The sequence below is a fragment of the Pan paniscus genome, chromosome 9, assembly GCF_029289425.2.
Source record: "Pan paniscus chromosome 9, NHGRI_mPanPan1-v2.0_pri, whole genome shotgun sequence".
NCBI lineage: Eukaryota > Metazoa > Chordata > Mammalia > Primates > Hominidae > Pan > Pan paniscus.
Window position 1 is genome coordinate 117,312,018 of NC_073258.2, and position 511,040 is coordinate 117,823,057.

General features: G+C 43.7%; 8 protein-coding genes and 2 long non-coding RNA genes across 23 annotated transcripts; 3 read left to right on the forward strand and 7 right to left on the reverse strand.

The window, feature by feature from the left end:
* Positions 1-26,781: 26,781 nt before the first annotated feature.
* LOC130540614 (uncharacterized) lies at positions 26,782-46,227 on the forward strand. Its single transcript, XR_008954612.2, has 3 exons — positions 26,782-26,897; positions 40,886-41,041; positions 45,917-46,227. It is a non-coding gene; the product is annotated as an uncharacterized LOC130540614 (long non-coding RNA).
* Positions 46,228-136,851: 90,624 nt separating this feature from the next.
* Positions 136,852-166,843, reverse strand: BUD13 (BUD13 homolog). Of its 2 annotated transcripts, none has more exons than XM_003820090.6 (10): positions 161,493-166,843; positions 158,799-158,892; positions 154,047-154,131; positions 151,241-151,954; positions 149,421-149,638; positions 147,763-147,868; positions 146,959-147,097; positions 146,456-146,640; positions 145,836-145,917; positions 136,852-137,254 (listed from the first exon to the last, which is right to left on the reverse strand). In XM_003820090.6, exons 1-10 carry the CDS (start codon positions 161,633-161,635, stop codon positions 137,161-137,163), a joined length of 1,860 nt encoding a protein of 619 aa, XP_003820138.1. In that variant the 5' UTR covers positions 161,636-166,843; the 3' UTR covers positions 136,852-137,160. The 2 variants fall into 2 exon arrangements, with proteins under 2 accessions (XP_003820138.1, XP_054950844.1); XM_055094869.2 differs by lacking the exon at positions 136,852-137,254 and adding an exon at positions 144,913-145,039.
* Positions 166,844-167,195: 352 nt separating this feature from the next.
* ZPR1 (ZPR1 zinc finger) lies at positions 167,196-177,035 on the reverse strand. Of its 2 annotated transcripts, XM_003820089.6 has the most exons (14): positions 176,572-177,035; positions 176,235-176,396; positions 175,722-175,812; positions 175,264-175,334; positions 174,432-174,518; positions 174,150-174,272; positions 173,735-173,782; positions 173,495-173,561; positions 173,018-173,088; positions 172,171-172,260; positions 171,560-171,670; positions 170,799-170,885; positions 168,411-168,476; positions 167,196-167,698 (listed from the first exon to the last, which is right to left on the reverse strand). In XM_003820089.6, the coding sequence occupies exons 1-14, from the start codon at positions 176,740-176,742 to the stop codon at positions 167,564-167,566; spliced, it is 1,380 nt and encodes a 459-aa protein (XP_003820137.2). In that variant the 5' UTR covers positions 176,743-177,035; the 3' UTR covers positions 167,196-167,563. The 2 variants fall into 2 exon arrangements, with proteins under 2 accessions (XP_003820137.2, XP_034789645.1); XM_034933754.3 differs by lacking the exon at positions 176,235-176,396 and having other exon boundaries at positions 176,572-176,793.
* Positions 177,036-178,129: 1,094 nt separating this feature from the next.
* Positions 178,130-180,660, reverse strand: APOA5 (apolipoprotein A5). Its single transcript, XM_003820088.5, has 3 exons — positions 180,580-180,660; positions 180,354-180,465; positions 178,130-179,832 (listed from the first exon to the last, which is right to left on the reverse strand). The coding sequence occupies exons 1-3, from the start codon at positions 180,626-180,628 to the stop codon at positions 178,893-178,895; spliced, it is 1,101 nt and encodes a 366-aa protein (XP_003820136.1). The 5' UTR covers positions 180,629-180,660; the 3' UTR covers positions 178,130-178,892.
* A 32,234-nt stretch (positions 180,661-212,894) lies between these two features.
* Positions 212,895-215,499, reverse strand: APOA4 (apolipoprotein A4). The gene is made up of 3 exons (XM_003820086.6): positions 215,338-215,499; positions 214,854-214,980; positions 212,895-214,076 (listed from the first exon to the last, which is right to left on the reverse strand). The coding sequence occupies exons 1-3, from the start codon at positions 215,384-215,386 to the stop codon at positions 213,062-213,064; spliced, it is 1,191 nt and encodes a 396-aa protein (XP_003820134.4). The 5' UTR covers positions 215,387-215,499; the 3' UTR covers positions 212,895-213,061.
* A 6,072-nt stretch (positions 215,500-221,571) lies between these two features.
* Positions 221,572-224,571, forward strand: APOC3 (apolipoprotein C3). 2 transcript variants are annotated; one of them, XM_057299041.1, is made up of 4 exons: positions 221,572-221,605; positions 222,235-222,302; positions 222,438-222,561; positions 224,263-224,571. In XM_057299041.1, exons 2-4 carry the CDS (start codon positions 222,248-222,250, stop codon positions 224,381-224,383), a joined length of 300 nt encoding a protein of 99 aa, XP_057155024.1. In that variant the 5' UTR covers positions 221,572-221,605; positions 222,235-222,247; the 3' UTR covers positions 224,384-224,571. The 2 variants fall into 2 exon arrangements, with proteins under 2 accessions (XP_057155024.1, XP_003820132.2); XM_003820084.4 differs by lacking the exon at positions 221,572-221,605 and having other exon boundaries at positions 222,111-222,302; positions 224,263-224,383.
* A 2,634-nt stretch (positions 224,572-227,205) lies between these two features.
* LOC129393414 (uncharacterized) lies at positions 227,206-235,626 on the forward strand. Its single transcript, XR_008620271.2, has 3 exons — positions 227,206-228,411; positions 228,829-228,987; positions 229,926-235,626. It is a non-coding gene; the product is annotated as an uncharacterized LOC129393414 (long non-coding RNA).
* Positions 227,250-230,228, reverse strand: APOA1 (apolipoprotein A1). 2 transcript variants are annotated; one of them, XM_003820081.6, is made up of 5 exons: positions 229,924-230,228; positions 229,102-229,265; positions 228,845-228,907; positions 228,498-228,654; positions 227,250-227,908 (listed from the first exon to the last, which is right to left on the reverse strand). In XM_003820081.6, exons 3-5 carry the CDS (start codon positions 228,885-228,887, stop codon positions 227,305-227,307), a joined length of 804 nt encoding a protein of 267 aa, XP_003820129.1. In that variant the 5' UTR covers positions 228,888-228,907; positions 229,102-229,265; positions 229,924-230,228; the 3' UTR covers positions 227,250-227,304. The 2 variants fall into 2 exon arrangements, with proteins under 2 accessions (XP_003820129.1, XP_054950847.1); XM_055094872.3 differs by lacking the exons at positions 228,498-228,654; positions 229,924-230,228 and having other exon boundaries at positions 228,845-229,113.
* On the reverse strand, positions 234,596-486,507 carry SIK3 (SIK family kinase 3). 10 transcript variants are annotated; one of them, XM_034933782.3, is made up of 25 exons: positions 485,759-486,046; positions 348,124-348,240; positions 345,226-345,289; positions 318,741-318,902; positions 288,716-288,840; positions 287,774-287,897; positions 268,129-268,247; positions 267,458-267,568; positions 267,071-267,214; positions 266,579-266,656; positions 266,363-266,472; positions 265,108-265,261; positions 264,686-264,841; positions 261,531-261,601; positions 259,145-259,288; positions 254,864-255,014; positions 253,392-253,517; positions 253,031-253,116; positions 252,464-252,573; positions 250,445-250,784; positions 248,990-249,699; positions 240,293-240,456; positions 238,646-238,778; positions 237,555-237,725; positions 234,596-236,800 (listed from the first exon to the last, which is right to left on the reverse strand). In XM_034933782.3, exons 1-24 carry the CDS (start codon positions 486,029-486,031, stop codon positions 237,568-237,570), a joined length of 3,930 nt encoding a protein of 1,309 aa, XP_034789673.1. In that variant the 5' UTR covers positions 486,032-486,046; the 3' UTR covers positions 234,596-236,800; positions 237,555-237,567. The 10 variants fall into 10 exon arrangements, with proteins under 10 accessions (XP_034789673.1, XP_034789670.1, XP_034789674.1 ...); XM_034933779.3 differs by having other exon boundaries at positions 248,990-249,879; XM_034933783.3 differs by lacking the exon at positions 267,071-267,214.
* Positions 420,514-425,267, reverse strand: LOC106635315 (small ribosomal subunit protein eS27-like). Its single transcript, XM_055094873.2, has one exon. The coding sequence runs from the start codon at positions 425,127-425,129 to the stop codon at positions 424,971-424,973; it is 159 nt and encodes a 52-aa protein (XP_054950848.2). The 5' UTR covers positions 425,130-425,267; the 3' UTR covers positions 420,514-424,970.
* Positions 486,508-511,040: the final 24,533 nt, after the last annotated feature.

Genomic DNA, 511,040 nt, shown 5'->3' on the forward strand with positions numbered 1-511,040 from the left:
CCTTGTGTACTAATGAGTGTTATGAAGGTCACCCTTCTTCAATTCTCATTCTTATTAAATGCTGAGTTGAGAAGGATTCTAAGGACTCCTCTTGGCTGTATGGAAAAGAACGTTATAATCAATTTGCGATGACTGCCATGGGAAAGCGTGGAAGGACAGTGAAACAGACATCAGCTAATTGCCATCCCTGGTTTAGCAGACAATATGTACTCAAAAAGTGTCTATTATATTAACGCACAAGCTCCAGGAGGCCATTCGAAGGAAGTGTTGTCCTCTCTCTGTAACTATCTCTCCCCATCCTAGAATAGAATGGTGACATATTGTTCTGTCCCAAACCACACAGGTAAGTGTCTAGACAGTATAATCTCTAGAAGGAATTTTTGGACTCTAAGTACAGGATTCTTGGTAGGCAGCTCACCTTTGCCTCTCTGGGAGGTTTCCTTCCTGCAACCAAGGCTCTGATCCCTTGGGCCAGATTTCCATGCCAAGCTGGCGGACAACTGAGGACAACAGGGATTTTCACAGCAAGGGTAGTGATAGGCCTCTGTTCCCTGAACCTCTAGATGGAGTCAGGCAAATCTTGGGGATTCATAAGAAAATCCCGACTTGTGGGGTACACCTATGCCCAGGTACAGGCCTGACAGAGCCATTAAAAGAGATGGCCAGTTTTCCCCCTCATCTCTCATAACAGATACGCAGCCAGGGCCCTCAGCCCAAAGGGCGCTGCTCCTCGACTTCACGGAGCTTCTCCGCACCTCTTCCCTACCCCGTCCTGGCCCAGAGCACAGTCCCTCCACCAGAGCAGGCTGGCGCGCTCCTCCTTAACTCTCCTGGGCGTTGCGACGTTAGCAAGCTAATGAGAACGGATCTGACAGAGCGGGATTACCCACTCGGAGGGAGCCAGAGTGATTGTGTTTACTCCCAAACCTGGCCCTATTTAGTGGTCTGTGTGCATCATTAATCTTCTTCCACAATCCGTTCCCCATCTGCTCCCACTTTTTAATGAACTGCCACTTGTCGCACTCAATAAAATCAGCACTTTGCGAGAATTTCAGCAACGATGGACCGACGGGAGAAGGCAAGAGGCAGCGGAGCAGGCGATGAGGTAGAACCAGAGGGAAACCAGGGGGTGCTGGGCAAGGAAGCGGGATAGAGATGTCCCCGCAGGTTCAAGAACGGCGATGGATCTGCACAGGCAAGTGAATCGCAGCATGCCGGCCACTCTGGGCAACCTTGCCCCCAAGCAAGACACTAATAACCACGTCAGACTAGAGTGCTGGCTATTCTTACACTGCACCATGTCAGGCTGGGTTTGATCCGAGCCTGCTTTACACGATTATTTTGCTGGTTGTGAATGGTGCAGGCGGCACGGGAATGGGGTTTTCCAGCCCTGGCTGCCAGCTCTGGGGATTCATCTGATACTAGGCTATTACCTTCTGATTACTTGACTTGGCAGCCAACCGACTCCAAGCTGCAAATCAACAGCAGGAAGGATGCATGGGAAAGCTGAGGCTTCACACTGCACTGCCCATCATTTGTCACCACAAAGTGTGATACAGCTTCATCTGGGGCTCCAACATGGGGAGAGGAGGGAGACGGAATGAGAATGGGGGTCCCTCACTGTACTTGGGAATCTCAGGGATGGGGCATCACACATGGATCATCCAGTTTGAGACTTAAGGAGAAAACTGAGGGTGAAAGAGGTTAGAAGACTTTCCAAGGACACACAGAGGCTCTCTGCCTGAGAAGTATCTGGGTAGGGCTGCAACCCAAGCAGACCCTCTGGTCTCATGAGGAGTAGGGCTGGGGGTCAGGCTCTGCCTTCTTGGGGCCCCCTCCTCTCCAGGTCGGAACCCGTGATGCCTTTCTTTGACGGCTCTGTGCTGTCTAGTTCCTGAGCAGAGGCAGACCAGGGTGGGGAGGTGCTGATGACATCTGGCGCCTCCATGTGCCCACCAAGCCTACGGCTTCCTGCTCTCTCAGTCGAGACTAAGGTACTTCTGCCTCAGGGTTTCGTCAGCCAGTCAGGGTTCCCTGTCCGAACAGCTGTCATACGGTGAGGTGCAGACAAACAGGTCAGACATACACCCTGCCCTTATCAAACAGTTCAAGGCATCACCCTTCCCAGGACTTCAGCACCCCATCAGGATTCTTGCCAGCCTCTCCCTGAGGAATAGGATCCTGCTCCTCAGTCCCCCAACACTGCAGGATCCCACCCCCACTCACAGACTGCCGGTTCCACTGGGCAGGGTCTTGCAGTGACCTCTTCATAGCAGTATCCCTGAATCAAAAACATTGCCTAGTGGGCACTCAATAAATATTGATCAAACAAGCCTATCAGTGAGTAGATAAATGAATTGAATGTCCAGAACCACCTCGTTGTGTGTGTCACCTGCCTTTGGGGTCTTGGAGGCTCCTTCCTGCCCTCTTACCTCCTCGGCATCACTAAGGCTGCCTCCATGACCCTGTCCAAACTGAGTGTAAAGCAGGAGTGGGGGTGGGGGTCAAGTGGGTCTAGCCTTGAAGCTGTACCTGTCTTCTCAGCCCCCCGCCCTCCTCAGAACCACTTTCTCCCATGCCTCACCCACCAGTGTAGAAAAGCAGGGGGTGTCCAGAGTCCCGCTCCCTCAGGGCTGAGTGACTGGACATTTAAACAGGAAGATGGCTCATGCTCGCAGCGTTTGTTCTAGTCCTCAGAGATGCCCTAGCCTGGCAACAATACACAGCCCCCTTCCTGCTCCACTTGCAGTGGGAAGTGCCCCAGTCCTCCACTTGGGGCACTCTGGATTCAGAGTGTGTCCACACCAAGATTTTGCTCACACCTGTGAAAGGAGATCCCACTTGAGGCAAAGAAGCCCTTGAAAATCACAGCTGAGCAGGGATGGAGTGCAAAGTCAGAGGCCAACTTCCCATCTGCAGAAAGGGAGTGAACGTCAGGGGCCAGGAGCTCCCTCCCCATGCCCAGACTTGTGGTCACTGCAGAAGCAAGAGAAAGAAGTGCAGGCAAGAATGTGAAAGCAAGGACATGAGAACGGGTAGAAACGGCTGCAGTAGAAACCCACATCACCTTGGGAAGGAGACTTCTACTCACGCTATCATCACCAAAGGGCAGAAAACAACAGCTCAAGCCCCAGGTAGGCCAAGTCAGTAGAGTCACAGGCAGGTGGTACTGGAGCCCAGGTAGAGGGGGAAGCAGTTGACAATCGGTACAGCAGACAAGTCAGAACTTGAGTGCCCCCTCCAACCCAAAACACACACACACACACCCATAAAGACTAGGATTAAAACTGAAGGCAGTGCCCCTGGGGGCTAGGGTCACCTAGCAGGGGGAAGGGGATGACAGTGGTTCATGGTCAATGACTAGACACTACACAGTTCTGCACACTGAGGTGTATTTAACCACTCCACCCCACCCCATACACCCTAAAGTCACCTGGAGAGGCACAAGCAGGGTCCCAGGGTCCATTTAATGCCCTTTAGTATCTACAACAGCCAAAGTGGCAGACAACTCTGGGAAACATGCATGCACAGGGGAATTAATGAACTATTTGAGTATTTGAGAAGGGCAATTCTATTTAAAAAAAAAAAACACCCTAAGAAACTATAGCAAAAAAGAGGAAGTAAAAAACTAAACAGAAGAAGAATTTAAAATAATTTTATAATACTTATTATCAGAGATAAGGGAGGATATTGGTGGCCTACAGTGGGAACACGCAGTTATAAAGCAGAAGCAACTGGAAATTCCAGTATGGAAAACATCACTGTTAGAATAAAGAATTCTGCAGATGGGTTGAATAGCAGAATAGACACAGCTAAAGAACAAACAGGTTAAGTGGAAGATGAGGTTGATGCTAAACAGTATTTTAAGAGGATAAAGAGTTGTAAAATAGAAAAGTTGAGATATGATGCATAGAAGTAAAAATATCAATCTGTGTTTAGTAAGAGTCCTAGAAGGAGAGAAAAATAAACAGAGGGAAGGAAATATTTTAAGGAACAATGAGTGACAACGACTCAGTGATGGGCAGTACATCCTTGAAAGAAAGTTGAAAGGCCTCAGATTGAAAATGTTCAAATGTACCAAACAGGATGAATTTTTTAAAACTATATTATAAAATAACTTAAGATCAAAAGCAAGAAGTAACATTTTTAAAACTTCCAAAAGAAATAGCAGATTCACCAGGCACCGTGGCTCATGCCTGTAATCCCAGCACTTTGGAAAGCTAAGGCAGGAGGATCACTTGAGCCCAGGAGTTCAAGATCAGCCTGGGCAACACAGTGAGACTCTGTCCTGCCCCCAAAAAAGCAAATAAACTACATATGAATGACAGGCAAATCTACATCAGACTTTTCAACAGTGATCCTGAATACAAAAATAAAAGGAAATAGAGTAACATTTTCAGTGTTGCAAGGCAAAAAACTTTAAGCCTAGGATTTTTTTAATCCAAGTAGCTTACATTTAAAAAATAAGACCAAAAATAATGGATAGTATCAGGCAGATGAGATCTCAAAATATTCTCTTTGAAAAAGTCTTGAAGGAAGTACTCTGGCAAGAAGATAAATAAATTAAGGATTGTGCTGGGAAATATATAGGTAAACCAGAAAAATGTAAGCATCAAAAACAAAAGTGAATCCACAACAATCTAGAACTAAGATTTTAAACAAATCTAACATGGTGGGACAAGGTGAGAGTCATCATGAAGGTGACAGGTCCCTGCCTCATTCAGGGGGAGAAAGTTACTTCAGAACTTAACAAGAAAAATAAATATAATTAGAGGTCTTCATAGGGCAGCCACCAGAAAAATTAAAAACAGAATGAATTACTTTTGACCAGTCAGCTTTTGTGAAGTCATGCTACAGTAACAAGCTGCCTCATCTCAGTGGCTTGCAATGGCAAAGGTCTGTTTCTCATTGAGATGTTGGCTGCAGGATACATGTGTCCCATGTTTCTTCTCATTCTAGGACCCAATTAAAGGAACAGGCCTCGTCTCAGTCTGATGGCAGAGGGACAAGCGCAATGTGGGAACCACATGATGGTACTTAAGGCTACTCAGACGTCATGGACAGATCTTTTTAATTCGTATTCCACTTGCCAAGCCAATCTTTTTTTTTTCTTTTTTTTTTTTTTTTTGAGATGGAGTCTCGCTCTGTGGCCCAAGCTGGAGTGCAGTGGTGCAATCTCCGCTCTGCTCACTGCAAGCTTCGCCTCCCAGGTTCACGCCGTTCTCCTGCCTCAGCCTCCCAGGCAGCTGGGACTACAGGCGCCTGCCACCATGCCCAGCTAATTTTTTTGTATTTTTGGTAGAGACTGGGTTTCACCGTGTTAGCCAGGATGGTCTTGATCTCCTGACCTCGTGATCCGCCCGCCTCGGCCTCCCAAAGTGCTGGGATTACAGGCGTGAGCCACCATGCCCTGCCTGCCAAGCCAATCTTAAGCCATGCATGACATTACTGAGGTAGGAAATATCATCAACCCACAGGGAAGTGCTGCAAGTCACAGGAAAATAGGCAGGATCGTGTCATCCTCCTGCGGGGAGGATGGAACATTCTTGAAACCAGAAAAAGAAAACAGACTCTAATTAATGAAAGTCATAAAAGAGAATGGGTAAAAAATTATGAGACATGAAATAAGATGACAGAAAGGAGTACTAAAATAAATCAAAATTATAGCAAAGATGGGAAATCATATGTATATATAATTATCTTAAAAAGCAAAACCCAGCAATATATTTTCTGTAAGAGTCATATTTAAAACAAAATCTAGATTTCAGTCTGGAGAACATGATGTAGAACTGTTTCCTTGCTCGTCCCCACCAAATGTAACTATAAACCTTGGAAATGATGCCAGAAGCAACCAAAAGAGAACTCTGAAAGGGGGTGAGAAGGCAAATTGGTCTGTGACCTAGGACTGGAGATCACAAGTAGAAGGGTATCTCATGTTCCCCCATCTAAGAGAAGGTTACCAGACCCACCATGTCTCAAACCCCAACCTAGCAAAGAAGGGAAGTAGGCTCATTCCTCCCCAACATCAAACAGAATTCCTCTGACAACAACAGGTAAGCTCAACACCAATTTGTGATTGATGGGTGCCACAGACACACCCCTGGGAAAGCACTGTCCTTCCCTCCTAGGCCTGAGGCTCCCCTTCTCCCTAGAGAGCCCTCCTGTGACCCAGCCCTGCAAAATTCCTTCTACCCCTCAGGCAGCATGAGCAGGGACCGAGCGGAATCCCCAGCAGCACCAGATAAACCAAATGTACCAAAACAACACAAGGAAAGTGCTGAAAATCTACCTGTCATTGGAGTGATCACCCACAGATAGAGGCCAAGACCAGTGTGAGAAACCTAAACAGAGTGACCACCTGCTAAAATGAAAAAGTTTAAATAAGAACCTGAGTCTCCTACAATTCCAGGTTACAATTATTTAAAAATTACCCTTCATATCAAGAAAAATCATAACTCAAATGACAAAAAGCAATCCACAATACCAACCCTGAGATGAATGAGATGTTGGGAATATCTGACAAAACATTTTATTATTATTATTCTTTACGTTCTGGGATACATGTGCAGAATGTGCAGTTTTGTTACATAGGTATACACGTGCCATGGTGGTTTGCTGCATAATGTTATCCCTCCCCTAGTCCCCCACCCCCACAGGCCCTGGTGTGTGATGTTCCCCTCCCTGTGTCCATGTGTTCTTATTGTTCAATTCCCACTTACGAGTGAGAACATGTGGTGTTTGGTTTTCTGATCTTGTGATAGTTTGCTGAGAATGATGGTTTCTAGCTTCATCCATGTCCCTACAAAGGACATGAACTCATCATTTTTTATGGTTGCATAGTATTCTGTGGTGTATATGTGCCACATTTTCTTAATCCAGTCTATCATTGATGGACATTTGGGTTGGTTCCAAGTCTTTGCTATTGTGAATAGTGCCACAATAAACATACGTGTACATGTGTCTTTATCATAGAGTGATTTATAATCCTTTGGGTATATGCCCAGTAATGGGATTGCTGGGTCAAATGGTGTATCTAGTTCTAGATCCTGGAGGAATCGCCACACTGTCTTCCACAATGGTTGAACTAATTTACACTCCCACCAACAGTGTAAAATCATTCCTATTTTTCCACAACCTCTCCAGCATCTGTTGTTTCCTGACTTTTTAATGATCACCATTCTAACTGGCGTGAGATGGTATCTCATTGTGGTTTTGATTTGCATTTCTCTGATGGCCAGTTATGATGAGCATTTTTTCATATGTCTGTTGGCTGCATAAATGTCTTCTTTTGAGAAGTGTCTGTTCATATCTTTTGCCCACTTTTTGATGGGGTTGTTTACTTTTTTCTTGTAAATTTGTTTAAGTTCTTTGTAGATTCTGGATATTAGCCCTTTGTTAGATGGGTAGATTGCAAAAATTTTCTCCCATTCTGTAGGTTGCCTGTTCACTTTGAAGATAGTTTCTCTTGCTATGCAGAAGTTCTTTAGTTTAATTAGATCCCATTTGTCAATTTTGGCTTCTGTTGCCATTGCTTTTGGTATTTTAGACATGAAGTCTTTGCCCATGCCTATGTCCTGAATGGTATTGCCCAGGTTTTCTTCTAGGATTTTTATGGTCGTAGTTCTTACATTTAAGTCTTTGATCCATCTTGAGTTGATTTACTGACAAAACAGTTTTTGTAAAATGCTTCAACAATCCATTACGCATTTTTTTTTTTTGAGATGGAGTCTCCCTCTGTCGCCCAGGCTGGAGTGCAATGGTGCAATCTCAGCTCACTACAACCCCTGCCTCATGGGTTCAAGTGATTTTCCTGCCTCAGCCTCCTGAGTAGCTGGGATTACAGGCATGCACCACCACGCCTGGCTAATTTTTGGATTTTTAGTAGAGATGGGGTTTCACCATGTTAGTCAGGCTGGTCTCGAACTCCTGACCTCAGGTGATCTGCCCCCTTTTGTCTCTCAAAGTGCTGGGATTACAGGTGTGAGCCACTGTGCCCAGCCTCAAATTTTCTTGAAACAAATGAAAAAATAGAGACTCTTAGCAAAGATTGAAGTTTTACGATAAATATATTTATAGATATGTATATATATATATATTAAAAGAACCAGTGGACATTATAGAACTTAAAAATGTAATAATACAGACTATAACATTGAGAATTTAAAAAATATAAGAACAGGATTTTTTAAAAACTCCCCGGATGAGCTCAACAATAAATAGAGTGGAGATAACAGAAGATAAAATCAGTAGATGTGAGGACAGATAAGTAAATTTCACCCACCCAATCTAAATGACACAGAGAAAACAGACTGAAAATAAAAATGAACAGAACCTCAGGAATCTGGGAGCCAATAACAAAAGGTCTAATATTCACATCATCAGAACTGCAGAACAGGAGGAGGAGGAGAGTGAAGCTGAAAAGGCATTCAAAGAAATAACACTAAAAACTCTTCAAATGTGGTCAAAGACGCAAACCTACAGATTCAGGAATCCAAGCAAGCCCAAAACAGGACAAACACAAAGAAATTCATGTCAAGAAACATCATAATTAAACTTATGAAAATCAAAGACAAAGAAAAAATCTTGAAAGCAGCCAGAGAGAAACAATGCATTACCAATAGGAGAAAACCAATTCTAGATTACAGTGGATTTTTCATGTGAAATCGTGGAGGCTGGCAGAATGTGCATGACATTTTTGAAGTGCTGAAAGAAATGAACTATCAACTGCAAATTCTATATCCAGTGAAAATATGCTTCAGAAATGAAGGTGAAATGAAGACATTCGCAGACAAAGGAAAACTAAAATAATTTGTTGCTACCAGACCCCAGACCTACACTTAGATATTGACTGAAGAAGGTCTTTCAATGGAAAGGAAATGATAAAAAGAATCTTAGAGCATCAGGAAGGAAGAACAATCAAAAGGACAGAAATATTAGTACATACAAAAAGACTATTCTTTTCTTCATGAGCTTTATGTCATATTTGATGATTGAAACAAAAAATCATAACATCATCTGATATTCAAACACCCAAAATTTGGAAAATTTATTCAAACATTTAAGGAATAATTAACACTTCTTTTACACAATATCTTCTAAAAACAGAAGAGAAGGGAAAATTTCCCAACTCATTTTTATGAGGCTAGTATTATCCTATAACATAACTAAAGATGGTAAAAAAAAAGAAAACTTCAGACCAGTATCTCTCACGAAATTAGTTGAAAAAATGCTCAATAAAATAGCAAACTGAATTCAGCAATGTATATAAAGAATTATATGTCATGACTTAATGGGATTTATTCCAGCTAGATAAGGATGGTCCAACATTCAAAAATCAGCCAGTGTAGCCCACCATATTCATAAGCTAAAGGAAAAAAGCATTTGATCACATCAATTGATGCTGAAAAAGCATTCAACAAAATCCAACACCCATTTAATATAAAAACGCTCAGCAAGTTAGAAGTAGAGGGCAATTACTCAACTTGATAACAAGCATCTACAAAACACGTACAGCTGACACCATCCTTAATGGAGAATGACTGAATGCTTTTCCCCTAAGAGCAAAACAAGACAAAGATGTCCACTATCATCATGCTTACTCAACATAATACTGGAAATTCTAACCATTGCAATTAGGCAAGAGAAAAAAAAATGGCATACAGATTTAAATGGAAGAAATAAAACTTCTATCTCTATTTACAGAAGACATGATTGTTTATGTAGAAAATCCCAAGGAATCTACAGAAGAAAAATTTCTACAACTAGTAAGTGAGTTCAGCAAAACTGATAAAAGATAAAACACACAGTCAGGCATGGTGGCTCATGCCTATAATCCCAGCACTTTGGGAGGCCAAGGCAGGTAGATCACCTGAGGTCAGGAGTTCGAGACCAGTCTGGCCAACATGGTGAAACCCCATCTCTACCAAAAATACAAAAATTAGCTGGGCATGGTGACAAGCGCCTGTAATCCCAGCTACTTGGGAGGCCGAGGCAGGAGAATTGCTTGAACCCGGGAGTTGGAGGTTGCAGTGAGCCGAGATCAAGCCATTGCACTCCAGCCTGGGTGACAAGAGAGAAATTCCGTCTCCAAAAAAATAAAAAGATAAAACTCACAAAATCAATCATATTTCTATATACTAACAATAAACATGCAGAAACAAATTAAAAGCACAATACCATTTATAATCACTCCAAAGAAAATGAAATAATTATGTGTAAGCTTATGTATAGAATCTGTATGCTGAGAATTACAAAATGCTGATGAAGTAAATCAAAGATGACCTAAATAACTGGAGAGATATACTGTGTTCATGGGTTGGGGGATGCAACATAGTAAAGATGTCAATTCTTCCAAAATTCATCTATAAGCTTAATGCAATTCCTATCAAAATCCCATCAAGGTTTTTCTAAATATAGATGTATTCATTAGAATTCTCCAGAGCAACAGAGCTAATATAATCTCTAGTTATAATAAACCAAATATTTATTATAAATAATTGGCTGATATGATTATGGAGGTTGAGAAGTACCAAGATCTGCAGTCAGCAAGCTAGAGACCCAGGAATGCCAACACTATTGTTCCAGTCCTAGTCCAAAGGCCTGAGAATGAGAGCCAGTGCTATAAATTCTAGTTTGAATCTGAAGGCCTGAGAATCGGGAAAGCTGATAATGTAAGTTCCGATCTGAATCCGAGTCTGAATCTGAAGGCAGGAGAAGACTGATGTCCCAGCTTGAAGACAGTTGGCCAGAGAGAGCAAATTCTCCCTCACTAAGCTTTTTTGTTCTATTCAGGCCCTCGGTGGGTCAGATGATGTCCGCCCATACTGGTGAAGACAATCAGCCTACTGACTCAAAAGTCAATTTCATCCAGAAAAACCCTCACAGACATACCCAGAATTATTTTTAACCAAATATGTGGGCACCCCATGGCCCAGTCAATTTGAGACATAGAAATTAACCATCACAATAGACAAGTCTATTATAAAAATTATACAGAAAGGTACAGGCCCTTCAATAGCTAAAACAATTATGACAAAGAAGAATAAAGTAGGAGAAATCACTATCTGATATTAAGGCTTTGTATACAAGTATAGCCATAGTAATCAAGACAATGTAGTATTGGCATAAGAATAAAGACATAGATCAATGAGATCCCAGAAATAGACATACACAAATATGCTCAACTGATTTTTGACAAAGGTGAAAAACAATTCAATGGAGGAGGAATAGTCATCTCAACAAATGATACTGGAGCAATTGGACATCTACAAGCCAAAAACTGAAACTTGACCATAAAAAAGTAACTCGAGGCTGGGCATGGTAGCTCACGCCTGTAATCCCAGCACTTTGGGAAGCCGAGACAGGTGGATCACTTGAGGTCAGGAGTTTGAGACCAGCCTGGCCAACATGGTGAAACCCTGTCCCTGATAAAAATACAGAAATTAGCCAGGCGTGGTGGCATACACCTGTAGTCCCAGCTACTCAGGAGGCTGAGGCATGAGAATCTCTTGAACTCGGTAGGTGGAGGTTGCAGTGAGTCGAGATTGCGCCATTGCACTCCAGCCTGGCGACAGAGCAAGACTCTGTCTCAAAAAAAAAAAAAAAAAAAGAAAGAAAGAAAGAAAAGGAAAAAGAAAGTGAGGAGTGTGGCCACAGGAGTGGAACAGGATCCTTGTGGTAATGGAAATATTCAAAGTCTTGACTGTTGTGGGATACACAAACTTATACATGTGACAAAATCATAAAGAACTAAATGTGTTGGGAGGCCAAGGTGGGCAGATCACTTGAGGTCAGGAGTTTGAGACCAACATGGTGAAACCCGTCTCTACTAAAAATACGAAAATGGTGGTGAGCACTTGTAATCTCAGCTACTTGGGAGGCTGAGGCATGAGAATCCCTTGAACCCAGGAGGCAGAGCTTGCAGTGATCCGAAATTGCAACACTGCACTCCAGCCTGGGCAAAAGAGCGAGACTCTGTCTTAAAAAAAAAAAAAAAAAAAAACCTAAATGCACACACATAGAGATTACTATGAGGAAATCTGGGTAAGGAATAAGATTGATGTGTTCTCTCAACGTCAATATTTTGATTTTGACATTATATTAGAGTTTTGTAAAAATGTTGCTACTGGGGAAACTGGTTCAAGTGTACATGGGATCTCCCCATATTATTTCTTACAATGTATGTGAATCTACAGTTACATTAATAAAAATTTCAATAAAAAAACAAATCTACAGGAAAGTTGAAAAATAAAGGGATGATATGGCAGAGATGGATAATTGTCAATTATTAACATACTCATTCTTCCCTTCTCCCATAGAACATAATTTTTAGCTGGGCACATGGCTTCCTGGATTAAACATTACATTTCCCATCCTTCTTGGCAGCTAGGAGTGGCCTATGACTAAGTTCTAAGCAATGGAAGTGATAATTACTCTACTTTTTATTTTTATTTTTTTTGAGATGAAGTCTCGCTCTTGTCCCCCAGGCTGGAGTGCAATGGCGCGATCTCAGCTCACTGCAACCTCCACCTCCCAGGTTCAAGCAATTCTCCTGCCTCAGCCTCCCAAGTAGCTGGGATTACAGGCACCTGCCACCACGCCTGGCTAATTTTTGTATTTTTAGTAGAGATGGGGTTTCACCATGTTGGCCAGGCTGGTCTCGAACTCCTGACCTCCGGTGTTCCACTTGCCTCGGCCTACCAAAGTGCTGGGATTACAGGCGTGAGCCACCGTGCCCAGCCAGTAATGACTTTATTAAACTTCCAGATACTGTTCTTAAAGGGGGCATGCTCTTCTACATCCCCTTCCTCCCTCCTTCTCCCTAAATCATGAGGACAAGAGACATAACCTTGAGACTGTGGAAGGATAAGGTGGAAGGACCCTGGATCCCTAAGGACTTTATGGGGCCACCATAACAGCTCTTGCCTGCCTGTATTTCATTAAGAAATAAACTTTTATCAGTCATGTTAAAGCTGCATGAATGCTAGGTTTCTTCTGGACTTCTATGAAATAATTTCCACCATATTTGGGAAATTGGTATTTGGGTTTTCTTTGACTGAAATTGAATCCAAACTTTACTAGTACAAAAAGAAAAAGATATTCCTTGCAAAAATCAAACTACAATTTTGTTATCAGGCCAGGTAGAATTCCAGGCCAAGAAGAAAACTACAAGGGACAAAGAAGGATGTCATAAACTGTAAAAGAACTATATATCAGGCAGATATAAGGATCATGAATATTTACGTGTTTAATAATATGGCCTCAAAGACTATAAAGCAACCGCTGACAGTATTATGGGGGGAAAGAGATACATAAAAAACCATAGTTATGGAATTTAGCATATCCCTCTCAGAGACTAATAGATCAAGGAGACAAAAATGAGCTAAAATAGAAGATTTAAGCAATACTACTAATAATCTTAAACTGAAATATAATAAAGGACTAGACTTAAGACATGAGGAGTATGTTATTTTTTAACTCACCTGAAACATTCAAAAAAATCCTCCATGAACTAGGTTACAAAGGATGATTATTCAACCATTTCTGAACGCTGTAATAAAAATGGGAATCAATAACAAAAAGACAGGTTTTTATTAATACCGGAGGTAGAAAAACTGAAAAACCAAGCTACTTAATAACACTTGTGTTAAAGAGGAAATAATAGGGAAAATTACAAAATACTTAGTACTGAATGACAGTAAAAACACCACATGTCAAAATACGTGGGATACAGCTAAAGCAAGACTTAAGGAAAATTAATGGCTTTAACTATAGTTATATATATATATATACATATAAAAGACAACAAAGATGGGGGAAGGGAGCTAAGTATTTGACTTAGGAATTTGGAAAAAAGATCACAGAAAAGAAGAAGGGGTAGAAATCAATAAAATCAATAATCAAAGCACATTAAATTAAAATCATCTTTTGCAACTCCTAATAATTAATTAATCTAGGCATTGATCATCAATGGCTACTAAAATCATTAAAGGAGAGCCAATCAGACATTGTCATTATACTCCTCTTGAAGGATAAACATAACCCACTTATGAGATATTCTTGTCAAAATTGTATATCTATATTTCTATCAATCTAGATAGACAGGTAGGTATAGATTTAGATACTAAATTTGGTCAAGCCAATTGTAAATTTGCACATAATTCAACGAAATTTTACTTATCTCTAAGTTCAGTGAAAGTTCATCAAAATTCTAGCAGACATTTTTTAGAAAGCTGATAAATTGATTCTAAAATTAATATATGGAAGAATGAAGTTTCAAAGTTCACAAATAGCTAAAGCAATTTTTTAAAAAGAACAAACTATGATGATTTGCTATATCAGATATTAAAACATACTGCAGAACTATATGATTTTATAAAGTTTGGTATTAACTCAAGAACAGACATATAAATCCAATGGAACAGAACTTAAAATATATAAATAGACCTGTGTATATGTAGGAATTTGACATATGATTAAGATGTCACAAATTAGTGGAGGAAGGATAATTTATTTTGTTGAGAGTTCACCAAAAAAAGTATTAAATCTCCACCTCATACCATATACAAAAGTGAATTCCAGATAGATTAAAGACCTAAAACTGAAAGGTAAAATGCTAGATCTAATTGAATGAAAATGAATAAAGCTCTCCTCATGCTCTTGGGCAGGGATGGACTTCACAAACAAAACAAAAATAGCCAAAACCACAGACAAAAATTGACTAATTTGACTATATCAAAAATAAAGATTCCTATTAATTGAAAGGATGCTGTATTCGTTTTCTAGGGCTTTTGTAACAAAGTACCACAAACTGGTGGCTTAAAAGAGCAGAAACTTATGGTCTCACAGTTCTGGAGGCTAGAAGTCTGAAATCCAGGTGCCAGCAAGGCCAGGTTGTCTCAGAAACCTGTAAGGAGGAACCCTTCCTCACCTCTTCTAGCCTCTGGTGTTTGTCGCCAACCACCAGGCTGTCTCAGAAACCTCTAAGGAGGAACCCTTCCTCACCTTCCTCACCTCTTCCAGCCTCTGGTGTTTGCCACCGACCACCAGGCTGTCTCAGAAACCTCTAAGGAGGAACCCTTCCTCACCTCTTCCAGCCTCTGGTGTCTGCTCCTGACCCTTGGCTTTGCTCAGTTTCTAGGTTCATTGCTCCTGTCTCTGCCTCCATCACTGCGTGGCTCTCTTCTCCCTGTGCCTCTGCCCTTCTTTAAGGACATCAGTCATACTGGATTAGGGCCCACCTTAAAGACAATATTTTAACTTGATTACATCTACAAAGACCATCTACATTCCCAAGTAAAGTCACGTTCAAAGGTACCAGGGGTTAGGACTTCAAAATACCCTATGGAGGGATATTCAACCCCTAACAGGCAGCATAACTTCAATTTCTGCCTTCATCTTTACATGGCCTTCTTTTCTTTGTGTTCTCTTTCTGTCCTCTTCTCTTCCTATAAGGATACCAGGATTTGATTTAGGGTCCACCTGATTTCATCTTGGGATCCATGTATATTAGTCTGTTTTCATGCTGCTGATAAAGATATGCCCGAGACTGGGTAATTTATAAAGAAAAAGAGGTTTAATGGACTCATAGTTCCACATGGTTGGGGAGGCCTCACAATCATGGCAGAAGCCAAAAGGCATGTCTTACATGGTGGCAGGCAAGAGAGAAATGAGAACCAAGTGAAAGGGGTTTCCCATTATAAAACCATCAGATCTTGTAAGACTTATTCACTGCCACAAGAATAGTATGGGGGAAACTGCCCCCATGATTCAATTATCTCCCACTGGGTCCCTCCCATAACATGTGGGAATTATGGGAGCTACAATTCAAGATGAGATTTGGGTGGGGACACAGCCAAACCATATCACCATGTTATGGATATGGTTTGATCTGTTTTGCATTGCTATTAAGCAATACCAAGAGTGGGTAATTTATAAGGAAAAGGGGTTTATCTGGCTGATCATTCTGCAGGCTGTATAAGCATGGCACCAGCATCTGCTCAGCTTCTAGTGAGGCCTCAGGGAGCTTACAATCATGGCAGAAGGTGAAGGGGGAGCAGGTGTGCCACATGGCCAGAGCAGGAGCAAGAAGATGCCAGGCTCTTTTAAACAACCAGCTTTCACATGAACTAAGAGCAAGAACTCACTCATTACCTCAGGAAGGGCACTAAGCCATTTGCGAGGGATCTTCCCCCATGACCAAAACACCTCCCATCAGGCCCTATCTCCAAAATTAGGGATCACATTTCGACATGAGACTTGGAGGGGACAAACATCCAAACTGTATTAGGATCCTTTACTAATCACATCTGCAAACCATATTTCCAAATAAGGCCATATTCTGTGGTTCCAAGTGAACATAAGTTATTGGGAGACAGCACTCAACCCACTACAATCAGCCCTCTGGCCCCTCAAAGTTTACATCCTTTCCATGTGCAAAACACATTCACCTCATCCCAACATTCACAGAATTCTTAACCCAATCAAGCAACAATTCCAAGTCTAAAATGGCATTTAAATATTATCAACTGAATGAGTCTCAAATCTCATAAACCAAATTATCTAAATCAGGTATGGGTGAGACTCTGAATATGATCCATCCCGGGGGAAAAATTCCCTTCCATCTGTGGACCTGTGAAACTAGAAGATAAGTTATCTGCTTCCAAAATACAATGGTGGACAGGCATGGCATGGATATTCCCATCCCAAAAGGGAGGAATTGAAAGAAATAAAGGGGTCACCATTCCCAGCCAAGTCCAAAACCCAGCAGCAAAAATGTCAATAGGTTCAAGGTCTGAGGATAATCCTCTATGTTGTTATCTGGGCCTGCAGTGACAGCTCCTGCCTCTGTGCCTGCCTCTCTGGCCTCTAACTCCACATCTGTGGGTCTGTCCTCAGTCATTCATCTTTTCCTTTAACAGCAGCACATGTTTACAACTGAGCAGCTCTATCAACTAGTTTCCTGTCTATAGAATCCCAGAAGTCTGATAGCTTTTCTTCATTTCATAGTCTCTGTCAGTCCAGGCTGGCCATGTTCCTATTGGTATAATATTCTCAAAAATTTTGTGGGTCTCCTGTGTATGCCAAGGGGATACACGTCATTAGACAGAAGCATTCTCCATAGATACTTCCTGATTAACCCCACCTCTATTCCTGGCTTCTACTGTGATGGCTGATTGGAATCATGAGTCACACACCTAATCTCTTTGCAAAATGTTGTCCAGCCACAGCTTTGGAGCTCTCTCCACAGTGTGCTTTCTCAACAGAGAAACCAAGAACCTCCCAAATCATAAAGTACTGGTTCCTTTGTGCTTAACAATTCCTTCCTCAATTTATCTCTTTCCTCTTGCACTTCACTGTAAGCAATAAGGAGAAACCACGCTGCACCCTCCACATTTTGCTTAGAAATCTCCTCAGCTCAATATCCAACTTGAATTCTGCTTTTTGCCCAACAGCAGAACATAAATCAGCCAAGTTCTCTGACACCTTATAAGAATCACCTTTGCTCAGTTTCCAGTAATATGTTCCTCATTTCTTTCTACGGTCTCACCAGAAGTACCTTTAATGTTCCTATTTCTAGCAACATTCTTTCTATATATATATGATTATATATATTCTCTAAGATTATAGAAGCTTTCTCAACCATTCTCATCATTTCCAACTGAGCCCTCTCTAGAATTGCTTTTAACATCCATATTTCTAGCCACAATCTCTTCTTCAATGCTACCAGGCTTTTTCTATCATGAAATTCAAAAGTATGTATTACAGCAGCACCCACTTCCCAGTAACAAAGCCTGTATTCATTTCCTAGGGCTGCCATATCAAAGTACCACAAACTGGGTGGCTTAGAACAACAGAAATGTATCCTCTCACAATTCTGGAGGCTAGAAGACTGAAATCGAAGTGTCAGCAGGTCCATGCTCCCCCTGAAGCATCCAAGAAGGAATCCTTCCTTGCCTCTTTCAGCTTCTGAGGGCCCCAGGCATTCCCTGGCTTATGGCATCATAACTTCAATCTTTGCCACCGTCTTCACATGGCCTTCTTGTTTGTCTCTCTGCGTTTTCTCCTCCTCTTATATGGACACCAGTCATGGGATTTAGGGTCCACCCTACATCTAGGAGGACATCATCTTGAGATCCTTAATTAGTTACATTTGCAAGGACCCTATTTACAAATTAGGTCACATTCTGAGGTTCCAGGTGGACATGAATTCTTGGGAGACACTATTTAACCTACTACAGATACTATGGACAAAATTAACAAACAAGTGACAACTGATAGAAAATATTTCAAAGTCTAAAATCATTAAGGATTACAATATATAACATGCAAGAAACACAAATCAACAAGACGGGAAATCCTACAGAAAAGTAGGCAAAGGAGATGAATAGGCAATCCGTGGAAGCAGAAACCCAAATGAATAAAACTTTTATAAGGAGCTATTTGGCCTCACTTCATAAGAGAAATCCAAATTAAAACAAGGAAATCCTACTTTATGCCCATAACATTAGCATGAAAAATTAAGTCAGATAACACATGTGTTAGAAGAATGTATAGAAATGGAAACCCTACATAAGCTACACTGACTTCTCCTCTTGCTCAGTGTAAATCCAATGTCTATACTCTAACCCACAAGAGTCTGCAATTCCTGGTCCCACTACAGCTCCAACCTCATCTCCAGCCACCCTCTGCTTCCCTCTCTCTGCTGCAGCCCACCAGCTTCTGCGCTGTTCCTCTAACAGGGCAAGCATACTTTGACCCCAGGGCTTCAGCACTTGCAGTTTCCTCTGCCTGGAATGCATACTCCATTCCTCTGAATGGCTTGGTCTCTTATTTCATTGAGTTCTCTGCTCAGATGTCACCTTTTTAAGGAGTCTTCATTAATCACTCTAGTAACATAGGATAGAACCTTCCCTCTTTTCCTGGTTTTTCCCCATCACAGTTATAATTCTCCGGAACATTTTAGATTTTGCTTGTCTGTTTATTGTCTATCTTCCTCTACTAGAATGTACACTCAGTTTTGCTCACTGCAGCAACCTCCAAGCCTAGAACTGTTCCTTATAAAAGTGACATTTGAGCAAAGAACTCAATGAAATAAGGTGCTCAATAAATGTGCTGAATGAATAATGAAGTCCTACTGTTTATTGATTATTATACATTGAGTGCTTTAGTTGTACTATTTCATTTGATTCTTACAACCATATGAGGTAGTCATTATTAATTCCATTATACTGACTTGGAGACTGAGGCTCAGAAGAGTTAGGCAACCAGTGGAGATCACACAGCTAACAAATGATTGATCTGAGACTTGACCCCAGCCTGGTTGATTCAAAATCCCAGACCCTCACACTTCATTGTACTCTGTCAATCTCCCACAGAGTTCACAGTTCTCACATGGCAGTCATGCACGTGCACAGCTGAGATCTCCTGCTGCAGGGAGCGTGGTTATCATTCTTCTAGATCCACCACCACGTTAGTGCTAAGGCCACGCTTCCCTCAGGCTGCTCTCAGCCAAGGACTAAGCACGGCTGGTACTAGTTCAGGCCTCTTCTAGTGGCAACTTTGTCTTGACACTCCCCATCAGCCTGGCCAACACCTTCTGAGACCTGCACTGGGCCTGAGATTCTTCCTATCCCATTCTCCTTTCTTCCTTTGTCCTTTCTCAGGGTCAGACCAGTGTTGAGGTCTGAGGCTATCCCTGCTTTCTCCTGCCCCGTTCCCTTTGCCCTTTTTAGATATCCTTCCCTCAGTGAAGCTCTTGTGCCTCTAAGCCCAGCTTGGCCTCTCCTTCTTGGATGTCCGGCTCTAATATACCTCATGACACTCAGGAGTCAGCCAGCACAGCACATGCTAAAGCTGGGCACACACATTCCCAGGACCCAGCAATTCCATTCCTATATATATATTCAACAGAAATGCAGACATGTTGTTACAAAAGATAAGGACAGGACAGGCACGGTGGCTCACACCTGTAATCCCAGCATTTTGGGATGCCAAGGCTGGTGGATTGCTTGACCTAAGAGTTCAAGACTAGCCTGGGCAACATGAGGAAACCCCATCTCTACTAAAAACACAAAAATTATCCGGGCGTGGTGGGGAGTGCCTATGGTCCCAGCTACTCAGGGGGCTGAGGTGGGAGGATCGCTTGAACCTGGGAGGTGGAGGTTGCAATGAGCCAAGATCACGCCACTGCACTCCAACTTGAGTGACAAAGCAAGACCCTGTCTCAAAAAAAAAAAAAAAAAAAAACCCAAAAGGACAATAACTTACAGAGCACCACTATTCATAATAGCCCCAAACTGGAAATTACTCAAAGGCCTATCAATGGTTGAATGAGTAGCTACATGGTAGTTTTTCACACAATAGAATGTTATACAGCAAAGACAATGAACAATCTACAATTACAAGAATATGAATGAATCTCTGAGTGAAATTTACCAGATGCAAAAGAATATATACTGTCAGATTCTTTCTTCTTCTTTTTTTTTTTTGGGGGGGGGCAGGGTCCCACTCTGTTACCCAGCTGGAATGCAGTGGCTCAATCTCGGCTCACTGCAGCCTCTACCTCCCCAGGCTCAAGCAATCCTCCCATCTCAGCCTCCCAAGTAGCTGGGACTACAGGGATGCCCCAACATGTCCAGCTATTTTTTTTTATCATCATTATTTTGTAGAGACAAATTTCATCATGTTGCTCAGGTTGGTCTCAAACTCCTGGGTTTGAGCCATCCTCCTGCCTCAGCCTCCCAAAGTGCTGGGATTACAAGCATGAGCCATTGTGCCTGGCCTTATATACTATAAGATTCTATTTATACAAAGTGCAGAACTAATTTATGATGTTAAAAGGCAGGACAGCAGTTACCCTTGGGAGGTGGGGTAGTGACTAGAAGGGACACAATAGGAGATTCTAGTGATGTTCTGTTTTTGCATCTGGATAGAAGTTATGTGACTCAGTTTACCTTCTGGAAATCAGAAATGTGCAATTGTACAATCTGTACACTTTTCTATATATATGTTAGACTCCAATAAAAAATATTTAATGAAAAAGTAAGAGTAGGCCAACATTGCACTCTCAACCAAAAGCCAAAATCATAACCCAAGTGATAAGCCCTAACCTTGTTCCTGTCAGGGTGTCACCGTCCTCATGGTCACCTCATGGCTCAAAGCTGTCCCTTGCCCTTATCCTTGATGGCCAGTATGTCACCAAGTCCTGATGACTCTTCCTGCACAACCCGTCAGCTCTGACCAGTTTCCTGTGTTTCTGCTGTCACTGCTCCATTTGATGCCTGAATTCAGCAAAAGTTAGCATCTAATTGGTCTTTCAGCCAGGGCCAGGACTAGGGTGAGGAAAGTACAGCACCTAGGGGGCAAAATGTAAGGAATCATCACCCTCAGGATCTTGTAAATTCAGGATCAGTCCCTGACAGTGATGCTTCTTTAAATTTTCCCTGCCTCAGCCTAGTCCCAGCCTGCCCTCAGCTTCCCACTTTTCCCTCCAGCACACGTGGCTCCATGTTGCCAAATTATTCCTCTTGCTTCTGTCATGGCCCTCCCCTGCCCAAGGATTTACTAGTGTCCCATCTGCCTATTAAATTAAGGATAGCCCTGGGGTGGACACACATCTCCCTTCACCTCAGTTTCTCTATAAGGATGGTGAGAAACCTGGACCCAGAGGTTTCCTTCAAGTGCCAACTCCAGGCAGTTATAACAGCTATCTCAAGCCCTGGGTTGAAATAGGCCTCTGAGGACAAGTACAGATTCACTGTACAAAGGTATCGGCCATGTATGGTGGCTCACACCTGTAATTCCAGCACTTTGGGAAGCTGAGGCAGGTGGATCACTTGAGGTCAGGAGTTCAAGACCAGCCTGGCCAACATGGTGAAACCCTGTCTCTACTAAAAATACAAAAGTTAGCCGGATGTGGTGGCACACACCTATACTCCCAGCTACTCAGGAAGTTGAGGCAGGAGAATTGCTTGAACCCAGGAGGTGGAGGGTGCAGTGAGCTGAGACTGCACCACTGCACTCCAGCCTGGGCAACAGAGACCCTGTCTCAAAACAAACTATATAACTGCTATAACAAACTAACACAGACTACTAGATGACTTAAACAATGGTTATTTCCCACAGTTTCAGAGGCTGGGAAGTCCTAGATCATAGCACATGTAGATTTGGTGTCAGGTGAGGGCTCACTTCCCAGTTCACAGACAGTGCTTTCTTGCTGTGACTTCACATGGTGGAAGGGGCAAGGAAGTTCTCCAGGGCCTCTTTTCTAAGGGCACTAATCCCATTCATAAGGGCTCCACCCTCATGACCTAATTGCCTCCCCCAAGTCCCCACCCTCTACTACCATCACCTTGAAGGTTTGGATTTCAACATAGGAAGAGTGAGGGGACATAAACATGCAGCCTATAGCAGCAAAGAGGACAGTCGTGATACGCATGTCAGGTATTTGCCTTAAGTAAATCTAAACTGTGTACCCAGACCCTCCATAATCTAGTCTTATCCTACAATGGTCCTGTTTCCTAGGGAATCAATTCTAAAATGTTCAGCCTAGGTTCTAAAATAAGCTAAGCAGAGGCAGACTGAAACAAGCCGCACTGTGCTGGAGGCAGCATGGTCACCTGTGGTGGTCACGTCACTCTCAGGTCCACCAGGGCCAAGCCCCTATGAAGGTGGTAAGTCCTCAGGCTCCCCGGGGCTCATCTCCATTTTTTGGAATCCAATTACAAAACATTGATCTGATCCCACTCCAGAGAACTGATTTATGCCCCGGCTAAGGGAAAAAGAACCAAAAATATTGTACCCATTTGTTCAAGCTGTGGTTGGTTAAACAGGGTCACCTCTCGCCTGCCAACTGGCCTGGTCCTCTCAACTCCTCTGGCACCTGCTGGAGGCAGCCGGATTTGGCAGGTGGCCAGGCAGGTCAGCCCAGCCAAGAGGACAAAGCCCAGACTGTGAACCCATAGAAATGCCAACCCAATGCCCCTTGGAGGCCCCCAGGGCTTTCTGAGTCCAAGACACACACACACACACACACACACACACACGTACCTAACAGTTCATGAGTTACTGAATGGAAAAATCTTCCTAGTCCCTAGTTTTTCTTCTTTCTTTCCCAGCACCTTTTCACCCAAATGGTAATGTCTGGGCTTTGCCAGAGCTGGCACAGGCAGGGATCTCTGGTCAGAGAGACTCCAGAAGAGATGTCCTTCCTCTCCATTTGGGTGAGCAGCAACACACAACCACCCAAAGGCAGGTGGGGAAGGCAGGTGTGCATGAAGGCAGGTGTGCATGAAGGCAGGTGTGCATGAATACAGGTGTGTATGAAGGCAGGTGTGTATGAATGTGGGTGTGTATGAATGCAGGTGTGCATGAAGGCGGGTGTGCATGAAGGTGGGTGTGTATGAAGGCGGGTGTATATGAAGGTGGGTGTGCATGAAGGCAGGTGTGCATGAAGGCGGGTGTGCATGAAAGCAGGTGTGTATGAAGGCAACACAAGATTTGTGCTCTGCTAGGACAAAGTGCCAGAAAGACGCAGAAAAGGGATTGATTCTTTAGAGTGAAGTATGGAGGCTTCTTGGAGGAGGTGACTGACATGGGCCTTAGGGGATAAATAACAGCCTAACCAAGCTGCAAAAAAAACAGAAAAGCTTGTGCCAAAGGATAGAGGCAGGAATAAACTTGACAGATTATCAAGCACCTCCTGGAGCTCAAAACCCCAGGACTGGGCCTATGTGTCCTCCAAGCCATGACCTCATTTCCAAAACTTCGGGACAGGGGTGGCAATCTTTGCTCTGCCTTCCCCAACCGGGCAGCATTTCCAGTTGGCTCCAACAGCTCCCTATGGACCGCTGTCAAATCTTCCCAGGGACATTCCTAACATCCTTGTCCAGGTAGGACCCCTGTGGGGAAAATCATGGCAGGTGAAACAGTAGGAAGTGAGGTTTCTAGAGATTAGAGAAGCCAGATAAATGAGCGGGGCAGCTGGGCTCCACTCCTCCCTCTGCGGAAATGCCCAGCGAGGGGTTGATCCTGCCTCCTTCCTGCGAGGCTCGCCATCTTTCACCCACTGCTGCCTGCTCCTGCTGAAGCCCGGGATGCATGCGTGATGGAGTAAACAGCGGGGCTGGCAGTGGGGGCATGAGACTGCGCACGCACCACGCTCACTGGGGCTGGGGCGCATCCTTCTCCCATGAGCCAAACTGAATAACCTGATTCTCAGGAAGGAGTGTCAGAGAAGCCACTCAGAAGGACTTGGATACTCTGTGGGGACAAAGTTTGAGCACAGACATTAAGAGGGACAGAGGGGGCTGCGTGAGGGAGGGGGATGAAAGAAACCCCCTTTCCTCTTTCCATCCACCACCCCCTACTCCTACCACATGCCTACAGGCACCCTTCAAAGCCCTCCTCCTCCACCCGCCCTCCCCACCTGCCCCAGCCAAAAAAGCCAGAGGTCTACCCAAGGGCAAGGACCACGCTCTCTAGTCCATTGTCTTAGGAAGCAAGGCTATTATGCAGGTGGAATTAACAAGGGGTGGGGAGGCTAAGTGAAGATTTTGTTTCCAGTTACGCCTCCTCTAAGTGGGTGGCCTGGGGCAAGGCCCTCATCTGTAACAAACATAGGTCTTTCATCTGCCAATTGAGACCTGATTATAGTACCTACCTCCCAATATGGAGGGGATTAAATGAGATATTTGTAAATTCCCAGAACATACTTCTCTAGTAATATGCTTCATTTTCAAGTGTACAGCTCACCTCCTCACCGACACTGCAAGCTCCAGAGGGGAAGTTTTGTGCCCCATCCCACCCCCATCACACAGCGCTGGGCATGGGGACAGCTCAATAAATGCCCTTTGGAAATCACAGCTTATCAAACAAGAGGGAGGAAAAGGAGGCAGAATCCTGGGAAGGGTGCTTTGACCCCCCAGGCTGGGCAGGAGGCTGAGTCCCATCTTTCTAATCTAGTTGTAAAGCGCCTGTGTTCATTATTTTAACAGTTATTTGTGATCAAACGATTTGGTGTTAATGTGGATCTAATGTATAAATCCATAAGGGTCCCACAGTCATTTAGCATTAATTAAACAAGGCCATTCTAAGGCTGGGATTCCACTGGGTTTATTGTGCTTAGCAGTGAATGGCGGAAACCACTCAGCCACTCTGCTTTCTCTCTGCTCCTGTCTTCTCCCATTTACCTCTGGAAAGCAGGGGAAGAGCAGGCTTGAAGCTACCCTGGACAGAGGGTGGGGCACAGGGAGGACCCTGGCTAGGGTGTGGAAAGCTGACTGACAGGTGAGGAGCTCCATAGAGGCCCTGCTTGCAAAGAAGAAATAAGGGTTGCATTAGCATACCACGGGCCTGGATGCCCAGAGAACAGGATTTTAGTCCTGCTCTGCTGCTGATGACTAGCTGTGCAGCCTCGTGCAAGACTCTTCCCTGCTCTGTCTTCATCGGTTAATTAAGAAGCCTGGACAAGCCAACCTCATTCCCTCTACCTGGAATGCATCTCCTTCCGTTTCCCCATGGCTGCTCCTTTCCATCTTTCACATCTCAGCTCACATGTCAGCTCCTCCAAGAAGAGATAACCACCCTCTGTTACCACCACTCCCCACCACCCAAGCACTCTGGAGCACATCGTCTCTCTTTTATTTTCTTTATGGAACTTACTACGGTCTTAATTATCTGCATTTGTACTCACTTGTTCCCTTGTGTGTTATCTCTGTCTCCTCCCCACTGTCATCTCCACAAGATCAAGAGCTTCATATGTCTTATTCATCTCTTTCACACCAATTCAGTACGTGGCACGTGATGGGGCTCAAAAAAAAATAGTATGTCCACCAGCAGAATCACGAGGTGATCACTAAAACCCCTCCAGGATGGCACTCAATAGTCCTTGACATCTGCACCCAGAAAGTAAGGGTGGCATAGGGTGCAGGAAGAGCGGCGATCATCCAGGAGAACTTGTGGGAAAAGGACGATCAGAGCTGGGTTCTGGGAGACAGAGGAACGCCTGCCTAGAGAAGGGGAAAACCTGTCTTGAGAAGGCAGGCAGGCAGGAGCCACAGCGGTAGAGAGCTTCGAGTCCCTGCAGCTGCTACACCTTCAGGCTCCCAGCCAAGACCATTTGGTGAACTATATTAATAATCACAATACAAGAATCCCTTGTGGACTGGAACAATTTCCCTTCCAAGGCAGTGACATGCCTATCACTTCACTTTATTCTTCTGCCATCCCCTTGATACAAAGGGGGAGAAAATATCTTCTGCTATTTATATGTATAAAATTAATAACAATTGTTCATTTGTATAGTACTTTCCCATTTCCTGAACACATTTTCTTATACAGGAATGGTAGTATTTATTCCCATGTTGCAGATGAGGAGACTCAGAGAGGTGAAATGACTTGTCCGAGGTCAGTCACAGCGTATGTAGCCTGGAAAACTCAAGCCCCGAACTCCAAATTTTTCAACAACCTAGTGGTGTTTTTTCCAGATGAGGAAACTAACAGAGAGAGAGAGAGAGAAAGTACATGGCTAGCTTATGAGAGCTCCCCACCCACACATCCAGGGGGTTAAATTATTTGTAGGGTCAGGATGAGGCATGCAGACAGTGGGAAGGGAACCATCTCCCTTCCCGACCTGAGCATGGAGATGGAGATCACCCTGAGTGAAAATGTTCATTTTCACAGTTCAGGGAGAGAGGGGCAGAGACTTCCTACATTACAGAACTCTAGAATTCTCAGCTGAAAATGATGTTGGAGATGTCTATGATCTCATTATACCCAGGTCCCAGTGCCCTCTTCTAAGCTCTTTATCATCATAATTTCTGATGTAAAGAGCATGATGCCATGGACAAAATGGGCCCTCAGTGACTATCCGATGCAGGGCCAGGCACTGAATGCAGGTGAGTGAGGAGGATCAGGCGCAATAAGTCAATAGCCATTGGCACTCAGCCCCTGTGTGGGGGATACAATAGGGAGTGGTGGGGACCGTGGCAAGTTAGGAGAGTGTAAACCCCGTGTGAGGGGAGAAAGATTGCAGCCAATTGTTGCCATGTGGACACGCAGGCCCAGTGTTACCAATTCTTACAGTTTTGAAAGAAGGTCAGAAGTGTGGCTCTCTATCAGAAATTCTAGAATATTAAATGTGGGCGCTTAAATTTAAAGCACTGTATAGGCCAAACAAAATACGTCTAAGAGCAAGTTTCCTTTAACAGCTTTGTTGAGGTATAGTTGATATACAAATAACTGTACATATTTAATGTGTACAATTTGGTGAAGTTGGACATATGCAAACACCCATGATACCATTGCCACAATCAAGGTAATAGGCATATCCAACACTTCCCAAAGTTTCTCATATTCCTTTGAGTGTGTGTGTGTGTGTGTGTGTGTGTGTGTGTGTGGTAAAAACACTTAACATGAGATCTTAAGGAATTCTGAAGTACACAATACCAGATTCTTAATTATAAGCACTATGTTGTACAGCAGATCTCTAGAACTTATTCACCCCGCAGAACCGAAACTCTATATGCATGGAATAACAATTCCCCATTTGCCTCTTCCCCTAGCCCCTGACAATTTGCTCCAAGTCCTGGGTGCTGTTGGTGCAGCCAACTGTTTTCTCTGCTGCTATTAGTTTGACAATTTCTGATATGTCATAGACATGGAATCAATTTCTGATACATCATATACATGGAATCAATTTCTGATAGGTCATATACACATGTGACTGGCTTATTTCACTTAGCATATTATTTCACTTAGCATATTTCACTTAGCATAATGTCCTCCATTGTGTTGTTACAAATGACAGGATTTCCCTCTTTTTCAAGGCTAAATAATATTCCACTGTATGTATTTACTATGTTTTCTTTATCCATTCATCTAACAGAAAGTTTCTATCCATTGTTCATTGGTTTGACACTTGTAGTTAAATGAATAAATTAACCCTGTTCAAACCCTTCATTGTGAAGACTGGGCAACTGGAAGAGTTAAACCATGTCCCTAAGGTTACAAGCAAGGAGGGAAAAAGCTTAAACTCCAAGTTTCCAGATTTCCAATCCAGTTCTTGTTGATCCAGGGACAAGGTCAGTGAGGGGGACTGTGTATATGAGGACCCGTTAGGTTTGGGGACACATCACCACCTAGTTTGCTGTCCCGAATCCACACATTCCATCCAGCCCAGACCCGGGCCAAGAAGCCAGGGCCCATTGTCCCATATGGGCTGAAAGGCCTCACCCACAGAAGAGGCACAGGCAACAGCACCTCCTGGCCTCCCTCCAACCAAAACCTTAGAAGAGCCCCTCACACCCTCCCCTGTACCCCATCCTCAGGCCACTTAGCATGCAGCACCATGGCACAAGCCAGCTGTCACTTAGGCACTTACAGGCAGAACCGTGGAAAAACCAAACCACTGTTATTATACTTAATAACCAGTTTCCACATCATCAACTCATTGGAGTCTGACAGGCGCTGTTAGGGTGTCAGCTCCCTCGGCCTAACAAGTCAGCACTAGCCGGGGGGTGGGAGAGCACCAGGCAGGACTGGGCACCAGCCTCCTGTGAGTTATTCCATCCCCCTCCTGCCCCACATGGAGGACACACACCCAAGGGCAGCCGAGGCGCCGACCCGCCTCTGCCCCCACACACTCAGGAGCTTAGCAGCTACACCAACAGCACCCAAAGTTTACAGCAGGATCAGAAGCCCAGAGAAGGGGACTCAGGGCCCTGACTGGTGTCCAAACAGAAGAAAACAGCCTGGCTTGTCAGAGTAGGGGCCAAGGGGTCTGAAGGAAGAGAATCCAGGACTGGGACACCTGGTTGGATCCTAGCTCTACTGTGTGGCCTTGAGTAAGATACTCCATCTTTCCAAGCCCCAGCTCCCCACCTGTAAAAGGTGGTACCTCAAAGGGTTCCTTGGAAGGCAAGCATAGTGCCAAGCATGGTGTCCACGCCTGATAAATGGTGGGTATCACTGAGTTATTATGAAATGGAGGTGGGCAGAGGGTGGGGGTCCTAAGAGGAGGACACAGGACAAGCACAGAGACTATTAGAAAATAAGACCACTGAGAAATGCTTCTGGATCCACCTAATATACTAGGGGAGGTTAGGTCTTCTAGAGCTGTCAATAAAATAGCTAATAATAAAAAAGCCTATTATTTTCATTGTACCCCCTTTTAGAGATAACTCAGAGATGTTAAGTCACTTGCTCGAGGTAGCCCAGCAAGCAAGTAGTGGAACTTGGCTTGGAAGCCCAGCAAGTGAGACTGCAGCTTGAGATCTCAGCCATCCTTGCCCCTTCTCCCTCTCCCCCATCCCCTTCCAGCCCAGTCGAGTATCACAAAAGAAGATCTGCTGGGGGAGAAGCAGGAGGGGCTGGCCCAAGATGAGGCAGGGTCTTCATCTCCCACCCCCAGATCGTTCCACACTGAAACAGCAAATGACACTAGGGGCTTAGGGAACAATTCAGTGGTAGGTGGGGGCCAGGGCCTGAGGCCTCTGGAATGCAGCGATCTGCCTGTTGCTCTGGGTAAGGCCACTCAAGCGCCGACTTCCAGGAGGCCCAGCCAAATTGGTCGTTCCCACTCAGAGCCTTGGAGGACAAAGGGCCAACCCCGTGACCGTCTGGGGTTGCTTATGAGGCATACACCCTGGCACATACACCTGCCTGGCGGAACCCTCCTGCTGCCCGCTGTAGCTCGGGCCTGAGGTAGTGCAGTGCTGCCATCTTTTGTCCACAGGCTGCACTGCATCCCCACCTGGCCGGTTGGGTGGACAGGGCCCCAGGTGCTCCAGCTGCCCATTCTCCGGTGCTACAGCGTCTCTGAGCCTGGAGAGGGTCTACCCAGCAAGCTCTGGCAGGGCGGACTGTCCATCAAATGTGGCCCAAGATGTCAGAGCAGCCCTGCAGCCAAAGAGACACCTTCTGCCTTTGGGAAAAAACCGTGGGCCATGGCCCCAGGGGGCCCAGGGCTGGCTGGGGTCCCCGACTCCATCCCGCGGTGTGTGCAAGGAGGCAGAGCACAGACAAAGGAGGTGGGTGGGAGAGGGCACACCTCCAGGGACCTCAGCAGACAGTTTGCTACCTGCTTCTGCATGAGCTGAGATTCCCAAGATGCCAGGAGCAGTTGTCTCTGAGAGGTGGAATTGTGGGTGATGGGAATGATTTTGTTAGGTTGACTATTTCATTGTGATTATTATTTTTTCTTTATGCTTAATTAGAATTTCACATTTTTCTACAATGCCAAAGTCTCAAGAAATAATTTGTTAATAAACTTGTCTGAAAGTAAATTTGCTTTTAAGTAAACACGTAATTCTAGAGCAGAAAGGGACCCTTTCTTTCACAGTTGAGGAAAATAAGCTCAGAGATAGGTGACTTGCCCAAGGTCACACCACTAGTTTGTGGCCAAGATGGACTAGAACTTCCCTCTCAAGACAAGGTCTTTTTCCTTTGAGAGTGAGCTGGGCCTTTCCCTGACCCTCTAGCTAGGGTAAGATCCCCTATTTGTCACCCATGGTAGCTGTTTTTCTGTTTACTCCCTGTCTCTCCCATGCAAGCTTCATAGGGGCAGGAACTTTATCTATCTTGTTCACTAAGGTATTCCCTGTGTCCATTATAGTCCAGGGTATGTGGCAGACACTCCATAAATGCATGTTGAATGGATGCATGGAGTTAATCAGGGAAGGCTTCCAGGAAGAGGTGAGTTATACATCCATTTTTGAAAAGGCACTTGTAACAGATCAACAGAGAAGATGAGAAGCATTCCTAGGGGCTGGAGGATGGCCTAGACCTAGCACACAGTAAAGATATGTTCCCAAATATTTGTAGGGGAGGGGAGAATGGCAGAGTAGTACAGATTGTACTTCCATTCCTGTAGGGACCTGAGCTAGGAACCCATCCCTGACCCTGATTCCTTACCTTGTCCTGAGAATTTGGGAAGAAGCCAAAAAGAATCCCTCTACAGGGCCAGGAAAGACACTAAGAGCTGAAGCCTCCATCAGCCTAACTGGATCTGACAAGGTCTGGCTGGGCCTGGTTGGACCTGACCATCCTGGGTGGACAGATGGGGCCTGACTGGGCTGGGTCTGAGCTGAGAACCCCCTTCTTACTCCCATATTTAGGAGACTCTAGTACCTGTCATGTCAGCCTGATCTCCCAGGGCTCTAGAGACATAAAGCAGGGGGAGTGGGGGGAGGGGCAGAAACATTGAGGCCAAGGGGAAAATGTGAGGGGGTCCAAATGTATGCACAGTCTTGTTTCTAGGGTCTTTTATAAGATCACTATTACTTTAGGAACATAAAGATGCATTAAGATGTAATGATCATGTTAAAATATGGAAGCCATTTACTATGTTTAGGTACAGATATGAAAGTCAGAAAAATGGACAATTTCAGCAGGGGGGAATGAACATTTCTGAAAGGAAAAAAAATTCTTCTCTTAATTTTTCTGGAAAAGTCCCTCAAAAGGTTCTTGGAAAAAAAGGTTTATTTATCCCAGAATGGTGCATCATGTCTGACAAGGAGGCCAGAAGCCCTGTGCACCTCCCTCTGACCCCAATCAGAAAGGAGACACGCAATTACTGAGCACCTGCTGTATGCCAGGCTCCGGGCTGGGCTCTTTGTGAGCATTGTCTGGTGTGACGGAAATAGGTCCACCTGTAGACTGCAAGCACAGGCAGCCCGCAGGAGCCTCCGGTGGGCCGACGGCATTCTCCCTGACACCTGGGGGTGTCTCTCAGCCTCAGCCTCTGCCTGCGCAGGCTTGCCTAGCCACACAGAAGGTGGGTGGGGTTCCAGTCTGCCTTTGGCCTAGCATATATTTGGAAAGTGGGGTACACATGCTTGCATACCTCTCCCCTTCCCAAAGCACTTCATGACCGGCCCTAAATAGAACTCAGCCCCGCACTGGGCTTCAGACTTTCAATGTCCTCCTGCAAAACCGTTTGGCACCAACACCTAAAGAGACCGGGATGGGATGTCGATGAGGGCCCACCCAGGGAACTGGAGCTGGGATAATTCTTTATTGTGAGTGTGAAACAAGAATTCAGAGAGGAAGAGGGCAAAGACAGAATGATAGCGAGCATGTCAGAGAGAGAGACTCAGAAACAGAGAGAGGTGGAAATTGAGAGAGAGAGAGGAGAGAAAAAAAGAAAGATGGGGAAAAGAGACAAGAGGAGAAAAAGAGACAAGCAGAAAAACCGAGAGAAGGTTACAAAGCAGGGAGGGGAGGAGAGAGGGACAAAGGATGGACCAGCAGTTACAGGGCCAGGGAAAAGGGGGAAGGCGGAAGACTATCTTTCCCCACTGCCCACCCCCAGGACCCCCCAACAACCCTCCCTGGAGGAACCACTCAGACATGGGAGGCGAGAAGAGGGAGCAGAGATAGGCAAACTCGCTATGTAACCTTGGAGACGAGAGCCAAGGAGATGGGCGTGGGGAGATGGGCACAGGGAGGGGCATGGCAGGGGGTGGGACACAGGCAGGAGAGCAGCAACAGGTCCTACCATCCGGGGAGGGGCGGGTGGGGACAGAGGCCAAGAAGAGTGACCCGGATGAGCTGGGGGAGGGAGAGGGACAAAAGATTCCAGGAACAAACCTAAAGAGGTCTGAGAAGTCAGAATAAAGAGAGATTTTGCTGAGAATCAATTTAGGGAAGAAACAGCAGGGAGTTGGGAGCTCTGATAAGAGAAAGGGGGGTGAAGCGGGGCGGGCAGCAGCAATGCAGCCAGGAGTAGCCAGCCCACATGACCGTGTTGAAGTGAGGGGGGCCGGGCCATTGGCTCTGGACAGCAGGGCACAGGCAGGAAAAAGTCACGGCAGACTGGTGCAGGGAGCCTGGGTTTCTGACCCTTTCCCTGAGACCTGCTAAAGGCGATGAATCTCAGCTGTCTGGCCGGGGGGACCATTCCAATCACTTGTGTCCCAAATCCTGAGTACTGCTATGTGCCAGGTGCTTTGCTGGGCACTCTGGGGGACACAGGGACCATTGACAAACATGTACCCTGAAGACACTCATGGGTTAGTGAGGGAAACAAGGTGTGTACACAAACAACGAGAAGATGGTGACATGGAGGGACTCCCAGATCACTCACTGCCAGCCAGGAGCCCATCAGAGGGAGCCTCCCCGACAGGCCATGCCTGAGCCAGGTCCTGAAGACAGGGCAGGGCTGAGACAAGGGGAAGGCTCATCAGGTAGGGGGCAGAAGGAGCCCGCAGCAGGCAGGCCAGGGAAGCCCAGGGTGACCCTGGGTCTGCCAGGGACTAGTGTGTGGCCCAGGACAAGTCACCTAACTTTTCTGAACCTGCCTTTCCCCAGCTTGCAGAATTTAAGGATTATGGATAATATCTGTATACTGCCTGGCACATGGCAGGTACTCAATTAAGGGTAGCTATCATTGTTATTAAGAATAAATAGAAAACAGTGAGCTAGAATAAAAGGAAGTGGCTAGAAATGGACTGGAAGGGGGGTTTTAAGACACCCTCACCTCCCACGATCAGAAGCAGCTGTGAGCCACAGTCAGGAGGAACTATCCCCAAAGAACCTTTGGTGGAGCTCTGATTGGTGTCTGGTTAAGAGCTGGGTGGCTTACCATTACCAGCCAAAAAGAACAGTTGAGAGTATGCTGGTTTTAAAATGTGTCCACAATTTTCTTTAGTGTTCCTTCCAAAAAAAAAATAAAACAAACAAACAAAAAACAAACCCTAATTCCCCTCCACTTGAATGTGGCCAGACTTAGTGACTCACTTCTAGTAAAAAGAATGTGTTAGAAGTTACAGAGTGACTTCTGAAACTAGGCCATAAAAGATAGTGCTCCTTTTCTTCTTGGGCTCTGTCTCTCTCTCTCAGATCACTCATTCTAGGGAAAGCCATGCCCTGGAGACACTCAAGCAGTCCTATGGAGAGGTCCACAGGGCAAGGAACAGTGGCTTCCTGCCAGTAGCCAGGAGGCCTTGTGAGCCATGCAAGTCAATCATCTTGGAAGTGGATCCCACAGCCACAGTCAAGCCTTCAGATGAGATGGGAGCCCCAGCCAACATCTTGACTGCAACTTCACAAAAGACTTCATGCCAAAAACATCTAGCTAAGCCACTCTCAAGTTCCTGATCCACAGAAACTGGATCAGATCATCCATGTTTATTGTTGTGTTAAACTGCTGAGTTCTGGGATCATTTGTTACAGTGGATAGCTAATACCGGGGCCTGTGACTAAATCTGGAGCCACAACCCCCAATAGGGCATCAAACCCACAGCGGTGGCCCAGTCAGTGCCCACAGCAGTGAGTGGGGTGAGGAGATGAGACATAGGGACCCAGGCAGGGCATCAACAGGTCCTGCCATAGCTGGAGCTCCGAATGACACTCAGAGCAGGCCTGGCTGTGTAGGGCATGGGCAGGTTCTGGGTTGTTCAGTTTCCAGGAAAGGCAGTGAGAGGGAATTGGTCATCCTTGTTCCTGGCTCTACCCCCATAGATACAGTTATGTGGCTCATCTAGGGCAGCAGGCAGGTCAGGGTAGAAGTAAGCACAAGGAGGCATTTACCTCACCTGGTCTCAAACTCCTGTCTCCCACTTATTATCTGGGTTATCCTACACAAGTGACCTTGACTCTCTTTCCCTCAGTTTCTCATCTGTGAAATGGTGATAATAAACCCAACTTTGTGGGGTAATACTCTCACGGTGTGGTAGAGCCTCGTTACACGAAAATCAGATGATAAAATAAATATGCAGCATCACACAAAGTCGGAGCCCCTTAAGCTTTGGCACCACCCAGCCCTTGGAGCCAAGAGAACAGGTTTAGCTGTGGGTCTGCTTTTCTTTGCCTTCTGACTCCCACGTGGCCCATATCCCTAAGGGCAGAATCAATTTGTACCGAAGCTTAAGAGGAAACATTTCTAAAAGCACCCTGGTTATTTCTGATTCATATCAATCTTCCAACTTGTTTGCAGACTAAAACTTGGCCTTGACCTCATTCCATTCTCATGACAACCCTGGTTGCTCACTGAGGCATGTTTGCTTTGCTTACCTAAGCCTCAGTCTCCTCATCTGTGAAACGGCGCTAGCAACTCTACTGGATCCATTTGGTTGTTGGGTTGGGTTGGGTTAAATGAAGTCTCAGGGGAATGGGCCTAGTAGGCTCTCCTCAAATGCTTAGGATAACTATGGCAATGAAAATTTCACCAGGGCCTGCAACACTAAATACACTCTTGTAGCACAAAATGTAAACAACATGGGGATCCTGACTTCTTTTATAGAAGAAGTCTATGCTCTTTTTGAGGCCTTCTCCTTGAATAACTAACTGTTGGAAACCCCAGGAAATTCTGACATAAGGCAAGAGTCTGCCTTCCTCCCTGATCACTTGCTGCATCATTCCGTCCAGTGTTCACCTCTGTACCCACTAGTACACCTCCCACATCAGTGCCCACTGCATGTAGGTGAAGAACCTATGGGATGGATGGATGGACTGGTTAGTAGATGGATAGATGGGTAGATAAGTGGGTGCCTGAGTGTGTGGATGGATGTGTGAGTAGATAAGTGGATGCGGATAGATGGATGGGTGAACAGATGGGTGAGTAGGTGGATGGGTGGGTGAGTGAGTTGAAGAAGGAAGGAAGGAAGGAAGATTTCAGCTCTCCTTCACTCCAGGCCCCATGCCAGACCTCACCCTATTCCTTCCTTGGGGCTCAGTATATACAGAGAGAATTCCTCTCCTGCAGGGAGAGAGGAGAGAGAGAGAAACATCAACCATCCCACAATTAGTTTTCAATCTTAATTATACACATTTCTGATGCATTCATCAACTTCCCCTATTAAGGCTGCCGTAGCACCGTCTCTGCCCTAAGGTGTGCAGAGGGAAAATGGGCTGTTCTCCCCAGAAGAGAGGGAGAGAGGTGTCCTAGCTAGGTCTAGAAGCCTGTGTTCTTCAGGGTTCAGGGGGTCCAGCAGCCAGGAGCAAAGACACAGCCAGCAAGGCAGGAGCCTTCTACCATGTCCTGACCCCTGTGAAGTCTTACGATTCTCTAGGAGGAGGATAGAGAGGACCCTCCCTCCACCCACACCAACACCCCACACCAGAGATGCCCAGAGAGATGGCAGGCTAGTGGCTGGGAGATTATTTTGATGTCATGGAAAGAGTCCTGCACTTAAGTCAGAAGGCTTGGACTGAAGATTCAGCTCTGATTCCTACTGACCATGAGAACTTGGACGAGCCAAATGACCTCTTTGAACCTCATTTTGGTGAGGAGGTTAGATTAGATAATCTTGTAAGATCTCCACCATCTCTAAAGAGTCATTGGGTCCAGAAGATCAGCATCAAGGTCATTCAAGAACCCCTGATCTGGACAGGGAGATCAAGGCAGGAGAATTATGCCTATTAGCTGGCCACCTGTTGGCCTGGATGAGTCAGGGAAGCCTCCCAGGTCCTCCCTCTCAAGACTGTGGCTGTTGCCAGGAAGGACACCCTAGCAGAGCCTGGAGCCTTCACACCATGGGCTGGGGTTGGCAAGGAGGCTGTAGCAGTGCCAGAAACCTCTGAGCATACCACACAACTTCCCCTCTGCAGAGGCAGCTGCCCTGTAGGGAGTCAGTACATTTCTAGTCCCAAAGCTTCCAGGAGATGGAGAGCCAGAACCACTGCCTAGTGTCCAATGAGGGGCTCATGGCCACATTCACCCTGCACCAAGTCCTCAAGAGCCAGGTAGAAGCTCCAGCCACAGGCAGAACCAAGCTTCCTACCCTGTGCTCCAGCCTCCACCTTGAACTCTAAGCCACAGTCTCCTTGCTGTGAGTGCCACCTGGCCAGCCCAGGCTGCCCTGGCAAGGACATGGAACCAGGCCAGGTCCCTAGTGTGGATGGTAATTCATGGTGCTTCAGCTCCACCAGGCCAGACTCCACCAATCAGGAGACATGTCTCTCTGGAGCTCAGCCTCAACTGCTCCAAAGCTGAGCCTGGGAAGAGGGAAGGGTGACATGATTGGCCAGCCCTCACCTTCTGCCAAGCCCAGGGAAGAAGAGGGCCGGCATTACACAAGTACTTTCCTGGAGACAGTACTTGTTAACAGCCTTTGCTTCCCTCTGGGTTCCAACCCAGCCTGCCCACCCTGTGGCCAAGAACATCCCTGGCCCCTGGCTCCAGCCACAGCTCCCAAAGTCAACTCATTCTGCAAGTAAAAGCAATGAGCCCAGGAAGAGGAGACTACTTTCCCAAACAGCAGCAATAGAGAGAAGGGAGCTCTTCCCGGCTGTGCTGCCCTGTGGCTCCAAGGTAGAGGGATGGCAGTGCAGGCTCCAGGACCCAGCACCAGACTCCTCCTTGGGTTTGGCTGACTCCCATGGGAGGGTCTCTAGGAAGACAAGAAATAGAGGCCTGAGGTACACCTGGCTTGGAGACCGGCTTCACCTGTCCTCATGTCCCTGCCACTAACCTGTTGCATGAGCTTCCCCCTAAGAGACCTAGTCCCAACGTGTCTATGGTTCCTCATCTGCCCAGCATCCCCCTTGGCTCAGGGCTTCTTGGGAGGTCCATATGAGCAAATGCCCTGCATCACCCGTAGATGTCAGAGCTGCAAAGAGACCTGGACAACAACCATCCCAACCTCCAGCTTTTGCAGTTGTAGAAGAGGCTCAGATAAGTTAGGTGATTTTTCCAAGGTCACACAGTATGTCCTGCAAGAATGAATTAAAACACTCATCACTGTATAAATATAAGGAATTAATAGAAACAATGTTTATATAACAGATATTTGAATCAGTGATTATCTGATAAAAGTTACAGACTCTCCCTCTGAGAAACACACATGCGTCAAAGTGCAGACTGCTCATGTGATATGAGGGGGTTGGCTCCTGAAGCCCACTCATGGATTAGCCTGTGGTCAAGGTTTCCAGCTCTGTCACTAGGACAACTTACCTAACTCTCTGTGCCTCATTTCTTCAACAACCAAAGGGAACAATAGTACATGCCTCATGGTTGTTTGCAGGATATAATGAGTTTGCAACGTATTTGGAACAATGCTTGGCACATAATAAATGCTGAATAAATGTTTGCTGTTATTACTCCCTGAAGACAGTCTTGGCACCCTCAAGGAGCCCCAGATGCCAGGGAAGCCTTCCTATCAGGGGGCCTTTCAAATGTCCAGGAGTACCTGTTCATGTCTCCTCAAACTCCCAGCTTCACCTGGGCTGGGTGAGCAAACTGTGAGATGAGGATCCCAGCCGCCCCTGCCTCCCACCACCATCAGGCAAATGACCCTGATTCAAGCCTTGGTCAACCTCCACCTGCCCACTGCCCACCTGGACAGCCACTGGCTGCAGTTTCAGGAAGCTGCCTCTTCCCCTCACCCTCCCCACGGCCCAGGAATCAATGCAATCCCCTAAAAGCTCATAACTTGGAGGTAATTATAAGAAGCATCAATTACCCAGTAATGTGGATTTCATGAATTCAATTAATTTGCATGGCAATCGATACGGGCGGGTTTCGCTGGGGTCCCCAGGGGAAGTTAGGACATTGTTCTGCACGCTATTGATTTTACAATGTAAAACAAAACCTCTCTCCTCGAATTCATAGATGCCCATTCAGCCATATTAACTTTCAGATCATTTATTTTTGTATGTCTTTCAACTCTGTTTGTTGCTATCACACAGATGCAGAGTATTACATTGTAGGGAATAATTGAATCAATACAGTCATGCTACACCAGACTTCCCCAACTCAAGGAAGAAGAGCAGTTTGCCGACCAGCTCTTCTGCACTCTGCCTTCCCCAGCCAGCTGTCCACCCTCGTGCCCACCCCAAACTCTCCCTCTCCCAAGCAGGCCACTCCCCTAACCCTAAGTTTCTCACTCTGTCCAATGTGTCTTCATTCAGGACAGACTTAAAGTGCAGCTGGGGAAATATGGTTAGACAATAGGAAGAATTTTTCTGTCGGTGAATGGAAGCTGACGGGGAGTTGGAAGGAATTGAGGGCTTCCCTTTTTGGAAGGGTCTTTGGAACCAAGAATATTGCAGACTGATGGGGGCCTAAGTCAGTGGCCTCTCAGGAATCCTGGACAGGGGAAGAGTGCTTCTTTTCCTCCACTAGAAGCAATGAGATTGAGGAGACAGCATTTTCTGAACATTAATCCATCCCACTCTAGAAGAAGGCCAAGTTTAATAAGAGGAGTGATTATGAAAAAAGTCAGGGGCCTACCAGCCTTAGCCTCCCATGCCTCCAGCTCAGGTGCGCCCAGCTTTGCTGTGTTCTTGAACCGTGCCCCCTCTACACCCAGCCAGCCAGCTCCCCGGGTCCTCTTTGAGGCCAGCATACGCTCTGAGCAGCATCTGAGACTGCTGCACACCCTACATATACACACACACATGCTCATACACACACACACACACACACACACACTCACACCCAGCAGAGCAAGGCTGGGGCCCACCAACCCAGCCACACTCCCAGGAGAGCAGGGGCCACCTTCCTGCCCCACAAAGCCCCTACTCAGCACACCACCCTCCACTCCCCATGTCTAGAGAAGGAGTGAAGGCTTTTTTTTTTTAATTTGCCTCTGCCCCCCGCCCGTCAGGATATTAGACAGCTAAACAGCCCAGCGCCTGTTTCCTTCAGATAACCAGCTCCTGACGAGCCCCCTAATTGTCCCCAGAATCTCAGCGCCAGTGTATAGAGTAGGTCATTTAACCAACAGTACACACAACTAAATAAAAATCCATTTTCCAAGAGAAAATTCTATTCTTATCAGAGTTTTGCAAGAGGGTTGCAAGCGGCCCATGTTAATTGAAGCTTTGATGTTTGTAGGAGGAGGCCTGTAATCAACACCACAAAGGAGGCTGATTCACCGCAGTGTGCCCCTCAGTGAGGAGCAGAGTCTGGGGAGCTGGTGATAGGGGGCATGGGGTGCAGAGGGCCGGGCAAGGACAGAGGATCCAGGCTAGCCACCGGACACCACAGGCTCCCAGCCACTGCCTCAGGCCCAGAGGCAGGCACAAAGATGTCAGGGAGGCAGGTGGCTGGGTCAGGAAAGTCAGCAAGACTGGAGGTAGGCAGGACCCAATGTCAGACAAGCCTGGAGTCAGGATCTACCTGGTAATTTGCTCACTGTGTGGCCTTGGGCAAGTCATTTGACATTGCTGAGCCTCAGTTTCTCCTCTGGATGACCGTAATCCTCTTTACCTATCCTCAAAAGCCATTTGATGATGATCAAATAAAAACAAAAGCACAGAAAGTGAGTTTCATTTCTGAGTATGTCCTATGAACTAGGCTACCTGCTAACCACTTTACAAGTGGCTTAGTGTAGTGCATCTGATGTGCTTCCTGCCTTCTGCTGACTGCTTTGTAATTGTCCTCATCTCGTTCATCTTCAAGGTGGGGAATCTTAGCCCATTTTGCATATAGGGAAACTGAGGCTCAAAGTGCCTAAGTGTCTGGCTCAAAACTTCACAGTAGAAAGTGGCAGAGCTGGGATTCAAACCCTGCTCTCTTCAACTCCAGAATCCAAACAGTTTTCTCTTACTTGAGCTGCTTCTCCTAAAACAAGGTAGGAGGGCCCATCCAGACCCCTCATGCCTATCTCCCCACTTCCCATCCCTTTACCTTCACACACACACACACATACACACACACACATACACACACACACACGTCATTTCCTTTGCTCCTCACAGCAACCACCAAAGCAGGCAGGTAGGCACCCTAAAACAAGAAAGGGGGTCTTGGGGGAGTTTGTGTGAGTTAATGAGCTATTCATAAAGTCAACTCTGCCAGGACCATAACAAACTCTCAAGAACTGGCAGCCCCAGCACTGTGATAATGGTGGTGGTGGTGATGGTTTTCATACCCAGCACACAAGAACTGCTCAAAACAGTTAACAATAGCCATAAAATCATTAGCATCCCTGTTTTCTAGATGCATATACTGGATCTCAGAGGATTTCAGTGAGTTACCCCGGCCACAGCCAGTGAGCAGCGATGTCAAGATGTCTTGAATCCTGGGCCTCAGCTGCAAAGCCGTAACCAGTCCTCTGTGTTCCCATGGGCCAGTGCTTTACAAAGGTCCTTGCAGGTTAGGAGGAAGGGGAAATCTAAACACAGGCCTGCCCAGCACCTGCGGAGTGAATCCCAGTCCTGAGCACCAGGCATAGGAAGGAAGTGTCTTCAGAAGAGAAAGGAGAAGGAGTGGGCCAATTTGCCAGTCCAGATTAGGCTAGAAAGAGTTTACATTCCATATTCAACATGTATTTACCTGTGAGCTGCCAGTCCTGTGCCAGGGCTTGCGGGCTCAGAGATACAAGAACACACGGATGAGAGGGCTTTCATTTCCGTGGGAGCTGTCTAAAGCCAGGGGAGCTTTGGCAGAGGTCTGCTTGGGCCCTCCAGGAAGAGAAGGTAGGTTTCAGCTGCCATTTCCAGGATGCATGGGGGTGTCTGGGCAGGGAATTGAGGAGTGAGAGGGTCTCCAGGATCTTTCACACCCATGGCCACATTTGGCGACTTTACCAGCTGAGATCAACCAACAACGAGGAAATCGAGGCCCAGAGAGCTCTGGTGACTTGTTCAAGATCCCGGGATCTGCAGAGAGCTGAAGTGGCATCCAAACCCAGGTCTTTGACTACAGTGTCTTTCCCACTATGCCAAGCCAGTAGGGGATGGATGCAAAATGTAAAGTGGCTAGCTCAAAATCAGGCGTTAAAAGCAGGTGTCAGGAAATGGGCACTGGGTAGAGCCTGCAGCGCTGGCCTTCCCCACAGGCACCAGGGCCCAAGATCTCCAACAGGCAGTCCCTGTGCCCAGCAGTGTATGCAGACCATCTGCAACACTTGGACCCAAAGGGAGTGGGGCTTGGGGAAGGGAGGGAGAAATTTCTTTCTCTCTTTTTCTTTTTTTTTTTTTCTTTTTTTTTTTTTTGAGATGGAGTCTCGCTCCATTGCCCAGGCTGGAGTGCAGTGGTGCGATCTTGGCTCACTACAACCTCTGCCTTCTGGGTTCAAGAAATTCTCCTGCCTCAGCCTCCCAAGTAGCTGGGATTACAGATGTGTGCCACCATGTCTGGCTAGTTTTTTGTATTTTTAGTAGAGATGGGGTTTCATCATATTGGCCAGGCTGGTCTCCTGACCTCAAGTGGTCCACCTGCCTCGGCCTCCCAAAGTGCTGGGATTATAGGCATCAGCCACCACGCCCGGCCGAGTGGAGCAATTTCTACCCAGGATACCAGCCTCTAGCTTCTGCCTGCTCAAGAGCTGTGGGGCCTGAGAAAAGATGATGGAGAGGTTCAGGGGACCAGTTACTGAGTCAAGGCCAAAGTGAATGGGATGTGTTAGGACCAGCAAGCCTCCTACTCCTTAACCATCTCCACTGATTCCATTTGCTATAACAGCAGCAGGGCTTTTTGCTATGAGCTGGCATACCATGAGTTAAAGTTTAACAAGCATCCAGGAAAAATGCTTTATAAAAACAAGATGTCACAACCTGAGTCTCCTGATCATGAAATCAGGTCCCGTGGAAGCCTGGGTTACTGAAAGGCTCCCAACTGGTCTTCTAACCCTGAACCTCTGTCCTACCCACTCTGTTCTCCACTCTGAAAGCTAGCCAGAGAGATGACTCTATGGCAAAATCTGACCATGTCACTCCCCACTTAAAACCCACCAGTGCTTCCTCACTGCTCTGGGGACAAAATCCAAAGACTGTGCTGACACATAAGACCTTTCTCTTTTTCTCCTGCATGCCCTTCCAGGAGTCTTGCAAGCCCCTCCTCATATGCACGCTCCTACAGACAGTGCCCAGCATGCCCAGCCTTATACTGCTTATGCTGTCCCTCATCCTATAACATCCCACCACCACCACTACATCCATCCTATGTGTGATGGGTTGCATTAATGGCCACCATTCCAAAGAGCTGGGTATGTGTGTGTTATCCCACTAAAGAGGTGGAATATATGGAATATGTTTCCCTGCCTCTTAACCTTGGGTGCAGACATATGACTTGCTTTGGCCAGTGGAATGTTAGAAGAAGTGTGATTGGGCTTTCTCTCTTCTCCTTTTTCTGTCACCATTAGAGAATCATGCCAGGTTAGGCTGGTGGTCCCAGAGAAGGATAAGAGGCTTATGGAGCAGAGTTGCCTGATCAGGCCCAGCCAAGATCAGCAGACCCTCAACCAACACATAGACACATGAACCAGATAAATGGTTTTGTTATTTGCCACTGAGAAATGGTAGGTGTTTGTTACACAGCATATTGTAGCAGTAGCTAACTGATACATCATTTTAACTTGAGTAAATTCTATCCACTCATTGGATCTCAGCTGAGGTAGATGTCATGTCTTCTTAGAAATCTAACCTCAGCTCCTCGCCTCTTCCACAGGTCAGCACTGGGGGCTCCCATGGCACCCAGAATTAACTCTTACTGCAGCACATAGCATGTACTGGGTTAAAATTGCTGTCTCCCTCACCCATCCTGAGCTTCTTGAGGTCAAGGGTTGCATGTTATTCACAATTTCTGACATAGAGGAATTCAATGACTATTTAGTGAAGGATTGAATGTGGAAGTGGCCTTTTCTAAGGGGTAGAAGCAAAAAAAACCTCTCACTTTTCCACCTCAGCCCACCACTATCATGAAAAATGCCCAAAGTGGGACGAAAATTCACGTGAGTTCTCTGCACTTCCTGCCAGCCTCTGGCACACACACTAACACACTTGAATCCCAAAGTTAGCCAAGCTGCACTTCCCTGCCGCCCGCTTGCTTGGTGATGAAGCACTTTTTGAGCCACTTTGCTCCATCTTTCTGCAATATCCTCCAGCAAATCAAGCATCCCCTTCTTGGGATGTTTTCAATCTGTTTTATGTTGATTTTAATTAAAGAATTCGAAACTGAACAAACAGTTCCTAGCAGGTGGCCATACAAGTGTGAAATAAGCAAACTGTTTTATCTGCCACAAACTCGCTAGTAAATTTCTTCAAATTAATCCCAGCCTCCGAGAGTCTGCTGATTCCAAGGAGAAAGCTAAGCAATCCTAGCCTCCAAATATTTGCTTTTGTTACAGCTCCTGGAGCCAATGACTGGTGGTGTCCGTCTTTCTCCATGCTCATCCACCTTTTCTCCCAGTCCCATCTCTGGCACTCTGTTGACCCAACCCATCTGCCCAGAGCAAGGCTCATGTGGCCACATCACTGGGCTCCACAGCCAGAACTCCAGTAGGGTGGCCAGATGCCCAGGGAGACTTCCCAGCCCACCTTCTTCTGAGCACCATCTTCCCCATCTTTACTTTCCACTTCCTCTGCCAGCCCTCCAGCTGAGCCTGGGCCTCCCACAAATGCTTGCCCACCCCAGGGAGGCACAGACATGAAGGCCCAGAACAAGGCTTGCTTCCTTTCCCCTGGTACCACTCAGGAATGAGAGGTGCCCTTGGAAAAATGACACCACCCAGTTCCGGCCAAGGGTATGAGGAAATGGGCCACCTCCTTCACCAATGACGGGAGCTTAAATTAGCACAGCCTTTGCAGAGATCAGTTTGTCTACGCACATCAACAGTGTTAGCATCTTTCTTACTTTTGGATCCAAAAATTCCACATATAGGACTTTAGCCCCCTGCAAAAAAAAAAAAAAAAAAAAAAAATCAATGTGCAATAGCAAACATTTACTATTGCACTCTTCATAACAGCAAAAACGGAAACATTTATGGTTCAACAACAAGGATTAAATGATACAGCCATATAAAACATTATACAATAGTATTTAATAATATGGAAAATAATTTTATGATCTTAGTGGAAAAAGCAGGTTATAATCAATATATATAGCATGAGTTTATTTTTCTATTTTATGTGTGTACACAGAATATATCATATGCTACATGTAGTATTATATATTATTTATGTAGTATAGTATTAATATTATATACTATTAATATGTATATATGTAGTATATATATTTATGTAGTATACTACATGTATCTACAGAATATTATCATTTTATAGGTAGTATATTCTATATTTATAATGCATATGGAATATGCAGAATATATTGTATAGTCTACATGTAGTATAAATATTGCATATACATTACTCTAGATATGTAATGTGTTATGTGCATTCACACATAAGAAAAAAAGACTGGAAGGATATAAACTAAAATGTTAACAATGGCAGTCTCTCTAGGCATTGGGAATATAACTGGTATCTCTTTTTTTTTCGCTCTGGAACTCCCGGCTGGAGTTCAGTGGTGTGATCTCTGCTCACTGCAACCTCTGCCTCCCAGGTTCAAGCAATTCTCCTGCCTCAGCCTCCTGAGTAGCTGGGAATTACAGATGCCCACCACCACACGGGGCTAAATTTTTTTATTTTTATTTTTAGTAGAGACCAGGTTTCATTATGTTGGCCAGGCTGGTCTCAAACTGCTGACCTCGTGATCTGCCCACCTCTGCCTTCTAAAGTGCTGGGATTACAGGTGCGAGCCACCGTGCCTGGCTTTTCTTTTTCTTTTTAAAAAATCATTATTTTGTTAGTTTTCTGATTTTGAAAACTCTGGCTAGAGAGGCAGAAGACCTGGGTTGTGCCCTAGCAGTGACACTGATACAATGCCATCTCCTGGCCTAACTCCAAAGCCAGATCTGGAGTCATTAATATCACTTGTGTCAACTTCCTGATCTACATACAACATGTAAGAGAAATCAGGTCACCTGTAAGGTTGCATCCAGCTTCCATTTTATAGTTCTACAGTGTGTCCTGAACCACAGTTGAGAGAGAAAGGCAGACAGGGAAAAAGAAGGTACAAACTCAGCAGAACTTCATCCAGTGTAACCTGTTCCCTCATTCAACCAGCCTCAGAGCCGTAAATATCACTGAATAGGCATTCACTATGCACCAGGCACTATTACATTACACACTAAATGCAAAGGGATTGCACAAAGTAATAACCCGCATTTCTGCTCCACTGTAACTGCAGGATCATCCCTAGAAGATTGTGGTATTTCTGGCCATACGCAGGAAAGGTGCCACGGATGCTCAAGTATGGGCATCAGCTACCACCCCATCTGCTGGTGGTGCTCATACTTCTCCGGGATACCTCCCCTCCAGTCTCCTCCACCCCTACAGGGTCAGCACTGCTCTTAAGCCTTGAAGTGTCACATCTGCATGGCAGCTGCCAGCAAAAGGGAGAAAAATCTCTGTATCCCTTCAGGTGACACTAGTTGCTGTATGGATAAACACCTAAATCTCACTTGGCTGAACACAATAAAAGTTTATCTGGTGCTCACAGCACTGCCCAGTGGGGAGTCAGCTCCACACAGTCATTCGTAAACCCAGTCTCCTCCTATCTTGTGGCTCCACCCTTCTCCAAGACCCCAGAATCCTCTCTGTTCTGCTGGCAAATGGAGGAAGAGCTAGAATTGCACAAGGGAGGTTCCTTATACAAGGTTGAAAGGGTCCACAGCATCTGCTCACATCCCACTGGCCAGGACTCAGTCACATGGCCACATCTAACTGCAAGGAAGGCTGGGAAGTGTATTGCAGTGTGTGCAGCCAGGGAAGAGAGGAGGCCATGTTGCTCTGGGCAACAACATCAGGTTCTATCCCATCTTCTCTCCCCACTTACTGGGTGACCCTCTTGGAGGCCTCTCAGTTGTGCAACCTCACACCCCAATGCCATACAGAGTTTCTTATGAAGTGGCTCTTTCTCACCACCCTTTTTATTTTTCCCTGGAGCCCAGAGACACATCCTGGTTGTAGGCATGGGGGTGAGGGGTGTTATCAGCCAAGGACACAACAGCACACTGGAATACAGTGGCTTCTAAAACCACCTGCGGAAAAGAACCAAATACAATATCCCCATCAGTCCCCCACAGCCCAAACACTGCAAAATTCTAGAGGTCGCCAAGGACCACAGGTAGCCAGAAACAATGACTTCATTTGGGTCTTTCTCATTTAGTCTTTCTGAGGTGTTGGATGGCAGTGACACCTTCTCAAGGTCACTCTCCGGGCCGCATGACCTGGCGCTCCCCAGGCTTCCCTGCTGTTTCCGACTTTACCTCCTCCACCCCCTGTAAGGGCTCCTTTCCTTACTCCTAATGATGCTGTTTCCCAGGCTTCCACCCTCTGCTTCTCTCTTCTCATCTCCACCCTCTGCCTCCCTGGGACTCTCATCTGCACCCTACCTCAGATGCCCCTTTCACCACAGCCGCAGACCTCTCCCTTAGGTCTGGACATTGCCAACTGCCTGCTGGTCACAGCACCTGCACGTTTCCATTTATCTTGTCCAAAGCTGGGCTCACCGTCATCTTCCTGGAATCTCTCATCCTCCCTCTTAGTGAATAAGTCCACCCTCCACCTTGTCACCCAGGGACAGTCCCAGAAGGCCCCTAGCATCCAGCTCTGTCTGGCCCAAAGCACGGTGGCGACAAGCCATGCCACATCCAGCTCCCTGGTTTGTCTGGGTGCTATTCCTTCAGTAGCTCGACTTCCACCCTGTCCCCCACCGTCTCTTACCCGGACCACCCAAGAGACATTTCTCCTGGTCTCCTTTCCTCCAATTATACCCCTCTATAGTCTCCTCTCCCCAAAGAAGCCAACACGCTCTTCCTAAAAACACAAATTTCACCACATCACTCCTTCCAAACATGCGAGATGTGGGGTCCTCAAGAGAAAGGCCAAACTACCTAGTTTGTCAGGAAATGCATGTCACCACCTGGACAAGCCCTTCACTCTAACTCACCCCACCTGCTCCTCCCGTTCTAACTGCATCCTCCACCATAGCCTGCCCCAGCACCACCAAGCCCAAGACCTTCTTAGCCCTGAGCCCCATACCTGCATTCACACCTCTGGGTCAGTGCAGGTGAAATTTTCTTTTTACCTGGAAAAATCCTATCCATCTTCCCCAGGAACACTCCTTCTCCCCTTCCCCTGCCTCCTGAGGAAGGAAGGGCAAAGTGCCCCTGCCTCTTGGCCCCCAATATTTTTTCTTCCTCGAAGCCACTCTCCCTTGTCCCACTCATTTATTTCTGATCTAACTCTCCTACTGGATGGTGAGCTTTGGGGGGCCTAGCGTGGGGGCTGGCACTTGTAAAGGCACATGAGGTCTATAGAAGAACACTAGGTCCTCCTCCCCGCCCCTCCACAGGCCAGGGTACTGCGGAGAGGCACACATACTGGGAGGCGCTGGGAGGCCCACGTTTCCACCCTGACACTCTCCCCAGAAAGGCTGCAGGGACGTGGCCAACTCCCCTCTCTGCTTCTCTGCCAAAGCTGACTTGCCTATAGCCTTGAAGGCACAAAGCCAGCAAGAACCCTCTCTGAGGCAGCAGGCCCTGCATGCTGATGAGGGGGCCGAGGGGGCAGGAGAGGCAGATGGCCTATACAGCATCCTCCTCCTCCTGGGAGATGATGAGAAGGGGCCGGTGGCAAACAAGAAATCCTTCCCCTTCGCCTGCTGATCCACGCCTTCCCTCAGAACTGCTTATCAGCATCTGTAATGATCGCTGTGCCACCAGGTTCTGGGAATGTCTCCCCAGGGTGCAGTGGCAGCCTAGACTCAAAGTCAGTCCCACCACCACCTACAGTGGGATTCTCAGACTGCCTTCCCACTGCAAGGGAGTCCAGAGCCTGCACCCAGCCAGGGGGATGGGGGTGTCCCCTTCCTAACCTGAGGGCAGGGAAGCTTAGGGATCCACCAAGGTGAACTCACCAGAGCCATGCAGGTGCATAGTATTGTCCACACACCCACACACACACACACACACACACGTATCCAGTACAGATACAACCCCATAGGTATAGACAGCATGTACTGAGGCAGATACGTATATGGGAATAAATATCTGGCCACTTGCCTGGGGCCAAAGCCATTGCTTCCAGTTCACTTTCCTCCTCATGCTCCATTCAATCAAGAAGTACTACAGATTGGGCCCTTGCTGCCTTCCTGGCATAGATCTAGATCCACACAGCACAGGCCCAAGGCAGGACAGCAAGACCCAAAGCAGGAAGAAAATTGTGGGGAGAGGAAGCAGGAGAACAGTCTGGGTACCCTGGCGACATTTGCCTGAGAAGGGAGGAGGCTGGTAAGGGGAGAGAAGGTGATAGGGGATTCTGGGAGCTACAGCAGAGCCAGGAGGCCCCCTCCCCCCGACTGCCCTGCTGCTCAAAGGCCCAGGGTGTGCAGGGCAGCCTGTGCCCAGCCTTTGAGCCAGGTGAGTCAGCCTGACTTCTGAATATTCACCACTGCAGCAGTTTCACCATTCCCCACAGCCCACTCTGCACACAGCAGCCAGAATGGTCTTTCAAAATCTGATCTTATCACTCCCTGCTCAATAGTGTCCTATCACGCTCCGGACAAAGTCTGAAGTCCTTACTGTGAGCTAAAAGTTCCTAAGTGATCTGGCTTCTGCCCACATCTTAGCACTCCTGACACTGTAACATACATACATGTGCATTTATGTTGGTCTCCCCACAGAATGCCAGCTCCCTGGGCAAAAACATTGCAGTCCTCACTGCTATGTAGAGTCCTCACAGTATGTAGAGCAGCACCTGCCACACAGTAGATGCAGGATATACCTTTACCGACTGAACACCTATTGCAAGTCAAGTCCTGGCAAGCACTGGGAATGGAGCATACGTGCTCATGATCCACGCTTGTCTCACTTAGCTTGGGGGTTCTTACCCAGAGATCATGAGGGGGTTTATGCAGGGGTTTCAGACAGTCCTTGAGCCCCCAGAAATTAGATGCAAAATGAGTTTATAAACACTTTTCTGGGGAGAGAATCCATGCCTGTTATCAAATGCCCATAGGGGTAAGAGTCCAAGGAACTAGAGGGAAAAAGAGGGGACTGTCAATGACACTGTATGGGGTTTGTCCCCAGGGGGAGGGCCAAACCTGACCAGGCACAAACCTGACCAGATGCCAGGGAGGCAGGTGTGTGAGGAACCCCAGCAAGCGTGCACACAGGAATGTGCCTTTGCCATCCTGGAAGGCTTCCCCAGGGAGGTGATCAGAGCAGGCCTGAGAATGAGCAGACAACAGGCTTTCTGTGCAGACACTCTTCCTTCCTGGCCCCAAGGAAAAGGAAGTGGAGAGGATGAGGGGGTCTGGGGCAGGGCAGGGGGATGTCAGTGGAGGCTGATAGAAAATGGGAGGGGGACAGGTGGCCTATTTTGTAGCCTGGACTAGGCAAACATTGTCAAGGCCAGCAGCAGGGCCACGTGGTGAGGAGCAGAGACTTTGGGGTCCTGCAGACTTGGAGGTATTTAAAGCCATGGGGCTGGAAGAAATTGTCTAGGAAGAGAGAGAAGAGAAGAAGTACAAGGACCGAGCCCTCAGAATTTGAAGAGATGAGCAAGAATCAGCAGAGGAGTTAAGAAGGGGGGTCTGAAGTCCAGGAGAGCTTCCTGGGGCCTGAAATCACTCTTGGCAGCTCAGACAATAATAACAAAATTATGGAAGCTGAAAAGCTAAGGGACAAGACAAGTGATAAATGACTTTGTGGACCTAAGAATGCTGAATCCACAGCTAGCAACAGGAAAAGCTGAGAATTAGTCCAATTTACACTGTAAAAATCCACAAAAGCCTCAGGAACTGACAGTTCCAGACACCTCTGGAACGAGGGCTGGGGAGGAGGTGGCGAAGGCTGGGGAGGAGGTGGCGAAAACAGAAAGGACTAGAGGAAAGCCTTTTTGAGAAGCAGCTAGCAATGAGGCCATTCACTTAAACCTCGCTAAGACTGTTTCTTCAACTATAAATCTGTAAAATGGGGATGACTGCCCATTTCACAGGGTTATTTTGAAACAGAAATAAGTCAAATGGAAAAAGTTCTCCACAATCACTGCCATAGCTTCCTCTCCTACCATTTTCTCTAGAACTCATTCTGATCAGGCTTTCATTCCCACGGCTCCAGGAGGCATCATTCATTGAGGTGACCAATGACCTCTGTGCTGCCAGGCCCAAGGGTTACTTCTCCATCCCCATCTTACTCATCAGGCTGTTGGGCACAGGTGATCACTCCCTCTTTCCCGAAACCTCTGTGTCACTTGCTTCAGGGACACTACTCTGTCCTGTCTGTCCCTCTCCTTCACTGCCCTCTCCTTCTCGGTCTCCTCCCCCATTCCATGCTGCTGGGCAACTGCCCCCCACCCAACCCACTGCCCCCCACCCAACCCACTGCAGAACACTGGAAGTTTATTCTCTAGAAAGGGTCTCTACAGACCAAACAGCACAAATGAGGGGGTGAGTACCAGACCATAAACAACGGAAACCAGTTAGCATGTAACACTAAATATGGGAGCCAGAGACTTCCAGCCCTGATCGTCTACTTGGTTCCAGAATGCTGGCAATCAGACCTTTATCCTTCAGGCAGGAGTTTGGTAAAGTACCATCTGGGAAATACAGCCAGTCCAAGAAGAGGGACCCAAGACACCGACATTGTTCTCCAACAAACAGCCCATTGAAGTTGGCAAGCACCCCTCAAGTTCAGAGCTTATAATCAGCTCTTCAGCCTGCTGAGTGACTTGTGAGCTGACAGCCATGGATTATCAGATACTTGAGGGAAGAAAGCTTCTAATACAAAAGATAGAGGCCAAAGCAAATAAACAGAAAAAAAAAATAACTTGGAGGAGAAAACTAGACAGAGGAAAGAAAATTTAGAAGTTAAAATTAATGTCCTCAGAGAGATAAAAGAAGATACTGCATCCACAAAATAAGAATGGAATACTATAAGAGAAGAACACTGAAAGAACAGCAAAGAGCTCTTGGAAATTTCTGATAGCAAAAACAAAAAATGCAATAGGAAAGAAGATAAATTTGGGGAAATACCCTAGAAAACAGAGCAAAAAGATGGAAAATAAGAGGAAAGGTAGCCAGTATATTTTTATGGCAGCCAAAAGTGTGCCACAGGTGCAGTAGCATGTGCCTGTAGTGTGAGCTGCTTGGTAGGCTGAGGCAGGAGGATCACCTGAGCCCAGGAGTTCAAGGCTGCGTTGCACTATGATCACGCCTGTGAATAGCCACTGCACTTTAGCCTGGAAAACATGAGAGACCCCATCTCTTAAAAAAAAAAAAAAAAGTTAAAAACTTAGAACACTAGTTCAGGAAATTCAACATCAATAACAAAATAAAAACAAAAAATAGAGAAAAATAAATCGATAAAATAACTCATGAGATTTCCCAAAAACAAAAGAACATGAATTTCCAAGCTGAAAGACCACCATATGTTAAGTACAATTGATGAAAATAAGTGAACACTAAGACACATCATTGTGAAGTTTCAGAACACTAAGGTTAAAGATAAAATTCAAATAGAAAAAAAATGGGAAGGTCACAATTAAAGAATCAAGAATTAGAATGGTTTTAAACTTTTCAACAGCCATACTAAAGAAGGCAAAGGAGTGACATGTTTAACATTCTGAAGAAAAACAATTTACAAATTAGAATTCTGTATCAGTCAGGATGGGCTTGGTTATACTACAATAACAGACAACTCCAAAATCTCAGCTGTTAACACATTCAGCTCAGTTCAGCAGGGACCCAGGCTATTGGAGTTTTCATCTATTTCCATAGTAGAAAAGGAAACATGACAAATGGCTCTCTTAAAAATTCTGTCAAGGTGATATCACCAAATTGGTACAGTCAAAGCAACCTGGCTTTATTCTCTCCCACAAAAAATAAATAAATAAAATAAAATCCAGTACCAAGATTATCACCAGCATTATCCCAGAACTCAATTCTGAGGCTGAGACAATCCCCGGAACGACAGAGAAGTAAAACACTCTGAGTAGATGGTAAGAGAAACAGACTTCTCTATCCACAATGCCCCTCCTTCAATCTGCCAGGCACCACTCATGGATCATTTCTTCCAGATTCACATTTTCTACACTGGAAGAAGTGAAAGCAAGGCAGACAGCCAGCTTCCTCACTTTCTTGGGTTCCCTTGCACAAAAACTGTTCCTACCTCAGCCCACCAGAAGCACCACAAGTGCCTACAGGGAGAGAAAACCCTGAGGGTACCCAGAGACAAACAGGGGAGGCAGGACTAGAAACCCCAGCCCACAAAACTCTGCTTTTTATCTCAGCCAAAGGAGATGCCAAATCAGAGTAGCTGTTTAACAGCATGCTATAGAAGGCACGCTCCATGGGCCTACCGGGCATACACTCCTTGCCAGCCTTCCCATATAGCCAGAATATCCCCCATTCAGGACAAGCAGTGCTCTGAACATTTGGATGGACAGTGCTCTGAACTTTCGTGAGAGCTGAGGCAAACCTGAGCTTAAAGCACTACCTAGTGCCAAAAAAGAGAGGCAACAATATAGGATTAAGAAGACTTGCAGACAGCTACAAAGAACCTTTAAGCAAATATACCATAGAAAGACCAGAAAATGTGAGACAGTGATGACTAGAATAAGTAACTAATCTTTCAATGAAAATCCATAAATGTACGTACACAAGAAACAACAGCAAACAGGGAATCATGACCTCCCCAGATGGACAAAGCAAAGAGCCAGTGATCAACCCTAACAAGATGGTGATGTGTGAACTCTCAGATAAAGAATTCAAAATAGCAATTCTAAGGAAACGCAGTGAATTCCAAGGTAATATAGAAAATCAATTCAGAAAATTAACAGAAATTTCACAAAAAGATTGAAATAATTTTTTAAAAAATCAAACAAAAGTCCTGGAACTGAGAAATGCATTTACTGAACTGAAAAATACATTAGAGACTCTCAACAGCAGAATGAAGATCAAGCAGAAGAATCAGTGAGCTCAAAGACAGTTTACTGGAAAATACACAGAAAAAAATGAAAAGGAATTTAAAATGCCTACAAGATATAGAAAATAATTGCCAAAAAGCAAATGTATGTCATTGGCATTCAGGAGGGAGTTGAGAAACAGCAAGAGTAAGAAGTTTGTTCAAAGAAACAATAAGAAAATTTTCCAAACCTAAAGAAAGATGTAAATATCCAGGTTCAGGGACCACCAAACAGATTCAACCCAAATAAGACTACCCCCAAGGCATATAATAATCAGACTCTCAAAGGTCAAAGACAGAGGATCCTGAAAACAGCAAGAGAAAAGCAGCAAATAGTACATAAAAGAGCTCCAATTTGTCTAGCAACGTACTTCTCACCAGAAACAGAGGCCAGGAGGGAGGAGGACAACATGTTTAAAGTGTTTTTAAAGAAAACTGCTGAGTACATTGTACCTGGCAAAGCTTTCCTTCAAACATGAAGGAAAGAGAAAGTCTTTCCCAGACTAACAAAAGCTGAGGGAATTCATCACTAGACTCGTCATACAAGAAATGCTAAAGAGAGTTCTTCAATCTGAAAGAAAGCATGCAAAAAGCAAGCATTTGAAGTTATAAAACTTACTAGTAAAAGTAAGTGAACAAATTCAGAATACTCTAACACTGTAACTGTGGTGTGTAATCCACTCATGTCTCTAGTATGAAGACTAAAAGACAAAACTGTCAGAAATAATAACTACAGTAACCTGTTAAGAGATAGGCAAAATAAAAAAATGTAAACTGAGACAACAAAAGTCAAAATGTAGCAAGGGGTGGAGTTAAAGTGTAGAGTTTTGTTTAGTTTTTCCTTTGTTTCTTATTTTTGTGATCAAATTTAAGTTGCTGTCTGTTTAGAATAACTTGTAAGCCTCATAGTAACCACAAAGCAAAAATCTATAAATACACTACAAATAAAAAGCAATCAATTAAAACATACTACCAGAGGAAGTCCATTCCAAGATGGCCAAATAGGAACAGCTCCAGTATGCAGCTCCCAGCGTGATCGACACAGAAGACAGGTGATTTCTGCATTTCCAATTCAGGTACCTGGTTCATCTCACTGGGACTTGTTGGACAGTAGGTACAGCCCATGGAGCATGAGCCAAAGCAGGGCAGGGCGTCACCTCACCCGGAAAGCACAAGGAGTCGGGGGATTTCCCTTTCCTAGCCAAGGGAAGCCATGACAGACTGTACCTGGAAAATTGGGACACTCCCGCCCTAACACTACACTTTTCCAACGGTCTTAGCAAATGGCACACCAGGAGATTATGCCCCGCGCCTGGCTCAGCGGGTCCCACGCCCACAGAGCCTTGCTCACTACTAGTGCAGCAGTCCAAGATCAAACTGCGAGGCAGCAGCCTGGCTGGGGAAGGGGCGTCCACCATTGCTAAAGCTTGAGTAGGTAAACAAAGCGGCTGGGAAGCTCGAACTGGGTGGAGCCCACCACAGCTCAAGGAGGCCTGCCTGACTCTGTAGACTCCACCTCTGGGGGCAGGGCATAGCTGAACAAAAGGCAGCAGAAACTTCTGCAGACTTAAATGTCCCTATCTGACAGCTCTGAAGAGAGCAGTGGTTCTCCTAGCATGGAGTTTGAGCTCTGAGAATGGACAGACTGCCTCCTCAAGTGTGTCCCTGACCCCTGTGTAGCCTAACTGGGAGACATCTCCCAGTAGGGGCCGAATGACACCTCATAGAGCTGGGTGCCCCTCTGAGATGAAGCTTCCAGAGGAAGGATCAGGCAGTAATATTTGCTGTTCTGCAATATTTGCTATTCTGCAATATTTGCTATTCTGCAATATTTGCTATTCTGCAGCCTCTGCTGGTGATACCCAGGTAAACAGAGTCTGGAGTGGACCTCCAGCAAACTCCAACAGATCTGCAGCTGAGGGACCTGACTGTCAGAAGGAAAACTAACAAACAGAAAGGAATAGCATCAACATCAACAAAAAGGACATCCACACCAAAACCCCATCTGTAGGTCACCATCATCAAAGACCAAAGGTAGATAAAACCACAAAGATGGGGAGAAACCAGAGCAGAAAAGCTGAAAATTCTAAAAACCACAGCACCCCTTCTCCTGCAAAGGATTGCAGCTCCTTGCCAGCAACGGAATAAAGCTGGACGGAGAATGACTTTGATGAGCTGACAGAAGTAGGCTTCAGAAGGTTGGTAATAACAAACTTCTCTGAGTTAAGGGAGGATGTTCGAACCCATCACAAGGAAGCTAAAAGCCTTGAAAAAAGATTAGATGAATGGCTAACTAGAATAAACAGTGTAGAGAAGACCTTAAATGACCTGATGGAGCTGAAAACCATGGGACGAGAACTACCTGACACATGCACAAGCTTCAGTAGTTGATTCAATCAACTGAAAGAAAGGGTATCAGTGATTGAAGAACAAATTAATGAAATGAAATGAGAAGAGAAGTTTAGAGAAAAAAGAGTAAAAAGAAATGAACAAAGCCTCCAAGAAATATGGGACTATGTGAAAACACCAAATCTACGTTTGATTGGTGTACCTGAAAGTGACAGGGAGAATGGAACCAAGTTCGAAAACACTCTTCAGGATATTATCCAGGAGAACTTCCCCAACCTAGCAAGGCAGGCAAACATTCAAACTCAGGAAATACAGAGAACACTACCAAGATGCTCCTTGAGAGGAGCAACCCCAAGACACATAATTGTCAGATTCACCAAGGTTGAAATGAAGGAAAAAATGTTAATGGCAGCCAGAGAGAAAGGTCGAGTTAGCCACAAAGGGAAGCCCATCAGACTAACAGTGGATCTCTCAACAGAAACTCTACAAGTCAGAAGAGAGTGGGCACCAATATTCAACATTCTTAAAGAATTTTCAGCCCAGAATTTCATATCCAGCCAAACAAAGCTTCATAAGGAGAAATAAAATCCTTTATAGACCAGCAAATGCTGAGAGATTTTGTCACCACCAGCCCTGCCTTACAAGAGCTCCTGAAGGAAGCACTAAACATGGAAAGGAACAACCGGTACCAGCCACTGCAAAAACATGCCAAATTGTAAAGACCATCGATGCTAGGAAGAAACTGCATCAACTAACGGGAAAAATAACCAGCTAACATCATAATGACAGGATCAAATTCACACATAACAATATTAACCTTAAATGTAAATGGGCTAAATGCCCCAGTTAAAAGACACAGACTGGCAAATTAGATGAAGAGTCAAGACCCATCAGTGTGCTGTATTCAGGAAACCCATCTCACGTGCAGACACACACATAGGCTCAAAATAAAGGGATGGAGGAAGACCTACCAAGCAAATGGAAAACAAAAAAAGCAGGTGTTGTTGCAATCCTAGTCTCTGATACAACAGACTTTAAACCAACAAACATCAAAAGGGACAAAGAAGGCCATTACATAATGGTAAAGGGATCAATTCAACAAGAAGAGCTAACTACCCTAAATATATATGCACCCAATACAGGAGCGCCCAGATTCATAAAGCAAGTTCTTAGAGATCTACAAAGAGACTTAGACTCCCACACAATAGTGGGAGACTTTAACACCCCACTGTCAATATAAGACAGATAAACAAGATAGAAGGTTAACAAGGATATCCAGGACTTCAACTCAGCTCTGCACCAAGCAGACCTAATAGACATCTACAGAACTCTCCACCCCAAATCAACAGAATATACATTCTTCTCAGCACCACAATGCACTTATTCCAAAATTGACCACATAGTTGGAAGTAAAGCACTCCTCAGCAAATGTAGAAGAACAGAAATCACAACAAACTGTCTCTCAGACCACAGTGCAATCAAATTAGAACTCAGGATTAACAAACTCACTCAAAACCGCACAACTACATGGAAACCGAACAACCTGCTCCTGAACGACTACTGGGTAAATAACGAAATGAAGGCAGAAATAAAGATGTTCTTTAAAACCAATGAGAACAAAGACACAACATACCAGAATCTCTGGGACACATTTAAAGCAGTGTGTAGAGGGAAATTTATAGCACTAAATAATGCCCACAAGAAAAAGCAGGAAAGATCTAAAATTGACACCCTAACATCACAATTAAAAGAACTAGAGAAGCAAGAGCAAACACATTCAAAAGCTAGCAGAAGGCAAGAAATCAGAGCAGAGCTGAAGGGGATAGAGACATAAAAAACCCTTCAAAAAAAATTAATGACTCCAGGAGCTGGTTTTTTGAAAAGATCAACAAAATTGATAGACTGCTAGCAAGACTAATAAAGAAGAAAAGAAAGAAGGATTAAACGGACATAATAAAAATGTTAAGGGGGATATCACCATCGATCCCACAAAAATACAAGCTACCATCAGAGAATACTATAAACAACTCTACGCAAATAACTAGAAAATCTAGAAGAAATGGATAAATTCCTGGACACATACAACCTCCCAAGACTAAACCTGGAAGAAGTTGAATCCCTGAATAGACCAATAACGGGCTCTGAAATTGAGGCAATAATTAATAGCCTACCAACCAAAAAAAGTCCAGGATCAGACGGATTCACAGCCAAATTCTACCAGAGGTACAAAGAGGAGCTGGTACCATTCCTTCTGCAACTATTCCAATCAATAGAAAAAGAGGGAATCCTCCCTAACTCATTTTATGAGGCCAGGATCATCCTGATACCAAAGCCTGGCAGAGACACAGCAAAAAAAGAGAATTTTAGTCCAATATCCCTGATGAACATCCATGCAAAAATCCTCAATAAAATACCTGGCAAACCGAATCCAGCAGCACATCAAAAAGCTTATCCACCAAGATCAAGTTGGCTTCATCCCTGGGATGCAAGGCTGGTTCAACATACGCAAATCAATACACATAATCCATCACATAAACAGAACCAACGACAAAAACCACCATTATCTCAATAGATTCAGAAAAGGCCTTTGACAAAATTCAAAAGCCCTGCATGCTAAAACTCTCAAAATAGATACTGATGGAATGTATCTCAAAATAATAACAGCTATCTATGACAAACCCACAGCCAGTATCATACTGAATGGGCAAAAACTGGAAGCATTCCCTTTGAAAACTGGTACGAGAGAGGGATGCCCTCTCTCACCACTCCTATTCAACATAGTGTTGGAAGTTCTGGCCAGGACAATCAGGCAAGAGAAAGAAATAAAGGGTATTCAATTAGGAAAAGAGGAAGTCAAATTGTCCCTGTTTGCAGATGACAGACTGTATATTTAGAAAACTCCATGTCTCAGCCCAAAATCTCCCTAAGCTGATAAGCAACTTCAGCAGTCTCAGGATACAAAATCAATGTGCAAAAATCACAAGCATTCCTATACACAAATAACAGACAATAACAGAGAGCCAAATCATGAGTGAACTCCCATTCACAACTGCCTCAAAGAGAATAAGGTACCTAGGAATCCAACTTACAAGGGATATGAAGGACTTCTTCAAGAACTACAAACCACTGCTCAACGAAATAAAAGAGGACACAAACAGATGGAAGAACATTCCATGCTCATGCATAGGAAGAATCAGTAGCATGAAAATGGCCATACTGCCTAAGGTAATTTATAGATTCAATGCCATCCCCATCAAGCTACCAATGACTTTCTTCACAGAATTGGAAAAAACTACTTTAAAGTTCATATGGAACCAAAAAAGAGCCTGCATTGCCAAGACAGTCCTAAGCAAAAAGAACAAAGCTGGAGGCATCATACTACCTGACTTCAAACTATACTACAAGGCTACAGTAACCAAAACAGCATGGTACTGGTACCAAAACAGAGATATAGACCACTGGAACAGAACGGAGGCCTAAGAAATAACACCACACATCAACATCTGATCTTTGACAAACCTGACAAAAATAAGAAATGGAGAAAGGATTCCATGTTTAACAAATGGTGCCAGGAAAACTGGCTAGCCATATGTAGAAAGCTGAAACTGGATCCCTTCCTTACACCTTATGCAAAAATTAATTCAAGATGGATTAAAGACTTAAATGTTAGATGTAAAACTATAAAAACCCTAGAAGAAAACCTAGGCAATACCATTCAGGACATAGGCATGGGCAAGGACTTCATGACTAAAACACCAAAAGCAATGGCAACAAAAGCCAGAATAGACAAATGGGATATAATTAAACTAAAGAGCTTCTGCATGGCAAAAGAAACTATCATCACTGTGAAGAGGCACCTACAGAACAGGAGAAAATTTTTGCAATCCACCCATCTGACAAAGGGCTAATATCCAGAATCTAAAAATAACTTAAACAAATATACAAGAAAAAAATCAAACAACCCCATCAAAAAGTGGGCAAAAGATATAACAGACACTTCTCAAAAGAAGACATTTATGCAGCCAACACACACATGAAAAAATGCTCATCATCACTGGTCATCAGAGAAATGCAAATCAAAACCACAATGAGATACCATCTCATGCCAGTTAGAATGGCGATCATTAAAAAGTCAGGAAACAACAGGTGCTGGAGAGGATGTGGAGAAATAGGAACACTTTTACACTGTTGGTGGGAGTATAAACTAGTTCAGCCATTGAGGAAGACAGTGTGGTGATTCCTCAAGGATCTAGAACTAGAAATACCATTTGACCCAGCCATCCCATTACTGGGTATATACCCAAAGGATTGTAAATCATGCTGCTGTAAAGACACGTGCACGTGTATGTTTATTGTGGCAGTATTCACAATAGCAAAGACTTGGAACTAACCCAAATGTCCATCAATGATAGACTGGATTAAGAAACTGTGGCACATATACACCATGGAATACTATGCAGCCATAAAAAAGGATGAGTTCATGTCCTTTGTAGGGACATGGATGAAGCTGGAAACCATCATTCTGAGCAAACTATCACAAGGACAGAAAATCAAACACCGCATGTTCTTTCTCATAGGTGGGAATTGAACAGTGAGAACACTTGGACACAGGGCAGGGAACATCACACACTGGGGCCTGTCGTGGGGTAAGGGAAGTGGGGAGGAATCGCATTAGGAGAAATACCTAATGTAAATGACAAGTTAATGGGTGCAGCACACCAACATGGCACATGTATACATATGTAACAAACCTGCACTTTGTGCACATGTACCCTAGAACTTAAAGTATAATTAAAAAAAAAAATAAGTCATACTACCAGAGAAAATCACTTAACTACAAAAGAAGACAGTAAGGAAGAAGGAAAAGAGGAGTTAAAACTACCAGAAAACAAGTAACAAAATGGCAGTAGTAAGTCCTTACCTATCAATAACATTTAATGTAAATAGGCTAGATTCTCCAATAAAGACACAGAGTGGCTGAATGGGTTAAAAAAAAATAGATAAGACCTTAAACTCACTTTACCTATAAAGACACCCATAGGCTGAAAGTGAAGGTATGGAAAAAGTTATTCCATACAATGGAAACTACAAAAGAGCAGGAGCAACTATACTTATTTCAGATAAAATAGACTTCAAGTCAAAAAACATTTAAAAAGTAAAAGAAGGTCATTATATAATAATAAAGGGGTAAATTCAGCAAGAGAATATAACAATTATAAATACAAATGCACCCAACACCAGGGCATCCAAATATATAAAGCAAACATTAACATATGTATTTATATATATTTATATATTTATATTTATTTATATATTTATATATATATTTGTATTATATTTATATATATTTATTCATTTATATATATTTTTATATATACTTATATATTTATATATATTTTTATATATACTTATATATTTAAATATTTTTTATACATTTATATATTTTTATATATATTTAATTTTTATATTTATATTTTTATATATTTATATATTTATACATTTTTTATATATTTATATGTTTTTATATATATTTATATATGTTTATATGTTTATATATTTATATATTTATATATTATATATTTATATATTTATATATTTATATATATTTATATATTTATATATACTTATATATATTTATATATTTATATATTTATATATATTTATATATTTATACTTATACATATTTATTTTTTTTATATATTTTTATATATTTATATATTTATATATTTATATGTACTTATATATTTATATATACTTATATATTTATATATGTTTATATATTTATATATGTATATATGTTTATATATTTATATATACTTATATATTTATATATGTATATATATTTATATATGTGTATATATTTATATATACTTATATATTTATATATGTGTATATATTTATATATACTTATATATTTATATATGTATATATATTTATATATGTGTATATATTTATATATATTTATACATATTTATATATGTATATATTTATATATTTATATATGTGTATATATATATTTATATATGTGTATAATTTATATATGTGTATATATATTTATATATGTGTATATATATTTATATATGTGTATAATTTATATATGTGTATAATTTATATATGTGTATAATTTATATATGTGTATAATTTATATATGTGTATATATATTTATATATGTGTATATATATTTATATATGTGTATATATATTTATATATGTATATATTTATATATGTATATATTTATATATGTGTATATATATTTATATATGTATATATAATTATATATAATATATATTATATATATTTATTATATATAATATATATTATATATATTTATTATATATAATATATATTATATATACATTTATTATATATAATATATATTATATATACATTTATTATATATAATATATATTATATATACATTTATTATATATAATATATTATATATACATTTATTATATATAATATATTATATATACATTTATTATATAATATATATTATATATACATTTATTATATATAATATATATTATATATACATTTATTATATATAATATATATTATATATACATTTATTATATATAATATATATTATATATACATTTATTATATATAATATATATTATATATACATTTATTATATATAATATATATTATATATATATTTATTATATATAATATATATTATATATATTTATTATATATAATATATATTATATATATTTATATATGTATATATATTTATTATATATAATATATATTATATATATTTATATATGTATATATATATTTATATATGTGTATATATATTTATATATGTATATATTTATATATTTATATTTTATTCTTATATACTTATATATTTTTATATATTTTTATATATTTATATATTTATATATTTTGTATATTGTTATATTATATATTTATATATATTTTATATATTGTTATATATTATATATTTATATATTATATATATTGTTATATATATTTATATACATATATATAAAGAGAAAAATAGACTGCAATATAATAGTTGGGGACTTCAACATCCCACTCAATAATTAAACGATCATCAGATAGAAAATTAACAAAGAAACATCAGTGCTAAACTACACTCTATACCAAATGGATCTAACTGGTATTTACAGAACATTTCATCCAACAGCGGCAGAATACACATTCTTCTCATCAGCACATAGAAAATTCTCAAGGATAGACCACATGTTAGGCCACAAAACAAGTATCAATAAATTCAAAAAAGTCAAAATCATATCAAGCATCTTTTCTGACCACAATGGAATAAAACCAGGTATCAATAACAAGAAGAATTTTGAAAACTATACAAAGACATAGAAATTAAACGATATGATCCTGAAAGGTCAATAGGTAAATTAAGAAATTAAGAAGGAGAAGGTGGGGACTGTGTAAGCACTGAAAAAACTACCTATCAAGTACTATGTTCACTACCTGGGTAACAGAATCATTCATATGCCAAATCTCAGAGACATGCAATTTACCAGTGTAACAAGCCTGCACTCGTATCCCCTGAACTAAAAATAAAACTTGCAAAAATTTTATTGAAACAAGTATATACAAAACTTGTCAAAATCTATGGGATAGAGCAAAGGCAGTACTAAGAGGAAAGTTTATAGCAATAAATGCCTATATCAAAAAAGTAGAAAGTCTTCAAATAAATAACCTAATGATGTACCTAAAGAAACTAGAAAAGCATTAACAAACCAAACCCACAATTAGCAGAAGAAAAAAAATAAAGAGCAGAGAAGTAAATGAAATTGATACTTAAATACAAAAATATACAAAAAATGAAGTTAGTTTTTTGAAGAGAAACAAAATCAACGAAGCTTTAGCTAGACTAAGAATAAAAGAGATGACCCAAATAAATAAAATCAGAAATGAAAAATGAAACATTACAACCAATACCATAGAAATACAAAGAATCAGAGACTATTATGAACAGCTATAAAACAAAATCAAAAACCTAGAAGAAACTGTTAAGCTCCTAGACACATAAAACCTACCAAGATTAAACCATGAAGAAATTGAAAATCTCAGTAAACCAATAACAAGTAATGAAATTGAAGCTGAAAGTCTCCCAGCAAAGTGAAGCCCAGGACTTGTTGATTTCACTGCTGAATTCTACCAAACATTTAAAGAACTAATACCAATTCTACTCAAACTCTTCAAAACAAATTGAAGAGAAGGGAATACTTCCAAATTCTTTCTAGGAGGCCAGTATTAGCCTGATACAAAAACCAGACAAGGAAACAATGAAAAAAAAAACTGCAGGCTAATGTATCTGATGAATGTAGATGCAAAAAGTCTCAACAAAATGCTAGCAAACTGAATTCAACAACATTTGAAGATCATTCAACATAATCAAGTGGGATTCACCCCAGAGATGCAAGGATGGTTCAACCTACACAAATCAATAAATGTGACACATCACATTAACAGAACCAAGAACAAAAGCCATATGATTATTTCACCAGATGTCTAAAAAGCATTTGGTAAAATTCAACATCCCTTTAGAATTTTACACCCTCATCAAACTGGGTATAGAAGGAACATATCTCAAAATAATAAAGGCCATATATGACAAACCCACAGCTAACATTGAAAAGAGAAAAACTGAAGGCCTTTTGGCTAAGATAACAAGACAAGGACGCCCACTTTCACCACTATTATTCAGTATAATACTGCAAGTCCAGGCTAGGGAAATTAAGCAAGAGAAAGACATAAAAGCATCCAAATCGGGAAAGAAGAAATCAAATTAGACTTGTATATGGTTTGACAGGATCTTATACTTAGAAAAACCTAGACTCCACCAAAAAAAATTGTTAGAATGGATAAACAAATTTAGTAAAGTTGCAGCATACAAAAATCAACGTACAAAAATCAGTAGTATTTATGTATACCAACAGCAAACAATCTGAAAGATAAATCAAGGAAACAACCCCATTTACAATAGCTATGAAAAAATATAAAATATCTAGGAATCAATCTAACCAAAGAAATGAAAGATCTATACCAAAAAAACTATGAAACTCTGATGAAAGAAATAGAAAAGGACACAAAAAAATAGGAAGATATTCCATGTTCATAGATTGGAAGGATTACTATGCTAAAATGATGATACTACCCAAAGCAATTTACAGATTCAATGCAATCCATATCAAAATACCAATGACATTCCTCACAGAAATAGAAAAAAAATTATAAAATTTATATGGAACCACAGAAGACCCCAAATAGCCAAAGCAACCCTGAGCAAAAAGAACAAAACTGGAAACATTACACTACCTGAATTCAAAATTTACTACAAAGCTATAGTAACCAAATCAGCATGGTACTGACATAAAAACAGACACATAGACCAATAGAACAAAGTAGAGAACTCAGATATAAGTCTATGTATTTACATCCAACTCATCTTCAACAAAGGCACCATGAACATACATTAGGGAAAGGACAGTCTCTTCAATAAATGGTACTGGGAAGTAAGTATATGCAGAAGAATTAAACTAGATGTCTACTGCACACCATACACAAAAATCAAATCAAAATAGATTAAAGTCTTAAATCTAAGATCTGAAACGATAAAACTACTAGAAGAAAACATTGGGGAAATGCTCTAGGACATTGGTCTGGACAAAGATTTTTTTTGTGTAAAACCTCAAAAGCATGGGCTGGGCACGGTGGCTCACGCCTGTAATCCCAGCACTTTGGGAGGCCAAGGCAGGCAGATCACTTGAGGTCAGGAGTTCAAGACCAGCCCAGCCAACATGGTGAAACCCTGTCTCTACTAAAAATACCAAAAAAATTTAGCTGGGTGTGATGGCAGGTGCCTGTCATCCCAGCTACTCAGGAGGCTGAGGCAGAAGAATCGCTTAAACCTGGGAGGTGGAGGTTGCAGTGAGCCGAGATCGCACCATTGCACTCCAGGCTGGGTGACAGAGTGAGACTCCGTGTAAAAAAAAAAAAAAAAAAACCAACCAAAAAAAAACACTCAAAAGCACAGAAAACCAAAGCAAAAATAGACAAATGGGATTATATCAAGCTAAAAACTTCGCACAGCAAAGGAAACAACAAAGTGAAAAGACAACCCAAAGAATAGGAGAAAATGTGCGTAAACTACCCAACTGACAATGGATAAATATCCAGAATATATAAGGAGCTCAAACAACTCAATAGCGAAAAACAGTATGATTTTAAAATGGGCAAAATATTTGAACCGACATTTCTCAAATGACGACATACAAATGACAAAAAAATATGAAAAAAGTGCTCGACATCACTAATCACCAGGGAAATGCAAATCGAAACCACAATGAGGTATCATCTCATTCCAGAGAGGATGGTTATTATCAAACAGGTAGGAAATAAGAATGCTGGCAAAGACTGGAGAAAGGGGAACACATATACTGTTGGTGGGAATGTCACTTAATACAGCCATTATGGAAAACAATATGGAGGTTTCTCAAAAAACTAAAAATAAAACTACCACATGATCTAGCAGTCCCACTGCTGGGTATACATCCAAAAGAAAATAAGTATATCAAAGAAATATCTGCACTCCCATGTTTATCACAGCACTACTCACAATAGTGAAGATATGGAATCAACCTAAGCGTCCATCAGTAGATGAATGGATTAAGATGTGGTATATATACACAATGGAATATTAGACTTAAAAAATGAAATCCTGTCATTTGCAACAACATGAATATAACTGGAGGTCATTACGTTAAGTGAAATAAGCCAGCCACAGAAAGACAAATACATGTTCTGACTCATAAGGGTAAGCAAAAGTGGATCCATGGAGGTAGAGAGTTGATGGTGGTTACCAGCGGCTGGGAAGGGGAGGAGAGAGGGAGAATTGAAGAGAGGTTGATTATTGGCTTAAAAAATATACAGCTAGATTGAAGGAATAAGATCTAGTATTCAATAGTACAATAAAGTAACTATCATTAACAATAATGTATAGTTCAAAATAACTGAAGAATTTGAATGTTCCCAAATAAAAGATCAATATTTGAGGTGATGAATATCCCAATTACCCTGATTTGATCATTATACATTGTATTCATGTATCAAAATATCACATGTACCCCCAAAATAAGTACATTATGTACCCATTTTAAAAAATTCTGACAGGAAGTGGCACACATCATTTCTGCTCACATTTCCCTGGCCATAGTCAGTTGTACAGACTTACGTAACTTCAAGGAATCAGAGAAGAGTAACTCCACCATGTACCCAGAGAGAGAAGAATTAGATATAGATAGATGATTGATATGAGAGAGAGAGAATGAATGAATGAATGACCATTTCATCCTCTGGCCACCAAATATTTGGCTCACTCGCCTCACCAAGCAACACGCACTCACCCTCTCCCCTAGGAAAGCAACCCAAAAGTTCCATCTAGTCATAGCAACTAACGCAAAGTTCAGGACCCCTAACTGATGTGTTATGGTGTATACACTAGATCCAGATGTGACTCTCCTCTTAATCTGGAGACCTATAAGCTAAAAATAAATTTTCTGCTCCACACACCCAAGATACAATGTTGAAACAGGGATAGGATAACCACAATAGCCAGTCCCATTCAGTAAGGGAAGAATGGAAAGACACGGAAGACACTGACTCATAGCAATTCTGAAATCTTGCTGGGCAGACATCTTGAGGGACAACCCCTGGGAGCAGGGATATTTCTGGGTTTGGCTACCGTTAAACTACCTGGGTATAGCAATGATACAGTTTGGATGCTTGTCCTTTCCAAATCTCATGCTGAGGTTTCATCCCCAGTGTTGGAGGTGGGGCCTAGTGGGAGGTGTTTGCGTCATGGAGGCGGATCTCTCATGAATGGTTTGGTGTCATTCTCACAGTAATGAGTGGTTCTTGGTCTATTAGTTCCCATGAGAACTGATTGTGAAAAAGAACCTGGCACCTTCCTCCCCTTTCATCCTCTCTTGTCATGCTATGGCTGCTCCTGCTCCTCTTCTGCCATGAATGGGAGCTTCCTGAAGTCTTCAACAGAAGCAGATGCTGGCACCATGCTTCTTATACAACCTGCAGAACTATGAGCCAAATAAACCTTTTTTCTTTATAAATTACCCATCCTCAGGTATTCCTTTATAGCAATGCAAATGGACTCTAAGAGGAGCTCCTTCATTCATTATACTCCATTTCTCCTGACTCCTTCCTCTAGAAAATTATTTTCCATTATTCTCCTTGGCCATATTGGAAGTGAATGTAAGGGAATATGCTCTTCTTAAGGGCTGAGCCTCTTTCTCAGATCATCTGCTACTGATACATAGGGTCATTTTAGGTCTTTAATAGTCTAAGTCCAGACTGGTGGTTCTTTTGGCCATGCAACTATCTCAATTTCTTACCTATTTGATTCTGACAGCAATAGAATCCAGTAGCCATAACCATATTTCTTTTAGAGACACAGATTCCAGAATTATGCCTTTGATTTCTCATCTCCAAATCTCTCTCCATCTAGATCAGTGTACCTTGAGCCTATCAGGATTGTGTAGATATCCACAGCCTTAGTCTCTTTTCCTTGAGACATCTGTCCAATTTAAAGGGATAACTAGCTGCCATATCCTTGAAAGATACTCTGAAACATATTAATAAATTCAAAGATTTTAAGAGTGGCCATGCCCTTATTTTGATCCTTGCCACAGTAATAAATTTTTCATTCAAAACTTTTCTCAATTTTATCTTCTACTATTTGGAATCCAAAATTATGGCTCTCCCAAATATTTCAAGGCCTCCAGATTTTGGAAACTTTCTATTCACTTTCATTTCTGCTTGCATATTGGCCAATTCTTTTCTGAGCACATTCTTTATTACTATAATACTTTGCCGAGCACAGTCAATAATAACTAAACATTTGGTAACATACTGTTTTCCCGTATCTTCATCTTCAGTTACAATTTTCTCAAAATGTGATCTGACATCCATACAATTGTAATAAATATTTCCCACTGCATAATATAAATTTCCATCTTCTAACCTCCAATAAAATTTTCTTGCAGTTCACTACACAGCCCCTAGGACAGATCATCTATTTTAAGCTTTCTGTTTCATCAGTACTGTATTCCATTTCTAGGAGTCTATCTTTTTCCCTTTTTTTAAGACAGGGCCTCCATCTGTCCTTCAGGCTGGAGTGCAGTGGCACAATCTCAGTTCACTGCAACCTCCTCCTCCCAGGCTCAAGGGATCCACGTTGGCCTCCCAAAGTGCTGGGATTACAGGTGTAAGCCACTGTGCCCAGCCTGGGAGTATATCTTAATATCTGTCAGAATGAATTAGATTATGCTGTGACAACAAATAACCCCTAAGTCTTGATGCTTTAAAATAATGAAAGTTTCTTGCTCAGCTACTTGGTGGGGAGAAAAACGTCCCAAGTTATTCTCACTCAGGAACCCAGGCTGACAGAGCCTCCAGCATCTCAAATGTTAGTAGCGGAGAGGAAACATGATGAATTACACATCATCTCTTGAAGTCAAGTAATACCTTTCACTTTTACTCACATTTTCTCTAAAGCAAATCACATCACGATGCCTAACTTCAAGAAACTGAGGGTATACAATCCTGTCATGTGTTCAGAAAAGGAAAAACTAGAAATATTGGTGAATAATACTAAATGCTACCATAAATGCTATACCTATACAAACTATCACCTACTATAAAGTAGAATAATTAGACTTTTCAATTTTGCAAGATCTCAAAAGATTTCTCTCTTGCGTAATTGTCATGAAGCTACAGAGCTTGTCTCTTACCAAAACAAAAGAGTAAGCCAAGAAAGGGGAAGGCATAGAGAGAAGCAAAGGAAATCCCCTGGACAAGGGTGAAAAAAGACTCCAGAGTGACAACTGTTCACAACACAGGAAAGACAATCAACTCATATTGGAGCACTATGACTCAAGAGATACGAATATCACCACCATACCTTTGCATTTATACCATTAATCTGATAAGATAGACAAAGACATGAGATTTGGAAACAAGGAATTCAACCCAGGAGAGAGGTGAGGGAAACCCAAGACTGACAGCAAAGACAAGACCCAGATGATAGGGGTGCAACAAGCCTTCAGAGTAATTAACACAGGTTGAAAAAAAATGGAGGTCTTCAGGAGGGATGGCTCTAATTTTTTACATAATGCAGCTAACAGATTATCTGAGAGACTGGCCTTGTGGTAAATCATACTGAGAGCCTGCTAGGAGAAATGGGTACACACAAAACTAAGCAAATTAACAATCAGGGCAATTATTAACTTCAGGAGAAATAAAAAAAAGTATACTACAATGTTCAGTTATTAATATTTGCATAACAATGTAAATACTGAATATTGGTATATTGTAAATGGTAATATAGCTATATTGGGGCTTATAACTAATTTATCTATCTATAATAAAGAGAAGTCAATGGATATCTTGAAATTATGAATCAAAAGGATCAATATTTATTTAGAAAAATATGGCTGGGCACAGTGGCTCAAGCCTGTAATCCCAGCACTTTGGGAGGCTGAGACGGGTGAATCACAAGGTCAGGAGTTCGAGATCAGCCTGGCCAACATAGCGAAACCCCGTCTCTACTAAAATATAAACATTAGTCGGGTGTGGTGGCACGCGCATGTAGTCCCAGCTACTCAGAAGGCTGAGGCAGGAGAATCGCTTGAACCCGGGAGGCGGAGGTTGCAGTGAGCCAAGACTGTACCATTGCACTCCAGCCTAGGTGACAGAGTGAGACTCCATCTCAAAAAAAAAAAAAAAATAGAAATGTGTATAAATATTAGGATAAAGAGTCAAAGATATTTCCTCTGAGGAGGAAGATTGGGGAGAGAGGAGTGCTGAGACAGAAAACCCCTGTATTTTGTTATAAGCCTTTTGGCATTATTTGATTTTTTAAAACCATATGCATATAATACCTTCAAGAAAATAAAATCAAAACAAAAAAATTTCCTAAGTGATTCTGATGCTCAAATTTAGGAACTCCTGGGCCAGTTCACATTCCCATCCATTATTAGAAACTCCTCTGCAACATTCACTGATAAGTAGTTGTCCAAGTATGACTTGACTATCGCCACAATAAAGAATTCACTACTTGAAATTTCATCTCCTATTTCTTTATAGTCCTAATTCTTATATCAGTTATAAACATTGCATAGTAAAAGTACAGAGATACTGTGAGACTGTACTGGCCCATTCTACTTCCAGGGATGAAAGTAATGGGGGCAGTAATGAATGTCTCATAATTCTCCAGTAGTGGGTGGCTATCAACAGGGTGAGTCCTGGCTGGGTGCAGTGGCTCATGCCTGTAATCCCAGAACTCTGGGAGGCTAAGGCAGATAATTGCATGAGCCCAGGAGTTCAAGTCCAACCTAGACAACATAGGAAGACCCTGTCTCTACAAAAAATTCAAAAATTAGCCAAGTGAGATTGTGTGCACCTGTAGTCCCAGCTACTCAGGAGGCTGAGGTGGGAGGATCACTTGAGCCCAGGAGACTGAAGCTGCAGTGAGCTGTGATCACACCACTGCACTCCAGCTTGGGTGATAGAATTACACCCTGTTTCAAAGAAAAGAGGGTGAATCTTTTCGCTATGCTATAGCCCACTTCCCTGGCAATCACTGTGAAAGATATTTGTCCCTCAGAATGAAAGGGAGGGACCAAGAGCTCTAGAAATCTTACATTTAGGTCTCTTTCTCTGGCTTTAGTGACACGTCTTATGCCATCCTAAAGATTCCCATAAGCTGAGGTGGCGATACACCTCAGAAAAGTGGAAGACAGAGGAAGGAGCTATATAAATTGTGCCAGGCATTTGAGTCCAGAAGGTAGCTATTTATCTCAAGAGTTGAGATATATTTTAAAGCATTATTTTCTTTACCATATCCCCAGGCAGCCCACTTCATCCCCTAAAGCTCTGTTAGAAGGTCTTCATAAGAGAGAGAGGGACAGAAATTAAAAGTACTAGCTTTCAGTAGTGCAGATAGATAAAATGAATGAAATTTTTAAAAATTCAATCTAAAACACAACAGAAAACTAAGAACAAATAACAGATATGGCCAAAAAAACAGAGCAAGGAGGTAAATTTAAGCCCAGCTATGTACATAATTACACTAAACATAAATGATCTAAACACCCAAATTAAAAGACAGATTAAACTGGATTAAAAAGCAAGACTCAATACTTGGAAGAAAAAGGCACAGCTAGATTATAAGTAAAATGATGGAAAACATACCAAGTAAGCATTGTTCAAAAGAAAGCACTGATATATTAATATCAGACAAAGTGTAGTTTGCAGGATAAGGAATATTACCTGGATAAAGAGGGACATTTCATAAAGAGGTCAATTACTCAAGGAAACATAATCATAAATGTGTGTGCACCTAATAAGTGGTTTCCTGATGGTTTGTTTTCATGCTGCTGATGAAGACATACCCAAGATGGGGCAATTTACAAAAGAAAGAGGTTTAATTGGACTTACAGTTCCACGTGTCTGGGAAAACCTCACAATCATGGCAGAAGGCAAGGAGAAGCAACATCTTACATGGATGGCAGCAAGCAAAAAAAAGCTTGTGCAGGAAAACTCCGCCCCCGCTCCCCTCCACCCCCACCCCCACCTTATAATCATCAGATCTCATGAGACTATCACAAGAACAGCATGGGCAAGACCTGCCCTCATGATTCAATTACCTCCCACCAGGTCCCTCCCACAACATGTGGGTGAATTGAAGACCAGATTTGGGTGGGCACATAGCCAAACCATATCATTAACAAACTAAAAACAAATACAACATATAATCATCTCAATAGATACAGAAAAATCATTTGAAAAAATTTAACACCTATGTGTGATATAAAAAAAACTCTCAGCAAACTAGGAATAGAAGAGAACATTCTTAAATCCATAAAGGGCATTTTTAAAACCCTGCAGCTAACATCATACTTAATGGTGAAAGACTGAATGCTTTTCACTTAAATTGGGAACAAAGTAAGTATATCTGCTCTCATCACTTCTATTTAATATAGTATAGGTAACCTTAGCCAGTGAAATAAGGCAAGAAAAAGAAATAGATTTGAAAGAGATGGTAACACTGTCTTTTTTTCAAGTTTTCTTTTTTTAACTTTTAAGTTCGGGGTACATGTGCAGGTTTATTACATAGGTAAACTTGTGTCATGGGGGTTTGTTGTAGGTAAAACTGTCTTTACCACACAATGAGATGATCTCTGTAAAAAATAGCCCAAATAATCCACAAAAAAAAAAACTACTAAAACTAATAAACGAGATTAATCAAGATACAGGATATAAGGCCAATTTTTTAAAAATTGTATTTCTGTGTACTAGCAATAAAAAATTGGAAATAAAATTTTTTAAATACTACTTTAAAAATCAAGCATAAATTTAAGAAAATTTCTGTAAAATCTGTACACTGACAACTAGGAAACATTGCTGAGAAAAAGAAAGCCTCAATAAATAGAGAGATGTAACACATTCATGGATCAGAATATTCAATATTGTTAAGATGCTAATTCTCCCCAAAATCGTCTATAGAGTCAATGCATACATAATCAAAAGACCAGTAGACTGGGTTTTGTTAGTTTTTTAGAAATCGGCAATCTAATTCTAAAGGAAATACAAAGACTTAGAATAAGGAGAAGACAGTTGGAAGCCTTGTACTACTTAATTTCAAGACTTACTGTAAAGCCACAGTAATCATGTCAGTGTGGTATCGGGGTGAGGATAGACATATAGATCGATGAAATAGAAGAGTCCAGAAATATACCCAACATATATGGTCAACTGATTTTTGACAAAGGTACCAAGGTAATTCAATGGGAAAGGAAAGTCTTTTTAACAAACTGTGATGGACAATTTGACATTTACATACAAAAAGAAAAGGAAAGAAAAAAGAACCTCAACATAGATCTTACACCTTATACAAAAGTTAACTTGAAATGAATCACAGACCTACATGTAAGAGCTAAAACTCTAAACTTCTAGAAGAGGAAAAAAACTTTGACCACCTTCAGTTAGGCTAAGAAGTCTTTGGACACAAATCCAAATACTAGAGCTCAAGACCACGTTTAAAATTTGACCAAGGTGTGTTTTAGGCAAATAAAAGGAGGCGCTTCATTATACAGCTGAATCCAATTCCTTTACCATCCTCTCTGCTCTCTCCTGGAACACCCTCCTTGTTCCCCAACCAAACCTTTGCCATAACCAACTCCTACTTATCATCCTGTCTCAGCTTCAGTGTCTCTTCCTCCAGGGAGCCTTTCCTGACCCCCTAAACTGGGTTAAGTGCCCCTCTTTCAACTCCTGTCACTTCCTGGACTTTGCACGTACCCCTCTCTATTGCAGGGACCTGTATCACCCTCCAGACTGGAAGCCCCACAAAGAACTGGGACAGTGTTTGACCTGTTCTCATTCTTATTCCCCGTGCCTGACAAGTGGTGGATGCTCAGTATATTTTATTAGATAAACAATTGTATAATCACATCCATCACTTCTTATTACCATTAGGACCAGCCTGAGAGAAAGACAGGGCAGAATTATTATTCTGTTTTTCAGCTGAAGAATCCAAGACCCAGAGAGGTACAGTGACTTGCCCAAGGTCACACAGCTGGCAAGAACTATCCTACTCCTTGCCAGGTGCTTCTCCTCCTTGGTACGTTGCACTGCCTCTCAAGCGTGGCACCCCAAACTGCCCCCCAGGCATATAAGAGTGCTGGAATGGACACCCGGCTTCTCAACCTCCCGCCTCTCCATCTCCTTGTCTCCTGGCTTCCCTCTCCTTAGCAGCGAGGCCTGGCAGTGTAATGGGTGAGAACAGACATAATGGGTTTGAATTATACTCTAACCACCCACTAGCTGTGTGACCTTGGGCAAGATACTTAACTTCTCTGGATCAACTGTAAAATGGAGGTAAAGTAGTGCATACCTCAGAGGGTTATAGAGTAAGGACTCGGCACAATATCTGGCACATATGAGCTCTGGTTATCTGCTTTTTACTATTTCTCTAACATGTTCTATCTTGATGTCTCTCTTCCTCACTGTCTTTCTTTTCTACCCTCTGTCAGTCTGTCTGTTGGCCTGTCTCCCAAACCAGCTGCAGTCCCCTTCCACACGCTGGGCCACGCCCGGGAGACTCAGACACTTCTGAGACCTCCATGTGTATCTCATCCTGGATCCAGAAGAGATCTTGTTCCAGGAATGGAGCTACGGTTAAAAAATAAAATAAAATAAAATAAAATAAACCACACACACACGCACACACTACACCACCCGCACATGCATGCACATCTTCCTCACCTGTCACAGGCCAGCCTGTGAGGGACCTGTGTGGTCCAGGGGCAGTTGGAAAAAAGGCTTGGGAGGTTGTGGGGGTGGAAGGGTTAAGGCTGAGTGGTGGGGACAGCCAGTTGGGGGGCGGGGGTCTCTGGCTGAGAAGAAAACAGGTGGACGGGATTGGCCCCGTCCTCGGGGAGAAGCGGAAGCCAAAGCTGAGCCACCTGCCCATTTCCCAAGGGTCGGATCACCCAACAGCAGGTGCTTATGAGACCCTCCCATGCCTGATAAGAGTGGAAGGCACAGGGTATGCACACCCCACCTCCACCTCTAGGTCTTATAGATGGAGGGTCATCGGGCCCCTGGAGAGGCCACACTGAGGGGAAGGCATCGTGACCTCAGCATCCTGGGCCAGTGGTAAGAACCAGGACTGGCCTCAGAAGACCTAGGTTTGGGTGAATGCACAGCCATGTACTGGTCATATGACCCTGGGGAAATCGTATCATCGCTCTGAACCTCAGTCTCCTCATCTGCAAAATGTAACAATAGATGCTCTGCTGCGTGGCTGTGAAAATTTTATTTAGAAAGAGCAGGTAAGAAAGCACTTGCTAAACTACCCGGTGCTCTGAGGTGTCCTTGGGTCATTATTGGCACAGGCTGGATGGCGCCCACAGTGACCCCTCATCATCCTGCCCCACTGTCACAGAGCACCCATTATCAATGGTGACACCAGGAAGACAGACAGACACTCCAGTGCAGTCTGGCCACATCATCCAGCTGAGCCCCTCATCAACCTGCTATGTGACCACGGGCCCTTCCACCTCTGGGCCAGTTTCTTCCCTGCACCAAGGGGGATGGGCCACCGTGTGGAATTTCAGGAATTCCTGAAATTCCTGTTAGCTTCATGTTGGTAGCTTGAACTCAGCCATGGTAGAGGTATTTACACCTCAGAAATCAGCAAACATTACAGACCAGGGTACCACTGTTTAGGCTGACAGCCCAAATCTCCTCCTCCCAGTGTCTGGCCAGGAACAGAGCAGCTGGCCCAAGCAGATTGCCTCACGTGCTCAGCATCCGGCTGCCTTCCAGGGACTCTCCCCTGATAAATATGGATGCACACCTGGCCAGCAGCAGGCCTGAACCCCTTGCCCCCACACACGCACATACAAGCGTGCACACACACACTCTCATACACTCACACTCTCATACACTAACACACACACACTCTCTCATACACTCACATGCACATACACCCACACACTCAGACACATTCACTCACACTCAGACACATTCTCTCACACACACACACAGCCACTCTACCTGGTGGATCCCTGGGCATGGGCAGGGGCAGGAGGGAGGCAGCCCCTGCTCTTGTCAATCACAGAAACAAGGCTCCACCCACCTGGCCTGGGTATTCCATGACGTCTTTTCTCTCCGGTGCTCCTGCCCCTCCTCTTCTCCACCCACCATAGGGTGGAGGACAGGAGCTTGCCCAGACTCCAGCAGGCCACCTGCTTTGTAACTGAGGGCACCACCATGCAGACCCCACTCTCTCTCCTCAGGACTGCCCCTCCACAGACCGCCACGTGGTGCAGGAGTGATACTCAGGCAGTGCCACCCAGTTAGACTAGGAGGTGCCTAGTGCCCCTGCAGCAGGGTCACGTGACACTTTGACCCTTCACCCTCCCAATACTTAGAAGGCAAATCAGTCCGGGAGGCCCAAGTGAGGAGATGGAGTGGTGAGGGAGGGTTTCTCTGAGAGAGAGGGAAGCTGGGCCAAGTCCCTGCCCACCCTTCTACGCTGACCCCCAGCAGTGTCTTTTGCGGGTTGTTTGCATTGCTCTTTTCTGAACTAGGCACTCTCCTGCTCCCTGCAATGGGTTGAATTGTGTCCTCTAAAATTGCTGCACAGAGGTCCCAACCCCCAGCACCTCAGGAATGTGGTCTCAGATCTTACTGGAGACAGATCCTTGATTACAGAGGTAACCAAATCAAAATCAGGTCATTAAGGCTGGGCGCAGTGGCTCATGCGTGTAATCCCAGCACTTTGGGAGGCCAAGGTAAGTGGATTACTTAAGCCCAGGAGTTCAAGATCAGTCTGAGCAAGAAGGCAAAACCCCATCTTTACAAAAAAAAAAAAAAAAAAATTAGCCAAGTATGGTGGCACATGCCTGTAGTCTGTAGTCCCAGCTACTTGGGAGGCCGAGGTGGGAAGTGGGGGCTGTAGTGAGCCGTGACTGCGCCACTGCATTCCAGCCAGGGTGACAGCAAGATGCTGTCTTAAGAACAAAACAAAAATCCGGTTATTAAAACTCAGGTCATGAGTTAAAAAGGTCGTTAGGGTGAGCCCTAATCCAACATGACTGGCGTCCTTATAGAAAGGGGAAATGTGGACACAGAGATATGCCCCAAGGGAAGAGCATCCACAGCCAAGCAGAGGGGCCTGGGGAAGAAGACAGCCATCCACAGCCAAGCAGAGAGGCCTGGGGAAGAAGACAGCCATCCACAGCCAAGCAGAGGCGCCTGGACCCGATCCTCCCCTCACTACCCAGAGAAGACACTAACTCTGCCTTGATTCCGAAATCTTGGATTCTAGCCTCCAGAACGATGAGGCCGTGCATTTCTGTTGTTTAAGCCACCCCGTGCGGAGGGGTCTGTTATAGCAGCCTTGCAAATGAACTCATCCCCACTCTCTGAAAGGGCAGGTGAGAGAAACCGCCTGTGGGTATCTCAGCTTCACAACCTTCGGAAGCATACACATTGCTGTATCTGATCCCCAGGCCACATGACCCTTAGGCGCAACAGGTGCCATTCATCCCCTTTGACAGATGAGGACACTGAGGCCCAGGGGGCAGGGTACTTACCAAGAGGCTCTCCAGAGTCAACAACTAAGCCAGGACCAGAACCAAGGCCCCCTTACGAACGACCCAATGGGCTTGCCTCCACCAAGCCAAATGTCTCCTCCTGAATGTGTACAGAATTCTGTGAGCCCACAGCGAGGAGACACTGGGACATCTCCCTCCACCAGAGGAAAACTTCCAGGCAAAGGTCCTGAACCCTGGATGCTCCGTGAATCACCCAGGCAGCTTCGAATCAGTCCAGCACCTGGGCCCCACCCCAGACCAAGTGAATAAGCACCTCTGGGGGTGGGGCTCAGGCACTGGTCTTTTCTACAGCGCCCAGATGATACTAATGTGTAGCTGGGGAGGAGAGCCGGAGCTAGAGGACTCCCTGGTGCCAGCATCCTAGCGGCCTGAGTGTCCCCACTCAGTTGCAGAGGGGCCTGGGGTGCCCAGCAGGCAATCACACCTCAGGAAATATGAGACATAAATGAAGGTGCAAATTGGCAGTCATTCATTTTTGTATTAAGGCCTAGAAAATATCAGGGTTGAAGCAAGTTTTTCTAATTTCTTCATGGCCGGGGCTGGTGGGTGGGGGAGGTATCTTTAAAATGCTAATGGAAGGGAAAATAGTGTTTTTCTTTAAATTTGGGCCTTTACTCTTTCATCTTGTATTAGCTTGTTCTCATGCTGCTATAAAGAACTGCCCAAGCATGGTGGCTCACGCCTGTATTCCCAGCACTTTGGGAGGCTGAGGCTGGCGGATCACTTGAGGTCAGGAGTTCCAGACCGGCCTGGCCACATGTGAAACCCCATCTCTACTAAAAATTAGGCGTGATGGTGCATGCCTGTAATCCCAGCTACTTGGGAGGCTGAGGCATAAGAATCGCTTGAACACGGGAAGCAGAGGTTGCAGTGAGCTGAGATTTTACCACTGCACTCCAGCCTGGACAACAGAACGAGGCCCCATCTCAAAAAAAGAAAAAAGGAACTGCCCAAGACTGCGTAATTTATAAAGAAAAGAGGTTGAATCGACTCACAGTTCCACAGGGCTGGGAGGAAACTTACAGTCATGGCAGAAGGGAAAGCAAACACATCTCCCCTCACACGGTGGCAGGAAGGAGAAGAATGAGGACCCAGAGAAGCGGGGAAGCCCCTTATAAAACCATCCGATCTCATGAGAACTAATTCACTACCACGAGAACAGGAGGAGGGAAACAGGCCCCATGATTCAATTATCTCCACCTGGTCCCTCCCACTACACGTGGGGATTATGGGAACTACAATTCAAGATGAGATTTAGGTGGGGACTCAGCCAAACCATATCACATCTTAATCAAATGTGATTGCTTATCAGGAAAACTAAAAAGCTACACTGGAATCCTTACTACATGGCAGGCATGTGCTAAATGACCCTTGTGGTTTATGCCTATGCCTATGTGGTTATGCCTAGGCATCATAACCCACATTTTACAGTGGGAGCAACCAAGGCTTAGAGATGTTATTTGACCTGCCCAAGGTTACCCAGCCACTAGGCATTGAAGCTGGAATCCCACCCAGGCAGTCTACATTACACCAAAGGCTGTGCCTTTGACCACCAACTACAGGGTCCTCTACATTCATAACCCATTTTTGTAAAAGGGACTAAAATAAGAATTGTCACCAGGCACAGTGGCTCACACCTGTAATCCCAGTGCTATGGGGAGGCTAAGGTGGGAGGATTGCTTGAGCCCAGGAGTTCAAGACCAGCCTGGGTAACATAGCAAAACCCCATCTCTACAAGGGAAAAAAAAAAACAGCAAAAACGTAAACAAAATTAGCTGGGTGTGGTTGCACGTGCCTGTAGTCCCAGCTACTTGGGAGGCTGAGGCAGGAGGATGGCTTGAACCCAGGAGTTCCAGGTTGTAGTGTGCTATAATCACGCTGCTGCACTCCAGCCTGAATGACAGAGCAAGACCCTGTATCTAAAAGAAGAAGAAAAGTATAGTAGATATTAAATGTTTAAATAATGCCTTTTTTCCAGGGCTCTCAGATTTCCAGAGATTTTTCATCCCTAACTTGGAAGTGAAGAGCTCAGGCATTAATAGGAAGCAGAACAGGCACCCTCATTCCCAGCACAAAGAACGCCAACGTGGACACCAGCACCAGCACCCCGCACCCCGATCTCTTCCCTGCCTAGGCCCACCGTCGCTGGAAGGAGAGAAACACGGGCCTGGACTCCCCTCTAGTGGCCATGAAGCTAACTGCACCAGACACCTCCACACCCACCCAGGCCAGCCAGGTGCCCGGGGCCTGAGCCCCAGGTGAAGTGGGAACCTACGCCCAATGGGCACACCCACACCCACTGAGACGGCAGCAGGCCCCTAGGCTTGGAGACTTTATCCAGGTACTGGAATTGAGGGGACTGAAAGCTGCGGCCCCAAAAGACCAAACCATACCCAACTCCATCTCATCCTTTTCACCTCATCTGCCTCCCATCCATCCCCCCAGCTGAAGGGGGCATTAGAAGTCAGGAGGAAGCTGACCCCAAGAAGCAGGATTCTGGCCCTGGGACAATAACCAGAACTCTGAATGAATGTCCAGAACACTTCCCCACACTTGGCCTGTGGCCTCCCTCCAAGGCTCTCCCCCACTCCTCTCCATCCTGCACGCCCCAGCACTCTGCCTCTCCAGGAGGCCTTCACTGAGCCCTCCCTCCACACCACGGCGCTCAGTCCACAGTCTCTCCCTTCCCTGATCTCCTGCCAGGAGTACCAAGGTCACTTCTCAGCGCCCAGCACACCTTTCAAGACCATCGGTTCTCCCCTCCCCAGCCGTCCCCCCAGTGAACCGGAGCCTCTGAAGGCAGGGATTGCACCATAAATATCTCTGGTGCCCACCCCCTCAGAGTGTCGCCCAGGCCAGGACACCAGAACCTGCTCAACTGGCTGCAGCAAGTCCACCTGAGGACTCAGCCTTGGAGGCCAGAGCAACGCCGGCCCAGCAAGGCTGCCTCTCTTCTCCCAGCACTGCTGTTTGATCCAAGGCACCATGAGGGTCCAGGCAGGTGGCCCAAGGGAGGGAAGGGAAGGTTCCCAGGAATGCACAGCCTGAGCTGGAGACAGGGGAGAGCTAACAGGGCTGGTAGAAATGACCCATCAGCAGTCGCTGTGACGGCACGAAAACTCCTGCTGTGGGAGCAGCATCTCAGGGCACAGCAGCTGAAGTCTCTCTGGTGGAAGGTCCCGCCTGAAAGAGCAGGGGGACAGGCCCATCAGCCCTGAGGAGCAGCCACCCCTGGCCCAGCCCCAGACCAGGCAGCAGGGACCTCCCTTCCTCTGAGGTCCCCACCTCAGAATCAGGCTGATGGGGTGCTGCCCTCCCAGCTGGTCTGAGGGCACCTCGGCATGAAGCCCTCCCCCTGCTCCCCTCCTGGCTCCCATCTCCAAGGCCTGAATGCATTCGCATCTTCCGGCTGTCAGGAGCAATTCCAACTGCCCCATTTATATTCCTAAGTAGAGGACTTGTTAATATGGAGCCTGCCTCTGGGGAAGTGGGAATGTGCTGGGTGAGAGATGACAAATCACAGCCCAACAGCCCGGCTGAGAGCACTGATACTCACCTACATCTCATTCATCAGCCCCTGAGCCTCCTACCACATAGGCCAAGGGGGCAGCCCTGGAGGAGCCACTGTGGGCTCCAAGAAGCACAGGCATTGGTGGGTGGTGGCAGGGGGATCTGTCCTGCCAGGAGGCTGGGGGAGGGCCCAGCAGCAAGGGGGAGCCCAGTAAGTGGATATGGGTGAGGCCCAAACCAGAGCAATCCCTGGAACAAAACTTCCACTCCTGGCTCCAGTGAGAGAGCGAAAGGCCCAGAACACCATCAGTTTCATCTTGAGCCACACCAGTCCCTGCCTGGAGAAGTATTTGGTCAGTCTAGTGGGCCAAAGCAGGGCCAGGGTGGTTCCTGTTCTGGCTCCAGCCTGGAACCACATGCACACACGCATGCACACACACAGCTACCCATGGCCCAACCCAGATGCAGGGCAGGGCACGCAGCCAGCCTGGCCAGGTGCTACCTTGGTGAGCTCAGTGCCCAGTCCCAGGTAGGGCGGGTGTGCAGCGTGAGTAATGGCAGGCGAGGGATGCACCCGAATCCTGATAAGGGAGAATAATAACTTGTCAAAGATATATATGATATGTGTTTTCTTTCCCAACGGAATATCTATGGGGCTAATTCATCAAGCCAGCGGGCTGGCTGGAGACCCAGGGAGGGAGGGAGGAGAGAGGAGGTGCACACAACAGGGCAGCCACTCAGGCAGTTGCTGTGGCCCTCCGGCCTCCAAGGGACCCACAGGCGGGAACACCAGGGCCCTGGAAGGCACTGAAATGGGCCCTGCCCAGCAGGGCTCCCCGCCTCTCAGTGCTCCTCCAGGGAACTTTTGGGTCTGGAATTCACAGGAGGCTTCTCACCTGTTTAGGAATTTCACTGTTCTCTTGTGTGCTCCTTCTTTCATCCACTCTTCCTTCCTTCCTGCTGCACCGTCTGTGCAAAGCCCACCCAGTTTGAGAAGCCGAAAGGTGATCAGAAAACACCACCCCTTCTGGAGAGGTCAACAGAAGCTGCTCTTCAGGCAGAACAGAGCCAAGAAGGCAGCTCCTACCTCAGCCATCTTCTTCTCATCTATGCCCTGCCAAGAGCGCAGCTCCAAGAGGGCAGATCCAAGAGGGCAGCTCCTACCTGGGCCATCTTCTCCTCATCTATGCCCCACCAAGAGGGCAGCTCCAAGAGGGCAGAGCCAAGAGGGCAACTCCTACCTGGGCTATCTTCTCCTCATCTATGCCCCGCTATGCTCCCCCACCATCTCCCTCCCCCCACACTCCCGTACCCCAATCCTCCTAGGCAGAATGGGAGAGAGAAAGAAAGAAGGCAGGAGGGCCCATTCGCCTTGCCCAGGTCATTTCAAAGATGCTGAAGGCAGAAAACCCTCCTGGAAACACAGAGTGCCTGCAGGAGGCTCCACCTGCCACAGATGTGCAGAGGGGCGGGGCCCACCCCCTCACACCCACCCCCTCACCCCCTCACCAGAGAAGACTCCTCATCTGTCTCTGCCTTAGTGATCACCCACGGGATGAGGGCTTCCTTTCTAACCCCTTCTCTGCCTTGCAATAAGAAACCTTGAGTTCGTGTGCACCCTCCCGGCAGGAGTTCGGCCTGTCCCTCAGCCCCTGCATCCCAAGCCCCCAGCTAGCCTGGGTACAGCCAGGGACCAGTCCCCAGAAGGGGAACCCCAAAATCATGGTCTTGAAGGAAGGGTCCCCAGTAAGCCTCCTCAGGAGCCACCTCCAGACCCTGCCCTCATGCTTCCCGTCCTGCAGGCCGGGATGGGCATCTTCCCAGCTGCACCCTCACCCCCAGGGCCTCGGTGTGGCATCTGACTCACAGAACCATCACCCAGCTCTGTGTTCCACCACACACCACTGACAGTGACTCCCTCACCTGGGTTGGCTCCAAGTTGGCATTCAGCATCCTCCTGTACCCATTCATTCAACAAAGGATGGAGCCCCTAGTACGCACCAGGCTCATTCTTGGCACTGGGGACATGCCTATGAAGACAACAGATGAGGAGCCCTGCCGCTGTGGAGCTGATATTGTTAGAATGCTGAAATACTTCCACGCCGATTGCTAAACACCTATCCCACCCAGCACTTCTCGCCCCTACCTCCCCACGGCCCAGCACCTAAAGGTGAACCCCTGTCACAGCTCAGGGGGCTTCTAGGATCCTGCCCAGCTCCATGCCTGGTGTCCATCCTGATGAGCCAGCGCTGGCGCCACAGTGCTGTTAAAGATTTTGACTCTCACCCCTGGATGGCATATCGGTAGCCCATCCTGCAGGAATTAAATGAGAGCTTCTCTGTGCAACAGTCAGCATTGGCTTCCTCCCTTCCTTTCCTCCTTCCTGCCCTCTTCCCCTCCTCCCTTCCTTTCCTCCTTCTTTCTCTCCTTCCTTCACTCCCTCTTCCCCTCCTCCCTTCTCTCCTTCCATCCTTGTCTTTTCCATTCCTTTCTTCTTTGCTTCCTTCCCTCCCTCTTTCTCTACCTCTTTCTCTCCTTCTTTCCTTCTTTCCCTCTTTCTTTTCTTTCTGCTTTCCCTCTCTCCTTCTTTCCCTTCTACCTTCATTCTTTCCCCCTTCTCTTCCTCCTTCCCTCCTTCCCCTCCTCCCTTCCCTCCTTCTCTTTCTTTCCTTGCCTTCTTCCCTTCCTCCTTCTCTCCCTCCTTCCCTCCTTCTCTTCCTCCTTCTCTCCCTTCTTCCCTTCCTCCCTTCTTTCTCTCCCTCCTTCCCTTCCCTTCCTCCCTTCCTTTTCTCTCTCCTTCCCTTCCTCCCTTCTTTCTCTCCCTCCTTCCCTCCTTCCCTCCTTCTTTCCCTTCCTCCCTTCCTCCCTTCCATCCTCTTCCTCCCCTCCCTCCTTATCTCCCTCCTTCTTTATTTCCCTTCCTCCCTTCCCTCCTTCCTTCTTGTTTGAGGCCCAGGGTCTCCCTCTTAGCTACCTTACCCTCTCCAGACCCTCAGCTCTGGGCACAGATCTGAGACACCACCTGTCAGTGCCCACAGTCTCCCTCCCTCCCTCCCACACAGAGCCATCTCCCGGATCCTGAGGGCCAGGAAATATGGAGAGCAGGCTCCAAGAGTGCCAACTTATCCCCCACCTCCCCGCCCTCTCCACTGCTCCCTAATGGACACTGATAGCCCATTCCCCTCTCTGCCTCCTCTGTCCCTCTCCCCAACCCTCTTGGTTGGCTGCCCTGTCCATGGAGGGCAGGCCCCAGGGCTGGAGGAGGCTGCAGGGCGCTGGCCTAGCCCCTCCCAGGGTATGAGGAAGGGGAGAGGAAAAAGGGGGTGTGCCCCCTGCCAGTGTAGCCTAAAGCTGGAGAGCAATTAACTTGGCATTTTCAAACAAGGGCAGAGGAAGCGGGAGCCACAGGACTGAGTCAGCACATCAGAGAGGTGGGCGCCAAGCTGGCTCAGCTCATTAACAGGACAGGGCTGAGCCAACGAGAAACAAGGTCAGAGAGAAGGGGTGGGAGCCCCAGATGAGATGGGCTGGGGGAGGACGAGTCAGGAAGGCAGCAGCAGGCCCCGCACCATCCCCGCCCTGCAGCCAGCCTGGATTCCATCCTGACTGCCCACTGCCCAAGATCCACCCTCACCCTCCACGCCCCCACACAACCTCTGCCCCCACCCACCAATCGGCACACATTTCCCAAGCACCTGCTCCAGGACTGGAGTAAACCCCTCCAGGACTTGACCTTCCAGGAAGATGTGGGCCAAGGCCCTGGGGCCTAAGAAAGAGCACAGGGCTAGAGAGGATGGAGGCAGATGAGGGCCAGGAGACTTCATGGAGGAGGTGGTCTTTCAGTAGCTCCATTTAAAATAAGGTTGCATATCCTGCCTTTTTCCTAAAAGGAAACAAAGCAGCTGAATCCTGCTATGTGCTGAGTACCTTACCAGGTGCTGGAGGCACGACCCACATGGCCTATGATCCTTACCTCATCAGCCTGCAAGGTTCTCTCACTTGTAGAGGAGGTGAGAGGCACAGAGAGGCTGAGTGAGAGGTAGGGAGGTAAGTGACTCACTCAAACCCATATAGCTAGAAAAGGGCGGGGCTGGGATTTACACCTGGGTCCGTCTGACTCCGAAGCCTATGTTTTGTTTTGTTTTGTTTTGTTTGTTTTGGTTTGTTTTGGTTTGTTTTGAGACAAAAATCTCACTGTCACCCAGAGTCTCACTCTGTTGCCCAGGCTGGAGTGCAGTAGTGTGATCTCGGCTCACTGCAGCCTCCGCCTCCCAGGTTCAAGCAGTTTTCCTGCCTCAGCCTCCTGAGTAGCTGGGACTACAGACGCCCGCCACCACGCCCAGCTAATTTGTGTATTTTTAGTAGAGACAGGGTTTCACCATGTTGGCCAGGATGGTCTTGATCTCCTGACCTCGTGATCTGCCCGCCTCCCGAAGTGCTGGGATTACAGGCATGAGCCACCATGCCCGGTCAGCCTGTGTTCTTTCTAAGGCAGGGCTCCTGCAGGTAGGATTTGGCAAGGCTGAGAACAAGGAAGATCCCCAGAGAAGGCAGGGTGGGGGGACAAGGCCCAGATGTGAGAATAAATTGAGTGAGTTCCAGCAACCAGGCCACTAGCCAGGCTAGAGGTGAGGCTGAGATGTCTCCAGCAGCCTCCAGCAGCCCCAGGACAGGGCTTTACACTCAGGGGGTCAATGACCAATGTACCACAACTTGGGAGGATCTCCTGAGCCACACAGTAAAGCATCCTTGCAGACAAGAACCAAGAATGCACCAGAATATCACACTGAACCACGGCATCATGATTGCCAATTCTACTGGCCTGCCCGCCTTTCTTTTGTCCTTCCTTCTGTCTTCCCTTCCTTTCCCTCTTTCCTTGATTAATTATTGACCCTTGAGAGAGGGGCCATCTCCAAGAGGCTGTGTGTGGCTCTCTCTGGTTCTGATGTTACTGCTCTTTTCTAAGTAAGGATGGTTTAGGCAGAAGGCTCAAGGCAGGGGCCACAGGCTGGGGGGAAGTTTAGTGACAGTCAAGAACTGGACAAAATCTCTGGAGTAAGCCACACCATAACTGTGTCGGCCATAAGACACGGGCTCCCAGTTGGGTAGAGTCTGGAGGAGGAAGGGATTCCCTTGCTCAGCTAAATTCCTGGTCTGAATTTCTCATTAGCATCAACCTCAGAAGTCCCCTCTTTCCAGTCTCATGATATGACTGTCCCTATACTCCCATCTCCTCATCTAGATATGGACAGATCTTCCCTTTTCTTCATAGCCTGCTCAGGTGAGGTTAAAACATTCTGCAAATCAGTTTTATTAAAAAAAACAAACAAACCAGCCGGGCGTCGTGGCTCATGCCTGTAATCCTAGCACTCTGGGAGATCGAGGCGGGCGGATCACGAGGACGGGAGATCGAGACCATCCTGGCTAACACCGTGAAACCCCATCTCTACTAAAAATATAAAAAATTAGCCGGGCATGGTGGCGGGCGCCTGTAGTCCCAGCTACTCGGGAGGCTGAGGCAGGAGAATGGCATGAACCCAGGAGGTGGAGCTTGCAGTGAGCTGAGATCGTGCCACTGCACTCCAGCCTGGGCGACAGAGCAAGACTCCATCTCAAAAAAAAAAAAAAAAAAAAAAACAAAGGGCACATAAATGCAAAATCAATGGACAGGTATCTCAACACGTTTGTCGAATGATACAATTATTCCACTAGATTTCACTAGAGTAAGTTCTTGGAGGCAGGAGTTTTGACTTTTTGTATGCATCTGTATCCCTGATGCCTAGAAAAGTGCCGGCCACATAGTAGATGCTCAATACATCTTTGTTGAATGAATAAATTGATAAAGAAGGAATGGATGCGGCCAGTTCCAGTGGCTCACACATGTAATCCCAACACTTTGGGAAGTCGAGACAGGCAGATCACTTGAGGTCAGGAGTTCAAGACCAGCCTGGCCAACATGGTGAAACCCCAACTCTACTAAAAATACAAAAATTAGCCGGGCATGGTGGCGTGCACATGTGGTCCCAGCTACTTGGGAGGCTGAGGCATATGAATCACTTGAACCCAGGAGGTGGAGGCTGCAGTGAGCCAAGATGGTGCCACCACACTCCAGCCTGAGCAACAGAGCCAGACTCCATCTCAAAAATAAAAAATAAAAAAATAGCGGATGAATGGAAAGAATACCTGCCCTGCTTGGTGCTAAACGTGGCTCTCCCCTTCACCAAAGCTCATTTCTCTCATTTTCAGCTCTATACATCTCCAACCTGATGAGGCCACAGGACTCCCTGCTGCCCTCAGTATGACTTACAAACAAGCCCCACCTCAAACCCACCCTCCTTCCTTTGCAGATTCCTTTCTCACCCCCTCCACTCTGCATCATACACCCTTCACCCTGCTGACCACACCAACCATACCAGCACTTGCTGCCATCCTCAATGACAACTGCCACCTGCTATATACCAGGCACAGAGGAAACACTCTTTTTGTGGAATCTACAAAGGGTGCTAAGCACTCTATGGGAATCACCTCATGCAATCTTCACAGTGCTGTATGCAGGTACTAACCTTGCACCCATTGGCCAGGTGCTGTGGCTCACACCTGTAATCCCAGCATTTGGGAGGCAGAGGTGGGTGGATCACCTTAGGTCAGGAATTCAAGACCAGCTTGACCAACATGGTGAAACCCCATCTCTACTACATACAAAAAATTAGCCGGGTGTGATGGAAGGTGCCTGTATTCCCAGCTACTTGGGAGGCTGAGGCAGGAAAATCGCTTGAACCCAGGAGGCGGAGGCTGCAGTGAGCCAAGATTGCACCATTGCACTCCAGGCTGGGCAACAAGAGTGAAATTCCACCTCAAAAAAAATAAAAAATAAAAAATAGGCTGGGTGTGGTGGTGCACGCCTGTCATCCCAGCACTTTGGGAGGCCGAGGCGGGTGGATCACCTGAGGTCAGGAGTTTGCAACCAGCCTGACTAACATGGCGAAACCCTGTCTTTACTAAACACACACAAAAAAATTAGCCAGGTGTGGTGGCGCATGCCTGTAATCCAAGCTACTTGGGAGGCTGAGACAGGAGAATCGCTTGTATCTGGGAGGCGGAGGTTGCAGTGAGCTGAGATGGCACCATTGTACTCCAGCCTGGGCAACAAGAGTGAAACTCCGTCTCCAAATAAATAAAGAAAGAAAGAAGATTGCACCAATTTTAGAGACAAAGAAACTAGGATGAGAGAGGCTCAAGGTTACACAACCAGTATATACCAGACTCAGACTATTAACTGTTTCCAAAACCCATGCCGTCTACCTCTAAGAGTGATGGTGGACCTCTGACTCCCACCAGGACAGCTTTTAAGGTCTTCACGAAGCACCACATTCAAGAATTTCCATGACATTGAATTTGCACTTGCCCCAAAGACATTCATTCAATAAATCCTGAGCACCAACTATGTGTTCAGTGGATGTGTAAATGGTGGCCATCAGATCCTTGTCTTGGAGTAGTCATGGTCCTTGTGGTAGACGTCGCCTTTGCCTGGGGTCTGTGGTGCTGACAGCAGTCCTTCCATCTCTAATGCTTCGGTGTGTGCATCAGTCTAGGGAAACCCTCTCTCCTTTGGTTTTCCTGGCCATGGGCTAAGGTGGCCTGCAGTTCTCAGCTTGCTTGCAGAGCTGACCTGCCCAACGGGTCTTTTGCTCTAAGAACAATCAAACACAAGTTACCTTGCTTCCTGGAGAGCTCTCTGACAAGCCATCACACAAGAGTTCCCCTTGAAGACGGTGTTGTGGGGCCCTAACACTACACTCTTGCAACATAAACCACTTCACACACTTCAACAGTGAGAAACACCATCTCCTCCAAACAAAGCAGCATGGTGTCCTAACAGAAGTGTCCAGCAGGTGTGGGTCAGAGATGAACACATCATTCCACCTGAAAGGGGCGAATGATTCTACTTTCTGAAAGTTCCTAAGTGATTACTGGTCTACCCTCTCACTTTGCAAACAAGGACACCTGAGACCTGTCAGAGAAGGTTAGAGACTTATCCCACCTCCTAAGAGATGGAGCTGGGACATGGACCCGCTTTTCTGGTCCCTTCCCAGGGTCCCTGTCAAGGGCCCCTTCCCAGGTCAAGGGCTCCTTCTCCTATCACGACATGCTCAATGTGACAGGGTCAGGTCAGCGCGGGTGCTGGGGTAGAGCAGGGTGGGGCCAGGCCTGATGTCAAGTAATAGCATAGCAGCCACCAAGGCACCCTGGCAGGGTTGTCTTAACTTCAAGGAAATTGCAACAGAATGTTGCTTCCCTACACACCCATTCTGGCAGCTGACTGGCTTTGGGCTTGTCTGGATCTGCTGTGGGCTTGGGGGGTCCTCATGCACCCAGGCCCACGGGGTCTTTGTCTGAAGGAAGGATCCCATTTCTACAGCCAGGCCAGCGTAGAGGCCAGGAGGGTGGGAACAGCCCAGCTTGTCTGGAGGGGCCCAGAGGCTTCAGCATCAGAGCCCTGGGGAGCAAGTGTTCTCCTGCACCCAGGACAAGGGGGTGCAATGACACCCTGACACCTCCCCTCTTCTTCTCCCCAACCCTGCCCCCAGCAGAGTCAGTTGTCCTCCTCCCTAGCCCAGGCTGGGGGAAGTTTCTCCTGTTAGAGTTGAAAGGAGCTTCTTCAGTGATTAAGCCAGACCTGTTCTTCAAGTCCTCCAGCCATAATGAGATTTTTGCTGTTCCCAATTAGCTTACTTTTTGACAACATTGTGCCTTCTCTTCTGTCATTTCCTCCTGCCCTGTCTCAGCCCGTTGAAATGCGGCCCATCTTTTAAGACCCATTTCAAAGCTGGCCTCCTCCACTGTCCCTGTGGGCAGTCTCTCTCCCAGCTCAGAGCCTCTGGCCCCTCCAGACCCACACATCATTTTCTAGTGTGTGCTGTGACATTTGTAAATGTCTTTTTCCTAGCCCAGTGCCTGCCACAAAGAAAGCTCAAAATTAGTTTTTAATTGAATAAATAACTCCAACATACTCATTATGTTACAAATGAGGAAACTGCAGCTGGAAGAAGCTGAGTGGCTTCCCCAAGGTCCCATAGCTAGTCAGTGCCAGAGGCAGCTCCAAAACTCATAACAATTGTGATCCCACCCTGTCTTCTTTCCCTGACCCCATAACTCCTCTTACTACCTGCATCGAGCCAGAGGCCACAAGCTCAGGATCAGTGATTTTTAAATTGCCATATGTATCACACATACAGAAGAAGATATAAATATATAAGTACAGTTAAAAGGACAACAATCAGGGTCAGGTGCGGTGGCTCATGCCTGTAATCCCAGCACTCTGGGAGGCTGAGGCAGGCGGATCACCTGAGGTCAGGAGTTCGAGACTAGCCTGGCCAACATGGTGAGACCCCATCTCTACTAAAAATACAAAAATTAGCCAGGCATGGTGGCAGGCGCCTGTAATCCCAGCTACTTGGGAGGCTGAGCCAGGAGAATGCCTTAAACCCAGGAGGTGGAGGTTGCAGTGAGCCGAGATCATGTCATTGCACTCCAGCCTAGGCCACAGAACGAGATTCCATCTCAAAAAAACAAACAAACAAAAAGGATAACAATCAGTCGCCCATCTGTGTCTCCACCACCTGGTTAAGACATGCAGTGTTACTGGTGCCTGGGAAGCTCCCGGTGTGCCCTTGCTCCCCCGCTGTGCCCCTCCTGCATTGCCCTGGAGTTAACCACTCTCCTAACTTTTGTGTGAATCATTCCCTTGCTTTGCTTTATGGCTGTGCCACTTTTATGTGTCTCCCTAACAATGTATCACCTTTTGCTTACACAGCTAGGTTTGTGCTTGCTATTCTGTTTTTCAAAACCACACAGGATCTGTGATCGCTGCAGTGCTTAACACTGTTACGTTTAAGTCTTCCCAGTGCAGTGAACTCTGAGCAGATGCCTGTTATAAAACCAGGCCACAAACACATGTACAGAGTCCTCCCATCAGATCTCACGCGCTCTCTCCTAAAAGCCACTTTATTTTAGGCACTGAATTAATGATATACAAATGACATGCACAGTGATGTGGAATTAGCATATGTCTTGGATTTTTTTTCAGGAAGAGATTTTGTATGTGTGTGGAAAAGTCAACTGCTCAGGCCCTTTCCAAACGGTTTGTTTTGATCCCAGTTGTCTGACAACGGGGACCTGCCCTTGTGTTTGAAGGCAGAAAAGAGCCCCCAGGAGCGTGTGAGGAGAAACAGGCTCAGAGGGTCCCCCAGGCCCCTCTTCCCTTCCCCCACAGCCAGCTTTCACCACGGTGGCTTTGGCCCACAGCTGCCCTAGCCCAGGGACCCGATGGCAGGCAGAAGCAGACCTACTTTGGTTTCCATGGTAACCGCGGGAGTGCGCCGCAGCCAACAAGGCAGCTGGTTTGAAGGGTGTTGATCTCTCTGCAGACCAGCAAGGCAGAACTACTAGGGACCAGAGGTGGCAACCAAGCCAGAAGGAGCCACAGGAGCTGGGTATGCAAAGTTCACGGGGACCTGTCTGAAGAGCCCAACCGCTCTTCCCCAACCCTCTGCCACCCATCCACCCAAACAGAGGCACGTGCTGAGCAGAGCACATCCAGACTCCACTGTGAACACAACTCAGACCCGCGTTCACACCAAATACATCCCAGCTTCACATCTGGACCCATTTTCACCAAGGAGACACATGAAAGTGGCACAGCCATAACACAAAGGAGGGGAATGATTCACACAAAAGTTAGGAGAGCGGTTAACTCAGGGGCAACGAAGAAAGGGTCATAGTTGGGGGTTGGGGTGGCACAGGGAGCTTCCAAGGCACTAACAACATTCGATAACAAAAATACAGACCCCTGGGGCTGGGCGCGGTGGCTCATGCCTGTAATCCCAGCAATTTGGGAGGCTGAGGTGGGGGGATCACTTGAGGTCAGGAGTTCCAGACCAGCCTGGCCAACATAGCGAAACCCCGTCTCTACTAAAATTACAAAAATTATCTGGGCGTGATGGCTTGAGCCTGTACTCCCAGCTACTCGAGAGGCTGAGGCAATAGAATTGCTTGAACCTGAGAGGTGGAGGTTGCAGTGAGCCGAGATCGCGCCATGGCACTCCAGCCTGGGCGACAGAGCCAGACTCTGTCTCAAAAAAAAAAAAAAAAAAAAAGACTCCTGCATATAAATGCTTATTCACACATAGTATATAAGATTGACACCCAGAAAGATCCACATTCACCCCAATCACCTTATCTATACGCACCCCCCTACTGTACAGACACTGCACAGGTGGGGCATGTACTCCATTCACCGCATGCATGCACAGACCCATATCTCCCTGACACACCTATGCCCACCTGTGTACTCACAGGGACACCCCCAGACACATACCCAAAATGCAGATCACAACCTCCAAATGTTACAACTCAGAAGCTGAGGAGCCCAAGCTTTCTGAAACAACTCAAAAACAAGATTGTGCTTCCATTCAGTGCTGGAACCAAATCACCAAACCCTAACAAAGACCCCCCAGGCTTGTTGCCTCGTAAACCAGGCCCATCATGGAGGGAGGCCTTTCTTCTTCTCTGTTTATTTACTCAGAGCAGTTCTTTTTTTCTGTCCTCCATAAATGCCAAAAGGACAAAAATGTGTCACTCAGACTTGAAATAAAAACGCTGATGATAGCCTCACAGAGACACACACTCCTCTTTAAGACGCCCATGTGTGGTGCCAACCACTGAGCATGCCCCACGAGGTGCGCCACCCACCACCCCACAAGACAAGGACAAGATGCCTGCTGGGTACTGCTCTAGGAAGGCAGAAAATGTTGTAAGAAGCAAGGAGTATCTTGCTAGGCCGGGGGTCAGCTCCTGACCTGGCCGGGACACCTCACAGCCACAGACTCCATCCACATAGGCCCTTGAGAACAGGAGGCCACAGAGACACTTGTGGAGGACATTTGGTTGAGAATCTCTTGAGGCACATTTGAAGATTCGTGACATTATTTTCAATATTGTCTTAATAATCACTTTTTTTTTTTTTTTTGAGACGGAGTCTCGCTCTTGTCACCCAGGCTGGAGTGCAGTGGCGCAATCTCGGCTCATCGCAACCTCCATCTCTCCAGCTCAAGTGATTCTCCTGCCTCAGCCTCCCGAGTAGCTGGGATTACAGGCACCCACCACCATGCTCAGCTCATTTTTGTATTTTTAGTAGAGAAGGGGTTTCACCACACTAGCCAGGCTGGTCTCGAACTCCTGACCTCAGGTGATCTGCCCACCTCGGCCTCCCAAAGTGCTGGGATTACAGGCATGAGCCACTGTGCCCAGCCGATCACTTCTTAATGTGCAGAAATTGAAAGGTGTATGTAGCATGTACACGTCTGTATGCTTATTATAATAATGACAATATTTATTGGGCACAAAAGGTCAATACATGTTAGCTATTGTTATTATTGTAATTTTACATGGTTAATGAAAATAATGTAGAAGTAGGGGGTTGTTAAGATGAGCTTCCTTTATTTCCTAGGGTTTTGATTCAATAAACTCTTTTCAGTTTTAGCGGTAGCAATATTGCATTGTGCTGTATTTTACAAAACAATTTCACGTACACTATCTCCTTTCAATCCTGGAGCAGCTCCTGGGTGAGGGAATGATGCTGGGGGAGGGAGCAGGTCATAGATGAGTAAGACCCAGACCCAGGCCTTCGAGAGCTCACAAGCTAGTGAGGAAGGGTTCCAGGAGCAGCTTTGAAACCATACCACGAGGCCGCAGGTTGTCACAAAGGACCTGCCAAAGGCAGTGAAGCACAGGAAAGGGAGTCATTCGTTGCTCGGCAAGAATCAGGAAGGGCTGGATAATCAAAGAAAGCTTCACGGAAGAAGTCCCACTGGAGCCAGGCCTAGAAGCATAAGTAGATTGAGGCAAGCCAAGTTCTGGGCTGGAAAAGGGCACTGCGGTCCCAGGCACAGCTGCAGAACAGAAGTTGGCGGGCCTAGGTAGCCTGACTTGAGGGGCTGGGGCAGGAGCAGGGGGAAATAAAGCTGTGAAGGTAGACTGAGGCGGGATTCGGAAATGCCTCGCACCAGAGGCCAAAGCGTCTGGCCCCAGCGAAGGACCAAGTGTTTGAACCAGCCAGTCTTGTGCTCCAGAGAAACACCTCACATACCCTAAGGTTAGTGGGGATTTAACCCAAGCATAAACCAGTAGGATTAAATCATGACATACACACAGAGAACACCTTTTTTTTTTAAACTAGATTCTTTGATCCCATAGAACTACCCAACTCTTCTTGTCCCTACCATGACTTGTGGGTATCTGACCCTACTGCTCATGGAATTTTAGATTTTCCTGCTTGAAAGGGAAGGGACGGCCAGGCGCAGTGGCTCATGACTATAATCCCAGCACTTTGGGAGGCCGAGGCAGGTAGTTCACCTAAGGTCAGGAGTTCCAGACCAGCCTGGCCAACATAGTGAAACCCCATCTCTACTAATAATACAAAAAATTAGTCGGGCATGGTGGCAGGCACCTGAAATCCCAGCTACTCGGGAGGCTGAGGCAGGGGAATCGCTTGAACCCGGGAGGCGGAGGTTGCAGTGAGCCGAGATTGCGCCACTGCACTCCAGCCTGGGCAACAAAAGCGAAACTCCGTCTCAAAAAAATAAAAGAAGAAGAAGAAGAAGAAGAAGAAGAAGAAGAAGAAGAAGAAGAAGAAGAGGAAGAGGAAGAGGAAGAGGAAGAGGAAGAAGAAGAAGAGGAAGAAGAAAGAAAAGAAAAAAGAAAAGAAAAAAAGAAAGGGAAGGGACTTTTTCTGTCTAAATGTCACTCCTGGGTCAGGCTGCTGTGTCCTCTTTTCCCAACGCTGGTGATTAGAAACTTCTTGCTTCTCTGCCCTGGTGGTGGCCATGGTGATGTGGGGTAGCCTCAGCTGGGAGCCTCAGGTCCACACGGGAGATTTAAGATTGCACCCTCTCAGGAACAAAGCCAGAGCCCCCGTCCAAACCCCTACACCTAGCTCAGGCCCTGACCCGTAGAAGGGTCTCCATAAATGTCTGCTGAACTGCCCTGCGTTGCTGGGTCACGCGAGGAAAATGGAATTAAGAGTCCGCTGACCCGGAGGGCTGGTTCCGGCGCACTATTGACTGGCTCCAGGACCTTGAGCCGGGGATTTAACCTCTTGGTTTCTCGATTTCCTCGCTGGCAAAATGAATCTGATACCGCCCTGACCGCCCTTGCTTAGCAGGGGTGAGTCTCACTAGAGGCTGAAGGCGTGAGAAAGGCACAGAGCGCTGTCCAGGCAGGGAGCCACTCGGGCTGCCACCTCCCGCGCCCGCTGGAGACCGTAAGCCAGGAGAGCTGGCTCAGCCGTCAGCAATTACCTGCGCCCCGAACACAACACCTGCGCTCCACTTCCGCACAGGCAGATGGTGCAATCTAGCCGCGCCGCACCCTCCCGCACCCCACCCGCGGCGGCCTTGCCGTGACAGCGCTCGCGCCAGGTGTCTGGTCCGGGACGCTGCGACTGCAGCCGGCAGGAACCCGCGCGAGGGGAAAGGGGCGCTGGGACCAGGCCATTGGGTTGCCCAAGGCACCCCTCTCAAGTCCAAGGGAATAAGGCCAGCTTCTCCTGGATTCTTAAAACCCCTCTGAAAGGAGAGCAGGGAGCAGGTATTAGCTCCCTGCGTTCCACGTGGAGAGACTGGGGCTCAGAGAGACGAGGTGGCCTGAGGATGGACACACACATATTAAGTGATGGGGGCGGAGGGAAGCCCAAGTCTCTAACTCCGGGTCCACCATTCCTCCCCGGGCTGGCACTGCTCTGACTGCACAGACCAGCTAACTCCTCTTGGGCAGGGGTGGAATTCTTCCTTTTGCCCAGGGCTGGCTTTGCCTCCTTCCACCCCGTGGCCTTGCCACTCCTGTGCCATCCAGCCTCCTCCCAAACACCACGCCCATCTCACATACCCTAAGGTTAGTGGGATCTGAGCCAAGCATAAACCTGTAGGATTAAATCATGACATACATACAAAGAACACTTTTTTTCCCTTTTTTTTTTTTTTTTTTTTGAGACGGAGTCTCGCTCTGTCGCCCAGGCTGGTGTGCAGTGGCGCGATCTCGGCTCACTGCAGGCTACGCCTCCCGGATTCACGCCATTCTCCTGCCTCAGCCTCCCGAGTAGCTGGGACTGCAGGCGCCTGCCACCACGCCCGGCTAATTTTTTGTATTTTCAGTAGAGACGGCATTTCACTGTGTTAGCCAGGATGGTCCCCATCTCCTGACCTCGTGATCTGCCCCCCTCGGCCTCCCAAAGTGCTGGGATTACAGGCATGAGCCATCGCGCCCGGCAAAAGAACACCTTTTTTTAAAAGTAGATTCTTCAGTTCCATTGAACTACCCAACTCTTCTTGTTCCCCAAGAATTGTGGGGAGCTGACCCTACTGCTCATGGAATTTTAGGTTCTCCTGCTTGAAAGGGAAGGGACTTCTGCTGTCTAAATGTCACCCGAGTCAAGCTGCTATGTCCTCTTTGCAGCCTGTAATCACCTACGCTGGCAATTAGAAACTCCTTGCTTCTCTTTCACTGAAATCCATCAGTCTCCTGAAGGACCCAGTCGTCCCTATTGGAGCCACACAACAAATCCACTCTGCCTTTTTCTGCACCATCCAGCCTGTGTTCGGAGGCAGCTCTGTCTCTTCCCAACCAAGGGCCTTCCTTCACCCGTTTCTCAGAAGCCATGCTTGCGAGTTCCTTTCTCTGTCTGCTCATGTCCTTCAGAGCTCAGCACAAACCTGGGTTTTGACCATGTGTCAGGCAGTGTGCTCAGTGCACGGCCTCCTGACAACCACCTCCAGAGGCTAACACTACCGTTAGCCCCATTTTACAGATGAGGAGGCTGAGAAGTGGAAGAACTTAGTAGGAGTTACACAGCAAGCAGCAGAGCCGATGCTGCTTCTCCCCGCTGTGCCTTGTGACCCCCAAGGAGAGCTGTTCTCTCACCCAGCAGTTCCATTGAAGGACAAGGCCACTGTGCTTGGAGTCAAAACATCTGGCTTTGCACTCCACTGTGCCATTTGTTTCTATTTATTTTATTATTTATTTATTTTTTTTTTTTTTGAGACAGCGTCTCACTCTGTCACCCAGGCTGGAGTCCAGTGGAACAATCTCAGCTCACTGCAACCTCCATCTCTTGGATTCGAGTGATTTGCCTGCCTCAGCTTCCCGAGTAGCTGAGATTACAGGTGCCCACCACCAAGCTGGGCTAATTTTTGTATTTTAGAAGAGATGGGGTTTCACCATGTTGGTCGGGCTAGTCTCGAACTCCTGACCTCAAATGATCTGCCTACCTCGGCCTCCCAAAGTGCTGGGATTATAGGCGCCTGGCCCCCACTGTGCCATTTATTATTATAGGCACGCCTGGCCCCCACTGTAGCATCTATTATTGTGTGACCCAGGCAAGCCACATGTCTCAGTCTCCTGGTCTGTGAAATGTGGATTATTATAGTATCACCTTCCAGGCTGTTTTGGAGGCTAGGACGCATGTCTGCGTGACCTCGGGACTGGTACTCCACATTAGCTCCCACTTCCCCTCCCAACTGGCTCACAGGAGCTAGAGCAAATGAGGAGATTCATGCTGCACCCTATGGGGCTCGGGCACCTCCCAGGTTAGGGAGCCAGGTTCAAGCTTCCAGGTCCCCCACCTGGCCTGGAGTCACTCTCTAAAATGATTTGTCAAGTGACAAGCAAAAATATATTACCAATTTAAGAGTGTGATTTGCCTGCAACTTTTTAATCCTCGGGCTGTTGTTGAATAGATTAAAGTGTCTGCTTTGATCCATGCATTTAGATGGAAACATAAATATAGCCATCACTTATTCTCCCGGCCGCCAGGATGGGTGTCCTGCTGCATCACTCCGCTTCCCACCCAGCCAGGCTAATGCATGAGAATGTCCTTTTTGCCATTCAAATCCCTCTTGCATTTCAGCACTGACTCTTCTGCTCCGGCCAGCACCCCTCAGCCCTGCCTAATTTGACCACGGCTCACGCTGGGAGATCATCACCAGGGAAAGGGTGGGGGCAGTCCCGCAGGGCTTCCCAGCTGCCCGATGCTGCAAACTTCCCCCAGCTTGGCAGAGCCCTGCAAGAATAAATCTCTGGAGAAATAGATTTTGAAGAGGAATTTGGTACATAGATCTTCTGTCAGCAGAGCAGACTCCGGCTCAGCTGTTTTTCAGGCTCGCTGCTTATCCAGAGATACATCTATTTTTACATGGATCTCTGGCGAGATTTCCTCTTCCCTCACAGGGTAGGAGGTCTTTGAGGGAGCCCAAGGGCTAGCAGCGGTGGTAGCCATGGGGACACGGGGCACGGGGGGCCAGGGAGGGGCTGGTGCAGTCCTGGGCTTCCTCCACCTGCAGCATCCTCCCTCGGCCCTTCTGCTGAGCAATGGGACCGGCCTCCCTGAGCCTCTATCACTGCACTGGCCCCTCTGCGCCCCCTCCACCCACCCAAAGGCCCCAGCCATCTCCGTGACCCCCAAGCCTGAAGTCCCCTGAGGAGGCCAAGGGCTGGGCTGAGCTGTGGACAAGTGTTGGGCGTGGACACACACAAACGTGCACACTGGAGGGTCCCCACCATGTGCCCACAAAGATTGGCAGGGCCTGCCCACTGCCCCAGGTTCATCCTGGACCTACCTGTGGAGCCGCTGCAAACAGTAGGAGCCAGCTCTGAGCTGTGCCAGAGGAGAAATGGCTGGCGGGGGTGCCAAGCAGGGCGCTCTGGCAGGCAATTAGGCCCCAGACAATGGCCCGCAAATGTCAGAAGTGGCGGGAAGGCTGGAATTCACTGAGGCCTTGGGCATATGGAGGAGCACACGGAAGGGCACAGGGATGACCATGTGCCGATGGAGCCAAAAGCCATGGAGCTGATGCTTTCCTGCTCCCCAAAGAGCCCTCTGGCAGGCTGGACACCCTTATGCTTCCTTTTCCCAAGTCCCCTTGAAAAAATCCCCTCACTCCAGGAAGCTCTGTGCTGAGGCCCAGCCCCCCAAGACAATCAGGGAAGAGAAGATAGTCCCAGGATAGGAATGACCGCACAGTGACTACATCTGCTGCCCGGCCTGGCTTTGTCCCTGCCCGGCTCTGTCCCTGCCCCTTCCCCACAGGCCGGCCTCCACCTCCAGAGGGTTCTGTTTCCAAGATGCCCAGAGGTCCAGACCCAGCCAGTCCTGCCCAAGTACCCAAGCCCTGGGGGCAGACTTCCAGCCAGGAAGTAGCATTGGGCCAGGGTACAAACCTCCACCTCCCAGCCAGACCAGCAGGTCCTCCATGGGCTCAGCACTAACCAGCAATGATCATGTATCCACCCTTGGTCTCTTCCCCCTGAACCTTCCAGTTCCATTCTCAGCCTTATGAGCCCCTTCCCCTGTGAGAGCCTCATCCCTGAAATTGTATCACCTCTCTCTCCTTCCAGCTGTGCCAGTCTCTTCCTCTACCCTGCTTTCCAATGCCCCACGCCCGCCCCTTCTCTCCCTACATGCTGACACACAGTTCCTGTGGGCCCTGTTGAGCCTTTTATGTGTTCTTAGTCCTTCTCTCCCTCCTTCCTTGGCCCCTGCACTCAGAAATGCACATTCCCATCACCACCAACCATCCCATCACCAGCTCATGGCCTTTGTACACCCTCCTGCTGGGCCTCTGCTCTTCAGCTCTCCCTGGCCTCACAGATGGGACCTCGCCTGGCTCCTCTCCTTCCTGGGCCTGCTCTCTCTCTCTTTACTCTTCTTCCTCTTTCTACCTTTTCTTTGGTCATCCCCTATGGCTCTTGCCCAATTTTCTTTCTACCCTCTCTCCCCAAGCCTCAAAACATTGCTGCCATGTGAATGGCTCACACATTTGTATCACCAGGTGTGACATTTCTGGTGTCCTCAACTGCTCCTAAGATAGTTCCAAGTTGGCAGGAACTCTCCTGTTATCCCTAAGTCATCCTGTCTGCAACAAATGCATCATCTACCCTCAATAACCAGCTCCTTGGCTGGGCGCAGTGGCTCACGCCTATAATGCTAACACTTTGGGAGGCCGAGGTGGGCAGATCACTTGAGGTCAGGAGTTCGAAACCAGCCTGGCCAATGTAGTGAAACCTCATCTCTACTAAAAATATAAAATAATTAGCTGGACATGGTGGCGGGCACCTGTAATCCCAGCTACTTGGGAGGTTGAGACAGGAGAATCGTTTGAACCCAGGAGGTGGAGGTTGCAGTGAGCCGAGATCGCGCCACTGCACTCCAGCCTGGGTGACAGAGCGAGACTCCATCTCAAAAAATAATAAAAATAAATAAATAAATAAATAACCAGCTCCTCCTTCTAGAGTGACCAGTGAGGTTTTTCCTCTTGTTTCCTCACCGGATCCTAGGTTTACTCCTCCTTTCCCCTAACTCTCCTGCCCCTCACCAACGCACCCATGCAACCAATCATCATCCTCTAGTTGTCTTTGAAATGACTCAGCACCTGCCCAAGCCATTCCATTCTCATTACACCCCAGGTTCTAGCCCTTATTTCCATTCATCAGGACTACGGCAGGTGCTGCCTAATCTGCCCTGCTTCATACGGTAGGCAATACTGCCTCTCCCACAAAAGTCCATGCCCTAATCCTGGAACCTATGAATACGTTACATGACATAGCAAAGAGGGTTTTGCAGATGTAATTAAGGTTACCAACCTTAAAATACAGAGCTTAGCCTGGATTATCCAGGTGGGAACATCTAATCACATGAGCCCTTAAAGGCAGAGAATTTTCTCCAGCTGAAGTCAGAGATGAAGCAAAAGACAAAGTGCCAAAGGAAATGTGGCAGAGGCCAGGCACGGTAGCTCACACCTGTAATCCCAGCACTTCAGGAGGCCGAGGTGGGTGGATCACCTGAGGTCAGAGGTTCGAGACCAGCCTGACCAACATGGAGAAACCCCATCTCTACTAAAAATACAAAAATTAGCTGGGTATGGTGGCGCATGCCTGTAATCACAGCTACTCAGGAGGCTGAGGCAGGAGAATCACTTGAACTCTGGAGGCAGAGGTTGCGATGAGCTGAGATCGCGCCTTTGCACTCTGGCCTGGGCAACAAGACTAAAACTCCATCTCAAAAAACAAAAAGGAAAGAAAGAAATGTGGCAGAAGGGAAAGCCAGAGAGCTTGCAAGCACGAGAAGAATTTGATGCACTGATGCTGGCTCTGAGATGTAGGGGCCCATGTGCAAGAAGTAGAAGAGGCCTCTAGGCAATAAGGGTGGCTCCAGCTTGCAGCCAGCAAGAAAATGGGATCTCAGTCCTACAACCACAAGGAATCTGAATGAATTTGGAAGCAGATTCTTCCCAAAGCCTCCTCATAAGAGCCCAGCCAGCTGACATCCTGATTTCAGTCCTGTATAACCTAGAGTGGAGAAACCAGTCAAGCCAACCTGGACTTCTGACCTGCAGAACTGTTAAGATAGTACATTTGTGTTATTCTTATCTGCTAAGTTTGTGGTAATTTGTTGCAGCAGCAATAGAACACGAATTGTCTTCGTTCATTCCTGCTACTGTAACAAAAATGCCTCGGGCTAATTTTTTTTTTTTTTTTCACCAATTCCTCCATTACAGACTGGGTCATTTATAAACAACAGAAATGTATTGCTCACAGTCTTGGGGGCTAGGAAATTGAAGATCAAGGCACCAACAGATCTGGTGTCTGATGAAGGCCTGTTCCTCATAGATGGCACCTTCTCTGTGTCCTCACGTGGCAGAAGGGGCAAAGGGCAAACAGGATACATCAGGCCTTTTTCTAAGGGCACTAATCCCATTTATGGTGGCAGAGCCTTCCTGAGCTAATCATCTCCCAAAGGCCCCACCTCTTCATACCATCACTTTGGGAGTTAAGTTCCAACATATGAATTTTGGGGACACCCATACTCAGACCATAACACTAATACACCTTACCATCATCCATTCCGCAAACTGCTGCTATAAGTCACCTTGCACCCCCAGACCTGTCAGAACTCCCAGCTGCATACCATGTATGCCCCAAACCCTCAGCCTGGCGTTCAAGGGAGTCAGCCTCCAGATTTTCTTTTTAGCTCATCTGCCCCAGAAACCGCCACTTAAAATGCACTGGCCACCTTCACATCCTCCAGAATTGCCTCCAGCGTCCCACCTCCAGGTCTGTGCTCATGCTATGCTCTCATCTGGAATTCCTTCTCCTTCCCACCCCCTCCCCCAACCTCTCCATCAATCCAAATCTGCCCTCTGTTAAAGCCTCCTGTGAGCCCCCTCCTCCCAGAATCCCCCCTGAGCCCTCCAGCCTCCAGAGGCCTCTCTCCCCTCTGGTCTCGCTGCCTCACCCACTTAGCTCTCGATGCACACAGCTTTGTGTTAGATTCTGTTTCTCCTCAAGACAACCTAATAGCAGGATCCACAGCTTTCACTTCTCTTATGTCCTCCACGATGTCTAGCACAGTTCTGGATACAGAGCAGGGGCAGGAGAGCAACAGAAAGGGGTTGAGCTACAAATAAAATGAACCTGCTTCCAGCCAGTGCCCTGTGGAGCACTGGGTCCTAGATGTGACAATCTGAGGGCCCCCATCCGGCCAGGGCCTGGCTGCCAGAGGCCAGGAGAGAAGGCAGAGGCCTCAGGCCAGGAGGCTCCACTGAGTGTGGAGAGGGGGAAAGGGGCAGGAACAATTTCAAACCACATAGCAGCTCCCTGAGAAGGATAAGGGGCCTCTGAACCAGGCCAGAAACCAACCTAAGCCAGGAGCACTGGGCCGAGAGCACATCCAGGTCAGACACAAGAAGTTCAGAGCAGGAGCGGACAGAAGCCGATGGAAATAGGCAAGCTGGGCTCAGGGAGCAGGGTGGATCAGCCTACATATCTGGCAGTGAGAGGGACAATGTGGGCTCTCACACAAAGCGACAGACACCCATGAGGATGAGGGCAAGGCCAAGCGGGGGTGGGGGAGCAAAGAGAGAAGAGATTAAGAAGGCAGGGAAAGGGAGGGCTGGAGCGGGAGGGTGAGAGAAGACAGAGAAAGGGTGTGGGGAGGACAGGAGAGGCGGGGATTTCTCCCTTGACAGCCACCGTGGAAATACCACAATCCCTTGATGACTCCTAGCCCACCAGGGTTAAGGTGAGGTGAGAAGATGGCAACACCCTACCCCCCTGGCCACCACAACTAAGAAATTATGTAGAGTAATTAATCAAAAGCTAATGAGAAATGTGTTTTCTCTCCCAGCCTAGCCCCACATCATATTCTTATTAGCTGAGGTTATTACAATAGTAATCATGCGTGCTCCAGGCACAAATTGGGTTTTGTGCTCCACTGCCACCAATTTAGAAAACCATTAATGGCAAGATAAAGCCCCCAAGGCTCCCGCCAGGCTGAGCCGAATCAACTTCCTGCAGGTTCCTTGCTCCCAGGGCCGCACGCTCATTGTCCAGGGGGCGCTCTTCTGAGCATCCCAGGAATCAGGAGGCCTGCAGGCAGGAGACAAACACTGAGGGTGGGTGGGACAGGGGCTGGGCCTGGGGTGGAAGATCTTAGACCTCTCTCTCTCTGTCTACACACACACACACATACACACACACACACACACACACACACACACACACACACACCGGTGTAGTCGCTAGGGCAGAGATAGCTCCATGAAACAAAGTATAAAGCCAGGTTTGCCTGGGAGGTCCAACCTTCCCAATTTTCTCTTGAGCCCTTCCCCCTTGTGAACCTGCCCTCTGGAAAGGGTTAACTAAATCTGTGGTTCCCAAACACAGGTACACAACCAGGGGCTGCCCTTGATAAAGTTTCCACTAGTAAAAAGAAGGGCAATGTAGTACATTTTTCACAAAGCTAAATGTACTCAATTTTATAGATGTTCTTTTTCTTTTTTCTTTTCTTTTTTTTTAAGATGGCGTTTCACTCTGTTGCCCAGGCTGGAGTGCAAAGGCGCAGTCTCGGCTCACTGCAACCTCCGCCTCACGGGTTCAAGTGATTCTCCTGCCTCAGCCTCCTGAGTAGCTGGGATTACAGGCGTGCGCCACCATGCCAGGCTAATTTTTGTATTTTTAGTAGAGATGGGGTTTCACCATGTTGGCCAGGCTGGTCTTAGACTCCTGACCTCAAGTGATCCGCCCACCTCGGCCTCCCAAAATGCTGGGATTACAGGTGAGCCAACACACCCGGCCTAGACGTTCTTTTGTGTACTTAGAGAGCATTGTGATAGTATATAGATGTTCTTAATTCTGAAATTGTCCTTCCTATTTTGTTTGTGGTTTTATATCCATACATATACGTGTGTGTGTGTGTGTGTGTGTGTGTGTGTAAGGTGTATATATAACCTTACCTTATTATTCAGGACTCATTCAGCTGCAGGGAATGGATTTAAAATTATATTGTAAAATTGGAGATGTATTGGTTCACATAACTAGAAAGAACATGGGAAAAGCAGAAGTCAGATGGTGTTGTCAGGCCTCTCTCCCCTTCTCCAGCTCTCTTTGCATTGTCCTTCTTCTGTCTTACTAAATTTGAGCTTCCTCCCTTGGGCAGCGTCATGGAAAGAACGGCCCCTGGGCTAGCATGGCCAAAGGCTGCTCTGGGGTACATTTCACTGCTTAAGATCTCAGAGAAGAGAGAGCTTTGTTCTCCCTCCACACCCATGGAAAAGTTCAGGGCAGGGCTCCGACGGTCTCACCTTGGGCCATATATACATTCTAAGGCCAATCACTGTGGGATTGGCATGTTGGCCAGATCTGAGTCATAGGATTACTCCTGAGACAAGGTAACAGCTCTGCCCTTCTGCCCCACTAGAATAGGGCAACAGTCAGTGCTCTAGAGGAGGCAGGAATATGGTCATTGAAAAACAGGGGTAAGGGATCCCGGGCAGACAAAGACCACAGACATCCACTATACCCAGAAAATTAAAATAAGAAGAAGAAAGTCTTTGGAGCTCCTGGGTCAAACACTGAGCCACCACGAAATTTCAGAGACTATTTTGCCCATGCAAATCTCCCAGGATTCACATAGAAGGAAGTTACATTACACTAACCAAAGCAATGAGGTGCCAATGGTAAGTTCTCAGCAAACTCACTAGTTGAGCTGAATATCAGAGGGCCTGTCTGTGACAGCAGAACATATTGGTGATTCCTCCAACCCATTCCAGATTATTCTGCACAGAAAACCAAAGTGTCGATCTAGAAGATGTTCATAGCCATAGTGCAATGAGAGTAAGCAGAGTGGTGGAGAGCAATTTCTCTACAGAGGAAATGTTCCAGGGGCCCAAAGACCTCATGGAAATCCAGTCAAGACAATATTTCCAGAATACTGAGCCCTTGGGCAAAATGACCTCCCCATGGTCCCACAGAGTCAGCATGCCTATGGCTCATCCAATCAATAGATCAGAAGTATGCTCAGAACATCCTTCTCTTAAGGGGTGCTGGTTTGGTTGTTTCTATCATTTATTATTATTTAGTAGTTTGAACCTGTTACCTGCATAAGTCTCCCCAATTAATAAACTGCCCCCATAGGCCTGACTTTGAAGTCTGTCTCTATTTTTTTTTTTAAGAAGGAGTGCAGTGGCCTGATCACAGCTCACTGCAGCCTCGACTTCCTAGGCTCAAGTGGTCCTTTCATCTCAGCCTCCCGAGTAGCTAAGACTATAGGTGCCCAGCTAATTTTTGGGTTTTATTTTTTTGTTTCTTTGTTTGTTTGTTTTTGAGATGGAGTCTCGCTCTGTCGCCCAGGCTGGAGTCCCGAGTAGCTAAGACTACAGGTGCACACCACCATGCCCGGCTAATTTTTGGGTTTTGTTTGTTTGTATGTTTGTTTGTTTGTATGTTTGTTTGTTTTTTGAGACAGAGTCTTGCTCTGTCACCCAGGCTGGAGTACAGTGACACTATCTCGGCTCACTGCAACCTCCGCCTCCCAAGTTCAAGCGATTCTCCTGCCTCAGCACCCCGAGTAGCTAGGACTACATGTGCACGCCACCACGCCTGGCTAATTTTTGGATTTTTTTTAGTACAGATGGGGTTTCACCATATTGGCCAGGCTAGTCTCGAACTCCTGACCTCATGATCTGCCCGCCTCGGCCTCCCAAAGTGCTGATATTATAGGCGTGAGCCACTGTGCCCAGCCTCTAATTTTTGTATTTTTAGTGGAGACAAGGTTTCGCCATGTTGCCCAGGCTGGTGTCTCCACTTCTTACTGGCTATTTGGCTTTGAGAAAAACTAGTTGGCCTCCCTGACCCTCAATTCCTTCATCTGTAAAATGGGAATATACCTCCATGCACCTTCATAACTGGCCCGTGAACACCCAGGAGGCCCAGAGACACTCTTACATTGTCTGGATTCACTTCACTGAGCACTTACTAAGTATCAGGCACTGTGTAAGGCAGTGTGTGTGAAGTGAGGACTTAGCTGGAGGTCTCCCTAAGAATGGTGGGGAGAAAAGACCCATGCCCAACATGCATGATGCAAAAGAGAGCGGGATACATGCATAAGCAAGGCATGAACCAAGTGCTGTGGGCATTTAGGGAAAGAAGGTATTGCTTCCAGCTAGTGGATAGGGCAGATTTGGTGGAGGAGGCTTCTTCTCTGGTCTGGAAGGACAGGTGAAATGTGGTGATGAAGAAGGTAGGGCATTCCACAGAGGCAACAGCCCACACTGAGATCTGGAGATGAGAATACTAAGAAGGCGGGGAGACTACCTCCCCTGAATCTGGAGAAGGAAGGCAGCAGTTGGAAGGGTCCTCTCTTCTGGGCCATCCGCTTCCTCCTCCACTACCATATAGCTCTACCCTCTCCACTGTGTGTTCATGTGTGATGTTAGCTGGGCACAGCCAAGGGATGGCATGGAAGAGGGGTTATCTCAGGGCCTGTCCTAGAGAAGCTTGGGCCTAGGACACCCTCAACAGGACCATAAATGTACTGCCCCCGTTCTGCCACCTCCCTTTATCTGCCTCTCCAGCTTGGCCAAGGTTCAGTGGTGCTAATTAGCAGCAGTTAGCTCAGCTCCCCCATCAGGCCCCTCCGCCAGGGCAGGGACGTGACTGATCACTGAGGTTTCCTTTCTCTCCTGCAGGGAAGACACAGCAGGAAGCTAGAGGCAGGGGGCAAGAGGAAGGAGAAGCAGCTCCAGGAGTTGGCTGAGGTGGATAATAGAGAGGGAATGGACTTTGTTTGGACTAAACATTGTCATAGGCTTAAAGAGCTGAAGGCTTCTCTAGCTCCTGCTTGGGCAGGACTTCTGATAATAAGAACTCCTAGCAAGAAAGTGCTTGTAAAACCCCTCTCCTACACTGTCTCATTAGTTTAGTCCCCAGACAGCCACAGAAGACAGGCATTATCATTATATTATCATTATTATTGTTATTATTACTTAATGTCTTTCTTCCTTGGTCAATCTAAGATCCACAAGGGGCAGGGATGATGTCAACCTTGTCACGCTGTGTATCCTCAGTGCCACATACCGTGCCCAGCATAGAGGTGACATTCAATAAATAGTTGCTGGGTGGGTGGGTGGATGGATGGAAGGATGGATAGATGGAATAATGGACAGAAAGGCAGGTGGATGAAGGATAAATTATCCCATTTTACAAATTAAGAAACTAAGGACCAGAGAGAAAAAGTGACTTACCCAAGACTAATCAGACAGCGAGTGACAGAGCAGCACCCAGTCCCAGTTCACAGCCTCCCCATCGGGCCTGCTCGCAATACTCAAACTGTCTCTCTTCTTTGATTTCTTGAACACAATCCACCAAGAAAGGTCCACCCTTCTGAAGATCTGATTCTCATCCTTCTTCCAGCAGCTGGTCAGAAGCCAAGCTCCTGCCAACTCGGCTCCCATAAAAAGAGCAGGATCCCGAGAGCCTAGTGACCAGGGACTAGAGACACAGAGGCCCTTTCTGATCACTGGTCTGGAAGAATCTGGCTGCCAACTGGTGAGGTAAAGGTAGACAGTGGCAGCCAGAGTGCAAGTGCCCATGGAAGAGCTGGCACCGACGGCCCTGTGTGAGCAGCACAGCACTAGGAATCACACAGATGCCAGTTCAAAGCCCCAGCACTTGCCCTTCCACAAGCACCTGCCTCTGCAACGTCTTCCCTTCTTTCCTCCACCTCCATGCCCCTCACTCCCAACTTCTCCAAGCCCAGTCTCCTTATTGATAGCATGGAGTCATGACGGCTCTCACACACATTCCTCTGAAGGTTGAATTCGAGGAGGTGACGGGTCCTTTCACGCCCGAGTCTGGTGATTTTCTCACAGCAGCCTCCCTGCCCCACCTCCTGACCCCGCCCACCACCCTAAGGGCTGGAAGTTCTTCGTGCCTGGTTCTATTCCTACCTCTGCCCCCAGTGCCACGTCAGAGCCCTCTCCCCTTTGGCTCCTGTGTTCTGAGGCAGCAGCCTGCTTACCTTCGCGGTCCCAGGATCAGTCCTCCGTCTCCAGACAAAACCTCTCCCACAGAGGGTTCTGTCTTCCTAGGAGGCCCCCTCGGATTTCCCACATAGACCCTGGGCAGGCCATCTGGCTCCCACTGTCCCTGTTGCCCTCTCTTCCTGTCTGGTTTTTCTAAAGCCCACATGTCTTTGCCCGGACCGGGCAGGAATCCTCTACCTCAGGCCCAGGAGCCCAAAGCAGGCCTCATTGCATTGGGGTTTGGAGGCGCACCTACCTGCACATTTTCCAGGAAAGGGATCTGTAGCTAGAGGGCACCTCCCTAGAAAGCTTGAGATTCACTGCCTGGAGACCCCCTCCCACCTTCCACTCTGCCATGAAGGACAGCTCAGGTTCCATCCACTGTAACTCAGTGTGAATTTTGCCCTTTCAGGTGCCCTGTTAACATGATTCCTCCCACCTGGCCTGACACCTATGTGGATTTCAAGGGCATAAGGCTCTGCCACTTAAATCACCTCAACACCCCTGTCCCTTCCCCCGACTGTGGTCCTCAGCACAGGACATGGCCTTATTGCTCCACCACGTGCTTAGTATTCAAGCCATGAGCTGCCACCATGCTTCCCACCATGTCTCCTCCAAAGCAGAGCCTTCCGCGGTGTGCCCTGCAAGGTCCTAGTGGGTATCCTTGATGAGAACTAGATTCTGTACACAGTGGATGCTGCATCAATACTGTGGCCACTTAGAGGTTAGAGGGTGTATTAGTCAGGGTTCTCTAGAGGGACAGACCTAATGGAATAGATATATATATAAAGGAGAGTTTGAGTATTAACATATTAACTCACATGATCACAAGGTCCCACAATAGGCCGTCTGAAGGCTGAGGAGCAAGGAGAGCCAGTCCGAGTTCCAAAACTGAAGAACGTGGAGTCCAATGTTCGAGGGCAGGAAGCATCCAGCATGGCAGAAAGATGCAGGCCAGGGGGCTAGGCCAGTCTCTCTTTTCACATTTTTCTGCCTGCTTATATTCTAGTTGCACTGGCAGCTGATTAGATGCTAATTAGATGCCCACCCAGATGAAGGGTGGGTCTGCCTTTCCCAGCCCACTGACTCAAATGTTAATCTCCTTTGGCAACACAGTTACAAACACACGCAGGATCAATACTTTCTATCCTTCAAGCCAATCAAGTTGACACTCAGTATTAACCATCACAGAGGGCCTATGGTTACAGCAGATGGAAATGGGGACCCTGGTAAAAGTGGGGATGCTGTAGAATCCTGGAGTTAACCTCTGAAAGAGATCCAAAGAGGTCATCTGATTCAAAAAAATCACTTCTTTAGTCCCTTCCATGTACCTAACACCGGAGACACAAAGATAGACAAGGCATGGTCCACTGAGATGAAATTAGTGCTATTCCTGTTTTACAGAGGAGGCAACTGAAGCCAGGTAAAGGTTAATGTCTGTCTAACTTACCAGCAGCTGGTAAGTAAAGGGGAGGAACTAGATAATACTCAAGTACCCTGGCTTCTTTGGTTGATTCAAGGGTTCAAAATATGCCCCCAGTGTAGCGGCCAGCCTTGGGGCCAGCCTCTGTGTCCTGCTCCAGATGTGGCAGAATGACTGGGAGGGTTGCCTGTGAGTGGGCAGACTCTAGCACTATCAAGTCTCTGTTTTGCCTGAGGCACATACAGGGCTCCTGGCAGAGGAGAGTGGGCGAGAAGCTGGGAAGCCACAGCCTGTGAATGCAAATGAGGCTACTGCATAATTAATTAACATCAAACAGTTTCATTAAGAGATGGAGCTGTGTGGCTGTTTGTCTTGAAAAAAAAATTGAAACAACAGGAACGGGACAAGAGAATGGAGGTTCCAACCACCTGGACCTAACTCAGAAGCAAACAATTCTAACCACTGAGGGTGGCAAGGGTGGCTTCAGCCCCCAAATCTTATTACATGTGGGCTTTCTGGAGCTCCTGTTGTCCCTCCTGGCACCTCCATCCAGGCCTCCTCCAGGAGCTGAGGTTTGGGGAAGGATGGTGGGCACTGCCAGGCGGAGCTCAGGGACCCACAGCAGCAGAGTGGGAGCTCACTGGGAACAGAAATCCCTAGCTTTGAACAGTGGCTTTGCCCAGGGAGGGTGCAGACACCCTAGACACACTCCAAGACTCACGCGCTCAGGCTCCAAAATGGTCTCAAAGCACGGTAGGACAGAAAGAAGCCACTTGGAAAAACCAAATCAGGGATCTATTTATCTCTAAATCTCCATTTCTCCTCCCCTTCCCACCCCAACACCCACTCTTTCACTCTAAAATCCCCTGTCCTCTACGAAAAAGGGCAGGGGAACAGGGATCTCCTTGCCACGCCTTCTAGGAGTTAATCCCACAAAGAAGGAGCCTCCCTGGGCACCAGGCCATAGGGAGTTCTGCTAATAACCCTGCAGGCCCAGGGCCCCCCAGTTGCCTGGGCTAAGATCCCATGGGCAAGGGAGGTCACCTCTTGGAAGAAATCCTATCAACCCTTCATGACCTGGCTCCCGCTTCTCTTTCCAGCTGCCTCCTCATTCTCCCTGTGTTTCATCCCTATCAAGGCACTGCCCATTCACCGGCAGCCACGGCCTCTCATGCTTCCTGCCGTCCCTCCTGCTGAAAGGGCCTTCCTACACTCCATCTTAGCAGCCCAGGCAGCTCCTCCTGTTCCATCAGTGCCCAGTTTAAATACCCCTCCTCTGGAAAACCTGCCCTGACTGCCCACACCCTACAAGATTAGGTATTTTTTTTCCCCTACGCTCTGCACAGTTTGTGTTGTAATTATTTGTTTACTTCACTGAGACAATGAGCTCCTTGAAGGCAGGAACCGTTATCTTTCTTCAGCTTTGTATCACTAAGACCTGGGCTAGACTTTAAAAGTCTGTCTAACGAATACATATTTGAACTAAAAAGATCACAGATAACTCGTCTAGATGCCTGACTCTTGACAAATGTCTAAACTGTTCAGAATGAGACATTTCTTCCCTTCCTGACTGTATCTCCAATCCCTGCGATTGGGAAGCAGTGGGGATGGGAGACGTGACCCTCAGCAGGGTGAGTTTCTCGGATCGTGAGCCCAAAGGCCCCGGGTAGTTCCTAACAGGGGGGTGCCTCGGGCTGAGCAGCTGCTGCTGCTCCATGGCAAAGGCTTGCGGTGCTGGAGAGAGCCACAGGCTCTCTTCCCCAGGTGGGGGGCCCAGGTGACCCATCCAGTTGTTGTGCAGGAATATGGAGGGGCTGAAGGGATCCCAGTACCTCTGGACTTCCACAGCAGCCGGGCCCCTTAGAGCATGCCACACAGCCAGCCACAGCCCTTCCTGCCCACCACAAGGGCCTCCCACCCAGCATCCTCTCCTCTCCTGCCCACCCTCTCCTGCTCCCCCAAACCTGCTGACCCCTGGTGGCTTTAGCCTTCCTTGAGAGAGCCAGAAGGGAGAGCATCCATTTTAAATTAACAAGGTTATTAGCAGTTAATTACCTGAGGTATCATTGTAATTGAAAAGAAAAAGAGAGAAGAGAAGCTCATAAACCCAACCCTTTCTTTTCACCATCCCTGGGGTGGTGTGGGTGACCCTGGCCCCCTCCCCACAATAGGGCCCTGCACACACCATTGTCCTTTCTTTCTCCATGTTCCTCCACCTGCCCCCACTTCACAGGGATATTGAGGAGAGGGAACCAGACCCAAGGAGAGCAAGCCCCCCGCCCCGCAGGCACTTCAGGGATGCTGAGACACACTTGGAGTCCATAAATGCAGAGAGATTTATCTCATATTGGGGTGTGCAGGGAGGAGGCACAAATCTGAAGCCTTTAGTCAATATTTTTAGTGATTTTTTTCCCCTAGATTGTCCTGTTATTCTACAAGTAAGTATGGCTGGCATCTGTCAGCATTAATGATGTTTAGTCCCAAATTCACTGCAACCAGAGATCACGGACCATCTCCCCTCCCTCCTCCCCACTGCCACCCACCCCTGCCCTGAGGACACTGGGCTGCAGGGAGGGGAAGGGGTGCAGAGAGAACACAGAATGCCCCTCCCTCAGGCTGGCCATGTGAACTCCAACACTTGCTGAAGAGCTCCTGAGGCAAGGATGCCACATGCCAACAGTTCTTGGGTTCGTGTCCTGTCACTGAGACTTCACAGAAGGAGCCCCAGACTCACGGAGTCCGTGAAGTAACCCACCTATAACCCTCACAGCAGCCTCCCATTCTCCCCAAACTCTTCCCTGCCTAGGGTACACCAGAAGGAGGAGCATAACCCAAGAGAGCCAAGAATCCCCCCAAAAAAAATCTCCCCCAAAGGCAAGCGGTAGGTGCAGGTGGCCCACACCCCCTGGCCAGTGGCCTTAGCAGCACTGCTGGGTGTCTGGTGTGGAGGGCATGTGGGGGCTGGACGGGTGAGCCCGAGTAGGAAGGCAGCACCCCCAGCTCCTTCATGCCTCTGAGATGCCCTGACTCCTGCCATACCCAGCCACCCTCCCTGTCCTCCTTCCCCCTGCCCCCTTTTCCTTTCCTCTGTAAGGCCCTGGCTCCCTCGCTTAGGCCAAGTCCTCTCTCCTCTGCTACCTACTTTCCTGGGCAGCACTCAGCCCCTCAGTAGTCAGCATTGTCAGGAGCAGACCCCTCACCTCCCTCTCAACCTTCTGGAAGCAACAAGGACAGACAGCAAAGCTGGGGAAGGGCAGAGAGCACAGAAAGCCCACACATAATCGCATATGTGCACCAGTGTGATTGTATGAAGCATCATGTACATACAGAAAATGGCATTCTCATGTTAGCCTTTTCAATTGAGCATTTACCATGTGACAGGTAAGTAACATTATTAGCCACATTTTATAAATGGAGAAATCAGGGTTCAGAGACCCTAAGTGATATGTCCAAGAATGAGATAGAGAAGGACATGAACCTAGGCAGTCTGTCTCCAAACTGCCTAACCCCTCCATTAATATGCCTTCCAACAATGTCTGCTGCGGTGGGGGTGGGGAGAGGGTGGGGAGGAGATGGTCAGGAGTCAAGGCACGTTTCAACTTTCCCCTCCCCACTCCGTGTGGGAGGCTGCTGCTCGACACAGCACCAGAGAGAGCCCTTCCTCTTCTCCCCGCCAGGCTGAGGAACAAGGGGCAGAGTCCTTGCAGGGGACGCCAAGCCACCAGGCACCGTCTCCCCCACCAGGGCCCTCACCTAGGGCGCTGGACCTCATCCTCCCTGTCCAGCTCCCTGCCCTTCCATCCACACTCCCAAGGGCAAAGGGACCCCGCTGGGTCAGAGAAGGGAAAGAACCAGCCTTGCTCCCCTGTTTCCCCACCTGCAAAGTGGCTCCATTGCCCCAACTGCTGAGTCAGCGCTGTTCAGAGTCCCCTGGCACTAGCAAGGTCGCCCATGCCAGGGAAGGCAGCCAGTGGGAGAGCAGCAGCGAGTGTGGGAAAGGGGCAGAAAGGTGGATGTACAACCCAGGACCTGGAGTTTGAGGTTGTGCCCAGGGCTGAGGGCAGGCCCAGGAGGGAGCCCAGAACCCTGAGGCCGGCCCTGGAACTGGGTCATCTGGGCCGGTGGGTGGGTCTGGTGAGCCACTGGATGTGGAATGTGGAAGCTGAGTAGGCATGTGAAACTGGAGAGAATGGATCTGACCCCTGCAGTCCCCAGAGAGCCAAGACGTTCCGGGAACCACAGCTTCTCTCCAAAGAAACCAGGACAGCTCAACCAGTCCTAACCCCTTTCCTTTCTTTCTCAGGAACGAATACGCCTGCAATCTAAAGGAGAAAACAAAGTAGGGAGGGAAGGAAGGAGCCTAGAGCCTGCTGCCCACCCTCCCCCGCCCCTACCCTGTGCATCTCTGGCCCTGGGATTTGCCTTCTCTGGGTCTCTGCAGGCTCCGGACAAGCAGGGATGTCAGACCTGACAGAGCTGCCTTCTGATCACTCCCTGCCACTTACTGCCTTTGGAAAAAAATTACTCCACTCTCTGGGTAACAGTTTCTGAGTCTATAAAATAGGGATACCATCCACCTTGCAGTTTATTGCACAAATAAATGCCTAAGCCATGGCTATTACTCAACAAATGTTATTCCCACTCCTTTGCCTTCCCTACCAGCCTCCCAAAGCAGGAAAGCCCAGGTGTCTTGCAGGAGGAGTAGGCAAAGAACCTCTCTTCATTCCTGGTGGGCAGGACAGCAGATTCTCCTCTAAGCACATCGGTGGCATTGGTGGAGATAACTTGAGAAGTAATGGCATCTACTGGAAATGTTGCAGGAATAGTGGAATGTTGATGCCATGTGTTGGCGCATTCTTGGGAACATGCTGGAACGTTCTTGGGGGAACACCAGGTGCTTCTGGGTACACAATGTGATATCACTAGAAGCCCACTGTGAGGTATGGGAGCAACCTGGCACTACTGGGAGCTCACTGGGAATTACTGGAGTGTTCCTGGGATTCTGTGGGAAGTAGTTATGAATGCCAGAAGCCTGATAGGGATTCCATCATAGAGATATTGGGGCAATACTGATAATGCTGAGTTGCTGGAGACATATTAGAAAGTGACCAGGAGCTCTCTGGAGAGCAAAAGCACATGGACTTTCCTAGGGCACTGTGAGAACTGCAGAGGGCATGATGGAGACACTGGGGACCACTAGGGACTCCTGGTGGGGTCTTCATGGGTCCCACCAAGTGCTGCACTCTGGGCTGCTTACTCTTAATGAGGGGCACAGGTGGGTGGGGGTGCAGCCCTCCCGGGGAAGCCAGAGGCAGGCCCACACTGCCCTGGAAGAAAGAGCCACTGCCCTTCAACTGTTCGGCAACCACAAATGTGTGCTTCCCAGGGGTGGCGGCAGCCTCAGAGGAATGGGAAGCTGGTTTAGAAAATCGCTCTGAGGAGGGAAGCAGTTCCACCTTACTGCTAGGAGCCCTGCCTGGCATCAGTCCCCTCAAACTCAGACCCCAGGCCTTATCTCCACCCCCGAGGTGAGGGGACAGCCTGAAGTAGTGAGATTCAGGGGTCTCAGCAACAACACACCGCCCTCCGAGTAGCCTCAGAGCGTGGGCACCAGGGAGGGATCTAGAAAGGATTTACAGCCAGTATCTGCCTGTTAGGACTCAGCAGAGAAGAGCCTTCTTCCCCATGGCACAGAATAGAGGTAGCAACAACCCAAGTCCAATGCCATAGGGTCAAATGTGGGTTCTTCCAACCTACCCAGAGCCTGTGGGAATGAATGTAGACACAGCTGAGTAACTGAGAAGTGCATCTCAGAAAGTCCGCAAGCAGGCGCCCGCTAACCAAAATGTTGAAAGGTAGAAGGTCACGGTCAAGCTTCAGGATAGGGTCAAGCCCCCTTTCAAGATCTAGGTATGGTCAGAGTGAGAAATAAAACAGGCAGGGCAGATGAAGCGCCAAATTCAGCATGTTCAATATCAAATATTCAATAGCAGATATTCAATTCCCACTCCGTCCCGGGCAACTAAACCCAGGGTGGTCATTCCCAGGATTCCCAAAGCAACACCATCATCATCTCTCCTTCTTCCCTAGATCCCTCTTCTCAAAGAAGAGCATTGCTCCATGCCAGAAACCCAGGTGTCACCCAAGACACCCCCTCGGTCACCCTCACAGTCATGAGATGCTGCATCCTGCCTTTTCTGACTCATGACAAAGCTCTCTCCTCTTCCCGTGACTCTTGAGCCACACCTGATGGCTGCAGTTCATCGTCTTTCATACAGACAGCAGCAGCTGCCTCTGGGTGGGGACCCTGCCTCCAGCCTTGCCCATCTCCACACTGCTGCCAAAATGGTCTTTCTAAAACACAGTGTTAGTCCTGCCTGCCACCCCAACAAAGTCCCTTCTTACCTGCTCAGAGCCCACAAAATCGTATTGAAATTCCAGGGAACAAAAGGCCTCCAACTCTACCACTCCCCAGTGCAACCTGTCCTCCTGCCATCCCAAATCCCTTGCCAGTCTCCACACTTCTATTCTCCTCCCTCCTCCGGGCCTCTGCGTGTGCTGTTCCTTTATCTGCCTCCCAACAGGGCTCGCGTTCCTTGAGACAATCTGCAGCTTTGCATCCCCAGCACTTGACGCGTAGAAGTGAAGTCTTGATGGAATAAATGAACTGATGAAGATGGGAAAGTGAAAGATTCCATGAGGTTGTAGCATTTTCCCAGTTATAACAATGAGGAAACAGAGAGGTGATATAACTTGTCCAAGGTAAACAAAGAATCAGTACTATACCCCATCACCCTTTGCTGCCTCAGCAGAGCCCCAGAGAAACCAAAACAAAAGAAAAACAGAATAAGAACCCAGGAGGGGCTCAGGGTAGCATAGGGCAGGAGTCAGGAGTGGGCAAAGAGAGGAGATGGAGAAGGGAGTTTGTTAAAGGTTGGCAGCTATGGCTAAACAGTTCACAGTGAAGGGAGAGCCTTCAGAGTCCAGGAAGCTTCAGCCAGAAGTCAGAGGGGTGGACTTGCAGTCCCAATAGGAAAGAACTTTCCTCCTCCAGGAATCAGAAAGGGACTAGAGAAACCCAGGAACCAGAGTGAAGCCATGAGGCTGGCGGAGAGGGGGTGGGAAGAGGGGCACTTGTGGCCGTGGTGGCAAGGCTGTGTGCAGGTTATTAACCCTGGGATAACTGCGTGAGTCCTGAAACAGAAATAAACCTTTCTCACCTCCAAACCCTCACCAGGAAAAAAAACATTAATTATACACCACAGTCTCAGGAAGAGAAATTTAGGGACACACAGGCTGGGCCTTTGGCCTGTGAAAATCTCAGCTTCTTAGCCCCATTAGGAAAATCTGGGCTCTTAGGGAGAAGGTAAAGGCTTGGATAACGCTATTCTCTCTATTTCTCACCTCCAACCCTCTTTTCTGAGTCCTCTACATCTTTCAAAGGCCAGATTCCCACCTTAGCCCTGTCCAGAAGCCTTCTCAACTGCCAGAATTTCCAGCATCCACTGCTCCTCTGAAGAGCAAAAGCTCTTCACCAGGCTCTTGACCTCCCAGCTTATTCTGTGGTCTTCTCTGGACAAGGAAGACCATCTCCCTAAGGTCCATGGTGACTGGGGGTGGAGCAGGGAGATGGATTTCCCATCATCAGCCACTTTTCCCTGAGCCTAGACCCAGTACCATCCCCTCCTGCTCAGAGTTCAGGGCTTGGGGACTGGCAGGGGGAAGCTGTACTGTGGCTGGCTGGTATGTTTTGTCAAGAACATATCAGCTGCTGCCCTATTTGGGCAGGAAGAATCCAGGAGGGCTGCATGTCCTGGAAAGCACCTGGTGCTGCTGGGCCCAAGGAGCTCGGCCTCCTCTGTCCCCTGCCTTGCAGCAGCCATGCCCACCCAAGCCAAAGTGACTCCTAAGCATTCCCTGCTGCGGGGCGCTTGGATGCAGGTTGAACATGGCTAAGGGCAAGTCACTTGGCTCAGGACACTGACTTAGTTTCTGTGTGCCCGGCAAAGTCAGGGAAACTTGGACCCAAGGCAACCCTGAGGCCCCAGGCAGCATCATGTACCTGTCTATCCTCCCTGGGACCTTTAAGCACTGGGGACGTGCCCCGTGTGTCGCTTCACTAAACCCTGAGGAATATGCCTGGCTGAATCAGGATGTGCCCACAGTTCCCCACCCAGGGGCCTCCTCACCAACACCCCTGACCCACACCTGAGGACTTAAATGACAGAGGTAGCAGTGGGCAAAAGGCCAGTGGAAGGTGGCAGAGAAGCTTTGCACAGCACCTGCTCCTCTATGGTGGCCAGCCTTTCCCCGACCCCAACCCACCCCTCCTCCTGTGCAGCCAGCTCCAGCCCCAGCCACAGAGCAATGAGGAGGAACTGGAGAAAAACCAAGGATCCAGCACAGACCGCCCAGGCCCTGGCCACCAACTCCTCCACCCCTGGCAGCATGGAGCCCCATCATCAGGCGCTAATTAAATCCCCCTAATGAGGAAATAAGGATGCAGGAGCCAGCTCCGCCATGGCCTCCCCGGCCCACCGCTCTCGCCTCTCCATCGGACTTATCACTCGTCACAGGATGTTTACAATAATTTTTAATTTGTGCAATTATTAATCACTTTTCTATCTGCCTCATTTGCATAATAATTAGTCATCTCACTGTTTGGCATGCCTGTGAATGACAGTGTTTTAAATTGAATTAAGATTTTAATATTCTATTTTCCTGCTTTCTTCCCCCTCCACACGCTAATCAAAGTCAGATTTGGCAGCGAGAGAGAGGGTGGGGAGGAGGTTGGCAGGCTCTGGACTTGGCCCGCTCTGTGCTCCCGAGAACTGTGCTAGGAGGAGGGCGTGCCTGTAGAAGGTGACAGCAATCCCCTCTCACCCAAATCCTGGCTCTTGAGGGGTTAACCCAGCCTTGGCTAATTGAGTAGAGGTAATGAGTGAGGAGTGGGCAAAGGCAACTGGGGAGGGAGGGAATCACACTGGCTCGGTGGCACCAGAGACCAAGAAAAGCACTTTCATTTATTTTTTTTCCAAATAGGCTGCTTTTTACAATGGGAAGTTGGAAAGCATATTACAGGTCTGTAATTGATCCCCGGTTACTAGTCTAGGTTAACTTTGATGGCTCAGAGTCCCCCAGGTAGAAAAACGCAGGCTGGCGCAGCCTAAAACCCATTTCTATTCTTCAGATGTACTGAGAAAACAAATCTCTGCAGTTAAGTTTGATTCCCCTTCCCCCTCTCCACACACCAACAAGGCCCTCTGACCAGGCTGGACACCTAACAGACATGTACCAGGGAGTGTGGGATTTCCACTGACAAGGGGCCAGGAGCAAAGGCAGACTGCCCTCTGTCGGGGCAGCTGTGGGTTTATGGATCTCTTGCCCTCCAGCCCTCTCCTGACCACCCCAGGAATTCAGCTCCAGCCTAGAAAAGGCCCTGCTCCATCCGGTCTCCCGCTGCTGCTGCCTCGTGTGTTGCCATGGCAATCCCTGTGGCTGCCCGGGATACCCACTGCTGCTCCAGAATTCTCTGCTTAAGCAGGGCAGCTCTCCCGCAGCCTGTGTGAGACACCGCCCTTTGCCATGGTATGATCACCAGCACGTAGCCTGGAAAGCCTGATACTGGCCTCTCCCTTCAGGTGAGCAGGGAGAGAAGATGGGAGAGAGGGGCTGGTACTGGGCAAGCAACTACAGGTCAGGCCACGACAGCTTGCGGGGCCAGACTCCAGCTCAGCAGGTCATGCTTCCCCTGGCCAGGGGAGCGGAGGGACCCCATCCTGGTACAGCAACCCCTTCCTCCCACAAGGATCAAGGTCTCCCAACTGCAAGAGGGGTCAAGGGAGGGAAAGTCTCCCACATGGGGAAGAGGAAATGAGGTCTTTCTGCCAGAGTTAGAACTGGGTGAGAGGAAGGAGGGCTAGAAGATTCCAGGAGCCCTTCCCCTTCACAGGACTCCAAGGCTGGTCTGAATTCCCCCCTGCAAGTCAGGCAGAGAAACTGTCAGGCATTCCTTGGGTCCCCTCTGGCCAGGGCATCCTGGGGCCGACCCATGAGTCCTCCTGCCAATGTATCCAGGAAGGCCAATAATCCACCCAGAAAGGCACCAGCCTCAGAGCTGGCAGTGCTAGGAAACTGCTTGCCCAGTCTTTGCCTGAAGGGGCAGGAACAAGAAGTGTCAGAATTCAGGAAAGGCACAGTCCAATCCAGGATGATGGGGAGTTTCTGAGAAGGTAGGCCCTGGGACTTTGGGCTGTGTCTCCCACCCAGACTAGAGGAAGCAGGCAGCTTTCTTATCCCACTGTGCACCAGGTCCAGGTGAGCAAATCTGGTACAATCACTACTCAGGGGACCTTAGCCCTGTACGACAACCAACTTCACCCACCACAGTCCCAGCATGGCAAAAGGAGCTTTTTAGATAGTGAGGCACATAACAAGTGCCGCAGCAGCCTCTGCTGGCCGCCTTAGCCTTCCACACCTGACGCACGGCCGAAAAGGCCGGCGGACCCTCGGAACTATGCTTACCATGAGTCCCCGCTGGCCCGGGACAATTCTGGTCTACAGCTGTTGTCTCTGCATAATTACTAATAGCACGCACACACACCCTTCACTCTCAGAAGCATCCCAGTTTGGACAATAAATTCAGTGGTCTCTAATCGCAGCCAAGCGCAGGATCCCAGCAAGCCAAGCGAGAAGGTGGAGAGACTGAACATGGAGATGAAAGGCCTTCTCTCTGGCCTCAACCAGGGATGGCTGCTCCCTTTCAGTCATCACCAAAGGAGGAAATTCAGAGTCCCCAGCCCTGGGCCAAGACAGATGCATCTGGGTAGTCACACCTGAGGGAAGAGGGAAAGCAGGTATGCGGGCCGGGGTGGAACTAGGCGGAAGGAGGAGAAAGAAGGAAGAAAGAGCAGGCGCAGCTGGAGGGTAGGAAGCATGAAGGGAGCAGAACGCTATGACTCCATGTGTCCAGCAGGTGGCTACACTGAGCGGTCTGTATCGGTCCATCCCCATTGCAGCTGGGCAGCCCCATCCAGCTTGCCTTGTAAGGCTCGGGGTGTGGCTTCCTGTCCTTCTGCAAAGCCCACCTAAGTCACAAAGCCCCTCTTTCCCCTTTACCCTACTTTTCATTCGCTTTTCTCCGAATGACTCCCTAGCCTGAATTACAAAATCACGAAGACATTTCACAAACCCCCATGCCCTCACCCCGCACAACCCCGAGAGACAAGAAAGAGACGCCAGAGCAGTGGGCTCCGGGGTAGTGGGATTCCTAGATCGCCTCCTCCTGGGCTGGTGCCTGCTTGATGCAGGGCTCCTCAGAAACCCCCTTTTATCTGCCCACCTGGGTTGGGAGTCCCTGAGTACAGAGGTATAGGGACCACTGTGGTTTTTTGTGGTGTGGAAGTGAGGTCATAGAAATCAGGGAATTTCTATATGTCTGTCATTCAGAGAAGTTAATGCAAATTAGCTGCAAAGTAAAAAACAAATGTACACTATTTACATCAGAAGTCAGCAGTTGTGGCATTTGGGGGATCAGGACAGCAGCAACAGTCCACACTCCACAGGGCCTCATGAAGTAGTGAGAAGAGGGAGCCCCAGGCTGGTGCGGATGGGTTTTCCTGCACTGCTGCCCACCCCTGATTCCCCAGTCCCAAGTCACTCCAGGTGAAGCAATGGCCATATGTGTGGGAGGCAGGGGAAGTCACATCCTGCACTCAGGCAGCTTGCAGTCTGGTTGATGGCCTTTAGGCCTCAGTCCCATGCCTCCTCCCACCATGGCCCCCCAGCCTAATGCCAAGATTCTCCCCAGGCTGGGGCCAAAGTGCGATTTTATCCCCCTTTTTCCCAAGTAGGAGAGGATTATTGTGAAAAGGAAAAATAAGGATCACAGAATCCTTGGGAAGATTTCAAAGATGCCCTACCTACATCTGCATATCACTAATAAATAGCTGCTGAGTTCTGGAAGTTTACACTTGCCCAGTTCTTACCTGCAGTGGAATCTCAACCTAGCATTCAGTTTAATTCAACAAATTAAATGTACTGAGTGTCTTGTACAGGCCAGGCTTTGTGCTGGATGCTGAAGACTGTGGTCTCTGCCTTGAATAAGCCCTAAGTCTGGCCGGGGGAGAAAAACACATCAAAAACACTGTAATTTGAAGAGACTCACATTAGAGTCAGGTAGGTACAAGTACAATAGGAGCAAGTCTGAAGAGGAAGCATTTGATTCTGCCACTCTGCGGGTAGGAAGGGGGCCAGGGGGAACTCCACAAAGGAAGTGACATTTGAGCTGGACCCTTAAGGGTGAATAAGGATTTGCTAGGGAGAGGAAGACCAGGGCAGAAGCAGGAGCTTGGAAAAAAGCACAGAGGCCTCAAAGAGTGGTGCAAAGTCCAAAGGCTGTAGGGAAGAGGTTGATGAACCAAGGGCCTTGAGGCGGAGGAGACTGGACACATCTTGTAGACAGGGCTTCATCCTGAATCTGCTTCCCACACGACAAAGCAGTGGACCTTCCTGTTCTCAGGATCCCTGTCAATACTGGGATCATCATGCTTCCCCACCCTGTTTCCATGAAAGCAGCAGGCTCCTGTGGCTGGGCCTACGTTGGCTGGCAGAGCCCCTCCAGGAATATCTGACAGGAGAGTTCATGTGCTAATTAAGCATGCATCTGATATTGCAGACACGACAATCAATTAGCATAGCTGATTAGACACCTCCATGAATGAGCTGTGGTGGCTCCTGAATGCCCTGAACCCACTCTGGCCCACTCTCACTCAGAGCAACCGCCCCAGACTCACTCATTCATTTGAAGACAGAGCAGAGGCTTTGGTAGAGCTGTGGTCCTTAGCCTCAGTTTCTTCACCTACAAAATGGAAATATTAGCATTAACCTTGTTGGGTTGTTGTGAGATTAATATATGGAGAGTACCTATTTTTAGTGCCTAAGTTAGTACTTAATAAATGATAGCTATTAGTTCTGGGGTGTAATACCTTGGCTTAGGAGCTAGGGATTTGAAAATGAATAAGAAATAGTTTCTGGCCATAGGAACTCCCAACGCACAAAATAGTACGATAAATGCTGTCCTCAAAGTGCCATGAAAACTCAGAAAATGGCTGAATTGGTAAGCAGATCCTGTCCTGGGAGCAGTAGCAAGAGTTCAAATTCTGAGTTCCTAAGTATAACTGGGCAGACAGGGCCCTTCTAGCCCCTGCCACAAAGCCTGGGGGTCTCCTAGCACCTCAGATGAGTGCTTGAATAGTAGTTTTGTCTTTGCCAACAACTTTTTTTTTTTGAGACAGAGTCTTACTCTGTCACCCTGGCTGGAGTGCAGTGGCTCAATCACAGCTCACTGCAGCCTCAACCTCCCAGACTCAAGTGATCCTTCCACCTCAGCCTCTCAAGTAGCTGGGGCTACAGGTGGGTGCCACCATGCCCAGCTAATTTTTTAACTTATTGTAGAGACAAGGTCTCACTATGTTGCCCAGGCTGGTCTCAAACTCCTGGGTTCAAGCAACCTACCCACCTCAGCCTCCCAAAGCGCTAGGATCACAGGCATGAGCCACTGCCCCCAGCCCACACTTTCTCTTTAATTCATATCAAAAGACTTTTCAAATTGACTCAGAAGCTAAGTCCTCTCCAGCATGAGGCCATGTTGGCCGGGCTCATCTGAGCCTCAGGAGTATAACCGGGCCCAAGTTGTAACCCCCATTCCGGCCTCCTCCTCTCCTGCACCAAGAAAAACCAGAACAAAGCTTAGCATCCTACCACTTTCATGCTGAGAAAGCATAGAAGAACAAGAAAGTAGGATTTCTAGAGGCTAAAGGTAACTATACTGAGTGCAAAACACCAACTGCACAAATAAAGAGATGGATGCAACATGGCTCCATCTCCTTTCTCACGATATGTGTAAAGGAGACACGGGAGCTTCTGACGATCGTTAGTGCAGTGGGAATCCGTGGCGTGATGTGGTCACCATGAAAGCTAATCCAGGCCGGCCATGGTAGCTCACACCTGTAATCCCAGCACTTTGGGAAGCCGAGGCGGGTGGATCACCTGAGGTCAGGAGTTTGAAACCAGCCTGGCCAACATGGTGAAACCCCATCTCTACTAAAAAATATAAAAATTAGCCAGGCGTGGTGGTAGGTGCCTGTAATCCCAGCTACACAGGAGGCTGAGCCAAGATAATGGCTTGAACCTGGGAGGCAGAGGTTGCAGTGAGCTGAGATTGTGCCATTGCACTCCAGCCTGGGCAACAAGAGTGAGACTCCATCTCAAAAAAAAAAAAAAAAAAAAGAAAGCTAATCCAATCTTAAATACACTGATTAAAATAGAATATCTATCTAGGCCTTTTTCAGACATCTCTCTCTACTTCACAAGGAACTGCTCTCCTCTCTGCTTTCTTCTGTCTATTAAACGTTCCACTCCTTAACCCACTAAAAATTTAATTAATTAATTAATTAAATAGAATATCTAGCTGAGTGTGGTGGCTCATGCCTGTAATCCCAACATTTCGGGAGGCTGAGGTGAGAGGGAGCCCAGGAGTTCGAGACCAGCCTGGGCAACATAGCATGACCCCCATCTCTAGAAAATATTTAAAATTTAGCCAGGCATGGTGGTGCACACCTATAGTCTCAGCTACTCAGGAGGCTGAGGCAAGAAGGATCTCTTGAGCCCAGGAGTTTGAGGTTACACTATACATATATACACACATATACACACACGCATAATGTCTACACTGAGGGAAGTGATACCTATTGTACTCTGATCAGCACACTTTGAACATTATGGCCCAGCTCACTCCAACTGGAATGAGTTCAGAGAAGTCAGTGTGAGACTCGAAATCATGCATTAAAAAGGATGGTTGAAGAAACTGGGGGAAAAAAAAAGTCAGATGGGCCCAGCAGCTTTCTTCTAATGGCAACATTATGGCTCTCCTAGGGTCCTGCACCCTTTTCCTCCTGCCTCTCCCTCTGGTGTCAGCCTCTGGCACAGGTTGTCACGCTTGGTTCTGCTGTTGAACTGAGGGTAGAGGAGAAGGATGAGGCCCTCTAGGGGAGGTGTCCATGAACACCATTAAACCTTCTGTGTGTGCTCATATGTCTATCACAGCACTGTTCACAATAGCAAAAATATAGAATCAACCTCAATCTAAGTGGCCATCAATGGATGATTGGATAAAGAAACTGTAGTATATATACACAATGGTATACTATTCGGCCATAAAAAAAGAATGAAATCATGGTCTTTTGCAGCAACATGGATGGAACTGGAAGCCATTATCTTAAGTGAAACAAAATCAGACACAGAAAGACATATATTGCATGTCCTCTCTTGTAAGTGGGGGCTAAATAACGCGTACACCCTGGGCACGGTGGCTCATACCTGTAATCCCAACACTTTGGGAGGCTGAGGCAGGTAGGTCACCTGAGGTCAGGAGTTCAAGACCAGCCAGGCCAACAACGCAAAACCCTGTCTCTAATAAAAGTATTAAAAAAAAAAATTAGCCAGGCATGGTGGTGTTTGCTTGTAATCCCAGCTACTCGGGAGGCTGAGGCAAGAGAATCGCTTGAACCCAGGAGGTGGAGGGTGCAGTGAGCTGAGATAGCGCCACTGCACTCCAGCCTGGGTGACTAAGTGGGACTCTGTCTCAAAAAATAAGAATAATGTGTACACATGGACATAAGAGCATGGAATGATAGACAATGGAGACTTGGAAGGGTGAAAGGGTGGGAGGGGGTGAATGATGAGAAATTACTTCATGGGCCTTATGTACATTATTCAAGTGATGGATATCCTAAAAGCCCTGAATTCACCACTACACAAGCTGTGCATGGAACAAAATTGCACCTCTATTCCATACATTTATACAAATAAGAATATAATAATTTCAAAAATAAAACTCCGTGTATGAAGATTAATTTCCTACTACCTTATTATGTAAAAGATTGTCTGCTTCCTTTCCTGTATAAGTTTTAATGCAAGACTCTCCTCCTATTAGCTTAACGCTGTGGGCCCAGGAACGGAAACAGGTAGGGCACAGGGAGAAAAATTCATCCCAACGCATCTAAAATTGTGTCAGATAGAAAGGAGTTAGTCTTTTTTTTTTTATAAGCCCCAAGTTGGATAATTCAGACAAATGGTGAAGCCATGGGGAAAGACAACTGGAAAAAAGCTAGAGTTGCTCAGGAATGGAATACATATGTTCAAATGTGAGTGGAATGGCACATCACATAAATGTGTTTTGCCAGGGGATCCTGGCACTGGGGTGTGAGGATTAGCTCTTGTCGAAGGCTCTTTCCAACTTTGATTCTAGGATTAATCGAATTAACACTGCATTTCCATGGTACTAGAGGGGAATAGCAGTTGAGCTAGTGAACTGATGGAAATACTTACACACTAATTGGTATGGGGAAGGTGGAATAACTAGAAGCCCTTTAAGGTATCTTCCAACTCTGAGATTCTTATTTTGTGATTCCAGATTCTGAAAGGGAGCCACTGTAGAGCTACTGGCAGATCTACACAGCTGACAAGATGCAGCTCACCCCTCTGTCTCAGGTCAACACCTGGTGTGTGCACATGGGTGGGGGGTGGGTGTGGGAAGCAGAGATGAGGGCAGGAAAAGATAGACATCTGCAGGGCCAGAGCTTGGGCATGTGCGCACGCGCGCGCGCGCGCGCACACACACACACATACACACACACACACACACACACACACACACAGTGGAGATCCAGAGTTGGACCCTTCCCTTAGCTGCTGGCCACAGTCATCTATTGTTGGGGACACAGCTGTCTCTACCTCCTCTCCCAAAACCAGGCTCAAGGCAACCTAAGACACCAAACCTCAGTCCATTTGCCAAAGCATAGGTGCCCCCTCAAAAGCTGGGGGACAGAAGATGGGGCTGAGCACAGAAGCTACTGCCAGCATGACCAGAAGGTATCACTTAAAGTGGCATCCTTCAGCCATCTCTGTGTGCTCTGAGACTGTGGATAAGAGTCCTCTAGTCACCCACTACCTGGCATCCCCCTCTCACTCCCCTCCCTGTCCCCAGAGCTCCTGCTCTCTGCTTCCCTCCCTCTAATGCAGGGTGGATAGGCAGAGAACACAGGACGCTTCCTGCCCTGGGCCCTGCTCAGACCTCGGTGGTTCAAACACAGCCCTCCCCACAGAGTTCTCACTACCTGCTCCCCATTATGACCACAGCCTCTCCGCATCACCCACAGGTAACATGGCCCTTGGCAGACTGCTTTCTTCATCCCACAGGACTCCCACACACCTCACCCCACTCTGCCTCCTCCACTTTATACTGGCCAAAAACGTGACTTTCTTAACAAGCCAAAAAGCTGCTCATCCTCTCCCAATATCCCACCCTTGAACTTTGAAGGCTGAGTCAAGAGTTTTACTTCTGTCAAAACACAGCCAGTGCAGAGGGCCAACCTTCTTCCCTCCCACTGAGGAACTGGAGGGGCTTCCTCAAGGTCTCATGGACACAGCCTTGCAGCTTTGGAAGCAGAGAGAGAACAAAACCCCTGACTCAATTCTCCTCTTTTGCTCCTAGAGACTGTTCTTTTTCCTGCCCCTTAGGAGACACAGACACCGTGGCAACCGCACTAAGCCCAGCGGTAATGTGTTTTCCTATATGGAGTTCCACCCACCTATGCAGGAGTCCACCATTGACTATCTTCATCATAAGCCACCCTGCCCCCAACCAGCACTATGCTCAAAGGCAAAAGAAACAACCAAACAAACATGAAATGCTGGTGAAAACTGCTTTTGAAATTCCACATGCCCTTAAATGTTAAATGCAGAGAACTCCTCACCCCTCCCCACCCCCACCACTAGTTCTTATGTCCCCAGCTTCAAATAAATTCAAACTGGGTCCTGTCTGGACACCACCACCAGCACCCACCTCTCCCCTGACAAGGGGCAATGGGTAATAGAAGGCTACCATGAGACAGGCAAGAATCACTGGAACAAGCCAATCACTTCTCCCCCGCCTCTAGACACCCCCTCTCCAGGGGACAGAAGATCCCCACCTGTTTGACTACTCTTCTTCAAACAGTACATCCCTCAATCCCACCCAGCAAGAGACACTGGCTCTCCAAACACAGCCAGAGAACTGTGACCCTGGTGTTCAGGTAAAGCCAGGAACGAGACAAGAGAAGGATCAACAGAGACTGGGACATGTGCCACTGAGGCAGCAGACATGCTCTTTAAGTATCTATTTTAAGAAACTATTTATTAAGCACCTACTACATGCCAGACACTATGCTAGATAACTTTATTTCAGATCCTCTCAATAACCAGAAAGGGAGGTATTACCCTGATTTTACAAATAAGGAAATTGTGTGGCCAGGTGCAGTGGCTCACGCCTGTAATCCCAGCACTTTGGGAGGCCAAGGTGGGCGGATCACCTGAGGTCAGGAGTTCGAGACCAGCCTGGCCAACATGGTAAAACCCTGTCTCTATTAAAAATACAAAAATTAGCTGGGCACGGTGGCAGGAGCCTGTAATCCCAGCTACTCAGGAGGCTGAGGCAGGAGAATCACTTGAACCCGGGAGGCGGAGGTTGCAGTGAGCTGAGATTGCGCCACTGCACTCCAGCCTGAGGGACAAGAGCAAGACTCTGTATCAAAAAAAAACCAAAAATAAATAAATAAATAAGGAAACTGTGGCTCAGAGAAGTTAAGTAACTTGATAGGAGGTAACATGGACTACTTTTTGATGACCTCTCACTCTAGGAGACTGACCACCACTGACTTCCCCTACTAAGCCCAATTAATGAAGGGAAGGTCAGAAGGACCCCCCCTCGCCCCCCCTCAACCCCCCACAAACTGAACTTCCCACTGGGGGGAGCAGCAGAAGGGAGCTGCTTTTCAGCAGTTGGAAGCCCAGGAGGAAATAGCCCCAGGAGATGTTAAATACCACCTGAAGCCCCTTGGCATGGCTCCATCCTGCAGCATTATTTTTACCCCGGGCAGCAAACATATCCAGCGTGTGCAGAAGGAAACTGCCCCCGGCTGGCAGCCCACTACTTAATCTGCATGAAGAGCTGAGCTGGCCAAAGGAGGAGACGGCCATCCTGGGTGGCAACAGCACTGTCAAATTTGATGGGGATACAGTGACCAGGGTAAAGTGCCCAAGCTCTCTGTCAACAAGTAATCAGCATGAAGGTCCTATTACTTCAGGATGTATGGGGGAAAACAAGGAAGAGTTTATCCTGCTGGGATATCCCAACCCCCCTTTTCTTGGGAGACCCAGAAATGTGGCTCTCCCTAATCTGCAACCATTCACAGACTGATCTCTCCCTGACAACAGAGGTAATGTAAGTACGCACTGAACATACACGTTTGACACACAGTAAGTACTTAATGAAAGAGAGCAATTAAAACAATAATTTTTTTCCCAGACAGGCATTCCTCTCTTCCCAGAGGTCTTGTCTACCACCTCCCAAGCCCCTGGCAAAAAGAGACAAGGGGCCGGGCGCAGTGGCTCACGCCTATAATCCCAACACTTTGGGAGGCAAGGTGGGCGGATCACCTGAGATCAGGAGTTTGAGACCAGCCTGACCAACATGGTGAAACCCGGTCTCTACTAAAAATACAAAAATTAGCTGGGTGTGGTGGCGCACATCTGTAATCCCAGCTACTGGGGAGGCTGAGGCAGAAGAATTGCCTGAACCCAGGAGGCAGAGGTTACAGTGAGCTGAGATCGCGCCACTGTACTCCAGCCTGGGTGACAGAATGAAACTGTCTCAAAACACACACACACACACACACACACACACACACACACACACACGAGTCAAGGGCAAGTGCCCCTCTAACACACTTGGTTAGGATCTTCAAAGCCAAGTTCCAAACTGAAACTACCAGCAAGCAGTTCTTCCAGGACTGGGGAACTCAGCTTCAAGTACACTATGGACCTCCTTGCAGAGGCTATGAGAACCCCTGGTAAGAACTGCTCTGGACAGGAAACAGTCCCTTGGACTGCCCCCTCACCTCTTACCTTGCTACTGGAGTGAAGATTGGGGGTGACAACTGCAGGGAGAGGAATCTGTTGTTTAAATTCTGACTCTTTCCCAACTCAGAGCGATTTTGAGCAAGTTAACCTCTCTGCACAATTGCTTCCTCTCCTACTAAAAAGAAAATAAAGAAAACAGGCCCTGTTTACTAAGCACTAGAGATTGCATTTTTACATGTGACAGGATAAAGTCACACACTTTGTAATTCCTTAGCTGACAGAGGGCGCTGGATGTGATATGCGGAGGGAAAGACTGACTCCTTTTTCAGCAGACTGCTCTCTGTCCCCTCCAAGGGGGTGGGCTCACAGGTACTGCCTGAGTATCAACCTACCACCAAGATCGCCCACATGCCCTTGTTTTCTGAAAGGGTGAAGCTGTATAAGGCCAAGATCAACACCATCAAGTTTGAATCATTCAGGAGAGATAAAGGAGAGACTGAGTCATTCCAGTCTATTACTACTATTATATTCTATCTGAGCCAGAGTGTCTGCTCAGTGATTCTTCTTTTTTGTTTTTACATTTTTTAAATTTTATTTATTTCATTGAGATGGGGTCTCATTGTCCAGGCTGGTCCTGAACTCCTGTGCTTAAGTGATCCTCCCACTTGACCTCTTGAGTAGCTGGAATTACAGGAATGCACTACCATTCCCGGCCTGTTTTAATATTTTTAAATTCAGATATAATTATCATACCGTAAAGTTCACCCTTTTAAAATGTACAATTCAGAGGTTTTTCACATTGCTCATGGCTTCTTAAGTCTAAACTTGAAAGTGGAGGAGGCGCAAGAAAGGAGAGTAAAAGGGTCTGATTTGATTAAAAGGAAAAAAAAAATCTTCCACGTAGAGAAAGGTTTCCAAAGCCCAAGTAAGGGAGATTCTGGTCAAAACCTAAATACTAGGTCTCTCTCTTGAAAATCTTTTCCATATTGGAAACAGGATTATGTTCTAGATCTAAGGCCTACTATTATGAAGTGTGTATAGACCCAGGGCCCTGCTTTCGCCAGTCTAGAAAAGGCATATCACACTGCCCTCTAGTAGACAGCCTAGGAAATGACAGTCAGCTAGGGGCTGGACAGGCTTGCGATCTCTGCCCTACAAGATGTGCTGTGTTCTCACACTTACAGGCAGAGAAATTGGAGGGGGTGGAGTTTTTAAATGTTCACTAATGCCTACTAAATAAACATAGAGCTCACCTGAAACAGAATCTAACTGCTTTCCCTACACCTTAATCTCTGCTTAAAAATAAATAATACATTCCTGCACATGCCTGTAATCTCAGCTACTCGGAAGACTGAGGCAGAATTGCTTGAACCCAGGAGGTGGAGGTCGCAGTGAGCCGAGATCGTGCCACTGCACTCCAGCCTAAGCGACAGAGCGAGACTCGGTCTCAAAAAAATAAAAAATGAATAAATAAATAAATAAATAATACATTCCTTTGTTAAGGGAAAAAAAGTGATTTCAGATTTCTAAAGCCTCTGAGCCTCTTAGGAGTGAGGTGTTCCTAAGAAACAGCGTGAGGGTCCCACAAAAATGAAGTTAAAACCCGAACCCATACAGAAATAAAACCTAGCTGTGCAGAAGGGGTGTGACAATGAGCTAGGAGTTGAATGCCTCCTCTGCCACCTTGGGAAGGCGAGACAGTAGGATCACAGCCCACAAGTTTCAGGTTGCAATAAGCATGCCATAGCACTCCAGCCTGGGCAACACAGCAAGACCAGAGCTGTAAAAATAAATAAATAAAGTACTTCCATCTCATAAATGCTGATTCTCGACACAATTCCAGTTTACATTTTATCTCCCTACCTAAGCCCTTCTCTGATAATCACTGGCCAGAGTTAGGGAAGAGACATCCTTAACTTGGTAGTGACCCCAACTGATACTCCCTTCGGGATTTTCAGGTCTCAAAACTATTTGAAAATCTATGTATGTCTCAAATGGCTGGGGGATGGACAGCCTTTCTTTACAAGTCTGAGAAGTATATAATGTGGCAAAGATAATATGTTATGTGTCCAACAACATCCATTTATCCCTTCTTCCTGATGCATATTATATGCCTCGGGCTCCTTTGCATTAAGAGGGAGCCTTGTGACTAGGTTCTTACCAACAGAATATGAGTAGAAGTGTGTGCCGCTTCTAGAGCTAGCCGGTAACATCTGCCAAGCAATCCTTCACGTTCTGCTCAACTCACTAAAATGGTAATGCCCAACACAACCTTGGAAGCCATAGTGAAGCTGGCATCAGCCTGATCCCTAAACAACTTCATAGAGTATCTCACTCCTACTTTCTCAACCTGAAACGACCTGCATGTTACACGAGCGAGCAGGGGGGAAACACATGTCTATTTGGAGTCTGCTTTAGCAGTTTAGTCTACCCTAACTAATATGGGTACTAAATGTCAATTCCATGAAACCAGACCTTGCTTCTGGAGCTGCACTTAGGGCTTCAGGTGCACAGAACTGAGTTATCACAGGCCTGAGTTCATGATACACGATCACTTTCATCCGTGCAAAGCCCTCTTTGCTTCCCTTTCCCCGCTTCATTCTCCATTCTAGTCTCATTCTGTTCCCTCCCACAAACCTATTCTACTGATTAAGGTGTATATCCTCCTTATAAAATAATATCACTTCATGTGTTTAATTTATATAGCTGATATTTGCTTTAAATTTCATTGTTCCTTATTTTTTCACTTGAAGTCTACCATTTCACTAAATTCCTAACAGCTTGCATTTGACTTAAAAAAAAAACTCCATTATATGCATATACCACATTTTACTTATCAATTTCCTTAGTGATGGACATCTAAGTTTTTTCCAAATTCTTGCCACCCAAACTATACATAGAAAAACATCCTTGTATCTACTCCTCAAGGATTTATGCAAATTTCTCTGAAGGATATAGCCAGGAGTGGAACTACTGTGAAGTATGTACATATTTAAAGTATTAGTTATCTGTTGCTGTATAACAATTGTTATGGTTATAACTGTAACTGCTGTTGCTTACCTACCCTAAATGCAAACTTCCTTCCCTAAATGCTTGAGCAGCTTAAAACAATAACAACCCATAGAATGAGAAAAGTATTTGCAAATCATATATCTAGTAAAGGACTTATAACCAAGATATATATAAAGAACCCTTTATGTAAGAGAGTGCCTGTGTATGTGTATATATAACCAATAACCCAAATGAAAAATGGGCAAAGGATTTGAATAAAGATTTCTCCAAAAGATATATAAAGATGCTCAACATCACTAGCCACCAGGAAAATGCAAATCAAAACCATAATGATATACCACCTCCCACCCATCAGGATGGCTATAATCAAAAAGACAAATAATAAGTGTTGGCAAGCATGTGGAGAAATTGGAACGGCATACATTTCTTTGGAATAAGTTTGGCAGTTCCTCAAAAAGTTAAACATGGAGTTACATATGACCCAGCAATTTCACTCCTAGGAATATATCCACCCCTAGGAATATAAAAAAGAAAATATACATCCATACAAAAACTTATACATGAATTGTTCACAGCAGCATTATTCATAACACCCAAAAAGTGGAAACAACTCGAATGTCCATCAAATGATGCATAAATAAAATGTGGTATATCCGCACAAGGGAATATTATTCAGCCTTAAAAAGGAATGTAGGGCTGATACATATTACAACATGGATGAACCTTGAAAACATTATGCTAAGCATAAAAAGCCAGACACAAAAGGCCAAATATTATATGACAGTCTCACTCATATCTTATTAATATATGAAAGTCCAGAACGGGCAAACTATACAGGCAGAAAGTAGATTAGTGTTTGCCTAAGGCTGGAGAAGTTAGGGGAAAGTGGGGAGTGACTGCTAATGGGTACAAGGTTTCTTGTACCCACAAGATGATAAAAATGTTTTAAAATTAATTGTGGTGATGGTTGCATAACTCTGTGATATACTACAAGCCACTGAATCATACACCTTAAGTGGGTGAATTGTGTAGTATGTAAATTATATCTCAATAAAGCAGTTTTTTAAAAATACTAAACATGGCCGGGCACAGTGGCTCATGCCTGTAATCCCAGCACTTTGGGAGGCCGAGGTGGGCAGATCACGAGGTCAGGAGTTCAAGACCAGCCTGGCCAACATAGTGAAACCCCACCTCTACTAAAAATACAAAAATTAGCTGGGCATGGGCACCTGTAGTCCCAGCTACTCAGGAGGCTGAGGCAGGAGAATTGCTTGAACCCGGGAGGCAGAGGTTGTGGTGAGCCAAGATCACACCACTGCACTCCAGCCTGGGAAACAGAGTAAGACTCCACCTCAAATAAATAAATAAATACTAAACATTTATTATCTCAGAGTTTCTTTGGTTCAAGAATCTGGAGCTGGGTGTTCTGGGTCAGGATCTCTCACAAGGTCGATCAGGGCTGCAAGCCTGAGGGAGGGCTTGAGTAGAGCTGGCGGATGCACTTCCAAGGTGATTCACTCCTACAGCAGGCAATTTGGTGCTGGCTGTTGGTGAGAGGCCTCAGAGCTTCTCTACCTGGGCCTCTCCAGAGGGCTGCTTGAGTGTCCTCATGATATGGAAGCTGGCATCCTCCAGAGCAAGGATCCAAGATAGCACAAGGCAGATGTTTTAATACCTTTTATGACCTATCTTCGTAAGTCACACATTTCTAGTACATCCTATTGGTTACACAGGTCAACCTTATTTATTGTGGGAGGGGACTATACAAGGGTTTATATACCAAAGGGCAGAGATCATTAAGGGCCATCGTGGAAGCTGCCTGCCCTACTTGATGATAATGATGACAATGATAATAATAACAGCTAATAATTCTGTGACACTACTGTGTGCCAGGCATTGTTCTAAGCTTACAATAAACCTATGAGGTAGTTACTATTATGTCTATTTCACAGACGAAAAAACTAAGGCATAGAGAAGTTAACTGGCTTACCAAAGGTTACACAGCTAGCAAACGACATAGCTGGGATTCAAATTCAGGCAGTATAGCTCCAGAGCCACACTATTAAAAACTGCAATATCGCTCCCTAGGTATTACTTGATTTCAGTAAGTTTCATTCATTTGTTCTCCAAAATGAATACACCAGCTGAAATATTCCATGTAGCCGGGCACAGTGGTCCATGCCTGTAATCCCAGCACTTTGGGAGGACAAGGCGGGCGGATCACCTGAGGTCAGGAGTACGAGATCAGCCTGGCCAACATGGTGAAACCCCATCTCTACTAAAAAAACAAAAATTGTGTAGCACATGCCTACAGTCCCGGCTACTCAGGAGGCTGAGGTGGGAGGATTGCTTGAACCTGGGAGGCAGAGGCACCACTGCACTCCAGCCTGGATGACAGAGTAAGACTCTGTCTTTAAAAAAAAAAGAAAGGAAAAGAGAAAAGGAAAGAAAAGAAGAGAAAATATTCCATGAGTTCTGATTCCCCATCAGATCAGTCTCTTGCTTATTTTTGCCAAACTAAGATGTAAGGTAGAAACTCAGTGTTTTAATTAGCATATCTCTAATTACTAGTGAGGTAATATACTTATGAGCCACTCTGGTTTTCTCTTTAGATTTTACCTATTCATATTTTTGCATATTTTTATTTCATTTGTCTTTTTCTTCATGATTTGCAGAAGCTCTTTCTATATTCTATCCCTTGTATATGCAATCCTTGTCAGTTTTAGACAATGCAAATATTTTCTCCTAATCCATATCCATCTTTAGCTTTGACTATGGGATGCTTTGCTAAATAGAAACCTTTAATTACAAAGTAATCAAAGCTATCAAATCTTATGCATTGTGCTTTGGGATCTTATTTAAGAAATTTATCTTTACCCCGAGGCACAAAAACATTTGCCATTTGTTCCTACTAGCTGTATATCACGTTATCTTTCATTTAGGTCTTTAATCACTTTGGGATTTTTGTTTTATATGGTATGAGGGTTCAACTTTATTTTTGTCCATATAATAAGCCAATTTTCTGAGCACTATTATCCATCTCTTCCCTACTAACTTGTGACACTACCTTTATCATACACCATGTCTCCAAATATCTGTGTGTCTATTCCTGAGTCTAGTTTAGTACTAATTCCTGTTTTCTCAGAGGAAGGATCTATCACTAAGAAAGTTTTTACTCACACTGCTTTCTAGATTAGTGAAAAATTCAACCACCACCCCCCAAATCCCCACGGGTTCAATATTAGCCTGTATTCTTCCCAAAACAGAATACCCAGTTAAGAAGATAATTTTAAAAAAATAAATACATGTTTATTTAAAAAAGAAAAAGAAAAACCCTACCAAGAACAAACCCTGGTCAATGAGAAATCAGTGCTTCCTCTGAAAGCCAGCAACAGCCGGTGCTGTCACACCCAAGAAGTACAGGTACCTCAGTCCAAACATCAGGTCTCGAATATTCTTCTGTGGTCAAAACTGGCATTCAACAAGTTGCTGGTCTGTGTGGGCTCCAATTATTAGCACAGACAACTGTTACCACTGGATATCTCACTGCCTATGCCCACTACCACAGCCCAGCCACCCCCACAGCCTCAGGAAAGTTACATATCCTCAACACTCCATTTGTAGGCAAGTTCCTCCACTGCTTTCTTGCTGGCAAGCCTGGCAAAGCGCTTCTGTTCAAATCCATTGGATCTGCAATCAAAAGAGACATACTATTCAGCTAGAACCCTGAAAGGGGCATTTGTTTCAAAAGAAAGGGAAGAGTTCACAATATAATGAAAAGCGGGGAAAGTAAGGAGTCATATGAAAATATTTTAGGCATGGCCGGGCACGGTGGCTCACGCCTGTAATCCCAGCACTTTGGGAGGCCAAGGCGGGTAGATCACGAGGTCAGGCATTCAAGACCAGCCTGCCCAATATGGTGAAACCCTGTCTCTGCTAACAATACAAAAATTAGCCAGGTGCAGTGGCAGGTGCCTGTAATCCAGCTATTCGGGAGGCTGACGCAGGAGAATCGCTTGAACCTGGGCAGCAGAGGTTGCAGTGAGCGGAGATCGTGCCACTGCACTCCAGCCTGGGTGACAGAGTGAGACTCTGTCTCAAAAAAAAAAAAAAAAGAAAGAAAGAAACAAAAAAGAAAAGAAAATATTTAAGGCATATGCAATAGAATCAAAGGGACACAATATATCATTCATCCTTTTCTTAGTCCTTGTTCACACCCTTCCCCCACTCTGACAGCTATTTCAAACGTTTGCCACTCTCTAAAAGCCTGGTTCTCTCTCAGCTGATGTCCACATCTTATATTTTATCCATTCATTACACAAACATTTATTGAATTTTCATTATATACTAGGTACCATGGTAGACACTACATGAAAATGAGTATGACACAGCATCTGTCCTGATGAACTCCCAGACTAGTGGAAGAGAGAGACATTTAAACAAATAAATTAAAAGAACAGCATAAACTCTTAGAAATACGCATGGGGTGTCATGGAAACAGAATGGGTATCTTAATCAGCTTGGGGGAGGTATGATAAAAAGGTGACATGAGGGTTGGGCAAGAATGATCAGTAAAGGCTCTGTGTTAACTACAGCACTGGGGATGGAAGGGCCAGAAGGGTCTGGAGGTCATTTCAGAACAGAATGAGCAACAAGAACAAAGGCACGGAAATAAGAAGTGGCCTGGTATGTGCAGCAAACCAAAGGCAAACTGGTATGGCTGGAACCTGAAGTATGACAAAGGGAACAGCCATGAGTCAAAGTTGGAAAGGTAGGCAGAGGCCAATGCATAATGAGCTCCGTAGGCCATGGTAAAAAGCTTAGATTTCATCCAGAAACGATGGGTTTAAAGCAAGAACTTAAACTGCATTTCAAAGAGATCACTCTGGAGGGGATCTGGGGCAGGAAAATCACTGCAATGGTCCAGGCAACAGATGATGAAGGCAATGATAAAGAGGGACGGAAGAGAGAAGACACAGGAGGCAAAATTAGTAAGACTAATTAGTAGCACTAATTGATTAGGTACACAAGGACAAAGAAGGAGGAGGCAAGTTAGAGAGCACAAGAGTAGGAGCAGGCTTACAGTAGAAGCTGATGAGTTCAGCTTTGAATACAATGCATTTGAAATCTCTCAAGTCTAAATCAATAGAGAAATCCAACAAACAGCTAAATACACCAGACCAAGATGCAAATACTGATTTGGAAATCATGTACATATAGGTCATAGTTGAAAACATGACTAGGTAAGAATCAGCCAGAGGGAGCACATAGAGTGAGAACAGCTAAAAATTACAGATGGAGCCCTGGGAAAGACTTAAGAAGTGCACAGAGGAAGAGGAGTTTGCAAAGGTGGCCAAGAATGATCAGAGAAAAGAACCAGGAGTAGGGTGTCATGGAAAACAATACAGGGGTGAATTTCAAGGAGGTAGTGAGTGGACCTCAAATCCCTTTAATTACCAAGCATTCTCTTGGTCTTCTTATCTAAACTTCTTAAAAAGCCTGTATTCACTATTTGTTTCCTCACTTTTCATTCACTCCTTAATACATTAGAACCTGGCCATTGTTTCACTACGCAAAGGAACTAGCCCTTTCAGGTCATCACTGACATTCCTTGTTGCCAAATCCAATGACTCCTCCTTCCTCTTCCCCAAATCAGCAAACAGGTCCCACCAGCTCACCCCTGACCACATCCCCACTTCCTATTCTCTTACTAACCATCCTTACTACCACTGCCTGAAAGTCGTAGTTCAGACACTCATTACTTTCAGCCTGAGCTACTGCAAAAGCCTTGTATCTGTTCTACTTCCAATCTTGTACCTTTCAAATCCTTCATATTACTGCTATAATGGATTTGTCTATCTAAAATGCAGAGCTGTTTTTAATCCTTCCGTGTCCCCCCTTTACCTCTAGGGTGAAGACCAAGCTCCTCAGATAGGCTTCCAGGGCCTTCTGTGATCACGGTCTGCCAACCTCCCTCATCCATCTCACGCTTTATGCTATCCAACAATAGCAAATTACTTAGGGACCCCCACCACCTGGTAACACCATGGTGTCTCATAGCCTTATGACTCTGCACATATAGGACCCTCTTCCTTTAATATCCTTCCTTTCCTTCTTATCTTGGCTGGTTACCAACATCCCTTAAAACTCAGCTCCCACATTTCATCCGTTAGGAAGCACTTCCTGATCACATCCTCCTAAGGCTCAACTTACTCTTCCTTTGTGCTCCCAAAACATCTTGAAAATCTTCTATAGTAACACTAACCAAACAGCATTGAAACTGTCTGTCTTCTATTCTAGATTGAAAGTGAGCTCCTGGGCTCAGGGGCTATCTCTCATTAATCATGGAATCCCTAGTACCGACTACCTAGCTGCTTACACTTATAACATGTATGCTAAGACTTTCCCTTAAGGGATGAGTGGAGTGAGTAACAGAGGGCTTTAAGAAGGGAAGCTTGGCCGGACATGGTGGCTCACGCCTGTAATCCCAGCACTTTGGGAGGCTGAGGCAGGTGAATCACCTGAGATGAGAAGTTCGAGACCAGCCTGGCCAACATGGTGAAACCCTGTCTCTACTAAAAATACAAAAATTAGCTGGGTGTGGTGCTCACGCCTGTAATCCCAGCTACTCGGGAGGCTGAGGCAGGAGAATTGCTTGAACCTAGGAGGCGGAGGTTCCAGTGAGCCAAGATCGTGCCATTTTGCATTCCAGCCTGAGCAACAAGAGCGAAATTCCCTCTCAAAAAAAAAAAAAAAAAAAAAAAGAAGGGAAGCTTATTATAAATGGCATCCTCTCCAACCTTAGAAGCATGGATGGTATTCCAAAGCACCAAGGAAACCACTGTTTTTTACCTTGGAAATAAGGTCTTAAGAGAGTTACACTAATATGATAATACAAAGGACATATGAATAACAAACACCAAATCCTAAGCAGAATCAGAAAACAAATTGCAGGAGAACTCACAGTGGAAAGAGCTTTGGACCAGAGAATCAGGAACACAGAGTTCTAATTCCAGCTTTCTCAGGGAAACTGCATGACTCTAGGCAAACTCTTATTTATTGGGCCTCAGTTTCTCTTTTTTTTTTTTTTTTTTTTTTTTGAGGCGGAGTCTCGCTCTGTTGCCCAAGCTGGAGTGCAGTGGCACGATCTCGGCTCACTGCAAGCTCCGCTTCCCGGGTTCACGCCATTCTCCTGACTCAGCCTTCTGAGTAGCTGGGACTACAGGCACCCGCCACCACGCGCAGCTAATTTTTTGTATTTTTTTTAGTAGAGACGGGGTTTCACCATGTTAGCCAGGATGGTCTCGATCTCCTGACCTCGTGATCTGCCCGCCTCGGCCTCCCAAAGTGCTGAGATTATAGGCATGTGCCACCGCACCCGGCCCCGTTTCTCTTTCAATTAAGAGAGGCTGGGTAATTACCTCATGGGTTTTTCCAACTGTAACATACTATATATCTGTTCCGGAAATATTCCCTTGCAGCAGGCCGAAAAGAGACAAAACTAGAAAAAATGATGAAAGATGAATAACAAAAAGAAAGCAAGGGTGACAAAGGGAAATAAGAGAAGAAATCTGGGATAAAATCAGAACAAGAAGTGGAAAAAAGCAACTGAGAAAGATGAAGACAAATTAAATACTAGTAAAAAAAACTAGGTCAGGGAGAATTCTAAGTTTTGGGTCCAAAAATTAAAAAACAAAAAACAAAAACTCAGTAGCAGGGAACATCTGTAGGGTTGTGCTATAAAAAGATCTACTTCTGGCTGTATGTATGGCAAATGAGTGTTCTGAAAAATCCTCCTTCTACCAAAAAGCCTACATACAGTGAACTGCAAACGCAACTAGTAAGCTAGCCTATAACCACAGCTACCCTAAAGATATCTGCCAAGATGAGGAACTACAGTCAACTTATAGATATCTGCCAATATCAGAAAGAAGAGCCTTAAATTTTTTTATTCTGGAGTTGGGGTCTCACTATGTTGCCTAGCTTGGACTTAAACTCCTGGGTTCAAGCGATCCTCCTGCCTCAGCCTCCCAAATAGCTGGTACTACAGACACATGCCACCACACCTGGCTGTTGGATTTTGACGGCACCCCGAGGGACAGAAGACAACGCCTTAGGCCCATATAAGGTGGGGAGACAGATTCTAGACATTGCAGAGTAACCCGAACAGACTAACCTATCCTCAATTAGCAACTATAAAACCTAGACAAAACAAAAAAAATAGGTATTTGAAGGTGTGGAAGAGTGACCAAAAGTAAGTATGAACTGGATGAAGTCTATATGTGAAAAGAGATTTGCTGGAGGGCAACTTCCCAAACAGCATGGCTCATGAAGGCAGAAAGCCACAGGCTTACTGGCTTGAGGAATTAGTGCAAAGTGGGCAGAACAGCTAGGAAATTAGGGGGGAAATCTTGGAAGAGAAGGAACTACAAAAGAGATGAACCTCAAAACCTACATACAAACCCTAGTCAAATCCTTGGCTAACTGTTAAATGACACATGTGCAGAGAAAATACCATCAGGCCAATTAAAAAAATGGCAGCTAGAAACTGAAAGAACTGAGCAAAGATTGTAGCTGCGGTCCACTGCAAAGGAGACAGTTTGGAGTTCAGCTATGTTAACTACCTGCTAGAAAAAAAACTAACACACTTAAGAGGAATACAGTGTAACAGAACTCAAAGTCTCTACAGTGTATCATTCATGATGCGTAGTAACAATTTTAAAAAGTGACCAGACAGGTAAATAAACAGGAAAATGTAATACACACTGAAGAAAAAGCTGTCAATAGAAACCAATCCTGTGGTGAATCCAATGTTGCAATTAGCAGACAGGACTTCAAAGCACTAATTACATATCATAAATATTTTCAAGAAGAGGAAAATGTCTCATAATGAACAGATGGGAAATCTCAGCAGAGAAATGTAAGCTATTAAATGGAAATTTTAGAGTTGAAAAACAAAATAAACCAGCTAAAACAAAAAATCCACAATTGATAGTAACTGATAGAAAAATACAAACACAAAAAACCCAGAATATAGGCGATCTAAGATCTAAACACCTTGACCTCACTGACTTTTATAAAACACTACCTTATATAGCTACAGAATATACGTTCTCTTCAAGTGCAAATGAAACATTCAGAAGATAGACTATGCACTGGGCCATAAAACACATCTTAACAAATTTCATTTTTATTATTGTTTTTTGATACAGGGTCTCACTCTGTCATGCAGGCTGGAGTGCAGTGGTGCAATCACAGCACATTGCAGCCTCGACCTCCCTGGGCTCAGTGATCCTCCCACCTCAGCCTCCACAGTAGCTGGAACTATAGGCGTCTGCCACCATGCCCGACTAATTTTTGTATTTTTTTGTAGAGACAGGGTTTTGCCATGTTGCCCAGGCTGGTCTCAAACTCCTAGGCTCAAGCAATCCGTCTGCCTTGCGCTCCCAAAATGTTGGGATTACAGGCATGAGCCACCGTGCCTGGCCAACAAATTTCAAAAGATCAAAATATTACAGTATATTATCTGACCAAAATGGAATTAAATTATAAGTAAATAGCAGTAAGATATCTAGAAAAGTCCAAATATTTGAAATTAATGCACTCCTAAATAACCCATGGAGCAAAGAATAAACCAAAAGGATAATTAGAAAATATTTTGAACAAAATCCAACATACATTCCTGAAAACAAAACTCTCAGCAAAACAGGAATAGAAGGGAACTTTAACTCCATAAAGGATATCTACAAAAAACCTATAGAGCTTACAACACATTTAATAAATGTGTTGCAAAAACTAAATGTTTTCTTCCTGAGATTAGGAACACAGCAAAGATGTCTGCTCTCACTACTTCTATTCAACATCTGCACTGAAGTGCTAGCTAATGCAACAGGGCAAGGAAAAGAAACAAAAAGCATCTAGATTGTAAAGTAAGAAATTAAACTGTATGCAAAGATGGAAGACCCTCTAGGTACAAAATCTGATGGAATCTATAAAAAGCTATTGTACAAAGTGAGCTTTACCTGAAGGAAAACAACTGACAATACAGTGTAACAGAACTCAAAGTCTCTACAGTGTATCATTCATGATGTCTAGTAACAATTTAAAAAAGTGACCAGACAGGTAAATAAACAGGAAAATGTAATACACACTGAAGAAAAAGCTGCCAATATAGAAACCAATCCTGTGGTGAATCCAATGTTGTAATTAACAGACAGGAAGGACTTCAAAGCACCAATTACATATCATAAATATTTTCAAGAAGAGGAAAATATCTCATAATGAACAGATGGGAAATCTCAGCAGAGAAATTAAGCTATTAAATGGAAATAGCTCAAGCAATGGAAATGCCAGTGATAACATTTAAACTTTCAAGTGTAAATCAGAATTCTGAAAAACTGTGAACTCTTTAACTTTCCATTATTTAAAGAGTTTTGTGATAAGACCAGAAGTGATGTTAACAAAAGTGATTTTCTGATATTGTATAGTGGAAATATGTCAACATTTGGAAGGTCTGAAAAACTCAGCAAACCAATATTTTACAAATGACCAATGCATGATGTTATAAAATCATGCATGGGTAAAAGATCCACTCAAAGTATTAAAAAAATTAATATAACAGTAATGAAAGTTCTTTGATCTGGTTTCAGGTTCCACATAGCTCACCTTTAAGAAACCAGCACTTGTTGAGTTTTTGTGTAACATTAAGAAATATAATATGCCTTCTCTTTCTAACTACCTATGTGTGAGGCTAAATTTTCTTTCTATACTTCAACTGAACAAATCACAACAAATACAGAGTCAAGTTACCTATTATTAAGTCAGACATTAATGAGATTTGCAAAAATGTAAATCAATGCCATCCTTCTGTTTTTTCACTTGGAAAATGTAATTATTTTTCATTTAAATATACAGTAATTATGTTAACATAATTAGTTTATTATTTTTTTGAATGAATAAACACTTTTTAAATGTCTGAGTTTTAATTTATAATGTGGTAAATATCAATATATATAATCCACATCAACAAAAGCTTTTTGAGGTCATCAGTAATTTTTAAGAGTGTAGGCCAGGCACGGTGGCTCAAGCCTGTAATCCCAGCACTTTGGGAAATCGAGGCAGACAATCATATGAGCCCAGGAATTCAAGACCAGCCTGGCCAATGTGGCAAAACCTCATCTCTACTAAAAATACAAAAATTAGCTGGATATGGTGACACGTGCCTGTAATCCCAGCTACTCAGGCCACTGAAGCATGAGAATTGCTTGAACCCGGGAAGTGGAGATCGCACCACTGCACTCCAGCCTGAGCAACAGAGCAAGACTCTGCCTCAAAAAAAAATAAGAGTGGTTGGGCATGGTGGCTCACCTGTAATCCTGTAAGCCTGTAATACCAGCACTTTGGGAGGCTGAGGTGGGCGGATCACCTGAGGTCAGGAGTTCGAGACCAGCCTGGCAACATGGTGAAACTCCGTCTCTATTAAAGATACAAAAAATTAGCTGGGTGTGGCAGCGGGCGCCGGTAATCCCAGCTACTCGGGAGGCTAGGGCAGGAGAATCGCTTGAACCCAGGAGGCAGAGGTTGCAGTGAGCCGAGACTGCGCCACTGCACTCCAGCCTGGGCGACAGGGCGAGGCTCCATCTCAAAAAAAAAAGACTGTAAAAGGGTCCTGAGATTAAAAAGTTTAAAAATTATTGTGCTAGATACTAAAACAATGTCCTTTAGTAGGCAAGAGGAGATGGGATCTAATATGTGAGTACACAAACTGACTTTGGATGGAAGCAAATATTCATCCATCATAACAGGAAGTTAGAGTACGTGGGTACAGATGTTGGTAGGTAGACAGATGAGGTGGTAGAGGACTGGAAGACATTAACAGTGACTGCCTCCTAAAACCATAAAGTGAATAAAGATTCAGAGGCTACCTTTTAAAGATATATCACATAGAAGGCTCCAGACTACAACTCATCACTCAACCCCTCTAAACCTTACAAAATATCATTAGAAGTAACCAATGTCCAAAACAAAGGGTGTCTTATCTGAACCACCTGAGGTGTTTGTCCAGAGCTTTAAAAAGTATTATGAAAAGGAAACAGGAGGAGTGTTCCAAGCATGAGAAATAGGATTTGTGGACCTCAGAAATAGAAGCAAGCAAAGTGCATATTTTTCACCTTGTGATTAAAGCAGAGAATGAAATAAAGTGTGGAGCAACTTACGAGTGGTTAGGGAAGGTTACAGTCAGGTAGAAAATGTAAGAAATACCCAGGCTTACCTGTCCACTCCGTCCCAGCGATATCCAGGCCAGATATTAAATCTGTTGGGAGGAGGTGCTGGACCACTGTAGCGAGGTCTCACTAATGAGAGGAGTAAGAAAAAAGTATTCAGTTAATGACATAGTTTAATTCAGAGCTGGATGGCAATGTGGAATTTTCCTTTTTTTTTAGTACAGTCTCACTCTGTTGCCCAGGCTGGAGTACAGTGGCACGATCTCAGCTCACTGCAACCTCTGCCTCCTGGGTTCAAGCAATTCTTGTGCCTTAGCCTCCCAACTAGCCAGGATTACAGGCGTGCACCACCATGCCTGGCTATTTTTTTTTTTTTTTTGTATTTTTAGTAGAGATGGGGTTTCACCATGTTGGCCAGGCTGGTCTCGAACTCTAAGGTGATCCACCCACCTCGGCCTCCCAAAGTGCTAGGATTACAAACATGAGCCACTGCGCCTGGCCTGGAAAAATTTTTATATAGAAAGACCAATTGAGTTGAATCTAAACTCACAAATACAATGAATTTAAATTATTTGGGAAATCCTTCCTTGCATGTAGCTATGTATCAGCATCCTAATGATTCTCTCTTCACAAGTCACCTCCAGCTGATGATTCCCAGAAGTCCCACCTTTTTTATTCTTGTTCTCCTTGGCCTTATTCTTCTTGATGAAGTTGGCCATAGGGTCCCCCTCTCTTTCCTGTTCTCTTAGCATCCTATCCAGATCTTCGTCATCAATATAGCGGGCCAGAGGCTTTTGCATCTCTTTCATTGCATCCTCCACATTTTGTTGCTGTTGCCGGCTCTGGGCAAGCCTGGGCAAAAAAGAACCAAGAGTGTTTGCTATCCTGTATGACATTTCCACTTCTACACGAGATGGACCATACTGCTAAGTTTGGAGAATCTCCTCTTTCTAGTACCCTAGGGCAAATACTGAGCAGGGTAAAATTCCCAGAATACCCACTAGAAGTGTGGAATATATCAATATCCTAGGAAGAAGATTCAGCACACCAAATTTCCCATTACTGATAACAGCTCTGAAGGCATAATAAGAAAGTGAGTGATCAGAAGGGCAGAGAAATGACTTGTTCCAGTCACTGCCATCTTGTTTACCCTTTCAGTGGTTCCCTTACCCTTTTCCCCACTGGGCATACAGCTCATCTCTCTCTGAGTCCTTTTCTGCTTTCCTCCTTTGCTCTAAACGTTCGAGTTTCAAATTCCTCTTACGACCAGACTTATCTCGAAATACGGTTTCAGCATATTGAAATTCAGCTGCAAAGGAAAATTATACTCAAATATCAGGATCAAAATCAGACATAACATTCTAAGAGATCAAATCAACCGCTTGGGATTCTAATGCTAGATAAGAACTTCTGCAGCCAGAACAAAGTAGTTCCTACCAACATCTTGGTGCATATTGGCACTGGGCCCAAGAAATGGCATTTTCCCTTTTTTTTTTTTTTTTTTTGAGATGGAGTCTCGCTCTGTTGCCCAGGTTGGAGTGCAGTGGCGCAATCTTGGCTCACTGCAACCTCCGCCTCCCAGGTTCAAGCGATTCTCCTGTCTCAGCCTCCTGAGTAGCTGGGATTACAGGCATGCAACACCATGCCTGGCTAATTTTTTTTTGTATTTTTAGTAGAGACAGGGTTTCATCATGTTAGCCAGGCTGGTCTTGAACTACAGACCTCAGCTGATCCACCCGCCTCAGCCTACCAAAGTGCTGGGATTACAAGCATGAGCCACTGCGCCTGGGCAAAATGGCATTTTTCAAGAAGGAAAGAAGCACTGGGATTCACTGAGAAATTACAACAATGCATAAAACCAGAGCTGAAATTTGATAGCAATTAAAAGTTCAAAATATCAGGTACAATAAGCTAAATTAAAAAAAAAAAAACCAGTATGAGCCTAAATTGGTCTCTGCACTTTCATATTTTTACCTTCAAATGCCATGGTTTCTTGATCCTGTTCCTTGAGCTCCTGCTGTTCTCGCTGTATGTCAGTTAACACCAACCCAGTTTTAGCCCCAGAATACATGTGTGCAGCCTATGCAACGGAAAAGGGAGCATCCAACATTAATGAGATGATGTGACAGTAGGCTCCATGGGTACACAGTTAGTTGCATTTGTGTCTAATGACCAGCAATAATTAAACCTAAAACTCTAGCTTTATATTCTCAATAATTACCATAGGATTCAAAAACTATAAAAGAAAACCATCATCAAAACCATCAAGTTTAAGAGTAAGCAGAAACACTAACAATATATTAAATGGAGGGCTACGCATTTGTATTTCTGACTTTTCAGTGTATCAACTGCACACGTGAAGATTATCTCAGGTCATCTGATCAAAAACCAGTATACAGTACTAAGCCTTCCATTAGAGACCCATACTGATAAAATATTCCATTTACAGTACAAACTCAAGCAAACCTAAGATCCTTAAATTGTGGATATATTTCACGGTAATAACAGAAGATCTAACAAATGAAAACTTTTTGCTAATTTCCACTTAGTATCAAGATAGCAAATCAGCCCACGAATGAAGCACACAGTATATCTTGATATCCTTAAGCAACGAAATTGGAATAATATTAAGTTGTCCATGAACTAAATGGATATATAAAATGCCAAGGGGTCCAGCTGAAACAGAGACCTCTTTTTTCCCTAAAAAAGAAGAATCTCACTTCCTGGGTAAAGAACAGGCTGGTCTACCCTGCCAGGACCAGTCTTCTCAGAGTCTTCTACAGACAAGATTTACCTGATAAGTCTGCACTGGGGAGAAAAATGCACATCACAGGCTCTATCATTTTGTTTCTTAACCACTTACAAATAAGATTCCTTTACTACTACCAATGTTCTTTACAATATAATTACTCAAGGTTCATATGGATTTTGGGGTTTTTTGGCTAATTCATCAAGCTTTATCATGAATTTAAAACAAAACATTGACTTCTCAGACAACATGATTTCTAAAAGTGGTTTCATATTTTAAGTGCCTCTCCTTAAGCTCTGGATACAGAGACCTATAGTCCAATTTATACTAGTAAATCACTAACACTAGATGCTTACTTTGTCCCAGACACTGTGCTAAGAGTTTTACTTACACTGGCTTAATTATCATAACAACCTTACACAGTAAGTACTACTATTATCCACAATTTACAGATAAAGAAACTGAGGTTTAGAGATATTAAGCATCTTGCCCAAATCTCACAGACAGTAAGTGGCAGGAGAATTTCTGTATGTGATCTGTTTGACACAATGCTTGTGCTCCAAACTTCACTCTGCAAATTACAGTCCTCAGTTTATTCCTAAGAAAATAGGAAGTTTTTCTAGACCTGTTAAAATGAGATTGTAGAATTAAGAGGCTATAAACGCAGAAGCTACTTGGGAAATCTGGTATCTGTAAGTCCATCTGGGATGGGTTATAGCCAGTTTGCCTTCAGAAGGAAAGACCTCCAAAGGTCCTTTTAACTAAGATTTACTACACTTCTAAGAGCTACGTCCTTCTTCTTGGCTTGATTCTCTGGGACATATATAAAGCTGAGAGAGAAGAGTCACACGAAAAGAAGGACATGGCTGCTGAAAATCCTGACCTTCTTTCCAGGAGGCTGACTCCTTCGAGGCGGGGACAGGTCAGAATCAGAAGATTTGGTCCTCTGTCTCCTCCTTGGTGGAGAGAGGTCAGAATCAGAGCTCCGGTGTCTAGGTCTATTCCGTGGAGGTGACAGATCTGAATCAGAATCCTGGTGCCCTGGACTTTGTTTATGCCGTGGAGAAGAAAGGTCTGAATCAGTTGCTTTCTGGCAGTCACCTGGATAGGAGCAAAGAATCTGTGTGACTCTGACGTCCCCTAGGTGAAGAACTTACATGAAATCTCCTACGGCTGGGAGAAGAACCTAGAAATTAAAGAATTCCTTATATTATTTTTTTTTTTTTTTTTTGAGACAGTCTCAGGCTGGAGTGCAGTGGCACGATCTCAGCTCACTGCAACCTCCGCCTCCTGGGTTCAAGCAATTATTGTGCCTCAGCCTCCCAAGTAGCTGGAATTACAGGTGTGCGCCACCACGCCCAGCTAATTTTTGTGTTTTTAGTAGAGATGGGGTTTCGCCATGTTGGCCAGGCTGGTCTTGAACTCCTGACCTGAGATGATCTGCCCACCTCAGCCTCCAAAGTGCTGGGATTATAGGCTTGAGCCACCATGCCTGGCCAAAGAGTTCTTTAATCCCCTTGGAAGAATCTAAAAAAATAACTTACCAAGCTAATGTACAATATTTATTTAGTTTTCCTATGAAGAATTATCATTAACCTAAACATAAGTATGGATGGCACAGGAGAAGAGCAAAGTCAGAAACAACTTTTAAGACCAACAGGTAGAATATGGCATTCTATTCCCAAGTGACCACTGACTGTAACTGGTATGTAAAATCTCCACACACTCCTCTATGTCAGTAACCCCACCCATGGAAAGACAAAATAACTTGTAGTCAGCTCTCCATAGTGTGGCAAAAGTCAGAAATACCTGGAATATATTCTGATATCCTTGGACTAAAGGATAACAAAGTACTTTAATTTTAAAATTAAAATAGTTCCTAGGAACAAAAGAGGGAGTAAAAAATTTCACTGCACAGGCCTAAGTTCTAGCGACTGTATAAGCATCACAAGTCACCTCCCAAAGGGCATTCTGCAATATGTATCGACAGTCTTTAAAACGCCCACATCTTCTGACCCAGTACATCAACTTCTCAGCTTTCTAGGAAACTTATATAGAAGTAGTTGAATTTCCAGGAAATCTATCTAGAAGTAGATAAGGAAATAATCCAAAATGGGGACAACAGTTTATGTACAAGGATGTTCATTATAGAATTACAGAAGAAAAAACTTAGAAATAACCAAAAACATTCATTATTAGGAAAATGGTTAAATTTATGTAATGAAACACCATTAAAAATTATACTAACATAAAGATGTTTTTATGGCCTGAGGAAGACTACGTTAAGAAAGGAGAGCAGGCAAGACTGCACATGCAATACAAATGTTCTACACAGCCAGAGCTCAACTATATAAAAAATGCAAACCAAAAAAGACTAAGATGACCCTGGCTACAACACTAACAATAATTGCCTCTGAATGACAGAATTTTGTGTCACATTTTATCTTTATATACTTCTGTACATTCCAAAGCTTCTGCAACAAATAAATTGTACTTTTATATGGGGTGGAGCGAGTACATAAAAAGACATATGAAAACCTTTCTCCCTGCCACCATAATTGTTCAACTCTCCCAAACCCAGCCTCTCACTTTTCAAAACTTTCCCAAAGAAATTCCATTCTTACACCTAATAAATCAAGTAAACGGCCAAAAGAAAGCTCCCAGGGATACATACATCCCTCTCATGGACAGTCATAAGCTCACCTTTGGAATCAAGCTGCTTCTTGTCTCCAAAATGGGATTTTGCTTGCCTTTTTCGTGGAGGAGAGATGTCAGGGTCATACTCATATTTGCTGTTCTTTGGGAATGACAAATGGGAGGCTCCTGACTCCTTCCAATGTGGAGAAGTCTTGCTAGAGGCTCTTTCTGGGGCTTTACCACTTTTGGTTCTGGGCAGGGAATGAGTGACATTAGGAGCCAAATCAGGGGAGTCATGACGGGCCCTTCTGAGTTGCTGTGTGTCTGAAGAGCCAAGAGTCCTCCTAGATGTGTCAGGGGAGTTGTTATGGACCCTTCTGGGGGAAGAGATATCTGAGGAACCATGACGGGCTCGCCTAGGAGGAGAGGGATCTGGTGAATCATGACGGACTCTCCTAGGAGATGCACCTGAAGAATTATGCTGAGGCCTCCTTGGGGGAGAAGGATCTGGCGAATCATGGCGGGCCCTCCTTGGGGGTGAAGTGTCCGAGGAGTCATGACGGATCCTCCTGGGAGGAGATGTGTCTGAGTCATGACGAGCCCCTCTGAGGGGAGAAGGATCTGGGGTGTCATGACGGGCCCTCCTAGGAGATGGATCCGGGGTGTCATGACGGTCCCTCCTAGGAGATGGATCTGGGGTACCATGACGGACCCTCCTAGGAGATGAATCCGGGGTATCGTGACGAAAATGTCTGTTTGAGGGTAGGTCTTCATTGTGGCCTAAACACAAATAACAAAGAGTCAGATTCCCACAAATGCTCTGTCCCTCTGTCCACCCCCACACCCAGTTTCAAAAGATGCTCCAGCAGCACATACCTCAGAACTACTCAGAAAGCCCAAAAGGCCTGCACAGGTGTCTTGCTTAGGGGCAGCAAACCACCACTCATGAATATCTTAAGAATAACCCCTCCGCCTACCAAGTCATAAATTTGCAAAGCATTTTCAGCACATTTTTCATATTATACCCTTTAAGGTAAGCAGGGCAGGTACCCTTGTATTACAGCATGAAAACAGAGGCCACAGCCTGTTTTCAGCTGAGGAGCTGAGTGATTTCTTACCTAAGGTCACAGCTCCTAAAATGAAGACACAGGCTAGAATCCAAGTCTTCTAACTCCCAATCCAATGTTCTTTCTAAAACCTCATTTGTGCAGAGTTCCCAGCTAGTGGCTCCTACTGATATTTTGCCTAGATACTTTATAGTTTGTACTCACTCTTCTTTCAAAAGGTAAATTGACTAAAACAGTGAATATCAAAATAAAATGCTGTTAACTATTTAATCCATTTCACTGTGCTCTTTCTTAGAGAGGGGAAAAATCACCATAAAAAAGAAAGGAGCAAGTAATTACCAATCACCCACTGTGTGCCAATGTTTCATAGAGATTACCTGATTCAATTCTCACAACAAGCCTAGGACATAAATATTGTCACTTCATTTATAGATGAGGAAGTTGATACTCAGAAAGATTAACTTGCCAAAGTCATATTGCTAATAAGTTGTAGAGGAATATTTAAATCCAGCTCTATTTGACTCCAGAGTCCATGTGCAATCTTTAAAATATGTAAAGCTTTAAAGTTAAAATACATAGTTTGAGACCTTCCATATTCAAAGGCACCAGAGAATGAAATATCTATAGCAACTGGAACAGTTTCAAAATCCAGTTCTTCCTCTACCTCTATTTCTTGTCACTGAGCTCCATAGCCCAAATACAAATAAAAGCTGGGTAGGAACTGATGAATACTTGTTAAATGGATGAATTAAACCAAGTCAACTCCTTTACTTTGGGGAACAGCCCTATCTGATTGGAATCCACTCCACAGAGAAAAGTATGATGTCTGTGGGGGGCCTAACAGTAAATCTGAAGGAAGCAAGGGTCAGAGATTGGTAAGCGTACTTCCAATAACAAATTGGGATGGGGGAGTGAAAGCAAAGCAGAAGAAAAGGAGTGAGTGAGTGAGAGTGTGAGTGTGTGTGTATGTGACTGACCTTCTAAACATTCAGATACACAAGAAAAGGCACTGTGTGTGTGTGTGTGTGTGTATGTGTCTTCCTAGACAAACAGACATGGAGACCAAAAGATTCTCTTTGGAAAAGAATTCTGATTAGGCTACAAAAATCAAATACCCACTAGCAATTAAACAATTCTACAAATATTTATTAAAGGTAGCTCCTTGTGCTAGATAGGGGAATATCATGGCAAATAAGACTAGTCTATGCTCAAACAGATGTGACAAACAAATGCTTTTTATCCAATTCTCAAGGACTCAAATTTTTTTAGAGTTAAATTAAGATTATTAGTTTAGGAAGAGTCCAAAGTGGGCAAGTGGAGGGTAATGCACTATAAAACACCAATACTTAAGGAAAGAAGAGAGAAATTTACTAACACAAACAGAACAAAATACACTGGTCCTTGACCCCCCCAGAAATGAGCTGCTTCACTGTGGAAGAGGACAGTGGTAGCTAAAGTCCCCAAATTCTGTTCCTGTTTCTTGTAAACTCCTCCCAAAGTCTTGCCTATACACCAAGTGCTCTCCTATTCTAAGTCAAAGAGGAATGGGTGCTCAAAGGCCTCCAAATTAGTCACCGACCTCAGTAATCCTAATGCCAAAATATAAGGGAAAGAGGAATATCTGGTCTATAAGTTCCTATGTCTTACTACCTCTGAAGAAGTCCAACTTCCTTTTTCCTGCTTTATTTTTCAGGATCAATGACATGCTAAAATAAACTATGCATTCCTCTAAAGAAAAGTATAGAAAAGGAAAAAAGATCTCCCCTACTAATGGAAATTTAGATTTATCTATTGTTGGAACTCACCTCCCAGAAGCTTCCATTTGGCACTGGAACGAAAGGCCTCCATCTGCTTTACCTCTTCTGGCCGCTCATCCACAAACTCTGCCACCTGTGAGAGTAAAGATTTCCTATGCTTAGGAAATCCACAGGATCCAGCCAAGAAGCACTGTCTCAAGAACCTGAAGTTACAACCATTCCGATTCCTAACACAAGGGCGTACATATATCCAAAATGGTCATGAAGAAGTAAGTAGGGGTCTTCAGTTATGTTTGCTCCATAAACATCTGATTGTCACTGTATTGGTTTAATTGTAGATCCTTCTCTAATTAATCAATTTCCCTGCAAAGGTTAATTTTTTTCATTACAAACCTTTTTATTAACCTGCTAGGTACACAACAGCCACTTGTAAACTAACAACTAAATTCCTTTTACACTTTTACTTCTACATTAACAGTGGAAACATAGGTGGCTCCCCCCATCATGCCTAGCACTAATCAAGGACTTTGGGTTTCTATGAAACCTTTCTTGTTGTAGGTAGTCACAGTGATAGGTTTTCTTGAATACAACCAAAAAGAGCCACTGAGATGTACACAGAATCATTAATCTTTAAGAGCTAAAACTACATTTCATATCTTCTAAACTTCTGAACAAATCAGAATCTTCTCTATAGTATTCCTAATAAGTGGTCACTCGCCCAATCCCTTCCTGACAAGGAACTCATTATCTTATAACACAGTCCACTGCATTTTTCAAAAATGTTAGAAAGTTCTTAGTTTTACTAGTACCATATCTGCCTTCCTATAACTTCTTTGAATTCATTCTAGTTCTGACCTGTGATGTAAGTGATCCCCTTTCCACATGACAAACTTTCAAGATTGCTGGCATAATAAATCCTAGTTACAGAGTAGCAACTATGTGCAAGGTACTGTGTTTTGTGGTTTACTCATATAATCTAACTCGATTCTCACAATAACCCTGTAAAGAAAGGCTCCACACTACTGAATAGCAAACTGATTCGGAGAAGTTCAGTAACTTTCTCAATGTCACAAGCTAACAAATGGCAGAACTGGAATTTAAATCCAGGTCATAATAGCCCTCTACTTCTCCCAAAATCCTACCATCATTCTTCATATAACCCAGTTTTGAGATCTCTCACTGAGCGTTAAAAGCACAGGTTTTGGGCAAGATGAATTAAGATCTAAACCCCAGTTCTGCCACTTAGCATTTGTGTAACCTTTGGTAAATTATTCTAAGCCTCAATTTCCTCATTTGTAAAAGTGGGATTCAAAGGATTGCTATAAGGATTGAATGAGATAATTCACGTAAGCTTAGCCATGCTTGGTACATGATAAATGCTCAATAAATTACACCTATTAATTATTCCTGTGCTGCCACTGCTATCGTAATCATCATAATCATTTTACCATTATTACTGGTGGTGGTGGTGATCTTGCAGTTACAAAAATGAATTCAGTAATCAAGATCTGTTTTAACCAATGCAGAGAGCAGCGGCACTAAAGCCTCCTTTGTTTAGGTTTTTGGGCCATCATAAAAGCAAGACAATATTATAAAAGAAAATGGCCAGGTGCAGTGGCTCATTCCTGTAATCCTAGCACTTTGGGAGGCTGAGGCGGGTGGATTGCTTGAGCCCAGGAGTTCATGACCAGCCTGGGCAACACGGTGAAACCCTGTCTCTACCAAAAACACAAAAATTAGCTGGGCATGGTGGCAGGCGCCTGTAATCCCAGCTATTCGGGAGGCTGAGGCAGGAGGTTCACTTGAACCTGGGAGGCAGAGGCTGCAGTGAGCCAAGATTGAGCCACTGCACTCCAGCGTTGGTGACAATGTGAGAATATGTCTCAAAAAAAAAATAATAAAAACAATTATGAACTAAGTGAAAAGGCAAATGATAAAATACACCCACAACATAAGCCTAATGAACATATAAAAAATGATTCATTTCACTAGTGTTCAAAGAAACTGGGCCAGGCACGGTGGCTCACGTCTGTAATCCCAGCACTTTCGGAGGCCGAGGCAGGCAGATCATGAAGTTAGGAGATCAAGATCATCCTGGCTAACACAGTGAAACTTCATCTCTACTAAAAATACAAAAAATTAGCCAGGCATGGTGGCAGGTGCCTGTAGTCCCAGCTACTCAGGAGGCTGAGGCAGGAGAATGGCGTGAACCCGGGAGGCGGAGCTTGCAGTGATCCGAGATCGCGCCACTGCACTCCAGCCTGGGCAACAGAGTGAGACTCCACCAAAAAAAAAAAAAAAAAAAAAAGAAACTGGATACCATTACTCACTTGCTAAATCGGCATAGGTTTGCTATTGGTTTTGTTTTGTTAATAATCCTTCAATATTGGTGGGGCATGTGGCTAACGCCTGTAATCCCAACACTTTAGGAGGCCTAGGCAGGAGGATCACTTGAGCCCAGGAGGTCAAGACCAGACTGGGCAACACAGAGACCTCATCTCTACAAAAAATACACAAAATTAGCCAGGCATGGAGGTGCACACCTGTAGTACCAGCTACTTGCAGGACTAAGGTAGGAGGATTGCTTGCACATGGAAGGTAGAGGCTACAATGGGGCATGATCACACCACTGTATTTCAGCCTGGGCAACAGAGAAAGACCCTGTCTCAAAAATAATAATAATAATCATAATCATAATAGTGCTCTAATATTGACGACGTAGGCAAACTGGCATTCTCATCACCTCTAGTGGGAGTGTAAATTGGTAGCACCTTTTGGAAAGCGACATGGGAATATAACTAAAAAGAACCATACCCTTTGATCCACTCATTTCATTTTATGGGAATAAAGAAATAAACTGATTTCTACAAATGATTTATGTACAACGATGTATGATATTTTATAAGTGGAAACAATCCATGTATCCAGTAATAGAACAGATAAAATATATATATTAAACTACTACATAACCGTTAAAAATCATACACTCAAAGAATATTTTAAGGTCTTACCAGAGTATCCACAACACATTATTTAGCAGAAGAGTAGACTCCAAAACCCTATGTACAGTATGATCCCAATTATGTTCAAAAAAATAAAATACAAGCGTGTATAGTCTCTAAAGAGAAAAACCTGAAGAGATATGCATCCAAGTATTAGCAGTTACCTTTGGATGGTAACAATGCAAGTGTTTATTCTTTTAAAAACTTTAAACTTTTTTTAATTCCCAAATATTCTGTAATAAATATGCATTGCTTTTATAAAATTAAAAAATAACAACAAACATTGTTAATATTTATTTCTTCTGACCAAAACTAAATTGGCTCCCTAAGATCACTATTTCCCTTCTAATTACTAGCAAGCCCTCTTTTAAATAACCTATTTTAGAATTTTGCTGGGAATTGGCCAGGTGCAGTGGCTCACGCATGTAATCCCAGCCCTTCAGGAGGCCGAGGCGGGCGGATCACGAGGTCAGGAGATCAAGACCAACCTGGCTAACATGATGAAACCCTGTCTCTACTAAAAATACAAAAAAAAACAAAAAATTAGCTGGGTGTGTTGGTGGGCCCCTGTAGTCCCAGCTACTCAGGAGGCTGAGGCAGGAGAATGGTGTGAACCCAGGAGGCAGAGCTTGCAGTGAGCCGAGATCGCACCACTGCACTCAAGCTTGGGCAACACGGTGAGACTCCGTCTCAAAAAAAAAAGAATTTTGCTGGGAATTAGTATTAAATACTCACTGGACTCCATCTTTACCAACTTTAGTGGAATTCAGCCTATCTACAGCTCTCCTTTCCACTTTGTTTCTCAGAAATTCTCAGCAATGGTTTCATGAACCACTGGGAAGTCATTTGCCTATGATTTTGTCCACCTGGCTCTTACTTACCCTTCAAAACTCGGTATTTACATCTTTCAGGATATCTCCCAACAGAATACAAAGTATGCTACCTCCCCGGGCTCTAATGGTACTTGGTACGTATGTGAAACATCCCCAACATTTACCATACTGTTGAAATTTATCTGAAATTCAGTTTTTCCTTCTAGGGTATAAACTCTAAAATACAGCTATGTTCTATTAATCTACATATCTCCAGTACTTAGGCAAGAATATACAATTTGAAAGCTTAGTTAAATCACTGAAAAAAGGAGCAAATAAAAACTTCCCTATAAATGAACCTCAGCATTGTTTTTAAGGAAGATTCCAACAAAATGAACCACAGCTAAGTCTCATCATTACTCTAACACTGATGTCGAGAAGTCCTCTCTCTGTGATCCATCTCATTTCTAGGCTGATGGACCCTCCATAAAGAGACAAGTTGGTGTATAGGCATCAGCAAAGAAAACTATTTTAAACAGCTCTTTGGAAACTGTCACCTCTTTTCTGTTCTCAACTAACCCCCCTACAAATCTACCCTGAGCTGGAAAAATAAATGTGAGAAGCTTGGCCTGGCACAATGGCTCACGCCTGTAATCCCAGCACTTTGGGAGGCCAAGGCGGGTGGATCACCTGAGGTCATGAGTTCAAGACCAGCCTGGCCAACATGGTGAAACCCCGTTTCTACAAAAACTAAAAAAAAAAAAATTAGCCAGGCATGATGGCAGGTGCCTGTAATCCCAGCTACTCAGGAGGCTGAGGCAGGAAAATCACCTGAACCCGGGAGGCGGAGGTTGCAGTGAGCCAAGATCATGCCATTGCACTCCAGCTTGGGTGACAGAGTGAGACTCTGTCTCAAAAAAAAAAAAAAAAAAGAAATTGAGAAGCTTGCTTCATTTCAAAATCCTGACAGCCCCAAAGATACATACCACAGGCAAATCTCCATCATCTTCCTCTTCCTCCTTTTCTAGTTTGGTTGTGGAGATAGCTGTCCAGCTCACATCATCATCCACAATCCGCATTCTAAATGAGAATAAGAAGATCAAAAAGAGTCATTGTAGGATACCAGCATAAAAACACTTATCTATTGGTTTTAAAATAAAGTTCAAAATCCTACAGGATCCTGCATGGTCCAGTCTTTGTCTACAAGGTCAACTTCATCTCCTACTGCTACTTCCTTGGTTGAACACCTCCCTGGTCACCCTTTGGTGCTTAGAAAGGAGCCAAGTTCCTATCACATCAGTTTTCACATATGCAGTTCCTTCCCTCTGCCTGATCTACTCTTTTCAATCTTTTTCTTTTTTTTTTTTGAGACGGAGTCTCGCTCTGTTGCCCAGGCTGGAGTGCAGTGGCACGATCTCGGCTCACTGCAAGCTCTGCCTCCCAGGTTCACACCATTCTCCTGCCTCAGCCTCCTGAGTAGCTGGGACTACAGGCGACCACTACCACGCCTGGCTAATTTTTTGTATTTTTAGTGGAGACGGGGTTTCACCGTGTTAGCCAGGATGGTCTCAATCTCCTGACCTTGTGATCCGCCCGCCTTGGCCTCCCAAAGTGCTGGGATTATAGGCGTGAGCCACCGTGCCCGGCCCTAGTCTTTTTCTTTTTTGAGACAGGGTCTCAAACTGTTGCCCAGGCTGGAGTGCAGGGACACCATCATGGCTCCCTGCAGCCTTGACTTCCCGGGGTTAAGTTATTCTCCCTACTCAGTCTCCCAAGTAGTTGGGACTACAGGCATGTGCCACTGTGCCTGACTACTTTTTTGTATTTTTTGTAGAAACAGGGTTTCACCATGTTGCCCAGACTGGTCTCAAACTCCTAGATGCAAGCAATCCACCCGCCTTGGCCTCCCAAAGTGCTAGGAAACTCTTTCTCATTCCAGGAAACTCTTCCTCATTCTTCAGGTCCTAACACAAATTTAACTTCCTTTGGCAAACTTTTCTTGACTGCTTCACCCAATTCCCTCACCATCCCACACTCACTCAAGACTAAGAACCCTTGTTAAAAACTCTTGGAATACTTTCATTGCATTTATCATAAAGAAAATATATCGATTAGTTGTGTAATTAGTTGCTTAAAGCCTGTATTCCCATTAATCTATAAGCTCCACAAGAACAGGGACTATGTTTTTTTTGTTCACAGAGGCATCCTCAACACCCTACAGTAACTGGAATACGAAATATTCAATAAATGTTTGTTACATGGATAAACTATATAGCTGAGCCCAAATAATAACAATGACTGCCATGATGTGAAGTTATTCAAAAAGCCAAGGTCACTTAATGCAATCCCTCTAATCACAACCACCACTTAATAAAACCATTATTATTCAGTATTATTCTCATTTTAAAGATAAGGAAACTGCAGCTCAGTGAGATGAAACACCTTGCCCAAGGGTACACAGCCTATAAAGTGGCACAGCTAGGATTCGAACTCTGACCAGTGCTGCTCCAACACTCAAGCTACTTTCATCACATGGCACTGCCTCCAAAGGATCCACACAAGTCAGCGAGGCAGAAAGACGAAGACAATAATAAGGCAAGCACCAAACCAGAAAAGAACTTGGACTAGTTCTTTAAAACAATGTGACTTCACTGGGTATCTCAGTGCCTTAGGGTTACTGTAACAAAGTACCACAAATTGCGTGGCATAAAACAACAGAAACTCTCTCACAGTTCTGGAAGCTAGCAATCTGAAATCCAGGTGTCTGCAAGGCCATCCTCCCTGGAAAGTCTCTAGCAGAGAATCTTTCCTTGCCTCTCCCAGCTTCTGGTAGCCCCAGGCATACCTTGGCTTTTGGCAACATAAATCCAATCCAGTCTCAGCCTTCATCTAGACATGGTCGTGTTTCCTTTGTTGCTGTGTCTGTATCCATACTTCCCTCTTTTTAAAAGGCAAACAGTCATCTTGGATTTGGCACCCACCTTAATCAAGTATGACCTCATCTTAACTGATTACATCTCCAAAGACCCTATTTCTAAATGTCACACTCTGTGCTTCTGGGTGGAAAACGATTTGGTAGGGCCCACTACACTGGGCCACAAAGTTGTCCCATATGAAAATAATACCCACTTCATGGTAGTTTGGTGAGGCTTAAATAAACTTATATATGTTTAAGTTTCTTATAATGGTGCCTGGCAAGAAAAGTATAACTATATAAATGTTAGCTTCTCTCGTTAGGACTATTACTAAGAGTAACAGAAGGTGATCAAAGGTCTCTGATTCAGAACCAAGTCCTTGGGATCTGGGAATCCCCACGGGCAGGTACCGGGCCCTAAAGATCCAAGCACAGAGGCTTTGAATCCGCTCCATTATTCTCGAGGCACAATATTCATTCTCTATGGGAGAGGACGGAAGTCTACCAAGGCGGGAAAAGAGTAATCAAAGTTACACCCCGGCTTTAACGCACTGACGCTACTGCTCAGAGGCTCGAGATGTAAGCGGGGCGGCAGAGGCAAGGCGGGGGACCTCAAGCGATGTGAGTGGGGCCCTGAGCATGAGCAGGGGTAGGCAGAGAAGCCAGGAGACCCGCCAAGAGGGAAGGAACCGCCGGGCGGCCGAGGGCGGAGTTGGGAAGGGGTGGCTAGTCGTCGCAGGCCCCGCCCCGGCCGGTACCAACTCACCCCTTGCCGCCGGCCCCGCCAGGCTTCGGCCGCTTTTTGCGACGCTTGCGACCGGACTCAGATCCCCGGTCGACGCCGGCATCTGCCCCGGACAAGTAACGCTTCAGATACTCGGCCTTGGAAAGCGGCGGAGCTGCCGCCATGGCAGCGGCGAGGGCAGAGAGACGGGTCGGCGCTGGGGACAAAATGCCTCAACGCGTAAGGGACGCCAGCCACGAGACGGGGCGGGGCCACGGCCGGAAGTGGCGGAGAGTGCTAAGAACCGCGCGGCTGGCAGGTGCGGCCACCGGGGACGCGCTCGCAGGCTAGCCAGGGACGTGCACACCTTCGGGGCACTCCACAGCCCTGGGACGACGCCACCAGGTTTCTTCTCTTCATTCACCCAGCCACCCACCCATCCACCCAACCGCAGCAAGCGCTGTTCTGTGAGGCCACAACCTGACCCAAAGGACCCCGCCCCCAGCGGCCGCCTAAACTCCAGAGCACAAGCAAGAAAGTGGAGGGCCACGGGCTGCAGCGTAGCCGAGTTTGAATACTGGTTCCATAGCTGGCTAGCTGTACGACCTCGGGCAAGTTATCACAAAACAGGGAGAATCCCGGCACCTAACTCGGAACGGTCACAGGCTGAGATGATATCACTGTGTGAAGTGCGCAGAGCGGTGTTGGGCACATGGTCATCGGAACTATGTTCGTTATTTTTATAAGTATCTTTAAGTGGCGGGAATCTGCTCCACTAGGCTTCCAGGTACCTACCGTCCAAGAAAGGAAGCCAGGAAGTGCAAACCAACATAATTAATATGAAAAACATAGTTTCTAAGACCTGTGTAACTCTTCTAGTGTTCTATTACAAGTAGCCCCCAGTTATCTCTTGAAGGAAACTGTAAAACAATCTTACCAATGAGAAGGACGGACCTGGATCATTTTTAGCATAGTAAAAGAGAGAAACCAGAGAGAATGAATTCTAACACTCAAGTTTTGGGGGGAAAGAAAAGACTTTATTCTTTGCAGGGGGTTTAGAGCTTTACCTGAATTATCTCATTTAACCCTCACAATTCTCAAATCGTTTCATGTCGTATTTTACAGATAAGAACTGAAGCGTGGCAAGATTAAGGAAGTTGCTCAACTTCACATAGCCAGAACATGACTCTAGGGAGTAGAGGCTAGCGAAGTGGGGTGCAAGAGGTCATCCAAATTTCTTGAAATACCAGATCTTTTTACCTCATCATATATGTTAGATTGTCAGTTTTATCGTTTTCTTCCCAGCTTTATTATTTGACAAAAAATTATATATATTCAAGGTGTACAATGTGATGACTGGATATAATTATACATTGTGTAATGATTACCAAAATCAAATTAATTAAAACATCCTTCACTAATTTATGTAGTAGTTCGGTGGGGGGCACTTAATTTGTCTTAGCAAACTTCAAGTAAACAATACAGAATTATTAGCTATAATCAACATGTTGTACATTAGATCCCCAGAACTTGTCTTAAAACTGAAAATTTGTACCATTTGAGAGAGAAGTTTTAGTGTTACTGAAATCACAGACTTCTGACAGAATTTGCAGGATGCTATACACAACTACACAAAAGTGCAGACAATAGTTTCTTGGACCAGGAGTCAAAAAGGTCACTTTTTAAATGTATTAGTCAAGCAGACAGGGCTATACTTTATAAATAAATACACATTATCTGGGGATAAGTGTTTAAAAAATTCTTTACTCATATAATACAAAACAGGCTTGGGGATCAGTCTTGAAGCATGAATTTTTACCCAGTAGGCCTTGTTGAGGGGGTTGCAGCACAGGCCCAGAAAGGAAAGCAGGCTGGGGCTCTGAGGGCTTGTGAGATGAGGACACTGGGCTGAGAAGATAGGGCTTCACTAGGCGGAGGGCCCCAGGGGTACCCCATACACAACCCTGCCTTGGCTTCTCGTCGAATTTGGTGCATCTCACACTACACAGCCCTGCCCCACCCTGGTGTCAGCAGGCATTCAGAAAGCCTCACACTTCTGCTCCAGTGAACACTGCCAGGATAGCCCTCTCAACTTCCACCCACCCATCTTCTGCCCATTTGTTTTCTTTGTCTTCAATTCCACTGCTACCCATCCTACCCCAGTCCCTTAGCCTGACAAGGCCCAAGTGTCTCCACCCTATGCTGCAGGGCAGTTAAGCAGGATCAGATGCCGTGCCAATGGCCTGCTCTGAGCTTTGGCCTCTCTCTGCAGTTGTATCTAATAGAACAAACACAGTAATTGTGGAGTTGAGCTTAAAATATTCAGACCTCAGGTTTCAGAGTCTGACTGGCCTGGGTTTGACACCTGCCTCTTAGAAGCTCTACTTCTGGCCAGGCACGGTGGCTCACGCCTGTAATCCCTGCACTTTGGGAGGCCGAGGCAGGTGGATCACGAGGTTTGGGGTTCGAGACCAGCCTGACCAACATGGTGAAACCCCATCTCTACTAAAAATACAAAAATTAGCTGGGTGCAGTGGTGGGCGTCTGTAATCCCAGCTACTCAGGAGGCTGAGGTAGGAGAATTGCTTGAACCCAGGAGGCGGAGGCTGCAGTGAGCCAAGATCGCGCCACTGCACTCCATCCTGGGTGACAGAGCAAGACTGTCTCCAAAAAAAAAAAAAAAAAAATTAGCCAGGTATGGTGGCGTGCACCTGTAGTCCCAGCTACTCAGAAGGCTGAGGCAAGAGAATCGCTTGAACCTGGGAGGCAGAGGTTGTGGTGAGCCAAGATCGCGACACTGCACTCCAGTCTGGGCAACAGAGTGAGACTCCGTCTCAAAAAAAAAAAAAAAAAGCTCTGCTTCCTTCTGGAAGTAACCTCTCTGAGGCTGTTTTGTCACCTGTAAAATGGGGATAATTTTGTTTATCCTAATTATCCCCATTTTACAGACTAGGAAAACAAGCATTGGAAGTGCCAATACTAAACTGAGGCGAACACACAAAATAAGCAGCTTTTTCTCTTCACAGTTGGAAACACTGCCATTTGCCTTAAAAAGAAGTGTGTAAAAAACATTTTTTAATAGGAATAAAGCCAAGGAGTCTTAACCCCCACTGCCCTAAATGTAAGCAGAGGCACCATTTTCTGCAGTGTGCATCAGGCACATACCACAGGTGTACAAAGAAGGAAATATACTGATGTTAGAATGAAAGTGTTGCCATCATTAAAGTTTTCAGTTGGCCAAGTCAACTGCCCTTCATACTTGCTCCCAACACTCACCTCCCCTCCTCCACTCATCACGACACAGATGTACATTCAGTACCTACCTGTATGTTCGTCCACACGTCTAATGACCGAACATGGCTGCATTTCACATACTTGACCCATGAAAGCAGGAGGTGTGCCCTCATGCATGAACCACTTTCCTTTTTTAACACAATCACAAACCTTTTCCACTTAAATGTTACTCATGGCTGTGAAACTGAATCCACATGTTCCTGGCACTTTGACTCACCTACCCTGGCCTTAAAGCGAGACCCTTTCCCTATCTTTTTACCTATAGACGTTATCCCTAGTGTCCTAATAGGGTTTAATCTAGGATGGAGGATTTTAACAGATTTTATTAACCATGTGTCATATGCTAGGGGCTGTGGAGCAAGACTCAGTTAACTATATGTAAGCTCCCATCCTGACACACTTTATGAAATGAGAAAGGAGCTGAGAGATACTTCAAGAGAAGGGTATGAAACTGAAGAATGCCTTGTCATCAAAGGGCAGGAAGTACCTTAGCTGGGTTATCCCAGTCTGGCACCTAGTCCTCAGTCTTCAAGTTCAGAAACTCAGGTCTTCATTTCCTAGGAACTGGGTGGATTCTGGGAGATTGCCTCACACCAACCAAACTCACAAGAGATTCAGTAATAAGCCAGAGTGCCATTTTTTTCCTTCACAATGGAAAATGAACCTGATACTGCAGTTTATCTTAACAGAGCACAGCTACACTATGGGGAAGTCTACTTAAGAGACCAAATGATAGATCGGAGGGTTGTCTGGTAAACTTAGATTCCCAAGTCAGCTGGAAACATATCTAGAGATAATCTCTTAGGGTAGAATAGTTGCCTGTGAGAAGTTTGCCCAAAGTACTGAAGCTTTATAGTTTGAATGAGTCATTTGCTAACCTGAGTCTCCAAACACCTTACTCTCGCCCTCACTTACAGAAATTAGAGATACAGGTATGGAAGTTAGTCCCACATGATAGTAAGATGCCAAAGAATCTGGTATGGAGAGATGTCTGAAAGCAGAACTCTCAGAAACAAATTTAATAAGAGGGGAGGAGGCAAAATGTCCAAATAAGAAAGATTCAAAGTGAAGGGAAAACCAAGGGTATAGTATCTCGAGAGCCAAAAGAAGGGTTAAGAAGAGATGGTCCACTATCAAATGTGACAGAAATAGATAACACTTTCCAAGTGGAAAATCACTTGTGACCTTTGAGAGTAGTTTAACAGAGCAATGAGAGTAGATGTCTGATTGCTAAATCATCTCTAACTCATTCTTCAGAGTTAAGTTTGCAACACAGGCTGGACGCGGTAGCTCACGCCTGTAATCCTAGCACTTTGGGAGGCCAAGGCGGGTGGATTGCCTGAGCTCAGGAGTTCGAGATCAGCCTGGGCAACACAGTGAAACCCCGTCTCTACTAAAATACAGAAGAAATTAGCTGGGTGTGGCGGCGTGCACCTGTAGTCCCCGCTACTGGGGAGGCTGAGGCAGAATTGCTTAAACCCGGGAGGCAAAGGTTGCAATAAGCCAAGATCACACCACTGCACTCCAGCCTGGGCAACAGCGCGAGACTCTTGTCTCTACAAAAAAAAAAAAAAAAAGTTTGCAACACAAAGCAATAAGGTTTGTGATAACATCTTAATCAATGAACTGGTCTTTATTGAACAAATACCCTGCAGTCTGCACCACAGGAGTCACCTTTTGTTTATGAGAGGCAGGAGACTACGGTGCAAAGAACACTGGCTGGGAAGTCCAGGGCCCAAGCAGCAGAGTGTTCACTGGTCCTTAACTTTCAGAAGAACTGCAGATAGCCTCCTGTCTCTCTGGATGAATGTGTTTCAACATTTCTAACTGAGAGTAGGGCTAACTGATCAGGTACCCCCACTGGCTCTAACCTCACAGCTCTAGCATTTGCAGTTCCCTCTGCCAGGAAATCTCTTCCCCCAGATACCCACACAGCTCACTCCCTGACCACCTCCTCAGCTTTGCCCAAATGTCGTATTATCACCTTCTTGTTCAGAAGATCTTCCCTACTCCCCGTTTCCTTGCACAACCCAGCCCCCTTCCCTGCTTTACATTCCTCCATGACACTAATCACCATCTGATGTACTGTTTTCCTCATCTGTTTATTGTCATTTTTCCCCACTAGACTTCAAGTTCCATGAAAGAGATTTATTTTGTCCTCTGTTCTGTGGTGTGCTTGGCATAAAGTAGATAAGCAAGCATCTGCTGAAGGAATGAATTAAATGCCAGCTGCAATCCCCAAATTACAGTAGATACACGGGAAAATTTTCTTTAGGAGGCTGAATTCTAACAGCATATCAAACAAGGATAGGGTCAATACAGAGGCCAGTGCTGTTTGAAAGTCATCATTTCAATGGTAACTCCTTCACTTGTGCTGGACTCGGTCTCCCCTCAGGAGACTCCTTTCCTGTTCAAAGTCAGTATTTTATATACTCAAAACCAACAACAAACTCCAGGTGTAACTTTATTCCACCTTCTCCAACTTCAGAGTTCCAACCTTAGAGGACAGAGCATTATGTGGAAGGAGGGTAAGGACTTGATATGAAAAAAGTGATAATGACATACCCCTGGTTCATTTCTGGGTTTCCTCCTAGGCCAATTCAAAAATTCCAAAATAAGGTCAAGTAACACAATAGGCTCACACTTGCATCACAAGCTGTTTAGAAAGTGTGCACAGATCTCTGACTCAGACCAGATGTCCTCCCCACCATGGGCAAGGGCTGGTGGGAAAGACACTCCCAGCCTTCGCCTTCTTCCAATACCAATAAATAACCTACAGAAAGAGCAGCGCTGGAGGCTGGCCCTTGAGCCACCCACTGCTACCGTTGCGGAGCCAGGCCTGCCTCATAGCCCTCTGTCTTCATGTCATTGAGCCCTAGCTCCTCATTTTGGTCAAAGGTGCGCTTGTAACGCTCCACCTTCATCTCAGGATCATCTTCAGGCGCATACACATTCTGCAAGGTCAAGGAGAGACAATCAGTGCCACTGTGCCACTCCCCCTCTCTGCAGGCAGCTTCCAATTCCCACTTTCCCAAGAACAGAATGAGTTTTGGGTTTTTTTCTTTTTATTGGCCTCCAATTTCCCATGGCTAGACTGAACTAGTGGGTAGCAACAGAGCCCACATGGGCCAGGGGTAGAAGACCCCAGCCCCAGAATCAGGGAACAATCCACCTATTTTGTTATTATCTGCACCTTCTTATGAAAAGTATGACAAATGGTCTCAATCTTGGAAAGAACTTAGAAGAGTTTTGCCTGACCCATGGTAAGTATCCAATAAATGGTAAAGGTACATCAATCACCAGACTCTCTCCTCAGTCAACTTAAAGCCTATCAGTTTCCTATCTTGGCCTCTGGACAAGGTACCATTTCTCCTCAATCCATAATCAGATTTGCAAAATGAAAACTCCAGAACTGGGACAAGAGCTTGACTACAGAAAAAAAAGGGGCCTCAGAGTATCCTTTTTTTTTCCTTCTTTACATACACTTAAAAAAAAATCCTCTCCCACACCCCCCTCTTTTCTCCCTTATATATCTTCTAACTTCTGCCTCCTTGGTAAAAAGCAGTCCATTTAGAATCAAGTCTTTCAGCTTCTAGGGAAATGATACATATTCAAGGAAGATCAGAAAATGTATCTCTATGAAACATCAGGGAAGGTCTACTATACCTGCAAGTAACTGTTTCCTGCTGGATCATCCATAATAAAGTGGGCCTTCATGTTACCTTCGATGATCTAAAGGAGAGAGAGAACACAGCAAGTAAATTTTACATAACCCCTGGTAAAAAAAGGCTATGTCGGGGGAGGGGGGAGGGATAGCATTAGGAGATATACCTAATGTAAATGACTAGTTAATGGGTACAGCACACCAACATGGCACATGTATACATATGTAACAAACCTGCACGTTGTGCACATGTACCCTAGAACTTAAGTATAATAAATATATATATAAATAAAAAAAGAAATGAAATAAATGAAAGTAAAGAAAAATTTTTAAAAAAAGAGGCTATGCCTGCCAGACAAGAACCAACCCAATTTATATTACAGAATCCCCAAAAGTTTTAAGAATTGGTGAAATTAGGTAGCTCTGAAAGTAGAGGGGAAAGGTTCTAAAATAAGGACTGTTAGAAAAGCCAACATCAGCAAGCTGTGGACTAGGGGGTGCTGGCCCAGTTGAAGGTAGAGGGAAAGGAATCAAGAACAAGTAGGTTAAATGAATGTAAGCTTATGGGAAACAGAATACATACACACCCCAGCCCCCTTCCCACAGCTCTCAGAACACTGCCTGCCAAGCCTTTACCCTCAGGCCAGGAAATGGAACAGCCACAGTCATTTAACCTCCTTGTTCTTGAGTCCTTTCCCTCTACCTTCAACTGGGCCAGCACCCCCTGGTCCACAGCTTGCTGATGTTGGCTTTTCTAACAGTCCTTATTTTAGATCCTTTCCCCTCTACTTTCAGAGCTACCTAATTTCACCAATTCTTAAAACTTTGGAGGATTCTGTAATATAAATTGGGTTGGTTCTTGTCTGGCAGGCATAGCCTCTTTGTCTGACTAGCCCAAGAGGAAAGACTTAACAATTCTGGCATTGGAGGCCACCTCAGCAAAACAGCTAAGTTAAATTCCCCTGTAATAAGCCCCATGTCAACAAGGCTCACCCCCCACTCAGGTCTTTAGCCCGCTACTTGTAAGAAGACAATCAATGATTATCAGACATCTGAGCAAAGCCCTTAACACTGAAAGATGGGAAATCAAATGGGGAAAAAAAGGATGCAAGGAGAATAAAATGTCAAAAAAGATCCAACATCAGTATCAATAAGTGCTATATAAACTGCATGCTGAAAAAATTTTAAAAATAATAATCTTCAAGAAGAAAAAATACTACATCCTTAAGACAGGATGCTATTTTTTAAAAAGCTCCTTGGAAAATAAAAGTTTTAGTGGAAATGAAAACCTCAATTGAAGGGTTGGAAAATAAAGTTGAGGGAATCTCCCAAAGAACAAAAAAACCAAGAAACCAAAAATAGGACCAAAAAAAAGAGTAAATTATAGAAGACCAGACAAGTAAGTCTAATATCTAAAACCCAGGAGTTTTCAGAAAGAAGAGAAAAAAAAAAATCAGAAAAAAGATAATCTTCAATAGAATAATTCATGAAAGCTTCCTAGAACTGAACCACATGAGTTTTCCAGACTGAAAAGGTACATCTACCAAGTGCTTAGCCCAGTGGGTGAAAATTGACCCACACCAAGGCACACCCTGAAATTTCACATCAAAGGAAACGAAGAGATCACAAGACTAGGTCACATATAAAAGACCAGGAATCAAATGGCTTCAGACTTCTCAATAGCCAAAGTGGAAGACTGTAGCGCAATGTCTTTGCCAAATTGGAAGACCATAGTGCAGTCTTCGAAATTCTGATAAAAAATTATTTCTATCCTAGAATCGTATTCCCAGCCAATAATCACTCTAGTGTGATAACAGAATAAAGACATGTTCAGATGTGGAAGGTCCCAGAAATTTTATTTCCCATGCACTTTTTCCCAGGAAGCTACTGGAGAAGATGCTCTAACAAAATAAGGGAGAAAAACAAGAAAGAAGACATGGAATATAGAAAACCAGAAGAGGGCTGGGCGCGGTGGCTCACGCCTGTAATCCCAGCACTTTGGGAGGCCCAGGCAGGCAGATCACGAGGTCAGGAGTTCGAGACCAGTCTGGCCAACATAGTGAAACCCTGTCTCTACTAAAAATACAAAAAATTAGCCAGGCGTGGTGGTGTGCGCCTGTAATCCCAGCTACTCGGGAGCCTGAGGCAGCAGAATCGCATGAACCCGGGAGGCAGAGGTTGCAGTGAGCCAAGATCACGCCACTGCACTCCAGCCTGGGCAACAGAACGAGACTCTGTCTCCAAAAAAAAAAAAAAAAAAAAAAGAAAACCAGAAGAAGAATCCCCAACATGATGGTTAGATGTTCAAAAAGTGGCAAGACATGAGCATGCAGCCTCTTGTTCACTGGAGCCCCAGGATTCTAAGTACTGACTGGCCAGTGACCTCTTACCTGGTCCATCTTCTGGCTAAACTCCTGTAGTCTCTCCGTCTGTCCAGGATTGGAACTGTCGCCCAGTGTGAAAGGATTTTTGGTCACCTGCAATAAATGATAATCCAAACTGTGTGAATACTGGCTTTATATTTGTTAGGCCTGACCATAAACTAGGCAGGGGGTGACAGTGGGTGCCCTGTCAGGGAAACTTGGTTTCCATTTAGCCCACACCACCTTTCTGACCAAGGCAGTCACTCCTAGGAGTCTATGGGATAATGTGCCAAGACAACAAAACTGGCAATGTAAAACAAAATCGAAACATGTTCTTAGAATATGATCTCTGATACTAATTTGGAGAAGAAATGCAAAGAAAAAGTACAATTTACAAATACAAAATGCCCAACAGAGAATCAAGTGAAATCATTCATCAAGGAGATAAATATTTGGGCTAAGTCAACCCATACATGTATGTTTTTTATGTTGGGAAGTTTTAGGTGCTAGAAGGACCCTCATCCCCTAACTTTACAGTAAAATAAATGACTTATCCAAGACCACAAAATAACTATAAAGTCCCAAAATTAGGCCTGGAATTTCCATTCAACATTTCCCATAAACTTGTCTTCACAATCCAAAGTAATATTTAAGTCTCTTAAACCAGCTTTAAGGCAAAGAAACCCACAGTTACCAGCACCGAAAATTAGGATGTCTGAAGTCTTCCAGTCCCTCTTCACACAGCCAAATTGCTCAAAGGTGGTTTACACACTTCTCAGGTGACTCACCAGTTCCCGGATGTCTTTCAGCAGCCCTTCCAGTGTGGTGAACTTGCCCCCGAGGACGGCCATTCCCAGTTCAAATTCTAGCTCTGGGATTTCCACACTGCAAGTCTCAGACTGTGAGATGAGAGGTCAGTTTAAGCTTTAAGTCAGAAGCAAAGAAAGCCAACCAGAGGCCTCCTGCCCAATTAATACCAGCAGTGATAGACTGCGGACAAGGGCAGCTGCCTCAGTTTTCTCTGACTCCCTTGTTAAAGCTTGAGATTCACTCCTGTCCATCTGAACCACGGGAATAGATCCAACTTAATAAAGGGAAACTCAGTCATAGCTTCGAGCTGTCAGGTATCCTGTCACTAGGGGACAGACAGAGAAGAGGACCCAGATAGACACTGGAGGCCAAAAAGCTACCAGGTCATCAGAAAGAGCTAACAGGGTCTCCTTCTAAACCTGCAATTCCAATCTTAGATTAACTCCCTCTGCTCAGGGGTCCTCAAAGCCAGGGAAGTAGGAGATACCTCATGTCCCTGAACGTTATTTCTAAAAGACAACTTCCCCTAGATAGAGACAGTTTATCTAACTTATAAGGATGACAGTGACTTTCCCAAGCAGACTGTTACCTTGAGGAGGTCTCTGGTCATATCTGAGGCATCTGTGATGTGGAGGGTGATCCTGGTGCCCAAGGGTTCTACTGCTCCTCCAGATTTCACCTGCATAGATAACAGTCAGGAGCAACTGAGAGAAGACCTGAGCCTCACTTGGTACCCAGGAGACCTGGAGTGTAGGCTTGGACATCCAATCAGTTAGGCCCATTAATAGCTACCAAAGAAAGAGCCTTCTAAACAGCAGTCGCCCAAACCAAAAACACCAAGAGCTGGCCAGGAACAGTGCCCAACCCTGGTAACATGCCAAAACTTATCCCAAATTGCCAATAAACTCTGAATTTACCTTAAAAAAAAAAAAAAAAAAAGACTCTTGGGGTTGAAAGAGACTTTTAAGCATTTATTGCAGTCCTTTCATCCACTGCATCCAATGTGTGGGTCTCCTATATAATATTCTGGTTAAAGAATTTAATTAGCTTATACTCAGATACACTCAGGGGAAGGGAATTTATAATTCTCCAAGGCAGCTCATTCTATTTTCAGACAGCTCTATTGAGTTCTTCATTGTGAAGTCAAAGTCTGCCTCCCTGAACTTCCACACCTCTGAGGAGTGGGTCAAAAGACTTCTCTCTTCCATATCATCAACCTTTAATATGTCTTAAACAAGTTATAGAATCTCTAACTCTTCTTCTCTAGGCTAATTCCCGTTCCTTCTAGGGCTCCTCACCCTACACTAGACCTAAGAAAAAGACCCAAGCTACTCTACACCCCCTGCCCCCGAGTACTGAAGTACTTAGGAAGAATGATAGTTAAAAGGGGGTTACCCTTAAGCTAGTCTTCTTCCCAAATAATGGCGCCCACCCACCTCATTGGTCCGATGCCCACAGTTCTCGCAGTTGGTAGCCATGATGATAACCTCCTTAAAGTGAGGGATTTCTGGAAAACGGAGTTAAGGAAATCTACTTCCAGGCAAACAAGACCACCATCTGGGGAAAAACAAAGCCAAACCCCACACAAACATATGCTGGTCCCAGAACTGCAGGAAATATTCACAAGAGGCAGCCCACAGAGTCCTCCAGAAGAGGGCAAGTTCCCAACCCATGGCGATCCCTGTTCACACATTTGAAGGCATGGCTCAGGTCACACACACACAGTCTAGTGACCATGGCCTAATTTTCTCTTTGAACACAAAACCCAAGGTATACAGTCTAATCAAAGATAATATCTTCCTTATCACTGGGTATAAAGCATGTGCTTTCCTTGAAAGGGATGCTCCCAGCCTGATTATAATCTTCATGCCTGAGTCAGATGAAGAGCAACCCAACTGCTTGGCAAAAGATACGTACTAGCTTCATGTTGGTCTGAGCCGGGGCATTGCATTCTGGGCAGTTTGTGTTGAACTGGAGCACCTGCAACACAACATGGGGACAAAGGGTGAGCCCTCTCAGATGGGATGTTCAGGCTAAAGACACTCAGTTGGTATGCTGGTGGTCATCTATGTTGGTGACAAGACAGATGCTGAACAGCATCAGTCTCAGCCCACAACTCTGCTCCTTCCTCACCAGTAGCCAATGTGACTCACTTCATTTCTGAGATCTTCCTCTTCTGGCTTCTCTGCTGGTGCTTCTTCCTAAAATAGCAAAGATGCACGTCGCAAGTTGGCAGGTATACCTCAGCGTCCCCAACACCCTGCCCTGGAGTGGGAGAAATGCTCAGGTGCCACCTCATCAGTTATGTCAGGTGCCACCTCATCAGTTAGAGAAACCACAAAGTAAAGCCCCAACCAAAGGAAGAACAGGACTTAAGATAGGATCACAGCCACTGCCATCCTTTCTGTGAAGTTTACCCAAGTCCTGGACATAAGCAAGATGAGAAGCACAAACATGCTGAGATAGGGCACAAAGAGCAGCAGCAGCAAAATAAGTTCCACTGACTCCAAGCAATCCAGAGTGCGCGATAATTCCAGAGCATTCTTCTGGATCCTTCAGTCCACTTACTTGGAGCCCCAGCATCTCTTCCTGCTGTCGGGTCCGGTTGTAGTGTGTGATCACCAGGGCATCATCTTTCTGAGGAGCATGTGGGTTTTCCACAAAACTGTTCCCTGAGGGATCATCAATGATCTAACAAATGGGAGAAGAGAGAGTCATTGCAAAAGGAAATCATAAACAATCCTACATCACCTACTATCAGACCACGCAGGCATCACAGTGGAAAATCCCAGCAGTCTTAATGGTCCCTCCTCCCCTAATCAAGGGCAACTCCAGTCTCTCAATACTCACCAGAGTGAAAGGGGAGGCTACTTGCTTTAGCTCCTTCAGTTTGACAATGAACTCATCAATTCTTTCAGCTGTAGCATCTTTGTTTGCCTGCCATGAACAGAGAGTAAAGCATCAGCCCTGGTGGTGTACCTTATGCCCTGCCCCTTGTCATGCCCATGTTACTTCCATTAGGAAGTCACCACCTATCTCAGTGTGAGTGGAAACAGAGTGACTCAGGCTTCACAATGAGATGTAGCAAACAAGCCTGAAGTTGACGGGTGGTGACAGGTGAGCCTCATTTTTCTCACTCATTCAACCATTTAGCCCAGGCACTCATGCCATGTTAGAGATATAATAGTAAATATATCAGTCCTCTCATGGGACTCCCCAGCCAATTAAGGAGACAAATAACTAAAGATGCAGTTATAATATATTACTTCTGTCATAATAAATATAAGATGCAGTGGAATACTCAGGAAACACAGATAACCCAAGGGGATTAGGAAAGGCTCTTCAGAGGTAATGTTATATTGTCTGCAGTTATAATATATTACTTCTGTCATAATAAATATAAGATGCAGTGGAATACTCAGGAAACACAGATAACCCAAGGGGATTAGGAAAGGCTCTTCAGAGGTAATGTTATATTGTCTGATGAGGCCTGAATATATACTGAGGGAGGGAAGTGGAAAAGACAATAATTATAACATATGCAACATCCTAGCAGCTCCAGCACCACCATATGCTTACCCAGAAAGTTTCCAACACTTAGTCAGAGACTCTTCAGACACATGGGACACTCTATATAAGCAATTATTCCTTGAGCTGCTACAATCAGAAAACCCCAGCTTACCCTTCGTGCAGGCTGGTCCTGCTCCAGGCCAGAGATAGCACGGGTGATCAATCCTTCAACAGTGGTCAGAGCTTGTGAACAAGAACAAAAGACAAGTGTGACTTAGCCTTAGCTCTGCTATCAAGTCCCTGTATGACCCTGGGCAATTCACTTGAACTCTCTGGGTCTTAATTTCCTCATCTGTAAAATGAGAAGGCCAGGTGCAAGGTTCTATTCATGTCTGATAATAGTGATGCTAAAATTCTACAATAAACACACTATGGTATTACTATTACTTTCTACCATCTCGAGCTGTTTTACCTAAGCTTTCCACTCATGATTAACTAATGAAGATCACAATGATTACATGGTAGAACCCATACACAAACCATTAGACCTGGCACCAGGGGGTTTTGCAAGAAAGAGGGTAAGATTCTAGCTACATGTGAACAGCCCAAATACTCTGATCTTAAACTTACCTCCTTTCTGGCTAAAGGCAGGAATTTCAAAATCTAGCTCAGGAATCCTTGTGGCAGCAGAGTCAGTCTTCACCACTTCTCTGTTCATGTCCTGGGAAGAAAGGAATACGTTCAGTACAAAGAGACTGCAGAACAGCTTCTCCTCAAGTAATAACCAGACCGTCCCCTTCCATCAGACCGCAGCCCAGCTGTCTCTCCCTCTCGCCACTCCACAGGGTCCAGACTGCTCCTTTCGAATAGTACAGGTGGTGTGAGCCAGGCTGTCCAAATGGTGAGAATACTATTCCTAACAACTACTGCTCATTTCATACCCTCAGACAACATTTACAAAGCATTTTCACAAATCTTATCTCACTTGAGCTGATGACAACACCAGTACCATTTTACAAAAGAAACTAAGGCTAGGAGACATAGGGGGATTTATTTAAGATCCGACCGCCTGGACCAGAGCTCTGACCCCAGTACCGAATCTCTCTCTAGAATACTGAGGTACCTGCTCTGAGGTCCTCTCACCTCCAGAGCCCTGACAGACAAAGTGTAGCGCACTCCCTGGTCCTGGATCCTGCCTGCCGACTGGATCTCCGTGTTGTTCCAGCCACAGTGCTCGCAGGAAAAGGAGCTCACTATTATTTCTCTGAAGAAGGGAATCTTGGTGAGCAGGAGGCGCGTCATGCCCTGGTGAAGTAGAAAGTAGCTAAGGAAAAAATCAATGAAACTCCTTTTCCCCGCCCTACTATCTCCGGGCGCGCCTCGGGGTCCCCGGCCGGGCCCACCTGGCTGGGTCTGACCCCCGGCTCGTCCCGGCACAAGCCCTACCCACCCGCCGCTCGCGGCCGCGCCCCCGCCTCACATTGCAGTAACAGTTCATGCATAGCGACTCGATCTCGGTGGGCTGCTGCTCCTCGTCCTCGGCGCTGATGGGCCGGAACAGGTGATCTGGGGCAGGCGGCGGGGCCGGGGCGGGCGACGGGGCGACGGCAGCCCCCGGGGGCCCTGGTTCCACAGCCCCGCTGGCCGCCATGACCACCACGCGCAATTCAGACCTCGACTTCCTACTTCCGCCGCTCTCACGGCCCCACCCCTCTCCGGTCACTTCCGCCAGCTGCCACCACCCCCGCCTCCCTTCTTAAAGAGGCCGCAGACTCCGGGCACTCGGGGAACAATGTCGTCAAGGGCTCCCGGTTCCCAGGTTTATATGGCTCGAAATTTCCATCGCCAGCCGGATCCACCTCAACTCAGCCGTCACTTCCCCTAAGACGTCCTCTTAGAACCAGGGCACTTTTTTGCTCCTTCACAATAGCTCCACCGCACGGGGTTCTATTGGTCCCTACGTCGGTCTACAAGAGCCTTGACGACAAGGGGCTGGACTTGTCCCTGAGGAATCCCTGAGAAGGTGCGCCCGGAGCCGGGCTGCTTGGTTCCAGTGTTGGGCCACATGCTGCTTGCGTGCTAGGTCGCCCCTCCGGGTGGCTCAGCCTCTTCCCCTCTCTCACAATCCCTGAATCCCTCTGTCCCTTTCTGTTCTTCCCACTCCCTATTCTGTCCTCATCACTACCTTCCCCAATCCCAGCCTCAAGTACACAGCCCTCATTTTCACTCCTACCTCCTCATCCCCATCATAGCCCTTGACCTATGCTTTTCCAGTTTCCTAACAACAACAAAAACACCTTTTATTATTTCTACCTTTCTAGCACTTCCTCTCTCCAGGTGCTGGGTCCACAACCCAGTTCTGTTGCCAACATTGTCAAAATCCACGGTGTCAGGGAAGACCAGCCTGCAGGCATGATGAGCCTACATATGTGTGGGGTCTGTGCTATGGGGTTGGGGAGCAGGCAGGTGCTGAGAACCCGGGGACAGTAGGCTGAGCTGGGAGGAAAGGGGGCTGGACAGGGCAGTCCAAAGACAAGGGGCTGTGTTTACCCTTTCCACGTCCTCCACCACACCCCAGTTTCAGTTCCCAGGGGATCTATAGGGAGCATTGGTGCCCCTGAGTGAGGGGAGTCCCAAGAAGAGAGTCCGGCATATAAAGAGGCCATTCAAACTCTAGAACAGCAGGAACAAAGGAGGCAGCCCACCTCAGGAATCTCAGGTCCACCAGGGCCACAGCTCTTCCAGACACAGCCTGCATTCCATGCACAGTGTCCTGTGGGGAGCAGGCTAGTGAACAGTGCAGGTGCAGAGGAAGGGCCCGTAACCCAGGCCCTCCTGCCAGGTGTGACAGACAGCCGTTGTCTAGCCAGGATCCCTGAAGCAGAGCCCAGCCAGACCCCCTTTGACAGACCTGGACTGGGAGGGGGTGGATGAGAAAGAGCAGCAAGGGAATGGAGTGGGTGATGGGTGTGCTTTGGGGATAGTGGTGAGGCCACTGCTTTCAGACATGGTCCAAATGAGAGTCACGCCAGGCAAACTTCTATCATAACCATCTATTTCATTTGAGCCAGAAGTCTAGGCTTCAACTTGGGAACCCAGAGGGAGGGGCTGGAGATGGGGAGAGCACACAGTATGCTCCCCAGAGGGTTTAAGGAGCTCCCACAGTTGGGAGGGTTCAGTCCCTTATTTAGGTGTAGAGCTATGTCAGGAAACATGGGCTCTGCCCTCTCCTATCACAGCTCACACCTTTCGTACCCACCAGCATCAGAGCCAGCAGGGATATTCACACACCATCACATGTTCTCCCCATGATATTCTCTTTCTCCCTTCTATTCCCCTGATAGCTGCCATGGCAGCCCTGGGGAGACAAGTGCTCCTCTCTGTGGACCAGCTGTAGCAGTGGCCACCAGGCAGCCAGAAGTGACCAGAGCCAAACTCCAGGATGTAGTGGCACAGGCTTCCAGCATCACGGCAAACAGGCTTGCAGATAATCACCCACATGCATGGTGCCTCTCTCCCTCCCTACTCCCTCACCCTTGAATGGAGTAACTCATGAGCATTCCCAAATGAGCACTGGGAGGCTGGGTTTGCAAAGCCTGGTGAATGTAATGCATCCAGATTGGGGAGTCGCAGGAGGCTGGATATGCAGGAGACAGCAGCCCCTTTGGTGGCCTCCCTGTCCTGCACAGGACCTTCCACCCTCCACCCAACAGGCCACTTTCAAGGACTGAACCATGCTAAAGGCTCAGAGCCAAGGCTCCCCAGACAAGGAGCTGGGAATGGGCCTGGGCAGGTAGACCCTCAGGGGTCCCCCAGATGGCTGTGGCCCTGGTCATGAAGGCTGTGAGTGATGTCTTCCCACAGGTCATCCAGACGGGCCTGCAGCTTGCTCAGAACCTTGCCACTGTCCGTTTGTTGAAACTCTGGGGCGAAGGCACTGTGGCCTGGTGGAGGTGGCGCCAGCTGCTGCTGGACCTCCTCAGTCTCCTGGTCGATGGCGCGAGTGAAGGCAGCTATCTGCAGGTAGGTGTCCTGGCGGAAAGCCTGAAGTCGCTGGCGCACCTCCTCGGAGAGCATCTGGGGGTCCGGGCCGGCCCCTTCCTCAGTCCCAGTGCCTGCAAAGGCTCTGCTGAGCTCTTCGCGCAGCTGGTCCAGGTTCTGCTGGATGCGTGCGTGCAGGGCCTTGGCCTTGAGCGTGAGCTTCCGGGAGAGCACCTGCACGCAGCGACTGAGGCGCGCGGGGCTGGCGGGGGCGTGCGGAGCCACACTGCGGTGCAGCTCCTGCACGTGGCGCCCGATGCCGCTCACCAGGCTCTCGGCGTATGGGTGGAAGAGCTCTTTGAAGCGGCCGGTGTGGTGCACCACGCGGCTCTGCAGTCCCTGCAGCAAAGCCCGCGCCTCGTCCACGCCCCCCAGCAGCTGGGCCTTGGTGTCTTCTCCCACCACGCGCAACTGCTCCTGCAGCTCCTGCACGCGCAGGGCCACCTGCTCCATCAGATCCATCGTGTAGGGCTTCAGTTGCTGCCGCAAGCCCTCCAAATTCCAGCCCACCAGCTCGTGCGCCTCTGCCATGTAGGGCTGGAGGCGAGCCTTCACCTCCTCCAACTCCTCCTGCAGCTGCTGCCGCATGCCCACCGGGTCCTGTGGGAGCCGAGGAGCCTCGCTCCCACTCACAGGCCTCAGCTTTTCCAGGAACTTGTTCATGTTGTTGAGGTCTTGCTCAAGGCTGTCTTTCAGGGTCCTGGAGAAGGGGACAGATATCCAGGCCGTCAGACTGCTAGCCCCCATCATCTCCTTTGTCCCCACGTCATCGCGCACTGATCCTCTGGGGGAACCAAGGACGCAGGGCGTTGGCCCCAGGGTCGAGGGCTCTTGTCCTAGCCCTGGCCAGTAACAACTCCTCACGCACGAAGCACAAACACATTGCCCATACAAATCCAGACCTACAACACTCTCCAAAGAAACATAGATGCGCCACATCATCCTTTGATTCTGGGGACTGCAGCGGGCGTCCTGCCGATTGATCCCAGGTCCCGCGCCTCAGTGAGCAAGGGGGCAACAGCTACAGAGTTGTCAAGGCGGGGGCTGCAGGCAGAGGGCGCTAAAGAGCCCAGGATGGCCGGGATCTGCAGACAGAGCTAGCACCGCTCCTTTCCTCTGTCCCAGCAGCGGCCACAGAGGTTGAGGCAGCAGAGGCAGGGCATCATGGCATGGCCCAGCTGTCTCCTCCCTTCGCCTACACCCCTTCCCCTGGGCACTCACGCGGGCTCGCGAGCCATCTTCTGCTGATGGATCTGCTCCACCCTGCCTTTGTCCCCGCTGGTCTGGCTGAAGTAGTCCCAGAAGCCTTTCCGTGCCTGGGTGGCTGAAAACGCTGCGGAGAGGGACTAGGTAATCAGGGCCTGGGCTCTCCTCCCCCAGGGTGGACAGGGCCCTCTGGCCAGCCTCCACCCACACCCCCACGTTGAAGTCAGGGTCGGAGACCCACCTGAAAGAAGAGCCAGAGCCCAGGTGAGCACGGCAGCCATGCTTGCCATTATCTGCTCTGAGAAGACAGGTGGAGGGAGGCCTGGTTAGGGGAAGAAGGAGAGGAAGGGACATGGCGCAGGGGACTTGCCCAGGGGGCCTCTGCAGGGGCAACTGCCCGAAATCCTGTTACCCCTTCCTTGGGCTGGGGAGCACAGAGCTGTTGGGGCTCAAGAGGACCGACCTAGGTGAGTCAAGGAGGCTAGGGTGTCTTCCTCAGACATGGGAAGAGGGCGTGCTCTTGCTACCTCAGTCACATAGCAGGGAGCGTGGTGCTCTAACCCCTTCACAAAGGTCCCAGACCCCAGGAACAGTTCTCTAGGCCACTTCTACCACCTCTCCCCTGCCCACCTGTCTCCCTCCCTCCCATTTCATGGTGGAAAAACTGAGCCATAACGAGGGCGAAGAGGCAACTCTGCCAAAATGTTCCAAGAGGACGTCTTAGGGGCCACCCCAGGCTCTCCCCTGAGGCCACCTGCAATGCCCTCCCTTAGGACTGTGACCCCCATCCCTCTGCCCCAGCTGCTCACCTGCTCACGTCTGGGCACAGAGAGCAGACATTCTGCTTTATACTCCAGGGCCCTGAGCCTCTGGCACCAATTGCTCTGAGTAAATACCACGTGGAAGTTCAAAAGAAGTTGACCTCAGCTGCCTCCCAGCACTCACCTCCTGCCCTTTCCCTGGCACCCAGAGGGTTAATGAGTGCCCTGGTATCAGGGGCTGCCCCAGTAGAGAAGTGCTTCCCAGGAGCTTTACGGGGGATGGGGCTGAACTCCTCACCCAGTTTCTCCCAAACCCCATGACCTTTAACCTTCCCAATGACCAGCTGGCTGGCCCACCAACAGAGAAGAACCTGTTTGTCTGCCAAGGGCCCCTCTCTTACACAACTACCCAGAGTCACTGTGTCCCAGCCAGCAAGATGGACAGTGTTCACCTACCAGCCAGAACCTGAGCAGCCCCTGACAGCTTCACTACAGGCTCCGCAGGCATCCTCAGCCAGCATTCATAGGGTTAAAGACCCAACCACATCCCTCTTTATGAAACAATCCTGGAACAAGCAAGGGAAGCCAGGCAGGGTGAAGATGAGATGGCAAGAGGCATCTGGGCCAGGGACTCTGAGCCCCAGGAACTGGAGCGAAAGTAGGATTTGCCCCATGAGGAAAAGCTGAACTCCACTCGCAGGGCCTCTGAGGAGAGCAAGCCCAAATGCTCAGATCTTCTCTGATGACACACCCACTCCGTCTACAGTACTCATACACACATGTTCACAAGCTCCCGATTCTTGGTCCTAAATGCATCTTGAATCAATCCCCTCTCCTCCATTTCCACTACTATCATTGCACCAGTTGTCTGTCACCTTGATTGCATTCATAGCCTCCAACAGGTCTTTCTACCACAGTCCTGCCCATTTAATTCATCCTCCACTGTGGCTCATCCTGACTCATTTCCAGTCTCATCTGCTGCCACATAAAACCACGGCATCCCCTGAGCCTTTATACAGTCTTCCCTCTGCTTGAAATAGCCTATCCCCTGGTGAATATATATTCATTTTTTAGAGTTAGTTTGTATTAGTTAGAATTAGACTTGGCTGCAAGGGACACATATATGTGTGCATATATATATACACACACACATATATATTTTATATTCTTGCATACATATATGTATATATGTGTGTGTATATATATACATATATATATACAAGATACTGCTCTTACCACTCATACTGACATCCCATTGGCCACAAGTTAGTCACATGGCTACACTTAGCTGATATATATGTGTATATATATATGCAAGAGAATAGCTTAAACAAAATGGAGTATTATTTCCTTCTCATGTAAATGTAGGCCAGCTCGGGCCGCTTCTATCTTGTTGCACTATTATCATCAACGAGACGCTCATATCCAAGTTCCAGCTGCTTCACCTCCAGCTACCAAGTTCCCCAAGGGAACAGGAAGGAGGAAAAGGAGAAGGACATGTTCCTTCCTTTTAAAGACACATCCCAGATATTGCCATTACCACTTGTACTGACATCCCATTGGCCACAACTTAGTCACATGGCTACACTTAGCTGAAAAGGAGGCTGGGAAATATAGTTTTTATTTTGGATGGCTGTATGCCTAGCTGAAAAAGGACTCTATTACTCAGGAAGAAGAGAAGAAAGGATTTGAGGGAACAGTAGTAGCCCCTGCTACACAGCTCCAGTATCACTCTGAATGCCTTCTTCTGCCTTCACCATTTTCTGCTCTGGAGATAAACTGATTCCGCATTATTCACACAACACTGTATATTCCTGGATTATAGCACTTACTATCTAACTGCACAATAATTTGTTGATGAATCCGAGAGCTCTTTGAGTGCAGGGGCTTTTTCTAATTCATCTCTATATCCACTAGTATGTTTTGCACAGTGCCTACTACATACAAAGTTAAGTGACTGAATTCAATCATTCATTTGATTTAGGAACTGAGGTTTGAGGAGATCAAGTGGCCTGTCCATCATCAGGCAGTAAGAGTTGCAACCAGAATCAGAACCCAGGTGCTTGGCTCTGGTGGTTCAAGAGAGCAGACTATGACCAAGTCACAAAGGGGCTTGTGCAAGCAGTCACTGAAAGGTACGTGATGGAGAGATCACTCAGGAGGGTGGCCAGAGAGAAGGCAGAGGAACTATTTAGGGATATTTTAGTAATCCAAGTGAGAAATGAAGGCCTGAAGTATGGCATGGCAGTGATGGTTGATAGGTAAGTATATATTGAGGGCTACTAAGGCAGCAGAGTTGATAGTACTTGGTGACTGATTGGATGAGGAAGGTGAAGGAGAGGAAAAAATCCCAATGATTCCCAGGTTTCTGAGCAACTAGGGGGATGATATTTTCTTTCACCAAAAAAAATAAGCAGGTTGGGACAGGAAGTGAGAGCTCGGATTAACAGGAGTCCTAACTCGAACCTAAGCTGGGTTTCAGATAGGCATAGGGCAAGCCCAGTTGAGGTCTATTTGCTTAATGGCTAAGAAGCCTCCTAAGAGAAAATTCATTTGAAAGGAAAAAAAGCAACAGGAGCTACCATCCAGTCACAAAACCACAGTCATCAAAGGAGAAGAAAGACTCAGAGTATTTGGGAAGGGAACATTTCCAGGGGTTGAAAAAATATGGGAGTGGAGAGCCACTGAAATTGACTTTGGGTGATTACTTGTACCCACAAGCTAGTGTTGCCTTGTGCCCAAAGGCTGTCCACTGGAGATGTTCCGGCAGTTGGATACATATGTCTCAAGCCCAGGAGAGAAGTCTCGGCTGGAGACTGAGTTTTGGGAGTCATCAGCAGGTAGGAGCAGTGGAAGACTTGGGAGTAGATGAAATCTCTAGGGAGAGTACATGGCAGGAGAAAAGAAAAACGCTGAGGTCAGAAAACACCAGTATTGGCCGGGTACAGTGGCTCACGCCTGTAATCCCAACACTTTGGGAGACCGAAGCAGGCAGATCACTTGAAGCCAAGAGTTTGAGACCAGCCTGGCCAACATGGTAAAACCCTGTCTCTACTAAAAATACAAAAAAATTAGCCAGGTATGATGGCACACGCCTGTAATCCTAGCTACTTGGGAGGCCAAGGCTGGAGGAGTGCTTGAACCTGGGAGGTGGAGGTTGCAGTGAGCTGAGATAGGGCCACTGCACTCCAGCCCGGGTGACGGAGCGAGACTCCATTTCAAACAACAACAGCAACAAAAGAAGCCTTTGGCAGAGAAAATTAACGCTTTCCAAAGATCCATGTGCTGTGCTGTACTTCCCAGACTCCTTTGCAATTAGATTGGGGCCATACAATTAGTTCTGGCCAATGGGCTGTGAGCAGAACAAAATGGGTTACTTCTGTTTGAGGACAATGAAGAGTGGATGTGAGTTCTCCATATTTTTTCCTTCCTTCCCCTACAGTGGAAGCAAAGAACTCCAAGCTGGCACTATTACAAGAGGGAGAGGGTCTATATTCTGAGTTAGTGCTCGGAGCAGCACCTCCCACCTAAAAGAGGGTCAGAGAAGTAGAAGTATAATCAAAATAAAGAAGAATCACAGAAAGAAAATATATTAGTTAAATTATATATTTGGCTGCTCTGAGAGAGACCCAAAACAACAGTGGCTTACAAAAGCTAGAAATGTATATTTTCTCCCATACAAAACTTCACGCTGGTATGGGAGCACTGCTCCACAAAGCTGTCCAGGGTCCTAAGTTCCTTCCGTCTGGAGGTTCTAATATCCCTATGTGTTTCCCTTGTCCACATGATCTAAGATAGCTTACCACCATGTCCACATCCAGCCACTGGAAAGGGGGCAGGGTGGAGGAGAGGAGAGTGTAGAATGTACTCTCCTTTCTTTCTTTTTTTTTTGAGATGGAGTTTCGCTCTTCTTGCCCAGACTAGAGTGCAATGGCACAATCTCGGCTCATCACAACCTCCGCCTCCCAGGTTCAAGCGATTCTCCTGCCTCAGCCTCTGAGTAGCTGGGATTACAGGCATGCGCCACCACGCCCAGCTAATTTTGTATTTTTAGTAGAGACGAGGTTTCTCCATGTTGGTCAGGCTAGTCTCAAACTCCCGGCCTCAGGTGATCCGCCCACCTCGGCCTCCCAAAGTGCTGGGATTACAGGCGTGAGCCACTGCGCCCGGCCACTCTCCTTTCTTTTAAGGACAAAACCTAACTTCTTCTCCCATCCCACTGGTCAGAACTACTTGTAAGGAAGGTTAGGAAATGTCATCTTTGTTTTGAATGGGCCTGAGCTCAATGATCAGTTAAAAATCAGGGATTCTACCCTCATACATTGCTGGTGGGATTGTACAATGGTGCAATTTCTTTGGAAAACAGTTTGGCAGTTCATTAATGGTTAAACATGGAGGAGTTCTCCTATGGCTTAGCAATTCTACTCCTAGGTATAAAACCAAGACACATGAAAATACACATCTGCACAAAAACTTGTGCATTAATGTTCATGGCAACATTATTCATAACAGTCAAGAAAATGGAAACAACCCAAATATCCATCAATTGATGAATGGATAAACAAAAGGTGACCTATCCATATAATGGAATATTATTTGGCAGTAAAAAGGGTTGAAGTACTGATACCTGCTACAACACAGATGAACCTGGAAAACATTATGCTAGGGGAAAAAAGCCAGTCACAAAAGACTACATGTTGTAAAATCTCATTTGTATAAAATGTCCAGAAAAGACAAATAGGTAGAGACAGAAAGTAGACTGGTGGCTGCCTAGGGCTATTGAGGGGAGGGGAGGTTGATTGGGGAGAAATAGTGAATAACTGCTAATGGGTGTGGGGTTTCTTTGTGGGATGATGAAAAAAGTTCTAAACTTAGTTTGTGGTGATAGTTGTACAAATCTGTGAATATACTAAAGACCATTCAATTGTAGTGAATGTTATGGTATGTGAATTATATCTCAATAAAGATATTTCCAAAATCAGGGATTTTATAACTGAGAAAGAAGGGAAGAATAAAGTTGCAGAGGAGACTTGCAGCCTCTGCTACACCAAGGACGAAAAGGTTTCAAGAGTGAAGAAATAATGGCTTCCCACCATGGCAGACTGAGCTGAGCTGAGGCTGTGTTTTCAATGCTTTTCTATCTCTACTCTTTATTTTTCTATTTTTTTTTTTTTTTTTGAGACAGAGCCTTGCTCTGTCACCAGGCCATACAGTGGTGTGATCTCGGCTCACTGCAACTACCACCTCCCGGGTTCAAGCAATTCTCATCCCTCAGCCTCCCAAGTAGCTGGGAGTGCACACCACCACACCCAGCTAATTTTTGTATTTTTAATAGAGATGGAGTTTCACCATGTTGGCCAGGCTGATCTCAAACTCCTGACCCCAAGTGATCTCCCCACCTAGGCCTCCCAAAGTGCTGGGATTACAGGTGTAAGCCATCCCCCCGGCCTCTATCTCTACTCCTAAAAGAACCATTTCTGACCACTTAACACCCATTAGAATGTTATTTTTAAAAATAAAATAAAAGCCAAAAATAACAAGTGTGGGTGAAGATGTGGAGAAGCTGGACCGCTTGTACGCTGCTGCTGGGAAGGTAAAATGGTGCAGCTATGGTGGAGAAGAATACGGCAGTCCCTCAAAAAATTTAATCTAGAATTACCTTGTGACCCAGCAATTCCACCTCTGGGCATATATCCAAAAGATAAAAGCAGGGACTGGAGCAGATATTTGTATGCTCGTGTTCCTAGTAGTATTATAACCAAGGGGTGGAAACAACCCAAATGTCCATTGACAGATGAATGAATAAACAAAATGTGGTATATACAGACAACAAAATATCACTTAGCCTTAAATAATGACAATCGGGGGCCAGGCATAGTGGCTCACGCCTGTAATCCCAGCACTTTGGGAGGCCGAGACGGGCAGATCACTTGAGGCCGGAAGTTCAAGACCAGCCTGGCCAATATGGTAAAACCCCGTCTCTACTAAAAATACAAAAATTAGCCAGGTGTGGTGGTGCATGCCTGTCATTCCAGCTACTTGGGAGGCTGAGGCACGAGAATTACTTGAACCTGGAAGGCAGAGGCTGCACTGAGCTGAGATTGTGCTACTGCCCTCCAGCCTGGGTGACAGAGCGAGACTGTGTCTCAAAAAAAAAAAAAGAAAAGAAAAGAAAAGGAAATCTGACACATGCTATAACATGGATGACCCTTGAAGACATGATGCTAAGTGAAATAAGCCAGTCATAGAATGACACATACTGTGATTCTGAGGTATCCAAAATAGTCAGATTTGTAGAGACAGAAAGTATAATTCTGGTTTCTAGGAGAAGTGAGGAAGGAGAAGGTATTGGTTAATAGGTACAAGTTTCTGTTTGGGAAGATGAAAAGTTTCTGGAGCTAGATAGTGGTGCACAACAGTGTAAATGTACTTAATGCTACTGGACTGTATACTTAGCTACAATGTACAATAGCTACAATGGTAATTTTTATGTTATGTATATTTTGCCACAATTTAAAAAGGAATTTCTCATACTCTAATGGTTTTTTGCTGATAACCCAAACTTAAAGAGCCTGTGTTGTAAAATACAACTGTGCTGGATTGTCTTTTTGCAAATAGCATTATCAGTGCCCTTTCTAAGGTCTTTTATGAGATGCAGAGGGGACACTTGGAACTATTAATACATTTTCTAGAATCCCTTCTCTCTATGAGCCTAGGTTAGAGTCAGCCAGCGTGAGACGGAAGAGGAGAGGCCATTATGTTTCAACGCCGGTTGCAGACAGAAGCATGGACAGGCTTGGAGTTTAAAGCAGCTTCTGGGTGACCTTCCCAGGAATCACATGCATTGATATTGCAGGCATAATAAGGCGAGCTTCCCATTTGTAGCCACTTACTAATGAGCGTTTGAGAGTCACTCCTTCTGAACTGCACACCGAGGTGGTCACTCCTCCAGCCCTTCCAAGAGTTGGATAAACCTTTAATTTTTTGTTTTAAAGCCTTTCATACTTAAAATACATGGAGTGGCTTTTGCTTTTCTGACTGAACCTGGATTGATACAATGCGTAGATGCAACACACACTCATGCTTCCCTGTTTGGTGGCATCTTATAGTTTCAGTGTTGAACATGGTTTGAGTTGGTTGGAGGTATATGTATATGTGTATGTGGTATGTGCTTTGTGTGTGGAACCATTTGAAATAATTATAGCCAACATGACACTTCACTCTGAATACTTCAACATACATTGTGAAAAATAAGGACTCTTTTACAAAAGAAAAAAACATTATCATACCTTTGAAAATTAACACAATTCCTTAATATCATCTAACATATCCTACATATTCAGATTTTCCCCAGAATGCTTTCACAGTTGTTTTTCTCTCTCTGTAAATTCAAGCTCTAACACATCTCATCTGGTTGTTATCCCGCTTTAGTTTTTAAATTTAGAACAGTTCTCCCCAACCCCACCATTTGTTTGTTTTCATGACATTGATTTTTTTTTGGAAGAGTGCAAGGAGGACATCTTGTAAAATGTCCCACATTCTGGATTTGAGTGATTACTTTCTCGTGATTACATTAAGGTTAAACATTTTTGGCAAAAATACTAGGTGATATCTGGCCCTTCTTACTGCATCCTAGCTGGAGGCATGAACTATTAGGTTGCACTCTATTTAGTGATGTTAAGTTTGATCACTCGGTTAAAGTGATAACAACCAGATTTCTCCATGGTTAGTACAGTTTGGTTTTTTACGTTATTGATAAGTAATTTGTGGAGCAATACTTTGAAGCCATGTGAGCATCCCATTCTGCAACAACTTTTCACCCAATGGTTTTAGCATTCATTGATGATCCTTGCCTGAATCGAATATTATCCTGAGAGTTGCCAGATAGTGATTTTTAAAAAATTCTAGGCCAGGTGCAGTAGCTCATGCCTGTAATCCCAGCTCTTTGGAAGGCTGAGGTGGGAGGATCACTTGAGCCCAGGAATTTGAGACCAGCCTTGGCAACATGGCAAAACCTGTCTCTACAAACAAAAAAAACTAAAAATAAAATACAAAAATTAGCCTAGCATGGTGGCACACATGCTTGTAGTCCCAGCCACTCAGGAGGCTGAGGTGGGAGGATCACCAGAGCCTGGGAGGTTGAGGCTGCAGTGAGCCGTGATCACGCCACTGCACTCCAGCCTGGGCCACAGAGTTGCCGAAAACGAAATGAAAACTTAAAGAATTCCATCATTCCAGCTACATTTATTATCCGATTTCTTCTGTAAGTAAGAGCTTTTAGGGAACTTGTTCTTAAATCCAGAGACTTTGAACAGATTCCTTCCACGTGAACTTGTTTGTGCTGCCCTTTCCTTGACTGTCGTTTTGTATCACAGTGTTTGCGGATAGCTGCATTTTTAAGAGAGTTGCCCCTTTACTTTGTTTTGTGTTTTTGTTTTTTAATACCCAAGAATTGCTGACTCATTCTGGATGTGTAGTAAGAAGGATTTTAAAATGTAGATTGGTAAAGGTTAGCAGGTACCTTATTCCTTACTGCTCAGCAGCAGCACTTCTGCCTTAAACACATGGATTAAGCAAGTGTATGGGTCTCAAATAGACACTTGATATGCACCAAGCGAGAAGATCTTCTAGAGTCTTTCTTTTGTGACCTGTTCTTTAAAGCAACATTATGACTTCTCCTTCTGAACAGTAAGTCTTTTTTTTTTTTTTTTTTTTTTTTTTTTGGCAGAGTCTCACTCTGTCACCCAGGCTGGCTGGAGTACAGTGGCGTGATCTCGGCTCACGGCAACCCAGTCACTTGGGTTCAAGCGATTCTCCTGCCTCAGCCTCCTGAGTAGCTGGGATTACAGGCGTGTGCCACCGTACCTGGCTAATTTTTGTATTTTTAGTAGAGATGGGGGTTTTTCCATGTTGCCCAGGCTGGTCTCGAACTCCTGACCTCAGGTGATCCACCCACCTCGGCCTCCCAAAGTTCCCAAAGTACTGGGATTACAGGTGTGAGCCACCACACCCGGGCCAAGTAAATCTTGTTACAAATTGTTCTCCTTCAGTCTTGTCTTCTAAGAACTCAGATGTAAACTGTGAGGTAGCCATCTTTACTTGGTGTTCCTGGACTCCATCTCAGAACACACCAAAGACATCTATATGATTGTGGAGCCACTCTACATTGTTTCTACTGCTATCACCAGACCTTAATGGAGGTGTGGGTTTTTAAAAATCAATATACATCTCAAATACATTTCAGAAAGAAAGGTGTTTATGCTTAACGCAGTGTTAAAACTATCCCAGCAAGAAAGTAGTAACCTGTGTAAGCATTTTTTTTGTTTCTTTGCTTGTTTGTTTATTTGTTTTTGAGACAGGGTCTCGCTTTGTCACCCAGGCTAGAGTGCAGTGGCATGATCACAGTTCACTGCAGCCTCAACCTCCCAGGCTCAAGCAATCCTCCAGCCTCTGCCCCCCAAGAATCTGTAGTTTCTGGGACTACAGGAGTGTCCCACAACACCCAGCTGATTTTTTATTTTTTTGGTAGAGAAAGGATCTCACTATGTTGCCCAGGCTGGCCTTGAACTCCTGGGCTCAAGCAATCCTCCTGCCTCGGCCTCCCAAAGCACTGGGATTACAGGCATGAACCACCATGCCTGGCCTTTTGTTTGTTTTGAAATAAGTTCTATTTGTCAAAAAGAAAGAGAATTAAATAGAACATCTATAAGTGAAAAAAATATAGTCATTATAATATAAAACACATTTAGCTACAGTTGGAGAGAGAATTAGTAAGTTGGAAGGTAGATCTGAGAAAATCACACAGAAAGAATCACAGAAATAAAAAAGGAGGATATTGACCAGGCACGGTGGCTCATGCCTGTAATCCCAGCACTTTGGGAGGCCGAGGCAGGTGATATTGGCCAGGCATGGTGGCTCATACCTATAATCCCAGCACTTTGGGAGGCCAAGGTGGGTGGATCACCTGAGGTCAGGAGTTTCAGACCAGCCTGGCCAATATGGTGAAACCCCGTCTCTACTAAAAATACAAAAATTAGCCGGGCGTGGTGGTGCATGCCTGTAATCCCAGCTACTTGGGAGACTGAGGCAGGAGAATAGCTTGAACCTGGGAGGCAGAGTTTGCCGTGAGCCAAGATCATGCAATTGCACTCCGTCCTGGGCCACAGAGCAAAACTCTGTCTCAAAAAAATTAAATATAAAAAGGAGGGTATGAATAGACGGTAAGAGACATGGGGGACAGAATGGGAGGTCCAATATATGCCTGTAGGATTTCCAAGAAGAGAACACAGGGACTGTGGAAGAGGCAATATTCAAAAGATGATGGCTGAGAAATTTCAAACATTGAAGCAAGATGTGACCGGAATCCTCAGGTACAGGAAGCATCCTGAGTCTTGGTAGGAAAAATTAACACACAACCAAATGAGGACACATCGCAGTAATCTGCAGAACACTGAAGGCAATGGATATCTTAAAATCAACCGAAGAGAAAGACTAATGATCTACACACGAAGCATGATTAAACCGGCAACTGATTTATCATCAATGTACCTTCTAAAGACTGAAAGGAAATTAATGGCCAACCAAGACTTATACTCAGGTGAACTATTATTTGAGAGGAAGAAGTTAATTTCAGAGAAAGAGAGTTTACCACTCACAGATCCTCACTGAAAAGAACTACTAAAAATCTGAAAAGGAAACAGAACCCAGAAAAAAGGAATAGGATAGAAGGAGACATGGGGAGCAATGAAATTAGTAAATGTTTAGGTAAATCCAAAAAACATTAGTGAAAATACACACACACACACACTTATGAGACTAGTTTTCACTAAAAATTGGTCAAATAGTGGCAATTTCATATAGTTCTACCTAACAAAAATGTATTTACACATAGTTTAGTTTGTAGGGGTTTTGTTTGCTTGTTTGTTTGTTTGTTCTTGAGACAGGGTCTCACCGTTGCCCAGGATGGAGTGCAGTGGTGTAATCACCGCAGCCTCGACCACCCTGGGCTCAGATGATCCTCCCACCTCAGTCTTCTGAGTAGCTAGGACCACAGGCATACACCACCATGCCCAGCTAATTTTTATATTTTTTCGTAGGGACGGGGGTTTCGCTATGTTTCCCAGGCTGGTCTCGAACTCATGGGCTCAAGCGATCTGCCCGCCTCGGCCTCAAAAGTGTTGGGATTACAGGTGTAAGCCACCCTACACCTGGCCAAGTTTATCTCATTTCCTGCTGTACTCCCAGTGCCTAGTCCAATGTTTATCACATGGTAGGGAGGGCTCAAAACATCTATTGATGAAGGGACTACTTTGGAGGAGGTGTTAAAAGTAATGAGGAACTAAAATATCAGACCGAAGCAACCTGGAAATGGGAAAGGAGAGATCAAAGTGAAAGCATTCAGCAGCCTTTGCATTATTCAGGAGGAAGATAGGGATATTGATTATCTATAGACTTTGTTAGGTCGGACAAGAATATTAAAATTTTAAGGATAACCCATAAAACGAATAGAAAGAATGGGTAACTTTTAAACTAGTATATGGGGAAGAGAGACTAAAGAGCATCCGATTGACTTCTAGTAACGGACGGTGGATTGATTGCTTGCATTAGCCTCTGCTGTTCTCTGAAATCTCAATAACGTGGCATTGAAGTGCACTTTTTACAAAATGCATAAGCCCAAAGGGAAAATAGAAAAGGAGACAAAAATAACAACATTTTGGAAGCTGGAAAGCTTCCAAATGGTCAAACGGTAGTGACAGGCACACCTGACATGAATTTTGAAGCAGCAGTGGAGAAAGCCAAGAAGGCCCCTGATTTTCACTACTGAACTCTCCAAATGCTCTGACATTAGCGTCAACATTCTTCTGGAAGAGTGGGTGGCAATGGGACTAGAAATATGGCAGTTGGTCGAGAGTCTTTGAGAAGCAGCTGTTCTCTTCAACTCTACTTGGCTGGGTACCCCCAAAGCAGCAGAAAACCAGGTGCTTATTCTCTCTGAAAAGGGTAAAAGAGTGGGACTCCGGCCTGGAGAAAACTAGGTATTGTTGGGGGCCAGGGTTTTTGTGCTAAGAAAAATTAAGGAAAACTTTATACATTAAATTTTGAGGCTGGGCACAGTGGCTCATGCCTGTAGTCCCAACACTTTGAGAAGGCAAGGCAGGAGGATCGCTTGAGCCCAGGAGTTCGATACCAGCCTGGGCAATGTAGCGAGACCCTGTCTCTGCAAAGAATACAAAAATTAGCCAGGTATGGTGGCACCTGTGGTCCTAGCTACTCAGGAGGCTGAGGCAGAAGGATTGCTTGAGCCCACGAGTTAGAGACCGCAGTGAGCCATGATCATGCTACTGCTCTCTAGCCTGGGCGACAGAATGAGACCCATCTCAAAAATAAATTTTTTTAAAAGACTCCTCAGTTCACCATCTTTCCCCTTATTGAAAATGGAACAACATTCTCCCTGAGAAATTTGGCTGGCCCAAGGAAATAGGCCTAAAGAAACTGACTTTTGGGGGTTCCCTGCTCTCCAGGTGGTCCCTCCTAAATTGAACCATGGACTCAGGATTTCACATCAGCTTCTTCTAATTTATGCAGCTTTCTTCTAATTTACTGTGGGGTTTTTTTGGTGTTTTTTGTTTTGTTTTGTTTTTTTGAGACAGGGTCTTGCTCTGTCATCCAGCTGGAGTGCAGTGGTATGATCATAGCTCACTGCAGCCTCAAACTCCTGGGCTCAAGTGATCCTCCCACCTCAGCCTCCTGAGTAGCTGGGGCTACAGGCATGCACCACCACACCTGGCTAACTTTTTAATTTTTTGTAGAGGTGGGGGTCTTGACATGTTGCTCAGGCTGGTCTTGAAATCCTGGCCTCAAGCGATCCCCCTGCCTCAGCCTCCCAAAGTGCTGGGATTTCAAGCATGTGCCACTGTGCCTGGCTAAGAATACTTAAAGGTGAAGTGAGAAGTTCACATGATGTCATAGCAGGAGGTACACAATGGCTACTTGTCCCACTAATAGCAATCCTTAGTTTTTTCACTTTGCGAGGTGGTCACTAGCAGACCTCTTGGTTGGAAAGATAGGTTATTTCCCTTTGTAATTAACAAGTAACAGAATTGGGATACTTTGGCATCTTTTTTTTTTTTTTTTTTTTTTTTTTTTTTTTTTTTTTTTTTTTTGAGACGGAGTCTCGCTCTGTCGCCCAGGCTGGAGTGCAGTGGCGCGATCTCGGCTCACTGCAAGCTCCGCCTCCCGGGTTCACGCCATTCTCCTGCCTCAGCCTCCCGAGTAGCTGGGACTACAGGCGCCCGCTACCACGCCCGGCTAATTTTTTGTATTTTTAGTAGAGACGGGGTTTCACCGTGTTAGCCAGGATGGTCTCGATCTCCTGACCTCGTGATCCGCCCGCCTCGGCCTCCCAAAGTGCTGGGATTACAGGCGTGAGCCACCGCGCCCGGCCTACTTTGGCATCTTAAAATACCTTGGCAACCTGATGAACATAGCATACATTCAAGATTTTTGCCTGAATCAATTATTACATTAGAAGAGTTGCAGAATGAGAATGTTCTAATTCTACTATTTCTTTTATATATTTCAGCTGATGTTATTCTATGAAGAAAAGCTCCCTCATCAGTGAAGATGAACTGCACTTCTTTCTAAAGAGGCAATGTCAGACGGGCACGGTGGCCTATAATCCTAGCACTTTGGGAGGCCGAGGAGGGTGGATCACCTGAGGTCAGGAGTTCGAGACCAACCTGGCCAACATGGTAAAACCCTGTCTCTACTTAAAATACAAAAATTAGCCGGGCGTGGTGGCACATGCCTGTAATCCTAGCTACATGGGAGGCTGAGGCAGAAGAATCGCTTGAACCTGAGAGGCAGAGGTTGCAGTGAGCTAAGATCGTACCACTGCACTCCAGGCTGGGTGACAGAGTGAGACTCCGTCTCAAAAAAAAACAAAACGAAACGAAACCAAAAAACAGTTGACAGTAGTTGTTTTTGTAGAGTGAAAAATAGAGGTGGGGGTTGAGATACTGCTGCTATTTTAAACTAACTTGTAGATCTGTTTGACTCTTTTTTAAAAAACAATTTTTTGGAGAGATGAAGCCTTGCTATGTAGCCCGGGCTGCTCTCAAACCCCTGGCCTCAAGTGATCCCCCTGTCTCGACCTCCCAAAGTGCTGGGGTTACAGACATGAGTCACCACACCTGGCTCTGTTTGACTCTTTATGTGCAGTTTGAACTTTTTAACTGAATTTTTTAAAAGGTATGAAATTAGTCTTTAAAGGAACACAAAACCAACAGAGAAGCAAGCAGGAAGATACAAGAAGCAAAGAAATATCATAGTAAAATGAAAATACAAAATAATATGACATAAATAAAACAGTAATCACTATCAAATTAAATAGATTAAGTGAGCCCACAAGGCATTGTCTCTGGGGCTAGTCCGCTGGGTCGAAGTCCTGCCACTTATTGGTTCTGTGACCTTTGGCAAATTATTTAACTTCTCTGTGATTCCATTTCTTTCTTTTCTTTTCTTTCTTTCGTTTTTTTTTTTTTTTTTTTTTTTGAGACAGAGTCTCACTCTGTCACTCAGGCTGGGTGCAGTGGTGCAATCACCAATCACAACTTACTGCAACCTCCACCTCCTGGGCCCACGCAATCCTCTCACCTCAGTCTCCTGAGTCCCTGGGAACACAGACATGTGCCACCCTGCCAAGCTAATTTTTAAATTTTTTGTAGCGATTGGGTCTCACTATATTGCCCAGGCTGGTCTCAGACTCCTGAGCTCAAGCGATCCTCCCGCCTTGGCCTCCCAAAGTGCTGGGATTACAGGCATGAGCCACTGCACCCAGCCTCAAACTCTGTAAAAGGGGAATAATGATAATACTTGCCTCATAGGGCTTGTGGGAAATAATGCTTTATTACTGTAGGTTAAAAAGCACACAAACATGCTTGACACAGTAGGTGCTACATCAGTTTACTATTGTTGTTGTTTTCAGATTGGATTTTATAAAAACTCTACTTATTTGCAATTTATAAGAGGCATACCTAAAATATAATGTCAGAGAAAGGTTAAAAAGTGGAGCCAGGGAAGGAATTTAAGAAGACATACCAGACCAATAGTAATCAAAAGAAAGCAGGTATGCAATGTAACATCAGAACAAATAAGCTTTGCTTATTTGGATTGATAGGGATAGATAGGATTGATAGGGATAAAGCAGATCATTATTTAATGATGAAAGAAGAAATTTGGCCGGGCGTGGTGGCTCACACCTGTAATCCCAGCACTTTGGGAGGCCGGGGCAGGGGGATGGATCACAAGGTCAGGAGTTTGAGACCAGCCTGACCAAAGTGGTGAAACCCTGTCTCTACTAAAAATACAAAAAATTATCTGGGTGTGGTGGTGCATGCTTGTAGTCCCAGCTACTCAGGAGGCTGAGGCAGGAAAATCATTTGAACCGGGGAGGCAGAGGTTGCAGTGAACTGAGATCACACCACTGCACTCCAGCCTGGGTGACAGAACAAGACTCTGTCTCAAAAAAAAGAAAAAAGAAGAAATTCACTGGGAAGATAAAACAATTCTGAACCTGACAACATAGTCTCAAAATATGTAAAGCAAAAAGCCACTGAGTCCCAAAGAGAACTTGAAAAATTTGGTAGGAGATTTTAATACCATTTCCTCAAACTGATGAAATCACAGAAAAAAAAATATAAGAACAACAGTCAGCAAACTTGATATGGAAAGAACAGCATCCCCACCTGAGAGTCAGCAGCCTCCACGCAGGAGGACCGAGGGGAAGCCAGGGAGCAGGGCAGCCTGAGCCAAGGCCAAGCCCAGTTGAGGACAGGAAGTGGAAGAAGGCACCTAGGAAGGCTGAAGATGCAGAGGAGTGTGTTCCAGAGGCAGTGGGAAAACTGGGAGGGAATAGTTCTCGGGATGTTGGATAGAGAGAATAAGCAAAGAACAATGCAGAAAGAAGAGTGGGGTGGGAGGCAGTGACCTTGCTGGAGAGCCTTATGTTTTGGTCTATGACCAGGGCTGACAGAAGTGTGAGGCATGGCGGGTTCAGAAGAGAGATCAACGATGCATCGCACATCTCTAAAGCTGATGAAGGCAGCAATGGGCACTGAGGCCAACCTGGTTGGGACTCAGAGAGGTGGGACACATATTGTGTGCCAGGCACCCTGCCACATCTTGGAGAGAATAAGACACAAACCCTCAACTGGTGGGTTGGGGAAATGATGCAGGGCTCAGTGTGGCTAGCGCGTTGGGGTGGGAAGCAGCCTGGGCACGCCCACAAGGCTCTCTGCCTTCCAGAATCTGGCCCAGCTGGGTTTGAAAAGATTTAATGACAATGAGCTCTCTATGGACCTACCTTGTGCCCAGTATTTACCTTTCTTATCTGTAACACTCAAGTCAATACTCTAAGGTAGGAATTGTTATCCTCATTTTATTTACAGAGAAACTGGAGTTCAGAGAGATTCTTGCCCAAGGTCTTGCCCTGGGCCAATTCCAGGTCTATCTAACTCCAAAGTCCATGCTCAGTACACTGTCTCCTGCTTGGGAGCAAAGAGAGGACTTTGCTCCTAAGACCAGACCCATACCACAAAGAGCCTCAACACTTAACTACTGGGAGAAAACACCGTCCTAAGTAAAAAGCCAGGTGCTCTTCCCCTTACCCCAGGGGGTTTAGGATTTGGGAGAAAGAGGCCTGATGGAATATAGGGGTACCAGGTCCATGTGTTAACTGATCTGGGTACAAGAACAGTAACTCAAGGCCAGCCAGGGAAAGAACAGCCAAGCCGAGGCACAGCTGCCAAGTCATCACCTCTCGTTCCTTGTCCCACCATGCCTTGTCCCAGCACGAACATAACCCCCTCAGTTTCCCTCTTCTCCTGTCTCCTGCATAGGCAGAACCAGTTCTGAGTGATAGCCAGGACAGCAGGTCCTCGGGTCCTCAGGCTTGCCACTACAACCTGTTTACCCTGCGCAGACCATGATCCATCAGGTCGAGAAATGCCCCACTGCTAGATGTTTGTGTCAAAAATGCCTGCCGGTGGTGCAACAGCTGGGTGGGACCAGTGACGTGGACTTGAGTGCCACAGAATGTACCGGACACATTCTGAGTCAACATAGTGATGGCGTGCCAACCCCAGATAAAGATTTTCATTATTTATTTGTTTGGGTTTTGTTTATATGTACTCCTCTTCATCACCAAAGATTTGAGGCTACAGAAAATGAAAATTGAAATGGTAATAAAAGAGAGGGGCTTGCAGAGAGGACCACAGGATGGGGAAAATAGAAATAATCGCAGAAAATCATGACCCGATGAAGAGCACAATCACAGAAGCACTAACAGATGACAAGGTTGCCAGATCTTCACCATTGGTTTTGGGTTTCGTGAAAACCCGCGAAGAGAGGGATTCAGTCAATTACATATTTTTTTCTTCTTTCTTTTATTTTTATTTTTTATTTTTTCTTGAAATGGAGTCTCGTTCCGTCGCCGAGGCTGGAGTGCAGTGGTGCAATCTTGGCTCACTGCAGCCTTCACCTCCTGAGGTTCAGGCCATTCTCCTGATTCAGCTTCCTGAATAGCTGGGACTACAGGCATGAACCACCATGCCTGGCTAATTTTTGTATTTTTAGTAGAGACTGTCACACGCGAGACGGGGTTTCACCATGTTTGCCAGGCTCTCGAACTACTGACCTCAAGTGACCCGCCCACCACAGCCTCCCAAAGTCCTGGAATAACAGGCATGAGCCACCGTGCCTGGCTTGTTTTAATTTTTTACTGTAAACAACACTGTGATGAACATCCACATAGCTAAATGCATGCATTCCATGATCATTTTCTTAAGATAATTTTTTTCTTATTATTTGTGTATTTATTTATTTATTTTTGAGACGGAGTCTTGCTCTGTCACCCAGGCAAGAGTGCAGTGGCACAATCTCGGCTTACTGCAATCTCCACCTCCCAGGTTCAAACAATTCTCCTGCCTCAGCCTCTTAAGTAGCTGGGATACAGGCACAAGCCACCAAGCCCGGCTAATTTTGTATTTTTAGTAGAGACAGAGTTTCGCCATGTTGGCCAGGCTGGTCGCCAACTCCTGACCTCAGGCAATCGCCTGCCTCGGCCTCCCAAAGTGCTGGGATTACAGGCGTGAGCCACCTCACCCGGCCTTAACATACATTTTTAAAGGGAAGAACATTTTCTGTCCAAGTACATTCCTGTTCACAAACCCTTTTCCATAACACTGGAGACTTCCTGGGGAGGTTGGAACCAATGGCTTAGACTCCAAAGGAATGAATGTACCATAAAGCTTTCAGCAATCTTCTGTCAATGCTACTTGTATAGACTTCCAGACAAACATTGAAGATTGAATGCATGCATCTAATTTCACTTTTTTTCCTGAAATCCTCCTGAAACTATAATGAAGAAATGTTTGGGAAAAGATGTAGCCAGGCACTGTGGCTTACACCTGTAATCCTAGCACTTTGGGAGGCCAAGGTGGGCAGATCGCTTGAGTCCAGGAGTTTGAGACTAGCCTGGGCAACATGGCGAAACCCTGTCTCTACTGAAAAAATACAAAAAATCAGCCAGGCATGGCAGACCTGTAGTCCCAGCTACTCAGGGGGCTGAGGTGTGAGGATCACTTGAGCCTGGGAGGTAGAAGCTGCCGTGAGCCCTGATTGTGCCACTGAACTCCAGCCTGGGCGACAGAGTGAGACCCTGTCTCAAAAAACAAAACAAAACAAAAAAAGAGAGACGGGATCGGGAAAAGGAAGAAAAGACCACAGCACAATTTTGGATGTTAGAAAGCAAATTGACCAGTTGTAACTGATTTAGCAGGCCTTGGGAATGCTGGTCATGAGCTGGCAGTGAGAAAAGATGAGTTCCAGCCTGACTTACACCGCTGGATTCTCAAAAGGTGAAGAGATGTTAGTAGGGCTCCTGCCAGCCCACGCTGCACCTGTGTGTGCAATAGAAACAGCCTCCCCTTTCTCAAGACACTCTACAGCCGTCTGCCAGAAATTTGACATGATAAATATACAAATCTGTCATGTCTACCCTGTGAGGGAGGCGGCCTCAGAATGATGCAGTGCACAGCTTGCACAGCCATATAGGACTGTCCTGAATTGGGACACCAGTTTCTACTGAAAGTAAAGGTGACGGAGGAGGCTGTCATAAAACATGAAAGATTGGTTGAAACTATTTAAGGAGCAGTTAGAGCTTTAGCTTCCCTGTCTCACCTTAGTAGAAGACTGGAAGTTTATTCTCTTGAACGTCAGGCAGAGTTGAGGGCAGGATACCTGTACTAGCAACAGGATTAAATCAAAGTATACCCTCTGAAATGCTGAATCACCCTCCTGCTTCTTCCACTTGGCCCCAGGGACACTGGTATTCAGGCCTTTACCCTCTAGGCAGAAGAATGAAAGACATTTCTTAGGGGAATATGACCAGCTCAAGAGGTAAGACCCAAAGATTTTCACAATGGGGTTCCCCAGCTAAACATCTCAGTGGATCACCCTGCAGTGACATTCATAGTCAATAAGTACTACCCACGTATTGGAGCTTCAAATCACCTTTAAAATCTCCCATTCTTTTCTTTTTTCTTTTTGAGACAGAGTCTCGCTCTGTCGCCCAGGCTGGAGTGCAGTGGTACGATCTCGGCTCACTGCAAGCTCTGCCTCCCGGGTTCATGCCATTCTCCTGCCTCAGCCTCCTGAGTAACTGGGACTAGAGGCACCTGCCACCATGCCTGGCTAATTTTTTGTATATTTAGTAGAGACAGGTTTTCACCGTGTTAGCCAGGATGGTCTCGATCTCCTGACCTCGTGATCCGCCCACCTTGGCCTCCCAAAGTGCTGGGATTACAGGCGTGAGCCACCGCTCCCGGCCCAAATCTCCCACTCTTAAACTTAAGCAACCAAGGATTACCAGTCATTTGAGGAAAGATTCTAACATGAAACATGAAAGATAGAGACCCAAAACAAACAAATATTTAAAAAGGAAGTTAGAGAAAATTGAGAATATGCAGAAAGAAGAACATTGAAAAATGCCATTAATAACATCAGAGAATGAAAAGATTACATTGATTAAACAAGAACAAGATAGTATAAAAAGACATTCACAGAATAACAATAATAAAAACTCTTAGAAATTAAAAAAAAAGATAGTAGAAATAAAAACTAAATAGAGAGTAAAGAAATAGTTCAGAAAGGGGGAGCATGTAGAGATTGAAGTAAGAACAAAGATAAGAAGATGAGAGGATCCACGCCGGGCGCAGTGGCTCCCGCCTGTAATCCCAGCACTTTGGGAGGCCAAGGCGGGTAGATCACCCGAGGTCAGAAGTTCAAGACCAGCCTGGTCCACATGGTGAAACCCCATCTCTACTAAATATACAAAAATTAGCCGGACGTGGTGGCAGTCACCTGTAATCCCAGCTACTCAGGAGGCTGAGGCAGAAGAATTGCTTGAACCCGGGAGGCAGAGGTTGCAGTGAGCCGAGATTGCGCCATTGAACTCCAGCCTGGGCAACAAGAGCAAAAACTTCATCTCAAAAACAAAAAAAGAAAAAGAAAAAAGAAAAAAAAGAAAATGAGAGGATCCGTCCAGGAAGGTCCTTTGATTGGAAGAGATAAAGTGGTACAATCACCTTGAAAAACAATTCAGCATTATCTGGAAAAGATATATATATTTATATACATATAATATATATATAAATATATATTATATATATTATACATATTTATATATTATATATTTATATATAAATATATAATATAAATGTATACTATATATTTATATATAAATATATATATTTATATATAAATATATTTATATATATTTATATATAAATATAGATATAAATATAGATATAAATATACAAAAAATATATATCTCATACAACTCAGCGAAGATAAAAAGATTTGTTAAATTCATTCAGTCAACAAATATTTATTGAATACCTACTAAGTTCTAGTCATCATGCTAGGCACTGACTGTTCAAGAATAAACATAGACAAGACTTCTGCCCTTTCAGAAACCAGCCAAGATTCTTCAACCCAAGGCAGCTGTGAAGTATAACACATCTCTGGCTCAATTTTCTCCATATGGTTTGGGGTTCCATGAATGAGTCTGTGGGAAGATTTCCTGTACGTAGAATGCATGTATAAAGGAATAATTATTCTATGGTTCGAAAGAGAAATAAAAGTAAGATCAAAGTGTAGAAGCTATGTTAAGAAAGATTCCAGTTTAATGATTTTTGAAAGAGCAGTAAAAATAAGACCAAAATGTGGAAGCTGTATTGAGAAAGATCCAATTTAATTCTAATAATCTTTAACAGAATTGCCCAAAGATAGAATGAATTGTTTTGAGAGATGGTACAGTTAGCTGTCAGTGGGAGTGTTCAATACTAAGCAAGATTCACTCGCTCAACCATTGAGTGATGACCACATGCAGGCACTGTGCTAGGCTCTCTGTATTTTCAGTAAGCTATTGTTGTACAACAAAGCACCCTAAAATAGTGTCTTAGAACAACAGTAAATGTTTATGATCTCTCACAAAGTCTGTGGGTCAGCAGCTTGGCTGTGTGTTTCTGGTTCAGAGTCTGTCATGAGGTTGCATCTGAAGGCTTGGCTGAGGCTGGAGGATCTGTTTCCAAGTTGGATCACTTTACCTGTCTGGCAAGTTGGTGCTAGCTGTTCGGAAGGGGCTTCAGTTCCCCCCTGTGTTGACCTCTTCACAGGGCTGCTTGCACGTCCTCCCAACATGGCAGCTATCTTCCCTCAGAATGAGTGATCCGAGAGAAATCAAGGTAGGTGCCACAATGCCCTTTATGACCTAGACTTAGAAGTGAAATACCATGACATAGCCTATTGATCACACATCAGCCACCATTGTGAGGGCTAGCTACCACATCCTGCAATTACAATGATGAACAAACAAATGGTGTGCCTGAGCTCGAGGGCTGTTAGCCTAGAGTTAAGATCATTCGTTAAATGATATCAAAGGAATTAGGGCTGAGAGACAAGGTTGTTCCCTCCAACCCTAATGCCCTGTGATCTTATGATTCCAGGTCCTAGGTCTTTTGTTCCCATATCACTAATCCATTATCTCAGAACCAGCAGCTCACCAAACCCTCGCTCCTCAGATGTGGGCCATTCGGGGGTTTTTATTGTGCCCCTGCATTGTCAGCTACTTGTCATCACACAGCAAGATAGCATGACTCCACCCTGCACGCTCTCAGACAGGAGACAAGGGAGTGCCCAAATAACCCTAAGCTTGTTGTTTCTGTCCCCAGGACATACCTCGGCCTCCTCCTGGGAGCACAGGGCATACTATGATAACAGCAGGAGGACAGGGCATCCCCATGCAGGAGCTGCTTTTGATCCTGCCAGGACAATCCCTCAAGAGCAGCAAGGCCCTGTATGTACAGGAAGAGAGTGGCCCTCAGCCGGGCGCGGTGGCTCACGCCTGTAATCCCAGCACTTTGGGAGGCCGAGGCGGGCGGATCATGAGGTCAGGAGATCGAGACCATCCTGGCTAACACGGTGAAACCCCGTCTCTACTAAAAATACAAAAAATTAGCCGGGCGTGGTGGCGGGCGCCTGTAGTCCCAGCTACTCGAGAGGCTGAGGCAGGAGAATGGCGTGAACCTGGGAGGCGGAGCTTGCAGTGAGCCGAGATCATGCCACTGCACTCCAGCCTGGGCGATAGAGCGAGACTCCGTCTCAAAAAAAAAAAAAAAAAAAAAAAAAAAAAAAAAAAAGAGAGTGGCCCTCAGATCACTTCCCTTTGCCCTAATCAGGGCCACGTAGTACACCAGAGACCTCAGGGGTAGTGACCCTGGATGTTCTCAGGGGACTTCTGACCTTTGAACTTGGGGATGGGCATAGGAGTGTGGCTAGCATCTCAGCCTGGCCCAAACCAGTGCTGGTCAGCATGCCTTTGAGGCACTAACCCAGGCCCACAGAGGAGTCATCTACTTCCAAGTCACCTGAGGAGCCAGTGGTGACCAGGGAGATTATGGCCTGAAATTGTGCTGGCTCTGGGGGACTGTTGGGTAAGCTAATGTGGGCTGGGCTGGAGTTCAAACACACCTCCCTGGTGCCCACGGGGACCTCCCAGCACACGCTTTCCTATGGGTCTCAATGATTCAGTCTTTCCTGGTGGCATAGACTGTAGCCTGGAGAAGCTCTGGGGAATATTTCTTTTCTTACTTATTTCTGGTTTTAAAAGTACTACTCTCAGGATGACTATTGTTAAAAACAAAATAAAACAAAACCAAAAAATAACATAAAACAACAAGCGTTGGAAGAGGCTGTGAAGAAATTGGAACCCTGGGCGTCACCAGTGGGAATGTGAAATGGTGCCACTACTATAAAAAAACAGTTTGGCGGTTCCTCCAAAATTTAAATATAGAATTACCGATTCAGAGAAGGACTGTGTGGTAGATAGAGCTCCCTCTCCCCTCTCCCCTCTCCCCTCTCCCCTCTCCCCTCTCCCCTCTCCCCTCCCCCCTCCCCCCTCTCCCCTCCCCCCTCCCCCCTCTCCCCTCTCCCCTCTCCCCTCTTTCCACGGTCTCCCTCTGATGCCGAGCCGAAGCTGGACGGTACTGCTGCCATCTCAGCTCACTGCAACCTCCCTGCCCGATTCTCCTGCCTCAGCCTGCCGAGTGCCTGCGATTGCAGGCGTGCGCCGCCACGCCTGACTGGTTTTCGTGTTTTTTTGGTGGAGACGGGGTTTCGATGTGTCGGCTGGGCTGGTCTCCAGCTCCTGACCGCGAGTGATCCGCCAGCCTCGGCCTCCCGAGGTGCCGGGATTGCAGACGGAGTCTCGTTAACTCAGTGCTCAATGGCGCCCAGGCTGGAGTGCAGTGGCGTGATCTCGGCTCGCTACAACCACCTCCCAGCCGCCTGCCTTGGCCTCCCTAAGTGCCGAGATTGCAGCCTCTGCCTGGCAGCCACCCCGTCTGGGAAGTGAGGAGCGTCTCTGCCTGACTGCCCATCGTCTGGGATGTGAGGAGCCCCTCTGCCTGGCTGCCCAGTCTGGAAAGTGAGGAGCGTCTCTGCCCGGCCGCCATCCCATCTAGGAAGTGAGGAGCGCCTCTTCCCGGCCGCCATCACATCTGGGAAGTGAGGAGCGTCTCTGCCCGGCCGCCCATCGTCTGAGATGTGGGGAGCACCTCTGCCCTGCCGCCCCGTCCGGGATGTGAGGAGTGTCTCTGCCCGGCCGCCCTGTCTGAGGGGTGAGGAGGCCCTCTGCCTGGCAGCCGCCCCGTCTGAGAGGTGGGGGGCCCCTCCGCCCGGCAGCCACCCCATCTGAGAAGTGGGGAGCGTCCTCCCTCCTCGTCTGGGAGGGAGGCGGGGGGGGTCGGCCCCCCGCCCGGCCAGCCGCCCCGTCCGGGAGGTGAGGGGCACCTCTGCCCGGCCGCCCCTACCGGGAAGTGAGGAGCCCCTCTGCCCGGCCAGCCGCCTCGTCCGGGAGGGAGGTGGGGGGGTCAGCCCCCCGCCTGGCCAGCCGCCCCGTCCGGGAGGCGAGGGGTGCCTCTGCCCGGCCGCCCCTACTGGGAAGTGAGGAGCCCCTCTGCCCGGCCAGCCGCCCCATCCGGGAGGGAGGTGGGGGGGTCAGCCCCCCTCCCGGCCAGCCGCCCCATCTGGGAGGGAGGTGGGGGGGTCAGCCCCCCGCCCGGCCAGCCGCCCCGTCCGGGAGGGAGGTGGGGGGATCAGCCCCCCGCCTGGCCAGCCGCCCCGTCCGGGAGGGAGGTGGGGGGATCAGCCCCCTGCCCGGCCAGCCGCCCTGTCCAGGAGGTGGGGGGGGCGCCTCTGCCCGGCCGCCCCTACTGGGAGGTGGGGAGCCCCTCTGCCCGGCCAGCCGCTCTGTCTGGGAGGGAGGTGGGGGGGTCAGCCCCCGGCCCGGCCAGCCGCTCTGTCTGGGAGGGAGGTGGGGGGGTCAGCCCCCGGCCCGGCCAGCCGCCCCATCCGGGAGGGAGGTGGGGGGGTTAGCCCCCCACCTGGCCAGCCGCCCCATCCGGGAGGTGAGGGGCGCCTCTGCCCAGCCAGCCGCCCCGTCCGGGAGGGAGGTGGGGGGGTCAGCCCCCCGCCCGGCCAGCCGCCCCGTCCGGGAGGGAGGTGTGGGGATCAGCCCTCCGCCCGGCCAGCCGCCCTGTCCGGGAGGTGAGGGGCGCCTCTGCCCGGCCGCCCCTACCGGGAAGTGAGGAGCCCCTCTGCCCGGCCAGCCGCCCCCTCCAGGAGGGAGGTGGGGGAGTCAGCCCCCCGCCGGGCCAGCCGCCCCGTCGGGGAAGTGAGGGGCGCCTCTGCCCGGCCGCCCCTACTGGGAAGTGAGGAGCCCCTCTGCCCGGCCAGCCGCCCTGTCCGGGAGGGAGGTGGGGGGTCAGCCCCCCGCCCGGCCAGCCGCCCCGTCCGGGAGGTGAGGGGCGCTTCTGCCCGGCCGCCCCTACTGGGAAGTGAGGAGCTCCTCTGCCCGGCCACCACCCCATCTGGGAGGTGTACTCAACAGCTCATTGAGAACAGGCCATGAAGACAATGGCGGTTTTGTGGAATAGAAAGGGGGGAAAGGTGGGGAAAAGATTGAGAAATCGGATGGTTGCTGTGTCTGTGTAGAAAGAGGTAGACATGGGAGACTTTTCATTTTGTTCTGTACTAAGAAAAATTCTTCTGCCTTGGGATCCTGTTGATCTGTGACCTTACCCCCAACCCTGTGCTCTCTGAAACATGTGCTGTATCCACTCAGGGTTGAATGGATTAAGGGCGGTGCAAGATGTGCTTTGTTAAACAGATGCTTGAAGGCAGCATGTTCGTTAAGAGTCATCACCACTCCTTAATCTCAAGTACCCAGGGACACAAACACTGCGGAAGGCCGCAGGGTCCTCTGCCTAGGAAAACCAGAGACCTTTGTTCACTTGTTTATCTGCTGACCTTCCCTCCACTATTGTCCTGTGACCCTGCCAAATCCCCCTCTGCGAGAAACACCCAAGAATGATCAATAAAAAAGAAAAAAAGAAAAAAAAAAAAAAAAGAATTACCATGTGACCCAGCAATTCCATTTCTGGATATTTGCTCAGAAGAATTGAGAGCAAGGACTGGAAAGATATGTGTACACCCACATTCATAGTGGCAGTTTTCACAATTGCTTAATGGATAGAGTTTTCTGTTTGGGGTGATGAAAAGATTTTCAGAAATAGTGGTGGCGGTGGTTGCACAACATTGTAAATGTAATTAATGCCACTGACTTGAACACCTATAAATAGTTTAAATGGTAAATTTTATGTTATAAAAGTAATACTAAAATGGTGGCGTTTTTTTCTTTTCTTCGTCTTTTTTTTTTTTTTTTTTTTTTTTTTTTTGAGACAGGGTCTTCCTCTGTTGCCCAGGCTGGAGTGCAGTGGCATGATCTCAACTCACCCCAGCCTCAACCTCCTGGGCTCAAGCAATCCTCCCACCTCAGTCTCTCGAGTAGCTTGGACCACAGGTGTGCACCACCACACTTAGCTAATTTTTGTATTTTTTGTAGAGACAAGGTTTCGCCATGTTGCCAGGCTGGTCTCGAACTCCTAGGCTCAAGCAATCCACCTGTCTCAGCCTCCCAAAGTGCTGGGATTACAGGTGTGAGCCACCACACCTGGCCTAAAATGGCATATTTTTTTCTTTCTCTTCTTTTTTTTTTTTGGAGACAGAGTCTCACTCTGTCACCCAGGCTGGCAGTGGCATGATCTCGGCTCACTGAAATCTCCATCTCCCGAGTTCAGGCGATTCTCCTGCCTCAGCCTCCCTAGTAGCTGAGATTGCAAGCACGCACCACAAAGCCCAGCCAATTTTTGTATTTTTAATAGAGGAGGGGGGTTCTCCATGTTGGCCAGGCTGGTCTTGAACTCCTGACCTCAAGTGATCCGCCCGCCTCAGCCTCCCAAAGCGCTGGTAAAAAAAAAAAAAAAAAAAATCCCATTCCACCGCTTGCTAGGTAATGTACCTCACCATTCTGAAGTGCCTCTTCCTCATCTATTGTGTCTTTGATGTGATGGTTGATCATGAGAATTACATGAGTCAATATGGTAATATAAGGTGGTTTTTAAAAGCACCTCACACTACCAGCATTGTAGTCAGCAATGAATTGCCATCCTTGCATTGAAAAGCTCTACAACCGTTGCCACTGGGCATTTCTTATTGGCCATCATTTGTAGGGGGCTTTCACCTCCTCATGTATTCCCTGTTTTCCCTTCTGTGACCTCCCCTCCTTTCCTACTCTTCATTACCACCTCAAATGCCAGTGCAGGGAATGCACGGAACAATTGACTCCATCTCTCTGTCTTGTGGTCTCTTTCCAGCCAGTTCCTCTGGGTGTCCTCGTCAACAGCTAGCATGCACTGTCAATGACATTTTCTCTTTCAGAGATATTCTAGGTCTAACTGTTAAGCTAACAGGATTTTCACTTCCTTACACGTTCACATACAAATATGCACGTGTGTTCCTTGACCGGGTTGTAAAGTACATAATAGTTGAAACCTTGCTTTTTTTTTTTTTCATAAAATATCTTGGACATCTTCCCATAAATAAACAGATTCCCCAAACCAAACCAGAGTGTTTTGCTTGAACTCAGGACCTCATGAGAGATCTGAGACCAGCTGTTAGAGAATCTCTGAGAAGGGCAGGTAGAGGCTGTTGCCCAGGTCCCCAATCAGCTCAACCGCTGGAGAGGAGCAGAGGACTGACTGGCCACAGGGGACTAAGTCCACATGCTAGCTCAGAACAGGAGGAAGGCTGCTTTCCTTGGAAGATGGGACCAACCCTAATGAGGACTAATAAGTGTACCTCAGACAAACCAATTGACCAACTGGAACAGGCCAGAGATGAGGGTGTGTCTTCCAAGGCCCAAAGCAAGAGAAACATCCCTAAGAGGGAAGGGGTGTGTCAATCAAAGTGATGTGTGTGTTTGTTTGTTTGTTTTTGAGACAGAGTCTTGCTCTTTCACCCAGGCTGGAGTGCAATGGCGTGATCTCAGCTCACTGCAACCTCCACCTCCTGGGTTCAAGCAATTTTCCTGCCTCAGCCTCCTGAGTAGCTGGGATTACAGGCGTGTGCCACCACACCTAGTTAATTTTTGTATTTTTAGTAGAGACGGGGGTTTCACCATGTTGGCCAGGCTGGTCTCGAACTCCCTATCTCAGGTGATTCACCCACCTCAGTCTCCCAAAGTGCTGGGATTACAGGCGTGATCCATCACGCCTGGCCTCAATCAAGGTTTTTAATTGCTAGCCACAGAAACCTACTCTGGAAGACGTAATCAGAAGATGAACTTACTGACATATTTCCAGGAATTTCGAGGAAATGTCTAGGAAAGCTGGAGTACTTGGTTTGGAAAATAAACAAGAATAAGGGGAGCCGAGGCAGAAACATGGCCATGCTCATGCCACAGAACTAGAGTGATGGGGACGGCTGTGCTGTCACCACTGAGCCAGGATGGGGACAGCCCAGTTTGCCCACCAGCCACTGCCACGCCTTGTCCCTGGCCTGAGGCTCTAGCCTGGCCGCAAGCTGCCTGTTGCTGCCGCACTGTTCCTGCCCACCCCAGAAAAGATTCTCCACTGTCTCTGTTTCTTTACACCAGTCTGGGGCAATTACATCTGATTTGCTGAGCATAGGTCCCATGTCCCATGCTGGAGGTAAGGGAGGCTAGAAGGCAGGCGACTGGAGTTGTTAGTGTCTGTAATGGAGGCAGCCTCTGACTCCCACCAAAACTCATCAGCGAGACACTTTCGAAACAAAACAGGAGAGCTTCAGAGGCTGGGAAAGTGTCTTAGATCTTTTGGGCTACTATAACGAGACACCAAAAACTGGGTGGATTACAAACAACAGACATTTATTCCTCATAGTCCTGGAGGCTGGGAAGTCTAAGAGCAAGGCACCAGCATATCCTGTGTCTGGTGAGGGCCCACTTCCTGGTTCATAAATGGCACCTTCTCTCTGTGTCCTCGCATGTGGAAGGGGCAAGGGATTTCTGTGGGGCCTCTTTTATAAGGACACTAATCTCATTCCTGAGGGCTCCCCCTTCATGACCTGATCACCTCCCACCTCCCAAATGCCTTCTCTCCTAATGCCATCACCTTACAGATTAGAATTGCAACACAGGAATTTAGGGGGACACAAACATTCAGTTCACTGCAGCAGCCAAAAGCAAAGTTACTACCAAGAGACATCTGCCAGACCCAGGGGACTGATGAGACATCTTGGTACAAGAAAAAGAAGGCATTCCTCATCCAGGAGGACAAGGACTGTGGCAGGACCCTCAGAGACCTGCAGGATGGCTGTAAGGGTGGTGGGAGAGGTGCACGGGTCTAATCCAGGATTCATACATATATATATTCATATATATATTCATATAGATATGAATATATCTATATGAATATCTATATATGAATATCTATATGAATATATGAATATATATGAATATATGGATATATATGAATATCTATATGAGTATATATGAATATATATGATTATATATGAATATATATGATTATATATGAATATATATGAATTATATATGAATATATATAGGAATATATATGAATTATATATGAATATATATATGAATATATAGGAATATATAGGAATATATATGAATATATATATGAATATATAGGAATATATATGAATATATAGGAATATATATAGGAATATATATAGGAATATATATAGGAATATATATTTATGAATATATATATATATATTTTTTTTGAGACAGAGTTTCACTCTTTTTGCCCAGGCTGGAGTGGTGCAATGGCGTGATCTTGGCTCACTGCAACCTCCGCCTCCTGGGTTCAAGCGATTCTCCTGCCTCAGCCTCCCAAGTAGCTGGGATTACAGGAGCCCGCCACCACGCCCGGCTAATTTTTTGTATTTTTAGTAGAGACGGAGTTTCACCATATTGGCCAGGAAGGTCTTGATCTCTTCACCTCATGATCCGCCTGCCTCAGCCTCCCAAAGTGCTGGGATTACAGGCATGAACCACCGCACCCGGCCCAGGGTTCATATTAAGAACCAAGTTCTGGGAGACACTGAGGCCCCCAGGGGTTCTGGAGTCAGCGCTAAACCAAGCAGCCCTCAGGTGAGGTCTGAGAGCATCTCAGACGCTTCCAGACCCTCTTGGAACCCGGCCCACCCTGCATCTCACTTCCTTTTGGTGCCTCGTTGCTCTGTTTGGCCTCATTGGCCCTTTCCTAAAGCCATCCAGTAAACCTCCAGGTGCCTGGTGGGTTTGTCAAGGTGTTTCCCCATAGGTTCCTGTGCTTCTAGTGGGGGTAGGTATCAAAGTGGCCGCAGCAGCCTTACTGGCCTGGTATGCAGGAGCGAGAGCAGCTGGGGCAGGGGAGACCTGGGGGTCTACCCTTGGCCAGCTGTGGCGGTCTCATTAATAGAGTGTGGCCTGGAGGTGAGCGGGATGAGGAAGTTGCATTTACTGCAGCACCAGCTATTGCACGGTTATTCTGTGCCTGATGTTAAGTGCTTGACTCCGTTGCTCCATCAAACCTTCAGCACAACTCCTCTCTAAGCAGAGGATTGTCATTACCCATGTCTCCCAAAACAAGCTCAATTATTTGCCCCACATCACCCAGTAGTCGGTCAAAAAGCCAGGATTCAAACCTAGGCTTGTCTGATTCCCAAGCATACATCCCTCCCACCAGGCCAGCACCAGGGGCCAGAGGGGTATAGGCCTGGGCCAGACCATGCTGGGGGCCACTACCCTGAGGGCACCTTGAGAGGGAAGGAGGAGGCCCCAGGACACCCTCCAAGGGGACTTCCCCCTCCTCCTTAGCATGTTCCAGGCCTCTTCCAGGAAAGCCCTGAAGGGCCTGCATCCCCCTGTGGAGAGGAAAGGGAGGTGGCTAGACTCGCAGGGCTGGGGTCCACAGGTAACAGTTAGGCTGTGGAGTCGTTTGAGACAAACGCTTGAACTGGCTCTTTCCTTGTGAGGTTTTCGAGTCTCTAAGGGTGGGGTGAGAGACCACTCCAAGGCTGCAGCTGCCCACAGCTGGCTGTGCTGATGAGACTGCTCAGGCCTCCTGACTCTCTGCCCCTAACCCCAGTAGCTGCAAACTCAGCCCCAAACTGGCAGGCCACCTGGCAGGAGGCCCCTGGACACAGCAGACCAGGGCCCTGCAGGCTCCAGCACCTGCTCTGCCCCTCCTCCCCAGACTCGTCTCGGTCCCCAAGTCTCAATCCCCAATTCTGGATGGAGACCACAGGTTTAGCAGTCAAGAAAGTTCTGAAATAAGCATGAATCGCTTTCATAATGGAACTGGGGTGGGGTGGGTTAAATGACACTACATGAATAAGTTAAAGGCACTAAGATCTCATGCAAGGAGGAATCATCCCCCCCCCCCAGTGTACTGTGAGCCCCCCAGGGCCAGGGACCCTGTTCTGCTCACCTCCAGGTGTCCCCCTCAGTGTGAGGCAGAGTCGGGCACACGGCTGCACAAAAGCTGTTTGCTGGTTGTCCGGTGCCTAGAATAATGACTGGCGCATCGGCGGCATTCAATGCATATTTGTTGGCTAAATGAATATAAGTAGGTTGCATATTTTGTCTTGGGATAATGTGTGACATCTTTTTCTGCCTCCCCTTAGAGGACTCCCCATGTACTCGCCTCCAGTCCACCGGGCCCTTACCTCTCCTGCAGTCTCATCTCCCCAATCCTGGGTGTCTCCTGCCAGGCCGCTGCTAAGCTCTGCCCAGTCATGGTTACCTCCCCACCTCCCCAGCTGCAAGGAGGATTCATCCGGCAACCAGTTGAGGCTAGATTCTCAGCAGCTTTATTGAATATTGAGAGGTGGTCTCACCTCCCACTGGACATGTGTCCTCAAGTTCATACCAGAACTTCTTTGGGACAGACAGACAGACAGGTGGCAGGGCAGGGCAGGTGTCCACGAGGGTGGGGCCAGTGCACCAGGGGCAGCTCAGCTCTCCAAAGGGGCCAGCATCTGCACCTGCTCCTGCTGCTGCTCCTGCTGCTGTTCCTGCTGTTGCTCCAGCTCGGGGAGGGAGAGGGTCTTGTCCTGGCTCTCTTTCTCCTTGAAGGTGCTGAAGAAGGAGTTGACCTTGTCCCTCAGGTCCTTCTCCAGGAAGCTCAAGTGGCCTTCCACGTCCCCCGCATGGGGGCCCAGCTTCTGCCTGAGCTGTTCCATCTGCTGCACCAGGGCTTTGTTGAAGTTTTCCCCGTAGGGCTCCACCCGGCGTCGGAACTCCTCCACCTGCTGGTCCAGGTGCCCACCCAGCTCTGCCAGTGACTTCTGCAGCCCCTCGGTGTTGCCCCTCAGGTTGCCACGCACGTCCTCGGCCAAGGGCGCCAGCCTCTGCCGCAGCTCCTCGGCACTGGCCGAGATCCTGGCCTTGAGCTCCTCGGCGTTCTTCTTCATCTGGAAGGCCAGGCCCTCAAGCTGGTGGTTGAGCTTCTCCTGCGTGTCCTGAGCATAGGGAGCCAGGCTGCGGCGCAGCTCCTCCACGGTCTGGTCAATCTTGACTTTGAATTCGTCGGCGTAGGGCGTAAGGCGTCCCTTGAGCTCCTCCACGTTCTGGTCGATCTTGGCCTTGAGCTCGTCGGCGTGGGGCCTCAGCGAGGCCTGCAGGCTGTGGGCGTTCTCCCGCAGCACTCTCTCCATGCGCTCTGCGTAGGGGGTCAGCTGGCGCCGCAGCTGCTCGGCCTGCGTGTTGACCTGGGTGCGCAGCTGGTCCGCGTAGGGCTCCAGGCGCTGCTGAAGCTCTCGCACGTTGTCCCCGATCTTCTGGCTCACCTCATTGGCATGGGGCAGCAGCCGGGCCCTCAGCTCCTCCAGCTCCTTCCGAATCTCCTCCTTCAGTTTCTCCGAGTCCTTGGCCAGGCGTTCATGCAGCTCGGTGGCAAAGGGCACCAGCTTCTTCTGCAGGTCACCTGCGTAAGTGTTCACTTCTCCAAGTTTGTCCTGGAAGAGGGCACTGTGGGGAAGGGCACAAGGAGGCCACGTTACACTTGGCATTTACATGGCAAGACTTTGTCTGCTTGTATACCACTCGCCTTATGCACACTTGCTAGGACAGGTGAGTGCTCAGGGGTACCGAGTTCACCCTCCCTATGGTGGTTCAGATTGGAGAGGATGGGTGTCACAGACTAAGTTATGATGCTGAATTTCTATCTCGGGATCTCCCACAGAGTTTGTCTCAGAATCTACCCACCATATCACCTCCAGCAGTTTGCTTTCCCCTCCTTGTCTGCAGAGGGTGGGACTTTGAGGTCCTTCCCAGCGGGAGTGTTCTGGGCCATAGGATCACGTTGTGTAACACAATGTTGTCTTCTTGACCTCTGCTGGGGTCTTCCAGTGGCACAAGGTGCTGCTTTCCTTGCCTGTGCCCAGGGGCCTCCCAAATATTCCCACCTCCCTCCCCTTGATTCCACTGGGGCCTGTCTTTCTGAAACGTATTAGAAATCAGCTCACGTGACATTTTCCTCCCTCCCTCTCTTCCATGAGCCTGAATGATAGGATGTGGCCATTTTTCAAACTCTAGAATGTCAAAGCAAAAGGACATGGCAGGGATTATTCGGTCCAAACTTCCGGTTTACATATGTGGATCCTAGGTTCAGAGGCCCGGCCAGTTAGTGGCAGGGCAGTGGGTATCCTAAGCTCAGGGCTCCTGTCTCTAAGCTCAACCCTTGCCAATGCATTGCATGGCCTTTAAGAATTCCCCGTCACCACCGCACACTGTAGTCCCTCTTACTTGAGTTGCTGGGTGAGTTCAGATTTCTGGAGATGTTCCACGGCCTCCTTGGCATTGTTGCTCAGCTGGCTGAAGTAGTCCCACATCACCGTGGCCACCTGGTCAGCACTGACCTCAGCCCTGGCTCCTGGGTGGTAACAGGGAGCAATTCATGAGGCCCCGTCTCCTTTGTGGCCCCTCTGCTCCAGCTCTGAGCTGCAGACTGGATGATGGTGGGGGTGCCTCAACCTGCCATTTTCCCTGTCTGAGCTTAGCTTTTTGGAAGCCACAGGGATATATGAAACTGGTATGGCACCAATGCCAATGGGCCCACCACTGGGACTGGGCCAGCTCTCCTGTGAGCCACTTGGCAGCCAGGCAGACCTCATGTCCAGCTGGGGGCTGATGGGCACTCAGAAGTGTCCTTTTGCTTTGGCCCAGCCTCCATCCTGCACTACTCAGAGCAGCAGCCCAGGAGTGCCATCCAAAGACAGCTTCTACTCACCGGTGACAGCCACCAGGGCCAGGGTCAGGACCACGGCCTTCAGGAACATCCTGAGCTGCTTGCTGGGCTGGAGGAGTTTCTTGCTACACTGGATCCTCCCTACAATCAGGGGAGCTGACAGAGAGGTCCTCAGGAGAGCTCACCTGCGCTGCTGTGGGAACTGACTGAAGCTCAGAGCCAGCCAGACATTTAAACTCTCTCCCTATCACCACCCCCCGGCTGCCCTCCCCGCCTCCTTCCTCAGTGTGACTCCACGCTGGAAGGTGACACATTCCCAAGAGGCCTCTTGGACTTTTGTGACCCTGAGACTACGTGGAAGCTGACAGCAGACCAGGGCTTAGGCGATAGTTAGAAGTGGTGGCTGTTCCGTGCGTGGGCACCCCCACCCCCACCCCACCAACCTCAGCATGGAAGGGAGGAGGGGAACGGAAAACAGTAGGAGAAACACCTCAGGGAGCCCATGAGCCCGGGACTGATGCCTCGAGGCCCTGCTGGCTGCTCTGGGTTTGTGCCGGGCTCATGGGGGGCAAAGTCCACATTTCCTCTGTCTACCCCAGTGAAGACAGGTCCCCCCAGTCTCCACATCCGCCACTAACGCTGACTCCATCTCAGAGCACCAGACACTGGAGTGGGACCATCCAGGACTGCAGACAGCATAGTGAGCTAAAATCTAGGTCTCTTGTCAAGGTACACCCAAGAGGAGGGGGCCCTGGAGAGCCTTTGGGCAGATGGGTGTGGGAGACAGGGCCTTGTCCTGAAAGGGTTAATTGTAGAGTGCTTCATGTCCCACTCCCATGCTGTGCCTCCTTGGTCTAGTTATTCAAAGCCCTGAGCTTCAGTTTCTCCTCTGAACAATGGGATGGTTCAGTACATTAAAGAAGACATTGCTTGCGAAGTGGGTAGTACGGTCATCTCTCAGTGTCCATGGGAAATTGATTCCAGGACCCTCTGCAGATACCAAAATCCATGGATGTTCAAGTCCTTGATATAAAATGGCATAGTATTTGCGTATAACCTAAGCACAGCCTCCCACATACTTTAAATCTCTAGATTACTTATAATACCTAATACGACGGAAATGCTGTGTGAATGGTTGTTATACTGTATTGTTTAGGAGATAATCACCAAAAAAGTCTGTATATGTTTAGTACAGGTGCAATTTTTTTTTTTTTGAGATGGAGTCTTGCTCTGTCACCGAGGCTGGAGTGCAGTGGCATGATCTCGGCTCACTGCAAGCTCTGCCTCCCGGGTTCACGCCATTCTCCTGCATCAGCCTCCCGAGTAGCTGGGACCATAGGCGCCCGCCACCACGCCCAGCTAATTTTGTTTTTTTTTTTGGTATTTTTAGTAGAGACGGAGTTTCGCCGTGTTAGCCAGGATGGTCTCAATCTCCTGACCTCGTGATCTGCCCGCCTTGGCCTCCCAAAGTGCTGAGATTACAGGCATGAGCCACTGCGCCCGGCCTAAAAAATTATTTTCAATCCAAGGTTGGTTGAATCCATGGACACAGAAACCAAGGATACAGAGGGCTGCCTATAGAGCTCCTGGCACAGAGTAAGCTCTGAAAAATAGTTGCTGTTATTATAATAATCATACTGTATAATAATCATACTGTGTTCCTGATTTGGAGCAAAGCAGGGAGGGTAGCAGAGTGCTCCCTCCTCTAGTGAGAGTGGCAGAGTGAGACTCAGCCCTCTGAGGGGCGCCAGGTGGGCCAGAGGCAGGGTGATGGGTGGGACCAGCCTGAGGCCTGACTCCTGCCCTTCTTGCCCCCCAGCCACACTCCCTGGGCAGGAGCAGCTGGCTTGAGCAGAATCTTGGGACCTGAGGCTCTCAGGGAACCTCCCATTGGGGGATGGAGGGCAATGGTGGTGGTGTCCAGGAGGTCTTCTACTTAGATGTCTATTGGATCTCTAAATGAGGCTGCATGCATAATCACACACAAACATCCACTGAGAAGGTGACACACCACGTCAGCATGGGTCCCTCTGCCGGACCACACCACTCCTAGTGACTATGAGGTGACATCCAGCACGTTGCACTATTGGCTCCTGTCGGTGAGTGCAGTGCCTGACAACAGTGAGCTACATTTATTTGTAAAAATGAACGCCATCAGAGTAGACCACAATTGTACTACCTCTAATTTGCTTTGTGTTCATTTTTTCAGTTTCCAGAAGTGGCTTAATGTTTCCTAGGGTCAAAGGCAGTCAAATGACCTCCTGACTCTGGCACCCCTTCTGCTGCGTCCCCACTGCCCTGTAGTGGTCCCCACGCTACCATGCTGCCTCCTTTTTGATGCAGCCTGTGCCATCTCTCCCTGATTGTTGGGGTCAGATGCTGGAGTCCACTCCTTGGCTTGGCATCCAGGCTCCAACACGTACTGCCTGTGTGTCCTTGGGCAAGTCTCATAACCTCTCTGAGCCTCAGTTACCTTGGTGAGACCCTCCTAGGCTGTGAGGATTCACTGAGATGATCTTATAGTGCTTGCAACAATGTCTGGCACATAGTAAAAGTGATCACTAAATGTTAGCCACGTCTTACCCCTGCAAGGCTCACCTCCCTGGAACCCATCGGTCCCAAACCTGCTCGTGAATCAGGCACAGTCCAACTTGCAGCGGGAGCAAAGGTCAGTACTCAGTGCTCCTGTCCCTTCCCCAGGCCAGAGGGGAGGAGGAGACTGAGTCACGAATGACACCTCAGCCGCAGTTTGACCTCCGGGACTTACAGTCCTAGCAGCAGGTGCCACTAGCATGTGAGAGGTCCAGAGGCGCTTCTGTCTCGCCCGCCCGCCTGGGTGCACCCATGCTGGGAGCGCCTGCACCATTTGAGCATGTCCGAGAGCATCCACCAGAGTGTGTGTGGATTCACAGAAGTATGCAAATCACTAAGAACCAAGGGACTGGCACAGCCCATGCGTGCACCCACGCTCGCGAGGGGACCTGCTGCCTTTCAACGTGGCGGGGACATGACCTGTTAATGAATGTATTTACTTCCCAAAGTCTGAGGGTATGTTTTGCATCAATCTGTAGATGGATTTGTTTTGGGGAGCAGGGAGAGAATGAGAGCCCCCTGTGCTCAGTCTTAGAGGGTGCAAGTAGCTGATGGGAAGAGCAGACTGCCTTCCAGCCAGGCCTTGTCCTGTGAGTCAGGGACGTCCACCTTAGTGGGCATGAAAGGCCTGTGTGATCTCGAGGGAGACATCGCCTCTCCAAGCCTCTCCTTATCTGTGCAACAGGCAGACTTAATGATTGGTGAGGCAATGAGGCTGATAGCTCAGCATTAGCTACAGCCACCCCTCCTGGCCAACCACACAGGGATCAAACCAGGGGTCAGTCCAGAGGTCAGAGTCAGGAGCAGACAACTCAGATCCAGCCAGGGACAGGCAGGTCACACGGACATGTGCCTCACGTATGCTTCAAGGGGCCCTCCCCCGGGCAGAACTAAAGGACAGCTCCTGTTGCCATAGGAGAGATCTGGGTGAGATACTAGGAGGAACTTCCAGCATGATGATGTGTGATGAACAAGGGCCTCTGGCCAACAGGTCTGAATCAGGGCTGCCCAGCCCAGCCTGGTGGGAAGGGCATGGAGCATGGGGGCTCATGTACTAAACCTCACCTGGACACAAGGTGAAACAGCCCAACCCCAGAGGACCATTTTTGGCCCCGGATGGTCAAATCCCCTCTTCCTCCCATGTACCACTGGCTTCTCCCTGGAGCAGTCTTCATCCCAGGGGAGCCATGATGGGAGAGAGGGGCAGCTCAGGCTGGCCACCAAGAGACCCCCTGCCGGGGTGCAGGTTGGACTGTTGGTGACGGGCCACAGGTATTGTCAGGTACCAAGCCCTTGGAAGGAGACAAGGTACCAGGCTTCCTGGAGGTGTGCTACATCCAGCTCAGCACCCTGCCAGGTCTCTCTACCCACATGTCCTGACCTCCCTGGGTCCGTTGCCATGCAGGAGAGAGAGGCCAGGCTCCTCCAGACCCTCTGCACAGATGGAAAGGCTTGGAGGGTCTGGGGCCACGGGACCCCGCCAGCCCATTCTAGCACGCCCAGGCCCATGGACCTTGTTGCCGGCCCCTGCCTGGATCTGGGTCCCCACTGTGCCTTTGCCTCTGGGGCTATGGAGCGGCCGCAGCAGCAGAGGAAAGGGCATCCCCAATACCAAATCCTCCAGTGACCACTTCTTCACCTTCTACCCCACCACCAAAGTCTGCAGGAGACTTGAGACAGGTTTGTTCTGGGCGTGTGACTGATGCCTCTATAGGGGTCTCAGTGCTCTAAGCCATCTGGTATTTGCCTGGGGTGTATGAAGACCTGGATTAAGGTTCCCAGCCTTACTACTAATGGGCTGTGCACTTGGAGCCCTTAGAGCCTTAGGTTTCTAACCTATAAAATGGACTTAATGTCTACTTCACAGGGTTCTATTTGCATTTTAACAGAAAACAAAGTCTTAAGTCAAAGGAATGAATCTCTCTCTCTCTCTCTTTTTTAGAGCAAGTCTAGCTCTGTCACTGGAGTGCAATGGTGCGATCTCTGCTCACTGCAACCTCCACCTCCGGGGTTCAAGCAATTCTCGTGCCTCAGCCTCCTGAGTAGCTGGGACTACAGGCGTGCATCACCATGCTCCGCTAATTTTTTGTATTTTTAGTAGAGACTGGGTTTCGCCATGTTGCCCAGGCTGGTCTCGAACTCCTGGCCTCAGATATCCGTCCGTCCCAGCCTCCCAAAGTGCTGGGATTACAGGCATGAGCCACTGTGCCCAGCCAGGAATGGATCGCTAATAGAGGAATTCCAAGTCTCACCCACCGATAAAGAATTCTGAGTGCAGAGCCGGGCCACTTTCTCAGGCCTCTGATTTCATACTGTGCTGTTAGTTACTTCTGAGAGGACAGCTTGCTGCCAGAGCTCTATTTTTTATGTTAGAGGCTCCTTCTGCCTGCAGACTCTGCTGTCTGGGAAGGGCACAGCGTTAGGAGGGAGAGGGAGGTGTGAGTCCCTCCGTGGACCCGCTGCTTTGTACTTCTCTATCTCATTTCCTTTTCAGCACCACTCTGGGAAATCAGTATTCTGGCCCCATTTTATCCTCAGAAAATTGAGGCTCTGAGATGTTATCTCTGTGGCCTGCATTCTATTAAGTGCCAAAGGCATCATTTAAGCCTAAGATGTCCTGGCTCCAAGGTGTCAGCATCTGGAAGACAGGCCCCCTCATCCTGCCATCCCTGCTGCGGCTTCACTGTGGGCCCAGGGGACATCTCAGCCCCGAGAAGGGTCAGCGGCCCCTCCTGGACCACCGACTCCCCGCAGAACTCCTCTGTGCCCTCTCCTCACCAGACCTTGTTCCTCCCAGTTGCTCCCACAGCCAGGGGGCAGTGAGGGCTGCTCTTCCCCCAGCCCCACTGAGGAACCCAGGAAGGTGAACGAGAGAATCAGTCCTGGTGGGGGCTGGGGAGGGCCCCAGACATGAGACCAGCTCCTCCCCCAGGGGATGTTATCAGTGGGTCCAGAGGGCAAAATAGGGAGCCTGGTGGAGGGAGGGACAAAGGCCTCGGGCTCTGAGCGGCCTTGGCCCTTCTCCACCAACCCCTGCCCTACACTCAGGGGGAGGCGGCGGTGGGGCACACAGGGTGGGGGCGGGTGGGGGGCTGCTGGGTGAGCAGCGCTCGCCTGCCTGGATTGAAACCCAGAGATGGAGGTGCTGGGAGGGGCTGTGAGAGCTCAGCCCTGTCACCAGGCCTTGCCGGAGCCACTGATGCCTGGTCTTCTGTGCCTTTACTCCAAACACCCCCCAGCCCAAGCCACCCACTTGCTCTCAAGTCTGAAGAAGCCCCTCACCCCTCTACTCCAGGCAGTGTCAGGGCTTGGGGCTGGTGGAGGGAGGGGCCTGAAATTCCAGTGTGAAAGGCTGAGATGGGCCCGAGGCCCCTGGCCTATGTCCAAGCCGTTTCCCCTCTCACCAGCCTCTCCCTGAGGAGCCAGTCAGCTAGGAAGGAATGAGGGCTCCCCAGGCCCACCCCCAGTTCCTGAGCTCATCTGGGCCGCAGGGCTGGTGGGACAGCAGCGTGGACTCAGTCTCCTAGGGATTTCCCAACTCTCCCGCCCGCTTGCTGCATCTGGCCACCCTGCCTCAGGCCCTCATCTCCACTGGTCAGCAGGTGACCTTTGCCCAGCGCCCTGGGTCCTCAGTGCCTGCTGCCCTGGAGATGATATAAAACAGGTCAGAACCCTCCTGCCTGTCTGCTCAGTTCATCCCTAGAGGCAGCTGCTCCAGGTAATGCCCTCTGGGGAGGGGAAAGAGGAGGGGAGGAGAATGAAGAGGGGCAAGAGGAGCTCCCTGCCCAGCCCAGCCAGCAAGCCTGGAGAAGCACTTGCTAGAGCTAAGGAAGCCTCGGAGCTGGACGGGTGCCCCCCACCCCTCATCATAACCTGAAGAACATGGAGGCCCGGGAGGGGTGTCACTTGCCCAAAGCTACATAGGGGGTGGGGCTGGAAGTGGCTCCAAGTGCAGGTTTCCCCCTCATTCTTCAGGCTTAGGGCAGGAGGAAGCCTTAGACAGCCCAGTCCTACCCCAGACAGGGAAACTGAGGCCTGGAGAGGGCCAGAAATCACCCGAAGTCACACAGCATGTTGGCTGGACTGGACGGAGATCAGTCCAGACCGCAGGTGCCTTGATGTTCCGTCTGGTGGGTTTTCTGCTCCATCCCACCCACCTCCCTTTGGGCCTCGATTCCTCGCCCCTCACCAGTCCCCCTTCTGAGAGCCCGTATTAGCAGGGAGCCAGCCCCTACTCCTTCTGGCAGACCCGGCTAAGGTTCTACCTTAGGGGCCATGCCACCTCCCCAGGGAGGGGTCCAGAGGCATGGGGACCTGGGGTGCCCCTCACAGGACACTTCCTTGCAGGAACAGAGGTGCCATGCAGCCCCGGGTACTCCTTGTTGTTGCCCTCCTGGCGCTCCTGGCCTCTGCCCGTAAGCACTTGGTGGGACTGGGCTGGGGGCAGGGTGGAGGCAACCTGGGGATCCCAGTCCCAATGGGTGGTCAAGCAGGAGCCCAGGGCTCGTCCAGAGGCCGATCCACCCCACTCAGCCCTGCTCTTTCCTCAGGAGCTTCAGAGGCCGAGGATACCTCCCTTCTCAGCTTCATGCAGGGCTACATGAAGCACGCCACCAAGACTGCCAAGGATGCACTGAGCAGCGTGCAGGAGTCCCAGGTGGCCCAGCAGGCCAGGTACACCCGCTGGCCTCCCTCCCCATCCCCCCTGCCAGCTGCCTCCATTCCCACCCGCCCCTGCCCTGGTGAGATCCCAACAATGGAATGGAGGTGCTCCAGCCTCCCCTGGGCCTGTGCCTCTTCAGCCTCCTCTTTCCTCACAGGGCCTTTGTCAGGCTGCTGCGGGAGAGATGACAGAGTTGAGACTGCATTCCTCCCAGGTCCCTCCTTTCTCCCCAGAGCAGTCCTAGGGCGTGCCGTTTTAGCCCTCATTTCCATTTTCCTTTCCTTTCCCTTTCCCTTTCTTTCTCTCTTTCTTTCTTCTTCTTTTTTTTTTTTTAATGGAGTCTCCCTCTGTCACCTAGGCTGGAGTGCAGTGGTGCCATCTCGGCTCACTGCAACCTCCGTCTCCCGGGTTCAACCCATTCTCCTGCCTCAGCCTCCCAAGTAGCTGGGATTACAGGCACGCGCCACCACACCCAGCTAATTTTTGTATTTTTAGCAGAGATGGGGTTTCACCATGTTGGCCAGGTTGGTCTTGAATTCCTGACCTCAGGTGATCCTCCTGCCTCGGCCTCCCAAAGTGCTGGGATTACAGGCATGAGCCACTGCACCTGGCCCCATTTTCCTTTTCTGAAGGTCTGGCTAGAGCAGTGGTCCTCAGCCTTTTTGGCACCAGGAACCAGTTTTGTGGTAGACAATTTTTCCATGGGCCAGCGGGGATGATTTTGGGATGAAACTGTTCCACCTCAGATCATCAGGCATTAGATTCTCATAAGGAGCCCTCCACCTAGATCCCTGGCATGTGCAGTTCACAATAGGGTTCACACTCCTATGAGAATGTAAGGCCACCTGATCTGACAGGAGGCGGAGCTCAGGTGGTATTGCTCACTCACCCACCACTCACTTCGTGCTGTGCAGCCCGGCTCCTAACAGTCCATGGACCAGTACCTATCTATGACTTGGGGGTTGGGGACCCCTGGGCTAGGGGTTTGCCTTGGGAGGCCCCACCTGACCCAATTCAAGCCTGTGAGTGCTTCTGCTTTGTTCTAAGACCTGGGGCCAGTGTGAGCAGAAGTGTGTCCTTCCTCTCCCATCCTGCCCCTGCCCATCAGTCCTCTCCTCTCCCCTACTCCCTTCTCCACCTCACCCTGACTGGCATTAGCTGGCATAGCAGAGGTGTTCATAAACATTCTTAGTCCCCAGAACCGGCTTTGGGGTAGGTGTTATTTTCTCACTTTGCAGATGAGAAAATTGAGGCTCAGAGCGATTAGGTGACCTGCCCCAGATCACACAAATCATCAGTCCTTCAATGACTTTCCAAATGAGAGGCTGCTTCCCTCTGTCCTACCCTGCTCAGAGCCACCAGGTTGTGCAACTCCAGGCGGTGCTGTTTGCACAGAAAACAATGACAGCCTTGACCTTTCACATCTCCCCACCCTGTCACTTTGTGCCTCAGGCCCAGGGGCATAAACGTCTGAGGTGACCTGGAGATGGCAGGGTTTGACTTGTGCTGGGGTTCCTGCAAGGATATCTCTTCTCCCAGGGTGGCAGCTGTGGGGGATTCCTGCCTGAGGTCTCAGGGCTGTCGTCCAGTGAAGTTGAGAGGGTGGTGGGGTCCTGACTGGTGTCGTCCAGTGGGGACATGGGTGTGGGTCCCATGGTTGCCTCCAGAGGAGTTCTCATGCCCTGCTCTGTTGCTTCCCCTGACTGATTTAGGGGCTGGGTGACCGATGGCTTCAGTTCCCTGAAAGACTACTGGAGCACCGTTAAGGACAAGTTCTCTGAGTTCTGGGATTCGGACCCTGAGGTCAGACCAACTTCAGCCGAGGCTGCCTGAGACCTCAATATCCCAAGTCCACCTGCCTATCCATCCTGCCAGCTCCTTGGGTCCTGCAATCTCCAGGGCTGCCCCTGTAGGTTGCTTAAAAGGGACAGTCTTCTCAGTGCTCTCCTACCCCACCTCATGCCTGGCCCCCCTCCAGGCATGCTGTCCTCCCAATAAAGCTGGACAAGAAGCTGCTATGAGTGGGCCGTCGCAAGTGTGCCATCTGTGTCTGGGCATGGGAAAGGGCCGAGGCTGTTCTGTGGGTGGGCACTGGACAGACTTCAGGTCAGGCAGGCCTGGAGGCCAGTGCTCTATCCACCTTCTGGTAGCTGGGCAGTCTCCGGGCCTCAGTTTCTTCATCTCTGAGGTAGGAATCACCCTCCGTACCCTGCCTTCCTTGACAGGTTTGTGCGGAAGGTCAAACAGGACAATAAGTTTGCTGATACTTTGATAAACTGTTAGGTGCTGCACAACATGACTTGAGTGTGTGCCCCATGCCAGCCACTATGCCTGGCACTTAAGTTGTCATCAGAGTTGAGACTGTGTGCGTTTACTCAAAACTGTGGAGCTGACCTCCCCTATCCAGGCGACCTAGCCCTCTTAGGCGCACGTGAAGGGAGGAGGCCGGATGGGCTAGAGGTTGGAGTAAGATGCAACGAGGCACTATTCTTGGCTCCACCACTTGATATCAGCCTCAGTTTCTTACATGTAAAGTGGATACAACCGTACCCCCTCCACCGTAGGTTTGCCGTGAGATTGAAATGAGAGAGCGTTCGAACCGTTTGGCACAGCACCTGCATGTAAAGATGCCTGATCAATGTTGTCATCATTACAGTTGAGCTGACTGGGCCCTTGGGACCCGGACTGGAGTGGCGGGGGGCAGTGTCCTGGGACCAAAAAGAAGCACAAGGTCTCCCAATAGAGGCTGCTTCCTTTGTGTCCCTACCACCCGAAAGATGTCAGGTCAGAGAGCTCGAGAGCTGCAGATGGCTTGAGCAGGGCTCCACTCTTCAGATGAAAAAACTGTGGCCCAGAGAGGCGAAGGTACTTGGCCAGCATCACAGAGCCAGCACGTGGCAGGGCCAGACCTTGAGCCCAGGTCAGCTGCGTGTATTCTGCTCAGTTGGTGCAGAAAACAGTTTTGTCACTCCTATGTCAGGTGTTAGGGACTCCTTTACAGATCTCAGTGGCATCAGTACATCCAGCCCCACCTGGAGACTGCTTTCGCTCTGAAAATTCCCCAGGGCTTCTCTCTGGGCTGAGAGATCTCAGCACCCGTATCTAGAAAATGTTCCCACCCAGACCTGGCTGGATGACTGCTGTTGTAGCTCTGGAAGGTTAGGAACTAAAAAGCCCACTCCTTTACCTAGGGTAGCTAAGATACACTGGAGATGGGGACATGGGGATGGGGCCGATTATCCAGGGGCCTGCATGAGGGGGCAAAAGGCCCTGCAGAGAGAGGGTAGGGAAGGCACTGCCCAGATCTGTGAAGCCATGTGCGTGCACGAGGGGACATTCAGACATGAGTGCAAGGAGGGACCGTGAGCAGGGAGGTCATGTGAGAATACACAGGCATGCCTGCACACCCATGTGAACTTGAGTGCCAGGCCACACACTCTTTTTTTTTTTTTTTTTTTTTTTTAGCTGGAGTCTTGCTCCGTCGCCCAGGCTGGAGTGCAGTGGCATGATTTCGGCTCACTGTGACCTCTGCCTCCCAGGTTCAAGCGATTCTCCTGCCTCAGCCTTCCTAGTAGCTGGGATTACGGGTGCAAGCCACCATGCCCAGCTGATTTTTTTTGTATTTTTAGTAGAGACAGGGTCTCACCATATTGGCCAGGCTGGTCTCAAACTCCTGGCCTGAAGTGATACGCCCGCCTCAGCCTCCCGAAGTGCTGGGATTACAGGCTTGAGCCACCGCACCCGACCCGCACACTCTTTTCAATAATCATGGATGGCCAGGGGTGCAGGGTCTAAAAAGCGCTGGCCAGCCCATCCTGCTGTTCACCGGGCAAGCGACGTCACAGGTCCAGGCTTCAGTGTCCTCATCCATGCTCTGCGTCTGATGGCAATCTAGCCAGGATGTGGGGAAGGGAGGATGCAGTGAGAGCACAGATATGAGAGCATCCTGGAAATAAAAATGTACCTGCAAGAGGTGGTGGTGAATTTTCTTACTCAGGCCAGCTTCTGCCAGGGCTGGCAGAAAGAGGGGGTGGCATGGCACGGAGCCGCAGTGGGTGGAGGACTGGCTTCCACTGCTGTGCCTGAGGAAGCCGCGGCTGTTTCTGGGTGGGATGAGAGTAGTGGGAGGGGGATACTGGCCTTGTGAGAAGAAAAGGGAAGTGTCTGTTTGAGAGGTTTTTGAATGAGTAAAGGAGGACAGGCGCAAACTCCAAGCGCTTCACTGGCACCCGGGACCAAACCCCAATCCCAGTGGCTCCCTGAGGCCGCCCCGCTCCGTCCCGCCCCGCTGACAGCGGCTGGGCTGGAGAAGGCTCTATACGGACACACCTCTGGGGACGGGGAACCCACTGCTCCCAGCTAAAGCAACCCTGTTTCCTGGCCCGCCTCAGACAGGGCTGCAGGCCTTGTTTGAGCCCCTTTCAGGGCACTTGGCCTTGGGTTGTCTGTGGCTGTGCCTGGTCCGCTGTGACTTCCTTTCTACTTGAGCCTTGCTAAGGCAGACTCTACTCCCTCGCTCGTGAGCAGCCAGGCGCCCAGCAAGTCCTCCAACGTCGATCTTGGCCCTAAGACGCCCAATCTGGGCACGGAGTTGTTGAGATCCGGCAGGAAGTCCCTGCTCCAGGGCCAAAGGCCCCACCCGGGCTCCCCCGGATGTCCCCGCACCCCCCTCTATTCTCCCAAAAGAAAGAAGCTGCTTCCCACTTTGGAAACGTTTATTCTGAGCACCGGGAAGGGGGGCGGCGGCGGGCGCCTCACTGGGTGTTGAGCTTCTTAGTGTACTCCTCGAGAGCGCTCAGGAAGCTGACCTTGAAGCTCTCCAGCACGGGCAGCAGGCCCTGGCGGAGGTCCTCGAGCGCGGGCTTGGCCTTCTCGCTGAGCGTGCTCAGATGCTCGGTGGCCTTGGCGTGGTACTCGGCCAGTCTGGCGCCGCCGTTCTCCTTGAGAGCCTCAAGGCGCGCGGCCAAGCGCTGGCGCAGCTCGTCGCTGTAGGGGGCCAGATGCGTGCGCAGCGCGTCCACATGGGCGCGCGCGCGGTCGCGCATCTCCTCGCCCAGTGGGCTCAGCTTCTCTTGCAGCTCGTGCAGCTTCTGGCGCGCGCCCTCTTGGAGCTCGGCGCGCAGCGGCTCCACCTTCTGGCGGTAGAGCTCCATCTCCTCCTGCCACTTCTTCTGGAAGTCGTCCAGGTAGGGCTGCACCTTGGCCTTCACCTCCTCCAGATCCTTGCTCATCTCCTGCCTCAGGCCCTCTGTCTCCTTTTCCAGGTTATCCCAGAACTCCTGGGTCACAGGGCCGAGCTGTTCGCGCAGCTTGCTGAAGGTGGAGGTCACGCTGTCCCAGTTGTCAAGGAGCTTTAGGCTGGAGGGTGAGACAGAAGGGTTGAGGGCTGGCCTCCCAGCGCCCCAGCCTATCAGGGGTGAGCCCTGGGTGACACCTGTCCGCGGAGGTGCAGTGGCCTAGCATTTCCAGTACACTCTCAACCAACACCCCTGCCCCGCCAGGCCATGCCCCGTTGTGCAGCTGGACCGAGGCACAGAGAGGAGCTAAAAAGGAGACAGAGCTGGGACTGGTGCCCAGTTACGTTGGTCTCCAAAGTGGGCCCTTGAAGGACCTCGCTTCTATGCCTCCAGCGCATTCTCCTCTCCGAAGACAGCCCACAGTCTTGCTGGGCAGGAGCAGAGGAGGTGGTGAAGAAGGGAAAGGGGCCTGCTACACTTGCAGGCACAATGTGGCTCTGTGATCACGCATCGGGCAGCCCTGGTCTGTCCTTTGCAGGGGACATGGGCTGTGACCCTGCCTGGAGATCCCATTCCAGTTTCTCCATCCAGACCATCTGTGGGGCCCAGCTCATCAGATATTAGGTGAGGACTCGGCCAGTCTGGCTTCAACATCATCCCACAGGCCTCTGCCCCTTGCCCCTGCCCTCAACCCCAGGCTGGGTCCTTACTTTAGCTGTTTTCCCAAGGTGGAGCCTTCAAACTGGGACACATAGTCTCTGCCGCTGTCTTTGAGCACATCCACGTACACAGTGGCCAGGTCCTTCACTCGATCCCAGGGGCTCTGGGGGGGTTCATCTTGCTGCCAGAAATGCCGAGCCTGGCTCCCTGAGGGTGGGAGGGGAGACCCAGATCAGGCCAGCTGTGGGCTGAGATCTGAGCCGAAAGGCCAAGCTTGGAGGTGGGGGAGAGGGGGCCAGTCAGAAACCTGCTGCCTCTGCCCAGGAGGGTGGGCCACAGGGGTTTAGGGAGAAAGCCCCCCGATGTTGGTTGGCTCCCTAGGTTAGGGGACACCTACCCGTCAGGAAGAGCACGGCCAAGGTCAGCACCGCAGCTTTCATCCTGAAGGGCCGTGGGGGACCTGGAGGAGAAGAAGGGCCTGGCTGAGTGGGGTGCCTTCAGCATGCAGAAGCCCCGTGCTCCCCCACTCATTGCAGCCAGGTGAGGAGAAGGGCACAGAGCAGAAGACCTCAGGTACCCAGAGGCCTGGCCTGGGGCAAGGCCTGAACCTCGAGCTGGGGAGCCAGAGTGACCGGGGTAGGCAGCAGGACGCACCTCCTTCTCGCAGTCTCTAAGCAGCCAGCTCTTGCAGGGCCTATTTATGTCTGCAGCCAGGGGCTGGGCTGGGAGGCTGATAAGCCCAGCCCCGGCCCTGTTGCTGCTCACTGGTCCTGGCAATGTGGAACTTAAGAGTTCAAGGATCAGCTCTGTCCCTGGGGCTGGGCAAATAGAGTGGGCAAACAGCAAGCTGCGGGGGCTGCAGGGCAGGGGTCAAGGGTTCAGTGGGGGCGGGAGGGGAGTGTCTGCAGGCTTGCAGGTCCCCCGGGTGGGGTGGGGGTTCCCTGCACTCATCCCCTTCCCCTCCATGGGAGTGTGTGGGCAGTTGCCATTGTCCATTGTGTTGGCAGAGGAGGGGAGGGGAGGGACGCTGGGACTCCTCCACCAAGGAGACTGCCTCCCCCACCACCAGCATTCCAGGGAGACTACTTCACTCCCCTCCCCCTTCCCCCGCCCTGTCCTCCCACCAGTGCTCCTCTTTAGTCCCCAGCAGGTCCTCCAGGCCTCTCTCCAAGCCTCCCAAACTGGTAAACCTGGGGAGAGGGGAGAGCCCTCCATGGCTCCCAGACTGAGGTTTCGGAGACCTCTTGCATTTCAAAACACTCCAGAGATCAATTCGGAGCTGCCAACGTTTAATTTTGTCATGTAAAGATATTGTCCGCCTCCAAAAAACCCTCACCATCTACAGTGACCATCACTTCAAAAAGGAAAGACTTTAACAAAAAAGGGCATAATCTCAGAATTACATTACAGAATTGAAGCCCCTTAGATTGAAGACGTCTCCCTTTGCATTGTTCACACTTATATTTGATCACGCACAGGTGTGACTGGATCTCAGCCCTTGGGAAGCCCTGGTGTGGCGAGAAGACCTCTGGGCAAAGGAAGTGGCAGGAGACCTGCTTTCTCATTTCACTTGGCCTCCATCTTGCTGGAGGAAGATCATGGGCAAGTTATATAATCTCTCTGAGCCTCGGTTTTCTATCTGCAAAATGGGGCAAGAATGGTCAGGGTTGTTGGAGGCCCCTGAGACAGCCTGTGAATGTAAAGTGCTGTGTGTCCGTTGGTGTTTGCAGCACCATCTTGTCAGGTTTCTCCTGGAAGGCCCAGACCTCCCCCAGCAGGTTACTGATAGGACCTGAGTCCTAGAGCCTGTGATGCAGGCTGAGAGGAACTGTGACATCACTCCAGCCTCTCCCCAGGCCACCATCTCACAGATGAAGAGACTGAAGAGCACAGAGGGACTTTGCCCAGAGGCTGTCATCTCTCAGGGAGTTAGAAGCAAGGCTGGACCTAGAACCCAGTCTCTGGACTTGGGATGCAGGGCAGAAATGTACCCTGTACCATCACTCCAGGAAACTCCCTAACACTAGAAACCAGGCCGACATCTCTGTTTACCAGATCAGGGAGTGGTCGGCCTCATGCCTTTCACTTCAGAGAAGATTCTGGAGCCAGAAAACCTCAAATCTAAGGGTCAGGCAGGTTCAAATCCAGCTGCCTGACCCTGGATGAGTTATGATACATCACCTCCCCACACATCAGTTTCTGATTGAAGATAATGATAGAATATGCCATCGCCCTGAGTTATGGCAGGGGTTACTGTGTGGCAAGCAGAATAACGCTCCCCAAAGATGTCCACAGCCTCATCCCTGGAACCTGTGGCTTTGCTACCTTCCATGGCAAAAAAAGATTTTGCTAGTGTGATTAAGGACCTGGAGATGGGGTGGTTGGCCTGGATTCTCCAGGTGGGCCCATTGTCATCACAGGGGTCCTTAATTATACAAGAGGGAGGCAGTGGCCTCAGAGTCAGAGAAAGAGATGTGAGGATGGCAGTGGAGATCAGACTCATGTGACTGCTGGAAGGGGGCCATGAGCTGAGGGACATGAGCAACCCTTCCCTAGAAGCTGGAGAAGGCAAAGGATTTTTCCCTGCAGCCTCCAGGAGCACAGCTCTGCTGCCACCATGATTTTAGCCCAGTGTGACCCATTTTGGACTTCTGTCCTCCATAACTGTAAGATAATACATTTGTATCGTTTTAAGCATGAAATTTGAACATATATGCAAAACTGTTAGAAAGGTACCTAGCACTTAGTAAACAGTAACTATTCTGTTTTCTAGAATCCCAGTTTCTGGTAATGTATTCCCTTATTCCCACTACACTTGCTTTATCAGATCTGAGACCTCAGCTTCTGCAGCAGGCATGAAGGCAGCATCTCTCTGCTTGTCCTTGACTTGCAGTTGCTGAGATATGGAACATCTTTTCTAGGACTGAAGTGGCCCCAGATGTCTATGGGACTGTGTAGACAGGGAGGTGGCCTTGGTGAGCCATCAGCCTGGGCTGCCTACTTGACCATCCCAGCTGTCTGTAGCTTTAGAAAGTGGGAAGGTGGCTGGTCCCCTGCTGGGACAGCTCACAGGTGTCTCAGGCCAAGAGAGCGTCTTTTCTTTTGGGGGGTAGAGTTTGTCCCAGTCAGCACATGGGGGAATCTCAGAAGCTTACTGGTTGGACTCCAAGATACTTGCCAGTGTTTCACCCTTCTCTTTGGTTTGTTACTAAAATGATCGTTATGGCTAAACCTAGTATTTAACATTTGCGCAGTTCTTTAGTGGCCAAAGCACTTTCACAACTTAGAATATCCCTATAAGGCTGGAGGCCAGATTTTACCCCTGTGATTTTTGCCTGTGGGAAAACTGCAGCTCACAGCTGCCCTGCATCCTTCAGCGGTTACTATTTAGCGCTGGCAGGGGTGGGAATCGGGAGGCCTGGCTTCTAGTTCTTTGAGGGTGGCCTTGCACCCTTGCGGAGCCTGCAGCCTTTGCAGTCTGATCAGGGACTTCTCAGTTTCCTGGCTCGGGGACGGCGAGGCATCAGGATAGGGGGTGCTGTTGAACAGCATCTTACCAAGCAGGCAGTTTCCTTTTCTAAATATACTTATTCACCAGGGTGGCTACTCCATTTTATTGCAAGGTATTTGGCTTAAACTAGTCCAAGCCCCCTTTACTAATATTTTGGAAAGGAAGGAAGTCTTTCTGGACAGAGCTGATGGAAAAATACATAACAACAACAACGACAACAACAAACTGGGTTGATGACACACTCAGACTCAGGGTCCAGCCAGGCATTGTTCAAGGCACTCAGTGGCCACGGGTTGGACTGTTTAGTGGCTGCGGGGCCCACAATGTAGGCCCCTGTTTCCACCCATTTCTTTCCCTCGTCTTGGGAGTCTCCAGAGCGACTGCTCCTGAACAGGGTTACCAAGTCCTGGCCCTGGATGCCCTGACATGTGTAGGAGTGTTGGCAGTGACCGCAAGAGTGGATTTTGCACAGAAAGATTAGCAACTCCTTTCACAATTTATGTCCAAACATACTGGTCCATCTGTATCGGGAGGACTCTGTCCCCTGCTAGGTCTGGCACATAACAGACACCTGCCAAACATCTGCTCAGTGAATGGCACTGGCACCCTAGAGGGAGGGTCACCAGCCTGGTCATAGGGAGGAGTGGGTCCTGGGAGGGGAGGCAGTCTCATACCAGCCCCTGCTCAGAACGTTTCTTCTGGGAGCACGTGGTGTGAGCCAGAATGAGAGTTAGGGAGGGGAGGTGGTGACTGAGCAGGGGAGACAGGACCCCCACCCCCAGTAGTTCCTATTTGGCAACTTTGCTGCGGCTCTTGTGATAGAGCCCCAAGTTAGACCCTTGGGTGGGGCACCGTAGCCAGCTATGCAAGATTCTCTCCTGCCCTCCTGCTTGGAAAAGACTAAGGCCAGTACAGAGCTCATCTTTGATCAGCAGGAGGGAAGCACAGTAGCCCTCTGAGTTCTTGATCTTTGCAGTTGGGGTGGGGTGGGGGCTGGCACAAAGTCAGAAAGAAAACTGTGTAGAGCACGGTTTTCTGTCAACATGGCTCCTGTTTTCTGGAGCTAAGCTCTCCAGTCTGTATCCAGGAGCCAGTGCCCTGCTGCCTACAAAAGCTCACCCTACCTCTGGTCCAAAGGCACCCTGGCTGCTTTTAGGAGGGAGTGGCACCTATCGCAACAGGTGCTACAATTTGCTGGAAGGCATCTGGGTATTATCACTGTTTGGTTCTAGAGACTCGCCTAGTCTTGCATGACAGCGTATACAGACTCAGAGGAGTTTTAGAAGGCCCTTCTTGAGAAGGCTCTTTTCTTCTCTAATCTAAATGGCCCTACAGCAACTTTCTAGCCGCCCTTATGGACTTGAAATCTTTCTTTTCTCTTTGCAGGAGTGCAGTGGTGCGATCACAGCTCACTGCAGCCTCAAACTCCTGGGCTCACATGATCCTTCAGCCTCAGCCTCCTGAGCAGCTGGGACTACAGGCATGTGCCACCAAGCCTGGTTATTTTTTGTAGAGGTGGGGGTCTTGCTATGTCGCCCAGGTTGGACTCGAACTCCTGGGCTTACGTAATTCTCCTGCCTCAGCCTCCTGAGCAGCTGGGATTACAGGCACACGCCACCATGCCCAGCTTGGAAGGCTTTCTAAATTCCCTCCTCTCATTCTTCCTTCTGTGAACTCAGATGGTCTTTCCAGCTTCAGTAAGCTTTCTTCATAGAAGACCTTCAACCACCTGTCTCTTAGCCATGCCTGGAAACTTGCTGGAAACTCTACCCTGCCCTTTGGAGTTCAGGTGTGGGATAAAGGAGAAAACTATAGGAAAATTCCACCCCTGCTCCGCCTTTTTTTTTTTTTTTTTTGAGATGCAGTATCCCGCTGTCACCCAGGCTAGAGTGCAGTGGTGCAATCTTGGCTTGCTGCAGTAACCTCTGCCTCCTGGGTTCAAGCCATTCTCCTGTCTCAGCCTCCTGAGTAGCAGGGACTACAGGCACCTGCCACCACACCTGGCTAATTTTTGTATTTTTAGTAGACACGGGGTTTTGCCACATTGGCCAGGCTGGTCTCGAACTCCTGACCTCAGATGATCCACCCACATCGGCCTCCAGAAGTGCTGGATTTACAGGCGTGAGCCATGCCAGGCCCCTCCCTTTCTTTCCAAATACTTATTTGGCTATCCTTTCACTCGGCCAATGGGGGTCACGTCATGAAGGGTCCAGCCTGTGTCCACTCTTTAAGGATCCTTCCCTGTACTCTTCAAAAGTGCCCTTTCAAGGAAGCTGTTTTCCACCTGGCCCAGCAAATTCAAATGCTCCCTTCTGACAGGGCAGAGTCCGAGCTGGGTGCCCAGGGACACAGTGTGAAGCAGAGTTCAGGCTTCTAGAGAATGCGAGTTTCTTAAGTCACTCAAAGCCCCACCCTTAGCCTGGGAGACCTCTCCAGCCTCCACTGCTCCAGCTCCCACCTACCTGAGGCTTCTTCCAACTAGACTCCAAACCACAGGCAAATAATCTATCAGCCTAAGGACACAATCAGGCTCCTATCTACACAACTTCCTGCTGTCCAACTAAGTAACCAAGTTGTAAGTAAGTGCCTCACAAAAGGAAGGACAAAAGGCAGGACAAAAGGTCTTAGCAACTTGAGTCTGGAGATTTTTTTTTTTAATCCTTTTTAGTTCAACATAAAATGAGAAAGAAAAAAATATTTCTGACATTTTCAAAGAACAGAAATAGGAAAGTATGTTCATATACATTCAACGTATACTGCACATATTGGTTACTACAATACAAAGCAATGAGTTTTTTTTAAAGTGTAGTTTGCAAGATGGCACGGTTAGTAGGCTCACTGGCTTTCATCTGGTGTTGCTGGAGGGTGCAGTCTGCTCTCCCATACATACAGTACCATGTAAACACATCAGGCTGAGTGCGTGGTGGTGGTAGGGCAGGTTGGGGGCATAAGAGTTGGAACAAGCGCAGATAAGTCAACAGCTTTTTAGGGCTTTCTTGGTAAGCCCCCTTCTGGTGAGTAGTTGATGACCCCACCAAGTGGAGGGGAGACTGGGGACCATGGAAACATGGGACAGCTCCCACGAAGGGCTCTTGCACTGCAGAATTCCACTCAAGGGATCTTGGGTCCAGAAGCCGAGCTGCCAGTATCAGTGGAGAAGGACAAGGTGCATGGGGATCCCGCCAGCAACATCAGGATGGCCATGCCGGGCACCCGCTTTCCTCTGTGCAAATTCAGGATGAAAGACTAGGAGGGGACTCGGGACCTCTTGCTCTCCTTTCCCAGAAAAAAAAAGGGTGGAAGAGTCAGTGTATTCAAGGTCTCTCTCTTGTTTTGAAGATCAGAAGGAGATAACCCAGACCCTCTCTCAGCCCCAGCCAGCAGAGAAGACTTTGGTTTCTAACAATGAAGAGAAATAAAGATAACACAAACAATAGCTATTGCGTATGCACTGCTTCAACTGGGGAAAGGAGACCACTGCATCTGTCACTGGCACAAGTAAGAGCTGTTCACAATTACAATGCCTAAAGGAAATACTTTGAACAAAAGGTGCAAGTCACAATTCAAATAGAACAGAATCTGGTTAAACATTTCTCATTTAAACAAAAATTCCTTTTCTCTTTATTAATAATGATAATAACAATAATATCAACATTTACCAAAAACAATTTCTACATGATCAAGAATTAAAATATAGGGGCTGAGGGTACCAAGTGGGGAAGAGGAGGTTAGGAGAGAGGCAGGGCCCAAGGCAACCTCCTACACTTCTTCCCTGTGACAAAGAGGCTGAAAGAGGAGAGCATATATATATATATTATATATAAATATATATTATATATAATATATATAATATATAATATATATATAATATATATACACATATATAATATATATTATATATATACACACATATATAATATATATATGGAGAAACAATCCTTTTTATAGCACAGTATAAAATGAGAATGAAAGATGCCATAGAAAGCATAGTGCACTGATGTTGGGTGTTCAGTCCATGGATAAAACCAGCAGGATGATAAAGGCAACCAACTTTCCAGGTTACAAGAGGGGAACTGAGTTATCCACCAAAAGCAAAGGCTCAAATTGAGACATTCTAACTGGCAAACCATCTATGCCAGGTCATTCTCAGCCTCCGTGCCAAACTCTTCATATGATCTTGGCTGGGACAGACATGTTTTCCGTGGATCCCAGCAGTAAAGACCTCTCTGCGTTCCAGGCTTGGGGGTTTCTCTTTTTTTGTTCTTTTTGTTTTCTAAGTGCCAGAAGCCGTCACCCTTCCTCTCTCCCTTTGCCTGCCATTAGGATTCCAGAGGATGGCATCCTTTAGTATTTGCTTTCACAGAAGAGCAATGCAGGGGGATGGAGGGTGCTCTGCTGATGAAGGCTAGGGAGGGAGTGGCCCTGAGGCCGCTGGCCTCTGAACTCTAACTGCTTTGCTCTCCTGTTTCAAAAAAGGAACGAAAGAAAAAAAAGAAAGGAAGAAAAAGAAAGAAAGTATATCACCTCTGGAAGAAAACATACCAAAAACAATACAAAACACAAACCCCCAAACAAAACAAAAAACCACCAACTCAAATATACTTTCACAAAAGATGGAGAACATGGATTTCCTTCCTGTTTATTTCCTTGGTGACTTGGTCATACAAGCAAACATGGCAAAACCCTCTCAGAACCCAAAAGAACAGCACACGGATGAACCAAATGTGAGGAAAGCAGCTGTGATATTTTGGGTGGAGAGAAACACAAGGGCAATTTGGCGCAACGCTGCTAGATACTGTGGGTTTACAATCAAGCTTTTCATTCCCAAGCTGTACACAAAACCTGGAATAAAGCAGACACAGAGGAGAATTAGTTTGAAAAGAGAAAGGCTCAAATATTCCATTTAAAACCTTTTAAAAAATGCAACGGGTTTACTTTCCCTCAGGTGTTCAGGTAGCTTGCCATACTGAGGCTCTGATGTGGATTTGCCAAGTGGCTTCCCTTTCATCAGGCCTCTTCTGTCAAGGATTTTCCAGATACAACCAATGGTGCCTGCTGTGTACTCTTTGCATTACTCCAGCCAAACAAGCCAATTTCCCCATTCTTTCTACCATGGGCCTCTCATCACACATTTCCCTAATCTGGAAATATCCTGCCACTTGCTTCTGTATGGCCTTAAAAAATATGGCTGGACATATTTTCCTGCCAGGTTTTGTCTTTGAGGACTGAGTTTAAGGACTTCCTCCTTTCCTCATTATGCTGACCGGAGGTCACCTGCATCCTCTGGAGCCGTAGCTCACTTCTGTCGCTATGAAGGCTAGAGCACCTGTAACACACGGCGAGTCTTGTGTCTTATTCCCATAACCGAACCAAGAGACTGTGTTTAGCATTTCTTCTGCACACCCCCACCCCTACCTCGCGCCCTAAAACTAGCAGCGTCGTTAATGAAAAGCAAGAAACTGTGAAGGCCACGAGGGGAGGCGTGGTACTGTCGACTGCACTGGCCACCACAACACATGGGCTGAAGCTCCTGATGGGATCGGGAGCAGGCACTGGGCCACAGGGCTGGTTTGGCTCTGGCCAGGGTGACACTCACTCTCTGTTTCTTGTTACACGCCTGCCTGCTCCATGCTGAAGGAGACTTCGGGGTGCTTGTAGCTGAGCAGAATGTCTGTAATACACGTAGATGGATAGCAAGAGGAGTTTAAATGCTGGCTGCCATCGCTCAGGTCTGGGTGCTCATGACCTCCCAGGCTTGCCCCACATTCTGCAAGACCAAAAAGAACGTATGAGGCTGGCAGGGAACTGGGGGACTAGGAGAGCAAGGGGGAGAGAGAGGAGGAATTGAAGGCAACCTGTCGAGCATCCCACAGCCTGACTCCCAGCCCTGAATTCTAGCTCACAGCAGGCCCTCAAGGTGTTGAGTGACGATGGGCGGGGGCCAAGATTCTTCCTATATTCTCCTCTACCTGTTCCGCTTTTTTCCCTTTTCCTTTACCCTTTCCCATCCTTAGGTAAGATCAACTACTGTAGTGTGAGAGAAGATAGAGGACTCCTTCAGAAAGGATCACCTCTTAAAGAGTGAAAGGGAGAATAATTTTACTGCCTGCAGGCACCCATTCCTGGGCACTGTCTGTGTTCCAGACACTGTGCTAAGCACTTGATACTCACTAAGCCAGCCAGCCCTCAGGGCACAATGCAGGATAAAGGCTCTATCGTTTTTGCCACTTTACAGATGAGGATCTCGGGGTCCAGAAAGCCAAGTGCCTCACCTGCAGAGCCTGAAAAGGACAGCCTTGGGACTGGTGGCAGACCTGCCCCGCCCAAGGCCTACGCCTATTTGTTATGACACCCTCCCTTGACTGGCTCCAAGGAGAGGTAGAAATGTGCCATTAGGACCTGATGCCCTCTAAGCAGAACTGGAAAAAGTGATTGAAGGCATATCGTCACAGAGATGAGAGACAGGAATGGGAGAGCCCTGTGCCATCTGGCCAGAAGCCACACCTCCTTTACACACCCGCACTCAGGGAAGACCAGTGGGGAAAGGGGCTGTGTCCAGAACCTGTGGGATGCTGTGGCTCTACCTCCCCATGAGCTCTTCCTACGGAAGAGAGGAGCAGTTATGGAAGATGGAGGGAGGTCCCTCCAGGAACTTCTCTGGAGTGCCCCATGCATAAGGCTCCTCACCCTCATTTTCCCCATCCTGAAACTGCTGGCTGCCCATGAGCGAAGACTGACTGAGAACTGCATCCGACATCCGGGCAGAGCTAAGTGCTTTCCCAGCCACGAGACTCATTCCTGGCAAGTTATCCAGCTGTACCTGCAGAAAACAGTTAAGAGAAGAAATAAGCACACGAGACACCACTCTCAGGCAACCCCTAGAGACAGCCGGTCCTTCTGAAGGAGCCCAGGCAAAAGACAGCCCAGGGCCCCACTCCAGACTCCTTCCTCTACAGCACCACACAAAGGGGGTGCTCCACAGCGACAGTGTGGGAAGCTCCTTGGCTTTGCCCAGTGGGGGGGCTGAGGGTGGGGCGGATGTGGCAAATCTCAGCTGGTGGTGACATCTTGACACCTACATGGCCTTCTAAAACCAGGTTTCTGACCTATCCCCATCTCCACTGGGACTTTGTCTTAGGACAGCACCGTCCAGTCACACTCTGCAGTGATGGAAATGTTCTCTGTCCTGTCCAATATGGTAACCAGTAGCCACAAGTGGCTACTGAGCACTTAAAGTGTGACTGGGCTGGGCGCGGTGGCTCATGCCTGTAATCCCAGCACTTTGGGAGGCCGAGGCGGGTGGATCATGAGGTCAGGAGATCGAGACCATCCTGGCTAACACAGTGAAACCCCATCTCTAATAAAAATACAAAAAATTAGCTGGGCTAAAAAAATTTAGCTCTACTAAAAATACAAAAAATTAGGTGGCGGGCGCCTATAGTCCCAGCTACTCGGGAGGTTGAGGCAGGAGAATGGCGTGAACCCGGGAAGCGGAGCTTGCAGTGAGCCGAGATTGCGCCACTGCACTCCAACCTGGGTGACAGAACAAGACTCTGTCTCAAAAAAAAAATAATAATAAAAAATAAAGTGTAACTGGTGTGACTAAGGAACTGAATTTTAAATTGTTTTAAATTTTAATTGGTTTAGATTTGAATAGCCACATGTGGCTAGCTACTAGACTAGCACCACCCTAGGAAAACAAAACTTTGCTGAGGCCCACCAGCTCCCCTGATCTGAGTAAGCTCAACGTAGCTGCTGAAAAATAACCAGAAGCCTATGGGCTCATTTGCTGGGGCCTGAGTTTAGACTGAGAAGAGGTTTAATAACCAAAAATACAGGGAACAGATGGCAACTATTTCTGATTCTTTGGTCTAAAATTTGGAGCATAGATTCTACTTGAATTAAGGTTTGGTCTGTTAGGGTGGCTCAAAGAAAATGCTCTTAAGGTAGGCGAATTGCCTGAGCTCAGGAATTCGAGACCAGCCTAGCCAACATGGTAAAACCCCATACCTACTAAAAATACAAAAATTAGCCAGGCGTGGTGGCAGGCACCTGTAGTCCCAGCTACTCAGGAAGCTGAGGCACAAAAGTCACTTGAACTGGGGAGGTAGAAGTTGCAGTGAGCTGAGATCGCGCCACTGTCCTCCTGCCTGGGCGACAGAGTGAGACTCCATCTCAAAAAAGAAAAAAAAAGAAATGCTCCCCACCGTTTCCAGAAAGGCTGGATGCTGACTGAGGAGAGCGGCCAAGAGAGGCTACCCCACATCACTATACTCTGTTTCAAGGCTGGGACTGGGAGGATCCACCTCTGTGCAGCAGGTGGGACCAACATACATAAGCATCGTCGCTGTTCTGGATCGTGTGGTGTCTCTGGAGGGCCCGGGGCCTGTGGTGCTCATGGACGGAGGGGCGTGCTGGGTACCCGAGCCCATTGTGATCCGGCAGCTCCACTGCTTGTCCTGGAGAACTTCTATCCATGCAGTTCCCTATGACAGGCTCTGAGGAGACACAGCAGAATAGAGTCAGTGGGGCGGAACTTCTCCCAGCACTGGAAACTCCCATCCAAGAAATGTCTTGCAAGGGACAACGGGCAAGGCTGAGGAGATCATGTACACCAACCGCTGATCCTCAGCCGGCGTCATGGCTTAGAAGAGCCTGGACCAGCCCTCCAAAAGACGAGCTGTAGGGGAGGGGACCACACCCTTAGGGAAAAAATTCCACATAACAGGGCATGGCTGGACCCCACCGAACCTTCTCTTCTTTCATTTCTCTGTTGAATTAACAGTGATCTATTCCCAAACCTAAATGCACATGAGAATTACTCTCGGAGCTTTCAGGGCCCTCTAGCCCTAGAGGATGCATCTGTTCTGTGGCTGGCTGCGTCCTCTCTCCTCCCCCGGTGACCTCAGTGTACCACGCTGCTACTCTCCTCTTTCTACTTCTCTAACTGCTGCTTCTGACTCCTTTGATGGCCCCTCCACCCTTTCTAAGCAAGTACTCTCCACATTTTTGTCCTTGACCTTCTCTCTCCCCACACTTACTCTGGCAACATCATCTATTTTCATGGCTGTACTGCCTTTATGTAAAGAATTACTGAAGTGCTCCTTTAAGCCCCAGATCCATACTTCCAGCTACTTACTAGGTATCTTTCCCTGGATATCTAACCAGCATGTAACACTCACCATGTCCAATTCCAAACCCATCCGCTTCCCCCATAACCTGCTACTCCTTCAGACATTGTCGTTTTGATGCCTCATTTTCCAAATCTTCCAGGCATAAGCTCTTGGGGCCACTATTGATTCCTTACTCCTGGTGCTGAATCTAACTCTGCAATGCTGGTCACTTCAGTCCCTTTGTTGCCAATCTCATGGAAACCTGATTACCTCTTGCCTGGATTATTATGCTAGCCTCATAACCAATCCCCTACTACTACCCTACAAAGACCAACCGTTCTGTAGTCCATTCACTTTCATTTTACAACACTGCCCTGGGCTATCTTCCAATCAGTGTCTCATATTCCCCGCTCCATACATTCTAAGCTCTAGTCAAATGGGACCACTTAACTGTTCCCCATCTATGCACAATTCTATGCATTTGCCCTCACTGTTCCTTCTATCTGCAAATAACTGATTCTTCTGCCTTCACTCCTGCCAATCCAAAGCAACTCATCATTCTACATCCATATCATATGCTATTGTCTTTATTAAACTTTTCCTTTCAAACAGAAATAGATCATCTCTTCCTTTAAACTTCAAAAGACTTTGTCTCTGATTGCTCTAACATTATCCTTGGTACCATGTTCAATTATGTACTTAATCATTCACATTAGACTATAAATTCTTTGCAGGCAAGAACTATATCTCATGTATGTCTGTGAATCTTCAGTGTTCTAGAACATTGTCCTATACCCAGTATTATGATCTCTTTCACTGATGTCAGTAAATGCTCTTTAGGCCGGGTGTGTGTAATCCCAGCATTTTGGGAGGCCGGGGCAGGTGGATCACTTGAGGTCAGGAGTTTGAGACCAGCCTGGCCAACATGGCGAAACCCCACCTCTACTAAAATTACAAAAATTAGCTGGGTGTGGTGGCGTGCCCCTGTAGTCCCAGCTACTCAGGAGGCTGAGGCAGGGGAATTGCTTGAACTCAGAAGGCAGAGATTGCAGTGAGCCAAGAGCATGCCACTGCACTCCAGCCTGGGCAACAGAGTGAGACTCTATCTCAAAAAAGAATAATAAAAATAAATACTCTCTTAATATGGGTTACTATCCTGTCAGAGCATACCGTTCTATGGACTAGAATTGGAGAGAAAAAGGAATGAGTATTTCTTCTTGATCAAGGATAGTCAAGAAGACTATCAAAGCCACACCTATGTTGACAGGATCCTCCTGGTAGCACTTTTGACTTCAGTCTTTAAAAGCCTGGGACTTGAAAATAAGTTGTGTTTGCTTGGTTGGTTTTCTGAGTTAAAGCTTCTTGGAAACTACTGAGCTTATCTTGGATGAACTGACTCTTGGTGGGACTAAGTTTAAAACAAAATCTCTTAATAGCAAACACAGCTGTAATGCTAACTGTGCCATTCCAATGATCTATTTGAATAATGAAAGTAAAGCATACTTCTTGAATGTTGGGTAAAGGATTTCAGGTCTCTGTATTTCAATGGTTTTCTATAATGATTAAGGTTAGGCTGGGACTTAGGGGCAGAGGCAGGATGGAAAGGGAGGGGAGCTAACTGACATGCCCATTGCTAGTAATGCAAGACATTCTGGAGAAAAATTAGAGGAGGGAGCTTCCCAGCTACCAAAGATGATGGCAAGTGAGAAATCTTTTGAAAGTTCTCTGAGCAAAGAGGTAAAAGGAACAGCCAGAAGCCAACTATTTTGCTACAGAAAGCTAAAAGCCAGCAGAGAGAAGATAAAAGAAAACCTACACCAGGACTTGCTCTGTGGGATTAGCCCACCCGTCCTACCCACTCTGCCCAATTCCTCTCAGTGGGCACTGCTCGCATGTTGGCGCCAGGGCCAACCAAAAACCACTGGCAGGAAGTGGTGCAACATGGTTGTGTGGGAGTGAGGAAATGGCGATTCTGTCTGCTTTGCCAAGAAGCAATGCGAGCAGCCGCTTCTTACTTTTTCAAAAACCTATATTGTCTTCTTTGATAACTAACATCATCCACTCAATTCCTTGGGGTGCTTTTTTCCTTTAAGCCTGATTATATAGTTGGATGCAAATCTCATCAGTTGCATCTCTTTGCTCTCCGCAAGGACAAACATGAGCGCTCTCCTGTTTAAAGATTTTTAAAACATCATTACTAACCATGAGGAAACGGCAAAGCTAACAAAATGTATATAGTCCTGGTTGGAGCCTTCCTGCCTCTTCTGGAGGCCTCAGTGTTTTGGTTTGTTTGCCGTGTCTTTTAAGGCTCTTTTCCTTCCCTCTCTCAGACTTGTTTTTATCCCTGAGAATGGGGCCTCTGCAAACCAAAACACCCACCCTCCTTTGGGCTCTGCCTTGTCTGCTGTCTTCCCCGCCTTCAGGTCTGATGCCTGTAGGCACCAAGACAGAGCAAGCAACCACCTGACAAATCATGTAGGGGGCCTTCCTGACTCCCAGCCCAGAGCTCATCCTCAGCCAAGCTGGAGTTGAGCACAAGGGTCATGAGCACAAGCTCTGGCGTCAGGAAGAGTTGGCCGTGAATCCTGGCTTAGCTGCTTCCTGAGGAGCAGGAGCTCGGGCAAGTTATCTTGCTTTGCTGGGTCTTAGTTATCTGTACAACTGGACTGACTCCATGGGTGTGGAGTGCTTCATAGAGGTTACTACACTGTAAAGGCTCAATAAAGTCTAGCATGATTTATATTCAGTTTAGAGATGTTATTTCTGAGTGCATAAGGACGTACTGAGTCAGCTGACAAAAACAAACAAGGAAATTGATTTAATCACAGAACCCTGCTTGCAGAATTATGAGGGACAATATACCCATATGTAAATGAACAAATGACTCAGGGAAACTTTAATTTCCAGGAGAAGCCTCTGATTCACGACAGACAAATGTCAGTTAAAAGCCAGATGAAAAAGAGTATTAATAGGAGTCAGGGGATACCCCAGGGCTCTGTCTGCTCAAGTTTCAGTATCATCGGTAGGTCAAAGACCTGGAAGGGCTAGCATCTTTCACTTGGCAGCTGTGGTTGGAGGGTGCAGAGTGGGCAAGGAGGCGTAAAGGAAAAAATACATGACCAGGGGATCAGAAAACTTGAAGTCAGGACCCAGCTCCCTCACCAGCAAAGTGTTGGCAAATCTTTCAGCTTCTCCTCAAGGTTCCTGATCTGAAAAATGAGGGTTGTTTGGGGGCTCGAAAAGACAACACATGTGAAAGAGTCTTTAATCAACTGTAAAAGACCAAATAAGTCAAGTCTGATTTTTGGTAAGAATGCTGACCCTGAGTCTAGAAGTCCTTTGTGACACTCTATAAATAAGACCCTATCGACCATTTTGGGGGGTACAAACAGACTAACCCACTGCCCAAGGAATATGACATTCAGGATCAAATCTTTGGCAACCCTTTATACCAATTCAGCAGCTACCAAAGTCATGGAGGAAAGACGCTTCCCAAGAGCTACATGCTCGAATATTTATCAAACTAAAGCTAAGAGAGTGCAGAGGTGGGATGATCGTCCGATCACACAAGGGGAAAAATGCACAAACGGACACAATGCGCACCACCCACCTTCCCGGGGAACTTTGGGGCAACTTGCACAATTCTCTATTGAATCTGTCAATGTTGACTCGTCCTTACTCACTTACTGGGTTTTGAGAGAAAAGGGGAGCAATGACGTGACTGCATACTCCCCTTAAAGGTTCTGGGGTAACCCCTCCCACTCTGTCAGCATTTTACTGCTCTATGAGGCCTGAGTAATAAAGCTGAGGCTGACTGAGCTCAGAGAAGAGGATGTGGTTTTCTTTGTGAGTTCCAGTTGGTAATCTCATGGTGTAGATTGGTTATGCTGCTGTATTTATTTGCAAAGTCAAAAAGATCAAGTGTGTGTGCCACTATAGAAGAAAGACAAACCTTGTTTTTCCTTCTAGGGTGGCAGGCAGGGAGATTACAGACAGCATGGGGCATGTGAAATCCTGACACTTCTACAAATTGGGAAGAAACCTTTGGCATGCTGCCTGCTTAGAGCTCTCACAGTGCCTGGCCTCATACTGGCTGGTGGCAAATCGCCATCAAGGAAATAGGTAACCATGGACACTGATAAGATGGCATCTAATTTTCCTTTACTAATACCAATATGGCTGGGTGTGGTGGCTCGTGCCTGTAATACCAGCATTTTGGGAGGCCAAGAAGGGAGGATTGTTTGAGCCCAGGAGTTCAAGATCAGCCCCAGCGACATAGCAAGACCCCATCTATACCAAAGGGAAAAAAAAATTAGCTGGGTGTAGTGGCACGCGCCTGTAGTCCCAGCTGCTCAGGAGGTTGAGGTGGGAGGACTGCTTGAGCCCAGGTCGAGGCTGCAGTGAACCGTGGTTGCACCACTGCACTCTAGCCTAGGTGACAGAGCAAGACCCTGACTCAAAAAGTAACTAAATAACACCAACAATCCCTGTTCATCTACCCTTAAGAAATGCTAAGAAGATCACACTAGCTCTGCTCTTCTCAGTCATACTTCTTGCAGCACTCAGTACCTAGCACTTCATAGCAAAGCTGTTTATGAGCTTGTTTTACATCCCCTAGTAGAGTAGAAGCTCCCTGAGGACAGGTTATCCTTTCATCTCTGCGTTCTCACAGCACCTACAGTAGAGTCTTGTGCAACACAGTTGAGATGGAGGGACCATTAAAAGAAACAGCAGGCATTCCTTCCTGGCAAAAAGGTTGAGAAGAGTGAGCTCCCCCACTTGCCTGCAGAGTGGTGGGGGCACAGCATTATAAGCCTTTCGTGACAGAAGTGAACAGCAAATTATCTGATGATTTTTTCAGTAAAGTAAAAATGTAAGCTCTGGAGTTTTTAAAAGAAACCTGAAAGCCAGGCATGGTGGCTCATGCCTATAATCCCAGCACTTTGTGAGGCCGAGGTGGTTGGATCACTTGAAGTCAGGAGTTCAAGACCAGCCTGGCCAACATGGTGAAACCCCGTCTCTACAAAAAAAATTAGCCGGGTGTGGTAGTGCACACCTGTAATCCTAGCTACTTAGGAGGCTGAGGCAGGAGAATCGCTTGAACCCAGGAGGGGGAGGTTGCAGTGAGCCGAGATCGTGCCACTGCACTCCAGCGTGGGTGACAGTGTGAGACTCTGCCAAAAAAAAAAAAAAAAAAAAAACTTGAGTTTTTTTCACAGTACAGCTGAATCTAGACGATGCATTTTAGAAAACCTCTGTCCTTAGCTTCTACTAATGCCTTCATGTACGCTGTACTTCAAACCAGCCAAGCCTGCTGCTGTCCTTGGAAAATTCCTTGAGACGGTCTCACCCATTGTTCTTTTCTCTTGCTTCTCCTCTAGATCCAAATGGCAAACCTTCTTCATCCACCAGGACCCAACCCACAGGCTACTTATTGCTGGAAACCTACGTTGTTCCTTGGATTGAAGTAATCTCTCCCTCCTCTGGTGCGCCCACAGCACTTGCACCAACAGTGGGTACTCAACAGACTAGCGTGCCTGCCGAAGAAGGGGTCCTCTGACAATCAGGGGACAATGGGGAATTATGCTCTCCAGACTTTGTACACACAGAAGTCACACAGGAAGGAAGGTAAAGAGAAACTAGAGAAAATAATTTTTGAAGAAAAACATTTCAGGAAGTATTGAAAGTACACGGTAACTCAGCCTGGGGCAGGGGTGGAGGGCAGCAGCACTGTTTGCTGCAGCTATGCTCCTTCCTCAGTGCCCTGCACACCCGGGACTTGCTCGGTGAGCATCTCTCGTGTCAGTGACAGCTAGTGTGAGTACTCTTATGTTCAGCTGCCACTGACTACCTCTTGACTTTGGGGACAAGTTACTTAATCTCTGTGCCTCCGCTGTTTCACTGGTAAATGGGAATAAGAGTTGGTTATTCTAGGGTTGTAGGATTGTTGTAAGGATTAAATGAATCCGTATGTGAACAGCATTTGGTGCCTGGCACATGGAAGGCACAACAGAAATGTGAGCTCAGCCGGGCGTGGTGACTCACACCTGTAATCCCAGCACTTTGGGAGGCCAAGGCGTGCGGATCACGAGGTCAGGAGATCGAGACCATCCTGGCTAACACGGTGAAACCCTGTCTCTACTAAAAATACAAAAAATTAGCCGGGCGTGGTGGCGGGCGCCTGTAGTCCCAGCTACTCGGGAGGCTGAGGCAGGAGAATGGCATGAACGTGGGAGGCAGAGCTTGCAGTGAGCTGAGATCGCACCACTGCACTCCAGCCTGGGTGACAGAGCAACACTCCGTCTCAAAAAAAAAAAAAAAGAAAACGTGAGCTCATCTCCTTTTCATGCCAACTATAGTGTGCTAATCTGCTGGAAGCTTCCATTTGCAGGGGAATCTTTTCCACAACATCCCCATACCATTATCCCACCTCTGTTAGAAAGCTCCCAGGCTGCTAAGGCAGCCTGTTCTGGAGAGTTCTTATAAAGGTCTTCCACAGGGTGTTGAAATTTGCTGCAACTTCTATCTTGATCTTGGTTCTGCCCCATAATATGAACCCAGAAAAATCTAATCCCTTCTTCCATCTAACAAGCGTGATGTTTCTCTTAGTTTTTCCTCCCAATCCTAAATACCCTCAGGTCTGTTAACCATTCCACCTATGACCTGGTTCTGAAAGCTCCCACCCTCCTATGTCTACTAAGAATACAGCAGCCACAGGTGAACATAGTACATCTCACTGGGGCCAATCTCTCAGCTGGATGACACCCATCTGTTCAAAAGGTCAGGATTGAATTGGCATTTCAGGCAACAATTCCCCCCTAAGAGCGCATAATGAGTACAACCTGGCACCACCAAGGCGTTTTCACAGACACCGCTTTACAGCAAGGCCTTCTCTACTGCTCTGTGCTGCGGGACCGAATTCCCCCTGGAGCTGAGTTTTCAGCACTGACTTTAAATGACAGGGCAGGAGATGCAGGGAGTTCCGGGGAGGGAAGGATGGAAGAAACTGCTCAGTCTCAGGGTTGTACAGTTTACAGATAAATTGCTTTTTATTCCCTTGGATGGCAATGGTGAGGAGTGGTAAATTGCAAGATTCCTGATTTTGTCTAGGATGAATGCCGTGATGCTAATGGAACTATATTTTCTAAGTATAACTTACTAATTGCAATCCTGATCTCCTTCAGAATGATAATGAATATACTCATTAATTATAAAGTGGTACAAAACGAAATGATAATGGGGCCCCTTATGATGCTGTAATATTCTGCATTTAGCTCACTAATAAAACGACCAGAGTAATAATACCTCACATTTATGCACTGAACTCATACATTTCAGATGATCTGAATGTGCCTCTCTCTCTCATGCAAACATTACGTAGAAACAAACACATATATACATGTTTTCATCTCCACAGATACTCCGTAAGATACTCCATTGTTCCTCCAACACCTTCTTCACAGATGAGGAAAATCAGAATCAGAGGGATTAAATGACAAAGTTATCGTATTTATGATAGCTGCAAGAGCAGAATTAAGGTGCTCTGACTCTTGTTCCCACACTATTTACACTAAATTATGTTGGGCTGACTTTTTTTCTATTGCACAAGTTTAAAGTTAGCTGTTTGGATGGCAGTCAAGAATTTCTGGATTCCAAGAAACTGTGGTATGAATAAGGGAAATGGATCATCTATCTTATTGACTAAGTGTTAATTTTGTATCATGGTCCTTTGATTTTGAAAATGGACCCCTTGCCCACCAATACCCACTTCCTACATGCTTCTCCCCAAGAAGGTCCTGAAGCTCAGAAATTCTTTTTTTCTTAGGAACACAGAATACTAGCTGAAAAAAGATAACATTACTGAGTAAGTTGATTAGGGCAGACTGGCCCAGGACTTCCACTGTGAGGAGACACTTACCTCTGCTGGGCACCTTATTTTTACTGAATGCAGCAGTCGGCTGATGACCATAGGGATGTATCCCCAATTCTTGGGCATGACTCACAGTTCCTAGCAAAGATTCAGGGTCCCCAGGTCCACCGGTACTCAAGAGCAGAGGGCTGTCATGGCAACCTTTGGTCAATGTACTTGAACTCTTACTGTCTTGGAAGCCATCCTTGGCCCCCTCACACGAGCAGTCCTCCTCCATGCTCTCTGAATGCATCAGTGCCGGCTGGTGAGCATACCCGTGGGGCGGGGTGGGTGAGGAAGCCTGTGAGACACATTCTTGTGCCCTGATTTGTAGCAGATGCTGGGGGCTGGTGTGATGGTGATAAGAGTCAGCATTTTGATAAGATAAAGCCTGGCGCTCTGTCATGCTCTGTCCCCCAAGGCTGGGAGCCAGACTCCCCGCATCCCCTTGGTTCATGTGCCTGAACAGTTCCTGGTATTCTTGCTGTTGCTGCTGTTGCTGCTGCTGCTGCCGTTGTTGCTGCTGCCTTTTAATGAGCTGTGCAAACTCTGTTGGGGGCAGCCGGATGTCCGAGTGGCCGGTGAGCGAATGCCGGGGAGAAAGCAGTCCTTGAAGGATGTGGGGTACCTGCTGGTGTCTTGTATAGTCTGGCGGCGTGGGAGACAGCAGGGCCTGCTGTAGTGCCGACGTGGTATAGTGTGGCGGCTGCTGATGTGCACTGGGAGGGAAGGTGGGGAATTGGTCAAGTGGAGGGACTTTCAGGGCTTGGGTTGGAGAGAACCCCACTCCTGTTGAAGGGCTGTAGCTGCTGGGGGAACCCCGGGACTGGTCCGAAAACAGATGGGGGTGTAAATGCGGCTGGTCGTAGTTAGCAGGGGAGAACCGATTCACGTTCAAGCTGCAGACACAAAAGGGAGTACCAGACATCCATGTAACAAGTACTAGACTTCCCGGGAACAGCTCCTCCTCCTCAGTAGGGAGAACCCACTGGTACAGAGAACTGTGGTGTGACAGAGAAGTGGCAGATGTATGCATTGTCCCTATTTATTCCATTATTGGCTTGTCCAGTAACCTCCAAGGGACTGAGGGCACTGCGTGGGTAATAGATCTAGCTCATCTTGAAGGAAGCAACTTCAAGATGCTCCCTTCAAGAAAAGGGGAACTGGAATTTTTACACATTCCTCTAACAGGCCATTTTCTTCTTTGCAAGCAAATAATAAGGTAGCAAATAATAAGGTAGCTTTCCCATCTTCCACCTCAGTCTCATTAGAATTTTAACCCTGGGTCAATAAAAAGCTGACAAGTTCATTCCAAACCCAGCATCCTGATTTTAGAAAGCGTGAAACAAGAGCACAGCCTAGTCAGACCCATTCTCCTTCCCTCCTTTTCTCTCACTCTGCTAAGGGGCTTCCTCCCACCTGGATCCCATGCATAGATGGCTGGGTGACGTTAGGCAGTCTTACCTGTGAGCCTCTGCACTGTCAGCACTCAGCTGCTTGGACAAGGGACGGTGCCCATAGCTGAGGGTGGCCATCAGGTTGGTACGGTGCTGCATCTGCATCTGACCGGCACTGGGGCTGATGGAGATGCCGCGCCCACTGGAGCCTGCAGCTGTGCCTGGCATGTTGCTGAGCATGTCAACAGGCTCTTGGACTTGGATGGTGACCTGCTGTGACTGAGCAGGCTGCTGCATACCCAAGCAGGTTAGTGCCACGTTGGGAGGAGAGGAACAGTTCTCAGGTTGCTGCTGAAAGATTGCACTGCGGGAAGGTAAGCCTTGAAACTGGGAAGAAGATGCAGCCCCTGGAGAGAAAGGAACCTCAGAGTGACCAAGTGCCCAGGCCACCAGCCAGCCAGAAGTAATGAGAGCTAATGAGGATACTCAGACGACATACCAGCTAGAACAGTGCTTCTCAAACTGCACTGTGCATAGGACAAGTCTGGAGAACTTGTTAAACAGAAGATTCCTGGGTCCTATCTATATAATTCTGTTTCAAACTCTGATTCAGTAGGTCAGGATGGGCCCCTAAGAATTTGTGTTTCCAACAAGTTCCCTTAAAAGCTGGTCCATGGATTACATGGGGTAACTCGGATCTAGGCAGTGCTTCTTGAACTTTCACGTGCACACAAATGGCCTGGCATCTGGTTAAAAATGCAGACTCTAGGCCGGGCGTGGTGGCTGACACCTGTAATCCCAGCACTTGGGAGAACGAGGTGGGCGGATCATGAGGTCAGGAGTTCGAGACCAGCCTGGCCACCATGGCGAAACCCTGTCTCTACTAAAAATACAAAAATTAGCTGGGTGTGGTGGCGGGCGCCTGTAATCCCAGCTACTTGGGAGGCTGAGGCAGGAGAATCATTTGAACCCGGAGGTGGAGGTTGCAGTGAGCCGAGATCATACCACTGCACTCCAGCCTGGGTGACAGGGGGAGACTCCATCTCAAAAAAAAAAAAAAACAGACTCTAACAGGTCTGGAATATGACCTGAGATCTTACTTTTTCTCCCAATATTGGTGGCTGGGGGACCCCACTTTAAGTAGGAAGAGCCTAGAGGCCAATTCAGACTCTTCTCAAGGATCCTAGGGAGACTGACTAGGGACGTAGCTCGTGGAGTGTTACTCAAGAGATCCTAAGACGGCTGACCTCTGAAGACTCACAGTCACGTTATACTTATCTTCACTCCCATCTATACGCCCACAAGAGAGGGGCCCACGTGTATAGCAGACAGCCAAACGGAGGCATGACTATAAGGAAGGTTCTGGTAGCTGCTTTTTATTTGGTAGGGCTGGAGGTTTTGTTAAAAATATTAATAATAGTAAACTTTTATTGAGAACTATTTTGTGCCAGAGACTGTTCCAAGTGTTTTACGTATATCTACATACTGTACCATAATTATCCTCAGTTGACATTTGAGAAGTAATATGGTTTGGCTCTGTGTGTACCCACCCAAATCTCATCTCGAAGTGTAGTCCCCATGTGTCAAGGGAGGGACCTGGTGGGAGGTGACTGTATCACGGGGCAGTTTCCTCCATGCTGTTCTCATGATAATGAGGGAATTCTTGAGATCTGGTTGTTTGATAAGATTCTGGCGCTTTCCCCTGTGCAATCTCTCTCCTGCCACCATGGAAGATGAGCCTTGCTTCTCCTTCTGCCATGGTTGTAAGTTTTCTGAGGCCTCTCCAGCCATGTGGAACTGTGAGTCAATTAAACCTCTTTCCTTTATCAATTACCCAGTCTCAGTCAGTTCTTTAGAGCAGTGTGAAATGGACTAATTCAAGAAGTCAAGTTAACTTACCGAAGGGTTTACAGCTAAGAAACTGATGGAACCAGGATGCAAACCAAAGCAGCTTGGCTCTAGAGTCCATACCCCTGAATACTATGTTATTCTGCCTTTCAAATGGTTTATGGTGCTCAAAACTGAGACCATCATTTTTTCCCATGTGGCATAAAATGAACTGTTTGGTCTGAACCTCTCCACTCACCGTGAGGCTGGATCATGGCACTGCTCATGGGGGGAGGACTATTACTGGGCTGCCTGAAGAGATGGTTGTTGGGGTGGTTGGGGGGTGGGCTTGAAGGCTGAATCCTTAACCTTAAAAATAACAAAAGAGATACACAAAGAAGCTTCCTAAGGTGACAGTACAATCTTAAGTTTCAGCCATACAACATATATCAGTGGAAACTTTTTTTTTTTACTTTGATAAGCCTCATGTTAGAAAAATATACATAAGCCATCCACCACAGTGTATTTAAAACCTATCTACATCTTGTTTGAAAAGAACTCAGCCAAAATGGCAGAGTTCATTGTGGGCCTATGTCTGCCTCCTGTATTAGATATCAGATTACTTTGCTCATGGGGCTAAGGAAATGAAGTGGCACAGGAAGTTGGGATTTCAAGAAGGCTCCTGAAATTTACAGTGGTTTCTCTCCTTTTCAAATAGATTCTTGCAAGATGAATGCTCAAGTCAGTCCATATCTCCCAGTGAGTCAAGCCAAGGGTACCATGCTATCGAGACAATGGCTTAGGCACAACACAAAATGACTCATACCTCTGGAGCTGATGGGTAAGGAGGGCTGGCTGATTTTCACATGCAGCCTGAAGAGGTGGAGATGGCTGAGGAGGACAGATAGAGTCCTAAAACATATATGGGGAAAGGAAAAAAATTATTGTGAGCTTGAAGATTACTCAGAGCTATTCTCAGGAAGGGAAGAAACAGAAAGAACTATCTGTGTCTCAGATTTATGCTTTTGTTGTTCACCAGAAGGTCTGATTACCTTTACTCAAACATGTCAACCATAAACAGACCTCAAATCCACTTTGCACTGAGTGGTCTCCTCCAAAATGCACAGGCAAATCAGCCTGAAAGCAAACTCCAAACAAGTTGGAGAAAGCAAAGAGTGAGGGCCTACTTGAATTTGTTGCTGGAGAATTTGATGGTGCTGCTCCTGCTGGTATAACATATGCTGCTGCTGGGTCTTCTCCAGGGTTCTTTCATCAATCTGCCCCCCGTACATCTTCTGCAGCTGCTCACACTCCTGAAGGGAAAGTAGTTAATACAGATGGGATGCAGCCAGACCCGCCTCATGCAGTGATTTCAGCAGATGCAGATCTGCCTCCAAGCTCTCATGGGCAGAAAGAGCCGCAGAGAACAGTGTCCTTGATGAGCAATTAACTCATTTACCTAAGTATCTGGTGCACTAAACAGATTCACATCCTGTTCTGTATGAATGAATGGAAAACATCAAGGATGGCCTTTGTATGAGTACAAGTGTCCAATGTGAAATCTGTGTACAAAGCACATGCCATTGGAAGCTTGGTCATCAGGAAGGCAGAAAGGAAATTGGCTCTTTATAGAATCTTTATAGTACAGAAACATATAGAGGTACATTTCCTTCCTCTGAGAGTACCGTTCCATACCACCTGGAGAGAATGCCAGGTGGTAACAACGTACAGCAGGTTTAATCAAGACCCAGCATCCTAAATCATGCGCAGAGTGCCAGGCGTGCAAGGTGGCTCACGCCTGTAATCCTAGCACTTTGGGAGGCCAAGACGGGCGGATCACCTGAGGTCAGAAGTTCGAGACATAGCCTGGTCAACATGGTGAAACCCTGTCTCTACTAAAAATACAAAAATTAGCTGGCATGGTGGTGCACGCCTGTAGTCCCAGCTACCCAGGATGCTGAGGCAGGAGAATCTCTAGAACCCAGGAGGCGGACAATGCAGTGAGCTGAGATTGTGCCACTGCACTCCAGCCTGGGTGACAGAGCAAGACTTGGTCTCAAAAAAAAAAAAAAAAAAAAAAAAGTAGCACCTTCTCTGGTGGTTCCCACAGAAACCCAAGCCCAGAAATTCCTTTCCAATGAACTAGAGACAGGAGAAAAATTTAGTCCCTTCACAGGAGAAGGAAGTTTGATCCTGGGGAGGGCTGTACATAACACAAAGTAAAGAAAGTGCATTAGAAAGCTATACTTTCTTTTTCTTTTAAGACAGAGTCTCACTCTGTTGCCAGGATGGAGTGCAGGGGTGTGATCTTAGCTCACTACAACCTCTACCTCCCAGGTTCAAGTGATCCTCCCATCTCAGCCTCAGGAGTAGCTGGGACTATGCTAATTTTTAATCTTTTGGGGGAGAAAGGGTTTGCCATGTTGCCTAGGCTGGTCTAGAACTCCAGGGCTCAAGCAATCCTCCCACGTTGGCCTCCCAAAGTGCTGGGATTATAGGCGGGATCCACTGCGCCCGGCCCAGAAAGCTATACTTTTTTAACCTATAAAACTGCAATGTTGCTGACATAAAAGGGGTACGTTTACCACCCCAGTCCTCCTGCAATCCTGGCCTCTGTCACCCATGCTCCTCCAGGGATGCCTGCCACCTCTTCCATTACCTGCTGCAGCTGTTTGATGCTGCTGTTGTTGCCCATTTTTTCCAGGTGAGCTTTGAAGGCCTGGATGCTCGCAGCCCCATCTGAGAACCGGCGCACAGGGGAGAAACGCTCCGTAGGGAGGTGCAGAGTGTTGGAGTCCTTGTAGGTAGAGCTGAATATATGGGAAGAGAAGGTTAGAGGCTAGGACTCAGGGGCTTTGACCAAATCACACAGGGACTGCTGTTCCAGACGAACATAAAGACGGCTGGCTGCCCAGGTAGCCCTGCATATTATGCCACTTTCATGCCATTTCCAGACATCAGTCGTTTCCCTAGCCTGCTTCCCTTTAGAGGGCTCCAGGTGTACATCTTCCATCTCTACTTACCTTCGGTTGGCTTACTTTCCAAGCCTGGTGAGGTCCTGAGATCAAGTACATCCAGTTCTTATAAATATACTAGGCCAGAGAGAAAAGCTTCTCAATATCCTTCAGGCCAGACTGTACAGAAGCTCTTGCTTTTATAATCATATGTCTATCTAGTGCCTTTAGAAACCTTAAATTCACCATTTGAGCCAAAGTTTTCCCTGAGCAATGATCTCCGTATGGCCAGAGGGAAACAACAGTCTGTTTTGTGGTCAAAGGTCTGGCCTGGAACTCATAGGTTCTGTGACAGAAAATAGAAGGTGGCGATTGGGTGGGGGAAAATGAAGACTTCTGATCCTGGGATGGAGACAACAAATTCTTAAGGAATGTGGGCCTTGAGATCCTGCACGTACCTGGTCAACAAATAAGGTCACCTACTGTGAAAATCAACTTCTCAGAGCAGCAGCACTCACCCAACCTCCTAATGAAAGAGGAATCATATGGATTACCTTCAAAGACCCCACTGCTCAACTGGAACACAGCCAGAATCTTACAGAAAGAAAGAACAAGCTATTGATAAGGAATGCCTAAGACAGCATCGGGGTTAGAAGCTAACACCTACTCTTGTGACCTGATGATCAGAAAGAGATGTTTATGGGCTGAGGTAAGCAGATAAAAGACTGCCAAGGCAGCAGCATTCCAGTAGCAGATGGAAAGGATCAGGGTTTCATGTCCAGGGCAGAGATGCCATTACACTGAACTTTGGATGAAATGATGTGCTACCTTGCCAGTGATTCATTTGGGACTGAAGCAGAACCACAGCTCAGGAAGCAGGTTAACAAGCGAGTTCAAATACAATGCAGACAGCGCGGGACCAGGAGGAATCTAATGACCGTGCAGAGGTATCCAGAGAGTTCTGGCAGCAGGTGAAAGCCTTTTACCCTGTCTTTGCTAATGATGGCTTTTGTTTCAGACTCTACCTGAGGCTTGACCCAGTAGTGAGCTAATGAAATGAGCACGAACATGTATTTGGTTCAGTAACATAAAAAACAAATGAATTTGGGGGGCCACAATCCAGGAACAGGGATCATGAAGGCTGTGTTGAGAAGCATTTCCTTATAACTTGTCATTTCTGTTTCTACTTCAGGTTGAGTTAAAGCAAGTAAGTACTATTTTCTCCTAAAATTTGATTCCTATGCTTTCAATGTTTTCTGAAATGGACATGTTTCTGATCCCCTCAGAAAGCCATGTTCTTCAAGTAGCAATACAGTCTTTCTGCACAAAAATAATTCTCTCCCATCACAGAAAATCCCAGGTCCAGGTATTTCATGACTTTTTCAGAAGCTCAGGTTGTGAAGAGACTGATACCCAGGTCAGTCCAGCACAGTAACCTCAGAGGAACGGTTCTGATGCAGTTGCTCATTTGAGAAGCATTGATAAGTATCAATTGTGCTTGATTTTATTTTTATTTGCAATCACACTCAAATTCAGGATGGCCTCGCATTAGGCTGATACTCCCACACTATACTCTTCAAGGAGGGACTTGGTTCCCCACCTGGATAAAATCTATCTTGTGTTAGTTTAAAAAAATTTTTTAGTTACACTTTTTAAAACATTTTTAACCTTAAATTACACATTTCCAGAAATGAAAAGGTTGATTAGACCACTCTTCTGTTTCCATGTTGAACTTCATCTCTTCTACCCCAGAAGGATAGCTATATATACTGTTCTTTAATCATTTCCTCCAGAAAATGAAAGGAATTCAAGAACCCATCCAGGCCACCCGTATTCCATGTTTTATAGCCTTGGAAAGTTTCTCATTTCCCCTGAAGACTGGCTTTAATCTCTTTTGCTGCATATTTGTATAGTGATCCCATCAAGACATGCTGGGTTTGCACAAATGCCCCATCTTATGCAATTTGCCACTCATAAAACATCATTTTCTTCCAATTCGAACAGGCTTGGCCACAGGCAACCCTCAAAACACCAAAAAGGTTCACATGAAAACAGACAGCAGATAGATTTCCAGCAGGCAAGGCCTTGACAATGACTCTAGGCAGGGTGGATATCACACAGACAGAGCTGTGGTCCAGTGTGGACCTCCTTGAGTAACAAATGTCAACAGAATATAGGGTCTGTGATAAAGCCTGACTCTGGAAATGTGACGATCTTCATGTTCCCCTCATAAGAAGACCTCCTGAGGAACACCTAGAATTCAAGGATACCTAAAGGACTTCAGCTAAACAACAGACTCAGACAAGGGCTGAAACATTAAGTGTCAGGCTGTGGAGGAAGGGAAGAAGGAGACAAGGAGAAAAGAAGGAATAAAGGGTGTATTAGATACCAGTGTAGAGCTTGAAGTTATGAGAAATCACAGGAAACGTATAGGGGAGGAGAAGGCAGCTCTCCAGTAATCACTCAAAGTGCTCTTTATTTATTTATTTATTTATTTATTGAGACGGAGTCTCACTCTGTCGCCCAGGCTGGAGGGCAGTGGCATGATCTCGGCTCACTGCAACGTCTGCCTCCCGGGTTCAAGCAATTCTCCTGCCTCAGCTTCCCGAGTAGCTGGGACTACAGACGCCCACCGCCACACCCGGCTAATTTTTGTATTTTTAGTAGAGACGGGGTTTCACCATATTGGCCAGGCTGGTCTTGAACTCCTGACCTTGTGATCCACCCGCCTCGGCCTCCCAAAGTGCTGGGATTGCAGGCGTGAACCACTGCGCCTGGCCTCAAAGTGCTCTTTAGTGTGTACGAACACTGTAAGTCCTGAGAGACTTTCATTAGAAAAAGCCTGTCTTTCTGTGCCATCAGAGTTTTATTTGAGAATTGTCATTCTTGCTACTCCTAACAGACCATTTTTACCAAGTTACTCATAGTCATTTATGAAAGCTTATCTTCCTTCTTTTAGGGTTCCAACGTGGCACTAATTATGTCTCACTCTGCTCAGAGTTCACTTGCCTCTGCTGATTATGTTGATGCCAAATGGGTAACCAGCCTCAATAAAAAAAATGTGTCAAGCTTGCCAGTGCAAGCTGGCTGCAAGATTTCATTACACCACATATATAAACCTAATTTCCTTGGAATCTGATTGCTTTTCAACCTTCCCAAGGCTGCTTTTCAGTGTCCTCCCCAAAAGACAGAAATAAAATACGCTCTAGCAACTGGTGGCGGCTTTGAACGTGTGGGCCATGAGCTTGGGGATAGCTTCGGAGTGGCCAAGACTGAGATTTTTAGTCATCAAGATATTCACAGAAGATAATCATCTTCTTCAACTAGCAAAGTGTCATTCCGCAGCTGCTTCCAGGCTTACTTGGAGTCAATGAAGTTTTCTTGGTCAGGAAGGTTAAACTTGCTTTTATTTCTTCAAGAGAATGGATTATAACCATAACCGAACCTAGCAAAAGATTTTTGCCATCAGAATATTGAAAGAATGACCTCTTAAATACATCGCTCAAGAGGATCTCTGCTCTACTATTCACAAGGGGCTTTGTCTTCATTTCCAGGCTGGCGGTTCAATGGTAACATGATATGAAATGCTCATTCTTTTGAAGGTGATGGATTATTAAAGGTCAAGTCTATCGATATGGCTAAAAATCTTCCTGTTTCCAGGTGGCCTTCTGAGAGTTTCACTTTCTTGCAGGTCTCAAGTTCAATTTTATCTATTAATCAACATCTAGAATCATGGGAATCAAATGCAGACAATAAACAGGTCTGCAAGGTAATGGGAGAGAGGAATCTCGCATTGCTCCAGGGCGCAGTAAAAAACCTTTGCCCTGTGCATTGCCTACTGCAAGGAGCTGAGAAGATGTGAGTTCAGGATGACAGCTGGCTTCTATTTAAAGCCACGATGCTAGTCACCGTCGCTGTGAGACTAATCAGAAGGGTGCCTGTCCGATGAGCCTCAAGGAGCTCGCACAGCTCATGTGGCTACTCACCGATGCTGATCAGGTACCAGGTGAGGAGGCCAGACCCGGGAACGGAAAGGCTGCTGTCCTAGCTGCCGTTGTAGGTCCGGTGGGATCTCAGCTGTAGGGTTGGTCATGGCCAGTGTATGTCTTTTGGACCTATTTGCCAAGTACCTGCAACAAGCAGGAGCACATTTCATAGTAAAAAAGACAGACAGGAATATTCCTCCACAAGAAGCATTAGAAGTTAATCCAAAGCACTCAATGAAATAGTGCCAGAGCTCACGAAGGGCTTGATGGCAAACAGATCCCTGACTGGATGGAAGTGAAACATGTCTAACTGGCCAACAAAAGTTGGCTTGACAATGAAGTGGCTGAATTTTGAACCTAAGAATAGCCATTGAAGAGAAGAGAGAAAGTAGATCTAGCTCACAAAGATGAGATCACTTTTCCTTGCTTCATTCTACTCGGTAGAAGAATTTATTTTCTCCATGTTAATTTATTCATCTTTTCCCTCCAAATTTCCAAAATACAAGTCAGAGGAAATGAGCCCTAAGGACTATTCCTAGAGATGAACCTGGGGAGATATTCAGAAGGACTCTGTGCATGTCTCTCGATCTCACAGGCCCCAGGTTTGAGACTTTCTTCACTACAGGTCACAGAAAACTGATTCTTCCATTTGAGGATAAATGAATTCCAAAACCACCCTTTCCCTCTCGCTTGGTGACTATAACTCAATCATCAGAGAAGAAAAACTGATGTTGTCCTTGGGGAACCAACATTCTGTAGAGGATGAAGAAATAAAACCACATGAAATGTTTAGTTAGGGAGGGAAAAAGCAAGGCAAAAAATAAAAACAGAAGAGTCTCAAAAGACGAAGAGTTCCCAAACTGATGGCTTTTATTCGGAAGATCTTTCAGACCCAGCACTTAGTTAATACCATCAATAAGATATTGTCCCTCTTTGTCTGGTGGATGACTTCCTCCACCGCTGCTGCTCTTCTGGAGGCATGAATAAAAGAGGCACTACACCTTTTTTATTACATCAAAACTGATGGGCATTATACCCTTGAAATGTTGGTCTAAAGAAGAAAGAAGGTAGACCTGGAGGAAGGAAAGTCTAAGACAAAGAAGATAAAATATTGCTGTCTCTTTTAAGGTAGAAAGGCAGTAAATTTCCTGATTTCTCATTTCTTCATGACCCAGTAGGGCCCATTTGTAACCTTATATACCCTCTTATCAGCAAACTATAGAAACAACAGCATCAAGGGAAAAAAAAAGTTACCACAATTTTCCTTCTATTGGCCAAGCTGTAGAAGGAGCTGGCCCACCTGCCAACACCCCTGTTTGCCATGGTTTTCTTTCCACATAGGACCAGCTGCTTTCTGAATAGCAGCTCTCATACAGAGCTACTGGGGATAGGATGAGAGTCCTAGCCAGCAACTGTCAGGTTCTTAAAAAATGGTCTCATTTCATTCTTAACTATCTTGCCCCTTTCAGCTAAAATCAGTTAACAGACTGTAGAGTAATCAGTGTTATGTGAACTTGCCAAAGAGTAAGCCATTAATGTTTTAATAACCATTGGATAAAGACACCCAAAGTTCCCCAAAAGCCCATGAAAACCATTTTATTTCAACTTCCCTCAAAGGAAAAAACATATAATCTTGAAGAACACCTGTATTTCTGGGAAAATACATGCTGGATTCTGGTGAAACCCCCTCCCCGGATAATAAGAAAATCAACTCCCACAAGGGGGCATGCATGGAGCTGAGGACCAGGGCTAATGGAACTGAGGCCAAATGAACAGTACAGCATGCCTGATGGTCACTGCCGTTCTCTGTGAGTTAGGCATCTCTCAACAAGGTTCTGTAAACAATGGATATTTGCATCTGTCCCTGGCCCGAATCCCATATTCTCTTTTTCAATATCTCTTTGTTGGTACAAGGGGGTGGAAGAAGCACACAGCAAACAGTACAAGAGGTATTCATTCTCCTGGAAAGGAAAAGTCCATGCCAGAGGTCCATGGCCAGACTAGCTAGGATCACTGTCATCCCACATCTCCAATTCCTTTTCAGTAAACAGTTCTTGGCAGGTACGAGCAGGCTTTGTGCCTTGTGAATACTATCAGAGTTGCAATATGAAGGCAGGGGACAAGGAAGAAGGAGGGAGGAAAGAAAAAGTTCTTATGGTTATTGCTGTCACTTAGGGGACTTCCAATGGTGCTTACAGAAATGACATTTTCTGGGTAGTCTTCTGTTACTTCCATGTGGGGTGGAACATGCCATCTGGCTTGAGCAAAGAGACCACACAAATGTTGAAGCTGCACTGTACCACCTCCTTGGGCAGAGGTGACCTTTCGCTGGTTGCAGGGGAGCCTGCCCAGGGGCTTCTGCAAGCACTGCCAGATGTCACATTACCTCTGCACAGCTTCCTGGTCTGGCTCCCCGTCCGAGCTCTCCTCGTCCACAGGGGTAACTGCTGGCACTGCCTGAAGAGAGACAGGAAGGAAAAGCTCAAGGTGGCAGCTTATTCTGTCATGCCTCTTACTCTAGTAACTGGGCTTGGGGCAGGACTTTCTGTTAACTTTCTTATTTACAGAACTTTTCTAGACTCCTGGGTTATACAGGATTTTCATATACCTATTTTTCCATTTTTACCTTGCTTAGGTAATACTAATTAGAATTTCTTCCTCTTATTTATCTTCATTCATTCATTTATTAATCTAACAAATAGCCAAATGCTTACTGTTACAGGATAAAATGTGAATTTACAGACATAGACCTTGCCCTCATTTTACAGTCTAGTAGAGGATAGAGACAAGTAAACAATTACAAAATAGCATGATCAAGTCTTCTAATGGGGGTGCTTGGGAATTAAGGAAGGCATCCTGGAGGAGGTAGCACCTAGCAGGAACCTGAAGGATGCACAGGAGCTGGTCAGGCAAAGAGGGACAGGAGTTACAGGTTTCCAGGCAGAAGAAAAGAGAAGGCCTGTAGGTGTTTGAGGACCCGAAAATACAGTAGAAGATTGTTTACCTGAAATGTCTAGGACTTGACCTGTTGTTTCATATTAATGTGATTTCCAGAGTTTAAATGTCTTAACTCCAGGAAAGCATAGTGAATTACTGAAATTACATTTTAGTACATAAGATACAATTGTGTAGTATCAATTCACTGCTTTAAAATAGTTGTTACTCGCCAAAACATGTGAGTGAAATGAGAACCACCACAATGCTTGTATCACTGTGACTTTCCCATCTGCATCCTTGCTAGCTACCCATAGCCTGGGTGCCCACATCATCATCATGCCACAGTCACTAGAACAAAAATCACACTTCAATTATTATAAAAGAGCATTTTACAAAATGGATAATTACAAAACAAAACAAAACAAAACAAAACACTCCTGGAATAATTTTGTCTGAAAGCTCCCAGGGTTCCTGGATCCCTTACCACAGTTCTACAAGGGTGGAGTGAACAGGGTGAGGCAGGAAGTGGCTGTAGATGAGGCAGAAGAGGAACGCTGTGGCCAGTGACAAACGGTCTTGAATAACACACTAAGAAGTTTGAGGAAGAACAGTGGTGAATCACTAAAGGATTTTAAGCAGGGGCATGATGTTATAAAGATTTATATTTGCAAAAGCCAGCTTACTCTAGCTGCAGTGTGAAAAGGGCTGGTGGCAGGGATCAGGGGACATGACTGGAAGCAAAGAAGTCAGTTAGGATGCCGTGGTGTTCGTCTACACAATGGATGACAGTGACCTGAGTTAAGGAAAGGAAAGTGGAGAGGATGTTTCATTCACAGGCACTGGACAACTGACTTGATACGGCAAATAAGAAAGACAAGAGTTAAAGATAAAATTCACATCCCTAGCTTGTGTAACCCGGAGAATGACAGTGCCATTCACTGTCACCCAAGAGGAGGAGCAGGTTTTACTGAGTCATGGTAAGTTCATTTGGGACATGTTGAATTAAAGTTGCGAATACTTGTGGAATAACCAACTAAATCTATCCCATAGGCAGTCATGTACACGTATGTGTAGAACTCAGGGGAGCATTCTGGGCTGGAGAATCAGAGAGTAACTGAAATTACGGGAGTGGACAAACTCATCCAGAGAGAGTACATCAAAGGACATGGGAATAGGGCCTAGGATAAAACTCTGGGTTTTGCCAACCTCAAGGAACAAGCAGAAAGGAAATGTGAAAAGGAGAGGTGGGGGAAAACACAGGGAATGTGGTGCCACAGACACCAAGAACAGAAAATATTTCAAGGAAAAAAGAAGTCAACAGTGATTAATACAGTTGGGACGTCCAAAAAGATAAAAGGTTAAAAATGTCCACTGGATTTATCAACAAGAACTTGTTAGTGACCTGGGCAAAAACAGTTACAGTAGACACAGTAAGTCACCCCACGTCCCATAAAGCTGACCATGATCCTTCCAAACCTGTCTTGCCCATCTCTGAATGCCTCTGCCACCTAATTTTCCATGTTATTACTGTGGTACTTAATCACATATGATCTTGTACTATTATTCAAATACTTCACATATGTTGATCTTGTCAGTGATGCCAAGGGCTATGATATATAATTCTTTCATTACTGAAAGTGTGGCCCATGGACCCATGCCCACAAACTGTTTTGTTACCAATTCATGATAAGGTAAGTACAGAAATCAACAAAAGGCTTTCAGAAACTTTTAGCAATTTAAAAAAATAAATAAAGAGACACTTTTAGCAATTTAACAGAGTAATTTTGTCTGTTGAACTCAATAAAAAATGCCTTGTATTTTATATGTGTTTAAATTTTCACTGTTCTAATGTTTCACTTTTACTATATTTTACAAGGGATTAACCCATGATGGATTAAAGGAGGGAAAAGGGTCCTCAAAGCAGCACTGCCCTTAAAACATCTCCAAGGGTGATGGATATATTTACTACCCAATCTTATGGTACTATGAGATTGAATGAATAAATGAATGAATGAATAACCTATGACAGGAAAATAAACAGAACCCAAGGGAGAAAAAAAATCTCTGAATGTGACTATCATATGAAGGACATGTGACTAAGATAACTGACTCGGCTAAAGCTGTGGGAGCAAATCATCAAGTGATCCAGGTTATGCCAAACATGTGAGGTGTGTTTATCAATGGAGAAAGCATTAGTGAAAAGGCAATTTTGGAAGCCAGTCTAGAAACCAATTAATTTAAGGGCACTTTGGCCTTCTGGCAGGGAAAGGTTGCCTGGGAGAAGGCTCTGAGTTAGGCTGCTACCTGCCCCAAGCTGGCAGGAGTGCAGCTGGACTTAACCAGGGTACCTGTGAGCGCCCATTGAGGAAAAAGCTCTCCAGGAGTGGAGTTCAATGTAGAAATAACTTGGCTAAGTAAGTAAGTTCGCCAAAAACAAAGTGTGGAAAACTGTACTGGCCTGAAGAAAATGGGCTGGAGCATCCTAAGTTTGGAGAAAAAGGAAATTCAGACATGTAGGTTGGCCCTGGGTTCCCAACCCCAGGCTCACAACCTTTTTATCAAAAGCCTCTGAGACAGTGAATTGGGCTCTGTGCTGCTACTCACTGGTGTCATGGTGACAAGCGGAGAGGGTCCCCGTGGGCGCTTCAGCAGCTGCTGGGCATGCAGTTGGATGTTGGCTCCTCCATCTGATGCCCTCCGGCCAAGGGGGCCCATTCCATTCAACAGCTGTAGCGTGGGCGGCTGTAGGAGAGACTGCTCCTGCCAGGAACAGAGTGGGGAGGACGGACCATGAGATGAGGGGAAGGCGGGGAGAAAGGGGCAAGCCACTCATCTGTGGAAATTAAGGGAGCCATGGGTCATGACAGAGACTAGAGGACGCTTCCCGCTCACCCGAGCTACTTTGCAAGATAAATCATCTTTCTCTATAAGTAAACCCTTAAGTCCTAGGGAAGGTGCCTCATAGCCTCTCAAAGGAAGCTCAAGTTTGTTTCTTCTGGAGCCAGCCCTCTTCCATGTCTAGGTACCTTGTACTCAAGTTGCCCGGTTGGTTGCAAATTTTGCATAGGCAACAGGTTGTGCATGAAGTTCACATTAGGGGCCACCTGCAGGAATGGAGCCTGGGGGTTGACTCCAGGAAAGCCAGGTAGGAGCTTCTGCAGATCTTCCATAACTTCCGTGCTGATACGAAACAGAATGACAGAGAAGTTTAGTTAACATTCTTACTCAAAAGTGCTTATATCCCAAAATTGATGGCATTGCTATGTTCAGTACAACTTATTTTATTTTCTTCCTGAATTTATGTTTCTCTTTAAGATCCTAAAGCAAAGCAAAAGCCTAAAGTGTGGAATTTAACTCTCTGCTCCTTTACTATTTGGGACGAAGGATTGCTATTCTTTATTGGCCATTCATGTAAAACCAACAGCTCTGAGCCAAGAGGAAATAGTGGCACCAGTCCAGTTCAGGTTTTCAAATCCTGGAGGTGAACACCAAGTTTCTGGAGAACATGGGCCATCCACTAAGATAATGGCTGCCTGAAGTAGCAACTGATTCACCAGGGAAAGAATGCAATTACTCTTGTCAGTGCTGATAGGACAGATAAGTACTAGATGTACAGGGCTATCTTGCTACAATGATAGGTTTTACAGCATACTTTACAGTAAGACATCTTTCCACTAACAGAGCGACTCAGGGCTCCACCCCTTTAAAGCTATCTCAGTCTGTGGAGCCAGAATGTTCCCCTATTGCCTATTTGATCATAGGCTGAGAACAAGAGACATAAAGCAAGCACATCAGCAGGCATGGGAGTCTTTTTTGGAAATTCACTAGAAGAAAAGAGATATTTATAAGAAAACCAGCTTTGCCCTGATTTGACCTCTCAGGAGAATTCTTGCCACAACCTTCTCTTCCTACTCAGCAAAGAAAATATCCAGAAAAGAGGTAAGGCTATTTTAATGTTGAGAGTCTTCAACCGTGGAACAAAAATGGGGCGAGCTGGCCTTCAGTCCATTTTTTCCAGTGTGCAGGCAGCAGGGAACATCATGAAAGACTATTTTGGGAAAACACTTTGGGAAACTGTTGTTATTGGATTTTGGATCCTTATTCATTTAAATTTTAATTGTCTACATACATAAATTACATCATATCATTTGTCCACTTGGCCACTGGATTAGATCTCCTCTGGGGATACAATGTAGTAGGAAATGTGCCATGGTAGACACTGAAAGTCAGGTGACAATTCTTTGCCCCAGTGTTAGTGAGGGCTGTTGGCCGGATACTCACCGTGGGTCAGCCACACCCACTGTGTGCCTCCTCATTGACAAATAGCGCACCAATGCTTCCGGGGAAGGCTCTTCACCCTCATCACTGTCCAAATTCAGTGTCCCATCCGGCTGAGGTGGAGGGAAACACCATTGAGTTAGAAATCAGAAGGAAGGGAAGCAAGGATATGGCAAAGAAAGTGGTTTCAGCTGACAGCTCCCACAGGTTGCTACTTGCCTCCACAATTTGGTTCTCTGGGTTGATCAGCTGCACCTGGGGAACGCTGATGTTCATAGCAGTACCTGCCTGCTCCGCCTGGAAAGCAGTACATACATATACACACATACCTTTAACACTAGAGAGAAATAATGAGTCTTTCCAAGTAGTCTTGATTGCTAAAGTCTATGTTTCCCTGATTACTAAAGTTTTTGGTTCATCGGCCCTTAGAAGTCACAACAAGGAAGCATCCTGTGAAGAGGATAGCATCGCCTCATGATTTGCTATTTCTTCAAAAAAACAAAAGGCACAACTATTGTTGCTCATCCCTCCTCTCCATCAAAAAAGGTTCAGATCTTTGATTGGCCTCTGACAAAGGAAGAGATGACAAATGGGAGGAGACAGAGGTAAGGAAGAGCAAGAAACTCTCGACTTAGGGTTAGTGAGCAACAGCTAACCTTTACCCCCCTGGTGTTACTTGTCCTGAACTAGGTCACTGGAGTTATTGCCCACCTGGATATTGACTGGTGCTTGAAAGGCCAGGGCTCGGGGCATGCTAGGAAGTGCTCCGAGACGCAGGGTTTTATGTCTCTTATGTCGATCACACAGCAGGCTGTAGATTGCACTATAGTGATCATAGGCATCTGATCTTAATGACTACCAAGAGAGAAGGGAAAAGAGTACAAAACCCTGGTGAAATGGCATGTTGATGACCAGAACCCTTTCAGTAATAACATTAGCCAAAGCACCTTCTTTCCTTCTTTCCAAGGCCCAGGAAGGGGCAGAGGAAGAAAAACAGGAGGAAAAAAAAGGCCCAAGTTCCCGAGAAGGCGAAAAATGGAAAAAGCAGGTTAGAGGAACTGCTACATCCCACTTTGTTCTCCACTCCTTCGGAGATACCTGCAGTGTCTGTTCTTTGTCCAGTCCCATGTCCTCCATGGCCAAGAGGACATCCTCATTCAGGGGGTCCACCTGTCTTTCTTCCTTTAGTTGCTGGCATTCAGCTATTAACTGTAACATAAAAAGGAGGAAGCTGTCAACCCCCCAATTAACCACATCAAATGTGGCACAGCATATATAATGACCAACCTGTTCCATGCCCTCTGGCTTGGGATATTTTTGGCCTCAGACAAAGTCTAAGGAAGAGAGCCCTGAGTGATCAGCTGTAAACAGACAACAACTCACTGTTTCCTGAGCTCCCTGGCATACCTGGGATGGCCACAGTGGGTTAAATAAAAGCATGCTACAGAAGCCACTGAATTGAGCACACTAAGACAAGAGGAAGGCGACATCCCCATGGTAGGTAAGCTGCAGAACTGCAGGCTGTGCTATCTCAAAAGCCAAAAACAGACGATAATTTGGGGACACATGGTAGGGAACCATGATCACTATTCTCCAGCAGTTTAACTGGTTTTACATTCCTTCTCGCTTGCTTCACGTGCTGCTTTAGTGTTACATAATAGTTCGTTCCCAGTGTCTGCCTTTCAGGTTATGGCCTGATTACAATCACATGCAAAGGAGGCTGCAGCAGCTTTCAGAGGAGTCCCCTGCAGCAGCGGTTCCCAGCTCACCCTGTCAAAGTTGGGATCGGCGTCCCCTAGCTTCATCCACTTGTGCTTGCAGATCTGCTCCATGGAGAGGCGCTTATTGGGATCTAACACCAACATATGGCGGATCAAATGCTCACATTCTGCAATGGACAAACAGCCTGCCTTCAGTCTCTGGTGAGGGGAGGCACCAGGGGAGTAGAGGAACCAGGGGCAAAGCCAGCAGGGAGGCTATCCAACTCCCTGCTTCTAATTTTGTCTCTCTTGCTCTTTGATCCTTACCTATTCTGTTGCTTATGCCACCAGAAGGGGCTAAGCAAAGGCAGAGAGAGGTGGAGAAAAAGAAACTCAAGTGTGGTAGTCTGGTTGTTGCCTTCACCAAAAGGCTGACCAGAAAAGGTCTGGGGATAATCCATGGATTTCATTTATTTATATTATGTATATGGCCCCATTTAACACAAGTAATGAAGAGTAGAATGGCCTCTAAAGAGATTCAGTATCTTACAAGGTTCTCAAAATATTCAGTTCTATCCTCCTAAATGTACCACCATGCGCATACTAATGCTTTTGGCTTAGGTGTGCAATACCCTTCTTCAAAACTCAGGGAACTTGAATTTAGGTGTGTGGGGAGAGAGCCACAGGCTACTTCTCTCCTATGCCCTGGGATTCAGCTAGCCTTATTTATCATTTTCTTCTCGATGTTATTTAAATAGTCATAGGTATTTAAAACTGGGCTGTGAGCTACAGATATTCAGATCTATAGAAATTCTTCTCTGGGAGCTCGTATTACAGATTATATTGCAGAAAGAACAATGGATTCAAAATCAAGAAATGTATATTCTGATTTCAAAACCACCCTCTATTTCTAAGTTTTCTCATCTATAAAATGTGGCTACTGAGGGTGATGAGAGTAATAGTTGTGATGAAGGCAGTGATGATGATACCAAAACAGCACTATTGATGCATCTTCTGAGCATTTTACAATTATTATTTCCTCATTTAATCTACAAAGCAATCCTAGGAGGAATGTACTATCATTGTTCCCATTTTAGGAATAGCAAAAACCAGGCACAGGGAGGTAAAGAAACTTGTCAAGGTCACATGGCTATTAAGTCAAACCAGACAGCCTGACTCTTCACCTGGTTCTCTTAACCACAATGCTACCCTGCCCCTGTGGTGCAGAGTTGTTGGGGGATCCAAATCCCCCAACACTAATTCAGCACTGAACCATTAATTCAACATCTTTATCCAAGCCACCATTTCTGACTTACACGCTGCAAAAGTCTCCTACCCGGTCTTTCTGCTTCCATTCTTTCTCCATTACAATCTGTTTTCTATAGAGAGGCAAAAGGAATTTTTCCAAAGCATAAATTTGGGCATATCACCACTTTGCCTGTAACTCTCCAATCTCTTCCCATAACCCTCAGAATGAAATCTAAAGTCCTGGGCCTACAAGGCTCCTACTTCTCTCTCTCCCTTTTTTTTTTTTTTTTACATAGAGTCTCGCTCTGTCACCCAGGCTGTGGAGTGCAGTGGTGCGATCTCGGCTCACTGCAACCTCCGCCTCCTGGGTTCACGTGATTCTCCTGCCTCAGCTTCTCCAGCAGCTGGGATTACAGGCCTGTGCCACCACGCCCAGCTAATTTTTGCATCTTTAATAGAGGCGAGGTTTCACCATGTTGGCCAGGCTGGTCTCGAACAACTGACCTCAAGTGATCCGCCTGCCTCAGCCTCCCAAAGTGCTGGGATTACAGGCGTGAGCCACCGCGCTTGGCCCCCTACTTCCCTCTCTGACCTGGTTTCCTGCCACTATGCACATTTCTAGTTTTTGCACATGTTTAACACACTCTCATCCAATGGCCTTTACATGTGTTTTTTTGTTTGTTTTTTCCTTTAGCGGAAATGGCCATTCCTCAGATCTTCATATGATTGGCTCCTTGTCATTCAGGTAAGAGTTTAAACGTCACTTCCTCAGAAAGCTCTTCTTTAACCATCTATTCTAAGATGGGCCTCCAGTCACTCTCTATTACATCACATTCGTTGTCTTCACGCAAATGATTTCTTTGGGAAACCATCTTGTTTATGTATTTACTTATTGTCTGATTCCTCCACTGCAATGCAAGGCCCATGTCTTTCTTTCTGTTGTACCCAGTATCAACTCTCCAGTACCTAAAATGGTTATTATATCTAGACACTTAGGAGCTGCATAAATATCTACTGAATATGTAAATAAATATTTGTTGAGTATTTAATCAAATGAGATTATAATTGTGAAAATTTTTTTAAAATAAAATTTTCTATAGGTTTTTAAATTTTCTGCTTCTATTTAATCACAACCGTCCTGAAAACAAAACTGGTCAGTGAAAATAACAACAACAGTAAGACATTATTACAAAAAACTACTTTTGATATACCAAGCACTGTGCTTACCAACTTTATTACATTTAACCTTCACAACAACCTTAACTTAGAGACTATAATTAGCTCCACTTATAAATGAAGAAGAAACAAGATTTTGAAAGTTAACATATTCGACATGGCAAAGAAATGGTAAAGTTGGGACTTCTAAGCTGTGCTCTTGACTACCTTATTATACATCTCCACATGGATATAAATTGATCTACTTTTCTAGGGTGAATTCAACTCTTCAATTTCTATACCATTTGGCAAACACCATTCTATATTACTGTTGTGAAAAGAATACTACAAGTAACTAAGATAAATTACTCTTAATTTTTAATTTACTCTAACTTCAAAAGATAATACAACAAAGTTCCTATATCAAAATGATTTCTTACATCAGGCATCAATTTGTTGTTGCTTTACAATTAAAACTATATTCAAATGCAGTGTACATCTCAAAGACTTCTACATTCCTATAGAATAAAGTAAATGCCATCTACAACAGTACGCTTTATTAAAATTACATTTCCAGAGTAGTAAGGCTAGAGCCACAACTGTAGCAGCACCTGTATAGATTATAAATGTCATTGACACATATGTTTATGGTTTGCAGTTACTTAAGAGGACAAAAGTGTTCTTAATTTAGGAAGTTGTTAAAGACTCCTGTGTAGGGAGAAGGCTAGGACCAAACTGTTGTTAAGGCCTCTAGATGGCACTCTCCTGTTTTCCTCTGGTCTCCACACACAATTTAGTGCATAAGATGACCAAAGCTGAATGGTGTTCAGTTACAGGCTTGCTTTAAAACAGATTTTTTCCAAGGCAATTTCCTTAAAAGCAAACAACAATAACAACACCACCACCACACACACAACCAAACCAAAAACACTACCATAATAATTCCTAATTAGAAGATATATCTAGTTCAATTTCAGGATCTTGAAACCTCTATTCAGTCATCCTTAACCATTATTTGGCCTCAGATGCCTTGAAAATTCTCCAAAAAAAAAAAAAAATCTGCACAAGAATTTATACACAAGACCTTGCATGTAACTTTAGACTACTCAGTGATGTCCTATGAAGCTTGCATAGATCCCCCAGACCCTGGTGTCTACAGGCCCCAGATTAAGAACCAAAACAATTCTTGGTTACAGTGTCAAGGGCAAGAGCTTTTTAATCTTGACTATCCTACATAATATCGAACGTGCCAAGGAACAGAAATTTAACATTTTTCATATGTGGCGCAGATGGAAAATATGACAAAATGCAGAAAGCTAGAGTATCATCATCAATTCATATTTCCTAAGTGTCATGTAGTTCATGAAATTAAATTCAGATGAGATTTGAAGACACCATTCTACATAAAACATGGAAACAGGGTGAAAACGAGGGGAATAGATGCTCTCAAACCTAAGAACACAATCACCCACAGGACATTCAATTTACAAGCATGGAAAGATGGAGCCCTCACATTAAACAAAACATCAACTTTTCCAGATACCAAGAACTACTCTATTTTATTGTCTAAAAGGTCCCTGTTGGCCAGGCATGGTGGCTCACGTCTGTAATCCCAGCACTTTGGGAAGCTGAGGTGGGCAGATTGCTTGAGGTTAGGAGTTCGAGACCAGCCTGGCCAACATGGCAAAACCCTGTTTCTACTAAAAATACAAAAATTAGCCGGGTGTGGTGGTACACACCTGTAATCCCAGCTACCCGGGAGGCTGAGGTAGGAGAATGGCGTGAACCTGGGAGGCGGAGCTTGCAGTGAGCCGAGATCGCACCACTGCACTCCAGCCTGGGCAACAGAGCGAGACTCCGTCTCTAAAAAAATAAACAAATAAAATAAATAAATAAATAAATAAATAAAAAATAAAAGGGCCCCATTATTTGCTCCCACCCAAAAGGCAGGGCCTCTGATGCTAAATGAAACTGAACCACTTTGGGCAATGCAAGAATATGCTCCTCTGCTTGTGTGTGCCAGAGAAGCAGCTTCCCTTCAGAGCTGCTTTCATCTGCTCCATGCAAGACGCCAAGCAGTCTCCGCAGTGAGAGTCACAGTGGGCCCATGAAACCTGATCTGCCAACAGAACGTTAACTAGAGGATGTTCAGCACAGGCCTTGCCCTGCTGCGCTGCCACGCATTTGGATGACTTTGTGGGGAGAGAGCTGCTGTATGGGCAGGGTCCTAAAATGAGAATTAAGTTGACATTGCCAGTGTGAGTCCATATCTGTGAAAGCAACATTTTTTTTCTTTTTTTTTTTTGTCCTTGATAATAAACAAATTTCTCTAAGTGGTTACAACAAACCAAAACAATTCTTGGGAGATAAGTCTTCTCCATAAGCCGTGTGGATTTGACTGAAAATATTAATGTCCCTTTGGCATACTGAGAGAGCAAAAATGAGAGAAAGATACATAGAAAAGAGTAAAAAAAATAGGGAAGAAGAGAATGAAAGACTAATAGAGCAATTCATTCAACAATATTATTTAATCATTACTAACATTTATTGACCATTTACACATGATAGGCAAAGTGCTAAACCCTTTAAGTTAATTTAAGCATCTACTTCACAAACCAACCCAATACTATTATCTCAATTTTATAGACAAAGAGAATTTAAAATCAGAGAAGTTGAGAAACTTGATCAGATAATAAGAGGCCAAAGCAGGATACAAATTCTGGTCAGTCTTACTCCAGGGAGCTCTTAACCTACATGGTACCTAAAATAAACACATTATTGGTATTCTGGGTTATGAAAACAAACCAAAACAATTCTCTCCTCTGGCAGATCAGATGCCATGTCATCTTCACAGGTTCCATCATGACAGAATCACCCACAAGCTAGGTTAGTACAAAATGGGCCAGGCAAATAGATGGTGCAAAGACCAAGAACTAGCTTTAAGGGGAGACGGCAAGTTGGATGGATTAATGAGGCAGGGACATGAGAACACTAAATGGGGAGCGTTGTCTTATTCATAATTTTGCTGGTGAGAATTAAATACACTGTGGTAGAGCAAACTTATTTATATACTCTAGTTGTTGCAAGGTGATGCAGACTATGATGGAAGGCTTGCAACAGAAGGCTTCCCCAATCAAGGATCAAAGATAAGAGGAGATAGGTAAAAATTTAGGGAACCAGATCATCAGACTCTTCAGGCTGATCCTATGAAGGAGGGAAAGCCATTTGTCCCTGAAACCCTGCATGTGACACCAAAGAACAGAACATGGCAAAACAATCCTTTCCAGCTCTGTGGTGAGCAATGGCATAGAAGAAACTGAGTCATGGATTCTTTCTGACCACATAAAGCTGCTTTGAGCTGGTGGAAACAGAAGACATCTGTGTACCAGAAGGCACAGAAAGGCCTTCTTGCAAGCAAGAAAGTGCATGCTGCTTACAGGTGCTCAGAAGAAGGGGATGATCTAGTTTCTTATGTACTTGGTCCAGTCAATGGTAGGTGTGTTCAAAGGTAATTCTAAAGCACCCAGCCCAAGAGTTCTATATTTTCAATAATTTAAACAAACTTCTTAAAAATGTTTACTTCTTAGTAATGAATTGCTTCTGGCACAATTCTCACTTCAAAGAGGGTTCTATTTTTTCTAAATTTCAAAATCTAAAAAGGAAACAAAAATAAATTGGCAATTAAATCTCTGAAACATGTTTCTATGGAAAATGAATTACTTGACAAAAACCTTTTAAAAGTTAAATGACATTAAAGTCTTAAAGTTTTCAGAACAAGGATGCTATGCAATACACTGCTTGATGCTGTTATCCACTCACTTTGTCCAGCTCGGGTACCAGCCCTGGGGGAGAAGTGATGCTATTATAGCAAACAGAACAAGACCAATGGATGGCCTGCAACAGCAATCTCAGGATGGAGCCACATGGCTTTGATAAGAGTCTATCCCTGTATTTTAGATGTTCTGGATTTAAAAAATGTTTGTCTCAGAGCACCTCTTTAATGCTGCCTGCCTTTTCCTAAAAGACAAACTGCACACAAAACATGTGTTTTTCCTCATGAAAAGAAAATAAAGTCTGTTATAATGTCCTGATCTTGTTATAACATGGACAGAACAGTGTGACTATCTTGCAGTGCTATGATCCCTGCAGAAATAATTAAAAAGTAAATCAATAAGAAACCAGGGGTGTTTTCTGCCAAGATACCTTCTTTTGCTAAGAAGCCAGCCAGAGTTAGGAATCTTCACTCTGCTTGTGGACTAAGCCCTAAAAATGATGTTTTGTTAATACGCTCAAGAAACACTGTCAATGTCAACTGCCAGCTAAGATCAAACCTATTTATTTAACATAGTCACTATTTTAAAATGTAAACAAATAGACAAATGGTCCTCAAAATAAGACATTTGGGCCCGGCATGGTGGCTCACGCCTATAATCCCAGCACTCTGGGAGCCCGAGACAGGCAGATCACTTGAGGCCAGGAGTTCAAGACCAGCCTGGCCAACATGGTGAAACACAGTCTACTAAAAATACAAAAATTAGCCAGGCATGGTGGCGTGTGCCTGTAATTCCAGCTACTCAGGAGGCTGAGGCAGGAGAATCACTTGAACCCGGGAGGCAGAGGTTGCAGTGAGCCGAGATTGTGCCGCTGCATTCCAGCCTGGGTGACAGAGTGAGATTCTGTCTTAAAAAAAAAAATGACATTTGTATATATAAATAACATACAGTAAATGTGCTAACCTATAGATACATTCAGAGATTGTATAAATGTTAACTATAATAATACAAAATACAGGGATTTTGTTGTTGCACTGAAATTTCGTTATTTTGGGTACTGCTAGAACAATGGTGTTATAAGGATTGGAATGCTTTTATTCTATACATTAAATTTTGACATATTACTGCTATAATAGAAATAAACATTTCTAAATACCAAGTTAAAGGACTAGTTATTTATTTTTAATTTATTTTGAAATGGAGTCTCATTCTGTTGGCCAGGCTGGGTGCAATCATAGCTCACTGTAGCCTCGAACCCCTGGGCTCAAGTGATCCTCCTGCCTCAGCTTTTCCAGTAGCTGAGACTACAGGCACACACCACCACATCTGGCTTTTTTTTTTTTTTTTTGATGGAGTCTCACTCTGTCGCCCAGGCTGGAGTGTAGCGGTGCGATCTTGGCTCACTGCAACCTCGCCTCCCGGGTTCAAACGATTATCCTGCCTCATAAACGATAATATGCCTCCTGAGTTGCTGGGACTACAGGTGCATGCCACCACGCCCAGCTAATTTTTTGTATTTTTAGTAGAGGTGGGGTTTCACCGTGTCAGCCAGGATGGTCTTGATCTCCTGACCTCGTGATCTGCCCATCTCGGCCTCCCAAAGTGACATCTGGCTATTATTTTTATTTTTATTTTTTAGAGACAGGGTCTTGCTATGTTGCCCAGGCTGGCCACCTTGATCTCCTGGCCTCAAACAATCTTCCCATCTCAGCCTCCTGAGTTGTTGGGATTACAGGTGCATGCCACCAAGCCCGACAAGGATGTAGCCAATGCCACAGTTTTACACAAACAAAGAAAATACATAACCTTGGAACTTAACCTATGACAGCACTGACTGCAGTAAGATCCGACTCGTAAAAAATAAGCATTGAGATTAGCTTCTCTTGACACAATGGCACTAAGAAAAAACTGTCATGTTTTGAAACATTTATTTTCAGTTGCTTGGGGGAAGAAAAATGGAAGTCCCACACTTCAGTAAAATTTCAAAAATGATATTCCAACAGTAAGATATCAGAAAAGAAAGTGGAGAATTATCCATTTAACTATAAATTCCAACCCTAGTGGTTTCCGCAAATTATTGTAATCAGAATATCCTGGAATAGAAATAAAGTTCTTTATATCTCTAAATTCTGTGAGACACTTTCAGTGACTGAACATAGAGGCCATAGGGAGATGGCTTGGAACAATTTCGCAAACAGATGGAGCCCATAAGAAAAGTTTCTTTAGGAATCAATAAACATGCACTGAGAGGCTTTTCTCTTCAGTTTTACCAAGTTTATCAACCCGAGACAGACCACAAAGAAAAGGTTTTGACCCATGTATATCCATTTATTAGAAAAATAACACCTACTTCTTGAACTTCCTTACTTTCGATCAGTTTTTCTAGGTGGGCATGATGCTGCCAGAATTAAAATTCAGAAATCAGGAAATCCTGGCCTAAAGGGTAGGGATGCCAAGATTTAGCTCTAGCCCAACCCTGAAAAGATCCTGGCTTGCTATACTGTTTTACAGGAGGCTGTCCATCTTGTGGTTTACATTCTAGTATCTTTTGACTCCTAGTATCAGTCATTACAGTTTAAGAAAATTCTGCCTCCGGGTCCAATACAGAGTTCCTGCTACTCGTTTTTCAGTAAGTAATCCCAATGCAGACAAAATATCCATTCTATGACTCTCTTGATTCTTGGAGTAACTTACTATGTATTTATTGAGAATGAAAATACAAACACATATGGTTAGATGGTCTCTGAAGCCAGACTGCCTGGGTTCAAATCTCAGCTTTGCCACTTACTAGATGTGCATCTTGGGCATGTTACTTAACCTTATCATGCCTCAGTTTTCTTATTTATCAAATAACCTCTCATACAGTTTACCTCATAAAACAGCTTACCTCAGACAGTTGTTCTGAACATTAAATAAGGTAATGCAACAGTGCCTGGTACATAGAAAGTGGTCAATAAATGTTGACTATTATCCATATCTCTGAAGTCCTTCCACTTGGAATGTCCTTCTTTTATTTTTCTATTTAGGGTTGCCATAAGCCAGGAGACAGCTGGTTTGAAAAGGCTAATAATAAATAAGGCAGTACCACTATTTATCTACTGGTTTTTAGTTATGTTAGGTCATGGGAATGAACACGGCTGGCCTGTTTCACTCTGAAGTAGTTCTTAACCTCTTTTCTGACATCAGCTGTGATTTCTACATTCACTGACATGAAAGCACTACATAGATTTTTCTCTCTGGCGGTGCAGTATGTCTCAAAAGGTATGAGAAAACTGCTTTGAGGACTCTGAGCCCCTCGGTATATGGAGACTGGTGGGTGAGCCAATTTAATCCCTTGCCCCATTGGTTCTAAACAAAGTGCTTTTAGCCAAGCAAGATGCTGTGTGGTTCTTGATGAGTAAGCCAATCAGAGCAGAGTTGTTTGCCTCTAAGTAGAAGCTTTTTGGCAGTAGCTGCAGGTTACATTCTCCATCAGAAGCATTATGTAAGCCTGGGTTTTGCGTTCCCAGTGATAAAATGCTCATGCAGTATTACAATTAATTAAGTCACAATGAAATCTAATCAATAAAGACTCAAAAATATTGTCCACAAGAGATCTCTATGCCCTCACTAACGCTGCAGTTTTTTCACTGTAAATTAATTTTCCTTCAGTTAAATAAACGATCTTAGTATGTCTGCTAGCAGGTGGTACAACAGGGGAATAGGGTAAACTAGGCTTTAAGTATGTTGTTAAAAAAAATATTGAATGAATCTGGTGCTCAAAAAATTTAAGTTATTTGCATCCATCGGTGGAAGGGCAGGTCAGAGGAAACATTTGCCAACACATGAAGCCAGGCCAGGTTTCACCTTCCACAACAGCTCAAGAAAACAGCAAGTTTCAACTTTTAATCCTTCTATAATTTAGACTCAGGGTTTTATCAAACTGCTCTTTGGGATGCTCTGAGAAGTTTAATCCAAAAACACTGGCCTGGATCAAACTTATTTTACTTAAGGCATAGGAAGCAAACTCTATAGTAGATCAAAACACCCTTTTACACCTAAAAGTCATTTGACTTGGTCACCTTCACAATAACTCATATAACAAAACTACATAAAACCATGGCTGGGCGTGATGGCTCACGCCTATGATCCCAGCATTTTGGGAGGCAGAGCCAGGCGGATTGCTTGAACCTAGGAGTTCAAGACCAGCCTGGGCAACATGATGAAAATCTTGTCTCTACACTAAAAAAAAAAAAAAAAAGTATATAAAACCAAGTGGTTTGATGAATAAATAATTTAGATCATGTTAATAATGTAATACAAGAGTCTGGCAGGACACGGTGGCTCACGTCTGTAATCCCAGCACTTTGGGAAGCCAAGGCGGGCAGATCACTTGAGGCCAGGAGTTCAAGACCAGCCTGGCCAACATGACGAGACCCCGTCTCCACTAAAAATACAAAAATTAGCTGGGTGTGGTGGCACGCACCTGTAGTCCCAGCCACCCAGGAGGCTGAGGCAAGAGAATCACTTGAACCCAGGAGGCGGAAGTTGCCGTGAGCTGAGGTTGCACCACTGCACTCCAGCCTGGGCGGCAAAATCTGTCTCCCAAAAAAAAAAAAAAAAACAAGAGTCTGATATAAGATTCCATAGTTAAGTAGTGATGATTCAGTTTTTCATTCAAAAACACTTACTGAATGCTTATGTCTTACCAGGGGCTGTCAGGTTTTATGGAAGATATTGAGTGTAAAACACAGCTCTGATAATCAAGAGGCTTACATTCTAGTGGGGAGAGGAGGAAGACACATACATAATTATAAAAACTAGGTGGTATACAATCAACCTAGCCTCAAATAAATCCTCTTTTAAATGTATACCACTGTCATTCCAACTTGAAAATATATGTCTTTAGTACATCTCAGGATGCCTATGAAAGGAAACTTGTGTCAAACAAACAACACCAGGCATAGAAATATCCACGAATTGTGAGGATACTTCATTCCACACATTACTGACAATAGAGAGCAGCTTAGAATTCTCGAGCTAACTATATCCATTTGCAGAGCATGGCCTCCCACACAGCTGTATGTAGCTACTCTGGAATTCAACTTGGCTAGAAGCAGCTACATGGCAGAGGCTTTGCCCTCCGGTCTTCCAAGTGATCATTTAGAACACTATACCAGCTCTGCTGGAGTTTCCAGATCCTTCAGGAAGAAAAACAGATAAACTCAGCTCAAGCCTACGACAACAGCTGAGAAAAGGAAGGATCTTGTGCATAAGGAATTCCCTCAACCACACTATCTCCTGTAATACAGCAATAGCAGCTGGCCTCACAGGCTGAAAAGCAGCCAGCACTCGCCTCCATCAGAAGACTATGCTCCAGGTCTACTGAGATACAACTGTGCCCAGAAACATGAGGCGTAAGCAGAAAAAGACCTCTGGGACAGACTCTAAACTTCCTTCACCTGACACTTTCTGGTACTTGAAAGTTGTCTAAGCTAAGAAAAGCCTAAACAACCGATGAATTCATTTTCTGCTATGCCTTATCCTTTTGAAGTATTCTCTAATGGGCCTTGGGATTTAGGCCTATGACATTCAGCAATGCCAAGCACATGTATGTTACCAAGGGCCAGAGAGATCATATTGGTAATATAGCAAGTATCTACTGACTTCCTACCCTGGTTGTTTCTCATTCTCTGTACTAATCATACAAAAACTTTTATTGCTACTTAGGGAATTATTTAACTGGGATTAAAGAGCGACTACGTTTAGGATAATCCTGTTGGCTTTCTCTGAGTCTTGAAGCTTTCAGGTTAACTTACATCATATTACAAATAATAGTTCTAAGCAGTTAGACTGTTAGTTTACTTCTAAGCACTAATAGACAGTGTGGCTGACAGTATGCTTAGCTGTTTTCTAGGACCCCCTATCTGAAGCTGGCTCTGGGAAGGGTTCAGTAAGAATCTCTTGCCATGGTGTGAGGTGATGGGGGTGGTGGATAGAAGAGATCCAAGTTGCTCACAGGAAACACTGTGGACATTGGAAAAGTAAAGGAAGTGGTTTATCTTGCTCTTTTTGCAACAGTATGGTGTAGTAAAACAAACACTGAATTTGAATACTGACTTAGTTACTTATTACCTGTGTGGCTTTGGCAAGTTAACTCATTTCTCTAAACTTCAGCTTCCAAAACTTCATCAGCAAGATGATAAAATATGTGCTATTACCTATTCTAAAATATAGTTATGTAGCTCAAATTAGATTAAGTAAAAGAAAATAATTTAGGTTGCGTATGCTGGCTTCTGCCCATAATCCCAGCACTCTGGGAGGCCAAGGTGGGAGGATTGCTTGAGGCCAAGAGTTCAAGACCAGACTGGGCAATGTAGTGAGACTCATCTCTACAAAAAATCTTTTAAAAAATTGGCTTGGAATGGTGGCACAGGCCTATAGTCCTAGCTACTTTGGAGCCTGAGGTAGAAGGGTTGTTTGAACCCAGGAGTTTGAGGCTACAGTGAGCTATGGTCGTACCACTAGGCTCTAGCTTAGGTGACAGAGCAAGACCCTGTCGCCAAAAATATAAAAATATAAAAATTGAAATATTTAAAAAAATATATTGGCTGGGTGCAGTGGCTCACCCCTGTAATCCCAAAACTTTGGGAGGCCGTGGTGGGCGGACTGCTTGAGTCCAGGAGTTCAAGACCAGCCTGGGCAACATAATAAGATCCCATCTCTACAAAAAACTACAAAAATTAGGTGGGCGTGGTGGCGTGCGCCTGTAGACCAAGCTACTCAGGAGGCTGAGGTGGGAGGATGGCTTGGGCCCAGGAGGCGGAGGCTGCAGTGAGCCAAGATCACGCCACTGCACTCCAGCCTGGGCGACAGAGATCCTGTCTCAAAAAATAAACCTATTAAAAAAGAAATTATTTTATAAACTCAAAAGCCCTAAACAAATGTAATTATTTGATATTACTACTGATATTATGATTTGGATAAGACTACTACTCTCCAGAGAGGCTTTTGGAATCCGTGTTCGAACAACCCTATGCATTAATTCATTCAACAAATATTTACTGAGTGCCTACTAGAACTCAGGCACCGTCCAAAGCCCTGGGAACATAACAGTAAACAAAAACCAAATGCTTATTATGGTCAAGTGGTGATGGGAGGTGAGGAGACAATAAAGTAAGTGCTATGAAGAAAAAGCAGAATTACAGAAAGAGAATGATGGGGGTAGCCAGGACAGGCCTCTCTGAGGGGACCTATGACTCCTCTCTGAGGGGAATGTATGTGTTTGGCAAGTCTGAGAAACAGCAAGGAAGGCCCTGTGACTGGAGCTCAGAACTGGAGGTGAACAGTAATAGGAAATGAGACCAAAGAAGGGGCAATGACAGCTGTGCCTTGTAGGCCATAGTAATAATGACTCCTTGAATTTTATTCTGAATGTAAACAAATGCCACTGGGGGTGGGGTGGTTCTGATTCAGATTTCATATTTACTAAGTCCTACTACACACCAGATCCTGTGGTAGGTTATTGACAGTTGTGAAAAAGACATGTTTCGTCTGTACTTTCACTAAGTTCAGTCTGGTGTGGAAGACATACAATGAAAGAAGTAGTTACAATATAAAACTTGGTAAGCACCACGATAAGAGAAAGTTTAGAGACATGAAGAGTGAATAGAAATTATCTAGATTCTTATTTCTATCCAATCTAATTTTTTTTTATTCTAAATTCTAGAATACAGGAGTGGGTGGAGTGGGGTGGGATAGGGAAGATGTATTTTCGGCAGTGGGAAATGCTCCAGAAAACAGAACTTGTTCAGGGAACGAGAAGAAAATTAGGGTGACTGGTGGGAGAGTGGGAGCTGGGGCTGAAGAGCTAGGCAGGAGTCAGGTTATAAAGGTATTTCTATGTCATTGTTTCTGAAATAGCAGATAGGAGATCAATTTAGTAAGTTGAAATCAGCATTTTTAAAAATGGAATAGAATAAAATATATTGAAATGCACTGTACATAGTAAGGTAAGTTTTGCTTTTTTAAAAAAATTGTTTGCTGGCTGGGCGCAGTGGCTCATGGAGGTCAAGGAGGGAGGATCGCTTAAAGTTAGGAATTCAAGACCAGCTTGGTCAACAGAGAGAGATTCCATCTCTATAAAAAATGTTTAAAAATTAGACGGGCATGATGGTGCTTGGTGCTTGCCTGTAGTCCCAGCTACTTGGGAGGCTGAGGTGGGAGGACTGCCTGAGCCCAGGAACTGGAGATTGCAGGAAGCTATGATCACATCACTGCACTCCGCCTGGGTGACAGAGCGAGACTCCGTCTCAAAAAAAAGTCTTTTGTTTTCAGTCATGGTGGTATACGCCTCTAGTCTCAGCTACTTGGGAGACTGAGGCAGGAGGGTCACTTGAACCCAGGAGTTCGAGTTCAGTCTGGACAAAATAGCGAGACCCCATCTCTAAATCAAGCAAACAAAGCTTTTGTTCATTTGTATCTATATATGTGTGTTCTGGGTCACAGTATAAAATGTACTTTTTTCTTATCATAGCCAAAAATGTTTGTAAGCCAATGCTTTGCCACCTTATGGAGTAAACTTTACCTTAGAGGCAATGGTAAACCACTGAAAAGTTTCAGGCTAGAAAATGATATAATCAGATTTGTATGTTTAAGTAAGAGAGAGAGAAAGAGAGAGAAAATGTACGTGTATGTGTGTGTGTGGTATGTTTTATTTATGTTTGTGTTCTGGAAAGATTAGTCATGTAGCAAAGTTGACAATAGATTAGAGGGGGACAAGACTGGAGCCAGGAATCCATATAATTGGCTATTGTTTAATTGAGGCAAGGGAAGATGATAGTATGGTCTTAGAAGTGGCTACATGAATGGAGGGTTGAATTGACAGGATTTGGTAACTGATCAGCTGTGGCACTGGTGAGAGAGGAAACATCAAGGCTTGTGCTGGCCTTGGTCAGATGGTGATGCTATTCACTAAGGCAGCAAATACAGAATAGAGCAAATCTAGGGAGGGGGAAGTCAAGTTCATTTCTGAATCTGTCTCCATTGATCTGACTTCAATACATGAAAGTGAAGATAATGGTTAGCAAATACTTGGATATGTCGCCCTAGATCGAGAGGTCTGGGACAAAAAGTTAACTGAGGACTGATCACCACAGTGATCAGTGAAGCTACGGCAGTAAATAACATGGCTCCAGAAAGATGTTGTAAAGATGAAAAGATCTAAAGGATGAGCAGAGAAAAATAAGTCTGGTAGAGAAGATGGAGAAGGTGCTTCCAGAGGACAGGAGGAAAACTGGAGAATATGGCGTCTCAGAAGCAATGAGAAAAAGTGTTTTAAAATGTAATAAGTGACTCAACAATAAGAAAATAAAACAACCTGAAGTTAAAAACGACCAATAGACCTGAAGAGACACCTCAACAAAGATATATAGATGGCAAATAAGCATAAGAAAAGATGCTCATCCTCATACATCATTAGAGAATTAAAAATTAAAACAACAATGAAATATCACTATATATCTATTAGAGTGGCCAAAATCCAAAATGCTGACACCACCAAATGCTGACAAGGATGTGGCGCAGCAGAAGCTCTCACTCATTGCTGGCAGGAATGCAAAATAGCATAGCCACGTTGGAAGACAGTTTGGCAGTTTCCTACAAAACTATCCATGCTCTTACCATATGATCCAGGAATTGTGCTCCTTAGTGTTTAACCAAATGAATTAAAAATTTATGTCCACACAAAAACCTGCACAAAGATGTTACAGTAGCTTTATTCATAATTGTCAAAATTTGGAAGCAACCAAGTCATCCGTAGGTGAAAGGATAAAGGGTGGTACATCCAGGCAAGGAAATATTATTCAGTGCTAAAAAGAAACAGGCTCTCAAGCCATGAAGAAACATGGAGGAACCTTATTGCATATTACTATTTGAAAAACACCAATCTGAAAAGGCTGCATGCTGTATGTTTCTACCCATATGACATTCTGGAAAAGGAAAAACTTGTGGAGACAGTGAAAGGATCAGTAGTTGCAGGGGGTTAGGGAGAAATGGATAAACAGGCAGAGCACAGAGGATTTTGGGGGCAATGAAACAATTTTATATGTATTATAGTGGTGAATACATGTCACTATACATTTACCAAAACCCACAGAATGTGTAACACTGAGAGAAAACCCAAATGTAAGCTATGGACTTTGGGTGATAATGTGTCAATGCATGTTCATTGATTGTAACAAACATACCACTCTGGTGGGGCACATTGATTATGACAGGGGTCAGCAGGGGAGGGAGGTAGAACAGCACAGAGGGTACATGCAAACTGTGTACCTTCCACTCAATACTGCTGTGAATCTAAAGCTGCTCTAACATATAACTCTAAAGAGACAGGGCACAGTAGCTCACACCAACAGTCCCAGCACTTTGGGAGGCCAAGGCAGGCAGATCGCCTGAACTCAGGAGTTTGAGATCAGCCTGGACAACATGGCAAAACCCCATCTCTACCAAAAAAAAAAATTAGTCAGGCATAGTGGTGTGTGCCTGCAGCTCCAGCTACTTGGGAGGCTAAGGGAGGATCACTTGAGCCTGGGAGGTCCAGCTGCAGTGAGCCACGATCACACCACTGCATTCCAACCTGAGCAACAGAGCAAGACCCAGTCCCAAAAAAGGGAGGAAGGGAGGAAGGGAGGAAAGGAGAGAGGGAGGGAGGGGAAGGGTGAAGTGTTAATCACTGCTGGGCAGTGATTAAGAAAAAGACTAAGGATATGCAGTTGATCAATAACGAGATCACTGGTGACCCTGGCCAGAGCAATACTGGACCACTTCTCTGCTTCCTTTTATAGTAAACTGGAAAGAGCGTGTCTACTTCCTTTGTCTATTTTACTTCTGTTCCTTTTTTGTTGCAACCACATGATTAAGCTTTTGCTCCTGTTCCTCTGCCAAAAGTGTACTTCAGAATCATTAATGATCTAGGAAGGCGAGGGTGTGGGGGGATAAAAAAGAAACAAAATCATTAATGATCTCCACATTTCTAAATGCAACATTCAGTTCTCAGTCCTCTTACCTGACTTGGCAGCAGCATTCACTCCCCACAGCTCCTCACTCCCTCCTCCCTCCTCCTGGGAACAGTCTCTTCACTTGTCTCCTAGGACAGCAGGCCCTCTGGCTTACCTCACCAGCAACTCTTATGATACCTCTTCACCTGCTTGTTCTCTAAATATCGGTATGTTCCAGAGTTTAATCCGTGGACCTCTTCTCTTCTCTGTAACCACTGCCTAAAAAGTGAGCTCACCTCATGGCTTTAACTATTATCTATACACTGGGGATTCCAAACATACATCCCCAACCCAGAATTCTCTCCTAAATGCGACTGCCAATTCATATCTTAACTCTGATGTCTAATGTGCACCGCAAACATGACATGTCTAAAACATCTCTCCAAAATGTAAGTATTCTTCCCCAGTCATCCCCATCTCAGTTGGCAGTAAATCCATCCTTCCATTTGCTCAGGATAGAAACTCTGGAGTCTTTCTTTCATATCAAATCCAACACTAAATGTTATTGGAGCCAAACTACCTGGGTTCAAATTCTACTTCAGCCACTTGGTAGCAGTGTTATCTTGGGAAAATTGCCTAATCTCTCCTGGCTTCAGTTTTATCACCAGTAAAATGGAGACAATAATCTTGTGTATCTCATAGGGTTGTTAAAATAATGAAGTGAGTTAATGTTTGTGAAGTGCTTTGAACAGTGCCTGCCACACATGGTAGGTAGCATCTCTTGAATCTTATCACTTCTTACCATCTCCATCTCGACACCCCAGACTGGAACCAGCCACCAACATCTCTTATCTGGACTATTGTAAAAGGCCGGGCGCGGTGGCTCACGCCTGTAATCCTAGCACTTTGGGAGGCCGAGACGGGCGGATCACGAGGTCAGGAGATCGAGACCATCTTGGCTAACACGGTGAAACCCCGTTTCTACTAAAATTACAAAAAATTAGCCGGGCGTGTTGGCGGGCGCCTGTAGTCCCAGCTACTTGGGAGGCTGAGGCAGGAGAATGGCGTGAACCCGGGAGGCGGAGCTTGCAGTGAGCCGAGATCGCGCCACTGCACTCCAACCTGGGAGACACAGCGAAACTCCGTCTCAAAAAAAAAAAAAAAAAAAAAAGTCTCCTCCTAACTGGTGTCCCTCCTTCAGCCTTTGTACCTTTTAGCCTACCGGCAACATAGCAGCCAAAGTGATCTTTTTTAAACAAAAGTCACTGCAAAATTTTTCAATTTTTTTGTATGTTTGAAATTTTTCATCATAAAATTTGGAAAAAATAAAACTCAGATTACATCACTCCTGTCAAAACCCTCCAATCCTGTATACTTCAGTCAGAGTAAAATCTAAAGTCTTTACATTAACTAGGCCCTAAAATTAAGCTCCCTCTTACCTCTCTGACCTCATCTCTCTTCCTCATCTCTCACCGCTCCTTCCTTCCAGGCACGCAGGCCTCCTTCCCGTTCCTTCCCATGCAGCCATGCTCCATCCCCGCGGCCTCTGCGCTGACCCCTCAACAGCCAGGGGGTGCTCTTCCCCGGACTGCACAGCATTCACCCTCACCTTCTTTCAGGCTTTGCTGAAAGGTCACTTTCTCCATGAAGGGGTTTTCATGTAACTTACCAACCACTATCCTAACTCCTTCTCTATTTTATTTTTCCCACAGCATTTAGCACTATCTTCTACACTATGAAGTTATCAGTTCAAAGGAGACAAGTTAAATCTACTCCAAGGTTCACCTCTTTGTTCTAAAATGCAATTACCGTGGGCTTCTACTTTGTTGTCAACCCAGTGGACATATGTTCTTCCTTAAAATGAAAACAGATGATTAAGCAAAACTATATGACTTTTTGCGTTGTCTCTAAAATGTTCCCTTCTTATGTGCAAATAAATGGTGATAAAATACTGTTAATTCTGAGTATCTTGTATCTATTTTCGGTGTTAAATTTTTCCAAGACCTGCCTACCTTACTGCCCACTCGTTAAATAAAATTTTTTAAATTTGATTCTGGAGGACAAAGAGCACAGAAATAGGAAATGAAGCAGTAGCAAGACTAAGATGCAAAGCCTACTTTATCCTTGGCATTTAAAACCACATTGCAATGAGAACCCAATGAGTGGAAATATCCTGAAAAAGGGTAGGAAGACAGAAGTGAAACAAAAGCATTTATTGCATTACTGCTATGCCATGGGCCTACTGAGTCTTCACATACATTATCTCATTTAATCCTTACAGTAATAGCGGCCCTCACAAAACTCTCAGCCAATTTATAGATGAGGACACTAAAGCTGAGACAGACTTAGGGCCCAGATTCAAACCCAAGTAGGGCTCTCTGATGCCAAAACCTATATACTGTTTCTACAGAACGTTGCCTCCTGGAGGCATCAGGTCAGCAAGCTGGAGTTAAAAAAGGTTGTAAGTGGGCCATTTATACTCCATCACTAAATTCCTGGGATAACTGAGTGGGTCTAACTTTCATGAACCCATTCATAGCTGTGTGCTAGCGACTCCCTTACCTGTGGACATAAAAAATGGGATGCGGAACTTTCCACTCAGCACGCGGGCCCGCAGATTCTGCAGTGTGCTTCCATCAAACGGCAGGGCACCGCACACAAGCACGTAGAGGACAACTCCAAGGCTCTGCATCCCAAACAGAGAGGATGTACAATTAATCACATCAGGGGAAACAAAAAAGACTACTGTAGTGTGTGTATGCAGATGATGGTGAGTCATGCATACGATTATGGAACAAACTTTTTCTTCTATCTTAGAACAGTTAACAATCTTCTTTGCTTCTAGGCATTAATTCAGGGTAACATCCTGAATTTTTCTCAGTACTCATTCTCTGGGGATAAGGTAAGTGGCCACAGTAGAAATAATCTCTCTTCTTGGCAACGGCCCCCATCCAAGCTGGCCCTTGGGGTTCTTTTGCAAATGCAAAGGGGAAATTTGAAATCTGTGGCTCAGTCCACAAGGTAAGTATTGGAGGAAAGATTTTGCACGAGTAGGCCGGGTGCAGTGGCTCATGCCTATAATCCCAGCATTTGGGGAGGCCAAGGCGGGAGGATCACCTGAGGTCAGGAGTTTGAGACCAGCCTGGCCAACATGGTGAAACCCTGTCTCTATTAAAAATACAAAAAATTAGCCAAGTGTGGTGGCTTGTGCCTGTAATCCCAACTACTTGGGAGGCTGAGGCAGGAGAATCACTTGAACCTGGGAGGTGGAGGTTGCAGTGCGCCAAGATCATCCTGCTGCTCTCCAGCCTGGGCGACAGAGTGAGACTCTGTTTCAAAAAAAAAAAAAAAAAAAAAGGCTTTGCACAGGAATTGGGACTTGAAAGAACAGGTGACCAGGATCTCAATTCATGTTGCATCATTATGTATCCTTCAGGATGCGAATAGCTGTCATCAACCAAGGGTAGCTAATGCTGTGGGGTATAAGAGAAGGCAGTTACTTACCCAGATGTCCACTTTGGGCCCATCATATTCTTTTCCTTCAAAGAGTTCAGGTGCAGCATAGGGAGGGCTGCCACACCAGGTCTTCAGCAGCTGCCCAGGAGTGAAGAGGTTACTGAAACCAAAATCTAGAAAGGCAAATGGACATAATTCATATTATTGTAACCTTTTATTATAACTGAGCAAACACTAGTCTCTAGTCACTAAAGATTCCAAATCATTGTCTGAATATTAAATGCAAAAAGAGAACATTTAGAAACCACATAGCCAGACACTTAAAACAATAATAGTGAAACAGAGATATAGATGAGCTGAAATATAAAGATAAACATGATCAGTTTATGTCAGCAAAAATAGTACTGCTCCCTTCATAAACCTAGGCAGAATAAAGCGAGTGGTACTTGTTCCTTTAAGAATGCAAATGGGCCTGGGGGCAGTGGCTCATGCCTGTAATCCCATCACTTTGTGAGGCCGAGGTGGGCGGATCACGAGGTCAGGAGATCATTCTGACCAACATGGTGAAACCTCCTCTCTACCAACATACAAAAAATTAGCCGGGCGTGGTGGTGTGCGCCTGTAGTCCCAGGTACTCGGGAGGCTGAGGCAGGGGAATTGCTTGAACCTGAGAGGCAGAGATTACAGGGAGCCAGCCAAGATGGCGCCACTGCACTCCAGCCTGGGCGACAGAGCAAGACTCCGTCTCCAAAAAAAAAAAAAGAATGCAAATGAAACTGGATGATGTTAAGACCACATTAGAATCAGGAAACACATGTAAGCCTACTCAGCTGGACCCAGAATTTTTTTTTTTATTATACTTTAAGTTTTAGGGTACATGTGCACAATGTGCAGGTTAGTTACATATGTATACATGTGCCATGCTGGTGCGCTGCACCCACTAACTCGTCATCTAGCATTAGGTATATCTCCCAATGCTATCCCTCCCCCGTCCCCCCACCCCACAACAGTCCCCAGAGTGTGATGTTCCCCTTCCTGTGTCCATGTGTTCTCATTGTTCAATTCCCACCTATGAGTGAAAATATGCAGTGTTTGGTTTTTTGCTCTTGCGATAGTTTACTGAGAATGATGATTTCCAATTTCATCCATGTCCCTACAAAGGACATGAACTCATCATTTTCTATGGCTGCATAGTATTCCATGGTGTATATGTGCCACATTTTCTTAATCCAGTCTATCATTGTTGGACATTTGGGTTGGTTCCAAGTCTTTGCTATTGTGAATAGTGCCGCAATAAACATACATGCGCATGTGTCTTTATAGCAACATGATTTATAGTCCTTTGGGTATATACCCAGTAATGGGATGGCTGGGTCAAATGGTATTTCTAGTTCTAGATCCCTGAGGAATCGCCACACTGACTTCCACAATGGTTGAACTAGTTTACAGTCCCACCAACAGTGTAAAAGTGTTCCTATTTCTCCACATCCTCTCCAGCACCTGTTGTTTCCTGACTTTGTAATGATTGCCATTCTAACTGGTGTGAGATGGTATCTCATTGTGGTTTTGATTTGCATTTCTCTGATGGCCAGTGATGGTGAGCATTTTTTCATGTGTTTTTTGGCTGCATAAATGTCTTCTTTTGAGAAGTGTCTGTTCATGTCCTTTGCCCACTTTTTGATGGTGTTTTTTTTTATTGTAAATTTGTTTGAGTTGATTGTAGATTCTGGATATTAGCCCTTTGTCAGATGAGTAGGTTGCGAAAATTTTCTCCCATTTTGTAGGTTGCCTGTTCACTCTGATGGTAGTTTCTTTTGCTGTGCAGAAGCTCTTTAGTTTAATTAGATCCCACTTGTCAATTTTGGCTTTTGTTGCCATTGCTTTTGGTGTTTTAGACATGAAGTCCTTGCCCATGCCTATGTCCTGAATGGTAATGCCTAGGTTTTCTTCTAGGGTTTTTATGGTTTTCGGTCTAATGTTTAGGTCTTTAATCCATCTTGAATTGATTTTTGTGTAAGGTGTAAGGAAGGGATCCAGTTTCAGCTTTCTACATATGGCTAGCCAGTTTTCCCAGCACCATTTATTAAATAGGGAATCCTTTCCCCATTGCTTGTTTTTCTCAGGTTTGTCAAAGATCAGATAGTTGTAGATATGCAGCGTTATTTCTGAGGGCTCTGTTCTGTTCCATTGATCTATATCTCTGTTTTGGTACCAGTACCATGCTGTTTTGGTTACTGTAGCCTTGTAGTATAGTTCGAAGTCAGGTAGTGTGATGCCTCCAGCTTTGTTCTTTTGGCTTGGACCCAGAATTTTTATGTTATATTTACTTCTTATGACAAACACATCTATGACCATTTAAAAATTAGACAAAGTGACATTATTATAATTAAGTAGTTTATTCAAAAGGAAAAATATGCAACTTATTTACAAACTGAAGCAAGAATGCTTACATTTTAATTTTAACTCTCCTTGTGCTTCAATTTTCCTCCCTTCTTCTCTCCCTCTCCTACTGCTACAAGACGCAGCAGATGGGAGGTAGCAGGGATGAGTCTTCGGGAGCTACACTAAGACAATGAGCAAGGATGGCTGGCCAAAGGATTGAGTCTCTGGTGTAGAAATGCTTTTATTTATGTATGTGTACCCATGTGACAGGCTAGAAATCCCTCATGCCCCAGGGACACCATGCTCCCTGAAATCACAGCATCTGAAAATGTTAAGCACCCACCTATTCTCTGAAACCCATCCCTCTCTTTTCCAGTTTTACTCTTGTTGACAACTCTCCTTTTGCTATTTGCTTTCCTTCTTTCTACCTTCTACAGAAGGTGTTTTTCAGCAGGCTCTGCTGATTTTAACTGCCTCTCCTTGCTCTATGTTTTCTCAGGGCTAACTCTTTTAATCTCGCTACTTCTACCAGCATTTGATATAAATACCCCAAATTTATATGTCTGGCCCTGGTACCACTCTTAAGTTCCTGGCATGAATCCCCAATACTTGCTTGGGAAGAAACACCTCAAACCCACCATTTTCCAAAGTCATACCTGCGCTTTCAGTGCTTCTACCCTCATTAGTGACATCACCACCTGTGTTACTAGAAACACTGGAGTCATCTTCAAGTCCTTTCTCCCTCGTTTCCCATTTCAACCTGGTAATAAAACTCTTACTGCTTCAACTCCATGTGTCTTGACTCCACCTCCTCTTTTCTATTTCCATTTCTGCCACTGCAGTTCATACTCTTATCATCCCTAGCTTGACTGATGCTATTGCTTACTTCCTATTTCATTTTCCCCTAAGCTATCCATTCATAGCACAAAGTTACACAAACCAGATCCTGTTACCTCCTCGCTCAAAAAACGTGGGCTGGCTCCCTTCTACTTACAGAAGAGTCTTCATCTCAGCATTGTCATTTAAGGCCCTTCACAACCCAGCTCCATCCTATGTTTCCAATTTATCCCTGGCCATGCTAGCATCACTAGACTATTCACATCCTGTGTTTACATGCCTTCCATGTGCTATTTCCTCTCTGTACCATGCCTTTTCCTTTCTTTTCCATCTTTAAAGTATCACTCATTTTCAAGGCCCAGTCAAATATTACTTCCTGTATGAAGGCTTAACTGATTTCCACCAGAAAACACCATGTCAATGGCTTCCTCCTCCGTGCTTCCACAGCCTTTTGTTTACGCCTCTACATCCCATTACTGTTCTGTCATATACATATACATATACATTATTTATTTATTTATTTTTTGAGACAGAGTTTCACTCTTGTTGCCCAGGCTGGAGTGCAGTGGTGCAATCTTGGCTCACTGCAACCTCCACCTCCCAGGTTCAAGAGATTCTCCTGCCTAAGCCTCCCAAGTAGCTGGGATTACAGGCATGCATCACCATGCCTGGCTAATTTTTGTATTTTTAGTAGAGACGGGGTTTCTCCATGTTGGTCAGGCTGGTCTCGAACTCCCGACATCAGGTGATCAGCCCACCTCGGCCTCCCAAAGTGCTGGGATTACAGGCGTTAAGCCACTGCACCCAGCCTCTGCCTTATATTATACTTAATTGTATTGTGTGTTTATACCCTCCATTAATTAGTAAATGGAGGAGATACCGTTTTATTTATCCTAGTCTCTACACAGTGGTTCTAATACATAGCAGAGACTCAAGAAAGGGTCACGAAATTAAACTGCAATAAAATAACTGGGCCAATCCTCTTGTCACCTCCTGACTACTGGAGACTTCTCAAACTGACAATGGCAGCTGGCCAGCAACGAGAGCCTCTGCCTCCTAGCTGTCCCTCCCAAGGTTCTAAAATTAACTTAATGATCATAAGGGGTGTGGCAGTCAGGACCACAAATAGAATCATTATAGCTTCTTCTGTGAGAAGATGAATACTCTCATTCATTAATGGAAATAAATAATACTTCTTCTGTGAAGTCCTCCTGGATCCCCTACAAGAAATGTCCCCTATCTACTCTGTCTGTACTTTCTTTCCCTTTATTATTTGAATACATAAATAATGTATTCTTCTAGCTCCTGAAAAACATCCTCTCTTGTAAAGATCTACCCTCTCTCTCTAGTTCCTTACCTTATTCTTCTCTCTTTCACAGTATCTAACAGTGTTTAACACAGTGGGCACTTAATGTTGACTATGAACAAAACTGCATTTAACGCTCTACCAACTAACCTGCAACTTTTGAAACACCTTAACTTTCACTTACAAATTAAAGTCTGCACACACTGGTCACTATTAAGATTTTTTTCTTAGGAGAGTGGGAACAGGTTGCTAAAAATCCCAACAACTGAGATTCAGCAAAGTTGACGTCTCTGGGAATTATCCAGAAGGAAGATCCTTAGGTTTGCAAAAATAAAAGACAGAAAAAAAATCCTTAGATTTGCAAAAAACCTTCACCAGGTCCTTTTCCATGATCAGCCTTCCTCTTCTCTCCAGTGCAGAGGAGAAATGCGAATGATTCTGTTCTGCCTGATGGATTCTGGCACTGGAATGACTGGATAACAAACTCTAGAAGAATCATGGCTAGAAGAATCATGGAGTTTTTTGTTTGTGTTTTCAATGGAGCATGCAACAGGCTAAGCAATGTATTTAAACCAGTTGAGTTTAAATTTGCCTATAAGCAGATAAAATGTACAGATTTCTCATTTTGAACCACTAATGTTTAGTAACCTTTCTAGCATGTTACTTTGCCAGGGAGGTGAAGGCACAAACCTAATAGTGTGAGCTTGTTATTTTATCTACCAAACAGGAAACTGTTACAAAGAAAACAATATCAAAGGGAACCAGCTTCAGCAATGTCTGCAGGCTTAGACTGCTAATAGTTATAAGGATTTTATATGAGAAATGAGTGTATGAGAATGAATGATATATTACAGCCAGACAACTAGAGAGAGCCACATCTGCAGAGGCACCTGCTTCCACTATGTTACATCCAAACAGCTGGCTTCAACAGCTAGACCCAATAACCAAATGCAAGATTTCTGTAAGATTCAACAACAACCAAATACTACTGGCTTGCTCTCATCTCCTATTATGCACCAAACAAAATCCTCTAGTCTCAGAAACCTGTCGAGAGGTCTTCTATAATCATTCCAAGTATTGTTACTCCCAACTCTAAGGTGTACATTCAAGCAAAATCTTGCTATTCCCTGCCTACAAGACACCTTTTACCCCCCAATTATGGGCAGATTCCTTTAATTACTGAGCCTGCGGTATCCTAATTCTTTCTTTAACGTACCAAACCTAACAGGATCTGATCCACTCTCCAATATACATATTATTATAAATTGACGGTTTCATTGAAAGCATATCGCTGTCTTCTCTTCCCTACCAGTGGCTCTTTACTAGTATTTCACATTAATCTTCACTATTGCTATGCATCTTGTAAGTTAAAATTCTGGCTAATTTGCTGCCCATTCAGCTATAACATAACTTATTTTCTGAACATTTAAATTATCCATGTGGGAAAGCCTCAAATTATTACCATGTACTAAATCTGGAAGTCATTTTGAAAATTCAGTGCCTTCCAATCAATACTTCTGGGACTAACTGGGATGGGAGAATACCTCCTCTTCATTCTCTTAGCTGCTTGCCTTTGGGGACATTTTGCTGCACATTTTAAGAGGACTGGAAAGAAAAATACAGTTAAAGCAAACTAGTCTATTTTAGGTTCTGTTGATAGTTTAGTGATGTACTAGGGGAATGCTGGGGTGTGTGGTAGGAAATGGAGGTGGGGAACAGATAGACATGGAACAGAATCACTAAGAGCTTTGCTGTTTTCAGTTATCTACATGTATAGACAACTGGAAAAAACTGAAAGATCATCCAAGTTGGAGGAAAAAAATTCTCGTAACACAAATTCAAGCAATGAGTAAAAAAGAATGAGGAAGAATTCTCACTGGCTTAAGTCAGAAATGCCAAAGAAAAAGGTAAAGAAAAACTTTTTTTTTTGGAGATGGAGTCTTGCTCTGTTTCCCAGATGGGAGTGCAGTGGCACAATCATAGTTCACTGAAGACTTTACCTCCTGGGCTCAAGCCATCTTCCTGCCTCAGCCTCCTAAGTAGCTGGGACTTCAGGCAAACACCACCATGCCTAGCTATTTAAAAAAAATGTTTTTTGTAGTGATGGGGGTCTTGCTATGTTGTCCAGGCTGGTCTCAAACTCCTAGGCTCAAGCGATCCTCCTGACTAGGCCTTCGTAAGTGCTGGGATTACAAGCAACAGCCACTGCACCAAGCCAAGAAAAGCTTTAGAGCTTAAGTTTGATCTGAACTTGAACCTAGAAAACCATTTCTATTTAATAGGCTTTTTCATCTTATTTTGGCTCTGGAGCTACTCTAATTCACAATATCTTTCATTATTTACTAAAGCTTCCTATTCTTAATGTCTCTTTTATAAGTCTCTAAGTAAGTTCCTCCATTTCCTTCACTCTTCATGTAACATGTATTTATGGAACTCTTCCAATGGGAATAGCAATGTGTTAGATCTTCTAACACACCAAAGGCATAAAACATAGTTCTAGGGAAAGGCTCAAAGGAAGCAGAACTTGGTTGAATGACCAGGATCTGGAGAGGCAATGAAGGAAGGTGGAAAGGGTGCTCTGAATGGCAGTCAGGAGGGAGCACGAGCAAGGGCAGAACACTTAGAATTAACTCGCTAAGTTCAAGTGACAAGCAAGACACTGCCCTGGGTACAATAAAGGGTTTGTAGGGGCATATGGCAAGAAATAAAGAGTGCACAGCAGCATCACGCCAGATAAAATACAGCTTCAAATGACAGAATGAAGACCTTGGACTTCATCCTGTGAACCATTACTATTTTTTCTTTCCTTTTTTTTTCCTCCACATTTAAAAATTTTATTAGACTTCAGATACAAAAAAACTTGATTATGAATTTATTATAACCTTTGGCTCATGACACACTCTCCATGCTCCACTCATTTACTGCTTTTATTTCAATTGTTTTTTCCCTACAGCATTATTGAGATAAGGAATACGAAATATATTACTTCATATTCTTAATGTCTCTTTTATAAATCTCTCATAAAATATTTTCTTATAAAATGTTATTCTTTTTTCTTTTTAATTTTTAAATTTTAAAACATAGAATAAAATAGAGACAGGGTCTTGCTGTGTTGCCCAGGCTGGTCTCGAACTCCTGAGCTCAAATGATCCTCCCACCTAGGCCTTCCGAAGCGCTGGGATTACAGGCATGAGCCACTGCACCTGGCCATAACATATTTCTTGTATTTCATATCCCATACAATTCACCCATTTAAAGTGTAATGCTCAGTGGCTTTTAGCACATTCACAGAGTTGTGCAACGATTACCACAATCAGTTTTAGAACATTTTTCACCTTGTAAGGAAAAGGCAGTGAAAAAACCAAAGAAGAAATTTTAGAACATTTTCATCACCCCAAAAAGAAACCCTGTACTAATTAGGAGTTACTCCCCAACACCCTTCAAGTCTTTCACCAATGGCCCAGCCCTAGGCTTTCTACTTTCTGTCTCTATGAGACTTGTCAATTTTGGACATTTCACATAAATGGAATCATACAATATATAAGCTTTAGTGTCTGGCTCCTTTCACTGAGCATAATATTTTGGAGGTTCATCCATGTTGTTGCCTATGTCAGCACTTGAGTCTATTTTACTGCTGAATAACATCCATGGTATGGACATTCCACATTTTATTTATCCATTCATCATCTGTTGAACATTCAGGTTGTTTCCACTTTGCAGCAACTACAAATAATGCTGCTATGAACATTTATGTGAGTTTCTGTGTGGCCATATGGTTTCATTTCTCTTGGATATATACCTGGGAGTGGAACTGCTGGGTCATATGGTAACTCTGCTTAACTTTTTAGGAAGTATCCAAACTGCTATCCAAAGTGGCCGTACCATTATATATCCCTACCAGCAAGGTACAAGGATTCCAATTTCTCCACATCTTTGCCAACACTTATTGTCTTTATTATTATTACTTATTATTGTCAATTCAGCTGTCCCAGTGGATGTGAAATGATATCTTACAGTGGTTTTCATTTATATTTCCCTGATGGCTAATAATATTGAGCATCTTTTCATGTGCTTTTCAGCCATTTGTATATCTGCTTTGGAGAAATGTCTATTCAAATCTTTTGTGCAGTTTAAAATTGGTTATCTTTTTATTATTGAGTTGTGAGTGTTCTTTATACATTCTGGATACAAATCTCTTATTAGATATATGATTTGCAAATATTTTCTCCCATTCTGTGGATTTTCATTATCTTGATGATGTCCTTTGATGCACAAAAGTTTTAAATGTTGATGAGGTCCAACTTATCTGTATTTCCTTTTGTCACTTATGCTTTTGGTGTGAATATAAAGGTACCAGTAAAACACAGTTCTTTCTGAAGAGGTTTGAGAGCCACACTTACAGGCAATAAGGAGTTGCTAGGACTTCTGGAGCAGGCAGGTGATGTGGTAAAATAAACTAGAAAGCAAGATTAGGTTAGGTGTGAGGTGAATATTGAAGGCTGTGATCAGATGAGATATTGAAAATGAAAAAAACAATTCAAAAGATGTTCTGAAAGGAGCGGACAGTACTTGATAACAAACAGAATATATGGGATGAAAAAGAAGGAGAAGTAGAGAATATGGCCCTGAGCAGATGACAGACTTAAGGAAAGCAGAAGTTGGTTTGGGAAGAAAAAAAATTACTTTTTCTTTATGTCCTGAGTTTGAGAAGGTGATCAGAAATTTAAGTGAAGATATTCTGAGAAACTGAATTATAGTAATAAAAGGATAAAATATTTTTGAAAGAAAAAGTAGAGAAAAGGGAAGGATGAGAATTAAGGCTTCGAAAACACCCAGAGGTACTTCCTATTCCCTAGGTGCGAGAACAGAAAGAGGATGCAGCAAAAAGGAGAGAGAAAGCGCGGCTAAAGGAAGAAAGTCAGGAAAATGTAACAAGGAAGCCGAGAGAGGAGAAAAGCAGAAAAAGGTGGCTTACAGCATCCATGTAATCTCATCCAAGTGTTATGTAACTTTGATCTGAGGGAAAACAAATGATGACATAATTATTCTCGATGAGAAATGGTATCATTTTCCCCTCAGAATTTTTGTTTATTTGTTGTAAAGACAGGCTACATCACAGAAATGGACTACAAATATAATCCAGATCCATTCAGAGTTATCTACAATGTCAAGCTGTGAATAAGATTAGGCATTTCTTACCAAGATTGATAACAACCAACAGATACTAATCCTAAGTTATATACAAATACATTCAGAGTACTTAGAAACGAACGTCGTGGCCATGCAGGTGAGTGGCAAGAGCCCTGGAGGGAGCCATGTATCCCAGAAAGACTTGAAACTGGACTGTCCTTGACTCATCTCTCCAGTGCAACAGTTTTCCTATTTGTGCTGCACTTTGCAGTATTAAACAGTTGTTTTTCAAAGGACCCTCTGTTGAGTGCTGCGCTATAGCACCTTGTATTTATTACCTCATTGAGATGAGCATTATTTTTGTTTTATGCCTGAGACGTGAGGTTCAAAAGTAACATTCCCAAGTATAAAGGTTAAAGAAAAATTAGTATGAACCAGATGCAGCCTATAACGCCAGTTCTCAGTGCCCTCAAAATCCAGGCCCACATTGTGCTTTCAGCATCATGTATGTGTTTATATTTAAGTTCACGTACATCCCATAATTATTTTTATTGAAATTTAAAAATTTGCCAGGCACAGTGGCTCACACCTGTAATCCCAGAACTTTGGGAGGCCAAGGCTGGCGGATCACCTGAGGTCAGGAGTTTAAGACCAGCCTGGCCAACATGGCAAAACCCCGTCTCTACTAAAAATAAAAAATTAGCCAGGTGTGGTGGCAGGTGCCTGAAATCCCAGCTACTCGGGAGGCTGAGGCAGGAGAACTGCTTGAACCCAGGAGGCGGGGGTTGCACCAGAGTCGAAATTGCACCCTGCACTCTAGCCTGGGTGACAAGAGCAAAACACTGTCTCAAAAAAACAAAAAACTTGCAAATTCCCTAGTTATTACAGTTTACTGTTTTTCATTTTATTATTGACTGCCACCCTTTGCTCTGCTTATGTTAATTCCCAAAGACACATAATGCTTCAGGAATACTGCGTCAAGTTTCTTTTAAAAACATGCATAGAAAAGAATGGTAGACACTGTATATCAATGGGAAAAGGATAAATTTCTCAAAAAGTGGCACAGGAACAACTCGTTATTCATATGGAAAAAAAATTACAGAGGCTACCATCCTCACACTCTATCCCCAAATTAATTCCAGGTGGATTATAGCCCTAATGTGAAAGGTAAAACTATCACGCTTTTATTTAAAAAAAAAAAAAAAAAAAGCAGGTATCTTTACGGCCTCAGGGGATGGAAGAATTTCTCAAACAAGAAACAAAAAGTGCTAATCATAAAGGGAAAAGTGGTAAACTTGGTTACATTAGAATTATGCCAAAATTTATACACACGTTAAACAGAAAGTGAGAAACCACAAAGTGAGGGAGGATATTTGTAACTTAAGGACTCGGCTGGACGTGGTGGCTTACTCCTGTAATCCCAGCATTCTGGGAGGCCAAGACAGGAGGATTGCTTGAGCTCAGTAGTTTAAGACCAGCCTGGGCAAATACAGGGAGACCTCGTCTTCACAAAAACTAAATATAAATTAGCCAGGCATGGTGGTGTATGCCTGTGGTCCCAGCTACTCGGGAGGCTGAGGCAAGAGGATTGCCTGAGCCTGGGAAGTCGAGACTGCTGTGAGCTGTGATCACGCCACTGCACTGCAGCCTGGGTGATGGAGTGAGACCCTATCTCAACAACCAACCAACCAATCAATCATCAAAAAACAAAAAACAAACAAACAAAAAAAAACAAAGGACTTGTATCCAGACTATCAAAAAGAAACAAACTCCTATAAATCAATAAGACCAATAGAGAATCCAGTAGAAAAATGAGCAAAAGACTATTGACAATTGACAAAAAAAGGCCAAGAGACACAAAAAGAAGCTCAATCTCATTATTAAAGAGAAACAGTAAAAATTAAAACCACAACAAGATAATCATTACACAGTTGCCAGATGGGCAAAAATTTTAAAGTAGATAATAACAAGCACTGGAGAGGACATGGAGCAAGTGGAACTCTCACACCTACTGGAAACAGTTCAGCATTACCAAATAAAACCTAAAAACACACACCATATGACCCAGCAATTTCACTTCTCAGTTTACACTCTTAAATGTTTAAGAATACACACTAATGTTTAAGAGTATACCAGGATAAATGTTTAGGAATGTTCGTTGCAGCTGTTAGTAAGCGCCCCAAACTGAAAGCAATAGGGGCTTCTGCTTTTAAAATAGCTATTAATAGGTATAATGGAAAAATAACTTGTGGTATATTCATATCATGGAATACTATATGGAAATAAAAATGAATAAATCGCAGCTATACAAACAACATGGATAAATCTCACAGACTGTTGGATGAAACAGACAAAAAATAATATAATCAATATGATTCTATTCATGTATCATTCAAAACAAGCAAAACTATATTGTTTAAGGATGGACCCACTACACATTATATTCAATATAAATGGCATCCCTTGGAGCAAAACTCCTAAGTAATGCATTACATCAGTGGCAAAACTACTAAAAGAAAAAAAAACACCTATAAAGTAGAGCACATAAGTGATTAACACAAAAGTACAAAAAAATTTTTTTTTCTCTTGGGGGAAGGATATGGTTGTGATGAGGTGTACAGCCTGGCTGATGAAGTTTTCTAGTTTTTTGACCTGAGTGCCAATTACTACACAGGTATTTGCTTCTAGTGATTCACTAAAGTATACACAGATGCTTAAAGAAAATTTGTGTATAAACATAATATTTCATAATAAATGAAATATAAAAGAGACAAGAATAGCTCCTTTTCCTCCTCCACTGCTATTTCTCGCCACTTGGAACCACTGCTCTGGGATCTAAGCTCCACAATCATTAGGGCTTTTGAGGGCAGAGGTTTTTCTCACCACTGATTTCCTAGGGCCTAGCACAGTGCTGACAGGAAGAGAAAGCACTCAATAAATATCTTAAAACAACTCACTGATTAACTAAGAACAGAGAGGGTGGGAGAAAGGGAAGAAAAGAGCGATACAGTTTGAAATAGGAAATGAATGTATCAGAACTCAGAGTGTAGGAACTGGGAACTACTTGGTAAGACAGAGATCTCAACTGAAGTTTTTGTTGAAAATAGCAATTTTCATATATGAAGAAAAACTGGAATCTAGGAAGAATATATACAATGATGAAGTTTCCAGTTATCATTAAATATAATTTTAAAGGAAGAGTAAATATTTTAGTGATAGGTATAATCATTAATGCTAAAATGGCAATTAGGTGTGAGTGATATGCTTATTAGTCACATGATTGAAAATATTAGTATTACTCCCACACTAATAACTATTTCTCAGTAACCCATATTAGTAAGAGACAAAGCTAGTATACACTACATATAGTTAATTTAAAAATTCATTTTTGTCTATAATATCACTTGCTTCCTTAGTTCTAACAAGAGCTGTTAACGAAGAACACTAAAAAAAATTAGGTTTTCCTTCTTTTCCTTCAATATATCCAACTTAAGTAAACTATCAAATGAAAAAAACATAGCCAGAAAAGAAAAAAAAACCTAGATAATATTTTTAAAAACCTGTATAACTGAAAGTTGACATAGTTTTAGTAATCTTTCAGATAATCTTAACTCTCCCCTCATTTTTTTTAAGAATCTATTTTTTTTTCTGATTATAATCTTTAAGTTATTCAAATCCCAAAGGTAAGCAGCCAGTAAACACACAGAGCCTCATCATCTCCCCAAAACCACAGGCACTCTGTATTTGGTAACAATCTTCTTTTACCATTCCAGAGCTCATATCGCTCTAAGGAACACTGGAGTGCTGTACTGCTCCAGCTCAAGTCAGCCTGGGAAAGAGAAAGGGACAAGGCCTGGGATCATTACCACTAGCTGGATTCCAGAAGACATAAAGTAAACTAGACTACCATAAGCTGAAGTTTAGTTTACATGGCTCAAGATGAAGAGTGCTAGCAGGCCAAATGCTGGTGAAATATAAAGGAAAAAAAAATCCAGAAGAATGACAACTTCAATATAAGTGAAAAACAAGAACAACAACAACAACAACAAAAAAACACAGAAACTTAAGGCAAAGAAAGGATTCCCTGTACGTTCAAAAGGTTAAGTAAACACACTTTGAAGTTTTAGAATGCAGTAATAAATGCCAAAGAAAAAGTGAGGATCGTGCTAATACCAAGAATTGGTGAGATCATAAAACAATATGGGGCCTGGTGAAGCGGCGCACACCTGTAGTTCCAGCTACTTGGGAGGCTGAGGCCAGAGGATCCCTGGAGCCCAGGAGTTCAAGGTGCAGTGAACCATGATCATGCCACTGCACTCCAACCTGAGTGACAGAGCGAAACCCTGTCTTTTAAAACAAAACAAAACAAAACAAAAACAATATGGGGTAGATCAGGTAAATTATGGTACATCTACTTGATGTGCACTCATTAAAAATGAGGAGGCCAGGTGCAGTGGCTCATGCCTGTAATCCCAGCACTTTGGGAGGCCGAGGCAGGTGGATCACCTGAGGTCAGGAGTTCGAGACCAGCCTGGTCAACACGGTGAAACACCATCTCTACTAAAAATACAAAATTAGCTGGGTGTGGTGGCACATGCCTGTAGTCCCAGCTACTTGGGAGGCTGAGACAGGAGAACTGCTTGAACCCGGGAGGCGGAGGCTGCAGTGACCCGCGATGGTGGCACTGAACTCCAGCCTGGGCAAGACAGAGCCAGACTCTGTCTCAAAAAAAAAAAATGATGACTATATGGAGCAACATGGGAAATATAAAATTGTAAATACACTGATTATAAGTATGAAAAACATGCATAGTAAAAAGACAAAAGAAAATGCATTCAAAATGTTAACAATGGTTTCAGAGGTGGGATTGCAGCTTGAATATTTAAAACGGTTTTGTTGCTGTTTAAATTTTCTATAGTATGCTTACATTATTCTATAACTAAAATTTTTATTTTAAGTATAAAGACTTTAAGACATCATCTTGAACAATAAGAACGAAAACACTGAGCACTTAGTTTTATGTAATTCTCAGGTACTGATGCCGATAAAATACTTGATATCCCTTACTGCTTATTTACTGGCAATGGGAAAGATGTATGACCTACAGATTCATCATTCAAATGATGAATATTCTAAAGAGTTACGGAAGAACAGGGAGAAACAGAAGAAGCTGGTTAAGATGGATACGCACACCTACACAACAGAAGCCATATGAGTGGAGCGAAGTTGGTCTCTTCATGTGGCCATGGTCATTTATTTCTCCACTCGCAAGTGGCTCTCAATATAATTTGTTAAGTTGCTTTCCAACCCCCAACACCCCAGTTGGTTAGCATTTGTCCGCAGGCTGAAATGGCAACTTAAATCCCTTTCTCTTAATACAGAGCAGGAGACTTTAATTTGAACCATATGACTGTCTTCTAGGAAGGCTTAAATACCAGAGCTTACTATCAATTTTGAGACTTGGAATTCTTTGTTGGAGGTTGAGACTTGGAATTCTTTGTTGGAGGTGAGATCAGGAGCCTGGGGATATATAAGGTAGTGATAACTGATATCCCTAAAAATAAGTATATCATCAACTGGATATGTGTATGTGGTAAGGGAAAAGAGCAAAACGGGTGGCATTAATTTATAAATCAGGGCAACTGCAACAGGCAATTTTCTTATTTGGTCTACCACTTTAGAGCAATGAACTTGACTTCTTTTTTGGCTAACCAAAGAACAATCCAAAGCAGATGTAAACAGATTAGGCACAACTTTCCAGCCAGTACTAGTGTTCTCAGTGTCTCCTAAGGCAATACAGTACAGCTTTGAGCGACGGACAACCCTGCTTTCCAAGGGTAACTTGTGCTTCACTTCCTTGCTGTAAACAAGTAAACAGCTTGGACGCAGGGAGCAGAGGGGAAAAAGTGAAGTGGGAAGATATTTACTTACCCTAAATGAACAACCTCACCAAAAATCACTGTGACAAGATCCTTCATGTTTTCAAAGCTAAAAGCTTCTGAGGATTCACAATCCCAATACTGCATTTGCAATTAGAGACCCAAAGATGAAGACAGAAATAATTAGGTCCTTGATTAATTTCCAATTATTAGAAATTTCTAATAATTAGAAATGTTGCTGCTAGAAATGACTCAAAGAACCAAAGATCAAGACTGGTATAAGAACAGTATATAAATAGGATTTAGAATGTTCTCCTGACTATTAAAATGGAACATGACGCTAATAAGGAATTAAATCTGCTTTTCCTATATAATGTCACTGGCCAAACCATATGACCTAAGGGCTTTATTTGAAATTGAACAAAACAAAAGTCAAGTGTGTGGATCTCAGAATTGTGGTGGTGACAAAGGATGAGTTTCAAAGTTCTCAGAAGTCACAATATTAGTTCACTCTTAAAAACAGATATTGGGAAGTCCTCAGGATTTAGTAATCACTTCAACCCCTGGCTGAACTTCCTCACTAGGAGCTAATAGAGAAGTAATGCCAAAAACTCCCGACTCACAGCCTTAGCATATATACACAAGAGAAAATTCCTTCAAGGAAAAAAAAAAAAATCAAGTAATCATCTTATTTGGGGGGAGATTTGGATCAGCATTATATTGGCATTTCCAATGAGTGACTTATGTATTTTTATCCCAAAACACCTTAGCAGGTACAATAGCTGAACTCAGCTATTTTAAATGAGGTAATAAACCAATCTTCTCCACTCTATTTATTTTAGATAGCAACATCCAACCCTTCTCATATAAATCCCCAAACACCTCCTCAATATAGGATCTTTGCATCAAACTCAGTACTGACTAGATGTATAAAGGAAAGGATTATAATGAGACACTTTCTACAACACATGCAAACAGTACTCATTGGAATTCTTAAAAACATTAATGAGTATATCATCGTCATGATTTTAAAGAATATCAACAAGAACAATAAAAGCCTAATCATTTAATCAGGTAAGTTTCTAATAATGATAGGTGAGCATGGTATACAAAATTTTAGTGTGCCTTTTATAGAACATGATGAATAAGTGTCCCCTTAAATTCTCTTGAATCACTTGAACCCAGGAGGCAGAGGTGGCAGTGGGCAGAGATCGGGCCACTGCACTCCAGCCTGGGTGACACAGTGAGACTGTGTCTCAAAAAAACAAACAAATAAACAAAAAACCACAAACAAAAAAACAAAACAAAAACCTTTTTCCAAATTAAAAACTAAGACATATGGTCTGATAAGCAGAAGCCTACTTTTAGAGAAAAGAAAATAGGATTGTCACTTAAGAAGCTCTAAGGTGTTACCTAGAAATTAAGAGTAGGTAACAAAATACTATCTTAGATTAAAGCTAATAGGAAACAAACAAACAAAAAAACTTCAAATGAGAGCAGACATCTGAAAAGTAACCCAACTGAAAGGTGATGTGAAAATATGATAATGGGAATAAAGTACTCCCCTTCTCAATTTTTTTTTTTTTTTTTTGAGATGGAGTCTCACTCTGTCACCCAGGCTAGAGTGCAATGCCACCATCTTGGGTCACTGCAGCCTCCACCTCCTGGGTTCAAGCAATTCTCCTGTTTCCGCCTCCCAAGTAGCTGGGACTACAGGCATGTGCCACCACACCTGGCTGATTTTTGTATTTTTAGTAGAGACAAGGTTTCACCATGTTGGCCAGGCTGGTCTCGAACTCCTGACCTCAGGTGATCCGCCCACCTGGGCCTCCCAAAGTGCTGGGATTACAAGCATGAGCCACCACGCCCGGCCTGCCTCCTCAATTTTTTGATGGACCACGAATGTATTCTCAGTACAAGGTGAACAAGACAGACATGGTCCCTGCCCTCACGTAGCAGATTAGTCCAGTGGGGGAGATACACATGAAACAAGCACACATGTAACTATATAATTATAACCACTGGATGAGTTTTAAGGAAAAGTTCCAGAGGGGCAATTGGTATATTCTAGAGAAATGGGGCTTTCCTGAAGAAGGTTCTATCAACAGTTCAGAGACTCACTCAATCTGATCAAGAAAACCATGGTATACTTGGATTAGAATGTAAAGAAATCAGTACAGTTACCTTTTTATTTTCCAGCTTTTCTGACTCACAAACTCCTTTCAAAGGAATGTATTATCTTAAAAACCTCCCAGGAAAGAAATTTTAAAAATAATTTTGTCATTTTTCTATGATTTATGATACAGAAGAGACTTTAGCTAAAAGACATTTTATTTTACATTAGTACATTAAAAATTAATTTAAAAGTTCACTATGAATTTTAAGACAAATTCATATTATCCCATCATACAAGTGACCCACACTATTTATTTCAATTATTCAAGAAAAAGTATTTATTTAAAATTGATATATCATGTTTAGTAGGAAGCCATATATGTGTGTGTGTGTGTGTGTGTGTGTATTTTTTCTTTTTGATGGGGCGGGGGGGCAGGTGGTGGGATAGAGATGGGGTCTTATTATGTTGCCCAGGCTGGTATCCAGAGATCCTCCCGCCTTGGCCTCCCAAAGTGCTGGGATTACAAGCATGAACCACGGCACCTGGCTCTGGAAGCCACAAATATACTGAGATTATAATACACAAAACAGATGAATACTTTTCATGACCTAGGATTTGGAACACTTACATGTTTGAACCTAAAAACCAGACTTGATTAAATGAATTATTTTCATGCCTTGCTTTTAAATAATGAAATGGATTAACAAATATTGGGTCATTACTAATTAGCACTTCTTTGCAAATAATACACTATGAATGTAGATAGTCTTTATTCCTAATAAATCAAACTGGATATAATACAGATAGATACAGATATGGATATGTGTGTTAAAAATGTATATATATGTGATATATACATATTTTGTGTGTATGTATGTAATGTAACATTTTTAAACTTTGTTTCTTGAGGCCCTAGATACACAATTTGATGTGCTGTGTAAGAACCATGGCCAAACAAAGACAAATCATGAATTTGGTGAAGGTTGTCTTGAGGCATTACAGAATTATCATTTTTATCCTCATCAATTTGAATTTCAACATTAGTGTTCTTTATGCTTTATATAATCCAGTGATCCATAGTAGATGTAAACTTAATAAAATACAATGAAAAACTGTACCCTGGTCAAAGCTATTATGATAACCAACTACTTGAACAATAAATGGAATGACCAAGTCATAAGCATGCTCATTAGCACCCTGCCAGCAGGTAGACTCGATTTATACTCAGAGGCTCTCAAACTATTCCATTTAAGAAGGGCGGAAAGACCTAAGTAATTATTTCATTTATTAACTTCTAAAAAATAGAAAAGTCATTATCACTTTGTATGACATGAATCTCTTGGAACACTGAGAATCTCTGAGGATTCAGAAATCACTGGCTGGGAAAAGATCCTGTATACTTGAGATGGTAAATTAAGGATGGTCTGTGTATAGCCTCCTCAAAGACGAGCCAAAGACCACTCAAATCAGGATATTTTAAAAAGACTAGATGAAATACCCATGCCTACCACTAGCAAACTGTACTTTTTGATGCTAAGAAAACTGATACAAATATTATACTCACTCTCTTATGATTTTAAGAGAACTGATAAGGTATATTTCAGAACTCATAAATGACAACCAGATTCTGATATAATGGGGACTTTTACTAATATTCTGCCACCTTGCAAAGGCTTGCCTAAAAAGTCAGCCTCACTCTTTTTGACATCGCTTTAATTTTAAATTTCTATACTATCACATTAAATCTTTTTTTTTTTTTTTTGAGACAGAGTCTTGCTCTGTCACCCAGGCTGGAGTGCAGTGGCACGATCTCAGCTCACTGCAAGCTCTGCCTCCCGGGTTCACGCCATTCTCCTGCCTCAGCCTCCTGAGTAGCTGGGACTACAGGCGCCCGCCACCACACCCGGCTAATTTTTTGTATTTTTAGTAGAGATGGGGTTTCACCATGTTAGCCAGGATGGTCTCGATCTCCTGACCTCGTGATCCGCCCGCCTCAGCCTCCCAAAGTGCTAGGATTACAGGTGTGAGCCAAAAAAAAAAAATTTTTTTTTAGGTCAGGCACAGTGTCTCATGCCTATAATCCTAGCACTTTGGGAGGCTGAGGCAGGAAGATCACTTGAGCTCAGGAGTTCAAGACCAAACTAGGCGACAGAGCGAGACCTCATCTCTACAAAAAGTAAAAAATTTTATTGTTTTTTTTAAGAGACAGGGTCTCACTCTGTCGCCTAGGCTAGAGAGCAATGGTGTAATCATAGCTTACTGCAGCTTCAACCTCTGCGGCTCAAGCAACCCTCCCATCTCAGCCTCTTGAGTAGCTGGGACTACAGGTGCGTGCGACCACACCTGGCTTCCAACACGCTTCACACAACACGATAGAGACTCCCTCAGAATCAGAGTGAAGGAGCACTCTGGGTGATTCGTTAGTCCCTTCCCAACATCAACTTGCATTTGAGGAGCTTACGATCCTCATGAGGAAACATGATCTTGGGCAGACTTATATAAACGTTCTTAGAGTTCCTATAAGAACTGTAAGTTTCTATAACTTTTCTATAGTTCTTATAGTTTCTATAGCCACTAATAAAAGTAAAACACTACTCTAAATGGATAGAATATCAATGTTCTTCTAAAACTTCTTAAACTAGAAACTACAGGTAAGAGGCTGGGCACAGTAGCTCATGCTTGTAATCCCAACACTTAGGGAGGTGGGGTCAGAAGATCTCTTGAGCTCAAAAGTTCAGGACCAGCCTGAGCAGCAAAACAAGTCCCATCGCTACAAAAAATTTAAAAATTCGCCAGGCATGGTGGCAAAACACCTGTAGTCCCAGCTACTTGGGAGGCTGAGGTGGGAGGATCCCCTGAGCCCATGAGTTCAAGGTTACAGTGAGCTATGACTGCACCACTGCACTCCAGTCTGAGCAACAGGAAGGGAGGGAGGGAGGCAAGGAAGGAAAGAAGGGAGGGAAAGAGAGACAGAGAGAGAGGAAAGAGAGCAAGAGAGAGAACGAAAGAAAGACAAGGAGAGGACAGGAGAGGAAGGAAAGAAGGAAGAAGAAGGAAGGAAAGGAAAGGAAAGGAAAGGAAAGGGAGAAACAAACAAACTATAGGTTAAGTGTACACCTAATTTCCTTAAACCATACCTTGCTTGCTAGAGACTTTTCAAAGCTGTCATTTTCTGCAGCTTCAATAAAATGCCGATAAATTTATTTTTCTTTGTTCTAGATATTATACAGATTAAGATGAAACTTTGGCTTTTAATCATCACTGCTCACGTTTTCTCTATATTTTGTTTTATTTTAATGGGCAAATTACAATAGTTGTATATATTTACAGGGTACATCGTACATGTTATGATACATGTATACACTGAGGAATGATTAAATCCAATGAATTAACATATCCAGCACTTCACATACTTATTGATCCACACTTTATTCAATGCTGTGCCCAACACAGTCTCAGAGACAAAGAGCAGTCTGAAATTTCCAGATGCTTTGGCAGGTCAGAAGCGCATGCCATCCACCCTCTTACACTCCGCTCAACTCCCTTTCCCTGTAGAGGGAGGAGGCAAGCTTTTGGGCTCAGGCTTCTCCCACACTTTTTTTTTCCACCCCCACCCCCACAAGACTTCAAAGAAAAAGCTTCCATTTCTTTTCTGCCCTTTGCTTCTCTCCCTTTTTCTATTCCCAACCTCTCATTCCCCCTTTTTCTAATTATCCCCAAAATAAGTGACGTGCAATTAATAGATAATGGCATGAAAATCCTTGAGGCTGAGGAAACGTAATAGAGAAGTCACTCTGCACAAACTAGAAGTGTGACTAAGAAGAATCTATGGTTGAGCATCAAATTCTTGATTCTCAGCTTCTCAGGCTGGCCTCTGTTTACACAGCCTCAGGTGTTACACTTCAGTGTTCCAAGATATACGTGAAACCGTAGGCTAAATAGGGTGCACCTTCCTGGAACATCAACATTTTTTCTGTGTTAAACTAAGTTAATAATCTTAATATTAAAAAATATAGATATGACATTAAGTAGAAGACAAATTTGTAAAGTTCTAGTCTCAGGAATAGGATTCAAGAGAGATAATATTTCAAATTTTCTTTTCCCAAGGGTCAACGTGCAGGAAGGTTATTTAGGGCAGCTTCTTGGTAATGGTCATATGCCATTTCAGGGCAAGAACACAGGTCTAGCTATTAAAATTCCTAGACTCTATTATGAATTCAGGACAAACACAAAGGCCTCTCTGGTCTCAATTCACTGGACATGTCAACCTGGGAGGTGCAATGAATGATAGCCTAAAAAAAAGGGCATTAGAATCATGAAATAAAATTTAGATTGATATAATGAGTATTGCATAACTACTTCCTGTGACCAGTCAGAGGCACTGTCAGTCATCACACTGTGGAAGAGTACTCAAAAATCCAAGGTTTCCAACCTTTCTTTTCTATATGATGGTATCTCAGTATATTCATACTAAGGGTGAAAGGTCAATTGAGTTAGGAAATGTTTTAATTTCTCCCTAAAAAATAATAAAATGGTCTAGCTCTCACTGCATTAAGGTCAAAATTTTCCATGGTACCTTAAATCCATGCTCTGAAAATTCTTTCCAGGATATTGGCCTTTCTATAGTTGCATTTCTGATCTTTGCTGTCTGATTGCCAACTAAAACAATAACACAGGAGTGGAAACTATCTCGTGGAGACCATTCTGGGAGTCGACATTTAAAGACAAAAGTTTCCAACTTCCTTAGGTTTAAAAAAAATGTTTCCACAATTTTCAAAACATTCTTATAACGTCTAAGCATTTGAAAGAACTTTTCTTCAGGGAGTAAGCCAGCTACATTTCAGTTTTTTCTCAGGCAATCTATTTTAAATATAGACACCTTGCTACTTAATCTTTGGGTACAAGGACATTAAAATTACTTTCGAATAGCAATACATTAACCATTTTCAAAACACCATTTTTTTGATAGCTTAATATAATCCATCAGTAAGAAAATTTCATTTCTTTATTTCTAAACATATCTTTCAAAATTCCCTCTTCCTGGTCAAGACATATGATTGGTTATCTGGTCCTAGAAATTCTCGCTTGCTTTCTCTCTTGAATCTGTTGCCGTTTTCTTCCTTTGCATGTTTACTGCCACCATCACCCTCATGCGGGATTTTACCATTCACAGCCTTTAACTGGCCTTCCTATTACCAGGAGGCCCTTCCCTTCACTCAGCTTCCAGCTTTTTGCCGTCTCCATACTGAATTGGATTAATTAAGCCTTATATCTTATATTCAAATGATTTCAATCTAATATAAACATCTACTGCTCCTGCCTTCTCGGGGAGACTCCTCTCCTTTAGCCTTCCCTTCCACTGAGCTGCTCACCCTTTTTTTTTTTTTTTTTTTTTTTCAAATAGACCTTGTGCATTCTACTGCTGCCCATGCTGCTCCAACTCAGCGCCCACTGGAACCTAAATGAAATCCCACATCCTAACCACGTGCAACTGGCCTTTGCCATCTCTCTCACCCCAACTTCTTCCAATCCCTGTTTTATTCATTATCTCCAGCCATGCTGGACTTTCTTCTACCCCTTTCTTCTATGTTGAATTTATCTCTCTCAGGCCTTTGCATTGTTCTTCTTTCTGCGTGGAATGTTTTGAAGATCCTGGCTAAAAGCAGTACCTCTCACACAAATCATTCTGCCATGTTACTCGAGTTTATCTTTGTCACAGCCCTATGAGAGCTTATTTGTGTTTACTGTCTATTTATCCTCATTAGAATATAAGTTCCAAGGGGTTATCTTACCGGCTGCTGTACCCCCGTGCCTATATCAGTGTCTGCAACTGACAGGTGCCTTATTAACACTTGCTGGAATTCTCTCCTCTACACCTGATCATCCAATTACATGACACTGGACGCACCTCAAATGCCATGTCCTCAATACAATATTTATGTCCTTTATCAGTACTGCCTGAACTTCAGTTCGACAAAGCTGGGGAGCACCTGCTACAGAACAGGCATGTATGAGCCAGTGGGAGTGTGACAATAAACAGGACATGGTTACAGTCCTTGTGGAACTGACAATCTGGTGGAATCTTACAAACTACAGTACTTCTATCATCCTCTGAACTCCTATGCTAATTAGACTGTACAATTAATGTGATAATGAGTCATGACGTGCCTTGTAACATCTCTTCTATTGTATCCAACTATAATTTGGTAGCTGTTAAGGATACTATCATCCAGCGATGCCGGCTCCATGCTGAGTGAGCTGTGTTGTGCCTCCTCAGTCCTTCAACTGCTCTTCTGCGGATCCTTACACATCTCAGGCAAGAAAAGTTCAAAGTCGGAGGCCAAGAATCCTACTCTTTTCCCAGCATTGGGGTTCTCTATACCTTGCCTCGGTGCTCTTTACAAGGAATTCAGAGGTTTTGGAGAGTTAAAAGTGCCAGAAGATGAAGAGATTTTACTTTTTTAATAAGATATATTTGCATGCCAATAAAATTAGGTGATACATGTAAAAATGCTTTGTGAAGTACATTATATATATGCAAAGCATAATTTTGGTGTTACCAACTTTTCAAAGATCTAATGTTTGCTGCCCATATAGCCTCAGTTCTTTAGGGCTGGAGTCATGTTTCACGCTTCTTTTTTCTCGTCTGTGCCATTATGCAAGGAGGCTTCGTTAACAAGTAAGATTCTAGATTACCTCCACAAATTCTTAGTTCTAGACTTGGTAACTGCCTTTAGAAATAAAATTCTTTATTTTTCTTTTTTCTTCTTAATAAAAAAGAGATGGAATCTCACTACGTTACCCCAGGTCTCAAAATCCTGGCCTCAAGTGATCTTCCCACTTCGGCTTCACAAAGTGCTGAGATTACGGGCATGAGCCACCTCTCCCTGTCGTAAAATTCTTTATTCTGAAAATGATCAAGGCTTCTTCTGTATTACTAATGACAGAAACATCTCTTTAAAAATTCTACAGAAGACAGGTTTGCTACTGCCATTAAGAACACGGATTTGTTACTAATAATTCTAAAACCAGAAAGAAAACAAAGTTATTCACCTGGGCTTTATTCTCTCTAGAAACAGAACTAGAACAAAAATTCATAAATAAGAATTAAGCACAAAAAAAATCATAAACAGTGGAACAATGGTTCAATCTTTTTTTTTTTCAGTAGACAAGGTATCACTATGAGGCTAGACTCAAACTCCTAAGTCCAAGTAAGACTCCTGCCTTAGCCTTGATCTCAACTAGCTGGGACTACAGATGCATGCCACCTTGCTCAGCTGAATCTTATAGTATTTATGACTGAAGATATAACTTATACTATAATTATAACTTATAATATCTATAACTAATATCTATCTATCCAGGGAACACTTATTCTCTCGAAGAGAACTAGTATGGACAGTTGTGATAGCTAGCTTTTTACAGTATCAAATATCAAATGTAGGCCAGGCACGGTGGCTCATGCCTGTAATTCTAACACTTTGGGAGGTTAAGGAGGGAGGACTGGTTGAGGCCAAGAGTTTGAGACCAGGCTGAGGAACATAGTGACAAAAAATGTTTAAAATTAGCGAGGTGTGGTGGAACATGCCTGTAGTCCCAGCTACTTGGGAGGCTGAGGCAGGAGGATCACTTGAGCCCAGGAGGCTGAGGTTGCAGTGAGCCATGATTATGCCACTGCAGCCTGGTCAACAGAAGGTGACCCAGTTTCTTAAAAAAGAAGGGGGAAGGGGCGGGCATGTTGGCTCACACCTATAATCCTAGCACTTTATGAGGCCAAGGCAGGAGAATCGCTTGAGGCCAGGAGTTTGAGACCAGCCTAGGCAACATAGTGAGATTCTGTCTCTACAAAACAAACAAACAGTATCAAATGTAAATCACCACATTAATACAAAAAGTAAAAATAAATTAATGTAAACACAAATATCCACAGACCAATTTATTCATCTTCTACACGAAACTGGATGCATGATTATTTTCATTAAAATCACTTAAACAATGGCATACAGAAAACATGAATCTTTTACACTTCCTAATCTGAGTTTTATTAGTTCCAAGTTATTTTGGTACTATAACATATATGATTATTTTAAAGATGAGCTGCTTACGACTAACTTCTCCTTCTTTTTTTTTTTTTTTTTGAGATGGAGTCTCGCTCTCTCGCCCAGGTTGGAGTGCAATGGCGTGATCTCAGCTCACTGCAACCTCTGCCTCCCGGGTTCAAGTGATTCTTCTGCCTCAGCCTCGGAGTAGCTGGGATTACAGGCACCCGCCATCATGCCCAGCTAATTTGTGAACTTTTGTAGAGACCGGTTTTCACCACGTTGGCCAGGCTGGCCTCAAACTCCTGACCTCAGGTGATCCACCCACCTTGGCCTCCCAAAGTGCTGGGATTACAGGCATGAGCCACTGCGCCCAGCCAAGACTAACTTCTTAAAATAAAACCAAAAAACCCTTTTTCTCTCTTGCATGTTTCTTTCATATATAGTAGTTTCTTCTTACTGACATTTAAGATACTTTACCAAAAGGGAGGCCATTGAAAAGATCAGGAATCTGAAAGTTACTTTTGGCTTTTAGAATTAAAGTTGATTTCGTTACCTATCTGACCTTATCCTGTCAAAAACATCCAACCTACCTCTCCAAAATTAGTCATGTTCTAGTTGGCTTCAACTAGAAGCATTTCTCCCACTAGTCCATTAAGTTCAAAAAAGAACTGGGAGGTGAGAATGATAATTCTATTTAATTTATGTGCAAGAAAGGAGGTTCAGGCAATGACTGAGAAACTGAGTAACGATGGCATATAAGAGAAAGACTGCATGAGCAAAGCTAATGTTAGGTATTGTAGCAGGCCGCAAAACTAGAGGTGCTCATTTATTTTTCTGTTTTGCTCTTAAAACAAATAATAAAAATGTACGCTTTGGGTTAATGAACTTAAAAATCTTGCCAAAGTATATGTGTTAACACAGAGAGAGCCCAAGGCTGGCTGCCAGCACCCCGGAGTCTGTAATTATATATCAGCGGGTAGACACTCTCATTGTGACTCCTTGAATTTGTTTTAACTATTAACAACAACAACAACAGAAAAGTCTTTAAAAATCTCCTTACCAAATATTTCAGTAGAGTTTCCAATTTCAATTATCAATAATCTCTGTTTTTACTCTGAGTTTCTCAATGTAAAAACTAAAGGATATAAAATTTCCTTAACAGCCGGGCGTGGTGGCTCACGCCTATAATCCCAGCACTTTGGGAGGCTGAGGCGGGTGGATCAGGATCTTGAACTCCTGAGGTCAGGAGTTCAAGACTAGCCTGGCCAGCATAATAAAACTCATCTCTGCTAAAAATACAAAAAATTAGCAGAACGTGGTGGCGCATGCCTGTAATCCCAGCTACACGGGAGGCTGAGGTAGGAGAATCGCTTGAACCTGGGGGAGGCAGAGGTTGCAGTGAGCAGAGATCATGCCACTGCACTCCAGCCTGGGCAACAGTGTGAGACTCCATCTCAAAAAAAAAAAAAAAGAAAAGAAAGAAATTTCTTTAACTAAATCAAAATGATCCTAAATTCAAAATCAAGAACCAAGGGAGCATTAAGAAAATTTTTAATCTTGGGTCAGCGGAGGGAAAATAAAACTAGAGAATATAAAGAAGGCCTTCTTTTTGTTTTGTTTTGTTTTCTACTGAAACTTACTATTTGTCATTAAGAATTGCAAACTATACTACTAAGAATGAACAACATTCTCTTCATTAAGCCTTTTTCAAAACACACAAGACAAAGCTCCCCTTTGGTCAAGGTGTTCCACACACTCCCACTGCAGCATGCCCCACAGCTCCCAGCACAGTGGTGCACCATGGACTCGGGCACAGAGCCCAAAGAATGGAGATTACCCCAGTCTTCCCTCCTTCCCCACCCCAACTACACCCAAGGAGAAAGGATATGAGGAAATAAACTATGTCTTCAATGCTTGGTGGGGGCTGGGGGTGTCCTCTGCTATCCAGGTGGGCTGGTCAGTGCAGAGTGGGTGGTGAGTGTCCAGAGGGCCTTCTTTTAATTCACTACCCTAATCTATAATCCAAAGAGCCTTACAGTGACATTTGTGGCATGTTGAATAATGGCCCCCAAATACATCTATATCCCAATCCCCCATACTTGTGAATGTGTTACCATACATGGTAAAAAGGACTTGTATTAACACGATTAAAGATCTTAAAATGGGGAGATGAGGCCAGACACGGTGGCTCCCAGCACTTTGGGAGGCCAAGGTGGGTGGATCGCTGGAGACCAGGAGTTCGAGACCAGCACGGCCAACATGGTAAAACCCTATCTCTACTAAAAATACAAAAGTTAGCTGGGCATAGAAGCGCGCACCTGTAGTTCCAGATACTCAGGAGGCTGAGGTTGCAGTGAGCTGAGATCACGCCACTGCCCTCCTGCCTGGGCAACAGAATGAGGCCCTGTCTCGAAAACAAAAACAAAAAAAGGTGGGGGTGGGAGAGAGATGATCCTGGATTATCTGAGACAGCCCAATGTAATGACAAAGGTCCTTGCAAGAGGGAAGCAGGAGGGTCGGAATTAGGAGTAGGAGATGTGACAATGGAAGCCACAGGTTGGAGTGAAGGAAGGAAGGGGCTGAGCTAAAGAATGCAGGTGACCTTTAGAAGCTAAAAAAGGCAAGGACACATTTTTCCTTCAGAGCCTCCAGGAGGAACAGCCCTTGCTGCTGTTTTCACTTTCACCCTGTGAGACCCAGCTTGGACTTCTGACCTCCAGAACTACAGGCTAACAAATCTGTGTTTTTCCAAGTCACTAAGTTTGTGGTAATTTGTTATAGTAATAATAAGACACTAATCAATCTTTTATTACAGTTTTAAGGGTTGTGAAGTTTAGTAGGTATTATTAGTATTAATTTAATTGAAGCTACAACAAATAATTACAAAAGAAGGTTTGAAATTGCCAGGCTTTTCCATGCCACACACCTTTGTGGGAACTACCAGTATCTATAGAGCTTTGGAGAAAATAAAACAGACATGAGAGCAAAGGAAAAACATGATTTTATATAAGATAAAGAAAACCTTTAATTCCTGTGTACTCTGTAATAAGCTAGTGCAGGACTGAAAGAACTTATAAATGATATGAAAGTTCTAAACAAAAGTGTAGCTGTCAGTTTCAGATATACAAAAAGCTAGGTGATGCTCCAGGATGTAAAAGTGAACAGGCTTATCTACACAAAAGCAACTCTCAGAAGAATTGTGACCCTGCAAAGGTACCCTTAGGTAACTTTGACCTATGATAAAAATCCAAACTCTCAAATCCCACCTCTACTAAGGAAGAAAATCCTTAGAACTGCTTTATACCTTGCCTTTTCAAGACAATTACATTCTAGCTATATTTTAGTTTTCTATATGAGATGGCCTTCCTTTTATCTGGGAGACCGGGGATACACGATGCTATACCGGAAAGTGTCGGCAAACATAAATGGCTTATTTTCATATTTACAGTTTCTCTATAGATTGCAGTCACTTAATTTTATTAGTAAATGGTGAGTTTGTATTCATTAGGCAAAATGCTGATAGTTTACTAAAATTAAGCATGAACAGATCGAGGCAGTGAAAAGTGCTCTCAAGGCACTGTCAGATAAGCAGACTAGTAAAATTTGAGAAGACAAAAAGCTGGACTGCCTATAAGCCACTCTAAGATCTATTTTTCCTAAATTATCATACAATTACAGCCTTTAGAATAAGTATGCTCTGTGTCAGCAGTGACATAAATCAACCTTCTCAAGTGAAGGTGAGAGGGTATACAATTTTAGTAGTTTTCCTTTCCACTTTATTACATATTTTATTTCTTATGTAAAAAAGGACCTGTTAACCAAAGTAATAGTATTTTAAATATCACCTTTCCCTTCTTTCTCCCCAGCCTAGTTCCAGCTGATACTACATTAAAAATAAACAGGCCGGGTGTGGTGGCTCACGCCTGTAATCCCAGCACTTTGGGAGACCAAGGCAGGCAGATCACTTGAGGTCAGGAGATCGAGACCAGCCTGCCCAACATGGCAAAACCCCAACTCTACTAAAAGTATAAAAATTAGCCAGGCGTGGTGATGCGCACCTGTAATCCTAGCTACTTGGGAGGCTGAGGCAGGAGAATCGCTTGAACCTGGGAGATGGAGGCTGCAGTGAGCCAAGACTGCACCACTGCACTCCAGCCTGGGCGACAATGAGACTCAGTCTCGAAAAAAAAAAAAAAGGCAGGGGAGGGGAAGTACTTTTAAAGTTTATCAATTTTCAGGCTATTTTTTTTTTTTCATCTTAAATTGTCCTTACTTTCACAATAGTTCTTTCTGAAGAGATGGAAACAGATAATCCCTTGCTTATAGAACCCCAAGGAAAAGCTCCTTTGTCCCTATCTGACATCCTCAGTACAGTTCTCACCTGCTATTTTGATATTCAGATTGGCATCCAGAAGTAAATTTTCAGCTTTTAAATCACGATGAACAATGTTCCGACAGTGACAAAAATAGACAGCTGTGACGATCTGTTTGAACTTCCGACGTGCCTCCTTTTCTGCCATTCTACCATGGGCCACCAGGTGGTCTGTGTTGAAGAAGAATACAGTCAGTTTTCATTTTGGACACTTGTGTAATTTCAAAAGGTAGACTTAAGGAGGGCTACAAGGGGCCCTCTCAAATGAGTGAGTTAAAGAGGCAAAATGAGCAACGAGAGAACAACACATTGATAGTCCTGGTTTGCATCTATCAAAATTCATTAGTAATAAGTATCCAAACTATTTTAAGTATAAATCCTGTTATACAAAAGCATGCATAAGAACACACTTGTACTTTCCTTAGGAAAAGAGAGTTCTGAGGGTTATAAGGTGTTTTTCAAGGGTCACAGAACTCACTACCTTTCTTTTCATATCCTCACTGCAGAAGACTGCACAGACATGAGCAAACGCACACATGAAGATAAGTATCAGAAATATTTCCTGTGTTAAAGAGGAGGTAAAAAAGCAAGGCCCCAATATTAAATCATTTAAGCAAAGGGTGGACAGAAATTAGTCACTGCTAAGGGGAGAAAACTCCTCGACAGAGCACTCTGTTTAGGTTACTATCTTTTCTGCTTTCTCAAAGTTCTTCGATTTGACATAAAAACACATTTAATCGGTAACTGTTCTCTGGAGTGCATAGCGACATACCTACATCTTTATATCTGCATTTATGGGGCTCACCAAATGGTTCTTACAAAATGATAATTTTTACAGATAACATCAATCAAAAACCAAGTGAAGTTTCTACCAACTTAAATAAAATCATTTCATTGGCCATGTTGTTAACTAAGGTATATCAAAAGAATTTACATGTGATAAAATCATAATACTATAAAGCAGGCTATCCTCAATATTCAAAAATGATTTGATGGATTAGCAGGTTCTTTAAGAACTTTCTAATAATAGCAGTAGGTTTATACCAAACCAATGACATACATATCTTTGACTCAGTTCTTTATCAAACCAACAACACATATAGGTCATGACAGCTAGTGGGATTAGAAATGTCAGCTATGATACAGTTGTTCTGTTAGAAATGTCTAATAGTCTCATGAGCACTGTCCTTTAATCAACTGATCTAGCTGGGAAAAGGACATATTTGCCATCCTAAGCATCCTGAGACAGTAGGAAAGTGAAAAATGACGGAATATAGATAAATATATTGTGATTTATCAACAGTTTTGGTAGAATACACAATTGTTTTGGTGACATCTCACTCCCTCACAGGACCAGTCAGGTGTATCTTTCCTTCACCACAAAGAGGAAGTTCAGGGTAGCACATATTTACTAGCAATAACTGCCAAGACTGAGCGCTTGTGGCAAGAAATGGCAGGGGAGAAGGTTGAAGAAGGGGAGTTAGATGCCAGCCCATCTACAGAGCAGATTGCAAAATAATTCAAACTGCATTCTGACCACAAGAAATATAACATTCTGGAATGCAAATACTGTAGTTACTTTAAGAACATATGTTATATGTAGATAATATAAATCATTAAGAAAGATCCTCAAAGGAATTATTGTAATTTTTGTTCACCACACACAAGGCTTTTGAAGCATCTCCCTCAAAAATACAAGTCATTGTTATAGCCAAGATTACCGATTTAATAGAAGAAAAAGGAGAAAATAAGAAGTCTTCCACTTAGCAGTTAAAAGGACTAGAATCAAGCTTTCCCTGGGAGGTCAGAGGTGGGGATAAGTAAGCTCCCACCCGGGTGTGTTTAGGCTTCCGGTGAGGTCTGCTATGAACTTTAAACAACACGAAGTCCAAACTAGGGAGAGTAACTTAACAGAAGCTGTGAAAGAACTGGCCATCCGTCAGAGGTAGAACGCTATGTTGTAAGAGGCCATTTTCTAACAGTACCTGCTCCTTTGACCCCCTATTTCTCTTAACCCAAGGTCTAATTATTCTAATAATATGTTTTAGTTGCTAAACCTTGTCTAATTAAAGAGCTTTGAAGAGACAGCTATTCTTGAGAAACATAAAAATAAACCCTTATGAAGGTTTACCATCAGAAGCTCATTTGGCCAAGCTACCCATTAATTAAAATGCCCAAGAGACATTTGTCTGGCAGTAAATACTAATTACCAGAACACATCAAAGCGCTTCTTAAATGCTGCAGAATGATTAATTTCACAATTTCCAAAATAAGTGATTTTCTTTTATTAAGAAAGTCTTTATAAATTTCTAAGTACCTTGTTTTCCTAAAGTGATTGGAAAGTTCTCAAAACTGTTATACAGGCCAGAAGCTGCTGGAATGCAGCCTAGTTCTGTTTTATCTCTACAGTGACACATCAGTTGTCCCTGGACAAATCATTTATCCTGCCAATACCCCCGCCTCTTGATCTTCTAAATACAAGTAAACTCTGTTGCATGCTATACCCAAAGAAAGAACAGAATATTTGGGAATAAACGTGTACTCTGATTAAGAGTATCATACGTTAAAACTTTCACTTTCAAAGATGTTGCAAAAGACATTTTTGAAAAGGTCCACTGAATACTATATAGGGAATACTTAAACATCTAGTCAATAGAGCACAAAGTCCTTCAGGATTCTGCAGAGCTTAAAGGTGATTTTCTACACATCGATTGTCACTGTTAATGGTTCTGGTTAAAAGGTAGCTGTAACAGCGCACTGGGTAATACAGCTTAAACTATAATACTTTCCCCAAAGTTACCTTCAGTACCCCTATAGTTATAGATACAAAGAAGATAAACAAATCACTTTTTTTTCCCCCCCTGGACTCTAAATACACTTACGGAACAAATCACTTTTTTTTTTAAAAGTGTTCACATTAGATATTTGCTCCTAGCCATTGTGTTTGGGGTTCAAGTTTTCTTCTCTTTGGGAGCACTGTGCTCTTCACATGCAAGCTCCTTCCAGTGGCTCAATCGCATTCAGACCTCAGCCTCTGCCCTGATTTTTGCCCATCTTATCCCCCCAACCCCTACTCCCATTGGTTTGCTTTCACTGTAAACCTACGAGGTCTAGTGGGTGTGCCAGGAAGCCAGCAGCCTGCAGTGGTTTTCAGTCCCTGCTGAAAATCGCCTTTCAGCTGCCTGCTGACAAATAGCTGCTTTATATTCGTATATGCTCTAGAGGCAGGCAGCAAACATTCTTCAAGTTCAAATGTGATATTTAACTTTCAGTGAAGAAATCCAGAGCTGTAGCCCAGCCTGGACTTAACACATAGTCACAGCATTTTTACAAATACTGCAGTACTTTCAGAAGGCAAATGAAACCAAATGGCTCCTGAATCCACTCAATATGCAAAGTAAAATATACGTTGAACCTTGTCAGGATAAACTCCAATTGCAAGGAACTCCAGAGTTGTTCTGCTTCTTCCAGGCAATTCAGTGAACTACCTCTCCTAAATACTGAGACACAAATACTACCCATATCCTCATCCCAATCATCCACACTGCAGCCATGCCCCTAGGTAGAGTCCTGCCCCCTCCCCACCCCCACCAATCTAAACAAACCTCAAGTAGACACCTGCTGCATAAAGTCAAGTCCATCACACTAACCTTTTTTCACCATCAATCAACTACTTATCTATTTAGCTGCCATTACAGGTCTGGGACAAATTTAAAGTTTTCTTTGACCACAACTTCACTCCAAACATGTACCCAGACAGGGATGAGGTGACTCTCGGTTAAAAGGAAAAAAAATGGTTCTCCTGTTTCAAGTGCTTTTCAAAAGTAAAAAGTAAAACAAAGTAAAAAAAAGTAAAAAGTGCTTTTAAATTCTCTTTCTCACTTTCCCATGACCATGACTTGGCATTGGTCTTCTTTAATCTTTTTGGTCTGCCCTTCCTTGCAAAATGAAAAGAAGTAAGTGACACTAAGAGATTTACATACCCGATGAAGAGTAATATTGTTAGAAGTACAGGAAATCGATTTTGAATTTTCTAAAGTATTAGAGCACCAGCACGTAAGTTTGCTTCAGAATTCACTGTTTGTAATTTTGTCCCAGTCTTACTCAGGAAGAAAATATCTTGTGGTACATTTAGGTTCTGACCTTTCAAAGAGCAAAAATACACAGAAGCCAGTCTTACCTTCCCTAGGCCAGCTTCAATGGAGTGTCAGAGGTATGCCACTAATGGGATAGTGGTGCGGAGCCAACATTTCTTAAAATAAGTCACTTTTCCACTCTAAACAGACAGTGTCTCCATTTGTCTGCTAAGTCTACAACTCATAGTTGATGCAAAACACTAGCTGAAAATGAACATACCCTGACAGCAGGACAAGCAATAGGCAGAAATATCACATTTCAGTGAAGAATGAACCCAGCCTAGAAAAGGGAAAAGGCAGTATGTGTGCTCATCTTCATCTCAGGTGACTACCTGAAAAAACTTCTGCCAATTCCAAACTAACCACAGCTAGTAGTTCTTTGCTTTGCCACTCAGTTCTATCATTTCTTCTTCCTACACCCATGGAAACGACTTCCTGTTTATCAAACAAACGCTTCTTTCCAAAAAAGCAGGGCGAGGCCAAGATAACTCAGCTCCCCCTAAGCAGGTTAATAAGAGTGCAGTCACTTTAATATCCTATTGTCCTCTAACTCCCAGGCGTGGCTGCCACTGACTAGAGGAAGAGGGTTTGTCATTTTGTCTTTCTTGCCAAGAATCCAACTACCTCTTACCGGGCTTCTTGACTTGTTGCTGCTTCTTGTTACTATCTCTTTTCTTTGCTCCTCCATTGACCAGGCCAAAAACTTTTATGGCATCTTTCATTCTTCTCTTTCTCTCACACCCTGCATCCTATCCATCAGCAAATTCTATTAACTCTACGTTCAAATCATATTCAGAATCCAACTATTTCTCACCCCTGTCTTCACTCCACTCTAGTGCCACCAGCCTCATTTAACAGCAACTACCTCACTCCTAGATTTCTGCAATAACCTCCTAGGATTACTCCTCAAAAGAGCAGCCAAGGTAGTAATCTTTTTTTAAAAACTTTTTATTTTGAGATAATTATAGATTCACAGGAAGTTGCAAAGACAGTGCAGAGAGGTCCCGTGTACCCTTCGCCCAGTTTCCGCCAATGGTTAAATCTTATATAATTATAGAACGATATCAAAACCCAGAATTTGACATGGGTACAATGTGTATGTATAGTTCTATGTCACTTTATCACATGTGTAGATTTGTGGAACAACAACTGCAATTACTACAATAGCAATTACAACTATTCAGACTCAGTCATTACTGAGTACTCTCACATATATGCCTGCATGTGTAAACGGATCTTGCCTTTTCCCCTGTTCAATTTTTTGTATCAAAAAAAGATACAAAAATATTTCACCACCACAAAGATCTCCGTTGCACCACCCCTACACAGTCATGCTTGTTCCTCTATGCCCCACCATCCCTAACTCCTAGAAACCACTAATCTGTTTCCCATTTATGTAATTTCATCCTTTTAAGAACACTATATAAACAGAATCATACAGTCGGCGACCTTTTGAGATTGGCTTTTTTATTTTCTTGTTTTTGTTTGTTTTTTGAGAAAGAGTCATTCAAGCTGGACTGCAGTGGCAAGATCACGGCTCACTGCAGCCTTGACCTCCTCCCACCTCAGCCTCCCAAGCAGCTAGGACTACAAGCATCTGCCACCATGCCTAGCTAATTATTTAGAGGTAGGGTTTCACCAAGTTGACCAAGCTGGTCTCAAACTCATGGGCTCAAGTGATATTCCTGCCTAGGCCTTCCAAAGTGTTGGGATTACAGGCATAAACCACCATGACTGGCCTGATATTTTTAGTCACCATAATGTCCTTAAGATCCATCCAAGTTGATGTGTCTATTAACCTTGTTCCTTTTTTTTTTTTTTTTTTTTTTGAGGCAGAGTCTCACTCTGTCACCCAGGATGGAGTGCAGTGGTGCAATCTTGGCTCACTGCAACCTCCACCTCCTGGGTTCAAGTGATTCTCCTGCCTCAGCCTCCTGAGTAGCTGGGACTACAGGTGTGCGCCACCACACCCGGCTAATTTTTGCATTTTTAGTAGAGACAGGGTTTCACCATATTGGCCAGGCTGGTCTCAAACTCCTGACCTCGTGCTCCACCCGCCTCAGCCCCCCAAAGTGCTGGGATTACAGGCGTGAGCCACCGCACCTGGCCCCATTTGCTCCTTTTTACTGCTGAGTAGTACAGCATGGAATAGATGTACAAGAGTTTCCTTATCCATTCACCTACTGAAGGACATTTTGGTTGTTTCCAGTTCTTAGCTATTACAAAGAAAGCTGCTATCAACAATTAAACAATTGTGTATAGAATTTTATATGAATATAAGTTTGCATTTTCTCTTTTCTTCCTTCCTCTCTCTCTCTTTCAAGAGACAAGGTCTTGCTGTGTTGCCCATGTTAGAGTGCAGTGGCCCAATCATGGCTCATTGTAGCCTCAAACTCCTACACTCAAACAATTAAGTCTGCATTTCTATGTAGCAGGGTAATTCTCTTAAATCTTAAATAAGATCACATCATTTTTTTCTGTCAAAACCTCCGGATGGGTTCCCAGCTCATGACCTCTGACCTTACCTTCTTTCACTGGCTCTTTTGTTCTACTATAATCACATATGCCACCTTGCTATTTCTCAAACACAGCAGAAATACTCCTGCCACAGGGCCTTTGTTCTTTCTATTCTTTCTACTTGGAATGCTCCTCCCCAAATAGCTGCATGATCTTTTACAAAAGTATAACTTTCTCAGAGAGGTCTTTCCCATCTCTATTGTCAGCTTACCTCCTGATATTTCAATTTCATATTCACTTCCCCTACGCACTTTATCATTTTCTAACAAATGACACATTCTACCCTACTTAGTTGGTGTATTATCTGTCTTCTCCACTAGAAAACAAGCTCCATGAGGGCAGGCATTCTTGCCATTTTGTTCAATACTGTGTCTAGTACAATGAACGGTATCTGACGCATATTAAGCACTTAATAAGTATTTATTAAAAGAACAAAAGATGATTGAATACATTCCTATCCCTGTTTATTAAAACTATTTCCTGAACCTTAGATTTTATTAGCAAAATGAATGCTAAATGCTATTGCTCACCTCAATGAATTCAAGAGTCTTCCCAACTAATCTAAAACGGCACACTAACATATATGACCTGTCTTCATATATCCAAGTCTGTACTTGGCATACAAGCAAAAAGTACACTAAATTTTCTTCTGTCTCTTCCAAATAAACTAAACTTTTTCCTTGAGAGTTTTGAGACAACACAATTTCTTTGTGAAACACATTATCACAGGATATGCTTTAGTTTTGAAAATGTGGAACTAGAACTATTTTTTTCTATGCCTCCTTATTACACATAAAATAGTACTCTGCCTATGATGGATAGTTAATAATTATAGATTAGGCCAGGCATGGTGGTTCACACCTATAATCCCAGCACTTAAAGACCAGCCTGAACAGCAAAGCAAGACCCCATTGCTACAAAAAATTTAAAAATCAGCCAGGCATAGGTCGGGCGCGGTGGCTCACCTCTATAATCCCAGCACTTTGGGAGGCAGAGGTAGGTGGATTACCTGAGGTCAGGAGTTCAAGACCAGCCTGGCCAACATGGTGAAACCTCATTTCTACTCAAAATACAAAAAAAAAATTAGCCGGGTGTTGTGGCGCATGCCTATAGTCCCAGCTATTCGGGAGGCTGAGGCAGGAGAATCACTTGAACCTGGAAAGCAGAGTTTGCAGTAAGCCGAGATCGTGCCACTGCACTCCAGCCTGGGCGACAGAGTGAGACCCAGTCTCAGAAAACAAACAAACAAAATCAGCCAGGCATGGAGGTATGCACCTGGTAATCTGTTGAGAGGCTGAGGCAGGAGGATCACTTGAACCCAGGAGTTTGAGGCTGCAGTGAGCTATGAGCATGCCACTGCACTCCAGCCTGGGCAACAGGGCAAGACCCTATCTTTAAACTATTATTAATAATGATAAATTATTATTAATGATATTGATTATTAATACTTATTAATTATTATAAATTAACTCAAGGAATACCAATGAGAGAAGAGACTATAAGCTTTTACAAAAACACTTTTTTTACTCTTCATTTTGCTATTAAACAAGGTTTGTAAACTACACACTTTTTAAGTTGTCTTCATAAAAAACATGCCATCCTTTTCATATCAAGTCCATTCACAGTAATGTATAAGGAAGGATTTGTTTTCTTATGGCTTCTTAAAAAGTATTTCTAGACTAAGCATAAACCCAGGCAGCCTTTGAAATAGAATCTCATATATTACAAAAGGCCTTTCAAAAATGTTATTCAAGTTTTCTCATATAGTACCAATGTTTCTCATGCTACACCAAGGTATTAGCAATACTTGGTTTGCTAATCCTGTAACAGAGGTTCTAACCAGATCCTAGTATAACCTGCATACTCCAAGTCAACAGAGGTACCTTTCGATTTGTTAAAATATTGACTATCAAAATGTTGCAATCCTAGCTCTAACTAGTCTTCCAAAGGGAACAGCTCAAGTACATGTCTCCAGGGAATTTTATCTAGCATGAGATGGTAACTAATGCCAATACATAAGGCTAATGGCTTCCAAATTCACTGTTTCTAGTCACCTAACCTCCTGAGCTCCAAACTCCTGTTTTCAAATGTCTACTGAAAAACTTCATCTAGGTGTCATAAATATATCTAAATTTAGGCCAGGTGTGGTGGCTCACACCTGTGATCCCAGCACACTGGGAGGCCAAGAAGGGAGGATCACTTGAGTCCAGGAGTTCAAGATCAGCCTGGGCAACATAGTGAGATCCCATCTTTATTTTTATAATTTAAAAAAATTTGAAAGATATCTAAATTTAACATGGACCAAACTGAACTAGCATTCTCTTTGTTTGTTTGCATTTTTGAGACAGAGACTCACTTTGTCATCCAGGCTGAAGCGGGGTGGTGTGATCTCGGCTCATCACAACCTCTGCCTCCCAGGTTCAAGTGATTCTCCTATCTCAGCATCCCAAGTCACTGGGACAACAGGTGCCACCATGCCCAGCTAATTTTTGTATTTTTAATAGAGACGGAGTTTCACCATGTTGGTCAGGCTGGTCTCAAACTCTTTACCTCAAGTAATGCACCTACCTCAGCCTCCCAAAGTTCTGGGATTACAGGCGTGAGCCACAGCGCCTGGCCTGGACTAACGTTCTCTTTATCTTCCTGCTGTAACCTAGTTCTCCTCCTGAATCCCTATTACCATCATCTAGATGTCCATGAAAGAAACTTTGGAATCATCTTCAAATCCTCTTTCTTCCTCACTCTTAACATCCAATTACTTACAAAATACACTAAATTTTCGACTTACATTTAAACAGTATGCCTCCTCTTCTCTATCCTTCAGGTTTCCCTTTCTGCCCATCATCCTTTACATTGTTACCAGTTATTCTAACACATTTCTTTGGTCGTGTCATTCATTTAACTTAGAACTTTTCAACAAAATCTCACAGCCTACAATATATAGTTCTAATTCATAAACATAGTTCACCTGCATGTGTACTTGCTGTTTCACCAACATGCTGTACACTTTGCTGAGGGTTTTACTTCTTGCTGGAATGCCTGTCTCCTATTCTCATCCCCATCCCCAGCTGAACTTTGGAATTCAAGGTTATCCTTTAAAGTCCAGCTTAAAGGTCATTTCTCTGAAGCTAACCCTAACCTACTCACCCGCCCTAGAAAAACTGCTCCATAATTTGTGTCTAATGACATTTAATCTATCTGCCTCTATGACATCAGCGAACAATTATATTACAGTAATTTCTTATCTTGTGTGTCTTCCCTTCTAGCCCATGGATTTTTGGTCCATGGATGGGTTTATATCCATGAAGCACTGCAAGACGTAGAAAAATATGTAGAGTGTGTTTATGTTTGTGTAGGAAGGAAGGGAAAATACAAATATGCATGTGTATGTATATGTGTATATTTATTTAGATTTGCCAAAAGGAATAATGTTAAATAAATGGTTACTTACGGAAAAGGTGTGGAAGCCAGACATATGAATGCACCTTGTTTTGTAGCTTTAACTTTGGAAACAAGTAATGTCTTACATAACTGAAACAATTCAGAATTGAATCAAACAGAAGAACATTTCTAAAAATTGAAAGCAACCTGTAAAAAATCAGTAGATTATGGTACATAATACCTAACTGTACATAAAGTTAAAAGTATTCTGCTAGAGCAGCCCAAATAGACTAAGACAATTCTTCATGGGATATATCCTAAGAACAAAAAGAACCACAAGTCTCCTTATTATTTGTAATACTACTGGTATTGTTTTCAATCAATCAGTCTCTCCCCTCACTCATATAAAAAAAGTGACTATGTTAACGTCATCTGGAACCACAATTTTCAACATAAGGGAAAAGAGAACTAAAGATATAATATTTAAGAAGTAAAAATGCTGAAATCTTACATTTTAATTGGAGTGTTAGTATAAACTTGTTTCATTTTCCTCTCCATTAAAAATATATATTTCATAGCTCTGTCCCCTCCTCTAAGCAATAATAACCCAGTAGCACTAACGAGCATCCCTGAGGCCCAAATTCTGGTCTTTAAATGTTATTTTCCATTTAAAGAAACCAGAGTTGGCCGGGCACGGTGGCTCACGCCTGTAATCCCAGCGCTCTGGGAGGCTGAGACAAGTGGATCACTTGAGGCCAGGAGTTCAAGACCAGCTTGGCCAACATGGTGAAACCCCGTCTCAACTAAAAATACAAAAATTAGCTGGGCATGGTGGCGTGTGCCTGTAGTCCCAGCTACTCGGGAGGCTGAGGCAGGAGAATCACTTGAACCTGGGAGGCGGAGGCTGCAGTGAGCTGAGTTCACACCACTGCACTCCAGCCTGGGCAACAGAGTGAGACTCTATCTAGAGGGGAGGGGAGGGAAGGGGAGGGGAGGGGAAGGGAGAAGAGGGGAGAAGAGGGGAGAAGAGAGGAGAGGAGAGGAGAAGAGAAGGAGAGAAAAAGAAAAGGAAAAGGAAAAGAAGGGGAGGGGAGGGGACGGGAGGGGAGGGGAGGGGAGGGAAGGGGAGGGAACCAAACCAGAATTCCTAGGAGAAATGTTTGATTCCATGTCTGGTACAGGAAATGTTCAAGATAAGCATAGGACATCTTGCCTAAAAGCAACAAAAATATCAAAGACTATTGAGCTCACATCAAAAGGACACAGAAGTCAGCCTGAAGAGGCTCCAGGCTCCCACTGGCTAAGTGGAATAATTTCAGTTTCAAAAGAAGAATGACTTAATGGACTGAAGCACATAAAATATACTAAAACCCATAATTGCATAATTATGTTACAAAATAGAAAACCAACTTCCTTAGTCTCCACTGGAGATTGCAGAGAACCAATTCATTATTCTAAAAACTGATACATAAGGAAAAGAAAGAATCAAGCATTTATCTTGTCATTACTATAATTTCTAAGTAGTTTATAAGGCAAAGTTCTTTACAGAAGAAGAATAACTCATAAATGTTGAATGAATGAGAGAATTCAAATAATCACCATTTTGCAACTTCTTTTTTGTTTTGTTTTGTTTTTAAGACAAGTCTCACTCTGTCACCCAGGCTGTAGTGCCATGGCGCGGACTCAGCTCACTGCAACCTCCGCCCCCTGGGTTCAAGCAATTCTCCTGCCTCAGCCTCCCGAGTAGCTGGGATTACAGGTGTGCATCACCACGGCTGGCTAATTTTTGTATTTTCAATAGAGACAAGGTTTCACCATGTTGGTCAGGCTGGTCTGAAAATCCTGACCTCGTGATCCACCTGCCTCGGCCTCCCAAAGTGCTGGGATTACAGGTGTGAGCCACCAAGCCCGGCCTTGCAACTTCTAATGAAATAGCTAGGCAACTAAATGACAGGAGTAGATAAAACATTACGTAAAAGACTGATGGGAAACTTTATAAAGGATCAATTTGGTGAACAATAACTATACCTGCAGATTATTCTAAGTATCACTAAAAGTGGGAAAATCAGATATTATACAACTCTTGAAGTGATGCAATAAAAAACTATGGAGCACTCCTGCTTCCCCTCCAAAAACTGAACTAAGCAAATTCCTAAATATAACTTCCACTTTCCAAGAAACACTGAACTACGGGAACATGTTGAATGACACAATAAATATATGATCAGCCAAATTCCAAATGTAGGACATTTTTTAAGACAATCCAGTTTCTTACATAAATAGATAGCATAGAAAAAAAGTAAATGTTTGTAGGGAAGAGATGAGGTTGTCACAGATTATTTAAAAATTTAGATTATAAAAAATTTAAGACATTTTTCAACTCAATGGATGTATGCATTTGTTGCATCGTAATTTGTACAAACTATAAGAAGCTGTTTTGAAACATCTGCAGAAAGCTAAACATGCCCTGGCTATTACATGATAGTAAGGAATTACTGTCAATGCTGTTGTATGTAAGAATGGCATTGTAGACTTTGGTTTTGATTATGAAAGAACAACTGATATTGAATTTACTTTACCTAACTATAGAAGCTGGGCTGTTTGTAGACACTGGATAATAACAAACACAGGGTTATGATTTTCAGAGAAAGTAAATGTTAATGTAGGAGCCAGGCAAAAATATTCCTTTAATTTTTTTTTTTTTTTTTTTTTTTTTTTTTTTTTGAGACAGAGTCTCACTCTGTCACCCAGGCTGGAGTGCAGTGGTGCGATCTTGGCTCACTGCAACCTCTGCCTCCCATATTCAAGTGATTCTTGTACCTCAGCCTCCCGAGTAGGTGGGACTATAGGCGTGTGTCACCACGCCCAGCTAATTTTTGTATTTTTTAGTAAAGACGGGGTTTCAACATGTTGGCCAGGCTGGTCTTGAACTCCTGATCTCAAGTGATCCGCCCATCTCAGCCTCCCAAAGTGCTGGGATTACAGAAGTGAGCCACCATGCCTGGCCCTTTGGGATTTATATATACTCAATACAGCAAAAATAATTTGATTTGTTCTCTGGGGCTCTTATTTTTATGTCATGGTAGAAATGACTGGATGATCAGACTATAAATGAATGTTTTAGTGTAAAGTGAGGTCAAAGCACAGGTGGCTTCCTCATACATCTTGGCCAGTTACAATATAAATGCTGGTCACAGACCCGCCCCCGCCAGCTCCCCTCCTTCATCCATGCATCTCTCCACTTGCACACTCCTGGTGGGGGCATTAAAAAAAAAAAGGATAAATAAATAAAATAAATGTTAGTCATATCTGATATTAAGAAAACAGAACAAAAAATGAATAATAATAAATGGGAAATTAATTAGGGAAATAAATGCAAGTCAATTATTTTGATTCAGAGTGACTAAAGTTCAGTAGCATGGTTACTTGCTTGTTAGGAGAGCCTTAGAAAATAGCTAAGTTTTTGTTTGTTTGTTTGTTTGTTTTGTTTTGATTTTTTTGAGATGGAGCCTCGCTCTGTCCCCCAGGCTGGAGTGCAGTGGCGCAATCTCGGCTCACTGCAAGCTCGGCCTCCTGGGTTCAGGCCATTTTCCTGCCTCAGCCTCCCAAGTAGTTGGGACCACAGGTGCCCACCACCATGCTCGGCTAATTTTTTGTATTTTCGGTAGAGACGGGCTTTCACCATGTTAGCCAGGATGGTCTCAATCTCCTGACCTCGTGATCCGCCCGCCTCAGCCTCCCAAAGTGCTGGGATTACAGGCGTGAGCCACTGCGCCTGGCCGAAAATAGCTTTTTTAATAATCAAAGGAGTAAATAACCTAGTGGGAAAATGGTAGTTTAGTTGTGAAGACATAAAGGATGCTGCAGATTAAATAAAAACATGTAAAAAAAAAAAAAAAAAGCCACAACAAACCAGTACATAGTAGTGTTCAAACAAATGTGTTGTATTCTTGAACTTCCAGGCAGTCACAAGATAAAATAACCTATGTGAAACACTTAACACAGTATCTTGTACACAATGGTTATGCAAGTTAGTCTTTCTGATCCTCTGTCCTAATAGTTTTTGAGTGACCCATGGCATAAATGAATGGCTTTGTGAGAAGTTCAGGGTTCCATACATGTTGACACCATTAAGAAATGTTATTTTTAAGACACTGAGAATGTTCATAATAAATCATACACATTTCAACAGACTCCTCTTAAATTAGTAATTTGTTTTAAATGCCCATGAGTTCTGCCTGGTATTCAGGAAATTTTGCTTGATAAAGTGCTGGATTTATGACTTCATGGTCTCAAATAGGAAGTTTGGGGATATATATCTAAAGATATCAGAGTGTGGAAGTTTTAAATTATAAATTTAGTGGTTTACAAAACTAACCAGTTTCTCAATTCTGTTTGTAACATTAAACAAACCCACACTGTCATCACTGCTCCTTCATAATATAAGGCTGAATAGTATGCAAAAATAAACTGGATAAGTCAATTGAATGAGTAATAAATATTCATGAAATAACCATTTACTGAAGTCTATTTATTACACTGCTTAGAATTCATAATCTTCAATATGTCTTTCTCTACACAGTTACCCAAAAACGGTGCTTTCCCCATGTGAAAAACTCATTTAACTAAGATGTTATTAAGTAACATGCAAATTCCATGCTTGACTTGGTTATATTTCATTATGACACAATGAAATACATTTACTGAGTGCCTACTATATGTTAGACACTACATTAAACAAGGAAGACACAGATGAATAAAACTTAAACGCCATAATCAGCAATCCAGTGATGTCCTTTCATTCACTTAGTATTTTATTCAACTTATCAATAAATATTTATGGAACATGCATTCCCTGTAGGCACTATTTTGAGTATTGAAGATTTGGTAGGAAACAAAAATGACAAAGTCTTTAATGGCACGTAAATTTTATTGACTCAAGACAGTAAAAAAACAAATAAATATATGTCAGTTCATGATAAAAAACAAAAAGAAAAGTAAAGCAAGACAGAGACTACAGAGCAATGGGCCAGTAGGAAGAATGAGATTTTAGACAGCATGGTGAGCAAAGACCTCTCTAATGAGATAACATTTGATAAGAGACTGGCAAGAAACAGGAGAGACAGCCATGTGGATATGTAGGAAAAGAGTAATTCAGGAAGAAGAAATGGAATATATGGTCTTAAAGCGGGAGCACAGCGAAGGGTTTAATGAAAAAGAAAGATGCCGATGTGAGGAGGAGAGTGCTAGGAGCTGTGGTGAGAGACAGCTGGAGACCAAATTATATAATCTTATAGGCTATAGTAGGAATTATAAATTTATTCCAAATAGATGGGAAAGCCAACAGAAGTAGCTCAGTGGTAAGGTCCCACTTGAATTTTAAAAGAATCCTTCTAGCTATAATCGGGGGGGACGTCAGGGCAGATTCAGAGAGACTATTTAAAGGCTACTGCAGTGATCTTAGCAAGACATGATGGTGGCTTAGACCAGATTGGTAGTTATAGGGGTGGTGATAAGTGATTGAATTCAGCATATATAGTCTTCCCTCTCTATCTGTGGGCACCATATTCATGGATTCAATCAAGCCCCTTGGAAAATAGTCAAAGGAAAAACAAATGGACCAGAGTCTAAATTACCAGTAAAAGACAGACTTAGAAATGAAAAAAAAAAAATTACTTCAAAAAGTGCTATAGGAGAGGTATGTTCAAAGTGAAGAAAAAAAGGCAATTAGCTATTTGGCAAAATCAGAGCAGAGTTCACAGGGGGAATAACATTTGAGATGGGTCACAAAAGTTAAGGAGGGACAAAAAGGGCAAAGAAGGGCAGCAGGGCTTTCACATCGGGGCCGACACCTCCCATTGATAATCACTTTTCCAACCAACTCCTCTAAGACTAGCAATTCCTTTACAGGCCTCTTGAGGTAAAAAGGGACAATATTCCACCAGGGATTAGGAATTAATGTAACCTCTTCAAGGTCTCCACTAACAATACTACGCCATATGCTTGGGCAGCTGGTATACTCCCTTTCTGCCTCTCTTGCCTTCACATTCATCAAAGACACTCACCGAAACCTAGTTTGTAGTCTATTGCGCCCTCCACTCAAATTCTGCCATCACCTAGGGAATGCGAACATCAATGAGGATAACTTATTTGACAGTTTGCTTCATGGTTCCTTTAGCCTTCTTTCTCTCCAGTGACCTAGAACTCTACCAATGTATAGCAACTATTCCTATGGCCACATCTTGAACTTGTCTTTGCTTGACATTATTTTAACTCTGAAATTCTAAACTTCCCCCTCTCTTATCTTAACCTTCTAAATTAGCACTATCAAATAAAATACAATGTGTGCCATTTATATAATTTCAGATTTTCTTGTAATCACATTTAAAAGTAAAAAAAAAAAAGCACTCATTTTGAAAATCAGTAGCTTACTTTAACCAAATACATCAAAAGATCATTTCAGAATGTAATCAATAAAAATAATAGCAATGAGATAGGGTACCTTCTTTTTTCATACTACGTCTTCAAAATCCACTGTGTATTTTATACTTTATAAGCGTATCACAACTAAAATACTAAGCTGTCTATAGCCAAGGTGTAATGTAGTTTTATCAAAATAAGAGTTGTGTTTAATAGAAAAATATTTTAGACTCTGCAGAGTGAAGAACTTGGCCTTGCCCAAAGAGAAGGCCTGGCCTTGCCCAAAGAGAAGGCCTGGCCTTCCCTTGGCTTCTGGGAAGCAGTCTCTGGGTTCTTGGAATGTTATGTCTGCTCGGAGTGTCTCTGTCTGGGAGCCTTGGGTCATGCCAGAGAGTCTAATAACATGATTTAGGCTGGGATTCGCCACACCCATATAGTCTCAGGGTAGAGGCTGGATATACATTGTTGGCTGCACAACAGCGTGACTTGACGTGTGGGCTTTGGGTCACGAGCATCAGTTGACCGAGACACACAGATCAATCATGTGAGCAATCAATCAATCAATCAGGCTTATGTAAAATAAAAACACTGAACACAGAGGCTGGGCTGAGCTTCCCTGATGGGTACTGCTCTGTACACAATGTAACACATCAATACCAGGAGTGTAACATATCTTGTATCCACATGGAAAGGACAACAAAAGTTCTGCATTTCGTACTTCTCCTGGACTCTGCACTTCCTTCCCTGGCTGATTTTAATCTGTATCCTTTACCTGTATTAAACCAAACTGGGAGTATATTAGCTTTCAGTGAATTTTGTGAATCCTTCTAGCTATTTATCAAACTGAACCAGTTTTGGGAATTTCCTGAACTTGTAGGTGACAGCAGAGTGAGGGGTGATCTTGGAGACTGTGCTCTCTTAGTTTGTAGTTGGCTAACTCTCACAGCTGGCCTAAAACTTTTCATAATACCTCAGTTTTTAAATTTAAATGTAAATTAAATTCAAAACTCAGTTCCTCAGGGGCACTAGCTACATTTCTTTTTTCTTTTTTTTTTTTTTGAGACGGAGTCTCGCTCTGTCCCGTAGGCTGGAGTGCAGTGGCTCGATCTCGACTCACTGCAAGCTCCGCCTCCCAGGTTCACAACATTCTCCTGCCTCAGCCTCCTGAGTAGCTGGGACTACAGGCGTCCGCCACCACACCTGGCTCATTTTTTGTATTTTTAGTAGAGACAGGGTTTCACCATGTTAGCCAGGATGGTCTCAATCTCCTGACCTCGTGATCCGCCCGCCTCAGCCTCCCAAAGTGCTGGGATTACAGGCATGAGCACAATAGCAACATGTGGACAGCGGCTGTCGTGTTGGGCAGTGTAGTTTTAGACTTTCATCTCTCCAACCTTCATATGCCCAACACACTAACACACTTGCTTTTCAACTTCATCTAGACCTGTAGCTTCATGAATTTTATTTTATTTTATTTTATTTTAAATAACAGAGAATTTCTCCATGTTGCCCAGGCTGGTCTCAAACTCCTGGGCTCCAGTGATCCGCCTGCCTGGGCCTCCCAAAGTGCTGGGATTACAGGTATGATCCACCATGCCCAGCCAGCTTTAAAAATTCTTATTTAAGATCAGTCATCCTGGTCTCACTTGCCTTCCCAACCCACTTCAGCCTAAGCCCAAAAGCCCACACTTTAATTACATTATTGCTAGTGGCCTCAAAATGCTTGTCACCTGTTGCCTCTTCATTTGCACATGTCATGTAAACTCTAAATGGGATCAGTCCAATTGTCTGTCTTATTCAATTTACACACAGGTAATTGAGCATTGGTGGTAGGGGAAAAAAATCACTCAATTCTGTATAATGGAATAACAAGTTAACTGTTTCCTATCTCTAAGGCCTTTAATCAACTCATTTAGCTATTCTTAATTGCCCTCTCTCTCATTCCTCCCTGCAGCTAATTTCACTTTCTCCATGCTGATGCAGGTCTCTACCCTCTCACCCTTAATTCATCTGATAACATAATCTGCTACTCTCAATAGAAAATTATATGAAAAGCATGAAACATCTTTTTCACATTCTTCTACCTAAAAAATTACCTACACCCACATGCATCCTTTATCTTCTATCCTTCTTCATGTGCAAGGCTAATTTCTTGCAATTATGCTCATCCCTCAGTTCCTCATTGATCTTGCTTTAGAGATTGTTTTCCATATCAATTATTTTCAAACTCATCTTCCCCACTACTGCATCTTCAACCTCAACCTGTAATCAAGTCTCATATTTAAACAAATCAAAATAAAACAAACCCCTCCTTATTTCCTGTCAAGTATCAAGAGGGTCTGAGATCTCACCATTTTTGCAAGCTAATAACTCAACCTGCCACAAATACATGGATGACGGCAGAAGATAGGAAACCCCTCTGTCAGAGACAAAAGACTTTGTCACTTACGGCACAGCAAGCAGCATGAACATCAACATATTTGCTTCAGTTCCCCAAGCCCTAATTTTCACAGGGCACTGCAAAGGGGTCCAGATGACGCCTACACACACAGTCAGGTCCGTTATAGGAGAGGAACCCTGAGCTTGGAGCTTAGGGAATCTTTCACACTGGGCAATAAACAGATCTTTGAGCTGTGGAGGGAGATACTATCTCTATCTGTCAAGGGTGCTCACTATATAAACATCCTTGAGAAAACAGTCTAGAACAAAGGCAGTCAGTGCCTTACTCATGAAACATGAAGAAATGTGAGATATCCGTGGAGAACTCTCTCCCAACAACCTTGCTTCCTGTACAAACTACTGTCTTCTCCCTTCTTTCCTTCAGAGCAATGCTTCTCAAAATAGCACCCAATGCCTCCACTTCTTTAACATCTGTCTCCACCTCTGCCATTTTATTAATATTTCCCTAGCCAGGCCGGGAGCGTTGGCTCACGCCTGTAATCCCAGCACTTTGGGAGGCTGAGGCGGGCAGATCACGAGGTCAGGAGATCAAGACCATCCTGGCTAACATGGTGAAACCCCGTCTCTACTAAAAATACAAAAAATTAGCCGGGCATAGTGGCGAGTGCCTGTAGTCCCAGCTACTTGGGAGACTGAGGCTCAATGGCCTGAACCTGGGACGTGGAGCTTGCAGTGAGCCGAGATTGCGCCACTGCACTCCAGCATGGCCACAGAGTGAGATTTCGTCTCAAAAAAATATATATATATAAAATATATAATATATAAATAATTATTATTTATATATTATATATAATTATAAATTACATTTATAATTATATATTATATATAATTATTTATATATTTTATATATTATTATTTATATATTATATATATATATAAAGTCAGAGAATATGCTACATGTCAACATGTTCTAGCAGTCAGAGAAAGGAGGCCCAGCAAAAGATACTAAGAAGGAACAGTCCGAACAATAGAAGAATCAGAAGTTGAACATTTGTGGAAGTCAAAACTAAGAGCTTTAGAAGGAAACAGTCAAGAATTCAGATGCTACAAAGAGGTCAAATGAAGTAAAGACTATCAATTTGCAACCAGAACACCATTTTTTACTTTAGCTAGGGAAATATATATATATATATGTACGTATGTATGTATTTTTTTTTGAGACAGAGTCTTGCTCTTTTGCCCAAGCTGGACTGCAGTGGCGCGATCTCGGCTCACTGCAAGTTCCGCCTCCCAGGTTCACGCCATTCTCCTGCCTCAGCCTCCCGAGTAGCTGGGACTACAGGTGCCCACCACCTCGCCCAGCTAATTTTTTGTATTTTTAGTAGAGACAGGGTTTCACCGTGTTAGCCAGGATGGTCTCATCTCCTGACCTCGTGATCTGCCTGTCTCAGCCTCCCAAAGTGCTGGGATTACAGGCATGAGCCTCCGTGCTCGGCCTCTATTTCTTCTTAAGTCAGTTGTTTCAACAGTTGGTATCTTTCTAGGAATTTGTCCATTTCATCTAAGCTGACTTTTTTTTTTTTGAGACAGGGTCTCACTCTGTTGCCCAGGCTGGAGTGCAGTGGTGCAATCATAGCTCACTGCAACCTCCACCTCCTAGGCTCAGGTGATCCTCCCACTTCAGCCTCTCGAGTAGCTGGGACTACAGGTGTGCACCACCATGCATGGCTAATTTTTTTTTTTTTTTTTTGTAGAGATGGTGTTTCACCATGTTGCCCAGGCCGGTCTTGAACTCCTGAGGTCAAGCAATCCACCCACCTCAGCCCCCCAAAGTGCTAGGATTATAGGCATGAGCCACCAAGCCCAGCTGATTTGTTGATGTATAGTTGTTCATAATATTCCTTTATAATCATTTTTATTTTTTTTAAGACAGGGTCTTGCTCTGTTGCCCAGGCTGAAATGCATTGGCACAATCATGGCTCACTGCAGCCTTGACATCCTGGGCTCAAGTGATCCTCCTGCCTCAGCCTCCTAAGTAGCTGGGACCACAGGCTCATGCTACCACATCCGGCTAATTTTTTATGTTTAGTAGAAATGAGGTCTCACTATGTTGTCCATGCTGGTACTGAACTCCTGGGCTAAAGCAATCCTCTCACCTCAGCATACCAAAGTGCTGGGATTATAGGCATGAGTCACCATGCCCAGCCCATTTTTATTTCTTAAGGGACTGTAGTAATGTTCCTTTCTTTCACTTCTGATTCTAGTCATTTCAGTCTTCTCTTTTTTTCTTCTCTCTCTCGTCAATCTAGCTAAAGATCTGTCAATGTTGTCGATTTTTTCAAAGAACTATCTTTTGGTTTCACTGATATCCTCTATTGTTTTTCTATTCTCTATTTCATAATTTCTGCTATAATCTTTATTTCCTTCTTTCTGCTTGGCTTCAAGACACTAGAAGAGGAAGAACAAACTAAAACTGAAGCAAGCAGAAAGAAGGAAATAACAAATATTATAGCAGAAATTATGAAATAGAGAACAGAAAAACAACCAACTATAATGGAATGAAATTGGAAATCAAGAGTAGGAAACATTCGGGAAATTCACAAGTATGTGAAAATAAAAACAACACACTAATAAATAAATAATGAAATAAATAAGACATCAAAAGTGAATTCAGAAAATACTTTCAAATGAATGAAAATGAAAATACGGCATACTAAAACTCATGATATGCAGCCAAAGCATGCTTAGAGGGAAATTTATAGCTGTAAAATGCCCATAGTTAGAAAGATCTCATATCAATAACCTAAGGAGCTATGACTACAGGCGCATGCCACCATGCCCAGCTAAAAGCTAGATTCTTCTAGTGAAGTTTATTTCTCCATATTTACAGTGTTCAGACTCTAATGTGATTCCTCTGGAACAGGCAGCTTCGGTATGCCTACAGTTAGTTACCTTGGGATCACAGTGTTTTTGCTAGGACTTTCTTCCTCTCATTTCATGACCATACCCAGCCGTTAAACTCCACTGGTTGCTGGCTGATTGCCCTTTTGTTTTGAATAATGCCTTGGGGCACAAATTGGTCTACAAACAATACAATCAAATTCTGGTTCCTTTGAAGAAATAATTTTTGCCATCAGTGTTTTTTTGTTTTATTTTTGTTTTTATTTAAGACAGGGTCTCCCTATGTTGCCTATGCTGACCTCCAACTCCTAGGCTCGAGCCATCCTCCTGCCTGAATAGCTAGAATTACAGGTGTGCACCCAGCCAGTGATTTATTTTTATTCTAATCCCAGAGAAGCTCTTTCTAAATTAATTCATTGGTTCTCTCCCTGCGAACTAGCAAACCTACCATTTGGCCTGTTTCATGAATCTCTTCTCAAATGTCCTTTACCACAACCTCCACTGTTCTTTTTCTTTTTTCTTTTCCCTCTACTGTTCTTGAGAGTACAATCAGGTTTGAACTTCTTCACTCCCTGTTGCAAATGAAGTCAGTTCCTTTGGGAAGAAATTAGGAGCTGTTTTATGGTTTTTCTCCACAGGTAAAAATCTCAGAGTTAGGGCTCTGAAGCTGGGGTTGGGGACAACAGCAAACTTCTCTGAGTGACGCTCCCACTCTAGGAACTGAGAGTTTGGTGGATGGAGAGCGGGGGAGGACAGCAGCCTGGGGTCCTCTCAGCTTGCCTCTCCTAGCAGCAAAAGACAGTGAAACCACTGTCTTAATACCTAAGGCAAGAGTAATCTGGGTCCTAGTATTCTTGGCATACCTGATCAAGTTCCACAAGTGGGGGCTGAGTAGAAGAAGGGGCCCCCATCTCTTAACTGCACTTCTCCAGGACTCAGCAATAGGCAGCTCGGGGCAGAATGAGAATTGCTGATGTCCAAATCCTCCTGGGAAGAAAGCTGCTATTCAGATGCTGGAGAGAATTGAGGAGAAGTGATAAATAAAAATTACAGGAGACCACTGTTTTCGAATAAACTTCTGCAGTAGGCACCAACAGACCAAACTAAATATCAAAATGGAGTCACTCATGCTAAAGTTCCAAAGCGAAAACTAGGTTGTTATCTGACCTGAGAAATCAGGAGAAAGAGATAACAGCCAATTTCCCAAACAGCCCAGTCTAAAATCTTTAACTGGCACAATGATGAAGTTCCCTCTGCTTTAATCCTTACTAAAAAAGGTAGCCCGAAGTAACCTGATGTTAACTGGTTAATTTTCTATTGTTCTGTTTAAAAGTAACCAATACACTGTTCAGACTTCTTAAGCCCTTCTGTCCATAAGCCAAACTCTTCTGCTCAACTTACTGGAACACTTATTCTATGAAATGAAATGTTGTCCGATTCTAGAATCGCAAATAAAGCCAACTGGGATCATCAAACTGAACTTGCAATTTTGTCTTTTGACAGAAGGAAGCCCTGCGTTCTTGGCTGCAGTAGCCTGGACGGGAATTTCCACCTTGCTGACCAGACTTTGTTTCTTACTGAATTTGCATAGATGTTCTTGAATAATGTTCCTTCATTTTCTGCTTACTCTTAGGACGATTTCCAGAGACTTTAAATGACTGGGTTTTGTTTTCTTTAATAGTTTTCACTTGTTTCAGCAAGCAAGGCAGGTCAGCAGAGCTCCTCACACCTTGACGGCAGAAGTTGATCTCTCTCTCACATGAAGGCGTAAGGAAGCACTGTGCTAGAGCTCTATATATGCGATCTCATTTAATCTTCACAACTATAATACAAATATTCTAGATCTTACCTTATACAGACCTGGAACCTGTGCACCAGAATCATCTAGTAATTTGCTCTAAGTAAAAGGGCAAATAGGTGACAGAGATCTGATTCAAACCTAGGTCTAAATACATCCAAAGCCCAGGTTTTCTTGACTAAGCCCCTTTCATCTTTTTTACACAGACATTTTTAAAAATCAGAGCTCATGAGACAGTTCTATCCCTGTGCAGTCTCAATAATTTCTTTAGGTAATACACTATTTTCTTCCACATCTGGATCTTTTATAATAATATTACTTAATAGTATCAATAATAACATTTCAAATTCTATTGTTATATATTACATAATATGTGTTACAATATATAATTATAGGTTGGTGCAAAAGTAATTGCGGTTTTTGCCATTACTTTCAATGACAAAAGCCACAATTACTTCTGCACCAACCTAAAATATTTTGTTTTTAAAATAACATTATCAGAAGTGGTATTCTGTTTGTTCATCCCTTGAGGTACATTCACACGAAGTCCAGGACCAAGAAACTGATCTCTCTAATACTGCTTCCTGCTGGGTGCAGTGGCTCATGCCTATAATCCCAACACTTTGGGAGGCCAAGGCAGGAGGATTGCTACAGCCCAGGAGTTCAAAACCAGCCTGGGCAACATAATGAGACCTAATCGCTATAAAAATTTAAAAATTAGCCTGGCATGGTGGTGAATACCTATAGTCGCAGCTACTCAGGAAGCTAAGGCAGGAGGATTACTTGAGCCCAGGAAGCTGGGGGTGCACTGAGCTGTGATCCCGTTACTGCACTTCACCTGGTCAACAGAGCAAGACCCTAGCTCAAAAAAGAATAAATAAATAAAATCTGCTTTCTTAAAGAGTAAGGTAGATTGATGTGCCCTGTGTTTGGGTCTTTTTTTATTACAAACATTAAGATGACATGATCTTTTTTCTCCCCAAATTACCATTGTTTCCCCACCAATAAATGTCGTTCTATGAAATAAAATACCTAACAGGCAGCTCAAGGATTTGGGAGATGTTTGACTTTTTATAGAATAAAACTTGTAAAAAGGTATCTTCCAGCCTGAACAATATAGTGAGACCCCCGTCTCTACTAAAAATTTAAAAATTAGCCAGATATGGTAGTGCACAGCTATAGTATCAGCTACTCAGATGGCTGAGGCAGGAGGATCACTTGAGCCCAGGAGTTCGAGGCTGCAGTGAGCTAGGATTGCACCACTGCATTCCAGCCAGGGCAGCAGAGCAACACCTTGTCCAAAGAAAAAACCTTATCTAGATAATGAAAGTTTTCTATTTGCCTTTGTATACACTTGTGATCTTAATTAAGGCAGGTTTATCATAACATGTCCCTGGAATGTCAGACCATAGTATAGTCTCCCAATAACATGACTGCTATTTCTCTCTCTCCAAATATTCTCTCTTGTGCTTTCATTTTCTGGTTCATAAATTTCCATATAACCATGCCCTCCAGGAAGATTTCCCTGATCTCCAAGAGTTAACCAAACTGCCATCTGCACTACTGTTCTCTACTATACAGAGTTTTACAGTTTCCATTCTCATCTTCAAAGTAATATGTTGATTTCCCTGTCTGTTTTCCACCAGATTTCTCCACGGAAAGGAAAACCAGTGTCTTAATTGAGTCAGCATCTCCAAGGCACATGATTGGCATATAATTATCATACATACTGAAGGCCTACTATACCTTCTTGACAAACAATGCTATCCTTCAAATCTTGTAATGCTTTCATTTCTTTAAAATAAAGTATCCCCTCCCATACTATATTGAGTATAAATTTCTATCACCATTAGCTTTGACATTAACTAATCACATATACAAAGCCAATTAAATATAAAATTAAGAAATAATGATACCTCTTTTAAAAAGGACTAGCACTTACCCTAAAGATACTTTGACACACAAAAACACACTAGATCGCTAGGGAAACTTTAAAAACACAAACACACACACACACACACATCCATGCAGCCACAACTGACTAGTCATTAATAAGAAGATTCATTTTAAAAGTGATTCTATGCTTTTAAATACATTTTATCGCGCAGGAAGGAGCAAATGTTTAAAATAAAAATTTAAAAATTTTAAATTAGCAAGTGTTCATATTGATAAATTTTTTTTTTAATGAGGAAATTAGACAAATAAAGTATATAAAGAAACTTTTCTCTGTAGTTAGTTGCCAAAAGAAAAAATAAAAGACATATCAATTTAGATTTGGAAGTTTACCCTTTAACTCTACTTGGCTCCATTTATCACTGTTAGAAAAAAAATCGTTTTGTCAGTTTTTAGCATCTTAAAAATCAGATTTGTCAGTAACAAAGTCTCTTATTTCTGACATTGTGCTAAAGCTAAGTGTGAGAGGAAAATATAGCTACTGAGGGCAGAACCCCCAAAATTACAAGAATCATTGAGGGGAACTGTGAACACATGGTAAATAATATAGTTACATGTTATATTTAAACAAAGTTTAAGGAACGCACTCGGGTGAGATTATGTGCTCTAAGTGGCTCTTTCTGACACAACAGAGGCCCACACACTTGTGTGAGTTCTGTCGCACTTGGTAACCTCAATTAAAACCTGCAAACAGGAAAGACCCTAAGTCCCACGTTCAGAAAGGATGCTTGTTTTTGGAGATCTTTAATCTCAACTGTCAGCGCCTGACTGAAATAAACAAAACACCTTTGCTAAGGAAACAAATGTGTTAAAGAGATTTTACTAGATTAATCAAAACAAATTAAAATGCCTTTGTTGATAGAAAATGGCAGGATTGAAGAACAGCATCAAGTGACTGCTGCTCAAGTGACAAAGGCACTGAACAGCTATTTTAGGTTTGCCATAGTGTGCTCAATAGCTGTTTAAAGAATGCAATAAATGTACTTACCAAATATTTCCCCTCCACTAGCATATTCTGTCACCAGATAAATCATCCGTTCTGTCTCCATAACCTGGTGCAAAGGCAGGAAAGTGACAGACAGTGACACAAATGACAGGCTGATACAGGAAGAGAAACTAATGACTCCTCTTTTTTCATTTGAAATATTAATAACCACTATAGATTAAAGAAAATTTAAAACATTTTTGGGGAAACAAATATAAATGTTATTAAGAAGAAAGGGAAAATTAGATATTCCTCCAAGTTCTTAAAAGTAGGAAACATTTATTGCTTGAGAGAGATAGGCTTTTTGATGTTCCATGAGGTCTCTGCAATCTCTTAAGCTCCATAAAACTGAGAGGCAAAGAAGTTGTCAAGAACCAAAACTTAAATTTCAGATTCAACATCAATCATCTGAAGCACAAAAATGCCCTATCAAATTAAAAAAACAAAAAACTAAAGCAAAAAAAAGCCTTTGGGGAAAATAATGGGAATCACATAAGAACGCCACAGAAATCACATATGTCTTTCTTTTTTTTATAGAAATGACAACTTTCCTTTCCACTGCCCATTTATTTGAAAAAAAGAGAACAGTAATTTAAAATACTCAACCTTTTAAAGTAACGTAAGTGATTTGTGTTTTGTCTTGGTCCCTTTGTTGCTCCTTTTTAAAATTCATTGTAGTATGTTGTCAGTGCTTTCTTCCTTTTTACATTTTCCATCAAACATTTTTAAAAGTAATAATGATTACATACACTCATTATAAAACAAAAGACCAAAGGCTTTCCTCTTCCCAATCTCCTCCATCTCAATCCCCAGAGGAACACTGTTCACTGCTTATTGTATATCTTTCTACAACAGTGCTGTCCAATAGAAATATAATATGAACTGCATATATTATTTTAACTTTTCTAGTAGCCACATTTAAAAAGGAAAAAGGAAAAGGTGAAGATAATTCTAATACTACTTTTTATTTACCCCAATATATCCAAAATACTATCATTTTCAACAATTCTTTTTAAAATTATTTTTAGTTTTACACTTAAATTAATTAAAACTAAATACAATTAAAAATTCAGTTCCGGCCAGGCGCAGTGGCTCACACCTGTAATCCCAGCACTTTGGGAGGCTGAGGTGGGTGGATCACTTGAGATTAGGAGTTCGAGACCAGCCTGGCCAACACAGTGAAACCCCGTTTCTACTAAAAATACAAAAATTAGCTGGGCGTGGTGGCACATGCCTGTGATCCCAGCTACTTGGGAGGCTGAGGCAGTAGAATCACTTGAACCCAGGAGGCGCAGGCTGCAGTGAGCAGAGATCATGCCACTGCACTCCAGCCCGGGCAACAGAGTGAGACTTCGTCTCAAAAATAAATAAATAAATAAATAAAAATTTAAAAACCCAGCTGCCAGAAAGCAAAATTAAAGCTTGAAAGAAGGCACTGCTCAAAGCTAGCACTGGACCTATGGAAATCCTCATAGGCTAATCTTGGGTAAGACAGGCAAACTTGCAGAATTCAGTTACAAGGGTAATAGCTATAAGTCAACCTCTTGAGAAAGGTCAGCCTAAGCCCCACAATTATTTAAAGATGATTTATTTTAAAAGGTAAGGTCAAGAAATTTATTCAGCCCATCAGGATAGGAAGGAAGCTGAGGTTAGACACCTGTGAGCTCACAGATACAGGTCTTCAGGCAGCACCAGGAAGCTTTCGTAAGTTTGCTTGTGGGGCAGAAGGTAGGCGTTGTTCAACATAATTTAGGCTGATAAATTTCAACAGGTCTGCTCCTGTTGACCTAATTTCATTATGTGAGCAGCTGATGCCAGGGAAGAGCTCTAACGCTGTAGTTTCAACCACACATGTTAACATCGCAACATGTTTTCTTTTCCATAAAACTAAGAGGCTACGAAAGCTTGCCCACAGAGCCTTGGGTGTACTTTCTCCACTCATACACATGGTCCTATGTCTGGGCCAGTAACCATTTACTGCAGACTAACAGCAGCAAAATAACCAAGTGGGTGGCCACGTCCTTCAGAACTAAGAGATGGCTGTTCTGGCAGAAAGCAGCAAGTAGAGTTGGGCCTATGCAGAGGCAAAGTTCTCGGCTGCCAACACATTGCAATTTGAGAAGCATCCCGAAGCCCCACCTCTCTCCCAAAATATCTCTTTCACCAGCCTGCTAAGGCAAGGTCCTCTCCTATCCCGCTTGAAATTCCAGCCATCAGATTTACTGCTTTTGTAGTTATGCTAGGGAATCATTTTGATGATGGCATGAAATATGCATGTTTCTTGGGAAGACCAAAAAAAAAAAACTAAAACAGAAATCTCTCCTATTGGAGAGATCTGGTCACTTGATCTGGTCTCTTGATTATCAAAGTAATTACTACCTTGGAAAACTAAGTCTACCATCCTATTAGAATAGAAAAGAGGTAGGTTTTGATTGATCCAAGAAGCAATCCTTTGCCATAACAATTTATAACCTGATCACAGAAACTAGTATTCAAATAATGCTATTAAAAAATGTTATATTCATCTCTAACTTTTCACCTCTCTAAATTCTCTTCTTTTTGGGTTTCCCATCCTGTTTTAGAACTCTGAACTAAATAAAATAAATTCTCATCATCTTCTGAATTAACATTTTGTGTAGTTCTTGCTAAGAATGGCATCAAAGTTTAAAGAACAAATTAAAAAGATCTACCTGGGTAAGGAAAACGTACTAGTAAATGGCCAGGGGAAACTTGCCGATACTAAGTGCTGAGCACGTAAACAGAAGGGTAGGAAAGATAGCAGGATTAACATAGAAACAAAAAAAGTCACAGATGTTCACCCACCCACATTTCTTCAAAGGGAGCCATACATACAATATTCTGGGTTCTTTGCAGCTATCTGCTGTACACTAATGATCCTACCTGGTAGAGCCTGATGATATGGGGGTGGCAAAGCATCTTCATAATTTGAACTTCCCGGAAAATCTTCTTCAAGTTTTCTTCATCCAACTGGGTCTTATCTATGATCTTGATAGCAACCTGACAACAGAAGGAAAAAAATTACTCTGATGCATTATTAAAAGCAGTTTACTAAGAAAAATTAGGTTCACTTTAAAACATTACGTTCCATAAAATATAAGCTGCCAGTATTCTGTTTACAGAATGTCAATGAGGAAAATTAATTTACTCTTTTTAAAAAGATAGGAAATGGATTCCTAGCAAGTTGGTCTCAAAGGAACAGACTCCAGAAGCTAATGGGTCTTCTGCCATTTCTTCAATTGCTTATACGGTAAAATCCTATGAAAAAATACTTTATTACTCCATAGATGTCGTTACGGTCTGGGTCAAATCATGTTTCAGTGCAGAGTGGTATATAGGGCCTCTCATTAAGACAAGAAGCTTTAAATAAAATTTAAAAATTTTAAAAAGGCAAGAAGCTTGTATCATAAATACGTGGTGCCTTACTAAGGTTCTATGAGAACTTTCACAGGGGCTTTACACATCTCACCAGATGCTTGTAGAACTCAATAATAATAATAATAGTAGCAGTGATGGTGGTGGCAGCAGCAGTAGCAGCAGCTACCATATACAAAATGTTTACTATGGGCCAGGCATAACTCTTAGTGGTTTGGAAGTACTAACTCATTTAAACCTCCTAACACCCACATTATCATTAACCTTGTTTTAGAAATACAGAAACTGAGGCACACAGAGATTAAGTAATTAACCCAAGATTAAGTAATTTACACCTAGTATGTGGCAGGTGCAGGATTGAACCCTAGGTAGCTTGGCTTTAGAATCAAATTCTTAATAAGAATGTTATAAGAATCTGAAGATCTTTCTTTAGCATACATGCACTGCATCATAAAATATATCTTTCCAATGTGCCCCCTTTTAATAAGATACTCATCAGCAAATACATTTTAATGAAGAATGAATGACGAAGGACTTTTAAAAATTTACTAAATCTAAACTTCCTCAGTGAAATACTTAAAATATTTGTGTTGCTCCAAAATATGTCTATATCTCAGTTTCAATTATGTAATCAGTATGGAAGCAATACTGGTTAGATGAAGAACCTAGACTAGTCAAACTCTAGTCCTCTCCAAATCTTAACATTCTAAGATTCTATGCACCAGAGAGGTAAAGGGAACATATACAGTACTTACTGAGGAAAAAAACAGGAAAACAAAATTACAAAAGTAAAAATGTTTAGCTCAGAGAAATAAAGACTGTTTGGAGCCATACATGGCAGATTATTCAGATGTATAAATGGCTGGCATAAAAGTAACTTTATCTGAAGCTGTTTCAGGTGTTAAAATGAGGACCCACGGGAGAAAGGCAGAGGGAGATAAATTTCAGCTGTACTCAAAGAGCATTCAAGCCATGCCTAACGAGGGAGTGTGATGAAAGGAGCTGGGTGTGGCTGGAGCTACAAGGATTAATCAGACACAGCCTACTTCAAGGAGATCACAGTCTAAAAAGGAAAAAAGATGTGTGGAACTGAAAACAATGCAGCATTGGAAGTACAATCAATGGAGCTATGTACCAGGTATAACAACAGACAGAGGATGGTGAATGACCTTCACCTACAGGAGAAGAGGTAGAAAAAGTCTGGGAAAGACTTGACAAAGAAAGCAGAATTTCACTACAGAGAGAACTGGGATAGGCAGAGAAGAAGGTAGAGAATTTAATGAGGATCTCACCAGCTGCTTGGTTTCCTGTAAGAAGTCTTGGATAATATAACCCTTGACCACCTGCATTTCTACTTCTCCTCATTACTGCACCAGATCACATACAAGACCTTAACTCCACAACTGGTCTAGCATCTGTAGTCCTAGCTACTCAGGAGGCTGAGGTGGAAGGACAGTTTGATCCCAGGAGCTGAAGTTGCAGTGAGCTATGATCGTGCCAGCAACAGAATGAGACCCTGTCTCAAAAGAAAAAAAAAAAGAACTTCCAAACAAGTGTGTTAGAAATGGGTTACAAGCAATAATGGATCACCTCCAATCTCAACTTTCTGTGCATACCATGATGTGCAAAAGGTGGGAAGAACTGCTAGGATTTATTTACCTTAATAACAGAGGGCATCAACTGTCTAAGGCCTGTGCCTGAAATCTTCCACCTCTGCCCACCCCCTACTAATTGATGGCATGTACAACGTAACTGGGGAAAAGCGGGTGGCCTTCAGGTTAACTTATGAAATTTGTGCATTCTTTCACCTCCAAGAGATCACAGGGAGTCATATAGTGGGGCCTCCCTGATTCACAAGGCACTCACTCTAAATTTCATTCGCATTCTGAAGCAATAGGATCTTCATAATGGTAAACAGAGATTGTGTGGCTCCCAGTCAGCCACACAGTCACGTGGGTAAATAACAATAGAGTGAATTAAATGCATTTCTGACTTACCATATTTTCAACTTATAATGGGTTTATTGGGACGTAACCCATCATAAGTCAAGAAATATCTGTACTAGCAATAATGCCTTTTGTTGGCTATAATTAACAATAATTTATTACATATTTCAAAATGGCTGAAGGAGATTTGAAATGTCACCAACAGAAAGACATGATAAATGTTTGGGGTAATGGATATCCTAATTACCCTGATTTGATCATTACATGTTGTATCCATGCAGCAAAATATCAAATGTACCCCATAAATATGTACTATAATAAATAAATAAATACATACATGAATTTTACAAAGAAATGTACTTCATCTTTTCAGGAAAAATTGCATTGAATATAATCTGTTCTTAGAAGGCACGTACAAAGAAGTTTTAATAGATTAAAACATCAAACTCCTGTCTACTCTTCAGTGAGAGTTCAGATTCCAGAAGACATTGAAAAGTGAAGCTTTGGGCCAGGCACGGTGGTTCACGCCTGTAATTCCAGCACTTTGAGAGTTAAAGGCAGGCGGATGGCTTGAGGCGAGGAGTTCAAGACCAGCCTGGGCAACAAAGTGAGACCTCATCTCTACAAAAAATAAAAAAATTAGCCAGGTGTGGTAGTGTGTGCCTGTAGTCCCAGTTACTCAGGAAGCTGAGACAGAAGGATTGCATGAGCCTAGGCGATCGCTTGAGCCTAGCAAGGGTGAAGTGAGCCGTGATCACACCACTGCATTGCAATCTGTGCAACAGAATGAGACACTTTCTCCAAAACAAAAAAACAAAACAAAACAAAAAAACCAAAGTGAAGCTTTATTTAGCAGTTGAATATAGTACTGAAAGCAAGGACTCTGAAGACAAGCTACTTAGATTCAAAATCTTGGAACTATCCCTTAATATATAACCTAGAACAGGTTACTTAATTTTCCAATGGCTCCCTATCTGTAAAATGTGGGCAACAATGGAACCTACTTTAAAGTGATTTTGGGGATTAACAAGGCTAATACATGCAACCTGATTAATATAATGCCTGGCACAGTAAACAGGCAATATATGTTAATTACAGGTAGTGCTGTTGTTATTTTATTTTCTTCTGGAATCAAGCCTTCAACTTTAGGCATTCCTTGGCAAGGATTAGATTTGCTTCACTAAGCAACATAATCCTGGATCTGAAACACATCAATTCCTTATTCAAGGGACAAATTGAGGGACCAAGAAGCAAAATAGCTAACAATTTGTGGGCAGCATTCAGAACCAACTGGCTGCCGCCAGCTGATGTGGGAAGAACATGGAAAGAACAGAGCTGGAAAAAAAATAAACGCATTCCATTCAGGAAAGTCACAGTGAGCCATAGGATGGAACCCACAGCAAGACCTGACCCTGAGGGCTGTGGCAGAGAGACACTGGTCTACTTCTTTACAGCAGGTCAGGCTCCCCTTGCCAACCCTACCTACTATCTAACACCTGAGAGGAGAGAACTTACTGTTGCTTGGCAATGGCATAACTGCCTGATAAGACCACTTAACAGGGAAAGGAACTCAGCTCCTACCTTAGCTGCAAACTGGAAAGTGGGAGTTTTCTAAAAAGCAGAAAAATAAAGTTGGAACAGAGAAACTGCCAAGTCAGACAGCAGGTGGCTGGCACACAGGTGTGATTGTTTTGAGAATATCTAAACAGATAAATGAGTATGAGTTTCACAGCTACAGATTACTGAAGACTATATAATAAAGGTTTTGGTGTAAAGTACACACCAGTTGCTTGAAAAACTGAATGTGTCCACAACAAAGGTAAATCAGTAGGTAAAGAAAAGATAAACTCTCAAAGAATGTTATTATATTGGGGTTGAAAATCTATAAATCTCCTAATTGTACTTACATATGAAAATTATAACAAAGCAGAAAACTTCCAACATGTTACCAAGAGACCATATATTTCCTAAGTTTGCCTGTTCTACACAGAATTCTTTTATCTTCCAAAGAGCATGATTTTGTAAACTGACATTCTAATATTAATTAAACATGACACTGTATCAAGTATGCTACTAAAGAGATACAGATTGTGAGAGTCCTTAATTTCCCTACTCAAGACATTCCCATTCAACAAATTCTTCTGTTTCAATTGGCATGTGGTAGGAAAAAAATTAAATTTAGATCATGCCAAATTTAAAGTCATAGCTCTTTATTATTCATTCTATGAGAGGAAAAATTACTATTTCTCCCTTTTAATTCTCACTTCTAAAAAACACAGTTCTTTTTAACTCAACTCACTTTTGTAAGCACAATAATGTTCATAGTGAATGAAGCTGAAAAAAATAGTGGTTTCTTCACAACAGGCAATAAATTCACTTGCATATTCTGACACCATATTTGCAAGCAAGATAAGGCAACAGAGTAAAAGACAATGAACTAAGGGACAGTTCAGCATTAAGATCAAAACAAACCACCCTTCCCCATCAGAAATAAATGCCCTATAGCAGATAGTACAGATTCAGGGATATGCCAGGACAAATGGACAGTTCAAGAAAGAACTACGTAGGAGGGAAATGCAAAGATCACAAGGGCTCAAATTCTTCCAAGACGAGAAAGAGGATCTCCTTACACTGGTATGCAGATGAACATACAGTAATTTCAAAGAATATAGTGAGCAGACTGCTTGCTTTTTAGAAGGAAAGAGAAAACATTACAGTTTGAAGAAAAGCTTATTTTTTAAAAAAATTTGTTTTAAGGAAAGAGCTCTATTTCTTTTAGAAATGTCTTTAAAATTTAGGCAGATATCAAACATTTTGCCATTGTAAGCTTTTTTCAATGGGGTTATGTTTTTATACTAACTTCTGTAGCAAAATTTTTATTCTCTATTTTTATGACAAAGCTTATCTACTCTAGAACATTCTCGGCTCAGCTCTACAACTATTTTATGATCTAGATCTGTACAGTGTAATACAGTAGGCACCAGCCACGTGTAACTATCCAGACTGATGCGCTATAAATGTAAAATATATACCAGATTTCAAAGATAGTAATATAAAAAAGAATTAAACTATCTCCCTGATACATTTTTATATTGATTACATGTGGAAATTATAATATTTTAGATATATTAGGCTAAACAAAAGATATTAAAACTAATTTCACCACTTTTTACTTTTTTCATATGATTATTTAAAAATTGTAAATAATATATGTGCCCTCTTTCTCTTGGACGGCACTGATCTACATAATGCCAACAGGCTACATAATTAATCTACCAGGTAAAGGACGTATTCCTTGAAAATGACTTCTGAAATCATTGACTTGATATTGAGAATTGCCAACTGTCTATCTCACAGAAACCTGGCCCAAGTTACAAGGCTCTCAATGCTCAAACATTGCCTGGGGAGAAAATCTCAAATAAGGTCTCAAAAGTTATATTCTAGGAGCTCAATTTAATTCAATTTTTTAAATGTCTGTTGAGCAACTGACTGGTTTACTGTACTGCCCTTGTGTGCAGCCATTCCCAGGAGGGGTTCTCTCAGAGAATTAAGTCTTACAGCCTTAAGACAGCAGTTCCCAAACTGTTTGGTCTCAGGACTCCTTCTCTTAAAAGTTAGGAGAAACTTCAAAGAAGTTTTGATTATGTGAGTAATATCTTTCAATATTTGCTTAGAAATCAAATTAAAAATCAGAAATTAAGACAAACATTTAAAAGACACGTGTATACAACCACACATCCCCTTGGTCATCAGAGCAATTGCAGCATCATACATAGCATAGTCTCTGGAAATCTCTATTTTATAATTGTGAGAGAGTATGAATGAAAAGTGAAAATAATGTTGTGGCATTTCTTTAAAAATAGTTTTGACCTAGGGGACCCACTGAAACAGTATTGGAGTCTATGACATCCCTGAATCAAACTCTGAGAACAACTGCCCTTAAAGCATCACTGTATGTAATGAATTGACTTCTCTTCAATGTATCTAGAATAGTACCATGTTTGGGAGAACTGAGAAAATAGTCACTCAATTTTCTTTTCTATAGGGCATAATGCTTTCACAGGACCCAGCTAAGAATGGCTGGCTAGAAAGGAACTTAAGTACCTTTGGAATCAGCCTTAATGAAAAAACATTTTTATTTAAAATTTACTAGAAAATAGAATTGTCAACAGAAAACAAATTTAAAAGAACCCCAAACCAACACAAGCTAGACTCTTGAATGCAACCTGTTACACATTAAATGGCCATGATTAATAATGTGCCATGTGACCAAGGTCAGGATGTAGGCTGGCCACATTCTTGGGAAGATCCTAACGTCTGCACTGTTACCCAGGCTGGAGTGCAGTGACACGACCATAGCTCGCTGCAGCCTCAACCTTCCGGGCTGAAGCCATTCTCTCACCTCAGCCTTCTGAGTAGCTGGGACTACAGGGACACACCACCACACCTGGATAATATATATTTTTTAATTTTCTGTAGCAACAGGGTCTCACTATGTTGCCCAGGCTGGTCTCAACGGATCCTCCCACCTCAGCCTCCTAAAGTGCTGGGGTTACAGGCAAGAGCCACCACACCTGGCTTCCAATTTTTTAATTGAAGTCTATATTTCAGCTTGAAACAATCAGTCAAATCAAGTACTAAGGGGCAAAACAGGGATGTATATTTGGAAAGAACAGGTTATTCTATTCATTATACACACCAGTCACAACTGTTTCTGGGAAAATATGCAGCTGTCAAGCCTAAGGAATGGCTGGGATGCAAGGATGCTAGCCAACTCGAGACACAAGGACTCTACATGGCCAGCAAAGATAAGGGTCAGGCAGCTTTCAATAAACTCCACAGAAAGTGGTTAACAACTATAATTTAAAATGTATAGCACTCCAGGCACGGTGGCTCATGCCTCTAATCCCAGCACTTTGGGAGGCCGAGGTAGGCAGATCACTTGAGGTCAGGAGCTCGAGACCAGCCTGGCCAACATGGTGAAACCCCACCTCTACTAAAAATACAAAAATTAGCCAGGCATGGTGGTGGGCACCTGTAATCCCAGCTACTTGGGAGGCTGAGGCAGGGAGAATCGCTTGAACCCAGGAGGTGGAGGTTGCAGTGAGCCGAGATGGCGCCGCTGCACTCCAGCCAGGGCAACAAGAGCGAAACTCCATCTCAAAAATAATAATAATAATAATAATAATAATAATAAAATACAATAAAATGTATAGTGCTTTTTAGGTGAGTGGTTGAACTTTTATTTTTCTGCCCTCTAGGCTGTACTGAATGGTGACTGTAAAATAGTTCATGCATTTCCAATGTCTGGATAGAGAACAGAAAGTTTACTGAAAGTGGGAAAATAAGTTGGAAAATGGTATACTGTGCAAAATTAGTAAATGGTATCTGAAGCAAAGGAAATTTTCTGTGATTACTTGAAATTCAAGATATAGAAGAGAAATTTTTAAAGACAAAAAGAAAATGATTTCTCAGTTCCAGTAATTCCCATCTGGTTGACATTTACCCTCTCAGAAAACAGAAGCCTATGAGTGTCTCCAATATTATGAGCAACACTCTCAGGCATACTGACATGATTGTTATTGTCGCAAAGTGCCAACAATGTTTTATAGTTAAATCAACTCTTGTCCTACAGGTTTATCATTTAAATGTATTCAACAATTTTTTTTTTTAAAAGGAGTGGAGGAAAAGAGAGTTGACAATAAAAATGAAGGTCAGTCAGGATTATTTACAAAATATAGATATTCAATTTTCTATTTTCAGGTGTTTATTTCAGATTGAACAAATTGCAGAAGTTTAAGATGGAGATACTCAGAATGGGATTGATGGCTTAATTTTAAGGTTAAGGAGCTGTTGAAAAGGATGCCTCAAAGCCCTAAAAAAAAGAGAGGGAAGAGGCCAGGTGCAGGCCTCACACCTGTAATCCTAGCACTTTGGGAGGCTGAGGCGGGCAGATCACTTGAAGTCAGGAGTTCAAGACCAGCCTCTCTAACATGGTGAAAACCCGTCTCTGCTAAAATAAATATATATATATATATATATATATATATATATATATATAAATTATCCAAACATAGTGGTGTATGCCTGTAGTCCCAGCTACTTGGGAGGCTAAGGCAGGAGAATCACCTGAACCTGGGAGGTGGAGGTTGCAGTGAGCCGAGATGATACCATTACATTCCAGCCTGGGTGACAGAGCAAGACTCCGTCTCAAAAAAAAAAGGGGAAGAGCAGGAAAGAAGGAGAAGGACAGAAAGAGAATGTAGGACAAACAGGAAACACTCTGAATAGAGAGAAAGGATTGGGCAGAAAAGTATTAGGGATCTGGGGAAGAAAAGGGCAAAAGCTAAATGGTTTAACAAGGCAGTTCTAATAGTTCAAAATGGCAACCAAAGAACACTGTCTAAGAAAGTGGCATAATGACAAAATAGGCCGGCCTGGTGGCTCATGCTGTAATCCCAGGAGTTCGAGACTGGCCTGGGCAACACAGCAAGACCCCCAACTCTACAAAAAATTTTTTAAAAATTATCCAGCCATGATGGCATATGCCTGTAGTCCTAGTACTCAGGAGACTGAGGTGGGAAGATCATTTGAGTCCAAGAGCTCAAGGCTACAGTGGGCTGTGATCACGCCACTGCACTCCAGCCTGGGCGAGAGGGAGACCCCATTTCAAAAAATAAAACAATAAAAATAATAAGTAACAATACAGGTTGAATATCCCTTATCCAAAACGTTATGTTTCATATACACCTTATACACATAGCTTGAAGGTAATTTTACACAATATTTTAAATAATCTTGTGCATTAAAAAAAAAGTTTGTATTAAGTGCTTATGCGTAGAATTTTCCACATGGTGTCATGTTGGCACTCAAAGAGTTTAAGATTTGGGGGCATTTTTCGTTTTTGAATTAGGGGTGTTCAACCTATAACTTACAGAAATGTTTTGAAATTTTTAAAAAACTAGTTATTTCCAAAGAAAAATGTCAAAGTTATGGTGGAAATTAAACTATAAAAAATGAAATTTTGTACTTTGGGAGGCCGAGGTGGGCGGACTGCCTGGGGTCAGGAGTTTGAGATCAGTCTGGCCAACATGGTGAAACCCCGTCTCTACTAAAAATACAAAAAAAAAATTAGCCAAGCATGGTGGCGTGGGCCTGTAGCCCCAGCTACTTGGGAGGCTGAGGCAGGGGAATTGCTTGAACCAGGAAGGTGGAGGTTGCAGTGAGTCAAGATCACACCACTGCACTCCAGCCTGGTGACAGAGCAAGACTCTGTCTCAAAAAAAAAAAAGAAAGAAAGAAAAAGAAAAGAAAAAAAGAAATTTTAGTCCCAGGACAGAAAGACGGGAAATAACTTGGCAATATCGCCTAAAATACAAGGTTGTAAGGAGACAAAAAGCTGAATAAATTTTAAGATGAATTTTCTTAATGAGCACATGCTACTCTTCCCTGGAATGCCAACTCACAGGTAAAAATAACACAGACTCACAGAGGGATTGTACTCTTCCCAAGAACAGCATTTGTCAAGAAGCCTGTGTACTGTTAAGCACATTTAGATGTAGAACCTAGAACGCTCCAAGACTTAAGGCTCCAGCTGAAAAGAGAGCTGAACTCAACTGCCGTAACATAATTTTCTTAAACTTCCCCTATGGAGATTTATTATATTGGGTATCTTGCTAACCTTACAATGGTAGTGCTGTTCCTGTTGAACAAAATCAGCAACAGTTCATATTTTAAATTGTTTTAAATTATATCAATATGCCCTCAAGGACTAATAACACAGTCTGCGTGAAGTAGCAGGAGCTGAGTGAACCAAGGAAACAGAAAACAGTTGAAAAACTATCCTAAACCCTCATCTCTTGATATCTCCCAATTATTTGACAATGAAGACTAAGGAAAAACAGGAAGCAATATCCATTTTCAGACTGCATTTCATCCTCCTATTTCTGAAAGTCTCACTTGTAATGCATCCTCGGATGTCAGTAGTGTGCTCATTGTTTGTCAAAAGGTGCATCGTTGTGAAATCATGCATTTCTAGTCTGGATGTTTATGATACCAGACTATCTTCCCTGAGCAGCCTGGAGTAAGAAGCCAGCCTCCCTGTGCCCATCAGGAACATGGCACCAATTACCTTCCAAGGCGTTTTCCGAAGGACAGGTGCACACTACCAGAGCTGACAGATAATGCCCCTCTGGGATTCCTTCAAAATGGAATGTTTTGTGTGATGGCTTGTGCATTTATTCCAGTTTCAATGAGTTCCTTATATTTAGTAATCATCACATTTTCAAGTCAAACAAATGTTATTTCCATAATGAATGTTTGCATTTCATGTGATTAATAGTGTAATTTAAGTAACTTAAATCAATCCCTGGAAGTCTAATAGTAAACATTAATTAATTCTTAAATTTCTGGGGTTTTTTTTGTTTTGTTTTTTGAGATGGAATCTCACTCTGTCTCCCAGGCTGGAGTACAGTGGCACCATCTCGGCTCACTGCAACCTCCACCTCCTGGGTTTGGGCAATTCTCCTGCCTCAGCCTCCCAAGTAGCTGGGACTACAGGCGTGCACCACCATGCCCGGCTAATTTTTTGTATTTTTAGTAGAGATGGGGTTTCACCATGCTGGCCAGGCTGGTCTCAAACTCCTAACCTTGTGATCCACACACCTTGGCCTCCCAAAAGGCTGGGATGACAGGCGTGAGCCACCGTGCCTGGCCAAATTTCTGATATTTATTTTAAAGGTGGTAAGTGGACAACTGATAAACAACACTGCCATAGAAAAAACTGAGAATGGTTCCACTGAAATATAAAATTATTATATGGGTTAGACATAGCCACAACAGATGTCAAAAGACAGCTACATGAAGTATATGCTTAATATAACAGAGTTAACATTTAACAAGATTCTTTGTGTTTTCCTGTAGCAGGATTACAGACATCCTAAATACTGACCTTCTCTGATGGTCCTAAATTTGCATTAGAGTACAAGTGTAGAATTTCAAAAAGATGCTAAGGTAGAACCAAGGATTTTATGTAAAGGAAATTGTCATAACTGTGTATCAATTCATTAAAGTATTGAGTATAGTTAATAACATTGAGGGTTTTTAAAAATCATTAAAAGCATCCACAATTTAAGTAAAACCCAACTATTATACTATTAGCCCCTCTTTTATGTCTTATGACAATAGTACTTTTAAGCCAATTAACATGACCCCTAATTCATTGCCAATGAGACCCAAAAGAATCTCCAGATATCAGAAATAGTTTCATTTAAGATAGACAGACGGCCGACGCGGTGGCTCATGCCTGTAATCCCAGCACTTTGGGAGGCCGAGGCGGGTGGATCACAAGGTCAGGAGACTGAGACCATCCTGGCTAACACGGTGAAACCTCGTCTCTACTAAAAATACAAAAAATTAGCTGGGCATGGTGGCAGGCGCCTGTAGTCCCAGCTACTCGGGAGGCTGAGGCAGAAGAATGGCGTGAACCCAGGAGGCGGAGCTTGCAGTGAGCCGAGATGGCGCCACTGCACTCCAGCCTGGGCGACAGAGCAAGACTCTGTCTCAAAAAAAAAAAAAAAAAAGATATATTTGCATAAATATTGTTCTAGGAAAATAAGAGACCATAAGTAACACATCCCCACCAAAAAATCATAAGGAATGAGATTTATGAGATGAGAAAATGAAAATGTAGAGAGCTAGAAGGAAGTAAAATGTTAATTGATAATAATGTCATAATAAAACTAATTATCCCTCCATATTTAAAAGTCTTTGTGCAACTTTCCTGAGGTCTCTGGGTCACAGGTTTCTTGATAGATCAAGTTGGCATTTTTTGAAACTAAGAGATCAAGTTGGCATTTTTTGAAACTAAGTAAAAAAAAATCCCTTCAATGAATCAAATGTACTTTTCTGGGTAGAAAACAGCACAGAATAAGGAGCTCAGAGTGTAGGAAGGATATAAAAATGATCATACACAGCAGTAGAAACTTTTTCCTTCTGAACAAAATCACACATAAACCCTAATACATAAGACAGAAAAAAGAGTATCCATCCTGGTTATAGACAAAACTTTTTAGAAGCCTAGGGCTCTGCAGAACAGTTTGGAAATCACTGTGACAGCAAAAAGACGAATGGAGTGGGTGCTGAGATTGAGAGTTCAATTTCCAGCTGTATCTCTAAGATATGTTTGTGACCTTGGGAAAATCACTTTACCCCTCTAATCCTCAATGTTTTCATCTATTACATGACTTGAAAGCAGAGGTATCAGCTGGGCACAGTGGCTCACACCTGCAATCCCAGCACTTTGGGAGGCCAAGGTGAGATGATCGCTTAAGCCCAGGAGCTTCAGACCAGCCTAGGCAACATAGTGGAATCCTGTCTCCACAAAAAAAATTTCAAATTGGTTGGGCACGTTAGCATGTGCCTGTGGTCCCAGCATTTTGGGAGGCTGGGGCAGAAGAACTGCTTGAGCTCCGGAGGTCAAGGCTGCAGTGAGTTGTGATCAAGCCACTACACTCCTAGCCTGGGTGACAGAGTGACACCCTGACTATAAAAAAGAAAGAGAGTTATCAAGATAAGGTTCTCACTGTGCCAATTCCTAATTCGAACTCTGGGAGACTTGGGTTTTGACTTTTTTAAGTTTTTTAATTGACATTTAAGTCCTAAGGGTTCATTCACATAAATCAGAATCACTACTAGTCATACAACTCTCAATCTTGGTTAGTTAAAGTAATCAAGCCATTTAGTTTTAGTTATTATTTCTTTTATTTTCTCTTATCTGTTTATTATTTACTTATTTTTGTAAAGATGAGGTCTCACTATAGTCCAGGCTGCTCTCAAACTCCGGGGCTCAAGCAATCCTCCTGCCTCAGCCTCCCAAAGTGCTAGGATAACAGGCATGAGCCACCACGCCCGGCTGTATTTGTTATTTCTTTTAGAGACAGAGTCTTGCTCCGTTGACCACGCTGGAGTGCAATGATGTGATAATAGCTCACTGCAGCCTCAAACTCCTGGCCTCAAGCGATCCTCCACCTCAGCCTCCTGAGTAGTCAGGACTACAGGCATGTACTACCATGCCCAGCTAAATTAATTTTTTTTAAGAGAAGGGTCTTGCTCTTTTGCCCAAGCTGATCTGGAACTCCTGGCCTCAAGCAATCCTCCCACCTCAGGCTCCCAGAGCACTGGGGTTACAGGCATGAGTCACCACACCCAGCCCTAAGTCTTCTAGTTTTACAGTGCTATATAATGTAGGACCATATGATAATAAGCAGAAAACTGCATTTACCACATTTGAGATAACCTTGGTGAATAAATGTTTCTTTCCTCAATTAAATACATTAAACTAAGGCATAACACCACTGTTTGCCCAGAAAAGCCTTGGCATTTGCTAATATTTTCACTATTGGTAAAGTCAATGTTTCCCACTGTTAAAACTAAGAACACTAAATAATAATATTGACATTAATTTCCATCCCACTTACAGAACAAACAATGGCAGACTAAATTAAATGGAATGTGAAATGGGCAACAAGTAGGTCAAATTAATTAAACTGTAAATTACAACCACACCAGAAAGACATGAACACAGAAACCAAGAATCCGAGTCTAAGAAATGTTGCATAACCCAATGTCAGCCAAATTTGACGATGTTTCCATTATCAAATTTCTCACTTAGAAATGAGAAACTCAAAGAGTCAATTTTAGTTTGTTTTATATTTTTTGTTTTAGACTAGTTAATTCCAATATATTAAACATAAGCATAGTAAGAATAGGTAAAATATACTGAGCACCTAATATGTGCCAAGGCACTAAATTTTTTTGTTACTTTTTGTAATGAAAATTTTCAAATATTAACAAAAGTAGACAATAAAATAATTTAAAGCATCAATCAGCTTCAAGAATTATTACTTTATAGTCAATTGTTTTATCTATACCTCTACCAAGTTTCTCCAAAATCCCAATCACCATATCATTTCATCTGTAACTACTTCAATATACCTCAAACAGGAGTCTTTCTCTTTTTTTAAACATAACTATGACATCTTTACTGCACTTGAAAAAAATGAGGAATAATGGCCAGGCGTGGTGGCTCACGCCTGTAATCCCAGCACTTTGGGAGGCCGAGGCGGGTGGATCACGAGGTCAGGAGTTCAAGACCAGCTTGGCCAAGATGGTGAAACCCCGTCTCTACTAAAAATACGAAAAATTTCCTGGGCGTGGTGGCACGCGCCTGTAATCCCAGCTACTCCAGAGGCTGAGCAGAGAACTGCTTAAACCTGGAGGGGCGGAGGCTGCAGTTAGCTGAGATCGCCTCACTGCACTCCAGCCTGGGCAACAGAGCGAGACTCGGTCTCAAAAAAAAAAAAAAAGAATAATTACAGGCATTAACTCTTAACCCATACAACAACCCTATGGAGTAGGTACTATTATTCTCATTTTACAGATGTTTCTGAGACACCTACCAATGAAGTTATGTGCCCTGGATATACAGTACTGAATGGCAGAGGCAGGATTCGAAGCCAGACAGTCGAGCTCAAGAACCTGAGCCCTTCACTTCATTATGTTTTGCTCCTTCTCAAAAGTAGATTTTATGGTAATGAGTTGTTAAATATAAACAGAGATAATTGACTAATAAAGGAATGGATGACTGACAGCATCAGACTTTAGCAAAATTTTGAAACAAGGAAAACATATCCCCGTATTTCACCTATCCTCCAACTTCTTTCTTCATCCCCAGCTGGTATGCTGCATTGAACAGCTCTACCTACCTTCATTTAACCTTGTACCCAATATTTTTAAAAGTAAAGTTTATTCTTTTTACTACAACCAGCTCTATTGGGTTAAACTAACATTTGGGATGTACTCTGTGACTAATTTTCATCAAGACAGACTTACTGGATGCAGTCCTACTCAAAATTAAATATTCTCTTCAGAAGTCATATTATGAAATATATACACCTACTATGTACCCTCAAAAAAAATTAAAAATAAAAATAAAAGAAGTCATATTCTGTGTGACAAACAGACCCCATGATGACTGGCCCCCAATGGTTCTCTCTCTCTCTCTCACACACACACACACACGCACATAATGACAGACCTATTCATGCCTTTATGTAATATCCTCCCTTTCTTCCAAGTGGAGCTAGAGAGCTTAATGAAGTAAATGGCCATGTTACAGAAGCCCTCAGGAAAAGGAACTGTGGGTGGCATCAAAGAACTGCGGGCAGTCTCTCTAGGATCAGTCTCTTTAGAAGCCCCAGCCAACAGCCAACAAAAAGCTGGGATCCTCACTCATAAAGCAATTCTACCAATTACCTGAACGATCTCGTAAGTAACTTCTTTCCCAGTTAAGCCTCCAGGTGACAATGCAGTCCATTTAATACTGTACAGCCTTCTGAGACCCTGAGCAGAGGGCTCAGCTAAGCCATGCCAGGACTCAAGACCCATGGAAACTGTAAGACACTAAATGTGTGCTGCTTTAAGCTGCTAAATTTGTGGCAGGTTGCTACATAGTAATAGAAAACTAACAGCTCATGGTTCTTTATAAGGTAGACAACTATCATCTCCAAGAAATTCTAGGCCAAGGAAATCTCTTCCATAATTTATAGTACAGAACTGTAGCAGTTTCAAGCAAGAGTTCAAGCATGTGAACAAAACTAAAGCTCTTTCTTGAGAAAAGCTTTGCTTTAGCCTTACTTGTAGAGATTCCAGCAAACTCTGTGTAAACATAGGTAAGCTCTCCACTGGAAAAGTAAATATGTCAGGCTCCTTAGTTTACCAAACAAAGTTACTTTTTTCAATTGCACAAAATGCTATCGAAAGCATGTGCATCTAATGACTTCCTTCCAGACAGTACATTATGAAAGGGGGGGAAAGAAAGAACTTTAGTGGAAAAACTTGACAAACACTACCTGAGCCAGGTGATCAAGGTTAGCATCAACAGTAATAAGTCATGTTGATAGTATGTGCCCTTGGTATGATGTGATGAAAATGGCGCTTTACCTTGGTTATCTTACCACTCAAAACCTATAACCCCAATCTAATCATGACAAAGACATAAGACAAATTCCAACTGAGGAGCATTCTACAATACCTGACCAGTACTACTCAAAACCATTAAGGTCATCAAAAACAAGAAAAGACTGAGAAACTGTCACAGCTAAGAGAAACCTAAGGAGACATGGTGACTAAATGGCGTGTGGTATCCTGGACAAGATCCTGACACAGAAAAAGGACATTTTGGTAAAAACTAACGGAATTTGAGTAAAGTATGAACTTTAATAAGGATGTACTAATATTGGTCCATTAATTATGACAAATGTATCATATTACTGTAAGATAGTAAGAATAGAGGAAACTGACCATGGGGTATTTGGGACCTCTGTACTGTATCTGCAATTTTTCTACACACCTAAAGCTATTCTAAAATAGTTAACTGCAAACATCATAATGGAATGCTCTGCTCTTCTAGCACTACATTCAAATTCAGTCTTAAATTGTTTTGTTAGGAAACTTCTATTTAATGTTGGAGATACCAGACTAAACAACAGCTTTCTGCTTTCCGTCAGTTCAAGTAACCAGATCGCTTAACAAACATTTCTTCACTAGACTCACTAGACCTATATCCAGAATCAAAATGGTTTCCATATAAAGAACACTTTGGAACCCTTTTTTTCCCCCTTTTGAAACAGGGTCTTTGTCACCCAGGCTGGAGTACAGTGGCACGATCACAGTTCACTACAGCCTCAACCTCCTGGCCTCAAGTGATCCTCCCCAGCGACTGGGCCTACAGGCATGTGCCACCATAGGGGTTTCTGTTTGTTTGTTTGTTTGTTTTTGTAGAGACAGTGTCTTGTTATATTGCCCAGGATGGACTCAAACTCCTGGCTGTAAGTGATCTGCCTTGGACTCCCAAAGTGCTGGGATTACAGGTATAAGCCACCGTACCTGGCCTTGAAATCTTTTTAAAAAATGTATTATTGAAGAATTTTTCTTTTAGACATAGTTTTGTGAACCTGATATCAAGTCACAGGGTATTAAGTTTTGACTTACAGTGTGGTGCTGGGAAATCGGTTTTCTCAATTGTATTTTTTCCTTTTATTTAATAATGTTAGTTAAGGAATCCATGTTTTCTTCTTGGCCTGTACTGCCAGAAAGCAAAAGCTAAGTGAACTGTGGTAGCTCTACTTAGCCTAAGTTTTCTGGTAAAATAGTATCCATCTCTCCTCTTCCCTAGACTATTTGGCCCTAATTCTTTTAAATTTGTTTTAATCTATTGATCTTCTGTTAAAGATACCTGAAACTCTTTCTGAAAGTAGATTTTTTTAAAAATTCACAAATATTTAGCCCGAACGAGGACATGAAATTCATTAACAAGACAAATAATCACATTAGTATTTCTCCTCAGCAAGAATTTCCCTGCTTTCTTTGTATTCTAGTTATTTAAAAAAAAAAAAGCAGCTTTATTGAGATATTCACATACCATGCAATTCACCAATTTAAAGTGTAAAATTCAATGTGTTTTATAAATTCACAGGATAGTGCAACCATCACAATCTAACTGAACATTTTTGTTCCGACTGAAAAAAACCTCATACCTGTTTAGCTATCACTCCTCATTCCCCCACTCCTATCCCTCCACCAGCCCTAGGCAACCACTAATCCACTTTCTTTCTATAAATTTGCCTATACTAAATATTTCATCTCAATGAGATCATACAATATGTGGTCCTTTTGTGACTTGTTTCTTTTACTTGGCATAATGTTTTCAAGGGGCATTCACCTTGCAGCATGTATCAGTACTTCATTACTTTTTATTGCCAAATAATATTCCATTGTATGGATATATTAATTTTAATTATCCATTCTTTAGTTGATGGACATTTTGGTTGTTTCTGCTTTTTGGCTATTATGAATAATGCTGCCATGAACATTCATAAAATTTTTATGTGAATGTGTTTTCACTTATCTTGGGTTTATACCTACCAGTGGAATTGCTGGGTTATATGGTAATTCCACTTTTAACATTTTTTGGAACATTAAACATTTTGAAGAAATGACAAAGCTGCTGCATCATTAAATTCTCTCTCACCAGCAATGCCAGAAAGTTCTACTTTCCACATATCCTAACCAACACTTGTTATTGTCCATCTTTTTTTATTACAGCCATCTTAGTGGATACGTGGTATCTCATTGAGGATTTCATTTGCATTTTCCTAATGACTAATGATGCTGAGAATCTTTCCATGTGTTTGTGGACTAACTGCATACATTTTGAGGGGCATTACACATTGAAATCTTTCCTCTATTTTTAAATTATTAGACTTTTTACTATTGAGTTATAAAAGTTTTTATATATTCTAGATACAAGTCCCTTATCAGATGTACGATTTGCAAACATTTTCTTCCATTCTGTGGGTTGTCATCAATTTTCTGATGGTATTGTCTGCAGAACAAAAGTTTTTAATTTTGATGTAGTCCATTTATCTATTTTTCCCTTTGTCCCTTCTGCTTTTGGTAGTCTATTTAAGAAACCACTGCCTAACTCCAAATCAGAAAGGTTTGCTCGTATGTTTTCTTCTCTTCATAAATGTGAGAGCTAAAACTATAAAACTCTATGAAAACTCTTAGAGAGTTTTGTGGTCCACTTGAAGTTAATTTTTGCATATGGTATAAAGCAAAGGTCCAACTTCATTCTTTTGAACATGGATATACACTTATTCCAGCACTGTTTGGTGAAAAGACTCTTCTTTCTCCAATGAATTATCTTTGCAGACTTAACAAAAGTCAAATGACCATAAGTGTAAGGTTTTATTTCTGAATTCTTGAATCTATCCCATTTATCTGTCTGCTAGGACCACATTATCTTGTTTCTTCTAGTTCTTGATATTCCAGATATTGATAGTCATCTTCCTCTGCTAAGGCTGGTGTTTAGTGAAGTTGTGTGAGCCCCCCTACAGGGCCTAGGACCCAGAACGCAGTTGTGGTGTTTTAGTAACTGTTAATGAATCAAATGAAAAGATTTCTGATTGTGGTTTAGGAGAATTTTTTTCTATTTTAAAAAATGTCAATAGACAAATATTAAAAATTGTTTTCACAATAAACTATCAAATTAGCAAAATAACAACAGGTAAATATAACTAAGACAGAACTAAAATAAGTTACAGGGCAGTGACAATGATAATGGAATAATAGTTTGGACTAGTCATCCAGCTGATTTATTAATTAATGAGAATATATGTTTATATTCCAACTATTTCTTTTTAAAAAGGGCTGAGGTGTTTACAAAAATCAAACATATAAAATAGGACAATTAAAAATAAAAAATAAATAGGTATTTCATCATTATTTTCCCAAAGCCATAGAGCCTTGGGAAAAGGCCAAATATTTCCGGATCAGCAGACATGCAAAGGCTTCATTAGAATCAAGTCCACTAGCCTACAAGCAGCACACACAAGGGAAAACTTCTTTCTTCTTCCTCCCTCCCTCCCTACCTCCCTCCCTTCCTTCCTTTTCATAGAGACAGAGTCTCGTTATGTTGCCTGGAATGGTTTTGAACTCCTGGGCTCAAGGCATCCTCCCTCCTCAGTCCCACAAAGTGCTGGGATTACAACCATGAGCCATCATGCCCAGCCAGAAATTTCTTAGGTGAGTTGGGCTCTTCAAAGAAGAATAGATACAGGAAGTTCTGGCCCTTGCCTCCCAAAAATCTCTGCTTTTTAGTCAAAAAAGGACGAAGAAATCTAGGGTTTCTTTGTCCTCTGGTTCTTCCAAAGTAGGTCAGGTCTGTGTGTAATTACTGGGTTTCACATTCCTTCGGAAAAGGAAGAGATGTCAATTCATGGAGGTATTTAACAAACAGCAGATTCAAGCTAGGGCTAGGGGCAAAAGAGTGCTTCTGCTCCTGAACAAAAAATAAAAATAAACAAACTAAGAAACAGTCTTTGGTTTTTAACAACAATAAGCTAATTTTAAGACAGGTAGAATAAAAGGCCTAATTTCTCATTCTAAGGCTACAACCATTGAACTTAAGCTTGTGGATGAATTCTCCTAGTTTCATCTTCTTCCTAGGCATGCTCTCTATTTAGCAAGGTTGACATAAAGAAATTCAGGAAAAAAATGCAAAATATATTTACTGTAAAACTTTATGTGCAAGAGCATGTACCAAAAGATTAAGAATTACTATCTGCAAGCCGGGTGTGGTGGCTCATGCCTGTAATCCCAGCACTTTGGGAGGCTGAGGCGGGTGGATCACGAGGTCAGGAGATTGAGACCGTCCTGGCTAACACGGTGAAACCCCATCTCTACTAAAATTACAAAAACTTAGCTGGGCATGGTGGCATGCACCTGTAGTCCCAGCTACTCAGGAGGCTGAGGCAGGAGAATTGCTTGAACTGGGGAGGCGGAGGTTGCAGTGAGCCGAAATCGCACCACTGCACTCCAGCCTTGGTGACAGAGACTCCGTCTCAAAAAAAAAAATTACTATCCGCATTACCAAAAGTCTTCTTCAGAAAAAAGAATCACCTCAGGGTTCCTTTCAACAACAAGCTTATAAAAAAATTTATTGTAAAATATGTCATATTCAAACCATAGTTCCTACGTACTCTTCCATTCCCCAGTACCACCTCATCCCACTCCAAGAAAACCACCATCCTGAAGTTTGTTCATTTGCTTTTCTTTATAATCTTACCATATATGTATCCCCAAACAACATATTGTTTAGATTTGCCTGCATCTAAACTTTATGCAAATAGAATCATACTCGTTTTTTTTTTTTTTGAGGCAGGGTCTCACAATGATGTACAGGCTGGAGTGGAGTGATATGAGCATAACTCACTGTAGCTGTAAACTCCTGGGCTCAAGAGATCCTTCCACCTCAGCCTTCTGAGTAACTAGAAATATGGGTACACACCACCATGCCCAGATAATATTTTTTTTAATTTGTTGTAGGGAAAGGGTCTTGCTATGTTGCCCAAGCTGGTCTTGAACTCCTGGGCTCAAGGGATCCTCCTGCCTCAGCCTCCCAAAGTGCTGGGATTACAGGCCTGTACCACTGCACCCAGCCCGTATTTATTATGTCTAACTGCCTTTTTTGATCCCCACTATTTTGGAATATTCCTCTACGAAGATGCATGTAGTGGCACTTAAATTCCTTTTATGCTCAGAGGTCACCCTTTTATAAATATACAAACTGTATTTATGCTTTACAGTTGCTAGACATTTGAGTTGTTTGGATTTTTAGCTACTATGAACAATAATTAAAATATTCTTACATATGTCTCTTAAGCCATGCGCACAAGAATTTCACTAGGGGACATACCTAGGCATCACTAGGTAAAGCCAAATTGTTTTCAAAAATGAAGGTACCTAACAGTATGACTGCTCCTACTGCTCATATCATCTCTAACAACTGTAACTATATTTTTAATTTTTCCCTGTTTGGTGGGGGAAAGGAGACGAGCAGGAGATAGACAGTTCCTTGCCATTTTAATTTGCATTTTCTTGATTACTAAAAGGGTTGAGGATCTTTCATATGTTCATGAACCATTTGTTTCTACTCCTGTAAAATTAACTTTTTCATGACTTTCCTATTTCCATTTTTCCTAATTTTTTTTTTTTATTTGAGGAGTTCTTTTATATTCTGGCTAACAAACCTTTGTTAGTACATCTCCCAAGTTGTGGCTCACCTTCTCACTCTATGATGTTTCTTTTTTAAAGTAAACTTTTAATGGAACAGTAACATACATGCAAAAATGTGGCCAAATTATAAGTGTAACTCACATAAACAAAAGCAATTTGGGTCCTCAATAATTTTTAAGAGTAGGCTGGGTGCAGTGGCTTATGCCTATAATCCCAGCACTGTGGGAGGCCAAGGTGGGCAGATCACTTGAGGTCACGAGTTCAAGACCAGACTGACCAACATGGCAAGACCTCATCTCTACTAAAAATACAAAAACTAGCCAGGCGTGGTAATGGACACCTGTAGTCCCAGTTACTTGGGAGGCTGAAGCAGGAGAATCGTTTGAACCTGGGAGGTGGAGTTTGCAGTGAGCCAAGATCATGCCAGTGCACTCTAGCCTGGCCAACAGAGCAAGACTCCATCTCCAACAAACAAAAAAAAAAAAAGAGAGAGAGAGAGAGCATAAGGCATAAGGGATCCTAAGATTTAAAAAGTTTGGGATCCACTAGATCAGACAGATGTTATCGTCTCATTCTCTATGTCACTAAACCTCTCATATGTTCCATCTCTTCTTTCTCTGTACTAAATTCTAGAAATTTTCTTCAGATCCATTTTCCAGTTCATTAATTTACTCTACTCTGTATCCTCTTTCCACTGTATTTTTCGCTGCAAATGCTCCTCAATTTACAAGGGGCTTATGTCCTTATAAACCCATCATAAGTTGAAATATTACTAAGTCAAAAATGCATTTAATACACCTAGCCTACCAAACATCATAGCCTGGTCCACCTTAAATATGCTCAGAACACTGATGTTAGCCTACAACTGAGCAAAATCATCTTACAGAGGTGTCCAAGGGAGGGAACACAGGCTTGGGTTCTTAGTTCCTGTTTCTGGTTGGTTCGGTAAAGCCCCTTCCTCAACCCTCTTTTCCGCTTATCACTAGAGAGAGAAACTAAAAACAATGGCTTCACACTGCTAAAAGCCTAAAACAAAACAAAACAAAACAAGGTGGGTTAGACAGCTTGAATTCTAACACAAGGCCTATTTCACAATAAAGTGCTGAATATTTCATGAATATTGTACTGAAGTATAATTTCTACTGAATGAATATCACTTTCACACCATCGTAAAGTTGAAAAATCATAATCAGGTCAGCTGAGGTGGCTCATGCCTATAATGCCAGCATTTCGGGAGGCCGAAGTGGGCACATCACTTGAGCTCAGGAGCTCGAGACCAGCCTGGGCAACATGGTAAAACCCTGTCTCTACTAAAAATAAAAAACTTGCTGAGTATAGTGGTGCCTGCCTGTATTCCTAGCTACTAGGGAGACTGAGGTGGGAGGATCACTTGAACCTAGGAGGCGGAGGCTGCAGTGAGCTGAGATCATGCCACTGCATTCCAGCTGGGCAACAGAGCAAGACCCTGTCTCGAAAAAAAAAAAAAAGAAAGAAAAATTAAAATCAGACCATCATCATAAGTCTGGGGGCATCTGCATGTTTTTTATTTCTAGAAGTTCTACAGAGACTGAGTTCTTCTTCCATATTTTCCTCATCAGTTTTAAGAGTCTCCTCATCATATTTTTAACCTCCTCCTTTATTTCTTTAAACATCTGTAGGCTTTATAAGACTGATGGTTACCACCGATGTTTAGTTACCTGTCAATCGATGCATATCAAACCACTCCAAAATTTAGTGGATCAAAATAACAATAATTACTTATTTTGCTCACAAATTAGTAATCTGTTCAGGGCTTAGAGAGAAGAGCTTGCCTCTGCTCCACATGGCATCACCCAGGGCAGCTTGATAGAGAACTGAAGGATCCACTTGCAGGATCGCTTACTTACAAAGATGGCAAGTCAGTACTGACCATCAGCTAGAAGCTTATAGCTGGTGCCACTGGCCTGAGACCTCAGTTCCTTTCCACATGGATCTCTCCATGGGCTTCTTCAGAGTATGCTGATGGGTTCCAAGAATGAGCATCCCAAGAGAATAAAGAAATGTGTGGTATTTTTATGACTTAGCCTCAGAAATGAAATAATATCACTTCTGTCATATTCTTTTGGTCAAAGCAGTCACAAAGGACTGCCCAGCTTCAACAGAAAAAGATTCTACTTCTTGATAGTACAATATTGAGGTTCTAGAAGAGCAGGAGTCAGGAAATACTGTTTCCATATCTGGAAAATAGAATCTGCCCCATCTGACTCAAAATAACCAACTCATAGTTGCTTATTTTCTTATGCAAACTCACATTTCTTGCAACTTCCTCTATTAAAAGTCTTTAAGGCCTGACTATAAAGTGTGTTTTTGCCAGGCGTGGTGGCTCATGCCTATAATCCCAGCACTTTGGGAGGCCGGGGCAGGAGGATTGCTTGAGCCTAGGAGTTCAACACTAGCCTGGGCAACATAGCAAGACCCTGTCTCTAAAATTAATTAATTAATTTAAAAGAGATATGAATTTGATTCTCCCAGACACTGGGAACCATAACCAAATAGGAATACTTTCAACTAAGTTTTCAGTTTAGAGATTTTCAGTCCTCACAGGTAGTATAAAATCTGACTGCAAATCTTTGAGTATGGGCGTCTGCTTAGGCAATCACATGGGAGGCTTCTTTCCCCTCTCCAACCAGATCCAAGACAGTAAGAGGCAAGTCTCTGCATGCAGGACAACTTGGACATCTTTTTTCTACTCATGCACTGAAGACTTGCACCCTCCAGGGTCCCAGTTCCATCTGGGACAGTCTCCAGTAGGACCTTCCACTATGCTTAGGTACTGCTTGTCTCTTGTCCCTCCACTTTCCTCTAATCCTACAAGAAACCCTCAGAACCACCACCACCTTCAGGGCTTCCTCTGCCTTATGAAATGATGCTTTTTATTTTTTCAGACGGAGTCTCACTCTGTCACCCGGGCTGGAGTGCAGTGGGGCAATCTCAGTTCACTGCAACCTCCACCTCCTGGGTTCAAGCAATCCTCCTGCCTCAGCCTCCCGAGTAGCTGGGATTACAGGCGCCTACCACTACGCCCAGCTAATTGTTTGTATTTTTAGTGGAGACAGGGTTTCACCATGTTGGCCAGGCTGGTCTTGAACTCCTGACCTCGTGATTTGCCCACCTCGGCTTCCCAAAGTGCTGGGATTACAGGCGTGCGCCACTATGACCGGCCTCAATTATTTTTCTTACACTAGTTCCAGAACGTTATATGTATATTATATGTGCTCATACATTTTTACCTTTCCTAGCCTCATTTAAAAATGTTCCAGCTGGCTCACACCTGTAATCCCAGCACTTTGGGAGGTTGAGGCGGGCAGATCACAAGGTCAAGACATCAAGGCCAACATGGTGAAAACCATCTCTATTAAAAATGCAAAAATTAGCTGAGCATGGTGGCACACACCGGTAGTCCCAGCTACTCAGGAGGTTGAGGCAGGATAATCGCTTGAACCCAGGAGGCGGAGGTGGCAGTGAGCTCAGATCACACCACTGCACTCCAGCCTGGGTGACGGTACAAGACTCCGTCTCAAAAAAAAAAAAAAAAAAAAAAAAACCAAACAAAAAACAAATGTTCTGACCCGAAGGGATTTCTCTGAATATCTAATCTACTATATTACTGAAAAAGGAATTACTCATCATTCATCTTATTTCATTTCTTAAAAATTGAAATATAAAAAATTAGCCGGGCGTGGTGGCAGGCACCTGTAGTCCCAGCTACTCGGGAGGCTGAGGCAGGAGAATGGCATAAACCCGGGAGGCGGAGCTTGCAGTGAGCCAAGATCCGGCCACTGCACACCAGCCTGGGCGACAGAGCGAGACTCTGTCTCAAAAAAAAAAAAAAAAAATTGATCGGCCAGGCATGGTGGCTCACACCTGTAATCCCAGCACTTTGGAAGGCTGAGGTGGGTGGATCACTTGAGGTCAGGAGTTCGAGACAAGCCCGGACAACATGCCAAACCCATCTCTACTAAAAATACAAAAATTAGCCAGGCATGTTGGAGGGCGCCTGTAATCCCAGCTACTTGGGAAACTGAGGCAAAAGAATCGCTTGAACCCAGGAGGCAGAGGTTGCAGTGAGCCGAGATTGTGCCACTGCACTCCAGCCTGGGCGACACAGCAAGACTATCTCAAAAAAAAAAATTGGTCAATAATTTCAAGAATACATCTGTATTTTAATAAGGCAGCTATGTAAAATATATCAGTTGAATGAAAATGCTCTGGAAAATGTTCTTAACATACTTCCTATAAAGCAAATCTGAGGGAATTTAAACTTATTAGAGGTGCTAACTTCTACCCCGATACTTCACATGTTTTAAACACTATTGGGAGCTGTGCCCCTGTATCTACTGTAAACATGGTCTAGAACTGAACCACAACTGAAGAAAAGCAAAGCAAAGGAAGGCCGGGCATGAGGGCTCACACCTGTAATCCCAGCACTTTGGGAGGCCAAGGTGGGAGAACTGCTTGACCAGCCTGGGCAACATGCGAAATCCCATCTAAAAATTAGCCAGGTGTGGTGGCACACGCCTGTAGTCCCAGCTACTCGGGTGGCTGAGGCAGGAGGAGCACTTGAGTCCAGGCGGCTGGGGCTGCAGTGAGTCATGATCATGCCACTGCACTCCAGCCTGGGTGACAGAGCAAGACCCTGTCTCAAAAAAAAAAAAAAAAAAAAAATTAAACCATGGTAGCATTCAAGGTTCAAAAGAAGCAGCAGCGGTTTGTGGGGGGAAAGGGATCTGTAAACCACTGGGATAAGAACTTTTAAATGTTAGATCTCCCCACCACACTGAAAATGATGGCTACAAATTACCATATTCCCAAAAAGATGACAGCCAAACTCATATATCCCAGAAGAGAAATAGCTATTTTGGCTATTAGTAGGCACTGGCAGTAGGCTTAACAAGTCACTGAACAAACCATTTATTGTTATTCATCTTGAGCAATATGACCTTTTAGCTCAGCCTACTAAACGTCACAGTGGTCCATAAGGGGAAAGGCTACATGGATGCAAATTCCTCAATGCAATTTACCCTATAAGCAGCATGCGTTTCCAGATTCTTCATCCTACTTCACTTCACTCCCCTCTGGGTCATAATAGCAGATGTCAGAATTTGCTATGAATAAACTCTGGAGCCCAGATACGAAAGCTCAGCAAAGTATGCATTTGGTGCTGGCAAAAATGGTTGTTTCGTGTACTGATTTGGATTTGCTAATTTAGAATATCTACGGTTTCAAAAACGTGGCTAAGATTGATTGTTGAGTTTTTTTATAAGTTGGAAAAAAAGCAACACACACACACACAGACACCCCAAGACAGGCCTACAAGTCTTCTGAGATCATCCTTCTCTCCATACCAACAAAATACCAAGGCCATTACGCAATTTGTGGTTTCTTCTCATAACTGAAGAAATTAATAGCTTTTGGATACAAAACTTAGATAGCTTTACCCTGAGATATTTTCCTAGCCTTGGATCTCTGTGTATAGAGTCCAGAACCACCAGTTACCGCACTCCCAAATAGGGACCTACAAAAGGTTCTTTCAGTCACTGGCAAACTTTCTTCATAGCGAAACTTCAAAAATGTCTTTTGGAAAAGTTTTCTATGTGTGAAAAGAGTCTGCAGCAAATCCCTGTTATATAATGGTTTATATTATCAAGCTAGTGGTATTCATCTATTTTGTGTTTTATCTCATGTTTATTGGTAGTTGTTTTCCTAATGTTAAAATCAAAGTGTTAGGCAACATAGCAAGACAGACAATAGGGCATGGAGAATTCATTTAGCCTAATGAGATGTTACCAAGTTTAAAGAGTCAAACCTAGAAGAGGGAACTGTGCAGCTCCAATTATAAGTGATCTGACATACACAGATTTGGGAGGCAAAGTTACATTCTCTATGATGCTGGCTGTGGGCTTGTCAAAAAAACAAAAAAAGTTACATTCTCCAGTTTTAGGCAATGCAAGTCTAATCTACAGCACAGTTATGAGGTTTCCCATCTGAATAACAAGAATATTTATATAAATTCATTACAGCCTAGAAATTAGTTAATCTTACTAGTTGAGTTTGCGCTTGTAAATTAGCATTATGCTTACTTATCCATCTAGACATCAAAATGCTAGTCAGTGTAGAGGTACAGTATAATTCAATCTGTTTTGGTCTGCTTTATGTCAAACTGTTTTGGCCTCCATTTGTATCTTTGGAAATAACCTTCATGTATGTCAAATAAAAACAAACAAATAAGAAAACTTAAGCTTGCATGTATGATACTAAGAAAACTGGGTTTTTCTTTTTCTAAATTTCAATTTATTTAGGGCAATAATGAACATGAATCAAGAGAAGCCATTGTTTAGGGAAAATAAACACTTTGTAATATAGTCTTCTAGTACAGATTAGAAGTACAACTAATAACTGTTCAATAAATAGAATAATTACAAACAAAAAGGTCCTCATTTTTCCCTACATAGAAATTGAAGAATTTACTGACATGAACCTCAATCCAGTTATTTCAGATGCGGGCTATCGGAAGAAAATCAATTTATAATTTCAGATACCTCTATTAAGGTCACACAACCAGATCTGGGTTTCTACTGGGCTGTGGTAACTCACTTTATTTAGTGAAATGACCCATCAAGGGCATCAATCATTCTGGTTGCAAAAAAAATGTCAACATAATTGTGATATTTTAGACATATAGCGTTTACTTCAGCCCACTCTTCCTCCTTTCTCTGAAAAACAATTTCTAAAAATTATACTCTAAACTTCTGGTTTGTAGTGTCAGGCAGACACTCCCAATGCCATTAACAGTGCAGAAAAAGGAAAGAACACCTGGGCTTGGGGCAGCAGAGTGACAATGGCATCCTAACTCTGCAACTTAGTCTCTTACCTGTAATAACAACTACTTTAATAAGGTTGCTATAAAGATTACAACATAAAATGTAGCTGGCATAGAACAGATAACTAGTCATTATTAGCTGTTCTTGTTGTTGTTATTATTACCACTAATACTATTAGTATTATTCTACTTTCCCTGATGAGTCTCTATCCCATTTCCTGGTAATTGCAAACATCTGTCACTTTATTTAAACCTCCTAACCAACCTGAGCCCCCTAACTTTCAACAGATGACTTAGCTTTGAGCTTAACAGAGAAAACAGACAAGAACTTCCTTTATGTATCTATACATTGTCATGCACCCAATCTTTCCTTTACTCTTTCTTCCCAGAAGCAGGTCTTTCCTCTATCCTCAGGCATGTAATAAGTACCAAGTAAGTGTTAGTCACTAGCTATTGTCATCATCCTCAAACACAAGGAATAGCAATTTCCAAACTGCATTACAGAAGATTGACTGATACTCTAATTTCGGGGTTGGCAACTACCAACACTCATGGATCATGAAGAGTGGCTACCAGTTTTACTGGATTACTCTCCTCTTCATGTTCAACATCCATTTAGCTGTCATAAAGAAGGTCAAGTTCTCAAGACAAAAATGAAAAAGCTAAACAAATACTGGCTCAAACTCATAGAAACAGAAAGCAGAATGGTGGTGCCAGAGGCTGGAGGGAAGGGGAAATGAGGAGTTGTTACTTAATGGGTACAGAGTTTCAGTTTTGCAAGATGAAAAGAGTCCTGGAGATTGATTGCACAACTATATAAGTGTACTTAACACTAGTGAACCGTACACTTAAAAATGGTTACAATGCTAAGTTTTATATTATGTGCATTTTACCACAAAACAAACAAACAAATTGGTACTAGCTCAGTGACACTCCAATATGACCCCTCACCAACCTCTGCCCTAACTTCATTTTCTGGAACTCTATTCAAATTAGGGTTAAAACTTGCCATTTCAATTTGTTCAAACAAATTCCTGGCCAGCATCTAAGAGAAATGTGTGTATTGTATGTCTTCATAAAAGATTAAAAAAAAAAAAAACACAGAGAGCCTGTTTCTAAGGTATATTTTGGGGGTTAGGACTGAATAGATGTCCTGAGAGATAATGAGTACAACATCTACCTCCTTCAATCCAGCAGAAATAAATACAAAAATAACTCTTCAAGAGTACTACTCAAACTGCCAGTATTCTGACATCAGTAAACAAGATCCTTGGGGCAGAGGTACGGAAAAGAATAAACAGGTACTAGGAGAATGCCCTCTTAACACAACCTGCTTTCATGGAACTCACCACATGAAATCCATGTGGTAGGAAAAAATTTACTTGAGATGCAAATATTTATAAAAACTACGCTTTAGATAAAGACCATCTATTTTTAGGAGAGAAAATATGCAATAAAACTAGCACAGCAACAAACTAAAACACAGGGGGAGGAGGTAGTAGTAAACCACGTCCACCAGAATAAGAAACTATACTTTTGACTGTATTTTTAAACTGAAATATTCACTCTTTACCTCAAACTGTTGAAGAATCATTATGCAGAGAACACGGTAAGTTGAAACACATGCAAATACATGTGAACAAAGCTGTTTGGTTGTATTCACAGAACTTATGTGTGGTTTGGATGGTACAACTAGCACTAACTTCATGAGGTATGTAAAGGACGTTACCTCAACACAGCACCACGTACTGTGAGAAGTAGAAAGATCTTTGGAAATTTCTTATTCTAACCTAACCCCTTTGTTTCACAGATGATGAAACTAAAGCAAAGAGGGAGCAAGCAAAGCCTAAGTACAAAATAAAGAGATCCTGGTGCAGAAAAATGCAGTAACGCCTGTAATCTCAGCACTTTGGGAGGCCAAGGTGGGTGGATCACGAGGAGATTGAGACCATCCTGGCTAACACCGTGAAACCCCATCTCTACTAAAACTACAAAAAATTAGCCGGGCGTGGTGGCGGGCGCCTGTAGTCCCAGCTACTCGGGAGGCTGAGGCAGGAGAATGGCATGAACCCGGGAGGTGGAGCTTGCAGTGAGCCGAGATGGCGCCACTGCACTCCAGCCTGGGCAACAGAGCGAGACTCTGACTCAAAAAAAAAGAAAAAAAGAAAAATGAAGTAACTTTCTAATGATAATTTCTAAAAGAACACATTCAGAATAGCCACAAAGTATCAGAAGAAACATTATAAGAGAAAAAACATTGGCCCAGCCAGTGGTGCTCACACCTATAATCCCAGCACTTTGGGATGCCGAGGCAGGTGAATTGCTTGAATTCAGGAGTTTGAGACCAGCCTAGGCAACACAGCAAGACCCCATCTCTACAATAATAATAATAATTTAAAAATTAAAAAATTAGCCAAGCATATTAATGTGCACCTGTGGTCCCAGCTACTGGGAGGCTGAGGTGGAAGGATTGCTTGAGTCTTTGGGGTTGAGGCTTCAGCGAGCCATGATCATGCCACTGCACTCCAGCCTAGGTAACAAAGCAAGACTCTTTCTCAATAAATAAATAATATATATATTATATATATATATGTATAAATATAAATGTGTGAGAGTTTTATGGAGAGGAGTACAAAACTTCACTGAAAAATCTAAAAGAAGACAACACATGCCCTGTACATCAATGAACCTAAATACTGGAAGAAAAAACAAAACAAAACAAAAAAAACCCTCAAGTCTCCCTTTCTGTCCCTACATAATCCACACTCTAGTCTATCTCCCAAATAAGACTACAATAAGTAAAGGAGTATTCTCCTGTATTTGGTGGTAATAATGGCAAGAGAACACAGATGGAAAAAAACATGAGGATAAACCAGGAAAACATGTCTTACCCAAGCAGTTTAAACTTTAAATGCAGCTTTCTAGTCTATGATGCCCAGCCAGCAGCACCTTTCCTTCCACTTTTTTCCCCCCCCCACCCCCGCATGTTCGAATGTCTCTCAGATGATATGTGTTTCCAAGCAGTTCTCTATTCGCTTTTTAAATCAGTAAGGTCTTTTAAAATGCAAAGTCAACTTTGGAAACAATGTGGGCCAGCCAGAAACTAATTTAACATTGTAACTTTAGAGCTCACCATACACTTATTTAAGGTCTGCACAACCTTGCAATTTAGTACTCTGCCACTCTGCCTCTTGAAAATAAGCAAAATGTTGCTGGCTCAACACAATAGAAACTATCGTTCTAAATCCCAAGAGCAAACAAGTAGAACCAGGTCAGTCCTCTGAGACCTCCAGTACCAAAAAGATACAGTATCAGTAAAATCCTAATAAAAATTATAAATTGAAACTAAAGGCAACCCAAGTTTTTTTTTTTTCAATTAGTATACTAGAAGTAAAGAAGGGATTGGAAAAATTAAAATGAAAAATTAGACTTGACTGTGAGTTCCTATTACTGTGAGTAGTTACTGTGAATACCCTGACTGGGAGTTCCTATGACTTCCCACTACTGTGGACTTCCAAATAAAAAATATGCAGATTTTGACACATGAAGTAAGATGTGGTTGGGCAATTAACAAGAGTAAATTTTTAACTTAAGCAGATAGTTTCTGAAAGTTTAACTTGAAAAGGTAACTAAAAACATACATAGGATTTTAGGTTCAAACACTACTACAAACTGGGAAGTAAAAGCAATTGAAATTTCAAGTCTAATAGAACAATTTCTGTGTCTCAATCTTTTATTATATAGGATCCAAGGCAGCTGAAATTTAAATTTCAGTCTGAAAACAGTGGCAAAAGACCTTTTCTTCTCACTCGGAAAAAAATAAGCTTGGAACAGTAGACCTTCTGTGAGAAGGCAGCAGGCCATTCTGTATTTCAGCGGGGTCGTCATATAAAGAAAAGGCTATGACTGAACACATGAACTATGCAACTTCTTGGCAGCAATACATGTACTTACCAATACCAATCACTGTTGTGATCCCGCCTAGCCAACTACCAGCAAGTCTGCACTAAGTCTACAATTCAAAGGTGAGAACTTTCCTGAATAAAACCACTGTGGAGGCCAAGAGTGTCTAGACCTGAGGAGGAGTAGACCTGCCAACATCAGAGCACTCCCCAGTTCAAAGAATGAACTTCTTTTTCCCTTTGAGAGATAGAGATAATGCTGTGAATGGGGCCAAAGGTCAGGAGGCTTACCAAAACTGGGTATAACCTACATACATTAACGAGTCAAGCAACAAATCTGAACTCAGAATACGTGGTCTAATACCTTAGTATAACAGTGCAAATTACTTTATTGGCAGTATATTGAAAGTAAATTTTTTTAAAAAAGAAAACATTAATAGGCCACTACTCACTCGATCACTCTTCCCAGACACAAGTATCTCCAACCAGACAGCAATAACTTCCACATTCGTACCTCCAGGCTTCATATTTCCAACAGCCATCTCCACAATATTACCTTTGTGTCCTTGGGTACCTTAAACTCAACCCATCTACAACTAAACTGATTATATTTTCTTCTCCTACCAAACCTCCTCTTCCACACTGAATTCCCTTGTCACCTAAAAGCACTGTTTGGACAAACCAATAACTTCCTAATTAATCTACTTAACAAGGTCTCCTCCCCTCCACCTCCCAAAATCATTAATCCTTCACATTCCATTAATTTTCTTCTACAATGAAAGCTGTTACCACAAAATAATCACTACTATTTTTCAGCTACATTTACAGTGTGTCAAGAGCTGTGCTTTACATATTATCCCGTTCAATCAAATCCTCACAACAGTTCTTCCAGGTAGGCATTATTATGCTTGTTTTACAAATGAATTAAACCAAAGTTTAAGGCTCATCCAAGGTCAGAGAGACAGCTGGTTAGTGGGAGACTAAGGATTTAATATCAGGCACTAACTTTTAACCAATATAAAAGTAACCTGCCTTGGCTGGTCATGGTGGCTCATGCCTGTAACCCCAGCACTTTGGGAGGCCAAGGTGGGCGGATCCAAGGTGGCGAGGAGTTCGAGACCAGCTGGCCAACATGGCAAAACCCCGTCTCTATCAAAAATACAAAAATTAACCAGGCATGGTGGCACACGCCCGTAATCTCACCTACAAGGGAGGCTGAGGCATGAGAATCACTTGAACCCGGGAGGCGAAGGTTGCAGTGAGTCGAGATCATGCCACTGCGCTCCAGTATGGGCAATAGAGCAAGGCACTGTCTCAAAACAAACAAAAACCCCTGCCTCATTAGAGAATGCTTTCTAAAAATTGAGGGAAGGGAGAGAAACAGGTATAATTTGAACACTCTAATAACTAAGTTACAAATTCATTATTTAACATATAGTTTCAGTCAAGAAGTACAAATAATTCTATACTATTAGAGATACTCTCAAAATACTAATCTGATCTAAAAGGTCTAACCAAACAAATTTTGGTGATGACCTATTACTTAAATGATAAAGTAAGTGAAACTATTTCACAATCGGCCTTCAACCTATCTTTCAACTAGATTTTCCAATATTCCCAGCCACTTTCCCCTCCTATCCCCATACTTTTTGGTACAAACCACTATACACAGCTAGTAATGCCCATTCAATCTCCTATCACCAGGTCTATGGCAAATTTTTTCAATGCAGCCTTCTCTGACATCTTCAGGCAAAATTAACTCCTCCTTCCTCTTGCTTTTATGGCAGGTTTTTCATTTCTAACTCATAGCATACATATCTATATTCATATACACCCATACACGTATATCACTAAATTTATTACAGACACCAAAAAAGGGGGTAAATCTTGTCTTTCTACGTATTTAGACATACATACAAAAAACTCGTGGCCGGGCATGGGGGCTCACACCTGGAATCTCAGCACTTTTGGAGGCCAAAGCGGGTAGATCACTTGAGGTCAGGAGTTCGAGACCAGCTTGGCCAACATGGTGAAACCTCATTTTTACTAAAAATACAAAAAATTAGCCAGGCGTGGTGGTGGGCGCCTATAATCCCAGCTACTCAGGAGGCTGAGGCAAGAGAATTGCTTGAACCCAGGAGGTGGAGGCTGCAGTGAGCTAAGATCCTACCAATGCACTCCAGCCTGGGCAACAGAGCAAGACCCCCCCCCCCAAAAAAAAACACCTCATATATTTGTGTGCATTTACAGGGAAAGGCATTTATATAGCAATTCTTACTATTTCTGATTCTATTGTTTCCTTTCTTATCCACTCCTTACCTATATCCCATACACTCTACAGCATTAAAAAAACAAAATTACATTGAGGCCAAAGTAAAATACTTCCAAATGTAAAAATAAATGATATGGCAATTAGCACTACGGTTAGGATGGACCATGCAGCACCCAATACATATTAATTGTACAATCTGTTTCATTTGTATACAGAGAAGCAGGGCTTTTCACTGTGCTTTACCCAGCAGAAATGGTTGTCTTTGCCTAGGATGCTAAAGGATCAAGGAATTGGAATTCAAAAAGTTATCACTAGGTCAGGAGCAGTAGCTCATGACTATAATAATCCCAGCACTTCGGGGAGCCAAGGCAGGAGGACTCTTGAGCCCAAAAGTTCAAGACCAGCCTAGGCAACATGGAGGGACCTCATCTCTACAAAAAAATTTAAAAATTAGCCAGACATAATGCCATGCACCTGTAGTCCCAGCTATTTGGGAGGCTGAGGTGGGAGGGTCACTTAAGTCCAGGAGATAGAGGCTGCAGTGAGCCGTGATCGTGCCACTGCTCCCCAGCCTGGGTGACAGAGTGAGATTCTGTCTCAAAAAAGTATCTCTAAAGGACCAAACGTGAACAACAACTAAACAGATTTTTATTTTATTTTATTTTTATTTTAATAAACAGAGTCTCACTATGTTGCCCAGATGGGTCTCAAACTCCTGGCCTGAGGCGATCCTCCCACATCAGCCTCCCAAAGTGGTGGGATTACTGGCATGAGCCACTGCACTCACCCAAAAGCTAGATTTTTAAAACTTTAAAAACCCCTCCCCACAGTAACAGAAATGCTTTTAACAGACACAACTGATTTTTTAAAAAAACAAATCACAGCATAACCATCTAGAAACGCAACTATGCCCACCATTTTCAGACTGTTTTTTCCTATACAACACCTTACATTCCTAAAATAGCTTAATTATGGAATTCCTGGTTTAAATGGACAACAATTTCTTTATTATTGTTTAACTTTAAAAAAGAAAACCAACACTAGAAACAACAGAATAAATTTAGCCTTATATGGATGAAACCCTGTTATAACTGACCTAAAAATACAGGTTACTTAGCTTCTAAAAATGATTTTTTTTCTTCCCATCCTTCTAATATATCCTAAAAAGTATAGAGGAGCAGATATTTAGGAAAACATGTATATTCCTTTAGTGCAATCCTAAAGCAGCAATGAAAAAACAACTTGAGTAATGGGAGGGGTAGTGGAGAGGAAGAGGGGCTGAACAGACGTCAGCAGGGTGCAAGGGGAGGCTGGGTTGCCTAGGAAACCAAACAGTAAAGAATGAGCGGAAAAATCATTAGCTGAAAAACCTCTGAAATGCTTTTACAAGAGCTCAGTCCTTCATCCCAAAAGATGTACAGCAAAGAGACCAATTGTCACAAATGACAAAGGGAACTTACAGCGTGACAGCCAAGCAAGTGCCTTTTCCGAACTGTGTGGCACACAGACATCAGGAGGAGCAACCATGAGTGAGTTACACATCCGTGACGAAACAGACATGTGTTTGTGTGCATGTATTCTTTCAGAGAGCTTTTGTTGGCTTAGCATTTAAACAGGTATAAACAGTATATTTAAACAAGTATAAATATAAAAAACCATTCCTATTTATGATACAACTAGGGTAAAGAAAATCAAACTTCAACAAATTTATGAAATTAGCTAGCCTCCCTTCTCCAACCTTAAAATCTATTTAAAGTTGTTTTGATTTTTCAGTTATTGAATTACAAAGTGTTATTTGTAAGTAACCAGTAACTGTTTTTGAAGAGTCTGAAATGGACAAACCTCTTTGAAGTCTCCAAGCCAAACCTTTGTCCTAAGATCACTAAGCCACATTGTAGGTAAGGAGATAGGGAATTAGCAAGGAAAAACATACATCGAAGGAAAGAATGTTAATCTTCCTTTCTCTGAAAAACACTTTAGAGCATAGTGGTTAAGATTCCGGTTCCTGGAGCCACACTGACTGCTCTACTCCTTCCTTGTTTTGTGACCCTAAGAAAGGTGCTTGCCCTTGCTGGGCATCAGCATTCTCACTTGTTACGGTGAGGATTATATAACAATATCAAACTCACAGGGCAGTTGCCAGGTTTAGATGAAATAATGATTCATGACAAAAAGTGCTTGGTGGTAAGGATTCAATAAATGATCACGAAATCCCTTTGGGATTAGCTAATTAATCTCCTCATCTTGACCACAATCATATGTACTATAAGCCATCACTGTCGGACTAAACTGCGTCAAACACTCCTGTTACAGAGCACCAGGAATCTACGTTTACTCACACCAAACTAAAACATACGGGTTCAGCTTTTAAGGCTCTCTAAAAGTTTTCCCCACGCTACCTATACAATTATTAATACCAACCCCAAAACAATCTGTTTTTGTCCTGCTATTCTTCATTCCTCAAACAAAACAGCCCCAAATTTTTGTGTCCACCTCTGCAGCAAGCTCAGTTTAAAAGTCCCATTTTCCAGGCACTTCTCACCTCTACTTTCACTTTTTTTTTCTTTTTTTCTTTAAGACAGAGTCTCAGGCCGGGCATGGTGGCTCACGCCTGTAATCCCAGCACTTGGGAGGCTGAGGTAGGTATGTCACCTGAGGTCAGGAGTTTGAGACCAGCCTGGGCAACATGGGGAAACCCCACCTCTATAAAAATACAAAAATTAGCTGGGCATGATGGCGCATGCCCGTAATCCCAGCTACTCAGGAGGCTGAGGCAGGAGAATCGCTTGAACCCAGGAGGTGGAGGTTGCAGTGAGCCAAGATCGCACCATTGCACTCCAGCCTAGGCGACAGAGCAAGACTCCGTCTCAAAAAAAAAAAAAAAAAAAAAAGCCAGGCTGGAGTGCAGTGGCGTGATCTTGGCTCATTGCAACCTCCACCTCCCAGGCTCAGGAGATCCTCCCGCCTCAGCCTCCCGAGTAGCTAGGACTACAGGTGTGCACCATCACACCCAGCTAATTTTTGTATTTTTGTAGAGACAAGGTTTCACCATGTTGCCCAGGCTGGTCCCAAACTCCTGCGCTCAAGGCATCCACCCACCTCAACCCTCCCAAAGTGCTGGGATTACAGGTATGAGCCGCCACACCCGGCTCACCCTACTTTCTACCTGTGCAGATCTTATCTACTATTCTAGATACACTTCAGATGTTTTGGAAGTCCCCAATATTCTAATCGTCTAGTGATTGCTCTTAATCCTCTCAACAACCTGGCTCCTAAGAATAAATTTATATATCATCTATTGTGTCTGTTAGCTCTAACTCTACAATAATTATCTTCTTCGGGGGAGGAATGGCATCTTCCCTGAAAAATCATCCACAGTATCTAGCAAAATGCTGTGTACACTTTGATAAGCCTTTATTTCACTTGCTTATTTTCAACATCTAAAATAAGGAACAAGTCAGGTGTGGTAGAACCTGCCTGTAGTCCCAAATACTTAGAAGGCTGAGATGGGAGAATCATTTGAGCCCAGGAGTTCAAGGCTAGCCTGGACAACATAGTGAGACTTCAACTTAATTAATTAATTTATTTATTTAAAAGGAACAAAATTCTGGCTGGGTGCAGTGGTTCATGCCTATAATCCCAGCACTTTGGGAGGCCAAGGCAGGCAGATCATTTTAGGCCAGGAGTTCGAGACCTGCCTGGCCAACATGGCAAAACCCTGTCTCTACTAAAAATACAAAAATTAGCCAGATGTAGTGGTGTGTGCCTATAATCCCAGCTATTCGGGAGGCTGAGGCATGAGAATCGCTTGAACCTGGGAGACAAAGGTTGCAATGAGCCGAGATTGTGCCACTGCACTCCAGCCTGGGTGACAGAATGAGATTCTGTCTCCAAAAAAAATAGAAGAAGGAACAAAATTTTATTCAATAAACAATAAATAATAAATCTCCATTTCATGTTATGGCTTGATTATGTCAAGAGGGTGAAAATAAAAAAATATTATCTTAAATATAGCTGCACTTTTGTGGCCAGAAAAATATCAATAATTTATATAAACTTGCTCAAATACAGTGACATGAGAAGGGGGAGACCCAACAGGATTAAAAATATGACAGTTCTCAGGCCGGGCACAGTGGCTCACGCCTGTAATCCCAACACTTGGGGAGACCAAGGCGGGTGGATCACCTAAGGCCAGGAATTCAAGACCAGCCTGGCCAACATCATGAAACCCCATCTCTACTAGAAATATGAAAATTAGCTGGGTGTGGTGACAGGCACCTGTAATCCCAGCTACTCAAGAGGCTGAGGCATAGGAATCGCTTGAACTAGGGAGGCGGAGGTTGCTGTGAGCCAAGATCGCGCCACTACACTCCAGCCTGGGCGCCAGAGGGAGACTCTCTCTCAAAAAAAAAAAAAAAAAAAAAAAATATTGACAACCGCTCTTGGAAAAATATCTGAAATTCCTCCTCTTAGCTATAATGGATTTGGGATGTAAAGAGAAACAAATATTTAAAATCTCAATTTCACTATAATGAGAGTCAGGGACTTCAACCATGATCTCATAAAGAAAAAAAATGGCAGGACAAAGGTATGGCTTTCACCATTTCCTCAACCAACTTTATCACTCTAATGCCTCGAGAAAGCCCAGCTAGGGCCTGGCACACAGAGGTTTCATTTAATCTAGTGCTCTGCTCTTTCCACAACTCTAAGAGCACTGAAATTTTTAGAGCCACAGAATCATAAATCTATAGGAGTACAGATATATAAATTTTTGTTTACTATAAGTATGAAATTATTGATCATACAAATATAGAAACTTAGTCAAAATCCCAAACTAATCCAAAAAGCTTAATCAAACTAAAAGTGTATAGTTAGACAATTATTTTTACTAAGTGACCCATTTTGAGTAAGTTAAGATAAAACTGACAAATACAGGTAGCCTCAAGAACAAAGGTATATAAAATCAAGGCAAATTCCAAATCCAATTCCAGATTTAAATAACTAATGAGAGTGTTTAGTTTTTACTTCAGAAGATGTATGAAAAATATAGTTTCACAAACACAAGGGAACCAAACTTGCCTAGAGTTTGACCATATTGTTTAAAATGTTAGAACAGTTCTGGAATCATAGGTTTGAATCCAAAGTTTTAAAGCATTTTGTTTCTTATCAGTTGATATACTTCACTTGTAGGTCCATCTCTTCTTTATGCTAAGTTGTACTAACAGAACAGACATTTTGTAATTAAGACATATATGTGTTTGCACTCCAACTACGGTTGTAAACTTAAATGTCTAACTTTTCTGAAACTCAACTTCAATTCTTTCTAAAAAAAATTTTTTTAATCTGTGATTCCTCTGAGCACAGGGCAATCATCAATGACAACTAAGTTTCAAATTCTAACTGCCCACTATTGAATTTAGATGGACACCTGTTTGCATCAGTTTGAAGTGCAACATATTCATATATCTTGTGAGATCTCTTTTCATTTTCATCTCTTTGTTTTTCGTGGCATTTTGTTTTCTTTTCTTTTCTTTTCTTTTTTGTTTTTTCAGTAGAGATGGGGTTTCACCAGGCTGGTCTCAAACTCCTGGCCTCAAGTGATCTACCCACCTCAGCCTTCCAAAGTGCTGCGATTACAGGCGTGAGCCACTGCACCCAGCCCATTTTCATTTGTTTTCTCCCTCTTCTAAACAACATTGCGGTAAATACTCTTATGACTACATTCTTGTTTTGACCTACTATTATTTCTATAAGACAAATTCTTAGAAATGAAAATCCTAAGTCAAAGAATATATACTTTCCAGGTTGTTGATACATTATTGAGACATACCATTACTAAATTATTTTCCATTGAAATCATGCCTACCTAGTCCCCAAATCCCAGAGCAACACTGGGCATAATTTGTTTAATAAAGTTTTTCCATTATGGCAAGTAAAAAAGAATGTAGTTATAATTGGCATTTGTTTGATTGTGCATGATATGTAAATAAGGTAAATATCTAATATTAGATATGTATATTAGATAGTTATAATTTTTTTCATTGTTGCTTCACATTTAGCTCAAGGGCCTATTGCCCAACCTTAATTTTAGCAAGCTTATATAAAAGGGGAAAGTACAGTATGGAATAACACTGTTCTACTATTTCTGTCTTAAAAACGACTTCCTCAAACCTAATGTTGGGCAAGATAACATCTCCATTACTTATGCTCCAATACAGAAGATGTGCACAGGAGACTTGACACAATACTGTGAATAATAAAATCTATCTGCAATTAGCTACACATTGTTAGAGTTTGTAAGTCAGATCAAGCCACTTGGGATTTGTTTGTTTTTTAACCACTTTCTTAGATATCCCTTTTAAAATCTTAAGTGCCTTTTAATGCACAGTTCTGCCATGAAGCCAAGAAATAATAAAATAGGGGGAATATCAACTCTGTCTAATGCTGTCAGATTACTAAAACATTAATGATGAAGCATCATATTAAAGTGATGTATCTTATAAAAGTAACATTAGATCCCATCAAATTATAACTGATTCATCTCTTCCTACCTTGCCCAAACCAAGCTGAAAGACAAAGTAGCTTTCAGGTTCAAGATTTTCTCTAACTTGTCCAATTTATTCAGACACTGCCAGGACCAGCTCCAAAGTGATTACCTGGTTTTTAATGAATGCATTTTTTACAGACTATTAATGTGCTTCCTGATGCCAGCATCGCTGGAAGGGAATAACTAGCCCAATGAGATCATTAGTCATTGACACCAGATTATAGTAACATTAGGAAATGACGACGGGTTGCTTAGCTGCAGTTTTCCAAATGCTGCTAGGATAAAGAGAACTGACAGTAATCACCTCCACAGAGAATCACAGACTAAATCTATCCATTAAACAGTGTTCCTTCATCTTCTCAGCAAAGGAGCTCAGCTACAGAAGTTAACCTTCTTGGCAAACATTCTTTATCTATAGGAACTAGATTATAATATCACTATTCTATCTCCCTCAAAGTTCTTCCACTCTAGTGGGTGGGGCGATAGCACGGAAACCTTCCTCTTCTCTGAGGTTTATGTCACTTGACTGTATTACTATCTAAATTAATGTCTTGACTAATTTCTAGGTCATCTTTCAATGTATAAAAAGTAATCTGAGACCAGGTGCAGTGGCTCACGCCTGTAATCCCAACACTTTGGGAGGCCAAGGCAGGTGCATCACCTGAGGTCAGGAGTTCAAGACCAGCCTGACCAATATGGTGAAACCCCATCTCTACTAAAACTACAAAAATTAGCCAGGCATGGTGGTGTGCACCTATATTCCCAGCTACTTGGGAGGTTGAGGCAGGAGAATCACTTGAACCCAGGAGGTGGAGGTTGCAGTGAGCTGAGATCGCCCCACTGCACTCCAGCCTGGGCAACACAGCAAGACTCCATCTCAAAAAAAAAAAAATTTAAAATAAAGTAATTTGAGCAGGGCACAGTGGCTCACGTCTATAGTCCCAGATACTTGGGAGGCTGAGATAAGAGAATCACAAGCCCAGGAATCGGAGGCTGCAGTGAGCCATGATCACACCACTGAACTCCAGCCTGGGCAACAGAGCAAGACCCTGCCTCCAGGCCTCAAACGATTCTCCCACCTCGGCCTCCCAAAGTGCTAAAATTACAGGCATGAACCACTGTACCTGGCCTAGGTCATAATTTCTTGCTTGAATGATTACAATAGTCTTCTAACAATTAATGAGTCTCCAATGAATACAATACTCTCCCTACCTTCAGTCCACCTTCTACATTGTCACATGAATTAACAAAAGCAAACTTGATTCTATCTGTCCACCTAAAAAAAGAAAAATCAGAAGTTCCCCATTATCTGCAGAAACAAATCCACACTCCTCAGCATCAAGTACAAAGCTCCTTCACTGTCTGGGCTCCACTGATTTATCCTTTCCCATTGCCTGCCACTTCTTCACACTGACATTGCGCTTTGGTCTTAAGAAACCATTTGCAGTTCCCTGAACTTGTATGCTTTTTCAAACCTGTCTTTTTATCTCACCCAAAATTCCTTTCCCCACTTTTAAAGCTTGCCATTTGAACATTGTAGTAAAATCTAGAAAACTTCTAGACCAAGCTTGTCCAACCCAGCCTGTGGGCTACATGCGTCCCAGGACGGCTTTGAATGTGGCCCAACACAAATTCATAAACTTTCTTAAAACATTATCACACTTTTTTGCAATTTTTTTTTTTTTTAGCTCATCAGCTATTGTTAGTGTTAGTGTATTTTTATATGTGGCCCAACACAATTCTTCCAGTGTGGCCAGGGAAGCCAAACAATTGGATACCCTTAAGGGACAGCCCTTAAGTAGGCTGAACTTAAGTTGCAAACATTGAGATAAAACATTAGTCTCCACCTGCCCAAAATACCAGCATCCGTCTTAGATCATTTTCCCAAACAGAAGCAAAATCTACTTGCTTATTTAAGTTACTTTCACTAAGGTCGATCTGGGCAATAGCTCCTCATTCTACACAATAAGCCTGCATCTTAGTCCATTACAAGAAAAAAAAACCACATTCTGGAAAAAGAAAAAAAAGAACATTTCACAATATTGGCTTCATAATAAATACATTTTAACTTAAAACAGTATGAAGTAGAATTTTTAATATAATAAAATGCTTGTCACTAGCAGTTCTTTTATAGAGAACATGTAGGAGGAAGGCTTGTCATCTGACAATATCTACCAGGTTAGCATTATGCAAGTATCTGAATTAATAAGCAGAAAGTAACAGTTACTGTCACCAAAAAGTCTGTATCCCTAAGTGAACTCTACTGTGAAATGAGGTGGAAGTTGTGTTTTTCCTGTTCTAAAATCCAACATGCTCACATTCCTTACAGGTAGCCAGTACTGATGAAGTCCGGATTTGCCAGCAATGAAAAGCAGTCAGTGTTCTGCCTTAAGCATACACGCCGTGTCAAGTAAATGCTGCCTTTGTAGTTGCCAGAGCAATAGCCACCACCAATAACAACAAAAATGAGGTAGCTGAGAGAGAATAGTGTGCCTACCACAGTAACATCTCGTTTCCTATGATACAGATTTTTGCTACATTAAGTCTCTTGCAATGAATGATGAGAAATTCACATTGACTTTATCAGATCTACACTACTCAGAATCTGACCGGGTTTACATAGAATTGACCAAGCTGCATGTGCCCAACTCTCACATACTTCTGTTCAAGAAGCCTTTAGTAAATAAGAACATAAAAGAAAAGCTTGACTCAGGCAGATCTGGTTTGGAATTCAAGCTCCAACACACTGGTTTTGCACTTTGGGCAATTTGCTTAACATCTTAAAGCACAATTTTTCTAGTATAAAATGAGGGTAATAAAAGTATGACCTGAAAGTACCTCATAAGGTTGTTCTCAGGATGAAATAAAAAAAATATATATTCAATGCTGGCTGGGAGCAATGGCTCATGCCTGTAATCCCAGCACTTTGAGGGGGCGGAGGCAGAAGAAGGATCACTTCAGGCCAGGAGTTCAACACAAGGTAGGCAACAAAGCGAGACCCCGACTCTATTTATTAAATATATATATTTATTCAATGCCATGCCAGGCACACAGTAAGCACTATATAAACATAAGCATACGTTGTTGTTATGGTATTTCATTTTGCTGGTGTAGCTATTCTACTTGCTTTAGGTAGGGTCAACATCACAGAGGGTCATAAATTCCACACACAAAAAAGAAACAATTCAAGCTGAGAATTTAAAGTCGGAGCAACCTATTTATTGACAGACTACAGATGAGGAGTATAGATTGGTCCCCATTGCTGAACATTATACTTTAACGAGAAATGTTAAAACAAACAAACAAAAAACTCTGATTATCCATGTGCTACTGCTGCCTTCGTCTGAGCATCTATCTACAAAAATTACGGAGAACATGGGGAAAAAAGCTAAGAAATTAAAGTATTTATTAAGTAACAGAATGCCACCATAAGATTCACATATATTAAAAATCCTCTCCAAATATCATCTGATCATCCACTGATTAGAAACAAAGTTGACAGAATGCAACCCTGAATTTAACTTGTCTGAACTAAGACAGGACTGATCCTTAAGCACTGACAGGCAAGTTCAATGAATCTACCTTTAGGACCATAGGTTGATAAAAGTAACTAAAGGCAGGGAGCAGTGGCTCACACCTGTAATCCCAGCATGTTGCGAGGCCAAGGTGGGCAGATCGCTTGAGCCCAGGAGTTCGAGACCAGCCTGGGCAACATGGTGAAACCCCATCTCTACAAAAAATACAAAAAATTAGCCAGGCGTGATGGTGCACACCTGTGGTCCCAGCTACTCAGGAGGATGAGGTGGGAGGATTGCTTGAGCCCAGAAAGTCGAGGCTGCAGTAAGCCAAGATTGTGCCACTGCACTCCAGCCTGGGTGACAAAGTGAGACCCTGTCTCCAAAACAAAAAAAAGGAACAACGTTATTTAGACTATCCAAACAGGGACCCTGAAAATACTTGGGTAAGTGCATTTTGCTAATCAATTCTGACAAAAGATAACGGGGGGAGGAAATAACATAGAGGCACTATTATTAAGACCTGACTCATTACTTTCCTTCAAATCTTACAAAGGAACAACCACACAGTCACAGGAATACTTCTTCCCACCTGTCAATAACTTTACTCCAACCAACTCTGGTAAGATTCCTACCTCTTCTCCTCATCCCACCTTTGGCCAACTCTAGTCCAATTCCTGCTGGGCAATAGGAAAGGAAACAAGGTTAAAGCCTATGGGAAAACAAAGAGGTCCCAAAACCAAAGCTTTCTAATTAAAGCTTAATGTCGCATGATGTGAGCAATGAAAGGCATGTTAGATAAATCTAGTACGGCTACCTCAATTTAATTGGGAAGGAAATGGTAAATGTTGCCTAGTCTCACACAGCTAGTTAAGGGCACAGCCAGGCAGGATTAGAACTTAAAACCCCTATCTCCTAATCCAGTGTTTTTCCTACTATATCATTGAGATGAGTTTTTAAAAGACCATATCAATGAACTCTTCTCCTTTTTTACTATATAATACTCAGAATATAAAAACAAAATGTGGGCTGGGCATGGTGGCTCATACCTGTAATCCCAGCACTTTGGGAGGCCGAGGCGGGCAGATCACCTGAGGTCAGGAGTTCGAGACCAGCCTGGCCAACCCAGGAGGCGAAGGCTGCAGTGAGCCGCGATCGCACCACTGCACTCTAGCCTGGTGACAGAGCGAGACCCCATCTCAAAAAAAAAAAAAAAAAAAGATAAAAAAGATCTTCACAAACAATTTTAAATGGTAAAAGGAAAGCATGGAGGTGGGAGGTGTTTCTGCAAATACAGGACTATAAAGATCCCTGCAAGAGCCAGAACCTAAACGTTTCCTAGAAACAGAACAGTGACTGGTTCACTGGGTCAGTATCCTTCAGACTCAGTAGAGATCAATGCACAGATTTTGAAGTCAGGCTCTCTTGGGTTTGGATCCAGTCATGTCATTTAATAACTCTGGAACTTCAGGTATAACCACTCTCTTAATTTACTTATCTCTAAAATGGGATAATAACATCTGATTCATAGAATGAGAGTAATAAAAATCTTACTTCTATTACTATCTTTTGCTGCTTTTGATAATATAAAGTATCACAAACCCAAAGGACATAATAGTTATATAAGCAGCAAGTCAAAATGACCCCAGGAAAGATGCTTCAGCAGAAAGAGGCAGGATATCCAGCATGTTAAACACTCCATTCAAGCAAAGGAAGACGAAGGCTGATCTACTGAAACTGACACCACTGCAGTTATTAGTGAACAGATGAATCTCCATTGTAGGGCTAAAGTGAGGTGCTGGGAGAATGACCAAGAATACAGGAAGGAAGAATCATGATGCCACAGTAAAGGGAGGGAAGGGAAGGAAGGGGAACAGAAAGCAGAGGCCAACAAATAGTGTTCCTTGCTCAAACTAAACAGTTCTATACTTTCATTTAGAGTTAACTACTAATAATTAAAAAGAAAAAAGCAGAGAACAAATGAGTTTGAATACACAGCCTTCCCCTGGTCTTTGGCACAGCAGGGTTAAGCATTCCTAAAGATCATATAGTCTAAAATGGAATATCACAAAGACCTCTACCACAATACATTGAAATTGATCAAGTGAAAGGAAAGAAGGCGGCTCAATGGATGTTTCCTTATGGGCTATGTAGCTTTGATCAAGAGGGGCAGAGATTCCATATCTACTCAACAGCAGAATGCAGGTAAGCTCAATGTCCAAGTGTTGTGATCAGGCTTGGGCCAGGATTTATTCAAAGTCTCTCCAAAATACTCCACTTGGAGACTACTCAAAACAAAGGCTCCTTCTATTAAACAAGGAAGGGGTATGAGGAGTGAACGTGGGAGGTGGTAAGGGAGAACAGAAACTTAAGCTGCTGAACACTGCGGCTCACACCTGTATTCCCAGCACGTTGGGAGGCAGAGGCGGGAGGAACCCTTTAGCCTAGGAGTTGCAAACCCAAACAAACAACACAGTGAGACCCTATCTCTGTGTTTAAAAAAAAAAAAGAAAGAAAGAAAGAAAAAAAAGATCTTCACAAACAATTTTAAATGGTAAAAGGAAAGCATGGGGGTAGGAGGTGTTTTTGCAAATCTAGGTATTTAGCTCAGGCTGTCTAAACTCACTTACCTAAGGATGGGATAACAAAAATGCACACTGGCCATGCTGTTCTATTTTTCTCCCATAATGAAAATAGTAACTTTCACAGGAAAGCCCTTGGCCCAGATTAATCTTGTTACTAAATACTATTAATACACTTATCATAAAGGAAAATAAAGTGATTTGAAAATGATCCTAGCAAAGCCACCAATAACAGAGCAACCAAATTAATCCAGGAATTGCAGACTTAAGCCTCAAAACTGGATTATCACCCTCAATTCACTACTATCCCATGGTGTTCCCTTTGGACATGCTCGTGCTTACAGCAACAGTTTTATATTGAAAATAAAAGGATTGGCTGGGCACAATGGCTCACGCCTGTAATCTCAGCACTTCGGGAGGCCGAGGCAGGTGGATCACCTGACGTCAGGAGATTGAGACCAGCCTGGCCAACACAGTGAAACCCTGTCTCTACTAAAAATATAAAAATTATCCGGGCTGGGTGGTGAGCACCTGTAATCCCAGCTACTTGGGAGGCTGAGGTAAGACAATCGCTTGAACCTGGGAGGCAGAGGTTGCAGTGAGCCAAGATCACGCCACTGCACTCCAGCCTGGGTGAGAGAGCAAGACTCTGTCTCAAAACAAACAAACAAACAAAAAAGGATCAAAACAATATTTTGGTGAACTAAATAAAACCAGTTTGCTTTCTTGTCACCAAAAGGACTCTCTTTCCCACTCCTCACCAATTCAAAGCAACACACCTGCACTCATGATGGAGGTGAAGGAAGGGAGAGGAGGGGTGAGCACACAGGTGTACATGTGCCAATGCACACTCAATCACAAGCGTTTGTGTTATGTGTGTTGGGGGGATCCTATACTCCATTTTATCTTTATAGCTGCCCCCTCAGGGACTCACAATTAATGTTATGGAGTGTCATACTAACTTTTAGATTTAGATAATTTTTTTCTAGAAATTTGACATTAGATGAACTGTAAGAGTTCAGAATATGAGCTCACCATTCTGTCAAGCTGTTCAATCTTCCTCATTAAAAAATGCACTGCCACCCAGGTGTGCTGGCTCATGGCCTGTAATCCCAACACTTTGGGAGGCTGAGGTGAGTAGATCACCTGAGGTCAGGAGTTCGAGACCAGCCTGGCCAACATGGTGAAACCCCATCTCTACTAAAAATACAAAAATTAGCTGGGCATAGTGATGTAATCCCAGCTACTCAGGAGGCTGAGGCAGGAGAATCGCTTGAACCCGGGTGGCAGAAGCTGCAGTAAACTGAGATCGCACCATGGCACTTCAGCCTGGGCAACAGAGAGAGACTCCATCTCAAAAAAAAAAAAAAAAAAAAAAATTGGGAAGGAGTTAGACATATCAAAAGTCTAACTGAAGAAAAAGCCTAAAATTAACCATAAAATTTGGGTTTATTCCAAAACAAGTAGGCAATTTTGCCCTTAAGCCTAAATAGTTGCCAAAGGAAAATAAACTAACATTTATATGCTATGCTAAGCACTTTTATCTGATTTAATCCCCACAAGAACCCCAATAGATGGGTAATATTATTTCATTTCATAGCTGGGGAACCTGTGGCTTGGAAAAATTAAGTAACTTGCTCATTAAGCTAAAATTTGAATCTAGGACTTCCTGACTCCAAACCCTATATACTCTTTCTATTATAACCTTGCAAACTCACAAGTTTGTTAACATAAAGGCAAAAGAGAAAAGAGAAAAGTCAAAACTCCTAAACTACAAAAATATCAACTTGAATTCTGCATGGAGAAAAGTCAAACCCTCAATTCAATTAAGGACACAGGGTATTATATGTATATTTGATTAAAAGCTTTCTCTGCAGAAAATGAACTGTGGTTTCTTTTTAAAAATATTAATCTCAAACTCCAGAATTACCTCAAAATCCTTTTGGAAATGGGCTTAATTCTACGCAGTTAAGACAGAAAATAAGGAAGGCATTTGAAAAATGTTTGGTTAAATAATGAATAATCAAATCCAGCACAGAGTTATGGCTTCTGAATCAGAAAACTAAATTGCAAATAGCCTTGCATTTGGTAAAATTACTTTCCTGAAGCCTGTTGTGAGTCTGCAATTCTACCAAAAGTACAGAAACTAACCCAGAAATAAATTATTAACAATTAGACTAATTAAAATAGGAAAACAAAGATAACAGTTGGTGATTTTAAGAAACTATGATGTAGCCAGGCGCGGTGGCTCACACCTCTAATTCCAGCACTTTGGGAGGCCGAGGCAGGTGGATCACCTGAAGTCAGGAGATCAAGACCAGCCTGACCAACATGGCGAAACCCCATCTCTACTAAAAGTACAAAAATCCGCCAGGTGTAGTGGTGTGCGCCTGTAATCCCAGCTACTTGGGGGGCTGAGGCAGGAGATCACTTGAACCCAGGAGGCAGAGGTTGCAGTGAGCGAGATTGTACCACTGCACTCCAGCCTGGGCGACAGAGTGAGACACTGTCTCAAAAAAAAAAAAAAAAAAAAAAATCTATGATGCAGGGCCAGGCATGATAGCTCATGCCTGTAATCCCAGCACTTTGGGAGGCCAAGGAGGGAAGATTGCTTGAGCCCAGGAGTTCGAGACCAGCCTGGGCAACAAAGCAAGACCCTGTCTCTACAAAAAATGAAAAACTTAGCCTAAAGTGAGGCACTGGGAATGGTGGCACGCACCTGTGCTCTCAGCTACTCAGGAAGCTGATGCAGGAGTATCACTTGAGCCCAGGAGGTTGAGGCTGCAGTTAGCAATGACAGCACTGCTGCACTCCAGCCTGGGTGACAAAGCAGGTCTCAAAAAAAAAAAAAAAAAAAAAAAAAAAAAAAAAAAACAGAGAAACTCTGACGCAAAAGTCAAGATTTATTGTTTAAAATATAACCAATTCATAAATACCATAAAAGGCACAATTACTTTATAGGCCACCAATCAAAGTACACTATTATTATAGCATTCTCTAATGTATCAAATCAATATAAAACCTTTAAGAGATTCCCCACTTAATGATTCACTCTTTATCACCTTCCTGAAAATTTTCTGGGTCTAAATTTTTACCCAACTAAATATTCAACTACTCCTCAAAAACATTTCTTTCAGATGCTTTGTTTTAATGCTGATAAGGTACTATTCTTGTTTACTGCCCAACTTCTAGATCAACACTTACCAATCCCACAAAACCTTATCAACCTCCAAAGCCTACATTTTGAAGATGCATCTGGAAAAAAATATCTAAAAATTTAAAAATAACACTAACGACAACATCTATTACCAGTTCATCCCCAAAGAAGCTGATTCTGGCTGCATGGAGAAAAGGGTCACATGATCATCAACGGGACGGTGGGAAGTGGCTTCTTCCTGGGAAGCCCAGTACCCAAAAAGCCTCTCCCAGACAGGCTTCCCCTCTTCCTTATTCACAATGGGCCCTCCTTCATGAAGATGAGAGAGGGAAGGAAAGAAAGGGCAGCAAATTAAGGCTCCAATGCATTCAGAATTTACTCTTTCCCATTCCCCCATTCCAAATACCTATAGCACTTTCAGCATGAGTAATGAAGGTTTTAGAGATTCTTCTCTGCAAAACAATGGGTGAGGTGGGCAGAAAAGTGTGACTTCCCCAGTCCTGGAATAAAAGCTGTGACAGGTATCCCCCATGTAGAGAGCACCGATAAGCCAGGGAGGACTAGGATGCTGTGTTCTCATGGGTATTGGGGGTGACCAGTACAAGGCCTGCTGAGGGTACTCAAATCTGACTTTCCTTTTTTCTGTGCCTAAACCACCTACATCACCAGGGTTGTGTCAGTTTACTGTGGGACTCTTCTCTGCTGGCTTATCAGGCTGTATGGCCACCATGCTCCCAGTCCCTGCCACCATGGCCTTGGTCCTCTTTAATTTTTCCTTTAAGTATTTAAGTGCTATTTCCTGGGGAGGAAGGTCAAAGTAAATAACCCCACTTCATTAAAATGACTGAGTCTTAATTAAAGCGACTCAGTCCACCAAAAAATAATTTTTTAAAGAAAAAAATATATATAAATAACATACGTATAAATGTACATATACATATACTTTAGATTGAGAAATGTCAGAGACAAAATGTAGGCCAGGCACGGTGGCTCATACCTGTAATCCCAGCACTTTGGAAGGCCGAGGTGGCTGGGTCACTGGAGCTCTGAAGTTCGAGACCAGCCTGGCCAACATGGACAGATCCTGTCTCTCCAAAAGCTACAAAAATCAGCTGGGTGTGATGGTGCATGCCTGTAGTCCCAGCTACTCAGGAGGCTGACGTGGGAGGATCGCTTGAGCATGGGAGGCAGAGGTTGCAGTGAGCCAAGATTGCGCCACTGCACTCCAGCCTGGGGGACAGCATGAGACCCTGTCTCAAACAAAAACGAAAATAATCACCCTCCTCCTGAAAAAAGGAAATTATAAATGTTAAAAGAAAAAAAAAGGGATGAAATCTGCAATCTCCACACTCCTTTTTTTTTCCCCCTGTAAACAGAAGCTGCAAACTTTCTGCATTAAGGATGCTGATGTGCTGCAAATAGATTAGTCAAGCTAAACCACAATGGAGTGAGAAGGGGTAATAAAAAGAAAGGCAGAAAGGGACGTCTGAGCACGTACATATGAGTATGAGTGTATTACGATTACATTCTTAATTCCAAGAGATGATTTGGGATGAGTCATTGTTTTGTACCAACAACAGTAAAATTTCTGTCCATTGTTACATATAACAGAGAGTGGATTCTGAGTGGTTATTTTCTACAGAAATTAAACGGAAATTTTTTTTTTTTACCCCGAACCAGAAATTCTGTTGAGATTGGTGAAATTTACAAAGAATTCAGTACCATTTATCAGCCATGTGTTAGTACTGAGAGAAGCTGTTTGGGATTTACTGAGGATTCACATAAAAAATTCTGCAAGGTATAGCTGAACAACTACCACAAAATAAGGTTTCTGGCCAGGCATGGTGACTCACGCCTATACTCCCTTGGGAGCTTGGGGAGCTGAGGCAGGAAGACTGCTTGAGACCAGGAGTTCAAGACCAGCCTGGACAACACAGCAAGACCCCATCTTTTAATTTTTTTTTAATTAGGCATGGTGGCAGTACCTGTAGTCCCAACGACTGTGGCACTCCAGCCTACGCAATAGAGAGAAAGAGACTCCAACTCTTAAAAAATAAATAAATAAAGTTTCCTGCTTGGCGGTCTGGCTATCAATACAAGCCCAATCTGGTTATCCCCTAAACACTTTTTATTTTCAGAAACAGGATCTCACTCTATCACTGACTGGAGTGCAATGACATGATCACAGCTCACTGCAGCCTTCATCTCCCAAGCTCAAGTGATCCTCCCAGCCTCCCAAGTAGCTGGGACTACACGCATGTACCCCCACACCTGGCTAATTATTTTTATTTCTTTGTAGAGGCAGGGTCTCCCTATGTTGCAGGCTGGTCTCAAATTCCTGGACTCAAGCAATTCTCTCATCTCAGCCTTCCAAAGTGCTGGGATTATAGGCATGAGCCACCATGCCCAGTCCTCAAATACTTTTTAGAAAAGTTTTTTTAATGTTTTCAATGGTGCCAGGCAGCACCATTATATTGGAGCATAGAGGGCATCCTAAAGCCAATGGCCCCTGCTTGGCTTACAGAAGAACTAGAATCTTCATTACACCATCATGCTTGTAGCTGTTAACTTTTCCAAAGCTGTATTTGACCTTATGTTTGAAGAAGGCCTTCCATACTTTAACTTCAGACTACTTTTTCATCATCTTCTAATGCTAAACTGATTCATCTTCTGTCCCTAAAAATGACCTGTACTTTGCTATTTCCATATCCTTGCTTACACTGCTCTGTCCACAATTCCCTCTTTCCCATTTTTCTCCATACATAGAAACAATCCTTCTCACTGCTCAATCCTAGCTCACCCTGGTAGCCTTCCTTCTTTGACTACCTCAGTTAACAAAAGGTTCTCTGTCCATCCTCACAATCTCTATAATAGTAATTGTCCAGATCTCTCAATTGGGCACTTAGGGAAACAAAACAACAAATACTATATTTTCACTGACTCATAATATATTGAAATTCTTAGGTTTGTTTTTTTTTTTGCCATTACTGCTTTTTTTTTTTTTTTTGAGATGGAGTCTCGCTCTGTTGCCCAGGCTGGAGTGCAACGGCGTGATCTTGGCTCACTGCAAGCTCTGCCTCCCGGGTTCACACCATTCTCCTGCCTCAGCCTCCCGAGTAGCTGGGAGTACAGGCGCCCGCCATTTGCCATTACTTTTAATGGCAAAAACCACAATTACTTTTACACTAACCTACAGAAGAGCCCTTAAAAGTTATTAGAATAGTAGGTACCCAACTTTTTAATCACCAAAGATAGTTTCTGTTATTTAATACCTTCCCCCTACTCCTACAACTCTTTGGTTTCTAAGTTAAAGCCAGAAATCCATGTTATTTAAAACTTTGTATAAGGTCAGGCACAGTGGCTCACGCCTGTAATCCCACCACTTTGGGAGGCCAAGGTGGGCGAATCACCTGAGGTCAGGAGCTCGAGACCAGCCTGGCCAACATGGTGAAACCTCGTCTCCACTAAAAGTACAAAAAATCACCAGGGCATGGTGCCACACGCCTATAATCCTAGATAGACTGGGACCCACTTGAACCCAGCAGGCAGGGGTTGCAGTGAGCCAAGACTGTGCCACTGCACTCTAGCCTGGGCGTCAAGAGTGAAACTCCATTTCAAAAAAACATAAAAAAACTTTGTATACCAAACTGGGATTATCAATAAACAAAGTGTATTTTTTTGAAAAACTAAGTTAAAACTTTTATTGTAAATCAAAGCTGTTAAACTCAGTTCTCACAGAAAGGACACACGACTCCAGTTAAAAGCAAAGATATTTTATTTTTTGGTTAACCTGTGTGGCATCATCATGGCTAAAAATGTATACTTACTCTTAGCTTTAAAAAAAAAAAAAAAAGCTTCCAGTGCTATCTACTCAGACCCCTTATCAATCTGAGGAACCAAAATCAAGAACTACATAGTTAAGCCAATCCCTTATTTTACTGATAAAACTGAGACCCAGAGAAGGAAAGGAGATTTCTAAAATCACAAAGGTGGTGTCACAGCCAGGTCCCCAAAAGGGACATGGATATAAGTCTCCAGATTCTGAGGGGTGTGTGTGTGTGTGTGTGTGTGTGTGTGTTTTATTTCTTTTTCTTTCTTTCTTTTCTTTTTTTTGCTTTTTTTTTTTTTTTTTTTTTGAGACAGGATGGTCTTGCTCTGTCACCCAGTCTGGAGTGCAGTGTTGTACTCACAGCTCACTGCAGCCTCAACCTCCTGGGCTCAAGTGATCCTCCCACCTCAGCCTCCCAAAATGCTGGGATTACAGGCATCAGCCACCAGGCCCAGTCCAGTCAGTGTTCTTTCTATTACATCATGCTGATGCCAAGGGCCTTACTTACACAAACAGAATGTTGATTATTTTAGGGCAGGAACCAAGTCTTACATCTCTTTGTATCTACCACTGACTCTTCTACATAGCTGAAGTCACAATAAATATTTATTCACTAATTATATATAATCAACTAATACCTAGTTATCTAATAATTTTAGCCCTTAAGAAATCTAAATGTGAAAGGCAAAGCAATAAAACTTTTAGAAGATAATATTAGAGATTATCTTTATGACTTTATGTCATAACTCACAGAAAGCACTAATCATACAGAAAAAAAGATTAAATTTCATTACAACATTAAAATTAAGAATTTATTTATCAAAAGACACAACTAACAGGGAAAAGACAAGCTACAGAGGCGGAAAAAGATATCTGTAACAAGTACAATAAAAAAAAGGGGGGGCTCATCTCCAAAATATAGAGGGAACTACCGGCCAGGTATTTCCTCAACAATTTATTAACAAATAACATTTGTATATATTCAAGGCATACACCATGATGTTTTGATAGACGTATACATTATGCAATGATTACCATAACCTAACCAATTAACATGAAGAACATTCTTTTCATTTTATTTTTTAAATTGAAACGATTTTTAAGTGGGTAGTTCACACCTGGAATCTCTCACTTTAGGAGGCCGAGGCAGGTGAATGGCTTGAGCCTAGAAGTTTGAGACCAGCCTGGGCAACATGGCAAGACCCTGTTTCTACTAAAAATATGAAAATTAGCCAATCACGACAGTGTGCACCTTTAGTCCCAGCTACTCAGGAGGCTGAGGCAGGAGGATCGCTTGAGCCCAGGAAGTTGAGGCTGTAGCAAGCTGTGATCACGCCACTGCATTCCAGCCTGGGCAAAAGAGCAAGGCCCTGTCTCCAAAATACACAAAAGTTTTTAATTAAAAAAAAATTTTTTTAAGAACTACCACAAGTCAATAAAAGACAAATAACCCAAAAGAAAAATGTGCAAAAGACTTGAATATCACAGCTAATAAACTCATGAAAAGGTGCTCCTATTGTTAACCAGAGAAATGCAAACTAAAACCACAATGAGATACCACTATATTCCTACTACATTAGGAATTTTTAATTTTATTATTTAAATTTTAAAATTTTTAATTTAGAAGTTGACAACAGCAAGTGTTAGAGAAGATCTGAAGAAATGGGAACTCACCTATACTGCTGGTGAGTACTTTAAACTGCTATAACCACTTTATTTATTTATTTTTATTTTTTATTTTTGGAGACAGAGTCTCGCTCTGTCACCCAGGCTGGAGTACAGTGGCACGATCTTGGCTCACTGCAACCTCCACCTCCTGGGTTCAAGCAATTCTCCTGCCTCAGCCTCTGGAGTAGCTGGGATTACAGACATACAACCCCATGTCCAGCTAATTTTTTTTTTTTTGAGACGTTGTTTCACTCTTATTGCCCAGGCTGGAGTACAATGGCACAATCTCAGCTCACTGCAACCTCCGCCTCCAGGGTTCAAGTGATTCTCCTGCCTCAGCCTCCCAAACTAATTACAGGCATGTGCCACCATGCCCAGCTAATTTTGTACTTTTAGTAGAAATGGGGTTTCACCATGTTGGCCAGGCTGGTCTCGAACTCCTGACCTCAGGTGATCCGCCCACCTCAGCCTCCCAAAGTGCTGGGATTACAAGCGTGAGCCACTGCGCCCAGCCTACAACCACTTTAGAAAAATGTCTGACAGGCTGGTCCTATGGTAGTGGGTTATCAGAACTTATTAACATTTGTGTCACTAAAGTTGGTATACAACCCCCCATTGCTAAATTTGACTGGCTTTAAAAAAAGAAAAAAGTTGGGCAGTAGCTAATAAACTGAAGATAAAGAAATCCTGGCTAGGCATCATGGTTCACATCTGTAATCCCAACACTTTGGGAGGCCAAGGCAGATAGATCACTTGAGGCCAGGAGTTCAAGGCAAGCCTGGTCAATGTAATGAAACCCTGTCTTTACAAAAAATACAAAAATTAGCCTAGTGTAATGGTATATGCCTGTAATCCCAGCTACTCAGGAGGCTGAGGCAGGAGAATCGCTCGAACCCAGGAGGCAGACCTTGCAGTGAGCCGCGATCACGCCACTGCACTCTAGCCTGGGCGACAGAGAGAGACTCTGCCAAAAAAAAAAGGAAGGAAGGAGGGAGGGAGGGAGGGAGGGAGGGAGGGAGGGAGGGAAGGAAGGAAGGAAGGAAGGAAGGAAGGAAGGAAGGAATCCCATGACCTAGTAATAATTCTATTTTTGGGTATATCCCCAACAGAAGTATGTGCTGAAATGTGCCAGAATACACACATAAGAAAGTTCTTGAGCTAAGCACAGTGGTTCATGACTGTAATCCCAGCTAATTGGGAGGCTGAGGCAGCAGGATAATCTGACACCAGGAGTTCAAGACCAGCCTGAGCAAAACAGCAAGACCCTGTCTCCGAAAAAATTGTTTTAATTTAAAAAATAAAATAATGTTCTTTATGTTAATTAGTTAGGTTATGGTAATCACTGCATAATGTATATATCAAGATATCATGGCGTATACCTTGAATATACACAAATTTTGTTAACTGTACGTCAATAAAGCTGGGAGGGTGAGGAAATGTTCTCAGCTGCAAATTCATAGTATCCCCAAACAGGAAAACACCCACAAATGTCCACCAACAATAGAATGAAGAAATAGTGGCATATTCATGCAATGGAATACTATACAGCAATGAAAAAGAACAAACTACTGCTACACATAATAGAGAAAAATATCAAATAGGATGTAAGAGGCTGATACAACAGAATACATACTGTGTAATTCCAATTATATAACGCTAAAAACTAGGCAAACTATATTGTTTAAAGATGCTTGTTTAGGAAGTAAATCAATAAAGAAAAGCAAAGAATTAGCTGAGTGCAGTGGCATGTGCCTATAGTCCCAGCTACTTGGAAGGCTGAGGTGGGAGAATCACTTCGGGCCAGGAGGCCAAGGCTGCAGTAAGCCATAATCATGCCACTGCACTCCACGGTGACAGAGCAAGATTCTGTCTCTAAAAAAATAATAATAATAAATAAGAAGAAGAAAAAGAAAAGAAGTGAATATCAAAAAGTTAGCATGTTGATTGGACACAGCACACAAAAAGCTGGCTCCTAGGCATGCTAAAAATGTTCTATTTCTTGATCTGTGTGTTGTGTATAGGAGTATTTATAACAGCTCATTAAGCTGTGTATTTTATTATACACTTTTCAGTATACCTCTTTTCTTTCAAAACAAAAAGGTTTTTGAAAGTGCTAAGCACAGGCCTAGTACATAGTAAACATTCAATAAAACAAAAATTTTTTAAGGCAAAATACTATCGAATTGGTGTAACACACATTGAAAGAATCAAAGTACCTGTGAGTATGAAGAAGTCACACATGAAGTAAAAGTCATTTACTCCTGATTAGGTCATCATTCTAGTAGGAAAAAAACTGGTTATACAACTCCTTTGCACCTAAAGGAGGTAGGATCTACAAATCCTATAAATGAGAAAGGTCGTTATGGATTTCAATTAGCTACTTGGAATTGAACAAATTAATCTCTATAAATCTCAGTTTCCTCATCTGTCTGAGAAAATACCTGTCTAGATAGCTTATCATGAGGTTCAAATTAAACAATATTTGTAAAAACACTTTATGAATGGCAAAGCACCAAATGTATAGCATTATTAATATACTATTACAAGACATGATTTTAGATATAAATAAATCGAGCATGAGAGGAAATACCACAGAACATGAAAATACAAACACTTCATATCCTGCTTTTCATTTAGGATTTGGAAAACACGATGTCCCTAAATTGGTATAAAATCTTCGGGGGTAATATGAGAACGGATGAAACCCCAGATAATGTGAAAATTGAGTAACAGCTTGGGGGGAAACCCGCAGCTGATATCTCAACACAGTTGTCCCTCGGTATACTGGGGGACTGGTTCCAGGAAGGACCCCTGAGTACACCAAATTACACACACACTCAAGTCCTGCAGTCCCCCTGAGGAACCTGCATATACAAAAAGTTGGCCCTCTGTACAGACAGGTTTCACATCCTGCAGATACCATTGTTTTGATCAGCATTGGGATGAAAACAAATCCACATATAAGTGGATTGTTTTAAAAAGAAAAAACGCAGCTCAAACCTGTGTTGTGCAGGGGTCAGCTCTACAACAGCATTCACTAATTCTGACCAAATGACAGTTCCAAAAGAGAACTCCACCCTTAAACTACTGTTGACTTCATCCTAAACTGGATTATCTTTGATGGCAGGAACTAATCTAAATCATCTTCATGAGATGCTTTAGGTGTAACACAAATGGAACAGGAAGGAAAGAGCTCCAAACCAGCCTAATTAACTGCAGTTCACAGCAAGTGGGCAAATGTTGCTGGGAAGGAGGCAAGAAGAAGAAATGCTATGGCCAGAACACTCAGAAAATGGCAACTCTAAACAAGACTGAATTATTGTAACATTGTTTTTATTTTATTTTATTTTATTTTATTTTATTTTATTTTTTTGAAACAGTTTCACTCCGTCACCCAGTCTGGAGTACAGTAGTGCATCTCAACTCACTGAAACCTCCACCTCCTGTGTTCAAGTGATTCTCCTGCCTCAGCCTCCTGAGTAGCTGGAATTACAGGCGCCTGCCACCATGCCCGGCTAATTTTTGTATTTTTAGTAGAGAAGGGGTTTCACCATGCTGGCCAGGCTGGTCTTGAACTCCTGACCTTAGGTGATCCACCTGCCTTGGCCTCCCAAAGTGCTGGAATTACAGGGTGAGCCACTGCACCTGGCTTTTATTGTAACTTTTTTTTTTTCCTTAGAGACAGAGTCTTACTCTGTGGCCCAGGCTGGAGTGCAGTGGCATGATCTCAGCTCACTGCAACCTCCACCTCCCGGGTTCTAGCAATTCTCCTGCCTCAGCCTCCCAAGTAGCTGGGACTACAGGTGCACACCGCCACACCTGGCTAATTTTTCATATTTTAGTGGAGACAAGGTTTCACCGTGTTGCCCAGGCTGGTCTCGAACTCCTGAGCTCAGGCAATCCACCCGCCTCAGCCTCCCAAAGTGCTGGGATTACAGGGTGAGCCACCGCACACGGTCTTTACCGTAACTTTATTTTTTTCAATTGTAACATTTTAAAGGAAATGTATATATCACAGAATTTCAGAAAGGGAATGGACACCAATACAAGTACTAATTTTACAAATGAAGAAATGTGAAGCCTCAAGAGTAGAACTGACCTACTGGTTACAGTAAGTAGCTGTTTTATGAGTAAATAATTACTAAGTAAATTTTAAAAGTAAAAGTCTTGTAATAAACAGTCAAGGCTCATTAACAAAGCTCCATAAAAACTGAAATCTCCTCATCTCCTGCCAATATTTAAACTTGGCAGTCAACCCCTTCTTTTTTTTTTTTTGAGACAGAGTCTCGCTGTTGCCCAGGCTGGGATGCAGTGGCATGATCTTGACTCACTGCAACCTCTGCCTCCCGGGTTCACGCGATTCTCCTGACTCAGCCTCCTGAGTAGCTGGGACTACAGGCGCGTGCCACCACGCCCAGCTAATTTTTGTATTTTTTAGTACAGACGGGATTTCACCGTGAATCCAGGAGGCGGAGGTTTCAGTGAGTTTAGATACACCACTGTACTTCAGACTGGGCAACAGAGAGAGACTCCGTTTAAAAAAAAAGAAAAAAAGGAAGAGAAAAGGAAAGCAAATAAAACAGTTTATTGATACTACTGAGCCATAAGGCGCTACACTATTTGTACTTGAAAGATAACAGCCATTCAAAGCTGTACCTTCCCCAAAGAAAAGCCCCACCTCAACCACATCAACTGCTACTAGCTAAATAAAAACATACAACCTTCCAAACCCGGGGTTTGACGAATGAGCCAGATGAAACTACACATTCATTTGCTCAGAAAAAGTAAGTGTAACAGCCAACTCAGCCATTTATCAGAAGGCACAGGCCCTTGAGAAGAGCATCATGGGTCGCGGTGATATTTGTATGTGTATATGTGCGCATATATATATATATATATATATCTCCATGGTTCCTGGCTTAAAGCTCCTATATAACCCTTGTAATTTCCTAAGTGACTTTGGTTAAAATACTGTATTCGGCCTCTTGCCACTGGTTCCTGAACAGCTCCAGAGTGATAAAAGCAAAAGACAGTCTTTTTCTATTTATAACAAGCCCCTTTCAACCACACCTGAGCTTATGTTAATGAGACGATTTTTGGAAAGTCCCTAGATAACCACAGGACTGGTGGCCAATTGCCAGGGGAATCAACCCTGTGCCCATACAGTTAGAACTCAAAACCCCACCCTCAACCTCCAGGGAAAGGAGAGGGGCTGAAGGTTGCACTGATAACCAATGGCCAATGACTTAATCAATCATGCTTACCTAATGAAGCCTCCATAAAAACCTAAAAGGGGGCATCCAGGAGAGTGAAGAGGAACACATCCACTTGCTGGGAGGGTGAGGCACCCCAGCTCTACCGGGATGGAAGCTCCTGCGTTCAGTACTCTTCCAGGCTTTGCCCTGGGTCTCTTCATCTGGCTGTTCACTTATGTCCTTTAAAACATCCTTTCTAATGAACTGGCCAGTGTGTTTCCTGAGTTCTGTGAGCCACTCTAACAATTTTATGGAACCCAATAAGGGGATATTGGGAAACCAGTTTATAGCCAGCAGGTCAGAAGCACAGGTAAAACCACCTGGAGCCTGTGACTGGCACTGAAGACTGGGGACAGACTTGTGGGACTGAGCCCTCAATCTGTGAGATCTGACGCTATCTCCAGGTAGACAGTGTCAGAACTGAACTGACCTGAACTGCATTAGAGGACACCAGCTGGCAGCTGCTGCAGAACTGGTTGACTGCTTGGTGTGTGGGGACACACTCCCACACATTTGGTCACAGAAGTATTTTGTGTTGAGAGTACAGGAGAAACCAATTCTGTTATTCCTATATTCTAGGAGTCATCCACAGTCATTCGAGCAGTTTCTACACGAGAGAAGAAAGTCTACTGCATTGTAGTAAAAAATAAACATTAAACCTTCAGAACTATTTGCACAAAAGAAAAATGGAATCACAAGTCAGGTGGGGAAGGAGTGGTGCTTACCAAAGGTCAGCCACTTAGTACAAATTTGCTAAACTGCCTTGGTCAGAGCACATTGTCAGAACCCCACTCTTTCCACAGAATTTTCCAAACATTAACCCATGTCCGTAGCACGCTGATGAGGTAAATGATGTTTTACAGATAGGGAGGAACAAAAAAGTGAGGGCCTGGCTGAGCCAATATTCTCTCTGCCTTTTAGTTAGCATACAGATCTCTGTTTATTATTCTAGAAAGCTGTTCTCAATTTCACACATAGGGGATTATGTTTTAAGATGTAGAGTCTATATAAGGGCTGCTTTGCTTACCACTATCTTTGTCAACCATTATCAAAAACTCCATTAATTAAGCTAGGCACCATGGTGTGCACCTATAGTCCCAGCTACTCAGGAGGCTGAAGCAGGAGAATCCCCTAGGAACTCGAGTCCTGTCTGGGCAACGTAACAAGACGTCATCTCTAAAAAAACAGAATAAAATAAAATAAATCTGGGCACAGTGGCTCACACCCAACACTTTGGGAGGCCGAGGCAGGAAGATCATTTCAGCCCACGTGTTTGAGACCACCCTGGATAGCACAGTGAGCCTCTGTCTCAAAAAAAAAAAAAAAAAAAAAAAAAAAACCCTAAAAATAACAAAATAACAAATAAAAAATAAAAATAATCCATAAATTAGTTAAGAAACCAGCTTTTGAGCACCTTCTACCTGTAACAACAGGCCTGCCTACAAAGAAAATATTAGTTTTAAGTAAATCCTACTTTATTTTATTCTACCCATTGCTACAGAAACAAAGATCTGATCATTTTGTAGTTGGGTATGTCAAAATCTTTTTATTATACAAATAAATGTGTCTAGAGATTGACTGGAAAGAGGCACATGGGAACTATCTGGGATATAGAGATTTTCTCTATTGATTAAGGTGGTGGTTATAATAATTCATCAAATCTCATTAAACTGTATATTTAATAACTATGCATTTCCTGGTATGTAAATTTTACCTAAAAAGTTTAAGAGTCAAAGACAATTATTTAATAGCCAAACCCTTGAGTTGGGAAACACAAAGGGTAAACCCCATATAATTAAAAAAAGACAAAAAGCCTAACTGAAAAAACATATTCTTTCCTTTGGTCTACATTTCAACTTCTGTGTACTGATTAATTCTTGAAAAATCAAATACCCATGGGGCTTTCATAACCCCACTAAGCAGAAAGGAGAGGGTCTCAGGGCAGAGTGGACACTTTCATCTGCCTGTGAGCATATAAACCACATTCATCAACTAGAGCTGCCCCATCCATCAGCCAAAGCAAAAACAAACTGTCCTTGTGTCAAAACGCAACATAGAAAGTCACCCTGTGATATCTCCTCTGAGAGGGGTTAAGAGAAGAAGAAATGAATTGAAATCTCATTTATAACCACACGGCCTAAATTAGTCTCTCATAGTCATCAATGAGATGCTTATCAGATTGTGGAGGGCAAGGGAGGAAATGTGAAGAAGTTAAAAAAAAAAAGGTACAAATGTAAGTAACTAATATTGTAAGTGAAAAACCCACTTCCATCTTACCACACAGGTTTATTTTGTTCAGAAACAAATGCAAAGTGAATACATAACTGGATCTATTTCAAGGGTTAATATAATAAAAATACCTTTACTCTGGAAGCAAAAAGAGTTCCTTCCTGATAGAAATGCCAGGTTTAACCATTGGCAGATTGTAGAAAACACAAATGACAACTAAGATAACTAGTGTGGGCTAAACAATAACATTTTCACTTTTTAAAATAACTCCAAGGCAACTCCAAAGTCAATCATTCTTACTAGCAGTTGTTGAGGCTCAGAAACCGATACCTCAAAATATGGCACTTTGACATGCTGAACTGTACAATCCTCAAGGCCTCTCTGACCATCCCCTCACCACCCCCAAAGCACAGGGAGAAGTTGTTCTCTGAAGTTCCCTTATCTGCCTAAATCTGGACCTGCCAAAGAAGCAAATAGTTATCTCTGTCCCTTCCCCGAGTTTTCATTAACTGAACTAATATTGCAGGAAGAGAGACTGAAGTATGTCAACACACCTGATGATTTTTTTTTTTTTTTAGACAGGGACTCACTCTGTCGCTCAAGCTGGAATCACAATCACAGCTCACTGCACCCTTGACCTACTGGGTTCAAGTGATCCTCTAGTCTCAACCTCCCTGGTAGATGGGACTATAGTCATGTGCCACTATGCCCAGCTAATATTCTTAAAAAAAAAAAAAAAAAAAAAAAAAATATATATATATATATATATATATATATATATATATATATATATATATATATATAGCACACTGCACTATGCCAGTGCTTGGGAGTAACTTTATCTTTTTTTTGAGACAGGGTCTCTCTGTGTCACCCAGGCTGGAGTGCAGTGGCACAATCTCACCTCACTGCAACCTCCGCCTCTAGGGTTCAAGTGATTCTCCCACTTCAGCCTCTCAAGTAGCTGGGATTACAGATGTGCGCCACTGTGGCATAACTAATTTTTTGTATTTTTAGTAGAGACGGGGTTTTGCTATGTTGGCCAGGCTGGTCTTGAACTCCTGGCCTCAAGTGATTCACCTGCGTTAGCCTCCCAAAGTGCTGGAATTACAGGCATGAGCCACCACACCCGGGCCTGGACAGACTTTTGTCACAAACCACTATCTGCTCTGTAGGCCCAAAAAACTTTGTCCCAGACCACTGTATATTCTCCAAGCCCACTGAATAACTTTAAAAATCATTTACTAGCCCTGTAAAATCATCCATACCTCCCCATCTCCCTTCCTCTAAAAACAAGGGTACATAAGCATCTGTACCCCACTGGGTTGTGGGCAATCTCTCTGTGATTTTCCCCCATACATGTTAATAAAAATGTTTATGCCTTTTCTCCTATTAATCTGACTTTTGTCAGTTGATTTTCAGCTAACCTCAAAGGTGGAAAGGAAAATTCCCCTTTCACTCCTACACAGTCTTTAAAAAAAAAGCATTACCAATATTGGCTGCATAAATATACTAATAATAACACATGCTCATTTCTGCCATTGTGTCTCTTTTCCCTAAAGATTACTAAAAATAGCCACCTTAGCAAAGAAGAATAAAGACTATCTTGGAAGATAAACAGGGCTTCAATAATGCTCCATAACTCTAAACTGATGTAAGCCTGCAACAGCTGTAAAGTCATCAGGGATTCATCAGGTAATACCACCAAAGTTAAGGTTGCAATATTTTACAAACTCACAGGCTGAAAAATTCCTTAAAAACCATCTGGCTGGGCATGGTGGCTCACGCCTGTAATCCCAGCACTTTGGGAGGCCAAGGCAGTTTGTTTGCTTGAGCTCAGGAGTTCAAGACCAGCCTGGGCAATATGGCGAAACCCCAACTCTACCAAAATATACAAAAATTACCCAGGCGTGGTGGCATGTGCCTGTAGTCCCAGCTACTTAGGAGGCTGAGGTGGGAGGATCACTTGAACCCAGGAAGCGGAGGTTGCAGAGAGCTGAGATCAGCGCCACTGCACTCTAGCCTGAGTGACAGAGTGAGACCCTACCTTAAAAAAAAAAAAAAAAATCATCTAATGCAGTAGTTTGCAAGCCATTCTTTAAAAAACAAAAACAAAACCTCAAAAGTTTATATCAGATGCCTTTCCACTTTCTTTTTGTCCAATCATACTAAAGGGACACAAAATCATCCATCAGTAATAACATGCAGTAGTTTCTCAACTGTCAATGAGCAATTACTACCTCACTCAGTGTGGATACTCTGGTGCAAAGCTAAGCACCTTTCCCTATATTTCAATCTTCATTCCACAAGCAAACCTGCAGGCCACTCAAAAGAATCCTAAGACTCTCTGTAAATGTAGCTTGAAAAAAATCACTGATCCAGTCCAACCCCCTTATTTCATAACTGATACCCATAAAAGTAAAATGAGAGACAGCATGGTATGACTGAAAGGAAAGCGATAAAAATCAATGCTAGTTCTAGCCCTTACCGGTATGTGACCTTGAGCAAATCTCTTAAAGTCTTTTAATTTTAGTTTCCTCATCACAAAATGTGAATAATCATATCTATGCCCAATACAATTTTTTTTTTTTTTTGAGACAAGATCTGGTTCTGTCACCCAGGCTAGAGTGCAATGGCACAATCTCAGCTCACTGCAACTTCTGCCTCCCAGGCTCAAGCCTCTGGAGTAGCTGAGACCACAGGCATGTTTCACCACACCCAGCTACTTTTTTGTGTTTTTGGTAGAAACAGAGTTTCACCATGTTGTCCAGGCTGGTCTTGAACTCCTAATCACTCAAGTGATACACCTGTCTCAGCCTCCCAAAATGCTGGGATTACAGATGTGAGCCACCACACCCAGCCTATACTTTCTTTAAAAGTGCTCTGCAGACTGCAGAGCATTATATAAATTAAGGTTATTATTTTTATTGTTAGGTGATTATTAACCAAGATGACGTGGTGAGTCAAGTGCACAGTCAGACCTGGAACTCAAATCCCCTGACTACCTCTCTAAGGCTTTTTCCACAACTTTATGTAACACTTGTGTTCAATACCAAGCCATTGTTATCAAATTCTCAAATTTGGGTTTTATACTAACCATTTGTATTGAAAAAAAAATGGTGCCATGCATAAAACAAAATCCTTTAAGATTACATGAAATAAATGTAAACCCAAGGAATTGATGGTCTATCCAAGCCAAAAGGGGGAAATGTAGATAAGGGATATACAGTCGTGTACCATATACCAACAGAGGTCCTGTAAGATGATAACGTTGTATTTATACTGCACCTTTCCTGTTTAGCTGTGTTTAGATACACAAATACTTAACCGTTGGGTCACAACTGCCTACAATATTGAGTCAGGAAAATGCTGTATAGGTTTGTAGCCTAGGAGCAACAGGCCATACCACATAGCCCTAGGTGGGTAGTAGGCTATACCATCTAGGTCTGTGTAAGTACACTCTTATGATGTTCCCACAAGGAAACAATCACCTAATGATGCATTTCTCAGAATGTATCCCCATCGCTAAGCAGTGAGTGACTATACTTGCATTCTACAATATGATATATCATGAATGGTTGTTAAGGCACTAATGAAACAATTTTGACCATTCTGAGCTGCTGTGTACTACTGACGTGCTGAAGAAAACCAAAAAAGCCCATAATGTGGCTAAATAAGAACTTCAGCATGTACATATTGATCAGAACCCAACTATGATTTTTAACAATTAAAAATGTCCAAAAGCAAAATATGGTTGAACCTCCAGGTCAGATGTAAATATAATTTGATGAAGTCATCTAACCTACAAATTACATATTAATAAATGACTGAATGGGCATACCTCTGCCACAAGCCTTACGTGGACAATGAAGAGAAGGCTGGTGCTGGCAATTTAGTGCTCTAGTGTCTACCAGCTCTCCAGCTGCTAAGCTGTCCCTTTCATCAATCTAAAATGAGTCATCATTGTTTCACCCGTCTAAAGGGCAAGGCAAAAACCGTGAAATTAAGAAACTCCATGGAAAAAAGAATGGAGAAAATAAAGCCAGAGATGTCATTAAATGTAATACAAGTAAGGGGGTAAAAACATATTATTCAAGGAATTTCTAGGGCTAATGGAAAGCTACTTCTTACGGAAAACTTGGAAAATACTACCAACGTAATTTTGTTTCAGAACACAAGAATTTTTTCTAAAAAGTTGTGTTTATAAGCTCATGCATATTCATAAAGTGATTCATTTGGTAGGAACATACAGTCATCCAGATGCGATGAAAAAGCAACAGCTTTAAATGCTCAATCTACCCATCAGACTTAAAGGTTATAGTAGCATTTCTTGAAAACACATTAGTCATCTCTGCTCTAACTATACATCTCTGTAGAGAAAACATGGAAAACAGGGTTGACTGGTAGTACACAAGTTTGTCACTGCTGATCGTTAGAAAACTCAAACCACATTCAAAAATAATATGGAACACTATTAATATCTGCATGTTTCATCATCCTGTAAATTTCACATCCTAGACCATAAGCATCACAAACAACTTTCAGGGAAGGCTGTTTTCTTTTTTTTTCTTTTTTTGTATGTTTGTTTGTTTGTTTGTTTGAGATGGAATTTCACTCTTGTCGCCCAGGCTGGATGGAGTGCAATGGTGCAATCTCGGCTCACTGCCACCTCCACCTTCCAGGTTCAAGCAATCCTCCTGTCTCAGCCTCCCGAGTAGCTGGGATTACATGCACCCGCCACCACGCCCAGCTAACATTTGTATTTTTTTTTAGTAGAGATGGGGTTTCACCATGTTGGCCAGGCTGGTCCTGAACTCCTCACCTCAGGTGATCCACCTGCCTCAGCCTCCAAAAGTGCTGGGATTACAGACGTGAGCCACTGCGCCCGGCCCAGGGAAGGCTGTTTTCTAAAACTGACTCCCCCTGACCCATCTTCAGCGTCTGAGCAAGTGATGAGACAATGGGACAATAAAGCAATGGGTCAACAATGGCAACCAAATTATAGCAAAACCAAGTAAATTGATCTTGTAATTGATGAGTACGTCTACCCAAAGTTTTAAGTAATTCTCCTCTCACTTCATTCAAGACAATGCATTATGCATGTGCAGCCTACATATAGAAGATGTTTTTTATTACTGGTAACAATATTAACTAAAATTTGCAGAATATTTATTTTAAAAGCACTTTTATTATTACTACTACTACTGTTAATAGTATTACTACTACTACTACCACCTCCCTTTTGCAAAAGAACTAAAGATCAGAGGAGGGAAACAACTTGCTTAAAATTATATGAACACTAAGAAATGACGGTAGGACTCAAACTCAATTCCTATGACTCCAAAATCTGTGACTTTTTTCTTAAAGTTAAACCCTTTTTTCATTTTTCAGCATGAAACCCTTCATTCATTCACTCATATCTTCATCTACTCAAGAAATATTTATTAAACACCTACTACATGCCAGATGCTAATCTCAAGCCCTCAGGAAACAATTAAGAGTACACAGTTCCTGCTCTAGGCGGTAGAAAGCATGTGTTACAATCTAGTATGATAGGGACAGCTTAACAACAACAACAAAAGTACACCAATGTAGGAGGTGGCAGAAAGAAGTAGGTACATGGCACAGTGGGAACACAGACGAGGAAGCCCTTAACTCTTCCTATAGAGGGCTTCCTTTCCATAGGAGGTTATGATGTTACCTGAATCTTAGGATGTGAAAGAAATCTGGCAAATGGATAGAAGAAAGAAGCATGTCAAGGAAAAAAAAAAACATGAGCAAAAGCATAAAGGCCTGAAAAACAATTCTAATATGTTGAGGAAACTAGCTCAGCATGACTGGGAGCCATATCAGGCATGGCCAGGGATAAATCATGAAAGTAGCCTGGAGGAAGGAAATCAAGACCAGGCTCATGGGTGCCATGCTACAGAGAATAGGCTTTATTTTACAGGAGACAGAAGACAGTGACGGTGAGAAACATGCTGACATGCATGCATTAAAATGACAAACTGGGCCAGGCATGGTGGCTCATACCTGTAATCCCAGCATTTTGTATATTTTGTTTTGTTTTTGAGATTGAATCTTGCTTTGTCGCCAAGGCTGGATGGAGTGGAGTGGTGTGATCTCGGCTCTCTGCAACTTCCACCTCCTGGGTTCAAGTGATTTTCCCGCCTCAGCCTCCCGAGTAGCTGAAATTACAGGCACCCGCCACTACGCCCGGCTAATTTTTGTATTTTTAGTGGAGACAAGGTTTCACCATGCTGGCCAGGCTGGTCTCGAACTCTTGACCTCAAGTGATCCACCAACCTCGGTCTCCCAAAGTGCTGGGATTACAGGTGTGACCCACTGTGCCCAGCCTATCCCAGCACTTTGGAAGGCCGATGCAGGTGGATCACTTGAGCTCAGGAGTTTGAGACTAGCTGGGCAACATGGTGAAACCCTGGATCTACAAAAAATTAGCTGGGCATGGTGGCAAGCACCTATAGTCCCAGCTACTTAGGAGGCTGAGGTGGAAGGATGAATTGAACCCAGGAGGCAGAGGCTGCAGTGAGCCAAGATTGCACCACTGCACTCTAGCCTGAGCAACAGAGCCAGACCCTGTCTCAAAAATAAAATTAAAAATTAAAAGACAAACTAGTTTTAATGTGAAGGATGAAACTGAGGGATGGAACTAGGTCAGAAATGGGCGTATCAGTTAAGACACCAATGCAGCAGTACAAAAAATATGAGGGCCTAAATTAAGGCAGTGGAAAGGGGAGGTAACAAATTAGAGAGCTATTTTGGAAGCAGAATCTTAAAATGTAATGATTGACCAGTGGTACACAAAATTCAAGGAGAAATCTAGGCTAACTCCCAAACTTCTGGCTTCTACCACTGGATGGGTCATACTGCCATCAGTGGAGATGAAGTTAGTGTGGTTGGATAATGAGTTCAGTTTTGGATAAGGGAGTTACATTTGTGATGGCTATGTGGCATAAGGTAAAAATATCTAGTATGGTGTTAGAACTGGTTCCCAAAACTCAGCAGAGATATGGGATTTAGGAGTCATTATGATGTAAACTGTAGTTGAAGACAAGGGGCTGGTTCTGATTAGCTCAAAGAAGAATATACATAGAGAGAAGAGGGAGAGCACAGAACCTAAGGAAACCCAGATATCTAAGGAGTAAAGAGAAACAATTTTGGAAAGCTGAGAACAGAGTTGTAGGAGGAGAGCCAAGAAAAAGTGTTTGGAAACCTTGAGTGAAGGTGAGTAACATGAACATTTATTTTCCTAGAGAAAGGAGAAATGTAAGAATATAAAAGGGGCATAAATTGAAACTATATTTCTGCAAAGTATTTTGGCAATGTACAGTTAACAAAGGCCTCTAAGATGCCCACACCGTGACACAGTAATTCTACATCTAAGAATGTATTGTAAGGAAGGAATCAGAAATCCTGACAGAAGTTTACATACAAAAATGTTTCTCACAGCATTATTTGCAATAGCAACAAAATGGAACTACTTTAAACATATGAAAGGAATGGTTAAATAAGTTACTGTACATCCATACAACAAAGATTATGAGCCATTTAAAATCTATATTCATGGATAATTTTAAGTGATAAAAATACTCATGATATTGAGTATTGTGAAAAAAGCAAGACACAACTGCATATTCAGTTAACTATATAATATAAAAATGCAGAGGGCAAAAAAATGTATAAAATACAACAAAATGTTACTGGAAGTTATATACAGTTATTGAGATCACATGTGGTTTTTTTCTGCTTTAGCCTTTTTTCCTGCATTTACTGAATTTAATGATATTATTTTTTCCTTTAAAACAATTTGTTTTAAGACACAGTCTCATTCCCGTTGCCCAGGCTGGTGTGCAGTGGCAGGACTACAGCTCACTGCAGCCTCAACTTTCCAGGCTCAGGTGATCCTCCCACCTCAACCTCGCAAAGTACTAGGATTACAGGTGTGTGCCAGTGCACCCAGGCTTTTTAAAAATTAAACTCTATTTTGAGATATCTCACTGTGGTTTTAATTTGCAGTTCCCTAACGGCTAATGATGTTGAACATCTCTTCATGGGGTTACATGCCATCTGTATATCCTCTTCAGTGAAATGTTCCTTAACATCTTTTGCTGTTTTCTAATTGGATTACTTGGGGTTTTTTAATACTGAGTTTGGAGTTATTTATATATTCTAGATAGTAGTCTTTATTGGATATGTGGTTCAAAAATATTTTCTCCCAGTCTGTAGTTTGCCTTTTCAGCCTTTTAACATGGTCTTTAGCAGACCAAAACGTTTTAGTTTTTATGAAGTCCAACTTACCAATTTTTCCTTTTCTAGATCATACTTTTGGTGTCAAGTCTCAGAACTCTTTGCCTAGCTCTATATCCTAAACATTTTCTCCTGTTATTTTCTAAAATTTTTTTTAGTTTTATGTTTTACATTTAAGTCCATGATCCACTCTCAGTTAATTTTTTTATAAGGTGTGAAGTTTAGGTCAGATTTTTCCTTTTTTTTTTTTTTTTTTTTTTGTCTTATAGCTGTCCAGTTGCTCCAGCACCATTTATTTAAAAGGCTATCCTTCCTGCACTGAATTGCTTCTGCATCTTTATCAAAAATCAGTTGGGCAATGGCCAATGAATACAGCATTTTATTTTATTTTATTTTATTTTATTTTATTTTATTTTATTTTATTTATTTATTTGAGACAAGAGTTTTGCTCTTGTTTCCAGGCTGGACTGCAATGGCACGATCTTGGCTCACTGCAACCTCCACTGCCCAGGTTCAAGGGATTCTCCTGCCTCACCCTCCCAAGTAGCTGGGATTACTGGCATGTACCACCACACCCGGCTAATTTTTTTTTTTTTTTTTTTTTTTGTATATTTAGTAGAGACGGGGTTTCACCATGTTGCTCAGGCTGGTTTCGAATGCCTGACCTCAGGTGATCCACCCACTAGGCCTCCCAAAGTGCTGGGATTACAGGCGTGAGCCACCGCACCAGGCCAGCATTTATTTTTTAAGTGATGATCATGTTCTGGAATTAAATGATGGTGAATGTTATACAACTTTGTGAATATAATAAAAAACCACTGAATTTTACAGGTATGTAAGTTATATCTCAATTTAAAAATTTACTGAGGATATCTGTATAGGTCTCTATTCTGTTATTCCTGCTTTTCTATTCTGTTTCATTGATCTTTGGTCTATCCTTCTACCAATATTACACAATCTTGATTACTGAAGCTATACAATAAGTCTTGAAATCAGGTAGAGTGATTCCTCCAATTTTTTAATTCAGTTTAGCTATTCTAGTTTCCTTGTATTTCCACACACAATTGATAATAATCTTGCCTATATCTACAAAAAATCTTCCTGGGCTTTTGATAAAAATTGCATTAAACTTGTAGATTAATTTGAGGAGAACTGACATCTTTACTATGTTGAGTCTTCCAATCATGAACACAGTATCTCTCACTATTTTGGTCTTTGATTTCTTTCATCAGCATTTTGCAGTTTTCAGTATACAAGTAAGTCCTATATACGTTTTGTTAGATATATGCTCAAGTATTTCTTTTGATTGAACTGTTATAAATGGTATTGCATGTATTTCCATGTGTTCACTGCTAATATATAAAAATGCAATTGATTTTTGTTTTTTTGTTTTTGTTTTGCCTCGTTTAGAGACAAGGTCTTGCTCTGTTGCCCAGGCTCCTGGCTAGAGTCCAGTGGCATGATCATAGCTCACTACAACCTCAAACTCTCGGGCTCAAGCAATCCTCCTACCTCAGCCTCCCGAGTAGCTGGGACTATGACACACATCACCACACCCAGCTTTTCTTTTTTTTTTTTTTTAAAGAGATGGGTTCTCACTATGTTGCCCATAATGTTTATGAGATTAAGTTCATCTTTTTTATCTGAGTAGTATTTTATTGTATGAATATACCACCATTTATTTATCTGTTGCTTATTTCCAGTTTTGGGCTATAATCCAAAATGCTTTTTTCAAACAATAGGCTATATATCATTAATGTCCGTTTATCAGCAGTATAAAATATCTTACCATAAATATTAATAAAAGAAGCATTCATATATAAAATATAGATATTTCAAACCCTACAGAGGGCCTTGTAATGATTAAATATTTTGTCCTTACAAAAAGGTCCAGGTAATTACACCCATGAGGTTAACCTGCCTTAGTGCAGGACTTAAAATAAGGCTTCTCCTGCCATCTCTCTCCATTTGTAGAATGTGAAATTCTTTAAAATGCATCCTATATTAGGAATACTACAGCTGTGCACTGGTGTTTGTTCTCTTCTTTAAACTCGGGACCGTATATATCTGCTCAAATTGCCCAAGTATACATATGCTGCACTCCATCAAGTGTCAGGCCACATTCTATCAGCACAGCATGACTGCCTATCAGTGACAATATAAGTGAGCTCTATTTGGATCCCTCTTACCCTACCTTTTATATTTATGATAGCATTATCATAAAACTCCAATATTCTTCAATAACTTACATGTTTGTTGTAGGATAAAATTATTACCCTCAATGAACTACATAAAAATATAGAAAAAATAGCTGGGTGCAGTGGCTCACGCCTGTAATTCCAGCACTTTGGGAGGCCAAGGCAGGTGGATCACGAGGTCAAGAGATCAAGACCATCCTGGCTAACTCGGTGAAACCTCATCTCTACTAAAAATACAAAACAAAAAAAAATTAGCCAGGCGTCGTGGTGGGCGCCTGTAGTCTCAGCTACTCAGGAGGCTGAGGCAGGAGAATGGTGTGATGCCTGGAGGCGGAGCTTGCAGTGAGCAGAGATTGCACCACTGCACTCCAGTCTGGGGGGAAAGAGCGAGACTCCGTCTAAAAAAAAAAAAAAAAAAAAAAGAAAGAAAAGAAAAGAAAAAAAAAGAAAAGGAAAAGAAAAGAAAACATTTTCAGATTTGAAGAAAAAAATCTGATAATGGATATAAGAAGATTGATCAGGCTCAAGGCAAATTATTAATTAGTATTAGAAACCAACACCAACTGGTTCTTTAACCATTATCAAACACATTGATAACAGTATATGAAATGAAGGAATCTCACATAATTAATGTAATAGCCATTTGTCACTGGAGGTCACCTTTTATGACAAGAAAAATAATCCCACGTTCTTCATATGTTTAATGAAGTTAAGTTTTATAAAACAGATTTATAATCGCTGCCATGTATCATTCTGGGGGAGAAAAAAACAGTAAGCACAAAAAGAAAGCCTAAGATTGTGGACAGAAAAAAAATTCAAAGAAAACTTAAATCTAACAACAAAAATACCATAGCACTGTATAAGTTATCACATAGAACATGAAGAACTAGTATACATTCCAGAGGAAAAGCTTGTTAAATCCTACACTGCTAACACTATAACTATATTGAATAAACATACTGCCCCTTAAATATAATTAGCACCATTATTTGAAAACAGAGACAAGAGAAAAGCATCTATAAGACTTGAATGATAAAAGCTGAAATTATGTGAAATCCTTATACTTCAGGCAAGGACATGAATGCTAAAGATCTCAAATTTTCTCAGTGACATGCAAGTAAATGAAAGTAAAGATAAGGTTTATTTGTAAAACACGATGCACAATTGGAAGGGAGAAATTAAGTATTTAGATCACTTTTTAGCATGCCCTCAAGTAAGTCGGCCAAAACATAATGAGATCAGTACTGGTGGTTAAGAAAAGAGTAACACCAAAAACTTCAGAAAAAGTAGGTCTTATAAAGGCTGTTTCCTAAATGTAGTAATGTATAAGTAATCATGCCATGCTCCACAGACAAGCAAGAGATGTTAAGAAGATGCCAGCACGATTCCAATTATCAATTGTATTAAGGCATGGTCTTTACATTTCAAACTTTACAGAGTTACCTGGAATTATACAGTAAGTTCCAGAATCTCCTCTTTCATTTGTGAATCTGTTCGCTATCCAAAGGCAAGTTCTATTATAAATAGTCAATTAAGACCCAAAAAACCAAACTTATTTTTTGCTTTTGGTTAACAAGAAATTCCTTTAGCTTAATTGTAACATGGCTACAGCAATCAGTGTACCTTGCTAATATTTTTAATAACTTTGCAACATAAGGTTGTGATGTTACCATGTTTTACAACTGCAAATAATGCAACGATAAAACTGAAAGTTTTGAACTGAACTTTTTTATCTGAGTAATATTTTATTGTATGAATATACCACCATTTATTTATCTCTTGGTTGTTTCCAGTTCTGGGCTATAATCCAAAATGCTTTTTTCAAACAATAGGCTATATATCATTAATGTCCATTTATCAGCAGTATAAAATATCTTACCATAAATATTAATAAAAGAAGCAGTATAAACAAAATGTTTATTTTAAAACTGAGTGAATAAAAGGCAGAGATAGGCAATGAGGAAATGAGGAATTTTTTAATGATGCAGATAATATGTTCTAAAATATAATGAAGACCTAAATTAGCTGAGAAATGTGTTCAACAATCACTCCAAACTAAGTATGAATTAATGATTCTATCAATTCATTAATTCTATTAAATCTATTAATGATTCTATTAAACATTAATGATTCTATTTGCAAATTAAAACTTCCTGCTATTCCATTTTAAAGCTTTGGCTATCACCCATCTGTGATTTTTGTACTGGTTATTTTAACTCAATGTCTGTCAGTTCTTTTCATTTGTAAAATGCAGATAAAAGTAACTACCTACATTATAGGGCTATTGTCACCCAGGCTGGAATGCAGTGATGTGATCATAGCTCACTGTAACCTTGAGCTCCTAGGCTCAAGCGATCCTCCCACCTTAGCCTCCAGAGTAGCTGGGACTACAGGTGCATGCCACCATGCCCGGCTAATTGTTTTAATTTTTTTTTAATCCAAAATGTGTTTATTGAGATGGTTTCCCACTCATCTTGATTCAGAGTGCTTTTAGTGCTGCTTCCTCCTGAAGGAACATCCTTCTGTAAGCCTTGCTTTTCCTCCTGTAGGCTGGCAGAGGACAGTGGAGCAGCCAACACACAAAACTACCGTTTGTGCATGGTTAAAGACCGTGATGATTTTACAGCATCCTGGGCATTTCACATCCATGAAGCAGGAATTGGGGCTCTGCACCAGGCGTTTCTTCTTGTGTTTCCTCTTCTCCTCTTCTGGAGAGGGATGAAGGAGACCCTTTGAGGCATGTTCTCGTGTGGGTAGGTCGTCACCGCCGGAAAGGTTAATTTTTTTTTTTTTTATAGTCAAGGTCTCACTTTGTCACCTAGGCTTGTCTTGAAACTCCTGGCTTCAAGCAATCCTTTCATCTCAGCCTCCCAAAATGTTGGGATTGCAGGTGTGAGCCAATGTGCCCAGCCAAAAATAAAATTTAAAAAAAAATAACGTAGGTAGTTTCTCATAGTAATGTAAAGAATATGTAACCTGTGTTTTCCTGAAAGTTGAGGGAAAGCTGAGGCAGCTAATGGGCTCATACAAAGGTTTGGAAGACCCATTCTGACTACCTAAAGGAGAGTCAGCATTCTGACTGTGCTTATAGAAGAGTCAGAACTTGTGAAGAAAGAAGCCTTAAAATCCAAGGTAGTAATCATCCTGGGAAATATTTCAGGAAATAACTTAAGGTTTGTATTTTCCCCTAAAATTGTTAGAAGAAAAGAAATGAAGATCTACATATATGCTCTTTTAGAGCTGAGAATAGCTTCTATAAAGCAGAATTTTAGACTTTTCTCCCCAAAGGAAAATAGGCATATTTATTGTAATTATTCTATCACAGTCAACTTGTGTTAACATATCGTTAATTCTTCCAGAACTGCTACATGTCACCAAATCAAAGCCAGTGTGAAAAATATATTAAATGACTCTTTGGCAAAATACGGTTTCCAATGGGGCAATGAAAAACATGAAATAACTCAGATGAAATTTGGGATAGTATATAAAAATACGCAGATTCTTTTTCAATGTGAAACCTCTGATTCATTAAGAAATAAATCCCTTAAAGGAAAACCAATACCATATGAATCAATCAATTCATTTCTAATGTAAGAGTGGGTACAACAAAATTTAAATGTGTTTTATACAGTACTAATTAGTCATGCAAGATCTTAACATTTTGCTTGTCTGCCTGCCCCCATAGCTAACTACTATATATCATTTGTTTCTATCTTTAAAATATTTGATCATAGAAATTAAGCCTAAGAATATTGGGGTTTTTTTTCCCCATAAGAAACTACTCAAGGTAAGTATTACTCTAGGAAAATTGTGTTGCCTGGTCTTTATCCAGAATCTTGGTTGTGTCTGCTGCAAAAAAGGGAAAAACTGCTTTTTCAAGGCCATAGCAAACACAGCATGACATGAAAAATCTAAAAGATTCTGAGAGTTAGGAAATCTTCTAAAGGATCCTCTCGCCATTTAAGAGGCAGGAAAACTTCCCAAGGTAAACCAGGGAAAAATCAAGAGTCTCTGTAAAATATATAGCAATATAATAAATTCACAACAGCCCTTGCCTTCAAGCAGCATACATTAACAATAAAAGTCAACTACAAGAGATATCAGAAAGCAAAACAAGACTAATTGCCACATGACTCAGAGACAATTAGGCTATTTCAGTTCAAAGGAGGGAATGATCATCATGAGCCAGAATAGCTGAGAAAGCTTCACTAAGGCTGAGAAGCAACTTAAGCTGTCAGGAATAGGTGTTGGTACTGAGGACGGGGCAGCTCACTCTGGCCCCATGTTTAGACTCCTGTCTTCATTGTCCTGACTCCTGAAGAAGGATATGGCAAAGGATGTGAATCTGACAGCTTTTAACAACATAAGGCAACTAGCTTTGAATTTGCCTCCTGTGTAAGTGGGGTGATTGCCCTAGATAAAGAAACAGTTTCCAAGGCAGAAAAAAAGAGATGATAATCCAGCAGAAGAAGAAAAACACACACACAAAAACCAACAGAACCACCACAAAGCCAAGTGATTCAAACACCTGACCCTGGTTTCCTTGCCAAGAAACAAGTTAATTCCTATGCTAAGCACCTTTCCTCTGTTTTCACATTTCTTCTGTTTTCAAATGCTGAATTCAACAAGAAATCATAAAATCATACCACTTTAGTAGTTCTGAAAAGTTTTATAATGCCTCTTTTTTGTTGTGTACTATGGGGTGGAAAACTCTTTTGTCTTATTCCTGAATCAAGAAAGTAGAAACCTTTGCCAGAATCATTTGCACTAGATAAGTGAATTTGCATATCAGACCATATTTTTAAAAGCAGAAACATCCTGTATAGAGACTCTCCTTATAGAATGACTGACCTGCCTTGGCCTAAGGAAGCCTTCTCCCCCTCTTCCAAGCACAATCTTCCTGTTTTCTCAGCCTCATCTGAACCCGCTCAACCAAACAAAGAACCACTCAAACAAAATTTCACAGAATACCAACTTTAATAATTTCTAGCCAAATCAACACAAACTGTGGCTCTGGCCTAGAATAAACTGCTACAAGATACTTTTTTTTTTTTGGGGGGGACAGAGTCTCGCTCTGTCTCCCAGGCTGGAGTGCAGTGGTGCAATCTCAGCTCACCACAGCCTCTGCCTCCCAGGTTCAAGCGATTCTCCTGCCTCAGCCTCCAGAGTAGCTGGGATTACAGGCACCCGCCACCACGCCTGGCTAATTTTTGTATTTTCAGTAGAGACGAGGTTTCACCATGTTGGCCAGGCTGGTATCGAACTCCTGACCTCAGGTGATCCTCCTCGGCCTCTCAAAGTGTTGGGATTACAAGTGTGAGCCACCGCACCTGGCCGCTACAAGATTCTTTATTTGCAATGACTCTCCTCTCCTTTTACCTTTGTTAATAATCACTCATTTCTTCCCCACAGATGCATCAAAGCTAAGATTCTTCGAAATATCCCACATGCGGCCGGGCGCAGTGGCTCATGCCTGTAATCCCAGCACTTTGGGAGGCCGAGGCGGGCATATCATCTGAGGTCAGGAGATCAAGACCATCCTGGCCAAAATGGTGAAACCCCATCTCTACTAAAAATACAAAAATTAGCCAGGCATGGTGGTGTGTGCCTCTAATCCCAGCTACTCGGGAGGCTGAGGCAGGAGAATTGTTTGAACCTGGGAGGCGGAGGCTGCAGGGAGCTGAGATTGTGCCACTGCATTCCAGCCTGGGCAACGGAGTGAGACTCCATCTCAAAAAAAAAGAAAAAGAAATATCGCACATTCATGGAGCATCTTTAGATCAGAATCACCTCGGCTCTACGTTGAGACTACTGTAATTCTTAGCACAAGGACAGAAAAAGTTGACTCAAGGCTGTCATTTAAAAGAAAAAGCATAATTAATAAACCTTATTTGATAAATAAAAAGATACCTATTGTCTTCATATTACAAACACCGAAAATAAAGCTCAACAATGAAAAAATATATATTTTTAATTGTGTTTGTTTGTAGAGGTGAGGTCTCGCTATGTTGCCCTGGTCTTGAACTCACTTAAGTGATCCTCCCACTTCAGCCTCCCATAGTGCTGGGATCACAGGCGTAAGCCACCATGCCTGGCAAGAAAATGTTCAGAACAAACCCTACAATTAACTCAGTTCATGACAGACTTGTTACTAATGTATGATGTTTGCAGTGTATAAATGGTGCGATGTACACTACAATTCTCACTGCATATTATAAACAGACATGTTACTATGAAGTTGAGGGAGTGGAAGAAAACAGACTTAATGCTTTAGCTGACTAAAATCGAAAGGTCCACATTCAAAAGACATTTTTTTTAAGAGATTAGGAGTTAATTTTATGTTAAGTAAAACCTATTGTATCATAAGTAACATTTGTTGGGCACTTAATATGTAGTAGGTACTATAGCTAAGTGCTTTACATGATCATCTGATTTAATCCTCACATAGACACTAAAGAAATAGTTACTATTATTTTACAAAGAAGAAAACTACGGTTTACAACTGTTAAGAAACTTGCCCAAACTGCTAATAAATGAAGAAGCTGAAACTCCCATCCAGGTTTTCCTGACTCCAAAGCCTGGACTCACCACTATTTCTTCAACAAGGATAGCAGCAGGTTCTAGTGTATAAATAAAATAAACACAGTGACTAAACGCATTTCCCCACACACTCATCTCTACCACTCCCACAGCCCACCTGAACTCTAGCTAATTGTTCTTAGTCACTGAAAACATTACATGGCTAGATAAATGATAAATGTCAGCTTTGAAAAGGGGAAAAGAAAGTGCCTTATGAGCTTGAGCCACAGATGATGGGCCCTCTTTTTCAAAGCCTTGTCTGCTCATTTGTTCATTCAAATCTCACTGAGCACCTATCATAGCAAGCAGTACTGTGTAGTGATAAAGAGCAGAAGAATGCTTAGGTTCAAATCCTGGCTCCATCACTAACTGAGCATGTGACTGAGTAAGTTACTCTACTTCTTCACTACATTAATTATCTAAAGCATTTAGAACTGTGCTCGTCATTTATTATAGTAAACAATAAATGTTAGCTGACGTTATTACTCTGTTAATAATGTTACTAGGCAATAGCTAAGCTACAAGCTTCTGGGTGATATGGCATGCTATTCCCTCTCTTCTGAAGCTCGAAATCTAAGACATGTGCATAAATAACCACAAATAAATCTGTAAATAACACTATAGGTATTAGTACATAAATGCTACAGATGTGCCAAGGAAGAGATTACTTCTAGCTAAAGATATCGGGGAAGGTCTCAAGGAAAAGGTGCACTTGAGCCAGACCATAATACAAAAAGTAGAGGAGAACATTCCACATACAGAATATAATCGTGGAATAGTAAATTGAGCTCAAGTGAAGACTTACCATGGAAGACTGGTGATGAATAAACCTGGGAATGTAGATAAGATTAGGGACCAGATTATCCAGAAACTTAAAGATCCAAATAAAGAGTTCACATATAAATACTATCATCATATTTTCTTTTCTTTTTCATTGTATATATTTAAGGTATACAACACAATGTTTTTATATACTTATATATAGTGAAATGGTTACTATAGTCAAGCAAATTAATTTATCCATCACCTCACAGTTACCTGCCTCCTTTTTTTTTTTTTTTTAGCAAGGGCAACTAAAATCTACTCTCAACAAAAATCCCAGTACAATACAATATTATTAACTATAGCCCTCATGTTATACATTGGATCTCCAGAATATCGTATTTTAAAATGTAAGCTAGTATTAATATTGCTCAAAGTGGAATACACATATAAAAATGTAAAAAGAGAGAATTCAGATCTCCAGAATATCACATTTTAAAATGAAAAAAGAAAGAATTCCCCCAATTTGGGGGATAGCAGGAAGTACTGTAAGAGATGGGGAAAAAAATAGCAAAGCAAGTCAGAGGAGATGTGGAAGAAAGCCAGGTTTCACAGGTAATGCATTTATATAGACCAGCTTTCCTCAAACTGTATGGTAGTCACATAAATTTGAGAAAGGCTACATGCCCCACCCTCATCTAGCCCTTCAGGGATCCACAAGACACTGGTACTTCAAGACCTCTCAAATGACCTGTAATTTTAAAACTAATTTTGTCCACTCTATATATTCTCAAACTTATTTAATTAAAAAAATCCTTTTCCTCCTAATATATTTAAGCAATGAGGGATACTAGTGTTCTACAAAACTCATTCTAGAAAACTTTGATGCGAAAATATCTGAAAATAATTGGGAAAAGTATGATGCCATATGAGATGAGATGGGAGATGTCTTAACAGTTCTATAATCATTTTTCAGAAAGACTTTTCCAAGATCACAGACTACTCTGGAAGTCTAATTTTGTTTTTACCCTAAGAGGCAAGTAAACCAACTAAAGGAGTTCTATAAATGATTATCATGCTTTGTTTTCTACCTGGCAATACAACTTTTAAGACTAAACTCTGACAACAATACAATTTGAATTACTTCTGATTTCCTTGTCCAAAGATGCCCTAAGGATTTCAAGAAGTATTTTCCTTTACTGATCAGAAAAGGAAACAGGTAGAGCCCGTTTATCCCTACTCTTTTTTTCATGTCTTTTTCATCTTTTTCTCTCCAGTTTACCATTTTCCATTCTCTATTCTTCTATTCGTATGTAATTTTCCCTTTACTGGCCCACTTTTGTCCTATGTACTCATGTCCTCCTTATTTCTCCCAGCTCCCTCCTCAAATTATTATCTGGAGCCTGGGGACTGCCATTATGACCAAAGAGCATGTTCAACTGCTAATAACTGACTTCGAGGGTTACAGAAGGCTCATGATATGCTATAGTTCCCCCATTTTTAGCCTACAGTAGACACTGCCCATTCTGCCAAAGCACTCTTTCACACTAAACCCACAGTGCTCTCAACAGCTACTTCTAATCTCTGGAAGTTAAAACCTATTTGCAGACAGGTCCTATATGTTCTCATTTGTATTCTTTAGATCTATTGGCTGAAATGTGAAATACGCTAGTAAACGCAATTCGCAGGTAAGAAAGGAGGCACAATGGTTAAAGGCCAGAGTGTTGTCTCGCTGCACATCTACATGTGTCTGGTTCTTAAAAGTCAGTGTCCGCATTAGAAGCATTTAAGGAACAGTACAGGACTTTGCCAAAATATCAGTACAACCAGGAATCCTCGTATACTTAACACACATAAGGATAAATAAAAACAATGAGGATAAACTTCAAAACAACCTTGAGACATTTTATTTTCCAGGAGTCTTTCCTCCACACTGACTACCTGAATGTTTTCAGTAAGCATTTTGCTGTGGTTTCTCAGTTAGATTTCATCTAAATATGAGTAATCATCCTAATTAAGAAAAGCCAACTGGCTAAAATGCTAAAAGATCAAGCCCTCCCTTAAAATAATATCTTTCTCTGTTCAACTAAGAATGTGGAGTGCAACAGCGTGAAGGAAAATGTAAGACTCATTCAATGATGGCACATAACTAAACCAATTAAGATAAATTTTAAAAGTTGTTTACTTAGTAGCCGCCAAATTCTATAAGGAAAATAACTGTTGGTGCAATTATGCAGTTTTGTATCTCATTAGCTGCCACAGTGAAAGATTATGTATTGTGCAACAGTGATATCTGTTGAACCAATAAAATCAAAAGCTACTGTCAGCAAGCTGCGTTTATATACCTCTTAAATCAGTAAATCTTTTTTCTTCTTTTAAAACCAAGATATGCCCACAAGAGTTCCCAAAACAGCTTCCATATTAAAATTATAAATTATTGACTTGATGAGCTTCTCTAACCTGTGAAGTTGGAGAAACAGTAGTTTTTGATTCAGCAAAGGGCATTCCCACCATCCCTCCGAAGGTGCCATGAAACAACTCAATAGACTAAAGATGGGGAAAGCTTAATGACTAAAATAAAAATAGATAAAAAAGGAAACAGAGTAGTTTCTACACTGCAATTCACTTCTACTTTTTCCATCTCAACATTAAAACATATATATCATCTAAACAAAAACTCATTACCATATAAAAATAAGGTGGAAGTTCAGTCTTCAGCCTGGATACTTACACTGTAGTCTCCCCACTCAATGAGGCTTAAGAGGCTTAAGCAAAGTTTTTAAAAAATACTGAAATCCATCTGATATTCAACACATGTAACTAAACAGTACAAGCACTACCATTTTACAAAACCAATTCTAGATGACATATTCATAGGAGTTTCCAAAAAATGCCTGAACTCTTCATAATCTTGCTATATATTAACCATGCCTCAACATTGCGTGACTATAACAAAGCTTAGCTTCTGTATCATATCACTACTAAAATCAACATTCAACTGAACTGTTCAGCCATAGGGTTTCATGTCTAATTAATTATTTAACCATATCTTGGCCTCCAAATCTAATTTATCTTTTCCCTGGTTCTGAACCTCAGTTACATTTTACAATCTCACTTTAGTTACTTTCTGTCAGCCATCTCAAATCCTGTGTGAAACAAAACACAGTATAAACGATGTTTTATTCACCTTTATGCCATTAACATTTAGTGCAGTACCTGGCACACAAGTTCTTAATTCATGTTTAACTGGCTTGAAGGCTACTGCCCCAGTATAGTTCTGGCTCAATAAAAACTTATGTCAAATGACCATAGCAAATATTAGTAATGTTCGTTTTGAGATGGAACAGAAGCCTCATTCCCTGAATCGATGTTCCTGATGATGATTTTGTCAATAAGCAAAGGAATGTAAAAGACTACTTTTAAAACTATTCTATTTCTTGAATCTTTTCAAAGGAAACAAATTTATCATTTCATGTTTACATAATAAATATTAAAATGCAAGTGAATGAAACAAATTTCCAAATTATAACTCCAATACCATTATTTTTACTTACTTTTTTATTTTCACTTTCTAAACTTTCTGGGGGACAGGTGATAAAGAAAACTATGCTTCTAAAAAAGTTTAGTACTTATAAAAACCCATCTCAGTGATCATGGCAGACTTATACTTTTCTTATTCTATACACAGCAAGGTATAGTATCTCTAAACTATAATTCCTGCTTAGACAAGATTAAGAGTCCCAGTGACTAAATTTTAATTATGATTCATTTAGACAAGCCAAGACATACAACTAGACAAAAAGTAAACTGCTGACTTAGAGATTTAATGATACAAAAACACAATAAAGCCTGCCAGGAAACAGTATTTCCCTCCTCGGCTTTAAATAGCACCAAGCCTGGTCACTTTAACAGACCTCTTCACCCCACATTTTCTATCACCAAGAAAAAAAAAAAAAGTTAAAAACTTGAGGGCCCAGTCCAGGTTTTCTACCTAAAAAAGGCAAATCATCAGCCTTTGGGCAACATAGGGAGACCCCGTCTTTATAAAAAGTAAAAAAAGAAATTAGCCAGGAGTGGTGGTATACGCTTGTTGTCCCAGCTACTCACAGGTGAGGCAGGAGGATCACTTGAGCACAGGAGTTCGAGGCTGCAGTGAGCTAGGATTGCGTCACTGCACTCCAGCCGGGGTAACAGAGCAAGACCCCCATTTCTAAAAAACAACATGGCAAATCAGTCAAACTATCCGATACTAAGGCTAATAAATAATTGGTAATAACATCGGCAAATCAGCCATAGAATTTCCTCAGTTATCTTTCTTGGCTTCAAACAATGGGGACCATATTTAAGAACACATATAGGAGATAAAGACTGGTTAGATAGATAATATTTGCAGAAGTTAAACCATCACAAGCTAATTTCACTCATTTCAATATTGCTCTTCCCCTTCACCCCCAAAGCACAAGACAGACTCAGTCTTCTATTCTAAGAATTGTTTAGAGAGGATTTGTCAATATATAACCAAACATCTGCTTAGTGACGGGAAAAACCTCTGTTCGCCAGCCAAAGGACTTGTGAGAATGAGAGCTACATGTGGCTTCTCCCCTCTCTGGCCTCCTAATTCCACATCAGTTTGTAGTTATTCTTGTACTACAAGAGTATCAGTTTCAGAATGTAAGCCTCATAAGCTCCCAGGAAAGCCATTCTAGTGGAACTGTTCCAGAGTTTCACTTTAGCTCCATAAGGAACCTAAGAAGCCCCGCCCATAAGAGTGAACGGTAATTGCTCCGTTGGTTTCCACCTCTGACCTATAAAGACCAAAGCCTGAGCTGTCTGTAATCCATAAGCCATTTTAATATTCTGCTAGAACACTGCAAAAATGTGGTTTTCACTAGAGGCACTGGCATGAAGCTGAAATTGGTATTCTCGCTTACTAATCCTGTGTAGTATTTGTTCTAATTCTCAAAAGTAGAGGAAATTCTCTTTTTAAATAAAAAGGGCAGTGGTGAGACCCACAACACTTACGACAAGCCATATAGCAGACTGTCCTAATCACACTTAGACAAATAATTAGTAAGCTACTCTTCTCCGCATATTACAGTAAGTAAGTAATCTACTCCATTATTTTGGCATCTGTTTCTTAAAATTTGCTGCACCTATCCCTTCTAAAACGCATATACTGTGTAAAAATGTATGAACTCTAAACTTCACAGGTAGAAAATCATCCAGTTTAAACTTTTTTTATATGAGGAAACTAGAGTTCAAATGCGTTAAATGATTTAGCCAAGGTCATACGTTCTGTGGCAGACTCAGGATGAGAATTAGGGTGTCCTGACTTCCAGTCTAATGTTTTTTATGACCACATCAACTAGACAATGAGAGAAAGCCCTACCATTCATTGGTGGTAAGTGCAGTGGGCACTGTTCCTATCCATCTGTCTTTCACCATATACAATCCCTCACTGTTCTGCACAATAGCCTATGTGGTAACACAGCACATATGAGCTAAACTACCACTCAAGGGTCATTTTAACAAGCATGACACAACACTGAGGCACAATGCCCATGTTAAGCAAACAGCAAAATACCATGACACAATTAAGGCTTTATTTAAGCCAAACCATGTATCTATGCCCCTGCTTCACCATTTAACTAACAAGCATCTTGAGGGCAAAAATTATTTCTTCTTGATCTCTATATCCTTTGCGGCACTATTCAAAAGTTTTGCTCACATACCTGCTAAAACAAATTTAATGGGGGGAAAAAAGGTGTCTCCTTGAATATTCTTAGGTTGACATCTAAAATTTTCATTACAAGTTTTAATCACTGCAAAGGTTATATTTTCATTTATATATCAATCTATGCCTATTTAGAACTGACACCTAAAAACACTATTATATTGCTAATTTTAAAGCTATTAACCCTACTATATTGGTGAGGCAAAGTGGCTCACGCCCATAATCCCAGCACTTTGGGAGGTGGAAGTAGGTGGATCACTTGGGCCAAGGAGTTCAAGACCAGCCTGAGCCACATGGCAAAACCCCGTCTCTACAAAAAAATACAAAAATTAGTCACACACGGTGGTACTCGCCTGTAGTCCCAGCTGCTCAGGAGGCTGAGGTGGGAGGATTGCTTTAGCCTGCGAGGCAGAGGCTGCAGTGAGCCAAAATCGCACCACTGCACTCCAGCCTGGGCAACAGAGCAAGACCCTGCCTTAAAAATAAACAAACAAACGAAAAACCCTACTGTATCACTAATTCCAATAAAATCTAAACACCTGGGCAATCTGATATCCCCCATCCTACATTTTAAAACTGTAACAGAATCTTTTTTTCCTATATAAAATGCTATGCCATTTATCGGTCTCCCTGAAACTGTATTTCTATTCTGCTTCTTCCACAGTATTTAATATAACTTTTATCATACTTTCCTTAATGAAAACATGTATATTATTGTTTATTTATGTTGGATTGTGGTATGGTTACTATTATAGTAAAACACAATCGATGAAGACAATGCAAATGTTACAAATTTTGAGAACTAAACATAAAAAGTAATTTCCTTTTTTGGAAATGCATCTCTTAATAAGATGTATGGAGGAAGATACCTTGATAAAAGGAAGTTTCACGCGTGACACTAGTGTTTTGACTATCCCTTTGTTAGAATCCTGGAGGATTTTATACCTCATAGAAATGTACAATGGTGAGATTCAAGATGGGTGAAAGGTACGGCTGTCTTCTGTTAATCATAAGAAGGCACAGGGCTAAAGGGAGGGTAGGGAAGCTGGACTCGCATTATATCAGTGTTGCCTTCAGACAAGTCAATTTCAGGAAAGAGTATAAATAAAATATAGAGAATCTGGAAATTTATTCTCTTAAAGCAGTCCAAGCCTAGATATTCTTAGACATGTCCTCCAGTTTGAGATCATGGTTCTAAAGCACCAGACTTGGTTCATTTATCGGAACTCAGTAAATACTTGTTGCATTAAAATAGTTCAGGGCCAGATGTGGTGGCTCATGCCTGTAATCCCAGCACTTCGGAGGCCGAGGTGAGAGGACTGCTTGAGCCCAGGAGTTTGAGACCAGCCTGGGCAACATAGTGAGACCTCATCTTTACTTATATAAAAAATAGTAACAATATAAATTAAATGAAATTAAATTGTTTATGAAAAAATGTTATTCAATGAGAACATCTAGATCGTACTGATTTTTTTCTAATCAAATGATAAAGTCTGTTGTGAGGATGAAGCAAGATGGTGAATGTAAAACACTGAGAACAGTGCCTGACAGATTGCCTCAGTGTGTCCTACCTGCCATTCATCTTAATATTAGTATTCTTAGGCAAATCTTATTCTTTCTCTCCATCTCCCCTACATTTATTTAAATAAGACTAAGGTCTTATTCAGACATGGAAATACGATTTATTTCTAAAACCTTAAATATAGTTCACTCTGCCAAGGAATAATGGTTCAGAATGACCATCTATACTTCATCTTGGTACTATTTTTTATACATACTATGACTTTCACATCACAAGCATACAGGTTAACTTGAGAAAAACCAGAAAGCTATTTATGCAAATAATGGCAAAAATAAGTAGGCCATTGGTGAAAATCATATTTTCGACACTTAGATGAAACCCCAGATTTATTTACCTTTAAAAAGTTAATGAAATACATTTAATTCTACAGACATAAGGTCAATTAAAACTTTCCAGGCTGGACGCGGTGGCTCACGCCTGTAATCCCAGCACTTTGGGAAGCCGAGGTGGGCCGATCACCTGCGGTTGGGAGTTCGAGACCAGCCTGACCAACATGGAGAAACCCCATCTCTACTAAAAATACAAAATTAGCCGGGCTTGGCGGCGCATGCCTGTAATCCTAGCTACTAGGGAGGCCGAGGCAGGAGAATCGCCTGAACCCTAGAGGCGGAAGTTGCAGTGAGCAGAGATCGGGCCATTGCACTCCAGCCTGGGCAGTAAGAGCGAAACTCCGTCTCAAAAAAAAAAACTTTCCCATTAATTCATTATTAAACCAACTTCTTTCTCCCAGTATCTACTAAGAAAGGTCTATGCGGTACATATCCAAGAAAAAAATGCCAGGAACTTTGGCCTATTGAATTTAAGAGTGTCAGAACCTACGTCCTTTAAAATACTTCATGACTAGCCAGGCATGGTGGCTCACACCTGTAATCCCAGCCCTTAGGGAAGCTGAGGCATGTGGATCATGAGGTCAGGAGTTCGAGACCACCCTGACCAACATGGTGAAACCCCGTCTCTGCTAAAAATACAAAAATTAGCTGGGCGTGGTGGCGCACGCTTGTAATCCCGGCTACTCAGGAGGCTGAGGCAGGAGAATCGCTTGAACCTGGGAGGCAGAGGTTGCAGTGAGCTGAGATCGTGCCACTGCACTCCAGCCTGGGCAACAAGAGCGAGACTCCATCTCAAAAAAAATTAAATAAATAAATAAATAGATAAATAGATAAATAAATAGTTTTTTTTTTTTAATGGATCTTAAAGGAGAGGCAAAATTTCAAAAGGTAAAATGTTCTGGGTAGATACAAACATAAAATGCAATTCACATTATAGGACTCACAACTAGGCCAGGTAAGCCACACAGCTCATTCTAGGATATAGTGGAAGATAAGGTAGAAAAGGTAACCAGAGTCAGACTGCAGAAGAGTCCTGTGATGGTTAATTTTATGTGCCAAGTTGACTAAGCTAAGGAATGGCCCAGACAGCTGATAAAACATTTCTAGGTGGGTCTCTGAGGGTATTTCTGCAAGAGATTAGCATTTGAATCAGTAAACTAAATAAAGAAGACCCACACTCACCAATGAGGGTGGGCGTCATAATCTGTTTACCCTTTTCCACCCAGAGAGAGCAAATGGCAGAGGAAGAGCAAATTCACTCTTTCTTCTTGAGCTGGGATATCCATCTTCTCCCACTCTTGGACATCAAAGCTCCTGGTTCTTGGGTCTTTGGACTCCAGGACTTACACCAGCACACCACCCCTTCCCAATTCCCAGGCCTTCAGCCTTGATTCCCCTGGTTCTCAGGACCTCAGACTCCAACTTAATTACACCACCAGCTTTCCTGGTTCTCCAGGTTGCACATGGCCTATCATAGGATTTCTCGGCCTCCATAATCACATGAATCACATGAGCCAACTTCCATAATAAACCTCCTCTTATACCTATCTATATATCTATTATATATATAAAATAAACCTCTTCTATATCTATAGATATAGATATGGAAACTTATTATGAAGGTTTTGGGGTTTTTTTCCTTGTTTTTTGTTTTTTGAGACCGAGTCTCCCTCAGTCACCCAGGCTGGAGTGCAATGGCGCAATCTCAGCTCACTGCAACCTCCACCTCCTGGGTTCAAGCGATTGTCTGCCTCAGCCTTCCAAATAGCTGGGATTTACAAGTGCACACCACCATGCCCGGCTAATTTTTGTATTTTTAATAGAGATGGGGTTTCAACATGTTGGCCGACCTGGTCTCAAACTCCTGACCTCAGGTGATCTGCCCGCCTCAGCCTCCCAAAACGCTGGGATTACAGGCATGAGCTACAACGCCCGGCCTATAGAGGTTTATTACAGAAATCCATCTATCCAGGCCGGGCGTGGTGGCTCATGCCTGTAATCCCAGCACTTTGGAAGGCTGAGGCAGGTGGACCACGAGGTCAGGAGTTTGAGATCAGCCTGGCCAACATGGTGAAATCCCGTCTCTAATAAAAATGCAAAAATTAGCCGGTCGTGGTGGCAGGCGCCTGTAATCCCAGCTACTCAGGAGGCTGAGGCAGGAGAATTGCTTGAAACCGGAAGGCGGAAGTTGCAGTTTGCAAGATAGTGCCACTGGACTCGACTGGGCAACAAGAGTGAAACCCTGGGGGAAAAAAAAGAGAAAAAAAGAAAGGAAAGAAATCTCTCTCTCTCTCTTTCTGGAGAATCCTAATACAAGTCCAGAATGACAAGCTAAAACTTGGAACTTTCCTTGTATATGATGGGGTATTTTGCGAGGATTTTTTATAATGCATGAGAAAAGTCAAAGTAAGGCTTTATAAATATTAATATCACAGCAGTAGGCAGGAGAGACTGCAGCGAACCTAAAGGTAGAAAGACCAGTTACTACTGCAGTAGCTCAGGCATGGTGGGGTGTTAAGGGTTGGCAGTAAAACCTGACCATAAGGGGCTTAAGAGTTTAATACCCTGAAATCCTCTATAAAGAGTCTATCTCTGGCATTCATTCTGAGCTCTCTATCATGTTTACAATAAAGAAATCTCTTCTCTGAATCACATTTTAACATTTCAATCTTCAGCAGGTTTATAAGAAGAAAGTGGAAAAGGCAGAAACAGCTCTCTTTATTATCCCCAACAAAACAAAAGTCTTATAGCAGCCTTTGTGGCCTTGGATTGTATCCCTTTAAGCAAAAATAAATCAGAAGTCCTCTTATGCTCTGGGATTAACCTCCTTCCAATGACTACATGCTGTCAGCTACAATCTACCTATTGCAGATAGGAAGCTTCATTGTAATAGCAAATTTCTGGTTGAAGAGCTTGCTAAGGTCCAATCCCAAACAGCTTTGTGGCTCTAATGCCGTAGTTTCAGAAAGCAATACTTTCCAGTTGCATGCTGCTGACTGCTGCAATGCAGGAGGACCTGGCACTTTATTCTGGGCTACACAAACAGCACAACTGATTGCTTACTGGGTCCCACTGTGTACTAGATACTGATGACACAAAGATGATTAAAATAGTCCCACCTTCAAAAAAGCCACAGTCTATTGGGAAATATACACAAAAAAGTAACTGCAGGCCGGGCACGGTGGCTCACGCCTGTAACCCCAGCACTTTGGGAGGCCGAGGTGGGTGGATCACGAGGTCAGGAGTTCAAGACCAGCCTGGCCAACATGGTAAAACCCTGTCTCTACTAAAAAATACAAAAATTAGCTGGGCATAGTGGCATACACCTATAATCCCAGCTACTCAGGAGGCTGAAGCAGGAGAATTGCTTGAACCCAGGAGGCGGAGGTCACAGTGAGCCTAGATCATGCCGCTACACTCCAGCCTGGGCAACAGAGCAAGACTCTGTCTTGGAAAAAAAAAAAAAAGTAAAGTGGCAAATGCTATTATAGGTAAGTATGTAAGAAATGCTTTGAGAATAATAATAATAGCTATATTTATGAAGTACTTAGTAATATGCAAGCCCTTTCAATGCATTTTCCCTACATTAATTCACTTAACCCTCACAGCAAGACTAATATTACTCATTTGTTATAAATGAGAAAACTGAGACACAAAAAAGTTAAACAGTTTCATCCCAGTTATATACAACTACCTTAACAACAAAGGCAGTCTGGCTCCAAACTCAGGGATTTTAACTTACCACTATATTGCCTCTTTCCCCCCTCCCACCCTACCCCCTCCACTGAGACAGGGTCTTACTCTGTCACCCAGGCTGGAGCAGAGTAGCACAATCATGGCTCACTACAGCCTCAAACTCCTGGGCTCAAGTGATCCTTCTCCCTCAGCATCCGGAGTAGCTGAAACCACAGGCATGTGCCACCATGCCCAGCTAATTTTTTTAGTTTTTGTAGAGATGGGGTCTTGCTATATTGCCCAGGCTGGTCTCGAACTCCTGAGCTCAAGCAATCCTCCCTACTTGGCCTTCCAAAGTGCTGGGATTACAGATGTGAGCCACCACACCCAGCATTTTCTTTCTATTTTTTTCAAAGAGACAAGGTCTTGCTATGCTGCCCAGGCTGGCCTCAAGCAATCCTCCTGCTTCAGACTCCCAAGTAGCTAGGACTGTGGGTATATACCTCTCACCAGCTTATATTGCCTCTTATAATGAGGGACTAACTAATGTTGCCTTGGATGGCAGTTAAGACTAAAGAGAAAAGAGCGAAGAAGATATATTTGAGACAGACCACTGAAGAATCACCAGGAATTCACCAGACAGACTAGATGTTTGGGGTGGAAGGCTGAGGGCTTATTAGCAGGGAGTGCTTGAGGGGACAACCCTCTAAGCAAAAAGAATGCAGGTACAGCAACAGCAGGTCAGGGACAAAGGTATGAGATTTAGAGTACAGGGTGCAGTCACAGAACAGTCAGTAGTCTGCATATACTGTAGGACCCATGGGTCCCAGAACAAGAGGGGAGGCTCTAAAGATGACTGTGGTGTAGTGGGCCTTGGAGGCTTTATATTTCAGGTAAGAGAGACCCAACATTTGGAGGCTTTATATTTCAGGTAAGAGAGACCCATCAGAGGCCTTTCTGCTGAGTGATATGAGCAGATCTACCTACTATAAAGATGACTCAGGATGAAAGGTACAAGATGGCCAAGAGGCCAGGAGAGCAATTAGGAGATTACCACAATAATTGTGTCAAGAAATGATAAGGAGTGGTTGGATGCAAGCACATGTTTCGGAAGCACAATCAACAGTACTTGATAGGCCAGGCGTGGTGGTTCACACCTGTAATCCCAGCACTTTGGCAGATGTGGGAGGATCACTGGAGCCCAAGAATTCAAGACCAGCTTAGACAACATAGTGAGACCCCATCTCTATAAATAATTTTAAAATAAATAAAAATTAAGATGTTTAAAATGAAAATACAAAATAACAGTACTTGCTGACTGGTTGCATATGAAGGATAAGGAAGACAGGCAGACAGGCAAAGCTATCCTGAGGCTCTTTTTCTGGGCAGAACAGGACGAAAAGGGAATCAGCATTTAAAAGGAATAGTAATAATAGCAACTAATATTTATTAAGATATTAGTATATACCAGCACTATGCTAAATACTTTTACAAGAGTTATCTCATTTAATATTGATAAAATAAGTTCATTATCACCCTTTCATAAATGGAGAAATGGAGGCTTAAAGAAAATAAGTAGTTTATTCAGGGACACAGTCACTAAGCACTGAAGCCACAGAAAGACTCTGACTTTAGATAAACTGAGTTTAAGATATCTGGGGAGGCATCCAAATGTAGATTTCTAACAGGCAGCTCAATATTTTTGTACGAGCTTAAGCTAAGAGTACCACAGATACAGATTTATAATAACAATGTAACTATACTATTGTTACTATTCCTATTATTAGCATTTATTAAGCACTTAGTGTACATGAGACACTATTTTAAATGTTTTACACACATTATTCATTTACTCCACACAATCCTGAGATAGGTAGCTCTAGTCTCCCCACTCTTACTTACAGAGAAAGAAACAGAAACATAGAGACAAAGTAAATCATTCCGTGTCTCTTAGGGAGAAAATAATGGAGCCAGGTTCAAATCCTGGTCTCTCTGGTTTGGATGAGGGAACAGAAGAGAAGGTGGGGCTACAGGTGGGTTGGATAGAGGAGCCAAGGACAAAATCCAGAAGAATATAATCGCTTAACAAGTAGGCAGAGAAACAGGCACTACCTCATAGGATGGTTGTAAAGATAAGTAAAAGCACACAAAGGACTTGGCTAGGGCCACAGTTTGAATGTCTCCGCCTCTAAAAGTCAGATGTTGCCAACGTGATGGTATTAAGAAGTCGGGCCTTTAAGACATCATTAAGTCATGAGGGTTCCTCCGTTCATGAATGCAATTAGGTGCCCTTAAAAATGGGCTTGATGGAGGGAGTTACTCCCTTTTTGCCCTTCTGCCTTCTGCCATGTGAGGACACAGCATTCAAGGCATCGTCTAAGAAGCAGAGACCAAATCCCCATCAATGAACCTGCCAGTGCCCTCCCAGCCTCCAGAACTATGAGAAAATAAAATTCTGTTATTTATAAATTTATAAAAGTGTCAGGTATTCTCCTATAGCAGCACAAAAGAACTGACAGCAACCAAAGCTCTATCAGTTTGGAGGATGTGCTACAGGATGAGGAGACAGAAGAGAACCAACAGGGAAGTAGATATATTAAATGGAAAAGGATTAGTTAATAAAACAAAGTCCTTGGATTAAGAAAATGTGGCACATATACACCATGGAATACTATATAGCCATAAAAAAGGATGAGTTCATGTCCTTTGTAGGGACATGGATGAAACTGGAAACCATCATTCTCAGCAAACTATCGCAGGGACAAAAAATCAAACACCGCATGTTCTCACTCATAGGTGGGAATTGAACAATGAGAACACTCGGACACAGGAAGGGGAACATCACACACCGGGGCCTGTTGTGAGGTGGAGGGAGTGGGGAGGGATAGCATTAGGAGATATACCTTATGTAAATGATGAGTTAATGAGTGCAGCACACCAACATGGCACATGTATACATATGTAACAAACCTGCACATTGTGCACATGTGCCCTAGACCTTAAAGTATAATAAAAATATATAGATAGATAGAGATACAGATATAGATATAGATATAAAGTCCCCAAGAAGAAGTGGCAGAATGGGATCAGGACAGTGCAGGTGAACACACAGAGCTTCTATCTCACCTGCTAATGAAAGTATAAACTTGTCTGGAGGATGGTCTGGCCAACTCTTACCAACATTTCAAATATGCCCATCTTTTGATCTCCTCTTCTAAAACTTGGCTGTGCATATATACCAACCAAGGATATACCTACAAATTCAAGGATGGTCCACCTTTGGCAATATTGGTGAAAATGAAAAATGGAAGGAACTTAAAAGTCCATCAATAGGGGAAACGTGAAATAAAGTAATACACATCTATATAATAACATTTTACATAGCCATTTAAAAGAAACAGGTCAATACGCTGACATGAAAATATTTCTATAGTTTATTTTTTAATTAACCATTTCTTTAGAGATAATTGTAGAGTCACATGCAGTTGTAAGAAACAACAGAGATCTCCTGTACCCTTTACCTTGTTTCCCTCAATGGAGACATCTCGTGAAACTATCGTTCAATATCAAAATTAAATTTTTAAAAAACTTAGATAATACTACATACATTACCCTTGTGTATTTTAAGTGTCCACAAAATGTGTACATGTACAGAAGAAGATTTAACTACTAGCAGTTGACACCTGGAAGTGTAAAACGTTAAAGGAGGAAAAAATGGAAGACGTATACCTTTACTTTATGTACATTTGCACTAATTTTTCTTACGAAGTACATAAATTACTCCTAGAATATAAAAGGCAAACAGGTAGAGGGGTTAGATTTTGAAATAAGTACAGGCACCTATTCTTTTAATCAAGGGAGTTTAATATTTGGAAGCAGTGGGGAGGAAAAGTGAAAAGGATCACACTGAAACCCTCTATTTCCTCAATTTAGTAGACTGGCAAGCTGTGATTCATTCAATAGGAACAAGTACTCGGTCACAGCCTACTCCATGCCAGGCTCCGTCCTAGGCCATGGAAATTAACCAGACAGGTATGATTTCTGACCTCGAGGAGCTTAGAGCCTACCAACAAAGGTAGGCATAACAAAAAACATTACACAGTTATACTCACCATTACAGTAGAGCACAGCAGTTTAGAACATGGGCACTGGGGTCTGCCCGGGTTCAAATTCCAACTCTGCTACCAAATGGCTGTGTGACTTTGGACAAGTGACTTAACATTCCTCACTTCAGTTTCCTCATCTATAAGATGGAGATAATTCTAGGTCCTACTTATTTACCCACCTATACAACTCATAGGGTTGCTATGAAAACCAAAAAACTTCCTATGTGTAAGTGCTAAGAACAGTCTCTGCAACTCATAAACACTCAAAGGTTGCTGCTATTATTGTTGTTACTATCATTACTATTAATTATTTCAGAGGGAATCTAATCTACCTTTAGGCAAATGGAAGGTCAGGGAAAACTTTCTTGAGAAAGGAACACATAAGCTAAGTCCTTAAGATAAATACAAATTAAACATGCCAAGAAAAAAGGTGTCCAGCAGAGAAAAGAGCATATACAAAGCCCTGTGCTAAGAATGAGCTTGGCATGTGAAGGATCTGAAAAAGGGCCAGTGAAGCTAAGGCGCTAAGAGGAGAGAGATGAGGCTAGAAAACCAGAAAGATCCTGTTAAACTTAAGAATTTTACCTCTGGCCAGGTGCAGTGGCTCACACCTGTAATCCCAGCACTTTGGCAGGCTGAGGCAGGCAGATCATGAGGTCAGGAGTTCAAGACCAGCCTGACCAACATGGTGAAACCCCATCTCTGCTAAAAATACAGAAAGTAGCGAGGCATGGTGGCATGCACCTGTAATCCCAGCTACTCAGGAGGCTGAGGCAGGAGAATCGCTTGAACCCAGGAGGCGGAAGCTGCCGTGAGCCGAGATCACACCACTGCACTCCAGCCTGGGCAACAGAGCGAGACTCCATCTCAAAAAAAAAAAAAAAAATTACCTCCATCTTTATAATGAACAGTATTGTACAGGAAATAACATAATAGATTTGTTGTTTTCTCTCTTTTTAAAGGTCACTCTGCTGAAGTGTAGAATCAGCTGCAATGGAGGAAGGTGACACGAACCAAAGGAAAATGTGGAAAGATTTAGAAAGAACTGTCATTCTGGTGAAGGAGAAATGAAATCAACTCCAAACAAGTGAGAAAACTACTAAAGAGAATAATAAGCACAGATGAGGCTAAAACCCATGGATTAGCAAAAGAACAAATTAATATGATGAAATCATTTCTTCAGGCCCTAGAGCGGGAACACAGAAAAAGGGCAGTACTGTTAATCCACAGCTGGAGATCTGCATGGCATGTGGGAAAGAAGAACAAAGATGCAGGAGAACTGCGGATACTGATGACTCATTGAAAGTGACCAATTATGGCGTCCATATGGGATAAAGTGATGCCAGGAAGAATGTCACAAATTGGGAGACAATGGAGATTTAAGGGGCTGGCGGCCTCAGTGAAATGAGAAAATAAACTCAGCAAATGGAAGAACTGAAAAGACAGGAAATTGTGTTCAAAGAGAAAAATTTACAGATTTGTAATTCCAGAAGTGGACGTTTGGCCACAGAAATAAATTGCTACAGAGAAGTGGAAGAACAGATAGCTGGGAGAAGAAAGACCAAGTCAGATGAGATTAAGATGCTGGACAAGTAATCAACATGGACATTAAAGGCATACAAAATCACGGAGTAAGAGAAAATGATTTAGAAGGAATAGGAATTAAAGTCTCAGTTACAGTCTTAATATCACACTATAAAGAATGTGTTTTTAATTATCTGGAATAAAACAGGATGCCTTGCTAAAAACGAAGCTTAATCTATTTGTTTAGCCAAATAATTTTCAAGGACTTCCCTGAATAGCCATTCCTGACAAAAGCTCTTAGAGAGACAAAGAAAGAAGCTTTCTTAACTTGATGATTATCTGTCACAACCAGGCAGCAAGCAACATATTTAATGGTAAAAAACTAAAGGCATAAACAAGCCACAGGCTAGAAGAAAATCTTTGCAAAATACCTATCTGGTGAAGCACTGGTATCCAAAATATACAAAGAACTCTTAAAACTCAACAATAAGAAAACAAACATCCCAATTTTAAAATGGGCAAAAGATATGATCAGATACCTCACCGATATATACAGATGGCAAATAGTGTATGAAAAGATGCTAAACATCATATGTTACTAGGCTACTGCAAATTAAAACAACAACAAGACACCACATACCTATTAGAATGGCTAAAATTCAAAGCAGTGACAACATCAAATGCTGGTAAGGATACAGAACAACAGGAACTCTCATTTACTGCTGGTGGGAAAGCAAAATAGTACAGCCACTTTGTAAGACAGTTTGGCAGTTTCTAGAAAACTAAACATTCTCTTACTATATGATCACGCAGTTATGTCTTTGGTATTTAGCCAAATGAGCTGAAAACATATATCCACACAAAACCTGCAGACAGATGTTTATAGCAGCTTTATTCATAGTTGAAAAAAGTTGAAAGCAACCAACAAGTTCCTTAATAGGTGAATGGGTAAATAAACAGTGGAAATCCAGACAATGGAATATTAGTGCTAAAAACAATGAGCTATCAAACCATGAAAAAACTTGGAGGAAACCTAAATGCACTTTACTAAGTGAAAAAAAGTCAATCTGAAAAGGCTACATGCAATAATGCCATTCTGGTAACATCAAAACTATGGAGACAGTAAAAAGATCAGTGATTGGCCAGGCGAGGTGGCTCATGTCTGTAATCCCAGCACTTTGAGAGGCCGAGGCAGGCGGATCACCTGAGATCAGGAGTTCGAGACCAACCTGGCCAACATGGTGAAACCCCATCTCTACTAAAAATATAAAAATTAGCCAGGCGTGGTGGCGCATGCCTGTAATCCCAGCTACTCGGGAGGCTGAGGGAGGAGAATCGCTTGAACCCGAGAGGCAGAGTTTGCAGTGAGCCGAGAGCATGCCATTGCACTCCAGCCTGGATGACAAGAGCAAAACTCCATCTCAAAAAAAAAAAAAAAAAAATCAGTGATTGCCAGGGACTGAGGAGAGGAAGGGATGAATAGGTACAGCACAGGGAATTCTTAGGGCAGTGAAATTATTCTGTATGATACTGTAATAATGGATATGCAACATTACAAATTTGTGAAAACTCTTACAAATGTGCAACACAAACTATGGATTCTAATGTAAACTATGAATTTTAGTTAATGTACCAATATTGCTCATCAATTGTAGCAAATGTACCACACTAATGCAAGATGTTAATATCAGGGAAAATTGTGGGGACAGGCAGAGATAATGGGGTATGTAGGATTTCTCCGTACTTTCTGCTCAACTTTTCTGTAAACTCTAAACTTCTCAACATAAAGCCTGGCCAGATGCTGTGGCTCACACCTGTAATATCAGAACTTTTGGAGGCTGAGGTGAAGGGATCGCTTGAGGCCAGGAGTTTGAGACCAGGCAGGGCTAACACAGTAAGACCTCGTCTCTACCAAAAATTAAAAATTAGTTGGGCATGGTGGCACACACCGGTAGTCCCAGCTACTCAGGAGGCTGAGGCAGGAAGATGGCTTGAGCCCAGAAGTTCAGGGCTGTGGTGAGCTGCGATCATACCACTGCACTCCTGGGCAACAGAGCAAGACCCCATCTCAAAAAATAGATAAAATAAAGCCTATTCATTAAAAAAAAATTTTTAAGGTATTACCATTTGAGTCACACAAGAGAAGATAATGTCTGTTGTGTGTGTGTGTGAGCACACACGCATGTGGTAAAGCAATATATTCGAGAGGTTCAGAGTGCAAACTCTGCTTGGGCTCAGTCTGGCTCTTCCACTTAATGGTTGTGTCACTTTGGGTAAGTTATAAACTTCTCTAAGTCTCAGTTTCTTCACTGGCAAATTGGGGATAATAATCATCATGGAGTTTTAAAGATTAAACGAGTTCACAGATGTAAAAGCACTGACCAGAACAAATTAAGTACTCAATAAATCTTAGTTCCCTGTAACTCAACATAAGGTCTATGAACCCATAAGTCAACATTACCTGGGAGCTTGTCAAAATGCAGACTCTCAGGCCACTCCAGCCCTACTGAGTCTTCATTTTAATAAGATCCTCAGGTAACTGCTGTGCATATTTAAGTTGAAAAGCACTGTATTCGCTGGTATGATTATTATCAATCATAAGCTATTCTTTGAAAATGTCAATAAATAAGCAGAAATATTAGAAGAGTCCAAATTATTATTTGCTGATACGTTACAAAAAAAGAGAATCAATTATAATAGTTAATGAAATTTTGAAACATATTCTAAAGATACAGTAATTAAAACAAAGTATAGGCACATAAATAAATAAAGAGTGTATGTTAATATGACCGTTTCAAATAAGTGAGTAAATGATAAACTGATAGGGCAATTGGTTATAGATTTTTTTTTTTTAAATAAAAAAGTCAAGCCAGGCACAGTGGTTCACGCCTGTAATCCCAGCACTTTGGGAGGCGTAGGTGGGCAGATCATTTGAGGTCAGGAGTTCAAGACCAGCCTGGCCAACATGGTGAAACCCCAACTCTACTAAAAATACAAAAATTAGCCAGGCGTGAACTCCACTGTGCCCGGCCTGCTATGTTATATTTTCAGTAGGAAATAGGCTAATATTTCAGCAGGCTAATATTTTCAGTAGGAATTACAAGCTTTCTGATTTTCCCTCGAAAATTACTTAACCCTTTGGAAATATATTCTCACGTTATCCAAATTTTCCTAAGAATTCTTAAAGTAAAAATATGTCAAATTTTGTCCTCCCCAAATGGGCCACAACGTGCATTTCCATTGGCCCTCTGATCAAACCTAGTTCCAGTTTAGTTTCAACAATGAACCATCTAAGCCAGGCAAGAAATTTAACATAACACCAAATATCGGCCCAAAATGGAACCCATAGGTCCAAAATATGCCTAATAGTAACAGACAGCAATTGTTTAAAAGTAATTGCAAAGAAATACAGTAAGTCCAAATTCACTTTAGTTTCAATTCTGAATCATTTCTCAATCTCTAAACTGGAAAAAAAAAATTTAGCCATTTGTCACCTCTGACTAAATACAGGCTAAATGCAGGCTTCAGTCCCCAAATCACTAAGTGTGGAAAAAGTGCATGCCTTCAAGAAAAGTGCCAACGGGAGGATTTTCCCAGAAAGAGTGGTTCACATACACAGTAGGAAAATCTTGTATAGGTAACTTGGCTACCAATTTAATTCCCTCAACCAATTTGGAAACTAATGGAAGTAAATGACTAAGAACTAAAATACATCAGACAGCATGGAAAAAAACATATGTATTAAAAGCACACAATGTGATTTAAGTTTGTTTTTAATTGCCTTTTGCTGAAGTTGGAATATTAAATTCTTTTGCTGCAGATAAATCAGAAATCAGCTTTACTGGTTTCCTATAATGTTGCACTTAGAAATGTTCAGCTGCTATAATGAATTACATGACTACTTAAAGGGGTTTCTTACTCCTTGTACAATATTTAAAAGAATGTATTACATGTATATCTGCCTTATACTAACTAATCTTCATATCATTGGGTCTAAATTATTAAAGTGATATAAACTACCAGTTATTGGAATTAAACACCCTCCCCTTTCTCTAAAACTGTTAGCTTCAATGAGTACCCACGTCTCAGAAGCTATGACCATAACTACACTGAAACCATAAATTAGTGAGGTTGGAATTCCCCCACAAAGGAGGGGCAAGATTCAATACCTTTTCTCAAAGCTGTAGCAGGCAATACTCTCTTGGTTTCTCAGAACCACTAAGTACGGCAGTCTCCTCTGCCCAATGTAAAGTCAGCTGCCAGGCTATCTGTAACCAAACTGTAGAACCTAGTTTCCCTTTCTGAAAAGGTAAATAATCCTTCTGGCCTGATTTACCAATAAAGATGTGAGTAAAAAGAAATTATCAAGGAGAGCATACCCAGGCTTTAACTTCTTAATGAAGTTTCTTTTTCTTTTTTTTTTTTTTAGATGGAATCTCACCCTGTTGCCCAGGCTGGAGTGTAATGGCATGATCTCGGCTCACTGCAACCTCTGTCTCCCGGGCCTTAGCCTCCCAAGTAGCTGGAATTACAGGCATCCACCACTACGCCTGGCTAATTTTTTGTATTTTTAGTAGAGACGGGGTTTCACCTTGGCCAGGCTGGTCTCGAACTCCTGATCTCAAGTGATTCGCCCCACTTCAGCTTCCCAAAGCTAGGATTACAGGCATGAGCCACCACGCCTGGCCTGAAGTTTCTTAAGATTCCCCATCTTATAAGAAAAAGACAAACCTTGTTGGTAATGTTAATACCAATAAGTACAAATTGCACGCTCCATATCTCATATTCAGTCAGAAAAAAAAAAAATTAGCCTTCAGGGACACTGATAACTTTATTATATGTTAATGAATACAGTATCAAAAACATCTGGAAAAAGTACCCCTGTTAAAGAGCACAGCATTAAGAATTCACAGAGGCTGCTCAGGATAAAGCCAGGTCAAAACTAAGGTCAACATCCTTCAGGGTTTTCAATGTCAGGGTCATTCATGTACTGAGACTTAAACTTGATCCTGAGTATAATTTGTCAGTAACTGCCAAGAATTTAAAAAAGGAAAAACAATAATTTAGAGTGCCTGTATTATCTAATTTATAGTAGACTTCATTAACACCAGAGAAACATCACAATTCCTATACCCCTACAACTTTTTAATTATCTCTTCAAGACATCTTAAATGAAAACAGCATATTACTTATTGCCTCTCACTCTTAACTCCTTTTTCTTTATTCTTTGAGATTGCTGACTCAAAGCCATCTTGGGCAATAAAGACTGGTTCAGCATTCTTCCAACTCATCTAAAAAACATTTTACATTTAGTGGCAGTTCAGTCTTTAACCACAGATCACATTTCTTTTCTACTGATAAGCACTGTCACAAATCAGAATTAACAATACAATTTTAGCATATTATCTTATCAGACTTCATAATTCTCCACTGCTGCCTAGATCTTGATTTTTCAACTCTTATACCTACAACGGCTGCTTTTTAAAAAGGCATCTTAAAACAGGTCTTTCATTTAAGTTCTTTCTACAGCAAAGGCAGGGTAATTAGTAGCTAAATGGCTTACAAATTGAGCTCTCTTCAAACACTAAAAATATTACCTAAACTAATATATCTGAACTGCACTTGACTTTTAATTGCTAAAATCCTCGTGTTAGATAAAACTCAGGAATTGATCCCATAGAAAGTAACTTTGTCGGCCAGGCGGTGGCTCACGCCTGTAATCCCAGCACTTTGGGAAGCCGAGGTGGGCAGATCACGAGGTCAGGAGTTCAAAACCAGCCCGGCCAGCATGGTGAAACCCCATCTCCACTAAAAATACAAAAAATTAGCTGGGCAAGGTGGCACACGCCTGTAGTCCCAGCTACTCGGGAGGCTGAGGCAGAAGAATTGCTTGAACCCAGCAGGCAGAGGTTGCAGCGAGCTGAGATTGCACCACTGCACTCCAGCCTGGGTGACACAGGGAGACTCCATCTCAATAATAATAATAATAATAATAATAACAATAATAATAATAATTTCGTCTCTAGTGATTCTTACCCAACATAAAATGAGACGTAGCTTGGTTTCTTCCCTTGTTCTGATAAACCCCAAACTACTTTATTATTTTAAAAAATGAAAGAACAAGTGAAGACTGGATTTTAAATTTTAATTATAAACTATTTTAAACAGTAAAATTAAAAGTCCATTAGTCTATTAGAATAATCACAGTAAATACATCATGTTAATAAAAAATGAATTTTTCATTTTTTTTACAGCAAATCAGACAACTCAATAACTTTTGAAAATAATCCATGAAAACAAATGTTAAACCTGGCACTGTATTTCATTTGAGGGCATGAAAACTTTACAGTGACATAAGACAAAATATTCTATACAGCGGAGTTGATCAAAATAAATGCTTTTTAAACACAAATTTAGTATCTTTCTTCAATATCTTCAAATTTAAAAATGACTTTCATAAATTGATTTTTTTTTTTTTGACACAGAGTCTCACACTGTTGTAGTGTAGTGGCACGATCTCAGGCTCACTGCAACCACTACCTCCAGGATTCAAGCAATTCATCTGCCTCAGCCACCCTAGTAGCTGGTATTACAGGCATGCACCACCACACCTGGCTAATTTTTGTATTTTCAGTAGAGACAGGGCTTCACTCTGTTGGCCAGGCTGGTCTCGAACTCCTGGCCTCAAGTGATCTGCCCACCTCAGTCTCCCAAAGTGCTGCGCAATTACAGGTGTGAGCCTCCAAACCTGGCCCATAAATTGATTGTAATGAAGTTTATTCCCTGAGCCAATATTTCTTTATTTATTTTTACTGCTATCAATCTAAAATTCCTGGTGTCTTATGCCAAGGAATCCGGTCTTCACTAGAATACTTTATTTTTCTTTTCTTTTCTTCTTTTTTTTTTTTTTTTGAGATGGAGTTTTGCTCTGTCGCCCAGGCTGGAGTGCAGTGGTGTGACCTCAGCTCACTGCAACCTCCGCCTCCGGATTCAAGTGATTCTCCTGCCTCAGCCTCCTGAGTAGCTGGGATTACAGGCACACGCCACCATGTCTGGCTAATTTTTGTATTTTCAGTAGAGATGAGGTTTCACCATGTTGGTCAGGCTGGTCTCAAACTCCTGACCTCAAGTGATCCACCCAACTCGGCCTCCCAAAGTACTGGGATTACAGGCGTGAGCCACCGCACCTGGCCTCTAAAAACTCTTGCTCTTCAAAAGACACTGCTGAAAGAATGAAAAAATAAGCCATGGAATCGGGAAAAAAAAAAAATCTTTGCAAAGCGTAAAGCATTTATATAACACAGGACTTGTATCCAGGATATATAAAGAATTCTCAATATTCAACTATAAAGAAACAATCCTTTTTTTTTTTTTTTGGAAAGACAGGGTCTTGCTCTGTCACTCAAGTTGGAGTGCAATGGCACCATCACAGCTCACTGCAGCCTTAAACAGCTAGGCTCAAGTGATCCCCCCACCTTAAACTCCTGAATAGCTGGGACTAAAGGCACATGCCAATGCACCCGGCTAATTCTTAAGTTTTTTGTAGAGACAGTGTCGCTTGTTGCCCAGGGTGGTCTCGAACTCCTGGCTTCAAGTGGTCCTCCCACTTTGGCCTCCCAAAGTGCTGGGATTACGGGCATGAGCCACTGTGCCCGGTCAGCCCATTTCTTTTAATGAGCAAAAGATCTGAACAAATGCTTCACCAAAGAAGATACACAGCATGAAAATAAGTACATAAAAAGATACTCAATATCATTAGTCATTAGGGAAATGTAAATTAAAACCACAAGATACCATGACACAACTATTGGAACAACTAAAATGTAAGATATATCATTTTAGCAATGGTAAGGATGTAAAGCAACTAGAACTCTCCTATCTCATATATTGCTAAAGAGAATATAAAATGGTACAGCAACTTTGGAAGACAATTTGGCAGTTTCTTTAAAAGTTAAACATAAACCTACCAACCATATGATCCAGCCATTCCACTGTAAGGTATTTACCTAAGAGAAATGAAAACATACATCTACGCAAAGCTGTACATGAAGTTCATAACAGCCTTATTCATAAAAGCAAGAAAACCAGACACAATCCAAATGTTCATCAATAGGTGAATGAATAAACAAATCTTGTTACATCCATACAATGTAACACTACTCAGATTACCACTCAGCAATAAAAAACAACAAACTCTGATACAAACAACAATAAATGAATCTTAAAGAATGCTGATGAAAGAAGAGTACATCCTAGATGAGGCCATTTATATGAAATTCCAGAAAAAGCAAAACTAACCTATGGTGACAGCAAATCAGTGGTTTTCTGGAAGTGGAGGAGGATGAGAATGAATGCAAACAGTGCTACTGTAACTTTCTGCGAGACTGAATTGTTCTGTATCTTGATTGTATGGTTATTAAATGGGTGTGTATATTTGTCAAAATTCAAATTGTAAACTTAAAATGGTTCAATCTTATTGAATGTAAATTATGCCTCAATAAAGTTGATTAAAAATATCAAAATGTGGCCAGGCACGGTGGCTCATGCCTGTAATCCCAGCACTTTGAGAGGCCAAGGCAGGAGGATCACTTGAAGTCAGGAGTTCGAAACCAGCCAGGCCAACATGATGAAACCCCATCTCTACCAAAAATACAAAAATTAGCTGGGCATGGTGACAGGCACCTGTAGTCCAAGCTACTGGGGAGGCTGAGGCAGAATCGCTTCAACCCGGGAGGCGGAGGCTGCAGTGAACCGAGATCGCGCCACTGCACTCCAGCCTGGGCAACAGAACAAGACCCTGTCTCAAAAATAAATAAATAAATAATTTGTAAAAAATAAATATTAATTCTGGTCCCTGAATAACTTTTGGAACACTGTGGAAATAACAAATTTATGTTAAAAAGAATGTAAAGGCTACAAAGTCAAGTTATACTCTCTATGCAAAAGCCTGCAACTAAGAATACACAATATTATCATCAAACCAAATTAATAAATACTTAGGTAGCTTAAGGGTCAAAAATGGTTCCCCACACCCCAAAAATGGCTCCTTAAGGTCTATAAGATCAAGCCCAAATGTCTCAACTAAAAATTCATGTCCTTTATGAAATGACCCCCTCCTACCCATCAAAAATATCTTCTGTTCCCCAATCCAAATTCATCTATTCTCCACCAAACATAGTATTTTCTCTCCCTGGAATGCTATCCCCATATTACTGTCAGCAATCCAACTTTCAATGTTGTTTAAAGATGATCCGAACATCCACTGGCCTAATAAAAAATGTCTCTGTGGTCTGGCATGATGGCTCATGCCTGTAAACCTAGCACTTTGCGAGGCCAAGGTAGGAGGGTCACTTGAGCCCAGGAGTTTGAAACCAGCCTGGGCAATATAGTGAGACCCTATCTCTAAAGTAATACAAAAATTAGCTGGGCATGGTGGCGCATGCCTGTAGTCCCAGCTACTCAGGCAGCTGAGCCCAGGAGGCTGAGGCTGCAGCGAGCCCAAGCGGTTGAGGCCACAGTGAGCCATAAATGCACCACTGCACTCCAAACTGGGTGACAGAGCGAGACCCTGTTTCAAAAGAAAAGCCTTTGGTTATTCCTAACCCAAAATGTTCTTTCCTTTCTCTAGAATTTCTTATGTTTGGCCAGAACTATAAAATATGGCATATAATTTTAAACCACATTTTCCTATTCTCTAATTATGTTTTGCTTTTTAAATCTTATTTCTTCACCTATAAGGAGGAAGAGCCTTAAAGATGGGTAGTATGACTCCTACCCTGTTGTAACTTAACACACTGCTGGGAAAATAGCAGGGCTTGTTCTCTCAGTGATGCTGCACTACAGATAGATTGAAACTTAAGGGGATGGAAATCTAAACTGCATTCGCATTTGGAAACATCAGCATGAATCTATGGCTTTACTTGCCCATCTAAAGTTAGAGAGAAAGAAGATAAAGGGGTAGGCTTGACAATTCTGCCAGTTCTGGTAGTTGTTAAGATTTTTTGTGGGGGGGGGGGGGTTTGTTGTTGTTATTTTATGGAAATTTTCAAACATATATATAAGTAGAAAGAAATAATACAATGTGCCTCTTGTACCCATCAGCCAGCTTAGACAGTTATAAATAAATACATGGCCATTTTATCTATACTGCTGACTTCTTCCTTTCCCCCAGCAAATCTCAGACACATTCCGTCATCCATATGTATTTCAGTATATATTTCTAAAAGGTAAGTACTTTTTGTCTGCAATATGACCACCATACTACTACCCCATCTGAAGAGAATAATTCCTTAACATCAGATACCCAGTCAATGTTCAGACTGCCCCAATTATCATATAATTTTTTTAGCAACTGGTTTGTTCAAATCACCATCTAGAATTATTTCAGAGGGAAATAACGGTTTCCTTGTCTCCTGCTCCGTGGTCTTTTACCCCTTCAATTTCATATACTTACCTTCTTAATTTTTAAGTGTAGGCAAAAGAGCATTTCCTTCCCCCAGTACCCTCTATTCTCCTTCTTAATAAAGAATATATCCCTTCTATTTCCAATATTGAAGTTTGCCATTACCTCAGAGCTTTTAGCACATTCAGAAAAACATTTAAGTCAATCACACAGCCTCCCTCCTTCACATTTAAGTCGCCACATTCATTTACTACTCAGGAAGAGTTTTGATCTCTAACATCATAAAATGTAAATAATGTTGGCCCATTAAAAGATTATTTTCCATTTCTAAAAATCTTTATGAGAAATTCGATTTTGATCTTTAAGTTATTACATTCTCCGCTTCCCATTTTAGGTGAGTTACTTTTAACACTTCATGAACTAAGGCATAGTGATAGGGCATTTAAGCCCAAAAGATTACAGCATGCTACTAAGAGATCAACATTAGGTTAGCTCTATTCCTTAGTCATGAAATGCATCCCTCATTATAATGTCACAAGGAGAACTAGATGAGAAGCTATGCAATGGTAACCTCAAATACAACCCCTTCACTAGAAAACAATATAAATGTAAATAGTGAATCAGTAAGGTCATTTCCACTCATTTTTAGCACAGATTAACAGAAGCAGATAACAAATATTAGGCAAACAACTAGAAGGAATTTTTTTAAAGGGATAATCTGCCAAGCATGGTGGCTACTGCCTGTAATCCCAGCTACTCAGGAAGCTAAGATAAGAAGATCACTTGAGCCCAGTAATTCAAGGCTGCAGTGAGCCATGATTGTGCCACTTTACTCCAGCCTGGATGACTGAACAATACCTTTTTTTTTTTTTCTTTTTTGAGACAGAGTTTCACTCTTGTCGCCCAGGCTGGAGTGCAATGGCACGATCTCGGCTCACTGCAACCTCCACCTCCTGGGTTCAAGAGATTCTCCTGCCTCAGCCTCCTGAGTAGTTGGGATGACAGGCGCCCGCCATCACACGAGCTAATTTTTGTATTTTTAGTAGAGACAGGGTTTCGCCATGTTGGCCAGGCTGGTCTCGAACTCCTGACCTCAGGTGATCCACCCGCCTCTGCCTTCCAAAGTGCTGGGGTTACAGGTGTGAGCCTCTGCGCCCGGCCCTTTTTCTTTTTTTTTTTTTTTTTTGTGACGAAGTTTCACTCGTGTTGCCCACACTGGAGTACAATGGTGCAATCTCAGCTCACCGCAACCTCCACCTCCCGGGTTCGAGCAATTCTCCTGTCTCAGCCTCCCTAGTAGCTGGGATTACAGGCCCCTGCCACCACACCTGGCTAACTTTTTGTCTTTTTAGTAGAGACGGGGTTTCACCATGTTGGCCAGGTGATCCACCCACGTCGGCCTCCCAAAGTGCTGAGATCACAAGCGTGAGCCACTGCGGCCAGCCCAATACCATTTCAAAAAAGAAACATAAAATAAAACAAAATAGAAAATAAACTAAAAAGCAAGGCAATATCTCATCACTACTTCTAAGTCCCAAGAGCTACTAGTAACTTCAACATTCAGCAGGGCAGACTGAAATCAAAACCTTTGGGCTCAGTATTGCAAAAAACAAAAAAAAACATGACAGTCTCTGTCCTTAAGGAACTATACTCTAGCCAGTAAAACAAGATATTTAAACAATTAGCCCACAGTATAAGAAATTATATCAATAAATGCTAAATTGTATGAATCAGATTTAAAGTAGCATAGGTCAAAGGGATAGGTTTGCAAGGGCCAAAGAAGTCAAAGGACTACATGAAGATCGGGCTTCCACTGAACCTTGAAGGCAGGGCAGACTAGATAAGTAACACTAGGATAAACTGCAAGCTCATAAGGACAGAGGCCATGCCTCTCTCTCTTGCTTACCAACGAATCCCAATGTCTGGCACAGTGCCTAGAACACAGTGACACTCAAATATTTGTAGATGAAACAGAAGGATAAATAGAAGGAAGAAGGGGAAGAAGAAGGGAGGGGAAAAGAGAAATTCCAAGAGTTGTTGTTTTGTTTTGTAAGACAGGGTCTCGCTCTGTCCTCCAGGCTGGAATGCAGTGGTTTGATCATGTTCACTGCAGCCTCAACCTCCCAGGCTCAAGCAATCCTCTCACTTTGCCTATTGAGTAGCTGGGACTACAGATGTGTGCCACCATGCTTGGTTAATTTTTTTTTTTTTTTTTTTTCCAGGAGAGAGAGAATCTCCCTATGTTGACCAGGCTGGTCTAGAACTCAAGGAATCCTCCCACCTCAGCCTTCCAAAGTACCGGGATTACAGGTGTGAGCCACCACACCCAGCCAAGAGTTGTGTTTGTTTGTTTGTTTTAATGAAAGATTAAATGTGGCAATATAATGAGGCAGTGAGGAAACACACACTGGTGAAAAATAAGGTAAAACAGGTAGAATTAACTCAAATCATTGATGGTTTTAAAGTTCGCCAAATGAGGTTTAATATTTAATCTCAAATACTAAAATGACTATATCCACAGCCAGGCGTGGTGGCTCACACCTGTAATCCCAGCACTTTGGGAGGCCAAGGTGGGCAGATCACCAGAGGTCAGGAGTTCGAGACCAGCCTGGCCAACATGGCAAAACCCCATCTCCACAAAAAATACAAAAATTAGCCAGGCCTGGTGGCATGTGCCTGTAATCCCAGCTACCAGCGAGGCTGAGGTAGGAGAATCACTTGAACCAGGGAGGCAGAAATTGCAGTGAGCCCAGATCATGCCACGGCACTCCAGCCTGCACAAGAGCAAAACTCCGTCTCAAAAAAAATAAAAATAAAAATAAAAATAAAATAACATGACTGTGTCCAAAAAGCATATTGTTACATTTCCACTTTTAAAAACTACTAACTAAAAGTGTAAACAGCTATTTTCACTAAGATAGCTATTCATCTTTTAATATCATCGGGCAAACCTGGAAAATGTGCTAACATTTCTCCAGAGGCGAACCCATACCACTCGCTAATACATATGAAAGATTTTGTCCCTAATATTTTTACTATCTGAAAATGTGACTGGGTTATCACTAAGGTCATCCTCTTTGGTAGTTGTGTAATCAAATGGCTGAGGCTTACCACAATTAAGGCAAGAGACAAGAGAATGTAACCCAGCAGAAAGCCAGTGACTAATGCTGAGTCACAGTTTCCAAGTGATTATTTAACCAAAATGTCAACCTCTCATACTAACAATTCCCTACAACGGTGGTTGATAGTAGATCAAAGGTATTATCCAAAAAGTATACATCAGTATTTTGCAGGATAATGCTAAGGGATTGAGGCCAGTAAAGTATAGTTGGACCTAGCATTTTTAAGCCCAAATTTGCTAAGTCAAGGAGATTCTTACCTCCTCAAACTTTACAGTGGGAGAAGAATTCATGATTATGGTGATCTCAGTATACATGGATCCTCCAGATAACACCCTCTTGCCAAAAAGTTCCAGGTCCTGGCTACTACCAGCTACAGTCTTTAGTGGCAGCTATATAATCTCAATATAGAAGGACTTTAGAAAGAAAAACCTAATGAGGGAAGGGAGCATTGGAAATTTTATCTTAAGGCTCTACATATGCACAGCAAGTGCATTACTTAAATTATATACACATTCATCATGAGTTTGCGAGCTCTCAACATCTCCAATGCTCATTTTCCTTAGCATTCCTTCTACTCTTTCAGCCCAAATCATCCATAACAGACAAGTTGTCTGGTTACATGCTAACACTCATCCATACTCATACTTTCTGGTTATGTACAGCTGTGATTAGAATTCTACTGTCCAATTTTGATGCCTAATACCTGGTATCGTGGAAAGAACACGAGCCCTGGAGTCATATAGACCTACTTATAAATCTCAGCTTTACCACTTACAAGGTAAAGAACTTTGGACAAGTTACCTAAGTGAAGCTCATTTTTCTCAATAGAAATTAGGTAAAACAATAGTTACTTTGTAAAAAGCTGTTGAAGGCTAGCAAGAATTATATGAAGTATACAGAACATAGGAGGCACTTAGCATACAGCAATTAAGATGGAAGTCTATTGACCAGACCTACACACAGGTTTCCAAATAGTATTAACTATATAATGAAAGCATGAATCAGCTTCACACGTCCTTGTCTCTCTACTCCCAGTTGTAAGATGACTTAACTACTCCTCCGGAGGAAGAAGGCTCTTTCCCAGTCCTCAGTCTTAAGCCAAAATTGACTAACATTACAGTTATCTCCCTACCATTAACATGTTTGCTACCACAGCTGCTAAGAAAATTTTATGTTTTCACTATGGCCTATGTTCTTGTTTTATGGTCTTGACCAATATTTTTAAGAGACAGGGTCTTGCTCTGTTGCCAAGGCTGGAATGCAGTGGCACAATCATAATTCACTGCAGCCCTGAACTCCTGGGCTCCTACCTTATCCTTTCTAGTAGCCCAGCCTCCTTAGCAAATCGTGAATGCTGTTTCACTCTCAGTCTATTCTAGGGAGCTCTGACAGTCCCCAGCTTCTCCAGAACTACCACTCTTTGGCTTACCATACTACTGTACTCCAAGATGGCAATCAAACCACAGTGCTCTGCCAGTGCCTAAGTGCCTTTATGTCCCTGTAACAGGCTGATGTCCAGTTCCACTTACTCCTAGCAAACAGGATCCCAATTTCTAGAATGACAGATACATCCCTATCTCAAGCTTGCCCCACCTAGGTCTACTTCCTCTTATTTTCCCACCCCGACTTCCCTACAGCCCCACAACAGTATATGTATTTTGGGTAAAGTAGACAGATACTCAAATAGGAGTCAGAAGACCTTGGTTCTACCTCTACTTCTGCCACTTTACTAGTTATGAAGTGATAAAATGTTGTACTTACCTTACAGGAAGGCTCAAATAGACATTTATGAACATGTTCTATAGATGTATTATTATTATAAGTATAGCAAGTTTCTATTATGACAATATTTACTTGTCAATATAAAACCCTAACATATTTTTTTTAATCCTCTAGCATTGTTTTATTAGCAACAGCTTAGAAACAACTCAAGGCCAGGCGTGGTGGCTCACGCCTGTAATCCCAGCACTTTGGGAGGCCGAGGCAGGAGGATTCCCTGAGGTCAGGAGTTTGGGACCAGTCTAGCCAACATGGTGAAACCCTGTCTCTACTAAAAATACAAAAAAAAATTAGCCAGGCGTGGTGGCATGAGCCTGTAATCCCAGCTACTGAGGGGGCTGAGGCAGGGAAATTGCTTGAACCAGGGAGGTGGAGGTTGCAGTGAGCCAAGATCGCGCCATTGCACTCCAGCCTGGGTGACAGAGAGAGACTCCGTCTCAAAACAAAAAACAAAAAACAAAACTCAAATGAAATATCTAAAAAATATATATAATACATCCTTTCATTGGAATACCACGTAGCTTTTTTAACATTAGATACGAGAGTGAAAAAAGTAAGATGCAGACTATTGTATATTATTTACTATAATTTGTGTTAAAAGAGGAAGTAAGTAGTAGATATTTACTTCTATACACATAAACTATCTCAAGACATATAAGACACAGATAATATCAACTGCCCCTGGGAAGGGAAATCTGGATGATCATGGGGTATGTGTGAACAGGATACTTTTCACTGTATTTCACTCTTCTTTAGCTTTTATGATTTTGAACCTAATAGTTCCCTAAATGGGGTAGGCATAGCATCTCTTCATACAACTATAAACCTGAGAAATAAGCTGAACCATTAATGAGGATGACAGCATATCTGACAACTCATTTCCTGGGCCAGCCTCAAACTCACAATTACCACCACCTAAAACAAATTACATTCCCTTCCATGATCTCACCAAGTAACAAGAGTTAATTTATTCCTTCTAGGCAAACTTCCTGACTTGCTATATGTATCTGTGTGCTATGTATATCCACATTCTATGTTATTGATTTTTGTGTGTGTGTGTGTGAGGAATCTCGGCTCTGTTGCCCAGGCTGGAGTGCAGTGGCACGATCTCGGCTCACTGCAAGCTCCGCCTCTCAGGTTCACGCCATTCTCCTGCTTCGGCCTCCCAAGGAGCTGGGACTACAGGCGCCCGCCACCACACCTGGCTAATTTTTTTTTTATTTTTAGTAGAGATGGGGTTTCACAGTGTTAGCCAAGATGGTCTCGATCTCCTGACCTTATGATCTGCCCACCTTGGCTCCCAAAGTGCTGGGATTATAGGCGTGAGCCACCAAGCCCGGCTTTTTTTTTTTTTTTTTTTTTTTTTGAGACAGTTTTTTGCTGTTGTTGCCCAGGCTGGAGTGCAATGCACGATCTCGGCTCACTGCAACCTCCATCTCCTGGGTTCAAGCAATTCTCCTGCCTCAGCCTCTCTAGTAGCTGGGATTACAGGCGCCTGCCACCATGGCTGGCTAATTTTTGCATATTTAGTAGAGACGGGGTTTCACCATGTTGGCCAGGCTGGTCTCGAACTCCTGATCTTAGGTGATCCACCCACCACAGCCTCCCAAAGTGCTGGGATTACAGGTGTGAGCCACTGCACCCAGCCAGTTATTGATACTCGTAAAACTTACTGTTGCAGGGTTCCATCACAAGCCTTGGAAGAGCTCTCTAAATCAGAACACTTCCTACCTTCAGGGCCTGTTGAGGATCCATTCCAATGCTAACTTTTCGGAACCAAGGACTGAGTTCTCCCTCTTAATCACTCAAGATTCACCACAGGACCCCAGCAAATCATTAATTTGAACTCCAATGATTAAATGAGCATAATGCAGACCATCCCCCTATTTACAGAAGAGTAAATTATGTTAATTTCTTCAATTTAGCAGAAAGGCATTCTTCCGAAACCTTTCAGAATAACTGTTATTTACCAATTTACCAAGGCAACATTCTCCCAAAATAAAATTTTAAATGATATTGCCTCAAACACAATTTTTTTTTTTTTCGAGATGGAGTCTCACTCTGTCGCCCAGGCTGGAGTGCAGTGGCGCGATCCTGGCTCACTGCAACCTCCACCTCCCGGGTTCAAGCAATTCTCTGCCTCAGCCTCCCAAGTAGCTGGTATTACAGGCACCCGCTAATTACCATACCCGGCTAATTTTTGTATTTTTATTTTGTATTTTTAGTAGAGACGGGGTTTCACCATATTGGCCAGGCTGGTCTTGAACTCCTGACCTCATGATCCACCCGCCTCGGCCTCCCAAAGTACTGAGATTACAGGCATGAGCCACTGCACCCGGCCGCCTTAAACATAATTTTAATTATTCTGGAATGAGACCAGGTGTGGCTGCTCATGCCTATAATCCCAGTGCTTTGGAAGGCCAAGGTAGGATAACTGCTTCAGGCCAAGAGTTTGAGACCAGCCTAGGCAACAAACCAAGACACTGTCTATACTGAAAATAAAACCACTAGCCAAGTACAATGGTGTGTGTCTGTAGTCCTAGCTATTCAGGAAACTGAGATGGGAGGATCACTTGAGCCCAGGAGTTTGAGGTGACTGTGAGCTACAATCACACCACACTGCACTCTGGCCTGGTCAACAGAGCAAGACCCTGTCTCTAAACAAAACCAAAAAACCATTCTGGAATGACATGACAGGACATGAAACACTGCTCAAAACAGCAGCTAATGCTACCTCCATTCTTGCTCCCTATGGCAAGCAGGTTATTTTTGGACCTAGCCTATGAAGCAGCACTTTGTTGACTATGAGCTTCATCCTCTGAATATTCCTTTCACATTCACCCTTGGTCCTCGCTTTCTGGTGCCGAGCTCCAAAACCTCAATGGAATACATAATGAAATGTTGGGTTACTTTAGGGCAAAAGGTTAAGCCTACAAAAGCTTTCTAATTGGGAAATCTCTTCCATGAAAGCATACAGAAATTTGCTGACTCTTTCTTTTCCTAATAGCTATTTGCTTTCTTTGGAAAAAATCTTCAGTCAAACACAAAAGCCAACTACCTAGCAAAGCTCAAATACAGACAGGTGTTTTGCAAGCACAGTAAATCTCAAGGGTAACAAATCAACAAGAGATAATGTCTACTAATAAGCTGCTTATTGCTGTGCTGGGAGAGTTAACTGCCTAAAAATCTCTCAGTTAAGACTAGCATTGAGGAAAAAAAAATTTTAATACAACTAAAAGAAAAACAAGCTCATTTTCTACCCAGAGAAAATGTGCAAAGGGAAGAACCCCTGTAAGTCAACTATTCTGCTACATAAAAACCTTTTATTCCAGAGTTATTTTCAGTGTCACTTAATTCCAGGGTGGAGACTAAGGGTCCCAAACAAACCTGTGTGTGTATGTGTGTATTTTTCTAGCTTAATAATTCTAAAATCCACGGTTAGGCTTTTTCAGGAAAGTCTGAAAGTCACAAAACCCCTATTATGCTTTTTGAGAACAGAATGGGTAATCATGTGAAAATACATTTGTAAATTAGCAGTTATTTAGAATAAACAATTTCAATTGCAAAGAAAGCAAGGATTTTATCACACTAGGCATGGCTTGTTCCATTAGCTCAGTTCCCTAGACCTTAAACTTCTCTGATGCTCAGAAGACCCTGAAGTTGGTTCCTACATGAGAAAGACATTACAGAAAATCCCAAGAGAATGCTCTATTTCAGAGTTTAAGAATTTCTGATGTTCTACAGAGAAAGGAGGCTACACTAAAGAATAAGAAAGTGATTATTCAGCAATGTTATCTGAACTTAATGCAAGTCACATCCAATGAATCAGTCAAATACTGCATGCCACAGGAAGGTAACGTGTCATGCACAAGGTGGGAGGATCAAGGTGGCTAAACTGAAATCTGCATAACACCTTTTTTTTTTTTTTTTTGAGACGGAGTCTTGCTTTGTCACCCAGCTGTAGTGCAGTGGCATGATCTTGGCTCACCGCAACCTCCACCTCCCTGGTTAAGCAAGTCTCCTGCCTCAGCCTCCCAAGTAGCTGGGATTACAGACCCAGCTAATTTTTTTGTATTTTTAGTAGAGATGGGGTTTCACCATGTTGGCCAGACTGGTCTCAAACTCCTGACCTCAGGCAATCCGCCCGCCTTGGCCTCCCAAAGTGCTGGGATTATAGGCGTGAGCCACCACACCCAGCCTGAGAATTGTCATATTTTTAATTAAATTAAATTAAAATTGTCATATTTTTAATTTAAGCCGAAATCTGCAAAACACTTAAGTAATGTCTTTTCCACTATCTGCTTCGACATCAGTGGGGTGCCAACACAATCATCTCGATACCTTTTCTGCCACCTACCCCTCTGAGTATTTTGCATTAGAAAACTGTGAGAAAAATGTTGCTTTTCTAGAAATGCCCAAAGTTATAAAATGAGAGTTTTTTAAAAGACACTAAAGAGGTCATGCCAGAATTAAGTATGATATCCTAAAACAAAAAACTCTTTACACCAAATAACACCCCAAAAATCATTTCTGCTTTGCAGGCTGACTTTCAGAATGGATTAAGTGTTTAATTGTTAAGTTAAATGAATGTTTCCAAAGGTATAGCAAAAAGTTTAATAAAGGAGATTATAGAGCTTCCCAAACTGTGGTATAATATATTTAAGAGTGCTTAAAGCTGGCCTCCCAAATATACTTTAAGTTGTATAAAGCTATCATAATTAAAGCTGTACAGTATCAAAGCAAGAAAAGACAGCACACTCAATGGATTAGAGTTCAGAAATGTACCTAAGTATCTATGGGGGTTTTGTAAATGATAGTGTTGCTTTTTAAATCAAGAAGGAAAAGAGCAATTATGCAATCAATTGTGTCAGGAGAAGCTAGAGACTTGGAGAAAAACCTAGACTCATTTATTCAATAAATGGAGGGCCTATTACAAGGCAAGCATTGTGCTAGACACTGAAAATAAGAGCAAGGGAAAAACAAAACAACACAATACATTGCCCTCATGGGACTTACAGTCAAGTAGGAGGAAGCCATTAATAATCACAAAAATAAATGTAAATTTACAACTCCAATAAATTCTACAACTCATCCCCTATCTCATTTGGTTTATATCAAAATGCATTTCACATGAAACAAAGATTTACATTTAAAAACAAAACCATAAAAGTAGTTGAAAAAAATGGGTAAATATTTTTATATAATTAGAATTTTAAAAAGCAAGCCATAAAGAGAAAAAAAAAAAAAAAGAAAAATCTGACTATAAAAATAAAAGCATTTTCATTTTATATTAGACACACACACAAAGTCAAAAGACAAAGAAAAATATCAGTAATATATTTTATAAGGTAACTAATTTCCCTAATATTAAAAAGCTATTACAGGCCAGGCACAGCAGCTCATGCCTGTAATCCCAGCATTTTGGGAGGCTGAGACATGAGAACCATTTGAATTTGGGAGGCAGAGGTTTCAGTGAGCCAAGATTGCACCACTGTACTCCAGCCTGGGTGACAGAGTGAGACTCCATCTCAATTTTTTTAAAACATTAATAATAATAATAAAGCTATGACAACTGATGAATAAGGAAAAGCCAAAAGCCCAACAGAAAAGTAGACAAAGCAGAAAGACAACCAACAGACAAATTAAATGATGCTCGAATGCACTAATAAGTAACTACAAATAATAAAATGACATTTTTTCACCTGTCAGATTAATTCCCTAAAAAGGCTATTTGCCAGGGTTAAAAAGAACAGAAAAATCACTGTCATACACTCTCAAGCTGAGTGAATTGGCATGGCCTTACTTGGAGGGTGATGTGGCAACATCTACATGATTTTAAGCACTCACACTTTGATCCAAGCATTCCACTTCTAGTAAATTATTCTATACAATTACCAAGAAAATGAAGACTCTGGCTTTAAAAGAAGATCAGAACATTGTATATATCATGATGGAAAAGAATACATAACTTTTGAGACGTTGACTCTAGGTCACACTAAATAAAATTCTTTTATTTTTTAAAATAAGTCTACGTATTTTGAATAGTAAATACTGCAATAGCAAATAAATGGAATAGAAAAAAAAAACCACTAGCACAAGTGTGCAAATATAAATGTGCAGAAACAACTTATGTAAAATTTGTAATTAAAACAATAAAATCTGGGCCGGGCATGCTGACTCACACCTGTAATCCCAGCACTTTGGGAGGCTGAGGCAGGGGCATCACTCAAGGCCAGGAGTTCGTGACCAGCCAAGCCAACATGGTGAAACCCCGTCTCTACTAAAAATACAAAAATTAGCTGGGTGTGGTGGCGCGCACCTGTAATCCCAGCTACTTGGGAGGCTAAGGTGGGAGAATCACTCGAATATGGGAGGCAGAAGTTGCAGTGAGCCAAGATCATGCCATTGCACTCCAGCATGGGTGACAGAGAGAAACTCTGTCTCAAAAAAATAAAACAAAATCTAGAAACAACCCTAAAATCTATCAATAGGCTACTATGTAAAGTATAGTATATCCATAAAATAGAATACTCTGCAGCCATTAAAATGATTGAGACAAGGACAAAGTGTACTGACATGGAATAATGTTGGAGATATACTATTAAATGAAAAAACAAGCGGCAAACTAGATTGTGGTATGTTCCCTTTTTTAATTAAAAAAAAATTTTACCATGTGAATGGGAAAAAAATCTGGTTATAAATAGTTAACAATGTTTTCTCTGGAGAGATGAGGAACTTTCACTTTCTTTGTTATACATTTTGTAAGGTTTGATTATTTTGTAAGACACACGTATTGGAGAGGCAAATACATAGACAGATGTTTTTAAAGTCTTTGAGGCTAGAGGCCGGGCGCGGTGGCTCACACCTGTAATCACAGCACTTTGGGAGGCTGAGGCAGGCGGATCACGAGGTCAGGAGATCGAGACCATCCTGGCTAATACGGTGAAACCCCATCTCTACTAAAAATTACAAAAAATTAGCCGGGCGTGGTGGCAGGTACCTGTAGTCCCAGCTACTCGGGAGGCTGAGGCAGGAGAATGGCATGAACCTGGGAGGCGGAGCTTGCAGTGAGCCGAGATTGCGCCACTGCACTCCAGCGTGGGCGACAGAGCGAGACTCCATCTCAAAATAAATAAATTCATTAAAAAAATAAAGTCTTTGAGGCTAGAAAACGTCCTGGGAAAGTGAGAGCTATATGAAAATGGGAGAAAGTACAGAATGAGCACAGAGGGAAATAATCTCAATAAAACATATAGTTTCAGAGTTAAAACAACTATATAAATTAAGAAACTAGAGAATCAAAATTAAAGACACTTGTGCTGCAAACAACACTACCAAGAAACTGAAAAGACAACCCACAGAATGGCAGAAAATATTTGTAAATCACGTATCTGATAAGGGACTTGTATCCCAAACATAAAGAACTCTTACAACTCAGCAATAAAAAGACAAATAATCCAATTCAAAAACGGGCAAAGGATGTTAATAGACATTTCTCCAAAGGAAATATACAAATGATCAACTGGCACATGAAATGATGCTCACTACCATTGTTCATTAGGGAAATGTAGATCAAAACCGCAATGCAATACTTCTTCACATCCACTAGGATGGCTAAAATCAAAAAAAAGAAAATAAGTTTTGGATGTAGACAGAACAGAAACCCTCATACATTGCAGGTAAGAATATAAAATGGGGCAGCTACTGTGGAAAACAGTTTGGAAGTTGCTCAAAACCTTAAAACAAGGAGTCACCACATGACCAAGCAATTCCACTCCTAGGTATATGCCCAAGAAAAAATGAAAACATGATCACACAGAAATTTGTACACAAATGTTCAAGACCATATTATTCATAATCGCCAATAAGTAGAAACAATGCCCACCATTTCATGAATTGATTTTAAAAATGTGGCGTATCCATACAACATAATATTATTCAGCCATAAAAAATAATGAGATTCCAAAATATGCAAGAACATGCATGAACCTTGAAGGCATTACACCAAGTGAAAGAAGTAAAATACAACAGGACACCCACTGCATAATTCTATTTATATGAAGTGTCCAGATGACGTAAATCGATAAAGATTAATTTGTGGTTGCTGAGGGCTGAGAGGAGAGGTTGAAGAAATAAGCAGTGACTGCTAATGGGTACCATGTTTCTTTTAAGGATAATGAAAATGTTCTAAAATGTATTATAGTGATGGTTGCACAGCTCCATGAATACACTTAAAAAAAATTGGGTGAACTGTATGGTCTGTGAAATGTACCTCAATAAAGCAGTTGAAAAAATTATAAATTAAAGAGAAACTGGAAGCCCCCTGAGGTTAAGTAATTTGCCCAAAGTCAAACTGCTGGCTAGTAAAAACTGGAACCAGAAACATCCCGATTCCCACACCAGTCTCAGTTCTTTAACTACAGATTGTCGCAAGCAACTCTGATGGGCCAAAAAGGTTCCACAAAGAGCTGGAAAAACAGAAAACCTATTCTTATCCTGGTATCAGGATAAGAAAAGGAAGAGAAATTTAGGTAATGCAACTAAATTTTGGTTTTCAAAATTTAATGTGACTCCAAAATGGATGCGTGGCCTAAAAATCTTAACAACCATTGATGTAACCTCACTGCTATATGAGGTTGTGACTTGGTATAACAATACCCCTTTTACTAAGAGCTCAATTAGAGCAGGGCACTGGATGCAGCTGCTGCCTCAAAAGAAAGGAGGAAAATGAGATCGGAAGAGGCAGTAGGCTAAAATCACTGGCTACCCTTTTGCATGGTCAAAGGCCAATGAGTAACATGCTTCAAACAAGTTATTTTATTCCTGAGAACTGTGAAATCCTTTAAAGAGATCCTAAAGTACCATCCCAACATTTAATTACCTCCCAGAATTACCATACACATGTAAGATATTTAGGTATAATATATGAAAGTGTTGTTTCTGCAGCGGACTTAGACCCAAAGATCATTGCCAGAATACAACTACCCCATTTGACTAGAATAACAATATCCCTGTTGATGTAGAAATGGAAAGTAAGCCAAGAACATACAATCACTAAAAACATTATTTTGAGGGTTTAAAAAAATGAAGTACCAAAAAAATTCAACTATTGTCGGAATGCTGCTTATGCAATATTAGAACATTCTAACAGAAGGAAAAGACAACAGGAGGCAGGAAGCAGAAAGAGAGAAGAAATCCTGCAGGTGTCCAACTCATCCTAATAAGAAACACACAGCTCTGCTCCTGTCTTCCACAATAAAAACAATTCTGTTTCTTGCAGCATATGAACCAAGATTGCTTCTGCCAGAAACAGAAAACAACTTACTACAAGAAAATGTCAACTTGTTCCATAGAACACTACACTAGCAGTGAACAGATATAAACCTCTTAAACTAAAGAGTTTGGCCAGTTTCTTCACCAAGTTTTTAATACCACTGACTCATTACCAAATTCAGCTCAGTTCACACAAATTCTAACATAAGTGGACAAAAATACCACCTCGAAGTACACACTATAAATAATAAAAGATTCTATAAAATAACTTGTCCTCAAATTTCTAGCAGCTTTGACTTCTTTATTATTTTAAATTAACGCAGAAGCTCTCTTAGCCCACCTTCACTCAACCAACCTGCCAAAATAATCAATGCTTCTCCTTGTCTCAGTAAAGCAACCAATGCCCCCAACATGCAAACTGGCCCCAACTAATAACAGCTGTCTCTTACTCTTATAAGCTTCTGCTGCTCCCATTATTAAGTTTTTTGGTTTTTTTGTGGTTGGTTTGTTTGAGATGGAGTCTCGCTCTGTGGCCCAGGCTGCAGTACAGTGGCAGGATCTCGGCTCACTGCAACCTCTGCCTCCCAGGTTCAAGCAATTCTCCTGCCTCAGACCTCTCGAGTAGCTAGGATTACAGGCATGCACCAACACACTCAGCTAATTTTTGTATTTTTAGTAGAGACAGGGTTTCACCAGGTTGGCCAGGCTGGCCTGGAACTCCTGACCTCAGGTGATCCACCCGCCTGGGCCTCCCAAAGTGCTGCAATTACAGGCATGAGCCACCGTGCCAGGCCCAGCCTCCCATTATTAAGTTATATTCTTACCAATAATTAACCGTTTTTTTCCCAACCCTATTTATACCAGTTGCTCATTATTACAGTTATGTAATTTAATTAAATAGAATGTAAACTGATGAAAAATTAAGGAGATACATTTCTATGAAAACTTCATCAAATGCTTAAAAAGACATAGTAAATTAGACGTGAATGAGATGAGTATAAAAGACTGGGAAGGAGTCATAAAAATCAAGAGGGATGCTGTACTAATATTGCTTCACAAATGCCATTAAATTCATGTTCTGCTTTAAAAAGCAAACAAAACTGGAAATTATAGATAATGAATTATGGGTGTATTTAATGGAAACAAAATTAAGGAACTCCAACTAGGGCATACAAAGAAAAAGCCTTGGCCCTGCATCAACAGGTTAACAAAATACTAACCTATGTTAACAAACATTAATATTTAATATTAACAAAAAATATTAATGTTTGTTAACATAGGTTAAGATATTTTGATATTAACCTATGTGTTAATCAATCTTTCTTTCTTTCTTTCCTCTTTTCTTTCTTTCCTTTTTAGAGACAGGGTCTCTGTCACACAGGCTGGAATGCAGTGGCGCAACCATAGTTTACTGCACTGTAATCTGGAACTCCTGGGCTCAAGCAATCCTCCCAGCTCAACCTCCCAAGTAGCTAGAACTACAGCCACTCACCACCATCCACCGCTCACTTATTTTTATTTTTTGGTAGAGATGGGGCCTCACTACTACCGTGCTGCTCAGGCTGGTTTTGAACTAGCCTCAAGCGATCCACCTACCTAGACCTCCCAAAGTGCTGGGATGGCAGGCATGAACCACCATACCCAGCCCTGGGGTTTGGTTTTGTTTGTTTGTTTAAAGAATCTTCATCTATTTAGAGATACATGCCAAAATATCTACCGATGAAATGAAAGGATTCTGGGATATGCTTCAAAATCCAGGAAAAAAGCGGGGAAGTGGGAAAGGTATAAATGCAAGATTGGTCACAAGATGACAACTGTTTAAACTAAGCGACAGGCACATGGGGGTTCATTATATTATTCCCTCTACTTTCATTTATGTTTGAAATTTTCCACAATACATACTTTTTAAAAGAGTAATGCATGAGCCAGGCATGGTGGCTCATGCCTGTAAGCCTAGCACTTTAGGAGACCGAAGCAGGCGAACTGCCTGAGCTCAGGAATTCGAGACCATCCTGGCCAACATGGCGAAACCCCATCTCTACAAAAAATACAAAAATTGGCCGGGCATGGTGGCATGTGCCTATAGTCCCAGCTACTCAGGAGGCAGAGGTTGCAGTGAGCCGAGATCATGCCACTGCACTCCAGCCTGGGCGACAGAGCAAGACTCCGTCTACATAAAAAAGAAAAACCAAAAAAAGATTAATGCATGAATATATATTTCTGATTTTCCTGCTTTATCAGTTTTTCCCCTCAATTAACTAAGCACATCATAACCAAAACTTACTGTATAGGAGGGCTTCTGTCGGCGATAAAAGAAAAGCAGTTACCACCAAATGTCCAAAACACAGATAATTCCACAGTCATAACCCCACAACATACTAAGCACAATATCCTATATGGCCCAATTACCCTTGAAAATCTCTTAACCCATAAAGTACAATGCACACAGCAAATTTAAACATGATAGGACTGCTGCATTACCATATTTATTCATATAACTTTCTCCTTCACAATCTCCTTGACTATCTTTTCACCATTAAAACGAGGGAGGAGTAATTTACAACTTTTATTAATCTCTGAAATTCTCACGCTGGTTTACCAAAAAATAGTTATTTAAAAATCAATGGTAGGCTGGGTGCAGTGGCTCACGCCTATAATCCCAGCACTCTGGGAGGCCGAGGCGAGTGGATCATGAGGTAGGAGTTCAAGACCACCCTGGCCAACATGGTGAAACCCCGTCTCTACTAAAAATACAAAAAAAATTAGCCGGGTGTGGTGGTGGGCGCCCGTAGTCCCAGCTACCTGGGAGGCTAAGGCAGGAGAATCTCTTGAACCCAGGAGGCAGAGGTTGCAGTGAGCAGAGACTGCGCCACTACACTCCAGCCTGGGTGACAGAGTGAGACTCCGTCTCAAAAAAAGAAAAAAAAAAAAAAAGTCAGTGGAGACGCAAGGTGCAATGGCTCACTCCTGTAATCCCAGCACTTTGGGAGGTCGAGGCAGGTGGATCACAAAGTCAGGAGTTGGAGAGCAGCCTGACTAACATGGTGAAACCCCGTCTCTACTAAAAATACAAAAATTAGCCAGGTGTGGTGGCACGTGCCTGTAATCCCAGCTACTGAGGAGGCTGAGGCAGGGGAATCACTTGAACCGGAGAGGCAGAGGTTGCAGTGAGCCAAGATCATGCCATTGTACTCCAGCCTGGACAACACAGCGAGACTCCATCTCAAAAAAAAAAAAAAAAAATCAATGGTTTGGGTGATCAAGAGTCTGTTTCTCATTAACCTTTCTTCTTCCCTTCAGCAATTTCTCCAGTTTGGGTTTTTGTCCCTTTATCAAAGATCAGGAGAGAATGATGATTTATAAAAAGCAAGTAAAAGGTTAGACTTGGCCGGGTGCGGTGGCTCATGCCTGTAATACCAGCACTCTGAGAGGCTGGGGGGGCATGGATCACTTGAGGTCAGGAGTTCAAGACCAGCCTGGCCAACATGGTGAAACCCATCTCTACTAAAAATACAAAAATTAGCCAGGCGTGGCTGTGGGCACCTGTAATCCCAGCTATTACGGAAGCTGAGGCAAGAGAATCGCTTGAACCCAGGAGGCGGAGGTTGCAGTGAGCCAAGATCCCACCACTGCACTCCAGCCTGGGCGACAGAGCAAGACTCTGCCTCAAAAAAAAAGGTTAGACTTACACTTGAATTCTTGTCATTCCTCTTCCAGGTTTGGTACAGGGAAAGATGGATTACACAGCTGCTATAACCTTCTCCTGACTTGTACTATATCTATGGGACTAGGTTTAGAGGTGTAGTAGAGACTTAAAAGCCCTACACCCCCAAGCCAACAAAGGTAGACGGGGAGACAGATAAGATAAAGAGAGCCAGTGTGGCTTGCAGTGAGCCAAGCCTGCTCATACACTGCTCAGGAGGTTAATTCTAGTGCAGCCTTTCTGGAAAGCAATGTGGCAATATACATATTAGGTGCCATACAAGCATGTGTTCCCTTTGGCACAGTAATTTCCCTTTCAACAATATATCCGGAGCAAAATATCAGAAGTACATCAAAGACTCGTGCACAACAATGGTTATCACAGAAAACTTGTAAAGTGAAAAACTAGAAATAAAATTATAAAAAAGATTCAAAAAATAACAGCAATGTTATGGTAAAGTAAAACTGATGTTGGCCAGGCGTGATGGCTCACACCCGTAATCCCAACACTTTGGGAAGCCAAAGAGGAAGGATCATTTGAGCCCAGGAGTTCAAGACCAGCCTAGCAACATAGCAAGACCCCCATCTCTACTAAAAATAAAATTGTTTAAAATTAGCTGGGCATGGTGGCATGCACCTGTAGTCCCAGGTACTCAGGAGGCTGAAGCAGAAGGATGACTTGAACCTAGGAGGTGGAGGCTGCAGAAAGCCATGATCACATCACTGCACTCCAGCCTTAGGTGACAAAGCGAGACCCTATCTCAAAAATATATATAAAAAAAAAAAAACTAAGGGGTTTGAATTCAAATTGCAAGACTTACTTTAGATACACTGATCTTCCTAATAATAAAAGTTTGAGATATGCCAAAAATCAATTACTAGCCCAGAAAAGCTGTGAAATCTCCTTACTCAGAGATTTGTGAGAAAAAAGTAGAAAATTACTTTTCTTTAACATCTTAACTATAGATAGGAAATTCCAATAGTAAAAGTCAAAGATGTATTAAGGGTATAAAAACAAACTCAGCTCTTATTTTTAATCCTTATATTCATGTACTCAATGAATATCTGCAGACATTGCACTAAACATAACGAATACAGCAGTGAATAACAGATTAAAATTCCCGCCCCCACAGGGCTTACATTAGATTATCACACTGTGCCATCCTAATGAGCAGTATAAGTTAGGTTAGGTATTTTTCTTTGGTCCTTTTTTATTTGAGAAGTGCTCTGGCTCTGTTGCCCAGGCTGGAGTTCAGTGGCGCGATCATAGCTCACTGAAACCTTGACCTCCTGGGCTCAAGCGATCCTCCCACCTCAGCCTCCTGAGTAGCTGGGACCACAGGCATGCACCACCACACCCCTGGTTATTTTTATTATTATTATTTGTAGAGATAAGGTCTCACTATGTTGCCCAGGCTGGTCTCCAACTCTGGGGCTCAAGTGATCCTCCTGCCTCAGCCTCCCAAAGTGCTGGGATTACAGGCGTGAACCACTGCATCTGGCCAGGTATTTTCTTTTTTTACTTTTAAGTAAAATTATGCTTGGAAATTTCAAGTATGTCAAAGCACTGTCAGAAAATAAACGGCATCTAGCACTTGGACTAATCCAGAGATGCCCTTAATAAATGTTTATAAGAGTAAGAAGCTGGCCGGGTGCGGTGGCTCATGCCTGTAATCCCAGCACTTTGGGAGGCCGAGGCAGGCAGATCACGAGGTCAGGAAATCGAGACCAGCCTGGCTAACATGGTGAAACCCCGTCTCTACTAAAAATACAAAAAATTAGCTGGGCGTGGCGGCAGGCGCCTGTAGTCCCAACTACTCGGGAGGCTGAGGCAGGAGAATGGCGTGAACCCGAGAGGTGGAGCTTGCAGTGAGCCAAGATCGCGCCACTGCACTCCAGCCTGGGCAACAGAGTGAGACTCCGTCTCAAAAAAAAAAAAAAAAGACTAAGAAACTGTGTGACTCAGGTATTGGGGTGGCAAGAAGACTTCATTTCACTGAATGCTCCTTTGTACCTTTTGAATTTTGGGCCATATATCATCCATTTCTATTTCTGATAATTTTGCACGTTTATTGGATGGATGGATGGATGGATGGATGGATGGATGGATGGATGGATGGATGAATGGAATAAAAAATTTCTTCTCCAAAAAATTCCGTCTCAAGAAATGTGGGCAACTAACCTACATTTTCACATTCAATTCTTCTGGGGGCAGCTATGAAAAGTAAAGTATACTGCTGGTAAACATGTGCTGGAGCTGAAACTAGACAGAAATTTGATAATTTTTCAGAACTTCATCAAAACCTAAATTTAGTTTAAAATAACTGGCCGAAAGTATCCAACTGAGTGAGCTCAGCCCACACAGACAAGCTTCAACAGGCAATGAGTCTGCTTCTCTTTCCGTTTCAACTTCTGGGAAATGTGGCTAAGTATTCACAATCTGATTCCTACCTCTTTGAAAAGCCTAAGTCTGAGATAAAATACCATCAGTGTCCAGAGGCTCCTTGTCTACCACGGATCACACACCTGCTAAACACAAATATGTTCCTAACATAACTTAGTGATGGCTCATCCAACAGTTCCGTACTCGCTTCCGCAATTCTATTCTGAACAGATCCAAAAGAAGTCTTTCAAGCTAATTCATTCAAGACTGTTGAGACTTCTCAAGGACATTGCCTACGCCATTTATTTAGCAATGTTTTATTAGATTAGGATAAAAGCCCATTTGAATGTATATAATTTTCACCCTCTTGATGTTATCAGTCATCCACGGGACTGTATGACTACATTATTATCCCAGAAAGGGACCAAGCTACTCACTATTAGGAGGAACCAGGGACTCACCTACCTGATAGGTGAGATCATTCATCTGGAGAACAGCCATAGCCCACAGACCAGAAACTGAAACTATATTAAGAAGAATTCCTTCTTGTGTTTACTTAGGATAATGAAAAAAAAAAAAGAGGAACCCTTGATATAAGTGGTTCTCTTGACCCTCACCTGTGTCATCAAGGTATGTATCTAGATGACCAGTTCTCTTAATGAGTTATAAGATGTCATCATCCCTGGAAAGTGTTAGTCATTTAGTAAGTGAGGAGCCCATCTAAGAAACATACCCTCAAAGGTAGATCAGACCAGCCCAGCAGAACAAATGTATAATTATCAATATTCCCTAGGAGTTAGCTAGATATAATGACATGAGAAAACTACGTAAGGCAGACTACTTTTATGGTCATTGCATGCTGTGTTTACTTCTTTTCCTTTTCATTTTCTTCATATCTCAGTCATGCCAAGGGGCATCTGACTAGCAGATTTAAAGGCAAAGCAGTGGACCCATAGGGTACTAAAGGTTAGTGGCAAAGGTGACAGAGTGGTATAATGCCAAAGGACAGGTGAAATACAGGGTTGGAATATTTACTCTTCCTCTCTACTCGGAAATGTTTCCTCTCATCATGACATCTCGCTTTTGGTTTGTCTTATAGAAAGGACAAATATCTTAGACTTTAATTGGTATAGGTGTATCTCGCTTCCCCAGTAAAAAAGCAAGTGCTCAGAAGGCAAGGGCACTGTTTTCTGTGATTAGAGAAGTCAGGGTAGAATTAAGTAGGAGTAGTGATAACTGGATTCTAACTCCAGCTCCCCCACTAACTACCTATAAGACTCCAGGAAAATGGGAGTGAGGAGAGAGATGAACCATGAATCTAATGGATAATTGGTCTAAATGACTTTAAAAGTCCGTAAAACCCTGAGGTTTCTTTTTCTTTTCTTTTTTTTTTTTTTTTTTGAGACGGAGTTTCACTCTTGTTGCCCAGGCTGGAGTGCAACGGCACGATCTCGGCTCACTGCAACCTCCGCCTCCTGGGTTCAAGCAATTCTCCTGCCTCAGCCTCCCAAGTAGCTGGGATTACAGGCATGTACCACCACGCCTGGCTAATTTTTTGTATTTTTAGTAAAAACAGGGTTTCGCCATGTTAGCCAGGCTGGTCTTGAACTCCTGACCTCAGGTGATCCACCTGCCTCAGCCTCCCAAAGTGCTGGAATTACAGGCGTGAGCCACCACGCCAGGCAAAACCTGAGATTATAAATTCTGTTAAGTCTGTCTTTCCAGACTCTGGAAAAGACAGAACTAGAATAGAACTTCTCTAAGGTCTTTTTCATGCCCGATAAATCAACAAATACTTGTTAGTTGATCATGCTTAATTTATGTGCAATTTATGTCAATATTCCTTTACAGTGAGAAAGAATATAAGTTGTTAAAACTGAACTCCTCCCTTGTGCCAAGAAATGCATCAGAAAAGGATTCTTGCTCTTAACCATAAAATAACCAGCATGAGTTGCTGTTTTTGTTTTGGTTTGTTTTCCTGAGACAGGGTTTCACTCTGTCACACAGGCTGGGATACAATGGTGTGACCATAGTTCACCACAGCCTCAGACTCCCAGGATCAAGTGATCCTCCCGCCTCCACCTCCCAAGTAGCTGAGGCTACAGGTGCGCATCACCACACCCAGCTAATTTTTAAATTGTTTGTAGAGATGGGATCTCACTATGTTGCCCAGGCTGGTCTTGAACTCCTGGCCTCAAGTGACCCTCCTGCCTCATCCCCCCCCCAAAGCACTGGAATTACAGGCATGAGCCACCACATCCAGCCACGTTTTAAAAACATAAATTAGGTGATATTAGTGCTCTGCTTGATACTCTCTGATGTCACCCCCGTGTCACACCCAATTCCATAAAATGGCCATAAGACCCAGATGATCTGGCCCCTCCTACATGACTGGCCTCATCTTTTCCCATCCTTCCACTTGTTTGCTAAGGTACCATGGCATCATGACCTTGTGTCTAATCTTTGACCAAACCAAGCTCACTTCTGCCCCATGGCCGTTGCACATGCCATTCCTTCTGTAAGGAATCTTCTGTCTTCCAAATCTTCCCAGGTTGGCTTTTTCTCATCACTCAGGTCTCAGTTCAAATATCATCATCTTGGAAAGAAAGGTCTTCCCTGACCACTCTATCTGAGGCAGCAGCCCTCCCCAGGGATTATCTAGTCCGTTTATTTTCTTCCTGGTATTCATTCCCATATGAAATTTTTATTTTTTTTACATGTCCCTTGACTGTCTCCTTCTACTAGAAAGCTCCAGAAAGGCAGATGCTTTTTGTCTCCCTTGTTCATTGGTGCACTCCAGACCCTAGAATGGAACCTGACAAAAAATTTTCATTCAATAAATGTGTTGAATGAATAAATGATTAAGGGAAAGGTTCCATCTCTATGCAGATGTCTTAGGTGTTGTTTTACAGTTACAGTGGCTCTGGTGAGTAGAAAGCATTTCTTTTTCTTTTCAAAGCATCCATTTTGTTCTCTTTTATGTGATGAACTAGAAAACATTAGCCAGACTGAAGCCTGAAAAATGAAAACAGCACTTCTGGCACAGAAATAACTAATCTGGGCACCTCTGGCTTGAGCGAGATCTATGACTTTCTAGGGAGCTGGCACCAAAGTCAAAATGTTAAAATAAACATCTTTCATGTAGAAAGTGGAATACTGGTATTTTGACTCTGGAGAGACTAGTCTCAATCAGTTCTTAGCTCTTTACAAAATTTCAAAAACGTTTAGCAACCCCATCACCACTGTATCAAACTGAACATAATCATCTTTCAATAGTCATTTCTAGATTGTCTAGGGATGGGGCTATCTTCCTCAAATGTATCTAATGTAAATTTTGCTTTCAATTTCTTTTTGACATAATTCTCTCCTACTTACCAAATGAATCTTGTTTTCAGTTTTCTAATGGGTGAAAGCATCATCTCATGTGCTTCGTTAAACTCTTCTTTAGAGGTGAAAATAATGCTTTTAGCCCACTTTGACTTGTTCTCCTCATGGAAATGAGTTTGCACTAAACCACACCGATGTGTCTGGCTAGTCAATATTTGGAAAGGGGTCATAGGGCAAAATGTCTTCTCTGTGTAATATTTAAAGTTAAGAATTCTGACCTTGGCCGTCTAAGGCCTTTGCCTGTGCACGCAAGGGCAAATGTGTCCTTAAGCTTGCAGGAACATTTCTTAAACATTTCACTTAAACCTAATTTAAGTGGACCTCTGGAGAAAAGACTGCACTCAACTCTGTTCCATCATCAACATAACAAAAATTAGTTACACAAAACACACTGAAAATTCAAGGCAGCCCAAAGCAAAAGCCAGTGTTGGTCACAGTTTTCATTAGACAAGTCGCATTGCTATTTTAAAAAAAAAAAAAAAAAAAAAAAAGTTTAACTAATGAAAATTTATGTTTTAAAATGCCGATTTCACGAGATTAGCCAGCCTGTACCCTATACAAATTAAATCCAACTATCTCAAAGTGGCACCTGCAATAGTAGCAAACTTTTTTTTTTTTTACCATGAAAGTCTATCGTCAGGATGGCATCTACCTACACAAAACTAATGGCATATGCATTCATGAATCGTGCCCAAGGGGTGAGAAGCAAAAAAAGGAGGACTATTATTATGTCCATAATATTATTATGTTACTAAAACACCTGATAACGATGATGATGATGGTAATATTTACGTCATGCTATTAGGGCACCATGCTGCTCTAAGAGCTTTACATACGCTATCTTCTTTAATCTTCATAACACCTAAACTTGTGAGGTAAGTACTACTGTCATCCCACTTTACAGATGAGGAAACCCAAGCACACAGAAGTTAAATAACTTCTCACAGCCTAAAAATATCCAACTATTAAGCAGCAAAAGATTCAAACTCAGGTTGCTTTATCCAAAGCTGGAACTCTTACCACAAACCAATAACAGGCAAGTGATATATATTTGTTGAAATATAGTTTAAACGTATTTGGCCAAAGGCTTTTATAGTCATGCATACTTTAAAAAATGCATATGGGCCAAGCATTTGGGTTACAGACTCATGCCTGTAATCCCAGCACTTTGGGAGGCTGAAGCAGGAGGATCACTTGAGTCCAGAAGTTCAAGACCAGCCTGGGCAACATAATGAGACCCCATCTCTACAAAAAAAATTTAAAAATTAACCTGGTGTGGTGGTATAAGCCTGTAGTCCCAGCTACTTAGGAAGCTGAGGCAGGAGGATCTCTTGAGCCTGGGAGTTGGAGGTTACAGTGAACTCTGACAGTGTCACTGCACTCTAGCCTGGGTGACAGAGTAAGACCCTGCCCCAGTATTTTAAAAAAGGAAAAAAAATGCATACAAAATCTATCTACTCTTTGTTCCCAATCATCCAACTAGTGAAGGTATAATTAGGCACAGGCAACAGACTACCTGCAATTTGAGAGCAGAAAACATTCTTTTTTAAAAATATCTTTAATACTTTATAGTTTCCTACCAAAAAAAAACAGAGCCAGAGAACCTCAAGCTAAGTAAGGCTCTTCCAAAGAAAAGGAAATCAAAGCAGGTAGGACAAAGACAGCCAGGGTGAGCTACTAACCAAAGTATGTCACAGCTGAACATTCTCTCCTGGTAACTGTTCTGCAGTGCCGCTCTAAGCACTGCAGTGCTGCCAATATGAAGTCTGAGCTCATGAATGCCGTGCTGCAAAAGTAACCAACAACCAAATAGGAAAAGCTTCACTTTTCTCTACTGATTTTATTCATCCCAGGATCCCACTCTAGACGGTTTGAGAGTTAACAGAATTTGGGAAAAGGCCAGCTTAACCACGCAGTATTGGATGGAGTGCAGTATCCTACTCAATAAATGAGGTTTACTTTAGTCTCTTAGTTCTTGGAATGGGTCATGTGTGTTTAAAAAAAAAAAAAAAAAAAGGAGGGGGATCATAATTATTTCTGATGTTCAGAAAATACCTATTACCTAACCTCCTTCAGCCAAAACAAGTATCATCTGAATTACCTCTGTCTGACAGTTATATATGGTTATAAGAAAACCCAGACCATTTCCTACAAGGGGAAAAAAAAATCACACACCTCTAAAAAACAAAACAACAAATGATACATTCTGGAGACAGATGGGGGAAAAAAATAACTCTCTGTTTCCAAATGACCCCTCTGCAGAAGTAAGATAAAGGCTGCAGTGCATGGGGAGAAAAAAAATTAACCTGAGTTAAGTGAAGCAGCAGCTTCGGCAACTTCTAGTACCTATGCACCTTCACCACCGTTATATAACCAAACCATAACCTTAATAGGCCATCGTACTGTATGTCGACAGCTGTTAGGCACATCTAAGCTGTCAGCATTTGAGAACCCCTTCCAAAGTGGATTCAGAGAAGCATGGAGCAGGCCAAAATATGCTCCTGGTTCACCCAGAGCACATGACAACTCCTTGTGAATTAAGCTTCACTCATGTAGTCAGAGTAATTTAAGCAGCAAAAGATATAGCACTTGTAACTGTAACTAGGAAATTGCACACTGCTACAGAAACACAAATGAATGCTGGTGTGGCTCCTTCACACATGCAACTCATTGTCCAAGCCATTTCAGTCTCATTCAAGACTTTGAATATTTCCATACATAGGAATTGCACAACTGCATACCACAAATGATCAAAGATAAAAACCAACATAAACAGTGACACCCGTTTGTAAACAAGCCAATGTTTAAAACGCTGCAGTCCTAAAGGATACCAAGGTCTCAGAGAAAAACTATGAAAAACACACGCACGCACACATACACACACATGAAAATTAGAAAGCGGGCAGACCAGCCATAATTAGGCACTGGCTTTGCTGACTACTGAAGATAGAAATGTCTCTTTTACATTAAAGCCAAGAATCAACTGTTTGCAATTACATTTACGAAAACATTCAACCCTGTCTGTAACAGATTTTATCAATATTTTGGTGTATCCAAGGGCTGGAAGATTCAAAATTCTTTAAATCATGAAACCATAAACCAGGCAACCAATTAAGTTCATGGAGACTATCCCCCAGAGGTCAGAGCAAAATAACCACAGGAGCACAAAGTGATTACACAGAAAATAGGCAGAAAAAAAGGAAAGAAATAGCAAAACAAGGAACAAGGCATATTGTTTGTAAATGTAAGTTTGCCTTGGCTAATAGTCAACTGGACTGGAAACACGGTGAGGATGGCAAGTGAGGAGCACACCAAAGTCTTGGCTCAATCGACTTCCCCTGACTTCCCCTCAGGGTCTGAGGGAGCCCTGGACTTTGGTATCTCATTCAGCTCTGACCTGCAGACTGGAGGCCCTGTGATAAAAACGGACAAAAAGGCTGAAGAGGGCCCTCCAGAGGAAGTGAAACTGACCAATCAATTCGCCACAGCCACCCACCCTGACACCCTGGTAAGAAGGGCCCCTTGTAGCCTCAGGCAGAAAGATGGTGGGGAAGGAACTTCAGGTTGCAAGTGATCAGGAGAGAAGGTCTAGATAAGTCACTGGCTTCAGAAAACAAGCCACTGCCATAAAAGCAAAAACAAGGTAGGTCATGACAACCAGAGGCTAGGCTGAGGAGGTGAGGGGAATTGATGTGGCTTTGGTAGGAGGCGGCAGCAGCTGTAAGGGTTCTTCATTCCTCAGGTTGAGGGAAAACACAAGCTGCAGTTCTAAACATAATGAATGACTACATTAAAAGTATTCATTCAAGTAAGATATTGAGCAAAGAAAATTTTAGAGTAAAAATGGGCTTTGCGGGTTCCACCAAAACCAAAAGATTCCTCCTGATGTCTTAGATTCCAGTCCTCCCAACGAAGGCTACATGAAAGTGCTACCATATTTCCTCAAAGAAAGAATTTTACATGCATACATATATAGCTTCCTAATTGACCTTGGCCAATTTCACTCCTATAGCGCCTCAAATCCCTTTGAGAACTAAGGGCTCGATGAGTGTAATCTCCCGGTGTCTGGGTTCTTCAATCACAAGCTTCCCCCCAACCAGTAAAAGCCCACCCTGGGTTCTACAAAGCCCACAATTCCCGACCCTCCAACAACTAAAAATAACCAGCAATCAGCTCTCCCAAATTGTTTAACCCCTGACTACCTAGTGCCATCATAAACCTGGGACACCCCCCACCCCCACCTCACTCCCCCATTCCCTGGGCCCCTTCCTGTGGACAAGCAAAGCAATTTCCCCCTTATTTCCCCATTTTCCTCACTGCCTCCTCCACTAATCGTGTCTCCTCGGGATCCCCTTCGCACCATCTATCAGTCTTAGATGATCAAATGCGGATTCCTGTCTCTGTCTTAAGGCACCAGGATCCTGGGACCTCCCAGCGCCCTGCAGACGTGCACATTCCCAGTCCGTGCCCCAGCCGTCCTGGGTCCCCTTACAAGCCCGGGTCTGTCACTTCACCCTTGTTTTTCCCCATCCTCCGGGTCCACATTTCATATGCCCCTGCCCTCATTCCCTTATGATTCCCTAGCTGCTGGTTCCAGAGTCTTCTGGGCTTACAGTCTCCCGGCCCTCGGGGAGTTCCGACCCCTTCTTTCCAATCATCCCCTTTACCCGCCTGCCCTCAGCCCCGAGGACCCCTCCCCGCGCCCGGCTCCTGGGCGCCGGTGCTCTGTGCCCTCGGCCCCCTGCTTGGAGTTCCGCCGTCTCGAGTCCCAGGTGTCCCTAGCTCCGCGCCCGCCCCGCCGCGGTCGGCCCCCTCCCGCCTCCCGGCCCCCAATGCTCCCACCACGCGCCGCGCTCGCCGCCCTGACCCCCCGGCTGGGGGCGCGGACCTCTCCCGGCCCCGCCACGCTCCGACGGCCGCCTGGCCCCTGCGCCGGTACCTTGGCCTTGGTGACGAGGTGCGTGGCCCGCTTGACCACCGCGAAGTTGCCCTTGCCGATGGTGCGGTCGATCTCGTAGTAGCCGATACGGGCGGGCATGGGTCCGCGGGAGGCCGGGGCTGGGGGACGCGGCTGGCCGGCCGCAGGGGACACGGCAGCGGGGGCGGCTGGGGACCCCGGCGCGGGCGGAGGCAGCAGGCGGCCCGCGGGCCCGGCTCCCCCCGTCCCGGCCCCGGCAGCCCCGCCAGCTCCGCTCGCCGCCGCCGCCGCCATCTTGTTGTGCAGTGAAACCTCCGGGGCCGCGGGGAGCCGGCTCGGGGGAGGGGGCAAGGGGGGGCGGGAAAGGGGGGGCCGCGGACGTCACTCGGGGAGGCGGGGCGCCTTCGCCGCCCGGCGCCCGGCTCCATGGCAACCGCGGGTCACGTGCCGACGCGCGTCACTGCCCGGAGCCATGGCAACCGTGACCTCACCGGCGGGCTCGACCTTCCCGCTTGGGCCCCGGTTCCTGAGGCGCTGGCTCCCGGGTGCCCCCCTCCGGGAGCTGGCGGTGGGAACCTCCGATGGGCCCCCAACCTCGAAGCCTCCGCCACCTTTCCCGAGTGGGGGGCGCAGGATGCCCGACCCAAAGCCAACCCCCCACCGCCGCTCGAATGGCCAATGTGACCTCTACTGTGACCTCTGTCCCAGTTCAACGATCACCCAACCTCCCTTAACAAAAAAAAAGTGTTTCCTCATCACCAAAAATACCAGCGTTGTCCCACTTTAGCCCTTGAGGCCACAAATGCAGGAATAGCTACACTCTTGAAGCAACTGTAACCAAGTTGGTAACAACGCAGGGGAATTCTTCGGTAAAATTCCTTCCTCTTACAAAATCCAGCTCACCCTGCACAGTCAACCTAATTGTCACCGAATATAGGAGAATGGGGAAACTAGGATTTGCGTGTTCAAGGGCGGACAAGCCAGTCCAAACAGGCATTCCAGTCATTGGGTGGGTGACAGCCAAAGAAGGTACGTCATTTTCCTTCCTACCACCCCCATCTCTGAACAATTCTACAGGGATGTCTGTCAGAGTGCCTACATACTATTTCTGTTGCTTGTATAACCCTGATGAAGCAGTGGTGCGCATTGTCCAATGAACCACGTCGTGTTTAAACAACAGTCGGTTAAGCAAAATAAATAAGTAAATAATAAAAATTCCATCCTTCCTAGTGACTCTCCGAGGACATTAAGGGTCATCAAGTTAATAACTCCAGCAATTTCATATCTCTTTTTCTTCCCCTGCCTATTACCTGCATCCTTCATAGCTCCCAGGCTTCCTCCTCCTCTCTCCCCTTCCCTTTATTAAATAGATTAACTTAGCTGCTTTAGGTGAGGGTTGCAGGTAGGAAATCAGACTATCAACAAAATAGTCTTTGGCAGGCTGGGTGGAAAGGAGGGAAGATTGTGAATATTCCAATGTTAAAATGTATTCCTTTGGACTAGTCCTGATCCATCCATATCTATGTCTCTCTCAATGGTAGAACTTTATTGTCAGGTCACTGCATGCACAGTATTAAAAACTGACACCCAGGGCACTGTAAATGTGTGGAAGGAGAACTCGTGTTTACTCGCTGACCAAAGAACACCTCCTGGTGCTCCAATTCCCTATCCAACCATGAGTAATGGCTGGGACTTAAGATGGGACAGAGGGGTCATCCCACAATGGTCTTGGATCAATTCCCTGGTAGCTGTTCCAAACTGCCAACACAATTAAACACTAATTGGCTCCCTTATTAGCAAATAAAGATAAGAATGAAGTGGGCCTTGGCTTCTTGCATTGGTTAAGCCCTTTCATCAGCTGAGCTCATTCCATCCCAGATAAATGATGGGGTGTGACCTGCCTCTCCTATCACTTCATGGCTCTCAGCGCCTCTAGCAGGGACTATAACTTTGGTGCTGGGCTTCACAGCTGCAGTTTTTGGGGTTTTTTTTTTTTTTTTTTTTGAGACAGAGTCTCACTCTGTCACCCAGGCTGGAGTGCAGTGGTGCAATCTCAGCTCACCACAACCTCCACCTCCCAGGTTCAAGCCATTCTCCTGCCTCAGCCTCCCGAGTAGCTGAGACTACAGGCACACACCACCATGCCCGGCTAATTTTGTATTTTTAGTAGAGACGGGGTTTCAATATGTTGGCCAGACTGGTCTCGAACTCCTGACCTCGTGATCCCCCCGCCTCAGCCTCCCAAAGTGCTGGGATTACAGGCGTGAGCCACCGTGCCCAGCTACAGCTGCAGTTTTACCATCTCCCTGGGTGTCTCAACAGAAACCTTAGCTGGCTAGTAAAGCAAATAAAAAAAATCTTTCACTGTGGAAGCTGCAGGAGCAGCACTGAAACCATTCTTACTGATGACTGTATGATCACAGAGTGTCCTCCACTAATGGAGGTAATTCGAACATCAAATATCAGAACTTTTGCTACTCTCTCAAGAGTGTCAAAAACAAAAACAACTCTGGGAAGGACCTAGAAAATGCAGCATTGTTCTAATTTCCACAGAGAAGAAGCAGATGACTCTTGTCCCTCAATAATGATCAGAACATATGCTGTGTGCTGTGTGTTATGTCACTTACGCTCCTTTCCTGTATAGATTGAGGTCACTAGATGGTGTTTCTGATTGAGACTTTGGTAGAGACTTGCTGGAGAGCTCCTTGAAGAATAGTCCTCTTTGGCACAAAGAATATAGAAAATTAGAGAAGGGAGTAATCAAAGGAGATCATCAGGCAAAAAGGAAAATAGTTTAGATGTTTACGTTTAATAAGGATTTATTGAGTACCAAGAACTGAGTTCGGTTCTGAGAGAAACTCAGAGTAAATAGCAATCTGCCATGCGTTATGCTAAACAGTGTACCTAAGGGAACTCACTTAATCTTCACAACAACCTAATTAGATGGTTTGTATTATATCTCTATTTTGCAGATAAGGAAAATGAGGCACATAGGGATTAGGGGAATTGGCCAAAGTCATAGAGCTAGAAAGTGATAGAACTGGGATTAAAACCCAGGCAACCTACCTCTGGAACCTAGGATCTTCCCCATTGTATTATAATCCCTGTCAAGGTAGGAGCCAGTAGGAAAAGTGGTCTCTCCATTAAGTTCAGGGTCACTAGGCTCAGTTTCGACCCAGGGAAGAAGAGTATTTTGAGAGGTCTTGAAAGCAGGACAGAGCAGGTAGCAGAAGCATATGAATAAAGACAACAAGACAGTAAGACTGAATGAAGTGCCTGCGATGGCTTCACTTGTAAATAGCACCAAGAAGAGAATCATGGCTTATTGTGTAGAAGTATTTCTGGCCCTTAAGAATACAGGCCTGAGGCCACACCTGTAATCCCAGCACCTTGGGAGGCCGAGGCGGGCGGATCACAAGGTCAAGAAATCGCGACCATCCTGGCCAACATGGTAAAACCCTGTCTCTACTAAAAATACAAAAAAAATTAGCTGGGCATGGTGGCACATGCCTGTAATCCCAGCTACTTGGGAGGCTGAGGCAGGAGAATCGCTTGAACCCAGGAGGCAGAGGTTGCAGTGAGCCGAGATCGTGCCACTGCACTCCAGCCTGGCAACAGAGCAAGACTCCATCTCAAAAAAAAAAAAAAAGAATAAAAAAGAATATAGGCCTGGCCAGGCACAAGTGGCTCACACCTGTAATCCCAGCACTTTGGGAGGATGAGGTGAGTGGATCACTTGAGGTCAGGAGTTCGAGACCAGCCTGGCCAACATGGCAAAACCCTGTATCTACCAAAAATCTTTAAAAAATAGCCAGACTTGGTGGTGCATGCCTGTAATCCCAGCTACTTGGAAGGCTAACGCACAAGAATTGCTTGAACCCAGGAGGCAAAGGTTGCAGTGAGTCGAGATCGTGCCATTGCACTCCAGCCTGGGCAACACAGTGAAAACTCCTCTCACAAAAAAAACAAAATACAGGCCTATAAGTGTTGTGTTCCTGTCCTGAAGAAGACTCAGAGGAGTGGCTTGGGGGTGGAATTCTCAGAGCCCCTGTAATGCAAGACAAAGGCAGAGAGATAGACCCTTCACCCAGCTCCTAATCAGCCATCATTACCAACTCACCCTTTTCTGAAAAAGCAAAAGATAGATTCAAAGACGAAAACGAGACATTTTCCTATGTAATGTCATTGTGTCCTGTTTCCAGAATTTGAAAAGAGCAGACCAAGTTATTCTCGATGACAGTGATAGGAACTTGGAAACTTTTAGAAGTGATACAGAATGTCTGAGGACCTAAGGTCTGACCTGAGAGTGATACAAACAGTGAGATGTCACATATTTTCAGTGATTTTCAAAGAACACTTAAGCTGCCTGCAGAGCAGTTTACCTGCAACCTGAAAGAAAATTGCAGCCTCACAACGTTGTTACTTAGACTCTCAGAGCATGAGGACTTGAAGAAAGCCAGGCTTTGCACTTTTTATTGGTCCAACTCATTACTACTCTGAAAAAAAAAGGAAAAAAAGCTAAATTTGTACATGCAGTGTTGATACAGGAGCATTATTCAGAAATTCTGTATGCCAAAAGACAACATCGTAGTATATTTACATGCTACTAATTCCCCAAATAAGGAAATTACTTGCTGATTATAAATTCTGCCGTCACATAGGAATCAAGGCACTGCTGGACACACATTGAACACTCCAAATGCCCTGGTTCTCTGGGTGAGCTGAATGCACACATTCTCTCTCTTAAGACTGTGTTCTAGATGGACATGGTGGCTCATACCTGTAATCCTAGCACTTTGGGAGGCCGAAGTGGGTGGATCATTTGAGATCAGGAGTTCAAGACCAGCCTGCCCAACTCAGTGAAACGCTGCCTCTACTAAAAATACAAAAATTAGCCAGGCATGGTGGTGGGCACCTGTAGTCCCAGCTACTCAGGAAGCTGAGGCAGAAGAATGGCTTAAACCCGGGAGGCAGAGGTTGCAGTGAGCCGAGATCATGCCACTGCACTCCAGCCTGGGTGACCGAGCAAGACTCTGTCACAAATAATAATAATAATAATAAAAAGACTGTTCTGCATCACCACCTCAGCTGTGTGGCTTTTGCCTTTTTTCCTCCTCTTTCTCAGATCCACCTAGTCACATCCCAATTTCCCCAGGGCATCCAAAGCAGGTCTGAGCAGCCAAGGATAACTACTTAGTCTCCTGCTAGAAAATATCTCAGGTAGGTTGTGTAAGAGAAGCTAAGTAAGCTTTTAGTCAATGACTTTCTGTTCAGTCTGCCCACATTGTTCTTTTTAATGTAGCCATTCAAGCTGTGACGCAAAACATAAAAATTGCCCTTATTACTTTGCATATGTTCTAGGATATGGTTGAAACATTTTTAGATTATTATTAATTATCCTTTGAATAATCCAAAACATCTTCAGGCTGGAGTGCAGTGGCGCTATCATAAGTCACTGCAGCCTCAACTTCTTGGGCTCAAGTGATCCTCCTGCCTCAGCCTCCCGAGTAGCTGGGACTACATGTATACACCACCATGCCTGGCTAATCTTTTAATGTTTTTATACAGACAGGGTCTTGCCATGTTGCCCAGGCCAGTCTCAAATTATTGGTCTCAAGCAATCCTTCTGCCTCAGCTTCCCAAAGTGTTGCGATTACAGGTGTGAGCCACTGAACTGGCCAAGTATAATTTTCAAAAGGTCTTCTTCAACCTTAGATGTGACTGTATTATCATTTGGGATCAATGTCTTCCTTGGGCAAATATACCTTTGGTTTTATAAGAAAAATCAATGGCAAAATATATTTAGTAAAGAAAAAAATCATCTAGGACAACTTTTTTTTTTTTTTTTTTTTTGAGATGGAGTCACGCTCTGTCACCCAGGCTGGAGTACAGCGGTGCAGTCTCGGCTCACTGCAACCTCCACATCCTTGGTTCAAGCAATTCTCCTGCCTCAGCCTCCCAATTCCCAAGTAGCTGGGATTATAGGCGCCCGTCACCACGCCCAGTTAATTTTTGTATTTTTAGTGGAGACAGAGTTTCACCATATTGGCCAGGCTGGTCTGGAACTCCTGACCTCAGGTGATCCACCCACCTCGGCCTCCTAAAATGCTGGGATTACAGGCATGAGCCACCACACCTGGCCAGGACAACATTTTTAATAAAAGTGTGTTCCTTAAGGTGGAGGATCCCTTGTTACCCTGTAATCAACTCTCTAATATTTATACTACTAATTTTTGTCTTATAATTTACTTATTTCTCCTAAGTAAAAAGTATGATATTCAACAAATATTGATTAAGATATTGACATATTTGGATCCTTTTCTTTCCCTTGAATATCAAAGTGTACCTAGATTCTAGAAAGTCACCATGTTTCACCAAAAATGAAGGCATACTTCAAAGGTCTACCTAGGGTGAAAGTTTTCCTTATTTCCCTAGCTCTACACTTACAAAACTGCATTTTTCTTCTTTTCCCTTCATCTTCACATCTCTTCTCACAGAAGAGCCGTCTCTTCCGCAGCACCTGCCTTGGGAACTGCCTCTCAGTTTTCAAAGCTCACCTTCACACAGCCTGGTGTGTTTCAGGTGACAGGACAGATGCTCTGCTTTTAAAGCAGCTTCCTTGCATTAAGGGTCGGTTTTGAGCCAGGCACAGTGGCTCACTCCTGTAATCCCAACACTCTGTGAGACCGAGGTGAGAGGACGGCATGAACCCAGGAGTTCAAGACCAGCCTGGGCAACATAGCGAAACCCCCATCTCTACAAAAAAATTTAAAAATTAGCCAGGAGGGGCTGGGCACAGTGGTTCACGCCTGTAATCTCAGCACTTGGGAGGCCGAGGCGGGCGGATCACGAGGTCAGGAGATCGAGATCATCCTGGCTAACACGGTGAAACCCCATCTCTATTAAAACTACAAAAAAATTAGCCGGGCGTGGTGGCCAGCGCCTGTATCCCAGCTACGCGGGAGGCTGAGGCAGGAGAATGGCCTGAACCCGGGAGGTGGAGCTTGCAGTGAGCCAAGATCGTGCCACTGCACTCCAGCCTGGGGGACAGAGCGAGACTCCGTCTCAAAAAAAAAAAAAAGTTAGCCAGGAGGCTAGGCGTGGTGGCTCACGCCTGTAATCCCAGCACTTTGGGAGGCCACGGCGGGCGGATCACGAGGTCAGGAGATGAGACCATCCTGACTAACACACTGAAACCCCGTCTCTACTAAAAATACAAAAAATTAGCCAGGAGTGGTGGTGGGCACCTGTAATCCCAGCTACTCGGGAGGCTGAGGCAGGAGAATTGCTTGAACCCGGGAGGTGGAGTTTGCAGTGAGCCGAGATCACGCCACGCCACTGCACTCCAGCCTGGGCAACAGAGTAAGACTCCATCTCAAAAATAAGTTAAAAAAAAAAAAAATAGCCAGGCATGGTGGTGCATGCCTGTGGCCCAGCTACTTGGGAGGCTAAGGTGGGAGAATCACTTGAGTCCAGGAGGTCAAAGCTGCTGTGAGCCATGATCACACCATTGCACTCCAGCCTGGGCAGCAAAGTGAAACCCTGTCTCAAAAAAAAAAAAAAAAAAGTGGGTTTTGCTTAAGTTTTCTACCAGCCTTTTCAGCTGTTGGCTAAGAACAATTTATACTATTGGGATTGGTTTCTGTAGGTAGCTGACCTACCTTTGTTTGCTTCATTTCTGCCACAATTTTTCTCAAACTAGAAAATCCAGTCTTCTGCTTCTTGAGGCCAGATTCCTATCCCTTGGCTGCAGAGACACCTTCTGGTTGAAGTCCTAAACCACATGATGCTTAACGAATACTCCCTTTTCTTTTCTGCTAAGGAAGGCTTTCTAGTCCTTTCTATTTAAACTGTAGGCCACTGAAAACCACAAACCCGTATAGGAGCCAGAAAGCTGGAATCCGAATGGAAGCTGGCTTCAGGAAGCTAGATTTCTTTATGGCCAAATACAAAGTACAGTGGGGGCTGGGCACGGTGGCTCACGCCTGTAAACCCAGCACTTTGGGAGGCCGAGGCGAGCTGATCACAAGGTCCGGAGTTCGAGATCAGCCTGACCAACATGGTGAAACCCGTCTGTACTAAAAATATAAAAATTAGCCAGGCGGGGTGGCACACGCCTGTAATCCCAGCTACTCAGGAGCCTGAGGCAGGAGAATAGCTTGAACCCGGGAGGCAGAGGCTGCAGTGAGCCGAGATGGCACCACTGCACTCCAGCCTGGGCGAAAGAGTGAGACTCCGCCTCAAAAAAAAAAAAAAAAAAGAAAGTACAGTGGGGTAGGCTTACAATTGTGTTTTAGGCTTAAGTAGCAGTCCATGCTGTGTGTGTTTGTGTGTGTATGTTTTGAGACGGAATCTGGCTCTGTCACCCAGGCTGGAGTGCAGTGACATGATCTCAGTTCACTGCACCCTCCACCTCCGGAGTTCAAGTGATTCTCCTGCCTCAGCCTCCCAAGTAGCTGGGATCACAGGTGTGCACCACCACACCCAGCTAATTTTTGTATTTTTAGTAGAGACAGGTATGGTTTTCACCATGTTAGCCAGGCTGGTCTCAAACTCCTGACCTCAAATGATCCACCCGCCTTGGCCTCCCAAAGTGCTAGGATTACAGGCTAGAGCCACCACGCCTGCCTTTTTTTTTTTTTTTTTTTGAGACGGAGTCTTGCTCTGTTGCCCAGGCTGGAGTGCAGTGGTGCAATCATAACTCCCTGAAGCCTCCAACTCCTAGGCTCAAGCTATCTTCCCACCTCAGCCTCCTGAGTAGCTGGGACTATAGGCATACACCACCACACTTGTCTTAAAAAAAAATTTGTCTTTTGGTTGGGTGTGGTGGCTCACATTTGTAATCCCAGCACTTCGGGAGGCTGAGGCAGGCGGATCACCTGAGGTCAGGAATTCAAGACCAGCCTGGCCAAAATGGTGAAACCCCATCTCTAGTAAAAATACAAAAAATTAGCCAGGCGTGGTGATGCGTGCCTGTAATTCCAGCTACTGGAGAGGCTGAGGCAGGAGAATTGCTTGAACCAGGGAGGTGGAGGTTGCAGTGAGCCGAGATTGCACCATTGCACTCCAGCCTGGGCAACAAGAGGGAAACTCTGCTTAAGAAAAAAAACTGAGGATGAAGTTATTTCCATTTATTTTTATTTAAAAAATAATTTCATTCACTTGGCACATTTAAGAGCCAGGTCTGTTATCTTCTCTGGAAAATCACTCCTGCCTAATGAGGTTGTTAGGAGAATTAACTTATAAATATGTAAAGGGACTTAGATTAGAGCCTCGTACATCCTCCCTCTAAATTCCAAAAGTAGGTAAACAATAACATACTGGTTTCCAAATCACTTTCAAAAGATTAGGAATGATTGAGAATAGAATTAGGGCTGTGAAAATGGATTAACTTCAGAGTTAAAATAAAGTTGTGGTTTAAATGTTTTGATTTGGTTTACTAAACATGCATAGTTCAATCTGTGGAATGTGGATATATTTGTGTTTGTGATGCAACTCTGCATGTCCAATGAAAACATTCTTACTCTCAAATTTCATAACGTAGTTGTTATCCCCACTTTATAAATGGTCAACTTACTTTATCTATCTGATGATTGGCTCCTACAGCCAGTAAGTGGTGAAGCTGAGATGTAATTCCAAAGCTGCCGATCTCCAAAGCCAGTTGTCTTTCCAAATATTAGAGTATACTAGTGTCTGTGGTCTGTTAAAAAAAATGATGACAGTGCCTTTTTAAATAAAATTTAAAGCATGTACATGAAAAATACTAAAACACTTATATAATTGCTATGTAACAATCTGCTTAACAAATTGTGTGCACTCCCAAACTTTCTGCATAATGCAAGTGCTTTGTGAGAAGTCTATAGGAGCTCTGTGGGAAAGATTCAATCCTGGTGGCATTTTTTCCCCTAAAATTTATTTAATATAATATATGTAAAAAACAACAAATTATATGTATACCATTTGTAGGTATTGTGCAATAATCTGCTTTTAAACAGTGAAACACTCAGCCGGGTTTGGTGGCTCACACCTGAAATTCCAGCACTTTGGGAGGTCAAGACAGGTGGATCACCTGAGGTCAGGAGTTCAAGACCAGCTTGGTCAACATGGTGAAATCCCACCTCTACTAAAAGTACAAAAATTATCCAGGGATGATGGCAGGCACCTATAATCCCAACTACTCGGGAGACTGAGGCAGGAGAATCGCTTGAACCTGGGAGACAGAAGTTGCAGTAAGCAAAGATCGCGCCATTGCACTCCAGCCTGGGCGACAAGAGCGAAACTCTGCTTCAAAAAAAAAGAAATGAAACACTCATATATGACTTTTAATTGTTTTCCAAAATAAAACTAAAATGTTCTAAATTTATTATTTTATTTATGTTTTGAGACAGTGTCACTCTGTCATCCAGGTTGGAGTGCAGTGGCACAATCTCAGCTCACTGCAACCTCTGCCTCTGAGTTCAAGTGATTCTAGCGTCTCAGCCTCCTGAGTAGCTGGGATTACAGGCATGTGCCACCATGCCTGCCTAATTGTTTTGTAGTATTTTTAGCAGAGATAGAGTTTTGCCATGTTGGCGGGGCTGGCCTTAAACTCCAGAACTAAAGTGATCCGCCCACCTTGGCCTTCCAAAGTGCTGGGATTACAGGCATCAGCCACCACGCCTGGCCCCATTTAGTTTTTAAGTTAAAAATAAGGGCAGGAGCTGGGAGAGTAGTGCCAACTATAGTCCCAGCTACTTGGGAGGCTGACACAGGAGGATTGCTTGAGTTCAGGAGATCAGCGCTGCAGTACGCTATAATCACACCTCTTAATAGCCACTGTGCTGCGCTTTAGCCTGGATAACAGAGCTAGACACCATCTCTTTTTTTTTTTTTTGAGATGGAGTCTTGCTCTGCCAGGCAGGCTGGCGTGCAAGGGCACAATCTCTGCTCACTGCAACCTCCGCCTCTTGAGTTCAAGTGATTCTCCCACCTCAGCCTCCTGCGTAGCTGAGGCTACAAGGTGTGCACCACCACGCCTGGGTAATTTTTTGTGTTTTAGTAGACATGGGGTTTCACCATATTGCCCAGGCTGATCTGGAATTACTGAGCTCAGGCAAACCTCCAACCTCGGCCTCCCAAAATGCTAAGATTACAGGAGTAAGCCACTTTGCCTACCCAGAGACACCATCTCTTAAAAAAAAAATGAGTGGGCAGGACATGATGAGGAAGGGTAATAATGTGTTCAGAATTGGTGGATTCTTGGTCTCACTGACTTCAAGAATGAAGCCGCAGACCCTCGCGGTGAGTGTCACAGTTCTTAAAGGCGGCGTGTCCAGAGTTTGTTCCTTCTGATGTTCGGATGTGTTCGGAGTTTCTTCCTTCTGGTGGGTTCACGGTCTCGCTGGCTTCAGGAGTGAAGCTGCAGGCCTTTGCCAGGAGTGTTACAGCTCTTAAGGCAGCACGCCTGGACTTATTCGTTCCTCCCGGTGGATTCCTGGTCTCGCTGGCTTCAGGAGTGAAGCTGCAGACCTTCGCAGTGAGCGTTACAGCTCATAAAGCCAGCATGCACCCAAAAAGTGATCAGCAGCAAGATTTACTACAAAGAGTGAAAAAACAAAACCTCCACAACAAGAAAGACTACCCAAACGGATTGCCACTGCCTATTCCAGCAGCCTTTTATTCTCTTATCTGCCCCACCGCACCCCCCCACCCTGCTGATTGGTCCATTTTACAGAGAGCCGATTGGTCTGTTTTACAGAGAGCTGATTGGTCCGTTTTGACAGGGTGCCAATTGGTGTATTCACAATCCCTTAGCTAGACATAAAGGTTCTCGAAGTCCCCACCAGATCAGCTAGACACAGAGTGCAGATTGGTGCATTTACAAACCTTGAGCTAGACACAGGGTGCTGATTGGTGCACTTACAAACCTTGAGCTAGATAGAGAGTCCCGATTGGTGTATTTACAATCCCTTGGCTAGACATAAAGGTTCTCCAAGTCCCCAATAGACGCAGGAGCCCAGCTGGCTTCACGTAGTGGATACTCCACCGCGTCCGCAGGGGGAGCTGCCCACAAGTCCTGCGCCCTGTGCCCCGACTCCTCAGCCCTTGGGCGGTCCATGGGACCAGGCGCTGCGGAGCAGGGGGCGGCACTCGTCGGGGGAGGCTGGGGCTGCCCAGGAGCACACGGTGGCGACGGGGAGGCTCAGGCATTGCAGACTGCAGCTGCAGCTGCAGACCGAGCCTTGCCCCACAGGGAGGCAGCTGAGGCCCGGGCAGAATTGAAGTGCAGCGCCGGCGGGCCGGCACTGCTGGGGGACCGGGCCCACCCTCTGCAGCTGCTGGCCCGGGTGCTAAGCCCCTCACTGCCCGGGGCGGGAGGCGCCGGCCGGCTGCTCCGAGTGCGGGCCCGCCAAGCCCACGCCCACCGGAACTCAAGCTGGCCCACAAGTACGGCAGGCAGCCCCGGTTCCCGCTGGTACCTCTCCCTCCACACCTCCCCGCAAGCTGAGGGAGCCGGCTGCGGCCTCGGCCTGCCCAGAAAGGGGCTCCCACAGTGCGGTGGCGGGCTGAAGGGCTCCTCAAGTGTGGCCAGAGTGGGCGCTGAGGCCAAGGAGGCTCGGAAGCGAGGGCTGTCAGCACACTGTCACCTCTCAATAGCATTTGAGCCATGTGGTGTGGGCCTCCCACCCAATTCTAAATCCCCTATGCAGTAGAGCCAATTTCTACCAAAGCTGGATGTGGAAACCAGAGTAGTTATAGATATTCTTCCCTTACAGTTCATACCAACTTTAGAAACAGTTTTGAGTTCCCTAAGATTTTTTTTCTGATAACCTCCAAGCACGGGCTGGGCATGGTGGTTCACGCCTGTATTCCCAGCACTTTGGGAGGTCTAGGCGGACAGATCACTTGAGTTCAGGAGTTCAAGACCAGCCTAACCAACATGGAGAAACCCCGTCTACTAAAAACACAAAATTAGCTGGGTGTGGTGGCGCATCCTTGTAATCCCAGCTACTCAGGAGGCTGAGGCAGGAGAATTGCTTGAATCCGGGAGGTGGAGGTTGCGGTGAGCTGAGATCCCGCCATTACAGTCCACCTGGGCAACAAGAGTGAAATTCCATCTCAAAAAATAAACTGACATGAAGTGCTTGCCCATGCCTGTGTCCTGAATGGTATTGCCCAGGTTTTCTTCTAGGGTTTTTATGGTTTTTAGGTCTAACATTTAAGTATTTAATCCATCTTGAATTAATTTTTGCATAAGGTGTAAGGAAGGGATCCAGTTTCAGCTTTCTATATATGGCTAGCCAGTCTTCCCAGCACTATTTATTAAATAGGGAATCTTTCCCCATTTCTTGTTTTTGTCAGGTTCGTCAAAAATCAGATGGTTGTAGATGTGTGGTATTATTTTTGAGGGCTCTGTTCTGTTCCATTGGTCTATATCTCTGTTTTGGTACCAGTACTATGCTGTTTTGGTTACTGTAGCCTTGTAGTATAGTTTAAAGTCAGGTAGTGTGATGCCCCCAGCTTTGTTCTTTTTGCTTAGGATTGTCTTGGCAATGCAGGCTCTTTTTTGGTTCCATATGAACTTTAAAGTAGTTTCTTCCAATTCTGTGAAGAAAGTCATTCGTAGCTTGATGGGAATGGCATTGAATCTATAAATTACCTTGGGCAGTGTGGCCATTTTCACGATATTGATTCTTCCTATCCATGAGCATGGAATGTTCTTCCATTTGTTTGTGTCCTCTTTTATTTTGTTGAGCAATGGTTTGTAGTTCTCCTTAAAGAAGTCAAAGCCAAAACTGACAAATGGGATCTAATTAAACTAAAGAGCTTCTGCACAGGAAAAGAAACTACCATCAGAGGCTGGGCGCAGTGGCTCACACCCGTAATCCCAGCACTTTGGGAGGCTGAGGCGGGTGGATCACGAGGTAGGGAGATTGAGACCATCCTGGCTAACACGGTGAAACCCCGTCTCTACTAAAAATACAAAACATTAGCCGGGCGTGGTCGCGGGCGCCTGTAGTCCCAGCTATTCAGGAGGCTGAGGCAGGAGAATGGCGTGAACCAAGGAGGTGGAGCTTGCAGTGAGCAGAGATCATGCCACTGCACTCCAGCCTGGGTGACAGAGCGAAACACTCTCAAAACAAAACAAAACAAAACAAAAAACTACCATCAGAGTGAACAGGCAACCTACAAAATGGGAGAAAATTTTTGCAATCTGCTCATCTGACAAAAGGGCTAATATCCAGAATCTACAAAGAACTCAAACAAACTTACAAGAAAAAAACAAACCCATCAAAAAGTGGGCAAAGGATATGAACAGACACTTCTCAAAAGAAGACATTTATGCAGCCAACAGACACGTGAAAAACTGCTCATCGTCACTGGCCATCAGAGAAATGCAAATCAAAACCACAATGAGATACCATCTCACACCAGTTAGAATGGCGATCATTACAAAGTCAGGAAACAACAGGTGCTGGAAAGGATGTGGAGAAATAGGAACACTTTTACACTGTTGGTGGGACTGTAAACTAGTACAACCATGTGGAAGACAGTGTGGTGATTCCTCAAGGATCTAGAACTAGAAATACCATTTGACCCAGCCATCCCATTACTGGGTATATACCCAAAGGATTATAAATCATGCTGCTATAAAGATACATGCACACGTATGTTTATTATGGCACTATTCACAATAGTAAAGACTTGGAACCAACCCAAATGTCCATCAATGATAGACTGGATTAAGAAAATGTGGCACATATACACCATGGAATACTATACAGCCATAAAAAAGGATGAATTCATGTCCTTTGTAGGGACATGGATGAAGCTGGAACCATCATTCTCAGCAAACTATTGCAAGGACAAAAAACCAAACACCACATGTTCTCACTCATAGGTGGGAATTGAACAATGAGAACACTTGGACACAGGAAGGGGAACATCACACACTGGGGCCTGTCATGGGGTAGGGGGAGTGGGGAGGGATAGCATTAGGAGATATACCTAATGTAAATGACGAGTTAATGGGTGCAGCACACCAACATGGCACATGTATACATATGTAACAAACCTGCACGTTGTGCACATGTACCCTGGAACTTAAAGTATAATAAATAACTTCCAAACACCAGGTATTTATGGATTCATTGTTTGGTAGAATTTAAACTCTCAGAGCAGGGTATTCAAACTCCTTTGCAACCTGGCCTCAACCTACTTTTTCAGCCTGTCACATTTCATTTACTTTCCCACCCACCTTTCCCCACCCAGGACGACTGCAGGTTGTGTGCTTACTCCTTAACTTCTACTCAGCTTTTCCTTGTATTTGGAATACCTTGGAAACTTTTCCATCTGTTATTTAAAATTCTACTACTCCTTGGCCAGGCACGGTGGCTCATGCGTGTAATCCCAGTACTTTGGGAGGCTGAGGCAGGTGGATCACAAGGTCAGGAGTTCGAGACCAGCCTGACCAACATGGTGAAACCCCGTCTCTACTAAAAATACATATTAGCCGGGCGTGCTGGCACCTGCCTGTAATCCCAGCTACTCAGGAGCTAAGGCAGGAGACTCACTTGAACCCGGGAGGCAGAGGTTGCAGTGAGCCAAGATCGCACCACTGCACTCCAGCCTGGGCGACAGAGTGAGACTTTGTCTCAAAAAAAAAAAACAAAAAAAACAAAATCCACTACTCCTTTAAGGTACAGCTAAACTCAGGATTTTTACAATCCGTAAAAATGTTTCTGGGTCTCCCAAACATTTTGCCCATTCAGAACATAGAGGATTGCCTGAGCTCAGGAGTTCGAGACTAGCCTGGACAATATGGTGACACCTCGTCTCTACTAAAGTACAAAAAAAATAGCCAGGCGTGGCAGTGCATGCCTGTAATCCCAGCTACTCGGGAGGCTGAGGCAGGAGAATCACTTGAAACCGGGAGGCAGAGGTTGCAGTGAACTGAGATCACACCACTGCACTCCAGCCTGAGTGACAGAGTGAGACTCTGTCTCAAAAAAAAAAACACAGGCTTTGGAGATGAAGTCCCTGGGTTCAAATCCTGGCTCCATAACTTATTAGCTGTGTGATCTTGAGAAAATAACCACTCCAGGCCTCTGTTCTTCAACTGCAAAATAGATAAAATAATAAAACCTGTCCAGGCGCCGTGGCTCATGCCTGTATCCCAGCACTTGTGGGAGGCAGAGGTGGGTGGATCACTTGAGGTCAGGAGTTCGAAGTCAGCCTAGCCAACATGGTGAAACCCCGTCTCTACTAAAAATACAAAAATTAGCTGGGGGTGGTGGCTGGAGTCTTTAATCCCAGCTACTTGGGAGGCTGAGGCAGGAGAATCATTTGAACCTGGGAGGCGGAGGCATAGTGAACCAAGATTGTGCCATTGCATTCCAGCCTGGGCAACAGAGCGAGACTCCATCTCAAAAATAATAATAATAAAACCTATATCATAGGAATGTTGGAAGGATTAAATAAATTACTATATATGAAGTACTTAAAATAGTGCTTGGTACAAAATTGGTGCTCTGTAAAATGACTTCAATTATTATAATTATTAATCTACTGTAGCTTTTTTTTTTTTGAGATGAAGTTTCACTCTTGTTGCCCAGGCTGGAGTGCAATGGTGCAATCTTGGCTAACCGCAACCTCCACCTCCCAGGTTCAAGTGATTCTCCTGCCTCAGCCTCCCGAGTAGCTGGGATTACAGGTGTGCGCCACCATGCCCGGCTAATTTTGTATTTTTAGTAGAGATGGGGTTTCTCCGTGTTGGTCAGGCTGGCCTCAAACTCCCGACCTCAGGTGATGCGCCCACCTCTGCCTCACAAAGTGCTGGGATTACAGGCGTCAGCCCACCACGCCCGGCCTATTGTAGCATTTTTAAGTGGAACTTGCATTTCGTGTATGGCTGTCAGTCTAACTAGACTGCAATCCCCAGAGTCAGGAACCGTATCTGTTTAGTTCACAACTCTATATCCAGCACATAACATTGTGCCTGAAAAAAAAATTATATAAATGTAAAAGTTTTATGGAGAATACAAAACATCACTGAAAAACCTAAAAGAAGACATATGCCATGTATGTCAATGAACCTAATATTGAAAAAAACCTGTCTCAAAAAAAAAAAAAGGGTTGGGCGCGGTGGCTCACGCCTGTAATCCCAGCACTTTGGGAGGCCGAGACAGGCGGATCACGAGGTCAGAAGATCGAGACCACTCTGGCTAACACGGTGAAACCCTGTCTCTACTAAAAATACAAAAAATTACCCGGGCGTGGTGGCAGGTGCCTGTAGTCCCAGGTACTTGGGAGGCTGAGGCAGGAGAATGGCATGAACCCGGGAGGCGGAGCTTGCAATGAGCCGAGATCGTGCCACTGCACTCCAGCCTGGACCATAGTGTGAGACTCCGTCTCAAAAAAAAAAAAGAAGACACTTAAGCTGCATAAAAGCTAAAAATAATTTCCCTGGCTGGGTGAGGTGGCTCACGCCTGTAATCCCAGCACATTGGGAGCCTGAGGCAGGTGGATCACCTGAGGTCAGGAGTTAGAGACCAGCCTCACCCATATGGTGAAACCACGTCTCTACTAAAAATTAAAAAATTACAGGCATGGTGGCGCGTGCCTGTAATCCCAGCTACTCGGGAGGCTGAGATGGGAGAATAACTAACTCAGGAGACAGAGGTTGTGGTGAGCCAAGATTATGCCATTGCACTCCAGCCTGAGTGACAGAGGGAGACTCTGTCTCAAAATAATAATAATTTCCCCAAAAAGGTAGTTGAATCTCTTTCTGCCCCCAAGACAGGTAGGAAGCTTTATTTTTTTCTCTGCCATTGTTTATTAGATCCTTTCTAACAGGTCTAGGTAAAATAAAGCCTTTTTTTTTTTTTTTTTTTTTTGAGATGGAGTCTCGCTCTGTCACCCAGGCTGGAGTGCAGGCCTCTTAAAAAGTGTCTGGGCCGGGCATGGTGGCTCACGCCTGTAATCCCAGAACTTTGGGAGGCCGAGGCAGATGGATCACAAGGTCAGGAGTTCAAAACCAGCCTGGCCAATATGGTGAAACCCCATCTTTATTAAAAATACAAAAATTAGCCAGGCATGGGGGCAGGTGCCTATAATTCCAGCTACTTGGGAGGCTGAGGCAGATAATCACTTGAACCCAGGAGGCGGAGGTTGCAGTGAGTTGAGATTGCGCCACTGCACTCCAGCCTGGGTGACAGAGTGAAACAACAGCAACAACAACAACAACAAAACTTGTCTGCCCGCTCTTGCCAGTTGTATTCAACATGGTCCTGGAGGTTCTAGAAAGGGCAATTAGGCAAGAAAAATAGATGAAGTTGGCCGGGCGCAGTGGCTCTTGCCTGTAATCCCAGTACTTCAGGAGGCCAAGGCGGGTGGATAGCTTGAGCCCAGGAGTTTAAGACCAGCCTGGGCAACATGGAGAAACCCCGTCTCCACCAAAAATGCAAAAAATTAGCCAGGCATGGTGGCATGTGCCTGTTGTCCCAGCTACTTGGGAAACTGAGGTGGGAGGATCCCTTGAGCCCAGGAAGCAGAGGTGGCAGTGAGCCGCCTCTCAAAAAAAAAAAAAAAAAAAAAGCATTCAAAATGGGAGCTAAAAAAATAAAACTATCTCTATTTGTATATGACATGATCTTTCTATTATTATTGAAGTCCATTTTCTTGAATGTTGTACAAAAAAAGTATAAGTAGAACCAAAAGTACATAAGCATTATCATATTTCTTTACCCCACTATCTAGTTCTTTATATTAATTTTACTATTTAAACAATAGAAAATAGGTGGCAGGCCGGGTGTGGTGGCAGATGCCTGTAGTCCCAGCTACTCGGGAGGCTGAGACATGAGAATCGCTTGAACCCGGGAGGCGGGGGTTGCAGTGAGCTGAGATCGTGCCACTGCACTCCAGCCTAGGTGACAGAGCAAGACTCCGTCTAAAAAAAAAAAGAAGGAAAGAAAGAAAGAGAGAGAGGGAGGAAGGGAGGGAGGGAAATAGGTGTCAATTTAGGGATCAGGAAAGAAATAAAACAAAAAACCTTATTTTGAGACACCATCTCTCTCTGTCACCCAGGCTAGAGTGCAGTGGCACGAACATGGCTCACTGTAACCTCAACCACCTGGGTTCAATCAATTCTCCTGCCTCAGCCTCCTGAGTAGCTGGGACCACAGGTGCATACCACCACACTTGGCTAATGTGTGTGTGTGTGGTGTGTGTAGAGACAGAGTCTCACTTTGTTGCCCAGGCTGGTCTAGAACTCCAGGGCTCAAGCAGTTATCCTGCCCCAGCCTCCCAAAGTGCTGGGACTACAGGTGTGATCCCAGCCCAAAAATCTTTTCTATCACATTTATTCTTCTACACTGTATAGCTATGTTCACAGAAATGGCTTCTTTTACTTCTCCACTGCACAGGAATTCCGTTGTATATAAATTTGAAACTGCTCAACAGCTGAGGGAGACTGCAAACAATAGGTCCATACCCTAGTGCATTGTTATACAATTCAAACAATGGTGTAGCTATGAGCTTGTAATTTTTAGAGATTGCAAACAAGGCTTTTTCTTGAAGTTGAGCCAGAAACAACTTCTTATGTTCCTTAGGCTTTGTAATATATGCAGGAATATATGGATATTTGGTCTCCACCAGTTACCAATGCAGTATGGCCCAGTCTTGCATCTTTCAGAACTCCATCTTGATGACTCAGTATCCCAGTCATTAAGCATTTTAGTCCTTCAACTTCACCTTTTCCTGGGCTAAGTTCACCATCAGGTTATATTTTTTTTTTTCTTTTTTTTTTTTTTTTTTGAGACGGAGTCTCGCTCTGTCACCCAGGGAGTGCATTGGTGCAATCTCCACCACTGCAACCTCTGCCTCCCAGGTTCAAGCGATTCTCCTGCCTCAGCCTCCCGAGTAGCTGGAATTACAGGGACATGCCACCACGCCCGGCTAATTTTGTATTTTTACTAGAGATGGGATTTCACCATGTTGGCCAGGCTGGTCTCGAACTCTTGACCTCAAGCTATCCACCTGCCCCGGCCTCCCAAAGTGCTGGGATTACAGATGTGAGCCACGGTGCCTGGCCTACCACCAGGGCCTTCACCAACCTGGCCTTCACCTACCACCTGGCCTTCACCAACTTGAAGAAAGTTGCTCCCAGCAGTAGCAGTAATACATAGAGTAGCCACACCAGTGCTTGTAAACAATCAGAATCCCCTTCTATGTTACTCCTCATTCCAATTTTATCCAATTCTTCCCTCATTTGCTGAAATCTGGATGAGACAGAGCTGTCTTTCTCATAGAGGGGCTCTTTTGTACCAAAAGTACAATTGATGGCCAGGCACAGTGGCACACGCCTGTAATCCCAGCACTTTGGGAGGCGGAGGTGGGGAGGCCACTTGAGGTCAGGAGTTTAAGACCAGCCTGGTCAACATGGTGAAACCCCATCTCTACTAAAATACAAAAATTAGCTGGGTGTGGTGGCACACACCTGTAGTTCCAGCTAGGTGGAAGGCTGAGGCAGGACAATCGCTTGAACCCAGGAGGCGGAGGTTGTAGCGAGCCGAAATTGTGCCGCTGCATTCCAGCCTGGGCAACAGAGCATGACTTTATCTCAAAAAAAAAAAAAAACAAAAAACAAAACAAAACAAAAAAACTATAATTGATAATAGGATACAATTTGATGGTGTGCTCCAGGATGAGGGGCTTGGTCTGCTGGATGTACTTGTTGCTGAACTGATCGGGCTCTCCCTCTGTGGTCAGCTAGTCTGCAAGTGATTAGGTGGTAGGTACCACAGACATGCTGGTGAGCTCCAGGGCTGGTGATGAGCTGAAAAGGGAAGGCAGAGGAGACTTTCTTCATGCAGGCAGCAGTTTTCTGCAACCTGCTCAGCCACAGCCAATGCACATCCTTAACCTGTGTGATCCGATATGTGAAAAACCCTAAGGAATACACTAAAAAAACCACTTGAACTAATAAGTAAGTTCAGCAAAGTTGTAAGCTATAAGACCAATGTAACAAAAATTAATTATATTTTTATATACAAGCAATGAAAATTTCTATATGCAAGAAATGAAAATTCTGAGAATGAAATTAAGAAAACAAGTCCAGCTGGGTACAATGGCTCATGCCTGTAATCCCAGCACTTTGGGAGGCTGAGGCGGGAGGATCATGAGGTCAAGAGATCGAGACCATCCTGGCCAACATGGTGAAACCCTGTCTCTACCAAAAATACAAAAATTAGCTGGGCATGGTGATATGCACCTGGGAGGCTGAGGTGGGAGAATCACTTGAACCCGGGAGGTGGAGGTTACAGTGAGATCACACCATTGCACTCCAGCCTGGACAATAAGAGCAAGACTCTCAAAAACAAACAAACAAAAAAAACAAAAAACAAAAAAAAAACTTGTACACTGAACAGAACAAACCATTGTTAAATAAAGAAGATCGAGATAAATGGAAAAACACCCTGTGTTCATGGTTGAAAGACATAATATTAATATGGCAGTACTCCTCAGATAGATCTACAAATTCAATGCAATCCCTAGCAAAATTCGAATTGGCTTTTTTTGCAGAAATTGACCAGTTGATCCTAAAAATCATATGAAAACATAAAGGACCCACACTAACTCAAACAATCTTTAAAAAAGAAACAAACAAAAAATTAGGCCAGGCACGGTGGCTCACACCTGTAATCCCAGCACTTTGGGAGGCCGAGGCAGGTGGATCACCTGAGGTCAGGAGTTCGAGACTAGCCTGGCCAACTTGGTGAAATTCTGTCTCTACTAAACAAAAAATTGGCTTAGTGTGGTGGCACATGCCTGTTATCCCAGCTACTCAGGAGCCTGAGGCAGGAGAATCGCTTGAACCTGGGAGGTGGAGGTTACAGTGAGCCAAGATCACACTATTGCATTCCAGTCTGGGCAACAAGAGCGAAACTCCATCTAAAAAAAAAAAAAAAAAAGTAAAACAAAGATTAAAAAAAAAAAGAAGAAGAACAAAGCCCAGGTGTGGTGGCTTACTCCTGTAATCCTAGCATTTTGGGAGGCCAAGGCGGAGGATTGCTTGAGGCCAGGAGTTTGAGACCAACCTGGACAACAAAGTAAGACAATCTCTAACAAAAAAATTTAAAAGGCCAGGCGCCATGGCTCATGCCTGTAATCCCAGCACTTTGGGAGGCCAAGGCGGGTGGATCACATGAGGTCAAAAGTTCAAAACCAGCCTGGGCAACACGGTGAAACTCTGTCTCTACTAAAATACAAAAAAGTATCTGGGCAAGGCGGAATGTGCCTGTAGTCCCAGCTACTTGGGAGGCTGAGGCAGGAGAATTGCTTGAACATGGGAGGCAGAGGTTGCAGTGAGCCGAGGTCATGCCATTGCACTCCAGCCTGGGCGACAGAGCAAGACTCCGTTTACAAAAAAAATAATAAATAAAAAAAATAAAGAAGTGATTACCGATGCTGGGAGCTGGGTGCAGTGGCTCATGCCTGCAATCCCAGCACTTTGGGAGGCCGAGGCAGGTGGATCACCTGAGGTCAGGAGTTGGAGACCAGCCTGGCCAACTTGGTGAAACCCTGTCTCTACTAAAAATGCAAAAATTAGCCGGGTGTGGTGGTGCACACCTGTAATCCCAGCTACTCGGGAGGCTAAGGCAGGAGAATCGCCTGAACTCTGGAGGTGGAGGTTGCAGTGAGCTCAGATCGTGCTGCTGCACTCCAGCCTGGGTGACAGAGTGAGACTCTGTCCTCCCCAAAAAAAAAGAAAAGAAAAAAGAAATGAATACTGATGCTATAATGTGGCTGAACCTTAAAAATGTTACTGCAATTGACTGAAACCTGATGCAAAAGTCATATTTTGTATGATTTCATTTATATGACATGTTCAGAATAGGCAAACCTATAAAAACAGAAAGTAGATTAGGGTTTGCCTAGGGCTGGAAGGATTGAAGGGTAGGGGAGGATGGGGAATGATTACTAATGGATATAGCATTTCATTTAGGGTGATGAAAATGTTGGAAACTTAGAACATAGTGATGACTACACAGTTTGGGAATATACTAAAACCATTACATTGTACACTTAAGTGGATGAATTTTATGGTATGTGAATTCTATCTCAATAAAGGTATTAACATTTTTTATTTAAAAAATTCATCAGGAAGAAATTCTCTCCTTTAGGCCAGGCACCATGGCTTAATGCCTGTGATCCCAGCACTTTGAAAGGCTGAGGTGGGTGAATTGCTTGAGGCCAGGAGATCGAGACCAGCCTGGCCAAGATGGTGAAACCCTGTCTCTACTAAAAATAGAAAAAAAAAATTAGCCGGGTGTGGTGGCACGCACCTGTAGTCCCAGCTACTCAGGAGACTGAGGTAGGAGAATCGTTTGAACCTGGGAGGCAGAGGTTGCAGTGATCCGAGATCATGCCACTGCACTCCAGCCTGGTGACAGAGCGAGACGCTCTCTAAAAAAAAAAAAAGAAAGAAAAGAAATTATCTGCCTTACCTATGGAAACCCAGCTAAAGGGAGTTCAATAAAGCGGGAGCAAAAAGCCAGGCATGGTGGTGCACCTATAGTCCCAGCTACGCAAAATGCTGAGGCAGGCGGATCACTTGAAGCCACAGTGCACTACGATAGCATCTGTGAATAGTCACCACACTCCAGCCTAGGCAACATATATGTATATATATATAATCAAGTGTTTCATCCTAGCACCAAGGGAAGCCAGTGAGGAGAATTAAAATCTGCACTACTTTCTGACATGTAGAATCAGTTTCATTTAAAGAGCATAGAATACAGGGATGGAGGAGTGTATTAGAAACCATCCGAGGTTGGTTTTCCAGGAGAAAGAAAGAAACCTTTTCCAGGAGAAAGAAAGAAAATTCCTCCCCATTTAGCAATTTTACTGAGCAAGAGCACTCAAAGATACATGCCTCACTCCATATTCAATATTTTATTTTATTTTATTTTTATTTTTATTTTTTGAGATGGAGCCTCACTGTGTCACCCAGGCTGGAGTGTAGTGGTGCAATCTTGGCTCACTGCAACGTCCGACTCCCGGGTTCAAGCGATTCTCCCGCCTCAGCCTCCTGAGTCACTGGGACTACAGGAGCGCACCACCACACCCAGCTAATTTTTTTTGTATTTTTAGTAGAGACAGGGTTTTGCCATGTTGGCCAGGCTGGTCTCAAACTCCTGACCTCAGGTGATCCACACCCGCCCCCCACCCTTCATCCCACTGCCCCAACCCCGGCCTCCCAAAGTGCTGGGATTACGGGAGTGAGCCAATGTGCCCAGCCCATATCCAATACTTTAAATAGCCCATACAGCTGATCCCACTTATTCCTGAAAACACTTGCAGTCCTAGCCTGGAGTCCCTGAAGAATCCCTCATGGTTATAAACAGCCCAGCTGGTTCTGTGGCAGTAGCCATGTATGTTTATTCCTTGTCTATCCCTTGTTGATAGACCTCAAGCCTTGTCAATTGCAGTCGCATTTTGGAGCTGGTCTCATGGGCTGAGTTATTTTCAGCAACTGTGTGTTTACTTCGTACTCTGTTGACTTGGAGAGGGAGAGTTGAATATGTATACAGCTAAAGCCGCTGTTTCACAGCTTCAGAGATGCAGCTACAAGATCACCTGTTCAGAGTATCTGACAGACCTAAGGGGAGGTGATTAATTACATCTCTTCTAGAATGGGGTTTGAAGTATGAGTTGGGGAAGAACCTAGAATGATATGTTTGTCCTTACCTTCCCACCCCTGGTGGAGCAAAGCTAAAATAATAATGGCAAATGGTTAGTAGGGTTTCCATAGAAGACAGTACAGCATGGCTGTGCACAGTGCACCAAAAATAGTGGAATAAAGGAAAGACCTAAAACAAAACAAAACAGACTGCTTGACTTCAAGTTACATAGACCAACAAGCCATAAATACCTCCTACACTGTGTAAATGAACTAGAGTCACTGAAATAAACTCCCTGTCTTTGAGAAGTTAGTCTTAAAAAACAACCACCACCAAAGAAAAACCTTACCAAGACAACATTGTGCTGTAGCTGATTCTGTAGCAAAAATTCCCTTTCCCAGGGAGGCTTTGTGTATTTTAGGGTGCCTAGCTTTAGTATCTGAGAATATGAAATATACGACCAAAACTTAGGAAGACAGACAGACTGAATACATGAATTGGTGGCTGATAAGGAGGGATGTTAGGTAGCTAAGAGACTGAAAGCAAGAGAGGAGGAACCCAGGCTGTCAATTAAAAACAATAAAATCATGGCCGGGCGCGGTGGCTCACACTTGTAATCCCAGCACTTTGGGGGGCAGAGG

Bases quoted from the DNA above. Each gene is read 5' to 3' on its own strand.
- APOA4 (XM_003820086.6), bottom strand. From the start codon at position 215,386: ATGTTCCTGAAGGCCGTGGTCCTGACCCTGGCCCTGGTGGCTGTCACC. The intron at 214,981-215,337 runs GTGAGTAGAAGC...GTTACCACCCAG, and splicing joins GGCCCTGGTGGCTGTCACCG to GAGCCAGGGCTGAGGTCAGT. The intron at 214,077-214,853 runs GTAAGAGGGACT...CCTTCCCCACAG, and splicing joins GAACTCACCCAGCAACTCAA to TGCCCTCTTCCAGGACAAAC.
- LOC106635315 (XM_055094873.2), bottom strand. From the start codon at position 425,129: ATGGATGTGAAATGCCCAGGATGCTGTAAAATCATCACGGTCTTTAAC.
- SIK3 (XM_034933779.3), bottom strand. From the start codon at position 486,031: ATGGCGGCGGCGGCGGCGAGCGGAGCTGGCGGGGCTGCCGGGGCCGGG. The intron at 268,248-287,773 runs GTAAGGGAGTCG...TGTCCATTGCAG, and splicing joins CCCATTTTTTATGTCCACAG to AATGTGAGCATTTGATCCGC. The intron at 259,289-261,530 runs GTAATGTGACAT...TGCTTGTTGCAG, and splicing joins GACCAGGAAGCTGTGCAGAG to GTACTTGGCAAATAGGTCCA.
- APOA1 (XM_003820081.6), bottom strand. From the start codon at position 228,887: ATGAAAGCTGCGGTGCTGACCTTGGCCGTGCTCTTCCTGACGG. The intron at 228,655-228,844 runs GTAGGTGTCCCC...TCCCACCCTCAG, and splicing joins GGCCGTGCTCTTCCTGACGG to GGAGCCAGGCTCGGCATTTC. The intron at 227,909-228,497 runs GTAAGGACCCAG...CTCACCCTCCAG, and splicing joins ACCTTGGGAAAACAGCTAAA to CCTAAAGCTCCTTGACAACT.
- BUD13 (XM_055094869.2), bottom strand. From the start codon at position 161,635: ATGGCGGCAGCTCCGCCGCTTTCCAAGGCCGAGTATCTGAAGCGTTAC. The intron at 158,893-161,492 runs GTGAGTTGGTAC...ATTCTCATTTAG, and splicing joins GGCGGGGCCGGCGGCAAGGG to AATGCGGATTGTGGATGATG. The intron at 151,955-154,046 runs GTGAGTTCCAAC...ATTTGTGTTTAG, and splicing joins CAAATGGAAGCTTCTGGGAG to GCCACAATGAAGACCTACCC.
- APOC3 (XM_003820084.4), top strand. From the start codon at position 222,194: ATGGGGACCTGGGGTGCCCCTCACAGGACACTTCCTTGCAGGAACAGA. The intron at 222,303-222,437 runs GTAAGCACTTGG...CTCTTTCCTCAG, and splicing joins GGCGCTCCTGGCCTCTGCCC to GAGCTTCAGAGGCCGAGGAT. The intron at 222,562-224,262 runs GTACACCCGCTG...TGACTGATTTAG, and splicing joins CAGGTGGCCCAGCAGGCCAG to GGGCTGGGTGACCGATGGCT.
- APOA5 (XM_003820088.5), bottom strand. From the start codon at position 180,628: ATGGCAAGCATGGCTGCCGTGCTCACCTGGGCTCTGGCTCTTCTTTCA. The intron at 180,466-180,579 runs GTGGGTCTCCGA...CCCTCTCCGCAG, and splicing joins GGCTCTGGCTCTTCTTTCAG to CGTTTTCAGCCACCCAGGCA. The intron at 179,833-180,353 runs GTGAGTGCCCAG...CCCCTTCTCCAG, and splicing joins AAGATGGCTCGCGAGCCCGC to GACCCTGAAAGACAGCCTTG.
- ZPR1 (XM_003820089.6), bottom strand. From the start codon at position 176,742: ATGGCGGCCAGCGGGGCTGTGGAACCAGGGCCCCCGGGGGCTGCCGTC. The intron at 172,261-173,017 runs GTGGGTGGGCGC...TTATCTATGCAG, and splicing joins GTGGGCATCGGACCAATGAG to GTGAAATCTGGAGGAGCAGT. The intron at 167,699-168,410 runs GTATAGTAGACC...TTGACCTTGCAG, and splicing joins CAGGAAACAGTTACTTGCAG to AATGTGTATGCGCCTGAAGA.